We start from the raw sequence: 573,748 nt of genomic DNA, 5'->3' as shown, positions 1-573,748 counted from the left end.
GTCATTCCCTTGTTTGAGAATGAGAACAGGGAGGGCTAATAAAGGAGGGATTTCTCCCCCCCAGAATATCCTGACAGTTTTCCTTTGATATGGAGAAGAACTTGTTCCTCTGTCAATAGAGGCCAATTTTGCACTGTGTAAAGGAACAATGTGAGCCCCCCAGTAACCGCTGTGGCGGGGGACTCAACAGTCCCTACTCTAGTTTGTCTCATTCTAAAGACTGTCAGGATTCCTGTTAATCGCAGTAAGGTCAATACAGGTGAGAACTGACCTTGTGGTGAGGTTATAGCTCAGGATGAGTTTAGGAAAGTGAGAATCTTCAGTAAGTTTTTGCGACGGACATACAGCTCATGCAAGACAGCTGGAAATGGTCAGATGCAATAAGGAGTTACTGCAAGAATGGAGTTGAGTAGCTGTATTAGAAGAAATACTTGGAGGTCATTTAATCTAACCACTTGTCAAAAGCAGAGTTAACCACAGTGTCAGATCATGTTGGTCAGGGCCTATTTGTGATTCAGCAACTGCTTTGTGCAGTTTCTTTTCCGGTGCTCAGCTGTAGGCTAGTCCCAGTGAAATGATTGCTATGTGGATCACTGTGTCTTAGTCAAGGTTGTGAAGAAGTAATGAATCTTGCAAGGTCAGATTTCTTTTTTCTTGCATCCACTCACATTACCTGCTTTTCACTGGGCTGTCATGTTGGCAGTTCATGCAAGACATTGGGATAAAAGGACAATTAAGCTGTTTGTCTGAGTTGGGAGAGTCAATGGCAAATATGTGCTACAAGCAGAGCATTTCTGGCACTTGAGCCTGTTCCACTGGAGAAGTGATTGGGCAAGACTGACCCCCAAGACCCCTCGGCACTGTACAGAGCCAAGGAAAATTAGTAGCTTGCCCAGTCATTGGGTGGAAAGAGGACCCTGACTGGATCCAAACTGATTGTCTTGAGTGTCTTCTCTAGTTGTCATGGGAGTACCTTCCCCAACAGACATAACCTCTGAGCCTTGCTGCCTCCCAGAGAAGCTGATCAGTATGTGGGCAGTAGGTGAAACTTCTTACTGGGTTGGAAAAGCCAGCTTTTGCACTCCATGGGTCACTTATTATCATCCTCCATTGCTGTTGTGGTGGCCACTGCTTCCAAGGGTAGGTTTATCTTGGGAGTGAGGGACAGTGAGTGTGTGCATATCGAGTGGGTGTTCAAAGACAGTAGACACACGATTGTATCTTAAATACTTCCTTTGGCTGCTTTCTGCATGGTTTGTTGAACAGGATGAAGAAACACAAATGAAATCCAAGTATGCTGTCTGTGATGTGTTCATTCCTAGTCCCCCAGCTCAGCCTCCCAGCCATGTTTCTGAAGGTTCTTGCTGGTGAGCCCTGGTCTTATGATTCTCAACGTTAACAGGCCAGCGAGCTTGTATGGCAAGGTCGTGGCTGTGGATGGGCTGAGAGCTGTGGCAGGACAGTGTCTCAGGGAGCTGGGCACAGGGGGCATCCCGCTGCCTGCGGCTACCCAGCTTTGCTTTCTGCTGTGGCTCAAACAGGAGCTTGAGGGCTGGTGTTAATATTTGCAAGCTTTCTGCCACCTGCTCGCAGAATGAAAAATTAATATGCTTATGTGCTGACTAAATTATGCTGTACTCTAATTCCTGAAGAAAATGTTGATAAGAGTGCTTTCGAGAAAGGCTTTTTAATATCCATTCCAAGTGACTAAAGGAATTCCAATTAGACCTTACATGTCATTTTCATTTCCCTTGTTGCTGTCTAATTCTGAAAAATGCTTCCATTTCTACTGCTTCCATGTATCATCTGCTCTTCTTATTTGTCCACCCAGCCATAATCCTGGTGGGTGACATGACAGCTATTTCCATGGCAAGAGCATTACAAATTCTAATAATATCTTTCACTGAAGTAGCACTTTTATCCCTGGTGGAGCTGTGCAAAATGAAGTTTTATATACATACTTTCACCACTTCATATGGTTTTCTAATCTCACATTGTGCAGCTCCTGGTTACCACATTTCATATAACTTGGACAAAAACCCCCATAACCCTCTTTTTTTCCTTTGTGTTTCTGATTTTGAAAATAAAAACTTCTTTGGCTTGAAAGTAGGATTTATTTAGTTTTTGGATTGGAAACAAGGCTGTTCAGCATTTAAATATAATAAGAAAGTGTCCCTTTGTGCTAAAATAGGCTTATTTGGGTTTGTCAGTAAAAGTAAAACCCAATCCAATCCCTCTGAGTTTTAGCCGGTCGGCTTTGCATTTTATTACTGCTATCTCATGCACCTTTACTCTGAAAAGGTGAAAAAAAAATTTTGTGCTGAAACTCTTATATAAAATAATTGTTTCATCTGCTATTGAAATGCAACTATTTTTTGAAAGGGATGTGGCCAGTGCTGAATGCTGTGCTGCAACATTGCACAGTAGTTTATGGGATGTGGTGAAGGGAGTACAATGCCCAAGCGTAAGGACAGTGAGGATTTGTGTGGGCTGAATGTTAATGACTCAAACTGCAGTTTTCCCAAGGCACTAGGGTTAAATTCTCTCAGCATGGAAGACAATGAACAAGAGATCTTCCTGGCCAAGTGTCATGGCTTTAGTTCAGCACAGATCTGGAGGGAAGGTTGCTGCTGAATCGCTAGCACTAGGGTTTTTTTGCAGTACCTGTGATTTCTTTGTCCTTGCTAATGAAAAATATGTCAGTGAAATGAAGGACCAATGAAAAAATAGCCAATGACTTCTCTGGGTGTTGGCTTAGGGCAAAAATGATATTTCCTAGACTTCTCTAATAGTTCTGCTCAGTACCTGAATAAGTGTTGTTTAAATTGGATAACTACTGCCACAGCCTCCTGTCGAGGCTAGAGTTCATTTGCTGAAACTATTCTCTGCTACATTTGTTCTTGTACAATACAGGACCCACCCTTGGCTAGATTCTTACTTAATTGATGTTGATCAGGAGCAATTTTATAGAAGACAAAAGACTGACACTGCAAAATAGTCCCAAAGAGAATTTAGTCTCGTTGTGCATTACTTAATTATAGTATGCTTAAGAACTAGGAATGTAATTTGAGTCAGTAAAATGTGCAGTGAGTCATTGCTTCATAGCCCCATCAACTTTCCAGGGGTGGCTGTGCAATTTATATTTTGTCTCTGGAGAACCTGTGAGCTCAGTCATGTCCAAATCAGAAGTACTTAGTTATTTAGTCCATATTTAAGTTCATTTTTATTAATCTATATTTAAGTATGGATTGCCCTGTACTCTGCAGTATTACATAATTTGAAGGAAAACTTTTACTTTTAGTTGTTCTATATTTTGCGATGTGTAGCTCTGAATATCCCATAAAGGGGATATTTCACAAGCGATAAGTACATGCATCTTTGGAAAGACACACAGAAAAAACATCAGTGTATGATGTCTTAAACCACTGAAATGTAAAGTGAATCCTCCATGAAATTCTGGGAGAAATCCCAGCAGGACCTGTCTGCTGCTGTCACTGGCCTTGGAGCTAGACTCCAAAGAAAAAACATGTGCAGCAGTTTAATGGAAAAGGAATTAATTGCACAACATATAAGATTATGGCACAATGCACTGTGGCACTAGACAGTGTCCTTGGTCATGCAGAAGAGCATTTTTGTAGGGGCAAAAATGATGCATTTTCAGATTTATATTGTATTTGGAAGAGACCTGCAGAAACGGTAGCTGTGTGAAAAAGCAAAGCAAATTAGATGACACATTCTTCAGCAAGATTGCCTTCTTTTGTTGCTTTTGTGTAGATGTTGAATGCCTTCAAAAGCACAGAAGTTATCCTACAAAGCCCTCAATCAGTATACTGAAAGTTAAGGCTTTGAAGGACACATCATTATGAGGTTAGAAATAGTTATTTCTGACACTGTGTTTGAGATCCCTTATTTCATGCTTAAAACAACATACAATGCAAAAGTGACTACAAACCTCATGGCAAAGAATTTGTGGCTAATAACAAAATGCATAGCATATAACATCCTTGGTCTTGGGGATGTAAAACTTTCTGAAAATGGGTCATCGAAACTCTGATGTCAAACCTCAGAGCATTCTAGGATTCACCTAGGTTTGGGAACTTTTTCCCCCCTCTTTGCCCTGGTTAGAAAAGCTGATTCCTGCCAGAAGGTGTGTACTGGGGACAGCTCAGAAGAAAGCATCTGGCTGCTTTTTCACTGCTACTTTCATTTTCACTGCTTTTGTAGGACAGTTTTAAGTTTATTTTTTTAGCAGTCATGTCTAAAATCAAATTGATCAAGTTGAATATCTCTGCTCTGAAACAAAGTATCTTGAATTCTTCTTTATCCTTAATTTCCTCAGAGGAAGTCCCGTCTATTGTATGCTATAACTAGCTGTGCCAAGGCACCTTTGTGTTTCCAGTTTGGGATCTTTTCTCTGCTGTTCCAGGGCAAATCTCACATTCCCAAGGAGCTCAGTTCTGTCACTTAAACAACAGCCATCTACTGCTGTTTGAGTGCCTTAGGGTTTCTGATGGGTCTTGCAGCATTGGCAGATGTGACACAGAGCCCATAACCTATGGGGGGGCAGCTGGAGTGGGGTGGTGTGAACTTGGGTATCTCAGGGGACCTAAGGCTCCTATGTTTAGACAGGAGAACTGGACCCACCCTATCCTGGTGTATCCAACTATGCAGGTGTCAAAACGAGGACCACATGGATGGATAAAGCTTAGACTTTTATGAGGACCCTTGCCTTGCAATTTCCATAGGCAAGAGGTCTCACTGTCATTCCCTCCCTGGGTAATGAAAAGAGGAGAGCAAGTAGGGTCCTTTGTGGTGCAGTTTTGCTAAGGAAGGGAGGAGGAGGAAGAAGAAAAGGGGGTTGGGTCCTGGAAAGCAAATAAGTTTGTTGAATTTCCATCTCATGTGACCAGTGGGTGTCCTTTGGGGGTGGCTGTGAGTTTTGGGTGGGTATATGGGTGGGTGCTGAGCTGCCGGTTGGCTGCTGCTTGAGGGTTTGAGCAGGACTGGAAAGTGGTCCCTTGGGTGTTGAAAAAGGGAGTCAGCACCTGGGCCTGGAGAGGGTAGAAACAGTAGCCAAGCAGATGGGAAGTGCAGTAAGGCAGTTGCTGCTGGTGAGTTTCTCAGGTTAGTGTGGTCCCTCATATTCAGTTGGGTCTGCTTTGCCTGTTGCTACCTATCTTGGGAGTACTTGGGAGTAGTAGTGAATAGAAAACTGACTATGAGCCAGCAATGTGCGCTCACAGTCCAGAGAGCCAGCCGTATCCTGGGCTGCATCAAGAGAAATGTGACCAGCAGGTTGAGGGAGGTGATTCTGCCCCTCTACTCCACTCTTGAGACCCCACTTGGAGTACTGTGTTCAGCTCTGGGGCCCCCAACATAAGAACATGGAGCTGCTCAAACAGGTCCAGAGGAGGCCACGAAGATGATCAGGGGGCTGAAACACCTTCCCTATGAGCACAGGCTGAGTTGGGGTTGTTCAGCCTGGAGAAGAGAAGGCTCTGGGGAGACCTTCCAGTACTGAAAGGGAGCTACAGGAAAGGTGGGGAGGGACCCTTTGTCAGGGAGTGTAGTGATAGGATGAGGGGTTATGGTATTAAACTGAAAGAGGGTAGATTTAGATTAGATATAAGAAAGACATTCTTTACTGCGAGGGTGGTGAGACACTGGAACAGGTTTCCCAGAGAAGTTGTAGATGCCCCCTTCCTGGAAGTGTTCAAGGCCAGGCTGGACGGGGCTTTGAGCAACTTGGTCTAGTAGAAGGTGTCCCTGCCTGTGGCAGGGGGGTTGGAACTAGATGATCTTTATGGTCCCTTCTAACCTAAACCTTTCTATGATCTTACTCTGGGTACAGTAAGGTACAGAGAGAGTGCATTAATCAAAGGAGAGAAGCTAAATTTCCATAAGTGTTCAAAACCAGACAGGCTTTCTTGCTCAACGTGCAGCAAGAAGGCTAGAAAGAGAGTGGTGGCTTCCCACAAGATTGCACAGGCTGCATTATGTATAATCACTTCCTGGGGCAGCTTTTGTCAGTGTGGGGAGGCCATGGCCCTGGGAGAGTATCTTTCTTCTCCTAAGTCCAGGCTGGAGTGGCTGGGAGCAATGGGGAGCTTCCTAGCTGATGTCTAACCCTGTAGAAGAGACCAGACCTCTGACTGGCATCACAACTTGCGCCTGTACCAAGGTGCTCCTGCAACCCAGGAGGCCTTCAAGGCTAGGAAGAGGCAGGTGATGAAAAGAGAAAACCCTAATATTAGGCAAAAGGACAACTGGATCTGTGATGTCTGAGTGAACGTGATGTAACCTGCCTGCTGTGTGCAAAGGTAGGGAACCTCATGAGAGATTTGAATATTTCACTTGGGGGTGCTGGCAGAAGCTAGTGGTTGTTGTCCCTATTGGTACTGATGAAGGCAGCCCCCATAACGTCCCTTTAGGTTGAGAGGCAGGAGACTGGTATCCCAGACCTCTGCAGTAACACTGTCTGAAATACTGCCGGGGCCATAAATAGGGCTTAGGAGGCAGGCAAAGAGCCTGTGCAGAGGAGGTGATGGGGCAGAAAGGCAGGATTAAAGCATTTCAGAAAATTAGGAAGCTTCAGGAACAAGAAGGGCCTGTGTAGGCTGTAAGGCTATGCCACAGTTAAAATGAGGCCAGGCTGTGCACCTCTGAAAAGGCTGGGAGGGAAATAAGCAGCCCAATTGTAATGAGCAAGGAAAATGAGACTGCCTGCAGTCCCCCTTGGCCAGCAAGTCTCCATGATGGACCTAGGGCAAAACATACCCGTGCTTTTACAGCAGCACTTGGTGTTTAAAAAACAGGATAGGAAAATGAGAATTCCTAGGCTCAAATGGCAACCCTGATGGAGCAGTCATCCCAGGGCCACGGTGGGAGGAGGATCATCAGTGTAACATGGTGTTGCCGGGCTACCAACCTTGCAGGAAGAGAAAGCAGTGACATATTGGTGGGGGAGTGATGCTGTATTTGAAGGATAATATGAAGTGTAATGGCATAAAAATGTCCCAAGGAAAAGAGGTATGCAGTGGAACCCCTAGTAACAAGGTATGATTGTACTGATGATCCCCTGCTCAGGATGGGGACTGATCATTGTAACATGATCAGGAAATGTTACATGAGATGAGAGGAGCTGCAGTTGTAAGACAGACAGTAAAGTGGGTAGTTGTAATGTCCCTGGATTGCTACCTTTGTCAAGGTGAGGTGTAGAGGTAAAAAATTCTGACATGCTATGTGACTGTTTCCTAGAACAAACTGCAAGAGAAGATGCTGATCTGTGTTTGGTCCCAAGTGGTGCATGAGACCTACTTCAAGAGTAGATGTCTCAACATGATTAGATTTCAGCAAAGCAAGCCAAACGAATTTAGAACATAAATATTCAATCTCAAGAAAGGAAACTGTGAAAATGAGGCAATTTGTCAAAAAAGAAAATAAAACAACCTTGAAAACTAGAGAAAACCAGAGACTTCTCAAAATTGCTGTATTAGAAGTTTAGGTAAATTTTGCATTGTAATTAAAAAGAAAACATAAATCCAGTAAAATCCCTTCAAGACTTAGTTGAGAAGTTGGGGCTATCACAAAGAAAGGATCAATAGTAAAAACCAGGATAATTTCCCAAATGAAGAGAGACCATAAATTATAACAGGTAAATAAGCAATTAGAAGGACTAAAAAAACACCTAAAACTTGGAGAGCCTTGCAAAAGATGCTTGGGTTGCTAGTGACAACTTCTTCAAATGCATCAAAATTGGGACACCAGACGTGGAATTGATGGGACCATTTGCTGGCCAAAGGTGAAAGATGATCTCGGTGCAACTGTGCGCTCAGTGCATCATACCCAAGAAGCTCACTGTACTCATGTTAGTATTTGCTGCTGGGAGATTCCTACATCCAACGTTTTCTTCACAGCAGAAAGGTTGTAGGAGTCAGATCAGGTTTGACCAAGCAAGTAAGTTAATAAGTCCCTGGGACTAGATGGCATCCAGCCTGGACTTCTAAAGGATCTGCAAGGTGAAGTTACTGAGCTTCTACCTGTGCAATACATGATTACAAGTAGCCACTGTGGCAGCAGACTGGTGGATAGCCCATGTATGAAATTGGGCTGGAGAGGAGCCAGGGATGTACAGACCAGTGAGTCTGGTTTCCACACTTGGCTGGTTAGTGTGAGAAAGAACAAGGTCACTGAAAGTGTAGATAAAGGCAACTTGCTTGGAAAGTCTCCATCACTGCAGTGAGATCTTGTCTTGTTCTTCTGCTCAAGTTTTATATATGCATCAAAGAACATGGATGAAGAAGGTCTAGTTGGCACACTGTAGCTTGGATCTTCCAGGTTCAGCATGACCATTGCTCTAATCCAACAGGGCATTTCTTATGCTCTCATCTTTAAACTCCTGTGAATTTTTGCAGACAGAATTAATTCTATGATTCAGGGCACTGTGCAAAGTGAAGAGCTGCTGTGGGTTGGTGATATGACATGGCAGTCTTTCTCCTCTTGGAATCTACTTCTCATAATGCAGATAAATGTTTATTCTTCCTTTGTCCCATTTTGTCTGGACACTAGACAGAGGAAAAATTAGACCTGATGCCTGAGAACTTATATCGCATTTCCCCAGACTGACAAATCACCAAATGTAATTTGCTTGCTGCTAAGGATTGGCAGAGATGTCCCAGCAAAAATAAATTCACAGAATCCTTCAGAGAAGGATGTGTTGTTAAAGGGGTCTTAATTACCCAGACATTTGTTGAAAACAAAAAATGACAGAATACAGGTGGTTCACCCAGTTTTTAGTGTGCTGGTGAACAGGGCAGTGAAAGCAGCTGGGAGGGAAAGTCCTTAAAGATTTATTCCTTATTAATAGAGAAAGTTGAGAAGTTCGTGTTGGAGAGCAATTTATATGATGGTGATCATGAAATGACACAGTCCATGGTCCTCTGGAAGAGGAGGTGACAGGACAGTCAGGGTCCTGGACAACTAGAAAATAACAAGTGTGATACTGATAATTTAAAAAAAGGAAGCAGGAGAATTATTTTTAACCAATCACTTAAGTTCTCTGAAAACTTCTGAAGCAAACAGTTATGCAGGATTTTGTAGGCACCCTTGAGATAACAGAGTAAGTAGTATTCATTATGAATTTGTCAAGAACTAGGTGTGTTAAGCCAGTCTAAATTATTTTCACAAAATGGTAACACATCTTACAGATAGGAAAGAATCAGCAGGACCTGGCATTTGACATTATTTCACATGTCCTTATAAGTAAGCTGTGGAAAAATGGTCAAAATGAAATTGTTGTAGTGTAGGATTAAAACTTATTGAGTACCCATTTTTCTCAGATGGTGTCAAAGGTTTGTAGTCAAAGTGAAAGGACAGATCAAGTGGGGATCTGGGTAGTATATATCGAGTTTTCTTTCTTTTAGGATCCAAAAGCGTTTTGATAAATTGAAGAAATTGCTGGGAAATAGAAGGAGACAGGTCAATAGGAACAAATGCAAGGTACTACCCAAAGGTAGTTAAGTGGAAGCAGTCAATATTTGCCCTGAGGCAGTTAGTCAACTTGTGCAGTAGTTGATGAAGGAATGGGAAGGAAGGTGAGTGCCAAGGTAGCAGCCTGCCAGAAGAGGGTCTGGGGCTTACGGAGAAGCACAGGCTGAAGAGGATCAGCAGCTCTGTGTGAAGGTGGTGAACCTTGCAGGTGGTGGGGGGGCAAAGGTGAAACATCAGGGATCAACCAGATACCCTCTGCTTTTTCTGAATAGGCCAGGCCAGGGCTAGAGATTTGCACCTCATTATGCGTGCTAAGCTTAAAAAAAAATGAGGACTGCTTGGGAGGATGAATGTGAAGAAACTGTGAGAATGATTAGAGGGCTAGAAAACATCACCTACTGGGATGAAAGAATGAGGTTGGTTAATCTGAAGCAGGGGGATGTATGAGAACAAGGGAGCAGTCTTTTAATACGTGAAAGGCTCTTGCAAGGAGGAGGAGAACACAGTATTTCCATAGTTATGTTAGCTAGGGCAAGAGGTAGCGGTTTTGACTATAATGTAAGTGCAGCAGAGATGATTCAATTTAGACATTAGGAAAATCTTTCTAAAATAATTATAGCAAAGGACTGGAATAGGTTCCAGAGAGGCAGTGTAGGTGATGCTTCATCACTGGAACTATTTAGGACAGGTTAGCCAAATCTGTCCTGGAAAAGATAGGTACAAGGTGATTCTGCTGTGGGACAAAATTGTCCTGAGACTCCATTTTCTTCCTATCATATATTGTTTTGATTTAGTATTTTAAAATTCAAAACCTCTTCTGAACTGCTTTCCCTTTTTTTGTGCTCTATTTGGTGTTCTCTTTGATGTGATACTTTCTTTGAATAGTGCTGCTGATACTTTTCTGCTCATCCGTTTTACCCAATTCAAAACCTTAGAATTGTTTGCGTGACACTTTTATTCCTAGTCTGCAAAAACAATCTGATACTTGACGCAATATTCACAGAGGAACACAATTGCTTTGATGAAAAGCTTAATAAATAGTTAAGGAATTAGGGATGTTTTCCAGTGTTTGTTTTCTGAGTACGTCTTGGCTTTTTTAGGATTCTACCCCCATGTATTTTATTCTTCATCTCTTCTGCCTACTCCTGTTGTATTCTGTTCTCTAAAGCTGCTAAGTTTATTAACAAGGCATTTCTTGTTTCCTACACTTGTGCAGTCCTGTTACTTCTCTGTAAGCAAACTGCTTCCCTTAGTGTTGTCCAGGCTAAGTGATGGAGGAATCCCATGTAATTAGTGAAGTTGGAGAGATCTTTGTCATTGGTAACTGGGACTAACTTAGACGTTTGCCATATTTGTGTCTGAGCAGAAGGAAAGTTAGATGGATAAAAGGCTGCTGTCTGGTCTCCTCCATGCATTGTTTTACTCACAAGGTAATATTTTTCCTTTGTTAGTCAGCATGTGCCCACCCACTTTTCCTGTCTCTCTTATTAGGAGCAAACAGAGCAGTGAGTCAACATGTTTCTGTCTTCTGTGGATAAGTATTGAGCTTTCCACAAGGCTTCCTGTCATGAAATAGGGTGGTGAAGCATCTGTAGCTCTTTCTATCACTATAACCTGGAAGTTTTGCCTGGAAAAATTGCTTCCAAATCTATTCAGCCATTTGGTTCTGCTTATGAATAAGGTTTTCAACTGTGAGACATGGGGAACTTGTGTTAGAGCCACCTGTTTAAAGTAGACTATCAGAAAGCCATAAAAGCATATCTCACCACTCAGATGGGGTGTTTCCAATTAAAGGATGAAATATGAGTGGGGCTGCCAGTGAGCAGAAAGCACAGGCAGTCAGTACCGTGCAACAGGCAGCAAAACCGCATCTGCACCTCAGCCACCACAGCTGCATGCCTGGATGGCTTGTGCCGGTGTTGCAGAACATGGATGAGAAGATTTGAGATGCTGGCACCTCTGGTCACCTCAGCAGCCCTGGGGATGGCTGACTGCAGCTGTACCTCTGTGCTGATGAAGACTATAGAAGACAAAATAAGTTTGTTGTAAGGCAGATGAAGAGATTATAGTCCTAAAATGCTTGCTTTGACCATCTGTTGGGGTTTCTTGCCTCTGGCAGTGAGCAGGATATCCCTATGAGATTTGGCATAGCTTGTTTGTGAGAGCAAGTGAGGGTTAAGTCACCTCGTGCTCTCTGCAGTCTCCAGCACAGAGGTGCCAGGTCCAGGGGAGGACAAGCAGACAGCCGGACATAGTATAGCCAGAAGCAATTTCTGAACTGCTGAAGGCCATGAAAAATCTTGCCTCTGTCCTGGATGTTAAATTCACCAGAAAGTTGCCTGATCACTGGTAAATCCCTCTGGAGCCATTGCAGGCAGCCTTTGCCCTTTGGTTTGGAGTGGATGGTTGGACTGGACTTGTCACTGTTGTCCTGGTAAGGCAGTTTTTTATAAAGGTGCATGTGGGCTGGAAAGGGGTTTTATTCTCTGGTTGGTCTGTTTGTTGCACAGCTACACAGAAGACAGGCCAACAAAAGATTCAGCAGAGTGGCTTTGAATGGAGAAAGAGCTCTGAAGTAGATGTATGGTTGCATCTGTTTAGTCTTCACGCTGCAGTGGTAATGTTCATCAGGGAGTATGAACTAGCTCAGCAGATGCTGTTGTCTTGGAAAGAACATTAACATTGATGCCTTTCTTATTGCTAGTTTTGATCAATGATTTCTGTAATAAAGGAGGAATTGGTGCTTATCAATTAAGATTCTGCTGTAGAGCAAAGTGTGAAAGATAGACAATAGACCTTGATGGGTAGTGACCTTTAGTTTCCTTAATAAATGCAAATCAATTGTATTCCTTATCCAAAGGCAAACTAACAGATAGCTACCAGAGGAAAGAACTCATTCTTGCACCCCAGGGTGTGCAGAAAACAGGTTGGAGATAGAACATGAGCACCCAGATTACTGCTGGTGGGAACAGGGAACTGTGGGGCCAGGATGGGGTGAGTGTGTTGATTGCATCATCAGGATGGGAGCACAGAGCCCAAATTGGTACGATTTCTTGTGGAGAGAGGGGGATTTTTGAGCACCTCTTTTCCAGGAGTTGGCTCTTCTGACTGTGGTTCAAGGAGGGGGGCAGGGGGGACGATGGCAGTCAGGCAGCAGAGATTAAATTACAGCAACTGGTATAGCGAAGTAACATTTGACATGAATTCTGAGGCTGAAATTCTAATAGAGATCACAGCTGGCAACAAAACGCCTGAGCTTGGGGAAATGAAAATTATTTCTGTGTTGCTTAGTTCTTTGTGACAGGGAGTTTACTTCCTTACATCCTAAAAATAGACAAGACCTCTCCCCCACTTTGAACAGTGTCTTTTTAGCATAACATATTTCTCTCCGCATCAACCCCGTTTCTCAATGAATGGGTCTGCTTTTATAGATGGCATTTTAAGTTTACCATACAAGAGGCATGTTAAAGTATTTTCGCCTCTAACATTCATTATGAAATATAATTTGAACTGACTTAAGAAACCACTCTATGAGCTCTTTAGCACTGAAGCTTTCTGCTTCTCTCTCACTTTTTTTTCTTTTTGAGAGGGGAAACACCCCAGGTCATTCACGTGTTATAAGATGTTCATTCAATGATTTCAGGGAAGCAAGTGCCCCTATTCTCTGGTTTTGCTTTGACTAGCACCCATTACAATACTTCTATGCATGAATGAGTTATATCTTCTTTTAGCCCTCAGGAGTCTCATGCTGTTCAGGCAGTGCTGTAAGACAGAAATGGACCTTTTCTTTCAGTGTGTGCATTGAACTAGATGGCAGTGATTTACAGCATGCCTTAGAAAAAGCAAGAAGTCAGGAGACTCGGTGGATTGCATTCATAAAACCACTGGACTGGCACTTTGTGACACTCTGAGTGATCCATTGCAATTCCAGGCATAATCCCTTCTGCTACCAATGCCATCCTGTGTGATTTGACCAGATCTGCTCCTATGCAAGGCTTACTTCTGTCTGTGTTAGAATGGAACCAGGTGTCGGGGGTCAGATTTCAGTCTCGGGAGAGAAAGGGGCTGGTGCAGGGTATGGGGCTCTACCTGTGCTCTGGGGCAGAGCTCAGGGGGGAAGCAGCAAGCCACTACTGGGATCCAAGAGGGATGGGGAAGTGGTGTGTGTATGTGCATGCAGGTGGATGTATAGGAAACAGGGACAGCCAGTGATATTGTATGAGGACTGATGCACATTCAGAACCCATCATACATTGACATTGAGGCACAGAGGAGTCTGAAGACTTTTCCTTCAGAAGAGATAACACAGCCAAATAACAGAACAGTATGCTTTCTATATGTGTTTCGTCACATTCAGACAGATGAATGGGTGGGGTGCTCTCAAACCTCTGCAGCAACTTCTGTCAGCTTAATCCACAAAAAATGATACAGAGCTTGTATCACCTTGTTAGTAGCCTTTAGCTTCTCCTGTTTAAGTTCCTGTATTTTACTTGTTTCTGTATTAAATGTGGTGCTGCATTTTGCAACCATGTTGTTGGCCTGTTCAGTGCATTTTTATTGATCATAAGAGCAGTGCTTTAGACTTAAATATCTGCACTGAAGTAATGCGAGCTATGTATTGAGTCGATGACTGCTAAATAATTGAGGGTGTAGTTCCCTTAGCAGTAAGTGTGAGTTATTCCAAATTCTGCAAGACCATCTGTATGCTGGGCTTCAAGCTGAACTTAGTGCAGAATATGTTTGATAGACAATAGTATGATTAGATAAATTAAATGCTAGCAGTAGGCTGTCAGCTTAATTATGGTAGCTGTCTGCTCTTAAAAAAACAGTGAATTATTTTGGATAGAAGTGTCTGTGTGATAACCTTTTCTAACTTCTTGCAGTTTTTGAAGTCAGTGCTGCAAGGCAGGAAAATGCCTGTGGCAGAGCCCTGCTCAGATGCCTTATTTATAGGTTCCTATTAGCATTTTCTGTTTTGACATGTGGAACAACCATTGACTGGTGCCACGGGATGAGCTCCACAACTACTGTGCCACAGGTCTCTGACAAGGCACTTGGAGATGCTCCGCTATTCAGTTTGCTTGGCTGTTAAGTTTTTGTTTTCTTTTTATCAACCAATTCATATCAGATGTTCTGTGTGTGAGCATGAGGCTTAAATGGAAAGGAAGCAAGTCTTGCATGAAGCTTCCTGGAGATGGCTTGTACTCTCTGTGGGTACTTGAAAAATACACTTGTTCAAAAGCAAGCATGCTTTTTTTTTATGAACCTGTGCCCTGGGATATGTTAACTCCTACATTCAATTGCATCCCAGTCAAATCCTCTGTCTACTTCTGCACAGTCTCTTTCCTTGCCTGCTTCAAGGACCTAAGACAGATTAGCTTTCTGGTAGGAATAACTAAGATCTGCAGTGAAGCCCATCAACCACACTGGGTTTCTCAATATGGTTACTGGTAGAAGCATATTACACAAGTGTGTTGTATTCTACAGCAATTATCGCTCTAGTTTTAAATGATCCTTGCATAAGGTCACCTATTGCATTTCAAGACTGGAGTTAAAGCAACAGCCAAGCGTCACAAAACCTGACTGGAATAGGGTGCTGCACCCTGCAGAGTGGGAAAGGCACTGGAGGCTCCTTCAGGCAAAGCTCTGCCAAGTCTGATGGGGAAGGGGCCGACCTTGTGCGGGTTGCTGGACTGGCTATGCAACTATGTGATCAGGCTTTTTTGCCTGCTAAACTCTCCTGACAAACTCTTATTCACTGGCAGTGAGCTGTGCGGTCTCTCCCAGACAGCTCTGAATGAAATCTCTCTGTCTTTGCCTCTTCTTCATTCCTTTTGCCCATTTCTGCGAAAACATTGGGTTTCTGTGGCATTAGATTTCTCCCTCCTTCACTGACGTTAGTTACTATGGGAACTGCTAATGGGAGAAAAATCAGTGCTTTCTCCAAATACAATATGAAGTCATTTCAAATGTTATGTTCATGTTATGCACTGAATATCCAGGTTCCTGAAGGATGGATATATAAGTGAGAATTGTTGTGTGAACAGCTTGTAAATGCTAAATATGTGGAGTGTTGTTGCCTTCAGTATATCTGGCTGGCATCGTGTTCTAGTACTTTTGTTTCCACATGCTGTGTGCCATATAGTAGAGGGGTTTCTGTATGAAATCACATTTTTGCCTCAGATTCAAATACTTGTAAAATGCATATATATCACTTAATTACTGTGACTGGCATTTTTAGGGTGACTAACAAATCTTACTAAGTTTCAAAGAGATTGGGTCAACTGAACCTCTTCAAACATCATAGTATTTTAAGACAGTTTCTCCCCTCATGAACAGAAAACAGATCACTATTAGGCATCCCCTTTCCCTTGCCAAGAGTACTCAGACCTTATCCAATGACTTGTTTTGACCTGAAGCAAGGCAAGAGACAGATTCCCAATGCATCCCTTGAATGTGGTGTCAACTGCTTTTATGTGGAGGACACTCACTGATGGCACCAGCCAGATATTCAGAAATCCGAAGTTACTTTTTTTTTTTAAGTAGAAGTTGCAGATGATCAAAAGGGATTTCAAACGTGAAATTTCGACTTTTGATCAGTGCATAAGATTTTCTTCCTAGGTGGTGGTTTAACTATAGAGGGCCAATTAAATAAAGTGAAGGAACTACTAGGACAAGTTTTCAGAACAGCCTGGCACCGAAGTTTTGGTATTTGACTGGGACTGCTGGTAACTCTCCTAAGGACTGTGGCTTCCAAGTAACCACTGGCTGTGTTGCCCTGTGTGATGTGTTGAAGAGGAGTGGATGCAGCTCTGCACCTTGCTGCCTGCCTCCTGCAGACCTGCACCACGTTGCCATGAAGCAAGGTTGAGTACCACCCTCTGTCTTTGGTGCCAAGTTTGTTCAGGTTCAGGCACTGATTTTTGAATGTGGTATGAGTTTGGTGCATGCAAAGGGAGTTGAGGAGGAGAAAAAGGGACGTGTTATGGAGTATTCTGGTTCAACCTTCAGCTTGCCCTTGTGATGCCTTAGGTGTGGGTTTCTGGTCTAAATTCAGCAAATGTTACTTACGTGGTGTGGCAGGTGCATCTGCCCAATGAAAGCAGAGCTTCTTGGCTGCTGAAGTGCAGCAGCTCCTGGCTGCCTTTGTTCTCAGGGCTTCACGGTAACCGGGGCCTTTGGCCAATGGGAGCTGCTATTGACTACAGGTCAGATTCGGCCTGGGTATAAATGGAGTCCCCTGGGGGAGCCATTTTGAGCTCGTCCCCTGGAGCAGCATGCTGCGGTCGAGAACTCTCCCCTTAGGTCAGGACGCTGCCCAAGGAAACTCCTCGAGGTGCCTTGGGTTGGGATGCTACCCTGAGCAGGTCCTCGAGGTTGAGAGCCCTCACTTATCAGGTGAGTGATAAAGCATTTTGGGTTGCTGTTAAACCCTATAGAGTTCTTTGTTATGTGTTTTGGGTTGCCATTAAACCCTAAAAAGTTGTTCTGTTCTCCTCTCACAGACATTCGAACCTGTAATTTATGGAGAGCTAGTTAACTGTGTTAATAATTAATTTTTTATTTTTGGTGGTTGGTTGTTTATTTGAGAACATCCATAACATGTGGCTAACACGCCTGCCTGCCCCCCCACCTGCCCCCCGCCCAATGTCTCCCAGAAAACACACACAGATAGAGAAAGGAGGGGGGAGTGAAGGAATTTGTACAGAAAGATTTTTTTTTTCCCCCAGTACAATACCTGAATCAAAAAATGTGATTTGGAGCTCTCTTCCATCCAAGCAGAAAATGTATACAAGCTTTACCTGCTCAGCCCTGTTTCAGTTCTATATAGATTTCTTTGTGCTGACCTTTCCCAAGTTGGCATTTACATTTTAAGAGGGGTATTATATCTCCTTGAATCCCTCACCTTTATCCTGTCTCCTTTTGTCACTTGCTTAACCATCTCCATGTGATGCTAACATGGAGTGCTTTTTACTCCTCAGATTAATGAAGAAGGAAAAGTCAGAAGACATGCAAAATGCTGTTACCTGGTTTGAAATTAGTGGAGACAAGGCCCCACAGGCCAGTCTGTGTGGGGCATGACAACTACCTTGAAGGCCAGAAGGGCGGGGTTTCCAGGTGGAAATGTCTGCTTTTTTCAGGGGGCCTGACAGCTGAGGCTGCAGCATAACTGCTGTGGCCATGTCCACTGATGCAGGCTGAGGCATTGTCCTCAGCTATACTGTGGGGTCCACTTGGGGCCTCTCAGTGTTTTGGTGACTGCAGAGAGGTTCAGACCTTCAGGGATAAAAGCCCGCTTCATTCATGCAGAGTGAGTGTAGCCCAGAACCTGTATCTCATTTTCTACTAGTAAAAAGAAATCTGAATTTTGTGATAGCTAACCCAAATCACTCTCATATTATACATATGCAGTTCCCTTTCCCCAATCCTTTGGTGAATGATGTCAAATACAGTTCAGCACAGGGAATTTTCACATCCAAAGTCATCCTGAAGCACTAAAATCTTGAAGAAATATTTCATTTGCCCCTTTTATAGTTGGAAGAGAAAAGATGTTCTTGATGGGGGTTTTCCCAGTTTGGGTGATAATGGAGCATATTCTGAGCTAAGAGCACTTTTATGATCCCAGCTTTGCCGAAATGTAGCTAGTTTGAAGGGCTCTTTCAAAAGAACTATGAGAGATATTTGTGTGTTTTGTTGCCTTCTTTTTAATTGCATCTTGTGCAGAGAAACTTCCTGTTGCCTGCCTCTGTTATTGACATAAAGCTCTGCTAAGGTTTTCTAAATATACAGTCTTTCACTTTTTATATATTGAATACTTTGCTTCACTGAACTGCAGATAAGATGAATGGGGAACTGCTGGCTAAGAAAAGGCTCTCACAATGCTTTAGACCTCTATGTCCCTGAGCACTTGATCTATTGATGGGTTTTGTAATGCTGTTATCCTGCTCATCTAGTTGCAGGATTTTACCTCATGCTGCAGAGCGCCTGAAGAAGAAAAAAGGAAGGAAGGAGTAGTGGTGACCCAGTTTTTCTCACATGTGTGTACACAGTGTGTCCTGGATGCCCTCCAAGTCATTTTGGTGGACAGTGTTCTTCACACTGGGGCTGGTCTCAGCATTCATTACTCCTACTGATCTCCACGAGGAGAGAGCAGCAGGTCAGAGTGGATGGTATGCTCTGTGTTTGAAGCATATCCCAAAGTTTTATTTGGAAATGTCTACAGCTGTGGCCCTTGTACTACCTTGTAGTAGCTGAATCTGGGTTTTCAGCACCACTTTAGGAACATCCTCTTGAGGCTTGATGCTCCTTGGTGGGAGCTGTGCAGAGTGAGGGAGCGAAAGAATTTTAACAGTTCTCTTTGCAAAATGTGGTGGCTAACCCTTGAAATCCTAATGCTGGAACTGCATTTAGATTCTTCCAAATGCTTTGTCAAAGTATAAACTTAATATTCACTTGGAGGGAAACCAGAGATATTTTTAACTGGAAGAGACCAGGCTGCAGGGAAGGGGCATTTAGCCTGGGACTACGAGCACTTGGTGCTACTTCTTGGCTCCAGCCTCCCTGAAGGGAATAAAAGGCAAGTTGTTTGCCTTGTGCTTGTGCCGTTGCAGCAACACAGTACCTGTAACAATCCAATTACTTCCTAGAGTTCTCCCAGCCTAAATATTTCTTTAGAACAGGGCCAGATTCCAAGTAATGTATCACTTCTTATCGGATATACACCCTTGTGGATAATTTACATTTCAGGTACTCTTATTACACATTTTTGTTGTGTGCTATTCTTCATGAAACAACTGAGAGAAAATGCAAAATGTTAACTGTTAGCATGATATGCAAAATCTGTACAAATAATGAATGTTTTGGTCTTAAGAGAAACCTGGCCTCATTTCACAGGCAGGGGCTATACTGAGTCTGATCCCACTGTGCAACATGTGTGGAAAATTACCCATATCTGGCCCAAAGTAAAATCCTGTTCAGGTTAATGACAATCTTGCCATGGATGCCAGTGGGGACAAAGTTGCAGGGATGAGGTGTAGCTTTCAGTGTCTCTTAAAATTATTGTCTTGTTTTTTGTCAAATGTAAAATGCAGTTGATACCTACCTCAGTGCTTTCAACAAGTTTTCACAGCTGGCATGTGAGTACAAGTATATCAATCCTTTCTGGTAACTCTGGCTAGCTGCCAAAATTGCTGAATACAGCTACAGCCCTGTTTGAATTTGAACACACATCTTGACTCCTCTGAGATGCTGCTAAATAAGTCATAAGCAATTGCAACATTCAAACTGGTATTTATCTACCATCTTGAAAGCAATGCTTAGAGTTCTTCAGGACTTCCCAGTGTACACGGTGTAATTCTGAGGTAGTGCTGTGAGAGACAAGTATCTTCACAAAACAATTTATAGTAGGAGCACTGCTTTGGTTGCAAAGCTGTGCTGCTTTGATTGTTGTTTTTTTTTACTGCTGTAATAAATTGATGTTATCTGGGCTTAAGGTAGATGGCCAACAAGAGACACCTATCAGGAGACATTGGCCTGCCTGACCTTCTCTTCAGCAGCAGTTGCCTCAGACATCCAGCTGTAGTGGATCAGAGCATGGGAAGAATGATATGAACTACCTGATTGGTCTCCATGTATTTTAGACAGAAATATTTGCAGCTAAAATCAGAGGGTGAGGATCACTAGAATAAGTCTCTGTCACTGGCATTTCCTTTACATGTAGTAGTTTGCCTTATTCCAGAGGATATGGATGTATTGTAGCACAAAACCAGATATTTGTGAATATATTTCAAAGTTGATGCTTGCCAAATATATGTTCCTTTCTGATCTAGACAGCAGCCTTTGAAATTAAAAAGTGAGCTGAACGAGCTTTTCTTGTAAGTGGGACATTTTTTAGTTCCCTTCCGTAGGGCTTCCCTAGTTTCTAATTGAATGCATATTCAGCTAGAGCAAGAAAATGTCTCTCTGGCTATTTATTGTGGCTATCTATTTTCAAGAAACTTGAAATAGCTCAAAATTACCGAACCTGCTTAAAAGAATTTTGCTCTTTTATCAAATTTGGTTGAATTTGGCCTGTGGGTTTAAGAAACCCCTAGCACATACACACTTACACACAGAGTGTGATTGCACTAGCTGTGTTTCCACAAAAAATGGGTGAAGAAGGTCAACCTGTGTTTAGCTCAGAGGTCAAACATCACAGATTGGAAAATAAGCCTCTGTTCTTGATATAGTTCTAAATGAAAGATATTTGTTTCTAACTTCTAACAATTCCTAACACTGCCGTGTTTCCCTACTTTATTTAAGAATTTCTGCAATTAGAAGAAAATGAATAATGCAAAAATGGATTTGCAAATTAATGGGCTGACTTTATGGTGTTAAAAATTAGGCTGTATTATGAATTATTCATGTATACCTGGATGAACACTAACTTGTAATATGTCTGTGAGGTCCAGAGATTCAGAGTTTTTCCTCACCAAAATAGGCTTGTTTGGTAGTCAAAAATAACGGCAGCAAAATCGCATGAGAATAACAAAAAAAAAACCCAAACCCCAGATGAAATAGGTTATATGAGTCACAGTCACTAAATATGTAGAAACACAATGATCTGTTTTAAATACAAACTAAATTTGAAGGAAAAAATGGTCTAAATATTATATAAATCAGCATGAAAGTTATTCTTTGTAGAAAGGAAATGTTGTTAGGTGGTGTCATGACTTATTTGTTCAGAAACTTGTGTTAAAAGATGTTTAAAAAGATTCAGCATATCTTATAAAAGGGCAGAAACCCTATTCCTGACTTAAGTGGCTAGGGACTTGCCACAGAGAAATTTAAAGTAGGTTATTAAACTTGGTGAACAGTCTCGATGCTGAAGAAGCATTTGCCTGAAGAGGGCAGCCAGTATGAACCGTGACAATTTTCAGGAAATTAAAGATGGTTTGGGAATAGCTAAGGGATTGAAAGAAATGCCGTATGTCCAGTAATATATAACTGTGTCATAACAAAGGGCACAACTAGTTGAATGAAACAGCCAGGTTTGGGATTCAAGTGCCTTGTGGACATCTACTCAGTACTCAGCTTCTCCAACTCTTCACATTGTTGTCTTTAGCTTGAGGCTCTACAACCATGGCAAGATCTGACAGAGATGATATACTGAGTCTTATGACCTCTATGCTTCAAATTTGAAAGGGTAAATATTTAGCACCATAGGAATGTGACACATGAATGTAAATTTACTGACAGACCATCTTTATGTTTATATGTACCAGGTACATCCTGTTAATTAGTCATCAGCTGCTCCAGAGGTCCCCACCTGAAGTGCTGCCCTAGTTAGTGCTCTGTTTCAGGGCTCTGGACCTGACTGACACGGTGATACTATCTCTGAGTTGCTGGAGGAGGCAAAAGGCCTAGAAGTTTCTCCTCTTTTGCTTTGCACATGTGAAATATTCTTGAGTTTATTTGTAGAGAGGGAAGTGAGCTCAAATCCTATAGCCTTCCAAATCACCCCTTAGGTTGCTCCTATTTAAAGCCAGATCAGTCTTACAGTCCTTTGGGTAGCTTCTGCAGATGCTGGGCTTGTTTAAACCAGCTTCCTGTGAAGCAAAACCCCCAAATTTACTATGAGTTTCCTTTCTAGTAAGTAAGTGTCCCCATCTTCATCTCATGTAATCCCTTCCTCTGGGGCAAAGTGACTCAGAGCTGCTACAGCTAGCAGCAATGAGCAGACCGTTTGGACTGATAAGCACTTCACACTGATCTGATGCTGGGATAAAGAGCATAGACAACTCTCAGGGTGCAGACTAAAAATGTGCTTTACCCAAACCTCTTTCTTCACGCTGATAAAGGGAAAGGAAAAAGAAATGGTGTGAGGTTAAATGCTGTTCTACTTTCAGGTTCTGGTTTTTAAATACATCTTTTTCATTAGTAAACATCATACTATTTCACTAGTTATCTATACAGCTATAGCACCCCAGGCTTCTGTCAGTGCTGAAGTCCCAGTTTGCCAGGTGCTGGGTAGTGGATGCCAAATTGTTTATAACCTAATGAAGCCAAGATGCTATGAATGGATAGAGCAAACTACTGAAAAGAAAGGAGAAGCACAAATAGAGAAAGTAGCCATGGGAACAGATGTATGGTTGCAGGCCAGAAGCAAATGTAACTAAGCGGCTTTGACTGATTTGTAGTACTTCCATACAAATATCACCTCTCCAACTTGCTTTACTCACTTTCTCCCTGAATATCAACATGTGGCACATTGGATGGACTCTCAAGTGGAATTTTGTATAAAAGGACTTAGAGGGACTTGAAAATTATAAATTGGTTACCTCTGGAAGACTGTTTACATCTGTTCTCACAAATACTTATTGACAGAAGGGTGTTTTCCAAGTGGAGAGAATTTTTGGTTGATGCTGAGTTCTTGCTCTGTCAACATCATGGGGATTTGAAGAGCAGCTGCTGGTTGCACTTGAGGCTAGAAGGAGGGGAGAGGAGCAGTGTTAGCTCTGGACTGGGAACTGCTGAGAAAAGCAATCATTTCTAAATCACTCTTTTTCTAAAATGTGATGGCTTTGCATTAAAGACACTAACTCTTTCTGAAATATCTCTGTGCCTTTTTCCCCTTTTGTAATACTAACCCATTTCTGAGACACTGGGCATGGCTTCCTCCTCTCTCTCTCCCCTGTTATGTTTGCCAGTGCTTTTGCAGCCATTGGCAGCTTCCCAGCCAGAGCAGACTCCCTGCCAACAGAGTCCCCTCATGGCTCATTTTATAAAGGGCTGATTGCTTTGATGGATGATAAGGCTAAGGAGATTGAAGGAACAAGTGATTTTTCTTTTTTTTTAAGAAAAAAAAAATTCCCTCTCCCTTGCTACTGAAAGACACATTTAAATAGAGTCAATCCAAACCTTGCAAGTTTTTATCATGAGGGAGCTCATCAGGGGTAAAGGTTTTCCTGTGGTGCTCTGTGTGTGATACTGGGGGTGGGAGGTAGAAATATTAAGGCAGGAGAGGTTAGGAGATTAAAAGAAAAACAAATTAAAATCCTAGGCTAAAAGAGAAAAATAATATAGGGAGTCAAGAGAAGAGGAAAATAATCAGTCAAGGGGTAGGACCAGAACAAAGAAGGAAGAATTTGGAAAGAAGGGATGGAGAGAGAAACAAAAATGGACTAAAAGCAGAAAAGCTGAAGACAAAGTGCTGGAGGAAAGTGAGGCTGGTAGATAGTCAACTGTGTGTGCACACTTGATAGAGGAAGAGGGAAGAGCTGAAACATGGCTGAAAAAAAATTAGAAAAGATAACATCTTAAAAAATCAGGCAATAAAAGAGTGAATCCAATATGAAATGAAACATCAGCTGAGACAGGAAACAGCAAAAAAACTATCAAAGGACTAATTCCCTCCTTTACATCTGCAACCCCTGAAAAATTTACTTACATCAGTCACTTGTGGACATCTCCACAGCACCCATCTTCCCTGCTAAATTTTCCGTGGGTTGCTGTGAGGTGGTTTGCTGTTTCTCATTAATACTAGGGCTGGTTGGGCAGCAACACTTAGTTTCAAGGCAACTTTTGAAACCTGTTTTCATTCTGTATCAATATGGAAACACTTTTTTGACTGTGTTTGAAAATTCATAATTGTCCTAATTGCATATGATCTTATGCCAGAATCCCAGCTTTTGCATGCAATAGTGTATTTATCCAGTTAGGGATGACGGAGACTCAGGTACCAGTCCTTGCTCTCTGATTCCATTTGCAGCTTTTTAAATTTTGTATTCATCAGAGCAGGGTTGTGCTAAACCCCCGGGAGTAGGAAACTGTTGCTAATTTCCTTTACCCCAACTCTGATGAAACCAATAGGTTTCTGCACCTTGTTTACTAAAATTTTTTTTTTCCAAGAGTGCTCTGTCTACATCCGATGATGTGCCTCTCAAAAAGATCTGTTATAGAAAACATGTGCTCTTTGCTGACCTCCATTCTCATCAGTCCAGCTTGTGCCCTAGGAGCAGAGCTGGTACCTCTCAAGATTGAATTTAATATTGATGTTTAGCTCTGTGCAGATATCTGGTTGAGCCTTAAAGGCCATGATTATATCTGTCTTGTGGAGATTTGCTTCAGTGCTCATAGCTATTGCAGACATAGAAGGAAATACATATTTTGAACCGGTCCAGTGTTTCCTTCGTTTTATGTGTCCTGGCTGGACTCTGATGTCGGAAACTAGTTAAGCTTTGCTTATGTTGTTTATTAGCTGTTCACATCTTAAGAACACCAGCACAATGTGAACATCTCCTGTGGACTGTTTTTCACATCCTCTGGCTGTATAGGGTAGAAACATAAAATGACATGTTCCCTCAATGTACACATGATCTTGCAGCAGCATCAGTATGTCACCTCATTTCCTTGTTCATTCGAAGAAAACCATCTTTATGAGTGCGATTACTCAGGACCATGCAAATAGCAACTTAAGGGAGAGACCTTTACAGATGTCTGGGCAGGAGCAAACCTGTCCTGTATGCTGGTGTAAAGTCCCAGTTGGGTCCCAGTCTAGACTGGTTCATTACATACACTACATTCACACTGCCTTTTCCAGAGGCAATGTACAGCATATTAATGGTTACTTTGTTAAGCTTTTTCTTTTTTCTTTTTTTTTTTTTTGTTTTTTGTTTTTGGTGGATGAGGACTGCAGGACTATCACTGATTCAGTGTAACTCTAAGTGTCTAGTAATAGAATAATTCTGCCTTCTGGACATCTTTTTCTTCTACACCTGTAGCTGTTGGTGGCATTCCCATCCCATTCACATTGACTGCAATAGCACAGACGAGCTCTCTAAAAATGATGCATAAAACCATCTCTATTTCACGGTAAACTATCTCTCTCTTCCTTTGATACTGCTTGTTGTGCCCTCTGTTTCCACATGGTCAGCGGTGTTGCCAGTGTGCCTGTGGCAGGCTGTGCTGTAGAGGTTGGCCCTGGCTCTGCCACTTGCCTGTGGCCAGCAAGAAGGGCTGGGGGTCCCGCTCTGCTGCAGATGGCTGCAGCACCAGGAGGGAGCAAATTCAGGAGAGGGGCATGTGGACGTGGGTGTGCTCTAGGTGAGTGGAGGCTAGCCTGGAAAAGAAGGTTTCTACAAAAGAGAGAAACACAAGGTGTTTTCTCTCCCTCTCTAAAACTGGGTTGAAGCAAGCTGTGCTTTTAACATACAGTGACATTCTGACTTGTCCTGAATCTGGAAAAAGCTCCCATTTGGGTTTTTTCCTTGGCTGCTGGTTGCACTGTTACAGTGATTAGATAATGTGTTTATACCTCACAGAATAATCTAGGTTGGAAAGGACCTTGAAGATCATCTAGTCCAACCGTTAACCTAACACTGACAGTTCCCAACTACACCATATCCCTCAGCGCTATGTCGACCCAACTCTTAAACACCTCCAGGGATGGGGACTCCACCACCTCACTGGGCAGCCCATGCCAATGCCTAACAACCCGTTCTGTAAAGAAATGCTTCCTAATATCTAGTCTAAACCTTCCCTGGCACAACTTGAGGCTGTTACCTCTTGTCCTATCGCTTGTTATTTCGTTAAAGAGACTCATCCCCAGCTCTCTGCAACCTCCTTTCAGGTAGTTGTAGAGGGCGATGAGGTCAGCCCAGTTTGAGTTTTTTTACCCCCTACCTTCAGGGTTTTGTCCCTGCTTTTGTCGTTGATCTACCCAAGTTTACAAATCAGTTTCTTTAGGATACACAGGGGCCTTTTGAGGTTTAAGAAGCAGTTACCTGCTTAGCCACCATTGTGGTTTTGTGGAACATAGGCACTGAGCTGGGCTCTGAGCTTTTCAGAACAAGCCCCTGGTTTCTGGTGAAGGTGGCAGGGGCTGACTCACACTTTTGCGCTGGAGGATAGACATTCCAGCCTGTTGTTTTGAGTTGCACATGCATGTAAATCCTTCTCACCACTGCCTGGGTGAAGTAAGAATCATGTCTTATGGGATTATGCAGGATTCAATTTCAAAAGAGCTTGATATGGCCATCTAGTCTGACCTCCTATACTTCAGGCTTGCTCCTATAGAGTAAGTCTGAAGATCATGAAAATAATATAAATGAGTTTAAAAGAAACCAAGAGTAAAAGTGAAATTCATTGCATTTTCCCTGTGTTTATTTTGTGGATCTTTGCTTCCTGTATCAATCAAAAAGAGATTAAACTTACTCACTTGCTTAATACTTGGTTAAACTTTATATAGTCCATTGACTCCAGCTAAATATGTCCCCAATTACATGAAACTTCTGCTAATAGAACTCAAGTTAAACAATAGTCATTGAAGTAAATCAGACATTCCAGTAAAGTGGCCTTCAGCTGAAGTTAGGCACAGTGTAATCATGGCCTTAAGGGCATGTGGCTTGATTGCTTACAGCTTTGCCTGTTTCTTTCTATAAGTGTCATTTTCTAAATGAAAAATGTCTTTTTTTCTGTAGGTCCTTTCAATTCATAATAAAGGACCTCGAGTACTCCTTGAAGCCTCCTTGAGGCAATTCTATTTTTACTGGGATTTTTAAAAGGGAAACAAAAGAGAAAACAGGGAGAATTATTGTATTTTCCTCTTGCTCACCAAAATCTAACCTTGTCTGAACTCAGCAGTTGGAGTATATTCAAGCATCAGGGAAGCAGAAAGTATTCAAATTTGTGGAATAATAGCCTTAAAAAATTCAGAGCACTAAATATTGGATGATTAGCTGAACGAAATCTCCAGACCTAGAGGGTGGGGACATTAACCAAACTTCCCAAAGGAAAGGAAGCTTGTGCAGATATGCTGCCTATATTTCTAGGCTGCCTATCCCTCCTCCTCCAGGAGTAATTTTTGAGCCCACTTGTCACTTGAGCAAATCTGACAGAGGCACAGTGTTTCAAAAGATATGGAGCTCTTCCAAGTTTTGTGAAGGTGATCGGTTGGAGGAGAGGAATGAAGAGGCTGTGCAGGAGCACAGCAGCTTCTCTATGCAGCACATGGGGCTCGGACCCCATGCAGCAGGTGCTGCCCTTGCTCCAGATGCCAGAGGGAAGTAGGATGAGGTGGGGAGACATGGAGACTGCCAGGAGGGTGTGGGGAGGCTCCAAGGGGTCACTGTGGTAGGGGGACCGCAGGCTGGAGATGGTGCGCTGGGACCAGGAGGACACTAAGGCTGTAGGACATCAAGCAGCAGGAAACCAGCTTCATTAATCTTGTTGGGTATGGAACAACTTGTCAATGCTGTGTGAAGGAAGGGAGATGGGGAATGAATCTCTGTGGCATGTGCTAAAATGTGGACAATTTTAATTTGTAGTTCAACACTCAGGAATGCAAAATAATACTTCGGTCCCCCTCAGCCCCTTCCCCTGGTTTCACTAATAAAGAGTACGAGGAGGAAAGAGGGTTATTAGAGCAGAGCATCAGGGCTGAGAAGGTGTGACCAGGGCTGTGCAGGGGACACCCCGGGAAGGCCTGGGCACTGTGGCTCTCCTGCATCTCAGCACAATGCTCCTTGGACACCGTGCCTGTGCTGTGCTGGCCCTGTGGCTGCTGCCAGGGTTGCCCTCTGGATATGGGGGTCACCTGGTCCCACAATCATGACCTATAACTGCCTGAGGATTTTTTTTAAAATCCTTTTTTTTTTTTTTTTTTTTTTTTTTTTCAGGGAAAGAAGATGGGATGCTGCTGCTCAGCTGGAACAAGATGTCTTCCAATAACAGCTGTGTCTGCAAAAGCTCTGCCAGGTGCTCTTTTGTTTATCTTCCCTGTGAAGGTTGTGAGAAGGGAACCAAAAATACCAAGTGAGCTCTGCTTTAAGGGATAACCTCTGTTGTATCTCTTCTTTTGCACCAGAAATGAGCAAATAGAAAATGACAGCCACCTTTTCCTTTTCTTCTTTTCTTGCTGCAGTATGGTTTCTACCCTGCCTGGCATACTGATTTCTTGGAGAATCCAGGCAGCCATTCAGTGGAAAAATCACTAACATTAAGTACAAGCAGCCCTTGCTCAGCACTATATCATGACTGGGCTCCTACTACCACTTCAGTTATTTTTTTTTCCAGATCTCAAAACACTTCTTGTGTAAAATAGTGTCACATTTCAACAGTGTTTCTTCCTCTTTTCAACCTTTAGCCAAGGAGAACAACTGAAATATGGCTCACAAATCATCCCTTGTATGTCTTGGAGATTTTTCTTGTCCTTATGTGTGCCACACAGTTCTTTCTCAGAGCATCTTTGCATCCTTGAGACAGCATGTCACAGTGCCAGGATTTTCTGGTTGTAAGGTTTTTTTTCTTTAAACTGAATGGTGCTTACAGCTTTGTTGCTGTTGCCAAGCCTTAAAATCATCAGGAGAGTAGCCTAAAAGTTGTGAGTTAAAATTGCGGTTGTGCACTCTTGTGTTTGTGCTCTTATTCCCGAATCTGGGATGTGCAGCCAAACTTGCCTCTGCTATGAAGAGAGCTATGAACTTTTTAAAAATGTGCAATTCAGACAATTAAAATGTTTGAAGAAGGACCTAAGGAAAATGACAGATTTAACACAATTCCAGGCATGAGTTAATCCATAAAGATGTTAAAAGCTTGTTGTAGGAGAGATTTTAGTGCTTTTAGAAGATAACATTGGTGATGTGGAGTCTGACCCAAGGTTCACCTAGCCCAGAGTGTTGTTTCGAACTGTCCATAGGTGAAGACTTACAGAAGAGTCTGAGCAAGGCAAGTATGTGTGATACTTGATGCCCTCCCAGCCTTCACCTTTTTGAGTTCAGACTTCATGGCTAGATGTGGTACCTGGGCAGTTCCCATCTGTGAGAATATGTCCAGCCTTCCCTTGAAGCCCCAGAAACTTACATCATCTGCAGTGCCCTTTGTCAAGGCGTTCCTGCTGACCTTTTTTTTTTTTCTTGTTCTTTTGAACTTGGCTCCTATGATCTTCAGTTGATGCCCTTCTAGTGCTGGTACTGTTAGAGAAGCGGACAGCTGGTCTTTAACCACCCTCCCTACACCTGGTCACAGTTTTGCAGACATTTTTGTATACCCAGAAGTCACCTCTTTCACAGTCTGCTGTGTCCTACCTCACTGATTTGTTCCTTGTACAGCAGCTTTCTCTACCTTTGATCATCCTGCCTTTCTCTGAACATTTGCCAGTTCTGCTATAAACCTTTAGAGGGATTTTCTTGCTCAGATGCATATGATTCCTCTGCAATTCTTAGGGTTGGTGCTTGTCCTTACTACCCTGAATAACTGTATTCTTGGTAAGATTTCTCACTTCACCCTTTTCTAAATTGCACGTAAATACACTGACCAGCACAGTTTCCTCTTGAACTGTTGCTTACTCTTCATTGAGAAAATGCTGCTACTGTATTTCCCAATGGTGTCAGGACCTTCCATGGATGCTTGGTTCCTTCTAACCCTTTGGCACAAATTTCTGAAAATCGAGGCAGTCTGTGCCAACCAGATCACCCTTATCCACAGGTTTGTGGATCCGTTTGCAGATCTCCAGTGTGAGCAAGGCAGACCTTCTCATTATAAAAGCCATACTAACTCTTCCTGATGTGATCATCCCAAGTACTTCTCTAGATGCCCACTGATTTTAGCCTTAATTACAATTTCCCCTAATTGTCCTGGTTCAAAGATCAGGCTATCTTTCCTGTATTTCTTCAGGTGCTTTTCTAAAAACTGGTGTCACTTGCACCCATAGCCATGACTGAGTATTGCAATGCATCCTGAAGATGAAGAGATGGTCTCCAGGAGCTCAGCAGCCTGCCGCTGTCCTGGCCCCTTCTCTGGCCAGTCTATGGGGACACATCACACTGTTCTCAAGTGAAAAACTCTGTGCTCAGAGGGAAGGGTGTTACAGGCACATTGTGCAGCATCTTTTATCTTAAAAGCATAGACAGGGAACATAGGCTGGCTGCTCACATGGGAGGGGACTTGTTCAGTCCCTGCTATGCTGCAGCTGAGTCTCTGCCTTTCACCTGCAAGTGCTTAGGCATAGTGGTATTTTCCTAGCTCACAGGGCTAACCCTGTTGGATAAATAGACTTCAAACAGTGAAGACCTTATTTGCTACTGGAATTGGTGCATAGTAGATCTGAAAAAAGGTGGGAGAATATACATACAGCACCAGTGAAGTGTTGCTAACTTTCTGTGATGGAGTGAGGGCTAAGGCACAAGGAATGTGTTGGGGGTGTGTGTGTGGGGGAGTTGGAAAGCCCTGGCTGAGAACAGCAGGGTCAGCCTCTCCTTATGGAAAAGGCATCGGTTTCCCTTGTCAAAACATTGCCTTAGACAGGACTTTTCAAACAGGATGATTTTTGTCTGACTTCACCCCTTGTATGTGAACTTTCGTGCCCAGCTTAGGACCGTAAACCCATACATTCAGGCACATTGGTGACCAGAAGGAACTTCTTCATGATCTGGAGGTGAAGCTGGGATGGCAGAAAGGGCCAAGCCCTGCGAAACGCAGGCCAGCAGGTCTGGACTATCAGAGGTGCACATTGGCTGCAAGTCTGTGAAGAGTAGTTAAAACTGGCTGGCTGGAGTACAGTTACTCCTTATGTTGAATGACACATCTAATTTAAACTTCCACATGGAAATTCCCTTCAGCAGGTAGTGATTTGCAGAAAAAAATAATTGTTTTACTCAGTATTATGAAAGATATTACAGACTGTTTGAGACACATTGAAGTGTGTGCTCTTGCCTACTTTGTGGATTGTGCATTAGTCCAGCCACACCTAACAGAGGCATTTGCATGAATAATTAACTGCCATTTCCTGCAAATCAAATTACTTTGAATTAGAATTTTAAATTACTTTACAATTACTGAACCATACTTGTTAGTGAGAGAGTGTGCAATGTTTTTACTGTGCTGCATTTAGAAAGAGACAGAGGCTCTTAACTCTTTCAAGAGAGCAATTATTTCTGAAATGCATATTGTGAGAAGCACAGTGTGTGTAGGGATCCTAACCTTATTTGCTTTATGCTGTAACTACCACTGGAGTTGGTGATGCTGCTCTCACAAGTGAGAAATTCATTTGCTTCTTAAACTTTGAGTACAAAAAAATAAAATATCCATAAAATGTCCTATACTAGTGTCACATTTCAGTGACAGTTGTATGGTCTTCTGTACAGAGTTGTTTTTTGTTTTTAAAGTATCCAATGAGGTTGTTCAGGGCTTTTCATGATAGACTGTATAACTGTATGCTCAACTGTGCATATAACTGTAAATGAAGAAGTGCAAACCTCATGAAGTTCAACAAGGCCAAGCGCAAGGTCCTGCACATGGGTCAGGGCAATCCCATGCACAAATACAGTCTGGGCAATGAGTGGATTGAGAGCAGTCCTGAGGAGAAGGACTTGGGAGTGTTGGTGGATGAAAAACTGAGTATGAGCCAGCAATGTGCACTTGCAGCCCAGAAAGCCAACTGCATCCTGGGTTGTGTTGAAAGAAGCGTGACCAGCAGGTTGAGAGAGGTGATTCTCCTTCTCTACTCCACTCTTGTGAGACCCCACCTGGAGTACTCTGTCCAGCTCTGGGGGCCACCAACATAAGAACATGGACTGCTCAAGCAAGTCCAGAGGAGGGTCATGAAGATGATCAGGCAGCTGGAGCACCTCTCCTACAAAGACAGGCTGAGAAAGTTGGGGATTTTCAGCCTGGAGAAGAGAAGGTTCCAGGGCCACCATATAGCAGCCTTCCAGTACCTAAAGAGGGCTTACAAGAAATCCAGAGGGGGACTTTTTACAAGGGCATTTAGTGATAGGACAAGGGATACTGAAAGAGGGTAGATCTAGATTAGATGTAAGAAAGAAGCTTTTCACAGTGAGGGTAGTGAGGCACTGAAATAGGTTGCACAGAGAGGTTGTGAATGCCCCATCCCTGGAGGTGTTCAAGGCCAGGTTGGATGGGGCTTTGAGCAATGTGCTGTAGTGGGAGGTGTCCCTGGACATGTCAGGGGGGTTGGAACTAGATGACCTTTAAGGTCCCTTCCAACCCAAACCATTCTGTGATTTGATGTCCCTTTTATCACTTACAGAATCCATTTAAATTGCCAATGGAACTTTCCACTTATATCAGAGAATTGTATTTCCTAAAAATATTATTTGAAAATTTACAGATGCTGAATTTCCTAATGTCTTGTGTCAGAGGATGATCAGAGAGATCTTCTGTCTTTCTATCTACCTGAAACACAACCAAGTAATAACAGGGATTACGGAAAAACGATGAAGCTAGTACATCATATTTTAAAGTTATGCTATAGAGTCTTTGGCTGGTATTCCACATCAGTGCATCGAAGAAAAGAAATGTAGTCATGTTTCTTAGTTCCTGCAGACCAGATCTTGCATGTAACTTAAATGACTTCCTGGCTATCTAGCATGATTTCACAGAGTCAAAGCCTTATTATGAATGTCTACCTGAAGAACACAGTGCCCTGTTAACAGGAGTCAATGAACCCTAATTGATTCAGTGACTAGGGAATATCTGATGTTCAAGATCATAAAATATTTTGAGAACAGACATTAATTTTACTATCTGCTGCCTAGAAAAGGAATGGATTTAGTTAAAAGGAACAATAAAAGAACAAGTTGTTTTTCCATATTGTATAAAAACATAATGACATTGTGTAGTAACCTGAACTGACAAGAGCAATGAAATGTAAGGTCAAGATTGTTACTACCTTTAATTTTGCTGTGCTGGAGGTAGTGCAATGCACTAAACAGTAATACTGTGGAAATGAGACCAATATAATTGTAAACCTGGGGGCTGGAAAAAGGAGTGTGTGACATGTTTCTTGTCAGATTTATTAGCAGAATGTTAAATAATGTTAGGATAATCCCTCCTGAAACCAATAGAGGTCCCCAAATTAACAGCGACAAGAGAATTTAACTTAAGTTTGCCTCATCTCACCCTGAATGTCACCGTTAATTTACCCTATTGAGTTATGGTATAGGTTTAATGGGGGATTGATGACAGGAGAGGCATTTCATTAGTCCTGTCTTCCTCCTTTTGCTTGGAGGAGGTCTCCTGCCAGGTGGTGCAGCTCTGGGGAACCTGCAGTTCTTCCTGGAGAGCGTCCATGGTATGGGTGAGCTCCTGCTGAAGGTGAGCTCCTCTGCCAGTACCTAGATAGCTCAGGTTAGGATTTTACTAACTCTTATGTCTTAATTGGAAGGAAAGGCAGTATTTATGCTGTTAAAGAGTATTTGGATGTGTGATGGAGGCTGAAAAGGAAACTGTGTTATCCAGTTGGGCAGGAGAGTATAAAAGGAGAGGGGAGAGGCAGGAGATTGAAGCAAGCAGAAGATGGAGAAGCAGGATAGTACAGGGGGATGGAGTAGACAAGCAGGCAGAGGGTAAATGAGTGGAGGTGCTTCCCAGAAGATGACACTGGGGAGGAGAAACTTGTCTCTGAGAGGCCTGAATTTACTGCCTTACCCTGGGCTATGACTGCTGTTGTCAGCTTGTGTCAGTAAGTTGTCAGTGTACTCCCAGGAAGGTTCAATACAAGTGTAATGAACAGTGTGCAAAAGATACATTTTCTTATGCCACCTACTAGCACAAGAAGCTCATCAACAAAAGGGTCATGATAATCCAAGTCTTTACCTTCTGAAGGGAAGGCTGACGTATTTTTGGAGATCATAGTTATCTGCAGTAACCACTGCCATGAAAGGACTTGGTCTTGAAGGAGATGAGGATTTAGCATCATCTGAGGCATTTTCTGCCACAGTTGCCAGCATACTGGAACAGCTGGACCATTACTTGGATCTGTTAGTCTAGTGTCTGCTCAGAGGCTCATCACACAGTTTTACTGGACAGTTAGCTCCCTGAACCTTCCCTAATAGGAATAATGCTGGGCAGAAACCAGATGGGACAGTACTGTGCAACATGTTTAGACTGTTAAATGGTTAACAACAGAGCTCCTGTTGTAATTCAGTCATGCCAGTAGCATAATGCCAGCTTCTGTCCTCATCTGACACTTTCATACTGCTCAGAAGGAACCGCTGGGGAAATATGCTTTCATGGATTGTTAGTCGCACAGCCACATCCCTCAGAGCCTTGTATAATAAGGCACTGGCTGGGGAAGGGGAAATAACCATGTGCTGGTCACATACCAGCTCTATTTTTGCTGTCAGCACAACCTCAAAGGCAGCTGACACTGGGTGTGAGGTAAAGTTACTCAGGGGTCACCTCAATTAACAAGAGGGCTAGGGCAGGGCCCCTGCCTGGTTTCATAGATAAAGCTCTGCTACTTTTTCATTTACTGAGAAGAATCTGACTAAAATGAGCAACTGGGTTCTTAAGCTGCAAAAATCCACTGGCAAACCACTAAAGCAGGATCCTCTCTGTGTGTGTGTACCTGATGGCAAAGCATGTTACATGATGACAGACTACTTCATGGTTAGCAGGGGCAGGGGGAATCTGTAGCACAGAGAAAGCAGTATATAGGTTCTAATTCTTTAATTTTGGAGTGAAATCATGCTGAAAAGCAAACAGTTGCAGTCAATATTGAAAAATGAGCTTGCTTATCTTTTTGGACACAGAAGATGCTCCAGCATTGATTAACTGTAATGGACTGCATTGCACTGATTGTAAGGTAAGATATGATTGATTACTGGGGGGAAGACACTTGGTCTTGGGGCAGTGCCTTGGTGATCTTTAAAAGAGCATCAGCCATACATGCAGAACTGTTCCAAACTGAACTTAATATGCAATAAATAGGGACTCTGTTACTGGAAGATAATCCGGGAGCATCAGGGAGGGCAGCAATCTGTTCTGTCACTATATGGGCGGCAAGGTGAGGGTAAGGATGCTGGCAGAATGCCTGGATCTCTGAATTTACTCAGTCATGGTGTACATTGTGGTTTTTAGAAATACCTATTCATAAATTTTTAAGTAAAATAACCTCTGTGGAGTCTGAGCTTCCTCTTCCTTGTACCAATGGCTACAGCCATAATATATCTCTGGTGGGTCAACATGAGATCTTCTAGACCTTTCAGAAAACACTGATTGTTATTTCCCTTTGTGAACTTTTCCTTTGGTGGCAAGGACCATGATCCTATTTTAGAAGGAATCAGAGAATAGGTTTTTTTCAGTCAGAAAGAAAATTTTTTCAAATAGCTGTCATGGCTTGAGCTTTTATATGGTTTTAATGAGACAACAAAGGGAAAAGTTTCACAGTGGGATGCAGAGTGGATTTTGCCTATGTAATTAGTCTGAGCTTTTCAAAGAATTTAGATACCAAAGATCTCAAGGAAAAAATTCAGTTAAGCCTACTTTCAACCTCTGTATGCTTAAATCAGATGGAAGCCCACTGGAGAAACCACATGTAAAATCCACTGTCTGGTGGAGTAGCAAACCTCAAACAGTTGAATTGTGCCACATAATTGTATTTTTTGAACAGTCCACTAATACTCAGTTCATTTTAGAGAGTGACTGTCTGTAAGGAAGTCTTAGCTGAGTAAAGTGAATTGTTTGAACAGTGCTGGGGTTTTAACCTAAGTGTGAGAAATGCTGCCTTTTTGTAGACCAATCAGGGAGAACTTCAGCTTCTTTCTCTAGGAGGGAAGATGGCAAATATTAATCACCCCCTGGCAATGTGTCAGGTGGTGGAGTGCAACCCGACAGGAGCAATTTGCTTATTAGCTGATGTGACAGGTTATGAAATAAATATTTACACACAGGGTAGAAGTAAGAGTGGAGTTGGGCAAGAGATCTGCATCTTCTGAAGTCTTAAGTGAGTGTTCCAGGGGAAAAAATGTTTTGCTTTCTGGCCTTAGGGAAAAGAGTGAAAATATCTTTGTCAGGTTCTCTGTGGTGGTACTTTAAATCATCTGTGTGCTTGGGACTTCTCTTTAAAAGGGTGGCTCAAGATGGGAAGGAGACCTATAATCCTGGGTCCCTTGGCATGTGATTTTCCAGTCCTAGGGCCCCCGTGGAGCTTGCTGACCCAACCATGCAGCTATCCCACCCTCCCTGGATATCAATATATTTCACATTGAGACACTCTAAAAATGTCTCCCTCAGTGTCCAATGCCTCTGTGGTTTACCTAAGAGCTGGGTCAGCATATGTCTTGATCTGGATTCTCTGTATGCATGGGCATGGCCATCTTCACTTCCCAACTTCACTTTGCAAGCAACAAATGTTGGAGCAAGGGAGAGCGAAATACTGGAACAGCATCATCCTTGATGCAGCTGAACCAGAGTCATGGTGACAGTTAATGCTTGGCCACTGATGCCACTGATCAGAAGGGAGGAAGGGTTTTGCCTGAAGGCATTTCCAGGGGGCTGCAAAGGTCCCTTAGGGAGAGCAAAGAAAGGGAGATGCTCTCTGTTAGGCTGGATGAGGAGCCTGTGCGGCCAATCCACTGTCCAAGCAACACTGCAGATAGCAAGGTAGCCACTGGGAAGGAGAGAAGTTGGAAGGGGATTGGAGCTAGGGATGGGAAGACCCACCCCATGGAAGAGAGGAAGCTGTGGATGCCCTCAGTGGTAAGGACGAGGCTTCAGCCTTGTGATGGATTTCCTCAGGAGGCTGGAAGATGAAACTCATTCAAAGCATGTGAAGAACAAGAAAAAAAATCCACAAAAACCCCAAACCCTTTGAACCTTGCTGTTTATGATTACATAGAAATTCAAGGCTTCCTTCATGTTCATAGCTAGAAACTGTTTTCCTAGATGAAGTTTTTAGAGGCTCAGATGTAATCAGCTAAGAAACTCTTCAAATAAGCTAGCTGTGTTTTGATTTGGTGCAAATAAGAAGTGAAGTAATAGGAATAGCTATTCCAGAAATAGCTGAGGCTTTGAAATGCTGATTTTAAATGCTGCATGCTGCCATTCAGCTGTCCTGTCATAACAGTATGGAACGAAAGACAATATCCCCCTCTGTAAGCACACAGAAAAAAGTATATTAGCAATTGGAAATAAAAGTCTACCTCTGAAAATTAGGAGGTTTTATTATTTTTTGAACCTTTTATTTTTTTAATTCTTTTTCCCCCCTGTATTTCTTCTTTGCATCAAAAAGACAATAGCAATGTTTCTTACATCAGCTACAAAGGATATCCAGTTATCATTTCTCTCTGTTGCTACCTGACTTCACATCATGATTTGAAAGGTCTGATCATATGGGGCACTGCTATAAATTCACTGTAAACACTCATTCTCCTGCACCATGAACTGATGGGGAAGAGAGATCTGTGATGATGTCTTTGCTGCAATCAGAAGCTCAGGCAGAGCACATGTAGGCTCTGTGCACCTGGGGATGAAGGCTGGAGGGCTGCAGCTGTCAGGGTGCTGGCATGGGGAGCTGCTTGAGTACTTGCCTAGGGTCGTGGATAAGCTGGTACCTCGTGCCTTTGATGGCATCATGATAATTATGTGGCTCTGATAATGGAGCTGGTTCAGGTCTATCTATACACATGCTTCGGCCCCATACCTTGGGCAGTATGGACATACAGAATCTGACTTTTGAATTTCTGTCTCTGCATTTTGCCCCGGCTTTCCTCTCTTTGGCCCAATATGCAGAGAATTAATTTACTGTGTTATTTTATTTTATCTGGAAGAGACTACTCACAATTTGCTGGCTATTGGGAGGGAGCCATTGCTACCCCTTCTTTCTCTTCCCTAAACACCCCTACTCAGAAGAGGTTATAACAGCCTCTATTAGGCTGTGCTCTCCCACCTACCACATGGCTATTCAGAAATGGCCCTTTATTTTTTCTTACTTTCCCCATGGGTTTGTATCAAAGGTAACTCACAGAATAAAATAGATTTTAACATAGCCTATTATGACTCTATGCCTAAAAGTGATTATGGAAAAATAATATGCATTTAGGTATTAGGTATCTTTATGTATTTATGTATCCCCGTAGTTGGGGCAAATAACTTTCCACATCTATGTTATCTGCAGACCCTTGGTGGTGTTTCATGTAAGCTCAGTGATGTTTTCAGGATCTCTGTTTAGAGACCTGAAAGTTTTAGTGAGTTCCTGAAAACTCACCCGTGCAGCTTTACTTCAGTAAGCAGCACTGTTAGTCTAACATGACTAAACTCCTACGTGTTCGTGGTGGTAACATTGGTACGGCAGTAGCAAATTGCTCTTTCTGGTATGAATCTGGGGGTAAATTAGTCTCTGGGTTAAAATTTAAGTTATTTTCTCAAATCAGAAATATATTTAGGACCACTGTTGATCATGAGTAATGGTTTATCTGGTACCACAGATCCTAATAAATTGATTATTCTATTTAGAAAGATATTAATGGATCATGTTGTCTATTGCTAGGTTAATTCTTCTGCCCTGTAATATATAAATACAGGGAACTTGCAACTAAAGGGTGGCATACTGAGGAAAAATGGAAAGAATTGCGCTACTGCATTGTGCATTGTTGTCTTGTGCTTTCGTTGCTATGAGATGTAATTGTATTACTCACTGTACTGTTAGATTTCAAAAGGCTAGTTCATAAGCAGTAATAAAATTTGTGGCAATCTGAGCTAAGTTAATGAAAAAGGTAATCAAATCTAATGCTACAGGGCAAGATATCTGATATCTCCGGGGGTCATAAAGAGATCATACAGCTGACGAGGGGGAAGGGAAGGAGGCGGTTTTATGTGTGGAGTGCGGAAGAGGTAAGAGATGGCAGAAAAGTAAGGGTCACCTTGCTCAGAAGTGTTGTGTGTTGGTCACTGACAGAGGCAGGAGGTTACGTGCTAGATGTAGCACAGAGATGAAGATGCTTATCAAGCTAATGATATTTTTAGTAATGTCAATACCTGATGACTGTATAAGTTTCAGCTGATCCCAGACATTTGTCTCTATGTGTTGATTTGAAAATTGGATTATGTAGTTCATGTGTGTTTCTGCCTTGCTCATAGCAGACATGTACTGAGCTGGGGGCTGATCAAGGATGGCATTGGAATAACCCTTTTTGTTGTTTTTCAGTAAACACCAACTCCAATCTGAAACTCACTTCTGTCCCTGAAGCTAATGTGATATTTTATTGCATCTGTAAATAATACCCAGTGGTGACTTTTTCCTGCTTCTAACTAGAAACACAGCAAGTTTTCTGTGTGGATACTTTCACCACCACGTATTGGTATATCACTTGAGGGTTCCAACAGTGGCTTATGCACTGACTAGTAGCAGAAATAGTGCACATGTTCCTTGTGGGTGTGTAACTGATAATGTTCAGCAAGAGACATGTGCGATGGTAACTGTAGTCTGCACCCTAAAATGTGTTTTCTCTCACAGACTTGTACTATATTTATTGCAATTACCTCCTTCATCCTACTCTGCTCTTTTATACATTCCCTGTTAGCAGTCTTCTTTTTCTACTGTTGCTCTCCTTTACACAGATCTGCTTTTGACCAAAGTAAGAATTCTCATGCCAAGTCCCAGCCACCTGAGGCCATCTAGTGCTATAGTCTGTGTCTGTACATAGCCAAGGGTAGATGATTAGGAAAAACAAGAAGGCTAAGGACTGCATGAAAGGGTCCCTCCTTCCATACATCTTCCCAAGTCTCAGAGACTTCCTAAATTAGGTGTTTTAACACCATACTGTGCATTTGATTTTAATCCAATCTGAATAGATGTATTGAATCCCTTTTTGAATGTCGAGACATTATTGGTTTCCTATACCATCCAGTAAGAAATCTTAAGAGTTCTCCAATAAAGTACTGATAGAAAAACATAGGTAGGAAAGACTGTGGGGGGTGAAGGTTTTGATTCTGCCTAGATGTTCACAGTTTCTTTCCCTCTACCTCTTGTGCATTTATGTAGCTCACATTCATTCTATACAGATAATATGTTAACTGATAATTTTTGCATTTGGAGGGTCTCATATCATTTACATCTTTTGTGTAACTCTTCTGTTAGACCTCATATGCACGTAAGAACTCATCAAGAGACTTGCCCCAGCCTAGCCATGAGGCAATCTCATAGCAGTGCCGTAAGACTCCTCCAAGCAGCATGAGAGAGGGGTATGTTGAGGTCATGGGAATGATGGGAAGAACCAGTGGGGAATATCCAAAGCAGAGGTAGAGCTGCATAACTTAGAGCTCATGGCTGGATGCTGAAAGGTGGCTTGCTTTCACACAGTGCATCTACAGTAGGATAGTAAAACAGGAGAGGTAGGAAGTTGGTCCTCCAACCCTCAGCAGCAGTCACATGAGCTTAGTGTAGAGCTAACACACTGCATGGTACCATCTAGGCATGTTCTTGTAGCCTATAAATGAGATTCATTTGTCACACATTTTTACTTTGAGAAAAATAAAGGCCAATATTTGATAATTGAGGTTTTTTGTTTTCTTCGTAACAACAACTAAGCACATAATTTAATGGCAAATATTAAAGAAAGAACTTTTGGTCCAAAAACTTTTAGTATGATGATCTGTATCTTTTAAGAGTGTTCACATGGATTTCACACAGTAATACTTGAGTACTTTGGTGCTCTCAGTAGCTGTATTTCTATCAAAATTTTCTATCTTCTTTCCATGTCTGTCAGAAAAGCTTCATTAATTCCTAGGAGTACGGTTATTTGTAATGTTTCTCCTGACTTTTGTGACACTCAAAAAAGAAATCCAGCTGTTAGGCTTTAGGGTTAACAGTAGACCAGAAGAAATAATGGTAATAAATTTGCTTGAACTTGTCATGATAATAATAATTACATTTCTATAAAGCTTGGATTGAAAACATCCAACAGAAAAACTGATTAAAATCTACCATACAAAAATTGACTGCTTCTACCCACTCCTTTCCACAGTTCCTCAGAGGATCACTGTGTTTATATTTTGAATATCTACGGTATGGAGTTATTGAAACTAAATTAGGTTTTAATAAAAGAAGGTATTGTGGGATTTCTGTGGGGCTGAGGTTCAAGCTAACAGCCTTGAATATATAACACCAAATATAGATTTTGCTTAAGTTAATACCAAAGGGACTTTTATTTATCTTGCTTTCCTTCTCCGTTCTACAAGAGAAAAATTAATATCTCATCACCTCTAAGAAAGCCAAAGTTATTCCAGGAGAGTGAGAGATTACAAAGTTCCCAGCACTGCAAATAGAGGTAGTTATTTCAAACAATAGCATTCAACCTTCTATATTGCTTCTCTCATTCTTTCAGTACAGACCTGTCTCTCCACAGGATGGATTCTCATCTGCAAAGCATCTGGATCCTAATTTATGTGAATGTGAATATTCAAGGTTAACAAGAATATATTCCCTGTGGGAGAAATAGTCAGTGCTATTCAGACCACATCCCTCTTTTCCTTCCTTGCCATAGAGTAGGCTGTTGAAAATGTACCTCATGAAACTGCAGGTTCCTATCCTACTCACATGAACAAATTTAATGTTTCTATTTGAGATTAGGTGAAGTATCTCTCCCCATGACTGGATGGCCAGCAGGCAGGACAAATGAGTTTAAATATCAGCTCTAAATGGAGAAGAGAGAGGATAAATTTAATTCTTTTTTTACCCACATGATAATTGTTGTCCTTTCTAGTCCTGTACAGTGAGTGTATGGGCTTTGGGGCTTTTTTTACACTCAGCCCAAGATCAATGACCCAAGCAGGTGTCTCAGGTCACAATTTGACTGGAGAGTAGGGAAGAGATTCATGGCTTGGGTTTTCAAACAGGTTGCCTTATTAGTCAGAAGTAGGTGCCTGCCTATTGCCAACTTTACTGGATTAGATTAGAAACCTAAGAACAACTTTTGCATGTCCTCTTTATTTCATCTCTGATGGATTTATGCAGGCATTGGGCTGGTTCTGGGGGTACCCTTATAACACAGATCCCATACATTGCCTGGAAGGACCAGAACCTACAGGGACCTGAGGACTGTGTGTTGGAGTAGGATGCACTGCAACAGCAGTGAAGTACTTATTCCATATCTGAGTTGGGCAGCTGAGAAAGCCCAGTCTGGGTACAAGTTGTGAGGCAGTTTCATTTTGCAGTTTCATTAATCTGTGCTTTCCACCATACAGACCCTTCCTTAAGGCAGCCGGCAGTATTCACTGAAGCATGGGAAGGTAGGGAGCCTTTGGAGTGGCAGTGTCAAATGGGACCAGTAAGAGCATGCTCAGTGCTTCAGAACTGAGAGAGTTGTGAGTGACTAAGGTATGGACTGAGAATCTCTCAGGATGAAACCTGTGCATACCCTGATGTCTTCTCTCTCCTCTGTGTGTCCTAGTTTCCAAATTAAGGTAACGGGAGGTGCCCTAGGTAGGACCTGTAATGCCCCCCAGCAGGTGCCAGTTGCAGTGCGTAATGTGCCAGGGCCATGGGACACACCATCTCCTGGAATGCTATGACTGCTCCCACTTAATTTTGGTGGGCTTATCCCAAAAGCAGATTAACTTGCCATGGACATAGAGACCTCAGATCTGGCCCTGTGCAGCATGAGAAAAGGCTTGGCAGGGCTGGTGCTTAGCCGGTGCTAAAAAGGAGTGATGGGTGCTGGTGACTGCATGCAGTCAGTACACCTGTGCCCTGCTTTCCAGCACACCCCTTGGCACCCACTGCCACCTGGCATTTCATTATCCAGTATGTCCCACCAGTCCCAGATAAAGACATCAATTCAGTGCTGCTGTGCTGACTCAGTTCCCAAGCAGCTGGCTGAGATAAAAAATGGGTTAAGCATTTAGACATTGACCATTCTTGGATTAGACCAGGATCCTACCACTTTTTAATCTTTTCTTTAATAAAATAGCTGTATCACAGTTTTAAAATTTACTGCAGCATAGATATTCAGTCCTCAAATATTTCTTACTCTGATTCCCTGAATTCTTCTTTTTTCTTCCCCCAGAACATCCAGAATGAATACAGGGGTTTGTGACTCATCTCATTTATGCTTCATACGGAGGTAATGTTGCCACTTCACTTATCTGTTTTATTGACCTGTTTACATAGCCAAGGGTGGCACTGCAAGCTGATATTCAATTGGTGATATTCTGATTTCCTGGGATATGTGCAATACGACTAATTTTATGAGTTAAACATTGAAGAGATACCATCAGTTTTTAAAAGTCACATTCCTACTTGGCTCTTTCTCATAATCATTTTTACAAGCAAGATAACTGGGATCACCATAACAATAAAAATAAGGGGGGGAGAAGTGTTTTGCCTTAGTCTGGGGTTTTTTTTTTCTTTTGTACTAGACAGCATTTATGTGTCTGTATATGGTCAGTACATCTGCTTGCTGTTTATAAGCAGTTTCTTACTCTAGAATATATAAACCTGGGTCTGCTAAACAGCAGGAAAACATCACAGATGAGATTGTGGGGGTGGTGGCTGAAAAGTAGAAGTGGGATAGGGCCGAGGACTGAACCTTAGGTCCACCCCTTTCTGCTTACTGCCGTTCTGCTCTTCTGTTTTCAACCTCTCCTTTTCGAGAGAAACTACTGAACCTGGGAGGAAGTCTCCACATTTCCATAGTCATGGCACTGTTTTCTTCCCTAACTCCAGTCTTCATAGCCATTATATGTGTTTTGATTGGGGTAATACTGAAAAAGACTAACGAAGAGAAGGACAAATGTGAGACTAAAAGCAAGCCTCTATCTCGCCCATGGGTGGATGAAGATTTAAAAGATGGCACTGACCACCACTTAGAGGAAGAAGGTAAGAAAAATCATATTCATCTGAGCATTTTTGTAGTTTGAATTTTTGAATATCTGCTGATATGAATAAAGGAGATGCGATCTTCTGGACTTCTCTACAGTGATAGCAATGCATAGTCCTTCACTGCTGCTGTGCCCTGAACTTGTCAGGTCCCTGGAAGGAGGCTGTCCTCATATCATGTCACTCTTGGTGTAAATCTCTATTTCCTCCAGATCCCACAGGTCAGACTGCAAAAACAAAATGCATTTTCAAAAAGACCCCTGTCTGTCCCTCTGTACAGCAGATTTCAGACCCATGAGGGACTCTCTGGACAATGCAGGGAAAGAAAGGAGAGACTGCTGAAGTCTCCCCAGCCTCTTGCCAGGCCTCATTAGTGTGAGCAAAGGGAAGACCTGAGCAGAGAGTTTCTATCTGCAAGCTGATTTCATAGACATCTCATCCTACATATTTGGTCTCAGTACCCGCAGAAAAGTTAGAAATGGGTTTATTACAGTTATTACAAAAGTCCTCCATTTGTGACTTCTGAGAATGTCCATAAGAGCTTTAGCTGGATTAGCACTGGGGTCATTTGGGAGCTATGCTGATCAAATGTTTAAGAACAAAATGCGGTGATGGTGCTAATCTGTTCCTTCAGCTGCATATTTGAGCCTGTACAGAACGCCTCTTTTTTTTTCAGTAGTGATTTCTGATGCCCAGCTTGGACAAAAGTCTGAGCCCAAAACGTGCCCTTCCTTCTTTTTGCTTTCTGACTATCCTCCATAAGCTCCCTTTATTTCCTTGTGAAATAAAAATCTGCAGAGTTCTGTTCCTATGAAGTTTTTAAACTTGCATTTAATAAAGCTTTTTTTTTTCTCAAGCTGATTTCAAAGGCTTTTTGTGTGGCTTTTGTCCCATAATGACACATTTCCTGAGTCCGCTTCTAGGAATCTTGAAACTTATATTGTTTTTCTGCACATATGCCTATTTCTAAGAACCATTATTTCTCTTTATTTCTCAGTGTTCAGTGTACTTTGAGTTAGTGTTGTGTATCAGTTGCCAGAAATAGTTGATACTTGGAACATTTTAAACCATGTTGACTATTTCCCAAATACACAAAATTTCTTTAAAAATTAGTTCATATGTTATATTCTCCTTTGCTCAATGCAAAACAGATTCTGTATCAAATTACCCCATATTTCCTTTGTCACTAATGGTGCACTAGTTCAGTTAAATTGCTGCAAATTAAAATTCCTGTGGGTAGTTCAAGTGATAATCTATGAATTATCTGTGACATCTTTGACTACAGCTGTTTCTATCAATTTAAAAATGTAGATCCTCTAAATAAACAAACCTATTAACTCTTAACAAGGAGTCTCACTGCCACAGCTCCATATAGAAAATGTTATTCTTTTTGTCTTAGTTGTTTTCCCTTTTATTCAGCTGCTAAAGTCAAAACTACTAGTTTAAAATTGCTTACAAAAAAATGACAGGTAGATAGACACGTATGTGCTGTTACTAAAAGATTTATTTATTTTTAAATAAAACCTCTCTCAAAGCACCATGGCATTCAACATTAAATTAGGTTTTCTTGCTATGTTTGCTTTTAACAACAAATAATCATCTTTCCCTTAATGGTGTGTGATTCAAACCAACATCTTTGCAAAACAGGCATGTCTTTTATCTCTAAAAAATTAAAATAATTGCATCATGCTTAGGAAAGTTTTTCTTCAGCAGAGGAAAGCACAGCCTAAGTGAGAAGGGAATATGGCCACCTTGGTAAGGATCTGCTACTCTGCTAATGCAATAATTAAGGATCAAGACATATTCACCTTGTCAGTGTTAAAATTTTCACTGACTATACTAGATGCTGAAATGGAAACATGGATGTAAACAGAGATTTTCTTAATAGTGAAGAGTATTTTACCTGTGTAAATTCTGCTACTTTACTAATATATCTTACTTTACCAGAAAATCTCATTTCTACTTAAAAGCCTCAAGCTGGCTTGTATTTAAAGATAAAGTTCCTCTGAAGAGAATTTGAGTTAGGTGAGATGAAATATTTTTAAGACCTTGTCTAAAGCTAGAATCTAGGGTTGCCGTAGGTGAGCAAGCTGAATTTTGAACAGCCCCCTGACAGGAAGGGACAGCTGAAGACCAAGTCTTTCGATACATGTCCATGACCACAGTGAGGGCACTTTGCCAAGAGAGTGAAGTGCTCTGTAAGAAAAAGCACGGAACTTACTTGGGCGACATCAGCCCCGTGAACCTTCCCTGAAGTGGCACCAGCAGGGACGTTTCCCCTGAGAGGGGCATGCCTTTGAGCAGCAAAGCATTCAGTGTAATTAGCTGAGCTGCTTGGGCAGACGCAGCAGAGTCACTTATTGGCGGTGAAGGATAGAAGAGGGAGGGCCATGTGCTCCTGAGCTTCTCTGTGTTATGCTTTCAGAAGCTGAAGAGAAGGATGTTTCTCAGAGCAGCCAGAAACCCAGTTCTTTGGTTAAGTGGAAAGCATTCACCGAGTCCAATTGTTTAATGCCTTAGCTGGCAGTACTTCAGATTTGTTTACATACCCATCTGTCCTGTAACTTTTTCCTTCGATATGAGATCCAGAATGAGATATTGTTGTGCTGCAGATTGGCAAGAATGGTCTGTATGTGTGTATCTGGCCACGTCTTGCATTAGGCCATGTGTGATTACCAGTTAGATACAGATGAAAAAGATGTTTCTTCAGCCTTGTCTTGAACAAGGGCTCTCTTCTAGTGGTGGGCATCTGATCCCAAAGCGGTGGTGCCTCACCTCCCAGTGCTTCAGGTTTACACAATTAGATCTGGACTGTTGCAAAGACAAGTTCAGTCTTTAGCCCAGGGAGCTTATTGTATACTGGTCACTTTCTTGGTCATATATTCAGATCAAGACAATTGATGAATAAGGTAAATACAGACCAAGTTTACAGTGGTGTGGAGGATGAGGTTGAATTTTATTTGTATCCTTGTAACTCTGGGGAACAGTTGCAGAGATTAATAGCAAAGACATTTATTACTACATATTTAATTGTGGGGACTTTTTTGATGTACTCTACTTAAGGACTACAAAGCAATGTACAAAAGCCCAAATGTTCCATCTCTTCTGAAAATACACTGCTCATTGCTTGTGAGAGTTATAATAGACGGCTCCCACTTAGAAGTATTTCTCCTCCCCCCAAGTTCAAAGGCTTCCCATATCTTTTAATAATACTACTGACATGAATGAGGCAGTAGCAGTTTAATTTTCCAATTCAATGACAGTTCATGATTTGTGTCATTTAGGAACTCAAGACTTACATGAACATGATGCATCATTGTGTTTATCTCCCTGCTGCTGCTGCAGACACTACCAGCCGTTGTCGTCAGCTGAATGAACATGAAAACTGGCCTTTTTTCACCCTGTTTCTTTAACTTTGCTGGAAGGCTATTCCAGAACTTCACGCTATGGGATAAAAATCCTCCCCTGCCTGCCCAAACTTATTTAATACTACTCTATACCCATTTTCCCTGTTCCATCCTCTTGTTTAAAGGATACTTTTCCAGCCTGGTGTATATCCTCCTGTGGTTTATAAGCAACAATCAGATTACCTCTCAGCTTTCCTTTTACTAGGTAAACCAGTAAATCTTCTCTTTATAAAACAGTCACTCTATTCCTCTGAAGATCTTAAGAAACCTTCTGCAACTGTATTCCAGTTTGAGGTAATTTTCACAATGTTTTCATGTTGAGTTCTTTCTTCCAGGGTCTGCCTCACCTAGTTGACACTACTTTTGCTTAAGATCCCTGACCAGCTCTTGAGTTTTCCAGGATTAGCCTGCTAACCACTATTTATGACCCACTAGTAAGGCACTCCATCTCTTTTAGTTCGCTATTAGCCACACAGTCAGTTCAGGATTGGATTCACTACTGGGATTCCTGTAGTAGCAAATTATGTATCAGTCTGACATTAATCAAGCAAAAAACCACAGGTCAGCTGCTCAGCATTTTAAGTCCAAAGATCTGAAAGCTTTCTTTATATACATTTAATTGTTTTCCTACGTATCGTGTCTTTACACTGGGAAAGAGAATTGAGAGGAATTCTATGCATAGGAAGCAATTCCTTAGAGAAGAAACTGAAAGAGTTGATTTGGAAAGCAAACACATTGGTCTAGACTGAGGTTACAAGTGAGGTTTCTCACAGATCAGTCTCAGGACCAGTTGTTAATATTATGTAGTGGTCTTTGCATAAAACCAAGGAGTGTACACATGAAATTTCTTAATGACATACAACTGGCAACGAACAACACAGGGAAGTGTCAGTGTAGGTAAAATAAGTGGCCAACAGAAATGAAATGACATGTCATTGTTCTCAGTGTGAGTTTGTTATTAGGAACTTATGGTAAGAATTTTTGCTACAAACTGAGGCAAAATTTATTATGTGGTTTGTAGGCTGATTATAACCTCCCGTATGAACTGCTGGGAAGAACACAAACATTATCCTAAAGTGTATCCAGAGACAAATTTCTGATAGAGTCAGAGAAATAGTACTTTTAAAATAAGATTTCACTTGGGATATCTGAGCCAAAACCATTTCAGATTTGCTTAAAAAGCAGGAAGCCTGATGACTATTGTAAATGTACAACAGGATTGATGGCAATCTTGAGAATGTGGCTAACAAGATAATAGACTGACTAACAAGATGTCTGTTGTCCATCAAATGATGGAATACACAGAGATGTAAACAAGACATTTGTAGTATTGTATAACGTGACCATACAAACAGGAATATGTCTAAACACAGCAATTAAAGATATAGAGAGCATGCACTAAACAGATGGTGCTGATAATGATTTTAGCTTAACATATGGTTAATGTTAACTGCTAAGAATGAATGGTAGACACATGGTGGAAGATAATAAATAATAGATGAATTTATCAAAAAAAAAATAAATTGCCAGGAGAGTTTTGGTTTTGTGTGTCAGTTCTCTCAATTCTGAGTTCTCCTCCTGCCTCAGCCAGTATTTCCGTTTTGAATGTATTAAGGTTTTAAAGGTTTCTTACGAAACTCAAGCTCGAAAGCTCACACTTTCATTCTCACTAGTCACCTCATTTTTGTCCCATGTTCAAAATCTTTGAAAGTACTTTTCTTTTTTCACCATGTTACTATAAGTTGAACCATCTTGACCACACAGCAGCTTCACTTCTTCTCTTCTACTTACATGGGGAAAAAAATCCCTCACAAACAAGCAAACAAACCTCTTAAAAATTAACTCGTCTTGACCTTAGGTAATATTGTAAGTTTTATACTTCCTGTCTTACAAGGTCTAGGTTTCTGTGTTTACTAATCCTTTTCTTCCATTCCAAGTTGCCTATAGATCATTTGAGATATTCAATTACATCTAAGATGTTTTTTATACCTCTGATTTAAAGAAATGTCAAATCTCTCTTCTTCCTGATCCCTGAATTCTTCAATCTGAATTCTCCAACTTAATTTTTCTTAATCCCTTATTTTTGCCAAGTTTGTTCTCTTAAAAATTGAAATCCACAGTTATAGACCTACTTTTTCTTACCCTTTCATTTAGTCAATTAAATTGAATAAACTGATAATCTCAGTTTAGGGGTACTTTTTTTTTGGTAACACTTTCCGTTCTCACTGAAACCAAAGCTAAGAGAGTGAACTGCACCAAGAGAAGAACAGGTTATTTGATTAAGCTATTGGATGCTTCAGATGGGAAGTCTGGTTTCTAGTATTATCATAATATTTCCTCTTTGGTCTATAGCTGGAAAGCTATGCTTCTGCCAGGTACTTCATAACAATGATGTGGTTGAGGCAATATAACTCTCTTAAAGATATGTCCTGATCTAGATGTGAGCTTGGGGGCCTTTGTAGGCTTCCCAGAAGACAATGCATCTCAAAAAGCAACCCTTTTTTAAGGCATGCTACTTTTTCATTTCTTTACAATCTACCACAACATCAATTATTACCTATTTTTTATTGATATGGTTCCTGCACAAGTCAAAGCAGGTACTGCTGTTGTTATTGCATCTTTATTCTTCCCTTCGTGTCATGTTTTGTTTCATGTCCTGTACAAACACTGATAGCTCGTCCAGTTTGCTGTCTACACCTCTGCACTCAACTGGCCACAGGCAGCATCCTCTCCAGATTAAGTACATATCTGAGTCAGTTATCTGACTACTGTCTTCATCCGTATAAGTAATTTAATTGTGCTCTTCATCCTTCTGTTCTTCAACATTCATGTATGTATTAATGGTGTATCACCTACCCGACTTTCATCTCCTTGTGTTTCAAAATCAGGTACAGAGATTACACAAACTACCTGCAGCCTTTGCTCTGATTTGAAAAACCTCCTTTGTAAAGATTTTCAGCATTTTATAGACTAGCCTCGTTATCTCTAACTCAAAATGGTGGTTGATAGTTTTGCAATAATACTAGAAAAACAGAAGCAGGGCTTGGATTTGCCTAGGAGCCAAGGTTAGACCATCGAGTCTCCTCCATCAGTGGCTGAATAAAAGGTACAGTACACTGAATGTATGCTATTTCCTACTTTCTGAACTTTGATAAAAAGCTCATCGTAAGAAAGTAAATAGTGAGAGCATATAAGAACTATTGTGTCCTGGAGTTAGTTTTATTTGACTGTTTCTAGGCTAGAAATAGTCTATTTCTATTCTGCAGGACACTCAACACTATAAATTTGTGAAATGGATAGGGATGATCACTGTAGCATATTGATATAAGCACAAATAGTATAATCTGACCTGAAATTTTCACCAAGACATTAATCCAACACCTATTTTCAGTATAGACTTCTGGTCAGATTCTGCCTTCTGATAGACAATGCAGAACCTCAGCTGATTTCAGGAAGTTTTTTGTTATCATAAGGAAAGTATCTCTCTCATTAAGAAAATCCTCTTACATGAGTGCCCACAGATAAAATTAAGATGTGTCGTTCTGTGTAACTGCTAAATCTTAGTTCAGCAATTAATATCTGTCTTGTAGTTTCAGTACTGCTATACATAAAATGGATGTGGAGAGGGAGAATTAATTTTTTGGACCAATCAAGACAGTTGCAGGAGGCCATCCAGCTTCCAGGCCTGTAAGTCCTTTGAGAGGAGCTTGCAGGAGATATTATGTGCCCAAAGCTTGCATCATTTTCTGTCCTGTCTATATCAAGGGACACCTTTTGAATTTCTCTACTGGCCAGACAGTCCTCAGTGAAGTTGGAAAGGGTTTATGAGTTTCCAACTCCCAACTCCCTGTTGTTTCCCTTAGGGTTTTATACATTATTGGGTCATCACTTTTTCTCTCAAATCCTTTGGCTGCCAGCCATCATTGTATCAACTTCTGTCTGTGGAAGGTTTTGCATATTGGCTTTTACCAGCTTAACATAGTGGTCCTTGAAGATGGCATCCTATGATACCATGCATAGTGTGGAAGAGGTGGGAAGGATGCAGAACTTTAACTGCCTCCCCGCCTCCCCTCCCCAGCTACCCTACCATTCTAAAACATGTAGGATGTTGAACACCGGCTCTCCGGCAGAAGCTCTTCCTCTCAACATCCTATTGTACCACACTACTTGCGAGTGCAAACATAGCCTTTTAACCCTGTGGTATTCCCTTCACTGAGTGTGGAGAAGGAACAGCAAAAAAGGGTGTGTGAAAGTTTCTGAAAGAGAACATCACCAGAATCCTAGCAAAGGGCAAGTCCTAGTCAGTCAGGTGCTACTGAATAGTAAATAATCTACTTTACTAAGTGTAAACCACAAAGGGAACGCTAGAAAGAGGCATCTTCTTCCTTTTTTAGTTTGAGTGTGCAAGATGGCCACAAAAATAATTTCTGCAATGGGTCACTGCTTCCCATTACCCTGGAGCCAGGTCCTTGCAGACTGTGACTGAGAGTGCTTAACACAGGCATGAAATGCTAAACAAAACAAATTTTCTGCGTGACTTCTTTGTATGCAGAATGAAATGTATGTTGTTTGGAGACCAGAATCATTCTGTTTAGATTCAACATATGAAGCTGGATATATTGCAGCTTCTTGCACATGCTGTGCCACACTTGTGAATATTTCACTGCTGTTTATAAAATGAACAAAATATCAGCTTGGTCTCTAAGGCAACTGCATGCTACTAAAACACAGAAATAATTACTGTTTGAATTTGCACTAGAGATTACTATGATCCTGGAATAATAGCCTAATGGTGACTGAAAATGAACTGGAATTTTTTTTCCTGACTCAGCCCTCTATAGCAGATTGCTCAATACTATTGACTAGTCAAAATGCAAAATTTAAATGGCTTTAACTTCCACATCACGGTTGCAAAAAATGTTATCCCTGCTGATTCTAGGAATGCCAGTGAGAAAGAGGAGATCTCAGAGACAACAGAAGATGCATTTTGTGGTATAAAAAAACCCCAAAGAGACAGATTGCAGCAAAATGAAGAACCATTTTGAGTTCTTAAATTAAAGACAAGGAACACAATATCTTACATTTGATATGTTGTTATCCTAAGTATAGATGCCTGTCATCCATTTCCTCTTATGCTGAAAGTATTGTGAAACCAAAGAACTTAACCACAAAGTCACATTTGTGCAGAGCCTAGACTTGTAATGCTTCTGGTATGAAACATGAATATGGACAAAGCTGACATTCAGGTCTTCAGAAGAGATTTTACACATATGGGTAGTTAAGCCCACTCCTTAACTTCAGTAATTGAACTGATTTTTTTCTTATTAGGCTGCTCAGGAAGGAATGCACATATTCACATTTACCAACTGAGAAAAGTGGGCTGAAAGGTTGGCCACCTTTTCACTGCTCTTTCAGTTTGTAATCTGTTTTTACAGGCAGGCTTGAAACTGAAGTGGAGAAGGCCGTAACTTCTTTGTGGATCATGCTTGCTACAGCCAGCCAGGACCCTCCTGCTTCTTGGTATTTAAACAAGGTGTTTATTCAGTAGCTGGAGCTGGGGATCAATGAGTTGTGTCAACTGAAACCTCAGACTTTGCTTTTGCAGTGGTGTAGAAGCCCAATGTATGCCGGTGCAGGACAGAGTGCGTTATGGTGGTGAATGCCAAAGATATAAATCGTGTTCTACAGCAAAAAAAAAAAACCCTAACCACTTTTATTTTCTTGCAGAGGTTGATGAAGAGTGGCAAGGACTTGATGAAAATGTTGCCCATATCCCCTTCTTTGCGGAGCGCTACTCTGAGGCCAAAATGATTAAAAGGTCACAGATGTTTTATGAGCTTCTTAATAAGAGACGGTCTGTCAGGTTTCTTAGTGATGAGATGGTCCCCAGGGAGGTTATCGATAATGTCATCAGAACAGCAGGTATGGTACTGAGTGGTTCAAGGCCTGATTAAAAAAAAGGATCGGCACTACTGTTCAACTGTGTAAAAGTGATGTGGAAAAGCCAAGCAAATTGGCATTTGGCTTATGGTTTTCCCAGATTCACCTTTAGCCATAATGAATGAGCTGATTGGAATTGATTGATTGGAAATTACTCAGCTTGCACAACTATATATCAGGGACTGGTTTGGAGCATTCCCAATTCCTTTGTATTTGCAGTGCACCCAAAAGGGAAAAAGAGCATTTCAACAGCATGAAAGAAAACATTTCATTTTCAAGCTTTAAAAAATGTTATTTAAAATAAAATTGATGTGCAGTTTAGTGAGACATCTTTCAAATAGAAATATTGAAGTGTTTTATTTCAAAATTTTAAACCATGCGTACTTCACATGCTTTAAAATTTCATGCGTTATGATGATATTTATTGTGTGTAGATTTTGTTTGGTTGTTTTTTTTTCCCCAAGCAAATTGATGAAATTGTCTCAGGCATGTGAAATATTTCAGTTGATATAAATGGTTGGGGTTTATTATGGGGAAAAAACTTTTAGTCTAGAACAAAAAATCTTTTCCAGTCCTTTCAACATCAGTGTCGGGCCCCTATTGCATATGACTGGAGTGTTACATTGCGGACTCTGATTGAGATTATTGGACTGAATGTCAGAAATGAGTTTCCTTTTTTTAAGAATTTATGTGTTTCAAATCATTACTGTCATGTCCTGGCCTAATCTCATCTCTGCTTTACTAACATTGACTTCAGCCAGGAGTGCTTTTGACCCTCATTATTTCTCTTATTCTATGAACCAGCTGCTGCAAGTATAGAAAATATTCATAAGCTGCCTTAGAGAAAAGTTCAGTAGCCTCTAGCAGGATTAATAATATAGAGATTCTTAGCATTTGAGGTGCATTGTTTTCCCTTTAAAAACTGTAAGCAGCTTTTTTACTGCACTGTAATGAGTCTCCATCTTCCTCTAATTAGCTGGGAGTCATTAAAACACTGAGTGTATTTTGGCAAATGCAGCAAAGTGAACAAGTCTGGAGTGCAGATGAAGTACTTAGTAACCCTGAACACTTTGGGCTGTGTAGAGAAAAAGAAAACAAAGCAAAGCATAAATGTCATCAGTTGTTACCCAAACCTGAGAAAAGACAATGTTCACAATATAAACACATTTTAATATAAAAGATAGTTCAAGCTGCTTATTCAGTGTTTCTCAAACTGAAATCAGTGCTTAGGTAAGCAAATATTGTATGTGTTCAAGACCTTCAAATATTTTTAAAATGAGTATGAGGGGCTAGAGAGATCTAAAGAGTCTCCTTAACTTATTTATCTGTGAACTTGCACAAATAACTATATTCTTCAGCTTCTGGCTTTCATCCTTTAGGCAGTTAAAATATTCTCCAGTGGTGTTGATGTGTAATGATCAGGGCTGAATGAGCAAGTGCAGATTTAATATGTGCACACCTACATACACCAGCTGTCTTTGGGCCAACAAACTCAAATCTGTATGCTATATGGCAGATGTCTGCATTGTGCAGCTCCTCATCTTTGTCAGTCAGCGACAGACTCCTGCGGGTGGTCACTTAGCCTTGTTTTCCTGAAAGCCATTAGCTTTGTCCTTCAGCTAAAACTGTGTCTCAGAGTTGGGTGCATATTCAGACGGTGTGTTGCTTTCTGTATAGTGCTTTGCAATAACATTACTGCGTGCGTATATATGCACCAGTATATGTGCACCAGTATATTATGCACCATAATACTGCCTTATCATAAGAACCACAAAGGAATTTTTACAAATCCCTAACTTTGGTTTCCTGTAAAATGGCTGTATGAAAGGACTAACTTCTGTCATTGAATGGGACTTCACATTCTTCAAGAAAGAAATGAACAGGATTGTCCTCCACAACTTCTCTCAGTCCTTTTCTTCCCATCTCATCCACTTGCTTTCCCATTGCTCTGTTGGCCAGCCTGAAAGCCCACAAGGGAGAGCTGATACCCCTTGCTTCACACCTTCCTTCCTGGGTTTTCAACTTTCCCCATTTTTGTATGAAGGTACTTCACCCAGCGGAGCGCACACTGAGCCCTGGACCTTCGTGGTAGTGCAAGATCCATATTTAAAACATAAGATCCGTGAGATCGTAGAAGAAGAAGAAGAAATAAACTACAAAAAAAGAATGGGAGACAGATGGGTTAATGACCTGAAAAGACTGAGGTATGAAAAAGTCAGCTGGCTAAGGGGTTTGAAGGGAGCTGTGTTTTAGTATAGAAAAACTATATTGGGAAATTTTAGTCTTTTTTTTTTTTTTTTTTTTTTTTTTTCCTGTTTTTCTCCACTTATTTTCAGGATGAAAAAGAAAAACCAACCCTGAAAATATTCAGCTCAATTTTTAGAACCCTGTTTTAAAAATGTTCTTTCAAGTCCATTCTCCTTGAAGTCTCCCCAGTTTTCTGGTGTTGCTCAGGAGGGCAGCGGTAAATATTTCCCCTGTCCTGATCACAGAAAAAGAAAGGTGGGGTCAGAGACTGCCCCAGCCAGAGAGTTGCCAGGGTTGCTATAATGTTGTCCTTTTGCTAGTTTACAGCTGGGAAGAAAAGACTCCTGTCTGACTAAAGTGGAGTTCCCACCCTGCAGGAGCTGGAAAAAAAAAAAAAAAGTACTATCAGTATGTTAATTCTGGCTGCCTTGTTCTAAGGGCCAGGTGAGATGCAGCACCCAACTGATACACACAAAGGCAATGTCACTATGCCTGTGTGCTTCAGTCTTACCAGAAAACAGGTGAAATAAATGACTCAGATATTCAGCTCTTTCCTGTTGCATGGCTTTGTCTTGATTCTCAGGATGATGGGAATCTTACTGAAAGCACCACAGTTTAGAAAATTGAAGTGATAAAAGAAGCTTGTCTTGAATTCTTATAGTATCCTTTTCCATTTCTTCCTCCCTTTCACTTTTATATATTTCTAAGATTCATGTTTGGAAAGAAAAACTTAAAAATATATGTAGAATTGTGCCTTGGTGGCTGGTTCATAAAATTGCTTCCAGTAAAAGGTATTATATACTCTCCACCTGGAAACTTTTCCAAGCATTTAGCTCGATTGTTATTTTTTTTTCTGTGTAACCTCTGTTGCAATAACTCTTGTCCCAGTTTTCTCCTGTTGTTTGCCGAACAATGAAGCTCCCAAAGTCATTGGGAGCTTTGTTGCTGACTGAGGGAACCCCCAAGGCTTGTCCCTATGCAAGTACTGAATTATGCAATATTGAATTGTTCCAGATACCACCCCTCCCCCCCCCCCCCGAAGTCTGACTGATTTGCTTAACTTCACACACTGCTGAGTCTTGACTTTTCAAATGAAGCATATGTGCAAAGCTTCATAGGTTGATTTGCCTACAAATTACTGTTTCATAATGTTATTATTTTTCAGGTGCTTATGTGCTATGTAAACAAGTAAAAGATAGTATTCTTTTATATTTTGAGTGAGAACAGTAGAAAGCACACACTTTCTTATCTAAATCCCACATCATAACTGTATATATTGTCATTAAAAAAATTTAGAATCAAATGAATTCTAACAGGGCTGAAATAGAACACAGGGCAAAAGAATAACATTTTTTTTTGGTAGAATGTATTTAGGTTTATACCTTAGACAGAGAAGTTTTGAACTTTTCTGCCAGCAGTTTTCACTGCAATCACAAAAAATGTTGGCACTGCTGGTAACAGGTGGAGCTGCAAGTCTGCAAAATTCCAGGAATCAAATAATCTCAAGGGCAAATGTTCATAAGGCCAGTTCATAGATAAGAGGTCAAGAACTACACCCTATTTTTATGCAATTCCATGGTTCAGAGTGAGTGCATCAACTCCTCAGCTGAATCTGTTAAAATTGAGAACTCTCAAGATTTTTTTTTTCAGAAATGTTTCTATTTAAGCTGATAATACTCAATCCTTTGCAGTAAATGTTTTAAGCTTTAGTCTACTGCTGTAATTGTTGTGTACCTTCAGTGCCCCACAGTAAATGTGACTTACAGGAAAGCGAAAAAGTTGCAAAATAAATGTCTTAAACATTATTCTTTTGCAGAACAAGCTGGATCAAAGAGTATTTGGACACTGCTCCGTATCTCATCCTCATTTTCAAGCAGGTATATGGGCGGCTTCCAAATGGCAAAAAGAAGACCCACTACTACAATGAAATCAGTGTTTCTATTGCCTGTGGTATCCTGCTTGCTGCACTGCAGGTACGTTGACAGAAGTGATATACTGGGAGTAAATATATTGGTTTGGATTACCTACCAAGACTATTCTGCCCAAATGAGGGTGGAACTCAGTTTAGATTTTAACATTATCAGTCTTCTGGAGTACTCCAATTCCTGGCAATATGTCTTAGTTTTGAGTTTTAAAGCTATTCTGCACAGGCCTACATCTGAGAAGGTGATTGCTATTCTCAGTAGTGGTTAACAAGAAGAAAAATGTGATGCAGCTTACTTACTCTTCTCTTAGCACAGGCTTCAACCCCTGTGGTTTCTACCTTTTGCTGACAGTGTCTACAGACTACCCAAGCATGGCTGTGCAGTGCCACGCTGGCCCCTTCTTTTCAGTAATTCCTAAAAAATGGCTTGACCCCAAATCATTTTTAGTACACAATGCTGGGAAAAAAATCAGGGACATATTTTACAGAACAGACTGTACCATTTCAATCAGTCTTACCGAGGCATTTCTGAAAGTGAATTTATTTCTAAAGCTCAGCATGCTTGACATCAGCCAGTGGGATTCTCTCAGGGGTTTCTCAGTGCTCAGTTCTGCTTGTTGCATCTGATGTACTCACACAAGTGTTTAAATAGTGAAGCTAGTCCAATAGTTAGCTTGGCCTGTCAGCAGGATAACAGCAAGGTGCAACCTCTTATATTAGGCCAGTTTCCTGCCAGGAACTGCCATTTCTCCTCCATTCTGTTTTGAGTGACACTTCCTGCATTGCTGCTCCTCAGGAGGATCCTCAGGATGGGGAATCAGAGAAGTGAGCAGTGCAGAAGCACATTGCTGGGGTGTTGCTGCTCTGCGGCTGCACATTGCTCTGTATTTTCCCTCCATGGAGCTGAAAGCAAAGAGAATGCACAGGGAATGGGGTGTCACTAGTGCCTTAGAAGCGGTAGGAGTGACAAGGCTCCACTTTCCTCTGAGCCAGCCCACCATCAGGTGGGATTTCTGAGGCTGTTAGGCTCCTTAGTGCCATCTCTTTCCCAGCTCCTAGAAACTAATTGACAACATTAAAGGATACAGTGACATGGTCTCATAACATTCAGCACCGCACTATTAGCTCTTTTCCTCTTCAGAAGATCATAGAGATTACTTAACATGAGACCTGTTGCCTGAGCACCTCTCCCTGGCTGACTTTTGTATCTCAAAGCCTCCCGAAATGCTTGTATTACATGCAGGGAGAGACTGAAATCCACATGTGCAACTCTCAGGAAGCACCTCAGCTATGTGGTCATACCTTGGATAATGTCAGATACTTACTATTTGTCACATTATTTAGCTTTTTTTGTGAGATTTCATATGAGAGAAGTGATACATAGACTTGTTTTGGGGTTCTGATGTAAGCCAGAACATTGGCCATTGTGAGAGATGTCAACAGACTGCTGCAACAACTTCTGAGGCAGAGCCTGTGTCCCCTGTCCACATGAGGTACAGCTCTTGAGCAGGAACAAATGTTCGCAAAGCTGTAAGGCTGCATGGAGGCAAGAACCGAAACATTTTTCTGTATGAGCCAGATGAACCCCATGGGATGATATTCCAATGATATCCCCACAACTGCCTCTTGACTTCACGGTAGCCATGGGTCCCCCGTTACACTGAGAACTGCAGGCAGGCTCCTGCTGTACAGCATACTGACATGTCAGGCAGAACGTGCTGTTGCTGTGGTGGAGAAATGCTGTACTTCTCTGTAAGCAAAGCAGGCATCTTTTCTGGTACTGTTGAGGCTGTTAGTATGTCAGATGTTCTAAAGCCTGCAGCAGAGTCTAACAAAGTGGCATTTCTGGGCTAGTCAATAGGAGAATGTGTTCAGGTCTGGTGGGAATAATGGGTACAAAGACAGAGTATAGACCTCTATCTCACTCTGTTGCTGTCTCTTTTGGTGCAGAATGCAGGTCTGTACACAGTGACCTCCACACCCCTCAACTGTGGCCCCCAACTCCGAGTGCTGCTCCAGCGCCCAGCAAACGAGAAGCTACTCTTGTTGCTCCCTGTTGGCTATCCCAAGAAAGATGCCACTGTGCCTGCACTGACCCGAAAGCCGCTGGAAGACATAATGGTGGTCATGTGAGCCCAGCACCACGAGGAAGGAGCACAGCCCTGCTGCCAGCTAGTAAGCAGCAGCCCACTGAAGTTGTCACTGCTGTTTCTGTGTATTGTCCTCCTACATCACTATTGCTCTGGCTGTTTGCACCTGTATTTCTTTTAATGCTGGTAATCTACTAATAGCACTGAGCAGTCAAGCACTGTGCATTTGACAGGTGCTATTACCAATGATCCCAGGCAGTTGTTCCGGGGGACACATACAATGGCATTTAAACGACCTTCATCGCTTGATTTTTCTTATGTATTGTAGGGACAAATCTTTCCTTGAATTGGAATGTATATTCTCCTTATACTTTTGTGATTACCATTACATAGTTATTTTCACTTCAGAATTTTAATGGAGGTTGTGTTAAAAGATATAAAGAGGTCAAATTCAGCTGTCTTATCTTGATCAGTGTGTGTTATTTAAATGTCCTTTCCCCTTCACCGTGTCCAGTTCTGCATAGAAGGAAGCTATTTTTCTCATATACAGTAGCATTTTCCCTACTTGATTGATCTCAAAAACCTTGTCTATACCAGGCTTTCTTAAACTATTGCTGGTACAAGTGTCTTTGGCTGGGGGAGATCTGGCAGGAGCAAGGCATCCAAGTAATTTCCTTGCTACCATTTCTTTATACATGTTCCAGGCAGAGTTAGATCGTATGGCAGCTATCAGTCATGCCCCTATATTTTCTGCTTCCACTGGAAGAAGCCCAGGGGGAACTACTCTTCTGGTTATCCGGTTTATACTTACAACTATACCAGTTTAACACCCTGAAATTTAAACTACTTTAGAGACATTGGCACGTGAGAGGTGCTTTCAAGTCACACCAAATCAGGCATATTTAGGTTTGTTTTAAGGCCGCTTCCCACAAAAGCAATGTTCCCTACTGCAAGCCATGTCTACAGGCAAGACGTGAGTGGGCACCACTGGGTGTTGCTCACTGCAGGGCTTGACGCTGCTGATCCCTGGGCTGGCAGAGCCCCCTCGTGGGGTTGCTGTTCCTGCCGGCTTGGTGGGCAGCACGACATGAAAACAATGAAACAGACGTCCTTTCCTGAAGCTGTCTATATTCTGTGAAGTATTTTCCCACCCTGCTGCATGTAACTTCAGGCAACTTCAGACAAATTGGCTTCAGCCTTCCTTGGGGGTTGCTCGGGTTAACTTGCTGCACCTCGTCTGAAGTCAGTCCTGTTTAACATGACCTGTTGCAGCTGAGAAAGTGGAGGGGATAATATTTTGCAGAGGTATAGCTTTTTGCAGTGTCAATGCCTCTGTCACCCAATGGTGACCAGTCCATTTTGCTGGTATTTAGCAGGCATGGCTATGTGTTCACCTGTTTTACTGGCCCTGTTTCACATCCTCAGTAGTACAGCAATGGCAGGAAGAGTGTATCACGCAGACTTAGTCTGAAATGAGGTTTTATAACTACAGTAAAATAAAAAAAGAAGTCCTGTGTCTACACACTTGCAAGGTCTAAAAGCTAGTCAGGGAGAGAGGGATGAGCTGAACCAAGCCAAGGCTGACCAGCTGCAGGTCCCTAGTTATCAACAATACACACTAAAGTGTCTGTAGCAAGTTTTCCTTCTGTGCAGATGCTGCTCTGCCATATCAGGCCCCTTCACAAAGCAGTTGGTACCTGCTGTAAATATATATAAGCCCTATTATGTTTGTTTTAATTCAGAGTTCACATTGATAGAGGACTTAACCTCTGTTGCTTTGCAATCTCTCCTATAGCTACAGAAATAACGGCTTCTGCCTGGCCTTGGTCTGCAAAATAGACAGCATGTTTATTCCACAACAATATTCAGAGAAAGTTTACCACATTAGTTCAGTTTCAAACAGCAGGAGCCTGCATATATAATGCTATTTCTAGTATGGTTTCATAATTAAAAAACCCAAAGAACTAAACCACTTTAAAATATACAAAAAATTGTCACAATAACAAACATTGGTATGTACCAATATACCTCTTTATAACAAAGATTAATGGTGGTTTTTTCCCCCATGTGTTGATTCTGAAAACTAATATACACATAGCAGCTGAAAAAAAACAAGCCCTCACACCTACTACATGGGAAAGATTCTATCCAGGAAAGCACTTCTGGAATCACAAAAAATAAGTAAAAGAAGCATTTTTTTTTCTCCCATACAAATGCTTATTTAAACACAAATACTCCAGTGGTATTACAACTGCTGATGATACTGCAGAGTCTTGTATAAATTATGTTACTGCTCCTGTTGTGACAAGCCTACTTGGAATTGCCACTGTTCTCTAATAAGTGTGCAGTCTTTACTTAAAACACAAATTAAATAAGAATAGATTTTGCCTTTGCATGCAGAACATTATTAAATAAAATTAAGGTTAACATTTAACTAGGGATTTTTCCTTTGTTTGGGTGAACAATGCTTTTCCAGAACAGAACATTCTGGAGGAATGTCTCCCACACAACCAGAAGGGATTGAATTTTTATATTCCTCCCCTTGTTATGTGTAAAATCAAGATTAAAGGACTTGACAGGGTTAGCAAAAGATGCTGGAATTTGGCATCTCTCCCCATGATATCTTATGGCCACATCTCTGAAAGGCTCTGGACTTACTCTATCCACCTCTTCTAGAAAATGACTATACCACTCAGATGGGAACTGAGCCCTTTAGAAAACTTTGCTCTAAATATTACTTTTCTAGAATCACAGAATAATCAAGGTTGGAAGGGACTTCCAGTGTTCAACCTCTCCAAACCTCTGCTCAAAGCAGGTTGAGTTAGATCAGGTTGCGCAAGGTCTTGTCCAGTCAAATCCTGAACAACTCTAAGGATGGAGAGTCTATAACCTCTTCATGTAACCTGTACAGTATTTGTTCACTTCCATGGTAAAAAAATGGTTTTCTGCTATCTAATGGGAGTTTCCCATGTTTCAACTTGTGTCTATTGCCTCTTGACCTATTGCTGTGCATCTCCAAGAGAAGTCTGACATCATCTTCTCTATCTTCCAATCAGGTAGCTGCAGACAGGAATTAGGTCTCCCCTGAGCCTTCTCTTCTCCAGACTGAGCACAGCTCTGTGTGCCCCAGCTCCTTGGCCAGCTTGGTGGATTTTGCTGGACTTGCTCCAGCATGTCACTGTCTTTCTTATACCGAACAGGCAAAACTGGACACAGTACTCTAGACATGGTCTCACAAGTGTCAAATAGAGAGGAAGTATCACTTCTCTTGACCTGCTTGCTACAGTTTTAGTAATGCAGCCCAGGATGTGGTTGGCCTTCCTTGCTGCAAGGGCACACTGCTGATTCACGTTCAACTTGTCCACCATGTACCCTGGGGTCCTTTTCTGAACAGCTGCTTGCAGATTGCTGGCCCCAGCCTGTACAGTGGCACTGGATTATTCTATCCCAGATGTAGGACTTTGTATTTACTTTTGATGAAATCTGTGAAGTTCCTATCAACTCACTTCTGCAGCCTGTTCAAGTCCTTCTGATTAGCATCCCCACTCTCCAGTGTTACAACCACTTCCTGCAATTTGGTGTCATCCCCAAACTTGCTAAGAGTGCACTCTGTGCTGTCATCTTTTGTCCTCACTTCTCTTCAGGTTATGGTAACCCTCCCTCTAGTTCAAAGTCTTCCCTACCAGATTAACAAGCTTGTTTCCAAACATACTCTTGCCCCCTCTTTCTCAGATGCATTGCATTCCTGTTCAGTCACCCTTGTTCACCAAAGAGAGTCCTGCAGTCAAAAAACCTGATCCCTGTCTGTGATAGCAGCTACACAGGCAAGTGTTGACCCACTGAAGGAGTCCACTTCTGCTCAGGCCTTTCCCCCTGACCAGCGCTTGGGCTGCCATGCCCTTCATCCTGCTCCCAGAGCCACCTGGTCAGTCTTGCTTGATATGCTCCCTGTCACTCCTGGCAGCATTAGTGGTGCCCACATGGATAAGTAGCAAGGGGCAGCAGCTCGAGGTCCCATGCAGCATTGCTGGTCCTGACGCTGGCAAGCAGCAAACCTCCTGAGACATCAGGCTGGGTCAGCAAGCAGCCTCCAGGGACCATTCTCTCACCCTTTCCCTTTGGTGCAAGCCCTAGGCTTGGGCCCCACTATACCCTGATGGCCAGGGCCCCTGGCACCGTACTTCTGCTGCGGTTGTAGATCTGCCGCTGCAGCAAGCACCCTCCCTCCTGTGGCCAGAAGCCACCAGTTGCCAGACCTCCCTGTGAGTGGGCAGGGGATGTTGGTCTCTGAGAGTTGGGGAGGATGGAGGGTAGGGAAGTGTCACCCTGGAGCAGCAGGTGCCTGTGCATGGCTTCCTACATCTCTGAGAGAGGTGCTGGTAGCATTGATAGCATTCAGAGGCTAAATCCCAGTTGCCTGAGGGGTGCTCAGACAGGGTTGTATCTTTCAAGAAGGAAATGGTCAACTACTGGGGTGAGACAGAGAGGAGTGTTGCCCAAGAGCAGACTGTGATGGGCCTCCCTTTGCTGAGAGGATGATGGTGGCAGCCTTCATGAGCTAAATGACTTCCCACACAGCTGGGGGGGACTTTTGGGTGGGCTTGTAGTCTTGTGAGAGTGGACTTGCAGAGGTGAGAAGTGTCACCCAGAAGCACAGGATGCCACAGCTTCTTTTAGCTGTGAGGGCAGATCTAGTGGCAGCACTGATGGAGTTCATGACCTAAATGCCACGTTCTCTTAGGGGTGTTTGGGTGGGCTTGTAGTCCTGTGAGAACAGTGATGCTGGGGAAGGAGGGGAGACGCATCAGTCAGAAGAAATAGGCACCTGTACTGGGCTGCCATTTGCTGTCAGGGCAGCAGGAATGTGCAACAGCATTCATAATCTACTTGAAGGGCACTGGGGGAGGTGTTCAGGTGGGCACATAATCGTATGAGGAGGGACCTGCTAGGGAAGGAAAGGGGAAAGTGTAGCCCAAGAGTAGCAGATGGTTGTGCTGGGTCTTCCCTTTCCTGCTGAGGATCGTGTGGGTAGCAGAAGTATGTGGCAGGGATTGTGTTTGTGAGTGAAGTGATAACCTCTTGTGAGGGAGGAGGACTTTTGGCTGACTGTGTAGTCTGCTGTGTAGGTGTGGTGGTTTAGTCCCTGCTGGGGTCTGAGACCACGCGGCTGCTGCCCCTCCCCCACAAAGGGAGTGAAATACAAAGCCCCGGGGCTGAGATAAGGAGAGGTTTAATACAACAGTGCAACAGCAACAAAACAAACAACAACAATAACAATAACAGTAATAACAATGAACAGAGCAAGATATATACCGATACAGCAAGTGAGAGCAGAGTGATCTCAAAACACATGCACCGATTCTCCCGCGCTTGGGCGCCAGGACGTGATGTCAGCATGGTATATGAATAACCCAGCTAGAGCTTCCCCCCCACTGCTGGGGAAACTTAACCCTATCCTAGCTAAACCCGGACAGTAGGCATGGTCTCCTAGACCAGAAAGCAGCTACCTTCTGGCTATCTCAGCAAAGATGCCTGGAGGGTGGCCTCAAGCCATTCCCTCTAGCTGTATGATGCAGCGTGTGTCGTCTCATCTCATTTTATAAAAAGAAAAAAATACCTCATCTCTTGATGATCAGACCCTCACTGAGCACTGTGTGGAAGCCTCAGTATAGCATGTGTTTCTTTGAGAAATGGATCTCTCTAGTCACTCTTGTGCCCTTTTGTTAAAGCACAACTGTTCCTTACGGACAGTTATTGTCCTTGTTCACAATCAATGATTGAACACCACCTCGTGAAAACATGGGTGTTTTTTTGGGGAAAAAAAGCTTCTAAGATTGAATAACATTTCTGGGATCTTTCTTCCTTGAACTGTGTGGATGAATTTGTGTGCATTCAAGGACCCTCATTGACTGACATTTGCCAGACAAATGGGCTTGAAATCAGGTGCAACATGGTGGGTTGCATCACAACCCAGATGATTAAGGGAATAAGTATCACATGTTGTTAGAGCTAGGCACCATGGCAGACTGCTCATCTCCTCCCATTGCATGGATGGCTGAACTGGCATTGGCTTCTGTATGCCCTTGAATACTGAGCTGTAAACTATGGCAGCTCATCTGGTGCTTCATTAGCAACCCAGCTGACCATGAAGTGAGGCAGGGAAGCGCTACTCCTGGGGCAGCAGCATTTCACCCACTCCATCACCTTCCTTTCCAGCCAGGTGAGCCAGAATCCAATTGATTCTGCTGGAACGTAAAATTTTTGTAAAATCTTAGTGTTTCAGAGTGCAAGGCCTGAGGACTCTGTTACATATATGTATATATGCCCATCTCCTCTCTAGCTTAGAACTCACCTATGTGATTGAGTGTAAGATTCCCATAAGCTAGCTGGGCTGTAGTAACCATCTAAGTGCACTGCTCTCAGCTTGAGGAAAATAGCAGGTTGTCAGTATTTAGCTTTTTTACAAATAAAGCTAAATGCTGCTATCTTGTATTTGATGGAGATAACTGTACCCAAGAATAACTACTGGGTCTGAGCTGGTGCACAGGGATGTATTAAGCTGTAGTTTATCAGCTGTGCATTTGAGCACTTCTTACCCTATGAATTTATGCTAGTACAATAAAGACCTTTAAGCAAACAGATGTGCAGTCAGCATCTGATTGATTTATTTCAGTTGCTACACAGATATCATGGACTCATGGAAAATGAATCTTGAGAAAGCATCCAGATCTCACTCCAAGGCAGGATCACCTGTACCTGAATGCCAGCTACTGACAGAACATGAATCCACAGCTCTAACCCATTGCTTCCAGCAAAACACTTGAAAGAAAGAAAAACTCAAAAGCTAATTCTGCCATACAAGTGCTAGGAAGGTTTTTTTCCAGTAGGGCTCAGCCTTAACTTCATGTTGCTGTCACGGTTAGACCTCCATGGACATCATTAGGAAGAGGTTGGCTGCTGTATTGTTTTTGAAGATTTTCACCCATCTGAGCTTAGTCATCTGTTCTGCTTTTGCAGAACAGACACTGTATTCGTGACTCATAACTCTCAAGGCATTTCATTATTTCTTTGGTTAACATTACCTATATCAGACATCTAGGAGAGCTATAACCTCTCAGCCAAGTCTTTGCCCATATAGATGGAACTCCCCTATGCTTGTGGACTGTAAATAATGAGAACCGTTAATGGTATGAAAGCTGGACAACAAGTCCATTCAAATTTAAGATGGAAGAGAGTCCCTGAAGCTTAAATCAGCACAGCTCCAAGTTACCAGTTAAACATCACATCCTATTCCAGGTTGTGTGTATGTATAATCACTATTAACCTTAGCTACAAGCCCGGAACTGCGTTGAACTAGTTATGGTAGAAACCCAGCCAATGAAGACAGTCCAAGACCCAGGTAACAGCCTAAAACATGGGAAAACAATACTAATCAGTGAGACGGGTAATGACCATAACCTCAAGGCATTAGTTACCAAGTTTTTTGAGAGAGGAGGTGTTTGAAGGATTAAGAGGAGAACTATGAAGTACTTGGAGTTATTTGAGGACCTCCTGGAGCCTGAGGGTAAGTTCTTGTCTCTTGTCTGAGGGTAAGACCTTGTAACTGAGATCACTAGTGACTCCACTTGAAAGGGTGAGACCAGAGTCGGGCAGTTTTGCCCTAGAATGTGTCAGTGTTAGTGGAGTTGTCCTGAGGAACCCCTTACAAATAAAAAGTTCAAAGTACATATACTGAGAGTAGGGTAGACACAAGCACAGCTGTGGAGACCCATGACAGTCACAGATGTGCTTGAAAGAGTGGATCTGCTTTAACAGACTGACTTATTTTCAACTGGATATGCAGCAGGGATGCTGGTCTGTAGACTATGCACTGGATTTTAATGAAGTTTTTGTGTCATTGTTTTTGTAGTGCAAATGGTCCAAATGTCACAAGGCTTTTGGCATTTTCAAACTAGTCCTTCAGCTCACTCATAAGATGGCAACAATTCATGCAGCTTGCAGAAGGCTGTCACAGCCAATTCTCTGTGGGACCAATGCCAAGGTACCACTCTTTGGTAAAGAGAAATAAGTTCCCTAGCAGCTTGCTGTGAAAGATATCTCTATGAAAGTAGTATTACCAGGTAGAAGGGGCAACAAAAACTTCTTAGTTTTTCCTTCCAGGGACAAATAAGTATGAGATGTCATATAAGTCTCATGCAGCAACTGTTCCTGGTGGTGCAAGGCAATCTACAGAGCTGTTGTGACATTTGTTTTGTATAAGCAACCTACTCGATGTTCATGTGAGCCACTTCTCTAACATGGCAACCTAAAAGAATAGCTTTAGAAAAACAGAACTATAGATTAGTAGCCAGAAAAAAAGAATGGAGGAAATAAACTGAATTACATTTTGTTAAACCTGCAGGAGCCTGTGAGAGTGCTGTCTCTGCAACAGGTTGACATGTCTTGCTGCAGTCCCAAGGTCTAGCCAGGGTTGATGATACACAGTTAATGAGGGCCTAATGGCTTCAGTGTGAGAGGCTTTTTGTGGTGAAGAGGAGCTTTGGGGTAGTGGTGTGAAAGGTCTTAACAAGGGTACTTTCGGTGTCATAGCATTAATTAGTAATACTCTGTACTGTTGTGATCACCCCTTTTTCAGACTGAAGATTTTAGGCTTCTTTCAGTAATAATGTAACCTCACTGTACCAGTAAACTTGCTCTTTTGGGTTTTACAACTAAGGAAAAAAGAAACAGAGTGAGACAAGCCGCAACTACTAGGCAATATGTAAGCATCCACACAAAGGGGTGAAAGCTGAGGAGAAGATGCTCTGCCATAGCAGCGTGGGTTCAGGATTTGTCCTTCTGTTTGTTCCTGTTTATGAGCTGGGATGCATCAAATTTAGAGCTGACTTAATTTGAGGAGATTACATGGCTAATGAAAAATCTGTGTCACTCCTGAGATTATGTGTAAATGCTACTAATGAGTGATGATTTAGCTGCTGCCAAGCAGGACAGTTGTGGCACCACTCCTATTTGGTATACGGCCTTTTATTTCTCAGGTTTTTAGGCTTAATACAATACAGCAGCTCATTCTCTAATTTTGGTCTCCATTTCCCTTTTTGCTGGAAAATGGAGAAGAGGCATATGGTGGGAAAAGAATAATTTTAAATTCAGTGAAATATAAATATTGGTCAAAGCAAAAAGGTGGTATAATTAATAAGCAGAGTGTTTGACAGTTATACATGACTTTATAAATTTAAGTATTAAGTAATCATGTGTTTTACACAGTTTTGCAAAATGGTATAAAGTAAGAGCATCCTCAGCATTTAACTAGGGTGAATTATCAATTAACTTTAGTAGGAGCTGTTCCTGCAAAGGGAAGAAAAAAATCCTTCGGAATGAAGCACTGAAATAGTTCTAAATACACTATCTATTTAGAAATCAAAAGCCACTGGAGATACTGACTCATTTTGATTAACTGCACTTTTGAGAAAGCATGAAAAGAATTGTGATTATTTCCTTTTACTGCTTTGGAGACCAAAGCAGCATATGCAAGTGTAGTCACTTCAAAGAGAATTAGGATCTGTTTCATGCTAAACTGTATTTCAGACTGCCCTTGAAATGAGAAATTGTATTTCCAAGCTGTCTGCTAGCTAGGATGTCAGGCCAACAACTGTATGTAGGATTCCAGACTGTGTTTCAGTTTAAGGGTGTGTTATGAGTTGAACAGGGCTTGTTAGCTCATTTCTCATTTCTCTTGTTAGCTCAGTGAGAGCTGAGAGACATATATGATGCACAAACCTTAAATACATTGCTTCTTGAACATCTCACTTTGCTACAATAGCATCATAAATGAAAGGTGGTCAATGGATGGTACCAGACAGGGAGATTTCTTGTTGTGACTTCTAACTCTGCTGTGCCAGTATGCATAAATGCGTATGTAGAAAAGGTGTATGTATACATAAAAAACATAGGTGAGGAATGTGGCACAGCAGAATTGTTCTTGTCCCATGTGATATGGATTGGTGCTTCATAAGTGGCTGTAGTTTTGCCACTTTCCCAGGAAGGAAATCTTAGGCTAACACCAAACATTGCTGGTTTTGGAAGGTACGTAATTAAGTCTAGGAAAAAAGCTCGAGGGGAAGAAGGGCTCTTAAAAAGTGTCTTGATTCTTACCAGAAGGTAGGAATGTTTTATATAAAATCACCTTTAACTACTGCTGCTCCCTGCTACCTGGTGCACCTTGAGTGCATTCATGATGAATGAACAGTGGCAAAATAATAGCTGCTTCTTGTTTATCTATTTTCTCATGTTATCTACCTCTACCTCTTTTCTGTCCTTCATTTCTCATCTGTCACTTTACACTATGTTTTTGCTATAGGTACATTCTGAGCTTTGAACATGGTGTTCCTTTTCTTTAATAGAAACACAAAATGTTGCAGTAGCATTAGATACTAACCAAATGGTACTGAACATCTCATGAGTTTGATTACTTCAGGGCTTTGGAAGCTCTAAGGCTACTTGTACTCTGTTTTCAGTAACTGGATTTCAACTTGGCATCCCAGAGCATGTAAATTGATCTGGTTGCATCCATGTTGTTTGTATGCTCACAGGCCTGACTTTTCCCTGCTCAAAGATTGTGTTGTCTTTTACTGACTAAATTCAGAACAAGAGCTGACATGTAAGCAACATGGGTAGGTGTTTTCATTCTAACCCTCAAGCCTGTGTCTGTCTCTCTCTATAGATGCTGTTCTGTAATATCGAACAATACCTGATGGAGTATCTACTGTGAAGAGGACCAGAGCTATAGCATGATTCTCAGGTTTTGTGTGCAGGTTGTGGACATGGATCTTAGCCCTTTTGCATTACATAGGGAAGCACTTCATGTGTTGTCAGTCTTCACTATGTAGCAGTCTGCCATGTGTGGTTTTAATAAGAGAGTAGAAACGTCAGCTTTTCAAGGCTATGGTCAGCCCACAGAAGTAAATGGCTTAGCCTTCCTGTACTTAATAGCACCAAGGTGTAAGCCATTTCTGGATGTATCAAATCCATTAGCAAAGCTGGTAAATTGAGAGATTCCTATGTGTAACTTATTTCTGTTTAAAGGGTATGTAACTTTACACTTGATATACATGTGCAGAAATATTTGACAGAAACAAGTGTGAGAGCTGTGCAAAGTGTGTTGAGCTGGCAGAAGAGCTAGGAAAACAGCAAGCACAGGTCAGTAGCAAGATCTCAATTTTTGTGGGCTTTTTTTACTGATATTTTTTCTCTATGTCAGTACAGCACCTGAACTCCATTCAGATATGTAACAAAAAGCGATCCTCACTCCAAAGTTTGTGACTTCCTGTCAGCTGAATTTGTTATATTATCTGTTCATAATTAGATGACAAAACACAAGTAGAAGTACAAATGAGGTAAAAAACAAAGGTTACAGCAAACTGCTGTCAACTGTTGTCTATTTTAACTGCCAGCAGGATATCTGTCAGGTATCTCCTTTCCTGCAAATCGAAGTGAATAACTCTGTGAATATTACCTTCCCGTTTCATTTAGTAAATTGTTGATGAACAAATTGCAAAGTTCAAGAATGTAATTATTTGGAATTAGTAGTGAATTTCTTTAGCACATAATTGATATTCTGTGGATCATTTGATTAGCAGCTGAAAACAGTTTGTAATTGATGCTGTAATTAGCTAGCACCGTGCTCGCTCCAAATGAGACTGCAGTGTTATAAATTTGGGTAGACACAATTATCCAACCAGAGTAAAGAGCAATGCAGCTTGACTTCTAACTAACTTACACTGAACAAATGTCTTGCAATAGAAGACTACCTGTTCACCTGCAGAAATCAAACATGGAAGACTTCTAACCAGGCCTGGATCAAAAATTGCCTCAGAATTCACTTTTAATTCTGTGCTGATGTCAGATGTCTGTGGGTTCCCACTTAATGATTTCATATTTCATGGGGGTGTCAGGACAGAGTGGACTAAGTGTAACTGATGTATCGGCATGGAGACTAGCCATGGAGGGTGGAAGACCCTCTGAACAAATGCCTGTTATCTGTGGGATGGTCTTTCAGAGTGTGAAGGTGCCTCTTGACTGAAGGCTGTGTATTTTCACCTGCATAATCATGCAGCAGACCTGTCTTGTGGGGGGACCTGTTTCTCTTCTGCCTGTTAGATCTAGGAAAGCAGAGTCCTCCTGTGAGCACCTGAATGGCGAAATACTATTTTCTGCATGGATGATTCAGAGTCAACTGATGTAATAGGAGACTGTGTTGCCTGCAGGCCAGTATCCCTGCCCAGAGTTAAAATATCTTTTGCAGGAAAAAGTAAATAATGTTTTAAATAATCTTTCTTTTTTTCAGTTAGTTTATGAACTGTGTAACTACCCTGGCATGTCTGATATGCTTTCCAAGGCCTGGATACATAAATGCAAAAAAAAAGAAAGGATTTTAAAATTGTATTGTTTAGCTTCTCAGAGTAAATCTAGTCATATGGAATGGGCTTTCCCTTGACCTTTTGTAGACAGAATAATCTTTTTATCTCCAGCTGCTCCTAGTTGGGAAGAAAATACATGAAGTGGTTCACTACATTTACTGTCATTTTCTGTGGACCACTAGATGGCACAAGAACACTAGGTAGGAACAGAGCACTTTGCCTGGAAAGGAGTTGGCTCGTTAAGCCCACTTCTGTGACCTTTAACCGTATTCTGTTACCCAAACCACAGATCTCGGAATATGCATCTGCGAATTAAAACCTAGATTTCTGTCTGATCAAAAAGGGACCGCACAGAAAGTAAAAATTCGGCATGTGCTTAAATAGCTTAAGAGTTGACTGTAAATGCAAAGGCTGAGAGTCACCTTATCCAATCTCTAGTAGGCTTAGATAGGTGTGTTTTTTCTTTGCTGCAGAAGGGACTCAGCTTTATTTAGTCAACTAGTCACATATTGCTATATGCTTTGTAGCATTACACCCACAAAGTTTCACATTAGTTAACTAGCAGACTGTCATGATCACTAGGTCTTTAAATAAGAAAATGGTCAATAATTTCCAGCCATTTCCTTTCATTGAATTAATTCCCCATGTATTTCCCTTTCTCCCCTGTGGGTCTTCATACCCACGTCCAGACATCTGCAATCCTGACTAGCCAGCAGCGAAAAGGCATGGCATGCTGGCACTTTTCTTCTGAGGAGTGGGTCCAACTCCAGTCTACTCAGAGGCTCTTGCTCATGTGAAGCACAAGGCACTGTTTGTCCTCTGGGTAAGATGTGTAGGTGTTTAATTTCTGCTGTTTGCCTGAGAGAAGGAGGAGATCACTCCAAAGAAGCTTCTTCCTCTTCAGATATTGATAAGACATGAGTGAATTTTGCAACATAAGACTGAGAAGAGCTAAGTGGAGAAAAAGCTTTCCCTCCCTTTTCCCCCATTTTGTCTGAAGTAAATCTTCATTTACGCTCTACTTAAGTGGTTTGGAATGAGCTGTGTATGAAAACTAGAACTCTGTTTTCATGAACCGTGTGGGAATTAAGCCTGGGCCTTTAAATAACTTGGGAATTACAAGTCACCTTGTAATACAGACTCTGGTAGCCTTAGAAGACTAATGTGAGTGTAGAAGGGCAAAAAGGCCTGGGACTGAAACAGATTTGAAGGCATGTCTATAATGGTGTGTTCAGGCTAGGCCTATTGCTGTGTTACAACAAAGAAATTGCATACAGGGGAAGGTAGGCTTGCATTTGCCTGCAGGTGCAGAGGAGTTAGTTGGTTGCCCAAGCAGCAAGTCAGATGCCAACATCAAATGAAGGAACACCTGATGCATTCCCTTTAGTGAAGATTCATCCAGGTAGTTAAAGCACAAGACCAGTGCTCCTACCTGTATAATATTGGACTAATCACTTATTTTTTTCTCTTTATCTGTCAGTGCATGAACAGTGGGATTTGTGATGATAATCTACAAAGGAAATGAAGGAGAAAATTTACTAGAGCAGCCCATGATAACCTTGATCTGATAATCTCAAATTTGCTGCCTACATCAGTTTTCCAGATTTCATATTCAGCTTTTCTGTGATTAAACTTTATCTGTATTTGATCATTAATCATGAATGTATTCTTCCTGTAATATTCATGAATGCTGAAACGATACCAGGAAAGTAGGAGACTTAGAAAGAATAGATAAGCAATGCAGAAATATTTTTTAACACTGGACAGACTGGCAGCAGTGAACTTTGTGCACTTGGGGAAGCAAAGAATGTAGACTTGAACTTCAAATACATCTTGGCTGCTGCTTTCAGCATTTCAGTTCCTCCTAAGGAGGATGCCAGGTGTCTACCTCAAAATAGAAAGTGTTCCCAGGCAGGGTTTTCTGTCTGTATTCTGTGTTCCTGTGCTCATGAAGAAGAAAATAACTTCCAAAGGCCAGGCACTAGATGGAATACACAGTGTGTTTTTTTAAAGATTAATTCATACGTGTTTACTGAAAGGCTGCTTACTATGTTGTTTGTATAATGCTTAGATAAATATGACGGAAGTTTCTCCCATTAATGTGATTAATTTGTACGTCCTTGCTCTGTAAACTAATATATATTGCTTTGCACTTCTGTCACTAGAGGCAATACAGAGCAGTTGATGGAGAAGTTGCAGACTTACACAAAGAGTAAAACACCTTTCATTTTTACCTTGGAAGAGTTGTTAAAGAGAAAAATTGAAGCAGAGGGAGCACTGCGAATTAAACAAGGAAAGGGTCTTATGAATTCATGGCATATATGAGAGAGAGCAGTTACTGTCCTGCAGATCTGCATTATGTGAGAGAAACAGTTCCACAGCAGTCTTACCAGCTATTCTTTGGCATTTTTGCAAATTGCAGCAATATGAAATTATTAGCTGTATGGCCCCAATACAGAAACTCCCCATGAAAAACTTTCAATTTGGAATTTGGTAGTTTCCAGGAAGCCTTGAACACACTGGGACCGCGGGGGCCCAGGTGTGACCACATCAGCTAGTGCAGGGCACTGCGGCTCCCTGGGAAGCACGGGCAGCAACCAGAGTGCCCTCTCGGAGCCGGAGCCCAGAACTGGCATCTGTAGTGCCCTTGGGGCAGCCCCCCCTTACCGGCAGCACCTGGAGCTGGGGAGCAAGCCCGCCTTGGCTAGCATGGTTATGGCCAAAGTGGTTAAAACGAAGGAGAAACCAGAGTGATGCTGAGGACTGCAGGGCTGACCACCGCCTCACCCAGACTAGCCCATGGCTCTTAAGGAGCTTGCGTGTGCTTGGGTATCAGGCACCCTATCAAAGCCTGTAGTGGTGTAAGGCAGAAGGAACGAGTTCTCCCACGTGAAGAAAGAAAGAGTTGGGCTGAAGGAGGAAATAAAGCACTGATCCCACAGTCTTAAGGCTAAACTCCCATGAAAGGCTGAAGCGTTGATTATTTTTAGCCGGGGAGAGCCTAGGGGGAGGGCTTGTCAAATAGATTAAACCATTGTTAGGAGCGGAGCAGAATTCTCCTGCAGCACTTTCCTTTCCATCACACCTGCATCCTGATCTGAAATAAAAAGTATGTGTGTGGCGGGTTGGGGGGGAAATGTGGAGGAGGGAAAAACTGCACTTGGAGTGTGGGATTGCACAGTTAGTGATGGAGTCGCTCTTTCCTGTCACTGCTTTTACCCTATTAGCTTCTTTTATGCTAATTTCTTTCTGTTAGTCCCCAGGACAGCCTCTGAGAGTTGTTTATCATTCTGGGGCAAAATGTTCCAGCCTCCTCTCACCACTCTTTCTTCCTGCACACAGGGGTGCTGATATGTCTAAGTGTCCAGAAGAGCCTGAGGACAGAGTGGGAGGATGTTTTCTCCTTTTTGTAAGCTCTCTGGGCCCATTACTCTTGCTCAGCACTGTTCTAGTTCCCCCTGCTTTCTCCCAGGCATCCAGGCTGTGAGAAGCAGCACTGTCATGCTGCAGCAAACAAGATGCTGCACAGCTGCTGGGGCATTCATCCACGCTGGGCCAGGTGCTGTCTAACCTTCCCTTTTGGAGCACATGTTTAAACATTGTTCAAAGCAATCTGGTCACTGTGGGATGGCATGGGTGGGTTGGGCAGGACAGGGTATTATTCAAGGCTGCCCTATGCCAGCTAGGTTTTACTAATTTCCTGGCTTTGCTGCATGACTTATCTCCCAGACAGAAGGAAAAGAAGGCTGGGAGAGCATGTTTGCCCCAGAGATAGCTGGAGGGGTAGCTGGAGCTTCAGCTAGGTGTTGTGGCAACAGAGGGTGGATCTTTTTATCTGGAACAGGAGCATGAATATGAGAGGTGCCTTCAGAGACTGGGAATTATGGTCTGACCCAGTTTGAGTCTCTCTTCTCTTCTGCCCTTCTGTTCAATCGTTTAGGTCACAGCCATTTACAGAAGAAAATCTTTTAGGTGACAGTTGTTCACAGAAGACTTCCATGATTCTTTAGTCCTGGTACTGTGCCCTAGTTTTGTATTGTCCTACAGGTCCTCTGGTTTAGGGTCCAGGAGAGGAGGCTTGTACATAAACAGTGCTATCTATTTCCTAAGAACTAAACTTTGGTGGGGAGGAACTAAAGAAATATAAAAGCAGATAATCCATGTACCGTCAAGCCTACCCACTCAAAAGTGGAGGAGGCCACCCAGACCCTCAGCTGTGAGTGTAGGAAAGGTGGGACCAAAGCCTCTCTTGACAGTCTTTCTGAGTTCTTTAGGAAATGTTCCTTTAAACCTACTCAGATGGTCTCTCCTCTACAAGTTTTTCCTTCTTCTTACATGGCAGTTTAGCCTGACCTCAGGAAGCTCTTGTACAATGACATGAAAATGTTTCTTGCTTTGTCCTGAGTATTCCCCCACCTACTTTATAATCTGAAAGGAGAGATGAGACCCCTCCAGAGCCTCCAAAGTGCCTCCTGAAGGTCCCAGTGGTCCTAAGTGTGAAAACCCTTTCCAGAAGGGGTAGGTAAATGGCTGAGATGTATGAAACTCAACTGTGTTCTTCCCTGCCTAATGCAGGCAGCCTGTTTTTCAGTTTAACCCCATGTTTTTATACAGTAAATTGCTTTCCAGTAATCAAACAAACATTTAAAAGATTATGTATACAATTACAGGCATCTCCAAATCTGTCGCAGATGTCCTTGGGGTTTTGTATGCCAAAGGGAAAGCCTTGGCTTTTAAAGATGGAAGAAGCAGGAGAGATGAAAGGGAAGAGGCTAGTTGCTTTCACAGAAATGTGGGAATTATCAGACTAAGCCAGACGCAGACTGTGTAGTCTGTCTTGGATACATTGAGTGCAGAAGGGGGCTCTAATTATCACTATTTGCACCCACTGGTGAAGTTACATGCCTTTGGTCACGTGGGCTGCTGGTGTCTGCGTAGCCAAACCATCTCTTTTTGGAGCTGGGATCCCTGAAAGCAAAACTAGAACTTCATTACTCTGACTGTTCCTCCTCAGAAGGGGTCCACACACTGACGTCTGATATCAGCCTGCATTAAAGGAGGAGCAGGGAAAGAGGAGCTGTTGAATTACTGTGGAACAGCTGCATTTTGGGATCAGTGCCAAAAGTGGGGGAGGAAAACTTCTGGAGTCCTGAAGAGATAGAGAAAGGCAGATCCCTCCAGGTCTGAGGCTTCAATAGACCAACGCCGTGTGTGGGCAGGAGCTAAGATGCTGCGTGGGAAAAATTTGCTGTTTCAGTAGCAGGGGAGTTCCCTCCTGGGTCTTCATGCAAACCGTTTCCCCTAAATCCCAGGCTTTATCACAGATCTAGGCTAGTACCCTGGGATGGGCTGCAGAGCTACAGCCTCCACCTCTTTCCACCCCCTGGCACCAGATACTGGTAACCTCTGGATTTAAAGATGCACTGCTTTTTGGCACAAAGGGTCCCGGAGCCAAAACCAGCAGTGGGGCCATCTGACCCCCTCCTCAGCAGCATGAGGCAGCACATTTATGGGAAGCTTATGCTCAGGGCACAGAACTTGGCAAGTCTGTATAATGTAGCTGCCACAGCTCTCAACCTTGCATGGCTTACTCTTTGTTGGGTGCAAGATGAGGGCGTTCCATCAGGGCAGTTAAACATAGGGTTCAGTAATACTGGCAGTCAGAAATTTTTCTCAAAGAGCTGGCTGTTTACCATGAAATGTTGACTATAAAGACCATGTATTGTTTTTACCTCTGGGTGTTTGATATCAGAAAAGCACTTTGCAAGTCTGCAGACATGCCTGTGCTTCCAGTAACTTAATTTGGAAGTGTCCAGTCACACCTGGGGGGAACTGTAAAGTGCAAATTGGGATGACAGCATCTTTTGTAAATACAACAGGATTTCCTGGGATTATGTTTGAATTCTTGGTCTTCTTGGGGAGGGGGAGAATGTATTTGGTCGTTGACAAAGCCATGAGAACGCTTTCTGTGTTATGTAATTTATAAGGCTGCTGGCTATCATCTAGCCAGCAACCCACTTCAAATTGAATCATTTAAGGATATTCACATGGTTCTGTTGAATAAATCCAAATTGCATGGGATACAGTTACATTAAAGTCTTTAGTCAGTCTAAGCCATGTTTCTATCATCCTTTTTTTTGTAAGCATAAAAAAAAAATGTAGTCCAAACTGGCTAGCTATATGTTGCTTGCAGGAATGTGTCATAGGATTACATTGTGACCAATCTAAGTGCTTTTTCAATGGCTCACAGCTTTCTGGTATATTCTCCATAAAGCTTTCTTCCTTTTTTGTATTTGAAATTTGTTCTGACTGTCTCAACAGGGCAGAATAAATACATCCTAATGAACACTATAATGAATATGAAGCTACTTTGACAAACCAACTTCATTTTCATGAATCTCATTGTTAGTTGAATATATTAAATAATGTGTGTGTCCTATTTGAGGGCAAATGCTTCTCTTGAAATTAAAGCCATATTTTGTGAGCATAATGCTTCGCTCTTGTTGAATGGCAATGGATCAGGTAAACCATGCTGTTCTAGCCCTATTTGGTGGTATGTACAAGCTTTCTAAGGTACGCTTAAAGCATAATATCTGCAAATAATGTGTGTAGCTTTAAAATAAGCTTTGGTAAGCAGTCAGTCTGGCAGCATTTGACTAGCCTGTTAGTGAAATGCAAGCAGGAAAGGACACGCCATTTTGAATTTGCCGTATCTGTTGGTGGAAATAGTCCTTGTGGTATTTGTCCAGTTGTGTTACTGAATCCAATCACTGCAACAACTCACAGTCATTTTCATTAATTGGGACAAATACACATAATTTCTGAAATTCTGAAAAGGGGTTTTAGGAAAAATATGTTTTAAAGAATAAATCTCACTTGTACCAGTGATTGTGATTCCAGTGCATTGTGGCATAGCTGTTAGTACCATGCTGAAGTCCATGCTGACAGCTATCAGGAGCTAGGAGATAATCAGTATCTGTAGCATTGCCTATACTATTGGAAATCTGTCCTCTTTAGCATATACACACATATCTAAGCAAGGCAGTTGTTTTTGATCTCCTGAGGTTATTCTACTTCTAAAGTGGAGGGACTGAAGTGTCCCAAGGATGGAGTTCAAGTGATTCTTTGTTTTAAGCAGCCATCAGATTTCAGCAAAGATCAGAGAATATTGGGGTAGCAGACAGCTACTTTCCTGTCTGAGCTGTATCTTTTCTGGCATGGGATGCTAGAGATATAATCTTTTTCAGTGTAGTGAAGGGAACTATATCTTGCTTGAGATTGGTATTGGCAGGAGATAACATTTGCTTGAGAATGAAAGTGTATTGTTCTAGCACAATATACTGTAATTTAACTCATTCACAATGCCATTTCTTCTGTGGGTCCAGTCTGTAAACTAAATCAGAAACTGGATTTTAGCCAGGTGCATTCAGTTTCAAAGTACTGAATACTGCACATAACGTCAGCAAGAATTCTCATTTTCTTGCATCACGTGATTTTCATAAGTAGTGGCTCTACACCTCTTTCCTTCTCCATCTGAATAATGTCTATGACTTTTTTTTTCTTTGCCACTCCGGAAAAATACTGTAATACCATCATGTTGAATATACTTGTCTCCTTTTACCTGGTTTCACTATGCTATTGCTAGGCAGATGTATGAGTGAAAGTTTTGTCTTCTGAGATAGAAGCTGTCTGAGGGTACTTGAAGCTCACTGCTGCAGATTGTGAAGAAAGAAAGGTGAATGAGCTTCTTCTGAGGACTCTGCTAGCAGTCTCCATTGAACACTGGAGTAAGGACTGAGAGGACATGAAAAGCCTAAGGCACAAATAATGGGGATTCAGAAGAAAACTGAATGAGGTGGAGTTTGACAGAGGTGTGATGATGTTCCTTCCTCTGTTTCCTAAAGAACTCACATTGAAAAAGGCACACAATGGAATGGTGATAGAAGTCCTTTGCTCTGTACCTAGATGTTCAGTGAAGGGTAGTTTTCTTCCCTGAAAGCATCTTGTTTAGCTGTACCAGATTAATCATTGTCAGCCTTGCCTTAAGGGGTTATGTCCTTCCTCACTGTAGGTTTAAACTTGTCTTGGGTGTGGGGACATGATAGCAGAGTACTGCGAATTTGAAGCACTTCTGTGATGTGCAGAAGTAGGCATCTGAATGTGGGCTTCAGAGTCAGCAGAAGATATGCTGCTCAGGGCGTGGGGAAGCTGGCCAGGATCCCTGCTTTTACCCCTGCCTGGGAACTGCTGATCTCACTGCAGAGGAAAGGTCTGCTTGCCTCCCTTCAGGTAAGATGACTGCCACTTAGTCCTGCCTTCCTGGCATGGGACCATGGGGGCCAACTTCTCTTTCAGCCTGTGCAAGTAGTGATTCTGCTTGTTTGCTTCTCCAACCCATCCCAGCAGAAAGGGAGTAGAAAAGTAGCAAAACAGGCTAAAGAGAGCAGTGCAAAATTAAGACAACTGAGAATGTGCAGTTTTAATGTGAATTTTAGTAAAATTCTGTGCCCTTTCTAGCATTTAAGACTAGCATTTGCTAATATTTTAGTTGCTAATTGCTAATAGTTTTCATGAATGGCCTGCAGTACACATGACCGCTATGTCTCCTTGCGTACTTCTAAACTGAAAAGGTCTCTTAGAAGAAGGTGTTGTATGAATGCAGGTTCCTTCAGTGTGAAACAATGAATGGTCCAGTTTGCAAAAGGAACTTTCTATCTATGGTTTTTTTGTCCCCTTCTCCTCCAAGTTTTTCAAGTGTAGGTTTCTCTTTCACCCCCATCTGCTGCCCATTTACCTCTTCCACTATCTTTTCCAACGCGTCATCTGTTCTTAGAGCAACGCAGTTTGAATCAGGTGATTCAGATATATGCTTCCCCTGCTGAATAACCAACATGAGGCTGGAAAATCTACCCTCAGACTAGTGACTGCTTGTTTTCTACTTTGCCTTTTTCAGAGTAGGTTTAAATCCAGTTTTTAATGGAGAGAAGGGAGAGGGGTTATGCAGTGCCACCAAATTGAACGCTGCCTTCACTCAGTTTTTGTGCAGGCTTCTAAGAGTGTTAGAAAGCAATATGAGGAGGTAGAAACCTATCATATTTAGCCATATTTAGAGGTTTTCCTTTAGATCTGTATATCACTATTATAGTCCACATTAACAGACTGCAAACCTGAGTCTCCCTTTTTTTGAACCAAGACTTAGCAGTGTTTTGTTTCTTTCCTGTGGTGACATTTGAGGGATTTATGGCTGCACCACCTGAAAAAGATGCCAAGGCTAAAATGGACTTCATGTGTCACGAAGTCCATGGGCATCCCTGTAATGTAGATTTCCCCACACATCACTGTTCTGCTCAGTGCATGGTACAATGGATTTTCCAAGTAATGATTTTGTGATGGTATAGGTATGGGGAGTGATTCCCAGGTCTTGTGTAAGGAACTGTGCCCCAGCTGTGTCCTGACTTCATTCATGAACCAGCTTTCACCTCTTCCTCCCCACCCTGAGGCTCCCATGCTTCCAGAAATGAGAAATGCAAGCACATAGGCCTGAACAGGGTTTTGCCATGTTTCCAGTCAGGAAATCAAGACTACAGGACATGTCAAGGGAAGCCCACAGGCTAGATGTGGAAGCTATATATTTTTTCCAAGAGGAGTTGTCTCTCCAAGTAATTCTTTATTCCAGAAATCAGAAACCTCAGGTGCCTTCTGACTGTCACTCAGCAGGGTTTGGGCAGAGTCAAAAGATGGGAGCTGCTGTGCCTTCAGGGAGATGTCTGAGACTCCCAGGGTTCTCTGCTCCCTCTTATGGCGGTGTAGTGGCGATGTACAGTTTTGTGCATATGGGAGTTGAGAGTCTTTTGCCTCTTTGAGAAACAGTATGTGGTTTATCTCTAGTTAGGTAGGGAAAAAAATTTCTGGTGTGCCTTTCTGGAAAGGTTGCTGGGCCCTGACCTGCTTTGACCTGATCTAATTGAGGATTTTGCCAAGCTTATTACATGAGATGTTCTTTGGCAGCACTGAGCAAGCAAAGCAAGCTGATCACAAATTATCATTTATACGTGCACAGAATGAAACATAAAAATAGCTCTTTAAAAAAAATATTTCCTTTTCAGTGACATAGAATAACCTTCCTTTAGTAGCCTGTCATAGACCTCAAGATCTGTGTGACAAGTCATCTCAGCTTCCTCAGTTTTATCTGTCTTTCCAGACACATTACTAATGCAAGGTTGAATAATACAAAAAATGCACCTCTGAATACTAATTTGTTTTTTTAAACTACATCACTGATTCTATAGATGTGCCCATTTTGTGTTTGCCTACCAGGAATGTCAGCCAATATTTACTGATGCACCTGCTTATCAAAAACACCTTTTACATATACCCACATAAGTATTTCAGGCAAAAACTATCAGTTACATACACAAAGTGTTTGCTTTGGAAGTGCTTACATATTCATCAAATCAGGGGTGAAAATGAAGAGCAGACAATAAAACTTACTTGACCAGCAACACTGAAACACTACAGCTTGAGTATCAAGCATCTGTTCTGACCCCATAAAATACGATTTAAAAAAAAAAATGAATACATTTGAATGACAAATACCTAAAACTTCCTGATCTGCTCATAATCTGGCAGAAAATAAAGTTCATCAGGTTTGAGCAGAAATCGGTCTGAAAAGGTTTAATTTTTTTATCCTGTTCAGAGGTGAATATGCAGTTGGTGAATGTAAAGAGTTTAATATCACAGTCAAGGGGAGCCACTGAGTATGTAGTGCTGTTCCAGCAGCAGTACTGCCACTGATGGAGAGAAACAGCTGGATGCAACACATACCAAATGCATCTATAGTGTCTACAGAACTGATTCTGGGGCATGCCAGGGGAACATCTATCAATATAAACAAAGCTCCCTGTGAGTATTAAACAGTATTAAGAAGTATCAAACAGGTTGTTGGCCTGACAGCCACTTGCAGTACAGTACATTTCGTGGTGTGAATGGGTGAGACAACAGGATAGGTTAAAAAGGAATGACAGGGGAAATTATGTTTCCTTACAGTTTCTAGGCAAAATGCCGTTTTTTCAGAAAATTATTCATTAAGCGAAAAAGCTGTTCCACACTCTGAGAAGTAACATTTCAAACTTCTCAATGATAAAGAAAAACCTCATTAGACTGTAACAGACCTTTTATTTGAAGAAGCAGTCCAGAAATTCTCCTCTTGTAGCTCATCATGTCCTTGATGACAAGTATACCTCTGGTTTTAGGACAGTCAAAAAGAAAGTAAGTTCATTGGGTGACATTGTTCATGAACAATTTTTATTGTCCTCATTAAAATCAAGAGGTGATAAAGTCTTCCAGTGGCTCCCCTACCATTAACAGTCTTTTCTTTGTCCTCACAAGGTTACAGCAAACTGGTTGTCATCGAGTTGTATTCTTTTTGTCAGCTCTTACTTAGAAGCAGTGAAAATAGTACAATAGGAGGAATGTGAAGTTTTACAGCTATAATAGCAGAGTCACTATTTTACTAACTAAATTTAAATAAACCTTCTTGTCCTGTATTCTAAGGCATGCATCTTTCAGGATTGAAGAGCTCTGAGTTAAGAGAAAGGATTTTATTTTTTTTTTTTTTTTATGAAAGTAAAACATTGTAGAAAGATCTGCTGAAGATCCTGTCTCTTAATTAGTTACAGGCCAGCTGAAAAATACAGGCCTGAGCAGAAACCTTCATGTTACTATGCAGCCATGGACTTTCAAACCTGAGAGAAGGTGGGAGGAAGGAAAGCATCAAAGAAGAGTTATTTTCTGTGTTTGAAAGCTAATGAGACTACAGATTTTCACCTTTATAAAACGTTATTAGCTACCAGACTGAATAACTTGCCAAATCTGTGGAAAAAAAACCACTGATGACTTAACAGCTCTTGAGTCTCAGGGCTCATTCCAGGATTGGCTTTGGTTTTGTTATTTCAGAGGTGTCTACCTCTGACCTACAGTAACTGCGTACTGTATGTTGACATCAGTGGCATTCCTAAGTGTCAGGAAAGGAGACTAAACAATAATTAACGGGCTGCCAAAATTACTAAAGACTGATATGGGAGCTGCCTGCTTTTCCTTTGCCTCACCTTTTTTCTGCCTTCTCCTGTTTTCTGTCTGACTGTTTCACGTTCAGGTTATAGAAAGAAAAATGTGAAGGATCACTTATCTAGGATCAATGTAAGATCCAAAAGAGATATGGAAACAGGCAATTTCCTGTGAATATGAGGCTTATGCATTGCACATCAATCTCTGCAATTTCACCAATAAATTCTAAATGTTAACCAAATTCTTTGGAAGTAGAAGTTTCAGAGATGGTAAGTTCTAAAAATGTCATGAAAATTCATTGTGAGAAAGAAGACAAAGGGAAAGTTTGAGTTCAGTCCTTATCTTACCTGTATGATCTGCAAGTGTTGCTGTCAGCACTCATGTTCTAAATCAGCCATGACCCGTGCTGCCTCTTGCCCAGTAAAACAGGTAACGTGTATGGCAGGAAAATGGAAGTATTGTGAAAGTCAGGGCAAGGGTGGAGAATATGGGATACTGAGAAACTAGGGTGATTATGTGGAAGAGATTTTGGGGATGTAAGAGCAATCTGAGGGTGCAGCAGGAGCTTTGGTTAGTATGATGGGGAGGTAAAAGTCTTTAGTGGCTATAAGGATATGTGGCAGACACAAGAGCCTTGTGGTAGCAGGGTTCATGGATAAATGGTTCCTCTCCAGCAGTGCTGTCTGGATAGCACCTTGGATCTGCAATACAATTTATTTTTTGCTCATTTTCACCCTTAACTACCCCATCCCCTTTTCTCTCCCGCCTCTGCTTGACAAGCTTCCTCACTTACATCACTAGCAACATAGTCATAAGTCAGCTGAGAAACAAGAAACGATTAACTTCCTTCCCCTTGGGGCATTAGCATGCTGCTGCTATGAAACACTCTGGTCACCTGTCTTCCCAGCAAGAGAACAGCAAGTACAGAACGTAATCCAACAACATCAGTGCATTTCTTCCCTTTGGAGGAGCCACTACAGTGGCTACAGAGTTGGGTTTTTTTATACTCTGTTGAGTTCCACTAATTTTTACCTGTAGGAATTTTTTTTCAAGTAAAGTTTTCTCAAAAGCTTCACGTTTTCTTTTATCTCTCTAGAACCCTATGTTGTTTCTGAAACACTGCAACACTTCTGAGCTGACAACTGCAAAAACATCAGACATCAACAGAACTGTATGAAAATATAGAAACAAAATAAAATACGGAGTCACAGATGAATTCTAAAGCAAAGTGAAAGGAGAGTTCAGAACAGAGCACAGGACCACAGTAAGGCTGGTAAATGTAAAAAATGTAGCTTGCAGAGCAAGCCTGGCCATGAAATTGTGTGGCTCATCTTGGAGATGTCAATTTGTCATTCTGTGCCAAATTTCACTTAGTTAGGAAAGAGGCCAGTACTCCTGTCTTCAGAAATGCAGTGTTGCTGATTTAGCCCATCTTTTCAGAGCATTTTGTGATGCACAGCTAGAAGGCACAGTAGAAATGTAAATGGCTGCTTGGGAAGTAGTATAGTTCAGCTGCTGGGAGAGAGTGCACTGAGGTGTCTAAGAGAAAATGGAGTTCATGTGAGTAGTTGGATGAAACAAACAAAGAAGATGATGGCAGAGATGGATGAGAAGAGGGAAGTATGCAAGGTATAAAGAAAAATGTGGATGAGTGACATCTGCCTGAGAAAAAGAAGTTGGAAAGGAATGATGGAGGGCAGTACACAAATGGAAGGGGTGTACCTCCCCCCCCCCCCCGCCCCCCCCCAGCAGTACTGTCTATCTGTCCTTGATGGAGTGCAAAGGAGAAGCTGCATCTGAATGCAGAGATGGTGCCAGCTCTTGTCAGAGAGAGAAAGCTCAAAGTTCATTAACCATTGGCACCATGTGTGCTCCTTGCAGACATGCAGCTGATTTGCTCTGGAACAGAAGCAAATTGTTTTACAGCCTTAGGCTGCTCCTATAACACAGTGAACTTGACGCAACTCTGTTACGGCATTGCCAAGTTGGAGCAAATAAGTAATAGCACTTGTTTTCCTGTCTCTGTAAACTCATCCTGCTTTCCTTCTCCAACTTCCCCAGTAGATATAAGGTAATTAAAAAATGGGCCTAAACTGCAGTCATTGTGACTCATGTCAGACCTTAAGAAAATTTCCTGAGTATAAGCCTAGGTGATTTAGAGAGGTCACCTTTCCTTGACTGGAGGAGTTTTAAGAACATGTTAACAGCATATAAATTAAAAAGGGATTGAAGGCTGGGGCTTTAACACCAATGCCACAGGAGGACAAGCCAGTGCAAGATCAGGCAGGTGTGGAAACAAAATGAAAGGGATGTCAGACTGATTAAGAATAAACCACATCAGAAGTGCAACTGGTGAGAGACTTACTCATTCAGAGTCAAATAAGGTAGGGAATATGGTATTCCTTTACACTGTCTCTTGGGTAGATTTTTGTGACCAGGTTAAGAATGGAAGAAGGTCCAGTACAATAGTCTGTGGTCATCAGAGGAAAGATGAAGGCTGGATTTACCTGGCCTAAATGGGAACAGATATGGGCACTCCTAGTGGCCATGGATCTGTAGACCACTCTTCCATAGCATACATTTTTTTTTTTTTTTTAATTTCTTCTTTATCTCTGCTGTGGGAAGTGTCTTAACTATAGAGTGGACTAGCTTATATTTGTATTATCCTTGTTTCATTATATTCCATAGAGGGCTGCGTTGTCAAGGAGCTCTAAAACCTGTACTCCACATTTTCAGTATGGAGAACACTTCTATTCGCTGGGCTGACAGCTGCTGTGTAAGCTTTTCAGTCCTTTTTAATCACTCTGTAGCGAGCTACTGTGAATTAGTTCTTTGGGGCTTATTATCCAGACTCCTTTACCACACTTTAGAAGGAACAAGAGGTACTGAAGAAGGCCCCAGGGGATATCCCCTGCCTAATGAAACTCTGCTGTGCCTGTAGAGCCACCGTGCCAAGATGGAGGGGTCACAGCTGGGATGTGTTGTGTTCTGGCTGATAGCACGTGAGAATGGATCAGAACAGCCATGAAGCTGCTTTGCATGGAACTGGAAGTCAAGTCAGCCCTGAATGATACCAGGAAACAGAAGGATAAGGTTGGTGAAAGCTTCCTTTTACCCGTGTCCTTCTCACTTACATGGCCTGCAGTGCTGAAGTCACTGACAAGAGCAGTAACTGGAAAGAGGAAGGAAAAAGTCCAGTATCTCTGCTTTTGGTTGGGATTTCCTCTGATTCTAGGGAATCTGACCTTAAGAAGCACGCCAGGGCAGAGAGGTAGGGCTCTTCATGAGCAGCAGCCACCCTGATTGACAGAAGGAAATGAGATTGTATGCCCTTGTATCCAAGTGGATGAGGTAATTTACCCAGATACTGCGGATTTAGAGTGAAGAGCTGTCTGACAGATTTTGAATAAGGCTATCTTTACCCCCCTTGCTCGGCAGATGTGGAAGCAACAAAGATCCTCACTTTTACAAAGGAAAAATAATTCTTCCCTGTTCTGCTTTGTGGTGGTTGCATGCTAATTGGGAACCTGCTGAGAACAAGTGATACAATATAAGGCTCTTTTCTTCTCCCTCATTAACTGAATCATTTTATTTAAGTGCAGGAAATAGTATGAAACAAATAGTTACAAAAAATACTGAAGCTTCAAACCCAACCCAAACCTCTCCATTGACTGGAGACACATGCTACTGTTCCAGGTTTTTACTTCAATAAAACTCCAGGGATTTGGACTCATTAAACATGCTAATCCCAGGATTAGTTTTTAATTGCAGTTTTTAACTCACCTGTTCTGTTACCTGTTGCTCTATCAAAGTTGTGCTCACAGGGAAAAGCATGAGAAAAAGAACCAAGGGAGATTTGTTTCTGTGGTCTCAAGGTGTGGTGCAGTTGCTGCCTGGAGCTTTCTCACTGGTTTAAGAATCTTGTGAAAGTGTGACGCTGGACTGAACAGTTACATCTGAACAAACTAGGATGTGAACGTCCTTATAAAGATACAGAGGTGCTTTTACAGGTACAGCGTGTTCTCACAGCTAGCTGCATCAGTATGAAGCGTGCCAAGAGGCACACCAGCTGTGCACAGCTGCACCATGTTCAGCAGCAGAGCATTTGAAAACGAACAAGGCTTTCACTTCAGTCTCAGTTGTTTCCCTCTCTTCTCGGTGAATGAATAAATCTACATCGTTGCTGTTTGTGTGATACAAGTGGGTGAGAATTAGCAGTTTGGGATTACTGGTTTGGGTTATTAATTTGGGTTCATGAATAAGCAGAATGACTAGTTCCAGAGAGTCGTGCACTAATTACCTTTGAGCTCTGCTGATGAAAGAATGATAAACAGCAAATATACCAACAGCTTTTGACTCCTGTTTTATTATTAATAGTATTGCTAAAAGGAGCAAAAGTGGAAAAACTGCTTTTCCTGTCTGACTCTGGACTGTGCGTGGGGTTGCATTTCAGGGCCCCTCCTCCAGAGAGTGAATGACAGATGTGTTGTTACTGTTTTTTGCACGGTCATTGTGAGCTACTCAAAAGGTGCTTCTGGTTCCTCTGTGGAGGGAATAGATCCCACTCTGATACCTTTTGCCCTGGATATTCACTCAACTTCCAAAAAAACGGTAGCTGGAGGTTCATCTCAATGCCAGCTCTGGTAATGAAGCAGTTAAGCGAGACCTGCAGAAAACCCAGGAGAAATGCACTGATTAAATGCTTTAGTTATCTTCTACTATTCTTCTTGCCTGCTCTTTTTCACCTTCTTCCGGCCTTGGCAGTGCGTGCTCTTGGTTTTTTTAAAAAGCTGGATGGGAAATTAGTAAACACTTTATTTGGTTCAACATATGTTAAGGAAGTGGAAACAGCTGGGGGCCAAAGGGAGAATGTGGCAGGTTGTTATTTTTATACAGAACTGTTCAGTTAGCTCTCTTTGTGTAGAGATAACACCCCACTCAGACCAGTTTTATCCTGATGCCTCCTGTTAGTCCACTTGCCTTTGAGCATTTTGTCTTAACAGTTTGCACACCTGCATGTTTATGCCCTGTGATCCATTGCACAACAGCTTCTCCTTATCTCTCCCTTTCCTCAGCGCCTTTCTCTTCCTTTTCCTTTCCTACAGCTGTTGTCTTTGGTGCACACCCCTACAGATACCAGGGGTGATGGGAGAGGTCTGGCCCAGCTTTCTCTGTCACCTTCCCAGCCCTTCCTCTTTCAGAGGGCAAGAGATCCTAGGGTGAAAGCTGGTCTGAAAGAAAACCTCTGCCAAATTTGAAGAGGCAAACCAAGCATGAGTTGAGAGGAAATTATTAGGTGGGGGAGAGGATGGGATGTCCATGGTGTCCAGGAAAATGGTCTCACTGAAGTAATTTGCATGAAGTCATAATGAGACAGGACTGAAAACTTCGATTTTATGTGTGTGTATTTATTCTACTCTATATTATTATCTATAATTATATTTATATATTACATTATTATTATATATTCTAGAGTGATAGGTGATAGAGCAGAAACTCATTATCACCTGTCTTGTGACAGGAGAGAGCCTTGAGTTATTCCATTAGGAAAACAGAGATGTTACTGTATTAAATGAGAAGAAGGTAATGTAGTAAGTGATGCTGTATCAAAGCAAAGAATAAAATTATCTCTTCTCTTTTTCCTGTACTTTCCCTGTATGTTTTAAAGATTACCTTTAACTCTATTGCCACTTATTTCCAATAATGAATTCAGCCGAGCAGGCTGGCACATTTTTGCCTGTCACATGGAGATCTCGCATAATGTAGGTTAAGCAAACATATTCTTCGGCCTTGATTATACCAAGGCCACTTAATATGGCTAGAGGGATCGCTCTTGGTGTTTGAATAAAAACATCAAAGTCCAAGGCCACTCTTATTTTTTCCTGGTTTGCTAAGGAAAGTGACTTAACTGCAGAGCTCTTGTTGCTGTTTTATTACTGTTGTGTATGAACCCTTATAAATCCCTGGAGCTGAAAAACAGTTCCAAGCAAAACACAGTTTTGATTCTTGGCTTCTGTGTGAGAGTTTTGTAGCCTAATTCCTATGTCAAAGATCACCTAAGACTTACCCAGAGACTTATGAGAGTCAGCATGGCAAGACTTAACTTTTTTTTCTCAGCATTGGCTCTGAAACTGGAGCTCAGCAGCCTTGTGCAGAGAGGAGAAATGAGGCCCAGAGTCACCCCACTCACTGTTGCCAGGCCTCAAAACAGCCTTAATTCTGACGACCTCCCCGACATAATTTCAAACTGTTTCATTAAGTGTATCACTAACAGTGTTTCTCAAAATCCATTTTAATGGTTTTTAATGGTTGTTTTGTTGAAAGATATTATGTTCTATGGCCCAGAAATAACATTGCTATTTTTATGTATTCTATCTGCAAGACAGGGTGGCCTCCTGGTTATGCAGTACCATTAAATGAATAGAGGAACATTAAGCCTAACAGACATGGCAGTTACTTTACCTGATTATTTCCATTCTTTTAAAACACAATTGAAGTGTTTACTTGTTATGTAATTACCATATGCAATAAAATGCTCCAAGGCAAAGGGCAAATATGTTAAACTATTATAATAAGTAGAGCTAGTATCAGTTAGTTTGCCATTGCTTTCTCCCATTAAGCTGGCACTGATCTTAGCCCTGATTGGTGTGCATTTTTTTTGCAATGATCTAGTTAAGGGTCCTAGGTTGCAGACATGCTTTTGTCAGTAATAATATGCTGTTGTTATTGATGCCAACTAATTGCTTCATTCCTACAATCAGATGTTTTCCATTGTAGAATCCTTTGATTTCCTATCAGATGGTAAAAAGAAGAGAGAGTAATAAAACTGTAATAAAACTTTCAAAGACAAACAGAAAAAAAAAATCTATTTAAAGTTTAACAATGTAATTCTTGCCTTCTTTTTAGTTCAAAGGGACAAATTAGCAGCGGCCTCTGAAAAACCAGAACATGCACAAGACTTTATTATAGCCAAAGATTTCAGGAAATATTGACAGATCTACTTCTGAGGCAGAATTTCCTGCTTCCTGCCTTGATGGATAAAATACTGACACACACAGATTCATCTGTTCACTTTGAATATGTGCTGACAGAAGCAGTCTGACTTTCAGAGCGGTGTACACTCCAGGTGTACACACTCGGGATATCCCTGACTTTACAGAGCAAGACTCTTGCATCCTGTTTGGCATCTCTGGGGACTTAGAAAAGGAAATCATAAGCTGTCATGGACTCAAGATGGCAAGGGTATGAAGGTGACACCCAGCTTTGTGTGCTTGCAGGAGAAGGAGCACTACCTCCTGCCAGCCTTCGGCCCATTTCTGTCTGGATAAAGAGAAGCTGGCTCAGTGGCTAAACTTTTAAAGTGGTAGTTTAAAGTGGTTTCTGTCACTTTCTTTACATTTTTGGTCATTTGTTGCTAACTGTCTGCATCCTCCTGGTCTTCTTTCTTGAGGACTAGTTATGACCATATGAAAAGCCTTTTAAAAAAATATCTAAACCTGGCTTCACTGTGGCAGCATAATATATCTAAACATTTACTCTTTTTTTTTTTTTCTTGTAATTCAAATAGTTTCAATTAGTCCTAAAAATATCAGCCAACTTCTTGGTACCAAAAGATTTTGTTTTTTCATAAATTTGGTGTCATTAGCATTGGTCACGCTTACCAGACTGTCTCACCCCAGGCTGTCACAAGTCCCAGCACTTACTGCATGCTGTAATGATGGACCTGTTGGTGGAAACCAACGGTTAAAGCTGAAGTGAACAGGCAAAGAGAGAGATCCCTCAGCAACATTTTCTGTCTTGTAGGCCTTTAGAAAAGCTTAATTTATAGGAAACAATACATTGGCATTTAAGCTGTCTAGACATGGGTGCCTACTTTGAATTAATTTTGATGGGAATTAGGCCCTGGGGTGCTTTCCAAGTGCCCAAATACCATAAAAAAAAGCTATGATTATCTTTTGGGGGCCGTTAAAATAAATAGCCTCTTCAGACATTGTGCTGACAAAGTATAAAAAAAAACTAGACAGACTTCGATAAAGTAATATACAGTAAATATAGTTGCATACATCAGGGGATTTAATGTTAGAGGGGTATGGTTCTAGTAGTGATCATGGTGGGAGTGGAAACTTCTGAGAGAAAATAACATTAAAGAAGCAGCAAAAGTTTGGGGTATGGATATGGTTGTTGGCACTTAGAGCACATCTAAGCTGTGCATCTGAAAGCCATTCAAAATGCCTAACTTGGACAAGGGTGCCAGGAAACACTACTTTATTTGTAGTCATCCTGGGAAGCTGTTGGCAGACTCTAAAGAAGAAGCAGAGAAGGCAAAAAAAGAAAAAAGCCTAGATGTGATATATCTTTTGGACTGACAATTCTGTCCTCTTCTGCTTTTGAAACACTGCAAGCTTAAGGAGACTTCAAATAGCTAAAAAGCTGTAATTAGAGCCTTCTTCTGAAACATGCATTTGCTTCCCTGACGCTATGCAAGAGAGTTCCTGTTTTCCTGTTGTTTCCTGTGGCATAAACATTTATTTCAAATTTCTTTTGTCATCTGGGTAGATGCTGTCTGGAGGAGACGTGCTTTCATGTGACACTCTTCCTTCCCGCTGCTGTTTTTGTGGCCTCAAAGGCAAATGCAGGATATTCCTCTTCCAGTTCCTGCAATGCCTCTCCTTATTTCAGTATCTCTGATCAATCAGTCTGCAGTGATGTTAGCTCTTCCAGAAAACTGATGTAACTGCCTGAAAGAAATGTAGAATAGAATGGCCCTGAATTTCCTAGAAAGGGCTGAAACATTCTTCAAGCTTGTATAGATTACAGAGGATTTGGACAGTTGTGTAAGTTAAGTATTATAAGTACTGTAATGTAAATATTATTTAGAAGATAGTAAAATGAGATGAGGATGAACATCAGATTGACTTAATTTATCTAGACCCCATGGGGTCAAGAACAAGCTTGGCTAAACCAAGGGTTTTTATCAGTTGGGGCAGTCTAAATATAATTGACACTCTCTCTATGCAGGGGCCCGTTCTGTATGATCTCTCAAAGTCCCTTCCTTGCTGTGCTTTTGTGATACTAAACTGTATGACTCTCTAGCGGCTTAGCAGGTGATATTCTGTATCAACACTAAGAATGGGAAAAATGAGAGAACTTCAGTCAGCTGCTTGTGTGCACTGATAATCATATTTGAGATTCTAAGTTGACTTCAGCACATCATTTCTTTACAGCTACACAGCACTGATCTGTACTGAGCAATCCAGTGGGTAAGCTGTGCTAACAAAGTTTTAATGGGAAATGTCTCATAGGTTCCTAAACTGGGAACTGGAGAGACCCCATTTTAAAATTAGGACACAGGTGTATTCCTAGTAGAAGTGCTTGGCCTGATTTACCACATGACCTAATGATTCATGACCACATGGTTAAACACTGCTGGATAATCTAGCTTAACTTTTTAATAGTTGCAGTAAATCATTTAAGTAAACCTTCAAAAAGACAGGCTCAAAGAACGAGCTGCTTGATTGAGGCTATTACAACCTCAGAAAACACAGAAAACTGACATGGGGAATCCTGTCTCTTGGGGTGACTGGTAAAGTCCACTTTATTTAGGATTAACAAGGGAACTGCTTTCTGAGGGCTGTTACTGATGAAAGCACTGAATTTTCTGTTCATTGGGACAGAAAAAGAAAGGAGTGGGGGGATGTCTTACTCTGTAGAAATGGGCAAGAATCATACTTAAAGATCATATGGATTTATCTCCTACTAGCTCTGGATACCAAGCTCTGGCAGAGGAGGGCAGGGATTTGGGGGTGTGAGTGTGAGCAGTGGGGAGTAAAGGGCTGCCTGCCAGTCTGCACATTGGTGCTACAGCTCCGGGGAGAAGAAGCAGCTGAGGCTGAAGTGGTTTGGCTGGTTGGGATATCAGTGGGCTGTTTTACCAGATGATACCACAGCATCTCCAAGCAGAGCCCCTTCAGTTGGATTCGGTCTTAGTATTGACAGGTAAAGTAAGACATGAATTTGCAGTGTGGGTGTCAGCTGCTCCTTAGTACCTTCCTGGGTATGTGTTCTTACTACAGGATAAATTTTATCTCTGTTTCGGTGATGATTCACTCCCCCTGGAGCATAATGCACCCTGTATTTACCACAGAGAAGTGGCATGTAAATAAGCAGTTAATGCAAAGTAGCTGGCACTAACATGCTACTACTTATAACCTGAGAAATGTGACTCTTCTGACAAAAGAATTAACTTAGTGTATTTTTCAGTGCTATACTGGTAGAAAGGTGCCTCTTCCCTTCCTTATGAGACTTCTTTACCCAAAGCAGTAGGGTATGGTTTTGCAGTGTAGAAGAAGATAGCTGAGGAGGTTTATAATAGATGTAAGTAAAATTCAGACTAGGAAGGAAAAAGTCAACAACAAAGAGTTTTTCTTTGTTGCTTCTATTACCAAAGCAGGCAAGTGTGCCATGAAGCCATCAGGTGGCAGGTTCAAAACAAACAGGAGATAACGTCTTCACAGGCTGCCGTGTGTTTAAGCAATGCAATCTTTTGCCGCAGCATGTCATGGGGTCCAGAAGTTCGCAGAGCTTCAGAAATGGTCTGTGAAGGTTCATGGATGAAAAATGTCTTGAGAGTTAACAGGCACAAAGATACCTGCTGCCGTTTAAGGTGTCTGTCATACACAAATCCCTGGAAACAGGGTACGAACTCTTGCAGAATGTCAGTCTGAGCTTTCCATGCTCCTTTACTTCTCCCTGGTATGCATTGCTGGCCATTGTTGGGCACAGAACATTGTGCTAAATGCCATTTTTGATCCACTGTGGCTTTTTTCGTGTTCTTAACCATGATGTTATATGGCACATTTGTACCAGTACTATACTACCGCATCTATATGAAGAGAAGATGGGACTATCTTGTACTGTTTCAACTACTGTTAAAGGGATCTAGTTTTTGTGTGTGGATAAGGCTGCAAGAGATATTTCAGTACCAGCACACAGGGTGGGAATAGAGCAATGGGCTGAATCAATAGTCCTTCCTAAGCTCTGGAAACAGAGATGTAGTGGGAAATATTTTTAAGTACAATCTTTAACAACAAAATGAAAGTCTTACATTTAAAGTCCATATGACAAAGAATACCTCTTAGGCAAAATTGCCTTTCCGAATGTTCAATGACTGTTTTTGAGTAAAGAAAAACATTGTTTGGATTTTGAACACATGGGGAAAACCAAAGACATTCAAATTTGTTATAAAGACATTCTTATTAGTCTGTAGATACCAGCTAAGTTAATTTAACTGGGACTTAATTTCCTGTTATCACAGTTGTCTGAATAGGAAAATGCTGTTTCTAAAGACTGACTGGAAATATTATCATTTTGGCAGGAGGTCCTAATAGTTTGCACACTGCAGGTGTCAGGCTGGAAGAAACCTGGATGAAGATGCTTGCAGACAGAGAAGAAGAGGCCTTCCAGTCATTTTAATCACGGAGTAACTAGAATGAAGTAAGATATCAACCTCTGATAGTTTATGGGCTACAGGTTATTTGTTGCACACAAAGAGAGGGTGAAGAGGATAGTTGCTCAGACTAACCTTCTTGGATCCTCTCTTGTGATGCAAAGAAGAAAAGTGGCAGGCTTAGCCATGTGGTTGTTGTCAGGTGTAGTCAGTAGCCTGCCATATCTGCCTTCAGGCTGGTCAGCAGGACAAGTGCAAACTGCAGACAACAAGTTTCTAAGATAGGTTATTGAATATCTATGTCCATGCTATAAATCAGCTAGGGAGAAAGAAGCCAGGGAGGTTTTCCTGGGGCTCTAGAGCCCTTCATACCTCTCACCCAAGACCTGAACAAACACCTTGCTGCCCCCTTGTCTGGTGCTGGGGTATCCTGTGTCCTAATGAGGAATCCATGGAGTCCTAAGAAGAAACTTTGGCAGGCACCACTGGCAACCAGCACCCAGCACCTTCCCTGGTACCTCTGTCCCTCTTCTCTAAACAGCTTCTCTACATGGCTTCAAGGCTCCTGACTGCCAGGATCCTGGGATAGGGTGTTCCAGGAACAACTTCTAACCACAAGGAAGAGCCTGCCTGTCTCAGGCCAATGCTGTTGCTGGTCCCTCTTTGTAGCAGGATCGTGTGAATACGATTCCACCTCTTTTACCTGCATAGGCAGTAGAGACAAACAGAGCTGCCAGAAAGGAAGCAATGAATGCAGCAGTGAGAGCTGAGGCAGGGAGTTCAAGAGTCTTGCTAGAATGGGAGTGCCATGAGTAGGTGAAGACTGCACCATGCCTCTTCATATTTTGATCTTCTCAGAGGCAGCAGCCTTGTTTGAAGCTGATGAGACCTGAACCTACCTGCTTCTGTGTAACACCCACCTCAGTTTAGTGTCCTACCTATGACTCTCCTGGTGGTCCTGTTGTTTCAAAAGCTCTGGATGCAAGTGTAAGAAAGAGGAGAACTGGGGACAGGACAAGGTTGAGGGCTGACAGTTTAGGGAACCGTGAGAGCAAGGGGAAGGAGGAGAGGGGAAGGTGACATGCTCTCAGCTTCCCTAAATGCAAGGTTGCTCACATAGCCCTGATGCTAATACAGTGATGAGGTTCTCAAACCTTAATGTTTTTCTCTCTCTCTGGTTCAGTAGATGGGTAGATTTAGCACAAAACTACTTGCATTAACCTTGGGACCATACACTTAGAGCCGTAGAGTGAATTGGTGGTGAAGGAAGGCAAAAGAAAACCAGTTTCTGGGCAGGAGACAATCCACAATTAGGAAGGTGCTTGTGTGCTGTTCATTATCATGGTTCAAAGGAACCCTGATGGGAAACGTGCGGGTTTGGTAAACAAGTGGATTGCACTAAGAAAATATTGGACTATATGTCACCAATTTTGACTCCCAGGGGATACTGACTTGCAAAACACTGTCATTCAGCACAACTCTGAGAGTCTGTGCTGGTTTTGCTTGGTAAACATTCCCTTACTTAACAAGAGCTATTACCAGCGAGGAAAGAAAAGGCCAGGTATACTCTTGCTGTGAAGTGAAAGCCTGCGGGCAGAATAGCTGATGTTCACTCAAAACCCTATAATTCTGTGAGTGAAGAAAAGAAAATGCACTGAACTGGCAGATGAAATATACTGTTTTACTTGTCTTCATGTAAAAGGTCAAGCAGAAAAAAACCCCAGGAGGTCAGAAATAAATCAGGAACAGTAAAAATAGTCCTTAAGACACTGTGGTGTTAACATAGTGCTTTTCTTCCTGTAGCTTGATCTCACTGCAGAGCCAGGAGAAAAAGCCCTGAGAACATGCCAAAGCATTAAAAGCAATACAATTGCATTTTGAAGCGCAAGGAAGCAGGCTTTGTGGGTAAAGGGCTGTGTTTTTCACCTTTCATCTCTCGTGGTCACCCAAGGATCTCCTTTGTGATTATAAAGGGTGCCATTTTAAGACCATTTACGTTGCTTGGGAGAGTTATTTGAACAGTATCTATGCATTGCTGAGGTAACCTTAATTGGGTTGCTGTTTATGTGATGTAATTAAACTATTGGCCTTCTGATAGCAAACTATCCAAATGAAATAGTCTTGTTTGGGTAAGGGCTGTTAAAATGTAAAGTGGTTTATTGACATACCTCAAGTTTATTGGCCTAACCTTCTGAAGTTACCTTTTGTAATGCAGAAAAGTCCCTCTGTGCCTTGCACTCATTTCATAAACTTTTTTTCTCTGGTTTGTCACAGGGAAGATCTCAGAGCATCCTTTGGTCCCTATTTAGTGAGAGAAGGTCCCCCTGGAATTAGTCTCCAAAGAGATTCAGTTCTTCAGTTGAACTATGCCATAGGGTTTCAGTTTTAGCTTACAGAACAAGCTTTCAGCCATCCCTTCTAGGAGGAAGCCCAGGTGAGATGCATGGCATTTGATTCTCAGTTTTATGTAAAGAGTTAACAGCAGTTGTGTTTTTTCCACATATTAGACATGCATAATTAGAATAGGTTCTCACGCCACCTTGCTAGTTTATTAACACAAAAGGATTTGTGCATTTACATTGGATGCTCTGATCAGACACAGATTATTTTGTAATGGTTTTCTGTTTGGAGCTAATCTCCAGGAAGGAGAAATAGAAGGCTGAGACCTTGAAAGTGACATCAGTGTGAAAAGGGCCTGTCCCTTCATAGCTGTGACTGTCAGAGATTAAGACAAGCTAAGTGAATTGACCTTTTTCTCCCTGTTGTCCATGAGCTACTCTCCATTCTATGAATTTTGACTAGCTTTTTTTTCATCACCACCCTGCAGATGATGTCTGTGTGTCTGAAACACACTACACAATCTAGTCTGCTTTTGATATCTACCTTCACCTGATTCTCCACATGGTTCATATCTGTTAGCACTCCCATGGAGAGACTTGTCCTTGAGGTCTTCTCTCTGATAGAACTGTTTACCCTTTGTGATTTAACCCTTTTCCTTTCTCAAATAGTTGATTGGTTTTTTTAATTAATTTTTTTTTTGGAGACCAGATGGTGGAGGTTTTCCATCCTTCAGATGTTGGACATTTCTCTTGACCTGGCTGATCAGTTTGTTTCTTCCCCTGTCCTCCCTGCCCTACCCTAAAACAACTTTTCTTGATAATTCAGGATGCTTTCCGGCTTCCTGAGCATGCCTATTCCTTTCCCTGTGGGGCAAATAAAGCTTGTCCTACCCGGCCACTGTGAGTAGGCAGGACATAGTTTCAAGTCTAGCTTTGAAGAGCTCAATTACAGGAGCTATTTTTTTCTCTCCCCTGCCCCCAAGCTTTAGCTCAGGCCGGAAAGGAAATTAATCTGATGGCTCATAAAACAAATTTGCAATTTTTTAATTATATTCTCACCACAACAGAGATTCAAATCCTGTTTTTATCAAATGCATGGAAGTTTTCCAGTGGATCCAGGTCTAAGGTGACTGTCTGTTAGAGTCAGAAACCAAAATGTGGTGTGAGCTAGAAACAGACCTTGTCATAACTGTTGTCTTCCCTGTTTTCTCCCAGACAGTAAGTTCTGTTGTCCTACCCGTGAAACTTCTTGCATGGTTGTTTTCCTGGAGAAAGTCTGGTTGGACAATAGCTTAGCACTTTGTCCTTTAAATTCATGTTTTATCAAATCATTACCTGTGAATAAGGTAAAGAAAGCGTGCTTTTACAACTCTAGTTTCCTGCCAAACCACCTGGCACGAAGCATATCCTGACAGTGACATGTCCAGAGGCCCAAAGCAGTCCCCATGCTGGAAGACTCGATTGGGAGACCATGGACTATAAGATTAGAAAGATTTTTGACTTAGAAACATACATAATTTTCCCTCAAAAGCTAAACTATTGGGTAGCACCAGGTTTGTTAGGGTTATTCAGCTCTTATGTGGTCATCTTTTAGCTTAATCTATGAAAGTATTTACAGGCTGGAATACATATAATTTATACAAAATGGCATTGGGTGTCCAGGGAAAGGTACTACCGTTCAAAGAAGAAAGTCAAAGTGGGACATTTTGCTGAAATCAGTTGAGGAAAACCAGAATATATGTTGGTAGAATTGTCATGAAAGTTTTATTTTGCAAAAATTGCTAGGGTGAGCTTGTGGCATTTTTAAAAAGTTATTTATTTTACATGCTGACTACCCTTGCTTTTGCATATATTTATACTTGGCCTCCTATGGGAAGAAAGGAGGCACAGGCTGAGAAACACAGTTTTGAATACCTTTCACAGTCCCTTTATACAAATCCAATCAGCACTGTCTGTCTATTTTGGGGTCAGACAGTTGCCTGCAGTAGAAGAAACAGAGGGGCATATAGAAGCAGCCCCTCAGAAAGGAAGGAATTAAAATAATTTCCACATAACATTTCATTTGAGACTTTGACCATTGCCAAAATGGGATTAATCCATTTTTAACAGCCCTGAAAAATTACACGTGCCTGGGGTCTGACCAGTTTAACCATAGAAACTTGCCAGTGCAGAGGGAAGGCCAGAGCTTTGGCACCCAGACTCAAACAAGCAGCTCTGGCTGCGAGTGCCGCCATTCCCAGGTGCTCAGGCTGCTCGATGACAGGCGTACGGAGCGTACCCTCCGGAAAATGCCAGACCCTGTCAGCATTCCCCAGCAAAGCACACCTTTAGGAGGGCCTGCCATTGATAGTGCAGTCAGAGAGGGGTCTTCCCTGCCCCGAGGGACAGCCCAAGGGTCGGGCTCTGTGCAGCGGGCCTGCAGGCACGTGGGCGAGCCCCAGGCTGTGGGCTGCGTGCGGACCCCGCTGGCTCCCCTCCCAGAGCAGGGCTTTGCGGTATGCGCGTTGGGAGTCCGGAGGCTGTTTGGCATTGGAAGCAAGCTAATGCAAAACACAGTCAAAGTGCTTTCATGTGAGCTCCTGAGGAGAGGCCACAGCGGCCGTAAAGAATACGTGCAGCATTGGGTTTGTTTACGAGGAGAGAGAAAGGGCTGCTGTGGGAAATGGCCGCATCACTGTTCCTGTGGTGTTCTGTACCTTGTTTATTGGATAGTGCCAAGTGGTGAGCACAAACACACTCATGGTGTATCTCGGGAACTGCAGATCCCCCTTTTGATCTTGTTCAAAATCTAAAAAGAAGAGTGGTTTAAATTTGTACTGCTGTCACTGCTATTCCACTGTTTGAACGTTTTCCCACCCTGCCCTCCCATGTTTGCTTCTCTCAGCTCTGGTGAGTTTCTGGAGCACGTTAGAAGCATCACAGGCAATATCAGTGTTTGAAATCCATGCTTGTGTCTTTGGGTGGATGTTCTACCACAGAAGCTCTGGGTAGTGTGATCATAGGTGTATCTGTAGCCGCTTCTGTTCTCTGTGATTTTCCCTTCTTCTAACGGCATGTTCATAAGTACTATTCCAGAGTCAAATAAAAAGTATTCCTGTTCTTGTTTCATAAGAGCTTAGTATGTTGTGTGAGCCCAGGAGTGTAAGAACTGCTGGCTTTTCTATCCATAGTTTGTGGAATTAATTTACATTTTCAGATTAGTTTTATTCCCTGTAGGCATGTCCTGGACTCCTCTGTAGTAATTATTTTTGATGACTCCACTAACGCCTACTGCTGAAGGCAGAGGTGATCTATTTCAGACTCCTCCGCTGAATGAATTCAGCCAACAATCCACTCATGACTCTGGCAGATGTTTCTGCTTTATTTCTTTCCTTCAGGCCAGTAAAAACTTTATAAATCTTCCCTCTACCATTCCAGAAATGTGAGAACGTTCCCCCTTGACACCTAAAACATCTCGCTGACCTTGTCTGCATAAGGCAGAACACATGTTTGTAGATTCTGCAGACACCTGAGCTTAGATGAATAAAACCCCAATGTTACTTGTATAAAAGGTTGATTCAGATTAGACTAGGCTCCACAAAACTGGGTTTTTCTTAAGAATACTTACTCCTGGTGCTCATATACCCACAATTCAAAGCCACCAAGTTGATTACTGTACCTTAACAAGTCCAAAATTTTATGTTGGTTGCCTCTGCTGTTTATATAATATGGTGCCTCCTGTCCTTAGTATGGACACCAGTAGCCATGAAGTCAATGGACTATTTCCATTGATCTCAGGAGATGCTAGCCAAATGTCTATGGAAAATGCATGAGATTCTGCTCCAAAGCAAGCCTGAGGCATGTTCTTTACAATTCTTCCTTTGTCTCCATTTCAAGATACTAATGTATTCCTTGGTCTGCTCTCCCATTGAAGAAGACCAGAGAGTTCAAAGAAGCTACTTCAGACTCCCTTTTCAAATGTTATTTAAGGCTTGTCCTGTTTGGTTGGAACTGGAAAGCATTCAGATATGTTGATTATTTCCAGGGAAAGAGTGAGGTGACCTGATTATTGGAGTCCAGCTCCCTCTAGACTGGGGGACGCATTATTTTTGGAACTAAGTTTTACTAAGAAGCCAAAGATTAATTGGTTATGGAGACTAAATTATCCTTTCACTTTGTAATTTATTAGAAAACATCATGGTGTTGTAACCAGAGGCTGTTAGAAGCCTTCATGAAGATGAATAATTATGACATGATGAGACATGGCTGAGGAGGAATTTTTGAAATTTCTCTGATGTGTATAAATAAAATAGAGATTAGTATTCTACGAAAAATATGTAAACTCACAAAACTGCAAATGAAGATTGGCATAAACTTTGTACTAATTTTTTTTATTGTGAAGTTGGAGTTTTTCCAAAGCAGTAGCATAAGGGTTTTTTTGTATCATATTAACTAATTAACTAAATTGTAGCTTTGTGACAGCCACTAAAAAAGAAAATTCCCGTCAGGGCAATCCTCTCTTTCTGTTGTCTCCATAAAGCAGTGAGATGGTGATCTCTCCCTTGTCACTCCTATCTCAGTAGCATTCTTTTTCTTCTGCTCCTCAAAGAACCCGCCAGTTCTCTATGTAGATTTTACAATATTTGACTCTGAGAATTTTGGTTGTACTTCTTGGACATGGTATCTCACACCTATATAGGTATTTTGTGCTTTCTGTGCTTGCTCTCCAACTGTAAATCCCAAATGCTTGCATCAGTTAAAGGTTAGTATTAGTGGATCTATGAGATGGATTCACTCAGTTTTTGTGCTGTGCTAATTGAGGAACAGGTATTAGTGGAAAGCTCACAGAAATAAGAAGATAAACTCTTTGCCCAAAAAACCTCCCACCCCACAACAAAAAAGGAAGAGTAACTTGGTTAGGACAACTGTAAATTATGCTCTTCCCTGCAGCCACAATAGTAAAGTGTAATCAAAATGAAAAATTATCTCCCTTTTCTCCTTTTCCCCTCTTCGAAAGAAAAGGTTTAGGCCTGTGGCTTTGCTGCAGGATTTCTGATAATTCACATACACTGAAGTAAGCTCTAGATGGAGATATCTTGGATATGACTTTTGGATGGAATGAGTACCTGGAAATCAAGTTTTAGTTTGCAACAAGTATGGGAAATGCCTGCTTCTGAACAGGAGCTGCTTTGGAAACCAACATTGTTGTCCCAGCAGTGATGGAGGTAGTAGTAATTCTTGGGACAGCTGGAATAAGAGTATCATTTGCTTCTAAAATGCTGAAAGATGGAAATAACCATTACTAACATGCAAAGAGGACTACAATGGGATGAGATAGCTGTGTGTGCTTATTACCCTTCAACACCTATTTTATTAATAGAATTACTGTGAGTATTGTGTTTAAACTATCAATCCTCTATGCAGTCTAAGAGCAGAGCACCACAGCTGTAGTGGTCTCTCATGTCTTGTAAGTCACATTCTGCAGGACAGTATGCCCACTGGGGGCCACCTGCGTAGCTAATAGTCTCCAAATTATCCACTCTAGGCCACCTATCCACATGGCATGATTGCCTTAACTCAAGTCCTCAGCAACAGCCTGACCACTTCCACCTGTGGTGGGTTTTCCTATAAGTGACTTGCTGAATTTGAGCAGTTTGATCATATATTGGATTAATGGGAGTTTTATCTCTGACACCTATGAGGCAGAGTTGAGGTTTTGATGATGTATCAGAAACAGTCACCTAGATGTGTTGTCTATCCTTGGCTTTTTGGAATGATTACCTATGGAGGACATGGGTGCTCTGGATGCAGAGAGCAGGTATGTAACATGGAAAGGTTTTGCTTCTTTACTTTGCTGAGAACACCCCTTTAATGACTTCATGATTAGAAAAAATGTGTTTACCAACAGTAGAAATAAGTCCAAAGCTTTATTAGCTGCTCAGGTTTTAGGCCAAGTGTTTGTGAATCTCCTAAACCTCTACAAGTGTTTTTTTGTCTCTGTCTGGCATAAATAGCTAGTAATATTCTAGCATTAACATTGTTACTGTAATTCTGTATTATTTGTCCATGTTTTACACAGCACTGTTCTGCTCCCTAAGGTTTAGACTTTGGCTAGTGTTGCATTCTCATCAGCGAGGGATGGCTTGTGTATCTGGGTTTTACATCAGGAACACGTGCTCTCATTTGTGTGAAACTCATTCAGAAAATTGACTGAACTGTTTTTCAAAAGTGGGCTGGTATATTTTTATACCAGTGGAGTGCCAAAGGATTTAAGTTCATATGTCCTTGTTCCTGGTTGCAGGAAAAGACATCAATACAGAGTACATGTGAAATTCTGTCTGTGTAATGAAGAAAATACTTTAACTACACTGTTTTCAGTGTAAACTACTGAACTTGCAAATACCAGTTTGCATGGGAGATAAGCCAAGGTGATGAAGTCCAAGCAAGATGAGGAAGCACAGAGATGGTAAACACATTATCTTCTTTTAAAGGAAACATGTGGTGTAAAGATACAGGGTCTTGTCTTTTGTTTTGGTAAGAATAAGCTTAGTTTTTCCTGAGACAGGTGGCAAATTCACCAGGGAAAACATCCGCAAGAGAGCAGAGGTAGGCCAGAGCATTTAACAAAAACCTCGTTATTTGTTTTTACTTGTCCTCTTGAAGTCAGTAGCAAAACTAGTTTTTTCAATGGCCCAGGAGTTTATCCCAGGTGTTTTGCTACCATAGTGATGATGTTATCCACACATGTAGAGAACAATTTAGTTTAGATTAAGAACTGCTGTTATCAGACTGTAGTTTTGTAACTAAAGGACAGTTATAGTTAAATGAATGAAATGTAATTATTATGAAAAAAAATTTCTCAGTATGCCTTCTAGATGTAGACTAACATTTAACAGGATGCCTCAGGCATCGCTGCAGTACTTACAGATCACAGTAAATACAGCAGAAGTATATATAATAAAAATAAGTTTTACCTTCCTAAACTTATGTCATCTAAGCACATAGAGCTCAGTGAGCACACCACTAGAAACAAAAATAAATATGTGAATTCATATACCTATACCAACTGGGAGTAGGCAAATGCTGAATAAACACACTGTTAGAATAGCTTCATTTGTTGTAAAACTATGGCAGGTATCAACCCCAGTGGATTTTCCTGTAGTTTCCTTCACAAAGAGACTGCCTGCAGAAGGAAAGTGTTTGTTTCAGCTTCTTCTGTATTGTGGGAATAGGCTAAGTTCTTATTTCTTTGTGTGTTGATTCAACAAGTACTACTGATCTGCGTTCATCTTTTTCTTTACTAGTTTTCAGAACAAGGATGCTCTGAGAGTAAATCAAGGAAGCTGGGAAACTTTGGGGGCTACTGGTATCTTTGATTGATATATTTCTAGCAACACCTTTCATGTTTCTATGCTATCTGAGACTTTTAGATCTTTATTAATGTCCTGCTTTATTGATAACTTAACAGATACATAGTCCTAAGAATATATCTAGGCTATATTCAAGTTCATCTTCATGAAAGGCAGTTACGGAAAACAGGACATGACAGGGCTCTCATTCCTTCCTGACTCACAACTATGCAGAACACTAAGACTGTTACCGTAAAATGATCAAGTCACTTCATGCTTCTGGCAGTGCTCTTTTTCTTGAGTTGTTTATAACATTGGTTTCAGCATCAGCTGTGGTCCTGTTCCTGCTGCATTTTATCACAGTACATGGAAAACAGTCTGTGATACTTGAGATATGTGAAAAAAATCAGTTGGGGCCTGGAGAGAAAGAAGAGAGAAAGGAAATAATTCAGATAGAAAATATTTGAGGTTTTGCAGTCAGTTTCAAACCAAAAATCTACTTTTAGTGTAGGTCTTATCTTTGCAAATTTGAAAACAGGGATGATAAAACAGGTAAGTGTAGTGAAAACTTGAAATCAAAATGAAGATTTTAATTTAGTTTTGAGATGACCATTTAGAGTAATATATTTTAAGATACAGTAGTAATTCAGATTTTATTTTCATGTCTAGCTCTCATTAACGATACATAATACTGGATCCTACAGCACCAGCATCATCTTTTAAAGCCTATGGAAAGTAGATTTTTGCACTGAGTCAGTGGCTGTTCAGTTCAGTATATGCAAACTACAGACACTTGTTTGCATCTCATTCATTTTTATTACAGTCAGAGGCACAAACAGGGAAATCATTTTTTGGAGATGCAATTTTTGTGAGGCAAATGACTCTTATTGACAGATCTGATTCCGTATGAGTTTGATTCATAGTGACTTTGCACATGCCACTTCTGGCTTTCCGTTGCAGTTACCAGGAACTGATTTTTAATTCTTGGTTGCTTTTTGAGACAAAGAGAGTTATATTTGTTTCAATTTTAAAATAAAACTGAGATGTTTATATCTTTGTGTTTACTGCATCATCTGTGAGGTCATTGAAATGGCAATCATGCTAGGGAGCATAGTGGAGTGCCAGACAAAAATAAAGGAGTATTTTGAAAGATCAATAGAATTTTTTAAGCTCAAAAGCATCTGTTTAATTCAAACCACACAATGTGTGATTGTGATATCATTAAAACAAATATCCCAAATGAGCCATCCCTCACCCTCCATATCAAAGGGCTGACATCATTTCTGCATATTGTATTGATAGTTTTTGGTATTTGGTACAGAGGTCAGACAAGTAAGCTGGGAAAGCAAGCTGTGTTCCAAAATGCCACACCAAGTCCCAGCATGAGCTTTTTATTTTCTCTGAATAAAAGATCTTAAGAAGTGAACTTTTAATCTGTTTTTTCCACCTGTGTTTACTGTAGCTAGGGGGCCTATTGCTTTCCTATTGCTATTTCATTAATTTAAAGGCAAAATGAGAGAAGAAGAGAAGATGGGAAAACTCCTAATAAGGCAGATTGGGCAAAAGGGGTCTGTACATTGCCATCCCACATCGTGGTACCTTCCAAGGAGACTGCTGATTGTCTGCCTGGCTAATTTTATACTGTGCTTCCCACTTTAGTGTATGGCTCCTACACCGTCAGTCTCATACTGTAGATGTTGTGGAAAATGGCATTTGCATTGAAATCAGTGACAGTTGAGTGCATACACTGCATAAAATAAACACAAGCATTGTTTTCATTGTCTCTTCCTTCCTCTATTATGTACGCTAAGCTTCTGCTATTGTTTTTTTTTGCTCGCAGAGATACCGGGAATATCACTGGCAATTCTGTCTTCCAGCTCTTTGAAGGAAGGGCAAGGAATCAGTTTTTTTATTTTTATGTTTTTAATAGTGGAAGAGTACCAAGTCACTACTCTGAAACTTGTTCCACTAAGAAAATAGCCCTGCTGAGAACATAGCATGGCTTTGTTTTGCCATTCCACAGACAAAATCAAGAAGCTGATGAGCAAATGGAAAAACATTGACAAAAAAGTTTTTTCTTATAATATCTTACACATGCTTATGCTTAAAAGAAACTGGATAAGATAGGTCTCTTCTGTTGAGGTATGTCCTAAAACACCCCATTCACTGAACAATAAATAACAGTTGAGATAAATGCGTCTGCTTTTTTTCACAGTAGCAGCAGAATGCATCTGACAGTGCTGGTAGTACTATTTGCAAAGAAGTGTATGCAAATTCATGCTCATACTGCTTGCCAGCTACAAAAGTTTTCTTTATGGTGAGATAAATTAGTTTCCATTTTAATGCAAATTTTCCTGCTTACTGGCTGTAGACATCTTCTGTTGTATTTGGAGGGTCTCCATCTTAAGTGCTGGAGAGGCTTTGCATTATTTCCAGAAATCCTGCTGAGATACATGGGTGTGTGTAAAACAGTCAAAACCAAAAATGAATGCTGTTTCTTTTTGTCTTCTCTGTATTTCTTGATTGAAGAAACAATGGGGGAAAAGAGATTTTTGGCATCTCTAGCTGCAGTAGTGTGTTTCTCAGACCACTGTTGTTCATACAGCTTTGTATGTAAATGTGTTCATTATTGTGTCTAGCAGACACAAAAACTCCAGCAGAGTCATTTTAGATTGCACTGTGTGGTACAGACCATGAGGGAAAGATGAAGGAAAGTTCCTATGTTCAACATAGAATAAGTTCTTCACTGCTGGAATATTTTATTTAGGAAATGGTAGAAGAGAGCAGAGAGAAAGAGGAGAGAAATAGGAAGTCTGGATTTAAGAAGTCTGTCACCAGGATTGCCTGTTTATCTAACAGCTCATCTGCTGGAATACTGTCCTGGGATGCGAGTTCATGTTTCTCCTCCTACTGAAGGGGTTTGAGTCCCACCTCCTCAGAGATGCCATCCCTTCCTAATGTTTCAGAGATGAGAGTCCCTTCCCCAGCTGTAGCAGATTCTTGGGTCCTGCCTGCTGGAACTGCCCCATCCGCACCTGAGTGGGAGGGACCTCGGCCTTGGCCCACTCCCCTGAGAGGTGGGATTGCCAGGTTCCAGTTGCGCTTCCTACTTTGGATAGAGTATAGACTGAAAATGGAGATAACTGTGCCAGATACATCTGTGGTCTGAGCCTTTTCTTGAAAGTTAGAAATACATCTTCAAGTTGTCTCAAGCAGAGGAGGGAACTGGACTGGGGTATTCAGTATCTGGAAGGAGGGTTTGCGTCCTCAAGTCAATGGGGGGAAAGAAGTTAATGTGCAGTAGCATGCTCCTGTGATATTCCCTGGCTAGTTTGCAGCCAAGTGAGTGTTGAATGGGAGACCTGGAATGGGAATCTAGAACAGCTTATTCCTCTATGTGCCTTTACCATGTGAAAGCATTTATTTGGTATCATATCTCTACCCAACCTCTTAATTTAATAAAGTTTGTGGGTTTATAATTATCTTTGAGACTTTTAGCCTATGCTCATTTTGACTGAAATATTTCTATAGTCCCCAAAATGTCTGGGAGTGGGAAGTGATTATAGAAGCCTCGCTTTCTGAGAAAACCAAGAACCTTCGCTTCCTCCTCTGCTACTTTTGTCGCTGTAACTCTCTTGTTATTTTTAACAAGCCTTTAGCATTTTCTGGAATAAAGTATTTCTTTGTCTCTGCTGTCCACAGAATTAAAAAAAAAAATATTCTTTCTTATTTTTAGAAGTTATTCATAGATTGCTCGTGTAGTATTTGAACTGAATAGTAGCGCAGGGTGATTATTTCAGGGTAACACAGAATTCCTCAGCTTTCTTCGCATCTTCTTTTTTTGACAAGATTCTAATGAATAGTTTTGTTTCCTTAAACATGTTTTACTACAGCTAAGATTCTAATATAATTTGTATTGCTGAAAACTCCGTAAGTGATTAGTGGACTATGTTAGATACTACTCATACCATCCCTCTGTTGAATGTCTTTGGATTTCAGTAGAGGTGCTTTATGTAGACAGGTTCAATGGAATCTGGTTTTGTGCTGGCATTTTAATTTCTAAAACAATTTGAATGCTGGAGGATATATAATACGTATAGCATGAAAAAAACACCTAAATGACATAATGTTTGTAAAATACTATGTAATTAAAATGCTAACTGATAATTTATTGTTCTATGCACTATATTTTTGTTCTTACTTGCAGTTTTTCTTAGGTTAAGATGTCCCTTTAGTAGGTGTACTTTTAATCCCTTCACAACTTTTTTCAAAATCAAATTTGTTTTTAATATAAAAATAGATATAGAAACCATCTATCAGTTGGATCCTTTATATAAAGCTAGATTTTTTTTTTTTTCTTTTTAAATCTTGGGTTTTGGCAAAAAGCATGGTCTACTTCACACCTTATTGTTCTCCTTTTTATTGACATTATTAGTATAAATTTACAATTTTCCTGCAATTTAAATTCATGATTTTCCCCAGACCATGTTGTTTGAGTTTTTGGAGTTTTTGTAGATTGAACCTTGTGTTCTATAGTAGGGATGGCAGACTCTCCACCATCCCACAGAAACTGGCCCAGTGTATGTGGGTGACTTAGTGTTCATTTCCTCCTTATATATTCTCTCTTCTGAATTCTTTTCTATTTTTCACTGCAATCTACTTTTCATTGGTTCTTCTTTCATTAGGAAACATAAAGGATACCATAAAAAGATCAAACTGAACTTTTGATCCCATCTTTTTTTTTTTTTTTTTTGGTGAGGTCAAAATTAATTTATCCATCCTTAACTGAAAACCTCTTTTTAATACCTACATTAATAGCACTGGAACCAAAAATAGGTTGGAGTTTTAATCTGCAAAATGTGTTATCTAGTGAAAAAAGCACAGTGAAATGTGGAAATAAACAGAGAAGCAAGAGGAGTTTTTTGTAATTCTGTTTTGGGTAACTAGAATTGGCAGAGCACAGAATGACCATAAAGACTTCGTTGTGTATTTCAATCAAGTTTTAGAGCCAGAAGATTACAAGGCAAATTCATTCTCAATATACAGCCTCTGGAACCGTGACCATAACATTCAATTAGTCAGATGTGACCAAAATGTCAAGACCCTCATAAAGAAATCATTCACTCATCTGAGTTGTTATAGCAAGAGATTTTTTTGAGTCCAGTAAATATAGGGTGTGGAAGGAATGGACTTATTTATACCTTCTCATTTCATAGTGATAGTGCTCACCATCGCCCCCACACAGCTGCAGAGCTTCTTACATAGAAAATATGTAGCAATCACATGACCCAGGTCATCATACTTGCTACTAAAAAGAAGAAACCCAAAAGGGTTGGATCCACAACAAGATCCAAAACCAGTTCTGGTGCTCTGCACTCTCTGTGTAATACGTTACCATTACTGTTTTTGAATGTAATGTTGAAATTCATTTAAGCAAAATGCAGTCACTGGAAACTCACAAAAACATCAGCTTAAGAAGTCCCGCACTGGTTGACCATCCCGTTGACCTGTCTCGGACAGTGGCCAGTACCAACAGCTTAGGGAAGGAGCTTAAGAAACAGAGCAATGACCCGTTCCTCTTTCCTTTCTTCTAGCGATCAGTGCTGCAGGCATTTCCTCCCCTTGATATTACATTAGGGCCATTGTTTAGTTATCCTCAATAGACCTTTCTGCCATTGACTTGCCTAATCCCATTTTGAACCTGTTTAATACTTTTTGCATCCAAACTTAATTTAGCAGTGAGTCATACAGCTCAATTTCTTGTGTGGAAAAGTATTCCCTTTGTTTTTATCTGTTTTTAAACCTGCCATTGGATAAATTAATTTGTTTATATGGTGAGAAATAATGACCAATTGTTCCTTATTCATCTTCCTGTCCTAGTTATGATTTTATAAACCTCCTCTCCCCACACACACAAGTCATCCGGAGCTGAAGAAAGCTAGCCTGCCTTAGCCTTTCCATGGGCAGATGCTGAGCCATACTTGCAGTCATCCTTGTCCCCCTTTGGCATACTCCCTACTTCTACTGGATCCTTTTGGAGCAAGTGTCATCAGAATTATACCAACACACTTGTCAAATGTGAAAAATATGCAAGAACTGAAGAACTCCAGGACATAAAATAATAGGTTTTGAGGCCTGTCTATTGATCTAATGAGTAACTGGTTTGGGAGTTTGGATGGTTTTATCCGGAATAGAAGTGGGGTTTTTTCCTCTCTCTTTCTAAATGAATTCAAGCTGCTTTGCATTTGGACTAAGCAAGCTAGAAGAAGTCACACTTGCTCCAGAATAGGCATATCCACTCATAGAGGCAATCTGAAGCAGCTATCCATTTAAAATTGTCTCCCTATCCTGTTATATGTAAATTTTCATCCATCGACAAACCTCAATCTCAGACCTTTCTGCATTTCTTTTACAGGAGCACTGTGTGGATTAATTAGCGCACACTGTGGGTTGAAATTAATCAGTGCCAAAATTTAATAACCCTCAACACCAGTTGCTCCTTATACACACATTGTGCATACTATAATTTTTCATTCCTCTGGGATACACTTCTCATATGGGCTGCACATGTTTCATAAATTAAAATGTGTTGGAGGTTCTCCTTATTCTGGGATATTTGTGTGGTCTGAAAACCAAAAACATGAGTAGGAGTTCAAAAGGCTTCAGTAGAATACAGTCTGCTCTAGCAGAGTAGATATACAGGTCAATAAACACCTAAGTTGACACTAACTACTGTCTGTGCTATTTAGACAGAATTAAGAGATTAATTGCCTTCTAGAGTAGCCTTGCTCTGTTGAAGCATGTTCTCCACAGTTTTAATTCAGTAGCAGACAACCATTGTCCATTCAGTCCTGCACAAATCTGTAACAAAACATAAACAAGTGAAATGGCAAACACCAGAGGTCTTCTAGAAATTGACGCTTATGGGATAACCCTATATTGCTGGAATCAAATTTGTCATTGAACCAAACCTTTTTCTTAAGACCAATGTCCAGTGTGCATTTTCAGTTCACTCGAATGGGTTCTTCCACAGCCTTGACAGATTTGACTTTTGACTGGTAAGAATTACAGACACTACAATATAAGCTACTGGAACTCTTACTAGGTCCAGGGTGTTGGGAAAACAGGAGAGAGCTAGTGGACAATATGCCAGGAGGGCCTCTAGGGACCTGGATTTGAGTTCTGATATTGCTGTCAAACTGTAGTATAGACATGGTTATTTTTTACTTCTCATGATCTTATTCAGTTTGCTCAACTGTAATTTATTTGCAGAAGACAATTTTTGTTAGGTATTTGTAGTCTAGCACAATGTAGTCCTCCTCCTCTCTTGGATGTCTGCTAGTCAGATTCCCTGCTGCAAACCAAATAACACATGGATTTCCTATACTTGCCTGCAGGACATCTCTACCCGCTTTGTAATTTCATGGAATTAGCAAGATCGGACTGTTAGCTGAAGTCAGCAGCAAGTGTTCTTTTTAGCAGCTGAGGTGAGTGACTCTAGGAGACCTCACTCTGACTCTTGTCATGATGTTACTTACTGAGCAGTGGTTCCTTGGGCAGCTGCGCAATCTAATGGCTCACAGTTGCCAAGATGGAAGTCTTGCCCTTGCCCATGGACATGCCACCCTGTCCCCTCCTATTGATTCATTTCCATGCTGAAGGAGGGTAATCCACTAGCCCAGTAGGAAATTACTCAACAGAAGAGCTGGGAAGTTTTCTGCTAGGTTAGGGCAGCATTCAGATGGGTCAGATGACAAGTGAGTAGTGTGGGAACAGGGCAGGGGAGAAGAGGGGCCAGGGCAGGGTGAGACTTCATCTTTGTTGAACACCGTAGGACACTAGGTTTGCTTGGTTGCCAATGGAACCACATCTTAATAAACTATTAAATAGCCTCAGATTATGTCTTGTGGAACTGGAGCCTAGAAGCTTCTAAAACTCTAGGCTTGCCCAATTTCTGTCTTAATTCTGACAGTCTGTCCACTTACTGTTTTACTAGAGATTTTACTTCACATATTCTGTCCCCAATGTATCCCTATTAACAGTGACACAGAGTAGTAAACATATTTCACTGATGGAGCAACAACTATCTTCCATAGAGAGGGAGCAGTCTATTGTGGTATTCTAGGATGCTAATCTTCACTTTATCAACAGGCTTGGGTTTGCATAGCTGCATACCATGTGACAAAGTTGAACTAATGGTCAGTTTTAAGTTTACTACTGGGGATTTCAATCTTGCAGCTACAAGAGGAAAGGTCTTAGATATTTTTCATTACAATCTCTGTTGAAAATGTTTGAGCATGCCTACAAATAATTACAAAGATCCCAATGAGATCTTCCAACAAATACAAAAAGCTGCCTGCAGTACTGACACCATGCAGATCTGTTTGCTTGTTTGTTTTTCTTGGTAAACCAGGAGTTTTGTTACAATAGGATGCGTATTTAGCTTTTGGAATACAGCAAAGAACACAGGAAATCATATGTGCTGACAAAAGAATTCTGAAGTTTTGTTAGGAGGAAACAATTTCAGAGCCTCCACTAGGAAAACTCCACCCATCTTGATATATGGTGTTTTAACCACTGTCTATTTAATAAGAATGACTTACATATTATGAAGACTATGCATGTTTTCTTTCAGAATAATTTTGTACTTCTTATTTTCATCCCTTGCTTATACACAAAATTGAATGGAATTAACTAAATTAAACCCACTTCTGTAAATGTTTCTGAGAAAAACTACTGTACTCTGCTGTTAAGTTCTGTATTTTTTCAACATAGACAATTCTTCTTTCACTTATGTAACAGAAACACTATCAACTGAAGCTTCAAAGGGATGATAATGATTTCCATAGTGTATAGCCTGTAGGTCCCTCCCTGTAGCATCTTCTAATAAGGAGACAGTGTTTCTCAAACAGGCTTAACATATGGTTTTTATTAATCTGTTTTTCTTGAAGTGATTTAAAGATGAAGGACAAAGCACTGCCAAGCGCAATGGAACAGAAGATTGACTCTCATGGGTGAGGGATGGTCAGGAAGGCTGCTGTCTCAGGGCTGGGATTTCCCATCCATGCTGCATACACTTGGCTGGGCCACTGACCATTGTTGCAAGTGATATGCTGTGCTGGCTCCCATGCAAGGTGATTTTTTTTCTATGTCCCACTTACAGTACAAGCTCTTCTTGGAGTATTCAGTACAAGCTCATTGCGGCTTCCATAAATACATGGGAAATTCCTGGTATATGCCAGGAACAAGAAAGTTGAAGGCCCCTCAGTGACTGAAAATGAGACTGAGCCCTTGTTGAAGGCACGTGAACTGTGAATCAAGAGTCAGACTTACCATGTCCCTTACCTCACACTGCGGGGAAAAACTACTGCTGTCTTAGTCTTCTGCCTGGTCTTTTTTCTAGGGCAGTGTCAATCTCATGCAATTTTGTCATTATACTGTAAAAATATGGAGCGGTCTCTTTAACTTGATTAGCAAGGATAGTGTCTGATATGGAGCTGTTGTTCCTTAAAGTTTTCCTTATTTTGGAGTGTCTGATTTAACAGGGAAACTGCACCAATCAAGGCATCCCTTCTAACGTTAGACTATTAAGAAAAAAGAAAATAAATGTGAGAGTATCAAGTGGTTTGAGTGGTTTGGGGCTGAGGCTTCTAGGGGAGGGAGTTATAGGAGTGTTAACTTCATTTAGCCAATCTGCTGCTATTACAGCATTGGTTTTGACTCTTTACTCTTGTTATTTTTTTTTGCTGTACTCCGAGGAGAGAAACCTGTGTGACAGAAATGAGAAGACAGTTAAGCAATGGACAGATAGTCTAAAACCTTTGGCCGTTCATTCAAAGGACATAATTGTTTCTTTAATCTCACCTCTAACCATTTGTTCTCTGTCCTCACATGTCAGATAAACTCTCAGGGGCCACATCTGTCATCTGATTTTGGGATGTTCATCTCCTAGGATAAGGAGGTCAAATATATAAAATATAATAAATCGATCAATATAGTGGCTGACTGGTAAAGTTCAATTTATTAATAAAAAAGATTAAAACTCGAAACACTCTCCTTATTTTAAGAATGACACTTCCATGGAACATAGAATTCTCCGTACATAAAGGTGGGGCTGCCTCTTGACTTGTTTCCTACTTCCAGATTTCCTTTTTAACCATGGCAGGAAAGTGGTGGTTGTGACAAGAGGAAGAGGAAACAGAGAAGCATGGTTAGTAGCAGTAAGTTTTTTCATGTTTAGAAATAGCTTCTGTGTGCAAAAAACAATTGTCAGCAGCTTTCACTGATTTCAGTGATGGGATTTGTTTTCTCAGACCTGATCAGCCCCTGTTCGCCAGCCTTTTCACATGCATCTGTCATGGGTCTGAGTCTCTCAGCATCCCCACACTAAGCTGTCATTAACCATTCTGCATTCTGAAAACTGCTTATGTCACTCTGTGCTGGGTAGAGTTTAGGTGGCAGGGACCAGCTCTGTTTGAGTTCAGTCCATCATAAGTACACTAAAGTTTTTTTACTGATGTGTACAAGAGGAAACAGAAGAAATGTAAGTTCTCCCAAACCATTTGCCATGAGCTGCTGTCAGCCATTCCAAAGATAAGAGAGTCGAGCCTGACATCCACTCTCCAGAAGAGGTATGTATAGTATTATCTGGTTTCTGAAGTCAGATGCAACCTTTGTCATGAAGTTCATGACTTGTTGACTTGTAACAGCAATATTAGACAGTGTGCAAGCTCATCAGTGGGAAACAGGGTGGTTTGGGGGTTAAAACACATAGCTAGGAGTCAAGAGGCCAGTGCTCAAATTCCAGCCTGCCTATTACAAACTCATTACACTATGAGACTCAAAGTTACAATTTTCTATCATTACATCTCTTCTATGGGTGGTGAAAGCTGAACAGCAGTGAAGACTCAACCCATTGTGTCACATAGTGAACCATGCTATGCGGGGGTAAAGTCAGACAATGGAACAGAAAACACATCCAAATCCCATCTATGTTACAGCATCCACCAGTGGGACTGCAATTACACCATGGGATCCTGAATTGCAAGTCCTCTTAAAGGAGCTTCCTAAATAATAGTACCATTTTTTCAATTTTTTTATTAAATCGGTCCAAAATACCATAATGAGTATCCAGATCAGTTATGCTTTTTCTTATCCACCACGTTTCATAGGCTAGTGCTAAAAATTCTAGCATTTTAGCTTGTTACATTCATATCGGAATGACTATCATCTTTCTTCATTCAGGTGCATAAATATAATTGTACATGTCTGTTCATATTCTTGATGTTTGTGTTGGTAGAAGAATGGTTCTGCTTTGCACAGTTGTGTCCTGCTTGAGGAACCATCCATGACTGTGCTGTGGTCATTACATGTAAAATGGCAGAAAACAACAGCTTCTTTCACACTCAAATGTAAAGTAGAGGTGAAAGGAAAGGTTTAGTTGCAGTAACCTTTGCTGCTTCAGCTATCTGCACTAATGCGGGTAAGGTGCTTGAGTGCATCTGCTTTTGCTTTTTTAGTGAGTGCATCATCCTGTCTCCCTTTGGTGCTGGGAACTGGGTGGAAGGTTTGCTTTCTCTGTGGGGATTCTGTTTGCTTTCATCTGTAATCAAAAACTGAGGTACCACACCCTAGGTCCTGACTAGAGCTCTCTTCCATCAGTGCAGCAGACCTCAGGCAGATGTGGAGTTCCTGAGTGTCAGGTGGGAGGGGTTATATCCAACCTAACCTGGTCTGGTTTTAGACATGCTGTAACTTTAATTAATGAACTGTTCTGCCCCAAATATTTCTTGGATGTCTACATTACCATTTTCAATTGTGCTAACTCAAACAAACAAGCAATCAATTAACTAGAATTACAGTACAATCAAAACTGTAGGCTAAACAAAGCCATCGTGAAGAAACTGGCTTTCGGCCCAGTATCTGCTGATGATGGGATATGAAACAGCCTATTGATTCTGCAGCTCTTGAAGTCTTATACAAAAGTAGAAACAATGCTATTTGCCTTTTCAATAAGAAAAAAAAATCCCATTTTATTCACTATCTCCACTTAGAAAAGGCAAAGTACATTACTGAGCCAATTGTTAGGAGGTTGTACAGAAAGAAGTACTTTCAGCCCATTCAGAAAACCTCAGGTTAGAGTTAAACAAACTTTGAGCAATCATAAAAGAAAGGCAACAATAAATTTTAAACAATATTTGTATGTTCATCTGTCAAAAATGTTGTGCAAACTTTTTGTGGTATTTTCAGCTTTCTAAGCTTCCAGCATTTCATGTAGAAAGCCATTTGAGAAGACAGAAGACCTCTGTTAAGTTTCTATGCTGGTGACTGGCGGTTTGTTGCTAATACTGTGATATTTAGTGCTTTTCATCTGGCCTCAGATGACAGAATCTTAAAATGTATGAAGATCTCAGCTTTGGCTTAAAAGTTTCTAGTATTCATGGTTTGGGGGGAAAATTTGGAAACTTGAAGCAAATGCACATAAATGGCTTAAAGAAGAAAAGAAACAGCAACTGAAAACATCATTTTCATAAAGCTCTTCATTTTAATTAATCCTCTGTTCTGGAGGAACAATTTTGTGGTTTTTCAATACGTGAGGATTGCTAATACAAAAAGCGTGCAGTAATTGTAAAACTAGCAACCAGTCCAGCTGCATTCCCTGTACAGAAACTGAGAGGGACAACAAGCCATAAATAGTGGTGTCACCGCCCCTCTTTGCCTCTGTTAAGGAGTATTATTATTTTAAACACAAAACAAACTATTGCTTAGGCTCCAACTGAAAGTTTCAAAGCCTCATAAATCTGCCAGGTCAAAGCCAATTTTCACTGGAATTTTGGAAGGAACCTTTTTTCTTGAGAGAAATAGCCAGAGCTAATTTTAATTTCCTTTTGCTACTTGTTTTAGCAGCATTGTCCAAAACCAGAGCGTTCTTCAAATGAAAGAATACGAATTTTCTTCTGATTAATCTCATTCTATATATGCCTGTAATTTAGCACTAGAGTAGTATGGCAAACACAAGCAGTGCATCTACAATGTGTATATATCCCCCTTTAACCTGGAGCTGCTGAGAACCATCTTCAGGCAGAGAATGACTTGACGAGTGACTGCACATTAATTACTGATGGGTTTTAGGTAGAACAGCACTACCTAAGCTGTCCCAGATCTGTAAGTTCCCTGCCAAGGTGGGTACATAACCTGCATGGAGCTGAGTCCTGGAAGGTCATGCTGTGGCAAATGGGCGGGATGCAGCACACCAGCATCTCCAGTGCTGCATGATGCCCAGTGGCCCAGGTGACTCAGTGCCGTGAAACAAAAGCAGGGCTCAGTGCAAAGTCTGTATGGAGCAGGGAGAGGTTTGAAAACTGCTGGCGCTGAGGAGAGTTACTGGCTCCAAAATATGAAGAGGAAGGTTTTTATTACTTGTTTTAATAAAAACGAAAGTCCTTCCATAAGGGCTCAGCAGACAGCTGAGGCAATACTCAGGGAAGTCTACTCAAAAGGAAGGATGTGTATATGCACTCTCTCTCTGATTGCCCTTTGGAGAATAATATTTTTGTGCTACTTTTTCTGCTTTGAGTATCTTCTTAGGTAGAAAGGCCAGCCTTCCAGAAAGAGATATGGGGCAGATCAGAAATGATGTTTTTTTCCTCCCTTTTCTTAGGCGATTTCTCTTCCATCAGTACCTTCCTGCTATAATCCTTAAGTGTCTGCCTTCATGCATTGTGTTCTACATGGAAAACCTGCTTGTAGCACAGGGTTTTCTAGACTTGGTGTTTTATCTTTGTAAAATGTGGTGCTATATGTTTGCTAATATGCAAAAGAAACAAGATGGGTAATGTAAGATAAAATCTGAGGTCTCTTTCTTTCTGGGGACTTTTATTCCGTTTTCATGGTTCTGAAATTCTGTTCTGCTTCTGCGCAAAAACGTTTGGCCTGGAGCATCAGTGAATGCAGTGATAGAATAGTCATGATCAGTCCAAGATCCCCACAAAGAATTTAAAAAATGAGAAAGGCGTCAAAAGGGTAGGTTGTAGAGTGAGAGAGATTGCTCAAGATATTTAGTTTTGTGGGACAATCCTCTTCTTTTTTTTTCCCCAGTTGTTAAATCATTTTCCCTGAGACAGGAACAACTGACTTTAACAAGCATGTGGCTTAATTTGTTTTGTGGAAGCATATAATAGACCCATAGATTCAGTCTGTTAAAACACACGGTCCTGGGCTTAAAGAAAGGCAGCATAAAAGTGGGGTTTTTTTAATGAAAATTAAAAAAGTAGAAAAAGGGACTACTTTACATAGTTCAAGAGATTAAGGTAGAAAAAACAAATGTTCCGCTTCTAATGTGGATTTAAATAAAGATCTTCCTTTGCTTGTTTACTACTGTCAAAAGGGACCTCATTCTGAGAAACATGCTGAAAAAGTGTTTCTTTGTCTACCATGCACATCAGCTGTGTGGTAGACAAAGAAAGATCTCTGTGACTCACTTGTTTTTATACAAAGAAGCAAATAATAGTGGCCGCATCTATAGGTATTGCTTTCCAGTGAATCAGTTTTATGTCATACCAGTCCATAAGAGTCAGAAAAATAATTGTAATATCTGTTGGCCATAACAACATGTTGTAGTTAAAACAGACCTTCACTTTACAGGCAAAAAACAAATTTACAGACTTGCCAGCCTTGTTGAGCTTTTTTTCTTTATTCTGTCAGCTCTGGGACGCTCTGTTTCGCCCCTGGCTGTCTCTGCGCTTTTGGACTTGTTCCTCTACCAGAATATCTCCTAACCTTATTAACATACACTCTTTTTAAGGGGAGCTCTGTGCAGCAGTATGCAACACTGATGTGGTTGTCTTTTGGGAAGCACAGCTGCGAGGACCTTCCTCCAGGAATAGCAAACCAGATAGTTGTTAAGTATCAAAGCAAATATAGCCTCCAGGCAGAAGCACTCCTGCTTTTTTTGACTAGATAAACTAAGAAGTCTTGTGCAACCTATAGCAGTGTCTTGTAGGTGAAAAGAAATGTGCCAGCTGGAGGGGTGTCAGAGCTTTTTCCAGCAGTATTTGTGTCAATAAAACAGCCTGAGACTTTGTTTATAGCCTTGGCAAAGATACCATAGGCTGAATTAGCCATAGCAACAAAGCTATCTGCTCAACAGGAGAGAATCTTCACTTAACAAACTTTTCCTATAAACCTCATGAGGTTTAACAGGAATTACTTTATCTACTAGTAAAATTTGTGGAATTTTACAGACCCCAGAGCTTGGTTTTATTCTTTCTAACACTTTGCAGAACCAAGGTGAGATCTTTTGGCTCCTAGGCCCATCTCTCTTAGCTTATTTCCAGTAGCTGCTGCTAACTGTTCAGTCTGCACAGATGAGTCTTTTACTGGAAGGCAGCAGAAGTCAGGGGGGCTTGGGGATATTGCCTCCTTTCAGCATCTCTCTCAGTACACTTCCCAGGATGACTGTCTTCTCTTGTTTACACAGTCATGTGGTTATAATCCCATCAAATAACTGAACAAGAATGCAATTCCATGGCATAGTTTACAAATCCATCTCGATTAGTATTTTCAATCTGTTTCAAATTTGTGGATCCCTGTAAAGTGAATCTAAGTCTACCAAAGTAAACCTCCTTTTATCAGTTAGCTTTCAAGGTCTCCTAAAAGTAGACCACAGGTGGAAGACCACTCATCTAGAAAAAAAAAAAAAGATCTCCTTTCCAGTTGAAATTTAAGCTACATTTACTCAAAAGTTCAGGACATGCTCAACGCCCCTTAGATTGTAAATTCTCTGGTGTGATCACCTTTTAATTTTCCAAAAGTGCTGCATTCAGTGCATTTGTCACTGTGTAAGCATTATTGTAGCATAAATAATAATTATTGCAGTATAAATAATAAATGGCACTGTTATCTGACAGCCTTCAAAAATATCACTCGGTAAATAAGTTTCCGATCATTGGATTTGGAATATTTGGAAATTATTACTATTAATTGCCCAGAACCAGGATGTGCTTCATGATGGTTGGTAGAGTAGAGGTATTAGGTAAACATTGTCATAGCTGACTGAATTTGTGTGGTTGCACCCTAACTTGTACAGCTTTCATGAAAGGAGATGCCAAGACTGAAAGAAAACATGGGAGTTTCATGGAGCACAATTACAATTGTTTATTCAATTATTAGCCAGTCCTGAAATGACTCACAACACAGCTGCTTAGATTTACAGGCAGTTAACAGATGTAAGTGTTTGTTGGCTTTTTGTTTAGTCAAAGTGATGTAGTGGGACACTGTTCTGGACCAGATGTATCACAAAGTTGAAGGCTTGAGGAAATGGAACAGACTTTTGTCTCTTTCTTGCATCAGTTTCTTTGTGTTTGACTAGGAAAAAGATATTCTGAAGGTGATTTCATCTGACGTATCTTGAGATAGTACAGTAATCTAGTAACAGTATTCAGTGAAAGTTGGGTATTGTTGTCTCTGGGACACTCTGAAAACTCTGGGAGTCTCTGATCTGCTATTTCCAAAGACTCCAATTTTTGATGTGACTTTATTTGGTCACTCTTGCATCTGCAATAATAATACAGTGTGCTGGCTGCTTGACTGGTGAAATTCTTCTTTCAAAACATTGAAAGCTGATACTCAGTTATGCCTCAGAATGATCAGGAACTTTTTCTGTTACATTAACATACAAATTTCATACTTTTTTATATAGATAATTGTTTTGTGACCAGAGATAGAATAATCAATATAGGCCATGTCACATAAACAAGTATTTACAAGATGCTGCAATAACTCGCTTTCCTAAATGATGTTGTTTCTAGTTTTAATTTTGGATTTTTTTCCTGTACTAGCCTTTTATGCTAACCTTCTACATTAAACAAAAGGAATTAACATCACATATCATAATAAACTACTGACCATAGCACTTCAGGGCTTTTTTGTTGTTGTTTTGCTTTTTTTTCCACTTTTTTCTTCTATTTTTCTTCCTTATTTCATTATTTCACTGAGCTCTCTCTTCTGCACCCAACTCCCCTTATCTGAGGTTGAGGTACTGAATTTTTTTTCCGTTCTGTTTAAAGTACTTCTCAATTTTAGTTTACTATATGCACTATTAAAGAACTATCAAAAGCATCTATCCATACTGCAGGTAGTAAGATCTGCAAAAACTGTAAGAGATTTTCTGTCTTTTCATCAATGGCAGATCATTTTAGGAATTATATCCTCCTCCTGGATAAGTACTGACCGAGGTCAATGCAAGTTCCCAGTTGGGGGTTAAAAGCCTTGATTGTTACAACTCCTGATAAAGCTTTGGGACTTCCTTTTCCACTGCCTTGTCTGCACTCGTGTAGATATGTGCAGAATGAAACCAGAGCGGCTTTGTTAAATCTTTGTTCTGGCTTGATAGCATATGATATACCACCTTTCCCTGACCAGTCTGCAGCGACTGAGCATAAGTTTTTCAGTGTAATTTAAACTTGCCTGAGGGCTGTGATGAATTATGCCTGCTGCCCATGACCTGATTGGCTTCTGCCACTCTCAGAATTTACTGAGAGATAGGCAAGTCTTTCCTCAGGCAGCTTTTTGGTGTGCTAGTAGCTTAGGAGGGCACGGGATGCAGCTTTGATGAGGATTGGGACAGCTGGACAGTGGCACAGCAGTTATCTGATAGGTGATTGGGAATGCGTGCTGCATTAGACAGCGATACAGCAAAGGAGATTACAGTCCTCTTAGCTCCCTCTTGCAAATCTGCCCCTCGGGATCCTCTCTGATCTATGCCCAGGGAACTGCCCTTACAACCCGCCTGCTCTGGAGCTGTTGCTCTTTGACGGCAGCAAACCAGACAAGGGAGAATCTTGGGCAAGTTATGCTTGAGAGAAGTAGTCCAGGGACTGGTTGGTGATCTCGGAGCAGTTAGCCAGGGGCTGAATTTAGTTTATTGTCTAAAAAAAAAAAAAAAAGCACGGTTATTACTCATTACTCAGATGGTAGTTTAAAACAATTAGTCTAATTATCATGGAGCATTGTGCTTTAAAAGGCACCACTGAAAGTAGAGAACCACAGGATTTTCGAATAAGTAGTAAAAGTTCTTTTAATAACCTAGATGATCCAGAAGAAACCAAAGAAACCAGTAGTTATATGTTTGAAGGAGTTTCCTTTAAGTTGGAGTGGATTCCTCTAATCAGATGAGCTCATCTGCCATCTGAGCAATCTGAATTAGCAGTGTTGAAAAGTAACTTAGTTGCTGCTTAAAGGACTCTAATGTACTCTTGTGCTCTTAAGACCTCAGATTTGATCCTTCTTTTTTGTGCATGTGGACTCACCACAAAGCATGAAGCAAGGAAAAATCCTTTTAAATGGCATGATCTTGCAGCCCCTAAATCAGACACACAAACCAAAGGCCTCCTTGTGACATGTCTTAACGCTCTTTTTCTGAATAATCAATTGAAGCTAAAAAGAGATCCTTGTATTTTGAGAACAAGCACCTCCTGTGTGCCCAGTAAGCCTGTCTGCTGTGTGAGCAACTGAAGAGGGAACAGTTGGGATCCTGCTTCCGCTTTATTTTGAGTGCTTTTGAATGTCCTGTCAAAAGAAAAATAGGTAAGCATCCTGCATCCTGGAGGGGTTGCAGTGTTCATCCTTACCTGGTGGCTTTGATATGAGGAATATAGAACTAGTGGTGACTTTATTCCAGAGTAGGGTGACTGAAGACCATCCTTGTCCACAAGGTTGAAATTAACTGCTCAGTTCTAACCTTATAATCTAAAATACTCCAATGAAAATTTCATTGGGAAGAAGATAAGCCCTTGTAAGACGGAAACATGTTTTTTGTTTGCAAGGGTGTATATGCAAATGTTTTCAGGAATAAGCCAGCAGAAAAGCTTTCTGGAGGAGTATGGATGGGAAATGTAGAAGGCTATTATCTATCACAATGCTTAAGAAAGCATAATGAAGTGGAGGTTGTGCTTAAGGACCAAGACTTGTAAGGAATTTGAGACCTGAGCTGCCAACATAATTATGCTAGCTTTTGAATTTACCAGAGTCTATTTTGTGAAAACTGCAGCTGGTCTGCGTGCTTTTTTTACGAAATAAAGTTGCATTTGTGGAGGATCCAAGCAGTGTTTCTATGTGGAAAAGCAAGTGATCTCAAAGATGTTTACTTCTGCATAGAAGCATTCCCAGACAAAGAAGGAATCAAACCCTCTCCCTAGAAAGATTAAGTTCAGTCAGTTCCTTCTGTACACTATCTTGTTCTTTTCTTATGTTGACAGCCTTCATACTTGTAACCACTAAACTTCATCATCTTACTTTCATTCTTTATGTACGCTATTTGTTTCCCAAGGCAAGTGTCATGCAAAGTCATCTTGTATTTAAAGTACTTCCACTTAAACTTTGTAGTAAAATTGGGAGTAAGAGACATTTTGAACTTTGTAGTCTGTGATTAAAAGTTTTAGCAGCTGTTGCTGTAAAGACTTAAATATGCTTCCAATTTTTTTCACAGGGGTATCTCATCAACTTGGAGTTAACTGAATACCTACAGGACCCAGGCATAAAGTAGGTATGATAGCATGTTATTTGATATTAATGATTTTACTGGAACATATATTTACCGGAATGGTTATGTACTCCTTGGCATTAGTATACATGAAAATATTAAACAGAAGTATAGCTCTAAAAAACCCCACACTTAACAATATTGCTTTGCAAAGCAAATGAGTGTACCTGTGCCTGCCAATTAAATTGTATCATGGGTGGAATAATTAATTTGGACACTAGGCAAGGAGCACATTGCAGATTTTTTTTTTTTTTAATTTAGGCAGACTGGGGAGTGCCCAGGTTAAGATTACTTCCATTTTCCCTGCCTTACACCCTTGTGCATGGCATGAATGCAGCTGCTTGCTTCTACAGATCCCCTCCCCTCACCAAACAATCAAATCTGGGACACGTCTTTTTGTATTTTAAGTGTGTGTGTGTGATGTCTTTACAAGCAGTTTTCTGCTACTGTTTGGACAGATTTTTTTTCCCCCAAATTCTAACTCAGAACAGATAAACTTGTGCTTCTCTTCAAGCGAATGCTGAAATTCATCATCAGTCAGCAAAACTGAAGTGACACAGATTTCTGTATGTTTAAAAGCGTTGCTTACAGTTTTGCTGAGTCACAGCCAAAATGAGAAAAATGTTAACACGATGACTGGTGCAATTCAGTCCTGGTGATGTAAAGAAATGCTATGGCGTTTGAGATTGTGTGTGTTACATGTGCAAAACTACTGATAGACTGGTTGATATAAGCAGACTTCTTAGAAGAAAAGAAAATCCCAAAGGGGAAGATAATGTTAGGTTACAGGTCCCCAACCCTAGTAAGCAAACCACTTTCAAGTGGTACATGAAGGCAAGTCACTCATCAGTGGTGCATGTGCCTGACTGCAGGAGCAGCAGGAGGGACGGAGGTGAAGAGCTGATGGATGGAGCAGGATCCCACCTTATGTGTGAAGGGAAGGTGGAGACCCTATTGTGTGAGGATATGAGAGATGCTGTGAGAGTGAGTAGAAAAAGGTGTGTGCTGAAAAAGATGGAGGTGGGGGGAGTGGAGGCTTGTCTCTTGCTTGTGCCCAGGAGCGCTGCTGAGGGTGACTGAGGAAGCTGTTTGGGAACCCCCCCAATGCATGGTCTCTCTCCTCTGACACAGGCCACCTGGTCCACAGGCAATACCCAGGTAGAAGTTTCGCCTGCCTGCAGTCTCTTTGTGGCTCATGCCCTTTTCCCAGTAGTCGCCTGGATTGCCTTCAGAGATAAGAGTTCCCACGCTTCGTCCATGTATGTAATTGCTCCAAAAAGGGGTGGTTCTTCAGGCACACTGTTCTGTATCACGGTGTTGTAAAGCTGTAGGTTTAAACCTCTATCATCCTTTCTGCAACAATGATTGGACTCTATCAGTCAGTGGACATAAAAGTGGAGGTATTTGGTCAGTCCACTGGAACACTATTTTTAGCACAAGAAAACAGAAACCAGACTGGCTTATGATCAGCCCTTTGGGGAAAGGGAGGTAGAAGGATGAAGAGAGAGGAAGAGACTTCTCCTCTTGAAGATTTTTCCTGTTAGTCACAGCACTGAGGAAAAACACACTCCATATGGAACAGATCATGTAAGGCCTTTAAAACATATTTGCAGAGACTGTACAGTTTCTTAAAGGAACTTGGAATACTCTGTGGTTTGGGGGTTTTGTTCTTATATTTCCCATTTGGGGATGTGTGTGCATTTTCATTTGTTTTAATTTGGCCCAAGTTAAATGCATCAACCAGTAGTTTGTTTTATTATCATCTTTGAAAGATCTACTCATAAAGAAAAAACAGTCCCTGATTCCCCCAATGGGAAAGAGTTACGAATGCTTCTCTCCCAGTAGTTCCATGAAAGAGGTTTTTGCTGCCTCTTTTTTTTTTTTTTTTTTTAAATTGGCATACAAAAGAAGGCCAAATTTTTGTCCCTACTACAAGGTCAGAGCGTAGCGTGCTGAGGCAAGGATACGTGCTCGGTCGGATGCTGAATTCAGACATGGAGCAGCCATGCAGTGTGGGAGGTCATGACCAGAGGGCTGGGTTTAGCGGAGCTACTGGTCACATCTGAAATTACTTGCCCTTTCCCAGTTTGCCCTGTTGAGTGACTTTGTAGAGCACCATTCCAGAATACTAACCATGGACTCCAGCCTTCTGTGATCTGCCTTTCCTGCCTGACAGGACAGTGACGGTTGGCAAGGAAGAAGGGGTGCAGCAGGACTTACTCCTTGGTGATAACTATGCTCTAATTCTGCAATGTGAATAAATGTTATGCATAAGAATGGCTGTCATTAAAACACTTGGGGTGGGTTTTTTTTTTCCTTTAGTTGAGGAGCTAATATAGTCCCACTTATTAAATGCAAACCTTCAGTTTGAAATGTGGCCAAAATAATTCATAAATGTGTTAATATTAAAATTCAGCACTGGTCTGAAGCATAGTCAATGTACATGTTGGGAAAGAGCTCTGGGCTTTTGAATTAATGGTACAGAAACAGACTCTGCCAGAGCTTTATTGCCTTTTTTTTTTTTTTTTTAAAGGATTCCAGTGAGAACAGGTAAGATGAGGGCAAACACTGAAACTTCCTGCTTTTCTGAATTACTGCTGTAATTACTTGTTTTGACGTGGTAAAACGATGAGCTATTCTAACCTCCTAAATTTCCTCATATTCTACGTGCTCAGTATTAGCATGAGTAGAAGGAGAAACTATGTTACAGAACAAAGCAATAGAGCTTTACTGAATGTGAAGTATGGAAAAAGGTTTTACAGGAAACCAAGGGTTTTGTTAGGGCTCAGAAGAGTAAGGACCACTGAACATGTATGAAGAATTCAGGCTTTATTTAAGCAGTTTCTCTCTTTGTGCGTGTTTTACACAACATTAAAATAAATAAATTAAAAAGTAACTTTAAACTCACCTTTTCAAAGAAGATGGCCAGGCGGACAGCCAGGAGGCAGGTGTAGTCTCTACAACGTCTTTGAATTTTCTTTTTACGGGCTATATTTCAGGGCGGACTTGCCCCCTTCGCATTTTAGCAATTCGGACTCATCTAGCGAAGCTCTCACCGTTTAGTACCAGTGTTGTGCGTTAGGTCATTGAATTTCAAACCGGCGGCGGCGAGGAGCCGGGGGAGCGCTCGGCGAGGCGGGGATGGGGCGCCCGGGAGTGCGGTGCCCTGACAGCGGAGGGAGGGCGGGAAAGCCGAGCGCTGGCTCTCTGCATGAAAACAGTAGCTGATTTTTTTTTTTTAATTATTTTTTCTCTCCCCCCTTTTTCCTCCCTTCTTCTTCCCGGGGCTGTAATCCAACTGCTGTCTTTGGCTCGGCTCCAGAGACAAGTCCGAGTGGTTAATCTCTCTTCCCCCCCCTTTCCCAGCCTCCGCGCGGGGAGGAGGAGGAGAAGACGAAGGGGAGCGGAGTCAGCTGCAGCCCGGCTCCGGGCCGGGCCTCCCTGGGGAGGGGCTGAGGCAGCGGCTGGGCTGCGGGAGCTGCATGGAGGAGGGGAGTTTCGCAGACTCCCCTGCCCGGACGGGAGGAGGAGGAAGTTTGGAGATTAAGCCGCTGCCCGGAGCCCGAGCGCACGGAGGGAGCCGGGGCGCGGCCACGGGCGCTGTGGGGGGGGACACTCGGCACCGCTGCTGAACGAGTTACCGGCGGGGGCGATAACCGCCCGCACCCCTGCCCCTGGATTTTAAACGGGAGCAGGGGCGGCGTGCGAGGGCAGAGGACGGCGGGAAGCGGCCGCGGCCGGTGAGCACGGGGGCTTTGTTCGCGCGGGGGAGGGGGCGGCGGGGGAGGGGGCGCGGCGCGGCCGGTGAGAGGCACCCGGTGCCCTGCAACCCCCCGGGGGGTGGTGGCGGCGGCCGCCCCAGCTCCCGGCCCTTGGGGTCTGCGTTTCGTGTCCGCAGGCTTTGTGCGAGCCCCGCCGCTGGCAGCCGGCGGCAGCGGGCACCGTGCGCCGGGCTCCCGACTGGGCTCCGGCCGCCGCCGGTGGCTGCTGGCTTTGCCCCCCGCTATGCTGCGCGTCCCGGCGCTCCGCCGGAGGGGAGGAGGCAGCCGCGCCCGCGGGGCCGCGGCGGGCTGGCGGCACGCCGGGCTGGGCCGAAGGGTGAAGGCTTTTTGGGGAGGGAGGAGGTGTTTCTTTTGACATAGGGTAAAAGCGCACGGCGTTATAGGTTTGTGCTGTAGCAAACCCGTGTCTTCTGGAAAACTCTGTTCCAAAAAAACCCCTTAATTTTTGGTGGTTTAACGTAACATTAATGGGATTGTGGTAAGGGTGGCCTAAAGAGGGTTAAAAATATGTTTGAGCTTATCGTTAAGTGGCCGGAACGTCTTATTCTGGTGAGGGAAGAAGAGGGAGAGGCAGTGGGGGCAGAACAGTGTCCTGCCGCGCTGTGGGACCCCGGGTGCGCTTCCCCATCTCCTGCCTTTGCCTTTTCCCTGCTTTGTGGGTTGCGTGTCCCAGTCCTTGTCACTCTTGTTCAACGAGGAGCCTTTCAGAGCTCATCCTTCGGTTAGCGTTGACAGACCCGAGGCACTCGTTTCCTTCTTTCTTCACAAGATGCAGTGCTCAAAGTATGAAGAAAAAGGACCTGAAACAAACTTAGCTGTACATTCAGCTGGCTTCCAATACCGTCTCTCTCCAGTTGGCTTTTTTTCTCCCTTTAATTATTAATTGGCAGGCTTGGAAACAGCTGTGGCCTTGCTTTTTTCCTTTAATGTTTGCTGGTACTTCAGCAATTTAATAATGCTGCCTGGAGAACCTGATGACTTATAGGTGTTTTGAAAGCTGTGTAATAAGAGCCTACTAATAGTCTTCTTTTGCTACTGTTTCATTCTTGGAGGGAACAGTCTCCGCTCCTGGAGAGTTGCGGTTCAAATTTCCACAAGCGTTTGTTGCCCGTGCCTCTAGCTAAATTTATAAAGGAATCCTGTTAGCTTGTACAAAGCTAAATCTGGCTGTAGCAACTCCTGGCTGTGTAATTCACTGTGGTTGGCAAGGCACAATATATAGGTTCCTTGAGATTTATTTTTAAATTATTTTTTTTTGGTGTGTGTGGCACGTAGTTGTCATAATTTTGGGAACTCTTTACCAATGTGTGTGGGTGCTTTGAGATGAAAACATAAGAGTTATGCTAAGGTTAGAAAATGTATTAATAGGACGCTTGTCTTGAAAATATGAGATGGCAGTTTGACATTGGCCTCTTAATGAATATTGGTATTGTTCTCCGGTCCGTGCAGATGCTTAGCTATTAAACTTTGACTCTCAACTTCTCCTCTGTGGTCTCAGTTGGCAAACTAGAAATGATACAAAGCACTCCGATAAAAGGTCCAGTCTTAAATGTGTTCATTTACAGGAACGCTGTTTTTTTCTCACAGACCTAGAAGCCCTAGGTAAACAGTGTCGACCTGTGGCGGTATGACTGAGTGCATCCCTGCAAAGGCATGTTATGGTTCTAATGCTAGGTGTTAATGTGTCATTTTTGTTGTTTACTTACGATTTTCAAAAAAAGAAAAAGAAGAAAAAATAGGTGTGTAGTCAAATTAGTTTGTAATTTATAGTCTTAACATCTGGCAAAGACAGTACTGACTTGATTTTTAAGTGAGGGTAGGCGTTAAGAATGTGCAGCTTTTGAAATCTTAAAGTAGTGAACTGAGTTTGTTGGCAGCTCTCATGATTTCAGGACATCTGCTAATGTGTTCTCCTTTTTTTTGGGCAGGATGTGAGAACACAAGTTAACTGTCCAAAGGCATACTTGGGGCCTAAAGTGGCTGACTGTGAGGCCTTGGTGTAAACTGTGCCCAGTAGAAAAAGTTTGGAGCTAACCGACTGAGCTCTTGGTACCTTCCTTTGTGGTGTGTTTTTTTCTGAGGGGTGTTTTTGTTTTGTTTAGTTTTGTTGGGGTTTTTTTGTGGGTGTGTTTTTGTGGGGTTGTGTGGGTTTTATTTTATTTTATTTTGTTGTGACCTAAAAGGCTAAAGCTAGAAGGAAAGTGGAAATATCTGCTTACTTATTAAACAAGTACTTTAGGCATGTCATGAGCACATGGTACTTTTTGCTACTGATACCTGTATATGTTGGTATGGTTGAACCTTTCACTGATGCAGTTTTTCATGTGGTACTGGTGTTAGTATTTTGCTAAGTCATTTGGAGCAGTGTGCATGTTTGAAAGCTTCCTCGTGTGCATTTGTTTGGATAGCCATATACCTGTCGTCCTCTGCCTGTCCTATGCTTGTGATTTCTTGGCTCTAATTCAAGAAAGGCTCCAATTCAGGCCCTGTGAACTAGATAGGATTATAGTAACTGATGAAGGCACATACTTGAAGCTTTATTATCTTCCAATGCAAACTCTGCAGTGCAAAGCTGATCTGTTTTCTGTAACCATGTAACACTAACAGAACTGTAATTGTGATAATGGCTTCTGTCATTTTACCTTACTGAAAGGATTATTTGCAACAGGAATAGCCGAAGCTCTGTGATAGCATTACCCGTGCAACTTGTAGGGTCTGGTGAGTACTTCTGAGATCAACCCAAAGACAGGGCTAAGAAGAACACAGTTACAAAATCTGCTGTTAGTAATTTTGAAGACTTCCACAGATTAGTCTGAGATACTGCTATTGAAAAAAAGGTTTTGTACAGAGGTATCATCTCTGAAATATATGTGCCCCTTTGTATTTAAAAAAGACAAACCCGAAACCAAAACAATTCCCCGGGAAGAATACTACAAAATGTGAACTCAGAATGGACAGTTTATTTGGTTTTATCTTTTTTTTTTTTTTTTAAAGAAATCCCAAATAACAATCTTTTAACAGATGTTTAGCACACTTATTAAAGTATGCCAAAGACTCATTCAACTGTTGTTTTTTATTTATTTGTTTGTTTGTTCCCCTCATGCTTGATTGCCACTCCAGCAGTTGCTGGGTACCACTAAGTCTCTCCCCAGCCAAGCCAGAGCTGCAGCTCATGGCCTTTGGAGCATGGGGTGGTGAAGAGGAAGGCGCCACGTTGCTGGGTGGCAGTTGGAGATGATGCTCAGCATGGCCTTCTGATGTACTCCAAGTCATAGGATCAGATGGCTGAGTCAGGAAATAACTGAAATATCTAGTCTGATGATAAAGGGAGCCGATTGCAGGACTCTGAGAAGTGTTTCTCAGATTAGACATCTATAAAGCCGTGGCAATTATAAGTTACTAGTAATGTAATGTCTACTGAAGTAATTTGTAGTAGTAGTGATTATATATGGCAGTCCTCTTACAATAAGCTGGAATTTTTGCTTGTGGGGACAATGAAATGTCTTACCACTACTTACTGTAAACAACATTTTGCTGTTGTAGTGTTCAAGGGCAGGAGGTGGGGAGAAAAGAATTATTGCATCCCCTCAGCAAAGTCTAGAGTGGTGGAAAGACTTGCAGAGGTATTGCTGAACGGTTATTTTTGAGAACCTGCGTTACTGTGATTACACAGAGTTTTTGTTTGTAGGACTGGCAATGAGGAAAGAAGTGGAAGAAAGCGTTATTCTTGTAAACTGAGAATGCAGAGGACATGGACCCTCTAGTTCCCCCTCTCCCCCTTTTTTAAAGATGCTTTTCAAAGCATTTCCAGTAGCTGCTCATTTAATAGTTGATTAAGCCTCTCATTCTGGGAGACTAACCAAAACCACCTAAAGAGTTGTGCTGCATCACCAATCCCAAACAGTGTCCTCCCCATCCCAGTCATGGCTCAGACTTCCCGAACTTGTGTGTTTGGTTTATTAACCATTAATCTTGTAATATTTTTCAGTTCCTTTTGATTTTTAAGCCTATTAAAGTAATATTTTCCAGTTCTTTTGTTGTAACTGTAATGCACAGAAGCTTCTTTTTTGAAAGAAAAGCTGAGATTACCATGAGATGTCATAGCTCCAAGACTTGGGGCTTTAGAAAAACATCACACGTCAGGGTGAGTGGGTGGAACCACAAAACCGAGGGGGGAACAGGGGCAGAGTGAGTGAAGAGGTAAAGTCAGTCTTAGGCACGTCACCAGTGCAGTGGCAACAGTTATGATTGGAAGTATGGGAGCCTTTTATATATGTGGTTAAGAATACAAGAGAGGAATGTGAACTGATTAAATAATAACGTAAAAGTATCAGCAAAGCCTGTTTTGTTAATTCAGTTTCTAAAGTGGGGTGTGTGTGACAAACTATCTCATAGTTTAGAAGTTCCTCGAGTCACTTCAAGGGTAATTTTTTTTTTTTTTTTAGTTGTGGTGGTTTTATCAAATAGGTCTGTCTAGTCAGATTCACCAAAAGTCAAGTTTATATGAACTTGTCCTAAAATAGGTTTAACTGCAAATTTGATTACAAGTGCAGGAAAAGAAAGGGGCCTAGTCAGGGTGGACTGGGGAAGGAAATGGAGGGAAAAGCTACTGATACTTATCAAGGAGGCCTGAAAGAAGCAGCTGTCCAAGCAAAGTTACGAGCTGCTTAAAACCACTGTCAGCTGCTGACTGGGGTGCCTTCTGAGGGACCTGAATATGAGGGTGGTCACTGCCTGTGTTCTTGCTAATCATGATGCAGAGCGTTGCTGTGAAAATAGAAAGCAAGGTGTCAGTTTAAAAATTCATCTAGAAGAGAGACTTGATGCATTTGACGTGTTCTCTTTCTTCCTTCTGTCCTTCCTTGGCATAAACCCCACTAGTCCTGCTTCCTAGTCCTCTCCGGGACCATGGGTAGTTATGCTAGTGGAAGCTGCATGTGTGTCTTATAAGTGCAGTGAACAGGTATAGCTTGGACTAGCAGCTGTTTCCCATGCAAACTTGTGACTGAAGCAGTGCTAATTATCTTTGAATCCTCTAAGTCTTGCTCGCCTGCTCTGTCATTGAGTTTCAGACTGCAAGTGGTGCCAAGCCTATTCCCGTAAGCATGCGTTCTGTAGAAACTTGCATGTAAGCCCTGCCCAGATGTTTTAAAACCTAACTTAATGAATGTTAATATTGAAATATTTGAACATTCATATCCATTCAGACATTTCAGGATCATGCCCCAGGCATCAGTATCGTGCAGCTAATGTTTCCTGCTGATAGGATGCATGCGCCCTCTCATTGGAAGCACTGAGCAGAGGTAAAAAGGGTGTCACAGGAACAGTGACAACCTGCTCAGTTGCTTACTCAGAGCTGTTGTAGATAAAACCTTGATACCTAGCTCAGGAAAGAGAAGGCTGTTTGGATTGCCCTAAGGAGCAGTGTCAGGGACGGCTTAACAGCCAGCTTCCTTTAACGGTCACCTGGGTGCGGGCTTCAAGGTCAGCTTCTGCCTTTAGTCAGCCCACATGAGTAGTCTCTATCTCCTAGATTTAGTGCATAGGCTCTAGCAATTGTACTTTCTCCCATGCCTCCACTTGTGTTAGGTGGAGTTATCTGTAAACAGAGGCAAGTTTTCCTCCCTAACCTCCTATAAACTCTCCTTTGTTTACCAAGTATTTACCAATGTTTACCCCCCTGCATGTCCCCTAAGATTAGGTACACTGTCTGCTGCAGCTTTGTTGTGATTGCTACATACCAGTATCAACTTGCTGGGTTTTTTGTTTTGGTTTTTTGTTTGTTTGTTTGTTTGGGGGTTTTTTTGTATTTCTGTTGCCTATCCTAGTGAGTCCAGGTTCAGCTGGGCTGAGGTCTCAGTGCATTTCAGAAACGCAGTGGCAGAACAACTTGCTTTCTGCTGCTGTCACTGATCTGTGGTACTTCAGTCTAAAGTAACATCATGGTTTGTGTCTTTGATACCTGGTATGAAGGAAAAATTATAGCTCCTTCTTTGTAAGTAATTTTGAGAATAGATGGGTGAAATGAAGAACTACTTATTATGCAAGTCTGTAATCTTCTTTTATCACTTCAGTATGCGCAAAGCTTTCCACTTGCTGTTTAAACTGCAACCAAGTTAATATCAGCAGAAACATTGTTTTAACTTGCAAGCAGGTTTGGTGCTGCTGAGATTAGCATACTTCACACTCAAGTGTTTGTGAAGCTTTGTCACTGTTTACTTTCCAATTCCTTGTCATTATCCTGATAACATAGCTTGTGTGGTTGCTCAGAGAACTGTCATACCTTAGTGTCTGAGTGATGTCATCATAGACTTCAGCCCATTGCAGAAACACTAATTTCTCTGAAGGATCAGCAGTCTTAGCCTATTTGAATGGTAGACAAAGATGTACTTAACAATGAATCGTTATTGAATTTGGAGAGACAGCTTGCCTTCCCTCATATACTACCAGCATACAAAGTTTTTAATTTCTCCTTTCCATCAGTCTTCTCTGATAATTATCAGTCTCTCTCATGTTAGATGACTCTGAAGTCATAAATGTCTGATTTGATCTATCTTGGTCATTTTCTGCTCCTGCTGCCTTGAGGAGGTTGCTGTCTCTGTCCTGCAGGCAGACAGGCCCACTTGCCACACTCCTCCCTGGATGTAGCCTTTTACAATCCTTGCCTTATCAGGCTAGTTATGCTGTGAAGTCTCTTCTGTCTTGTGGTAGGAGGGTGTCATCTCTAGTATCATCTTCTCCTGAGCTTGAACTCGTTTAACCTTGTGAGTTTTTCCCAGATTTCCAGGGAAAGCCATTAACTTCCTTTCTGAACATCTACCTGCAGCACCTAGTATCAGGCACAGTGTAGGCTCTTTGGTAATCCACTGTGGAATTTTATGATGTTATTAAATGAAAGATAGTAAGTAATTCCTGAGGGCATCAACAACCATGTGATCTCCAAGGTTTCTTTCTGATTTATAGGGAAGTATCTTGGCATGCTTCTGCTCCTCCATTGCTTTAGATGACATTGTTCCTAAACTGGTGTCGGAGATGTCTGTATGCTAGGAGAGCCAGTGCTAGGCAAATTTTTCAGCTGAAAAAGACCAGGATTTCTGCAGACCTTCCCTTCAGGAATCACTTTCCTCTTTCATAAAGTCTGCCAGCAGGGGTATGCAGAATAGAGCATCAGGAAAACCCCATCTTTCTTTTTGTGTGAAGGACAGAGTGGTTTGCCAAGGCATGTGCCATGCTGAGCAGAGTTTAGAGCTGATCTCCTGCGTGGTGACTCAGCCTGGTGATCTCCATTACTGCAGCTTGCACTTTGCCACTTTATCTGCAATGTCACTCTCTCTGGTAGCATGGCCTGTTACCAACACAGGTGTGCTTCCTTGGTCATGCTTCCTTGGTCATAGCTGTACACGGCAACAACATCCCTCAAGTTCTACAATCTCACAGCTAAGCCATCCTGCTGTTCCCATGCACAGTGCAGATCCAAAAGAAACCACATTGAAGAGGTTCATCCTGCAACTCTACAGCAGAGGGTCCTGCCAAAAAAACACCCCCGTTGTGAAATGCAGCCAATGGATTTGGGTCTTGTACCTTTCAGGCCCCTCCAAAGCAGTTTTTTCATCCAAAGTGCAGCATAGGCACTGACTCAGATTCCCACAAGCTCAAAGCAAAGCAGAATAGATATTTTTCTTCTGCCCTTTGTTGGTGAAGCCTTGATGTGATGGACCTATGATGTGCACAGGTGGTGTACGGAGGAGAAGAGGTTTCTTCTACATGCCACTGCACACTATTTGGATAGGAGCTGTGTCTGCTTTTCAAGGAAGAATTCTGGAAAAACAAAACCACAACTATCTGGTTTGCTGTCTTCAGGAGAAAAGCTGGTCATCAGCCTTTCTCACTGAAAACCTGTTGCTTTCTAGTGTCTTTAATCTCTAGTGGACAGTGCTTCCATGCATACCTGACAGATTCATCTGCCTACCCTGGCTGTGTGCATCAAGCAGCTATTCAAGCTTCCAGAGGGCTATGGGTGCCAGGGCCATCTGAATGCCTCTTCATTGCTGCTGTCTTGGAGTGATGAAGAGTCTGCCTGATATATTGTTCTCTCTTTCCTTTTGCTCTCCTTTAAATCAATGCCTGTGCTCCATGAAGAGTCCCTTTGTTTTTAATAGAGGATTGGTGACTCCCCTCTTCTGACAATTTCAGAAAAATGTACTGGGTTGTTTTTTCTTATTTGTTAGTTATAAACACTGAGTCATACCAGGAGGTGATTAGTTCTGGTACCTGGGTCAGAGTTACTTGCCTATGCCCATACTTGCCCAACACAAGACTTCTTTCCTGGGGACAGTTTGAGGTCATAACAGGGGTGGTCTGGAGGAGTTCTGGTGAAGATTCACTCTTAGTCGTTGACCTTGTGAAATTCGGCCTTTGTGTTGTTCACTGTTGTGATCGGGTAGAGCGAAGGAAACTCTAGAAGCGCTCCATGTACTTAGCCCATGAAATTAGTTTAATATGTCTGGGAGAGCGCTCTTCATGTTGCATGTGGAATAAATCCGTTTCCTTGGGACGCGGCACATCTTCTGTCTGTTCATCACAGTTAAGTCATGCAATGAGAAGGTGCTTCAGTGTGTGGCCTTCCCTTGATGTAATAGGCAAGCTGCTTTCCTTGGCCAGAGAAGTTGGGCTTTAAGTACTGGCACATAACTCGGTAAAAATCACGTCAAATCAATCCTTACTTTAGTCCTCGTCACTGGTGATTAAACCTGCACAGTGGTTTGCCGTCTAACACATGTGAACTTCTAAAAATTTTATGGTCAGCTTTTCTTAGAGGGCTAGTATGTGAAATTGTTTGGCAAGAGTATTTGTTTTAAAATACTACTTAAAACACCATTTTATTATGTAGAATACACAATATGATGCCAGTTGTAAGGATGAAGTTGTCTGGATGTGAGGTGTGATTTATTGTGGTTGGGGACCAGATAAGAGCAGGGATGACAATGAATGGAACAATTGTCTTGACACCCTACTTGTAATTTAAGCAGATTCCCACTTGTAAGTTTGTGTAACAAAATTATACATAGTTGGGTGGCTTTGGCTTTTTGGTCTTTTCCCCTAGCAGAAACAGGCTAGGGAAGTTCTTAAAAAGCAGAGATTTCACAACTCAAACCCATGGTTTGAGGGAACCAGTTTATTGGAGCGAAGTGATAGTGTTAGCCTTTCACTGAGCATCTCAGTCCAGGACCGTTAGTGTGTAGCATGGAAGGGTTATGCGTCACACTTTTTAGGAAAACTGAGGTGAAGATGATCTCAAAGATTTTGAAGAGAATAACATAAAGCACCCATCCTCTTACTGAAAATTATTTTGGTTGTTTCTCATGCAGACTATACCCAGAAAGAGAACCCTGATTTTTACTGAGTTTTGAAAGACAGTTTTCATGTTTCTGCACTTTTCATTTAACGTTACAGTGAAATCTCCAGGTGCCAGAATGTTTTTCACAGGACAGCCAGTCATATGGTTCAATATCAACTTAAATATCTGAATGTACGTTTCTTTGGTTTTTTTGCTGCTTAAACTGCTATTTGGTTGATCCTTTAGTCCTATATATTTTCTAAAAGTGATAAAGAATGCAAAGCTTTTCTATTAATAATTGTGATATATTTCTGGAATAACTAAGGCTATTTTAAAACATGCAAACTTTTGAAAGATGAAATAGAAATTATAGGACAAATTACAGTATATTGGTTAATTACTTTAAGTAGACGTGCACATGTTTTCTTTGTGATGGTATTTCTAGTGCAAAAGTGTGCAATATTCTTACATTGATGTTTGAGAAAGAAACCGTCTATTCAGCTGAATTGGTCAAAAATTTCACAGGATGAATAATTTTCCTTATGGATTGTTCTGTGTTATAGTATGATAATACCAAGAAAACTCTCTTGAAAAAGTTAAAGAAGGTTAGTAGAAGAACACTCTGTAGCTTCCAATACCTTTTGCTGTAGTTGATTTGGATGCGACTGTAGGACCCTGTCTGAAGGCATTGATCCAAAGGCTTTGAAGGTTATTGGGTGCTCTGGAAGTTAGAGAATATCTCTCAGCTTTAGGCCAATAATTTTACTCTGGAACTAAGAGGCTCTTATTGATGAAACTTCTATCAAACAAGAGTGCCTCTGTAAAGAGTTTAGAATTCTTCAGGATTGTCTGGTGTCCTGTTTTTAATTTATTTCTATATATACACACATATTATTGATATGTATGCACGTGCATTTTATATATATAAACATACATACATACACATGTATGTGTGTATCTTTAAATGGTTGTGGTTGTGTTGCTAGTCTGTCTCTTTCTAGGGTTCTTAAAGAAATTACTTTCTCTAGCAGTTGAAATGGAGTCCTTTGCCTCTGGAGAATTTGAGACTAAGGAAACTTGCATGTACTAAATGAAAAGTAGAATGGTAATTACAGCTCACTTTGTATTTTCGTTTTGTTTAATTTACAATCTGAGGTAGAGTCAGGTGGTTGGTCATTTGAATGTTACAACTGTTACAGTCTAATCACAGGAATCTGGATTACTCATGTATTTCCTTCTTCAGGTTCATAGAAACGTTAGTGGAAGCTATTCTATGTATTCAGTTATGAACAAAAAGCCCTGAATGCAGTAAATAAAATTATTATTATAATTGTCACTCAGTGATACCAAAAGGGAAGAAATATACTGTTTTACTGTGAAATTGCCTTGTAGTGTTGATTTATTGCTGTAAATATGACCAGTGGATGATGGAAAATGTATTGATATTTCATTTAAAAAAAAGAAAACAAAACCGAAACATATCTCAGATGGAGTAGTTTTTGTATTTAAAAAACATCTGTAGATGAGCATTATGCCACATTAGCAAGATTGAATTGATTGTATTACTGTGGAAGTTGAAAGTAGACCACTATTTTTAAAACAGATTTTTGAAATATAAAATCTTGCCTGTTTATGATTTGGTTCCCCTAGACCAAATTAACTTGGACGCTCAGCAGGGACTCTATTTATTCTGGCGTAAGAACAAGCATGGAGCAGAGCATCCTGGTCTCAAAAAACTGGTGATGGTAAGAGGCCTCTGCAGTGTTCCCAGCCAGCTGAATGCCTGAGGTATTTTGCCATACAGGAAATCAATTGCAGCTGAATGTGCACTGTTTCCACTCCAAGTATATAAACAGGCCTTATGGTGATATAAAAAATGAAAAAAAAAAAATCCAGTCTTACATTCAATAGCTTCTGGGAAGTTCAGAGCAAGAACATTTGATGTTTGGTTTCTGTGGATTCTTCACTGTCACCTTTGGCTGAGTCCATAGCACAGAAATAGCTAAGAAGGAGAGATATATTAATCTTGGGGTCCTCTAGAACAGGCAAATGTAAAGCAAAGGCTTAAAGAGATTAAAATTATAAAAAAGGTATCCTTGTTCAGTTCCTGGTTGATGTTCCAGTCAATGTTGTGAAGCTGGGAAGGGTTACATATTTAGCAAAGTAGAGGAGTGCTTTCCCTCATTAGATCAAGAATCCTGAATTTTTTAGGCTTCAAGGTAGGTTAATAAATTTTGCTAGAAAAAGCTGCACCACAATGGTATCTAAATGGCTGCTCTTTGTGAAGGGGTGGAAGAAGCAACATTTTCACTTGGATATTTGTCATTCTTTGTTGACCTTGTGAAAATATCTAGATCAGATGCAGGTACCTGAGGGATCTCAGAAAGTGACCCATGGCTCTGATTTGCTTTAACACTAGAGGTGTGTCCTTCTGTTGCTCATCAGGAGACTGAAGGTTCGTTTGGATAGAGGTTTCTAGGCATTAAAGATAGTTAAGTTTAAAATCAGCGCTAACAATTTCCAGAAGGAGCATGGCCTGAAGCTTTTGGGGTTTAGAGCTTGGGAACCCAGCAGCACTTTCCTGCTCTACCACAGACTTCCAATAATGAACTGTCTGATCTAGATTTTTAAAAGATATGTAGGTAGGCACTCGCAGAGGTGGAAAGACTCTTAATGGGATTTTCGGAATCACATTAGTATCTAATTCCTATTTAAAATCTGACCCTTTAGCCTGTCTGAACCGGATTCGGCCCATGCTATGTTTTATTCAGCTACTCTTTAAAGCAGAATGGGCAGGCAGTACGGTGAGTGTGTCTTAGAGGGCATAAACCAGGGTGAGCACGGCCCTTTGCTGAGCTGCGGAGTTGTGCCCCCTTTCCTCTTAATTCCATAATTTCTACCCTCCTTTCTGCAGAATGCCAGAGATTCAACAGAGGAGAGGAAAAGTGACTCCACTTTGCCTAATCTAACAGTGATTTATTTGGTGAGTGCTCTACCAGGTAAATTTTTTAAATTATTATTTTAACTTTTAATTTTTTTAAAAAATAAGAGATGGTGTTTGTTGTGCTTCTGGCTGAGGTGATTACCGTTGATGTTCAGTGAACATACCTCAAGTTAACCGTGAGACTGCTTAGTATGCAAATCCACCATAGGTCGCTGTACTGTATAGGCCTGAAATGTTGGTTAGCCAAGATGGTGGGTTTTCTTGATGTGCACACTAGTGGGGTTTTATGCTAATTAAATAAAAATTTTGGGATACCTAAGCAGTTAGGGGAGGTTAAGTCTTCAATTTTAACACCTGTTTCTGTAACTGAAGTTTTGCTAAAGACCTGTAGCTGAAGTTTTGTTTGGGTGCTTACTTCCATCCTTTGGAGGTAGAAGTACCAATTTCGTGGAGAAACAATGGTCTCTCCATGGGGCTGGAGAGATCTGGGACTTCTGTGTTCTCCTGAGACTTCCTATGTTAATATGTCATTTTGAGAAGAAGTTGTTCTTTCGTAGTTCATTATTTTAGGGGTTTAGTTTTGTTTATGTACTCTCACTACCTGAAAGTCTTGGGGGACCTGGGGAACTTGAGAGCATAGGAGAAGCAGATTTAGATGCCATGGAAATGTAACTTGATTGTAATAACTGATTTCACTCAATGGATTATCTGAAACAAATTGACATTCTAGAAATCTTCACAATAGGGCTGGCAGGAGACTCCACAGAAAATATTAAATAAGAAGAGGGCTTTAGGCAAGGTCCCTTTCTCCCTCCTTTCTTCCTCAGTCCTGGTGCCAACCCAAAGGAGTCTTTTTTTTTTTTTTTTTTCCTCTGAAGAAATCAGGCATTCAGTGATGGGCTTTGTGGGAAGCAGCATGGACACCACTCTTTGGAAAAACCTGGTTACTTATAAATAACCTACAACAATCCTTCCAGTGCTAATGCTGAAACCAGTGTAGCATGGATTAGTTTAAAAGTTAAAAAAACCCCCAAAGAAACAAAAAAACCAAACACCACAAAAAACCCCCCTAAAAGGGACATTATGTAAATTGCCACTCTGGTTTCTGTGACCTGCAAAGGGAGTACTAATATGCTATATTAGACCACTAATTAATAGTTTATTATTTTTATTTATTATTTTACCCTGCTGATAATGGGGCTTGTAATATAATTTTGTAGTATGCATCGATGATCCAATTGTGTTCAAATGTTTATAAAATCTTAGGAGAATGGCAGCTTTGTGTTGAACCCAGTGCTTTGAGATTGCATAGCTTTAATAGATAGACGTTAGCAGGATTGCATAGCATTCAATCGAAGCTTACGTTAGCAAGATTTTACTTTCCTTTCGATCCAAGGGAGAACAGTCTCTGTAAGCAGAAAAATATTTTGTAGAGTCTGAGAGAGGAAAGACCAGAAATTCCTCTTCAATATTTTCTAAAAATAGCAAGATTTGAATAAGCTTGCATGTTTTAACATACATTAGAGAAAAATAATTGGCATGACCTAAATTCAGTACACTAGTTGTCTGTGTTATTTGCTGATAGTTAATTACTAGCATATTTTTTCATCCACAAATGTGGAGGGTCTGTACATTCCCAGGTTCCACACAGCAAATAGTTTTACTTATTTAGCTTGAAATTTGTGCATATCCAAATACATGTGAAGTATTTGCCTAGTGACCATAGAAAGTGAATTACTTGCACAAATTCCCTCTGACTCCCCCTGATTTGCATTTCATTTCAAATGTGCTGCTTGACCTTGTTTTTAAGCTGCAGTGATTTTTATGTGTTTTCATGATGAACAGAAAAGCTAAACCAGACCTTCAGACTCAGATAACCTCTCTTCTGAAAGCTGAGATAACATGGCTTGTGCATGTGTCTAAGAGGCAGAGGATTTCCTAAGATTCTCTGGGATCTGTGGCAGACAAGCGTTCACTGTGAAGTGCTTCAGAAAATTGTTGTATCAACAAAACTGGAGTGTGTGGGAATATATCAACTAAGGTGATAAGGACTAGATGCAGTGTGTTTGCTAAGGAATTAATTTTATGGGAATAAGGAAGAAACCTAAAATTTGAGGAGTGGTGTTCTGTAAAAAGAATAGCTTAATGGTTTGGGCAGATACAGCTTTGAGGGAAGGATGTTAAATCTGTACCAAATAACGACCAGTAATTTTGCCAAGTTTACTTCACATGCCAGACTTGAACTTGGAGGTTTTAAAGACATTTTTCATTCTGAAAAATTTTGGGGATGGTGGGGGAGATGTTTTATGAAATTTATTTGTATTTTGCTATTATCCATTTGATTTCTATAATGATATTGTCTGCTTTTAATTGTTTCAATCAGTTGGTGTTAGAATACACTAATCTTTGGAAAGAATGAAAATGATCTTCAGCAGCTCTTAAAATGATGACATCTGTTGTAGCAGAGAAGGAAATGTCATATCAATATACTTTGTTCTAACAATTCAGGATGAGTTTTAACGCGCGATGTGTTTATGCTAAAAGTCACTACACAAAAATTCCTCGAGCATCTGTGCATCACTGAATGCTTTGTTTAGGCCATGTCTTTAGTGGTATGAGGGTTTGCAAATCTGTGTGGGCGTGGAGAGGAATGATGTATGCCCACGTGTGAGCTTTTCTGTAAGTCGGTTCTATTTTTGGTATGCAATGGAGCAGAGGTACAGGGCAAAAATAGGGGTTCAGTTGCAATGTGAAGGCCTGTAAAAGCTTTCCTATTGCGGGAAGCGTCTACCAGGTTCTTAGAGCAGTTGCATTAGTATCCATGGCAATATTTGGTGTTTACTTTAGCATGCTAGATTAGGTCCTAATACCTTAATTAAGGCTAGCAATTTTTAATAAGTTTCCCCTAAATCCTCTGTGGCTGATTGTAGTCAGACTGAAACAGACATAATATAAAGTGCATCTCTAGGGTTTTCTGTTGTTGGCAATTTTATGAAAGCTGTCATTCTGCTTTAGAGTGATGAAGCTGACCAGTGAAAGTAGTCTTTAACAGAAGGATCCACAGATCTGACTAGACTTCTTAAAAATATTAATCCAACTAGTTTATGCCGGTGATATGTTGAAAGTCTTTAACACTTAGTACATTTGGACTAACAGTTTTATAAAACTTGTGATAACTATTAAAAAAAAGGCTTTGTTAATTGATAAAACAGCTTTTCCAGATGCTGCTTAATTCTCTTGTCAGTTCACGTGTTTGGGATTTTCTGCTGTGAAAAGATTAAATTAATGGAATGAATAATATATGAATTAAATGAATAATATAATTAGAATTTTGTATAATCTATAGACAAAGTGATGTAATTTTTAAACATTTGTATATTAAGGTGTTGAATAAAAATTCTTATCTTTATTTTTTAAAAAAGTCCAAATAGACAAGCTCACTCACCCCTATCTTTCCCCCCATGCTTGCTCAGAGTGGTCAGACCTTTCCCGCTGCCATCTCCTATTGTTACGGTCAAATGACCAAGGAAAAGTGTATACTTCCTTTTGTGTCCAGTAGATAGGGGTTCTTAATTGATGACTGCTGCTTTCTTTCTGACAGAAAGGAAATGAATGGGCAGTAGTGATTATAGCACATCTGTTGTTTTCTGGTGAGCATCCTGTACAGCAGTGAAGCTGTCTTGAAGACTACTTTTTTTTTTTTTTCCTGTTCAGGACTAGTTAATAGAGGGGGTATGGGTGACATGTGACAGTATTGTTCCTCTGTCACAGGTGTAGCCAGAGCAGAAAAACAAATTTCATGCTGCAACAGAATGACTTGTTTATATTTTCCAAATAAGTGTATTTTACAAAAAAAAAAAAGAAGTCTTGCAAAGGCTTCAGGGATATACTACGTTTTGATTGCATGGTGTAGGTAATAGTCCCGTCTTCATAGTATAGTGACTGCATTGTAGGTGTAATGCTCCAAAATCACACTGAAAATGGCTTCCTCTGGAGAAGGGGGGAAACAGCACTCATACCAAGGACCCAAAAGCTGAAACATTCATGCAGCTTTCACTACAGTTTCTAGGATGCAGTTTCTAAGTCTGTGATACCGATATCCATCTCCTGCTTTTACTTGAGCAAGTCTTTTACTTGATGTGTTGTAGCATAACACTTGGGAGTGCTGAGAAACTCACTGGGGAGCTCTGTGGTTGGTTCCTGCCCTCCTGGAGAGGGCCTGGGGACAGAGTCAGAAGTTCCCTACCTGGCTTTATAGACTGCAGAAGGGGAAGTTTTAGGGACAGATGAATGATGAAATATAGGAAAGGGTCTGGCCTGAGAGAAGGCGGCATCTTGAAGGTGGGGGAGACGGATGTCTAGGGAAATGGTTGAGAGAGGCTGGTAAAGCAGCTGGATGAAGTAGGTGCAGGATGGTAGTGGAGTGTATCACAGCTTGTCCTCTGCATCACACCAACAACAATTTTTTTGCAAATCGTTTTGTTTCTGACTCCTCTATTATAAAGGAGTGAGTGAAAGTGGGATGTGCTCTGTGCAAAACCAGAGTGTGCCTGCAGGGAACCTTTTTGTTCTCTTGCCACACAACGTGCTTGAAAAACCATTCATTGAAAGAGCTCTGTAAATCTGAATTCTTACCACTTACTTTGTTGTCCTTTGTTCCTTCCTTTTGCTTTTATCTGTTTAATTGCAGCATCTCTTGTAAGCAAGGTGGCAGTACTCTGCTTTTAACACAGACTTAATATTTTGGTACTTAAACTGATAGTGTTTATGTTGAGCTTGGATGAAGCTGATTAACTAAAGTTAGTGCACTGGGTAGTGCTGCCTTCTTGCTTGAGGATTTCTGATGTGTGTTGGATAAAGCTGGGATGCTTTTTCAGCCCTTTCTTATCACGTGCTATTTCAAGAACTTCTCTGTCCCTGCCCTCTTAAGAGAGGATCGCCATCACTTGACAAAGGAGATGCTGAAACGTACAACATTGTATCCATAAGATGCTGTTTAGCTGGAAGCTTATAGCCTTCCATAAGCTAAACAGATTTTTCAAATAACAGATGCATATGGCCACTAGAGATGGGAAAAGTGGACAAGAATATACTGTGCTGTTGGAGAACATCAGCATAGTTGAATACAAAATTCATGATATCATCAATGAATCATGCTGCAATTAATGTCCCAGTACATATGCCTTTATGGTGTTGGCAAAATGGGTGTCAAAACTGTGACCCTTCCTTTGATCTGATTTCCACTGGCACTCTAAATTTGCAGACAATGTGGAGTAATCAACTGCATAATTATCTGGCATAGATAAGGTTAAACTTCTGTCATTGCTGTTTTCCCTGATCAGATCAAACTTCAAAAAATGAAAAAACAGGTGCTATAAAAAAATTTTAAATTGGGTGAGTTTTTCCCTTCTTTCTAGTGGTAAAGCTGGTCAGTTTTTGGTTGTGGGTTGGTTGTTGGTGGTGTTTTTTGTTTTTTTTTTTGGTAGGCTTGTCTAAGGATAATTTAAGCAACTAAATAATCCTTTTGCTTTCTGAGTGAGATACACAGAGACCCTGTTCATGCCTCCAAAGCCTTTTAAACATTTAGCCAATCCCCACAGGATTTCAGACTTATCTTGCATCTGTTGGCAAGCATTATGTTGTAGCTAAATATTAGTCATGGCACCGGCCAAGTAATACAGGAAAACCCCACAGAATCAGTTGAAATCTATTTGCTCAAGTCTTGTAAATTCCATTTTATGGATCTCTTAATACATTATGGTAAGTTTTAAGGAAGATAGTAAATTGTTGATTTGAGATTTTTGCAATTCTAAGCACTAATAATAATACATCGATGTATTATTCTGTACCTCTTGCATGATTCATGAGAAACACTTGAATATTTGTGTGACTTAATGTACTCAAATTGCTGTATAGAAGTTTGCTAAAATGTTTTTATTATGGAATCCTGGCTTTGGGAACAGATGTGACTTCTTTCATCCTGACCTAAAAATGCAATGTGTGACTTGAAGCATGACTATAGATTGTTTTACAGAATTTTTGGACAGCTCTTTGAGTATTGATCCACTGATGACCGTACATACAAACCAAAATCCTATTAAGAATATAAAAATACTTGTTCTCTTGAGGCAGATATTCATTAAAGCATGATACGTAGCTGTTTAAGAAAAGAAACTTCAGCAAGAACTTCACTGAAAGAAAGATTAGCTACTGCTTTTATCAGCATGGACATCGCTTTGAAGATACTAAACATCTGGTTTCCTTCTGGGAGAATTATGTTCTGTCCACTTGACCCTTTGTAAAAGTAAATATTTTTATTAGTTACATTATGTAGGAATTTGAAAAAATATTTAATACATGAAAAGAAACCAAACCACTTTGCATACTTAGCTTCAGTTCCATTAGTACATCAAATGCTGTTTTGTTCTCAGTTCATGAGTTTCTTTTGTAATTAAAAATTATAGCAAGATGGAATTTGATAGGAAATAAATATAACTTGATTTTCCTTTCTTTCTTTGTTTTCCTTTTAAAAAGAAAATATTCCTCTTTTTCCCTTGCTCCCTTGTCACGTCCCAAGAGCGTGTTTGTAACCCCCACAGACATTTCAGCCCTAACTTCTTTCCTTCAGCTATGGCTGTAAACTGTACTTCAAGGGTAAATTCAGCCTGGATTATATTTGTTTAGTACATGATCTAGATGTGTGAAGTTACTTAGTAAGGATGGTTGTATATTTTGTATTTGGGTATTGCAGTCTTCTGTGATCAAATGGAAGTTAAAGATTATTGGAGATGTAGCTTCTAATCTTATTTCAAGGTAGAATAGAAAAGACCTTAAAATCTTAATTGTTATGTTTGTTTCTTCTATGTGGAGATAGATTACTTATGAAAAATACCCTCCATACATACAGGTTTAAACACTAATGTTGCTTGTTTTGTGCCAGTGTGAGAGTGATTGGATATCTTTTAAAATACACAATGTAGCCTTTTAAGTAAGGAAAGGCATTGGACTTTATGAAATGTTGCACTTAAGAAATTCTTTTAAAAATGAAGCCATTTAGGAATTTCTCAGCCAAAAATATTTTGTTGGAAAATAGCAATTTATTGAAAACAGAACATTTTACACAAACAGACAGTTTTCAACGAAACTATCAGCAAGAGAAGTGTTTGAGATACAGGATTGTAAGAAAATGTGGTTCAGTTCCGTGGAAAAATAACAGTATAATTTAAAACTGAAGTGAGTACTGTATCTCTGAAAAGTTTTGTCTCTTTTTTTTAATTATTATTTTTATTTGAATTACAGTCCTTCAATGGTCTCTACCTCTTCCTCACAAAGAACATGGATATTTTCAAAATTCTACTTTTTATTTTTCCATAAGTTGGAAAGATAGCTTGCTAGTTGCTTCTATTATACTGGTGTTCATTTTTGCAAATTTTTCCTATGGAAAGGATTATTCTGTTGTTTTAACGCAAACAGTCTGACAAATGTCAGACACAACACGACTCAAGTCATGACAAATGATTCCATCTATTCCTTTTTCTTCCCCATTTGACGTGCATTAAAACTCTTACTGATGACTTATCAATGAAGTTAAAACCTACTCCAAATTATTACAAATTTAATTTGTCCAATTCATTATTATTAGTAGTCTAAATTATGTTGCTTATGTAATAGACACCATAACTGCCCGTCTCTTTATGTGCCAATGTTGAGGGTTTATTAATCTTCAGGGTGAAGTGAAGCCTTTCAAAAGACTGTGTGCCACTTTTAGTCTCTTTTGAACAAGTGGATTGCAGGATAATTGAGGACACTTGTGCCAAATCTGTCTAGAATCTAAACTAAAAATACAGAGTTTTCTGTGTTTATTTTGGGAATAGGTTCATAGTTTTAAAGTTTGCCTCACATGCCAATATTTATGAGAAATGACATTGAAGTGGACTTTAAACAGCACATTATAATTTAAAATGTTATTGTCTCTCTGAAGCACATCTGGTAATGCAAGATCTAAAGCTATTAATTTGGCCAGGACAATGAGTTCTTTATGAATTGGGGCTAGCCCATTGAAATGAGTTTGCTCCTGAATTAATGATGATGATGGGTGGGGAGTTTGGAGTAATGACCATCTGCTGGGTTGTTAATGTCCAGCAGACTTCAAGAGACACAGTGACGCCTGTGGTAATACGCTTGTGCTAACCTTAGTATCTGTATTGTTACTATGCATAGAAGCTGGATAAAACTATAAAATTCAGGTGGGTTTTTTTTTTTGTGTGTGTGTGTGAGGATTGTCTTCCAGAGGTGGAAGCTTACTGCTTGTCCAGTGGAGTGAGAGTGCTCAGCAGGAGGAGAAAAAAAAAAAAAAATCCCTACCAACCAAATTTACCATTCTGTGTTATTTTCTGTTTTCCAGTTATTCTCCATTCCTGAGAATGGCTTGATTTGATTCCCCACCCCCCAGGAGAGATGAGGCGAAAAACCCAAATGCTTTTTGCTCCGGGGAGTGGAGGAGCCCCACAAAAGTGCTGTTGTGCTTCATCTGCTGTGGTGCAACAGGGCATATGTGATAATGAGATGAATCCCCAGCTCTTCATCCCTGTTGCTGCTCATTCCATGTACCTAGGTTTTAACCCAAGATGTAGTTTAAATGCCTGAAACAGTAATTCTCATAAAGCCAATTTACAACCTTTGAGTGCTGAGAGTAGTGTATGTTTCTTGATACTGTCAAATCATATTTTATCTTATCTGCACTCTTATCAGACAGAAGGATATAGAAACTTGAGTTAATTTTGTAGTGTAAATAACTGTATAAATGAAGGAGGCATGAAATTCCCATGCATGAGCAACTTCCTTCCCTGCTTGCTTGGATATTGGTCTTCAAGGTGAGCGACACAAGCCTGCTGCATGCTTGCTGGAAATGCGATTAGTAGCTGGGGGTTTTCCTTAAAATGAATTGGCAGTACTGACAGAAAAATACATACTTCATTCTGCGTATGTGGAAGTCATAATGTAAACATACATTTATTTATAAATAGGCATAATACAAATATTATCTGAAGTATTGTACTTCCTGCTGTTGATCTTTATCACTAAACGTAAACAAATAGTTTTGCCTTGATGATTCTTATATGGTAATCTGGGATCGCAAACCTGTACTTCCAAACATACTGTTCATGGTGGATGTCTTGAAGATGCCAGGGTCCATGGTGTTTTGATATGATAGGATGAATTAAAGGGTGTAAGATTTCCAAAGCGTATTTCATACTCTATATAAAGTGTTAGTGCTTAATTCATGCTGTTTTTATAGAGGGTTTTCACTGCTGTGTACAGTAACCGGCTCACACTTAAGAATCAGCAGAGCGCAGCCCAGAGGAAAAGTGGGATGTAAAACACTGCCTGATAATCAGGTGCTGGGGAACCCACGTGCCATCTCCTTCCAGTTTTGAATCAGTAGAGCATTTTAGTGTTCTTCCTAATACATCTTTTCATTTATTTCAGTTAAGTGGTTGAAAACATTTACTTTGCTTGGTAACTTATAATCTTGCCAAATAAACACTCTGCTGCATCAGTTAAAGTAGATCTTTGATAGAGTCCCTGCAGGGTGGTAAAAAAGAGCAAAACTGCAATAAAAGCCCACAAAACATGTAAGTGATTGAAATGGACTTTATTATCTATTTCAGTTTTAATACGTGCTTACATTGGAAAAGGGAAGTTATGTTTTTGTAATTACTTCTCTGAAAAGTGGAGCAGTTCACCTACTTCCTTAGAGAAATTTGCTGAATCTTCAGCTTCAGAGATTTGAAGCTGGTAGTTACAGGGAATCTGTTTGAACTAGTAATTTTTATAACAAATGAATTAATCAAATAGTTGAGTTTGTGTGTGAAGTTTGCTGACAGCTAACCTTGAAAAAAGACAAAATAATTCTAGACACACCATAAAAATTATGTTAATTCAGCCCTCCGGGGTTAGTGTAATCCAAACCTTGTTCCTTGGTTTTGTTTGGGTTCTTCCCCTTCCCATGCCATATCTATTTTGCAAATAAAGCCAAATAATGATTGACAGAAGCACCACATGGATATGTGTTTTAAAATAGATCAAACTTTTCTTACATTTAGATGTATGACTATCAAAACTTTCAAAAAAGACCAGATAATTTTGAAGCTTGGTAGTTACTTCATCTTACACTGTAGTTATTTTTAAGTATGCTGGGTTTCCATTTTCCACAAATTAGGGTAGATGCTAAAATGACTAACCAGTCTTGAAAAAATTGCCCTTTGTTTTGTAATAATTATGGTTCATTGCAGCTTCTTCCCAAACTTTAATGGCTTTTGCTTGAACTGTACTGGAGTTGGATTTAAAAAGAAAGCCTCAGACACCCAAAAAGCTCCCAGACAACAAAAACTCCCTTCCATTAAGGATCTGCTTTACATTTCATGCTGGTATTAGCCTGCCAGTGTCACAGGGATGCTCAAACTTCAGTCTTGTGTTTGGAACAGCCATAAGAGGACTTTTCTCACTACAGGAGAGCTGGGTGGCCACCTCTGAACTCTCCTTGTGGGACACCTCTTGCTCTGACACAGCTGAAGGAGGCATCCATCAGTTGTTGGGCTGCACAGGAACTGAGGTGTTGCAGAGAAAGGTGTCCACAGGTACAGAGAAACATCATTTTCTGTCTTTTTGGAAGGTTTGTGTCTGATCCATTTTAAGGGTCAGGACTGAAAGGTAGAAGTGAACCCTGCCACTGCCAGTGGCATATGCGTAAGGGAAGAGTAGTTCAGTTGAATGTAATTAGACTTTCTGCTCTTCAGAGAGTATGGTTGTCTTTTTTTTCCTTTTTTTTTTTTTTTTCCCCCCCTGCCTGTTCTTCTTTTTATGCCAGTGTGTGTCTGTCTATCTCTCCATTCAGAGTTCTTTAAATCTTTGGGGTTTGTAATGAAATTCAATTAAGAGAAAAATGTTGAAACTACATTTCAGCAAAGTTTGTGAGTGTAGGTGGCCTGAGAGAGGAGTCCTATAAGGTTACATCTGTATTAAATTCAGATGGACCTAAGGATGTTACCAGTCCTGGAAGATGGTCTGTGATGGTCATGTTCACTGGTATGATTTTGGGGAATTATAGCTAGCCTTCTCCCCAGACAGTTTCCAGGCATGGCTCAGTCCCTAATCCAGTTCAGCTATTGTTCTCAAGGGATGGTTTTTATGCACCCAGTTTTGGAGACTAAGATGGTTCATTAGCACAGATGTGGGATATTCTGTCCTTGCTTGCTTTTGTGCCCAGGAACGCTTTTTGGGTGCATCTAGTGCATTAATTTAAGAACAGACTTCATGCTTCCAACGATGAAACTCTGCAACGTGAGTTCAGCCTTTATTCAGCATCAGAGAATCTGCAGGTTGGTCCAGCGATCTTGTGAGTGTCTTCACTTTGGGGAAAATCAAGGGTCATTTTTTATTTGATGTGAGTACATCTTCTCAGTCAGCATTTCTTTGCTGTGCAGACTTTTTAGTCCTTTGCTTGGGTAAGCTTGCTCTGCAGTGTTGCTATTATTAATTTTAAAGTGAATTTCTGGATTGTTTGTTTTGTAGGGAAAACTAGGGGAGCTAGGAATTTTTTTTATGAAGAAAAGAATAATTTGGAACTGACTTGGTACTTGCTAAATTGACATGCCCTAGTGTGTCAGCACATAGTGGCAATCATTGGGCAGAAAGTGATGGTGACTTGGTGATACCCCTGGGAATACTGCACAGGCTGTGGGGACAGTGACAGGTGGGAGAGCGATGGAGCAACTGTCATCAAATCTAAAAGGAGCAAATGCTTCTTCCTCCACCTACTCCTCTTGCCTAAATGCAGTAAGGCTCGGAGGGCTGCAGGATCTCATTTGCTGATGAGATAGAGTGGTTTTCTGCTTTTTGTGGTAATATACATGGCCCTTTGTGTGTGTCTGAAAGGCAATAAGGACTTTTTTTTTTTCCCTGTTGCCCTGCTGAATAGGCTGACATCATCTCGTAGCTGAGGCAGGGCCAGGTGGTGTCCTTGCCTAGCCATGTCTCTCGCCAGATTCAGCAGAAACTTGGGATCGTTAGTATGCACCCCGTGTGCAGCAAGAATGGAGGAACTGGGATTTTTATGTACCAGGGATGGAATTACATAACTTGAAACAGCATTATTGGAGTACCCCTGGGTTTTTTTTTTGCTCAGTAAATCAGTACTTAATATTTGAATAAACCATTAAGGTTTGTAAATGCTTAGTTGTGTGTCTTGGCAGTGCTTTAGGTTTGTTCCCCAATTACGGAACTTTGGAGGCTGTTTTGCAGAAAGTTCACTTAAGTTATTTCTTCCCTTAAAAGTCGAAGAAAAGGAACTTTCATCTGAATTCATAGGGCTTAGCTCTGAAAATTCAAAAGGCTTTGGAAACTGGCTGAAGCTCTTGGTACTGGCTTGAGTAATATCTCCTTGAATATTTACTTTAGTCAAGTGTATTCAGGGATGCCCCTCCCACCCTGTCCTTATTTGCATTGATTTCCAGTACTAGATCAAACGACCAATGAAATACAAAGCTTTGCTTCTTAAAGATAGATTCCTCAGGAGTTGTCAAGCATATTCCTGCATTCTGATTTTATGTTCTGTGTTTATGTAAATTGAAGTAACTGGAAAGATGTACCCATCTCTATTGCACTGCAGAGATGTATTGCATTGCCGGTGGGAAAACACTAACTCGTGAATTTTAGTTGTGTTTGGAACTGCGGTGTTGATATACACATTATAAAAATGAAAGAACTGTGTCTGATGGTTTCTTATTGCTATAAGATTGCATGTACAGTGATTTGTGAAGCTATCTTTTTTGTATCCCCCCATGCTTCTAATACAGTGCATAATATTTGCATGTCCTTTGAAACTTCTTGACATCATTTGGTGAATTATATTGGTTTTAACTTTCTTCATTAAGGAGAACAGAATTCCTTTATATATCTGTTTGTGCTCTTTCATAATCTTCTCTATCGTGAGAAAGAATTTAAATACTTGGATACCCTTCATGCCGCCTTCTAGTGTTGTTGAAGTACACATGTGATGTGTCTTTCACTCTAGTGAAATTTTACTTGACAGGAAGAGAGACATCCCTTTATCAGTAATTTTGGCATCCCAGCTAGAACAGGGCAAACTGACTGCTGAATGCACGATTTGTTTCTGATTCTCTACTAACTATGTAGAAGGAGAAAAAGCTTCACTGTTCAGTGTGGTTAAAATGGAAAGGTAAGAAAGGTGACCTTCATCACTGATGCAAGAAGGTGGAGAAGGTGAGGAGAGGAGAATTTGGACTCCTTTTCTAGGCAAAAGATGTCTATTAGTGTACAAATTTAAAAAGCTTTGTAATCTTAACACCTCCTAAAACTATAAGGTAAAGTTAATGGAAACTGTTTGTTGACTACCGTTTAATAATCTGTATTCAAATATGATGTTTCACTATCCTTGAAATAATTTTCAGTCTAAAGCACTAAAGGATTTGGGATGATTTTTCTCCTATCTTATTGAAAGCTACAAAACAACATGCAGTTCACCAAAAAGAGGTCTGTCTTAGCACAAGTGGTGAATTACTAGAGTTGTTTCAAGAATCTTACAATTCTCTGAAAGACTCAACAATTACACACTCTTTTATAAGCTGTCCATGAGGTAATGTCAGATGACTATTTTAGTACAAAAATAGGTGTTTCTTTGTTTCTGGTTTGAAAGCTAAGTCTAAGATTTATTTTCTGAGAAGGTGAATGAAGTCTTGTCAAAGTGCACAGTGGCTCAGACTCCATGCAGTTGTTGAGAATTACTTATAAACAACTGATTTGTTCAAACCATGCCTCTTTGAGGTAGAAAGGAGAAAAACATTCAGCTGAAGGAAATCACCTTTCCAACTGTAACATTTGTAAGTGATGTTATTTTTTCCCCATGTGTTTTTTCTGAATGGAATTAGTGTTCTCATTTGGGGCCAATGAAGGTCTGCATTTGGCGATGCAATGTTTAGTAATAAATCCAGCTTTTCTAAGAAAGTGTGTTGGAGATAGGAAGCGTTATATGTTTATGGCATTACAGAGGGAGTTTCCCCGTCTAGAGAATACTGCATTTTAACCCAAAAGAAATGTTTATTCAGCAGTTTGTCAGCTGCTTCTGTCATTCTAATTCCTTTGGAAATTGTGTCAGATTAAAGATTGTTACTGTGTGTGGTTTCCCTTTTACCAGTTTTAGTCTCTGAGACTCTCTACTTATGTTGATCATAGGCTGGTGAAATCATTTCCTTTTTCTTCCTAGTAATATTCAATCTAATATTCCATATTCTTTATAGTAAATATATATATATGCATGTATATTATTTATGAACATATATACAAAAACTGGTTTGCCAGAGATTAAGCCTGAATGTTATTTGAAACTAGTTTCTCTATGCTCTGCAGTATGCACATGCATTTCAAAGCCACAAAAGTGAATAGGACTCAGTCTGCAGTTACAGAACTCTGCTGGTCTGGGGCACGTTACTCAAAGCTAATATACAGTGAGAGGGCTCTGGCTTCTCCATCACAGCTAGTCAGAGTGTTCTGTAGTGTTCTGCAAACTTTGGCTTTAGAAAATATGTTGTTTGCAAGCCATGCTTCAACAGTTGCACTCTGGAGTGACTTGATAAATAACGGAGTGTTTTTACGGGAAATATCCCAGTCTGAGTTATGAGGCCATTCATTTGGATGAACTGGAAGTGAATGTGCACAGCGCTGTTAGTTTGTCTGTTACTAATTTCCTCTTTTTTTTTTTTTTTTTTTTCCGTGTGTGTGCACTGTGTATATAAAAAATATATATATTTACACACAGATGTACATATCCTCAAAGCAGGGAGAAGTCAAAGCTAGAGGAGTGTGAAGTGGTCCTGCAGTCAGCTGCCTGAGCCAGGCCTGGGGGGCAGCCAGTCTCAGCGTTCAGTACTGGAACATGTCAGGGCTCAGAAGGCTTTAACTGTTGACTCTTTTATGCTATTTGCTGTGTTGGTTGCCTAATGTTATATACTCTGTGATGAAAACAAAACCCCAGAAATTTTCGTTAATCATACTTTAGTCAAGAAGTTAGATGGGCTTTTTCTGATGGTTGTGGGGAAAAAATGTGTTTCACAGGGTATATGTAAGTAACTTTGTTATGCATGGCTGTACTTTGGCTAGCTGTTCAAATGACAGTTTCTGGAAAAGCCAACTGAGTATTACTTGTCTAATAATTATAAAGCCCATGTCTAAACGTCTAATTTCAGCAGTAATACTGTGCTTGGGCAATAGTGGTTGAAGGAAACACACAAATGGGCTGCTTAGGAGCCCTTCTCCTGGCAGTGAATCTGTACCCATTCCTTTCCTTGCAAAATGTTATGGAGTGTTACATGTTACAGAGAGAAAAGTAGTGAAGGATCCACCTGTAAAGTGATAATTATCTGTTATCCTGGTTTTAAGTAGGCTTCCCCTTCATGAACAAGCATCAGCAATGCCAAACCAAACATTCCTTTGTATCTTCCCCTCCGCCCCCAGCTCTCCAAAGAGTTCACAGTTGAGGGGAAAAATATCTTTCTCTCTTGTTTACTTGGAATTAATGTCGTTTAGGAAAATTTTTAGAGAAGTAAATGGACCTTCTGGACAGCACTGACATTTTTTTGTCTTCCATCAGTATAATCTTATTTTGGAAGTTCTGTGGGTTTTTTCTATAATGAGGTTTGCAGTTATTTCTTTGAAAATATATACAAGCATTTTATGGAAGAGGTAAAACAGCCTAGCTGGAGTTGATGCATACTAATTGCTCTGTTGTTAGCAAACTTGGAAGAAAGTAGCAGTGCTTTGAAAAATGTGTGCATGAGAGAATAAACTTGTGACTGTGATTTGGTATGGAGCAGCATTTTGTGTTTTTCTTCTCTTCTTTTTAGAGAGCTTTCAGAAACATGTCTTTAAGTGTAGAGAAGAAATACCCCTAAAACATCTGACTTTGAAAGGAACTTGTCTGTATTTATACTCTTCAAAAGCATTGGGCTGTTCTGTAGCCTTTCAGTATTTGCTTTTGGATGCACTTTATCTCTTTGTCAAGTTGTCCGTGGATGTATTTTCAAGGTTTTCATTACATACTGGTTAAGTGAGTTTAGGAAAATGTCATTCCCTATCTCAGTGCCTTGACTCTGGCCCTACACAAAATACATACAAATGTTGTTTGTCCCATAGATATTAGTTTTTCTACTGACCTTAAAATATCAAGAGTTTCTCTGTAAGAGGTCTATAAAGCCTTCATTTAGAACAAAACAAACCCCAGAAAAACCTTCACTATTGTCATAGTCCTGTGATTTCAGGAGATACTATCCTGCATAATATATGCAGCCTGATGTCCTTACTAAGCGGATGGCAAGGTTGTTTCCCTTTTTCTATAGAGTTAAGTGTGACGGTGTTAGTGAACTTTAGCTGGTGTCAAGAAATTTCCCATAACAGAAATGGAAATACGAAAAGGAAGTGTCAGAAGGTGAAATGCATGCAGACGTGGTAAATGTGTTTCTCCCATAGTAACAAAATTCTTCAGATACATTGTAATCCATTGGTATCCATCACTGTAGTATTTATTCAGCACATAGGACTAAATTCAAATTAATTTAAGGCTTTGCATATTATAATTTACTTTCACTGTTATTTGACTTGTTTGGTACCACTGGATTCTTTGTGCTCCAAAGTTTTGCTTCCTCGCAGCCTGTTCTGATTTTATTTCCTCCACTACTTGAGCCTGTGGTGAAATGATGAATTTGCACAACAGTGGTCTTTTCCAAGACGGTGTATAGTGATGTCCTAAGCACAGGCATCAAGCAAAAAGAAAAGTATCTCTTTAAGTGCTACCACAAAACATCTGTAATAAAAAAGCAATTTGGAGGAGATTTAAAGCTTGTGAAAGCAGTTATCAGGGGCTCTTTATGTATGCCAGATACAAGTCTGGAGTATTTTTGGGTTTGTTTGTTCTTTCCTGTCTAACAGAGAAATGGGATTACAAAATGACTGTTAGGATGCTGGCTGGGTTATTGCCCTTGTTTGGTTGGTTGTTTTTTTTAATTGTTGTTGGGTTTCCGTAGGGTTTTTTTAGTGTTCGAGAGGGGCATCAGCCCTTGCCCTTAATCAGGAATCTAAAGCTGCAGCTGCTGAGCTCCAGAGACTTCAATGTGGAAAAGACTGAAGAGGGAAACTTTGCATGTGTGCATCTGTGTGACTGTTTATTAGCCAAATCAACATGTCTCCTAATTGTAGCAAAGTTCAGAACTTTGAAAAGGAATGAGAAAAATCTCATTAATTATGAGATCAACACTGCTGAAATTTTCCTCTTCAGTTTCCTTTCCTTAACTATGTGCATTATAAAGCAACTTTTGTTATTGCTGAAGTTTGACAGATTCATGTCCAGCTGGGGTTTTTTTATTTATTAAACCAGAATTTTTGGCCCAGTTAATTCTAGTGTGCACCTCACTAGAGTTAAATCTATTGCAAACCAAGACCTAATGCATCTGCAGTTGTATTTTTCTCATGAGAAAAGTTTCAAGAAAAACGTCATGTAAGAAGAGGGGATGCTAGTGACCAATGAAAATACCAAATGTAGATTTAAAAAAAAAAAAATTCATTTTTTTTAACCAAGTCAAGACACCTACCTGGAGTGTGTGTGTTGGAGGGATCAATGGTGGGCAAGGCACAAGTGCTGCTCTAGAGCTAATGGCTAGAGACTGTATTTGGCTGTAACTCCCTCAGGTGAGATGATAAAATGACTTTGTAAGTTCTTATGGTATTGGAGAATTTGTTGAGGAAAAAGTCACGTAGTCTCTTCTGGCACCTGTTACGGTTTTGGCTATGGTTTTGACTGTTCTTGCAATGTGAAAACTTGTACCCTAAACTCATTTAGTCTCTCTAGCGCTGTAGCTGGTGTATGTGAATAATGCCTTTTTGTGCTATTTCAGCACTTGGTATGTGCATTACTGAAGAGTCACAGTTTAATGGTACTGGAAATAAACTCTTCTAGTAAAGAAAATGTTGAACTGTGTGCTCTTGTCTGTGCTGAGGCATTTGGTTTTATTTTTACATGGGTTTGTTTCAAATTCCTTTTTCTTTGTATGGCTCCAATTAGCACTTAACAGTAGAACTAGTATTATCTAAAAATGAAATCAGAAAACAATGTAATGGTAATTCAATTAATATATTTAATCTCCATCTTTGTAAATTTCAGTAATGAAAACTGTTCCGTTAGTTGTTTTTTGTGGAGTAACTAGGCGTTAGTGCATTGCATGGTGTTATTGCTTAAATTGCTCAGAAAATGGTTTGCGTAGAATACATTGCTTGCTTGTTGAGTAGCAGATTTCTTTGAGTAGATGACAGCAGTATTTTGTGATACAATAGCTATACTTAGCGGCTATGACTTGCTACTGCTGTACTCATGCAGTCTGTGCCAGGACTTGCCTGTGAGTCCCTAAATATCTTGGGACTGACCTACTTATCCTACTCTTCCTTGTTTTTCATCAGAGTGTATGTCAGGCATGTCCTGTGCTGAGCCACTTACCCAAGTCTGTCTATTTTCTAAAGCTTAGATTCAAAAGAAAGTGTCCAGAGTGACAGGCGTACTGTGTGTAAGTGAAACACAATCTTTTGATGGATTTTTTTCTGTTTGTTTGTGTGGGATTTTTTAACTTTTGCGAAGACCTGGGAGGGCTGCTGAGGTTAACTGCACTGTACAAAGGCATGAGAGAAGCAATTATATGTGTATATAATTTGAAAAATGCCCAGTGATTGAGAAAAAAACTGTGGTTTATTCTGATGATGGGAAGTTTTCAAATAAGCTAAAGGTGGTATAGTGGCTTAGCTGTCAGGCTATCCAAACCCACATCCAGACTTGAGCGGTAAGCAGTACTGTTTGGTTATATCTGGAAGTTAGAAGGATTTGTAGCACTTGCTTGGCGTGCTGGCCAGAAGGGAGAGGCAATTTCTACTGCAAGTGTTTGGTTTTGTCTGCAAGTTGAGCAGTGTGTGGCACTGGAAGGAGCAGCCAGTGCCACCTGTGGGAGCTTTGCTGGAACAGGTGACTTCGTCGTTCAGAGGTGTGTCACCGTGGGAAAGAGCTGTCAGGGTTTCCTACCACCTCAGGAGAGGTGTTGAGTTGGTTTCTGTTGGCTTGCTGGAGTACAGCGTGAGTAGATGCAACGTAGGGCTGATCTTGAGCAAAGTTGCATGTGTAAAAGAGGATGTTTTCAAAAACACTCATTAACAGTTCATTTTTACAGGGAGAAAAATAACAGTGGCTAATTACACTAAGTAATTTCATACAGCCTGCACTGAAACGACTTGAGTTTGAAAGCTATTGCTTCTGCTGAGCTGAGAAACTGCTGTGATCAACACAGAGTTAATGCATCAGAAGTAAATACACACATTTCACCAATTAAAACTGACATCTTTCTGCTTAGGCTTTAAACTTACACTTCACAAGGGTATTTGGAGAGCGTCAGTTAAGGTTTTGATCCTTCTTGCTCTTCACAGAAGACCCTGTGGGGAAGCTTTCCTCTTTGTTTCACTTGGCATAGTAGCAGCATATGTTTTTAAGTAAGGAGTCTTGCAACGTGGTTGGACACTGACCAAATGCTGAGTACATCTCATCTTTTCAAGAAGTTCATTCTATACAAAGTTTGAAGAAGATGATACTGTGTCACGTTCCTTCCTAGACCTTGTATCCTGCGTTACTTTGTAAAATATATGCTGTCTTGGCTTGCGGACTGAAACACAGTGATTAGCTAGTGAACTTGGTCTTTTAGTGGGTTTGGAAAACCATGACCAAAGCCTTGGGATAGCACTGGGAATGGATGCAGAGCTATTGGAGAGACTGGAGGAGGGAGAAGACGTATACATAGCAGTTAAACCACAGAGAAGCCAGACAGCTCATTCCTTATACTAGAACATTTGTGATGTTTTTTGCAGTCAAACAGAGTGAATTACAGTAAACCAGAATGAAAGTGACAAAGGGATTCTGTGAATTCATCTTTGCTTGATGGGAAAAAGTTAGCTTTTTTGGATTGCAGCTGCAATATGGATGATTAGCTCCAGAAACTAGGCAGAGGGTGCTGTAGATTTATGCTGTTTTGAAGAAGGGGACAGGAGGGTGATGTTGCTATGACTTTCAACAGCGGGGCAAAGAATATGCAAAGGAGATTTTGCTCCTTGACAACATAGATCAGATGGTCTCGATTGGACCAGCTCACCTCTTGGTGCGGTTAAGTGTCACCTCTCTGTGGAAAAGAAGGTGTAAGGGTGACCTGGTTTGGGAAAATTGGCAAATTGTGTAGCATCTGACAAAAAAAACCCAACAACCCACTAAAAACTAAACAACAAAAAAAACCCCAAACATGGAACTTTTCTGAATGCATTGATGTGCAGGGGATAACAGGCTGGGAGATTTTTGTGGGACTTTGAAGTAGAGGATTCTTGGAGAAGGGAAACCGTAACTCTCACCCACATCCAGAGCTCTGCTGGAAGGGAATGAAAGGAGCCATTAGAATTCTATGCAATTTTGAAGGAATAAGTATTAACGTGAAATAACATTTTAATCTTAAACAAGTACTGCTATGTTACTTAGAAGGGCTGAGGGATAGTGATGAATAGGAGCAGCAGTGAGGCTTGATGGCATATAGTGGTTTGTGTCCTCATAACTTCTATCCTTTCTGTCCATGTTATTTAGAGTTTCTTTCAGTGTCACTTCTTGGTTCATGTGAAAGAACTGTGTTAGTGTTAGCATATAAACTTGCTTTTATGGTTTATGTGACCTGGGATCAAAGCTATTCTCGTGGGGTTCAGAGCAGCAATGCATCTGCTCCAGAAGGGATTTTGTAGGCAAACAAATGGCAAAAACTAGATCTGGGATGGATGTGCTTATTCTCTAACAAAGATATATGCAGTATTTAACAGACAGATGTCAAGTTCTTGTCATGCTAATGTGGGTGGGAATTTTGCTGTAGCCTTCCTTGAAGTCTGGAGTTTGTCCTGTAACCTGAGACTTTGAGTGGTGTTTTTGGGGTGCTGTGAGTGGTTCTGCATTCAGAAACATAACATCCAATACCGTTCACCCAAGAAGTGTTGCAGTCTGTCCAGGCTGTGTGTAGGCATCTAAGTGTCCTTGTTTGTTTACAAAATATTTCATGCCAAAAAACCTACTAAATATGCATTTTCTCCCCACCCACTCTAACACTTTTTTTTTTTTTTTTTTTTTTAAATTACAGCAGGAAATTCTGTTTAAAAATAAACCAGCAGATGGCTTTACTGTTAACAGCACAGTGTGTAGTGTGGAACTTCAGGGCTTCGGTTGTTTTACATGTATTGATCTGTATTCGTAAAGCACTGACTATTTAATCTGTAAAAGGCTGCATTTAAAAATGTAATACAGTATTTTAAATGAGCATGTATGTTGATTGCGAACAAAGCGGCCACAGCAGAACCTTAATATTAGTGCTGGTTGTGCCTCTGGAAAATGGGAAAGACATGCAATGTCTGTCTAAGGCACTGTATTTGAAAAGTTTTTGAAGAAATCCAGGCAACTTCCTTAAATATGATCACTTCCAGCTATTTGAAACAGATGTAGACTAGGGGCCAGGGATTTGACACAAGGAGGTTCAGGTTAGATTTTGGTTAGTGATGGTCATTGTTCAACATAAATACATAGTTGGACTCCATAGTTACAGTTGCAAACAGTCCTATGGTGAACAATAGTTTTTTTCAAGCTTCTTGATACATTTTTAGAGTACAACGATAAATTGCTGAGAGAACAAAAATGGAACAGAAGTCTCTCCAACAAAAATTTTTCCATGAAACTTTAAAATTGAAAATATACTTCAATTAATAGCTATTTTGAATAATTGGATACCCTTTAATATTTTTTTTTTTAGCAAAGTACAGTTAATTTAAGAGACGAGGACTATATTTGTCTGTGAAATGCAGGTAATCCATATTTTTCCTGAACATGCCTTTTTAAAAAGCATTTTTTAATTACTGATGTGCTATAAGTTTCAGTGTTTTCCCATGAATTCAGTTAGAGCATGCTATTGATTTAGATCCTGAGTTTAAAGGAACTGAAATCTTATTTTTTTCATAACATTGAAGTTGATCTGCAGTTTTTAGCAGCTCAAGATTTTAAAGGCAAACCAATCTACTAGAAGGAACAATAAATTTCTTCAGTTAGAACCTCCCACTATGCCTGTTTGGATGGCCCTGGCTGATTATGGCCTGTGAAAATGCATAGTCATACATCTGAATGCTTTTAGTTACTGTTAAAGGGTTTTGCTTAATTAAAAAATGTAAACAGTATGGCTGTATTTATTCATAAATTATGAATGCATATGTATTTCAAGTTCTCTTACTGGGATGTTCTGTGAAAAAGTGCTTGGAGGAGTAAAGCAGTAGGTAGCAGCTTTGAGTGATCAATTCAAAAATACCAAGTACCCTGTGGACTGCTAGAATAGCTGAGCCTAAGGTGCAGAGACAATTAAAGCTCTATCAGTGATTATATGGTAAGAGTAATTGTAAGGGTCTAACGGGACTGTTTTTATAAGGTACTTTATATGATTGATCTTGAAATTAGTAGTAGTAGTATCTCAAAGTTTGCAGTAAGATTGGATAAATGGAGATAGTTTGTGTAGAAAGTGAGCAAGAATTACTTTCTTTTACATCTTAGTAGCAAACTTATACTCCAAATACTGCTTCTCTTCTGGATTTTACATGAGTCTTTCTTGGCCTTGCTGCAGAGAGAGATTTACTTTCCTAGTCTGAGGAATAGTATTTGTCAGAGATTTCCTTCCTAAACTAAAACTAGGAACTTTATAAATACATAAATAAAAGAAGGCTAAACTTTGACTTCTGGTTTTTGAGTAATTCAAAACTTGGTATGTTACAGAAAACAAGAGCAGACTTCTGTATTTCTTTTCTTTAAATCTTTCCTCCTTCCACTAGCTTTGTTATACCTCTCAGAGAAGAAAAGCGAAATAAATATTACAAGAAATAAGTTTATCAGTGTTATGTGAAAAGAATTATTGATTCCTTGGTGATATGACTAGGAGTGATGAAATAGGCCTTTAAAGTTGTTGGGGGAAAAATAAAAGGCCATTTATTTGTGTTCAGTCTCAGCTCTGTGCTGCAGGGTGAGCCTTGGAGGTCTCCCGTAACTCTGAATCTGATGATTGTCTGAAATCTGCATGCTGAATCAGCTCTGTTGCCTCAACATTATTAGAAACAAGATGATTCAGTGGCTTCATTAGGAATTAAGGCTGTACTGCTAATACTTCCAGTGCTGTGCACTCCGTGTAGTACTGTACACAGCAGTGTGCTGCGTGAATTGTCAGCTGAGGTGAAGTCCCTGCCCCGCTTGGCGCACAGTCTCCTTTAGGCAGGGAATCCTGCTCTTTTTGAGTTGTCTTTTCTTGATGCGTCCTATCTGATCTTGAGGCTTTCATTATGTGAAATGGAATGTCAGTCCAGCTGGTGATGGGAAATTATTCAAAGGTGCTAGAAAGGAGGATACAAAATCCCAGTCAGTATGTGTTCACCACATGTTGACCATTGGCCAGTACCACAGAGGGTACATAACACTGCTGTAAGAGAGACGGGCTCACTGCCTTCCTGAGAAGCCTTTTATTCTCTGCCCACTGCTGGGATGGAAGAAATATTGGTGGTCTACAAGGTAGTAAAGCTTTAAGTTAATGGTATTTTATGTTTAATGCAGCGTAAGCAGCTCTTCCATCCCAGTTCATAGGTCTCTCACTGGAAATTCACTGAGGGGGAGAAAGTATCCAAACTCATTACATCTGGTGAACTTCTGTCTTAGTGCTTTCAGTCTACCGCTGCAATTTATTAGAGGGTCCTTTTGTGCTTGCCTACCTGGCAGTGCATCCAGGTGACAGTCTACTGAACAGTGTTGCAGTTAATCTCTAGGTTTAGTATTTTACATACAAACATGGAAATGATGAAAGCTGAAAATCCATCCTGGGCAGGGGAATGACCTACAGAAACATACTGCTTTTGATGGAGAACACTTTCTTTGCTTTGTGTCCATTAGGTTTTACTAAGCCTGTGTCTGCAGAGATGCCAGATAAAACACCAGGTGGTACAGAACCTGTCCCCAGGAGTGAAGGTTAGTAGTTTGTTTTCTTTTTTTTTTTTTTTTTTTTTACTAATTATTGAAGAAAAGAAGCATTGTGATTTTGTGAAGAAATTTTTCAAGTCAAAAATGAGTTTCCCTTACTGACCTTAAACTTAAGGGAGCGCTGAAATAATTCTATGTGTGCATGTTAATTTAAATAGCAGGAAGTTCTCACTTATTTTTGTGTAACCTTTTCCTCCCTCCCTAGCCCATCATTCATGATAGTACTAAAATACATAATGAGGAGGGAGGACCAGTGGGCTGCTAGTATTTGGAGATGTTTTGTCCCCTTTTGATAAAGAGGTCTTGTTGACTGAGGCCAGTTTTTCATATGGAATACATAAGTCTCATAGAACCAAAGATGACATTTAAGATGTGGGGTGACTGATACAAGGAGGAATTCAATATGCATGATCTCCACTAAAATCAGTGGAATCTTAAAATTCTCAGTCTTTCTGAAAATCAGACCATTTTTTTCTTCTCAAGGTCCATTAACTTTAAATTCCCACATCTGAAAGTTTGGTGCTTGGTTTCAGGGAGTATTTGTTCCTTAAAAACAATTGTAATCCTGCTAATTTGAGTCCTTCCTCAGAATCACTGCTGAATGTTTCATTAAAATGTTTTATAAAACTTTTCTATTTGTGAGGTGTTTCTGACAGTTTTGTGGCAAAAAACTTGTAGTAGCTCTTGTATATACTTGCTTTCTAGCTTATAGCTGTCCTCACACAAGATCTGTATTCATTCAAATGTGTGTTTTAGTTTGAATAAAGCTTGCAGCTCAGGCTGGTTTATACTGCTTTCTCTCTAAACCTGAAGAAATACATCTCAAAATTTAGTTTTAAATATTTTTATTGCATTTGAACCTCAGTTTTGACATTTGAAAGGCATCAAGTAACATGCTGCAATAATAATTTAAAATGCGCATCAATAACAGCAGAGAAACAATTTTTTTTTCCCTGTAAAGGGTATTAAGCTATGCTTAATTGCAAAAGGCTTTTCAATGAATTTATATTTAAAATTTACTGTAAAGCTTAACACATATTACTATGAGAACTCTTGACACATGAGGAGAAGCAGTTACAGCTAGTCTTTCAACGACTGATCTCTTTCTGATTCACATGCCTCCCTTATAAATAAATTCTTATGCTAAAGGAACTGTGATGAAGTCCAGTTAGAACCAAAGCCTACATTTGTGCCATGATTTAGGATGTGGAACAAATGTGTCTTGTTGGTTGCTTCCTTAGAAGTAGCCTACGTGATCACATCTGTGGCTCTCCTAGGTATTAATGAAGTCTAAGTCTGTTAAAAATACACTGATGATATATGTGTATTGAACTTCTTTTCTGGCTGTGGAACGGTGGCAGATATTGCTGTGTTTCAGCTCTCCAGCCTCCGAGAGGAGTTCTGATACATTAAGCAAGACATAGGGATGATGTAAAACTTTCACATCAGATCTGGGGAAAACTTGCTCTGTCTGTGACAGGTAACTTTATTTTCTCTTATGGCATTTTAATTTACCACATAAACAATTTCCACTAAGCGAATTGTAAGGTTTGCTTTGTTTTTACATCAGGAGTTAGAGAGGGTAGGACTTTTGGCAGCATAGAGCTGGGCTGGGAGCAGAGGTCTGGGGGAATGGAAAGAGTCCTGCAGAGCATCATTAATGATTGAGTCACTGATGGCATCGTGTGGCTGTCAAACAAAGATTGATTCTCCTCCTTAGGCTGGCAATCAGAGATTGATGCCTGTGAAGTGGGATGGGCGAGGACTGAGAGCTAGCATGTGCATCTATTAGACACTGAAAAGACAACAGTCTCTGAGGTTAGGATATCCCAGGTACCAGCTTCCAATCATTTTCCTGCTAGCTCCATCCCCAAATTAGAAGGTTGAAACTGAACACAGGATTGTTCATATCTAGGTACAGGAGAGGGAGGCAGGGAGCTGCTTGTTTAATTTTTGGAAGACTCATGAAGCCTTCAGTGTCTCTTTGTTTCTGTAAACATGGTTTCATTTCACCAGAACTGCCAACACATAAAAAAACACGCCAGCAACATTTTTGCATTTAAGCAGGGATCTAGAAACTGTCCTGAGGATCTTATTCAGTACCTTCAAGGTTTTTGTGCTTTTCAGTAGCTTCTGAAGTCTGTCTAATCAAGCAGACACATAATATAGTGTCCTGCACATTATCAAGGAAAGCTAAAACTGGAAAGCTTTCAAGACACCAAATTTGACTAGAGAGTTTAGGGATACAACAACTAAAAATCTTCTCCATGTATGCTTTGATATACATTTTGAGGGAATTAGTACAAGATTCCTGTGACCTGAAATCTCCATATACACAGAAGACACATGAAAAATGATTGTCTGGGTCATTAAGAAACTGTGCAGATAAGGTTGTGGAACTGTTTATGTATTCTCTCACACGTACAATATACACATGTATATACATATATAGAAATGTGTGTATGTACTTAAATCATGAGATCCTAAGGGAACTGTTCCTGTGGGTGGCATGGTGAGTGCCAGCCTCCGGGGATATGCAGTTTCAGAGTTCCCAAGGTAGTTAGTGGGCATGGAGGTGGCAGGAAATGAGCTCCGTAGGTTTTGAGGTGCAACAGGCAATTTCAGTGAAGCTTGCTGCGGTAGTTTGCATGACACTGTTTCCTAAACCACTAGCATGAGGAACAAAAGCTGAATAACTACTAACAACTTGAAACACTTTTTTCTAGCTTGTAGTAACACATCCTCAGATACTTAGATAGATTACTAGTGATGTTAAAGTAGTAACAAATTAATACAATAAAATATAGCTAATTAAAATTATGAGATAATGTTGAGTCTTAATTTTCAAAATATAGTTATTGTATTCTCTTGCAATAAGAGTTTATGAAGTTCTTCAAGCAGTTTGAATAAAAATGTGCTTTAACGGATACAATGTTTAGTAAAACAAAACAGTTTAATCTGGATGCTTTGTTTTTAATTGCTCTTCTGAAATTAAATTTTAGATGTTAAAAAAAGGTGAAATAATAAATAAAAATTAATCTTTACTTAGAGACCTGTTCTTACATCGTGATGAAAATCTTCTACTAAAGAAGACATGATACTAGTGTCTTCTAATGATACTAACCCATTAGTGCTGGAAGTTACAATTTTGAGAGGTTTTGTTGTTTTAGTCTCATGAATACTCTTACTTTCAAAGAATGTTATGATAACATTTACTGAAAAGAATTGTCAGGCATATGCCAGGAGCTGCTCTAGCACTGACTTATAAGATAAACTTCCGTAGTCTTTGATCATATGCATCTCTCTCTTTACTTAGCGTTTATACAGTTTACTATTATGTAGAAATGTTTCACTGGTATGACTGAGTCAGAATTAAGAAGCAAGTGTTTAATTTCTCATGTTTAAAATACCACTGCTACTTACATGCGTAAACATTTACGTGAACTTTCTTAATTATTTCCAGACATTTTATTGCTGCTTGGATTTTTTTCCAAAGAAATATTCTTGCTATTGTTGTGATTTTTTTTTTTTTTTTTTTTAAAAAAAGGTGTATTTGTTACAAAATTCTAACAATTAACCTTTCACATTTATAAGGGTCAAGTTGGGTTGAGCAAAGTGTTGGCAAGGTAACAGATTATCTGGAAACTTTTAAAAAGTCAGTCTTGTCTTAACCTAGCAGTGCCCCTCCCTCCCGTCACCCACTGACCCACTGCTCCATATACTTGAGTTAAGCCATGAAACACACAGAAGCAGACAATTGAGAAATGAGTTTCCTGTAATTTACTGTAACTTAGTCCTTGACTTGAGGGTCTCCAGTGAGTGGGCAGACTGTTTGCTTTTCTGCCACCTCTTCTGTCAAACCCTTTAGAGTCAACAGTTACATTTATAAATGTCACTGCTTGCTTTGTGCTATAGGGGCAGAAAAACCCAGGACCTGAAGATTTGGTTGTTGCAAAGATGGAAGTGCGTGTATATCACATGTGAAAAATATTTTTCAAGAAGCTTGTGTAGCTATCAAGGAGCGGTAGACAAACAAATTAAAACAAAAAACCCCTACCATGATCCATGTATAACTGTATCTTAACTGTTTTCCTACGGCAAAGCTATTATATTCTATTTACAATGGATGTATTTAGAACAATGTGGTATGTCAATACCAGGAAGTGGATTGAGTGTATTTCTGTTTTAGCTTGCAAAGGAATTAGCAATTGTTCTGTTCGTTTTTGCTGAAAAGTCACTCTTAAATTTCTAGTATAGTTAACCATTGGAAATTAAGCTGTGACAGAAGTACCCCACCCATTGCACAAATTCCTCCTCATTTGCAGAGGGTCTGCTGCTGTGGCTCACAGCGACGGCTCATGATGATATCTGGAGTTGGGCTCAGATTTTGCTCATTTGCAAAAATTTAGGGGAACGATTGTAGATTTTTTTCATTATGAGTTATCTATCTGATAAGAGTAAAACAGTTTTTTTGATAGCTAAACAAAATTTTGATGATTCCAAATGGTTTTCATAAAAACCAAGTACTTCATCCTGTGTATTGTTGACTAACTTTTTTGTTGTGATACCTTTGAACAGCTGTTCATAACATAGCTGGGCTTGCTTCAAAGAAATCAGATGATATCTACCTTTGTACCCATTTGGAAGGCTTCCACACTCAGAGTTTTTGGGGTATCAGTCAAGTGCTACCTTAGTAGTAGCTTTATGCAAAAAACTTAGAAAAGGTATATGGATGTGGGAACCTGTATTAGGTTTCTCCAGTCAGCTTGACTGGTTGTTTTTCTGTGCCTTAAAAGTAGAAATCTTTGAAGATAAAGATGTGATCTTCTTGCTTTCCCCTTTTCCCCTCCATCTTCTTGCTTAATGAAAGAGCCATGACTTCCCCCAGCTGGATCTTCCCTTACTGATTTAGTGGTTTACACTTGCATCCTGAAGGAAACAAATGTTACACCCGGGCTTTATAAACAGCCACTGACAAATCCCACTGGTCAACAAGCTTATGTCATTGTAAAATACCCTACAGTCACCAGCGGTGTTTTTCCTTGCATTGTGTACCTGATGGCGCTAGTGGGAGCCTACCAGCTGTTACTGTTGTTCGTGATAAGACTCATTTAGTTTTATAACTCCTCTGCCTTATGTTTGCACGCTACTTCTGCCATAATACATAATGCTGCATAGGAAAAACATGCAAGCGCACCCATGTAAATCTGCAGACTGCCCAATGGGTCATACCTTTCAAATGCATTAAAGAAAATAGCATCAGTATTTCTACCTCCAAATTTTGCTAAGACTGATTCTTTCATAGCAGGAATGCCAGGGTATGGTCATAGAAGTTAGTAAATGCTGCATGCTGCCTTCTGCACAACGCTGTGGGGGCTATCGGTGGGCACATAGCAGTGTACTGTCTTGTGCCATGTTTATGGAGAACGCTGTTGTTACACTTTATTACTACACCCCTTTTAAAGGAATACAAAAGTAGATGGCAGAATGAAGCATCTTTTCTAAACCTTTTCAGATCTTAAGTGCACGTGAAATCACAGATAATAGCGCACACGCAGGCTTAATGATATATCACTGAGATGGGCACATAAACATCTGCATGCTGTGAGAGGTTGGCACATCTTTATTTGAAACATTGGTTGTAGGCTGTTGTCATAACACATAATGACTCTTGTCATAACTCTCTTGAGAAATCTGGCCTAGCTCCAGTCCACTAAAGCTGAGTATTAGGAACAGCCTAAGCAACCGCTGCTCTGCTGTACTTGCATGGCACTTGCTTTGCGGCAACCAGACTGTTAGCAGCCCCAGTGCTCTGCAGTGCGGCTCTCATTCTCAGGTAGTGTTATGATGCATTAAACCACAACATTGAATCAATCTGCTTTTTTCCTGAAAGGAGTTTGATGAACTGCCTTAGTTAGTGTGCCATGCTGATTGGGTCCCACTTTTTTTTCTTGGTTGCCAACAGGCTGTTAACTGGATGGGCTTTTAAACTTCCTCAGCTCTGTGGAGTGAAAAGGAGGAGGTAGTGGTGGTGGCTCCCTTGATCTAGGGTGGTGAAGAGCGGTGAAAGGTAGACTGTTCTGGACATTGTGACAAGTTTGAGTACAGTAAAGCCCACTCCTCATCAGAAGTAAAGATGCAGCTGCTGTAATGTTATGGTGATTAAGTCACTGATTACAAAGGTTGGGCTGTTAACAGGTAGAATAACTTGTTCTTCAAGTGCCAGGCACTTTCCTTGGTGTCCTGTCTGGCTGCTATCCCACCAGAGATCAGTGCTTCAGTCATCCACAAGTTATAGAAAGCTTCTGTGGCCTAAACTGCTTAAACTTGAGGTTTGAAAAACTTTTGGGTTTTTTTATATTGATGGTCCCATTTTTAAAGAATTACTTTTGCTTTTCTGTCTCAGTAGTAATTAATTCTTAGTTCTCAAGCGATTAAGAAGTGTAGCACTTGTGTTTGATGCACTTTTTTGCTTTTGTATAAATAAATTGTACATTGTACAAAATTATGTGTATCGTGATTTATAAATAATGTGCACATATTAAATAACCAATTATGAGTAGTACAGAATAGGGAGACTAAATGTGGGTTGCATGAAGTAATCAAATGTGATGTGTCTTGATGAAAAACAGCTAGTTTCTTTAAAGCACTTCTGAATGCTAATGCTCCAATTTATTTCTAAATTGATGTTCCAAGTTGAGAGAAACCTAAAACAACTCAAACATTCCCGGAGAAGCAAAGGTTCCTTGTTAAAGCAGAGAAACAAGTGGTGTACTAGTTTTCTGTGTATTTTAGTGTAAATATTCCTCTCTGTTGGATGATATTTAAAACTGGTTGAAGATGGCCCTCTGCTAACTGTGAACTTTTTAAAAAAATTGTTTACATTTTAAGCTGCAAACTGTAATTTGACCATCAGCCTGACTGAAAGCTGAACTTGTTTATCCAGAGTAAAATACTGCCAGTAGAATTTTTAATGATACAGTTCTCAACTTTATCACATTTATGTAAGAAACAACCCCACCCCCAAATTGCTCCACAAACGGAGCCTGAAAGTAAAACACAGCAATGCCATAAATGAGTTCTCAGCATCTGCCTTTCTGATCAGAACAAAAATTTTAGTGGTCTGTTTGCACTGCTCGAAATTGCCAGTGGAGGCAGAGGGCAGCTGCAATGGGGCCCAAGCAATGTGACCTGCATGGTGAAACAAGGCAGGGAGCACCCAGTGCTCCCAGCTCCTGCACCAGCATTCTTCTAAGGATGGCTCACCCTTCATGCTCCTTGGTGGGATCAGAGGGGGGAACATTTCCCTTCATGGTGGTTGTCCATCAGGAATGATAAACAGTGTCTAATTATTAAGGTTATTAATTTGAGCTTAGCTGGGTGTATAAAATACTTCAAAGAAAATGATTGATTGAATACTCCTTCATAAATAGCATTTTTTATTTTTGTGTCATGCTTAGCATCTGTCTTGCTTACCATCTCAGAAATGTGCTGCTGGTCCTAAAGAAGCTGTTGCAGATTTAAATTCTCTTTTCCTGTTTAAAATAATTTGAGTACCATAATAGTTCTTGGAGAAGACCCTGGACAGAGGGTATACTCCGATATCTCTGTAACACTGCAGTCTTAGCTGTGCGTGACCTGGAGTGAAAATATAGAAGCACTATTCTGTGATTACAAATGTTAGCAGTATACTTTACACCTGCTCTTTCTAGGTCAGGAATAATAGCCATGGCTTCTCTTGAGATTTTGTTTTTTATGGGAAGACTATCACCAAACAGAACAGTTATTTTTGTTAAAACAGCTACTATGTGTTAAATTACTGTTCTGCAGTACTTAGAACACCCTAAAAAGATTTAAAGTAGTTTCCTTTGCCAGTTTCATCATGGGTTTGGGAGGTGGTTTTTTGTTTTGTTTTTTTAGTATCATATATTCCAGGGTTTTTACTGCTCCCCATATTGTTGTGTGGAAACACAAACAACGGTAAGAACTTTAGACTGCTGCCAACTGCAAAAGGGTTAATATACAGAAAATGCACAATAGTAACAGTTAATCTTTCTGTTAGTGTTAGTATTGGATTTTACTTACACTAATAGGGTGTAAACTACATTTAAGTACTGTAAAGTCAACAGTTTCTTAAACGTAAATCAGTGCTTTTCCCCCCCTTTTGAAATTTCCTCCATATTTTATCTTGCTGCTTTATTCAGGTGACATGCCAGAAATCTGTTTTCAGATTCTCTGGTTTCCCCTCCTCCCCAGCCATATTTCTTCCAAAGCAACTTAAAGGACATCGAAGAATAAGAGGCAAAAATTGATTACTTACTGCCAGTTAAAGTAAGCTGCAACTCTTAAGATAATGTAACTTTGACAATCTAATTTATTTCATCTTGGGCTGACTGCAGCCGTAAAACCAAAAGATCCAAAGTGGTAAAAATAAAGATACAAAGACTTTTTACCCTTTGAGTTGCCCAGGCATGCAGCAGCACAGTTACCTCCAAGTTATTTACCACTTGACTCTTAAGAACTTCAGCAAGTACTATATAGTTAGCAAATTCAAGCCTGCTAATATTAATTATCACTTAAGAGTCGTAGTGGGGTTTTTTTGTCTTTTAGTCACCTAATTATATGTCTAGAAGTAATTTCAAACTATGCCACTAACATTAGAAGTGGGCTGAAAGGCCTTGATATAGCCTAAATTTAGAGAGATTAATACAGAGGAAAGCATAGCTGTTAGGTTTTGCTTTTTTAATTGGCTCCCTATAGTTTAATTTAGCTTAAAAGAGGAAATTGCTGCTTGCTGCTAAACCAGAAGAGGAGCTAGCTTTGATGCTTTATGAGTGATAAAATATTAATAGAAACTTTCTACATGTTTTGGTCCACCATGTCAAACTACTGAAGACAGCTTCTTGAAGAGTCAGCAAGCTGAAGAGAGCAGGAGGTGAAGCGGGGGGAAAGGTGGGAGACTGCTTCTGTTGCACTGTATCCAGGTCCATTAGTGGTGCAGGCAAAAGAGCCTCGGAGAGGTTGGATTTAGCATGCAGGAGGCTTTTATTCTTTAAATTAAAGCCACATTATGTTCTGGTAGCCTCTTTGGTCAGAACATGCTGTAAAACTGATTGTGCAGTTCAAGACATTAAAAGTTGCCAAATCCTTTGAAAATAGTAGCTGTTCTTAGTTGTGGGTTTTGTGGAACAGGGCTTAATATAAATTCCATTACACACATCTTGGCAGTGGTCCCTACAGCATATATTTTATAGAATAATTAAAAATGGACACAACATCCAGGTGCAATATACAGTTTTCTTCCCATATGCGCACAATGTAGTCTGTGCTTCAGATGATGGAAGGACTAAGAAATTTTTTAAGGTGGGAAGTGTTTGAATATAACCTCTCTCCTAGCAAGTCTGGACTTTCCTTGTTTGGGAAAGCCAAGCAATCCAAGTTATTTGACTTCTGTTATGTCTAGTTTCTGTCCAGATAGTTACAAACAACGTGCTTCCTCTCAATGTCTATGTTTGTAAGAAGGGTGAATATTAGTTTATATATTTGTACTTTTTCACTGTATAAAAATTTCATGTTGATGGTTTAATCTTATCTCATGAGAGGGTATATCTTTCACAATGGAAAGCAATATTTGAAGAATCAAGTTATGTACGAGGCTAATCATTAGGGAATTTTGCCTGATGTCTGGCCAGGAGATGGTTCTGTCTGGTCATGTCCAAAGCAAGCCAGCATTTCTAAAGATGGGACGTCCTGTCTTGAATATTTTTTTAATTAAATATCCAGTTCATAGGCAACAGGAAATCCTTTAGGAAGATATGACTGCCGCGACTCTCCCAGAAAGAAGATGGCTGCATTTCAAGGTTTGTCCCCAGTTAGGATCTCTACCCAGTGAGACAATCTTGGTATCAGATCCCAGCCCTAGGAGCTAAGTAATCATTCAAAGTGAAACACAAGAGAGCCTTCTTTGGCCTGTAAGTATAGATACGTAAAAATGGAATTTTTTCTCTTGTGTCTCATGTCTTTAGTAATTTTTTTTTTTCCCACAATTGAGTAGTAGTAAAACAAATTAATTTTATTTAAAGACTGACTAAAGTTTTTAGAAATCATAGGCTTTCCGCTTTCAAAGAGGTGGCAGTATTAACTCGAGGCACTGGTCTACTCTTACAGCACCTGGCACTCAAATATGAAATTGAAGGTGCCCCAGAGTTGCCCTCCTCAACCTGACCACACAAATATTTCCTGACCTGCTAAAACAGGCAAAGTATTTAAAGACTTGTTCCACTGACAGCTGCTAGCTAGAAAATCCTTTCACGTGACAGAAAGAAGATTTTCTCGAGTGTGAAGTCTGCCATGAACTTGTTGCTCATTTCTCTCCTCAGAAATATTTATGAAGAATGTCCTAATTTTATTATAAAACCATATTAATTATTAAAGGTATTTGTTTAGTTCTGCTGATTGTTATCCCTTCTCATTTCCATCTCTTGAAAGAGAAAACTCACACCCATATCTTCTCATGTACATGGACCCACTTCTTCAGACTTTGGTGTTAACAGGGCACTGTGCTACAAGCCTGGATGGAAGGAGGTGGGTTCTTGCAGTTAATGGAGTAATGGATGGGTGTAAGAAGCTATGTGGTTGAGTTGTGTTGCAGGACTGAAGCTTTAGGTTGCATCTGGAAATTATAATTTTGGGATATACAAATATAATTATTTGGCCTGTTGCATATTTTTTGTTAACATTGTGCATTTAATGAAGTGCTCAGAAATATTTTAACTGTTTCATAAGAGAACTGCTGAAGGAAAATAATGCCTGCACTTCATATGGCAAAGAAGTCTAATGCCATTGAGAACTTGAGTTCTTGTGTTTGTTACAGTTCTACAACTCACGGCAAGACCTGGCTACAGCTGGGAGAGCAGGGACTGATGGCTTTTGAACAGGTCTTATGTTTATGCCTAATGTTTTCTAACAACAGAGTTTGTCTACTGTGCAATGCTGCCAGTTTGGAACTGTAGAGAGGGTACTGATTTTTTTGGCCTACACCCAAAGCTACAGGGGCTCATGATGATATGACAAGCTTCATTTGATTTGGAGAAGCAATGGGAACTCAAGAGTGCATCCTTCAGTGCTGTGTGCTTCTGGGGAAAATGCTCTGGACACTGCTTCCAGAAACTTGTATGTTGAGTTTAGCTTTCTCACTGACAAAAATTGTTTCTAAATACAGCTGTGCCTCTGCAATCTTCTATTGTGACTTAACTTTCGTAATATATATGAATGTTGTGCATTTATTGCAGAGCGCGACTTGCTCATTGCTTCAGGCCTGGCTGGAACCCACATTATTAATACAGCAGCTCCAGTCCATTTTGCCACACATCTTTCAGACAGATGGAGAAACATGGATATGATTCAGATCATGCCTTTGGAGCCACTTTGTGCTCTAAATCCAACATCCCAGCGTGTTCCTATGCCTTGTGCTGCGCTGAGCTCTCCTGGCCAGGGAGAGGAACGGTACAACCCTATCAGAGCAGGCTTTGGTCCCAGCTGGGGTTGTGTATCCAGGGCGCGGGAGAGTGAGCCAAAACCACCAGAATTACCACGCATTTTTAAGTGCTGAGCCCTTCTTTTTGTGAACAGACTGAAGGCAGTGGTTAAGACTTTGGAAGGCAGGTAACTTCTTCCTGCCTCTGCTCTCCCCCAGCTTGATTGGTTTTAATTTTTTTTTTTTTTTTTTTTTTTTTATGGGCCCTGCTGGGAAGGATCTGACTCAGCTTTTTATATTCTCTTGGTGTTTGAGAATGTACTTGTTTTTTAAATGGAAAAAAATTTTTTTTTTCTTTTTTTTTTTTTTTCTTTGTATTTTTCACTTCTCTTCCTCTTTGGGGATGCTGAGCCTGGATTTGGGTGATAGCTTTATGGTGGCTTCTGTGGGTCCCTTTCTTGAGAGGTGGGGAAATCAAAGTTTTGCTGAGAATAAAAATCAGTGTACAAGCTTTTAAAGTTCATGAATTTAAAAGCCATGAAATTACTGCTGTAATGGAAACATACAATACCCAAAACCAGGTTTGCACTTATCTATGGTGGGAAAATGTCATTGTATTGTTGTCAGTTCTGAATACAGACAAATAACTGCCTTTTTATAAAATTGTCAAAGTTTATAGGCATATTTACTTTACAGCTACTTTTATAAGTTACCCACACCCTTCCCTGCATGTGAATAAAAGAACTAGAAAGGTCGCACTGATAATGTCATACCAGGAAATCTTTAATGTAAAATACAGATAACAAGGGGGGGGGGGGGGGGGGAAATCATACTGAAGGTAATGTACAGAGGGGAAAAAATACTGCTTTTACTTCTATGCCTTTCTTTTCTTTTGAGTTTAAAGAAAAATTATATAACACAGCTTGCCTCTGACATAAGCCAACAAATGTGTTTGTAAGCACTGATATACAAGGACACTCCTTGGTTCCATGTTTGAGCCTTTATAATTCTTCTAGAATTGAATGTGAATTAAAAAAACCGATGCCCCACCCCCCCACCACTCCACCCCCCAAAAAACCCAAACCCAAAACAAAAACCCAAACCCAAGAAAACCCAAAAAACCCAACAAACCCACCTGGATCTTGCAGAGTTGAAAGTTAGTGCCTGTTGACCAAACTAGATCCTGCTTAATCTTTTTCTGCCAAGTTAGACATTCTGGCAAGTTTCCTCAAGTCTGGATGTATTCAAGTACTGTATTTGGCAGACTTAGTTTGTTACGAAGTAAAGATATATGAAAATCCCAGTTCAAACATTTCAGCCTATAGCTGTTTTTACAATCTGTCAAGAAGCACAACTAATTGATATTTCACTTTATACAGTGGATATAATTTTTCTTACAGTACATTATGTATCTGGAAGTAGATTTTCCACTTAAATGTCAAGTTCTGCTACTATGTATTTCATCTGAAACACTTTATAGTATGTAAAGTTTTACTGAATATGTGCTCTCTCTACTCAGTGATATATAGTAACGTTTGTAAGTCACTAACAAAAGGTTGTTACCTTTTTTCCTACCTTTTTTCAAATTAACATCTTCCAAGTCTTGGATTCAAAGTGTTTAATCTGACTTTCATACACAGCCTGTCCCTGCAGAGGTGACATCCTTGTTGTCTTAACTTTGAGTTTATGAAGAACTGCAAAATCATTACATATGAGACATTCTGTATTTGAACAGGATTATTTGAATACTTTTGATGCTTTTGTCCCTTGTATAAAGCTAAAATTTAAAATGATAACAGTGAAATCAATCAAAACTATATGGTTTTGATTGTAAATGTTAATTGGTCTTTTTTTCCAAATGCAGTGCTAGATTTTGGTGTCCACAGCAGTAATTCCACTTGTCAATATAAGTATTACCTATTGGATTTGGTGCATGGGAAGAAAAGTGGTGATTTTTGGTTTTAAACTAGTTTTGGTTTAGCTGAGGGAAAATATTGTGGACTTTCTGATGGAAAGAGTAAACACTAAATCTGTGCCTGTGGGAGAGGTCACTAGAAGTTTCTAAAGCCTGGAAGGACTGCAGCAGGGGTACAAGCCCATTCTCGGCATAATGGGGTCTTTGGAAGCTGGAGACCTGACTTGCAAAGATTTCATTTCTGATATACTCTTTAGAAAGAGATTTAGTCTTAAAAGCAAGAACTTATATTGGAGAATCAACCATGAGAAAGAGATTTTATCCCTAATTATGCCATCAGTTCAGTCCTGTTTCTAGACTGAACATGTCTGTGTATTTAGCTTCCAACATTAAACTTTTGTTACATTGAAGAAATGGTTGTCACCCTCAGACAGGTACTTATGGACTGTGTAAGCTGAATAGATCAAGCTTGTTTTGTCTGTCACTGTAACATAGGGTTTCTGACAGTAAATGATTCTCATGCCTTATTTTGCAGTCTTCACGATTTTTTGGTGTTCTTTTTGAAATGTAAGTGCTAGGACTTGACTGTATTTGAATCCTGCACCTCTTCTTATTTGTCTGGAAGTAGGCATCATTTCCCTACTTCCACTTGATTAAAATGCTTAAGATTTGTAAATACAAAAATACAAAAAATACAAAATACAAAAAATACAAAATACAAAAAATATTTGTAAATTTGTAAATAAGGGAAAACTGGCCTCCCAACAGTTTAGAATTAAACAGCACAGGCAGAAACTTGATGAGATTAAATATTGCTGTGTTCCTAAAATAACTTGAAAGGCTTTGTAGGAAAGGTACTATCTTATTAGTAGATTACACAGTGTTACACTTGGGCACCTAAATAAGCCAAAAGTTGATTTTCTTTATTTCTCACAAGAAATCCACTTGGAACAGCATATTCTCCCCTTGTAATTGATGCAGATGACAGGAATTCTTTTCTGCTGACATGGAATAAAGGCTAATCCAGGTCAGACAGTGCCTTGTAATTAATGCACATTCTTTTTCTTTTTTTTTTTTTTTCTGTTCTTTTTTCTCTTAGGTAGGAAGAAGGGAGCAATCCCTGGTTTAACGCTCTGAGCTAGTCCAAAGTGATTCTAAAGCTTTTGAATGGAATGCAGATTACAGAGTAAAAAAAAAAAATAAGAGCCCTTTTTACAGATAATGTTTAAATTCAGAAATCCAGAGGGTTTTTTGTAGGATTTCCATTTTTTTTTTTTTCCCCCCTTTCTGGCAGTTTGCAGACAAACAGTATCTTATATTACTATATAAGAGCTATCTCAGGGTGTTTGAAGGGTTAAGGGGAAAGGAGGATAAAAGCTACTTTGAGCTTACTTTGTTACCTTGAACTTTGAATGCTGTTGAATATAGCAGTCATCTGTGATCACAGGTATTTTAGCAGCTGTATAATCAAAAACTATAAATGTCCAGATAGGAAATGATCCAGTAATTAGAGGAAACAGTACTGAACCTGATGACTTAGAGTCACTTTCATTCTTAAATCACACAGTTGTAGCTGTTAGACTTTATCCTGTGATCTCTTCTCAGTACCTTGGCAGAGTACTTGAAAACCCTGATAATCAGATTGGCTGAGAGTTAGAAAGAAGGATTTCTGCCTTACTTTTTGTAGCTCCCTACCAATGAAGTGCCTTCTGGCTGAGAGGTAGACTGGGGAGGAGGATAGAGGCTGGTCTCCTTCAACTAGATGTCTACCTCTTTTCCTTTGTTTATGTTGTATTGCAAACATTGACAACCATGCAAGGGAGGGCTCTTGGGTGGTTTTGTATACATCCCACTGAAATCTAAACACCCAACAAAGCTTGAAAAAGAGCTCAGGTTTTTAAGTTGGAGGGGTTTCAGAAGAAAAATATTGGTGGCCTCTTTACTCAACAGATGGGAAATATGTGTAGTTCCTGTGTGTAATACAGCCATGAATGTTGTTTTTTTGTGGGTTTATGTGAACCTTATGAAGCTCATTCAAAAGTGAAATGGATTTGTCTAAAACTAAGTGGGATTTTGAAAGTTAGGCTCAGAAGTCATCAGCGAAGTAATTACTAAAAGTTGTACAAGAGAGCTCTGTTTTCAGAGACACAAAAAACCCCTATCACTTCTGTAATGTTGAATAGTTGCTTAGTTATTTTTCTATGTATACACATAGTATTATCTACTTCTTCAAAGCACTCGTGTGTTTTTGCATATTATGTCTATTAGTCTTGTGATATGATTCAGTGTTCAAAATAAAATGTTAAAATAATGGCTCATGAATCTGTGTGTTGGCTTAGTCCTAATTATGGCTTATGTTGCTAAAAGTTACCTTGTCATCTCTTCAGGTTCTCCCAAGAGATTATTCTTGCTAAAATGCTGAGAGTCCTCTTTATCAATATTGGATACTGAAAATGCTATGTTGTTAAACAGTTTGGTGCAATAAATGCTAAAATATACAGTGATCCGCTGCCTTTATTTACCACTGTGGTAAATAAACAGATACATGGGTTTTGGTTAAAAGTTTTAAGGAAACTGCATTTAACTCTAACTTTCTGCTTAAAATGTGTTCCTTTCAAAGGACTAATATGTTACACTGGAGACTGAGTAATTTGGGCTGATCAGTGGACCACCATCTTTGATAACAACAAAAAAAACCCCTGAAGAAACTGTATCCTGGAGCAAATACAGACACACACAAAATCTCTTTGTTGTCTGCTTTGGGTCACATTTGGTTGGCCTACAGTCAGTCCAAGTCCTTGCAGTGAGCATTTCTGAACTCTGTGACTCCATACCCAAGGCCTAACCTCCAAATTAATTGTTGGAAACTTAGCCTTTTGTCTTAATTGGCCATGGGATGGGTAAGCAATTTGTAAGCCAGTTGAAAACAGTCATCTATGTATGCATATATAGACCCTGCTCTATTTCCAGCCTTATTTAGGTGATTTTCTAAGACTATGTAGAGGACTCTGAAGATGTTTTGTGTGGAGCAGGGAAGGTATTGCTGTGGTCATCTGGTTAAGATTGGGGGCCTGCTTAAAGTCATGTATAGTGCTTACATTATTACGTACTGTATTTCTGTCCTCCTGTATTCAGTACAGGCACCAGTAGCGCAGCTGTATTTTGGAGAGGTACCGTCATGGGCAAGGAGACATCTGAGCTGGTGCTGAGTCACAGCCCTGGCACTGGGGAGGCTCACGCCCTGTTTTGGGAGCTCAAATGCTGCTGCCTTCTTGTGTGACCTTGGCACATTGCTTAGTATCACTGTGCTGTGTCCTTGTATCCACAATATAGTTGTGACTGGTATCACAGAATCGTCTTCTGAAGTTTATTCAGTGTATTTTAAGATGCTTAAGATATTACAACATACTTTGTATGTAAATGAGACATGGGAGGGCCATGTCCAGAAAACATATATATATACTATAGATGCTATTTCTCTGCTAAAAAAAAAAAAAAAACCCAAAAAAAGAAAGTTTTGAAATACCTCCTGTAAGTTGTGCTGGCAATAACAGCAATTCTAGTGTTAGCATGGATAAAACGTCATTTTAAAGTGCTTATCGCAAGAGAAATCAGCATATTTGGACTCTGTCTGTGGACTAAGTCTGTGGGACCGGATGGGTTACACCCAAGGGTGCTGAAAGAGTTGGCAGATGTGCTCGCCAAGCCGCTTTCCATGATTTACCTGAAATCACGTCTAACTGGGGAGGTCTCATTGGACTGGAGGGTGACAAATGTGACACCCATCTGCAAGAAAGGACGATCCAGGAAACTCTAGACCTGTCAGTCTGACCTCGGTGCCAGGGAAGGTCATGGAGCAGGTCATCTCGAGTGCCATTACAAGTCATATAATGGACAACCAGATGATCAGGCCCAGTCAGCATGGGTTTATGAAAGGCAGGTCCTGCCTGACAAACCTGATCTCCTTCTGTGACAGGGCGACCTGCTTATTGGATGAGGGAAAGGCTGTGGATGTTGTTTACCTTGACTTTAGTAAAGCCTTTGACACCGTTTCCCACAGCATTCTCCTGGCAAAACTGGCTGCTTGCAGCTTGGATGGGCACACGCTTTGCTGGGTTAAAAAACTGGCTGAATGGCTGGGCCCAAAGAGTTGTGGTGAATGGAGTTAAATCTGGTTGGCAGTCGGTCACGAGTCGTGTCCTGCAGGGCTTGGTTCTGGGGCCACTCCTGTTTAACACCTTTATTGATGATCTAGACGAGGGGATCGAGTGCACCCTCAGTAAGTTTGCAGATGACACCAAGTTGGGTGGGAGTGTTGATCTGCTCGAGGGTAGGGAGGCTCTGCAGAGAGATCTGGACAGGCTGGAGCGATGGGCTAAGGCCAACTGTAGGAGTTTCAATAAGGCCAAATGCCGGGTGCTGCACTTGGGCCACAACAACCCCCAGCAGCGCTACAGGCTTGGGGAGGAGTGGCTGGAGAGCTGCCAGTCAGAGAGGGACCTGGGGGTGTTGATTGACAGTCAGCTGAACATGAGCCAGCAGTGTGCCCAGGTGGCCAAGAAGGCCAATGGCATCCTGGCTTGCATCAGAAATAGCGTGGCCAGCAGGGACAGGGAAGTGATCTTACCCCTGTACTCGGCACTGGTGAGGCTGCACCTCGATTACTGTGTTCAGTTTTGGGCCCCTCACTACAAAAAGGACACTGAATGACTCGAGCGTGTCCAGAGAAGGGCAACAAAGCTGGTGAAGGGTCTGGAGCACATGTCCTACGAGGAGCAGCTGAGGGAACTGGGGTTGTTTAGTCTGGAGAGGAGGAGGCTGAGGGGAGACCTCATCACCCTCTACAACTACCTGAAAGGAGGTTGCAGAGAGCTGGGGATGAGTCTCTTTAACCAAGTAATAAGCAATAGAACAAGAGGGAATGGCCTCAAATTGCATCAGGGAAGGTTTAGACTGGATATTAGGAAGTATTTCTTCACAGAGCAGGTTGTTAGGCGTTGGAATGGGCTGCCCAGGGAGGTGGTGGAGTCCCCATCCCTGGAGGTGTTTAAGAGTCGGGTTGACATAGTGCTGAGGGATATGGTGTAGTTGGCAGCTGTCAATGTTAATGGTTGGACTGGATGATCTTCAAGGTCTTTTCCAACCTAGACGATTCTGTGATTCTGTGACTCTACTACAAAGTTCCCGGAAGAATGCATTTAAGCAAGTGATTGACCTTAAGTGAATTAACGATTCATATTTAGAGAGGCTGACATGCTCATGGTGAAGTGCTTGTGCTATAGTTCTCATCCTGTAGGAGAAGAGCTATGATTTCATGACACAGCTAAGCAGATGTATTGCTAGTACCATAAGAAGGAATAGTCACATCCTCTCTTAGTTATGTATTCACTTACCTCTGCTTGCTCTCACCCAGCATACAACCCATGATGTTTCAGGAGCAAGACCAGCAGGCAGTTAATTTTTTTTCTTGATTTTGGGTGGGGATTATTTTGTTGTTATTTTAGTTTTTTGCATCCCCACTGTTTAGCCATCCCTGAGCCAACTTGCTATGGAGCTTTGCTGCTAATCATCCATGTTGGTTATAAATATTCTGCAGGGAAAATCATACTTTTTGCAGTGGATTTTCCCAACTTTGTCCAATGTGAAGGCTGAATTCAAGATTAATTCAGAACTTAATAAGCTGTTCTGCTTCACACGTGCTGAAGAAATGACTGTAGCATTATTTTCCCCCCTCCATGGTGCTAACTCTGAGCTAATGAAATAATGGAGCTTCTGGATTCAACCAATACAAACATACTTTGCCTCTGAAGTAAATGAGGAGCTGTTTCTCATCCAGCCAGGGCAGTGTGATACTTTTAATGCTGAGTTGGGAAAGGATGTAAATGATAGGTCTTTTCCAACCTAGACAATTCTGTGATTCTGTGATAGCTTTACACGAGCAACAGGCACAGCCTGCAGAGAGAAAGTGGGGTTTTCAATTGCTCCTGGGTGAGGCTTTGAAATCTGGGTCTGTTTATTTCCTTGCCTGTAACACTTAAATGAGTCCCTGACTTGCCTAAGGAACCTGATAGGAACTTCACTGTGTTCTAGGCAACCCATAGGGAAGAATTTCACTTGTCATTGCAGGGGAATTTCCTCTTCTTTTCATCCTCCATGGTTAGTAGCTAGTGATGTTTCACTCTGCCCACTACTCTTCTCTGTTCTGATCATCCCAGATCTTATCCTGAGGCAAAAAAGAAGCTGTTGCCAATCATATCTCTACAAAGTAGTAACTATCTACTGCTGTAAGGCTCTTCAATGCCTGCTGCTCATATTGTTACAGGAGATGGTTGGTTGCAGCTGGAACAAGGTAGATAACTGAGGATTGTTGGCTGGGTCTATTTCAGGTTAAGCTTCACCCAGGCTGTAGCACAGTGAGTTTGTCAAAATGTTGACAGTTTTGGTTGAGAGATTAAATTACAATGATAGTTACTCTTTGATTATGGATTTACAAAAGATGGTCTTAATATACAAATATAATCTTAAAAACATTTTTACAATGACAGTTGGATACTACAGCTCTCAAGCCCTCATGGGTCTTTTCCAGTTGAATTATAGGGAAGTAGCATCGCTGTGCCAGAATTCAGGAGGATCTGCTGTACTGCAGATTACAATCCAAAATGAAAAGCATGAAACATACTGTTTGAAAAAAATTTAAGTCTCAGTATCATGAGCAGGAGAAAGGCAGGTATCCTTTTATTGACAGATTAAATGGTCCCAGTTTGGAGAAGTCAGTGTGCAAATACACACCAAGGAGAAAACCAGAAAGGTCTCGGGGTTTCCTCTGAAACTGCATCTATAAAGGGTGGAAGAAAGGAGACCCTGCCCTTACCTTAAGGATTGGGAAATGATGCAGAGAAATGGATTTTCCTGTAAAATCCACCACAAATGTGTGGGCTTTCCAGGAGTAAATGCTACTTTTCAAAGTCCTAGGATTGTATTTACCAATGACTTGGTATAATTATTTCATTGTATTTAGATTGCAGTGCCCAGACTAGCTTATTTTTTGTACAATGATAATTAAATAAAGCCTGTGATTATGGTCTGTGCTCTCCAAATCTCTATTCTGTCTGAAGCAGAGCAAACAGGAGCTCTGATTTTAAGGTGTATTATTGGTGGATTTTCATTTTTTTAACAATATTTGCTCAAAGGTTGGTATAATCCCGTTTAAAAGGTTTTTTTGCTTACTCGAGCATGTTCTGTCTGGCTACCATTGTTTCATCCCTCATTCATAACTGAGTAATTTAATGCTGAAATCAGACAGGTTTGAGTTTCAAACCTAGACAAGTTTTTTTTGTCATACCATTTTCATTTTACTTTGTGCAAACAGGTAGTACTTTTGTTGGCTGTTCTGTAGCTAGCAGTCACACTGAAAGCATTTGAAGCCAATTTTTGTACAGAGCAAACATTCTGTGGTTAGAAGGGCCTGATTAGCTCAGGTGCCTTTACTGCTGGTATATATCTCCTTATCTTGAAAGTAGTATCCACCAACTAATCCTTTATTTATGTTGAGCTTTGGAATTTCCCTTGAAATGCCTTTTTGTAACCTCTCCCAGTATAAATGGGAAGTGAACAGACTGTCAGGTAAACAGTGCGGTTGCAGGTAAGCAAATTGATAATACACATGAATTTAAGTTTCTTCTGACTGGTAGCAGGTTGGATGCCTGTGATTAACCTCAGGAAGAGTGCCAGTGGTGTGCCTATTCCTGTGATATGGTTTGTTACCTTTTGTTGTACCATTTTACAAAGGAATCTTTTCTTGTGTTTATGCACGGGAGGACTGAATTTGTTAATCAAATGTCCAAGGCTATGTTTTCAGTGCTCAAAAGAAGGGAATTGTTAAACCACAATAGCTAATTTGTGATAGCAATCTCAATGTGAAATCCTAGTGGGCAGGTTGATTTTTTTCCTCTAAAGCAAGCTGAGATCAATGTATTCTTCAATTCAGCATGAACAAAACAGTAGCCTATTTCCATTTTACGATGATGGAACTAACTCAGCTTTACTCCCTTGGCATAAAAAGGTATCATTTTGGTTTGGTTTTGGTAAATTCTTAGCCCCATTGTGAAATGGTCTTTCTGATTACAGGATTAAAGGTAATCCTAGAGAATCCTGATAGAGGCAGCTGAAAAAGAAAATCTGTAAAACCATTGTATTCCATTTCTCAGGTTTCTGCCTTTATAATAGTATATGATTGCACTGACAATTGGTTAATTGAGAGTATCCCATCTCAGGAGGAGAACAAGGAGTATGGCAGAAGCTACTGCTTTCTTCTCTCCCGTATTGAGAGAAAATGCCCAGTCTGACACTTGTTAAAGGTAGTAGTGAGGGGAAGTTGAATCAGACAGAAGTAAAGAAATCATAATTTTGATTTAGCTATACCCTGAGTGGTAAAAGAGGCTTGTAGGCATCATCTGAAAAAGCTGCCTTCCTATTCTTCCCTGCCCCACCCAAGAACCAGGTAGTTTGCCATTTCATATTAGATCATGGTGTATGCCTTGCCTACAAGAAGAAAATTCTGATTTGGTTTGGTTTTTCTTATCCAAGATACTGCTGCAGCAGCAGCAATATTGCTGTTAATGTGTAATGGAGAAAACTGAGCTAGATTAAGATGTTGTATCTCCTTTGTACAATGGAGGATATTTGCTTCTGTTTTTTCTCTAATACTCCTTGCATTCGGGGTCTGAAGGAAGGATTATGTATGTCCATATTTGAGGACTTTTTTTGAGCTTCAGAGGGGGCTGGTGGGAACGGACCCTCAGGCAGTTGTCATGGCCATGGGCACAGATGTTTTAACTGAAAGTGATCACTCAGGCTCCAGCTGGCAGAAAAGTGCAAGAAAAATGCTGCTTTAGACCCAATAAAAGCAAGCACTCATGAATATGTTATTTCTGCTATGAGTGTAGCATGTAACGGTAGTACAGAATATGCCTGCTCAGAGGCATGTAACTCAGAATTCAGGGATGACTTGTTCAGATCAAAGAGGAAACTCAACGAAAAGACTTGCTCCTTGCTTGGATTTTGAAAGGTCAACTTTTTTTTTTTTTTTTAAAGAATGTAACAATCCACAGATCTGAATGTAATGCTGATCTGCTGTAAGACCTGAGAAGAAGAACTCATTCCAGGGGAAAATCGAAAGTGTAATAGTTTTCGATATCCAATGTCTTGTGGAATGGAGTCGGAGATCTTTGTTTTTTATCAGAGAAAGGGTCATAACCTCATCAAGCTTCCCTCCCTTCCTCATGACTCCCCAAAGGTGCAGTACACTTAATTGCTTTTGGCAGAGAAAAGCTATGAGGAAGTCAGGGAATATGTTTTATTTTATGTTACTGTCATTAGTCTGAACTAGTTCTTAATCTCAAATTACAAAGACATCATTTATAAGGTTATATCTGCTGCAGTTTCTATTTGCTTCCACTCCTCTAGGTTGCATAAGGCAAACAGTGACACATACATGCTTAACTTGAAGAAAATTGAAAATGTTGTAAATGCTTAAAATTCAGTGAGCTTCTCTGTGCATTAGCCTGATATAATGTAATAATGACTGTACTTATAGTCCATGTACAACACAGACTAATTTTCGTATATTTATACTTGCTGGATCTGTATTAAGAATCACTCATGAGGTGACGTGGTGTTTCTAATCAATATAACAAGTAAACTAAAAATGCAAAGCTTTGCTTAGCATTTGATCCTAGTTTTTGTAAACAGACTTTTATTCTTTGCTGCCTTGGTAGTATGAATCTAGATCATATGTTTATATTCTGCATCTAGACTATATTGATAGTAAATGCTTAAATAAGCATTAAATATAGTCCAACAATGATGGTGGGGACTTGCTGGTCCTGTGGCTGCTCCTCCTGGAAGCTGAGCAGTGCTAAGAGAGCTGGTAGCCTTCCTGCTGCTACATTTGCACCTGTATGTTGTAAATGCATCTCAGAAATCAGTAGGGAAGGTTGTCATGTGACTGTACCTGTCTTTTCCTTAGTATATCTATAAGTGTGCCTTTAATATATTGGTCTCTGGCCTTTCTGTTTATTTTGGGGAATCCTTTTTGTGTTTTTACTCTGTAACATTACTCTCTAAAAATGAATACTTAAAAAACTCAAAAATTTCGCTGTAGGAAAATACAGCCTGTAGTAAAGCTGTGATATAGATGCAGTCTAGGTCAGTTGTGTAATTGTGATGGAAGAGCTTTTAATTAAAAAAGAGTAGAAGTGTTGCTAGTAAATTAATGGGCATATAACTTCTAAGTAAACTCATGTAGGATATGTTTAATATTAAAGTGAGGAACTCTGCTTTAGAAGAAATGTGAGATTGCTCTGACCTTCATTCTTTGCTCACAAGAACAAAGTCAAGCATGTGTGATAAAGATAAAAGTGCGCATTGCTGTTTGCGGAATTGGGGCCATTATCAGTATTTGAATGTAGTGGCCAAATCCAAGGCTGTTAAAAATAGGTGAAACTTAGAACTGGGTCAGGTATTACCTGACAGCGGTTGTTTCCTTTTTGATATGCACAGCTGAAATTCAAACCCTGCTTCCTCCAAATTTTTCAGGTGTATTAGAAAGGTGCATGAAATATGTCAATTCATTTTTGAACATTTTGTGATATGAAATCTCCAAATTCTTGGATGCAGATTACAGTAATGAAAGGAAGAAATCTGTTCCTGGTCACACAGGAAGAAGCTGGAAACACAAACCCTGTATTTACTTGTTAATTTTTGTTCAGGAAGATGTAGCTCATTTGCTTAGTGCTGCCTGAGGGAGGGAGCTGGAAGATGATTAAATTAGTTTTCTGTTTGTTTGTACAGAGGCTTCGAGTGTTATCACTGGGTCAAGTTTATTTTCCTTTTTTGATCAAAGTTAGGTGCAGAGCTGAGAAGTTAAAAATTGCTCTGCTGGCGTTGAGAAACAAGCTCCTTTGCTCCTTCCTCTTTGCTATCCCGTCTCCTTTCCCTGCCATTCAACCATAAAACCTCCAAAAATTACTTTGATGATTGAAACTATGGAAGTGTTTCCAGTGGTCCAGACCTGCCAGGACTAATTAAACCTCAGGATTTGACAGTTTTTTCAGTTTAAAATTGAGCTTTGTAAAGCCTATCTGAAGATGTGATTTCTATTATCTCTCCAGGAGCCCTGATCATTTCATACTTTAATACAATTTCTAGGGAGTAAACTTTATCTTTAATTCACACAGCTCTGAAGTTTAAGAAGAGTTAACGAAAACCCTGCCTTAATTAGTCTTTTGCCATTTGCAGCTTCCTTGTTGCAAACTTTGGTCAGAACACATGAAAGGAAGGATAATTTTTTTCCTGGAAGCTGGAAAGGGTGCTGGCTCCCAACAGCAAAGTATTTTACTTAGGTTTGTGGGGTGTATTTTAATAAATGCAGGGAAGTGTGTAGCTGGTGATGTTCATAACTGCTGAAGTTAGTTCACTGCATTTGAATTTACTGCTTGGCATGTGTGGAGCGACATATCCACTGTTTGACAAGCATTGATGGAGCAATAAATTGTAGTTGTAATTCATCTTAGTGCTTAGACAGTATATGTATTGCCCTCCAGTACAGCTAGAACTTATCTTTTAATGCTAGGATAATTTCAGGTAACATTTTGACTCTTTATGAACACTTTACTCAGGTATGCATTGTACTGCCAATAATACAAGCCAGAGTGAACATGACCAGTGACGGTGAGCAATACTAGGTGTTTTAGAATATGTGGTAATTGCATCGTCTTGTGTGCCTTCCCCATTGCATAGCTAATTTATGCTTCTAGGACCCAAACTCTTGTACTCTTTAAAGTTTTAAATTCTGTTTAATAGAAGGGTTAGTGTTTAATATTACCATGTGTTCAGCAGATGTCACTGGCTGGTTCCTTATTATGCATGGCTCTGTACCCTTAGTTTATGGACTAACATATATGTGTGAAACTGACCTATTGCAATAAGCATGAGTTCGTCTTTGCGAGCAAGGAGTACTACCTACCGTGGGCATTTCCTCAGTTAATTTAGGTATCATTTTTGTTACAGAGTTACCTCTTTGCTCCAGATTGAGGCTCATATTTAAGTGTTGCTTCTGTTCAAAAGGATGCTTTTGTTCAAAATAATCTTAGAAAAAAGAGACAGACTCTTTCTTGCTTATGTAGCTGCATGGCAGTAATGTTTTCTTTCTTTTCCTCTCGTTTCTGCTCTTTCTAAAGATTTGCAAGCTTTCAGTTTTGGATTAGGAAAAATAGTACTTTAAAAATAATAATAATTAAAGAAACCCAAACAATCAAAACAGAAAATATGTCTGTTCCTCCATAACTATGTTTGGAAAAAAAATAAAATACGGTATTCATGCATACCTTGGGGTAAGAAGTTAAGGTGGTACATTTTACTCTGCTTTTACTAAAGAGATGTCCATGTATGTGGCTTTTGTTACTTGGTAACTTCAGTAACTCAGTCATGTGTCTAGAAGAGAATAAAGAGATGCTGTATATGTAAATATGGGCATTTAAGAAGTTTGAGAGGGTTTTCTTTTGGTTTTAAATTCTTAGTTTATTTAATATCCAACTAATTAATTTCCTCTTTTGTTGGCAGAAAACAGAATTTTTCTTCCCATTTCACTTTCCAGATTATGTCAGTGCAGGTTAGTGATGCAGTGTGTGTGTGGTGGGGAGGATGTTACTATTTTAAGAAAGTATTTTCCATCAGTCCTTTATGTAGTCTGTACAGGGAGTTTGAGTCCTAGCCGTAGTGCAAATCATTTGCCAAGCAGCATTTCCCGGACAGCTTATGGAAAGCAATTCTGGAGGATTCCCAAACTTAAATAATTGAAAGATAGTGCTTGGTGTGCCTGCAGCTCTCTGGAGCTGGAATGCAAAGCTGGCAGTGGAATAAACATGCTCCCCGAGGAGGCTGAAGATGCAGCAGATGGGGAAGAAGAATTTTCCTGAAAGATTCTTTTATTTTTTTTTTAAGCTGTATTCCTCTTTGAGGCCTGCAGTGATGGCAGGTGTCCAGCTGTGGTATCCAAACTGTGGTTTTAAAATTGGAATGAGAGGATGGCTCTTAGCCACTTGTTAATCCTGTGCTGAACGTCTCCAATAGAGTAACCAGTTACACGGCTTCACAAGTGCAGAAGTAATCATGGGGGGGTGTTGGGGGGACTTAGTCTGCAGGAGTGTTTCTGGACAGTAGCGTTTCTAGAATGTTTGAAAACAGCAGTAGATAATCATCTGATATTTGTTGGGCTAAATGTGAAGTATCGTTATGGAGTTATACCTCCAGTGAAAATGAATCTGCATTTGCTGTAGGACGAGTTTTTGGGGTAAGCCTTTCCTTTCCTTTTATCTTATCCATCTTTCTCACTTTTGCCTCCTTCCTCTAAAAGTTTTTATCAATATTTGGCGTTCCTATAAGACCCTAAAAACAGAGAATCTTTTATAAAAAAAATGGCAATGCTGTTCTGTAAAAGTATATCTGGCATTTTTTTTTGTTTGTCATTTTTTATCATGAGCCAACTATATAATGTAATCTAGGAAGCACTTAGGGACTGTTGAGTAATTAAAAATAGGAAGTTTGCTATGATACTTCATTTAATTTCTAAGGTAACTTTAATTTCCAAGAATTAAATAGCAAGAAAAATGACAAATACTGATAACCTGTATTGTCATGCCAAAAATTTTCTGAGGAGGGTTTTTCCTGAATTGATTGAGTCTAGCATAGCCGAGTCACTTTGGCCATTTCAGCTTGTTCATCTCAGTATGCATGTGTTCTGTCATCTTAGTGATGTACCTGAATGTCTTTAATTCACTACCTGAGTGGCAAATATTAAATGCCATAGGGCTGTTTTCATCATCAGCATAATTGCGTTTTCTGTGGATTGACATAGCTGTATAAGAATGAAAAGCTATGTTACAACACTGTCTTATTCCTGGGTATTTCATTTGCCATTTCTCTTTGACATGGGGGAAAAAAGAGGGGAAGATACAGAGAGAAACTGCAGAGTTTGAGTGTTTCAGACATACTTTATGCTGAATTTTTACAGAAACCATAGAAATGCTGAGTCGTGTTTCTTGTTTTCGGGGGTTTTTTGTGTGTCAGTATAATACCTTATTCCTGTCACTGTTAATGTTGTTTTATCTCTAGTGATTGATTTGTGGAAGTGTGTTGCACAGGTGCATGTGAAAGTGTAAATAGTTGTCTTGTTTAGTCAAAGATCAAGCTGATCGTGGTCTCAAATACCACTCTAGTTTCATTTTGGGATTGGAAGATTTGCTTTCTCTAAAAATTGCTAGCTATAGGGAAAAAAAGTTTTTGATTAGTTTTACTGAAACCTTTGCAGAAGCATTCTCCCTTTAACTTGCTGGCTTTCAGGGAAAACCAAGTTCAATACTTTACCTTTCTGTGGTACAAAGTAAGTCACTTTTATGTCCTGGCATGCTCTAGAGAAGATGGATTGAAGTGAAGTTATAGTTCTTGTTGTGGGAGAAAGTGGGAAGAAAGCAAGAGGGTGCATTTAGCACTGCCCAAAGGAATTAGCTCTAACGGGAGATACAAATCTCCAAACCGTATCTCTGAAGCCACTGAGGTTTACTGCAACTCAGTTTTGTTTTAATCAGCTGATAGGAAGTGACCTCTATCCAGAAACTAGTGTGTGCACTTATGCACACACACGTTGTGCACCTATGCACACACACGTATGTTGTTAGCTTTCATGATTCCAGTTAAATCAATGAGAGTCCATGCCTGAAGCTAAGCCTATATTTAAATGAGGATAAAAAGAGGATATGGTCCATCAGACTGTCTGTCTGTCATCAAGTTTTCTCATGCTTTTTAGTAGCCCACAACACCTCCCCAAAGGTCCTTGAATAGGTAAGGGAACAGGCACATATTCTAGTTGAACCTGCAGAAACCAGACATCCAGTCTTGCGGACAGCTATGCCTGATGGTTTGTGCAGGTACCTTTGTTCTCCCAGAGGTTTCTAAACACACTGGTGCAGGGACAGAGGGGACAACCCTCTCCTCCCTGTAACCCCTGGACCATGTACTCCTGGCACTCCCTCCCTCTGGCATGAACAGTCATGCAACTGCTTAATTTGAGCAGAAGCATGATGCTGGTGAATACTGAGCTGAGTGACCACAGGACATTACTGCTGTTGTGAGCACTAATGGGGCTTCAGAGTGTGTGATCCAGAGCGGAGAGGAGAGAGGCAAGCCCACAGGTGGGCTTAACAGGGATTTAGAACGACTCTGAAACAAGTGTCCTGAGACCAAACTGGTCTGAAAATTAAGAACCTAAATGTATTTTGCTCACCATCTGTGATATCCTCATATTAGCACTTAATCCTCTTGCAAGGACTTTGACTAGCATATAAGCCAGATAAATATATTATTACAGCCTATCAAAAGGAGTAAGAAAATATTTAAAGAATATTCAAAAAAATAATTTATATTTTTAAAAGATATTTTTCCTGTGCCTTTAGAGAGCAAAACAGCAAATGGAAAATACATTATATGAGAGTTTCCTTGAGGGATTAATCTCTTGAATGACAAGAGCAAATATTTGGGGAGATATGTTTTGCTCTGTGTGGGCTTATAAACATAGTTTAATTGTGTTTGTTAGCAGTGTCAGGATACCTAGTGTATTTTCCACAACGATGTTTGGGTTTTCAGAATGGTCTGGAGAGTATATGGCCGGTTACTACAATCCTGGACAGCTTTTCTAAGTAATTTATTTTTATAACCTGGGGCTTTCCACTGCATTGAATACTTGCTGACCTTTAATTTCATTTACTGGAGGGTGGGGAGGAAAGAGGAAAAAAAGAAAGGCCTTAGGAAATCCCTTTCTCCACCCTGCCAAAGAGGTAACTTTCCTTGTAAGTCTTGTTTGCGTTTAAAGGGTGCAAGCAGAGGAAAAAATACAGATCATTTTGCATCCTTCATAAAAGCCAAATGTTGAAAGCAAAGTATCAAATATTTAGAAGCATTACAAATATGATACAACCTCTGTAATAAATGAGTATGTCAGGTTTATAAAATGTTTATAGTCCCTGCTGAACAACATTTATTCTGGTACATGATTATTTCTAATATACTCTATTTACTATTTCAATAATGTTTACTTAAACTGAGTATTTATTACAGTGGATTTTGCTTTGCATTCATAATGTATATATTAAATCATGTACTGTTAAGGTGCTTTTCTTCCTACTTAGATCGTCCAGCTTTCTCAAATTGAAAGTATTCCTTCATGTAGTTGCTTACTTTTTAGCTAGATTAAATTAATCCACTCCTTTATTTCCATTTTAAATCAATACCAGACATTGGGTTTAGTAATGCCTCTTTCCTGTGATCTGGAGGGTTGAGTTTGTCAGCTACTTTTCTACAGCTGGAGAAAATCTATTTGTTCATTCCTTAACCTTTTGACACGTCTGTTTTTACAAGCTCGGCTGTTTTTGATGGAGGATTGAAGTATAGAGTAACAACTACAGAAGGAAACATCTTTTGTTATGATCAGAGTGTAAACTGAGCCTAATGCAACGAGAGGGGAGCATGCTTACATAAAAGATTTTTACACACACACACACAAAAAAAAAGCCCAAGAGAGACCCTTCTCTTCCTTCACAGGATTGCCTGTTGAATTTTGATGTGCTGTAATAACAGGTGATTTTTTAAAAAGTTTTATTCACATATCCTAGACATATGACTGTAAAATTGACTTGCAGTTAGGTAAACTGCTGATTCTTCACTATAAAAGCAGGTTCAGTAAAGTTGAGACTACCCTTTCCTTCTATTTGTGGCAGCAAGTGAGGCAGGTCTGAAAAGTCATGACCACTGACCTCTGTGTGAAGATCCTAAGACACCCTTACCATTGTAATAAGTAGGGAAATGCAGGAGTTGAAAGCATTCAGAGAGGAATCAGTTTACAGGATCTGCACACTAAGTGTTTTCTGATGGCGTGCTGTCTCTGACCCCAAGCTCAGAAGACTCCCAGGTCACTGGTGCATGCAGGTGCTGAAGAAAGAAGTAGTTTTATCTGTCTTCTGACTCAGGGTATTGTATCCATCAAACCTTTAGGCTTCAGCAACTTAACACCAATTCTACTTTTCTCACACTTGGAAAGCATAACACTATCGCAAAACTACTTAACCTTTCCCATATTTTCACAGTAAAAGAGGAGATTTGTAATAGTCTGGTGTGACAACAGGTCAAGTTTTCATCCTTTTTCCCTCTCCCTCAAAGCAAGTTGCATCATCTGGCAATAGAATGTATTGTTAATATATGCATAAATATGTGCATAAAGTTGAATTTTTTTTCTCTCTTCTTATGTCATAAAAAATGTGTCTGAGTATGTTGCAATATTAGAGGACACCACAGTGATTACATGTCATATAAACACGTCTGAGAGAGACCTTTATCTGTTCCTAAATTTAGTGTAGATGCTATCTGCTACAGCAAAAGTATCCGAATGGGCAAAATCTTGTTCCTGACCCTCCAGCCTCACTAGTTGAGGCCTCTGTTGCCAGCGGGACCAGGCAGCTGTGCTGGGGGAGAACCAGCCATGCCCAAGCTTGGGAGTGCTGGCAGAAGCTGCAGCATCACCCCTGGGCTGCAGTAACGGGGTGACCACTCGAATCAGAAGGTTGAGAACAGCTGTCTATCTAAATGCATTTGGTGTGTCAAGTAGACAGACTTGTACCAACAGTGTAAGGAAATAAACTAATCTCATATCGCAAAAGGAAGCTCCACTATAGTGAAGTGGATCATGGCCTCTTTAGTCTTCTGCCTAGCAAGGCTTACGCCTAGTATTGTTCCTAATTGTGACAGATGAAGACCTATGGCAGGTGGAAACTGCACTCTGCACTAAGCAGCCATTTAAATTTCTTTGTCGGCTGTTAAAGTCAATGAATTATGGTTGTTTTCACAAGCTCAATATCTGGCTTCAGGGCCTGTTTTCTAAAGTTACTGTACTCCTTCAGCTTCCCCTTGCCTGAAGCCCTGAGTGCTTAGCATTGACGAGGGACATTAAATCTGGAAACCCTCAGCAAAGGGCTGTTCTTAAAATTGGGGCCTTTGCTGTGACATAGAGCTCTACGTGAGAGGAATGTCAAAGTTACCAGACTAACTGCAGTGCTAAAATTTCATTATGTATAGTCTCTTCCTTCACTGTGATGCTTTATTCCTATTTCTTAAAATTGTACTAAACGCCTTCCAGAAAAGTGCAAATTTCTGGTGAGCCATATGGCTGCCATCAATCAACATCAGTTTTCCAGTCAAGAGCACATGTAAGTCGTGGCATCAGATAATCCAGAGAAGCACAACTGATAAGTTTTTTCTTCACTCTGAGTTGTTTTTCATCTAACCAAACTCAGGAGATGGACCCCAGAGTATCAACTGTAGTGTGAGGTTTTACACTCCTCTTGCATCAACTCACGTATTCTGAGGATGGGAAAGTATAAATCATTCACATTAAGGGTTCAGGACTTACATGCATAAAGAAAATGTGCCAAAGCCATTTAACTTTTCTAGCAGGTTAGAATATAACTCCTTTTCCAGAAAATGTTTGTTTAATTTTAAAGCTTTAGATGTAAATAGTGATGGGATATCATCTGAACCTTTTAGGTGGCCTAAGCGTGTGATTATGCGAAACATCCCAGCTTGTCTTTTCAGTGAGTAAAAAGTTATTCTCTTGGGCTACTGATACCTAGTTAGTAATGAGAAGTATGATTCATTTTTTTTAATATTAGTGGGATGGCTATTCTGCTTTCTGATTTAAATACAATAAATATTTCCTTAAAACTCATATGGGAAAAGTCCATTGTAAGCACTCTGGAAATCTGAAAACCCCAATGTCCCACATTCAGTTCTGCTTTGGCAAGTCTGAAGATTTTTTTCCTCTTTTTTTTTTTTTATTTTTTTTTATTTTTCCTTAAAATGAATCTATTTCAGATAAGAATATGGAGTTGCCTAGTGAATTACCTTTATTTAAACTAACAGTATAAGCTGTCACTTCCCATGCTCATTCATCTCTGTAACAAAAGGGATAAATGGAGAGGGCAAGTGGGAGTGCTAAGGAGGGCTTCTTAGCTACATCACTATGTGCAGAGTAATGTTACAGGCTTAAAGCAGTATCACCAGTATCAGTGATACGTTCCTAAACCAACTGTGTTAGTTTGAAAAGAGAAAAGCAAACATAAGAGAAAGGAATGTCAATACAGGGGAAAAATGGTGGGCTCCAGTGTAACACACTCAGTGCATACTCCATAATTGTTTTCCTGTTTGCTAATGGTGATTATCAGGTCTTTTATCTTAAATATGCTTCTTGCCACCTCTGGATGCGAGAGACAGAGTGCTGATATAGTGGGACTTGGAGTTTGAATTATCCTTTTCAGGGTATATGGAACCTGATAACAAAAAACCCCCATGGTCCCTCCAGTAAGAAATCTGGCAAATCCCTATGATATTTGTTTTGCTCCCATCCCTGTATGTCAATGTTAGCATGTGACTGCTAAGCAAATTGATAAAATGGAAGACCACAACTCAAAATCCTATCAACTGGCTGTGGCAGCTGGTTAAGAGTATTGAGTGGGTATGACTTCCATTCTAGCTTTCCTAGGCTTTCATCCTCCCACATTCTTCTGCATGCAGTATTCTTCCAAGGTAGAGCTATTGGCAGGTGAAAAAGTATTAACAACAAATTTCCACAGCATCAGGACTTTCTCCTGAATACTCTTCAAACACAGGAAATCCTTCTTCCCCTAGGCATGAATATGTTATATATAACAAAATCAACATACATTAAATGTAGTGATTAAACTGGATTAGAGTTTGTGCAATCTTCTGATAAACTAGATGTCTTTCTTGTAGAAACACAGTTTGTGTTAATGCTGTTCATCAAGTCCTAAAAAGGGCTTTGTATTGTTCTACCTTAAAGGGCAAAGGGGATTACTGATGTTGAAGCCCCTTTTTGATAATTTCAGTGGATCTGTGCTGTGCTTGTTGAGAGATGCTTTGATCCTTACAGCTGTGACTCCACTGTCTCTGGTAGTTTTGCCACTGAAGATCTCTTACCTGTGGTGATCCATTGGCAGGTTCTCTTCTGTCCATCAACATACATGTGAACATCACAGTTTAACTGTGGAATTCTTTCAGGTTTTGATGTTGCATTTTTCTGAGTCGAGGTCAGCTATAGCAACGGCCATGCAAAAGGCAGCAATATGACCACAGTTTGACTCTTTTTGCTATATAGTGTTCAGCACCGGATGCCTTTGTCACTGTTTTCAAAGAACTTTGCTCTAATTTAATCAAGAGGGGGGGAATGTTTCTCCCAGATTGTTTTTCTAACCTTCAAAATATTTTGCAATGAATTTCTAATTGGCAGGGTCTGTGCATAGTTTAAAGGTTTAAAATGTGTCAAGTCCTTTAGTTGTAGATTATAAAGAACATCTATTTCCTGAAAAATTATTGGAGTGAAAGTTTTAATATCTTTTGGTGCTCTGTTAAGCAATGCTGATCAGTTGCAAAAAGGACCTGTTTTACTCTTCTGCTACTTGTCCTGGGGAAGAATATAGCCATTCTTATGGCTTACTGTATTGAGAGATAAATGCTTTTTGATGCAGAAATAAGCATAACTCATTTAATCTGTGACTGTATATGGAAATTGATGATGTGGAGGAGAACTGCCACCCTTTTGTTTTGCTCAACAAAATTAACAAAATTAGTTGCAAGCCCTGGTTCAGTTCTAGTGTCTTACTAAATAGTCATGGCTGATCATGTTTACTTTCTGTTACTGATTTAAATTACACAAATGTCACAGATCTTTTGCCAGAATCTTTGTTAATAAAACATTTCGATATCTGCAGGATTTCTAAAAAACTGTAAAGGTAAGATGCTTCTTACTGAAATTCTGCCTACATGAGTAATACATTATAGGTGATGTCAAAAGAGGAGAGTAGGAAACTGCCCAGCTAAACTTCTTTTAACCTGTGCCTCTTTGTAACAAAATAATGGTAGTCAGGGTTTCCAGAGAGATGGGGATTTGAAAAGTGAGCACGCCAGCTAATAGCTGTGGTAACAGGCTGAACGTAGTGGAATAATACCAATGTAGTGGCCTCTCGGTGTGTCTCTGTGCCTCTCAGAGCTCAATAGTGAATGCACAGCATTGTTCAGCCATGAAAAGTCTTGGAGCTCTTGGGATGTCAGGGCAGACAGAGGGAAACCGATTTTCAGCTTGTAGCCTCCTTGTAACAGGGCTGGAAAAAGCCTAGGGGCGGTTAGCCATTCCTCCCTGCTCTTTTGCTGTTATCAGCTTCGTGCTTGTAGGTGGCAAGTCCCCTGCAGGGATGTTACAGCCCAGTGGTCTACCTATGGCAGAAGACAGGAGAGAGGGGAAGGATTTTTTCCCCTCGCCTCTTTGTTTGATGGGTTTCATGGTCGAATGTTAAGGGAAGGCTTTCCCTGGGGGAAGTTAGAAGGCAGCATTTGAATTTAAGGAAAAGCATGGGTATAGCAGAAGATAGTTCACTGAGGATTTACAGTTTAACGTTCTTAATCTGATTGTAGGTTTTGGAAGAAAAGAGATGTTTTACTGTGTGAGGTTTTTTAAAAATAAACCGAGAATCTGGGTAAGTCATGACAATGGCTCTTAAATGCTAAACCATGCACTGCTTTACCTTGTAAGTTCCTATGTGTATAGGGTATGGAGTTGAGAAACCTTTGATGTTCTCTCTAAAAACAGCTACAACAAAAGGAATTGTTTTCCAGCACGGCTTTTTGGGAAAACCCTACAGTTTCACTACAGAGTTAATACGTATTATCTCCCCTCCTCAGTCCCCACCCTCACGCATTTTAGACCACAGTATTTGCCTTTGTTGTCAAGTTTTTCCAAGTCCAGGCTGTGTGTTTTGGATTTGAGATTTTGATTTGGATCCTGGCTCTAATATTTAAATAAGGAGGGATTTGCTACTCCTTTCTCACAGAAAACAAGCAAGTAGAAAACCCAAACAACAAGAAAAATGGTGGGATTGAATGTCCCTATCTGGAAGAAAGATACAGCGTGAAGGAGAAATCTGAGAAAAATAACTCCCTTAGCTGTACTAACAGGATTTAAATAGGAGTCTAAATTTCTGTTTTCCCCACCTCTGATCTAAACACTGAGAAAGCTCGTCTGAGTTGTTTACTGAATACCAGCAGTTGTTTGGGCCACATGGATGGATTTAGGTGTTTGTTATAGTTAACAAGCAGTCTGAAAACTGGCCAATGTAAAAGTGTTTGAAGGCTGCAAAAGAGAAGTAATACGGTACTGACTGTAAAAGTCAGGAAAGCGGGGATGGTAGCAGACAATTGTTATCTGATGTCTTTAAATTTCTCCTACCTGGCTGTAAAACAGGTCATGGTACATTTTTATGAATGAGGTTTCATGCCACTCTCTTGTTTGTCAGGTTTTTTTTTTTCCTCTGGATTGACAAAAAATTGCATAATAAATCAAATGATCAGTAGAAATCTGAAGATCCCTTTTCACTGATTTTCTTTGTAGAATGTTATGTGTGTATAAAATTCAATTAAAATACCTCTGAATAAGAATGTTAGAGAATTTTAATACTTTTAAATCCATAGGATTATTTTTCTGTAGCTGATGGTAAAGAAGGCATAAGGGCTCTGCAATATATATAGCTTTAATAAAATTTATTTCTTTCTGGTTCAAATTAAGCATGTTATTGTTCTAATAAGAAGAAAGTGCAGAGAAAGGCTTATGACCCAGTAAGTCGGTTGCGGTGAATTATGCACCAAATGCTCACTGTAAGCAAGTCCAAGCCTCTAATCTGTTTGCTTCTTGCCCTGTAGCTTCTGAAGTGTGACTCTTGGCACTGTTAATCTTGAATACTGATATGTCAATAAGTGTTGCAGGCATTAACACCATCTGGACATGGGTTCAGAGGCTACACTGCTCTGTACGCTGACGCTGCAGTGATCTCAATCTCAATTCCTGCTTTGCTTCTTGCATATAAAAGCTCTAGGGAAGGTATTGCTTGTTTGAGACAGGAATTTTGTTGTTCTTAATGGTTTGTCTTCATGAAATAACAGCTAAGAAGTAGCAGGAAGTATTGCACATACTGCAAAATGGCCTTAAAGCAACTCTGAAAGCACTGTGAAGCCACTTCATCACAAAAATGGTTCTATTGGAGTGGCCTTCACAGAGATACCTTAAAGCCTAATGACAAGGAAGGGATGGGTAGGGAAGGACCAAATCAAGGTAAGCAGCAGTTGGGATGTGATAGGATCATCAGCAGAAAATAAAAAATAAAGATTTGGAGTGACTGTGTTTTTACAGATCTCTTGCATGTGGCAGCAGTAAGACACCTTGATTTTTCCGCTGTGGCTAGTTATTTTGTTGCCATTTAGCAGTCTTAGTCTTCTTGACCTTATTTGTGTAAAATACTGTACTTGGCTATAGAAGCAATATAGTGAGAAGAGCTGTGGTATGTTGTACTGCTTTGAACTTGGAACACCTGCTTGGTTTCTTTTTATTTATTTTCATTTAAAGTGCTGTGAGATTTCAAAATACTAATTAGTATATGCTGCAAAAATCTGCCACAGTTATTTATTATAAGTCCTGAGTCCTTTAACTGTCATTGAATATGTTCCTATTGAACTGGGATTTTGAAAGAGCTTTTACCTTACTGTTATAATGCCACCTTAAAAATAAGACCTAATATTCCCTTTTAGCAGGGTGGGCATAAGAAAATCACTGATGACTTGCAATGCCAGAGCCAGTCTGTGGTGGAGCCAGACCATCAGTATGTCTTAGTTCCAGCCTTGGTAGAATTTAAGGATTCTTCTCCCCGAGATGTAAACATGAATACTGCTTTCTGCAGCTTTTATTTTTATTTAAGAGAGGAAACCCAGAAGAAAGTTTTTATTTTACTGTAAATGTGAACATCTGTTAGTACGAGTCTGGTGTTACTATTTCAGTTCTGTTTCAAAATTCAAGTTGCTAAACTTCCTGAGGTGCAGAGGAGGTTCCAGTAAGTGTCCTCAGTTCAAAAGCAAATGGGAGAAATCACTTAGCTGGATTTAAAGAAAAACATCAATTATTTAAAGCTTCTAAAACTCACTTCTATTTGGCATCTAACAAAGTCCACTATTCCAGAGAACTGGCTTTTACAAAATGTGGGTTTTTTCAGTCAGGATTTTCACTGGAAAGGTTTGGAAGTCAACAGCAAATTCACTGGCAGAAGTGAAGAACAGACCGTTAAAATGAGTTTAAAAGAACTAATCTGTGAGTTCTTGTTAAATCGGAAGAGATGAGTTCTACGAAGATGCCTTCTTTGTGGTCACACAATTAAATTTTTCATTGTAACTAGTGAGAATGATTCCTAGATCCTGTCTTTCCTTCTGCTGAAACCATGCATCCCTCTCTGAAGCTTATTTTGCCTACTTTACAGCTATGAGACAGTTAACACTTTCTAATCTTGAAAACATCCCAATATTCTTGGTGAAGCAACAAGCATCTTGTGCTATGTTGGGGATGCTCTAGTGTGCTTGTGCTGCAGTGGGCTTTGAAAGGTCGTGAACTTCAGCAGCAACTTTATCTGGGTTAGATGAAGTTGAAAACTTGCCTTAGCAGTAGTATGTTAGTATCACAGGATATTTGCTTGGAGCAGTAGACTAGTCCAGGAAGAGGTAGAAACAAGACCTGATGTCACTGTTACAGTGATGTAGTGTAGGATGGAAAGACAGTAGTAATGTGCTAGCAGCAAGGCCTGATCCTGTATGGTGCAGGGTGGAAAGAAGAGTCCATGTGGATTTTCATTCAGGTCATGGCCCTGAAGTTTGAATGGAAAAATACTAAAGCAGCATCATGTTGAACAGTTACTGTTTACTCTTCTTTGCTAAATGCCAGTATGACAGAAAAGGATGTAAAAGCTTTGACGGCATTGTGATTTAGGGTATTATTTCTCTATATGCATTCATAGCTACACTTCATTGAATTTTCATTTTCTCTGATTTAGAACAGAACTGGGCCGTCTTTTTTAAAAGAGGAGAGAAGCAAGACTTCAAAATTCACAAGGAGATGAAAAAGAATCCTTTTAAAAGGCCTACAAATGGAGCATTGGATCCATATGCTCTATTTGTGTTGCAGTACATCAGTAGCATGTGATGGCTTTGTTCCTTTTGTTAGGTGTCTCTGCAGTACTGTATACAGATTAAATAGCTACTGCATTGCAGAGAGTTATTAATACATTACATTGCACTTTCAGTGAAGATGTCAGTGTGTCCTTAAGCCTGAACGTACCCTGTGGTTGAGTTATGGTTGTTTTTTAAATTTTGCTGAGGATAATTTATTTCTTCAGTAAATCCTTAGCCAATTGGGAATTATGGAATAACATCATTCCTAACCTCTATAAACTCCACTTACTGTTCAGGTTTAGAAAAATCAAGGCTTTGTTCCAGAATAAAAACAGGTCACCCTTCTCGTAATCCTGACGCATTAATAATGTCTTATGGCACTGTGTGTGCAACGGGACGGAGCAGGAGATGGGGCAGAGAAAGGGATGCAGTTCCTGAAAGATAATGCAGATAAACAAAAGACAAACTCAGGATAGAGTTCTTCATGCTAGAAAATGAGAGGTGGGGCAAACCCATTTTTTCTGGCACATCTGCGTACTGATTCATTGGTGATGTACATTAGACAGTAAAACAGAAGGCTTTTGATAGCTCTCAGTGCTGTCTGTGTTTAAAGTGATGGGGGGTGAGGGACTGTTCTTGGGGAAATCCTCATGTAAACTTCTGCTGACATATGTGGGGATGTAAGGGAGAGCTAAAGTCAAATGTGGATGTGCACAGATGAAAGAGCAAGGCAGGGCAGATTAAGGACCTCAGCTCAGATCCCCCCTCCCCACCCCCACCACGGTAATGCTCATGAGAACGCACTGTGCCAGTTCAGACCAGTGGCTGAAGCTCATGCTGCATTGCTGCAGCCCTTGCTTACCCCCAGCCCACTGAAGCAGACGTAGGAAGGTCTCTGTCACCGCCTGCCTCTGGGTCAGTCACCAGGCTTGATTCGAGCCTTCAGAGTCCAGGAAATTTGTTGTTGCTAAATGATGAAGCTGCTGGTATTGTTTGTATGTCATAGGACTCCACAGAAGTGACCAAGCAATGCCCTGTAGCTGGTTGATGCTCTACAGGTCTGCCCAGGAGTTAGTTAAAACCTCCCTCAGAGGTGATAAAAGCTCCACAGGCAAGGTGAGCACAAGGTGTGAGGAAGCAGAGGTCCAGAGGAGTGAATCATTAGCTCCTGACAGAAATATGTGTGAATGTGGAGCATAGCAAATGTATAGTAAATCTACCACGTTCGGCTTATTTGATTGTGTACCTGGGTGCTGCACTGTGTATGTACTGAGGATGTTGGGACCAGTGTTGGCCATCCTGTGCCTGTGAGTGTGTTCAGGACTTAGAGATACATGGTGGCTCTGTCTGAAGTATTGCACAGATCTTATGAAAAGTGTGCATGTGTATGTATATCTTTTAATGTAAATAGGTAAGTATTAAAAAAAACCCTCAAAAACTACAGGAGAATGTATGCGAGAGAGAGCATGTCTCAATGATTCCAGACGTGGCAGCATGTCAACAGGTTGTAAACACCTGATCTCTTAGCCTGGGTAAAAGGGACTTTCACCCTGACAGCCCTGACGTTCAGATCAAAGTGTTTCACAGCTTTGTGAATGGTCTCAAGGCTGTCTTCGCTTCCTTTTTCTACCTCCTGTTTCCTGCTGAAAGGCGTTGTTCAAGGACTATGCTCTTCAGGAAAATTCAGAATGAAGCCGAGGCCATGTTACGTACAAGGAGAGAGGGAGTGAATTTCAAGTATGATTTTAAAGATAGAGTATCTCTTTGCAGGCTGGGTTTGAGCACACAGCTGTGAGAGCACACCTGGAAAGTGGTGTCAGCAGCTGGGAACTCTTTTGACTTCTTTTGCCTTCCAGCTCCAAGATAGAAATGCCATCACCCCTTCCGCAGGCCAAGAGAGACATCAGCTTTCCCACCAGTTAACACCATTTTTCTCCTTTTCTCTGTTTCTTCATCTTTGCTTCTGTGTCCCCTTCCCTGCAAAACTTTTTTTTTTTTTCCTTCATTGTGGTTTAGCACAGAGCACTCGATGGTTTGGTTTTCACATTTTCTTCTGAAAGTCTTTCCTCTCCCTCTTTAAAACAAAACACCGACGCTTTGCAAGCACCCTGCAAAATCCTGTTTCTGTTTATGTTATACCAGAATATTGCTGAGGATCATCCTATTTCATCGCAGGTTCATGAGACTTTCTAACATAAACATAGAAATTTCACAATACCAGCAGGTGATTTATTTGCTTTACATGCTTATCAATATTGTCTGCAAATCAAGGAGCAAAGCATAATAAATGCTGTGGAAGTGGAAGCTCTATTTGATGTTTTCACAACGTTGTGCCTGGAAAAATAGAAGTTAGTGGGTGTTGCTCAGTGAAGTGTGCATTTTAAAGTTACCCACAGTGATGCCCATTGTCCTGTCCCTGAATTGCATGATGTCATGTTTCATTTAAGGCTCTTAGCGATGCCGAAGACTGTCGGTGCGCTGGGAAAAAGGCGGTGAGAAAGTTGTGAATCAGGTTTCTGTAAAGCCTTTGTGTTTAGGGTTTTGATAGATAAAAGCTGACTCATGCAATATTTCTGGTGAAGGAGCTGTACAGACTAGTAAGAGCTTCTCATTTTACCTGAGTGCCCAATGAGGTAATTCGGGAACAGCTGAAGGCAGAGCCTGCGCGTCTCCTCTGCCGCACAGGTAGGTCGTGGGTTGTTCGGAGAGGACTGGAAAAATAGAGAGGGCTTTTTCGTCCTGGGTGCAAGAAGCCAGAGACATTCCTCAGTGGTGAGATACTGTCGCAGAGGATTTTCCCTTGCAATAATGTTCTCAGACATTAGCATGCTTGGTTGTGACAGAGGCTATTTTGCTTTAAATATGGGGGGGGGGACGGACGGACGGACGACGGGGGGGCGGGTAGGGGGCAGTAATTTCACAGACAGAGGCACATTAGTTGGTCACTTTTTTTGCCTTTTAAGATTTCTAATAAATGGGATTTCTGTTGCTCAAAGATCAGTTAAAGTACTTGGCAGTGTGTTGTTCATGACAGTTCAGAGTGAATTCATAATATGTAGAGGTTTAATCCTGCAAATACTGTAGCTCTCTAATGGGATTTTGTTTACAGAGGGTGTTAGTTTTAGAAATGATATGTGTTCATACACAGAATTTAGTAATTAAAAATCTGCTGACCTTCACTTGGGCAACATTCAGAGCAGAGGATATGGGGAATGTATTTAAGATCATGTTGGGATTCTTGTAGTGAATGTGTTTTAATCTTTCTTGGTCAGGCAGCTGTGTAACATCTTTCTCAATTTCAGTGCTGCATTTGAATGTGATACTGAATGTAGAAATTGTACTAAACCAACTTGCTTAATTGTATCTACAATATAAATGCTTTATTTGAAGCATGAAAATATCTCAAGGAAAATACAGGAAAGAATTCTTGTAGTCTCATCACTTTTATGTAGCTAAACTTCCAGAGGATGTGAAGCCTGTAATTTCTGGTAATGTTCTCTTTGTAGATAACATCTGAGGTGCTCTTTTTCATGCCAGGAGAAAGGCAACAACAATACTAATTATGAATATAAATTGGCTTGTGAGTTTTTAGTCATGCAGTAGGTCTTAAAATGTCATATGCAGTAAACAACTTGGAGGATTAAACACCTATATTTAGATAGGGCCTTGAGGATCTTTGTATTTAAATACAAAATTGACTTAAAGCGATTTATCTCTCACTGTATGCTAATGTTCTGAAAGTAGCCAAAGCTGCAGAGATAATGGAAAACCATTTATTATTATCATGAATATAGTTACAGGATGGAGATGTTTGTTGAAGTAAGTGATAGAAGAAGTGTATGCGTTTTTGGTGAGAACTTGTTTATGACTGCACCCTGAAAACATGGCATACGTCAAGATAGTTGCTTTGCATGTGCCTTCAGTGTTGTAACTAATATTACAGTTGCCTGTTGGGTGGAACGTGGGTGTTTCTTGCCCTTGCACCCCTGTAGAGTAGGGTTGTGTTGTTGTTCTTGCAGGGGAGTGCTCTGGGGTTGTGCCATGCCTCTGTATGTGTGTGTTCATGCCACAGAGAGAGGGGAGGCAGGAGGGCGCAGGATGATTTGCAGGGACTGGGGACGGGGAGAGGCTAACTCAATGCATGCAGGGACACAAACAAGAAATGACCTTGTTCCGGGAGCGTGTTTCCTTGTGAGTAGGGACAAGTAGTAATTATCCTCCTTTCAGTGCTGAACTAGCAAGTAATTACTGTTATTCCTTAATTAAAGTATGCAAATGGAAGATTTCTTTTTTTTTTTTCTCCCCAGACTGAGTTAAATACCGTTATTCACAACTCACAAAGTTCTCAATATTATTTTGGTTTGTCATTGAAAAAGTTCAGTAAACAAAAGAAGGCCTAACAAAAAAGCAGTGAACCAGGGCAGACGTTGGTCAGGGCGTACAAGACTTGCTCAGAGCGTGTGCTTCTCTGAGGGTCTGGGAATATCTTCCATTGCACAAACTGCAGCCTGAGTTTTGGTGAATGCACCTACCTGCGGGTGCTGATGCTGGAATTGGGGGCTGGCGGGGAGAGGGCTTGCAAATCAGTCCCGCAGGGTGTGGGAGAAGTGAACTTGCTTTTTATAGTAAGCTTGTATCAAAGACAGAAATTTGAAAGAGGTTACAGGGTTTGCAAAGGCACCAGGTCATTTATGATACATAGAGAGCAATCTTGGCGGAGGCTGTTTCCCCTCTCCCCTCCTGAATTCACTTGTGAATTTTTCACCAGGCAGTCGGCACAGACCTTAGGCAGCTGGCGCAAGAGTGAAGTTGCTTTTTGGTAAAACTGCGGAGTAAAACTGTACCAGAGCTCTGAAGAGCCAATGACAAGAGAAAAGAGGATGAGCATGTGGCTGTGGCAATGAATGGGATTGAGCTGGTGCCTTTTCTGATGGACTTGTGACTGCAGAAATCATCTAAAATACCTGCTCCTGATTTCAACAGCAGGGGTAATGCTGCCTAATCTCAGAGGGGTTTCTGAAGATAAACCTGTGAAGCCTTGGAAGATTAACAGATCCTGTGTTATTGGGAAGGGCTATGGGTTGTAACAACTACCTGTAGCTGAGGCAGAAACTGAGGGCTGGGCAGAGCCGGGGCTTGTCCCCAAGCCCTGACTTCCACAGGCAGGGTGCAAAGTGTTTGGTACAGGACTTGCCAGCTGAGGAAGCAAAGCTGCTTCCTGGTTTTGTGCCAGGCTGAAATCCCAGGTCCCGTGTGTCCTGCCTTTCTGCTGGGGTCACCAGCTGCGTGGGTGTGTAACTGCCACTCTTCAGGATCACTGGGCTTTGGTGTGCCAGCTGCGTGGCCCCCAAGAAATGCATTTCACTGGTCAGAGACGTAATGGACAAAATTTTAGCAAAAGCTCTCCACAGAGAAGCCAAATGACCAATTTACACCTGGCTGAGAAAGGAGTAAGAATGAAGTAAAAGGTAACTTTTGAAGCTGGCAGCCAGGATGAGGCTCTGAGGAGAAAACTGACCAAGATTTCCACATAGCAAATAGTTTGCTTGGTGTAATTTATGTAGAAACATACAGGAATAGTCATTTGTGTAAAAAATGGAGGAACTTAAGTCAACCGTGTTGCATGCAATTAATTAACCATGTCTAGCAGGTGCCTGGGGTTTGCCAAGGTTGGTGGGAATACGGGCATTAAAGAGCAGCAAGCCCATCCTTACTGTTTTTTTAATAAGCAATGACATTGTCATTAAACAAAAAAATAAGGGGTTTTGTTTGTTTTGTTTTACTAAGACATGTTAAGATCTCCCAACGCTTCTGGCTACAAGTATGTCTTATGAAAAACTACTTTTAACGTTTATTCGGGCTCCCAGTTTCATTGACCTGAACTGTGTTTTGTTTGTTTTTTATATTAATGAGCCTGACAATGTTTCTGAAGCAAATATTACATATTAATGCCTTCAAGTTACCCGAGGGGCAGACTGCAGGTCAATGACACAGGAAGAAAAGAGCATGGAATAATGGAATGTCACATAAACCCTTTATTTCCCCGCTAAATATTGCTAATCAGGTGTTTCTTTGTCATGTAATTTTAGTAAAATATTTTGGAGTAAGTTAGCAGAAGGGTATCCCTGTTATCTTGTTTATCCTGTGCGTTTTTCAAGGGGGTTCACATCTGCACAGCAACACTGTGCTTTCTAACTGAACATGAAAAATGATCCAAAGCTGGTAACAAAAATACATTCTTCCTTATCAAAAATGCATACTTTCTTATCACAAGCAATAGGAAGGCAAACATCTTTGTCCATACCTGTTTAGAAACAAGAGAACTTCACTGCATGCTTCAGTTTTAAATATCTTCCTGGTTTATTGCTTTATATTTTATTTTGGAGTTTATACTTGATGTGGTTTATTCAAGAAGGGTAAGAAAATACATTTCTATGCTGCAAAACCAGAAGAACCTGGCACAAAGAAAGGCTATAGATTTTTCGACTTGGTAAAACCAGGGGTATAAAGGTGCCAGATTAGGTTTTTAATCTAATGGCCAATTTCTGACCCATGTAATGAGCAAATTACTCTCAGTGTTAATTCCGTGTGTTACCTTGAGGGCAATACTTTCTTTAACAGGAAACTAATACCATCATCACTGAAATGGCAATACTAATTACTCATGTAAAATAAAATCTTATGCATTCAAGATAGGCCAAATAAACATTCTTCTCTGGGCTTGCTTGCTTGTTTGTTTGTTTGTTTGCTTTGGATTGGAGGTTTTTATTTTAAAATAAATAGTAGTGTTTGGTTTTGAAAAATGAGAGAGTGGCTTTCTGCTTTGAATGAAATTCTCCTTCCCACCCCTGTGCCCCCTCTCCAGACCAACTGCAGCAAGAGCAGTGTCCTGGAGGTTTCTGCTGGTAATTGCATAGCAAGTCTGCCTCAGTTTAAGAAGGGCCACCTTAAAGGTTGGGCGGGTTTAATTTGCAGTTTACTGGCTTTATGGTTTCTTTACTGAAACTGCTGGCTAAGGCTGTAATTGCTGGTATGATTTTTGAAAAATGAGGTCGCTGCAGTAAAATAAGGACTAAGCTACCACTGTGTGGGTAGCTTCAGTATTGCTTTTCTTCCTAAATTGTCAGAAGTTTCCCTTTTTCACAGGACAGACATTCTGACATTCTTTGAGTTTGAGGCAAGATTTTTTGGGTGGACAATCCTTACTGAAATGAAATTTGAAGTATTGAATTTACCTGCAGCTGATTTTGCATGTTCTCATGGTGCATCACACACAGCTTGGCCAGAGGGAAATCTGCATTTCATCGTGGACAGTGTCCTGCAGGGCATTTCAGCAATAAAAAGAAAGTAGAATTGAAATGCCGACAGGAAGACAGACATCTTATTTTGTTGTTGCACTGATTTGAAAAACAGCTTTTGGTCAGTTCAGCAGGGGGTAATATTCTGGCTTAAGCTGAACAGTTTTAGAATGACTTATTTTCCCAGTAGAAAACTGAATTATTTGGCAGCACTCTTTCCTGCGGGAACTCTTTTTTCAAAAGCTACATTATTTTCATTGGGAAATCATTCCGGTTTTAGTGTTTTTGTACAAGCCATGGAGCTGGTAATTGATAACTGCTTCTAGTTTTTGTTTGACTTCACAGTATTCAAAACGAAAGACACTGTCTGGTATCACTGTGTGATTCCTGAGTTTTTCCAAAGCTTCCAAACCAGGGTCAGTGTTCAGCTTGGAGACAGCAGGGAGTGCTCCTGACAGAGTTTTTTTTAACCTTAGGGAAAATCTTTATTTCTCTCCTGTGCTGAGCCTGGGCAGTGTGTGTGCTAACACCAAGCCCAGCATACTGACACAAGAAGGATGCGCCAGAGACATATATGCATCAGGAGGTATGTGGTGCCTTTCTAGTAGCCCCCAGTGGGGGATCCCCACCACCTAAAAAAACGTTAGAACCACAGTGACTCCCAAATCACATTGTTCTGGTTGTCTTTTAGTTAAAACAGAGTTGTGGCAGTTTTGTATGCAAGAAGTTTTAAAAGTATTTGTTGTCAGATTTTGTATTATGTAGAGCAGAAACAGTAAACCCACTTCTGTTTATTTTTTTAGATGACTTCCACTTACCTCTTGATGTTTTACCAGCTGTGACAGAGGCCCTTGACTCCAAGACGAAAGGGGAAGATTTGCACAAGGACGGCAGACCTTTCCGCTACTGTGAAAAAAAGACCATGGACCTGTCAGACAGTGACCGTCCCGTCAGTTTTAGCTCCACTTCTTCCTCTGCTTCCTCCAGGGACAGCCACTGCTCCTTTGGAAGCAGAACGACCTTGGTTTCAAACAGCCACTTGGGCTTGTTCAACCAGGATAAAGAAACGGGTGCCATCAAGCTAGAACTGGTCCCAGCCAGGCGATTTACCAGCAACAAGCCACGTAAAAACTCACCTGCAGAGCAAGAGGATCCTGAAGAAAGCCTTGAAAAAAGGCTAAGCATGCCAAGGAAAGCAGATCCAAAAGGAGCAAGCAAAAACTGTGCAATGTCCCTGGTCACAGAGCCCACCAGTCCCAAGCTCCTCTACGTAGACAGAGTTGTCCAAGAGATTCTGGAGACAGAGAGGATGTATGTGCAGGATCTAAAAAGCATTGTGAAGGTAGGAGTCTTGGTTAGGATGGTGTTAACTGTTCCATAATGCTATTTTTTTGCATTGTTTTGATTTCACAGCAGGACAGATGGACCTGACAATGGAATTGGCATTTGCTGGTCTTTATAAATTAGTATAACATCGTTGTTCTTGTGTGTTTCTAGTTTTTATTTGATTAGATAAATCTAAGCTGTTACTATGAGTTCACAAAGAAATAACAGAAAAAAAACATTCTACAGTTGACAGCAGTACAGCAGTAGTGAACAAAGAATGGTAAACTCTTTGCAGTAATGTTTATTTACCAAAAAAAAGTACAGTGCTCTCTTTTCTAGAATGTATAGCAAGAAGCAAACAGCAGACAGTTTGTTTGCCCCTTTAAATGCTTTATCTGAAGGGTCTCAGTTATTGATTCCCACCCTCCCCCCCCGCCTCCCCCCTAGTCCTAGTCCTGCAAGTTCTTTCCTGCCCTTTTCTCTCTCCCTTTCATGCAGCTCACAGCTGCAGTCTGTTCACTCCATGTCATTGACCTGCAGTATTGAATATGTCATGTGTATTTGCTGGAAAACCCTATTGTTTGACTGTTATATTAAGGAATTATGTTTTCTTTAATACTAATTCTGAATGGGTGGTGCTAATAAATGGGTGTAACAGTGAAGTTTTTGTCCAATCCACAGATGAACAGTATCTTTCATTTCCCCTTTCTGGTACAGGGAAAAATATGGATGAGTTCTTCTGGATTGTTCTGCTTACTCCATGTACTTGTAACTGTGCCATCAGAGTCATGTTCTTTTTTATTTTTGAAGATGACAAGTCCCTTGGCTATTGTTTGTAATCTACATACTTAACCTATGTGTGTATGACTACCCACAAAGAAGGATTTCTTGGGAGGTGCATGTTTTATGTGCTGTTTATAGAATATATAGCTTTAGGTAGCAATATGAGGTCATCTGCAAAAGGAAATATCAGCCAGCTGGAGGCACTCTCCCCACCCACAGTTCCAACCTCCTTGGTCCCCCAAGCAATGAGTAGGGAAAAAACACTAAGGCTTTGATAACACAAATGCACATCATGATTAAACACTCCCACCCCCCAGAGTTCTCACAAAGAAAGCTTTTTCTTCAAGACTTTAATGGTTTCTGTAGCTGCTGCTGTTTCTCTACGTTCAACTGTTGTCTGAGTTTCATTTTGGAGTGTTTAAGGTTGTCATATGCTACAGAAGCAAGCCAGCTTCTGTGCATAGTCACCATTCACTAGGCATGACTTCTGTGGTTTTGGAAACCTTAGCTCTCACTCATCCTCCTGTGCAGTAAACTATACAGCTTAAGAAACTGGAAACTATCATTAAAATCTTGAAACAGATTTTCCATTTACAAGTAGGAAGGCCAGCAAACGCTTGCTAGAAATACTTTAACCATCACTACAGTAGATGTAGAGTAAATGTGGCAAATGCTCTTGAAGTTATGAAAGAACTGGAGGAATTTACCTGTGAAATACCCAAGTGTATTTCTTACAGCAACTAATATTGAATCATAATAGCTTTGTGTGGTACTAGATAGCCTATTTGAGAGATGGAGTGGTTGGCAATGGGGCTTTTCTTAGGTAGGTGTTGAGGATCTGAGGGCTTCAAAGGAGCTCCTTCCCAAATGGTGAGGATGGTGGGCAACCAGCTACCTCAAGCTGTGCATGTTCTTTGCTTGGTCTTAGGAGAGGAAGGTGTGACTGGAAGCATGTTACAGAGGAGCCCATTTTATGTGTTTCTCAGGATTCTTTTCTCCACAGGTTACCTTAGCAATACTGCAGTGGTTTACCTACTCAAGGATGGTGGTTGTAGAAGGATGGAGAGACTCTGCAGACATCTGCAGGAGTGTTGCAGCCTTTTTTCATTATCTGGGCCTCTATGACTTGAGGCCATTTAGTTTGGCGGGCAGATGACTGGTGCTGAGCCAAACTAATGTGAAAGGAAGCAGCTTGATCTGTCTTATTTTCCAGATAAACGTGGGTCAGATTTTGGTAGCTGGTTAGGAAATGGGATAAGAATGGGAAAAGCAGAGCTGGGAAAGGGACAAAGGACAACTGCTGCCTGAGAAGTGCGTAGGAGCTGAAGAGACATATGAAGGTGGGAGCAGGTTGGAGGAAAGCATAAGCAAGGGAACCAGTGCTAAGTGGAAAGAGAAAATCATTAGAGGGAAAACAATATGAGGAAATGAGAGAAAACCCAGGAAGTGTGAAGTTGAGGTGAGTATGAAATTGGTTGGAACTGGAGCTCTCTAGCAAGTTTTGCAGATGACTGCAATACAGCAGTTTATGTACACAGACTAAAAATAGTAAGGTTTTTTTATTTTTGGATGGTCTTTTTTTTTTTTTTTTTTTGGCAAGGGAGGGGAGAGAGGAAGAGAAGCAGGGCAACCTAGGTACAAAGAGCAAAAGCTGAAGAGATATCAGACTGAGGATGGCATAAGAACAAAAAGGGTGAAATGAATAGGTACTATTTTAATCACCCTCTACCTCCAGCTGAGAACTGTCAGTACAGATCTAATCTACTGCTTTTTGTCCCCTGGTAGTGGGGATTTGCTGATGCTACATTCTCTGTAGACAGTGGAAACATATTTAAAAAGAACATGTTCTTACTGTTGTTTCCAGCACTTTGAAACAGGTTCTAGAGCTAGAACTGAGAGGGTGTCAAAATTCACATCCATAAATCCAGTCTCTAAATTTCTGGTGTAAAGCAAAGCATGTTTGCCTGAGATGCAGTAAAGCTTTTTTGTGGGGTTGTTTGTTTTTAGTTTTTTTGGGGAGGGGGTTAGTGGGGGTTTTCTGTTGGTTTTGTTGGTTTGTTTTGTTTTTTAATACATCCACACTTTTTCCCATCATCCAGATCATTAATGAATATCTTAAACAGGACTGGACCAGTATTAACCCCTGGAGTGTGCTGCTTAGTTAGGGGCCTCCAACTAGATTTTGTGCCTTTGATCACCACCCTGAGGGCCTGTCCATTCAGCCAGTTTTCAATCAACCTCACTGTCTACTTATCCAGCCCATACTTCATCAGCTTGTCTATGAGGATCTTATGAGAGACAGTGTCAAAAGGCTTTCTGAAGTCAAGTAGACAATATCCACTGCTTTCCACTCATCTACGAAGCCAGTCTCATTCCATTGTAGAAGGTTATCAGGGTGGTCAACTTCCCCTTGGTGAATCTGTGCTGACTATTCTTGATTACCTTCTTGTCCTTTGTGTGCCTGGAACCGATTTCCAAGATTGGTTGTCCACAAATGTAAAGAACATACACAGCTGTACACAAATGACGCATTAACATGGAGGGTGTAAAATTGCATGTAGGATCCTGGTACTATTCATCATATCCAAAGTCAGCTCATTAAGAATTAGCCTAGCATAGTATTTTGGGCAGTGTCCTTTCAGTCTATGTTATCCTTAGAAAAAGTTCTCATGCTTGACATAAAAGACTATGGAGTGAATGGGGGAAAATAGAATTTCACCCTTTTTGATGCTTTTATTGACCTAATGCTGTTAGGTCATTAAAAAGTAAATAAATAAAAATAAACTGAAAAGGCATAACTTCTATTGGCTTTTGAGTATCTGAGTGGTCTTTGTTCTTAACATTGCCAAAATGCTAGACAGATGTAAAAATCAGCTTCATAGGACATGGCTAATGTGATCTTTTAACTGATACTGTAGACCTGTTGAGGTTCTCCAGTTTTCTTTTAAATTGCTGATAAGTATTTCATGGGCTTAGGATAATTGAGAGGAGGCCATACAAGCACTATTTGGTTCCCTTTGCCCCAGGATATGCTTTAAAAACAACTGCTTTTCTAGCCAGTACAGCCATTTTGTCTGTGACCTGAAAGAACAGTTGAATTCTGATTGTTTTGAGGCATGCTGCTGTGATTCTTGCACAGGCAAGCATTGTAACAAAGATAGAGCGAACTTTTCCATTGTTTGGTATGTTTTATCAGATGATCTGTTAAGTATAATTATAATTTTGAATTAGTACAGCTTGAAGCGTGTTTTGGGCAAGTTTGTGATGAGAAATCAGATACCTCTGCTTCCTGCTTGTGTCATGCTGACAGGTGTACTGGGCAGGGCAGAACCTGCAGACCTTCTCCTCTTAAGGACCCAACCTGACTTTTTCAACTAATAATTTAGTTAGAGTAGGCATCAAGTTCAGTTAGAGTAACTTACTGAAGTAACCTTTTTTCCCCGAGTAAAACACTGTCCCTGAGTTTATAATAAAAATGTGTTTTGCTCTTGCAATTCATAGGAGTCAGAAGCCCATATTCATAATTTGTACAAATGCTTGTAACTGTAGAAGACAACATCCACATTTGCAAGATGAAGGAATAATGCAAATGCACTGTTAAGCCAGAGTTAAATGTACTGATGAGTGGTTTTTATCATCTGCGTCATCACTACTTCAGTCTTATTTCTGCTAGTAACATTCATAAATTTCTTTCATCATGTTCCCAAGTATTTGAAAAACACTGAATAAAACGTCATTGCTGCCTTATGCTTTTTCCACCTGTACTTTGCATCCAGTTCTTATTTTACAGCTACATTGTAGGGACAGGGACGTCTTTGTCAGGTGATCGCAGAGCTTCACCGTATGGCTGGGACTGCATATGTTAAGACAGCAGAAATATATAGCCATAACTTTGTGTTTGTTTTAAGGTCAGCTCTGTGTTTGCACAGCACGAAAGAGTGAGTTATACTGCAGTAATAAATGAGCTGTCTATAAATTTACAGTGAGCCTTTCTCAAGCTCTGGGTGGGAAAGAAGTGGCAGGGAGGGCTGCTGCTCTTCCAGAGAGCTGCAGAATTGCCGCCTGCCACCGCCACTGCTCTTGTCATCCCTTTTCTTGCAGCAGGGCATAAATCACTCAACCGTGCTGTTTGCAACCTCCTACCTGCTTTCTAAATGCGAATGAGGATAAATAAAAGCGTGAAAGTTAAATTTCTGTTCCAGAAAGCTTTATTCTTTTGGGAGGGGGGAGGCAAGGGGAAGATGTAGTTAAATACAGAGCGCGCCATTTGAGAGTGCTGGTGGTGGGCCCAGGGCTCCAGGAGTGAAACTTTCCTCCTGTGACTGTACTGAGGCTGGAGTGGAAGGCTGTGTCCGTTCTTGGTGGGATGTATAGAGCCCTTCTGGAATTTAGAAAGTAACAAAAGAGAGTTCTGTTCACCTCTGCCCTCCGGCTTGCTGTTGCTCACTGGCAGGGGATGAGGAGCTCTACAGAGCAGAGCAACAGCTCCGGGATAGCAGCAAGTTTATAGGGGGCAGACAGCAAAACTGGGAGGAATAGGTCTGAGAGCTGAGAGGCAGGAGAGTGGAAGTGCAGCTTATGCTGTGACGTTTTTGGTAAACATTTAAATGTTGATACATTTTCTGCAGAGTGATTGTGACTTCTCTGAAGAAATTTCAAAATTTGGAAGTGATATCTTAAAGCCAAACAAATTTCTGCATTTCCAGTCAGACCGTAGTTTCTGCAATTTTATTTGTTTATTATATCCATTTCCATTTTGGTCCATGGAAATATTTGACCACTTTTAAATTTGTTATATCATTGCTATTAAATACTACTTGTCAGTGAACAGTATTCTTCTAGTAATCCATGACCTTTAAACCTGAAGGCTTAACAAACCACATAGCAGTCTCTCTCTCTTTTTTCCGCTCTCACCGCTCCCATGGATTAAGGTGTGGAGGTAGCTGCTATTTTTTGTGGTTTCACGAGAAGACCATTTTGCAAATAAGACACGTTAAAAAAGTTTTTACTTGTAAATAACCCACTACTATAAGCTTCCATTTCATTGCTGTTCATATATTAATAATAAAAGCCACCCATAAGTCTCTGGGAATCATGTGCTTACTAAGGTTAATATAAATGTGTGTTCAGGATGTGTGCAGATTTTCTCCATTATGCTGGGTTTGCATTTTCATTCTTTGGAAAACAGACTTTCAGTTTCCCTTCTTGTGTTTTAAAATAAACATTTCTCTTCTGGAATGTCTCATTTAACTTGTAAGCATATCAAGATCTTTAAAAAATCTTAGCTTTCATTTGCCTTACAAATTGAGGAAAGTTTATGTAACAGGGCAAGGGTCTAGAGCACAAGACTCAGGTTCCTTTCCTGGGTGATTCACACATTCAAAGGCTAGATATGCCTTAATAACTCTCTGTGCTTTGTTTGACTATGGTTCAATAAGGTTGTAATCAGACCAAATTAATTTATAGATGTCCTGATGAACTTTTAGATTAATTTTTAATTATTTATAATTATTAAACATTTTCAGCTGGTACTTTTTAAAAAAATCTCTAGGTTATTGAATGATGATGATGATGATTGACATTGATGATGTCAAGCCTCAGTTGCAGGCTTAGATTTAGAAATCTTTAGAGCATTTACTTCATCTGCCTAACACCTCAAACTATTTGACATCCTAATTACTGTTTAATGGTTTCATTTGGCTGTCCTCATTACTGTAGCTTATTTCTTCTGTGATTCCTCTTAACTTTAGAAAGTCAGTTAGATAGCTCTTTACTGAAATGTCAGTAAACTACTGATAGCATTTGTTATCATCTCATGATCTCCATCCGCTCTCTGAACTTTCCTCTTAACTGCACCTCTGAGCAGCGATTCTGGGTGCCAGCTTCTGGGGAAAATTCCTGTAGCTGTGATTTAGCAGTGGGTGCTGGCTGATACCTGAAGATAAATGTGGGACATAGTTTTAATCAGAGGGTTACAACTTCTATAAATTAGTGTGCTGAAGTGTCTAAGTGGTGTTACATGTAAGTTTCTGTTCCCAGTGATTTATCCATATCGTCTTTACAGATGATGGACTTTAGGGGACTTGACTGTGTACAATCCATGAATCCCAGTTTCAGCTTATGAGTGCTTTTAGAGCATCTCTATCAAATTACAATTTGATTTGACAGCCTGCCTTCCAAGGTGTCTTTTTAAGATGGGAGATCTTAGCATGAAATTTCTGCAGTCTAACAAGGGAATGATATTGAACTTTGATTGTGTTTCATTAGAGCAAAAATCCACTTTAGCAAAGAAGGCAAAAATCCCTGAAAGCAGTCCATCCAAGCAGGCTGGCAGTTCAGTGCTGGATCAGCTGGTGGCAGGCTTTGACCCTCCAGAGAGCTTTGCAGACACAGCATTCCTGCTAATAGCTCATGGGACAAAGACAACACAAGAAGAAAGCAGACATTAGGCAAAAAGAAAGGACGTGAACCCCTGGACAGGTGGAGTAGACATTGTAGAAAATGTGCCTCCTTCCACCCGAGTTCTAGGAGGGAGCTGTGAGGCAGTACTGGAAGCTGACATGGGCATCCCCTGACACTGGGGCAGGGGCAAGAGGGCCTGCAGAGCCTGCTTTAGAGTCTTGGGCTCTAAAGCAGCGAGGGAGAACCCGCAACTGCAGAAAGATATGCTGCTACCTCCCAGCTGTGCACAGTGGCAAGGCTGTTCTCCTAGCCCAAGAATTCTGTGGTGCAATAGCCTAGGGAGTGTTGAGGGACCTCTCACTGACAGTTTTCCAGGGCAAATACTTCAGTTCCTGGGACTAGCTGTGCTCTGACAACTTGAAGTCCTGTGACAAGATCTTCTGACTGTTATGTTGTTTACATTGACGTGCCCTAGAAATTTCTGACTTTGTGTACAACCTCAGCTGTGCTCATGCTTTACTCAGGCACAACTGTTCAATGGCAGCCTAAACTAAGAAAGTGTGCATTTTAGAGGTGCAAGGTATAGTGTTAGGACTCAGGAATTCCTCACTGTTAAATTTGGCTGACACATACTCCCCCTGTGGCTTTCCATGCATGTGGATGAAAGCCAAGGGCACCTATTAAGGCTCACTGCTTCCAGTCCCTAGTATCTGTAAATGGGGCAGTGTTTTAACATATATAATATAGGTGAGGAAGGCATGTTGATTATAAAAAATCTGTCACTCAGAAGTAACTGCATTAAAAAAAAATAAATTTCTTCCCTTTCCCTTTTGTAGGTAAAATTTAAGTTAATACTGTTAACTTTGACTTAACTTTGTTAGCAGAACCCTAACTGTGGAAAGTGTAGGGAGAAGTCTGTCACGATCACCTTACTCTGCAATGGTAAATAGTGGAAAGAAAACAAATATGCTTCTCTATTTTTAGTCTTTCTTCATACCATGTTCTCATGAGTGCTCTCACCATCAATCTTTGCCCTTTCTCTGTGCAGTCAGCAGAGTATCGTCTTACTGTATCACAACACCCACTTTGTTGCTGTTACCCACAGGCTGTGTGTGAACAGGCTGAAAGTGTAAATTGGGTAGTTCCGAGGAAGCTGGTCATAAGCACAGGTGAGCGCTGTGTGGCTTCCTCCACCACCTCCACCCGGGCCTGGGGAGAGGGATGATGCCAGTGAGGTGGCCTTCTGCCAGTTCAGAGACTCCACTCCTCTGCGGGGCCATCAGAGAAGAAAGAAATTAATCACAATCTAGTAACAGATTGTATAAAGCATATGGATTACTTTGGCCATTCCTGTTTGGAGGCTTGCTGGCTGTCAGTGGTGGCAGGTGTTCTCGCCCTTTTCCCTTGATGGCAGGGTCATGCTCTGAAATCACGTAGGTGGGTGCTTCGGAGCCCACAGCTGGGGCCTGACAGAGCTGAGTTTCCCACCAGGACAGAACTTTGCTGGCACTGACAAGTGGCAGTCTTAACATACGTAAAGCGAATGGAAAAGGGGAGTAGGAAGCTCACAGAGCCCAGAAGCTTTCTGCTTCTGTTGCTGAAGTGAGGAGAAGAGGCTGTGTCTCCAAGTCTGTGTTGCCCTCAGAAAGACCAGAGTCTGGCTTTGGCTGCCGGTTGGTGGCAGGGCTGTGCTGTGCCGTGCATAGCCCCAGATAGGTGCAGATCTTTCGGACCTGTTCATGCTTTGGCTAACGTGATGGTTTTCCTGCTTCTGATGTCTTTAAAAAACCCCCACCAAATACCACCCCCCCATTTTCCGTGAGAAGTAGAAGGTGGGAAGACATGCTCACAGAAATTTCCTTCTTTATTTAATTTTCTGGTTTTATACATAGAGAAGCTATATTGTGGACAGCACAAGCATTTTCTGAGGTTTGATGTACTGGCATCATTAATGTGCAACTTGGGTAGCACAAATAAAATATGATTCTGATTTTTATGGCTCTCAAACTGCATCTACAGTTTAAAAATATGCCTATTAGTTAAAGTATTAAGCTGTATTAGCCTACTGTATGACAACATGATTGTGTTACCTGCAGCCTGGGTTAGTGGTTGTGTTACTCACATAGGAACAAGAGATGCTTGCTGTTAGGTAGGAAATTCTCACCATCAGAGGAAAGAACGTGAAAAGTTCCTCCCCTCTCTGTTGAATCAATACAGATAAGACACTGAAGCACAACTGCTACCACTTCTGCCTCTCCTATGGAGGATTTTCAGAAGTTGGAGGTTAAGGGCGCTAATTATCTTGACAGGCATGGATTTCTGCCTGCCATGTGGGAACATGCCAGGCTCTCTGTGGAGGGCTGAAAATGGCAAGGACTCTGACATGGAACAGTAGATGGGAACTGGTTTTAAGAGCAATTGGGCAAGCATTTTCACTCTCAGGAGGGAAGGATGGTTTCAGTCAAAATGAGGCTGCCCATAGATATGTGACTGGTTTTGACTGGTTACAGAGACTGAAGAGGAAGAATATGGAAAACTGAAGATGAGGGGAGGAAAGCAACCAGAAATGTGTCAAGTTTGGCAGCATGAAATGTTTTGCTACAGGTGTCTTCAAGTAAACCACTGTGCAAATTACAGGGGACCTACACGAAAATAGCGGGCTTGTCTTCTTCCATCACAAAAGGTGACGACAACAAAAATAATTATGTGTTTTAATGAGAAATCCTGACAAAAGGGTTTGATATGGGAAGGAGGTAGGTTTGATTTAGTTCTCAGTCAGTCCTTGGACTCATATAGCCAAAGGAACCAGAGCAAGAAAGCAAAGTATGTATGGTTTACAAGTGCATCTTCGCTTTGCAGGGTACAGCTGTACTTTGAATAATTGAAAAGAGCTGCAGTGAGCTGCCTTGACCAGAATTCAGCATTCTTGGCCACCTGTTGTGGATTGTACACTATTTTTTGACCCACAAGGCATTCAGAGTATGTTGCTGTACATAACAGATAAATCCATAAATAATAAGAAAAAAAATAGAAAAAAAAATCAGGCAAAAGGGGAATTGGTACAGATTAAAATTACCTATGTAATTGGCAGAAATAGCAGTGGGGGGAGCATTTTGTAGTGGTTATTCTGTTGTACAACTGTTGCCCAGCTTTCTCTTTGGTTACAAGTATGTAGATAGATTGGTCAACATGGCTCTAGCTAGCAGGCTACAAACAGGATCCATTTTGTGGCATGTTTTCCTTCTGGCCTGCAGCCTTTTCCTCTAAGTGGTGTGGAAGTAATGCTTAGGTGGCCAAGGCTGCTGAACCATTTTGGTGGTTCCTCTTCTGCATCGCCATCTAATTTGGGCCATGTGCATCTGTGCTGAGTAGAGGGGAGTCAGGCAAAAATAATGGCCCTGAGCATGGTATAGCATCTAGGAGTAAAAGCTACCTTACTAGTAGCACAGATCTTAGGGAGTATCAGAAAACTGCAGTCTAAGTGATGTTATGGCACTGCCTGGATTAGGTCCTGCTTGATTTAATATCCCATATTCCTACTCAGGCTGCAACACTAGAAGTCATTGGAGTTTTGCTAAGTACCTGGTTTTAAGCTTTTTTTGGTCAGAGGCTGAGTTTTCCTGATGTAAGTCCTCAGGTCTTGAGCCAAAGACCATGTTATTGAAGTCCAGAGACATACAGCATCTTTGCTTTCTCCTGCAGCCTGTCTTTGGGCATTGTAAAACAAAGTTTCCTGGTAGGTAGAATCCTTCTGGTTTTCTTTTTTTTTTTTTTTTTTTAAAATTGATATTAATTTGATATTAATCAAATTTTCAGTGTCTTGTGTGCCTGCCTCTTGGTAAAGGTATACCTATGCAACAACACTGCTCTTCCAACAATTTTCCTTATCTTTGGTGATATCCATATATGCACAGTCCTGCCCTGTAAAGGGATTACTAAGAACTTCTGTAGTATGCATGTTTCTTGCAGGGCAGGATAAAAATTGATTCTTGTTTTACAAGGCAGTGTGGCTTTCACCCATTTTTTTTTAACATTACCATTAACATTACTCATTTTAATGTGTAATTTTAACATTGCCACATTAATGGCTGACTTACTATTTATTATTGTTCAGCCTGTGGTCTGTTTTTAAAGCTAAGTGTGCGTCTGTTTTCAAAGGAAAACCTGGGTAGCTAGATGAAAATGTCTCACTAATTTGCATTTAGCTTCTAAAATATGGTCATGGAAGAAATTAGTTTGATCAATATGTGAAGATATTTTTTATAATTTTGTCCTTTTCTTGACAGTTTTCTCTCATTTTCAATTCATACAATTATTTTTTTTGCCTCTGAGGTTAGTGTTGTCATCATTTTGTTCCTCTAGAGATCTTTCTTGTGTGATTATGGAGGAGGAGATGGTAGTCAGGATATGCACCTTCTAACAGACATTCCTTCTGAGGGATTCAGTGTGATGAAAGACAAATAGGGAGAACATCAAAACCAGCAAGGAAGGCAGAGCAGTCTGGCAAGACTCTTCTGGTTTTTGGAGAGTTTCAGGAAATAGGAGGGAAAAATTGTGCAATACCGTTAGAGCAAACCTTGCTCTGTAGATCGATCGAAGGAGACTGGCATTTGTGGATTTTTTTTTTTTCTCCTATGAAGTAAGTTAAATGTTTTTGCCATAACTGCAGAGAAGCAATAAAAGGCTAGTGAAGGCAAAGGTTATAAACAAATCATTCGGTGCCGACAGAGGGTCCATAGATGCTGACAAGAAACAAATAAAGTGACTAAGGCCAGTACTCTGTTCTGATAAATTTCATTGATTTCTGCACCATGTCATTACAGTTGCAGCCTGTCCTGTTATCTTGTAGCTCCAAACCTTTCATTACGGCTTCAGGTGATAACAGCTGTTGATATGCTGCAGGAGGTTGCAGTGTCTGCCATGGGGGTAAAGTAACATTTGCTAAGAAATAACTAGGAAAAACCCCATGGCTGGGTAGCTTTGATCTGCCTGTGGTGGTGTCCTTGCAGAGGACATTATGTGCCAATACTGCATCTGTTTCCTGGATGAGTTCACGAAGCCTTTACGAGAGCACACATGCTCTATAAAGCACTCTAACCAGAAGGGTCTCACGTGCTGTGTCAGCGCAAGCACTGTGCTGCTGTGCTGTGCCTGGATTTCTTCAGACCACTCTGGCAGGGCTGTCCAATGTCTACCTCTTTCACATAGACACGGGTATCTGAAGGTTTTTGCTGTTGTGACTGCCCTACTGTTGGTGCCACATTAGGCAGTTTGTGTCTAGCTCAGGTATCTGCTTACTTACACGTGTAACAGCAACGTAAACATGTCTGAAGCTGTCAGTCTTGCACAAGCCTCGAGTCAACATTATTAACAAAAATAGAAAGCTAAACCATGAAAGCCGTCTCCAAATCCTGTGTGATTTCCTAACAGTATGAGGTGAGATACAAGGTACATCTGAATCCCAAGTGTTTTAAGGAAATAACCGTCTCCCTTTACTCTTGGTAAGCACAAACCCAACCATTAGTTTCTGGTTTGTTTCTCATCTGATGCTGGGAGGAGAAGGGGGCCTGAAGTGCAGTCTTAAGGAACATTTAGCAAAAGAGAGCACAAGCTGTGGGTGTGTGGTATAACCTGATCCTGGTATACACTATGGGAATGCTGGAAAGCTGCCAAAGCACCTGTAGACTGCTGCTTGGCAGGAGCATTAGAAAGTACTTGGTTCCCTCTTCCTTACTAAGAGTTGGTAAAAGACTGAGAAGAGTATGCAAAGTGAAGGAAAACTGGGGTAAGAGGACAAAAGGAGCACAAACCAGGTCATGCTTGGTAACACTGTCTACAATACTGGAAATAACTGTGGACTGTTTGTTATTTTGAAGAAACCCAAGTTCCAGGTATGCTGAGATGAATGAATTTGAAAGGAACTCCTCTTCATTCAATAAAGATGTTGTATGGAGTTACTTATTGTAAGATTTCCATTCCTCTGCAACCCACCCCATCATACCAGCTCAAGGTGCTGCAGTGTTCCTGCAGAGGATCACAGTTCCGCTGGAGCTTTTCTGTTCTTTGCTTTTATATACCAATTTGTATTAGTGGGCAGAAAAGGTTATTTATTTACTGCCATCCTTAGAGTAGGCCTGAATCTGTCACCTACTTCTGCCTTTGATCTAGTGTGTTGCTTGCTACAGTCCTGTCTGCCTCACTGTCCTGAACCTTTTACTCTTCTGCAGCTTCTGAGTAAAAATAAAAAGCCAAGGACAAGTTCAGGGAGTCCCAGGGATGCGGTTCCAATGACTTACTGCACAAATATATTTCAAGGACAGGCTTGGACTATGACTCCTGTCAGCTAGGAGAGAACGTAGCATACAGGTCAGATACGAACACAGGAGAGATGAGATGACTCTCCAGGGGCCTGCCTCCTTGCCTACCCACTGCCGCTTGTTGCTCTTCTTAAAGACACTGAGGTTGCCTTGGAATAGGCTTGCTTGCTTTCCCTTGGCAAAAAATACTGACTTTGGGGGCTGATGAGGAGTACCTTTGACTGGAGGGTATGAAAGAGTGTGGATTATTGAGCATTAGGATAGGGGGAGGGCACAGGAAAGCCTACTGGTATCTAAACCTGAATCTTGGTTACGCCTGTGACTCTGCTGACACTATTTCAGTTGGAAAGAAGGATATGAAGGTGGAGGATGAAGCGCTGCAATTCTTAACCTTCCTTATGAGGGCATCTAAAATCCAAAAGTAGATCCATGGTTGATCTAAACCCTTTGTCTTCATGGGATTTATGCAGAGAATAAATCTTGGCTAATGTATGTGTTTTGTAATACTTTTTTCTTTACAACTCTGGAACACAGTTATGCCTTTGAAGTTTTCACGGTCTCATTGACGTTTTGCAGGGCTCCTTCCTTGCAGCGCCGTGGAATGCTGTGTTGCTTTTGGGAGGTTGCCACACCACGTTGTCTAGCCCCAGGCTAAAGGATTTTATTTATTTTTATTTTTCATTGTTTCAGCTGTTTTCACTTTTACTTTATTTTCATCCTCCAGCAGAATTTCTTCATGAATGTGGCACATAGGGTTTCTTGGTTTATGAGTTGCAGTTAGTTAAATAGCCTGCTGGATTTGTTTGCCCTTATCTGAGAAATTTTAATACTGTAGCAGCAACAGAATGAAAGGTGACACCAGGAGCTGAGCTCTTATCAAAGTGAGGGAAGAGATGGGAAAGTTGTTTTTCCAGAACACCGCTGATCTGAGCTTTTTCTAGCTGTCTTGTTCCTATTCAACTGAAGTCCCTGGATGAGACACTGTCACTCTTCTAAATGAAAAAGGAAATCTTTACTGGAATATGTAGCAGTGTAATTTGCAATGTAACTGTATGTATGATTAAATTGCATGCATGTATATACATTGAGAACTGTCCTCTACAAACTCTGCATTCTTTTCTTAAGAATGATTTAAAAAAATATATTTTTGTAGTGGTTGCTTTTCTAGCCTGTGTTGCTTGTATGCTTTCTGCTCTTCATTACATAGGTTTTCTGTTACTGCATTAAATGACATTCTTCATCTCTTATTTTTACATTTTTTTGTCTTTGAGCCAGTTAAATGATCAATTAAACTGTCATTGTGAATGAAATCTGAATACGGTTGTAGATCAGTAGCAAGAGAAATGTTGGCTGCCCTGTCTAAGGGCTATAACTTAACGTTCAGTCTTTTGTTATTTTCTTGCTTTCAATGAACAGGTAAGTACTGTTACCTTTCATAATAGAGTGACTGTTCGCAGAGGGGCTACTGAAGGCTTTGCTGTAATAATAAGGTGAAACTGATATGAAGAGACTCATCTTGTACAATAAAACATAGCTCTGTTTACTGATCTAGAAAAGGAGGAAATGTCTGAAGGTTTCCTTCTCATTTCTCTTGTAGGATTACCTTGACTGTATCACTGACCAGACCAAGCTCTCCCTGGGGACAGAAGAGCGATCAGCCCTGTTTGGAAACATACGGGATATCTACCATTTCAACAGGTAAATTCATATTGAACTAAGTGAAAACAGTTCCACAGCCTGCATTAATGAGGAGGGAGCAAGCCAAGCAAATGCTCTTTTATCACTTTAATACAGCCAAGATACATAAATTGAGAAATGGTCTACCTTCGATTCTCAGCAGGGTTGGTTTACTGAGATCAGATTTTTTTAAACTGTTTGTTTTATGAATAAAATGCAGTCTCCATTTACTTTTTTTTGTTTTCATGCTGGGTATTTCTGTGAATTTAAGTCTAACCGGCTCTGTGTCCTAACTGAGCCTAATGCAAGACCACTGTGAATAAAATTCTTGCCTTATGAAAGAGACGTCATTTTATTCCAGCTATATTGGATCCTTTTGTATACCAATATACATCACCCAGATCTGGCTTTTGTAGTGTTTTATACGACTGGGAACTCCCTGAATTAATTTCTCAAAACTGTGTTCACGGACCTTTCCATTTTTTGAAGGCTTTTGTTCAGTATCTTTACACCCTTCTCTAAAATTGGGCAGATGGGATTCTAGTGTACATGCGGAGCCTGAAGTAAAATTTCTTGCTTGTATAGCTAGTGCCACATTGTGTGGGATCTGCAGTATCTGCAGTTTTAGGAGCATGCTGCTGCTACTTTTGTCTGAATCCTCTATTACTATAAAAATAATGAACTTAATCAGCATTTAAGGAAAACCTGAATGTTCAATCGATGCAGGAAATGTATTGGCATAAAGTTCCCATGTCTTCTATATCCCATTACTCCTGTAAAAGCTCTCTTAGCTTTACTATCGTTGACAAAACACCTCTCAAACTGCTGTGTTCTTTGAAGAAAAACAGATAATTTAATTGAATCAAAAGAGGATTCTGAAGTGGAAGACTGGTGTCAAAGAGCATCTTTCAGTGTTCATTCAGTGTTTTTCCATCATCATGGGAAGCTACTTTAAAGTGCTTCAGCTGCTGGGATTGCTGTTCAATATCAAAGGGAAGAGTGGGGACGAATCTATTCAGAATTTATGGACAAACATGAAACCTAAGATCTCTTCCTGAAACTTAAAACAGCTGCTGCAGAGTAATGGAAATACACTTAGCTGAAGCAGGACACAGCAGCTTTCTAGTTACAGCTGACTTGACTGAATGTCTAACATGGTGGAAAATACATAGTGGTAGCCCAATCATGTGTTTTAGAGCCATGAGACAATGATTGTGAGCTTACAGCTTCCCAGTGGTCACAGGATGGGGAAAAAACAGTCCTGGTGATTATATTTTCTGATCTTTCAAAAGCTAGAGAAATGGCAGACTTGGTAGCTAGGCCACATTTATGCCAGCATCATTGCCACTATTACCTGATAAAAATACCTTCAAGTATGATCAGTCATTATACAGAATAATTGAGTTGCAAAAAAAAGATTTGCAGGGGATAAGAAGAAAAAAAAAAGCAAAAAAAAAGCAATTTGGGGCAGTTTTAGAGATAGATATGTTACAGTGGTTAAAACTCACTGGAAAGTTGTCTAAAGTCTCTAGTAAGTTACTGATGTATTTCAGGCCTTCTAATTTAAAATTCTGTATGGAAATTGTGAGCTTTTAAGACTGAACATTCATTGTAGATCCCAATATAGCTTTCAAGGATTAAGTTCCCTCCTGTGACATTTGGCATGTAGCTTCTGGCTCCTAAACATACTCTAGAGCCTTTTTATTTATTTTTACCTTTGAAAGAGGTCCATTCGGCAGTTCTGTGTTAGTAGTTTCAGATGCTTTTTGTGAGCATGATTTTATAGTTTCAGAATTACCTTGTTTTTCTCAACTTTGAATTTGACCATTAATCAATGATCAAAGCTTTTAGTCTTGGGGTTTTTTGGACTTTGTATAGATCGGAGAAATTTCATTTCAGTAAATGGGAATTTCTCTCAGCTAAACTGCTTATGATTTTTAGGTGTTCCACTGAATGGCAGAAATGATGGTCAGGATGGTAACTGCTAGTCCTGTGACTATGATCTCTTTTTGGAAAGCTATTTATTAAAGCAGAATCACTGACTATATACTGGTCCCCTGGCCCTGCTCTGTCTCTTGGTAGAAGGTCCCCCACTATTCATTTATTTGGAAGGGGGAAGTGTTGTCCAAGTCAGCATTTTTTGCATTTCTTCCCTGACCTCTCCTGTTGAGATTCTCTCCAGTGTCAGTTTAGGATAAATTCTCCAGCTGATACCATGACTCAATTCTGAAAGGGGAACTCTGCAGAGAAAAGTGCTCAAGTTCACTACTTCTACCAACACTCAGATGGTCTTAGGAGAGGCCAGGCTGAAACCTCTGCTGCTGACACAGATGCATGGTCCTTGTCCATTGGTGACTACTGAAGCACACAGATAGAGCACGGGCCGTTTTCTGTAACTCCTGTATTCAGCAGTTCCTGTGCTCTGAGCTTCACGGTGGTAAGGGCTGCTGGCTTGTTGTCAGGAGGAGCCTTCATAAAATCTGTAAGAGCTTACCTTTGATGGAAAAGTTGGGGTTTTTTTCTGAGTGGAAAGAAATTAGTCTTGGCTACAGGATTTTTGTGACAGTGTAGTTGTATCAAGGCTAAATTCTCTTGATTGTTGTTTTCTTTTTACTGAAAGTCTGAACTTTTCAGATTAATTTTACAGAACTTTATATGGTGAAGGTATTCTACCATGAAGACCAGATTGTGCTTGCTATGTCCATTTTTGTTTTGAATGCTGTGCTCTGTCAGGCATTGAGAGAATGAAGTTTTTCAGAGGTGCTGTTACTTTCACATTTATGGCTAGACTGTGCGGTACTTGGTCATCGACTGGTTTTTTTTGTCATGAGTTCAGGACAAACCGTGCTGTTTCCTTCCTGCATCTTTCCATTCCTTCCATTCCATCAAAATGGCCCTGTCCGATGCCCCTGTCATTAGCGTCTCTCGCTCACTCCAATTCAGATCAAAACAGAGGAGAAAAATACTTGTGTCTTTTTTAGATTTTATTAATTTTATGTCATCACCATACCATTTTAAAACAAATGCCTTGCCTGAATTGTGTGTGCAAATGCGGTGATTATTTGCAGACCTATAAATGTGTTTATCTCACTCCTCTTGACCTCCTGTAGTTAACAGCATGATACTAACCTGCACTTTGTCCTACTGAAACTCTTCACGCATGAGGGGAAAATAGATGTATTGCCTTGAAAATAATTTGTACTTCAAAAAATGAAAACACCCTAAAAGACATTGTTATGATACTTTTATTCATTTGACTTGAAAAGATAACCAAAGCACTGCATGAAAAATTGTGAATCTCTTTATGCTTACCTCTCTCATCCCAAGGGACTTAGCATTAGCTATTGATGATGATCATACAGATGCAGACTTTTCCAGCCCATGATAACCCAAGCCATATAAATCAGTAAGTACATGGTCTTAAACTTGCGGCCTGCTTCAGTCTGAGTCTTGTTAGTGATTCAGCTGCAAGAGCATGGAGCTCCTCTGATGGTGCTCCCTTGTGCTCCCTTCCTGCCTGGGTGACTGGCACAAGTGAGTCACAGAGGCCGAGAGCTGTGGTATCATCTCTGAACAGCATAAAATCTCTGGCTAGTCAGGTGAGGGGAACTAATGCTTTTCTCTATTGTTTCTTCTGCCTCTTGCCAGGTACTTAGATGTAGCCTATAATAATAGCCCTCCTTTTTCACATGTCAACTTGGTATTATAGGGATTTATTTAAGTTTTTCAGGATTCCTGGGCATGACAGATTTGTTATTTTTACAGTGGCAGGCTGTTCTTGCCAATCTCATTTTTACCAGCCAGGAGAGACCGAAGAGAGTGCAGTATAGGTGACAAAATCTTTCAAAGCACAGCACACACTATGGGCTTGTGCTGAAGACACAAGCTACTAGCATATTTACTGCATAAACTTAGACTCACTGCATGAATATATGAAATCTTTAAGTGTTGCATTACTGTAGCCTGTAGGAGAAATAATGCGGTATTATAGGAGACCAGTAGGAATAAAATGGCAAAGTGCTACATACTCTAAGCCATCAGGAGAACGTCTGCCTGCTGGACAGCAGGAATCCTCTGAGCCTGTTCAGAGTGGTTGATGTTATTTCCAAAACTCATGCGTGGAACACAGTCAGTCATTATAACTAATGGTTATGGTCACTGTTGCTAAGCTTGCTGCTTTTGCTAATGTAAAGGAGCTTCATGAGTGTGGGGTATCAAGCAAGGGTCATATTTTTATTCCCATTTTGATGAAGGGAGAAATTGTGTGGAGATTAAATTGTTGCTGTACAGAGTAGCTTAGTGACCACTTGAACCTAAAGTCTGTGTCTTTGTTCCTTGTGACTGATTGCTGATTTTCTCCCCTTCCTTCCTCCAGTAATTAAAGAAGCAAAGAGCAAGTCAGGAAACTTTTCTGGTTTACTCATTTTCTTGCTTACAGAGGGAAATTGTGTCTGCTTGGAGGGGAAAAGGGTAGTTCCCTAGGTACAGGCTTAGCAACTCTTATGCAAAACTCATTCGGGGAACCAGCTGTGAACTGGGAAAAAAGTAGCCCTAAATAGAAAATCACCTGATGAGAAGGAGGGGAGGAAAAAAAGTTCTTTCAGAGAACAATTTGGCAGAAAACTCGGTTTCTTCTCTTGTTTTTCTGAGTACATCTCTCAGTAAGACTAAAGACGATTTGGGTCAAGGAGAGACCTTTGAGGTTTTCTTCTGCTTAAACTCTTTCTTTTGCTGATTTGGCTTTCAAGAACTGTGTTTCATACAACAGTGAACATGCTCCCTTATTGCTTTTCTCCTGTTACAATGAATTCATTTCCTGCTTGGCATGTCAAAATTATAAAATCCTCTCAGTAAGGTTTTATTTTTATGCGTGTAGAATTTATATATTTGCTTCCAGAAAACTTGTTCCAGGCTAACCATTTTTCTTCAGTGAAGAGACCCACTAAAGGTAGACAAATTGTCCTGAGTGAGCTTATTACCATTCTTCTTGTATGTGTAATACATCCCTGGTTCTCATCTGTGTTTTTCAGACCAGCTTCTCATCTCCTTCAGTCAAGTAAAGCTCCTAGAATGTACAATGCCTTCATAGGACAGGGCATGTGCTTCAGTATCTTTTAAATTTCATTAGTTTTAAATTGTGTTAGTTGATATACAAGCTACCAAGATGTGCCATAATTGTCTTTCCTTTTCCTGCTCTTTGCTTTAGTGAACTTCTGCAAGATTTGGAAAACTGTGAAAATGATCCTGTGGCTATAGCAGACTGTTTTGTTTCCAAGGTAAGTGGCTACTGCAGGAGTCTGCAGCACACCAGTTGCGGAGTGATACGGGTGAAATAAGATTCATTTATTAGCTTTTGAGACCTAATTCTGACAGCTTGTGTGACTTCAGCCAAGAAAAATTAGCAAATCTATGGAGAGGGAAGGAGTTTCTCTTAGTACGTGATAGGGATACGCCTCTGATTTGCATTTTATAAAAAAATAAAGAAAAAGGTGTTATTTTCTTCAATAAGTGTATCTGAACTGGAGGAGCTGTTGATCTAGGGTTCATTTTTAGATCACTTTTTGTGGAGTATTACAGGGATTATTTTTTTTCCTCCTTTTTTAATATAGGTGATCAAGTGGTATTCCAGTTATGCCTTGTCATCTTAAAAAAAACTAGAGAATACAACTTGGCTTCATTTTTAGAAAAGGCAATAACCTTAATGTACTTGTGGCCATATTGTTTTCCAAAATACATTTTTTTCCTGAATCCAGCAGCCATACCTTTAATTTTCTTTTTAAAGGGGATGGTCTAAAGCCTAGCTTTAAGATTCAAATCTCATTCTTTCCAAAATAATTTGAATTTTCTGAACATTGATCTGACATCTTCATTCTGTTGGGCAAGTCTGAAGCCAAAAATTATGGAGAAGTTGTTGTTAGGTGCAGGAGAAATACAGGGAACCAAAGTAGGTGTCCTTCATTGTAGGAAATCCAGAGAGCCAGTCAGGGGGAAGGGGCATGGCTATAATGGGTAGGACAAGACATTAAGTAGTTTGGGCTACAGATGACTCTAGTTCACTGCAGACTTCACCAGAGAACCTACATATGCCTGGAATCTGTAGAGCCCAAAGGTGTTAAGAAATAATGCCATCTCCATGGTATTTCTGGGGAAAGAGGAGTGTAAGAGTGGGCATGTAGTTGTTTAAATTTGGATAATCTCTCCTTAGGTGTGTTTGCCTTTTTAAAACAAAAACAAAAACAAAACAGCAAAAAGAAAAAAACAAACCCTGTCATGTTTTGTACTTTGTCCTGATCTCAATATTGCCAGCACCAAGCATTCAATGTAGTAGGCCTAACACAAGGATTTAAGATTAACTGGACCACCCTCCTGTGGTGGTCCAGAAATTTGTTTGGCACTGTTGTGACACAAGGGATTTTATTGTAAAGGGGAGTGATGATACCATCTTAGTGCTGCTGTTTTGCCAGATCACTTGCTTGAGTTGAGTTTGAGAAAGTTGTTACTTATCTAGTAATTGATCTTTTGTGAGTACTGAGAGATCTTAGTACTGGCATCACTACTACAAAAGTAGGATGTATTTTTGCCCCATTGAAATGGGGTTTATGGCATGTTGTTATCACTCCAAATAGCCTATACTGAATTGAAGGAGAGAGAATGGGGTAAGGGTGAGTGCAGAGTCCTACTTCTGGAACGGAATAACCCCCGGTGCACGCTGGATCCAGCTGACTACGAAACAGCAAAAAAGGATCTGGGGTCCTGGTGGACGAGAAGTTCAGCTTAAGTCAGTGGAGTGCCCATGCAGTGAAAAGGCCAATTGTGAGGCCTTCAGGATATTTACAGATAGCACAGTTTGGAGCTGGTAGATCTTTCTGCTGTGTTGCTTGCTTATAGCTGGGTCCGCTGGGACTACTCCTGGCTGGAACATGAAACAGAGGTGGTGCAATGATAATAGCAAGTCCAGGAAAAACTTGGGCTCTCATTCATATTGGCCAGCTGAAAGGAGTTTTCTGGTAGACTCTCTGGCCATTAGTTCCAAAATCCATCTGCATATCATTGCTTATGCTTTTTGTTCCCTTGTCAAATGCTTTTAGCATTTGTATTATTGGCAGGCAACTGCCCGATGGCTCAGAAATTGCTAGAGATTGCAGTCCTAATGAGCATTTTTTAGCTTCATCCAGACAAGTGCAAACACTTAAAAGCAAAATCAAACAATACCAAAATATCCCACAGTTCTGGTTTTGGCCGTGAAGATGTCATTACAGCAACTGCTGACTGTCTTTAACAGACTCCAGTTGTCCATTCTTGGTTGCTTGTATCTTCCCAGCATTGAGTAGTGGAAATAAAACTGCCTTTTTTGGCAATATACAGTCCTTCAAGTCTTAGGGGACTTTGGCCATTTATTGTTTGATGGCTTCGGGTGTGCTAGATCTTCACTGTGAGTTAAGCACAGGGATAATATCATGCTGAAGTCATAGCTCACAGCCTTAACTAATGGATGTAGCTCTGCTGGAGCTTCTTTAATGCTTCCAGTGGAAGTGTGCTTAGGTTACATGAGCTCTGGATCTAGTGCCATTTTTTTCACCCTACTGGTTCAGCTGTGAATACCATAGGCATTGGGAATTTAAATGTATACTCAAGTTTTCACTGTAAGTACTGTGTTTGCTTCTTGCATTTCATGAAGTTCAGTAACTGCATAAAGTAATAGCCATTTCTTTCTTCAGGACTCATGTGAAATGACACAAAGTTGGTTTGCATGTATAACAGAGCAATTATGGTTAAAGTAACTCTGGAGCTTGTTGGAACGAAAATATTTGATATTTGTGAAAACATGTAGGGAGCTTAATTTTTTAAGGTCTGGTTTTGGACCGTATTTGATACACTGTTTCTTTGAACTTTGTTACTTGGTTTTGCACAGTAAAATTTGTTGGATAGCATATTATACTTTCCTCACACAATCGTACGTCACTCTGTTTCCTGTGTATAATTTTCATGCTTGAGTAGTAAACAGCCTTGCAACTGTTACTTTTAAGGGAAATACAGTAAGGATTATCAAATCACATTAGCACACTTTGAAGAAAAACTCATAATTGTGGATTTGAATCTTTATCTTAACATTTGTTGTGCTGAGTGCCCAAAGTAAATAGTTCCTAAAATGGCAGCTTTTATTTGTTAACAGACTTCAGCAAGATGTCTTTAGTGTAAACTAGCCAGTGACATAAAACTCAATAACAGATAAAATAACCGTGAAAAGCTATGACTTTATAGAAATATTTAATAACATTTTATAACATTGTATTAAATCCCTTGGCTTCCAGATATTTTCATTCATTAATAACTCACAGGCAAATAGACACAAATGTGGAAAAGCACGCTTTTTTAAAGCATGTCTGGTCATGACCTTTCTGCACAAAGATGCAGATGATACACATCGGTATTTGTTTAAACAGTGTGGGATGGCTGCTGCATGGAAATAACCTGCCACTGAGAGTAGTGATGTACTAGTTTAGTTTCTACCAGCTCTGGTTCTGTCTCTTTGTCTAGAGGAACTGTATTAACTCTAGTATGTTAAATGTCTTGGAGACATTTTGCTGGTAACTGTAATCGGAGGCTGATGAAAGGGTTTCAGTGCAAGCTTAGCTATAGCTTAATTATTCACATAAAAGATTGTTTATACGTTTTCTTGCCAACCTAGTCTTTCCTTTTCATAGTAATGATGCCAATGTTAATTAGAAGATTGACTTCAGTATTCCACACGTTTACATTTAAGTGAGTTGTTGTAAAGGAGAGCTTAACTTTGGCACGTCGCTTTTCTCACTCAGCACCCCAGAAATTCAGAACATATGTTTTCTGAAAGACGCACCAACAGCTTAACCAAGGGGAAAGGGAGAATTACTCTAATCTAGCATCTCATTAATGAAGAGGAGATCCAGGCAATTGGCTTCAGCTTACACTCTGACTCAGCTCATCTTCTCAGCCTCCATTTTCTTTTAAAGTGCCTTTTATGGCTGTAAAAAAGCACAGTGCACCGAGAGTTGAGAGAAGATCAGGGCTGTAGCCACGTGCTTGGCACTTCACTTCTTGCGGAGGAGACGAGCAGTGAATTGATTCAGCAGTGGGGGACAAGCTAAGTATAGCTGGGATCTGCTCATTCTTGGCTTCGCTCTTGAGAGGGTGACTTGTAGTCAGTGCAGACCCAAACTCAGCTTGGGTCTCAGTTTTTGCACCCTCTACCACAACAGCTTTGGGCCCGCAGATTAAAAATGAACTCTAGAGTGATTCCAGTTTCCCTGCAGAGATCATTTTTAATGTGTTTTGGAGGCAGTTGAGGTGAACAAAACAACTCTCAAGGTGAGTAAGTTTAAGAATGTCCAAAGAAATACTGATGAGCATAATTGGCATTTTGCTTACATTGTGAAAGTATTGATAGAAATATATTAAATCCATCTTAGTCGTGGTTTTTCTGTTGCTTCTGAACATAGTTCACAGCATTGGCTTTAGCCTGCACAGCTTGTACCCTGATGTACTCCCAGTAATGCAGTGCTCTCTCTGGGGAGTCTGCAGTGGAGCAGAGAATGCGAGCTGGGCGTGTGAACTAAAAGTCCCTTCTTTGACCACTCAGAAGTGCTGGGTCACCAGGCGGGCAGTGGGAGAACGGCCACCCCAAGTTGTGTGGCTTCTGCAGACTGAGGGAGAGCCTCTCTTGGCCACTCTCCCAGTGTGTCCACATGAATCCTGCTGAGCCTAGGCAAGGTGTATGATGTTGATTCACACCAGCTTCCTAAGCTTGAATGCATATCAACAATCTCATTCTGGAGGCAAAATATGTGTAATTGACTTTCTACTGGCGTTATGCTTCCATAGCTCGGTAAAAGTAAATGCTCTTAGTAAAAGTAAATGCTTTCTGATGGTTTCATGTGATGAAATGAGCTGTGGCGCAATGAAGCGAGTACACATGTAAGTGCAGTATGAAATTTGGCATCATGTCTGTTCAGCAAGCAGGGATGATTGTGAAACCATTCTTAAAGTTTTTAGAGGTGTTGAAGGCATGAGAAACTACCTTTTTTTTAATAAAAGTTTGTTCCACTTCATAACTAGACTAAAATTCTTTTAAAACCAAAAATCCTATTGCAAGTAGTTTTGACCTTGTGTAAAAAAACAAAACCAAAAACCAAAACAAAGAGGGAGAGTGTGAAAAGGCTCCTGGGATTTCAGACTTGCTTTTGATTTTGTGGGGAATGTGCACTCAGACCACTCTGAAACCCTGAAGTGTTTGGCTTTGTTATACAGATAATGCTTTCACTTGTTAAAATTTCACAACAGGTATTATTTTCTTTTTGCTTTGAAGAGCAGGACAATTGTGACTATATTTATGAGCAGAATATATAAATATATATAAAATAAATTGGCACAAAATGTTCTGTACTTTGCTTATGAAGTAGTTCTATAAATTGCATTATTCTGTGATTGTAGCCATGGGAATATATTACAAATTATACCAAAAGCCTCTAAACAAAAACCATGTATTAATATATGCATATATAAACTAAATTGCTTTTTTCGTCATACTGAATTTCATACTAATACTCTCTCTTAAGCACCTGACTTATGAGTGCTAGCTCTTTTGGTAGTGATTGTCCAAGAAAATTACACAGTGTCATGTCTGCAGTGCTCTGAGGTTTGTTAGTTCTTTGTTTTGAGTAGAGAGGTTTTGGAGGTGTGGCCGGGATCCCAAGCGTGGGCATGAACAGGCTATGGCACAAGTTCACTGTCTCTGGATGTGGACATGGGGTGTAGGTACACCACCATAAAAACTAGCTGTGACAACAAAATTAGTTTCAAGCGTGAAAACCCAAGCAAAATTGTTTAACTGATTTGTATCAGGACTACATTTAGTTGGTTTCCAAGAGAAGAGCAGTTTAGTAAGCTTACAGCCCACTAGTGAGTAAATGGGTATTGCAGTGCCCTAGAGAAACATTTATTAGAAGTTTGAGTTATTTATTTTTCAGAACAATTAATATTGAAATCCAGTAAGAAATACTGAAATGGATTGTAATGACTTGTACTCAAGTGGAGTAAAATCTTACTTTATATGGGATCCTTATGAATCACTGCCTGGTGGAGAAATGAATGGCACAACCTGCTTTACCCCTGCGAGAGGGGGAAGGGAGCAGTGCTGTTGGAAGTGGGGAAGGCTGCTGCCTGAGCTGGCTCTTTCTGATGAATGGCCAAAAAAAACCCAACCCCAACAATGAGAAACAAAAGCCACAGCCTGAGTCAGCCCTCTCCCCAAGTGGTGTTGCTCCTCAGCACTGTTGCCTTCTGTAAAGGCAGGTACTTGGTCTCGCCATTCACTAGTGACCACCCCTCGCGGAACACAGCTATTGTGCTGCAGAATGCCAGGGTCCATTCTGAAGATGCTTCGAGTGGAAACTGGGGTCTTGTTTACTACTGGAGGATTGCTTTTTATTGGTCTAGGGCTCAGGAAAGAAAAAGTAATTGATTTTTGGGACCACTTTGCCGTTCTGCAGTGCTTTCTTATTCTTTAGGATTTCATCAATCTGCAGAAATTGCATATTATTTAGGATAGAAGTTGATAGGCAGATGTCATCTTAAAGCACGTGGAATGTTTCTGGAAACCTGTTCCTGCACAGAATTAAATGATGGTGATTAAGAAAAAAATCTTAGGCCAAGGATGAAAAAAATTAAACTCAGACTTTTGCTCTGAGAAACTTGTCAGCATTAGGTGTGGGCAATTTCACTGTGACAGACAAATGTGAAAACCCACCGAAATCTAGTTACAACTTGTTTGGGTAATAACGGTCTGCTTTCACAGAGTCATAATTTACTTTTTTTAAAAAAATCCCTTTGTGGCTTCTAATTTTCACACTTAGGCTGTGCTTAAATGTGAAAGTATTTATAGTTGCTTGAAAATCGCACACCAAACATAACCTGCAAAACTTACTTCTCCTAGTAAGCAGTTGTGTGCTGTAGCACACAAAAAACTATGTATGTGCAAGTCACCTGTTTGAAAGGGAGGTTGGGTTGGTGGGTGGTGTTTTGTTTTGTTTTTTAAGATGCGTAGATTGTCATAAAGGACCTTGGAGGCTCTGTTGCTAAGCCACTTGTTTCATCTCTGTGTAGGTTTTCTTGCTTTTTCCTTCAAGAAAAGGAAAAATCTCCCCCCGCCCCGCCCCCGAAAATGAAATTCAATAAATAGGTCTCTGGTAGTGTTAGGACTGTCGCATTGAAAGTAGAGAATTCATTGTTCAGCAACTGGAGGAGGCGTTGTCTTGATGTCATCATCTTTATCTTGCACATGTATTAGCTGCTAGTTTGACAAAATCTGAATATATAAACATTTCCTCCCCATGCAGAGTGAAGATTTCCACATATATACGCAGTACTGCACCAACTACCCAAGGTAGGAATTCTGGGTTTCCTTATTCATTTGTCCTTGGCCAGTTTATGTAATGCAAATTACAGTCTACATCAAAAAATCGGCTTCTTCCCCTCCCAAATTGGAGGAAGGGTCAAGGAGTTTACCTTTTTTGTAAAATAAAATAAAAAAAAATTAAAAAAACCAAACCTGCCCAGAATGAAATATGCTCATCTGAAGTTTTGTTCTGGCTGTTCTTACCACTCATTGCTATTATCCTCCTTTAGAAAATTATGGTCTTATTTTGCAGTGCTCCAAATATATAATTCCCAGTAAGAGAGAGTGGTTGCATGTGAAGGGAAAGCATAACTGAATGCACGAATAACTTAAAACCCAAGCCCAACAGAAACAGCAGTGATTGGATTAGGAATTTGCTGCCTTGTTTTACAAGGGAAGAAAGAATTCTTGACTTTACCTAGAGACTTACAGAGACAGTGTGTCTCAAAGCTCTGTATTGATGTTTCCAGGTCGGTGGCTGTGTTGACAGAGTGCATGAGGAACAAGGCGCTGGCCAAGTTCTTCAGAGAGCGGCAAGAAGCGCTGCAGCATTCTCTGCCCCTGGGCTCCTATCTCTTGAAACCTGTCCAGCGTATCCTCAAGTACCACCTGCTTTTGCACGTAAGCATCCATTAGAAATTTATTTAGTTTAGGGCTACTGCACGTCAAAGTTCCTGCCTTTGGTACAAGGCTTGATGGTTAGAAAGGTTCTGGGTTTCCTTAAATGCTCTTTCTTTTGGGGATGTTTGATTTCTACATATGGAGATTTTTTCTGTCTTCATCTCTTCACAGAATATGCATATATTTGGAGTGGGGAATTTATGGTAATTGTCTTAGACACATTGAATCAATCTGTGCATCCAAATAATTAGGGTTTTTTTTTTTTTGAAAGCTGGTCTGTAATTCTGAACTTGTTTGGAAGATTCTTTTCATGAAAAAACAATTTTGTACACAAATTTATCGTTCCAATGAAAACCAGCATTTTCCCACATGTTGCAATGCTGGGGGTGGTTGAAAGAGGGACTAAAGACATATAAACACCCTGATTGGTAAGAATTTTGTGGAGAGGAATGACTGAGGAAGTGGGGACTCTTTCCATATTCAATGAATTGAGTTAAGCAAGTTTCGGAAATTCCTGCTTTATTGTTAATGTTTTCCACATCTGTTTCCTATTAGAGAGTCATATTCTAGTGAAGTGTAAAGACACTGATCCTTATTTAAAACGTCTGATGCTTTTTTGCTCTCCAACTGTAAAATAATGCCTAGAGTAATTCTGTCGGGGGTTTGCAAGTGTGCAGATATGTTCTGTGTTTTAAGAAAGCTGTTAAACTCTGTCTGAAAAGGTCTCCAGCCAGCATGCTGTGCGCTCTTTCTGTGCACCTCTGCTCACAGCGGCTGCTTGCAAGTATAGTTGCTGCTAAACTGACCATAAAGGCTTGGCTTTGTTAGTCATCTTATGTTAATTAAATTGATAACAACATGCAATAGTAACGAAAGCAGGAGCGCTGCATTTGAGTAATCGCAATGCAAAGACAAAATAGTGCAGATAAAAACATAGTATTGAGTCTAGCTGGAAAAATTCATTTAGAAATAACAGGACTTTTTTTCCCCCCGTCTTAGGAAATAGAAAACCACCTTGACAAGGACACTGAGGGCTATGATGTGGTGCTGGATGCCATAGATACAATGCAGAGAGTGGCGTGGCATATAAATGACATGAAGAGGAAACATGAACATGCCATCAGGCTTCAAGTGGGTTCCCAAAGAGATTTTATGGGTGTTTGTGAGCTGTTTTTGTCAATATAGATGCCAGTAATATTTTTTAGTTTATCTTTTCTTTTAATCTTTGTCAGTCATAATTTAGACTCCTGTTGAATATGCCTGTGGCTGTTTGATCTTAGAAACCATGGTCATAGCTGCTGCAGGAAAATCTCAGACATCTCTACCCTACAAGCAGCATCCTGTAAAGCATTTATTTTGCAGTAATATGGAACTTAAGATAACTTTTCTTTCTTCCATTCCCTCAATTGTACAGCACTGCTGTACAACCCTAGGGCATGGCTTTGTTCAGAAATCCTGTGGTTTCCGATTTCTCCCCTTTGGGCTGATTAATTTTGTTTGGAGGCGTTTCTTGTGCTGCTTCTTGTTTGAGTACTTTTCTCTTGGGCTTTTGAAGACTCATTATCAGTTGCTTTGTGAAAAGTATAAACCTAGAAACATGATAGTTAGAAAAAGGTTAACTTCACTTCAAATGAAGAATATTTGAGGAGAAAACAAAAGCTACACCCTGATTAATTTTTGGCTTTGAGAGCAAACTCTTTTGTAGACTTTTTACAGGTCTTTCATTCTGTTTCAAATCTCCCAGTGAATCGCGATTTTATGTTACATTTTCATCAGCAGTATTTATATTGCTTTAAGAAATCTGGGGGGATTTTTTAGTTTATAAAAGGGAGTATTAGGCTGATATCATTCCAGAAATCTACACCGTATTATTCTTTATCCCTTTTTTTTCTTTTTAACATAAATGCAACTTATTTGCCCTCATTTTTTGTGGTTTGTTGTTGTTTATGCATAGGGAGAATAGAGTTACATTTGATAACATCTTGCCTGCAGCAGTGTAACCTTTGCCACACATTGCTGGAAATGCATGCTAATGACTTTTAATAGCAGTCTGCTATAAATCTGAGTAATGATAACCAGTAATATTTGGCAATAAAGCGGGTTAAATGCTTTTGGAAAAAAGCATTATCTTTTTTTAATTTATTGAGCTCAGCTGGCAAATGTATGGGGTTGTGGAAAATGTTTATGTTCATAGTTACCCTTTAAAAAAAATAAAATGTTTCTGCAACCATGAGGATAGGTCTTCTGTGGGCTATCGAACTGCTGTTCGGTTTGTAATGCTGCAAGTACTGCGGCAGCAGTTCCTGTGCAAAGTCCCCCTCAACAGTGATGGACTTGATCCCTCTGCTATACCCTGACTTATTTAAAAGTTCCTGGAGAGATCTGATAAAATACAACTTTTTTCATTCATTATGTTTAAATTTTTTGTTATAACAGTCTTGTGTATAGTCCAAAGTGTGTTGCTTTGGTGTTTTCTTCCTGTGAATGCTCTAGGCTGCATCTGCTTCAAATGTACTGAGATGTTTTCTAGCTGAATGCTGTGTTAAAGTGTAAGATCCTAGAGAGACCAGCCTAGGATGAGGAAATCTGTCCCTGCTTTGCTAATGCTGCCAGGTTTAAAGTCTAATGGATGTTTTTAAAGACTTCCATAGTTAAGGTTTAGTCTGCTTTTAGAAGCTGCTGTCCCATCCTTAAGTTCTATGTCATTGCCACTGACAGAAAAAACAAGCAACCCAAGGAAACAAGAATAGCCATAGCTAAGTGACACAGGCTTGTGAAGATGTTCTTAGCTGTTTCTCCAGCCTTTTTTTTTCTGAAGTAATAAAGAAGGTGAGAAATATCTATGGTATGTATACAAATAATTAAAAATACAAATAAATCTTCATCTTCAAATGATCAGTTGACCAAATCACTTCTGGTCCTTTAGCCTTCTAAGAAGCATCTCTTCAGTCTGAACACCTCACAGAAGTGTCTTCTGTGATGGGCCTAGAGGACACAGGCACGGCATTATAATTCATCCAGTGGGGGACCACACAACTTCAGGAGGATACCCAGGGTGAGAGGGAAATGTTAGGAGAGATTGGTTAGGGACATAGAGGGGAGAGGAGAGCAGGCACAAGAGAGACTGATGACTGAATTACAGACCATTTTCCATCTCTACAAGTCTGAGGATATGAGGTTGTGCTCTGTCATTATAAGCTGTCCCAGGGAGCTTAGGGCTCTTTGCTGAGTCCACACAGAGGCAGTAACCATTACTCAGGAGGGCATGTTTTAGTCTGGAATTAGCCATAGGACTCCAAGCACCTGGCTGCAATGTTGCACATAACCTAGCAACTTGGTGTATGGTGATTTTTCCACTGTTGAATGCTGAACGTTATATAGGAGAGTAGAAATGGCCTCAGCAGATTGTTTGAGTCTTCATTTCAGTAAGATCTCAGAAATAAATGTTGGTTGTTCTTCTCTGATCTGTTGCAGGAGATACAGAGTTTGCTCACTAACTGGAAAGGGCCAGACCTCACGAGTTACGGGGAGCTGGTGTTAGAAGGGACATTTCGCATTCAGCGAGCCAAAAATGAGCGCACCCTGTTCCTCTTTGACAAGCTGCTGCTAATTACAAAAAAGAGAGATGAAATGTTTGCATACAAAGCTCACATACTGGTATGTCAGAGAGCAGGTGGTAATGTGCTTTCTCTGGGTCTCCCCAAAACTCCTCTGTGATTCACATTGTTGCCTCTCTTTGTTACAGTGTGGGAACCTGATGCTTGTTGAAGTAATACCAAAGGAACCACTTAGCTTTAGCGTCTTCCACTACAAAAATCCCAAGATGCAACATACTGTCCAGGTATCACAGAATTCCCACTGGGTAACCTGACTGATGACCATATGCTATTCCTGACCCTGCATAGCATAGTAATACCTTTTCTCATGGTGCTACAATTTTTTTATCAGGCAAAGTCGCAGCAAGACAAGCGCCTTTGGATTCTTCACTTGAAGAGGTTAATTCTAGAAAATCATCCTGCTAAAATTCCTGCCAAGGTAAAAATTATAAAAAAAACCACAAAACACCTCCTTGTACTAACTTAAAGCAATCTTGTTCACTGCGAGATGCATAGCAATTTACAGAAAGTTTGGACTCCAGGAGGTTAATTAACATGTTGTTTACTTATGTCTTTAAAAGTTCCTCAAAATAAATGGGAAAACTCCACTATAAGCATCTACAGGGCTTGGTACAGGAGTGGAAGAATTTAACTGGGTTAGCAGCATTGCTGTCTGTATTAGCATTTGCCCGCTAAGATATGAGTAACCAGGGATGCATTGTCAGAAAGCTTGACTGTAAGAGCATACCCTAGCTTGCCTGTCCTCACAGTACTGAGGTGCCCTAATTGCAGCATGTGTAGACGTTACCAAGCTAATTTTAATGTCTTGGCTAAATATCACAGCAGTGAAGCCACTGGCAGCACACACTTCACTTTACAAATACACACACCCATCCCGAACCATGCATCCTTAGCTGGGATATCTAGGCCCTTTTTGGTGAGATAGCTAGCAAGCTTTATGCCAGAGAAAATGAGGCGCTGATACCATATTCATAGTTGTAATGTCTTGGAGTAGGAAAACCTGGTCCTTTTATTTATGAAATCCTGTATTAGAGCTCCAGGTGATGTTTCCCAGTGTAACATGTTTCACCTCTCAAAGGGTGTTAACCCTGGTTAACTCTTCCCATGACACAGCAGCCACTTACTCATGTGGAAGCAGGATTATTTTTTTTTCCACTGAGTTTACTGCCTTTTTTTTTTTTCAGTATTAGTTTCACTGATCAGTTTTCCTGACTCTTTTTTTCACTGAGTTTTATACTGTAATGGCTAAAAAATGTTACCTGTGACTGATGTACATGGTGCTGTACTCTCATTTTCAACAGTTGAACAAAAAGAATTATGGGAGAAAAAAAGCCCTAGCCCTATTACTAATTCTCCTCTTTTTGTTGACTGAGTTTATTGAAGGTATAATGTTTATGCTAGTATCCATGCTTACAATGTAAATACTCATTGCAGTTTATTAGGTTGTAAAAAAAATACTACAACATGATCTCAGCTTTTGTATCAAGATTTTTTTCTTACTTCTTAATGGACTTTTTTATCTGTGGAAAAAAATGTGTAACCAAAAATATAATGCCATTTTCTGCTCAGAGAAATAATTTCACTTGAGAAAGAAAAGTCTAGCCAAATAAATCTCTGAGGTTGTCTGCCTTTTTTTTTTTTTTTTCCTTTTCTTTTTTTAGTTGCTTTTCTCTGCCCAGTTTTTAGAGGATTTAATAGTAGTCCACATATGACGCCTGGTGGAAAATTACCGAACTGCACCTGTAGAAGGGCAAGCAGGTTACATAGGATGTTTTTGTTCTAGTTTATTTTCTTACTTATTAGCCAATATGCTTGATAAAACATCCAGATTATTTTTCCTATTAAGAAAAAATGTGACAAATGAGATGCTTTTTATCCTGGTTCAATCTTATTCAAACCAAATTATGATTTTATTTTTTTTTTTTGATAGCTGTTCCTCAAGGAAACTCTTAAAGGAAACAGGGTTGATGGTGTTTTCTGTGCCAACAATTTCAGAATTGAAAAATAGTAAAGGAGTTAAACTATTTGATTTTTAGGGAGGAAATGTTCTGTGAATCACAAAAAAACCCGTGATCCCCAGGTACTAGAGCCAGTTTTGTGCCGATCTCAGCAGAATATGGAGATGCATATCCACAGCTCTAAGTTCTGGGACTTGCAGAGAGATCTCTGGAGGTTTGAGCATCTATGGAGGAGACCCAGCACGTGCAGCATGATCTCAGCACAGCCTCTATCTTTAAAGTCAAAGTACTTTTTGTGGTTGGATGTGCTATCACTTATCCTCCAGAAATTCCTCGCACCAGTGGGTGCTGTGGGCACATGCTCCTCCCCCTGCACTGCCAGAAGGGAGGTGGGCATGCAAGGCAGAGCTGCTGGGTGCAGTGAGCAACAGGTTTTTTTGTGAAACCCTGAAGATAAACTCTGGTAAGCTCCTGCCAGCAAAATTCTTCTTCGCATATGTAACATGTCCAACACACAGAGAAAGACAGAAAATAATGCTGCTAACCATATTTGTTAGTTCAAAAATTAAACTTGCTGTTGTTTACATATAAACTCACTACTGTCTGTAATATGCAATGTAATTTGTCCTTCTGCTTATAGTTTAACTTTTCCATTTGTTACTTTTTCAGGCCAAGCAGGCAATTCTAGAAATGGATGCCATACGTAAGTTGGTTCTTTTTCACTTCTGTTTTTAAAAAAATGAATAAACCATCTTCAGAAGTTTGGCTTTAACTGTTGGTTTCATCTGAGATGGAAGAAGGCCAGGCTTATGTTCCTTGAATTATGACCTTTCTGGAAAACCCAAAATTGGTTGCAGATTCCATGGAGCTCTGTAGGCATTGGGCTGACTGATCTGCAACCAACAAGTTATGTCTCCTGATGAGCAAGGAAGAGGCAGATAAGACCTTCTGTAAAGTCTGGCCACGCTCTTCTGCTTACTCCATGCTGACTAAATGTATGACCCTTCCTGTGTTGTAGCATAAACTCTTTCTGGCTAGTACCCACTGAAGGGCTAGCAATGAGCAAACGCAGCTTGAAGAAGTATGTAGCAGCGTTATGACTTCGTGCTGGCAAACCTGCAGCTGGAGGACAGTGAGGCTTGTGCTTATGTCTGAAGAGTTTACCTGTGTGCATCCCAGGAGCCAGCATTAGAAGGCACATGTGATGCTGCTGTCTGCACTCTGAGTATAGTCCCATCTGCACGGTCCCTGCTGTTGCATGTTCTGCTTGCTGCCTTTGTTGGTGCAAACTGCGTTAACTCTTCATGTTGCCAGAGATCCCTTGCAGTGTAGGGAAATGAGAACAATAGTCCTACGTTACAAATGCTGAGGAAGTCTTGGAGTAAAGCGGGCATGTTATTTATTGACGTCGTTGTTGTAGAGAATTGGTCAGGAAGGCTCTGACTGAGAAACTGGCAAACGTGGTGATGGTGGGTAAATGCTGCTGGGTTAGCCATCTGGAGCAAGGCACAACTAAAGTGTTTCCGTGGCTGGGTGGTTAACAGCTACGCTACAGCAGCGTATCTTGCTTGTGTTGTCTCAGGCTCTGATGAAGTGTCACTATATCAGACATCGAGGGATGATGGCACTGCCTCCAAAGAGAGCTGCCAAGGCGTGTGAAGCGACACCCTTGTCACTGTCTTATTCCTTGTGCCTCTGCTTGTTCCACAGATCACCCAGGCTTCCACTATAGCCCTGAGGGAGAAATTAAATCATCCTACCAGCCTAAAGAAGGCACTGCTCCTCACAGAGTGAGAAGGAAATCAGGTGAATAAACTCTTACCACCAAGATGACAAAAGGAAAAACAAGCAGGGTTGTTCAGGGTTGAGTGAGGCTGGGCATGTGGAATTGGTCTTTAACCTGCACTCCATGCAGTTTTAACATGGCTCAGCATCTCTCAGATATGGGTGGATCATCTTACTAACCATTTGTTGTTTGTGTGATTTATTTTTTTTTTATCCACTGTTTCATTTAACTTCATGGATATGCATTTCTAATGGTGGATGCATAAAGAACAGTTGGTACTTTCTAATGGATAAAAGAATGCATATGCAGGAAAGCCAGTCTGACATATTTCCCTCCCCTCCCTGAAATAATTTCTGTCTCGGAAGTGGTTACATCCTGATTACGATAGGCTTGTTATTTCAAACATGATTACTATCTTTACTTAGTGTAATGTCTGCCTTATGGCTAATAGAGATTTGAGAGGTGGTTATGCTGACTTCAGGGGTTTTTTTCCTCCTAGCTCAAACATACATCCATAATTACTGTTAGTTTCCTCTTGAAGCCGTTACCAATGTCTGTGTAGTCAGGTGATTCATGTTGCAGTCACTGCGTTTCCCTCTTCAGCTACTTAAAGACCTTTCCAATTTGGAGTATGTAACATTGTGTATGGGGAATGACTTAAACAAGGTTCACGAGAGTATAGATGTAGTGATTTATCATATAGCAGCACTTGTGTCTGAAAAACAATCAAGTTTTAACTACTTTTCAGGCATCTTCCTTTGCTTCTGAGGTGAAGGATTGCATTGGTGCTGCTTTGCCTGTAAAAGGAATAATACAAAATACTTATCAAATGGCCTCCTATGTAATGTTCAGCTACTTACACTTTTAAGGCCCTGCTAAGCTGTTGGTACCTCGTACATACTCCTAATAGAAAATCTCCAGCAACTTAGAGCAATAACAGAGCTGACCAAGGCTTTTGTGAACAGGAATCTTAAGATGGGATAAAATTTTACATGTGGCTTATTGTATGGAGGGCAGCTGCTATTGCATTAAGAAACATGTACATTCTTTGGTAACAACTGTAGGTTTGACACTTCAACAAATACTTTTATGTGAGGAAATTGGGTGATTAAGAAATTAAAATCTGGCTTCCCTGCGTGGGCTCAGAAGCTTAAATTTTAGTGTCCGTGTTATAAAAAGTTGGCCAGGATGCCCCTATCTTTCTTTGGGATGCTGGAGTGCTCAAACATGTTGTTGTCTTTTTCAGAACCCTCGTCTAGAGTCCATAAAGTTTTGAAGTCAAATGGTAAGTTACTCTGTCTACTGTTTATTGACCCAGTGCTTCTGTACTTTGTAGAACAAGTAAAGATGGATCTTTTTATCCTATAACTTTCCCTAAATGCATTGGTGGGTGGGGGAGACAGGGAGGGAAGAGGAGGAAGTGTGCAAAGAAAACAAAACATAGGTGTTTAAATCTAATGTCTGCTTTTCCACACTTGAGTTCTGGTCCTGTAAACATCCTAGCAGCTGGCAACTGAACACAGTGTCTTGGCCATTGTGAGTAGTTGCTCATATCACATCAGTGTTACAAAATCAGGACCTTGAGTGGAAATGTGGTAAAGCTCATGCTGTCTCTGTTTTATCAGAGACCCTAGAGTCTGCTCAATTGCTGCTGCATTTCCCTTTTGGGAATTCACAACTGGGATATTAGTGTAGCATTAAGATGGGTATAGACTGACACTGATTTGATTATTCACTTATGATGAGGTATATATTTCTGTTTTCAGATATAAGTCCAGATATGCAGAAGGTAAGCCATTTCTTATATTTCTTGGTTTACTGCATTCAGAATACTTAAAGCACAGTATTTACTGTAGAATCTGCATCTTCTTGGTTGTGTTGATTTTAAGAATGGAAACAAAACCATAAATGTTGTTTAGCATCTCCAATAAGGTTACTGGCATGAAAGCAATAGAAATACAGCCAACTATTTCAGAAATCTCTAATAAAGAAAAAATGACTTATGCATACATTATTGTACTTTACAGTACAATCAATTACTAATGCTGTTGGGTACTTATTACCACTATAATCATGGAATCGCTGTGTATAAAGATAGTCTTTATTCTTTGGAGCATATTGTCTTTGCATTCCTTAACTAAGACTGGAAAATTTCAGCTTATACTGATATATGTATCATAAATATAAATCATGGTATAAGACCAAACAGAGCAGATGCAGCTTAAGGAGATGGAAAGGAACATTTCTAATTTTTACATTTTCTGTAAGAATTTGTAATGAAGTTCCCAGTGTAGTTTGAATGTCTCATGTTGAATTTCAGGTCCTGGGGATGGAAGTTAAAGTGGGTGTGTGTGAAAGATTTACAAACAGGCTACATTAGATATGACTTCACTGGGATGCCATAACACTGGAGCCCATGATTGGGGTGGGGGTTTTTGCATATATTTTTTCCATGTCTAAATATTCGATGGAAAAATACTGGTTGTTTTACTTATTTCTTTATAAAGTTCAGTGCATTGCATTTCAGTGCTGAACGTGGCTTAAACATTGCCTATAAGTCTGATGTAGAACAGTGTCTTACTAAAATATGTAATCTCTATAAACTTCTAATCAAAGTTTTGTCGTGTTTTTTAAGCAGATCAGTATTGAAGGAGCCCTATTATCTCAAGCTACCAAACTAGGATCAAATGAAGCCCTGCTAAATTCTAGGAAGAAGGTTCCATTGGAATCCAGTGGGCTGGAGAGCCAATTTCAAGAGTCTATTGAGCCAGCCTACAGCAGCGATCAGGATGAAAATCTTCAGACTTCTGCTACAGAACAGATTGATGCTGATGATGAAGAAGAGTCTGAACAGGTGGGGAAAAATAAAATCCTTTTTTCCTGTGGAGGATGGAAGAGGGATTAAAATTATCTGTAAAACAGCAAGGAGGCAGGAACGTGTTAAAGGTGTTTACAAATTTCTCTCCTTAGAAATATTTTTATTTAGACCTCACATGACACTCTCTTGCATTTTACAGAGAAGATGTAAAATTAGCCCCTATACAGAGGAAGAAATCCCCACTGCTTGAAAGAGACTTTACTTCGTCCTTTGCAGTCCTCAAGCCTAGTTCTGACAGAAAGCTTTTATCTGTTGTGCATAACTGACCTTTCCTTTCTTCTCCAGCTGATGCCATAAAAGGAACCTTTTTAGGCCACATGTGGAAGCAGTGCCTTCAGGTCTCCAAAGCAAGGACTTGAATATTAAGTTAAGACTGTAGTGCTACCATGTGTGGAGTGATGTTTCTTGACCTGTGAGCTGCTGGCAGTAGCTAGGAACATGTGAACTTTAATATGAGAAGTTTTGAGTCAGATTTTTGAAAATTACAACCTTTATATGTTACTACTGCACAGTTTTCCCGACTCTGCATGATGTTTACACGCATATGTAGTACTTCTGAAAGACTTAAACCCCAGCTTTGAAATGTGGCTGTATTAAAGAATCTAGATTTTTCAGTTTGTTTGGTTTAGTTGATACTGAGGTCCTATCCTTGTGTGGTCCATTTATTTTGTGAATTATCCTAAACGCATTATTGAAATTCTTTTTGAAGCTTACTGTGCATTTCCTTTTCGAAATTACACTATTTGCACTGTAAATCTTTGATAGAACAAAAGAATGAGTAAGTGTGCGAAATAATACCGCTATAGAAACGTATAATAGTAGCTTAGTGTTTAATCCTAGGTGTGGCAACCGTACCTTCTCAGATTCCCCCCGTTCCCACCATGCATGCCCTTCAGTCTGAGTTAATTTGGACACTGCCCAACACGTAACATTCTGGCCTTCTGTTTGTTGGGTTGGTTTTTTTTTTTTCTGGGAAATTGGATGACAGTATATTTTTTTAGTTTAGACTTCTTTCTGGTTTTCAAGACTGCAAGTGATAGTGAGACTATCCCCTCCCCTTTTTAAAACTGAAAAAAGACTGAAAATTTAATTTTTGTGTGACCACCTTCTGTTATAGCTTTGGCTGGGAGATTAAGCCCTTTCCCTTGTCCAATTTCTGTGTATTCTTTTACATCTTTATTTTTATACACAGATTCCGATTTCAGCCCCTTTTGACAAGCTGTATGGATTGATATAAATTTAATTGGTTATTGTAAAGAAAGTTTTCCAGGCTCCGGATCATTCTCATGGCAGTGCTCTGACTAATCATGAGCATTTTGTCCTCCCAGCGTGGATACCTGGCCTGTTCTAGCTGCTAGTAATTCTTCTGAACAAGACTGTACAAAGAACTGTAGATTTTATTACCCTTCCCTTGCTCTTTTCTTTTAAATCACAGGGAGTGCAGCAAAACTCACTGCAGAAATCAAAAGGGGGAAGAAAAAGACTTAATAGTCAAGCTGCTGAAAATGTTGAAAAACGGAGAAGTGTTAATCTCAACAAGTGTGAAACACTGGTATATCTTTTTATTTTTACTTCTATTTTGCTATGCATCATAGATATGTCAAAGAAATCCGTATTTTTCCTAGGTAGACAGATAAGTCATCTTCTGTTTATGTCATGTGTTAATATTAATATCACTGAAATATTCATCTGTATGATGAAGGATGATTCTTTTTGAACAGGTTATAAAAACAACTGACCAAACCAATCGGCATTAACTTAAGCCAAAAGGAATTATCTTTCCCTCTCTTTCCCAACCTCTGGCCAGGAACATCTACAGCATCCTTCACATTAGCTTTAGGTGGCATGTGGCCTTGCTGTAAATTAGATCTGCTATCGGAGCTGGATGAAAATTTACTCCAAAAAGAAAATGAAATTTTTGGTGGCATGTGCTAGAGAGCATAACATACTTTTCTGCTGGAGTTATAGGCAAGGGGAAAGGGAGGAGAACAAAACTTTTGGCACAAACCCAGAGTCAGATCAGCTTAATCCAACTGTGAAACTGCAGAGTTAGCATGAAAGCTTTAATCTAACTCCTGCCAAACAAATTTGCCTTTAATTACTCATGCATTAACATAAGCCAATGTCTTGTATTTGAAGTAAGTTGTTATTAAACGCCAGGAGCGAACACAGAGCTATGGTAAGGATTAGGAGGCAAAGCCGTCTGGCATTGCCACCTTGGCTCCCTAGCAAGAAGCCTGCTTGCCCTGCCCATGTCCACCTGACTCCGTGCTGTGGGACACGCTGGTGCTATGGCAGTTCTGTGAATGGAGGGAATTGCTGTACTATTGCAGGGGATAGGCTAATGTTACCTGCATGTTTCAAATCTCCACAGAGCTCCAAGGACCCTTCAGATGAAGAGTCAACCCAGCTGAATACCGATCTCCCATTTTCAAGCGCAGCCGGACAGCCACTGTCTCCTAGACCATTCAGCACACCCCAGAGCAACTCACTAATCATGAATATCCTGGGGGGAGGTACATCTCTCAGAAACATCTGGACTGACCATCAGATCAGGCAGGCATTGTTTCCCAGCCGGCGCCCACCTTATGAGAATGAAGATGACGAAGATGATTATCAGATGTTTGTACCATCAGTGTCTACATCCAACGCTAGTTCAGCTGTGGGTGGAGAAAGGAGGGGTTCTTCTGGGCGTCCATGCAGCTGGCATTTGGGGGTAGTGCATCAAAATGAGACTTCCAGCCCCACTCGTCACAAAATTGTTAGGCGGGCCAGTAGTGCTGGTGAAAGTAACACATGTCCAGCCAGCGCAAGGTATAAAATAGGGGAGCGAGGTTCTCGAAGGGAAGTGAAGAGAGAAGAGGTGAGTGATATGAATGCATATCTTGAATCTTCAGAGGAGCTGACCATCGATGATATTGAACATGTTTATGATAATATAAGCTATGAAGACTTAAAGCTGATGGGTCTGACAAGAAGGGAGGAGACAGACCGTGGTCCCCAGAGATCTGCTAGAGACTCTCTCTATGAGGCTGATAACAAAAGCGTCTTAGATTCACCCTCCAAAAAGAGGACAGCAAATCAAAATAGGACCTCCATTCGTGCAAGTAGGGATGAGATGCTACTAAGTAGAGAAGCACCTACTTCGAGTTTGGATGAGCTCAGGATCGTTGAAGACAACATCTATGACACTATAGTGCTTCCAGAAACACCACTATTGAATTTTAAATGTGACCGCTTAAAATGCTCTAAAAGGAGGAGTTTTCTGGGCCTGGAAAAAGACTTTGCATGTTGTGACAATCTACGGCAGTTTGTTTCTGAAGAGAGTCTCCAGTTTAGCGAAGATGAAAGTCCTTACCATCGCGTTCCTGTCGACAATGACTATTTGAGCTTAGTAGATAGCTCCTCCAACTCGGATTCGCTGTCCCATAAGTCTGCAGCAGATAAACTCTCAGAGGAAGTAGATGAGATTTGGAATGACCTGGAGAACTACATCAAGAAGAATGAGGAAAAGACAAGAGACCGTCTTCTTGCAGCCTTTCCTGTTTGTAAAGATGATATACAGGAAAGGCTTCATGCTGGTAGTACACCTGAACTGAGTAAAGATGTAGAGTACTCGCTGTCTACTCTGTCTCTGCCAGAAACTCCTATTTTCCCTAAAACTGTGAAGCCCAGGGCTGCCACCATAAGTGAGGCTAATCTCAGGCTTGAAGACACTACACCATGCAAGGAGAACTCTTTTGTGAGTCTGAACAGGTCTTCCTTCTCCAGTGAGATGCCTTTTGTAGATAGCCCGTACGAATCTGCCAATAGTGTTCTGTCCAGTGCACATGCAGAGGACATGGAAAATGACTTGGCTGTTGTGGATAAAACAAAGAACAGAGTTTTTATGATGGCAAGGCAGTACAGTCAAAAAATTAAGAAGGCTAACCAGCTTTTGAAAGTTAAAAGTCCAGAGCAGGAACAGCCAGCTAGCAGACAACAGAAACTGAAACACAAAGATCTCGCTGCTATTCTGGAGGAGAAGAAACAAGGAGGTCCTGCTATTGGTATGTTTAAAATATTTCTATACCGATATATTTCTTTAGTAATTTTTAGTGAAATTTGTGTACTGAAATGGAAGATTATTAATTTTCTATACCTTGTTAGTTGAGTATTTTAGTTTCTGTGTTACTACTGAAATGAGTTCTTGGTGACTACTTCTAACATGAATAGTGCTTTAGATCTCAGTTCTTGTCGTTACTTGATAAAATGGGAAGAAATAGTGGGTAGTCTCAGGAAAGATCGATTCAGCTGGGACTGGAAACAGAAATCATGCCTGAAGCTCTACTGGCCTCTTTACAGAAAAGCAGTTATTTCCTTTAATAGTGTGATCTTCAGAGTTTGACTAAAAAGTTGTATTTTCAGGTACGTTCACCTCCTAACAAGTCATGTGCATTTGCTCAGGTACCATCCACATCATGCCAATAAGCATAAGGAATGGGGTCAGATAAGAAAGAGCTAGTGGTCATGCTTTATCTAATGAATGTGTAAAGACGTGGATATGCAACAGCTTTGGAACTATTTATGTCCATGGTCAAGTGAAACAAATTGGAGAAGTGGAGCCAGTGGACTCCACACATTAGAGTGTCATTCTTGCCTTGTTGTGATATTTATAAAAGTCCCTAAATATCTTATCTACCAGGCTATTTTCAAAATGTTCTTTTCCATTTTAACATGAAACAAGCAGCATATTATTGGAACTGTGTGCTATGTTGCATCCGGCGTGACTGTTCGCTGTTGCAAGATATTTTATGCTTCTTTTTCTTAAGACAATGTACTGAAATGCAATGCAGTGCACGGCTTTTCCAGCCTCTATTGTTTCCTGTTACTTTGTTGAGGCTGAAGATACTGACACAGCTGTAAACTTTTCTCTCAACCAATACAAAGCATTTTGAGATTTTTAAATTTTCACATGACACATTTGAATGGATTGATTGCCTCTGCTAAGTTAATTCTCTCTCCTTTCTAGGTGCCAGAATAGCTGAATATTCCCAGCTTTATGACCAAATCGTCTTTAGAGAAAGTTCTCCTAAGGTTCAAAAGGAATCCTGGGCCACTCCTCAGGAGCCATCATCCGGGAGGTTTTCCACACCTGTGGCTGCATCTCCTCCCCGTTCCCAGGCTGCCAGTGAATGCTCAAGAGCAGAAGATTGGCTTTTGCATTCTACGTACAGTAACGGTGAGCTGGCTGACTTTTCTCCATGGCCTGAATCCCAAGACTCAAAGTCCAAGAGCTCGTATACAGAAGCTGGGATAAAAAGCAATTCAAGGCAGTTGCCATCAGCTGGCTCGGTGCCTTCCCTTCAGATTTCTAACCGTTTGCATGTCCCGGCACAGAGGTGGAGTGCCATTATAAGCCAGCCGAACAAAGAAAATTTACACCAAGATCACATCTATAATTCCCTTGGGAGAAGAATAAGCAATGTGAAACCACAGGCATACAGCAGGTCGCAGTCATCTTCCTCAATTGTGGTCAACAGGTCTGGAGAATCAATTGTATATCCTAATGAAACGGACAAGAAAAAGCTCCATTTGAACAGGACCTTCCGATTCAACAGCCATCAAACACCGGGTATTGCTTCAGGATGTACAGGGCCTGATATGAGAAAGCAGATCACTGAAAACTGTTCAGATATGATTCTGCAGGATTCTCAGAAGGTCCTGAGAGTGAACAGGGCCTCCCCTCTGACAGCACAGATGGCCACTCAGAACTATTTTTCGAATTTCAAAGATACTGAAGAAGAAGGGGATGATGATGACTATGTTGAAATAAAATCTGAAGATGAGGGATCTGACTTGGAGACTTTTCGGAACCAAACAAGGAAATCAGATCCTAAACTGCGTAATGCAGATGCTGCTCCTTCTGAAACACTCTGTGGCAAAACTGTCTCTTGTACGCCTGCAAAGCCTGCCGGCAGCAAACATGCGCTTACCCCGTATCTGACTGCATATAATGATTCAGATAAACTGAACGACTACCTGTGGAGAGTACCGTCTCCTAATCAGCAGAATATTGTCCAGTCTTTAAGGGAAAAGTTTCAGTGTCTCAGTTCAAGTAGCTTTGCTTGATGCTTTCAGTAATTTCTAGCTGTACTGCCTTATCATGACAGAGTATATACTAGGACAATCAGTACTGGCATCATGTATGTCCACAATATTACACCATCAGACATTGTATCACAGTAATATTGTAAATAGATGTGAAATGTATCTCTTTTTTAAATGGTTCAGAATTCTGGAAGTGAAAAAGGCCATGTGCGTGCTGTCTGGTGTCTCACTCCGTAGTGCAGGTGGACTTCTCATCTCCTGTTTAACCTTTGCATTTCTTCCCCTGTTAGGTGTGATGATACCCTTTGATTCTTACCATCGAACCAGGTGTGATGCCATTTGATTCTTAAACCATTTTATCGTGTGGAAACCTTTGTATTTGGGCTTTTGAGTTGGTGACCAGTGTTCTGTGTCCAAAATACCCACGTGATTCCTCTGATTACATATGGGAGCATTTAGCTGAGCAGCTACTCCCATGACTGCAGATTTCTGAGCAGGGTTCTGGTAATTGCATCAACATGCTACGTGTGCAATCACACATACTTTTTGCACGTTACTTTTCATCAGACAGATTCCAAGTCTGTGGGACCAATGCATATGCTACATTACTTTAGAACAGGCTTCTTATGTTTTAAACAAAACCCAGTCCTAGTGCTCGTGAGAGATGCCAGACTGTGGTAGCTCTGTGTCTGAAGCCTCTTGTACTGCCTGTAACTGCATGGCAGGCAGAGGATGGGCAGTGGCAGCTTTTTACGTGAACCTGTGGATGTGATGCAGTCCTTGCCTGGAGGATGTTTTGGGCAGTAGAAGGGGAGCTTTGCTGCTTGTGAAGATGAGTAGACCAGGTTTGGTACCTCCAGTGGTGGTGGTGTTTGTGACATGCAGGCAAAATTTGAGTACCTTGTAGCTCAGAGCCCAGCAGTTGAAAGCCGCTGTGCATGAGTTTGCAAAGTAGCTGTATTTTATACGGAGTGGCCTGCAGGGCCTGTTCAAGTCCCAAAGTCAGTAATCCCAAGAGAGAATGAGGCTTGGCCAGATGCTTGGGTGAAATACTAATCATGAGGCACATTTGGCCCATAGGGTGCTGCAGTGATACTGCCGGTTGACTGACAAGCTGCCTTCCCCGGGGAATTTATTTCCTGTAGTAGGAAGTGACCCTTCCTGGCAGAGAGAGGTAAAATATATATTTTGCAGACCAGGCAGGACTGACTCTAATCCAATTTGTGTACAATAGAAGTAGCTTAAAAAATGAGAATACATTCCATTCTTTTGCAAATAATGTGTAGAATAAATGCTGCCATTTAGAACAAGAACAGGCTTTCCAATACAATGCACACTTACTCCCCTTTGTGACCTTTGTTGTACGGCTTTGGATTCTGTTACTTGAAAACATTGTACCTAAAGGAGAGCCTGAATATGTCTACACTGATCATCTTGTGTGACTTGTTCTTTTTTGGTGCTTAAATTCTTCAGATTTCATGGATAAAGCCAGTACCAAGTAAAACATATCAATAAATAAAGGAGTTTCATTGAAATACTATTTTTACTAACCACGTAACACTCCCCTCAGCTAGAGAGCACTGTACTTCCGGAACAGCCGACGATTTACTACGGTGGTTACTGTGAGGAAAACCTGAAGTTGTCAGTGTACAGCTAATTACTTGTAGACTAAGATTTAAGGACTTGAATTTGTTAGAACGGATTAAATTATTTACCGCACGTTATCTTGCATTGGCTAGAAATTGGTTTTTTTGCGGGCAGGTTGGTCATGGTACTTACTAGCTCGTACCACAGGGATACTTGTTACAGTCAGCACATCCACTGTGATAGGACCCGCCTCTATCTAGTAGAATCTGAGTGAGAAATAATGTTGTACATATTTAAGACGCCGAAGTGTAGCAGAGCCTGTATTTATTTAATATAGCTTGTAAAGTATTGTAAATATGAATAGAAGTTAAATCTGTGCTTCACCCGCGCACGTCTAGATTTGTTTAAACAGCCAGGGGAACATTGCTTAACTCGCATCTCATGCATCAGTGGAGTTGGGGGGGAGGGGGGGGGGGAACCCCGTCAAACCAACAAACAGAAAAAGGGACTTCTACTAGCGTGTAACTTCTCCCAGGGACCATTTCATACTATTTTTAATAAACGTTGAGTATGCAAAAGCTTTGGAGTTCCGTTTATTGAGGTCGGGGGCGGGGACACGGGACGGGGAGATGGGGGGAGGGAGAGGGTGGTTTCTGACGGTCGTAGGTGATGTTTGGGGGTGATTTGGGGTTTTTTGGTGGTGTTTCTTTTCTTGCAGGCAGGCGGAAGCGAAAAGGGGATGAGCACCGGGGACGGGGCGGGGAACGGGGCGGGGAACGGGGCGAGGGGGAGGAGCACCGCCCTCCCCCTCGCCCCGTTCCCCGCCCCGTCCCCGGTGCTGCCTGCTTGCTGTCGTAGCCCACCGGAGCGATGAGGACCGCGGCGCTGCGGCGCTGCCTGGCTCCGGTGCTGCCCGCCGTGCCGCGGCCGCCGAGCCGCCGGTTGTGCGGGCGGCAGCCGGGGGGCACCGAGACGGCGGCGGCGGCGGCGCGGTAAGAGGCGCACGTGGGGAGGCGGCTGATGCAACCGGGAGGGGGGGTTGGTAGAGGGGATTTTGGGGAGAGGATGTTTCCTCGCTGGTGCGTCGGGTTGGGTTTTTGCAGTGGGGTTTTGGTGTGTGGGTGGGTGATGCCCCGCCGGGGAGGGGAGGCGACCCCGTGGTAAAATGTCATGTGTCCCGTCCCCCCCCCCCCCCCCTTTTTTTTTTTTGTGGTTTTCGTGTGATGGCATTTTGAGGGCGAGTAGAGACGTGGCGGTGGTGCAGGTGAGGCTGGAAAACGTGTGCGTGTGTGCCCCCCCCCCCCCCTTCAGCTGAGACAGTTTGTCTGCCACGGCATTGACCTGAATTGGCCTTTGGCTTCTGCAAGGGGGAGGCTATGAGGTAGCAAAACCCCACTTTAGCCTGTGTTTTCCTCCGTTAGTCTGCTGTGGGGGAGAGACAGACAGACACATCTTTCAGGGGGTCTCCTCCTTCCCTTGCTGAGTAAGTATCATCTGTATGTGCAGAAGGTAACAGAGGAGAGCCGGCAGCCACTTAACCAGAAAATTTTTCCAGAAGGCATTCCCAGTGCCTGGCTGCCACTGGTTTTTCCAAGAAGCAGCGTGGCAAACAGAGCTCCTCTGTCTCCCAGCTGCCCACAGTTTTGAATAGCGTCCACGAGAAGTGTTGGGGTTGCTGCTGTTGGTGCTGGTGATGCCTGTGCTAAGCTGTAGCAGTCCCAGGCGTAAAGGCTTCTGTCACCACCTGGGCCGGGGTGTGGAAACGAAGGACCCACCTGAGCCGAGGGCTGAGGGTAGTGGTTCCCTGCTGCGCTTCCTGTGGTGGGGCTGGACAAGCCTTCTCATGAAATAGCATAGGCCAGCTATAAAGTTTTGGGCATGTCGGAGCAATGATGCGCATAGCTGTAAAACAAAGGTGTTTTGGTCTGTAAAGGCTTTCTGTACCGGCCTGCTGACTGACAGCCTTCACAGTTTACATCCATAAGCAGTTTTGGTGATTAAAAGTGTATGTGCATAGGCATTTATTCCATATTGCTGATGAACAGGTTTCTGCTGACTGATGTTATTTTGCTAAAGATTTGTCTGTTATTATTGTGTTGCAGCAAAATCACCGAGAATGCAAAGAAATCCTTGGCCTCTCTTAAGAGAGAAAACCCTCGGCTTGAGCCAACACTTGCCATTATTCAGGTAAAGTGTGTCTGTATGCTCACTGGCTGTGAGAGATCCCCTTCGGTATCATTGCTTGTCTGAAACTTCAGAACCATATGACACAGAAAATAACTTTTATTCGAGCAGAGCGATATGAGGAGGTAATGCCACCAGACTGTAGATGGAGGGAGGAATCCCAGTCTCGTAAGCCCTTCTCCAGGCCTGAAACAGCCACAGTAAACTTCAGGCTGTGGGAGAGGTTTGCAGAGGAAGGGAGCGATTTTAGCCCTTCCTCCCTTTGCTAACACTGTCTTCCCTGTTGTGAGTACAGATTGCCTTTTCTCACAGGTTGTCCAAGTTGACTGACGTACTTAAGTTAAAGTCAAAGCAGTTTTTCTCAGCCTTTGTTTAGCTAGAAGCTTTTGTTGCAGTCCTGAAAAAAAAGTTTACATGCCTGAAAATGTGAGCATCCCTTCACCTTCCGCCCCTGAAATAACATTGCCATGGTTAAAGAAAGACCCTGCTGCTTCCTGCCAGCCTTCTTGCCTTTGGGCAGCTGTAGCTTTACTGCTGTCCTAAGGAGAGGGAAACCACACTGAAAACTCCCAGTCAGCTCAAAAGGGCCTGTGTGAAATAAACGGGCTGTGTAAATGTCAGTATCCTTTAGAAGTCGCAGAACTTTCTAAGGTGAAGCAATCGTGTAGTAATTGAGAGCTGTTGTATTACTAACCTGTGAAGAGCTTTCCTTCCCATCCCACTGGTGCTTCTATCTTTGAAACAGGCAAACAAACTGATAGATGAGGATTGCTTTCCCTGCAAACTTGAGAGATGTTCCTCTTCAGATTTCATCAGCTTTGGGCCAAGAAACTGGGGATGTTTGTCATTCAGAGTGGGACCCAGAGCTGTGCAGTCAAACATTTTTGTCCTGTTTCCTAGGATGGTCCTGTTGGTTTTGAGTTGACACACGCTGAATCTATGACCCAGTAGGTTTTAATTTTAAAATCTAACTATAAATACTTTTGAAATAGTACTAGTGAATCTAAGAAATAATGCACCAGCTTTATTTCAATAGATCCTCTAGAGAGGCTGAGCGAACAAGCTCTCCCATCTCTTACCCTCTCTGGGTAATTGCTGTTAAGTGTTTTCAAATAGTCCTCTAAGGCTGTAAGTTTAAGGACTGCTAGAAAAGCACTGACCGGTTGTTTCTCACTCCTGTCTTGTCTTCATCCAGTTGCACCATGAGCTTGATTGATCCACTCTGGGCTGGAGGCATCTGGGGAGGCTTCTGTTTAGCCACACTAGGCCCTGAGTCTGGTTTTCTGCAGGGCCATGAGTGTTTTATGCTGGCACGTGGGAAGGGACGTTGTTAGGGTGGGAGGGAGCAATGTGTGAGAAGGGGGAGGTTCCCACTTCCTTGTGATATGATTTGGGGTGCATCTACATCAGTGGTTTTGTTTAGGTCATGGTTGTGCTTTAAATGAATGTCCCTTCTGTCCCCCTTTACCCCATTTGGTTTGCATCATGAGATGGCTGTAGAAACACGTGGGTTAGATCCTTCTGGATGAAATTCACCCAAATGATGTTCTGCAGCTGTCAGTTGCTCTAGCTCTAGTCTGCTTGTAAGGACTGCAGCAGAACTCATTTTAAATGTGTATTTGTTGGTACAAAGAAGACTTGTTTTAGTCCACAAATGTGGTGCACTGCTTTGCTGGGTAGTGTGGGCAGAGCCTTAAGATTCATGCTGCTCTCCACATGCTGCCTTGCACCCAGAGGAGCAGAGGGAGGGCAGCAAAATGATCTCCTTTGCCAGTCACTCAGGGTTAACAGCAGTTGGCATAAAGTGGCACCACCTTTGTAGCAGTACTGGGAATGAGGGATTGCAGACTGAGCCCGCTCTGGGGTGGTTTTTACGTGCTCTTTTTCTCTCAAGCCATCTGAACCTGAACTGATACTGAGATTGATACATGGGTTTGCTTGTTATTCGTGTTGAACCTTGTTTGGACCTGTGCAACAGTGAAAAATGATCAGTGGCTGCTTCTTCCTTTTGTTGAAGCTGAAAACTAATATATAGTGGCAGGATCCTGCTTAGCAGTGGAGCTGTAGCCCTCCAAAGCTCAGTGAAGCAGCGCCAGCTCCCCTGCACCCCCTGCCCTGCCCAAGTGCTCTGCCAGCCCATGTCCTAATTTCTGGCCTCGCCTGGGCTGCTCCACGGGTTGTGATGGGAACCTGTTCAGGGCAGGGACTTTCTGCGCTTGCATGAAGTGAGTGCTCACCAGCTGGTGCCGCAGGAGCAGGTAAGTTAACAGCGTGGTACCGCCGGTGGCTCCGTCCCTGTTAAACCTCTCGAGCTGTCCTGGTGGTTACGTGTCAGCATGGGGATACAGTTCCAGGTTTACTGGCACAGGGGAGCCACTGCTAAGCTGACCTTAGTCCCATCTCTTCTTCCCTCGCCACAGTGTGAGCTCCACATGTGTTCTCAATGGAGCAGCCTCTGTGCTGCCCCTCACCCCCAGCTGCCAGATTTGAGGAGTGGGAGACTGGTAGTGTGGCACCAGGGATGTAGCCAGTGCTGGGCTGGGGGAGGGAGCTGGGGGGTAGAGGCCAAGCCCTCATGCTCTGAGGAGCTGCCTCTCTCTTTTTTTCATTGTCAGCAGTCTTGAATCATTTGGGATTAGCAGGTTGGTAAATTGTTAAGGGCTTGAACCAAAATAATTTTGGGTGATGCTAGTGACAGACGAAGCCAGCGCTGGCAGCTAACCATGAAGTGAACAGCTCAACTCTTGATGGGAAGTCACTGGCACTGAGTCTTGTGGAAAAAGCTATGTAGAACGTGTTCATGAAATTGTAACAAACCCTTTTAAAATTATTTGTTTTGGTCCTGTTTTCTGGGTTGGAAGACAGGTTTTTTTATATAATCATATAGCTGTGAGAAGTGTTTTATTAATTTTGTTATGAAGCCACTAACATTTTTGAGTGTCGAACCCTCACTGATCTGTTGGCAGGAGGTTTCTAGTTCTGGGTATCAAATTCTCAGTTTTATTGGTACAATATATGAAAATATTTGAAGAGCCTCCTAAGGTTCAAGAGTAACTTGAAGAGTAAAATTCAATTGTAATTATTATGATTAAATATCATAATAAATATGGTGCATATAGGTATAGAGACCTCAGGGAGAAGGATTCCTGGGTGAGATGGTCTCCCAGGTAAATCTGCCGAGGAGATGCTTCTGTCCTAGTGCAGCTGCCTGCTGGCAATTGGGAGGAGCTGATAACTTCTCTTGCTTCTGTATTGACAGAACTCACTGTAATATATGATGATAATGATTTGCGTCATTCTTGGTAGTAAGGCAAACCAGTGTTGTTAGGTGGTACGGGGACACGGCAGGAAATGCTAGAGCTGCTGCTGCTGCCTATTTTATCCTTGTTACGTGACTGGGTGGAGAATGGTATCTTCAGATACAGACTGATACCTTTCTTAAATGGTGTATTTACGTTAAGGAAATGGCTCCTCTTGTCTATAAAAGCCAGGCTAATATCAACACACACTTAAACCAAACCAAAATAAATTTACTGGATGCCCTTCTGCTTCTTTCTTAAATTGCTAGGCTTTTTATCTATTTGAATACTAGTAGACACAAACATCCTCTATATGTTTCTTTCATAGACCTGTGCATTAGTGCACTTGCATTTTTAAATGTAAATTTATTATTTTAAAACTTGGTTTCTGTTTTGTTCCCTAAGGCACGTAATGATCATTTGATTCAAGAAATAAACAAGAACTTTGCTGAAGAGGTAAGCTTTACCCAATACACTTGTTATTAATCATGAGCTACTTGTCTTTGGTAACTATAAGTATTTATTTTCTTTTGGCAGGTTGGTCTACGTGTTATTCACATCTGTCTCCCTGAAGGCAGCAACAAGGATGAGGTAACTGCAGTACCTGAAGGACTCTTCCTTTTTCACTTTTGTCATAAACTTATATTTATTGCTGACAATCATTATTAGTTTGACTGACCTCTGTTAACCCAAATTAGGATTGGGACTGCTTTAGTTCAAGTAGCACATATTATCCCCCTATTGGCACATGTGAGTAAAAAGGAAATTAATGGGCTTGTCTGCTGTCCCCAGCAAGGTGAGGCAGAATTAGCAGAGTAATGTTTTGTTTTCATGTCTGGTATTTAACTCCAGTGCTCCCTCATACCAGCACGGGTATCCCATCTCCCACAGTTCTCTTGTGACTGCACTTGATTCTTGCCCAAGTTATTCAGGGAAATTAAAAATTAATTGATTTAGAGGGGGAGGGAGTTGAATTTATCTGCCTGTTTATTGATGTCATAAAGCTTAAAATATGCATTTAAAAAAATCATCCACCCCAGAATCACTAGAAGGCTGAATTCTTACCTTGTCAAAGTCATTAGGTTGGAGGCACAGCACTGGTATCAAGTATGTTTTAAATATAGCAAACCATATTAATATACATGGTCCTGAGGCATCTGAAAGTAAAAACAGCAAAGGAATGTGTAGTAAAAAATGCCACTGTTCTCAGCTGGCCTCCTTGTGCTTGGTGAGTGTGATAATCCTGCAGGCTTGTGGGTTTTATGAACTATTTTGTATTTGGTACGCTTTGTTTTTAAAAAGTTACTGACTTGCAGTGTAATCTCAAGAACAGCTTTCAGATATGTTGAAAGGAGCTTACTGTGAAGAATTTTAGGAGTCCAGTTTTGTGGATAATGAATAGTCAGCTACCCATTTAAGAAGGGCGGGCTTTTGAAATGAAGATCAAATACACTTTGCTGTTGGTAAATGCATTTTATCTGTTGAGTAACACAGTAGGAAATAGGTAAAGTAGGGTGAGTGTGCAGCGGTAGTTGCTGTTACTTTGAAGTAGTATCTTAGGAAGCAGCTGAGTTGTGTTTGTAAAGAGAAAAGTGGGGTATTTTTGTTATTTGAAGAAAGTTACTTTCAATAAAGTTCATAAAGATTTGCTTACTCTCCTGCTTACTCACTACGACAAAGGTTTTTTTGGTCTGTTAAAGTCCACGTGCTAGCTTGCATTCTCTGGTTTGGGAAGGTGGGAGGAATTTCAGTACCGTGTACTTTGTGTTCTGCCATAACTGCCTGTGTACAGGCAAGTTAATACAAGATTGCTTTACCCTGCATGAGTTGTCAGTATTTTAAATGCTGTGATGATGGCAAGCTGAATTAAAGTAAAATGCAGTGAAAATAGAGAACTGAATTATTTTCCCAGGAAGCAGGTATGTAGTTCAAACTTCGTTAGATTCAGGCTGTTTATGAACTATGTTTCCTTTAATTGCTGTGTAGGCCCCCAACATCTTGTAGAATCTCAGGATTTTTTTAAGCAAAATGTTTTCACATCCATATTCAGGTGTACACTCATCCTTACTTTCTATTAGAATGTATACCAGCCCTGTTGCTGTCAAATGGCACAAGATCTTAATATGTATGCCTGTTTCTGTCTCAGAAGTCAGCAAACTATCCGGGCATTTCTACACCAGTGACATGCTTGTATAATCTTTGTCAACATGAACATAGCATGTTCTCTTGGTTCAGAGTTGCAGATGGTCTAAGCCCTACCAAATTTCCCTAGCTTAATATTGATTGCATATCAACTGTTTGGGTAATATTAGTTTACATTAAAAGCATTTTAGAAAGGCATGGTATTAGCAAAAAAATACAATCTTATACTCATTTTCTGTTGGATATTAATCCAGTTAAAGTATCCAGCTTTGTGGTGGTTGCACACTGATCCTATTTATATGATGGAAAGATGTGCTCGCATGGCATTTCTCACGTGAGAAAGCATCAGCATGTTTTCCATTGTATTCTTACTGGTCACAGCAGAATAGCATTGCACTTTAGAGATTAATCAAGGCTAGGTAGTACAGTCTCGGATGTCAAATACGACCAATTATAAAACATTTGAACTCGCATCTGGTTCGGTAGTTGAAATTCATAAACTTTTGTGCAGTGCCTTTTCAAAATAACAATTCTTCATGACTGTCAGCTCTTAGAATCAGGGTGTTTTGAGAAGGAAAATTGGTAACAATATATGCTGGTTTAATAAAATGAATTTTCTCTTGTATGATTGTTTTTTCCAGTATTACAACTTTTTGTTCATGTTCTGTGTTGGGACGCGATCTTGTCCTATTTTGAACTATGTTTTAACCAAGGCTTCTTATTTCTAAAAGCATCTTCTGAAGCCTTTACAGTGTCGAGCTTTTACTGAGATTTGAAAAGGTGAAAGATAAAATGCTTTTGGCAGCGTCATGTCACGTAATATGCGTTGGCTTTGCAAAATGTTTAGAATAGAGTCAGGGTGGCTTATTTTGGTAAGCCATGGAAATATAAAACAAGGAAAGCAGGTTATTGTTTTTTCATTTAGAAGTTGCAGTAATATGTGAGGGAAGCAAAGGTGGCCATAAGGTAGTTTTAAAATACAGGGTTTATCCCTTTCTAATTAGATTCTTCGTTTGCCTGTTGTTCTGATCTTTAATGCTTTTTATTAACTTCCTAGATTATCAATGAAATCATGAGACTTAATGAGGATCCTAATGTGCAGGGCCTTGCCCTTGACCTCCCAGAAAGCTTATGTAGCAGTAAGATATTAAACGCTGTGAAACCAGAGAAGGATGTGGATGGGTAAGTGGAACACTGGGAAGTAATATTAGCAGACATAAGGCTGATGACTCTGTAAAAGCAATTTTCCCCTGTGCTTTTCATTAATGGATTCCTCAGTCAATGTGTCTAGCTGTGCTATTGAGCAGTGATAAATGATGCCGCTGAATCAATGAGAAGTCTTTTGCTGCAGTCATTTTGATCATTATCTTTTTAGTCTTTATCTACTGTATATTCAGGACATGGTCTTTTCAAAGAATTCAGAAATGAAGTTCTGATTTACTAATGATATGTAAGGTACTTTGCTAATACAACTGGTAGTCACAAAGTATAGAACACATATCCTAAAATTTTCACAAGAAGGATTGATCGAAAAGTTGCAGAGAAGGTTTTAACTTCCTTACAGCACCCTTTCTCGCAGTGGGAGAGTAGGGTGTAATAGTTTGGACCCATTAGCACAACTTTCCAATCAGTCTTGAGTTGCACTGCTCTTTGGAGAGGCCACAGGCATAATTTACGTCTCTGGGCTGCCATTTTGGTGCTCTTGCAGCCTTCTTACTCCCAACTGTAGACTTACATGCCCCCACCCCCTTTTTTTTTTCCCTCTCCTTTTTTTTTTTTTTTCATGTCAGGGAAAAAAATCTGAAAATGTTGCAAATTAGTTACTCTGTTATCTGGAGTACTGGAGATTGACAGAGAAGGGAATATTCAGTGTATGAGAGAGAGTGCAGTGCAGCGTGGAAACGCCCGAGTTTTCCCCCAGCGAGCCAGCCTGAGCCCAGGAGAAGGTGTTGCCTCCGGCTCAGCTTGGCCCTGGCGGCGCTGGTCTGGGTCCACTGCAGCCACTAAGGTGTTTTGGCCCAATGTGCTGTGGGTAGCTCACCGCAACAACTAAAGAGCTGCCTGTGTATGGTGGGCTTGTGTTGCTTGTTTCAACTCACAGATCCCTTTCCTGGCATCTCTAGAGGCTTGGTGTTTGTCTAACAGTGATTTGGGATGATACAAATTAGCCACAGTACATGACTATCAAAGGAGTCACTTGTACAAAATGTGTTTGGTTTTGGGATTAGTTTATTAGCCATGTTACAAGTGTTATTGTGGATTTATGTTACACAAACTTTTTTTTTAATGGCCATATTTTTCCACTGCAGATTATCTGATGTAAACCTAGGACGCTTGGTACGTGGTGATGCCTATGACTGTCTGGTTCCTCCTACAGTATGTGCTGTGATGGAGCTTCTTGAAGATTTAGGTGAGACCTTCTGTCATAGTTATTACATTAATTTTAGCCTAACTAATTTACTCCGTTTCAGTCCTGACTGAGAGACAAATATAATCTCACCTTGTGTTTTCTGGTTAGTGTTGTTTTCCCACCTGACATATAATTGTCTCCTGCTAGTGGGGAACCTCAGTGAGATCTGAATGTAATATTTGTAGAAATGGGTCTCATTCCTACAGATTTTGGAAGTTAGGCAGGGATTACTTGCCATCGGAAGGTTTAATCTCACTGAAGCCACTCGAGACATGTGAGTCTTCAAAACTGAAAATACAGGCATCACTTAGGGATTTCACTTGACAATTCTGATTAGTGTAAACAGTTGGAGAAATCCAGGTCTGCCTGTAAATAACTGCTTAGCAAATCTTTTGGTTTGGGTTTTGTGGTGTAAATGCTAACATTGAAATGGCAGATTTAAACAAGTGTCTTTACAGTGTGTGAAGATGCTGTTAGTTTAAGGCAGTGTTTCAGAAGTAGTCTCTCTTACGGTGATTCATAATTGCTGAGACAAAGTTTTCTGTAACAGAACTGTAAACAGGAGGTCAGATGTACTTAGTAACAAATATGAAAGAAAGGACTTGTGCAAATAAAATATCAGAAAACGGGAAGAGCAGTATTTGCTTACTAGAGTTAGAGTCACCAGGAAACAACTTAAAACCTGTGGTTTGTGTTACTCCCAAACAGTTGCCCGTAATACCACAGCGCTGTGGTTGTGTGGGCACATAGCTCTGTCCTGTCATGAGCCGCTTTGCTGGCTCTTCTGGAGAGCCGCAGTAGCGGGTGGCCCAGTAAAGGGGGGGAGTTCACGTAGATGCTCCAGCTCTGCGGCCCAGCGGAGCCCGGTGCTAGTGCCTTTGCAGCCAAGGGCGGCTGAATGACTTTCCTTGTGTCACCCAGGTGGAAAGAAGGTGCTGCTGGTGGGAGCCAGCGGGGCAGTGGGCGCTGCCTTGCAGTGCATGCTGCAGAGGGAGGGAGCAACGACTCTGAGCTGCCGGTGGAAAGCCCCTGAGCTGCAGACCAAGGTGAGTGCTTTACTGTCTGCCCAGTGCCCCAGGGGTCATCCTGCATCCCCGTCATCCGGGCATCCCTGTCAACTGTCTGCGTGGCACTGCTCCCCTTCGCTACCGTTCCCGAGAGGGAGACTTGTCATTGCAGTCATGAGTGGCAGTGGGACACTGGAGCTTGCTGGTAGCCAACGTGGGTTAGGATCTTTCCTCTTCTCCTTTCTGCTTGCTCAGCTCAGGCAAACAGGGGTCTCTACCAGAATATTACATATGTAGCAGCAACTGCTATAATTTCATTATTTTACACTGGTAGCTGTGAGAGAAAGAATACAGGGGTACAGTTTAAATCAAATGTGATAGGTCTCCTTTGTCTTTCCTTCGGTGCAAGAGAGAGATGCCTGCTTTCTTCTCATCCTGTGATGTAGTCACCCGTATGAAATTACTTTCATTGAATTGGTGTCTTAAAGGTTTGCAAATGCTGCCTCTTTTGGGACAAGGAAGATAACTGTCTTTGAAGAGAACTGTAAAAAAGATTCAGAGAAATTCAGGAGCCTTAATCCAAAGGATTTAAGTTACATGATCTTTCTGGTTGCTTTTTGCAGAGCTCTTAGCAACAGCTTAGAAGTTGGTATGATTTTCTGTCAAACTTCCCAGTTTGTTCCTTAGTCCCAAATTTCATGGAATAATACAACTGGGAGTGTTGTGTCCTTTGGTCATGTGCCGAGGGTTTCATATTAGCTGTAGAAGAGGTGCATGTACTCCAGGGACTGTTTGCAAGTCGGTGTAGGGGTGAGGTGCAAGGGACAGCTCTTGTTTTATGTTTGACAGCACGTGCCACAAGGTGGCAGCCAATGCAAAATGATGGTATTAAACCTCTGGGTTTTGAAGGCAAGGACAGGAGGAGGAAATAAGTTTAAGCAGCTGTGATAAAGTTCTCTGGCAAACCTGTGTTTTCACAGCTGTGGATGTTTTTGTCAGGCTTGTCTCAGCTCTATGCTTTAAGTGACTGACAGCGCTTAGGAAACACATGTGTCTCTCAGAGATGGGAGCACTGTGAACTTAATACTAGCCATGTCTCATTCTTTAATTATTTCTCATTGCTTGGGGTTGTGCTAGAAGATTGCTTTGGGCTGGATGGGGTAGGTGGCAGGTTGGCCAGAGGCGATTCCACTGGTTCACAGCAAAAGACTTGAACCAGGCCAGAGCTGCTTGATAATGCTGGAGAGAGAGCTATTTCCTTCCATCCAGATGCTTTCCCATAATAGTGCTTTGCTTTTTGGCATTCCCTGTAGCTTACCTTTTGCAGCAGGTCACTGATGGGAAACAGACTAGGAGGCCTAAGGAGGAGGCAGTTTGAGGCTTCGCACATCAGTCTTCCCAAGTTCATTTTAACTTTTGGCAGTAAAGGAGTTTCTGCTTTGCCTGGAGTACTAATCAGCAGAGCTTGAGGGAAACCTACCTTCCTCTTCCTCATCTGTAAGCCTGGGGCAGCCAAACCTGGTTGAATGTAACTCTGTTATAGTTAACTAGCTTCTAGATAAAATCTAATGCATGCAGGGACAACTCTCCTGTTTCATACTCTCGAAAGTTGGAGAGTTAGAAACCAAGCACAGATTTCCTACTGGACAACGAGGCACTGCTGTCTTGTGGCAGCCAGTATTTGAAGCACAACATTGTCAGACAACATGATTCTACCTGATGATATGAATTTACTTTCTCTTGTTTGTTCAAAATGCTGATTAAGTAAAAAGAGTTTAAAGGCTCACAAGGTTTCTTCTGAGTTTTTTAGATTTGAATTTCAAGTAAGAAAATGTGTTAATCGGTGTCGAGGATCTTCCAAGACTTGGAAGAATTAATTCATGTTTTGTTTTTACTGCACAGTTCACTAACTTTAGACATGGCCATACACTTTTTCTCCTTCCTCTGAATGTCATATCTCTACAGTAGCAGTCTGGGTGCTGTCGTTTGGAAGTATAACCTGAGGTAGCATAATAACTTCACTTATGATATGAGGGATGAACTTACAAAAAGTATGAACTTCTCATTGGGATGCATTTGTTTTGCAATATATACCAGGAAAGGAAAAATTGATCTTAAGGGTAGGTGTACCTTATTTGTCTTAATCCATCAGCCAGGCCCATTTGCACTGAAGCACTAATCCCAAACTTAATGATGTAATGCCTTTCTTAAGCGGGTGCTGCATTACCTTTGACTAGCTCTGCTGATTTGTTCTTCTTTTTAAAGGATAACATAACAACAAGTGTTTTCTTTAGAAATTCTATCGATTTAAATGAGACACACAACACTAAGGTTGTAGGGTTTTTTGGATCAGGTTTTGTATTGCCATGGACTTGTTATTGCTTCTTTTACTCATGCACTTTTGCAAAAATATTTTGAAAATGGTCAAGAGGAAGGTATGTTTTAGTCCACCTTAGGAAGTCTAACAATGTAGAGGTAGCTCTGCTGACAAATAGCATAATACCATCTACCATCTGACTTAGTGTACTCCTTTAAAGCAAGTCTTCTCTATCCTATGGCAGGAAAAGGGAATAAAATAAATAATGGTACCTTTTAATTTTCTTGCTTTGACCTGCATGAATAGTGAACACACTTTGCATGTTCTTTTCCCTCCCCACTTCATATTTTGTTAAGGTGAACAGATTATTAATGTTTCTCTTTGTTCCATTTTGGGTTTGCTTGACTTGAGTTATTAAAAATAATCATCATAGCACAGCTGAGCCATGTCCTTCCACACTCTTGAGCTTTCTGGGTTTTCAAATAAAATCACAAATGAAAGCAAGCAGTGTATTTCAGAAGGTTCTGGCACAGTTGTGCATTAGTTGCCATGAAGAAATGCTTTTCTTTTTGCATTGATATGTTTGATGTAAAATAAATTATTAAGTCGGAGAAAGAGATGAGCGTTTTGGCGGAAATAGGTAAGATTTTATCATTCTGTTAAGCTTTGTCTAGATAACTCTTCAAAGCACAATCATTGCAGAGTGCCTGAAGAATGACCTAGTGACATACTTTCAGGAACATCTCAGTTGTTGTCATTTAAAAATGGGACTACCCAAAAGTCAATTCAGCATTACAGGTGAAGAATGGGAACTGACACGCTTAATCCTTTATTATGTTAGAATTAGGCTTTCTAGTTTGAAAGGAGTTTATCAAATACATTCAAATTGAAAAATACAGATTATTTTCTTGCCAAGACATGGATATGACTTAGTACTGATGCGAAAGTGGAATTTCGTTTCAGTCATCTAAATTCAGTCAGTTATGATTTCAGTACATCATCTTAAACGTAGTCTGTATGTGAACCACATCATGCCGGTTTTAAGAGACCACTATTCTACAATTTTGTTGTAAAAGAATTGAAAATTGGTCTATCTAGATATAATTAGGAATGGAAAACTTATTTGTAAAAGCCTGGTGGTGAAGTAGGAGAGGGGTTCAGCTGGAGTGCATGAATGGGAAGTGCCTTTTCAGGCTGGATAAAAACTTCTTTTGGGCACAGTCTGCTTTTCCTTAGAGCCAACACTGAAGCTTCAGACTGTTAGACATCTCTTAGTCTTTTACTGTCTTGTTTTTGCTGTCTTGATAAGACCAAGAGTCTTGCTACTGGTAGAAAAATACATTTCATATCGTAAGCATGTAAGCAAGTGTAAAAGAATGTGAGATCAGGTATATGGATCCCATAAGAGGAGAGGAGAGGGAGGCTGCATGAGAGTTTCTAATCATGATGCTGTAGACAAAGTATTTCTGCTTCAACGATTTATATGCATCTGTTCCTCGCAGTTTGACATTTATCTCCCTGTCTGTGAGCTAGAGGAACAGGTGCTAAAGCATGCATCATAGTGGTAGGCTTGAGCTCGCGGTAGAGATGTCAACCTAGTTTTCATGCGCGCTGTGTAGGGTAAGTGCATTCAGGCCGATGTGGTAGGGAAGGGGCTGTTGGCATCTGGGCAAGAAGACGGTAGCAGGGAGCTGGTGGCTGCTCACTGCAACTCATCCCTGAGGACCGCAGCCAGGGCAGGAGAGGTCAGAGCAGACCATGCATAGTTGTCCTGATGGGTTGCCAGTGATTTGCAAACCTTGATCCTCCCGAGGTACAGATGGAGCTGGCAGAAATCACGTAAGGAGAACATGCCTGGGTGGAAAAAGTACCTGGAACTAGTCATTGACGTAAAAAAATTTTCAAGATTTCAGAAAGTAATTAGAATTGCTGTGATTGAAGTGGAACCTGATCTGTAAACTGAGGTGTAAAATGATTTTTTTCATAAGAAGAGTTGTGAAAAAACTTTGACTTAAGTTTCATATTCCTCATGCCCTCTCTTAAATTTTAGCTGACCTAAGTTCATACCCAGGAAACTGAGGGCTTTCATGTTTCAAATATTAATTTCAAATATTTTTTTCTTTGATCACATATTTAAAAATTTCTTTCCTAGCAGTCATTTTTAACTACAGGGAAATGAAATTTTTATGCAGGCTTCATGGCAAAATGGGTTTTCAGTTATCTGGAATATACAGCTACTTTACACCATTATCATTAAATACTTGGCTGGAAAGTCTGTATTGTTGTTTTAACATTTGGTGTTCTGTCTTGGGAAAGGGTGGTGCTCCTTAATCTGCTTCTACTTAAATCGTGGTGGAGAGTGTCATATTTTGTTATGAGGTAAAGTTTCAGATTATTTATTGGCACAGCTCTTCCCAACTGAAAAAATATTTACCGGTGAGAAGGCAGGGTACTACTGGAGTATTAGCTTACTTTGTCTTCAGCCAGTTGCCTAGTACGTTAAGGATGGTTTGGCATGATGCTTGTCATTCCTCTCTCTAGCCTGCCCGATGGGACGCAGCCTTGCTGTCCAGGGAGCACCGGGCAGTCGGTCACCCTGTGGCTGCACGTTCCCCCTCCTGGGTGTCTCCTCGACCTTCTGGCTGCGGCTGTCTGTAGCATCTGGTTCCTGTCAGACGCGTCCTTTGGGGACTGTGCGGTGCGTTTGCTAGGGAGGTTGGATGTGATGATTTCATAGATCTTTTCCATCTCTTAACGCCCGTGATTTGTTTCTGATGTAGGAGATAAGCCTGCACATGCCTCCCAGGGCTTGCTGCTTGCTTTAGTGATTTACAGGCAGTCAAAAGAGTAGGTTATGTCAAGATGGGGAAAAAAGCAGGGGAAGCATGTGTACGACTTCTTGCGAGTGAAACAAAAATGCCCCGATAGAGCTCACATAAATCTCTTCCAAGGACACCCAAAATTCTGTAAACAACTATTTTGCTTTCAGTGGACTCACTCTCCTAGTCAAACACGTTTCTGGATATAATTGTTTTTAAAATACTCACAGGAGAAAAAAAATTGTATAAAGTGTTTGTGATACATACTTTATTGACTTCCCAGGAACTTTGTCAATAGTTACACATAAAATACTTGCTTATAGCAAGAGACTTACAGTTGTATCTGTGCCTTTTTTTTTTCCTTTATGTTTACTTTCTTTGTGAAATAAGGAAAAGGAAATTGTGGTGGAGGAAGGGTCTGAGATCAGTGTGTCTTCAGCCCATAGGACAACTGTTCACTGCCATGTGATACAACTTTTTTCATGTGAGAGGTGTGGCAAGGCAATGAGATGAAAGGTTCAGATGGTTTTCCCATACATTTATGGGTTATGTGCAACGTTAGCCATCCAAACTAGTGTTAACGTTGGCTACAAAAATGATTGTGTTCAGCTGTTAAGAACATTTTTGAACATTATGATTGGTAGTTATAGAGATGAATATTTGGTCAGTCAGTTGTTTTCTGGCGTTATAGTTACATTGGATCGATTCTGTCATAAGTATGTTGGCTGAACATTTGTCAGAATTATTACTTGTTGCATACAGCTCTCAACTGGATCATGGTTTCACGATGCTAAGCAGTGTGCAAAGCTCTTAGTACTTGTCCCAGAGGCTTTGCATGGGAAGACATACCTGACTCAGTATACGAATTATAACTTCTAGAATATGAGTAATTTTTTTCTTACCAAAAAAACTAACCTGGGTTTATGTGACTGGGAATAATCACTGTTTTTCTCTGTGTTGATTATGTTGACTGTTACAGCAGAGACTGCCTCCTTTTGCAGGGGAAAGCATGTTTTCAACATAGTATTCTTGGTATATAAGTCATTGCAACATCTTTTTATCCAAATTTGCTTGCAGATTCCTCAGTGTGATTTGACCTGAAGCTGGTCAAGCATTATGACTTACATGGCCTTCTAGGAGTGGCATGTAAGTTGATATTTGCACCAGATGCAGGAGTGTAAACAATTTGGATAATGCTGAATGACTACTGAGACTGCACATTTGCAGGCAATCAGTGCTGCAGGACTTCTGACTGAAGCCTGAATCAGCTCATTGCATTAGTCATTTGTCAAGCAAGTAAATCTTCTCCCACACTTTTGGCTTTGTTTCTGCATGTGGCTCTCTGCGGACATTTAGGCTATCCTTGTGTCCTCTGAGGAGAAGATGGAGCTTTTTTCACTTTCTGCCTTTTCCGCCACAGTTATGCTCTTCTCCCTTCCTGGATGTTCATCTGTGCCAAAAACCTGCTATCCTGACAGGATTTGTTGCTGTTCTTTCTTGGCAGGAGTGTTGGGCAGGGTTGCATCAGAGCACTTTTGGCCAAAAAAGAAGCTGGAACGCTTGTCAGTCACAAATCAATTCATAGGCTCATGGAGTTTGTGACACTTGGTATTAATTTACATTTTTTCAAAACATTCCCAAAATCACTGCATCTCTGAAATAATTTTTACATTCAGGTTTGAGGCAGTGCTGTGCCTGTATTTTGCTTTTTTAGTGGATCTTTATACATCAGCCTCTGGTGCTGTCCCTTATCTCATGGTGATTCCAATAATTGGTACAGGGCCCTGTTTCAGAAGAGGGGGGGAAAGGAAGACACTTACGTCTTTGATTGTAAGAATTTTTGGAGTAGCCATTTTTGCTCCAACATCTGTCAGGTTGAACTAAATCAGAGGCACTGATTAGCAAACATGAACTGAGATAGAAAAAAAATGCTTTAATTGGTGTTCTTCAAAGGCATTGATGTTGCAGATCAGGTCATCTTGCATTCCTGTCAGCTGGCCTGGTTTTCTACTGTCAGATAATCTGACTGTGCTCTTCATAGTTGCCTATTTACTGTCTTTCAACCCTTCTCTTTCTTAAGTCTCTCCAAGTTATTTTGTTGGACAGGACTTTGGACAATGATAAGATTTTTTTCTTTGAAAGTATGTAATCCCCATTAAATATCGGTGCTGACTCTGACCCCACTTGCCTGATTTCACAATTTGTTTACCTGACTTCATTTTAAATGCTATTGCTCTTAAATTTCATGTGGGGTAAGAATCAAGCCATCAATTTGGATTTTGTTGTCTGCAAATATTTTGCTCAAAAGGCTATTGCTGTATAAGTCTGAATATAAGATGCATATTCAAGAATGTATTCTAACAGTAAATGCTTGTTTTGTTTCTGGGGGGTGTTTCGGGCTGTCCCTAGCTTAATCACGCAGATGTGGTGATAGTTGGCAGTACAAAACCCGATGATGTTCCTGTGAGCTGGATAAAGCCTGGAACCACCATTATCAATTGTTCTCATGACTTGGTGTCAGGTAAGAGGCGTTAAAAGATGACAGTTCTTGAAAGTGATGTATGGTGAGTCTTTGAGATAAGTGTGTGGCATGTTGGTGACAATGCAATGTGGTTAAAAGCTCCATCTTTTGGAAAGGGCCTTTAAAAGTGGGTGTTTGTGTACGGGGGATGTATACATGTGTCTCTGATGTATAAATAGGAAACAGTTGTCAGGTAAGGGAAGAAAAGCTGGAACAGATTCTTCCTACCAGGATTGTTAAATAAGTGATGATCCTATGGATTCAAAGAATTCAGAGGGAAGACTTTTGGGTCATCAGATGAGCTGTTATTTAGTGCTGTTTTGTACAGTGTGTTATCCCGTGACTTCTGTGGACTCACCTGGAACATGGGAAGAGAAGAGGGGCAAAAATATCAACTGCAAAGTGCTGTGAAGCTGTGTGCAGAGAATGGCGTAGGAGGGAGTAGAGAAATCATGTATAGCTAAGAACAGGCAGAATGTCTTCTGCAGTAATTACTCCTACAAAAAGAGTTTGGATTCCCCTCCCTCCCCCTCCCCTGACTGGTTGGGGAGGGGATATATGTTCATTAATTTCTCAGTTGGAAAATGCTACCAAATTTTATTAGGAATAGAAAGCTTCCCAGAAGTTATTCTATTCTACTGCTAGAATTGCATTTCCTGTAAAATTCCTTAAAGTCCTTTGAAGGTATCTGGATATTTTCTAGATTTTTGATATGTGTATGAATTTGACTGTTTAGTGTCCAGATGGGGTTATGCTGTAAATGACTAGGAAAATAAGGAAGTACGTGGGTAGTGTGATTGGTTATTGTGTTTTTCTAAATCTATCACAAGTGTGCTTATTGACATCTATTGATACAAGGCTGGGACAATGGGCATAAGGCCAAGGAAAACTCATTGTATGGTTCTTAAACTGGGACTATTCCCTAAAGACAAATTAAGCAGATGCTCTATGCAGAGCTAGTGCAAGACCAGGCTCGTAATAAAGCAGCTGCTGTTCCCATGCAAAGCATGGCCTTTTCAAGAGATTCCTTGTGATATCCTCTTGACTTGAACACACACTGTGGGTGTGGGAGATCTGGGTTATTATTCACTCAATTGTCTGAAGGCATTTGGGCATTCATCTTCCACCTCCCAGAACAGTGCTCTGATCCTAATGAGGATCTCAGGGGCGGGTGCCAAGCCTTATCCCTTGCTGATGCTGCACAAGTTGTCCAAAAATAATTCATGCTTTCTGTTTCATAGCCTAGTGATTAGGAGAATCCTTGCATCTTTTGTGCCCACTTATTTTGCATAGGGATTGTTGGATATAATGAAGTATCTGTGGAGCAGGGCTTGGAGTATAAGTCTCTTCAGCAGGTACCCAACCTACCAGTAACACATATGAAGGAGGAATGGGGGAGAAAGGGGAAAGGGGCAGAGAAGAGAGGGAATGGTGGTACAGCAGCAGCACCTGTAAATAAATAAAGGAAAAGGAATGGCCCCTCCTCATTTTAATCCTTCTAAGCAGAAACTTCTTAGGTGTCAAACTCGGGGTAGAGGTGCAGGTCTATGAAAGGCAGGATGGGGCTAACCCAGGTAAACCAGTCCTTGCAGTCTGAGTGGGCACTGCTAATGACTGAACTCTCCTGGCTCTGTGTGCAGCCTGGTGTAAGTCCCACTTTCAGATACCTAGTTCCCTCCTTCCATTGCAGAGGGAGTCTGGGTCTTCAGAGACCTCAAAGTTACACAGTATAACTGTATGCCAATGTCTTGAAACTTAAGTGTCTTCATGCCTTAGTTGCTCTATAGAATATAGATAATATTAGTGTTTCCTTTCCCTAAAAGAGTGCTGTTAGGAAAACTGCATTAAAACATTTGAGTGGTGTTCACGTACCACAGCAACATTATTTCTTAAGGCAGGAAATGTAAGATTTGGCATAAATAGATAGATTTCTTTGTGTTTTTCAAGTTGTAGCAGTAGGGTGTGCTAAGTACAGCATTTCTTTGGAAAGGCAGCATGAGATTTTTAGCAAAATAGTTTAAATAGAATTTGTCTACCAAATGTCCATCTGTCTTTATGGTTATGCTTTTGTGATTGTCAGAATCTTGGAGAAAGTCTGAAAGAATAGCAGAAATGCACTTTAGCAGCTTTAAAAAATGCTGTCCTTGAGACTTTCTAGAGAGGTACATGAAACACAGGTGTCTGTTTGACAGGAAGAATGCACTTGGTTTAATTGCAAGGTATTTATTAGAAGCCTATTGTGGAGCAGTTGTAACCTTGGAGAAACAACTGAGTCTTACAACTGACTCTTCTCTTCCAAAATGTGGTGGAATCTGGCTGAGGTGCTTGGAAATTGTTCTGGGTTTTTTCTTGCTTTAGAAATGTCCAACTTAACATCTGTGGGGTCAGGAGCTAAATGAAGCCTGAAAGCAACAGTGGCCATGAAATAACTTCTATTCTTGCTAGATGATGGCTAGATTTCTATTTTACATGGGTATACATGTAGTCTAACACTCTCGCATGTTTTAAAAGCACTCAAAATTTGCAAGGACATAGCTGAATTGGGCAACTGTAATGATGTAAGCCAGGAGAGTAGAGCTAAAAGTGCTTGCTCCAAAGTGACAGAATTCTTTTTCAAGTATTTCTTTATCTGATCAAAGATTTTTAAATTATCACAATTTTTAAATGTTCTACAATTTCTAGCAGTGCAACATCTTATTCTGCTGCACTAATGATTTTGGAATCAAGTGAGTGCTGGTAGTGTCTTGCAGGATAATACTTCATATGTAAATGTAATAGAAATGAAAATCAAGTTTCTGAGCAAAACTTAAGGATGCCAAGATTATTTGGGATTTGATGTCCAATTCCTCTGGGGTCACTTGAAAGCTGAAGCCCATGTGGTTTAAGTATGTTAGTGGGAAATTCAGCCATTTCCCTACCTCTTCTCTATTCTAAGCTGCCTGAGCAGACAGGTAGTGCATGACTGCAACTCTCACCCGTATGTACAATAGGGTGTGAATAGATAGGTGGATGGGCCTTCCTTAGGGTGAGTCAGAGGAGGGAGCACAATGTCTGCAGTTCAGCTGATCTTCTGGCCATAATTCAAAGCAGAGTGTGCTATTCCGGCTCCCATCTGGAAAATTTACCCTAAGAGAACTGTTGCAGTCCTGTGATTGTCTTGCTAGCTCATGTGTGCATGACTTTCATCTTTAGCTTCACCTTCACCCCTGTAAAAGCCTGGTTAGTCATTTGTGGGGTGAGTGTGTAGCATAGGCACCCTGAGAGAAGTAGTTTATTGAAGGGAAATGTCTAATTCTGATATGTATTTACACACATGCTAGCTCTGCCCAGATAAAGAAGTCCTATTAAGCCAAATAACATAAAAACCCAAAATGTTTCTGTAAAGCACAGCTGTCTGAAAGGGGATTTTAAACTTCATTCTTCCTACTTCATTTGTCTCTTTGGCAGCACTCCCAGCCCAGTCTCAAAGCAACAACAGTCAATTTATGACTGAGATAGACTGTTCCAGTAAAACTCCTCTGTCTGAGTCTAAAACTGAGCATCTCCAGATTTTTTTTTTTTTTCCTTTTAAATGGCAAGTGTTAATGCAAGTAGAAGGACTTTTCAGACACTTTCTTAATTAGACTTTAATGTCAGGACTGTCACCTTCTGCTTGGTTAGCTTTGTCACTGATGTATAGATGTCTGCTGGCAAGAAAGTTTGAGAAAGGATTAGAAAACATACTGAATGAGGCCGAGGGTGTCTGCAGAAAGGGTCTCTTGCTCTCTTGGTGATGGGTGGGAGAGACTGGGCTGGAGCTGGGCGTGGGGTGGTGGGTGCTGTACTGGCCCTTTTGCCTGCCCCTCTGGCTGCGGCTTGTGCTTTCGGTGCCCTGCCAACACTGGGACCCTTGTCAGGAGGGGTAATTGTGCAAGGCAACGTGAGCATTTTACAATCGGTGGAGATGGGATGAGCAGAGTGAGAGCTTGACCAGGTCAGGGTTTGCACTTCAGTTCCCCTGTGGGGGAAAGGTTAAAGCTGTCAGCATGCAGTTGTTGTTTTTTATTACAATTATGTCTACGCCCTTCAGAATGTGACTTGGGCCTTGATATGCCCACGGAGACTAGGAGAAATTGTGTCTAGATAAAAGTCAGTAAGCAACAAAAGAACAAGCCAGAAGAAGGATTAGAGGAAAATCACAAAATAATATGTTTAGTTAGGGTAGCTAATGTATCATTATTATATGATATACTGCCTCTAGAAACAATTGTAACTGTCTCTAAAGTTGGAGTCACTCTGAATTGTGTAGACTCTTCAGAACATCCACTTTTCATGTCACATGGATGAAGATAACTTTTGCTGCTCAAAAAATTTTACGTATTCTGATTCCAAGTTATAAATCCCATTGGATAATAATCCTATATAGTATTTTGTGACCATTTCATTGTTCTCTCTTGCTGTAATGGGTGTGTCAAAAAGAAGAGTCTTTACCATTCTCATTTAGGTGTTCTGTTTAAAAATATATATATAGCGCTTTTCAAATCCTCACAGCTGTCTGTCTGTCTTTGTCCAAAAGCAATTAAGCAATTATTTGGATCCTGGAATTAATCTCTGTGTTTCCTTTTTATTTTTTTTTCAAGTGTGTGTATGCTTCGTCATATACATGTGTGTGTGTAATATGCTTCAGAGCATACAGTTGCTCTCTGATTTTCACACTATACCCATCCTCCTGGGTGATTTCATTTGAAGTATTAAAGAAGCCGCCTATAATTTTGTCAGTGACATTGTTAAATTTCAAGTCAACATTCAGAAATTTTTTGTTTGGACATAACTTTCAGTTACACATGCGCCCACTCAAAAAAGTTTTGTGATTTATTAGTGCAGCACTTCTATTTTACAGAGAAACAGAACTATGGTCAGCAAAACAACCATGCTGCTGAAAACGCTGTTGGTTCTCTTGCAATAGCAATGCGAATGCAGGTTAGTGTAACTTCAAACATTGTAAACTTGCTCTTTCTGTAAATTGTAGAAATTGCTTCTACAGTTTAGATCTTAATTTTTGATTTGCTCTTTTGAACACCTTGCCTTCCTTCCATTTTAATGGCAACTCTTTATCAGTTAGGGTGAGTCATGCCCGTTAAATTTAATTAGAGAAAGGTAAATTAAAAATCAAAAGCTTGGCAGAAGCACTTGTATCAGTAGACTAATGTTACTTATTCTGGTAAGACAGTAAAGATTAATTATATCTGCACACATTTTTGTGGCATGATGGATAGAGGATCCAAAAGTTTGTTGTTTTATGTGGAAACAGCATGAATCAATCAGTGAACAATTAATATCTTTCATTATTTTTAAGGTGTGAGAGAAGAATAGTAATTCTACATTTTACCAGAATAAAATTTCTTTTCTCTGCCACTTGCATGTTAATGGTCTTGTTTCCTTTTGAAATGTGGACAAACAATAGGACAGTAATAATGCGGTGTTTTTTCTTTCATCTTAAAACCATGAAATGGAAAGATTTTTAAGTTTGTTTTTTGTTAGCCTTTGCCATAGAAGTTATTTCAACATACTCTTGAGATCGTTTGAAATTAATGTTCAGCATTTATGATGCAGCTGGTGTGTACTGTTTTCTTGTTTAAAAACAGAACATGGTGAAAAACACAGAGCGATGGATCCAGTCCCAACAGTACAGGAAGTGGGACCTCCGCTGCTTGAAGCTGCAGCTTCTCTCCCCAGTGCCCAGGTAATAAGTGCTTTCTTAAATTAAAAATACAAGTAGACAAGTGTTAAATATGATGATGAACCTAAAAATGGTCTGTGCGTAATTAATTTTTAATCCGCTTATGTGGACAGTATGTTGTGCCATTCTGTTGTGTGCCTCATTGTGACAATGTTGTTCTGTTTCCTGTCAATTTTGACTTTTATGACATGTGTTGGAGCCAAGCTTTATTTAATGAAGCCCTAAAGCTGGAAGGTTTCATTGAGGGAGTGAGATGAAGCCTTGTGTAACATCAACAGAAATACAAAATACAAGTTCCTAATTGATAAACCCTAATGTAGGAAGGTGTTGACGGATTTAGTTGAGATCCAGTGGTTTCAATGGCATTTGGTCTTGTATTTATTTACTTCCCTCAGTTAAAGTACCTTCTTCTGCATAAATTCCTGTATAAATGTGGAAAGCTGGAAGCATATTTATTCTCATAGCCAGAATCTTTTCAATCGGTTCCTGTCATTCTCCTCCCAAAGCCCATGCCTGGGCTGCAGGGATTTTAGGTCTGCCTTGGCATGGTTGCTGATATCTCTGACATTTACAGCAGCCTGAACTCTTTGCTGTGCTTCGCTGTGTGTTGGTTGTGTTGGGTGGTGGAGAAAGGAACCAAGGACTTGAAGTGAGGTTCTGTCATGTAGGAAAGCACTGATGTATTTTTTGTGCTTATTTGTATGCCTGCTTCTGGGCCATGCAGATGCTGAATGGACCTCACATAGGAAGAAAGGCTGAGTAAGCTGGGACTGCTTAGCCTGGAGAAGAGAAGGCTCAGGAGGATCTTATCAATGTGTATAAATACAAGGGTACAAAAAGAACAGAGCCAGCCTGTTTTCAGTGGTGCTCAGTGACAGGACCAGAGGCAGTGGGCACAAACTGAAACACAGGAGGTTCCCTCTGAACATCAGGAAATACTTTTTTACTGTGAGGGTGACTGTGCACTGGCACAGATTGCCCAGGGAGGTTATGGAGTCTCCCTCCTTGGAAATACTCAAAAGCCATCTGGACATGGTCCTGGGCAACTAATGGGCTCCACGTGGCCCTGTGTGAGCAGGGGAAGTTGGACCAGATGACTGCCAGAGGTCCCTTTTAACCTCAGCCACTCTGTGATTCTGTAATTCTGAATCCCACTGCTGTGTTTTTGGAAAGGTCTAACAAAATGTCGTCTTTTCTAAGCATTTTGATTCAGACTTTTACAACAGTTTAATGGGAATGGATGCAATTGTAATTTAAAATGGAGATGCCAAAAGAATGCCTTTTTTATTGTACCCAGGGGCACAAGGGGGAAGAAATGCTTGAGCTTTTCCTGGGCCAGCATGTAACATTTCTAGAGTTAAAGACTGAAAAATCTGTTCTCAAATAATACAGTTAAAAGGTAAATTAAAGCACGTGATGTCACCAGTTTGATGGTGAAAAAGCTCTCCAAAAAAGTATTCCCAACCCTCTCTATGACATTGTGTGTTTAGTACAGAAATATTTGTGTAATTAATATATAACAGTGTATAATACAACCAGTAATAGGGCTTCCATTTATTTTATAACTCTGTAGCTTTATGTCTTTTTTCCTTTTAAACGTAAAATAACTTATCAGATGGAAAGTATCCTGGAGTAAAATGTAATCTTACAGTAATACACCACATTGTGTAGAAACAGATGGAGTTTTCATTGAAAATGAGGCAAAGCTGCTTAAGCACTAAAACTGGGAACATCTGCTTTTTGATTTCTGTGAGATCGGAGTGTTAATTGAAGTATTTCCGAAGATATTGGAAATGGAATGCAAGATTTTCTTACAAATATGCAGTAAAAAAATTCCAGCACACAGGCCGAGTAGATGTAGAGCCATCCCCCATCTTTTAAATTTTCATGTATTTTGTAAATTATGACTTACCGTTGTCAGTGGTGGACTTCTTGCTTAAACATGCAGAAGAACCGCGGTTGCATGTTTCCAGCAATACTGGATGGCGTAACTTAATGAATAATTCTGGTATTTCCAATATAGAGAATATATTGTCAAACTAAAAGAACTAGCTACATATGTAGACCTAAATGCTAGTTATAATCAAAACTTTAATTTCCTGTGTTTTAGAAAATACTTTTATCAGAAATAATAGACTAGACTTAAAACATTTCATGTGTTGTTTAGCCCCAGTAGAGTTAAGGTATAAATGTCAATTCATTATGAAGTTACGCCTTTTATCACTTTTATTGCATGTATCAGTGTGCAATCTGTCATTAAAAGGTTTCTAAGTTGTTAAAAGTCTAGTTGCCTGGAAGGCTCTTGAGGGAATTTCAGGTGATAAAATGCAACGGCAATGGTTTTACCTACAGAGTACTGTTAGCATCCACTGTCGATTTTGCTTGACTTCTAAAAATATTAGTAATTTTATTTATCGAGTAATTATTTGCCTTTTAATTTATTTATAAGTGTATAGCTTCTTAGTTTTGCTTCTTCCACTTTTTGCCACTAGTGGTACCTGCAGGGTAAAAAAGCCTCATTGTCTCTTCCAGAACTCTGAGGGGGAGGCATTTGAGGCCCGTGAGATGAGGGAAATAGGAAGGGCTGAGATTGCTGCAAGGAGTCTTGATAGTGTGGTCCGAGATGTGAAATAGTAGCTTCTGTCTTTTAGTAAAGAGGCTGATATTTAGTAGAAGAAAAAAAAAAAGGCAGATTAACTTTCTGTCATATTGGTCTACATTCTTCTTCCCTTGCCAAATACATCAATTGCTTTAATAGCAGAATAGTCACCCTACAAATTTTCCTTGCTTAAATCTTTAAGGGACCACACTGTCATCAACTTCCCAATGTTTTTCTGGAACTCAAGTTTCTATAGAGAGCTCTGAATGAAAACTTAAAACATTTTGTCATGTGATGTTTGTAAGCCATTCCATCTTGTGTTCTCGATACATTTTGATGGCTAGTTGTGTTTGAAGTAATGCATAAGAAATCCAAAGGTATATCTTTCTCTGCAAGAGGATGCACTTAGTATGTCTTTGAAAGAAAGCAGATGCCAGGTTAGTATGCGCAGTGAAATGGTCTGCAACTGAACCATTGAGTTCTGTGATTGAGGAGCTTGTCCTGTAGTACTGGATTGTGTCATTGTTTGGATGGATGATTTCTGGGTTTCATTTAGCTGCTGCAGGGTGCAAAAGTGGGATACCTGAGAATTAGAATTGAATAATGGTCCCAGTTTAGGATATCCTCAAAGAATTTCAAGCAATTAAGTTAGCACAAACTGATCATTTGCTTGTGGATGCAGAACAGACAAAGTCCACACGTGGAGTTGAGATCTGGCACTAGTTCTGTGTTCATCTGTGGATATTTGAGGTCTTGCAGACTGTTTGAAAGTTCAGGACATTAGCTTTGATGCCATTGCCAGATTCTGTCTTAAAAATATTGTAATCAACTGAAACTGCAGGAAGGAATTTAGCCTGGTTAGGTTGAAAGTAATTAATCTCTTGGTAATTTTTTAACTTGCTCTTGTGATGATGTGAGCAATTCAAAGCTGAAGGACACAGCTCCTCGCATCTTGTGTGCTGGGCCCTGGACTTTACTGCTGCCAGAGTTTACAGCTGCTAAACACTTATGTGGACATAGGGGCAACTCAGTCAAGCTCACAAACGAAAAATCCATGAAGGAGTATTAAATCCAAAGACCCCAGGTGGTCTAGATCAGGAATTGCAGATACAATAGCATCCCCCAGCCTACAGCCGCCTCCGTTCAGGTAATCTACCATGAGTGCTTGCTCCATGCTTGTTCTCTTGCTTCAGCTGCCACTCACACCCCTTGCTGGAAATAGTTTATAAACTCACTAGTTAAACTCCTGCTATGTGGCCATTTTCAATTTAGCTGTGTTTTAGAAGTGCACGTGTTGATCTTCACATGCCTTGTTTCCTTTGGTGCCCTCATGGGGGAGTAGCAAGGCTTGTCTTGCTTGTCGATACCCTCTGATGAAAGGCCCTACATGCACAAGCATCAGGTTTAGCTAATGTGTTTATGTGACTGTTGGCCAAGGAATGTATGTGCTTTTTAGTAAAGTGTATGTGCTGAAATATACTGGGAGGGAGGAGAAGAAAAACAAAAACAGAAACATCCATTCCAGTGGGACTGGAATCCAGCTTGATTGATTGGGGCTTGAGCATCCAGCAGACATGTCTCTAGCTTGATATGAAAGCATTACGTAATATTTGGAATCTGATTAAACAAGAGCACTCTGTGAAACTGTAACAATTAACAAACACTGCACTTGATTTTCAATGTTATATTAGGTGTTAGCTAATATTTAGGTTTGGTTAATAAAATGTGAGAGAAGATTGAAAAACTGATTACAATAACCCCATTGTTGGAGTATTTGCTGTTGTTTTGCACTCTGTCGTCGACCACCTAAGCTGAGAGAAATCTCCTGGCTCCTATTTGTTTTCTTTTCCAGTGATATTGAGATTTCCCGAGCACAGAGTCCAAAAGCTGTTGATGTACTTGCCAAGGAGATAGGATTGCTTACAGATGAAGTTGAGATCTATGGCCAAACCAAAGCCAAAGTACGTTTGTCCCTGCTGGAAAGGTTAAAGGATCAACCAGATGGAAAATATGTTCTAGTTGCTGGGTAAGAATGCACAGTAATGTCATTAATGTCCACTCTTTCCACTCATATTAATATAAACATGCAGCTTACATCTTTTTAAGACACTGCACAAATAAAAGAAACCTGAATGTTTTCAGCTCTATATTGCTCTCTTCTGAAAGCGAGCAGTTTTTGAAATGTTTTGAACACAACTTTTCTTCCAAACTGTTATTACAGTTAAGTATATTTTATCAAAGGTAGTTTGTTCTAAGCTTTTTAAATGTTATCTGTTGGTGTGTGGAGTTCTTTTTACTGTTTTATCAGAATTTTAAATGTTTACTTGAATATTTAAGTCTGTGTGTATTGTGGCTGTTTATAAACAAGCTTTAACAGAAGCTACATGCTAATCTGTTGATATTAACAATAAATACTTTTTTTATTGAAGAATAGATTACAAAGTTTAAAAAGACGTGTTTTTTTTTTCTCTGAAATGTAGACATGTCTCCAGGCAGGCTTATCCTGCTCGCTGTTCCCACGATTATAGCAAATGCTATGCTCAGCAGGAATTAGGCGCTTCTCTTCTGAAGAGCTATGGGTTTTTTTCTGCATTCGGTGACACAACATTTCTTCATTCATCCAGTTTGCTAAGTGGAAACGTCTAATTGTGAACAAACATGAAGGTTTTCATTAATATTTAAATTGCAATGTGTTCTTTATGTTCTGAATTAGTCTGTCCGTGTATGTAAAACCAGTCATGTTTAAAATACAGATTTATGCTGATTGAGAAGAGGAAGGCTGTTCTTAACTGCCTTGATCTATTGATTCCTCAGCTGAGGTAGTGTTTCACAAACTGTTTGCTTTACTGTCTTCCTGTGGGGACAGCCTGGATTTTTGGCACTATCTGAAATGTAGACTGCGAGACCTGATGTTACAAAGCTGAGGCAGGCAAGTTATGAAGCTGTCTTTAAAACTGTGTGGTAGAACTGCTATGTATAAAGATGTTCCTGGAGGACATTGGAGCACTTGTTTAAGAGAAGGAAATAATAGCTGTTTCAGCTTGGTTTCATTCAGTAGAGTTTTATTTAGTATTTTGCTGCTTTGGAGAAAGAAAAGCAGATTCAGCATTTGGCTGTTTGAAGAAAGTTGCTACCATGTACTTTCAGGCTCATGTTGTCAGCTGCATTAGTTGGGTGCCATGCTGCAGGCTGTGTCAGGCTTCTCTAGCAGCAGTGTCTCACAGAAGCAGAGGTTATTTGGAAATGTCTGGAGGTGGAAGATAACATGATGCAAAGCCCCATTCGGGTGGATTTTAGTTGTGTCAGGTTGTATGCACCAGTGCTTAAGTTTTTTCACACCACTTTGTCTCTCCCAGTCTTCAAGGAAGGTATTTCAAGCAACTGTCTAAATGCTGTTTTGTTGGCACAGACAGAAGTATATATACATGTGGAAGAAATGGGAAAGTTTGGACTAGCAAGATGAAAAGCTGGCAACAAATAGAAAATTCTGTCTTCTTAAGTTCATATAAGATGTATAAAGACTGAACTGTGTTTCACAAATGGCTGAATTTGGTACCTACACAACTTGATCATGCAATGTCTTGCTATTTGTAACTTCAAGTTGCAGCATCTGGTGGAGTGAGTACAAAGCCACATCTTCTGCCCGGGGAGTGGCTGGGCAAGGTGGCTACAATAGTGGGAGTGGTCTTTTCTGAGAGAGTTTGACTTTGAAATATTAAAAATACTATATATATATATATATATATATATAAAAACGTGTTTATGTGTTCTCAGCTGTTCTCATTTGCTGAAGTGATTGTGGCAGACAATGATTTTAAGAAAAATGGGGAGCTGCATCTGGTGTGGAAATGTTCGCTACGATCAAAACTGAGTATCACTCAACTGTGGATATTGGGGAGTGAAATAATATCCTCAGTTGCCTTCTTCATCCTCGCCCTGCCAAGGCAAGGTCAACCAAAACCTGCCATTTAGATTATTATGCTTGTTCACAATAATCAAAGATATTTAGAAATTCTTTTAGAATGACGCAGTATAGGTCTTCAGAATAAGTTTTCAGTGCTTCAGAGGAAACATTTAAGATATAAGCTTATACTTCAGGGTATTTGGTCTGATGGAAATATTTATTATGTATGATGTGAACTTTTCATATGTGAAGGGAGTGAAAAGTGTGTGTGTATTCAACAAGCTGCAAAATCTCCAACCTCCATCCATGATGCATCTAGTGACATTTGTGCCTGTAATTCCACAGTCGGGTTTAAATGTTTCATGATGTCTAACAGTTATAAATATTTGGTGCAAATGTTCTTCTAGTTTATTTCTGATGTGCTCGAGACCAAACTTCTTCTGAATAGCAAAATGCAATCAAATGTACCTTTTTATCTCTAAGGAGAGCTGTATTTATGACTTTTTAAAAAGTTGCTACTAACTGGAAAATCTTCTTTGCACTTTCTGAATGCACACAAATATGTCTTAAGTGCCTCATCCAATACATACTTTGTATGCTGGAAAATTGCAGTTTGCTTAACAGATCATGTCACTCAAACATAGGATGAAGACTTAATTTCTTCATAACTTCAATTTTCTTCTGTGTGGAGAGCATTCTTTTTTTTTCCATTCTCACTTTTTTTTTTCATGGGCTTGTGTTAAGACACCTTGGGTCAGAGCCATGAGTTACCATGAAGTAATTAGCTGTTGGATATCAACTGTCTGTATACAGGCTTTTAGTGTACTAAAAAAAAAATTATGTTGCAGGTTATATTAACTCAAACTGCCTCCTATTCATTGCAAGCTGAGAGCATGCAAATGAACAAAGCTTGTGCATGATCTGGTAGCTAAGTTTAGTGCCCATGGTAACTTAATCGTGCATGCAAGCATGTAAATAGCATATTCATAAACACAATATGAAACCACATCTAAAATTTGTTAGATTCTGTATGTTCCAGCATTGTGTTTTTTAAATGTTCCAGCGCTATGACTTTTACCAGATAATTCTGAAAACTTGTTCACTTCAAAAATGCAAGCTGAGGAATAATAGAATGTGGAAAAATTATTAAATATAATGCTGCTTTTAGTAAGAAGTGTGTTGGATTTTGAATGCCGGAAAATTTAAAATCAGTACTTTCCACCTAACATTAATAGATTGTTTTGTGATGAACTACCTTTTTGGTAAGATAAAATAGAGGTACATGCATTAAGTTATTTCCAAGTTGTATGATGGTAAGTAAATTTTCAGATTTGGAATTACATTTTACTTCTAATGGGTATGTATTGGGTTGTATTTCTGTTCACTGAATTTCTTGGACCACAAGGTGCTTAAAAGATAAGAAAAGCAGTAGACATTAAAAAAAATGGAAAAAATACAGGGAAGAATAAGAGGGGAAAATACCATTGTGTTGATGCACTGAAACATCTGACAATCCAAAACAAAGTCATGGCTGAGACAGTTTATCATGTATTTGTCGTGTCATTTCACAGCTCCTGATTGGGATTGTCTTGGATGGGTCTTCACTGGCTTTTGAGAGTTTGTAGTTGTGGATTTCTCAGTTCTGTTCCTGACTTTGTTCAGTCATTTTAGCTTCACAGTGACCACAATGCTTTTGTATCTGGAAGCTCCAGCCGCATTTTGAGGATGCCACTGCAATGTTGTCATAATCTCATCTCAGTGAAGTGACAGGAGTTGAAACACTTCTGTGTTCAAAAATACAATTCTGGCAGTTGTAATCTTGGATGGGAAATGTATGTAGGTGAAGCTGTCATTTATGGGAATTCGATTGCCCATGCCCTCCGTAGGTGGGCTTCACAGACTTCCATGTGGATCCAGGAATGATGAACTCCTTTAAAGTCTTTGATACTGATGAATTGAAGATAGAAAATTTGAAAGAGGAGAATTGTCACATATCCAGTAAAGTTCTTGCTGGAGTCACAAAGGCTGGGGTGGCTGTGAGGAGGTTACAGCTGGTGCAGTGTATCATCTCACTGTTTGTTTATTTTCTCTTTGGGAGACCTCATGTAGCTTTCCCACAGAAACAGCTCCACTGTAAGCTAATGTGATGTACAACAAACAAACAAAAAGTCTGCATATTCTTATCTTTTGTTTTGATATACATAAAGAGAGAAGGCGTTCCAATGTTATGGAAAACTTACTTTGCCAAGGAGCTGGTGACTGCTTGGTAGGTGGCAAAGAAGTTTTAAGGAGGAAAATGATCGTGGGGTTTCTGTGTTTAGATTGAAAACATACTAAAGAAATTTGAAGAATAATGCAAAGGCATGTAAAAGTCTCTTGAAGTTCATTAAAATTTACTGTATTTTAAAGGAGATTTTTTTCCTAGATTTGCATATGGTCAAAACACAGCATTGCACAATTGAGCTAAAGTTAGTTATTGGCAGTTGTAATTTTATACTCATGCGAGCAAGTGACCTAAGTTGCAAGAGTGTAGGCTCAGTAGTCTAGCCAGCAAAAACATCTCAATGTCCACAAACCAGCTTAAGTGGGTTATTTGATTTATAAAACCTGATCAAAGTAGGCCAGGTACAAAAGGAAAGATATTTAAAATAAGCTTTCTAAGGAAATTATTGGAATATAAATTTCTTTTAATTTCAGGCTTTTTTTTTTAAGCTAATGTTCAAAACTGAGGTTCTGCTAACTATTGAAACTATTAAAAAGCTGTTTGGCTCGTAAGGTTTATCCTGTAGTCTCCAGGCTGCTACTGAGCCTCTGAGAATCAGAGGTGTCCTGCCAGGGCGTCTCATATAACATGAGAAGTTGGGTATAGCTAAGTGAATTGTCCAGACCAATGTGGCTTCACTGAATAGCGTGATTTGCTGAGTCCTCACGTTTTGTTAATTCTGCTAGGTGGAAAGAGACTGAAAAGTCAGGTTCCTGGTTTTGACTTCTCTGGGGTTTGTGCCTATTCCCAGCTGCTGTAGTGGATGAGGTTTCTTGGGAGAGTGTCACCCAAGTGCTGTAGACTGTTTATGGAAGTCCAGTTGCTGGTTTTCTTCCTCCATTGCAGCTGCCTTCAGATATTTTGAGCCTTTAGATATTCATCTGAGTAACTCTTATTCCAGGAAAACTAAGGATCACAGGGCTTCTCAGAAGGGAGAGAAGAGATTAAAATGAACAAACCCATCTGAGGAACACACTGAGAGTGTAGGCGGTTAAAGCCAAGTAGACTTGATGAAGTCAAGGTCCTGTCAGCAAAGACATGTCTGTTTACTGCTGCAAACCATTGTGCGCTGCATGAGTACACTGCTGAAAATAAGTTTGCTCTAGTTCATTTTTACCCCCACTTTTGTGGAGGCTGGTTCTCCCAGAGTACCTATCACATTCTCACTAGGGATGTGGCCGGTGCAGAGTATCAATGTACTGGAAGTTCAACAGAGGCAAGATCTGTTCCTCCCAGTTTGATCAATGAGCAATAGTGTGTTTCTCTTTTTGTTCTCTGGAAAAAAGTCTTTCTCACAGAAAATGCCCAGTGCTTTCTGGCTCATTTTACATAGTCATTTTAGAATAGGCCAGACGGGTTACCAGAGCATTTTAGTAATGTGGTGCTTGATTGTGTGTATCTTCTGTGACAAGTAGATACTATTTTTCATGCAACTATCAACATACCTTCTGGTTATGTATTTGTCAATTCCAGTTTCCTTTGCTTTACAGGGTGGTAGGCTGCATCTTTGATTTTGCTTGTTTCTTATAAAGAGTCCCTGTGCTGTGGTGCATGCCAGGTCAGCCTTCTGCCATTGTTTTGAGCTGCACTTGAGTAAATAACCTAGTGATGGTGTCTCTGAATTCTCTCGAATGTTAACTTTGTGTGTCCAGTATTCAAAAATAGAGGTAACCACCAACAGGAAGCACTGCAAATACAAGTTTTCTGTTAGCAGTGCAGCCATTGTGTACACTAAGTTTTGGGGGTTTGTGGAAAGTCCTTTACTGGTAATTTCCAGTAAACAGTTACAGGTGTCTTTTTCATAGCAGAATAGTGTGCTTTTTGGTGGTTTGTTTTTGTTTTTAAATAACTAATAGTTTAAAGAGCTATTATCTTGTTAATTCTTAGAATGAGTGCAGTAATGCCTCAAGATTACTCATATATTCTTTAAATCTGGCTTTAATGCACAGGAATAAGAGGATCAAGTAAATGAGATTAGGGCAATAGACAAAAGTGAATGAAGACAGTAGGAGAACAAGGGGCAAGGAGAAACCATTCTAATAATGATTTGAATGGGTTTTGGGCAACCAGTGTTAGAAGAGTAGTCAGGAGGGTGAAACTGGTAGTACAAGTGAGTTAACCTGGCTGTGGTGCTCTGAAAGAAGCATCTTTGTGCAAAAGTAAGGATCCTGAGACAAAATGGGCATGGCAGAAATAGGGATGGGAAAAACAGAAGCTATCATTGTAGCAACAGTAAAACCGGGAGGGCTTGCTGTCCTGACAATGTAGAGATTAAAGTATCCCTTCTTCTAGGAGCTGCAAACCCAAAAGTAAAAGAAATGAAGTAGCATTCTGTGTCTGTGAAGTAGATCAGAAGGAACTAAGAAGGCATAGTATGGATAAACAGATGACAGAGACCCAAGCCGCTTTTGAGTGTAGATAAAATGGATTCTTCTCAGGATGTGCTCTAAGTCTCCCACCTTTTGTTGGCTCTGCATAGGTATTTTGCTAAAAATCTGTGAATTCCCTTTTAAGTCAAGGGAGTCTGGATAGTAAATTATTGACGATGCTTTAGAATCTGATGGTTGGCAAACACGGTATTATAAACATGGGAAAAAAATTACTAAAACCAGATGTCCAAATTAAGTAACCCATATACTACATGGTCATATAAGAGTAGTTCAAAGCTATCAGTTGACAAAATACTATTTCTGAAGAGTGTCAGTTCAGGGAATCTCTTATAGATGTACTGAATCCCATTGATTTCACTGGAACTTGAGTTAAAACATTAGTTTTCTGAATGGGAAAATTTTTTCCTAGAACAGTATAGATGTTCATTTGGTTTGCCTCCTATTACCCAAATCTTTCTAGACGTACCTAACAAGGGCTTCTGTTTTTTAACAAAAAGCACAGGATCCTGTGATGATGTGAAAGATAGATTTGTGACAAGTTAATGTTTTTCATGTGTTTACATTTTGTGGGACAAAAAAGGGCTTTTGTCAATCTGTGAACTAACTGAACTAAGCTGAATCTTAAAGGCAAGGAGACAAAATGGGTATCTCCTTGCATTTGATGATTTTACTAATGTTTTTATGCCATTTGAATTGTGATCTGGGGATAGCAATATCTTGGAAAATTACTAGTTGGGAAAGGAAGTGTTTCTAATTAGAGCTACATGTTTTAGCTCAAGTTCTGAAGAGGTCATAGGTTAAGGATAAGGGTTCCTCTTTGACAGGGATGCATGTGCACCCTTGTATTTCCTTGGGAATGAACATTAGTTCTTAACGTCAACTTCACAAAGGTACTTACTTCTCTGCAGGTAGTGAAGGTGGCAAAGATATGAATGGTTACACTTTGCCAAAAAGTAGTACTCGTGTGAGTGGAAAAAGGACTGGGGCTTTCTTCTTTTGTCAGTGAGAAGGAGAAATGTTGTGCCTCAAGTGAATCATTTGAATACAATTTGGAGATGCGAGATGTGTTCATACTGTAAGGAAGAAAAAAGAAAAAGGAGAAAATCCCCAACACCCACCCACTTTTAACATGGATCATAAACAAATGTGCTGACCTTGAAAGTAGGGAGGATATTACTGTGTCTCTCATTCATAGATGGCTGCTGGTGTTTTCTACTTGAAAAATCAGCTGTCATTGTCCCTTCATTAAAGGGACAAGAATAGAGTCTTTGAGTAGAGATTAGAGTCTCTGATTTGAGATTGCATGTCTTTCTAAAATTCTGTCCCGGTTCAATCATGGTCTAGATGCAGGAGCTGTGGCATGGGGTTTTTGATCTTTTTTTATGGGAGGTTGGACTGTGATTGTAATTGTCCCTCACCACCCTTAAATCTGCAAAAATATCATGAAACCTAAGTGTAAAAAAAATCATGTTCAGTTGAATATGGTGACTTTTGTGTCCTGTTTTATTTAAAAAGCAATGGATCTGTCATTGAGGGTTATGATGACGTGGAAGCTGAAGAGGAGTGATTGAGCTCTACAAACAAAAGTGTTGGTTATTTAATTTAAAATATTCTATTATTCAAAATTTGAGCAGTGGGAATAAAACGTCTCATGCATTACTACAGAAAATTATTAATACATGCTCAGAGTATCTTGATGGATGGATTGTTAATGAAACTGGTGAGACTTTTGTGCTCTAACAAAAATGTTTAAATTCAATATATTCTTTTTAGAACTTTTGCCAAAATAATCTTCTCTTTTTCTGCTATCATAGTAAATCACTTAAATGGAAGACACATGTATATTAGCATTCCGGCTTGAGCTAGGGGCTAGCATTGTGTCAGTATTTTTGTGAAGATAAAGTAATCTTATTGAAATTTGCTGTACAAATATTCTTCATTGAAATCAAAAGCTGTAAGTTCTGATATCCTTAGCCAGGCTGACATCAGCAAAGAATTTGATTAATCTTTTTTTCTTGTTTTGCTAGAATCACCCCTACACCCCTAGGAGAAGGAAAAAGCACAGTCACAATTGGTCTCGTTCAGGCGCTTACTGCACACCTTAACATTAATTCCTTTGCTTGTCTGAGACAACCTTCCCAAGGACCTACTTTTGGAGTTAAAGGTACACATGATATTTGCACTCTATAACCTCTTTCAGATTAAAAGGAAATACTGCGCTTTTTTTTTCTTCTTAGTTATTTCACTAACTTAGTGGATTGTCTGAGTGGTAGCATATTGGATTTTTTTATAAATATATAACTAATAGATAAAAGTTTCTTGTACACATCATCCCATGCAAGGTTCATATCTATGTCCATGTACTGAATGTGTATTGATAATGCAGATAAAGCCCAAACATAATGAAAGGCATGGGGCTGTGTTAGCCAGGAGGAGTTTTGTGCGAGTACACACCCTTCCAGCCACTCGTGTGCTTGGAGACTCTAAATATGTCTCTGAACGTTACTGTTTAATTCTTCCTTGAGAAGTCCTAAATCCACTTGTATTGACTGAATTATGTGTAGAATTGAGCTGTGTCTGCATCATATGTTTGGCTAGGTCTCAACCTCTTCTTTCTGTTCTTCTGAGTTGTTGCCCCTAATAGTGGGTGGCTGCTTTTTGCCTAGAAACCCATTAAGAGCCTGAGGGCCAGGTAAGAGGCAGCCAGAGTTCAAGCCTGTCTTCAATGCTGATAGGAAGTAATGCAATCTTTTTTTTTGCCATTTCTCAGCTGAGATTGGTGCATAACTGGGCAAGCACTCCCCATCTGCTCTACTTTGCTTTGCTGAAGTTTAAGTTAGCAAGTTTGATTTCAGCTGGAAGGCTCCTGGTGCTTGGTGCTTCTCAGCCAAGACTGGTGCATGTGAGTGCTTTAATCCTCCACTCAACTTGTGCATAGGCTACAGCGAACTCCTTTGCCTGTACCCTGAGAGGCAGTGGGGAAGGAGCGTTCAGGCAAGGGTGTGAGGGTTTCATTCTGAAGCAGTGCTTGCTCGTGACTGCTACATCTTTCCACCCAAAAGCTGCATGTGCATGACAGTGTCCTAAATCTGGGCAGGAGCAGAGGCTAGCCCTTAAGTAGCCAAAGTCTCGGCCAGCTTTCAAGATCAAGAATTCCGTTTTTACTGCCTGCTGAAAAAGCCAACAAGGTTTAAGGAAATCCTGTTTATTTGGGTGCATCATTGATCCCCTTATAGAAATCAAAATGCTGAGAAATGTCATCAACACTGTGTTTCACTTTGTGTGTTCAAGGGTGGTGGTTTTTTTTGAAAACCTGTGTAAGTCTGATGTGACCATATGCTTCCCTGTGCAGGTGGAGCAGCTGGTGGTGGATATGCCCAAGTGATTCCCATGGAAGAGGTGAGGCAGCAAGTCCCTGTCCATCTGGGAGGGGTGGACAGGCCAAGGTGACCACTGCAGCACTTGGTCAGAGGCAATGGTCTGCCTGGAGAATTAGGATGGTCCTTGCCATCATCATGGGCCTCCCGTGTGATGTGGAGGGGCTTGTGGAGTGGGGGTGCAAAAACGTTGCACAGATACCGTACATTTGTAACAGCTATCCTTCAGGTGCTTCCTGAGAAGAAAGCCTACTATCTTTGTGTAACATACAAGACAGAGAGCTGGCTACTGCTAATATCTTTGCTTTTATATCCACATCTATTGCAAAAGAGAATGAGAAAGTACTACTTTTCTGGTGGAGCAGAAAAAGGCAGAGAGGCCCAAGGCTGGTGGGTTGAGGAAATTTTTTTCAAATTAGGAAATTAGATTTAATATTTCTTTTTAGCAGAAGTCACTGAGTGTGGTAAAATGGACTTGTTTTCAGTCAGGCTGATCCTCGTGTGGTAGTGTGAGACATGCCCAGAATACTGCAGAGGGGTGAATACCACAACTTCTGCTGGATAAATAAAAGGAGGATGGTTTGGCTTAACAGCAGTGATGAAACAGGGAAGTCTTCTGTGAAAAATTGTTTTTTACAGGTGCAGACTGTTGGGAAGCTGCAGCAGCTGGGGCTGCCAGGGCCTGTCCCACCCCCCAGCCAGGAGCTGGCAGCTGGGGGCACTGGGTCAGCTGCAGCCCGAGCATTGGGCACCTCCATGGGAACAGGCCGAGGCCAGGATGGGATGTGGGCTTGCGGGTGGGCCTGGCTCGGTGGGACCCATGGCTGGCAGGGTAGGGCTGTGGGGAGATGGAGACCAGCCCTGCTGTGGTGTCCTGGGGCTGGGACTGATAGCAGCCAGGGGAGAGCCCCTGGGGGCTGGGCAGGGACAGTCAGGGCTGGTGGTGTCCCTGGGGCCCTGGCACTGTCAAAGTGAAAGAATTGTTTTCTTATCTCTAAATTGATCTGTAGCTTTCCTCTACCCACAAGTAAATGGATTTCTATTGGAGATGGCGTCACCCCTAGCTCTTTTTGAGGGCTTCTGAAAATCACTCACTGGCTTTGGAAGGAGCCAGCTGGGTGCATGCCTTCAAAATACTCTCACTGTGAAAATAGTGATGCTCTGACTGTAGCGTGCACCCTTGCCTAGCACAACATTCACAATGTAAAGCTATGTGATCCATGCATTTATGGACAGGCTGGGTCAAGGACAGAGATGAAATGTAGACCATGTGTAGTGTTTCTTGTTGGTTGGCTGCTGTTATCTGAGCTAGGTGTCTTCCTTAGCCTCCCTTCCTTGTCCTTAGCAGGCTTAGCTGTGAACCCAGGGGCTTCAGCATGCTGTAGTTGACAGTGGGGTTTTGCATTGGCTTCCAGAGTGTAAAACACAAGCAGATTCTCTGGAAATGGGACATGTGAGGATAGTATGGCTCAGCTTATGTGTATATTTGCAGTGCTTGTTTGGAAAGCCACGATGGTTTCACGCCAAAAGAGTCTAATTTAGAGCTCAACAAAACCATTCCTTGGCCCAGACTGGTGAAGTACCCCTTGAGAGTGCACAGTTGGTCCAAACAGAACCGGTGCTTACAGTTGCACGTGAGGGTGAGCACAGTCAAGGGCTTGTGTCAGTTGCTGTCAGCGCTGCAGTGCAATTAAAACTGACCTTATGCCTCCTTCTGTCAAAGATATATAAAAAATACAGTACCTACGTATCACAAGTCCTAATCTAATCTAAACTGCTGATTTTGGATTTTTCCACAAAGCTGTGTTGGACAAACTTTGTATCAGCAAAGCTCATGCCTGATCAGCTACAGGCTGTTCTCTTGTGACTAGTGGAAAGCTGGCATACACCCCCAAAGCCAGCATGCACACTGTGCTCTGGGGATTCAACAGAAGTCCACACCTCTGGTCCAGGTCAATTAGTAAACCCTGACAGTAAACAGATTTAGTATTAATGATGTGGAACCGTAGCCCTGGGCTCTTCCTTCTTGGATCATTTAGCAAAGAATAAAGATGTTTGTGGCTTTGTTTGGATAAACTAAGGGTAGTTTACCACGTACTCAGGTGAATACAAGTCCTTCATGTATCTCGATGTATTTTCAGCCTGTTAATATTTTATATACACTGATGGGTGACTAATCAGAGCTGCAGACTCAAGGAGATAGCAACAGTCGTTGCTTCTAATCTGTCTGAGATTAATAAATTGAGTTAAATAGTTTCTTATAAAAAGATTTTGTTGTTTTCCCCTTCTAGTTCAATCTTCATTTGACTGGAGATATTCATGCTATAACTGCTGCAAATAATTTGCTGGCTGCTGCTATTGATGCTAGGATCTTGCATGAGAACACTCAATCTGATAAAGTAAGAATTATTTTCTGATAACCACATGGTATTTTTTTCTTTTGAATTTTTCAATAAACTGCATTTCAAAGCAAAATAAGTTTATTATCTTTTTATATTTTCACCATGTGAACAGAAACTATTGCTGAAGCCATTCTATGTTCTGCTGGAAAATTTTGCTTATAGAATGTATTTTTCCAGCAAATAGCTATCATAACATAGCCTTTAAGATAAGGATCTTATGCCCAGAACATTGTCAGCTATTTCAGACTGTACTAAATAGTCTAATAAAAGATGTTTTCTATATATATAATGTTTTTAGTAATTTGTATACTTCTTTTAAAAATTACACTTGTGATATATATTTTGATATGGTGTACCTTAAGAAGAAGGGGTGGTGGGGAAAATCAACTAGATCCTCTTCTCTCCTCTAAATCTGTTGTGACCTTAACACAAATGCTAACTTGAGTCTTTAAGGGGAAGGGAGAAAGTAAAGGAGCCTCCTTTTTTTGGCTACAGTGTTAAAACTGAGCAATTAATGTTGTCATATACCCTTTAATTGTAATGACGCAAATGTGCATTTAGGCCTGTTTGAAAATGATGGTTACAGTTTGAGGGGGTTCCCAATAGTTTGAAAGGGTTCCCAATTTCAAAAACGATACACTTTTTTTTGGTGAAATATAGAAACACAGTGATTTTGGTATTTAGACTGTTAAATCATAGGCATTGCTCTAAAGCCTACCACCTTCTCAGAATTGTTTTTTAAATAGCTAACCAGAAGTCCGCAATTTATATGGTTGGGAAATTATTATTACTGATACTAGTCTGAATAAAATAAAAATAGTAGCGTTTTATTTAACTAGTTCCTGGTTGTAGCTTTTTCTTTCATTAACTTCTTGTGTGTTTTTTTCTAGGCTTTGTATAACAGACTGGTTCCAGTAGTTAATGGTGTGAGAGGATTTTCTGCTATTCAGCTTGCCCGTCTGAGAGTAAGTTGTTAATGTAGTCTCTCCTCAATTACAGTATCTCTTCATAAAATGTACTCTCTTACACAGCTTGTTTAAAATTATTTGATGTATGGGACCAAGTTTGTATAAACCTCCCTCATGAATTTATCAAGTCCAGACTTTTTTCTGAAAGCATTGTCCTTGAAGTAATAGGATCTGGGTCTGATATTATTTTCATAAGTAACATTTTTGCTATTCTTTTCTCCTGAAATAAACCAATAATGTTTTTAAATGCTGTGTCTTTCCCAATGAAATATTAAAGTTAGAGTTTTAAAAATACTTTTCCTATTATGGTAAAGTCACGTTTGAAAGCTCACATTCTTTGGTTTTTGTAGTATTTTCTGGTTTTGAAAGTTTATTATACCGTATACTTCTGGGGTTTTACTGATGTCAGTTTGACAGTGTTCTTCCTTCAAGGGGTAGAAGTACATCTAAGTTTCTCATAACATTTTAAGCTTTTGAATGCCAGTGAACTAAAATGTGGATGATGCCTGCTTGACTGTGGCAGAGTAGATCTCTCAGAATTTTCCATCAGAATTTTGGAGTATTTTCATTTTGTCCTTGTTTACACTGTGTGTAGGGTAGCAGGTAGGGGAGGAGGGGGAGTGTGTTGGTTATTTGTGACATACCAACTATCTCTGCAATTGAAATGGATTTCTCTCTCTCCACATGAGCTGCAACTCAGTAAAATAAAAGTTTGGCTTTATAACATTGAAATACGTGCATCATAATCCAATGTAACTGAATTATTTTGTTGTGAATTATTTTTAGTATAATGATTCCTTATAGTTTAAAAAAAATCTTTATGGGGTGGGATTACATTTTTCCAAAAGACGATTATTAAGATTAAAACTACTCCCTTATATGTGTGGTTTGGACTTGTACTTACAGAAGGTCCCATGCATATTTTTTTCCCAAACTCCTTGTCTAACATCAGTAGCTACCTTTCTCATTCCTCTGCTCCTCAACTTTTTTCTTTTTCCCAGTAATTATTAGCCTAAGACCTCCTTTCCTCCTCTGTTTAACTGCTTTTATCCCAGTCTTTCCTTTGTCTCCTTTTCCACATCAGCTCTGTCTTACTTCCTCCCATCTGCATCCAGATCAGCCAGCTTTTTTCTTGCTGCTTAGATCCAGTATAGACATTGTTGAAACCCTGAGAGGGACAAGCAGCTTCCTTTGCAGTCCCGATACCCAGCCCTCCTTGCAGCAGTTGAAAGTTATAAAAACGACTGAAAATTTTGCTGTCAGCCCTCTGTGGAGAAATGCTCTGGAAAAATGTATCTGGACAAATGTCTGATACACAAAGCAGGAGGGATGAACACTGAACTCTGCCATCCCTCAGTAGAAATGCTAGTGGGATATTGCTGCTTTCTCCATCTGCCTGTTTTCATAGAATTTGTAAGAAACTATCTCCTAACTGTGTCAAATTGGTTTAAAATTGGCCAACTGATTAGAAAAATATTAATACAGGACTGGTGGTTGAGAATTTAAGCATTTCTTCATTAAAACTGGGGTGAAAAATCTTAGGGTACCAAGTGTCAAAACCTGCAAGCTGTTTTCAACAGCTTTTTGCCCTTCTCAGTACAGTGGGAAATGCTCCCAGTGCCTGCATCTGGATTTGAAAGCATCTCTCACAGTCTGAGAGACCAATCCCCAAAAAGGAGCATTGTGAAAACAGTTTTAATGCTCTCAAAAGGATGTCCCTAGCTTTCCAGACATAACTGTCGGTTGAGATAGTGGTAGCTCTTTGAGTATTTTTAGGCTTAAATTTGCTTTATTTTTAGTCCTGGAGTATAAGCATGTTGTTTAATTCACTGAAGAATGCTTTCTAATGACAGAGAAAATTAAGATTTTTTTTTTTTTTTTTCTGAAAGACTACAGTTCTTAAACACAGCTTTCTGATTCATCTTTATGTAGATTCACCTAAAAAAAGGTTTGATGTGCTGAAATAGTGAACCTGTAAAAGCCAGGATGTTTATGGATGATGCGCTCTTAAAGCAGAAGCTTTTATTTCATTGAAAGATGATTCACACAAGACAGCACATGGATCTTTCAAAGATTTGCACAAAGTAGAGCAAGCAATTATTTTTTTATTAGTAACTGATAATGTTGAATTTTCTATTTGGTTTACATTGAATTTCCTCTGTGTGAGAAAGATTGTTGATTTAATGGTCTATGAGTATTTCTCCTTTTTTGTTTCTTTTCTCCATCTACATTTGCCCCTATTTTAGTTATAGGTGATTTCCTGTGTATTTTTTATTTTTTAAAATAGTTTTCGTCCTGACATGCTTCTTTCCAAAATGCTTGCTGAAAGGGGGGGTGATAAGCCAGAGCAGCTATACCTTTTGAAGCAAAAAAGCCGCTTCAGTGCCTTTCTTTAACTTGTTTTTGTGTAGAGGCTGGGAATAAGCAAGACTGATCCTGGGACTTTAACAGAAGAGGAAATCAACAAATTTGCACGCCTTGATATTGACCCATCTACCATAACATGGCAAAGAGGTATGTAGTCAGAAAGTCTCACTTCAGCTTGGATTTAATCATAATTTATTTCCTAATTTGCTTAATTTTACCTAAATCAGAGTTGTTTCTGCTCTCTGACTGTAAGAACAACCCATTTGCAAGTAGGAAATGGGTATGCATAACAAATTTTGGTGCAGTATGTTGCTCTGAACTTGGTTAAATATCTGCAGTAACTCAAGAAACTTTCCTAATGTTCTGAAGGATGGGTTGCTCTGACAGTTTAAGTACATCCCTTGTCTTGATCATATTAGATAATACATCTTAAAACATATGAAAGTGGCTTTTCTGTGTATTCTACAAGTCTTAACTGTTCTTTTCTTAACTGTATCTATTATGGTTTTAGATTATTTGTACTTACTCTGCATGATTTTGGTCCCTCATCCTCCCCAGCTTAGCAGCCTGGGTAGCTCAGAGACTAAATACACCTCAGGGATAATGTGGGGTTTTTAAAGTATTTTGAGTTGTTTGCTTTGTTAGAAAGAAGAGGTGAAAGATGTGATACAGTTTCAACTAGGTATGCCAAGCAAACCAATATCTACTCTGACCCTCAGACAACTTCCCTCTGCATTTTGCAGTTCTAGTGCGGAGTTGAATTTCAGTGTTTACCTCAACTTATGTATCTCCTTTTTTTTTAAGCAAGTAAATGCTGCATAACATTTTAAGCTCAATTCCACTGGATTTTATTTTCTTCCTAAGTTCTCAAACACCACCAAAGTTATTAGCTCGAAATCGTTGTTATATGGAATGTATTGTGATGGTCAAAGAAATAAGGTGAATTTATAGAGAAGTGAAGAGTCTTGGCCATGCTTTACTGTGTCCTTTCTGTGCATGTCATCTCAGACTTGGGATATTTTTCTCAAGATAATACTGAGGGATGTGGCATAAGATGATTTTTATTAGTCACACAGTGTGTCTGCATAGAAGAGACCTGTATTAGAATGAAGGAATTATATAAATATTTAGTGTAATATGACTCTTCATTTTTTATCAGCACGGCTTTGGGAGTAGGCAACATTACTCAACTGCTGTTAACCTCAAGTGAGTTATTAATTCATCTCAAACATGTTAGTAAAACTTTTATTCCACACAACACTATGTGATGTACATATCTTAAACATTTCAGAAAAAAATTTTCAGGATTGTTTCAGATATGTTGGAAAATGTTTTATTTGGGACTGTTCCTGCTATCCATATGTCAGTGAAGCTTGTTACTTACCAGGGAATTTGTAGGGCAGAAGAGAAAGCTATCAGATTGTCTGAAAATTGTTAGTCAGGACCTGTTTCCTTAGAAGTGTCACAAGCTTAAAGTTCATTGTCATCTTATACGAACTTGAACAGGTACCGCATACTGAAAAGAAGGAAAGCTTCCCCCTACTTACCCTTCCCCTGGTATTCAGATCCTGTTTATATCTCTAGAGGATAAGGAAGTAGACACATTAAACCTAACACTTGGTTGAACCTAAACTTCCCTGAAATGTTTACTTTGGGTAAGGAAGAAGGAAAATTTGGAGAAGGAAAAACTGTTTTTGTGGCAAAACCAATTCTTTCTTATTCTACTACTTCTAAGTGCAGCTATTGGAATCTTCCTGGCGAACAAATCCTGACCGTGGTGAGAAAACCAGTGTGTCCCAGAGACCACAAAGAGTTGCAGGAGTAATTATAATTTCATGGTAAGGGTGTTCAGGTTACATGATTTCACTAGGAAGGACCAGACAAAAAGCAGCCCGCTGGCTGTCCAGGCTGGTGGGAAGGCTAGTTCCTGCTCTCAGCAGTGCCTGGGTAGGCAGAAAAGACATTTAGGTCTGCTTAAGGCTGCTTGTGAGTCTGTGCTTTCTAAGAGGCAAAGGGGTAAGTTTGTGCTTGAGAGATCAGCCTGCCATATGGCTTCACGGTGGCATATGGTACCACAGCTTGGTATGAGGCTGCTGCTTCCATGTACCGGGCTCTGTTCTGCAGTTTCTGCCAGTATTTTAGAGTTAGTATTTTAGGATTTTATTTTTATATTTTAGTATTTTATATTTTCGTGTTTTAGAGTATGACTGTATATAAATAGAACCCAAAATGAGTTAACCAAATCTGTGTTGCACCATCCCTTAAATGGAATTCCTGAGGAAATTAGGGGCCTAAATACCATGTAGTAGGACGAAGGCACGTATGGTATTTACAACAGCCTTATGAGCAATGCCCAAGAAGGGGAAGTACCTTAAATCTTGCTTTTCTCCCAGCTCACTCACAACCCTGAATTGGGATTATGTAGGGCTGAAATTCAGCATATCTCTTGTTCTTCAGTAATTATGTTGTCCTTTTCTGTACAGAAAAATTTGTTAATCTCCAAAAGCAGTAGGAAATGTGGGACAAGGTGATTTCACTGACCTTTAGTACAGACAACTTGTCCAGAGGTTCCTTGATTCTCTGCCTCTAAATAAACGGGGCTCAGATTTACATCTACCAGAAGGTTGACTTGATTGCCAAGCTACAGGCTGAACTGATCAAGTACCTTCCACCCTTTCTTTTAGGATTGGTGCAAACTGGAACATTTGTAGGGCTACAGAGCCTGTAAGAAAGAGGGAGCCTATTTTTACATTCTGTAGGGATTGCCATTCCTGGGAAGGAGAGATCTTGGAATTTGGTCTCATTTTCTAATAAATAGAAACATCCTGTTCAGTTCTCAGCAGATGGGAGAGCTCTTCAGTTATTCTCAGTTTTGCCTTTTGGGTCCTACAAAAGCACATTTGAAGTTGAGCGTTGTCAGTGCAGAACTGGAGAACTTGGCTTGTGATGATTGTTAGTGAAGTTAACAATTCCACAGTATGGTTTGGACATGCCCTTGCAATACCAGAAGTGTTTCCAGGTTAGAAATACAATTGTCTGAAATTGAAGTTGTGTTAAATAGCAGATGGTTGGCCTTGGCAGTTGAAAAAAAACTTCCTTTGAATGCTGTGTAGCTGAATGTGGAGTTAGTTACTGTGATGTGCAAGAAAGTGACTTGTCTGGAAGAGCCAATCTGACAACATAATCATCCTTTAAAAGGGGAACAGACCATGTTTAAGGTACATCATGCGGTCTTAAAATTGATTCTTAACAAGACAACGGTGAAGCAAATGATTTAAGGTAGGTCTGAGGTGCATTGTATCTACTAAGACAGATTTTCCTTATGTAGGTAAAATATTCATTTGTATGTTAGAATATTAAAAATCTGTTAACTTAAAATACTGTTCAGAGAAATTCTGTTTGAGTTATTTCAACCTCTCATCTAATAGTATCAACTAGAAGGGAGAAACCAAGTCAGTCTGAGTGCTAACATGCAGGAGTGTGATTGTCTGGTTACACTGTTCGAGTAGCTGAATCTTACATGTATAACAACAGGTGTGCCTGAAAAAACATCCGGATCCCTGAGTTCTTGTTAACATGTTTTGCTTTTGCTATGCCCTTATTTCAGTGGTGGATACAAATGACAGATTCCTGCGCAAAATAACAGTTGGGCAGGCAAATACAGAGAAAGGATTTGTCCGTCAGGTATGTAAAGGCAGTTAATATATTTCATTCTGGACAGACTTTTCTTTAGACACTGAGAGATGTTTCTGTAGTTCTTTCAGCATACTTCTTTGAATTGCAATGCTAACATCTGTTGCTGTTGTACAGTATTCTTGCAGTGAAACTGATTGTGTTAATGAGTAACTGACTCTGCAGTTTCAGAAACAGAAACCAATGCATATTGCACAATGCCTTGAAAGCACTTGGAAAAATTGCAACATTGTCATCCTATGAGTATAAAAGGTAGCCTTATGCCCTCATAAGGTTAATTTGTATGATTTTTCTTACTTTTAAGTCCATCAAACTATTTATGTAGTATTTATGTAATTTAAATGTGATTTAAATTTAATGTTAAAAAATTGGGGGGAGGGATGGGTCATGTATTGTTGGTCCGGACTGAAAATGGCCGTTAGCTTTTTATTCAGTTTTCATTTCCCTATCATGCCTCTCAGCTTTGGGATCTAAACTGTAAGAACTTTGAGCACGTGCTTAATTTTTATATGTGGACTTGAAGGGATAGTTCAGAAAATGAGCTTGTGTATACTTTTCAGCAGTGAAAAAAGCTAGCCTACATTACTGTACAAGAGCTTCTGGAAGTTTCTGAAGTACTTACTAATGAACTGAAAGCCAGCCTTTTCCAACACTATCTGAGCAAGTGTTCCTGGTGTCATGTGGGTAAATCCATTTCTGAAACAATGCAGTGTGGAATAGCAATGCCAGGTGGAACAAACTCATTGTGATGATGTGGAGTAGCTCCTAATTCAATGAAGATACTGTAATCTAACACTCTGGATCATGAAATTCATGAGGTTTTGACTATTTTGAGGTGAAGTACTATTGTGGTAGAGATAAGGCTTTCATTCATTTTGGATATCCTGTCTTTAAGTTTTCTTTATCATTTCAGACCTCCTCTAGGCTTTGTGCCTAAATAAAGAGACCAAAAAATAGAGCTGATGTTTTTGCTCAGTTCAGCGGGTAGAATAGTCAAATTGGAGAGAAGAACTTGAGAGAGAAATCAGAATCATACAATGGTTTGGGTTGGAAGGGACCTTAAAGATCATCTAGTTCCAACCCCCTTGCCATGGGCAGGGACACCTTCCACTAGAAACGATCACTTGTTTTTGTTTTGAGCAAAGAAGGTAGACTTTTCTATGTATAATTTGTAGAAAACTCAGTATTAGCTAATACTTATCTCTGATAATGGGCTGGAACTACAAAATATTGTACTTGGTACAAGTTCCTTCAACACTTGAGACATTTTCCTATGTTTAGATTTGTTTCAGTGACTCAATGTGATTATTAGCTTTGAGCCAGGTTCTGCCAGCCTTATTGTGCAGCATTTTACCACTGTAATTATGCTGCTGAGTTAAAATATGGGGTTTTTTTTATTATGGAGTACTGGTTGACATATGGCAGTCCAATGTTGCTTCTGTACTGTTTTGGCTAAAATGACCTTGATGCATTCAGTTTTGATGTGTTGGACTGATGCATATCCATCCACATTTTAACATGGAATTGGTGACTTGAGAAATAGAGAACAGTTAGGGAAACTCATTTCAGAGCCTAGTCGGAGATCCAGAGAAAACAGGACTTCACAGTTAACAGATGCATTTTATAAATAGTTGGAGTGATGTTCTAGCACTCTTAAAATCAATGACACCTGTGTAAAATGGCAGAGCACAGCAGGCACAAAACTCTGCATTTTAATGAACGGGGATGCTGTGGTTTCTAAAGAGTATTACGTGACTGATGCCCTTGATCCTTCAATTGAATCCATGTGGGTGGATCCTTTCATCAATAGAGAACTGACTTAACAGCTAAGGCTTCTCTCAGCACTTCATAGGTGTATAAAGGTTATTAGAGTTAAAATAGCACCTGCCACCACAGCCTTTTAGACTGTTTTTTTCAATTAAATGTTATGTCACTCTTTGAGTGTCCACCTGAGATTGTTTTTCCTGTCCTTTTGGGTTTATATAGAAACAATGATGATAATTTTTTTTTTTTTGGTCTCCTGATAAACATTCAGATAAAGTTAGATAGTATTCCAGTATATGAGTTGGTCATAGATTTCTCAGACTTATTTCCTAACTTACATATGCTGCAATGACTTACTGGGGGCATTCGTAACTTCAGAAAAGATAGTAGCATCCATGTCATTGCAACGCTAACAGTGTTCATTGTGTACCCAGGTATTCTGTTATGTATAGAACTGCTTCCAGGTAATACAGAAAATCTGCTTTGCAACTTCAGCATTTCATTTGAATCCCTATGCTGAAAACCTCAATTACAGGATTATTTTTTGTTTTCTATGGTATAGATCTCTCCCTATATGTGTCCAGTGCAGAGAAGTGCTCAGGTGTCTTCAGAAGTTTTGTCTAAAAATGCAGGTACATAGAGGTCAGCCTGAATGGGGCTGCTCTATGCTGTAGCTGTCAAGACAGAATCTGAAAGCAGGAACATAGGTTAAAAAAGGGCAGAAGCTGTTAAAGTACTAGCAAATGGGTAGGAGCAGTAAGGTATATGTTGAACAATTCTCTATGTACATGCTTCTTAAAAACAGGCAAAGCCCCTAGTTTGAACAGATTCCTCTGGTATTAGTCAGTAAGGGATACATCTGGTAAAAGTCTTACATAGAAACAGTCCTGGGGCTTTTTTTACATAGATAACAGTAGGATATCAATTACTAAATTTTTGTATAAACTTTAATTGCTGGAGATGGAGAGATTACTAAAGAAGCTGCAGTTTTATTCACCCCCAGCATTGCATTCCTATCACATAATACATTAGTGACTTTTTCTTTCTTCTTTGTTTACATTCTGACAGCATGTGGCCTGGGCTTTACTAATAATAAATTAGTACAAATACTGCTAATGTATACTCCAATCTCTTAAAGAAAAGTAAGGATCACAGCTTATGTTGTGCTGAAATACTGCACAGCATGAATGTATGTCTACAGGAGCAATAGAACTGGTGCCACATATAGATCTTGGGGTTTTTTTAACTTATATATTTGTTCATTTTTTTAAAAAAAGGGGGATGAAGATATATTTTACATTATCATAGGTCAAGCACAAGATCTAGCAGCATAGACTCTAAATTTTGAGTTTATGTAGAAAAAAAATGATCAAACATAGTAAGAATGTTTTTGAAACCAGAATAAAAAACTTTTGGAGAGCATTAAAAAAAAAAAACCCAAAAAACCACAAAACCACAAAACAACCCACAGTGCTGTGCTTGTGCCAGTAAAGTTCAAAACACATCTGGTGATTTTCTTTTTTGCCACAGAAAAAAAATGCTTGGTCCTTCAGGGAACTTGTGCTAAGGATAATGTGAGCCAAGGGGCTAAACACTCTGCAAGACAGGTCCCCAAGTAAATGAAGTGTAATGGAGAACATTAATGAGAGAATATAAACAAAGTGTTTGAAGTTGCTCTAGTCTGAGTAAACTCAAAAGCTGTAGGTTACAATTTAGAACTTGTTTGAATTCCAGTGTGAAATCTGTCTTTCCTGATTCTATTCCTGACAATTCCCTGTGTTTGACCTGACTTTGATTTGGTTCATGATTCTCATTTCTATTTTACAGGCTCAGTTTGATATTGCTGTTGCAAGTGAAATTATGGCCATCCTGGCACTTACCACCAGCCTTCAAGATATGAAGGAGAGACTGGGAAAAATGGTGGTGGCTAATGACAAGAAAGGAGAACCGATAACAGCGGAGGATTTGGTATGTTCAGTGCTGTAGACCTGTGAATAACCTCTGATGCGTTTGTTTTGCCTCTTGAAGCATTAAAAAAGCAGGTGTGTGCCAAGGATTTTGCTTTGAACAGCACAGTCAGATATCAAAGAAAGATTTTCCTCTGGGCCAAAACTTGCTCACAATGAGAACAAGATGTAGAACTCCTTTCTCCATCTGTCTGGTAACGTGGTTCAGGAAGTTTCTGATTTCCATAACCTGCTTAGATAGTTTTCATGCAGTTCTTAAGGCAAACAAATTTGGTGCTGGAGGGAGTCAGAGTGCGAGCTCCTATTTGAGAGATCTAGTAATGTTTGCTACTGTACTTGTAAAGCGTACTCAGATGTTACAATGATAGTTACCACGTGAATGCTTATACCACTGAATCAGAATGGAAACAAGCTATTCTTAATTCATAGGTTGCTGATAGTGCTTAGGACAGGGTTATCTCTTCACATCATCAAGACTTTTCCTTCCTTACATTCATTAGTTAGTTGCTGTTTCCTCATTCCCTACTTCAGCTTCTGAAAGAGGTTGATATATTCTTCCTTAATATCAAATTCTAGCCCTTATAGCCAGGCTGTGAGTCAGTAAACAGTGTTTGGAAACTCACACCTGTTTGTGTGTGGCAGGTTCTGGTGCAGCCAGAAGCTACCAGTTAACCCTTGCAATCCAGCTGTATGCCAGGAATAGGCTCACTGTGATTGTAACTAGTTTACTGTAACATTATGTTACTTGAATTCTGAAGCCTAATTGCCAAATTAAGTTCATATATTGTAGATTGACAGTACACCCTAAATACAATAAATATGGTAATGCTTTTCTTTTATGCTTTTTTGTCATCTAACTATAGCAACTGTGATATGTCTTGAAGTGGTGCTTTCATGCCACCCTGCAGGCAATGATTGCCTGTATTACACAGACTATATGTGTTTTTTCCTGTTTGTCCCTTTTATGTGGACATCTGCACAAACTTACTGCGTTTTTAGAGTGAGCAAAGGAACAAGTATCCTGCCTGATCAGCAAAGAGTAGCAAATCCACAAGCCAGGAATACTTTCACAGCCTTAATGGATTCCAGTTTAATAAGGAAATGAAAACATAATATCTAGCTTGCCTGGATTTAAGATTGAAATTAAGATAAGGATACCAAAATTTCTAAGTACTGTCATCATTAAAATTCAAAGAAAATCAACTACTCCCAATTATGCAGGAGACGTGAAGAACTGCATTTAATATTCTATCTGTTGAAGTTTTGATTTTCCTTTTCAGTTGCATAACTGTCTTGGCCAAATGGAGGGGAGTGGGGAATGAGTTACCTTACAATGCATATGCAAAAACTTTAAAATAATTAAAGCTACATTTGAAATGTGCGATTTTAATCTTGATGCTGCTTTTGTATGAAGGTACTTTTAATGTATTAATATTACAAAATATTTAACCTGTCTTCAACCACTTAATGTTAACAGCTTGATGAATGAAAGCAGTTACTTTTCCGTGTTTCATCTATGGTTGCTCTGTGGAAGTACAATGTTAGGGCTGATATTATGAACAGCGCACAAAGAACTTTAAAATTTTTCCACTATGTCCCTAAAATGAAAAATAATGCTCAGCAAAATGTCTGTTACTAATTCAGTTTTCTTTGGCCTTTTTTTAAACAAACTTCCTATGCTTAGCGTCTCAATCATTTGATAGTGTCGCTTGTGCTGCACATATGTTTCTAGTTCTCCTTTGAAGCAGTGTTCTATATTCTACAGTAGAAGAACTGCCCAGAAAAAAAAAATTCATCACAGTGCCAAGGGTATGTATTACCGCCATCTGCAGCTATGCTGCTGCATTCTTTTTCTTCTGCAGGTTCTCCATACTATGCACAGGGAGGTTGGGTGCATGTCATGATTGTGAAGTGCAGAAACTCCTACCTCCTTTGTTGTAGAGTGTGTTACAAATGAGGATGAGAACTATGGGAAGAATAGGAAGGTGATTTCATGGTTAAGGCAGAAGAATGCCTTTTTGGAGAGCTGGATTCTGTTCCTGTGTTTTTGACAAAGCTTATGTGTGATGCTGTGTCCGTATAAACTGATTCTTACAGTTCATGAGGAGTTATGCATTCCTCCATCTGGCTTGATACCAGCTAAACAGCTGAAATCCATGGGAAGAATGAGACACCACCAAGAACTTTGAACCAGCAGAAATTATTTTATGTTGTCTCAGGTTGAGCATCCAAAATTGGAGAGTACTTTTGAGTTTGATCCTTGTGTGTGCCGGTTTCTCTTCTGAAAACTGGAACAATTGTTCATTTCTGCAGAGTTACTTATATTAGTGAAGAAGTCAGATGCTGTGGTGTTGGGATTTAAGAAATGTCAAAAAATAAATCAGTAGTGGGTTTTCTTACTAAGATTGTAATCTGTTTTATCAGATTATATACTGCTTACTTTGTACAAGGGAAGAGCATTTATGAATAACCATACTGCACTTGGGAAAGTGTACTGTACAAAGGGTAGTCCCCTGGAAACAATAGCAGGAGATGTATAATCACAGACCATACCATTTCATAATTCATATGTACAAAGAAGATAAATTTCAGCTCTACCAGGTAGCATTTCATCTGTATTCCTGGTTTCTTCCCACAGGTGGTCAGTGTGTTTGAACTGCTTGCAGCTAACCCTACTCTTTCTGCACTTTAAATGCAGTATCTGCTCTTCCTGCTGCTTGTGCTGCCTATATTGTTACTATTCTTCTGCAAGCCCAGCTTTTGGCCCCTCTCCATTTGGACTGTGAAGGTTGTATCTCTCCCTTTTGTACGTGTTAGAAGAGGATTCCTGTAGGATCCAGGAGAAGAGATCTTTGCTTGTGGTCCAGGTGTCCGGACCCAGAGCTGCTCCAGCCTGGTGCAGACTGTAGATACAGTTGTTACACCCTGGGCTGTAAGAACACCCTACATTTCAGCTAAAGCTTTCTGGGCAGGACGTGGCAAGACTAAGCATTCATTTATGAGTATCTGTGAACTGTCATTTTTGGTTTTGAGCAGATTTTCAAATGTGTTATGAGGTGTGATGTGAAGCCATTCTCCTCCTGAATTTTCATCCTTCTTTCGAGTCAAGGTCACAGAGGAGGTAAAGCTTTATAGCTCAGAAAGGAAAGATCTCAAGACAAGCGAACATAAAAAAAACAATATACATGGGTTTCTCATGCTCTTAATCCAAGAACAGTTCAAACATTTTGACTTAAATTTTCATAAAACAAAATCAAGTTTAAAAGCTTGAATCTATCATAGCCACTTGACATAGAACATTTTAGCCCAAAGAACTGCAATTGCATATAGTTTTAACAAATTTTACAGGCAGCTTTGTTGTGGGAAGTACCACACAACCTGAATAATGGGTGCTGCTCAGTCCTATCTGTCATTTATAAAAATTCTGGCGTTCATATTTTACATATACTACACAGATTAAATTTATGCAAGTTTAAATTTTTGACAGTAGTCTTTAGTTCATTGAAATCTATGTGAACCAAAACCGCTAAACCCTTCTCTGTGATTTGTTTCCAGATGTACACACAATATACTTCACAAAACACAATTGCTCTTAATTTTGACTTTATATGCAATATATTTATAATAATACAATAGTAAAACCTAAAATACACATTGACAGATATAAACCAGATGCAGAGGCAGGCTAGGAGTAATAGAAAAAAGATAAATTGAATATTTCATAAATTGAGAAGACTCCTTCCACAAGAGTAATGGATTAAATATCTATCCTCTGTAATGGAACATACAGAAGTCTTTGCCAAAATGTGGTGCTCATTGTACAGTATTTTGAAGAGTGAATTGCTTTTTGGCTTTTACAGTGTAGTAGAATTTTGATGGACACATGCCATATCTTTATGTGAAATTAAATGGATATGTATGCCCTAGATCAGTATTTCAGCAGCTATGAAAAATATTAAATAAATATGTCACTATTTTTTTAAATAAGACTTCTTCTCAGCTTACTTTCTCTGCTATGCTGTTAGATTTCAATAATTCCAGGACCAAAAAAAATAGCGTCATATTTACTTTTATAAATGATCTGTCAGCTGAATATATTTTGTTCTCTGGTTCATCAAAAATCTTGTGTACATACTTCACTTTAAACGCAAGTAGTTGCAGTTCTCAGCTTACAGTTTATGGTTTAGTTTTTTACAGAACTGATATTGCAGAAAAATATTATCATTTTGTTAGAGACTATAGTTTCAAATGAAGGAAAGTTACAAGTACTTCATTATTTTTCTTATAAAGAAAAGGGGTTTTCTCTGCCCGTCAGTCTGTGTAACCCTTATTCATTTCACAGTAGTTACTTTCAATCACCTTCCTTGTCATCTAGTGCTGGCTTTCATTTCCACTCTTGATAGACTTCAGAGACTACTCCACTGGAAGTTGCTTTGAAAGTATTTTGGTTTTTCATCTAAGTTTGCCTTTCCTGTGTCACATGTATGGTTTATTTCATGCTCTATGATCCTTGCTGTCCTGCATAGGGGACATACCTGCCCCAACAGCTGGTGAATAGATGGAGAGGGTATTATTTTCAGAAGTACTTGGAATCAGTTCCAGGAGGGAACCCAGAAGACTGGATCAGAGCCCTACTTCTTTCTTCTGACAGTGAGTTAGTGAAAAGCTTATGATCTTTGGACTCTCACACGCTTAATTGGCATGTAAGTGCCTAAGCCTCTAATTCTTTTATAAAAAAATTATCTACCTTCTCTGAATTCGAAATGGGAACCTGATTCCTTAAATAGCTTTGAGAATCAGATCCAGGACTTTGAATGAGCTGTGTGAATTGTTTGCTAGCTGCTTGGAGGATTTGGGGATATGAAGGAATGAAAGCTATTCTGACAGAGTCATGTCAGATAAATACGAAACCCTTATCGGCTGTTTGGTTTTTAAGGACTGTTGTCGACACCAAACCTGTTTAAGAACCATGGAAGGCAGATAGACATGATGTAGACTAATTGGAGTCCTTGCATCTTTTTTTCTTTGCTTTCAGCTTCAGATACAATGAGTTGTTGTGTCCAGAATGCATATCTTATATGGATGAAGTGTCTCAAAAAGTTAAAATGCATAGGAAATATTTTTTGCTTCACTGTTACCATCAAATTGAAGAGCTATCAGAAAGCAAAGGAGACGGGGTTTGAACCAGTATTGTCTAGGAGGGGGAGGGGAGAAAAAGGTATCACGATTTCATTTTTCTTCTCCCCCAAAGCTGCATTTCCAGTCAACATGTCTTGGGTCAGCAAACAGCTATTTGCATGCTTGTTTTGAATGAGCTGGTGGTCTCATCCAGCATGAAGTAAACAACAGAAACACCTAATGGGATAGCTACAGCTGGCATGAGTTAACCCTTGTGAGTCCTTGGGCAGGATTCCCAAGAAGAGCATTAGGGCTCATCTGTGGCTGCTCAGATAGTTAATCTTGCTATTGACCAGTTGGAAGATCTGATGTAAGTTTTCCATTTCACTTTTTTTTTTCCAGAAAGTTGAATAGCTGTTACAATTGCCTTTTACGTGATAAGATTGTATGCTATCTCAGTGTTCATGTGCTGAAAATTATCAACAGCTGTTTCTCTTTTAGCATAATGATGAATAGCTTATGCTATATGATGACGATAAAACTAAGATACGGGAAGAAAATGTAAAATTAACCAACTTTTCCTTCAGATATTTCTATTACCTGTTGCTTCCTAACTAGTGTGTGTACATGGTTCTGGTTTTCATGAGACAGAAGATGGACAACTTAACTAACTGTTATAGTTTTGTGTTTATAGCAACTTGTGACAAGCATCATTTCCTTCAGCTAGGGGTGGAAGGGGAAGAACTGTGCATCTGTTTTGAGAAATTCTGTCCCAGCTGACTGCTGAACTGATCAAACAGCAGGAAAAAAATAGGCTTATAGATCTATTGAATAACTATATTGCAAACTCTGGTTTTATTTTTTTAATGAATTCAGATTCTGCACTACGATCAACAGGAAGAAGAATGTATTTGTTTTAATAAATTAGTAGGATTCAAAACTGGGTTTAATGAAGAAATTGCTAGGATTGGAATTTGTTCCATTTAATTTTAAATTGTTAGAGCTGGGACCAGGTATTCACTATTCTATTTTGTAAGCGCTTCAGATTTGGAAGTGAATCAAACCAGTTTTATAAAGCAAATTGTTATATTGAACAGATTTAAAATTTAATATCCTAAGAAATACACTCACTTTAGAAAGACTTTTACAAATTGCTAGAATACAAGAAATCAAAGGCAGTAACAGTGGCAATTATTTTTACATGGTCCTAAAAAGAAAACTCAAAGACTCACAGAATGGTTTGGGTTGGAAGGGACCTTAAAGATCATCTAGTTCCAACCCCACTGCCATGGGCAGGGACACCTTCCACTAGACCAGGTTGCTTAAAGCCCCGTCCAACCTGGCCTTGAACACTTCCAGGGAGGGGGCATCCACAACTTCTCTGGCAACCTGTTCCAGTGTCTCACCGCCCTCACAGTAAAGAGTTTCTTCCTCGTGTCTAATCTAAATCTACCCCCTTTCAGTTTAAAAACATTACCCCTCATTCTATCACTACACTCCCTGATGAAGAGTCCCTCCCCACCTTTCCTGTAGCCCCCTTTAAGTACTGGAAGGCCGCTATAAGATCTTCCCGGAGCCTTCTCTTCTCCATGCTGAACAACCCCAACTCTCTCAGCCTGTCTTCGTAGGAGAGGTGCTCCAGCCCCCGATCATCTTTGTGGCCTCCTCTGGACCTGCTTGAGCAGGTCCATGTCCTTCTGTCCTTCTTATGTTGGGGGCCCCAGAGCTGAACACAGTACTGCAGGTTGGTTCTCACAAGAGCAGAGTAAAGGGGGAGAATCACCTCCCCTGACCTGCTGGCCACACTTCTCTTGATGCAGCCCAGGATGTGGTTGGCTTTCTGGGCTGTGAGCACACATTGCCGGGGGATGTTGAGCTTCTTGTCAACCAACACCCCCAAACTCATTTATGGATAAAATATTGAAGTTACATTTCATTCTAAAAGCAGAAAATTTATGTGGTACTAGTTAAATGAAGCTTTATATTGTTTGTTGAGATTTGTTCTGCATTTTTAAGTTCTTTATCTAAAATAAGTAGTTTATAATCTTACCAGTTAAACCAATTTTTTAAAGCCATGAAGGAGCCTGTGGAAGTGAAAATCAGTAATAATTTCTTTTTTTAACATATTTTCCTTGTATTTAGGCTGTCAGCATTGGATTCAAATCAGAGTAGTTTGGTATAGGTACAACATAGCACCAGGCTGCTTCTATGGAAGTGATGGAACCATTCTGACAGAGAGCTGGCACACTAGTGTTTCCTTGTGTTTTGATCCTAACTTCTAAAAATAACATATTAAGAAACAGAAATTTATTCTTTACTGATTCAGAATAGGGAAAACTATATTGTTTTGCTACCAGTTTCACTTATTACTTCTTTGTGGGTCTGTTTGGGCTTGTAGATAGTGGAGGTTTACAAAATGCAAAGAGCAAAGAAACATCTTTCCTCCCTCTCCTTTTCTTCACTCTTCCCCAAGGAAACACTTGATGTGCTTTAGTAAAAACCAGTTTTACTATTCTAGTTTCAATCCATTTTTATCTGAGGCCAAATATTCTGCTTCATATTACTCTGAAGTCTATGTTCAGATGTGATGCTCAGAAAGGGGAGGCTTGAATTTGTGTAAAACACTGTACTTATGTAATGACTGCATACTTTTACTTCTCTCATCTGTCTGTCATTCTGATTTTCACACAGTTTGATAGTTCAGATAATCAAAAGAGCCACTGCTTATAACACATTTTTTTCTATCCATGATCTAGTTCTTTCAAAACAAAACACATTTTCTTCTCAAAATCAAAGTAGTATAGGAATAAATTGAAATACACCCTTGTGGTTTCTAGATAACACTGCATATAGTTTAATAGCACTGTGTGTGCTCTATAGCCTTTTTTTTTCTAAAATGGGCTTTAGGTTTTAGTGTAGAGGGATGCCATGACCTTCTCTTATTTTAAATTCAGTCAGTGTGAAATTTATACCTAATATTGAGCAAAATTTTTAGGGAGGAGTAAGGTTTTTTACAGCTAAAAAGCAGCAATTCACACAGATCCTTTTGTCCTCTCATCATCACAGTAAGGCACCTCTAACTTTTAATCTCATGATGTAATCATTATTTACGCCTCATCAACTGTGTGTCTGCTTTAATCCTGTGTCTATTACATACATATTTGTACAAGTCTAGAAAAATACCCTTTCTGATTGTTGCTAGCTATTGATTCATGCTATTGATTCTGTCATGAAAGAAATACATCTGTCATTTCTTTAGGCAGTTTTAGCAAGTTATTACCTTCTTGCTTTCTCAAGTCTCAGTGGCCTTTGTTTTGGCTTTGTCTTTTGTTCCCATGAACATCTTCATGCTGATCACTTAATAACTGTTTCTGGTTTCTCCATGAAATAGGAAGAATATTTACCTACTTCCTTTTAAGTGTATTCAGAGCAAAATCTCTACTATTTCTGGCACACTTGGTAAATACAATATATTAGAAGTCTTGAGGTAACATCAATTTATTTAAATTCTTTTTACAACACTGTAACACTTTTTCTCCTTTGATGCATAAGGTTTTTTCCCTGTTATAACTGTAAGGTTAAGTGTAACTCAGAAATGTTGCACCTTAGAACTGACTTCCTTAAAATGTGGACTCTTGTTTTTTAGGGAGTAACGGGTGCTTTGGCAGTTTTAATGAAAGATGCAATTAAGCCCACACTAATGCAGACACTAGAGGTGAGTATGGCTTATGATGCTTACGCTTCTCCGGCTTTCAAATTCCATATTGTGCTTGTGCTTCTCCAGCAACTGCACTTAACTTTCAAGGTTCAAGCCAGGGTCAAATCCATAAAGGCATTTCAGCAAATGTTCATTTGTGTATGTTAACTAATCAACTCTATCTGCATTTATAACTTTGTAGTTGTTTTTTTCCTTTTTTTGAGACTGGCTTTAGTCATAATTTTGCCTAGTGTTGCAAACAAGCTGCAGTGCAGTGTTGAACTGCTGCTGAGCACACTGGAAGACAAGTTGGGCTTCGAAGTAATAGACTTCCTTCTATTTCCCATCTTACTCTTCTAGGGAAGTTTTGTTTTTATGTATTTTCTTTATATGTGTGTTCCCACAGCCCTGCATTTTGAATGGAAAGTAGATGCTTCGCTGAGGCCATTCTATTCTGTATTATAATTTGTGCCTTTCAGAAACACAGGAGGGTCCTTTTGCCTGTTTATGCTTTTCCAAAAGGTGACTCCCAGCTACTCTGTCTTGCCATAGTGCCTTCAGGGACTAAATTAAGCTTTACTGGTCTAGGAGAGGAATGTTTTACACTTACCCTGGTGAGTTTTCTTCCAGCAGCTCAAAGAACGCAGAATTAGTACAACGTAACTTTGTGTCTGAGCAGTCTAGTATGGCCTTTTCAGTAGTAAGCTGAATGATGAGCAATATACATGAGAAAAGGGAGGAAGAAAAATGGGAAATAATGAAGCAGTTTTGGAAACAAATGCATTTGGAGAACAGTTAATGTATATTATTGAAAGTTTGGTCATCAAAGTTACAGAGCTGGAATATTTCACAACAATTCCTGGTATGGTGAAAATTTAAAAAATGTAGAAAAATACCAGTGCAATGCCTGTTTGGTAAAAATGTCTCATTTTCTACAGCATGTCAAAATGATAACTACCTTTTTGCTTTTGTGTTTGGATGGGGACAGCTTCCTACTCTCGGGGGATACTAGAAAAATGTTATTTTAGTCTATGTTATTTTGCTATAGCCATCTTAATTATTTTCTCCTGCAAAGAACATCCGTTCTTTCATGTGGCTGTATGAAGAATATATGCGTGTGTGTCAGAAATCAATATAACATCCAATACCAGAAACTGGAGGTCACATAGAATCACGAATGTCGTGACAGAACTGTGTATTAAATCACCACTTGGATAATATTGTACACGTTAAAGCATCAGTGACAACGTAGCTTTGATCCTGAGTATTTGCACTTTGTATATCTGTTAGAAAATAACGTGATTTTGTTGTAGTGTTCTAAAAGACAATTATAAATATCAGAAGAGTTTCTTCTGATCAATAGGCATTTGGTTCTGGGACCGTTTTTTTTTTCTCCCACTACATTTCTTTATATTCACGTTTCTATGCAAAAAAATTCCTGCCTTTTATGTGGTATTCCTTTCTAGTCTAATCTATGCTATGACTGAAACATCTGACAACTTTCATCAAACACTATTGCTTGTTAGGAGGACCCTAACCCACACTACCCAAGGATATTTTTCCCAAAAATTCTTCTTACGAAGTTATGTTTAAAACAGCAAACTGAAGCAGCTCGGAAGACTGCTTCACGCTCCACTCCCACGGTTTGAGTCTTGAAGACAAACTTTTGTCACCCTTTGAATACTTGTTGGCTTGCAGGCTAATTTGAGTCACCTATCTAAGAAAGAAAATCTCCAACATACATAAATCTTTTCCAAGATAGTGCTGTGCTTTGTCTGATGTTTGCCTCTTGGACTGTGTCATTGCTCTTGTGTAGAGATGCAATGGCCTACTCTGTTACTGCCCATGCTGTTGTTGCTGTTCTTGAGCATCAAGCTTGTGTCATATCCCGTTTTGTGAATAAATACCTTTCATTACTTTTAAGAAGTGTTAATTTTAATAGCTTCAGTTTTTTAAAAAAAAAAAGGGAGTGAGGGGAACAAGGAAGATATTTTGCCTTGCACACTTGAATGTAGTGCAGTGATTCTTCTGTGAGTTTAGAGCCCTCCAGCATGATAGATTTTAAGACAAGCTAATCCTAGTGTACCCTGAAGTGGTGGATACAATAACATCTCTTCTGTTTCTGATGAGTATGTGAATAGCAAGTCTTTCTTCTCACAAACGAGAAATGAGGAGAACTGAAGCCCAAATTAAATAATCCTAATAAGTAGCATCCAAAAGAAGAGGGACCTTTTAAATTTCCAAAGAGGCTACCAATAGTAAGTGGACAACATAATCCTAATCCCTTTAGGGAGACCAATTTCTCAATACAAGTGTAAAGACCTGTAGCATCAGCACCATGACTTGATAACAGTAACATCAGATCCTACAGCACGCAGGTGGTGGGAAAACAGAACCATATGATTACAGAGAACACATGCAGCTCGGACTGTGACATCAACCTGTCCTACAAGTAGAGATGAAACTGTTCACCAAAGCAGGTCTTCCAGATCATTTTGCTATTGGGCAATGGCAAAAAGACTGTCTGAGGAGGGGGAGCAGGAGATCTTCTGGGTGACTTCCAGCTGATACTGACAGATAATTTGGCATAATTTGTAAGTGATAGTGTCTGTGGATAGCAGTGGCTGAAAGTAGGCACTGAAGAGATAGCTGCACTCCTCTGTGATCTGGCGAAGAGCATGTAGATGGGTATTGTGTTAAACTGTGGAGGTCTGAGGAGTTTCTTCTAAGGGCCTATGAAGGCAGAGAAGAACGACCTACTTGGTAGATTTACACTAGCTTTATATGGGCATGTGCGTGCACTGGGGAAGAGGTTTAGAAGTTAATAAATCAGTAATGACCAAATGCCAGTCCTGCGTAGAACTGCAGTGGCAACTTGTGTCAGTGCTTTTTTTCATATGTGAATTGATGAGTGTTTTTTAATTTGCTGGTTTATAAATCGGTTTCTTGGTGGGTTGATTTCTTTCACAATCCTGCTACGCCAGAAATGCTGCCTCAAGGTGTTAGTGATTGAGAGTGTTTTATATGTAGGCATGACAGTAAAATCTCAAAATGGGAAAAGTCTCAAAAGTGGGGCACTCCACCTGCAATAAATGTATACTTCAGTAGAATTTATATCCAGTGCTGTAAAACTGAGATGACTTTGTTTGAAAAGTACATAATGATTTCATAGTGTTTATCCGTGTTTCTCATGACAGATTTGTTCCCTCGTGAACTGATCCCTCAATGTTTAGCATTTATTTATACCATGCGTAACAGAGCAGCTGCTCTATGGGACAACTCTTTGTAGTTGAAGGCTGGCTGCTCTGGGATGGTCTGCTCATGTTACATTTAAAGTGCCACTCACAGTAAAGATGAGGGGAGGATGGTAATAAGTATTATAAACATCCTTCTAGGGGCCAGATAACTTCAGATATTTATTGACATTCAGGATTTATTTTCTTCTACTAAAACTTGGATAATAAAATTTCCTGTACTGAAAACAGTGAGCAGAATGCATCCCTGTGCAGCTGTTTGTTTCTCCATATAGTTTATTAAGAGTGTAACAAAGATAAGTGGCACTCTGATGTGGGTTGGATGGCTGACACAGAATTACTGAAGCTGGCTGGAGAAGACGTTGTTGTCCCTGTTCCAGGGTGTGCCTGAGGCTCCCGAGATCCTGCTGGAGTTCACTCCCTTCAGTACCTAGCCTGTATTTTTCGTTCAGAATTGCCCTTGTAAAAAGACCATTCAAGTAACTCCTCCTTTTCTTCTGGTGGATTTCAGAGCTCCAGGGGCACATCTGTCCATGCCAGTGGTTTAGTAGTGTGTTTGGATTTCAGGTTAGTGGCAGGGTGTCTCTTGGCTACTGATATTCTGAATGTTGGACCCCACAATCCAAATTTCATTCCCATCTGTGTTGTATGGATGAACTCTTGGAAGCACAACTGCCCAGGGAATGTTGTGGGAGACCCTTCTGGCCCCCTCTGCATAGCTGACACAGTATGGGCTGGGCTGTCCTCTCATCATCCATGTTTGCACTTCCGTGCATTACATCTGCACATGTGTGTGCTAGGCTGTAACAAAAGCAGCCCTATAGTTGCTTGCCACAAGAAATTAAGGGCTTGGAAGAATAAAATTAAACTTAGTGAGTAATAAAACACAAATCAGAATAAATCCCATGGATTTCAATCTGGTAGCTAAAAACTACAGTGTTATTTATTTGAATGCCAAAAGGGTAAATACTGGGTTAAAGTAAAAGTAAAACTTAAGGAAGTAAAACTTAAACTTTGGTTGGTGGAAATTATTTGCATTTTATTTTTATAAAAATGCATATCTTTGGGATAGGGGTAATCTAATATTTTGCACAGCACCTCCCATTAGATTGATTCCTAGATACTGTAAGAAGCTTTGAAGGTGTACACAGTTAATTTTTTTGCATAAATATGTAAAACCCCAATTAATATTGCAGTATGTGATCATTAGCAGATAGAAAACAAAAAGAAAAAATAAATCCTAAGTAAACACTGTGAAGTCAGTGTGTTATGATGCTAATCTACATAATTCCTTTTGTTACAGGGCATGATTTCTGGTTTATTTACTTTTTCAGCTCCTCTTCCACTGTTTCTTCTCTAACATGTATGAGGCAGAGTTGGTTTTGGGTTGTAGCTTAATTGTCCATTTTTTGGAGAATATCCCCTGCCCATATGTATGCATATTCTCCTTTTCCCACTCTGGATTTAAAAAAAAAAAAAAAATCCCTTGCTTTATTAAAATAAACCTGAAGTCTGATATGCCAGTGGATAAAAAGTTGCTTGTCTTTGCTCTGAACAAAACAATTATGTATAATTACTTGTAGAGGAAGCAATAAGAACAGATGCTTGTTGTTGATATATTTTATATGTTTTGTAGTCAGTGTTACTGAAACAAGAAAATCTGTTTTCTATAGTAGGAAGTATTTCACTACTGTAATCCAATTGTTCTGCTGTTTTATGGAAAACATGAAAATTTTTGTCTATGTAGGTTGTTTCTTAAGACACTGGTGGGAAGGGAGGGCAGAAACAACCAGCTTTTATTGTATGGTTACTAGTTTCCAAGTTGTGGTTCATGGGTCTCTTGGATGTGGCCTGGCGCTGATCTGCGGAACCCTGTCCTCCTTAATTGGTATTTCTGGTCAAAAGTTAAGGAAGATTGCCCAGTAGCTTGCCTGAAATTCTGAGGGTTGGCAGTAGCTCCTAATACAGAATATGTGAAGAATATTGATGGAGATAATCTAAAGTTGTCTGTTTACCTTTTCTTTAACCATCTGAGGATTTTTAAAAGCATTAACACAACAGTGGAGATTTGTTTGCTTAAGTATTTTATAGAAAGACAGCTGAAGTGACATCCTTCCATCCGATTGTGTATTCTGAGAAATATTGGAGAAAAAATAGCAGTTAATATATCTCACCTAATCCCTTTATATAGATGCTAATTTTCTAATTTCTCCTTTCATTGTGATGCCTGCCAAAAAAAGGAACAGGAAGCTAAGATTTGCTTGCTATCTGACAAATTTCCCTATGCCATTACTTTAACTCCTTGCCTATCCTTTTGCTGTTTTAGATTGCTCCCTGCTACAGAGTCTACTTTCCTTGTATATATATACAGTGTCTAGTGTAGGGCAATTCTGCTCTGCACCTGAGGCTCCAGACACTCGGCCAGCAGTAGTGAATGCTTTTTCCATTGTATATCAGCATGCCCACCGCACCCCAGCCGTGCCGCTTCCCTTCTCGCTCTCCAGCTCCTTAACCGTTGACTTTGGTCCCTCATTGCTTCCACTGGCTACTTTGTCTGCACAGGGATGGCAATTACAGCCAATGAGGAAAACAGGAGCAGTAAGGGATGGAGCAGAGCAGGAGCTGGGCTCTGTTTGTGTACCATCTGCAGTGATGCGCTTAGTGCTGGTTGTAGTACATAGGCCAGAATAGCACGCCACAGCTGTAGGGCAGTGGAAATGTGAAACATTAGTACAAGATTGGGCAAGAAGTTGTGTAAGTTACCTACAGATTGTGCTGCTGTCTGTTACCTTTCTATGAATAAATCAGGTTCTGGTACTAGGCCTGACAGTGAATAGGCTCTCAAGCACCTGAGATGTACCTAACCCTCCTGAGTTATCTAACACTGCTTACTCATTATATGTGCTTTTGATTTACATATAATCTTGATTAATCTGCAAGAGTATTGAGCTTGTGTTCTTCCCTATCTGTTAAATTAATGATGTGTATTTTTTATCATTCAGGGAACACCAGTATTTGTTCATGCTGGGCCTTTTGCTAATATTGCACATGGAAATTCTTCAGTTTTGGCAGATAAAATTGCCCTTAAATTAGTTGGAGAGAAAGGATTTGTAGGTAAGTAATTATTTTGTTTATTGTATTATGGTTTGTTGGTAAGCTGTGGTAAGTGATGTAAGTAAATAGATAAAATAGCAATGAAAGGTAAGAATGCGACTTCATTTTATGCTGATATTAATAATAATCTTAAATAATCTTAAAGTGAGTGTGTAAAAAAAAAAAAACTCAAAAGCACTTTTCTCACCCTGCCCTTTGTCTCAAGCGTTCCTGTCACCACCATGTTTGAGATTCCACAAGATGGCTGAAATAGTTGGATGACTCAGTTGCATTGAAAGAAGTGTCCTGTAGTTGCTTGTATTAGTATTCGTCTGACCTATCTTGATAAATGGACAGAAACTATTCCCTTTTCCTGCTGATTTATTTCTCTGCCACTTGAGAAAACTCAACCAAATTGGGGGTCACTGGTCCCTGAGCCAGTGCAGAGGAACAGCAGAGGAAAAGTGGTAGAAGAAAGAGTAAGACTGCCTTGTTTTGGTGGCAGTGAGCTGTTAGGTTGGTCCAACTGCATTGTAAAACCTCACCATGAGGCCCTCATGTTCCCATGAAAGCATGTAGGTGGGCAGACTGTTTACATTAAGAATTCAGTCTGCACAAGCAACAATAGACATGTAGAATGTACGGTCCCAAGCAAAATAAACTTGTGGCTGAACAGTGAACCGGTTTTTATAAAAATTGTTGTGTGTGTTTAGAATTAATAAAAGGAAAGGGGTGTTGCTACTTTCCAGTAGTCATGCCTTTGCACTGGTGTAGCCATTCTCTTCTGTGTCCTGAACACCCAGGTTGGCTTACGTTAATCCTAAAGTTGAACTTTGAGTACTTGTGGAACAATGCTCTTGAAGAGGTGTGGTAATGTGAAACATGACATTTCTTATGCTAGTGCCCTTAAACTAGCAGAGAAACATGTTCTTACATGCTTATGTCATACCTACATATTGCTGTAAGTTACATAAAGAGAACCAAATTACTTGAAAGTCCTGTTTCTAGTTAAATTCATTGGTTATTGTAGAAAGGATGGGGGAGCTGTTTGCATTGTTATAGAATGTATATGCTTTTTGTTATGAATCAACCTATATATTTACAGATAGAGAATAGAAAGGTTTCTTATACAAAGTTGTTGACTAGTGAACAAGAAGATAGAGGGATATCGTCTTACAGAAATACTAAGAAGTAACAAAACTTAATAACAATAGAAAATAAAGGGTTGAAACCCATTGTACTTCATACTGACTTTGAAAAAAACCCAAACCTATAGAAATATGTCACTTCAATATTTTCTGAATAACAACAAAAAGGTTGAACAGGTAGAAATTCTGTTTGTGTTTTCCATTCCCTTGAGGGCTTTCTTCTTTTCAAAGAATATTTATTAATTTTCTATTTTCTCATTTTTGTTTGTTCATCTTTATAGAAGTAAGTTTCTGATCTTGCTAAGCATTCTGTGCCTAGAAGAAATGTTCTCCTTTTTTTTTTTTTTTAAATGGAGCAGCAAAGTGCACAAAATTATTTTTAGATCCTTGTTATGGTATTAACAACATTATTTCCTAGAGTCAGTTTTGTTAACCTCTGCCCTTCTGATTCATTGTAATTTTCAAAGATTGTTGGACATTTCTATGTAATATTTTGCTAGCAAGAGCATTCTTGGGAAAAGTTTGATTCAGTATTCTGCTCTCACTTCTTATGTTTAGGTAGGAGTAGCTAGGAAATGCTGACCTATGTAAGAAAATAAAGCATTGCAGGTAAGGTGGTGAAACAAGTGGTTTTCAGGGTAGTCTGGATATGTATTGTATGTTTGTATTTCCTTTTTAAAATTAGCGTGATCATGTCAAGGAAGAGGGTTGTTCTCTCCAGTGTTACTGTTGTACAGTTAAAAGGTCTGTTCATTTCCCTATAATAATCAAACATCCATTCAAAGTAAGAACATTTTGCATTCTGAATACATTTATTTAATGGTAATAGAATCAGTATTTCATTAAACCATGTTTGTTGTTATATGACTTTGTGGAATGAAGAATTTAGGGAAGCTAACATTCATAGGCTGGGTGAAGTAACTTTGTTTCTGCAGTGAGCGATCTTTTCAAGTGGGAAGTGTGTTTTGTATCATTTGAATGGAAATATCTTGGCGTCAGCCTTGAGTCTTGATCCAGGTTTTGAAGCCTGAAGAGTATCGCCTTGAATTTGGATTCCCCTCCATTGACTGAGAGCGTATCCTTGCTTTTCATGCTTTTTTTTTTTTTTTTTGTTCGTATCCACCTGTTTGTCTTTAACACTCTTTTTTTCTTTGTTCATCTTTGGCCCCAGTTTCTCTGTTGGGAGACAAAGTGGTGTAGCTGCAATAGAGGAAAACCTTTGTGTGTTGCCAGCTAAAGGCTCTTCTTCAGATTTTATTCTATAGAACGCAAATCTCTGTAAAACTGACTTCAAAATGAGACAGCCTTTGCTCTGCGAAGCAAAGAAATTCAGCATGATTTTTAGATTCTTGTTAGATTATTAAAACCAGTAGTTCCTAGAGTGGCCTACTTAAATAAACGTTGTAGGTAGTCACAAGTGTAAATGGTTGTAATTACTGTAAGCTTTATGGTTTAAAAAAAATACGTTGTTTCTGGTAACCAGTTAGAGCACATGAGCAGAGACTACATGCAGCACTTTCTGGTTTATTAAGTGCTCTCCTACCCTACACAACTGAAGTCTAAAAGGTGTGCTACAAAGTGCGCACCAGTCCACATTGAGGTCATGTCTACACAGGCAGAGAGCCCAGCACCTTGTGAAGCTGCACAGCAAAGCAGTTAGCAAGAAGCTCCACCACATTCTGCTCAGTGTGGTGTGTGCCTGAACCCTATACAGCCATTGAAACTCAGTGCAGAAAGCTGATCCTGTAGCTACTTCAGACAGTAGGAGTGCAGGACAGCTATGCTGCAGTTCTGTAACTAGCTGAACAAGTTTAGTTACTCATTCTTGCTAAAAGTAAAAATTTTCACCGCTCCACATTTCTCTTTTGCCACTGTTCTCGTGCAGTTCATCCTTTTCTCGCGTTGGATCTGACAGTCATTAAATTCTTGTATGAGCAATTGGAGTTCATGTTTTGTCATGTAGCTTAGTTGCATAAGCTCATGGAAGAGTCCAGGAGGCACTGGAAATACCGTAAGGTAAGTGGCAGAACTGCATGGCCGGGAGAGGCTTTTTAGGGACCACAAGCTAGGAGATTGGCTCTCAGCCTTGTGCAGCTGCATCCAAATCAGGAACATAAGAAATCTGTGACAGGGTCTGCAATTATAATAGTTTCCTGTATAGTACAATAAATATCTTAATGTATGTATGCTAACTCACCATGAGATGGGATGATGAGAACTATATAATGTATATAATATTTATACATTTATTATTTTATACATTTATTATTACATAATTATTATTTTTATTTATAATTATTATTTTATTCTTTACTGAAACCATAGTTATTTTAGAGCAGAACCTCCTGCTAAGTGTGTAGACAGTACTAAAGAGAATAGCATGGCCTGAACTTTCACCACAATTTCACAAATACAGGTATTTTTTATTTTCTGTTCTGGCTTAAGCAGCCTCCTTCCTCCAGCTACTTGTTTCCAGTCCTGTGAAACCCCTCACTTGTCAGCACACCTATTTATAGAGCCACATGATAAACTCAACTGGAGAGTTGGTCTTGATTGAAAAGAACTACAACAAAAATTCCCTTCCTTTCCCTCACAGACAGTGGCTGGGCAAACGGTTATATGTGTGATAGGGAGAAGATGAGATACTGCCACATAAGATGGTGTTTTTGCTGAAATGAATATTTATAATATTATAGTCTCATTTGGAGCTTTGAAGTGACAGTAAAGCTACTGTGGATGCACTATCTAATCAGACTGAGCCTTCATTACCAGAGCAGCTAAGCCTGTCTCCTTTCTCCGCCTGTGCTCAACTGTTTTTGCATGACATCCCCACAGAAACCTATTGCACTTTTTGTTGGCTTAGTTTTCTGCTGACTTAACACAGAAGCAGTTCAGCCCAGAGTCACAAAAACACTGGAGCTGGTGCAGGGGAGGGTGAATTAGGACAGCCAGCAGCGAAAAACCAATCCATTGTGTAGATCCCACTGTCTCATGTGCCACAGCCAAGGCAAAAAAAAATACTCGCAAAATGATCTTTTCAAATTTATTTTTAAACCTTACTTTGTCTCCCTGGTCTGCATTGCCTGTTTCTCTGCTTGCTCTGCAGCTGGAATTGCAACGTGCTGTGCCTTTTGAGTAGTGTGGTTAACAAAGATGTAGAGAGTCTGGTTTAAAAAAAAAATCTAAACAAAGTTTAACCATTGAGTCCTGTTGTGAACTCTCACTAACTGAAGGCGTTCCCTGCTTCAGTTTCAGGTATCCAAGTGAATACCAGGCCCTTGTTATATTCAAGATAGCATAAGCCTTTTAGCTCAGCCTGTCCATTCCCTCTTCCCTGAGCCTTGTTGCTACATACTGACAACTCAGTCTTTTTTCTCTGATTTTGAGTTCTCTTGGTAGGAGTTTTACCACTGAACCTGTGCTATGACTGAGTGGGGAAATATATCTGTATTTAGGCAATTACTTCTGTTGGGTTTTGTTTTGTGGTGTTAACCTCTTTAATTCCCCTTTTGTTCTTCATCGCTGTCCTCTGATGTAGGAATGTCAGACTTTTGGCTCATCCACAGAAGTTGGTTAATACTGAATGCCATGCCTGGTGTAAATTGCAGCTGAAGTTTTTACTGGCAGAGCTGAGGATAAATTTACCACTTCTGTAAACCTTTAATTTTGCACAAATTTCTCCTTGTGCTTGTGTTCTTATTTCATGGTTCAGGGGAGTGTATTTTGATTTGCTGGAAGTCCTCTTCTGAAATGACCTCTGCCTCATCTTTCTTTCCTCTGTAGTTTCCCACCATTACTTTGAGGAAGATTTTCATTGTTTCAGAAGTGTCATGGCAGTGTTTGCAAACAAGAACACTAACCAGGTTTCTGGATGTCTAAGTTATTGCCTTAAGTGAAAAAAAAAATTGTATTTCTTTCTCTGACAGCAGAAGTCCCATGTCTGGACCAACACAATGTATGGTGTATATGTAAAATGGTTGATTTTAACTATTTAAGGAGGCAAGTGTTCTTGATAATATTTTGCCACATAAGATGCTGCAGTATAGGAAAGAAACATTTCACAAAACAGTTTTGGATGTTCTTACATATACACATTTCTCAAGGATTTGTATGGGTTCAAGCACACAAGTCTGGATGGACACAAGTCTGTGGGACCGGATGGGTTACACCCAAGGGTTCTGAAAGGGTTGGCAGATGTGCTCGCTAAGCCGCTTTCCATGATTTACCTGAAATCATGGCTAACTGGGGAGGTCCCATTGGACTGGAGGGTGGCAAATATGACACCCATCTGCAAGAAAGGCAGAAAGGACGATCCAGGAAACTCTAGACCTGTCAGTCTGACCTCGGTGCCAGGGAAGGTCATGGAGCAGGTCATCTCGAGTGCCATTACAAGTCATATAATGGACAACCAGGGGATCAGTCCTAGTCAGCATGGGTTTATGAAAGGCAGGTCCTGCCTGACAAACCTGATCTCCTTCTATGACAAGATGACCTGAGTATTGGACGAGGGAAAAGCTGTCGATATTATCTACCTGGATTTTTGAAAAGCTTTTGACACAGTTCCCCATAGGATTCTCATAGAAAAACTGGCTGCCCATGGCCTGGATGAGCGAACGGTCTGCTGGGTCAAGCACTGGCTGGATGAACGGTCCCAAAGTGTGGTGGTCAATGGAGCTAAATCCAGCTGGCGGCCAGTCACAAGTGGTGTTCCTCAGGGCTCGGTGTTGGGACCATTTCTGTTCAACATCTTTATTGATGATCTTGAAAAGGACATAGAGTGTATCATCAGTAAATTCGCAGATGACACCAAGTTAAGCGGGAGTGTCAATCTGCATGAGGATAGGGAGGCACTACAGAGGGACTTGGATAGGTTGGATCGGTGGGCCAATGTTAACAGCATGAGCTTCAACAAGGACAAGTGCCAGGTCCTGCACTTGGGCCACAACAACCCCATGCATCGCTACAGGCCTGGGGAGGTGTGGCTGGAGAGCTGTGTGGAAGAGAAGGATCTGGGGGTTCTAATTGACAAGCAACTGAACAGGAGCTGACAGTGTGCCCAGGTGGCCAAGAAAGCCAACGGCATCCTGGCTTGTATTAGAAATAGTGTCACCAGCAGAAGTAGGGAGGTGATAGTCCCCCTGTACTCTGCACTGGTGAGGCCACTCCTGGAGTATTGTGTCCAGTTTTGGGCACCTCAATACAAGAGGGATATCAAAGTGCTGGAGCCAAGTACAGAGGAGGGCAATGAAGCTGGTGAAGGGCCTGAAGAACAGTTCCTGTGAGGAGCGATTGAGGGAGCTGGGACTATTTAGTTTGAGGAAGAGAAGTCTGAGGGGAGACCTCATCACTCTCTACACCTACCTGAAAGGACATTGTAGAGAGGTTGGTGCTGGTCTCTTCTTAGAGGTGATTTGTGACAGAACAAGGGGGAACGGCTTTAAACTCCAACAGGGGAGGTTTAGACTGGACATTAGGAAAAAATTTTTCACAGAAAGAGTGGTCAGACAGTGGAATAGGCTGCCCAGGGAGGTGGTGGAGTCACCATCCCTGGATGTGTTTAAGGGTCGTTTAGATGAGATGTTGGGGGATATGGTGGAGGGGAGAACTTTGTAGAGTAGGGCTGATGGTTGGACTCGATGATCCCAAGGGTCTTTTCCAACCTGAATGATTCTATGATTCTAAGCACACTGTAACTGCTGCCAGTTAAAGAGTCCCAGTCCATAAATGCTGCATGTATGCAGAACAGAAAATAAAGTCCTTTTCCTAGAAAGACTTGCTAGTTACTCAGAGGGCAAGAGGTGATGAGAGCCTACTGACGGGTATCTGGCAAAGCACAGGAAAATGTGCCTTTATCACATTATTGCCATTCTGCTCACACAGCAGTTTTCTTTTTTGTGATAGTTTCCAAGGGGAACAAAAAGTCTTGGTGTGTTTTGCAAGTAGACAAATAGTGAGAGGTTCTGTAGGTTTCAGAAGGCACATCTCATGTCAGGGAGAGCTGAGGAAGGAGTGCAAAGAAACATCAGTGAGATGGAATTCAATCTGGTTGCTGATGTCTCAAATGTCTTGCTAGGTGCAAAGGTTTGTTTAGAGAGAGGTGCCTTGAATTGCACCCAGAAATGGAGAGGACTGGACTACAGAACTCATGCTAACTTGTTACCCTTCAGACATGCCATGAGGGCAAAATCTTTTGCAATTCTTACTTACTCCTGTGGGCATGTGTGCAGGCAGCCTTGCTAAGAAGGGAAAAGAGGTATCAATAAAACAAAAAAAGGACAGGAAATTTTGGTAACTTTATCAACACAGAATGCAGCTAGTCACTCCCTGTGATGAGTCTGGTACTCAGCTCAAGAAGAGGTAATCATTTAAACATCATCAGGGCTTCTTACATCACATCTCTCTGCCGCTCATTCCTCCTCCTGTGTTGGCTTAAAGCAACAGAATACCTTGTAAAATTCCAAGTTCCTTTTCTGATCAGTCAGACTGTTTCTTAATACTCTGTTAAGGTGAATAGAAAGGATAAACTATTAGGTTTTTTTTTAGTCGGTGAATGCAGGCTGCCTAAGAGGTGTTTTTAAGGCTTAAGGGATGAAAGAGAAAGAAGAATGAGCTTTCCTGAGTCATACTTGTCAGTGTGTCAGAAATTATTGCAATAAACAACTCGGCAGATTGCCCCATCCATCTTTTTAATCCCTTGAAGGTGTTTCAGCTGAGGAAAGGGATTGTTGTAAATCAGAAGAAAAGTGAAGCATGAATATGTTTTTGGAATCCTAAACCAAAGTCTTGAAGTTTGTTTTTGAGGCTTAGACTATATTTTTGGCAGTTACTCTCCTTCCTACTCCTAATAAGCATGTCCCATTCAATGCTGAGAGTGCGCTGTGCTAGGCAAGGTCAAATGTGACTTTGTCTTTCCTGGTGTCCTGTCAGGTGACAAGAGGAGGCTTATTGCACGCTGTTAGTGCCTTTCTTAAGAAAGGTTTGCTTTCTATTTCTTTCTTTAGTTGGTCTACTTGGTGTAATTGGAAAGACTTTGTCACACATTTTTAATGGTATAAACTCAAGTAGAAGCAGTAAATTTTTATAAGCTAAGTAATTGACTTTTTATTGTGTGGGTACTCTTGTTAGAATAAACTAATGATGCTAGCTGCTCTATCTGTTTAGTACATACAAAGTTGTATTTGAAAGGGTATCCATTTTACATACTCTCTGAGCAGACATTGTATAACACATTTATAAACCACCATATGAAAATTGTATGTGTTTAATACACTAAGTGAATAATCTTCAGTAGTTTTTTTTCATGTCATAAGACACTTCAAACTATTTTCTTAGTAGTAGTCTTTTTCCAAAAAAGGAAATAAAGCCCAAATCCTTCAGCTAAACTTTTGGCACCAGTAGTACATGTGGTATTACTACATTTAAATGTTGAGTTCGAGGATTTTCTTTTTAAATTTTTTTTTGTTGCTTGATACCACTGAAAGGGGTTGCATGCAGTGACCCTCCAGAGAGCTTTAATTTTTAAGATTCTGTCCAGCATCTTTCTACTCTGTTATTTCATCTCTGACTTCTTCACTCCTTATTTTCCCAAGAAACAAACTGTAATGTGATTATGTTCCAATATTTTGCTCTTTGAACCAATGTGGTTTTTCTTGCTTAAGTATTAAAGCAGGGCTAAGGTTTCATAGTACAAGGCGCTTGACAGCGTTATCAGCATAGGTGTTACTGGCCTGCTCTGAAACATGTGTGCTACAAACTAGATAAGGGATGTTCAAACCTTCACAGTGTCTTCTGTGATCCCATTCATAGTGCAGCTGCTCAAGCAGCTGTGCTTAGTGCAGCTGTGCCAGTGGGGTATTGGGAAGGAAGGTGATACTGTGTTAGTATTGCTGCAAGGCTCTTAAAATCATGGTCTAATACTACAAGGCACAGTGGTACCACAAACTGCAAAATAAGCTACCATTATTCCTAGAAGACCTGTGAATCTTTGCCATTCACTTGTGAATGGTGATGCCATTCACATCCCAGGTGCCCTTTTTATTTCCTTCTTCACTTCTGCTGAGTTAAAAATAAATTCCATTTCTTTCACCTGTTGTAAAGTGGAAACAAAAAAAAAATCTTCTCCTGTACCCCTTTGCTTTTTAAAATCTTAGCAGATTTTCTTACCAGTAAGCTGGAAAGTCTTCAGAGATGGAATGTTGCGCAACACATTTTCCTTCACTGACAGGATATCAAAGCTCGTGAAAGCTGAGTTTACTTACTGCCTTGTCACAAATAATCTGGGTGCAAATCATGCATCCCTTGCTTATGGATTGCTGCCACTGAAAGTCAGGTGACTGATTTAAATGACTTTCCATTGCAGAAAATGCTTAAAACAGTCTTGAAATAATTTATGAATTATTATGACAAATGAGAATAAACACTTTTCTTATATGTTTGTGTGTTCCGAGTCCTTGAGAAAGTTCTGAGTGACTTCATATTTTCACTGCATATCTCTTGAAACTTTTTCTTTTGATAGTTCTGATCTTTAGGATACATTGCAAAATAAAGCTTTTTCAGAATGAGATTGGGTAGAGGAGAGCTGTCCTGAATGTTTTTGGGTGTCAGGAAGCATTCTAGCATTGACCTTGGTATCACGTATCACTGTATTTCAGAATTAAATTAATTTGCTGGTTTGTAAATTATGCAAAGCTAAACTCAAAACTGAAAGTTTATATTGATTGTGAACTATCGAATTATGTCTAACTAATATTAAAGTGGTGTTTTGCCCAATAAAGAAGTGTGATGCTATTTTGAGGAGAAAAGCTCCCAAAATATGGACTGTCTCAGTGAGATTTTACCTCCTTCCCTTTAAAGAAAAAATAAATTTGGAAATCCTCTTGGCATTTCCTTTCTACAAAACATATTTGTAAACGTGTGTTCCCAAATCTGCTGTTGATATCCAGAATGATGAGGGGCAATTTACAGGAATAAAAGAACATGTGATTATAAATCATGAGCCATTTAGCTGAGTTCTCTGCTTTGTCTGACACGCATATCAGATGATCTCCTTCATAAACTGACTGAGCTCCAGTTTGAAACTAGCTAAGATTTTTAACTCTTGCAGCTATTGCTGCTAAATTAGCTGTGTTCCCATGGCCAATTTGGACTCATTTGCTCTTGTTCTGTAATACTGTTTTCCAGCTTAGGTGGTAATTTTTGCACTGTCTGTCTAACTAAACAAGCACAGCTTTTATAACCTTTTATAGTGTTAGGCTTGCCATTCCTATAACACAGCCTATCTGCTTTTTTAGTATCATAGAACCATTCAGGTTGGAAAAGACCCTTTGGATCATCGAGTCAAACCATCAGCCCTACTCTAGTTTCTGCATCTGTTACAGTATTCACTTTCTTCAACATAGGTGCATGCACAGAGCTCTGCAAAGTCACTCTTACCTTGCTGGTGTTCATCCTGAAATCAATCACCTTTTTTTTTTTATCATTTTCCTTACATCACTCATTCTGTGACTGACTTAATACTGCTAGGCTCCCAGACTGTGGTGTTTGCAAGTATGAAGTAGCCAAACTGTAGGTCAGATTTTTGTCATTAATCTCCAATGGCAACTGCTGTTTACTAATAACTTTCATTCTGTTTTTCATCATTTCTTCCTAAACCCCGCAGCTGCCGTGTAATATCCAAGTTCCTCTCCACATTGGCATTGCTTTCAAACTTTGGTATCACCAACAAAATCCATCAGTGTTCCTCAGGCTTTCTGCTGAGATTGTTTAGCAAATAGTAAATGAGAGTCCTCAGACTCGTCCTCTTCTGTCCCACAGTTCTCCTGCCATGGCTGTCTATTCTCTTCTCTCTGTTAATCACGTAATCATCAGGTTTTTTTCTAGCCTTGCTAACACAGTCCTAAGTATTGCTGTTGCAGGTTTTTTTTTCCTGAAGGCCACATTGATGAGATGTTGTCACATTGTTGTTACTGGAGACAGGTTTATATCTGGTATAGCTTGCCTCTGGTAGACAGAATCACAGAATCATCTAGGTTGGAAAGGACCTTGACGATCATCTAGTCCAACTGTTAACCTAGCACTGACAGTTCCCAACTACACCATATGCCCAAGCGCCATGTCAACCCACCTCTTAAACACTTCCAGGGATGGGGACTCCACCACCTCCCTGGGCAGCCCATTCCAATGCCTAACTACCCGTTCTGTAAAGAAATACTTCCTAATATCTAGCCTAAACTTTCCCTGGTGCAACTTGAGGCCATTTCCTCTTGTCCTATCACTTATTACTTGGTTAAAGAGACTCATCCCCAGCTCTCTACAACCTCCTTTCAGACAGCTGTAGAGGGCAATGAGGTCTCCCCTCAGCCTCCTCTTCTCCAGACTAAACAACCCCAGTTCCCTCAGCTGCTCCTCGTACGACATGTGCTCCAGACCCTTCACCAGCTTTGTTGCCCTTCTCTGGACACACTCGAGTCATTCAATGTCCTTTTTGTAGTGAGGGGCCCAAAACTGAACACAGTAATCAAGGTGCGGCCTCACCAGTGCCGAGTGCAGGGGTAAGATCACTTCCCTGTCCCTGCTGGCCACGCTATTTCTGATACAAGCCAGGATACCATTGGCCTTCTTGGACACCTGGGCACACTGCTGGCTCATGTTCAGCCGGCTGTCAATCAACACCCCCAGGTCCCTCTCTGACTGGCAGCTCTCCAGCCACTCCTCCCCAAGCCTGTAGCGCTGCTGGGGGTGGTTGTGGCCCAAGTGCAGCACCCAGCATTTGGCCTTGTTGAAACTCATACAGTTGGCCTTAGCCCATCGACAAAGTACAACAAAGGTTATATTTCTTACTTATCTCAGTTTTTTAAAAAATATTCTTTCCTTAAAAATCTGTTTGAAAACCATTAAGCCTGTAGTCACTCAGATTTCCCTCCACTCCTCTTACATTACTTAAATACAGGGTTTGATAGTTTTCAGGTACAAGGCACCAAGAGAAAAGGAACTTACTTAAAATGCTGATACCAGCTTTATGGTGTTGGTTTTTTTCTTCCAAGATTTTGAAATCCCTCATGCACTCTTTGTTAAGAATAGTGCATTCAGCTCTTACGTATTTTGGTTTTTTAATTCCATCTTTAGTATATTATGGTGACTTCACTTTATTAGCTTCTACCTTTTAATTTGTGTGGCTGAAGACCCTCATAATTTGTTTTAATTTCCTTTGCAGTCTCTGACAGTCATTCTCTAGTGTAGCAACTCTGTCTATCTTTTCCTTTCTTTTTGAGCCTGTGTAATTAATAGTTATGTATCTTTTGCTCAGAAAGTCCACCCTGCAGGATAACAAAACTATGTATATGACTGCCTTTCCTCCTGGTGACCAGGAGTTACCACTGTTCTCAGGCCAGATGTCATGTAAGAGACCAGACATTTTAATTAGTACATTTAGAGGAGTTTGAATTCATGGGTGAAGTGATTTCAGCAGAGGAAAGCAATTTAAAACATAACAATGACATGATAGAAAATAATGAAGAGATTGCGTGGCCTTACATGTTTTTTTTCAAGGTTATTTTGAAACTTTGCTGTGGATGAATGCTGTTCTGTGCCTCACTGGCAAAGGAATTCAGTGGTTTTCTCACAGACTAAGAGCTGTGAAGTGGCACGTGTGTGTGTCAGTCGTGTGCTGAATAAAGCGTCACACTGTAACTGAGATGGCTGGGTCAGAAGCAAGTGGACAACTGGACATGCACAGATTATTTGAAAAAGCCATACTTTCTTCTCTTCCTATGGGTTTTCAGAATAGGTGGGAGATGTAGTGAGATGGTATTTGGGTTAGGATTGTATGCCTGGGGGATTTGCCATGATGATGATGGGGAGGCAGGAAGAGTGGTGTGAATGTTGCTGCTGGCTGGCTCCTGAGGAGCTGGTGTCTTGAGAAGACTGGTCCTTCCTCCTCTTTCTTGCAGTAAAAGATGAGAAGAGAGCTGCTGAGTTCATAGCTTGTCACCAGCAGCACATGTTCTCTGATTGAGAACTCCTGGTCTGTCTTGTGGCTGAGGCACTATAGTGCATGTCAGGAGGCGTACATCTTTTTACCACCTCCATCCTTGACTAGCTTTGTGGCCTTAAGCAAGTAATTTCTGCCTCCATGCCTGCGATTGTAATCCCATCCTTCCTGATTTGTTTATTCAGTTTATAAACTTCCCTGGGGGCAAGAACTGCCTCATCATAGCAAATGGGGAGATGCTGAACACTACAGTAATAGGAACTTTAAGGTAGGAGGGCTTTTATAGAGCCATGGCAGCTGCCAGTACTTAAACATGCATCAGGAATTCACTGACAAGTTGACGTGGTATGTTAGTGCCCTGTATACTGACCTCTTCTGCAACATGTTAGAGCTTAACACAACTCTTTCCTCTGTCAATGACGTTCATAAATTAAAAGTATGGAGTGTACAACTGTTAAGGACTATCCATTATTCTCTGTCTCAGGACAGTTATCCAGAGGTAAAAATAGATAGGAAGGATCTGTCATTCATTCAAGTAGAGGCACTGCCCAGTTCCTAATAAATAAAATACCATTCTACTGAGTAGATACTGATGACATTGCAACTTCTGTCCTATTTATTTTCCCTTCCTTCCTCAAGTTAGTGATCTTACCTAGTTTTAAAACTCCCAACTCATAAGAAGCAAATAATCAGTTCCTTTTGTTCTTTTGTTGCCTACTGGTTTTATTGCTTTTATTTATAAGAAGAAAAGAACTAGAGGTTAAAAAAATGCATACAGTAAAACATCGTATGTACTAGGAAGTTCTCTTAATTCATCACTTGGCGAAGGAAATAAAAGCAGGTTCCCTAGCTAACAGCATTACTTTTGCTTAGGGTTATTTGGCAGAAAATCCATCATCCTCTTTCCATTTGTGAGTATTTCATATTGACTTAAACCCTTTAGCAAGGGTCAGCAGGCCAGAGTATGCATAAAGAGTTCAAGTCCCATTTCAAAGGCTGAATTTTAATTTTAGTGGATGGTTTATTTTTAATATAATTTGAAAATGATATTAGATTTTTTTGTTTGTTTTACTGGCTTTTTGATACTGAAATCTAATGTTGTTTTTGTGGACTACTTGTATGCAAATTAGGTTTGTTCAGACATTTCCATCATGTTGGAGAAACTGTTGTTTTGCTTTTTATTTTCCAAGCCATTGTTCTGAATCTGCAGGCAGAAGTGCTTTGTTTTCTGAAAGCTTTTATAATTAAAATTGTTAATAATGTACAAATATGGAGAGGGCAATGTTCATTTATTTACTTTTTGAACTGTTCACTTAAATCTTCAAGGCTCTGGAGAAGTCAATAGAAATGTGAAATGTGGTAAGGACATAAATACATGTATTTCCATTTCTGATTATGGTAACTTTAGTTGGCAGACTTTTAGTATAATCTAGTACAAGTTTATGTTTAGCAGAGTTGATTTTTTGTTTTCCACTGGTATTCCATAAATACATGCACACCGAGAGCTCAGTTAATAGGTGTTTCAGGGAGAATTGTTCAAAGCTGCATTGTTGTCTTTGGGATTAGAACTCTGAAATGTTTTCTTCTCGTCCTGTGCTACCCTCTCTACCAACCCAACTGAAATAATGTCATGGTTTGGGGAAAAGGTTAAGGTATGTCTTTTGATGTTCTTGGAAGACAAATGCACATGCAGAGGGTTCCTGAGATTTTGTGTTTTGTTTTGCCTTTAAGATAAGACAATATAAAAGAAAAATACTGTGATTTCTCTGAAAGTATGCTGACTTCAGATCGTTGAGTTTTTTTAATTTTCAAACAACAAACCATATGTGTTATTGTATGCTGAGAATTTCTCAATAATTTTAACAGATAATTGTTATTTGTCTTTGAAAACAGAAATTAGGTTTGCTTACATATCTCATTTTATGACCTGGTGGGATTAGCTTTAAAGAAAAATGTCGAGAATTTATGACTAGGGATATAAATTTATTTCTAAACATGTTAATTAGGTTGCGAATATTGCTAGGTTATGTATGGCCAGTGTTATTTGTTAATGGGAAGTGTTGCTTCGGCAAATAGCCAAAGTGCTTTTGAAGGTCAGATGTTGACTATTTGAAAATGTTTGGAGACTGTTCTCTGATTCTATGAAATAATACATAAAAGAAAAGATTCATGTCCTAAGTGGTATATCAAGGTCAGTTTCCTGCTCTGACCTTGTAATTTTATTTTTGCTGTTTTATATAACTGCTGTGTAATGAATTTGATTTGATTGAGAAAACCGGGTAGATTCAAATACAGTAAGAGAAAATATGGATTACAACCATTCTTAAATTTTGGGTGGCCTATCTGTCTTTTATATGGTGGGTCTTTTTATTGGTCCGTTTACTCTTGATTTGCTATGCTGACAGCTTTATTGAAGCTGACAATCTCAAACTCTTCAACTTTGCTTCCTGTAGTAATAAGGCATATGCTTGTTATGTATCTTCAACTCAGCCCTGACTGCAAGCTCTGAGTGAGAGTGAAGCTTCAGGGACAGAGCAGATGCTTTACATGCATGAGGACACTGCATCTATCTGCTGCCTCCATCTACTGCATCTCAAACAGAGCTCCCAAGAGGCTGAGTAACAGCTTCATAAATCAAGGGTTGCAGGTTCAGCTTTTCCTGCAGCCAATTAGGAATTCAGTGTACGGTTTGGGGTAATTCACTGCACAAGGAGCGAGAAAGCACAAAAATGCGGGGGAGGGCCAAGGGCAATGGAGTAGCTGAGATGACAAAATGATGGGCAATTATGAAGAGGAACTGAAAAAAAATTAATAATTTATAATCTGTAGTAAAAGGGGATCCGCTAATAATGTACAAATATTTCAGAAATGGTAATGGGTAGTTAGCAATGGCAATTCCATTGTCTTGATTACATGAATTGCAGTTAAGCGTAAAAATTCACAATAGGTATTAAAGAATTGGCTTAGCCATGAACAGCTGAAAGGATTTGGCTTGTAAACTAGCAGAATTGTGGTTTGGTTTGATTTTGGTTTTGGTTGTCTTCTTAACTGGGAAATCCATGTAAGAATATCCTTCTCCATGTGGGATTTGTTTACGTGTGACCTTAGTACCTTCACTCTCCTCAGTTTGTAATTCTTTCTATAAGATAGATTACACATATGCACACACATATGGTTCAACAGACACAGTTATTTTCCACAACAATTTTAACCAGCTGAGTCCTTTTTCTTCATCCAAAAATTATAGAGAAAACTGTAAATACATATTAATAAGTTTGACACAAGCCATTAATCTTAGACTTTGAGTAGAGATTCAAGTACTGGTTTTGTACACTTTATTTTAAGAATATAGGTGATTACAACCAAGCTAATGCCTATCTGCAAAAGGTATTGGAGGGCTTATATCTGAAAAAGCTTCCACAGTTTCCAAAGTTGCTCCTGCTGCATTTCTCCATGCATGTGGCTATTGTACAACGTCTGTGCAGCACAGTGGGCTTTACATGCCTGATTCTTTCACTGTGGCTTATGCTTGCATGTTCTCACTACTAGGCATTTTTTCCCATCTCCTAAAATACTACTAACAGTGTCTGCCACTTTCTCTTTCCAGGTAAAGTCTTTCCATGTGTTGATGTCTTAAATTCTATATGTGTTTGATACATGTATTTCACTCTTTGTAGAATTTCCACCATCACAGAGCTCTCCAGCTAAGCTCTCGGGATGGTCTTGTAATTTACAGCCTTTGCATCAGATGTTTCACTGGGCCGTTTTTTCAAGGTAAACTGCTAGTACAGTGAAATACTCTTCTTCCTGGGGATACATAACAGCAGGTGCCCTTTCCCTTGAATTTCTAAAACATGGCTCAGTAGTTTTCTCAAGAACGGTGTTGTTGGTGTTCTCTCCTAGGCCAATCCTGAAGGGAAGGCGTTCTGTCTCCCAGCAAGGACTGAGTGGAATGAAATAAAAGCAGAATCTATTCTTCCTCCTAGGAGGAGGATTCACTACACGTGTATGCTGCAAAGACAGAGCCTAAATCATGGGCAAAATGATTATCATAATAAGCAAGCACTGCACAGGATTTTAGAAGGGCAGATTGGGTAATACTTCTCTAAATGTGTGCCTCAGTAAAGAGTCTGGGGGAGTTTTCACAAGGAGGCAGCCCAAGGCGAATAGTTGCATGCATTATGGGGTAAGCTTACACCAAAGTGATTGATGACTCCATGCCTGGCATGCCTTGGGTGATTGCGCCAAGTGACAGGAGCATTGATCATCCTGATTCAGTGGCGGCTCTTTGTTCTGTGGCATCCGCCTCAGCTGACACCACTCTCCTGCCATCCAAACACAGGCGCTTTTGTTTGATTTCCAGGCCTTGCTGGCTCTCATAGCCATGCCCACCTGAAGGCTTGCCTGGAGTGCGTGAACACCCACAGCCCGGTGTGTGGTGGTGGTTGGTTAAATGGGTTTTGCTCTCTGAATTTTCGTAGGCTCTGAGGGTACTTTGGCTGCAAAAAATCATGTATTCAGTATTCCCTACCTGTATCATCACTCATTGCCTGATTGTATTTCTGCTGCTCTTTAGAAAGTATGTAATCTTCCAGGGCATATGCTGAAGTGGTGTTCTGCCTGAAGAATAAGATCCTTTGCGTCCCCTCTTTCCTTTTTCATGAATCAGTGCTATATTGGTGCTAGGGCAGGTGTTACTTCATGGCCATTTGATGAAATGGGTGAAACTTTTCCAGGGAAGAGACCTTCAGGCTCTCTGCCTGCCTCTTGAAGCCAGTGTTTTCCAGATGCTTGTGACATGCTTCTCAAAGCATGTTCAGAGTCCATTTTCCACATCTCTTCTAAGGGGAGTAGCAGGAGCCAAAACCTGAGAGCTCAACAGAAAGCAGCTTCAGTTTGATGGAAGGTGTATTTGTGGCAGGAGCTTCAGCCAAATGGATCTTTTAAAAGTGGAAGTAAATGAAAGTCTGGTAGTGTGATACACAGAGGGAAATATGGTTTAGGTGTGAGGAAATGTATTTTAAGCACTTAGGGTAATACTGTGGGTACCATAAGTTAATATACTCCTTGCAGTGGGGGAGTTATAGAAGAATGGCCTTAAATGAAGATCCATCAGTGCTGCTAATTATTCCTTCCATGCAACTCCAAATAAAAAAGTGGTGAGGTTTTAATTTTGTAATTACTGGATGGCTAATAATTCTTTGCCAAAGGCCATGATAATCTCTTAAGTATGAGATAACATAATTGCCTTATTCCTGTGCCATTAGTTGTGCTCCATTTTAAAAATGTGGTCATCTGTCTTATGAGCAAATGATACTTTGTTACCTCAAAGGAAACGTGCTATGAATGGTAAAAGAATGCAGCCTAAAATTTACAGTTATTTTGTTTGCTTTTTTCCTAGTTAATATTGTAACAGAAGGAGGTTAGAAAAGGGGAACTGTGTATGTTTGGTTAGTGTATTCAGGTATGCATTACAATTCATGTCAGGGGCAAACACTTAACCTATGAGTTATGAGCCTTTACATGAGTATAGGACACCAGAGTTAAGAGAAAGTGGCTGTAAAACGCGTCAGGCTTAGCAGAGAAATTCAGAGAAACACATAGCCCACGAAGCCACATACAGCTCACTTTATTTGTATTAGAATTAATTGTCTGTGGTTTGTAAGATGTCTTCAAGTTTTTCATCTTTAGTAATAAATCTAAATAATGAGCTCATTACTAGCGAGCTGCAAGAAGATGTCAAATTTTACATTTGAAATATCAGAGTATGGTTTGACAAGGTGGCTATAGATTAATGAAATTTTTAAGTTTTGAAAATTTGAAATGTGTCTCCCTTCCTTCCCCTGCTTCTGCTTGTCTGCTTTTGCTGCTTGTTTGAACATGTTAAGACACTTGTCTGGTCTCACTTCAGCCGATTCAAATCTAACCCAGTGGAAAAAAGTTGGGGTTTTTTGTTCTGTGTTTTTCTGTTTGTTTATTTTCTGGTTAGCAAATTCCAACAGTTTACCTCCCAATTAAATGAGTGCCAAAACCTGGGGGAAGTCTGGGCAGCAGGGAGGGAGGGAACAGGGGAGAAAGGTGGAAAACTAAAGAGGGAACAGGAATTGTCCTTTCAGCAAGGCAGGGTGCTCATTTGGTTCAGCCACAGTGTAAAACCATGCCCTAAATTGGTGCTTTGTAGGCAGGAATCACTGCAGTTGCACTTCTGTATATTTTCAAGAGGGGGAGGCAAGCAGAGCTGTGGAGATTTGCAGAACATGCTTTCTGTCACACAGTGCCATTCCTGTCAGCTCCTGGAGTTTTCTGTTTGATTCCCCCCCCGAATTTCAAATCCAGCATCTGCAGCATACATATATAAGCAGTTCTGTAAAACCCACAAAGAGGAATTGTATGCTTAATTGTGAGAGAATCAATATTTAAAAGTTATCTTTAGCTGTCTGGCTTGTAGTAAATAAAGTGAACTTTCTGCTAGTTTTTTGTCTATAGTCTGGGAATAATCTGTATGAGTTATTATGACTATTCATTTGTTTAATGAATGGGACACTCTTGGAGAGTTAACAGCAATTGGTATTTAAAGTGAATACCTGTGAGAGGTTATGCTGTAACCTTTAGTTTCTCATTTAACGCTGCTCTGAATTTCAATGGTAAAATACATCTCTTACGGAAAAAAAAATGTTTCTGGACAAAAGGTTGAAATAGCTTGTTATGGGGTCCCAAGGGAATCGGCACTTAAATGAAGTGTATTCCTGGGAGTCGAGCTCCCAGTGCAGCCCTTGGTGCTGGGAGGCAGTGACAGTTGGCTGAGGCCTGAGACTCTTGGCCACTGGAGACAAGTGTCCTTTGGAGGAAGGCAGCATGAATTGAACTGCTACTGTCATGGGGTATGATGGCAGGGTACTTGAACGTAAATCTTTGTTTTCAGCTGACATATTTTGTTTGTGTGGAGAAGTTGAAAATTTCTGGAAGAGTTTTTTTCCTCCAAAGAAATTTTTATTCGGAGAGGTCTCAAGCTCTAGAGCTTGAGTATTGTGTCTTGGAGGGTACGCTGGTGGAATCAGAAACCAGGCATTTATAGCGTGTGTCTCTGGGGGTGCTCGTGCAGGTGGGCTGCTCTCTGTCTACATTTGGAGATTCCACTCAGAGAGTCTTGAGTGAATAGTAATCTACTATTGAACATAACTTCATATAATCTGCTTTCTGAGAATAAAGTTTATTTTGGTCAGGACTTCTTGTGGAAAAAAACCTATTAATAGCTGTTAAAACTGTTATCCTTTTGGTTTAAGAAGCCAGGACTGCCATATCTGCTGATTCAGTCAAAAGCATGGATTGGGGGTTAATGGTCAGAAATTTTTGGTTCCTGTACCTCTGCAGACCACATACTGCCCTTGCATCTTTCTTTAGCAAAGGGTGAAAAGTACCCATTACTTCCAATGAGCTTGTGTTCTGTTAAACTAAGCAGCAAATATTTTTCCTATTACCTTTTCTCCTAGGCCTCACAACAACAACATAAATCTTTGATAGCCAATGCAAACTATTTTCTTCATGACATGAAAAATGTTCAGCCTTTAATATATGCGTGTGTAGTTTTCTGCTGGACTTTGTGTCCAGCGGTGGTAGCAGTGAGTCCCTGTGTTGCATGCCATCTGAGAATGCATTGGAAGAAAAATGAACAGGAAAATTTCCTCTGTTAGGAAAGAGGGGGGAAAAAAGAAGGAAAAAGAAAAAAAAAAAAAGTATCTGTTACATTCCAAAGTCAGTCATAATAATGGAAGTTCACATCAAATAATTGCCAGAGTCAGAATGGACAAACATCTGGTTTATTCATCCCTAGCTATACTAACAAAAATATGATATCCTGTTAGAGAAATCACTGATCATCCTAGTTTATCTTGGCGGTTGTGCACCTTGGTATTTTTCACTTAAACAAGAACATATCAGTACTTTACAGCTAGCATGCCTCCAGCTCCAGGTTCACAGTTCATGTGCTTCTGTGACTTTGAACTCTTCTTTTCCTGAGTTTACCAGCAGACAGCTGCACCAGAACAGATATGTTTACATGTGGGGAGTAAATGGCAGCTTGCAGCTCAGAGTTTCCATTTCCTTTTACATTGTTCAGGAATTCAGGCTCACAATTCGTGTCCTAAAGCCTTGCCTCATGTGTATGCATCTGACTTGTCCCTTTATAATACAAATGTTTTATTTTGACATTGATCCGTTGATAGAAAGGGCTGACTAGGGAAAAGCTACTTTCACTAGAAATTACCCTCAGTTTACATGAAGTTCAACTGTGGGTGAAATATCTTTAAAAAAAAATTCTAAACATCACTTTCTGTAAGGCTTTTCAGCAGTATGTAAATGTGAGACTAATGTGGAACCACTTTATGCAGCTATAGCATGATAGATGTATTTTTAGACAGAGAAAAATTACATTTTGTATTAAGCATGACGATGAAATCTGATTAGCTTCTTAAGCCATGACACTTTCTATTTAAGCTATTGTCATGTGTAGGTGATAAAATATTCCCAGATGTGCTCGGGAAGGCAGTAATTCCGTGAAGAGGTTCTGGTAATTCTAAACAAAAACCAAAACCATCAGAGTGATTTGTTCATTTGCCTGAGCCCTGAAGTGGATTTAGAGACTTCAGTGAAGAGCGTCAATTGTTCTTGACTTTATGCAGCCGGACAGACTTATCATCATCTCTATTGCCTAATTCCACATTTATAAGCTTTTACTTCCCCTTTTGTACCTGATTTTGATATTTTGGGTTCTTGCTCTGAATGAAAGCTGTTTGTTATTTGGTATTAGTTAATTGGTTATTTGGGTAGCTGAACTGAGTGAAGTAAATGTTAGGTAAATGACCTGTAGAAAGACCTGTAGTAATTGTGTTGTGTTTTGGCTACTGTTGTTTTGAAACAAGATTCCTCAGTTACCCTAATGTGTTAGAGTGTGCCTAGCTTTTGGTCATCCTCACATGGATCTTTTATAAGAAGAAATTATTTGAACTTATTGGAGCATTTTCATGCAATTTACTTCAGATATATGTGTATATTCATTGCTAGATTTGACCTATGGCCCACTATTAAAAGTAATGTAGTGGTAATGCACTGCTGATACATGAAATTTTAATTTTTAATCTTCATTCTAATGTTTCTTATGATACTTGGACTATAAAATTGAAGCATAAAATCAAACAACAGAGTATTTGTAGAATTAGGTTTTGCACCATGTGGTGGGAGAGTCCAGAGAGCTGTACTCACTGAAAATTACACCCAGAAAATAATCTTTTAGTATTTGTCTGGATCATTGTCCTGTCTTGTAAGTGCAAGAAAGGGATCCAGAATGCAAAGCAAGGCCTGGGACTAAAATCACTGATCTGGGTTGGCATATGTTACCAAGGAGTTGTGTTCTCAGACTAGAAGTGCAAATACCTGTATGTTTTCTATGAGCTTGCTGAAGACAAATCATTTACCTCTTTACTTTCATTAAAACTGCTGTGTTTGTGCTGGGAAATCAAAGCAAGCACTTAACACCATGCTGGTATCATCGCATCTGTTACAACACCACTACCTGCTTGCAGGGCAGCAGCCCAGGTAGTAGTGATTCACAGGGCTGGGAAATGGCCACTTGGCAGGGGACAAGGTGAAGAGGCTTTTGGGGAGGGGAGCAGAATCCGGGTAAAGGACTGTGTAGGCAGGTAGTAGTGGTTGCATCATAAACTTTCCTCCAGTTGAGGTACAGTAGACCACATCTGCTTAGGTAGATATTTGTTCCCAAAAATCTTCCATCGATGCACCTGTGATCTGTAATTGCCGCCTTTGACAAACCATGTATGAGAAATGATAACTGAAATAAATGAACCCATGTATTACTTTAAATTTCCGTTGTTATGTTTAAAGTGATTAGCTGTTTTATCTCATAATCTCTAAATGTAGACTAGCCTGAAACTTCCATTCATAGTCTGTATTTGTTTTTCATTGACACTTTCATTTGAAAGCAGGAAACAATCTGAAAGTAATTGTATGAAGCATTTCAGCACAAAGATTTTAAAATATAATAGCTTGGCATATTACTCTGTCTTCTTACTATTCCTTGGAGGAAATAAAACGGAGTTGCAACTTGCATCCAGGCAGCTTTTCTGCTACATCCTGTTTCCTTCTGCACACTGGAGAAAGCACTGATGTTCCTCTCACCTCTGCTTCAAATGAAGAAATCCCATTCTCCATGTTGTAGCACTCACTCCGGTGAACGCCAGTATTCATTTAGCTTTTCGGATGTCAGTATAAGATTTGGGTTGTTTAGGCAAATGTGCATTTTGCCCTCCATATCAACGGAAAGCATTGCAAAAAATAGAGGAATATGCACAGCTACCCAGGTAGGTGTCCCTGCACAGCTTTCCTGGATGTTTGCCCTGGCTGCTTGAATTGCCTGAAGGGTGGCTCGTACCTCCTGAGAGCTGTGAAGTGTATGAGCAGTTGCTGTGCCTGCTGACATCTCTGCTTTTCTCTCACTGAAAGGTAGACTTTCAATCCCCCTTTCTCTAAAGAAAACTGACCCTTGAAAAGGCTTGGCTTGAAAAGAATTAACTCCCTGGAAACTTTGTTTGGAAACGTTAGGAGACTGCTATGTGTATATGCTGGCAATCTCTGTAAGAGACAAATTATTTTCCCACCCTCTCAAGTACTTGGTAGTTTATCTGTTGTTTATATTAAAGATTGATCATGGTTATATATTCCTGACTCAGAGTTCTCATTAATCATACTGTGCCACATAAGAGACTGGAGAAGAAGAATGGGGGTTACTGGAAAACGGACATGTGATCCCTGGCTCTGCTTTTAATACGACTTATCCTGACATTAGCTTTGTTCCTGTGAATTATTGTGTTTGTGTAAACCTCTTTTTTCTTTTTTTTTTTTTTCTTTTTTTGTTTCCATGTTTGGTATGTCTGTTTTTCTCAGAGCTATTAAAAAAAAAAAAAAAAGATGATATACTTATAATAATGATTTTGGAGAATGTTAATCGCAGCACTTGCCATGTTACTATTTCAAGAGGTCCCTGCTCCCCACCACATGCCCAGCCCCTTGTTTGCCAGCTCTTGCTTCCTCCCCCAGCGCCAGCAGCCATTTCCTCCCTCTGAGCAGAGCCATGCAGGCAGTTGTTTCAGCCTGTGCAAAATGAAGAAGAGGTGGAAAGGAACAGTGGGATGAGGACAAATGCACAAAGGCAGGGACTTCCTGAAGCATACTGGCTGCCAACAGAAAGATACCTTCTCCCACAGCAGCAGAGCAGATCTGTACCTCTCCTCCTCGTTGACCCTGCTGAAGGTTTCCAGCCCGGAAATGTTCAATCAGCTGTTTGTGGTCCCCTCCCCTTCTAAGCATGAGAGTGAAAATTTCAGGAAAGAGGGAGAGAAAGAAAAGGGAATTTACTAGTTTTGCAAGCTGATTGGGATTACGAGGACATGTTACCAGCCCTGCTTAGAGTCAGGTCCGGAAGCCTTTGGAGCAAGCTATTTTCCCACCCTGACTTGTCTGGCTGAAAGTCCCTTCACATCATCCAGAGGCATGCATTGAACCCAACTGTTCAGTGTGTTCTGGTGGGAAATAGTTACATTGGCAAATTTTCAACCAAAGGGAGTTTTAATCCCTTGATTTTTTTAATTGCTGTGTGCTTGTGTTTGTCTAATAAAAAGAAATTATTCAGATTTTAAAAGAGGCAATTGAAATAATTGATATTTGACAAATCAGAGCAAATGAGCTCTGAAGAGACTGACATCATTTAATACAGATTATCTTCTCTTTTATTTGTAGCTCTCCTATAAAAATACCTTGCCAGGTGTATCCTAATTCTGCACAGATTTTTCTCCTGAGACATGTTACACTAACGTCTGCTTCTTTGGTGCAAAATCCCCTTATAGAATTCACTGTTTAATACTATCTTGAGACATGACTTTAACCACTAGTTTGTGTTTATAGTTAAACATTCTCTCCACAAAAGTGAGAAATAACAAGAAGTTCTGCAAACCTAGGAGAATTTAGGTCCATCAGTTGTGATGAAAGCACATCTTTAGTGAAATCAAGGGAGGAGGAATAATGGAGGGAGGTCTCATATCTGTAAGAATTTGCAAACATTTTAAATAAATGTAATTACATAGAGGACTAGATGTTTTTAAGACTTTGATTCAAGCTGATTTGGATTGCTTGGGGTTTTTCCCCCCATGTCACTACTTTTGATGACATATTGTACATATCAAGAACAAGATAATTTATTTCTGAGTGGGGAATAGTTTTTAATCAGACTCAGTAATGTAAATAGACCTCTATTTGAAAGTTCAATCAAAACTGAGTACTGGTGTATATATAAGTGCACTGTATGCTAAAGTAGAAATATCCCCCAGTGTTTAACCAAAAGCATGTTTTATGTGTGGTTTTGTTTTGTTTTTTTAATGTTTAACAGTAACTGAAGCTGGCTTTGGTGCTGACATTGGGATGGAGAAATTCTTCAACATCAAATGCAGAGCTTCTGGCTTGGTTCCCAGTGTGGTTGTACTTGTTGCTACAGTGAGGGCTTTGAAGATGCATGGAGGTGGGCCAAATGTAAGTTTTTGCACCTTTCTTGCAAAATAAAATTGTTGGTAATATTTGGAATAAGTAAGATATCTTGTTTTAAGAAATATTGGGGGTAGTCTGTGGGGCACTATTTAGATATCCCTCTTGAGTTAACGCATTATATAGATGTTACCTCCAAAGGTAATGCAGGAGTGGAAAGGCACAAATGAAAGAGCGCTGAAGAAGTACGAAATTTTGCTGAGGGATGGAAGTTGGTTAGCATTAAAAAAAAAAAAAAGCTATAATTTGTACACACACTCTTTTCCCTGCCTTTTGAAATAGCGTTTGGAAGTGCACTGAAGTAGTCACAGGCTGGGAAAGTGGGAAGTGAGGAAGAATGAGAAGAGTCTGGGTTGCAGTATTTGAGTGGAAGTATGGAATATTGTTAGTGATGGTTTTGAGATTTCTTTCAGTGCAATAATGGGGACCCCTTCTGTCCTTTTAATCTGCTCAGGTTAACTCCCTCAGGGATGCTGAGCTAACTGATAAAGTTTTGCAAGTGTTTTCCCAGTGTACCAGAAGTCACTGTATCATTTTTTGCTATTTAGCCACTGATTGCTGTTTAGCACTGATTACCAATTGTAGAAATACTCCTCAGTCATACAGTCAGATCGGACTCTGCTAGCCAAGCAGCCAGACACTTAACTCTTAGAAACATTTTCATCTGACCAGCAGCATGCAAGAAAGTGATGCTGCCAGGGAGACAGTCACTGGGTGAAAATAGCAGAGCTGTTTCAACATGGAATGCATGGTCTCTTTTACAGCTAATCATCTCTTAGAGCTAAAGCTGAACTGTCCTTTTTCAGTCTTTCAGGTTGACATAATTATATAACTTTCTAACATTTTAGTCCACTTCTAATGCAAGTTTTCTTTAATGATATTCCTCTATGCCTATCAAGGCTGATATATTGTCACATGTGTTATCATTCAATCTAGCAAAAGCAGGACTTGAAATATGTCTTAATAACTGACTCTATTTCTGTCTGATCTGTGTCTTTAGAAGTATAAAGCATTCACTTGTTTACATAATGCATCATAGAGGCATGCAAAGTACCAGATACTTTTACTGGGAGGTTAACTATAAAATGGACCAATGCTTGAGACAGAAGTGACTAAGTCCAGTGTCTGGTATCAATGTATGTGGTCCTTGGAGACTCAGTATAGTACCCTGGTGATACTCTTTGTCTCTATACCTTTGTGCTTTCCAGCAAAGTAAATTATTTGCATGCAGTTCCTTTCCATGGGCACTAATTACAGGATGCCCGAAGATGATGTTCCAATAGTTACTCCTTCAACCAGCTGTTGGAGGTTGCTGTCTGTTGTCTTTCATTGCTGGTGCACTGCTCAGCATGTAGAGTGGGATCCAATTACCTCCTCTCTAATAAATCTTTTATAACTAATTGCTGAGTCACTGCCTGCATCTTGCCACCCAAATACAATAGGAAGTGTTGCTATTCTCCATGTGACAGTGTAACTTGGGACAAAACAGAAGCTGCAGTCAAGCTATGATGTTGTGCACAACATATGTGCTGACTGGCAGTATAGAAAGTAAGCAAAAGTGCACTTCTGACCATTTAGGATTATGACAAATGTTAGTCTGTGATGACTTTGCTTATTGTTCCAGGTAACTGCTGGTGCCCCCTTGAAGAAAGAATACACAGAAGAGGTAAGAGGAACTTTTATAAAACTTTAGGATAAGTTTTTGTTTAAAGGGACAAAATAATATCTGTATGGAGAATCAGAATTTATCATTCCTCTGTCTGGATAGTGTACAGCCTCAGGTTTGACAACAGCACGCTCTAACACTGACATTCAGTAAATACCTGTAGCAAACATTGCCAACAAGTAAAGCTATCTCATCGTCCCCCAGCCACGTGGTGTTATCCCTTTTGTGTGTCCTGTGTATGTGACTGCATGGTAGATTGTACTGAGGAACTGAGCTAGCTGAAAAATATATCTTTTTCAGTAGTTTTCCCAGGACGACTAAGTTTTCAGACTGGTCAGCTCTTCACTCTAGTCCATCATACAGGCATTTATGGAAGCACAAGACCAGAGTGGTGCAGGGGTCAAAACCACTCTCTGAAATTAATGATAGCTTAACCTGTTCATTAAACAACAGGTTTAATCTGTCTGGTGTGGACGTCACTCCTTCAAACAAGAGTGGATTCTAACAGGTTTGCTTTCTTTGTCCCTTCACTGTACACAAATTCTGCTCTTTTGGTTTTATCAGGCTAAGAATATGCGTGTTGTTGCAATTAAGACAAGGCCTACAAAGTGTGATGTAAAAGAGTAAATAAGGAAACCCAGTATGTGCTTTTGACTGGGATATGTCTGTATGTATACATTAGACTATGCATCTAACACATCTGTATATCAAACCCCACCCCACAACTGTAGCTTGTTTATAATCTTTGCAAACAAGAGACTAACAGCCCTTTCACAATTGTGACAGGCAACGAATTATCAGCTGCACTGTCTTCTTGTGTCCCAGAGGAGAGCAATGTATTCATGTACAAATTTTGGACACTGTTTAGTTACTTAAATATGTCTGTTGCTTATTAATTGAAATAAGAATTAATAAGAAGTGCCAAAATATTTTTGTCTGGAAGCATTTCACTTGCCTGCAACTGTCATGATCAGCACTGTTTATGTTCAGTTTAATTAATGGAAAATTCTCTGGCTGGAGAAGACTTGATGTATCTTACCATTTCCATTAATTTTTATTTAATTGCACAGAACCTTCAGCTGGTAGCTGATGGCTGCTGTAATCTACAGAAACAGATTCAAATTACTCAGCTCTTTGGAGTTCCTGTTGTGGTTGCTCTGAACGTCTTCAAGTAAGTCTATTCTTTCATTACTCTTGTGAGTAAATCCATAGTTCAAATTTCACACTTTTTTTGGTTTTAAAATTAACCAGTTTTGGCATGAAGAAAATAAGCTATTAGAATTTCCTTTTTTCATCATGAATATAAAGACCTTTAAATCCTTAGCTTATTCTTAAGGTTTTAAAACCACCAAAAAAGTATATACTGTTACGGAACTATTAATCTTCCATGTTAATTAGCTATAGCAATTACAGAAAGTGTTCTTGAAACATGTAAATACATATGCTGTATGTAAATGCATTATATCTGTGGCACAGTTTTTATATAGACATGCTTTACAACTGCTGATGGTAGAATAAGGCTAAGTATATAAGGTTATAAAAAAGAACTAATTAAATTAACGAGATGGAACTGTTTGGTTGGCAGAACTGACTCTCCTGCTGAGATTGATCTGGTGTGTAAGATTGCAAAGCAATCTGGAGCATTTGATGCTGTACCCTGCGATCACTGGTCGGCTGGTGGTAGAGGAGCAGTAAAATTAGCTCAAGCTGTGGAAAGGGCAGCCAATCAGAAAAACAGTTTCAAATATCTCTACACCTTGGAGGTAAGATTTTTTAAATTTTTTTTTTTAATGAATGCATGCTGTATCAGTGTTGGATTTAAAACAAGAACATTGCAACAAAGCTATCTAACGTCCTTGGAAAGGGGCTTGGCTTGGCTTAAAATCACCAAATCTATGGAGAGAACAGTCTGTGGCTTGTCTATTCAGAGGAGCAGGTTACTTGCTGGTAATGTCCATTATTTAGTGCATTGAATGATGTTTCTGATACTTTCTCATTTAACATAAAAGTATGTCTGTAGATGGAACATTCACAAATTATTGTGTGACACTTGTCCACAAAGATCTCACAGTCTTGATGTTTGTCCTGAGAATCAGCTAAAATGAAATACAGTTACTGTCTCACAGTCATGGGATTGCACCAAGTCGTGGCTCCCTGAAGCATTCACTCTTGGTATGAGAAGGGTGTTACAGGTAGCATGTGCAAGCTCAGGGTACGCGTCTGCCCAGCCAGACAGGTCAACACAGAGAGAAAGTGCTGCCTTTACCAGCACCCACTTATGCACCCACTTACACACCCACAGCCCTCAGATGAACATGAAGAGCACATGTGGCCCAGTTCTGTTTCTTCTCTCCTGCTGATCAGGATTGGAGTCTGCTAGTGCAGTATGGCACACACAATACGTGGGTCACTGCTGCTGTTGGCTTTAGATCCTCAGTCTCTCCAGGAGCAGCCCTCAGCGTCCCTGCCCTGCTCCAGTTGCTGGCACCAGCACTCATGAGCCCCTTGAGGCTAACGGCTCACTCCAGCTGCTGGCACTCAGACCTCTCCTTCTGCTCTCTAGTGTTCATACATACACAGCTAGAACAGAGATCACACCCACACGGAAGGTAATCAGAAATCAGATTTAATGAGAATAGAGGACAGACTGCGTCCTCAAGCACAGAGCTCAGTCAGACAAACTACTGACCAGACACCTTTACACTCAACTGGCCCCTTCTTCCCCTTTTTCCCTCTATTTTTTCCCACACTTGTTACTCTTCAGTCTACCTTGATTACTCCCTTTCCTCATCTTTGGTCCTTCCACTAAACATGCCCTAACAATCTTTACACATTCCCACAATCCTCTTCAAAAATCCCATTATAAGTTTTACACAGTCCCAGAATACTCTTCTTCCTACATCCCATAATGAGTCCTGTGCTGCTGCAGGGTATCACCGCCTTTTGTTTGCAAAGCTTTGTCATGAAAGTTTCCCCACTGACTCACCTTGGTGCATTTCACACCAAGGACAATGGTCTCATCTTTCCCCTTGGATGGTGTTAGGAAGCAGGCAATTTAGTGTGCTCTAATTTTCACTGATTGGGTTTTTCTACTGATTAGGTTTTTCCATTTACTATGGTTCCTCCACCTATCATTGTTCCTCTGCTCCTTGCTTGAGCTTTGTGTTTAATTTGCATAGCCCTTAGTCAGATAAGCTAACAAAGGATAGTGTGGTCCAAGTTTCAATCCTATGTCTGCCAGAGATGGTGACTCTTTTTCCATGTCTTGGAGACTTTGTTATTGCTGTCATCTGCAAGGTAACATCACCACATCATGAGCTGTCAAGAGGAGCAGCTTGCAAGGAAGGACTGCTTAGACCCCTGAAAGCATGATGCTGGAGTACCACCGCGCAGGCAGAAGATTCAGAGGGATGTAGTGCTGAGGAGGTTATACAAATGATTTCTCAGGACCTGTCTGACTATCGAAATGTGTGTGGGTTAAAATTTGGGCAGCAAAATCGACTTCTCTGGCACCAAGGAAGCCCTTATCAAATTTCAGATCCTGTGCCCCAGTTGACAGTGCTATTTTAAGTTTCTTTAGAAAATGTTTGAGTGCTATTTTTTAGCAGCAGAACCTCAGCTTCATTCTTTTAAATGGCTGAAGTTTCTGTTTTGATTCTTCTCTCCAGAAAAAAGTTCAGCCTGAGGTAGATATACCTTACTGTTGTCTTTCACCCTCTCTCCTCCCTGATACGTACCTTGAATCTGTTGCACTCATTTTATTTCTTCTTTCCACCTCCCCCACTGTTTTACCAGTAATCCAACCAACTACTGTTAGTATTAACCACTGCCTTCACAGTATAGCTAGAAATACCTTGGGAATAGAAGTGCTGCAGCATCTATTCAAGGTGTTTTGCCAATGGAACATTTTTACAGCCAAAAAATGGACATTGTATCTGCCTTTCTGAGTTTGTCTCTAATGAGATAGATACTCTGGAAACTGAGGATATCATTTTATGGGTTTTGCGTAATAAAATGGGAAAAAAAATGCTTTCAGAAATACATGTAATAGTTTTCGCCATGGGACACGTGTTACAGAGATAGCACATTAGCATTTGATGAGTCCCATATTTAATCTCTGATCTTACTATGTTCGGTGTAGCTTTACAATCTTGTGGTATGAATGAGTAGAAGGGGTTGGTAGGGGTGGACTCTGCCTCTGTGAAGTTAAAAAATGAGATTGATTTCTACTTTAATGTCTTTCCCAGACACATTGTTTTGTGCTGTGTTGTATAAGCAGCTTGATCTTAAGCACAAAGGGAATGAATCACATCTTTACATCAACTTAATATCTGGTAACTTAACCAAGTATTATAAGCCTCAAAAATATGTTGAAGGGATTTTATAAAAACATATAAAGATTTTTAAATGCTGTAAAAAGGTACATTCAGGCCAACAAAAACAGTAAAGTGTAAAGTTCAGGCTTCTGTTTCATTCTTACTGTGCAAAGGATGGGGACTGAAGCAGTTAGAAGCAGGAGAGTGAAACACCCATGCTGTCACTTGTCATTACAGTAGGTCATTTGGTCACTGGGCTCACAGACACGTGAAGGAAAGCCACCTTTTCCAAATGAGCCTGCCCAGATATTAATTAAGGTTGTAATAGGATTTTTTGATGTAGCAGCTTTGAGAACTGATTTCTAATGTTCAAAGTGGTAACTATGACAGAAAATTAAGAGAGAGAAGAGGTAGTAAGATGGGATTCAGACAGGTAATTTCCCCGTCATTGTGCCTAAAGGGGATGTAAGTAAAGGACGTAGTTCCATCCCTCATCTTTCTAGTGACTGACACATTTGTCCAGTTACTTGAATACTATTAAGTCCTAGTTGCCTCGAGTTTGAAGGAGTTAGCTGTGGTGTGGTGTGGTTTGGTTTTTTTTCTTTCCCTTTTGGAAGGTCAAAGGGGGAAATATTCTGCATAAAACCACTACCACTTCATGCATGTCTCTGTCTTTATGAGATTACTCTACGCTTCCCTTTACTTCATGTCTCCATTTAGTCCTTTAATGTCTGGGTTTTTTTGTTTTCCTCACTCTGGAAAACTTCATCAGAATTTGCTTCCAAAACTGGCTATAATTAGAACAACTTCCAACAGCACAGACCACTGTAGGCATAATAGGTTTATTCAGCATTTTGACATTTTGTTAGAAAGCATTACCCAGGGGATTTTAAAACAAAACCCAAACCCCCTGTATGTAAAATTGGTTTAGATCCTTTTTTACTAGTTAGACCAAAGTTTACATCAAACTATATTGTTAGTATACAGTCAGACATATAATTAGAGGATAGTCCAGGTCAAATGGGCTCTCTTTGGCTTCTTTCCAAATGGCATGCCTCTCTGCAGTGCTTTATGTAATTTCCAAATGTATATCTGAAAACAAAGACTTCAGTGAAAGGTGTTTACAAATATGTGTAATGTGAGAAGAACAAGAAAGTCTTTTTTAGATCTGTCAAATACTGGTAAAAAGTTGAGGATCAGCTATTTTTTTTCTGAATCCTGAGGTATGTTTATACATTTATACCATCTTGTCCAGTGATATCCAAGCATGTGCCAAATGAGCAATTTTAGACAGTGGACACAACACAGTTGTGTCAGTTCAGGACTCAGGCTCAGCTAAGCAGTCCTGTTGAGTATCATAGCAAGCTAGTCTAATTAGAAGACTGTGCTAATGTGGTTATATTCCTTGAAGCATCTCATTCAGTCTGTTTAAACTTCCTCAGGTGTCTCTACATGACACAGTGTTCTGTAGTCCCATTTTTAGATTGCTTTTCAGGTTCTCTTTGTTTCTGTAAGCAAGCAAGATTTTGTTTTTATCCTAGTAGCTGATGCTTGTACTTTTTTTTTTAATACTTCTTGATTCTAGCAAGGGTTTGTTTGACATTTGGTATTAGATGAACGAATATGTTTTTCAGGAATTGAAGTGAGAACAGAATAAGCTTCAAGCGTATTTTGAGGGCAGTGCAAAAAATAGCTGCATGTATGATTTTGGGAGTCCGTATGTGTGTCAGTGTCAAGAAGTGACCTCTGACAAATAACACCAGCACTGTTGTCACTTCAAAAGCATAAGAAAAAGATATAAACAGATACAGTGTACCATGAAATTCTTACAGTATTAAGCATTGCACAAAGCAGGGGGGGTTCAGGAGCAAGGATGAGTTTTCATATGATAGGCTCCAGAGTTTATAACATAGTTTAAAAGATTATTGGCAGTAGTTGTAATAAATACTACATTAGTGTGTGGTTTTAATATGGATTTTTGCCCCTACTCACGCTGACCTCTCTTACTTTACTATTGAATTGGTTTCTTGCCGAGTATCTCTCTTCAGTGTTTGGAGGATGGGTTTGTTTTAAAGGCCTCCTGAACTCTCTATGAAATAATCTGTGGGGATTTTTTTTAATATATATTCTTGCTACATATGGAAAATATCAAAATATCAACTCTCTTATCACTGTTCACTTCCCTTCTGGGTTCACTTTTCTTGAAGTATGGGTCTTTAAGTTGCAGCAGAAAGCTATTACTCAAAATAAAGTTGACTGACCCGTTAAAAGCAAGTTTAGATAACTAGGGGGAGGATAGGAGAGGATGGAAAGATATGCATCCCATTCCCAAATTTCTCTGGCTTCAGTGCCTGTTCTTGACAGGGTGGGGGAACCTGTATTCCCCACTAATGCATGCCTGTTGAGTAACCTGCCTTCTCTCACTGTCCTGGTCTCCTCTCTTCTTCTGTGGTGAACTCTCTCTTGACTTATAGCAGCCCTCCTCAACAGAGAGAGGAAACACAGGTCTGAATGAAGGTAGGCATTAGGTTTTAAAGAGGTGCATTGCTGCTTCCTGCAAGGCACCTGGAGCGCAGTGGGCTAACACTCCAGGAGATAGAAGAGAGGAGAAGGACAGCCATGTGGCATGAGGCAGGATCAGCATATCTGGCCAGTCAGCAAATTAGCATTGTCCCCTTAAAGGTCTGACATGCTAATCTGACAGATACGATTCAAGAGTGTAAAGGTCAGAAAAGGGTTGGTCCAGTCTTCCAGGTTTGTCAGGTGACACGTATTTTTGCCAGTGCTCTGCCTTTACGTAATACCATGGCAAATGAAAATGTGTCCAGGTTGTAGTGTAGAAGTTGACTGCACAAATATTTTGGCTAAATGCAGTGAATTGCCTGGCCAGCCTGCAAAACAAAGGAGAGCTTTTTCAGCTTGGGGTCATCCACTGGGAATGAGGTTGAGTAGTGGCACTTCTCAGAGAGACATTCAGGCAGTTAGCAGCCTCAGCACTGGTATTTTTCTTCCCCTGCTGGGAGCATAATAACAACTTGGACAAATCTGGAGCATCTGAGCCCACAGGTTTGTCTGCCCCTTCCTCTGTTGTGCTCTGGCAGTATGGTATGGGCTGCCACTTGGCTCATTTCTTCCAGTCTTAGCTTCAGCTGTCAGAGACAATGGGTCACTCAGAGGGGTCTAAGGGTAGCATCAAAACAGAAAACTCTGATGGCAGCAGTTCTCTGTGCGTTATCTTCTCTTCCATCCTCTGACCACAGTCTCCAATAACAAGAGTGAGCTGTGAGTAATGAAGTAGGGAAGAGACTGGTCAGTGGAGGAGAAGGCTCCTTGGTGCATGTACTAGGAGAAGGGGAGTGGCTCTAAGAGGAAGGCAGAGTCAAGAAGGGCTCATGGAGCATGGGTTTGAGGACACTAACCTCCAGGGGAATGACCTAAGGCAGAGTGTTTCTCCTCATTTGTAAACTGGTCATCTTTTCAATCCCGGTGTGATTGAATGGGGGCAGGTGTCAGGGGTATTTTCTGTTTCCTCCACTAATACCATGAAGCCACTAAACCATGAAAGCCATCCATTGTGTGTCTGCTGTCACATCAGCCCAATATACCTCTGTTCTTTTGCCTAGGAGGTAAATAACTTCTGTGTTGTTCTTTATACAGCATAGAGTTCAGTCATGTGTGGACCCAATGGAAGGTCCTTAGGCACTGCTGGAGTAGGAATAAATAAAATTATGCTCCTTACTGAAACTTTTCCTAATAAACTACAGAGACATTTGTCATCTTGAAATGCACGCTGTGCTGTCCTGCAGGGTATGCTAGTTTTTAAACTCTTTCCCCCTCACCCTACTGCTAGTAAGCCATCTAGCAGAGAAGCCACATTAAAGAGGAATTCCACAGGGCTGTACCAGCCTCTCCTCCCACTCCCATCAGAGAGATTTTGGTGGAGTCTGGACACTTCTTTCACTGAATTGGGTGTTCTAGGGTTGGAAGCTATCTTTCTTCCACTCTGTCTCTTTTTTTTTTGTGGCTCTTGACGGCACTGCACTTTTATGTTTGTTTTCATTATTTTCATATTCTTCGGGTGAAACCATTTTCTTAGGCACAGCTGGGGTTTCAAAGTTGGGGAAATGGAAAATAAATCTCTAAGGCCACAGGCTTAGGTGTTGATTCATGAACAGTATAACTTGACTGAATGTGCTTTTCCGCAAATTAAAAAACAAACTCTTGTCCTGTGCCAACAAAGGAAGAAGAGTGCTAAGGACTTGGGAATCCTTTTGTCAGCTCCAGATCTTCTGGAACCAGAATATAGAGATACTTTAATAAATGTGGTTTTATTTTATCCAGGGGAAAAGCTAGAAGTAGAAGTTCAAATGTGCAGAGTCAGCTATTGTTTTAGCACTGCACTCTGTCACCCCACACAGCACCTTCAGCCATACTCCCATCATATGTTTTCATTTGGCAACCTTCCCAAGAAGAGGAGTGAGTCTGCATACTGTTTCACTTAGCCAACCAGAGATTCTTTATTATTGCTTTCAGTGAATGCATAAGTTAAATTTTTTTTTAAAAAGTGCCACTGCCTTGAATTTTAGACTATTTTAAGAATTTCTGTTAAAACACAATCAGCTTAGCAACAATAACCCAGTGGTTGTGACCTCATAATTAAACTGGTGATCTCATAATTAAACAGTGAGACTAAAGTGGATGTTTAAAGAATTTGAGGTATTAAATGTCTAAGTTACAAGTGAATAGTGCTTTTGTATATTCTCTGGTTAAATGCATGTTTTTCAGCAGAATCTTAAGTTTTCTCAGAGAATAATAGTTTTAAATATTTATGTTGTATTACTGTGTCCTTTCAGACAGTGCTGCACTGACAGGTGTTCACTTAAGGTATTCAATTTAGCTAGATAACACCAGTGCTTCTCGTAGTAGTGTGACTAGTTGCAACCTAGTGGAATGAAGTATGACTACGGATTTACTGCTTTTGACTCTGGCTTTTTGGAGACATTTTCTGTTGGACTCTCTTTTGTTGAGGAAGTCAGGGGGAATGTTTAACAGCAGAAGAAAGGAAGGAGGAAAGGAATGGGGATTGTTTTCAGCAGTCTCAGGGATTGGACGTGGTGAGTTAAAAAGATGAACTCCTTTCTCCAGTAGCCAATTAAAGTCAGGTGTTCAGATTAGGATACAAAAGGTGGGAATCCTGAGCACAGTCCCAAACCAGGTCCCTGGTAATCTGCATGTTTCGTTTCGCGTGATACTGACTTGTGGCAACAAGACTGATTTCAGGAATCCCAGCCCAAGCCACATGTCCCTGTCCCAACTCGCTGTTTCTGCTGGTACATACCAGTGATCAGATTTGAACAGTTTGAGCAATTCTTTCTGTAGAGATAGCATTTAAGCCATCTCTGTCTCACCGCTTTATATTGGCTTTGCCTTTATGGTAAACTGGATGTGTGAACTGATCTGGATTACAATTTTTTTTTTTTTTCCCCTGGATCGCTTTCTCTGGTATGTGCAGCTGCACAAACAGCGGTGCTGCCCTCTCAGTTGCTCTGGCACATGGATGAGTGTGAGCAGCAGAGGAAGGGAGGATAAAGGAGGGTCTGTTGAAGCTAGTCTGCTGTCCATCCTCATCAAGCCCCTCATGGAAAAATGATAATCCACAGCCTGCTGTTATAACTGAAGGAAGAGATGAAGAGTGAAGAAAATATGAGGAAAGGCTAGCAGAAATAAAACACTGTTAAATTACATTTTGGTAAAAACCTTCCTGTTGATAGTATTGGAAGAAAGAAGACTGTGTAATAAACAGCACCGATTTGCACTAACATCATATTTTGCAGGGGGGATGACCTGGAAGTAGCAGTGTGGCTGGGTGACACTGGTGTGATTTTATTTTGGATAATCAATTCAGTCTTGGGAATGACAGGTTCTCCTCTTTATCAGCGCGATTTCTTGGTTTGATTGTTCTCTATCAAGTAATGAAATGTACAGCCACACAGATTTGTGAAAGCAGTTTGTGCACTTTTGCTGTAACACTTGTTATGCTTTAGCCAAGGAGATAATCCTGTTTATGGTGTGGGTGCTTGGCAGCCTCAACAAGCACGTGTGTTTGTGCTTGCCTCCGAAGAAGCATATGGCTTTGGTAGCTCTTGAATGTGTGGGATTTCAGAAATGCACATTATATCTGGCAGGGCTGGGGAGGTTGTTTGATTCTGAGAGAAGCATCAAAGCTACTTAACTGTCAGCAGGTACTTACACTGTGTGGCCCTGTAGCACCTTCTTATGTTCAGTATAAATTTACCTTGAGTATTTCATACTATCATTTTCTCTGAAACTGCTGTAATTCCTTCAGCATTAGTACTAATACATAGTTGCAGATCTATAAAAGTCAGGTTTGGTCTAAATCCATACTGCCTATTGTGTATCTGTCACCTGTTCTCCACCTAAATGTACTTAGTTGTGTAACATTCACAACCTTACATAAGGGAAATGAGAAGAACAGCTTTTATCACTGATCCTAAATCTTTCATGCTTTTGACGTTCTGCACGTTTTATAAATATCGTTATCACTGCAGCTGTCCAGATAGCAGAGGTGCTGCGAAACTTAAGTTGCTATTCATACAGGTGCATCAACACTCACCATTTGGATGAGACTTCATCCTCCTTTCATTAAGGCTGTTTTACTGATGACCTGCGAATAGTTGCATCAGTATACCTGAGGGTGCTGCGTTGTAGTTTGCCAGTGGGAATGAACAACTGGTTCAGGAATATCCTAGGCCATTGTGGAAAATTCTCAGACAGAGAATAATAAAGACCAAAGTGTTTAAGGTACATATAGGTAACTCACATGATTTTTTTAGAAGAGTCTGGTATCAGCTGGAGCAAAAATCCAGCTTAAAATCCCTTAATGATTTAGTTACTTGTGCAGTATGCCTCTATTTTTCAGCCCCTTTGAATTCAGCTAAGCCCTTTTCCATATGGATTAGCACTGTGAAGTGTTACTACATATGGTGGATGCCTGTGCCCATCAGTGAGAGTATTTCCATAGTGATGTGTTGAAAACCTAAAGCTAAACTTGCCCTAAAGACCAGATAAGAAAAAGTAAGAACTGTTCCTACAAGTGTCTTGTAAACATCCAGGCTTCTGCTATGGCACATATGTAAAAAGTCTCTTGAATTACTAGAGCTTCTTTTCTGATAAATACCATTATGTTTTTTTCAAGAAAAAAAAAAATTATTTCTCATGTAAAGTACTAGGTAACTTTTCTTTGGAAGATACTTCTTTAAGTTAAATTAAAATGAAATTTCCCAACAGTATTAATTGATAACTGAAACACAGGAAGCTTTTTAGCTTGAAATGCTGTTATGTTGTGATTCTAAATAGATAATTCCTTTAAAGTCCCACTAAATGCTAGGAAACAGGTGGATCCTTAGCACGGTGTAGTGTACTCCTTTCCCTACTCCTGAGACTTCAGGAAGGAAGCATGTCTGAGAGTGTGCACGTGCATGGGCTGTGTTAATGTGTATAGGGTATTCGTGCCTCCCTCCTGGTTCCTATCTGAATTGGGCTCAGCCAGGACTCATCTGTCTGTGTTGTGAGATTAAATAGGCTGACATTCTCCTCTGACACCATGCACATTGCCCTACTATTTGTATGCATGTGCCTTGCAAAAATATGTGACGGTCTCAGAAAACCACTTTTGTTTGCCATTCAAACTCCCGCAACTGCTGCCCCACTGGTGAGCCTTCTGAGGTTACATTTGCAAAGTTTGAGGTGTGGGTACTGGCCTGAAAAATATCTGAAATTCTGGTTAAAAAAAAAAACAAAAAAAAAAACCAAAAACATAAGTCCGTAGGGATATTGTCTGACTGTCCAGCTCAGACTCAGTCATGCAAGGTGTTGCACACATCCCGGGAGGAGCAGAATGCCGCCACTGTCATTAAAGCAGTCTCCTCTGATGTTAGCCAGAGCCCTGCTGGGTTTCATTTGGAAACTACAGTTATGGTCACTGAAAGGAGACTGAGGGCATAATAATTATGCTGCTGTCAAATTAGTTTGAAATATTTTGACACAAATGCTAGTTGAATCTAAATTAACATCTCCAGCTCAATGAATTGACAGAGGTTTAACCAGAAAGCTGTTAGTTTTGATGTTGGCCTACTGACAACGGGGAGCAGAATTTCTTTTGCCTTTGCTGTTGCTGTTAGTCCTTGACTGCAAGCAAACAGCACCTAAAAGGTAAATTAATAGACACATTTTGCATTTCCTCCACTGTGTTCAAAACTGCTGTGCGTATGAACATATTTAAAAATCAACCTGAGAGAAGTATCATCTTGTGATGACTATCCATGTCACTGACTATTCCATTCAGCTTAATCCTTCCAGGAATTATATCAAGCGTATATGCAATGTGTTACCTCCAATCCTCATTAGATTTTTTAGCACTGCTTGGATTCCTATAAAAAGGCTGAAGTCAGGAATGTGATGACATTCCACCCAATTAAGGTTCAGTAATCATATAATCAGCATGTTCAGAAAATGTCTTGTGGAACATCTTTAAACCTCACTTTGAAATTTCATATCTGAGGGGGGATTTTATTTGGGCCTTAGTAGCTCTTAACTGCCTTATACTTAAGCTACTTGAAAGTCTGGCAAGGTTCTTTTCTTGTGATGTCTCTGTTACTGAAGTTCTTTATTAATGTAAAGGCAGACTACTTTAAACTTTAATTTTTCTAAAATTCAATCATAAATACAAAAAAGATCAGTCTGACACTAACCATTCAACTGATGTATCTTTGCAGAAAAACCATTACTTCTAGACAGGCATTACAAAAATGTGATTAACTGTGGAACTTCCTATAAATGCACCAGGTTGAGTTTGTTATTCACAAACCAATTTCTTGCCTTTGTTGGAATAAAATTAAATACTTCTATTTTGTGTTCTGGTGCTTTTTGTATTGCTTGAGATTACCAGGTCTTCTTCCCCAGGTGGTGTCTCTTTAGATTTTTTTCAACACTTCTTCCACATGTGTTGTCAATTAAATATGCTAGAGTACAAATTACTGATGGGATGTTCCCTGAAGTGTTGCACACATCTCTGGCTGTCTGTGGTCAGCACTGAAGTAGCTGAACTGGTGGTATGATCCTTCCTTCATCATCCTGTTCCTATTGAAAGAACTTTAAGAGGTTGGCCTGTTCAAAATAGGCTATAGGGGTCACAATTGCTGTCTCCAACATTATTCAAAAGGAGAGAGAAAGAAGAAAGAGCTGTTCACTCGAAACAAACAGAAATGATGGCACAAATTGTCAATGCCTGATCTGATCTCAAAAAACTGTCTGATTAAAATCTGTAAAAGGATGTCTAACAGCCCAAATGGGAGAGTCTGCATCTACCTTCAAAGAGAAGTCATAAAGGCATAACACACGTTCAATTTGAGCTGAATGACATGATGTGGATACTCGTGGAGACTGGGGTTGAACTTAGTGACTTGTGATTTCAAAGTGTATCCTATAATGCTTTAATATTTTAAGTGTCCAAAGTGCTTCACAGTATCAACGCTACAGTTCAAAATACATATGTTAGGAAGGATAGGAGGTGAGAGGAGAATAAAAAAAACCCCAAAAATTGCAATCAAAGGAGCAGTTGATGGGTTAGTAATTTTCTGCTACAAATCCTTGCTTCTCAGAGGAACCTTCCCTGGCTGCCTGCTACCTTGTCTTGTCCACTCATTGTACAGGTTGTCTTTATTGTGAAATTAAATTTATTTCTCTAGTGATCCCTGTTAACCCAGTGGAGCTTGCCTCCTTGTATCTGCAGCGTGTGTTAGCTCTTGATTCTTAAAACTACATGGCAGTAATTTTCTTCCCCCACTTTAGGCAAGAGTGTAAGATCATGTTGTTAACTTTGTGATGCACAAATTGTGCAGTTCCTAAATGATGGAGTGGCTGAAATCATGGTTGTGATTCATGTACCTGTAGCTGAATATCATATCCATCACCAGTGCCCTTTGTTTCATGCTTTAGCAAGCCTGATTAACAAGGATGAATCTAAATGAGAGATTCAGATTTCTCACTCAGCAAACAAGATCCTAGTTTTTCTTGGGTAATGTTCATCTTTGTGTTGTTTTCTTGTCTCTGCAGCTTCCTATTGTTGAAAAAATAAGGATCATTGCTCAGAAGGTGTATGGAGCTCAGGATATAGAGTTGTCTCCCACTGCGCAGTCACAAGTTGATCGTTATACCCGGCAGGTAAGAACACCAGTGAATTATGCAGTCAGGTACCTGCTGGATGAGAGTCTTAGGAAACCTCAGGGTGAAAAAGGTTCTCAGATTAGAGTGTTTAGTCAAGCTTTGCTAAAAGGCATGAGCTTACCCATGGTGCTAAACTGTGGAGGTCAGTATGGATTGGTTTAGATTAGATAGAACAGAATGGTTTTAACCTTGAAAGCTATCTCCCATAATACACATACGGTGTTTGGAATCATTTTGAGATTGTTGATGAAACTGTACTTTCTATGCAGAGTGGTAATTTTGGGTTACTGCCTTAAATGTGACAACTGCACATCTGCAAAAGTAGCAGCTAGTGAATGTGCCCAATTTTAACATGAACGTTTGTAACAGCAAAAAATGAGTTTGCAGACACAAAAAGACTTGTGCAAAGCTATGCACATTAAAAACAAAGCTCCTGATACTTGTAAAATCTTTTGTTTTCCTTCTGTTCATATTATTTTCAAGGGGTTATAAATGCTAGAAGGTGAAATAGATCACTGTTCCTAAAGCATGTGGGAGTGGGCTTTGTTATAGTTTGAAAATAGTTCTAAAACTCTTTTCATGTGGAGAGGTGAATGTATATTCTGTAATGGAATGGCTTCTGCACGTAAACATGACTGGAGCCTTTCTGTCAGAAAATAGAAACCATGGATGATGTGTCATGGAAAAATTCCTGAGAGTACTTTATCAGCCTGGTCAGACAGACAGAAGTATAGCTGTCTTCTCTATAATGCAAATCTCCTGAGAATTCATTTGATTTTCTATATGGAAAAGAAGCTTACTTAGTGTACTTGAAGAAAATAATCCAAGTCTTTATCTTTTCCTGCTGTGATTCTCTAATCCATTTTTTAATCTAAACGTTGGCAGTATTAGGATATATTTTCACAATGTCATTGAAGTATTGTCATCAGCGCTGGGCTGCAGAGGCAGCAGTGCCACCTCTCATCCCGGCCTTGTGAATTGCATCTCTGTTTGTCAAGGAATTGAACAGAAGAGTGGAAGGTGCCTGACTCAAGGTTACTCAATAACCTGGGAGACAAATAGTGTGAGGGGTGATGCTGAGATCCTTTCCCTGATTTTCTTCCACTTTTTGAGTAACTACTGCATTGTCATTAGTGAAGTGGGTGCCATCACCTCATGCAGTTTTTGTCTTGTTGAAAAACAAAGCAAAGCATCATAAGTCATTTGTGTTTACGTTCAAGAAAACATTAGTACCCTTAGAGAGTTTTGCAGTATGAATCCTGTCTCAAATAGGTATCTAACTAGTTAGTTAAAGCCCAGAGAGAAGCGCCATACTGGAGTTTTATTGAGTTGGTGTAGGTTTCTTGTTCAGTGTGGTACGCATTGTACAGCCTTTCTGAAAATAGCACGCTCTAGCCGTTGCGTAGGCAACTTTTGCACCTAACTCTAGATTAAGAACCCACTCTAGAAGCTGGATATCGCTACAGCAAGTCTCTGGAGACAGAGGCCTGAACTGAGAGAGAATAGTATGTGAAACACAGTATTCTGTCCATTTCTGAAATATTAATTGTTAAGAAACTGAGGGTAACTATTGCTATGTGGATTTTAGGGTTTCTAGAAGATACTGATAACAAAGTGAAAACATATTCTGTCTTTACTGTAACACTGAAAACATTTTTATTTTATTTCCCTTTTTTGTTAGGGATTTGGAAATCTTCCCATTTGTATGGCAAAAACTCACCTATCCCTCTCCCATCAGCCCGAGAGGAAGGGTGTTCCCACTGGTTTCATTCTGCCGATTAGTGATGTGAGAGCCAGTATTGGGGCAGGATTCATCTACCCTTTGGTAGGAACGGTGAGTACAGAGTATTCAACTCAATCACTTCCCTTCCTTTGACCCAGATTGTCAGGGAAGTGCATTTCCTGTTTGACTCTAAAAATAATGTGTAGAACCAGGTGAGTTCTTGGGTTTTTTATAATAATTTTATCCTCACACTTTTTGTAGCTCTACATTGATAGGAGAAGAGAATTAGGAAAACATAATATCATATAAGACCTTTGAGTACGGGGTCTGGAGAGAATGGCTCTTGCTGTTGGTTCCTTTTCTGATGTTCTTCAGTTAGTCTAGGATACTTAGGCACCCTAATGCTGCAGAAAAATGAATTTACAAGTCCATTGCCTTTCCTTATTCAAATTGCAGCCTGTAAATAATTGTAGTTACGTGATTGTATTCTAAATGCTAAATCTTTCATCTGTCATTACAAAACATTCAGTAATGTATTTAGATGAAAGGAATTGTGTTAGAAAAAAGTGTATGATTAAAATGATTGCTTTTCAGCTGATGAGCCTGATCTGTTCCCAGTCCTTGTGAACATCTCTGCTGGTTCTGTAAAACTAAGTTATGGTAGGAAGGGATAGATTTCTAACAGCAGAAGTAGCAGCACATTCTTTATCCTTTCTAGAGATTTAAACAATGAGGTGCTAAAAAGAGGCAATTGTCATCCTTTTCTTCTACCTGTCCTTAAAAGTACACTCAGATTAGAAAGTTCTTGATATTTTCTTCCCTGACATGACTTATCAAAGTAGCTGAGAAGCTACTTAGCTCATGCCTTTTGCCAAGTAGTTGAACTGCATCTGACATCTCATAGCATGAATTATTACTTATATGTAGCTGATTCATGGGATGGTGCTAGAGAAGGGATGCAAAAGCCATTGCATTTCCGGAAAGAGTACTCTCCCAATGTTATCTCATCTTCCCAGAGCACGGCCTGATTTCCTTGTGTAGCAGTACACTTAGGAAAGGTTGAAAGTTTCTAATCTATTGTTTTGAATTCCCTCTGAAACAATCAAGTGTTTGAAACAAGGAAGGAAGTACTTTCTGACCAGGAGAGTTCCTGGAGTTCAGGAAGCTGTGTCACTTTAACTCACTGGACTTGGGGATATGCTTTCCTTCTGCATGGCCACACTATGCGCATCCACCAGACGGGAAGCACAGCTGTGTATTTAAATTGTGTAAGACCAAATTCCAATTCCTGGTGACATAATAAAATTTGTCAGAAGTTCTAGTGTCTCCTTCATGGCCTGGATTCAAGTTTGCCCTGGAAGTTTTATGTCATAAAGTTGTGAGAAGGAGTGAATGTGAAGAATGGACAGTAACTACTCAAATCCATGAGGGAGCTATTCTGTAGGATGTCACAGTAAAATGTTCTTGGGTTGTGCATTCTGAATGAGTCACACTCTTCACACTTCAACACAAACTAGCTGTAGTTCAGCCTCATAAATCCATAGGAACTGTCCATAGGAGCAGTATAGACCAGTTGAAGGATTACCTCTCATTTTCAGTTTCTGCCTAGAACCAAAAAATACGGTTCTTTTATGAAGGACTTTTTATATATGGGATTTCTTACTTGGGGAGAATGTAAAAAATACGTCCAAGTTAGTTACCCTGACTTTGGTGAGAGGTTGTATAGCCATGGAACTTCCCATATCAGGAACTGGGTAGGCAGTATACTCTTAGTGTTATGTATTCCAAGAGAGTTTGTAGGGCAAGGTACTGTATAAACATAAGATCCCCAAGAGCTAAAAATCTAATAATCTAGACAGACATCGATTGGTTGGTTGGAAAATTTTGCTAACACTCAGGAATGTGGGACAGAACACTCCTTGGAACTATCACAATTGCTACAAATCAAAATGAATGAATGAATACGAATGTATTCCCAACATCCTTCCCATGCAATTCTTTCTCTAGAATGAAATTCATGGGAAGAGGTCCAACTTGCTGCCATTCAGAATTGAGAGTTGTGATCATCAGGAAATAAACTCTCATAATAGAGTTGTACCACTACTTTTGAGATCACTTTTCTATTTTGCCATCTTCAGATTTTTTGTGTGCGTTGCTGTCAGCAATAAAGTCTTAGGGCTAGTGGTACTTTTTAAGTTGTGCAAGAAGGAATATTTTTGATGTCAGGTTCCAAAACTGAGAGTCTTCCCTTGACAGCTCTCTTACTAATAAAGCTATCTGAAAATTGTCTACAAGAACAAAGCAAGTATAAAAGGGCATGTCCTGAAGGTTTAAAGTGGCTGAAGGTCAGATACTATGAGCAGAGGGATTACAGAAATCCTGGTGACAGCATATGGTGAAAGCATCCAGTCATGACAGTGGATTAGATTTCTTTATATAGGAAAAAAAGGAGCAGCATGTATTTTTTCATTTCATTACTTGCTGGCTAATTGTATTAATGGAAAAGGATCCTTAATACTGAAGCTGCTTAGAGCCTTCTTACAGCTAAGACCTTTCTGATGGCAGAATATTGGACAACACATTTGTTAAAGTTGTAGTGATAATTCTGATGCTAATTAAATGTCGAACTCCATTCTCAAAGCATACTTCTTACTGGATGAGCTCCTTGCACTCTAACCTGGCAGAATTTACCAGTGGTAAAGCAGGTTGTTAGAATTCTGCTCCAGTTTAGTCAGGAAGAGCATTACAATGAAAGAGATAAGTATCACTGAAAGATAATAAACTATCTGCAGTAACTAGCATTTGTAGTTTAACCTTGTCATTCGCACATGTAAATTACTGAGATTTGTATTTGCCCCAGCACTGATGGGCAAATTTTGGTTTTTAAACTAAATATTTAACATGTTGTCTTCATATTCTCTAAGCAATATTTGTTTTGTGTTATGGTTGGCTCTGGTTCCCTTACAGCATGGAAGTCTTTCCAGGAAAAGTGAGCTGAGCCTTATCGGAGGAAATCAGCAGTGAAACAAGAGGTGCATTTAATTAACACTGGCAGAGCTTTTATCCAAGTTCTCTGTGACCATGACCCAGAGGGCTACATCACTCTCACAGGTGGACTGTTGACATCACTGCTTGGCTCAGCAGAGTGATGGCAGGAAGGCTGCTGGAGTATATGTAGGAAACCAGTGAGGTCATTCACTAGCAATGCTTGGGTGGAGAATTACTAGATTTTTGTAGTATGTGTGTTTCTCTTCACCCCCACCCAAAAAGCCATTGCAGTTTGGGGCTTTCTCACATTCAGCCACGTTTCCGTTCTCTTTCATGTGATGTGCAAGAAGGCAGGCTGGTCATAGAAGTAAAACCTGTTGTCTTTTGCCTTTATGAAGTGATGCTATCAAATCACTGGTGCAAGTAATATATCTGTGTTTGAATCACAGTGAGATTTTTAAATACATACTACTCTTTTCAAGCCATATACTTTTGTTTTAATGGGTTAAAATTACAGGCAAGGTCCCTTTGGAAATATGTAGACCTTTGGAGCCATGCCAGCTCCCAAACTCTCACAATTAACTGACATCCTTCAGATATTAACATATCTGAAGAAAGGTTGGTATATTACAGAAATATTATTTTTCTCCCCGTAGAGAAAGCAGTTCAAGTCTCTGGAACTAGTTCTGAAACTATATCCTCTGGGAAGGAACTCTTAGGGTGACCCACTGTGGTTTGAAATCAGTTTATTGGAGCAATAAAACCCTAATTTGCTTGTAGGTGAGAGCCAGGACTGTTCTGCTAAAATATTACCTGAATATTGTAAGAGGGAAGAGACCCTGAAAGTAAATATTTTTATGAATACTTTTAGAAGGAAAATATTCTTCCTTGTTGAATGAATTTCTTCTTTCATAGCGGTTAAGGGCTTAAGTTTTGAGGGTGTCTGTGGAACATAAGCTGGAGTCCAGGCCCATCTGAAGTGAAATTGCAGTTTCCCAGTGGTGCATGAGGCCCAAGTTGTCCCCTAACTGTCATTTTGTCACTCCTCTCAGGCTGTCTTATGGGACAGCTGAATAATTATTGGTGGATTGCCTAATTCATCCTGATGATCTGTGTAACATATGGTGATTTTCAAAAACATATATGATGGTGAGATATTTGCCCTGTAAAGCATTTAGCTTACAACGCAATTTTATATCATTCACAAAGGAGTAGTGCTCTGCTACGTATTCTGACCACCCTCAGTCCAAAAAATCCTTGGTGATGTGGCATTTGGCACCTGCCTCTGGTGTTGTATAGTTGCTCTATTGTGGCAGTGCTCAGTCCCCAAACAGCTAGTTGTAAAAATACTAGGTGCTCACAGACTCCACAGGCTGGTTTTGAGATAACTGCAGTAAGTGTGGAAAAAGCAACAGAAAAGGAAAGCTATGAAGTTAAACTCACGTGGGAAATGTAGGTTAGCAACTATGTAGTTCTAAATTGAAAAATGCTAACAGGAAAAGAAAAGCCCACGCTCTCCTCTGTTAGATGATGTGCCTTTGCATTTATTACAGTTGGTGTAATCCCTCTTGGGAAGGAGGAAGAGAGGTTTTCTGAATTACGCAGGGCACATCGTTCCTGTACAGTGACCAGGTGTGCACATGCAGAAATGCTGAATGGAAAGCTGATGAATTGTTCAGGGTAGGATTGATGGGGCAGGGGCTGAGCACATAGGTAAGATCAATGGCTGGAAGTGAAGGTGAGGACAGCCAGCTTTAGTTCATTGTCTTTAAAAGCTAGAGGCTGAGAGATGGTTAGTGTAATAACAGCAAATCCACCTGTGTTCCTTGGTGGATTGCATGAAGTGATTGTGGTGGTATTGGGTTGGCCAGAGAGGGTCTCTGTAGGTGAGGCAAAAATAGGCCCAAATGAATGAAGGGATGAGGAAAAAGTTGTAGATAATGACGAAAAGGGGTATGTGGCAGCCTCTGGAAATGTCCCAGGTGTGTGGACTATGAAACAGTTAAGATTCAAGAATGACTATATCCATTTGTGGTGAGAAGATGAGAATAGAAGATTGAGGGGAATATTGAAAAGATGAGGTTGGCTGGAAAGGAAAAGAAGTTAAATTGAGAGTTATACCAGTGGGAGGAGATACCTGTAAAATGATTTGAAGACACATCCAAGATGTACATGGAGAACTGGAAGAGGGCACTGAAATAAAAGCCATGAGGGTAAAAGAGATTTGAAGATATTCCAAAAGCGTTAGTTGAAACAATGACATGATCTAAGATCTAGCCAGGAAGAAGTCATGGGAGTAATTGATGGATGTTGTTACAGGAGAGCAGAACATGCCTTGCTGATGACTAAGGATTTTTTTAGATTGCAGAGAAAAGGAGTAGTGTTTAGCTGACTTGAAAAATTTATTATTGTCTCTGTAATACCTTTTGAAAGTACATAGAAAAGAATGTATTTAAAAGATAGTTCAGAAATTTCCATATGCTCTGAGCATTTGCTGTTTATTTCAGCTACTTTAAACTGATGTGCATAAGCCAGTGCTTTTTTGGAAATACAGAGTAAATATACTTTGCTTCAGATCATTGCACCTCCCTGCCATAGCTATGACACAGACATATGGTCTTAGACCCACAAAAAAAGAAACAAATGAACAGCCTCTTTTCCTCCGCTGGCATTTAGAAATATCTTGACAGATAATGGAGGCAAGGCACTTAGATTCTGTGTAGTTCATGCTGTCTCTCTTGACTGCTCTGTTTGTTTGCTAGTAAGCGTTATTTAACCTACATTATAATATACTACAATGTATTGCCTTTTCTGAGTGAAAGACGAGGTCCCATTTCTGGCCATATCAGCAAAATTAATTTGCGGTTTATTACAGCTTCCTTCAACCTAGCCTTATATTCCTCCAAGTCCAGCAGTTGTAGTTAGCAGAACTGTTTGCTATTGAGAATCAAAAAGAAGTTGTGTAGGCATGTGTGTTATTTCAGCAAACTGAATAGCTGGAGGAGGACTTGTTGTTTTGGGACAGGATGAAACCATTAGACAACATACCACAGAAGAAAACAGACCCTGTGGTTTGGTAAGCTATTTAATGTTTAGATTAGATGAGATTTTTCTCAATACAGCCTCCATTATAAACAATTCCAGTATGACCATTGTAAAATTTGTATTCAGACTGTCCATATTATTTTCCCATCTTACCATATTTTAAGCCTTGTCAGAGATTTTTTTGATGCAAATGTTTACATTTGGCTCTAAACACTTGAAAATTAACTTTTTAGTGGCAAAAATGAATCTAGTGTATTTCTGGTATCAATCAGGTCATCTTTTCCAAATATATTTATATTAAATACATCTATAGAAATGTAACATTGTATTCAAGCTCTTGGATTTAAATAATAAGCATGTCACTGTTAACTTAAAATAGTTAATCTAAATAGGTCCCTTAAAACAGATGCTTATTTACAAGTACAAAAAGTGACTTTCATGTTTCACTTTAGTCAGTAAGTGATACCCTGAAATCACACTTTGATAGCCTCCCATCCCTTGTAGTGGGAATTTTACCTAGCCTCCTTTGCTTTGCATATAAAGGGGCAGAGGGCATTGTCAGCTGTGCTATCTCCATGGAAGGTATGGTAGGTCAGAGCTGCTGCAGAGGAATTTTTGAAACTGGTATGCCTAGATCACAAGTGCTTTAGCACATGTTTTCAGTTAAGATTAGCTGACTTGACACATCAGCTCAGGCAGTATGGATTCATTGATCAAGGGTAGTGCCTGGCTAGTGTGGACAAGTTTAAGCGATGCTGGAACAAAGATAACTCATTATGCTCTGAAACAGTTTTCTTCAGCGTGTTTGTTAATGTCTTGCCCTCATCAGACCTGTGAAATTGTATGTAATGAATTCAATGCAGCTGTCTTAGGCTTGCAAATGCCATTAGTGTAGGCAAATAAAATGAGAATCACCTGTAGCATGCATGCAGCCAAAGGGGGCACTTCTGTGAAAGCATAGTTTGCTCAAGGCCTACAGAGAGTCTGGGAGTCATTAAGATCCATGCTGTCTGTTCCAGTAAGACCTAATCGTAAGCGTGGTTGTGTTTTTTATCTGTTTCATTCCCTTGCCTCTGATTTACAGTCCGTGATCCCAGGCAAGAATGGATATAACTGCATCGGTTAAGAAAGGAAGAAATCAAGAGACTGCTATTCCATATGGAGATAAAGGCTTTTTGAATGATGCACATTAGCCTATTTGCATGGGGCTTGATATTAACAAAGATGTATCAGTTAAAAGTGGAAAGTGCAACTTGGACAGAAGCCAGCAGCAATTTTGGACCACTGCCCTTAGATTTTATGCATGACTTCAGACATGAAATAAGGATGTTGCAGTGGAAACATAGACACGTGTGAGTTTGAGCAGTTAGTGAATGCCTTGTCGGGCATTCTTCATGGCAAAGTGGGAAGCGGGCGGCTGAATCATGCATCTCATGGCAGCTTCTCCATGGTGCAGCAGTGCCTACCATGTAGGGATGAAATCAAATTATGTTTCATGCTCCCTATTTTTGTTTGTTCATCTTGATAAGCTTCCTCAGGTGAAAAAAAATCACAGTTTCTGAAAAGGTACCTCATGGTTCAGATGGGAAATTTAGAGATTCAGTCATTCACTAAGGAAGCAATATTTACCTTTTTAAAACTCTTGTCTATATGCATTTTTTTTTGAGAGGCTATCTTATGCTTACTTAAAGAAAAAAACATTGTCCCTTCAACATTCTTCCAGATACGTTTTTCAAATGCTGATTTGCAGAAAAAGTATTGATTCCTTGGTAAGCAGCAAAAAACTTTACAGTTTGGATCAAATGACTGAAATTTTTCCACATTGTTCACTAAGACAAACTATCTACCAGATGTAGATAGCTGTATATTTGAGTTTGGCAACTTAGTGTTATTGCAACTCTAAAAGTGATTTAAGGCTAATAGCAGGAACCTAGCTGGAGGCTGCAAGTCTGTGTTTGAACAGTTTTATTGAGTTCTGGATAAATAAGGTGAAAGATGTTTTGAACTTAATAATGTTCCCAGCAACTTGCTTTCTTTCATTAATTTTTGAAATATAAGATGAATAGTGTGCTAATTAATAGGAATGAATATTTGTGCTTACTGGTCAGGGGATTATCCTTGTTAAAACAGGAAATGGACTCTGATTTCCTGTTTTAAAGTATTTTCTTCATAAACTGCATGAAAATGTGAAGTTAAAAATAAGTTATACTTTTACATAGTAAAATATACATATATTATTAAATAACAAATAGCTTATCTATGGAAAGAAGGACATTTTCCACATTGTTTTATATTGAAATAAATGTATCCTGCACACACTTCACAAAATAGCAGTTATTGAGAAATTAAAAACTGAGCTCCTCTAATTTATTACACTTTGACATGGGCTTTATAGAAGTTATAATACTCAACATTTACATAATATCACTTTGCATTTCCATTGGAGTAGGCTGGCCTACATTCTGTGGATAACACTAAAGGATAAGGTTATACTGCTACTCCTCCTCTACTCCACTCACCCACACAGAAATTCTGAAGTATTTCCTGAGGTATTCCTCATGTGTCCTTATTTTTGAAAAAAAGAAGGTACAAATGTTGGCATATTGTATTTTGCCTTTGATAAGTGGTAATAGGTTTACTTTGAAAAGACCAATCTTCACTTTTGAAACTGTGAAATGTCGTGAACAGAGTGTTACCTTTTAACCATAATTGGGGAGAGGGTTGCATAAAACCACCTTGGTATTGGTTTATAGATCAGGACAGGTCCCCCAGGCGAAGTCCATTAAAAAAAGTATTCTCAGCATGGTACAACAGTGACCCCCAGGCTTCTACAGATGCAGTATTTTTGATACTTGGAGAGACTGTTTGACGCTGCCATGTGACTGTCATCATTTACCCCATGTAACGCTACAGGCTTGGGGAGGAGTGGCTGGAAGGCTGCCTGGTGGAGGAGAACCTGGGGTTGTTGGTTGACAGCCAGCAGAATATGAGCCGGCAGTGTGGCCAAGAAGGCCAACAGCATCCTGGCTTGTATCAGAAATAGTTGTGCCCAGCAGGACCAGGGAAGTGATCATCCCCCTGTACTTGGCACTGGTGAGGCTGAACCTCGAATACTGTGTTCAGTTCTGGGCCCCTCACCGCAAGAAAGACAGTGAGGTGCTGGAGCGTGACCAAAGAAGGGCAACAAAGCTGGTGAAGGGTCTGAGAACAAGTCTTATGAGGAGTGGCTGAGGGAACTGGGGTTGTTTAGTCTGGAGAAGAGGAGACTGAGGGGAGACCTTATTGCTCTCTACAACTACCTGGAAAGAGGTTGTAGCAAGGTGTCAGTCTCTTCTCCCAAGTAACAAGTGATAGGATGAGGGAAAATGGGCTTAAGTTGTTCCAGGGGAGGTTTAGATTGGATGTCAGGGAAAATATTCACCAAAAGGGTTGTTAAGCGCTGGAACAGGCTGCCCAGGGAAGTGGTTGAGTCACCATCCCTGAAGGTATTGAAAAGGCATGTGGTGCTTGGGGACACGGTCTAGTGGTGGACTTGGCAGTGTTAGGTTTATGGTTGGACTTGATGATCGTAAAGGTCTTTTCCAACATAAACAATTCTGTGATTCTGTTTGTCTTCCCCTGTCTGCTCTTCATCTGCCAGCTTGACTCATCTTTTCTCCCTACCGTTTTCTCCTCATGTTTTTTAGAATAAGAGTATATTCAGTTTTACATCAAGATTAAGACTCTCCAGTTTCATGCCTGTTCCACACAGCTTTGGGGAAATTCTGTTTAAGGCTTCCTTCTCTTTTACATGGTAAAAGCCAAGAACATTATTTCTTGGCCTGGAACTGGACTCCTAAGACCAGACCTTTTCATAGGCCTGTGAAGAAGAAATATGATCAGGTCTGAACTAACAGTTGGACAGGTAAGGCAAGAAATAATTTTATCTCTCCTCATCATTTTGTTACTGCAATTACATAGGAAAATGTATTGGTATGAGGTATCTGACCAACCCCAGTGAAACTTCTTGAATGCTGACTGTGATGCAGCAGCTGTGTTATGGTATATTTTTGTCATAGAGGAAAATTACGTTAGCATTATACAGCTCCCAGAACTCAGCAGCAGCTACAACCACCTCAGCATGGAAAGGCTTAGGCTGATGTGGAGCCCAAGCTACAGTCTGCTTATTTTTCCTATGTTTGGAAGGTGTATGTTAGTTAGATATTCCCAAACTGAAGTACAAGGGGCTGTGTGAAGACGGGCTTGGCTGTGGTGGCTCTTTAAAAGTCAGTATCTGACGCAGTGCTGAAATCGTGGGTTTGGCACGTGCAGGGCTGTGTTTAAGACCCGTCCTTTCATTTGGGTGTTTCCCAGTGAAATGTGCTGGGTAGTGGTACAGTCTGGGACAGCTGCAAGAAATCTGAGTGAGATGCGGCACAAGATGTGCGGGTGTTCAGTTTTATAGCAATGTTTGACTTGTTTGAAACATTTTAAACTCTTACCTCTGTAACCATGCAGTGGATGATAATCCTATGCTAGCTGTACCAAAGCTTTTTACAGGTTAGTGCCTGGCAGCTGGACATTCAGTTTTTGCTTGAAGTCATATAAAAATGCCTAAGATAAATGGAACATCCTTTTTAACTGATTTCACATTTTTAATAATGCTTTTCTAATAACATGTCAAAGTTTGGAGCTAGTTGTAGGCTGAACAGTTTTTCTCCAGGGACTCAGGATTTTGTGAAGATAAAATCCTGTAACTGCATGATATTTTAGGCTGGAGTGCCTGACCACAGCATCTTTCTTTAATAACCATGTTTCTTTAGGCAACAAGGAGTTGGGATTTGGGCTTAATAGGAAAAGGTAGTGACATGAAGAACTTGAGAATGAGCTATTCAGCCATATATAGGAATGTTGCAATTGGAAAGAAATATTTTAAAAATGTTAAAGATCTACGTATGCTGTCCTACTTAAGCTTAGCAATGCTCTGAAGACCTTGAGTCTAAACTTAACCTCAGAGTACATGCTTTCAGGAAAATTAGTGAGAATTAGGTAATCAGGTCATGGTTTCCTTTTCTGCACAGCCGCCCTAAATTCGTCAGGGACTATCTTTTATGTCACTTTTATAGGCTTTTACTTAACTTTTTTCAGTTGGAGACCACATGTCTCTATCAGCAATTTAAAAAAGATGGTTGGGTCCAAATCAGCTGGTTCTTGTTTCTGCAAATATACAAAATAGCATGAAAGATACTCACTTTTGATCATCATTTAGCAGCCAACGCATCAATTACTAAATGTATGGAGGCTTGTGATAGTCACAGAAATATCATTTATATCCCTTTCAATCTTCAGAAAATCTCTTTCTGATTCTCCTTAAATTCTGGTTTTATAATCGAAAACAGTCTATGAAGGAGCATTGAGTGCGTGTTGATGGGAAAGCTGCATTAATGCATGTTTAGGGAATGTGTCTAGCAATCCCTCTTACAGAGGTGACAAACTTTTTTTATGTAGTAAGCCACATAGCAGGTTAACACCCTGCAATACTGAATATTAGGTGTGTTTTGAGGTAGTTTTCTGGTTTCAGTGTTGCAATCAAATAAGCATACCGTGAATGAAAGCAGCAGAGGAATGTGGATAATGTGTTTTGCCTTTTAGTAAATCATCAGTAAACTCTTATGCCAAGATGATCTGGCTTTGTTACTTGCTCACTTAATAAAACCAATCAGTAGACTTAGGTCAGAAGAACTGTGACAGTTTGTCACCTATAGAATCTAGTTGTACTGTTTCTAGTCTTTTTTAAGCTTCTCTTAGATAAAGGAAAATAAATCTCCTGACCTCATTTTACTCTTCATTTATCTTTTCCACAAAACTGCGTGAAATCCAACACCACTTAAAGTTCATGCTTGGCTCCTTATTTTCAGTCTGCTGTGAGGAGCAAGAGTGCTGCTGGAGAAGTATCCTTGGGGACATCACTGAGGCTGTTGTACTCAAACTGTAACCTAAAATGTGCTTCGCAGAAGTACGGTGTTGAATCTCAGTGGTGTTAATTTATTAGAATTTTTGAGAAATGCTGATAACACAGTGTAAGAAAATCTTATATTATGCTTTTTCCTTTTAGACAATACTATACATATCACAATGTAGCAAATACACCCCCAAAAGTGCCAAAAAAGAAGTAGTAAACATCACATAGGTTGTCGCACCGAGTTGTTTTTCTCCAGTTCCATTCGCAACACTTGCCTCTCGCTGCTTAGAAGTTTGCACTGCATTTACACTACTGTCAAAAACTGACAGTGCTCAGAAATGAAGTGCTAATCTGGGAGTTTGTCAAGAAAGCTGTACAACAAAAGGTGTGACTTTTACCTCTCTTTAATCTATGAAATAAACCAAAATACAAGGGTCTCTGGTTATTATGCTGGAAAAAAATGCTGGTGGGTATCTTACATGCAGTACTGTTCATATTACGAGATTATGAATGCCCCGTTTCTCTGGTCACAGAGGAGTTCCCTTGTGAGTATCTCCAGTCTTCGTTTAGTCCGTGGTTGTTCAGAAGGCTGTCCTGCAGATTTCTCTCACCATCCAACTCACGCTTTTGGCCCAGATCCAATTTCTGGTTTCCAAGAGTGTTACTACTGTGTAGGATGTGTGCTGTTTGAAAGCAGTGCTTTCATAGTGCTTCTGTTCCCCTGGCTTTTTACTATTTTGTAACTGCCCACACAAATCCATCCCTACGACGGGATATTCAGGCTCTTGTATGCACTGTATCAGTATCCAGAGGAAATGCATTCAGTTCCTACTCAGCTTTGCCATTGACCGGCATTTTGAGTGGTTTCTCTTTCTTGTTGAAAGTGTTTTAATAGCTGTGTATTTGTTGAAAAGGCAGTTTTCCACCCATCAGTTTATACATATTTGACTCAATTCATGTCATTGCTGGAGGTGGGATGCAATGAATGGAGCAGTCATGTTTTGATGTAATAAGAATTTGCTTGTAAGTACAGAAGAATGTGAATTGTGAGAATGAATTTGTTGACAGAAGGATGCATCTAGTTTGATCATCAGGTGTTACTGGAAAATTTCTCTGTAACTGAACAAGAGAGATTTCTGTTGACCGTTTGAGAGTATTAAGAATCATAATTCTGTTGGTTATCCCCATTTTGTTTGTATTATGGACTGCATTGAAAATGCATGCATTTTTTTACCCATTGCATTAAACCATGCATTGTTTGTCTTAGTTGTGTTCAATTTTACTACACTTTATTGCAACACATCGATATAATTTCATAGATGATCATCAGCTCTTCATGACAGCAGTCAAAAGCCTGACCTTTCCCCTCCTTTTTCCCCCCTCCTTTTTCCCCCCTCCTTTTTCCCCCCTCCTTTTTCCCCCCTCCTTTTTCCCCCCTCCTTTTTCCCCCCTCCTTTTTCCCCCTCCTTTTTCCCCCCTCCTTTTTCCCCCCTCCTTTTTCCCCCCTCCTTTTTCCCCCCTCCTTTTTTCCCCCTCCTTTTTTCCCCCTCCTTTTTTCCCCCTCCTTTTTTCCCCCTCCTTTTTTCCCCCTCCTTTTTTCCCCCTCCTTTTTTCCCCCTCCTTTTTTCCCCCTCCTTTTTTCCCCCTCCTTTTTTCCCCCTCCTTTTTTCCCCCCTCCTTTTTTCCCCCCTCCTTTTTTCCCCCCTCCTTTTTTCCCCCCTCCTTTTTTCCCCCCTCCTTTTTCCCCCCTCCTTTTTCCCCTCTCCTTTTTTCTTTCCCCTCTCCTTTTTTCTTTCCCCTCTCCTTTTTTCTTTCCCCTCTCCTTTTTTCTTTCCCCTCTCCTTTTTTCTTCCCCTCTCCTTTTTTTTCTTTCCCCTCTCCTTTTTTTCTTTCCCCTCTCCTTTTTTTTCTTTCCCCTCTCCTTTTTTTTCTTTCCCCTCTCCTTTTTTTTCTTTCCCCTCTCCTTTTTTTTCTTTCCCCTCTCCTTTTTTTTCTTTCCCCTCTCCTTTTTTTTCTTTCCCCTCTCCTTTTTTTTCTTTCCCCTCTCCTTTTTTTTCTTTCCCCTCCTTTTTCCTCCTTAGAGCTGTTTTGGCAGCTGGAGGCAGGTTTTATTTTGATACATTTGACATAAAGGATGGAATGTGTCCAGTTTGGGAAGCAGAAAAGCTGGTAGAGGAAAAAAAGGAATTCCATCATTGTACAGAAATCAAGAGTATGCTTTCTGGTCCATCGAACAGAACAGTTTTTGCTTTCAGCTCAGGATATGCATGAATATAAATTGCAATTTAAGGACTTTCTTTTATTTAAAGGGGGAGAATTTAGCTATGTTGTTGGCACCATAAAACTTAACATTTTATGGAAACAAAATGGAAAACCACATTATGGCATATATTAAAAACAGAATGTGTAACTTACAGCTTTGGGGATCTGGCCAAGAGGAAGCTGTATATTAAAAAAAACAATAACTACATACAGGCTCTTATGAGGATCAGTCCTGGACTAAAAGGCGTACATGTCCAAATGAGGGGTTTTTCTGGGTGGTCAAAATTTCAAAATGAGCATGCCATTGAATTGTCCTGAGTTCATTCAAAGTATGTAGGTGTTTCCATGTGCCTGCAACGCCTGTGCAGAAACATGGGAGTACGCATACCCCCAAAGCATGTGTGTAGTTACCTCCTTTCTTATGTCTGTGCAGTTGTAAAGGGGAGCCTTCCTGGGCCCATCTCTGTGTTGCTCAAACCCGTGTTTTACTTCTTGACTATGAAGTGTTATGTCCTTTTGCATTAGTGTCACCACGTTTTGTTCTTCCAGGCCTACCAAAAAGGACAGAGGGTCAGGAGGGATGTCGATTAGAGGACTTCTGGCTTCTTCCAGGCGGGAGTGAGCCAGGGAATATACTGAATGAAAGGTGTGTTCTTAAGGCTACTTGCTTGAGCAGTAAGCAGCTCTTGCATCCTAAATACAATCTCAAAAGCACTGCACCCCTCCTGATCTTCAGCTCTCTGCCTTAGGTCTCCTTCCCACGTATTACTGTTTATGGGCTGATGTTGCTGACTCTGTATTAACTTCAGGCATGATCTCTAGAAACCATGACAGTCTGCAGTATTGTACTCCTGGCAAATGGGACCCCTGGAAAACATAATTTAGCCCTTGTCACAGAATGAGCTTCCGCTTGTTAAAATTGTTGTGATAAAATGTACTTTGCCTTCCAGTAAACTTTATTCTATAGTTTTGTGAAAAAAACAAAACAAAACAAAACAAAAGGAAAGTGAAAAGGCAATTTGTGTGAAGCTTCAAGGAATTTTTTGGGTAAATTCAGAGAAAAAGTTGAGAAATTAAGAGTAAATTTGAAGAAAAGATTGACAAGTGCATAGAATATATTTGCTTTAATTGTAAAATTAGTTCAAACCTTCACCTAAAACCATTTTAACTGAAGTCTAGAGATCTCTCTTGTATTGGCCAATGCTGTGAGTGACCTTTTGGATGTGTTGCATTAATGTGTCACTTTGTATGAGCAAAATTACCTACAGGATCATATTAAGCTGAAATTGGAATGCTCATTTGTAAAGTGAGGAGAAACCACCAGGCGTTCAGAGGATGACAATCTGAGTCTGTTCTCACTTGATGTTGTAATTAGGTCTGCTTTTCTAAAGAGATGAGTTAATGTGATCATCACTAATGCAAGTCATGGAGAAACCTTGCCAGGTACTTCATATTAGCTTTGTTCCATGTATTAAGTAAGTCTGATGCAATTTACTGCAGCGAGAACTTCAGAAGATAAATCTATGAGGAAGTATTAAAAGCAGGTGCTATAGGAGGGCAGTTCTCTTACAAATCATAAACACAGTTGCAGGAGCTGTTGTAAACCAACAGAAAACCAACAAAACTCAAAGGATTTTTGTAGTTTTATGGAAAACAAGTCAAGATCTAATTGACTTCTTTAGTGTTTAAAGATAAAATGAGAAAGAACGTGTTTGTTTAACGTCACTGCATCTTGGACCCATCCTTTTCTGTTTCATGTATCTTGTGATGTACTTGAGCCCAACTGTAGAAGAAACTGTAGGAGGACTGGACTTAGAGAAAGCTGATGAAACGTTTTTTTTTTTAATCTGTAGAAATAATGGAAGAAAACTATTTCTTAAAAAGGTAAAAAGGGAAATCAGGTGTAAATGTTTCTGCCTTTTCACTGCCTGTAAAGAGTGATATTTTTCTTACACAGTTTTAACAGGTCTATATAATTTCCATGGAATAAAAGATTAATTACGTTTAAAATTATTTGGCTTTGGATGCAATGGCATATTGGTTCCTATTTCCATGGAGAATGGGTTTTAAGATGCATATGATAAATTCTTAATAAGTAGTTCCTTACTGCTGTTTTAAACACGTATTTCTCAGAAACCCTCGACATCTTAATATTCCTTTCCTTGTTTGCTTTGGCTGTTTAGACTTTAAGGTTTTCAAAATGGGAATTCTACCTAGTTCATAGGCACCAGGGCACAATTGTTCCTGAAGTTAAGGCTACTGAGATGAATGTTGCTTGTACCACATTAGAGGTGATACATGTTCTCAGGTCTCAGAGAAGTGTGATTATAAGGACTGTGTAATAGCATTACTGCTGCTTCATTATTGCCATCTTTTAGCAGTTGTCTTCTGAAGTCACATCCCTCCGTTCTTTGCATTTGGCTTATGATATCTTCTGCCATTTGTCTGTTAGTTCAGCTAGTCCTTCCTCTGCTCCTGCTGGCTACTTTTTCACAAGTGGCTTTGATACCATCCCTGTTTGCACAAGACATATTTTCCCCTTGGCTCACCAGTCCCTCTCATTCTCCTTCCAGCACTTGTTTCTTCTCCCTGCACTGTTTTCCTGTCTGTCCTTCAGAGCAGAAATTGGTTTTAGAAATATAGAGAATAATATTGCAACAGTGTAGCAAACTTAAGGCAAAATCAGGAAGGGAAAAAAAAAAATCATTTTCAGTCACTCTGGCTGTCATTGCCGTGTACTTCCAAGTACCAAGACATGCCTGTGCGGGTTGTCTCCAGTGTTTGGGTATCAAGACAGGTGTGCTTGGGTGGTCTGGTCAGGCCTTCATGCAGTGACAAATCTCATCACCTCTTTCATTAGTTGGCACCGTGTGTTGGTTCTGGATGTGTTGTTTTATACCATTTGACAGCTAACAACAAAGAGTCTTTTGTCTCTCCATCCCGTTGGCATCTGAGAGTCACTGGGATTCACAGCTTCTAGTTGTTTCTCTTGCTGTGAAGGGGCCCTTACTTACCCATTTTGTGTATCATTTCATAGATGGCATATTATTTTCTATCCTGTCTTCAAAGCCATATTCTTCTCAATTCCTTTTTTTTTTTCTTCCAGCTGCTAGACTTCAAATGTTTTGATTCTTCTATTTAATAATTTTGTTTTACCTCTCCAGTAATTGAAGTCAATAATCATTTTCCAAGCAATATATTTCTTGTCTCCTGAAGTAAATTTTTGTATTCATTTGAATGGCACATACATACTTCACTATTTTTCAGTCTTTCTTGTGCATTCCCTTTGGATTAAGAGTCTTCTCTGAATAATGCCTTCAGTTGATAGCCAGGAACTGTGGATATTTACTGCAATTTGCAGACTCAATTACCTAATTGTAGAAGTGGTTGTTGATTTCTTAGTATGCCTATTTATGCCTTGAGGTATTCATGAAATATAAATAAGGTATGTGGTAAATGACCTTACAGTAAGGAGAATGGATTGGAGCTGGGTTTATATTTTGAGTAGTATATTTAACTTATATCACAAGTTACTTCACATACCTTTAGATAAAGTGTGTGAAAAATGTATTGTGGAAGCTGTTTATTAATTGATATAAAATTTGCTGTCAGTGGGCAGACAAGATGGCAGGCAGTAGATGTTTACTTGCACTACGGACATCCTTAGCAACTCCCAAATGTACTATTAAAAATCAATTTGCAGTGCCATTCTTCCCATTTGATAGGATATCATATATTTTCAGTAACACACCACGCCTTACACAAGTGCTTTTCATCAGTAACTTTTTGAAGTGTCACAGAGGAGGCGCAAGTGAGGTACAATTCCTGTTCTCAGATAAGAACGATATTGTTCATCACAAGCAACAGAATTGGGAAATTGCCTGAGTTTTGTGGAAGTCAGGGTGGTACTGCTAGCAATAGTACGTGCTGCTTGAGCATTGTTTGAATGGTAGTACAAACTGAGTCTTGAAATCCTTTGTGATGTTGAAGCTTGTTGTATTTATTCAAAAACATTTCCTTAAGCATTGTGCCAGATTAGCACATCCCTTCCATTTAGTGTCCCGCATGTTAACTGGCAAATGCCATAAATGTGAAGATATTAGAAAGCTACTGACCTGAATGTGTATACAAATTCAAGCTTATTGCATCAGAGAAAGATTTGCCAGTCCCTAGTTAGCTTACACAGAGCTAACACAAAGCTCCTGCGGTCCTACAGGACCAGCTGCTTGACCATGGATGAGAAATGCTCCCTCCAGGACGGTGCTGCAGACTGCGTGTGAATACATGTCCTTTTGCCTAGGGGAAGCCCATCCCCTTCAGACTGAAGTCTTCTCCTTCCAGAGAGGAGACAGGCCTGGAGCCCCTGGGCAGAGTGGAGAGTTAAGTACAGGGTAGGAAAGAGAGCAAAGTGAGGAATGCAGAGTTGTGTTAATTTTTGCACTGAGTATCTATTCTTTAATACTGGTTTTCAACCTGTTTATGTTAATACACATGGGTTAATCCTCCCTGGTCCCTGCTGTTCTCATGGTCTTCAATTTTGAAGTGCTATGAATGGTGTAAAATGTTGGTTTGGTTTTTTACTTTTTTTTAATAAAATAACAAAAAATTCTGATAACTAGAATCAAGCAACCCCATAACAGTAAACACAAAAAAAACCCACCTTAAATTGTTCATAATTTGAAGCTTAGATACTTTTCTGCAACCCCTTGGAGGGATCTGCCAATGTTTTAACAAAATTGAAGGCAAAAGCTTTGTATTTCCCAGCAGAAATTTTTAATAGCATCTGAGGTATTTGTTTTGCTTTCATTTTGAGTACTGATCCCATGATACGTCCTCCAGGCCAAGCAGCTGCAAAGCCTGTTCTTGAAATAGTTTATGAAACACCACTACAGTGTAGATGGTGCATTACGGCGTAATGATGCTCACTGCTTTAGTTGGAGTATCACCTCTGACTCCTTGCCACTTATTTAGTAAAAACTAGCTCTTTTTCAGATTTTTGCTTCCCCTTTTGGAGATTGTTCTTTATGGATGAGCAGAAGGCAGAGATAGCTGCTGATTCAGCAATGGATATAATATCTCAGAATATTGTTCTTATGACTTGAGCAAAAAGAAGGGGTTTTGTTATTTTTCTTCTGGTTTGGAGGTATTTGGAGTGGCACCTTTCCCACTGTAGGTACAGAGTATTTGGGGGAGGTAAAGTAGGTTCATTTCTGCTAAATCTTTCTAGCATTTACTTTTGAATCAAAAAGCTGCCAGTAACATGCTTAGAGGGCTTGATCCTGTACTGACGACTCAATGGAGAACAGACCCTGTGTGAAGAGTTATGAATATAGTTGAATTGTTCTTTGAATATCAAAATGAGAGACATTTGCTAACTGACTCCAGCTGCCTTAACAGCAAAGACAGAGAAGTATGAAGTCTTGAGAAACACAGGTAAACTGAAATGTGTGTGTTTGCATAACATCAATTAAAGAAAATACTGCACCTGTTTGTTTTCAGGACTAATTAAATGAGCCTTAAAGCTTCTGACGATAGGTGAGACATTCCTTTTTAATTCCAAATAGGAATTCTGTTTGGAAACTTGATTAGAATTTCAGCAAACCGCAGGTGCCAGCAAAGCTTGCTGTTTCAATAACCTGCCCATATTTCATTTTGTATTGTCAGTTTTCTCTCTGCCAAAGCACCTATCACCTCATGCTGCCAATCCATTTCGGTGCTGGAAACATTTGGAAAGCTTTGCTTTGTAGTGAAGATTTGCCCTTCTTTCTAAAATCCCTGTCTCATGTTTTCTGTCTTCATGACTATCCATTTAGCATTCATTCTTGTTCAGTTTCATTTCAGTAACAGGAGGCTTTTGAGAGGTGCAAAGCCTCTTCCTTCGGGGAGAAGACCTTCTGAAGAAAGTTAACATAGAAAGGAAAAGCAAACATTTTGTTGTGTATATCAGTGATTGGAAAAGACCAGTCTGTTTCCTGATTTCAGTATCACTCGGATAATTTGATTGGGTTGCAGAGTTGTTTTTCCTGTATATTGCCCACATTTTGAGTTTGATGCTGTATTGCTGTAGAGTGTGCTCTTTCTTAACAGAAAGAGGAGGAGAAGAGCAGAGGAAAATCCAGAGTTTTGCAGTGGTAAGCACATTGAGTTTGCAAGTTGAGTTGTCATGTTGACTTGTCATGTGGACCAAGTCACATATATTTTATAGGCTGTAAATCAGAAAATCTGTTCCTTAGACTGCTGTTTGAGAACTTGGTTCAGTAGCAAGAGTCGTAGTGCCACCAGTGTCTCATCAAGTTTCTTTTATGAGTTACTGGGGATGAACAGGCATACAGCTAATGCTGCTTCCATTCACCTCAAACACAAGCCACGCTATGTCCATGGCTGATACACGTGCAGAAATCGAAGATGTTTGTACTGTGCATAAGCAAACGTATACCCAGGTGGTGGTAGTGATGAAGATGTAGTTAACAGTTGCAGTACAAGCTGTTGAGGGATTCTGATTGTGTATGTGGCTTATTAGTCCCTGCTGAAATCTTCATGGCTACTCTTGCACCTGTTGTGTTAAAACTCACACGTGTATGCCTGCCATGCTTCTGCCAGGCATTGGGCATGAGTCACAGCCTCATTTTTGCCATGTAGGTCTGTCTTGTACTCTTTTAAGTATGGCTTTGGAAATAGCAATTTTACCTAATCAAAGCCTTTGGCAAATATGACATTGATTTAATTTTTTACATACTTTTTTCCTAGTATCTAATGTCTTATACTGAAAGCAACATGTTTTTCTTCTGTGCTCTGTGTAAGCTCCCTTTTATATGTCAACTTTGCTTTTATACAAGCCTTACTTCTTTTGTAGAGTTTTGTGTTTAGTCTGTCTTTGGTGCTATATGTAAGATTGTTTGTAATGTTGCTGGTATTAACTTGTAAGTTCAAACTGGTGAATTAAGGTACTTGCTCCCATTCCATTTCAGACCATGTGAGAGGATTTATTTAAAGTGTGCCTTGCAGCCCCACCCACATCCTCCTTGGAAATAAACCAGGATCCAAGCTAGATTATCAGTACCAAAGTGAAGAACCATGCTTGTCTTCCATAAAAATTTTCTTTCTTAATAAATGAATATAACATTTACTCTTCTACCTTACTCTGGAGATTACAACATTGAAGATAAATGTTACTTACAACAGCAAGCACAACAGTACTATCTGTCTTGTTATCCTTCCAAAAAACATGTGGTGACTAGCCAGACAGCAACCAAATGCTTTTTCATACACCTGTATGCCAGATGTTTTACAGCTGTGCAGATACTGCTGATGCTGAACTTATAGTGAGTGCCATGGGACAACTGATTCAGGAAAAGTATGAATTTTTCTCTTGGGATGGGCTGAAATGACAGTGAAGGAGACAAAGATGCCAGTCAAAGGAATTGCATGGCACAATCAAGAAGCAAATATTTTGGCATCTTGTTTGGGGATATCGCTGACATTGAGAGTTAGGCAGATTTCCTGTGGCTTCTTCACAGCAAAAATATTTTCCGTGGAACCTCAGTGTCTAGTGAAGTTAAAGTAGGAGTTGCTGAAGTTTGATTTGGTAACATATAGGTGAACTAATTCTAGTAATGAGCTGCACAGATTGAGGTTTTACAAAACTAGGTAGGAATTAGGGACTGAAAAAGTCCTATTATTTTCAAGGGCAGCTGGGTATCTGAATGTCATGAAGCTTTGAAAATCTTCTCATTTAACTTCTTTTTTATTCCCCAAATGGGCCTTTTTATTTCTTAGTTCTTAAAACTATGGACAGTTTGACAAAGGAAATGGTGCTATGATCACAATCCTGGTCCATTTTCTTTTCTTATGACTCTTATGATTATTTTCCTTTACAAAATACTTTGCAGCATTGATTTGAAGCTTGCAATATTTTGTAAGGAAGTGGGTTGTTTTTGCTATCATGTAATCTTTTATTTATTCAGCAATAATAACACACTGCTTTGTATGTCAAAATGGAAGTTCCAGGAACTGATATGCTGCACATGGTATTTGTAGCCAGATCCCAGTGTAGCTGCAGCTGGATTCTGTGTCATATCTTTAAAGAGAGGAAGGAGCATATCACACACTGCTCTGGGAAGGTGGCCAAGGTATTAGACATGAAAGTGGGCAGGCATATGTGCCTTTAAGGGGAGAACAGGGGAAGGAGTGCCGTCCTGGAAGTCTGTACAGGGATGGACATATTTTGATTGCTTCAGAAGCCAACTCAAATTTTGGATTAGCATCTGTAGTCTAGTCACTGACCCAAAGCTTTTAAAGCTTTTGATGAAAATCTGTTTTTAAGGTGGTGATTTCAGGAATTTGTTTACTAGTGACCTCCCAATCTGGCAATGAAACAGTGTTTTCTGGTTTTTTTTCTTACTTGGCTTCCCAGCCCGTGGAGAGGGGCTGCAAGCATATGATGTGGAAAAGTGCATTATATCCACTACTATGATCTAACTTGATTTGGAAATGCAGAATTGAAGAAAAATCATGTCAAATTAGCATGATAACTCAGTGTGAGAGACATCCATGTTTTGAGAGGAGGTGGCCAAAATCTTCCTGCTAAAACACAAACTTCTTTGAAGCTCTGTGTTTATGCTTACATAACTCTTTTCATCAATAATTTTTTGGTGCTTTTGAGAAGCATTGAAGGTAGTACTTTTCTAGGTTATGGAGTGTGAGTGTGAGGAGCCTGTCACACACTGTGATGGCATGGAGATGTGTGATGGCATATCAAATGGAACAGTGGGCATGGGAAGGTCTACCTATGGTTTCAAAATTGATAAGATGGCCATTGGCAGGGCACTGAATGCATACCCTTTGGCTCACTGGCACTTTCATCTAAATTTATAGCTAGCTTTTGCTTCCAAAGATACTGTGGGTTGCTAATGTGCTTTTCTGCCTTTACACTGCGTTGAGCTGTGCCCTGTCAACGTGGGGCATAATTAACAATCAGGGAGCACAGCAGTCCTGGACCCACATACAGCCAGGGACAGGTCTTCCCTCTGGTTTGTTGGGAATATTAGCTGTGGTGCTGAGAAGGTAGCTCACACTCTCTGACTGCTGAATGGATATTTCTGCTTTCACATCATGCTATGAAGTTCATTTATCTCCTGTCTCAGGCATAATATACTTTTAGTGGAGGGTTTTTCCCCTGTGGTTGTTTCCTGAGTTAGATCTTCCTTCACTTTGGCAAGGATCTTCCTTAATAAACAGTCTCATCAGCAGTTATTAGTTTCATATGACTGGTCTGTGAAATACACAGGATTATTGAAAGCTATAAAATTTGTGTTAGCTGTTTTCCTACATCGTGATCCAAACAATCTCAATTGTGCTTCAGTGGGTTTGATCATATAAATTTATTGCTGGTTACCCAGAGCAAACCAACAAGCTGCAACTGTGCAACTAGAGCTCAGATGAACTTATCCACTTATACCCAAAGCACTTCAGGGAAAAAATAGCTGTAAAATAAGTGTTAGTTTTCGTAACAATTGCTTTGGTTATAATTGTTTTATTTTTTTTTTGTAATTGTTACTTTCAGTCATTTTTTAGTCCATTTTAGTAACATTAAATTACAACTTCATTTAATCCTGTTTTTAACCCAAACAGTGAAAAATGTTGATACTCAATATTGCTTTATAGTGAAGTGGGAAAAGAAGAGTTATTGTGGTAGAACACAGTGTGCTACTAATAGCACCTGATGAACTAACATAAAGTATCATATTATTAATTGATTTAATGAGTCCTTAAATCCTATGATACTTGAAAGAAGGTTAATTGGTTGCTTCCAACATAACTGTAATGGAGCGTGTTTAAATGCATCATTTGAGTCTAATTTTCCTGAAATATGCACTTATGAGATTTTTCACTCTCCCCTTCACTTGCCACCCCCAATATTCGTAGCTCCTCTTGCTCTGAAGAATTTTAAGAGCATTAGCTCAAAGCACAGTGTTGCTTCCAGACCTTTATGTCCCTTGAGGTTAGGTGTGAATGGGTGCTGTGCAGGGCATAATCCCCTTCTCTAGCTAAGCAGAAACATGCCCATTTTGGCTGATGGTTCAGGTGGCAGGTAATGCTAAACAGTACTTGTCTGAAAAGTGTGATCAACTGTAATTGGTTTGACACATTTATATTCTGTATTAATTTTCTCTGGTTTATATAGACCATATGAAGAGCTGTGTGGAAGCATTGTGATTTTATTCTTTTCCATTTCATTCTGTAAAATAAAGTCACTTTCATCTCTTGAGAGGACAAGTGCCAGAAGGGCGGCTCAGCTTCCCTGAAAGCCTGTGTTTGACACGGCCTTGCTTTACAGGCAGGTTAAATTACTGCAGCTGGATGCTCTGGAAGGCCCTGCCATAAAGGGAAATGTGGTCGCTGAAATAGCTGTGCTGTAAGTCTCAGGAAGGCAAGCTGGGGCAAATGCAGCCCACGCACTCTGTTCTCAGTGCTAGCTCTCTGCAGAGTTCCTGAGCAAGCTTACCCAAGGTTTCTGTTCTAGCAAGACAAAGTGCTTCATTGTATATTGGAGGGAAAGTTTTAAGGTGTTTGGCTGCATCCCCAAATTCAATTTATAGTGCTGGAACCTAGAGGTGGGGCATGCATGGACTCTGCAGCACACACTGTGACTAATGTGCTGTGAACCACAGGTACAGCAAGCCAGAAATGGTGGGAGCATTGCAAAATAGTCGACCTTATCAACTCAGCCTGTCACTCATCATTTTGCTTTGGGATAGCTGATACCATAAAGAAAGAAAAAAAGTGAAAGTCTCATATAAATTCAAATCATAAACTGAGAACTTAAGTGTACAAGGAGGAAAAACTGTACAGGAAATTTTGAACAAGAATTGCAATACAATTATTTTAAAATAGTTTGACAAGAAAACATTTCCTTCATAGGCACTCAGAATAGCAAAAATATGTATCACAAGTATAGGTATACCTACCCACCTGTACACCCTTAGTGGCAGGATACAATTAAGGATGCTTCCAGTTCAGGAATTTTCAGGATAAATTAAGTCATTTAAATCAGACTTCAGAAACATTCACAACTAGGTTACATTGTCAAGGATATGTATGCTTTGACTACAGTAAGAAGCAATTAGTAAGCATTCATGGGGATAAAATTCCTGTGCATATAGGCACATTCATTTTGATTGGCAGATAAGTTAGTCATACTTCACAGTGGCTACCTTCCTGATCATTAGGCTGTCTTTTATCCTTCCTCCTCCTTTCTCTTTTCCCCCAACCCAATATATTGGATGTGCTGGAATAGAATCCAGTACAAAAGTTGCGTTGATATACAGTGTAATGCATTTGAAGATGTTTGGATCTTTGCTGGAAAACAAAACACTTTGGACAGCAGGAGAATTATTTCTCTGATGAAATGTTACAGCTTTATTTGTTTATTTATTTGAACCCTCTCTTGGCTGTCTTTATCCAAAGAACATAGTTTTTAACCCTCATTTGTAGAATTTTGACTTATTTCACACCCTTGTTCCTCAAAAAAATGACAAGATGTTCTTTTCATTAGGAATAAGGAGAGGACATCTAGGATTCAATACTTGCATCCATTTTACCTTTCTGCTTTTTCTTTTTTTTGACTTTCCTCTTGTCTCATTTAGAAAGCAGCAGCTGTTTCACATTGTGTATCACATCCCATACTTTATAACAAGAAACTTTAGAGCATCCTTCCTCAGTATTTTGAGGGAGGCAGAAGGATTTACCTGCACTTTGATGTTTTTTTCTCATTCCTCCATCATTAACTTGTAATATGTCATCTACATGGTGCTGCTCTGTGTTGTCAGAGGACTAATTTAATTAATTTTCATTAACTGTTCCTTAATTGAATTCTTGAAAGACAGATACAATTACAAACACAGCACAGGAAGAGCATAGGAAGAATGTCTGGCACAGCTATACAAATAGATGTATTCTTCAAATATTCCCCTGATGGTGAACAGGACATGTAATCTGTAAAGGATTATGTGTAAGAGGGAGGAAGATACTCAGAGTGATACTGAAGCTTATTGAAGTGGTCAAAGCCAGTATAAAAGAAATTTTTAAAAAAAAAAAGCCTCAGAGACATCAAATCACATGAGTGCCTCCAAACTGCAGTGGCTAGTCTTCCCTCTCCCAGGCACTCAATCAAAAAGGAAATAAAATTATCCTAATGCCTATGCTCTGGCCATCATTTCAGGAAAAAGAGCCAAGGTGGCATTGCAGCCCACAAGTTAGCATCCCTAAAAGGTAAGGTTTGCCTTCCACCACAGAGGTTGAACAGAAGCACAAGCACTGTGCAAGCAGCTGTGCATTTTACCAGCCGAGTTGAGGTCACTTGGGAGTAGAAGGAGAATCTGTGTTTAAAAGCCATAGAAAGCTCATTTTGAAGCACTTCATTTGTCTTTCCTACATGGCAAGGCATAAAAAAGTGGAGACCACAAGTCCACATGAGGAAAAAAGGCTTCCTAATAGCTTAGGTTGGTCAGTAATGTGAAATGACCATATTGCATAAGGATCATCAAGTCCCTTAATTTTGTTTCCTCTGAGCCGGAGCTTTGTTTCCATTCCTGAGTTGCCAGTTTGAATGAATGAACTAATAAGCCAAGGGATGGGAGCTCTTGAAGACAGGCCACCATTCACTAAAAGGTATGCTTTAATGGTATTATATCAGTGTATTTTACCAGCAAGGTATCCTAATTTGAATGTAGAAAGGCCATCCACACAAGAAGCTGGTAGCTGAGCAAGCTGTGACAGTCAGTGACCATGTTTGCTTATATTCCTGATAAATGTGCTGCTGCAGAAGTTTGTAGTAAGAACAGATTCTTTAACCTTTTTCTAAAGGAAATGTCAGCGATTATTTGAAATCATTTAAATGGCTTTTCCTAATGCTTTACATGTGCTTTACAAAATGGGCACAATTGGGAGGCTCGCTTTACTCTCTAGTCAAAAAGAGAGAAACTGGGATGGGAGGACAGGTGAATGTATACATGCCCACCACATACATGCACATGTGTCACACTGGAACTAGGTACTGTTAAAAATTAAGCAGAATGGCTTTTTTAGTACCCCTGACAGTGAGCATTCTTATCCCAGGATAAAAGTGCTTTTTTTCTGGGTAAACTGAGTCTTCTCTGAAATGTTAGCCAAGCCATGCAACTGGAAAACATTTGATATGCTTTAAAATTACATTTTCTAAAGGGATACCAACTTTTTTCTTTACTGGGGTTGTTCAGGCCAAATGGACCATTTCATTAAAGATGTGTTCTGAATTCTGTTTCCCAGATACAAAAACCATGATAATCCAAAAATGTGCTTTCCTGTAGTCCTTTCAATATGATTTTCAGTACAGTTAAAAACAAAATAAATAAATAGTAGTGTATACAAGATAAATCCCAGGTAACCAGTTGTAATGCCTAGTGGTTTCATGGGGTGCCATTTTCCAGGGATCTATTAAAAAAGTTCAGCTTTAAGGGGATAAAGTCGTCATAATTTTATGGAGCAATTAAAAGCTTCTGTTTTGATGTTGTCTGGTATCTTCTCTGGGATTGATTCAGAACCAAATACATACTGTAGAGGAAAATTTGGCATGACAGTTTGCTGCTGACATTCTTCATGAGGAATTGCAGTATTCTCCAGATGGGAAAGAAATTTACAGGGGAGTTGGATTTTTTTAATAGGTCTATATTATAGCTAACCTTTCTTCTACTTATCACTGCAGGTACATGGAATATTGCCTGGCTTTGGAGTCTTTCCACTTTAAAAAGTACAAAGTTATTTTAATATTTTTTGACACTTGAGTAAGAAAAATTCTTAAATTTTCCCAGATTCAAGACAACTGACTGCCCTTTGATTCTTTCCAGGCAGATATTTATTATCAGTCACAAACGTAATGTAGTATGAGATTTAGGTTTCTGACAGACATGTGCCTGCAAATGAAAATCATATTGCTGAAGCCATATCAGCCCCTGCCTCTCTGAGGGATGGTGGTGCTCCTGAGTGCAGAGATGTCTGATCTGCTTGTGAATCAGCTCCACAGCAGTTATAGTTCATTATATTTAGTGTTTTGTGGGTAAGCTTCTATTATTTTTGGTTTGCCTTATATCACTTCATAAAAAAAGTAGTTGTCCAGATATTTGGGCAGCAGGAGATGAGGGAGCTGAACGGCAAAAGTGCCTGTCTTGTCTCTTGCTCCAAGCCTCACTGTTGTTGCTGGTTAATCAGAGTCCTAAATCTCATGCGGCCTCTCAGTGAGCCAGAGCGTGGCCAGACAGGCAGGGTTGCAGCCATGTCCCTCTTCGCAACAATTTGGGTGCAGGGGCCTGTGCTGTGGAAGCTGTAAATCTGTGCTGCCTTAGGGAGGAGCCTGGGCTCCTACACCCTGCCTGCCACAGCCCCCTCTCAGGGGAGAGAGTGTGAAGGGCTGCCTTTTCCTTGCTGAAGGCCTTTAAGGAGTCTTCACTAGCAAAGAGACCATAAGCCTTAAATAGCGGAGTGAGCTAGGCAAGGGTCAAAATCTAATGAGAGGAAATGAGTAATAAGGATGTCACAGAGTGTATCCTAGGTTATTTGGAGTTGTGCCCTGGGTATGTCATCATTTTCCCTTTTCTCTCACTGTGTTTGGGGTTTTTTTTTTAATAATAGCCTTAATGACAGTGAAATGGATCTGAGTACAGTACCTGTTAAATGCCAGCTTCCCCTTGTATGGCATCCATCTAGAAATGCAATTAGAACAATCATCTGCTCCCAGAAATGACTTCCTGACCTGTGTTGTTTTTTTCAGTGTTTGCCAGGCTTCTCATCATCCTCCCCAGTAATACCAACAGATCCACCATTGCAGCCACTTCAGCTGGCTTGTTGAAACTCAGAAGTTATAACTGGAGGAGCAATGCCATACTATTCACAAGAAGGAGAAAAATTTTCAGTTATCACGTTTGTTAAGCATGCATAACTCAGGTTACTTCTGCATTATAACCTGGATCCCACAAAAATGAAAATTCATGTAAAGTATCTTTTTTTAGCTGAAATTTGAATTAGTGGGTAACTAGACAGTAATCTTGAAAAGCAGAAGAATGTTAGAGACTATAATACAGCCACACATTAATATGAGGCATTCCCTTCTGAAAACAGGATACTGAATTTGGTTTTAAACATCATCTTGCAGTGTAGTATTTTGTATAGGCTTGGTGACTTAAAATGTGTGCTTAAAGCTAATTGTTATCTCAGCTCTGCTGTTATCCCCAAATCAGTTTGGCAATAAGTTTCATAGTCTTTAGCAATTTGACCATTTTGTTTCTCTCCATTTAATTAAAGCTTCTTGGATCATTCTCAGTTTCTTCACAGAAACAGTTTTAGGACTCAGAGACAGTTTAGAACATGTTTCTAATATTTGAAATACTGAGAAAGCCAAGAATTTTTAAGTTGCCATGTTCATATAAAATTTGTAGCTGTAACAGCTCAAGTCTTATGAATTCCATAGACTTGTATTTATACCTGTATTATGTCCCTGTGCTGTTACGCAGAGTTTAGAGGTTATCTGAAGGTGTCTCCATACTGGAGAGTGGAAACTGGAAAGCAGTTTTTCTTTGAAATATTTCTTTGGTCTGTGAAGAGACATTGCTAGGCATCTATATTAATGCCTCTACAGAAGAAGGAAATAACCTTCTCACGTGTGATTAAAATGTGGAAGTCATTAACACAGGAAAGCCACTGAGGCCAAGAATTTAACAAGACTCCTAAAAAGTTATAGCTATCAACAATATGCAGGGTTGTAATTAATATAAGTAATATGGAAAACGTGCTAAGCATAGTGTTCAAGGATTCAGTTTTCAGCTATCAGGTCCCAGTGTTGGACAGAGATTGCTTTGTCAGCCTCCATAGTTTTAGTTTTTCTCCATAAAGCATCTGGCACCAGCTGCTGTCAGAGACAAAACCCTGGGACATGCACATTTACTCTGACGTGATACGGTATGCTCCCTGCCTGCCTTCTAGCTGCTTTAAGGTGTGAAACTTCTGTATTAATTGATCACGCTGCACCACTTTTCCATGTGTGTACAATGCCCTGGTGCTCTGTACGTGCAGAAAGCAAGACGCTAGGAGCTTTTGTTACTAGACTGAAACAAATGAAGATAAAAGATGATGTTTCACAAACAAATGCAGCAAAGTAGGTACAGATACTTTCCACCTTCCTCTGCCTTTGATGACTTCTTCCCATTCCTGTATTTCTTGGCTGTGGGCAGGCACATGCTCTGCACTGTCCTGCAGGCTTGCACACAGTTGCAGCAAAGTAGCAGGAGCACAAGGGAGAGAGAACATGAAGTGGCACACAGGGAGTACAGTAAGGCCTTTTTTGTATGCACCAGAGAAGAACATCATGCTGCTGGCGCTGCATGTGTCAGGTTTGCTTTTGTGCCAGAGACCCAGAATGAGCCTTGCTGACTGTAGAGCTCTGATCCAGGCTGTAGTAAAGAACATCAATGCCATTGTATTTGGCATCTGTAGTAAAAATGTAATGCAGTGAGTAGACACAGAAACCAAGTGCTCTGCAGGTAATCTGTCCAGAAATAGGGTCAAGGCATGTTTGTGACAGCACAAATAAGCTCCCTCTGAGTTTGTAAAGCTCTTTGTCTCTTTACTTTTCTCTGGGAAAAAGAAAAAACTAAATTCCTTAATAACTTTCACCAAAAATTCGATTTAAAAATAGCTTCACAGTCAGTATTTAAGCAGTCTGACAAAGGAGAAATGTAATGTGGAAGCAAAGGTGAAGCAGAGTTTTCCCACAAATAAACAAGTAATTTTTAAAAGAGAGTAACTACAGGAATTCCAGTTGTTGGAGGGGAGGCTGATGATGAGACGGCAGCATGATCCGTGGCAGCATGTATCCAAGGGAGAAGACTCTAGCTTGCCAGCAGCCTCTCTTCAAGGAAGGTGCCCAGGCAGGTGGGTAGTGATACACTACTGGGACATTGCAGCTCTTCAGGCGAGGTCAGTGTGCCGTCACGGGGGGCCTTCGTTCATCGGGTCACCAGGAGGAAAGGAGGCAGGCTGAATGTTAGTGGATGTGTTGCGGGTTGTGTTTGTTATGCCTTTGGCTGAGAAATGGAGTTGTAAATGGTTTGTTTGCCAAAAATGAAAGTTCATTATAGACTAGCCTTGTTTTGATTAGGAGGAGCTGGGGAGGCTATACCATAAGAGTAAAGCTTATGACTTTGTCTGCTAGGTTGTTCACTTTGCCATTAGAGAGAGAGATTATATTCTAACTGGTTTTTAATTTCTGTGTCATTATTTTATTTTAGTCTTTTTATTATTTACTCTGTATGCGCAGAAATAAACTTTCTGTGATGATGGCACTTTTACAAATTTTTTAATGCTTGAAGAAGTTCCCATAGATCGTTCCTGTACTAGATGTTTGTCAAAACTCAAAAGAGAGTTGTGTTAACTTGTTTTGTGTTGGGATGCAGAAATTCATTATTACCTTCCACTTTTTTGTCCTTTCATATGCTTCATTTGGGAAAAATACTGAATGCCACCCACAAAACATCTGTCTGGGGGTTGGTTTGTTTTTCAGACTGAAAAAAAGAGTGTGTTTCCAAATATGGTTGATTTTAATTGGACAGTTTAACAACATTTTTGTTGCTTATATGAATATAATGTTATCCTTTGTTGTATTGCAGAAACTGTGGTTAGAAAAGTGACTTACTGCAAGTTCATACTGAGCAAAGTGTGAGATGGAGAAAGTTGTATTTCAATAAAAAATACTGATACAAAGGCTTCATTATGTAATAGAAAAAGATGTTTCATGCAATGTATCTATTTAGCATAGTTATTTTTTAGTTTCAATTATATGAGACTAAGATGAAAATCAGAGTTACCGATTTCAAGTTCCATTCTCCTGGCAGCACCTCAGCTCCTTTTGGCAAATCATTTAACTTTTTCTGCCTCCTATCTCACTCACCTTTTAAAATGGAGATCTTATTTAATTTATTTCCCAGATGTACTTAATGTATTTAATTCATATTTGTAAGTACTTTGAAAATAATTTTATTTATAAATATAAAAATATAAATCGTTATTGTATTATGTAAGGATACACATTTGTAGGATAAGGATTGTGCTCTCCATCAGTAAACAAAATTTTGTCTGGTTTCCTTTGACAATTAAATCTATCTGACAGCTTGTTAATTTCTGGTTCTCTCTCAGTGAACAGAAGTTATGGGTTTGGTATCTCCTTAGAAAAACTCTGAAAATCAGTATTGCCGTAAGAGAGTTAAATCACACATTCATGGCCGGATTTTTTTCCTTTCTCCCTACAGCTATTAGTGCAGTTCAGGCAATTTGCAAAGAAGGTGGCTTTTCTGAAGACACTAGTGCATCACAAGTCAGTGGTTTTCAGCCTTTTTCAAAGCATATCTATGCTCCTCCGTTTTCCAGGAGAAGTGTGAGCTCCAGCGTAGTTTATTCAAGGCTCACTTTTCCTAGCAGCCTTTTGGAGACCTCTTAAAGTAGTGGTTCGATAGACTATAGGATGAAAATTGCTCATCTATAATATCCTTCGAAGGGAACCACAGTACATTCCGATACGATTTTAGAGGAGACACTGTATTGAATAATATGTACTGCTAGAGGTCTGTGATGGACTTGTGACTGAGAATATCTGATTTACACAGACAGTTTAACAATTTGATGTCTTCATGTCCAGCCAAACTAGATCCATTCTGGATCTTCTGGGTCAGGAGCAAATAGAAAGGAAAAGTTTTTGAATTCTTCAGTGCAGCTAAGATAGCATTGATCTAGCATATCAAAACAGTAATTTGCCTGGAGAGAGATGGGATGACATTGCGTATGGTTAGAAAGCAGGCACATCCAGAATTATAATGTAAGGTGCTTGTTTGTAATTGTCTGTTTCCTGTTTGCTTCAGTCTGTCACAAAATAATGTGTGTTAAAGGGCTACAAAGAGCAAATCATTTAAATTGTTTATCCAAGGAACAAGTGACTTGAGAAAGTAAATCTAGAAACTTGAACTAACGAGATTGGAGATGCTCACAGATCAAGGTTGATATATGATGATGGTACAGTGATTGATGCTGCTGCTGCCCACCACAGTGGACCATTTTTTGGAGACAAGCCCCCAGGCTCTTCTTTCCAACATTTCCCATGGTAACTACAGACCAGAAAGTTGAACTGCACCTGTGAAGTGTATATCCTAGGTTTTATTGTTTCCCAGTGCCGAAAACTAGATCGTGTCTACTCAGATGGGATTAGCAAAGTATAGTCATCTCCCACTTTTATATTATTTATATATATATAAAATATAGTATATATTATACTCCCAAAGTATAGTCATCTTCCACTTTTTTCAATTCCAGGTACTTCAGGTGTTTTCCAAAATTCTCATATCCTTTGGTATTATAAAGGTCACCACTGGCACTTAGTTTAAATCAAGTAATGCGGCCAAGTCAGTTTGGTGATTTAACAATTTAAAAGAACTCATTTTAAGGGGTCCTTTGCCATAATCCCTTTATGTTCTTTAGAAGCGGTTCTTCCCATATGTGTATATATATACACATGATCTTTGCCTGATATGATGTTTCTTAGGAAACTTTACTTACTCAGATGTCAGTGATCTAGTTAATTGTAACCAAGAGGACTAGTATGGCAGCAGTTAAATGTGGTTTTATTCACCATAGTTACACAATCTTTTGGGATTTCTCCGTGTTGTAATTTCACTGAAATGACTGGATGGTGCTCCTGATGCTCTTCCTAGTGTGGCTTACTGGGAAGGGTAAAGTCTGTTGCATGTTGAGCACACGTATTTGCTTTACGTAGTCTGCTGCTACCACCATCTCCAGTTTCTGGGCTGTAATTGAGGTTCTGTGCTTTCCTGTGGCTCTCTGACTAGCCAGGCAAGTGTCATATGAAGCTTTTAAACGAAATGGCATAGTGAAGATCAAGAGCACAACATGGGACTTGTTCCCAGTCTTTGAGGAATGGCCCTTCTAGAGAAACAATCGGTACAAAATAAACAGGTTTCAGAGGAAATGAAGGGTGCCCAGCCCATGAGGAAATGCAAGGCAATTGGGATGGGTCTACCCAAGTCCTCTCCTCACCAAATACCACAAAACCTCCTCTGCTTTCAGCACAATCTGAGCTGCTGGCACAGCTTGGACACCTCCTCCTCACCAGGACACCCGAGCACTGGACAAAGCAGGAGGATTATGTACCCATGAACATCAGATACTTCAGATATTCCTGTTGCTGAAACAGCACGAGAGGAACACCTTTATCCTCTGGATTTGTTCCCTCAGAGGCGTGTTTCCAGCACTGTCTGATATATTGGACACTTGTCAAGAATGGGAACAGCCCTGGGAGCCATTGACATCAGGAGTGAGCTGGACGGAAGGATTTCTTCTGGCTGAGGAGGTGATTTTGTACAAGAGGCAGCAAGCAAGAATACTCTGCCAGGGATACTGTCGAAAGCCCAAGGAGGAAAGGAAAATCAGGATGTAGGCTTTGTCCAAGGGAGCAGTTACTCCTGGAAATGGATTTGTGTGGGCTGGGATGGAGGGAAGCATTTTAGAACAAGTCAGCCCTGTTTTTTCTCTCCCCCTTTATCTCCTCCGTGGCTGGCTGTTTTGGGGTTGGGGCAGGGGGGAGGGGGGGGTGTTTGGCTTTTGTAGCTTTCATTTTTGTAGTAATTTGTTTATAAATTAACCTATCTAAATCAGAAAACAGCTCTGAATACCCTGTGAAACATGCTGTGTTGTGGATGGTATGAAAAAATAGTACACTTGAACTAACACCATCTAACATTCTACCTCAGAGAGAGACGTATTTTTTGAGTAAAATTTAAAATATTGATCCCATTATGCTGTTATTATGGGGACCATTTTCTTCTGCTTCAAGTATGGTTTTATAAATTCTAAGGTGAAAATTAGTTGAGACAACTCTGCTGAGAGGAACTGCAGTCATATATGTGACTCACAAATGTTTTACTTAATAGGGGAAATTGCTCATTCTTTTACAGATTGCATCTAAGCCTAAATATTTTATTAAATAACTAGCAAAATGCTGTTTCTGGGTCTTCAGTGCTTCAGCACGTCACTAACAGAAACATTTGAGTTCCAGTGGTATTACACTGACCCGTTCACAAAGAAATTGGCCAACCAAGCATTGACTGACTCCTCTCATCCCCTGCTCCCTTTGGGATATGCACTCACAGGTCTCTCCAAAAGCTGTACTGGACAGATGTGGACTGTTGTGTGGGGTTTGGTTTTTTCCTTATGGTACCCAGGAGATCGCTTTTGGATTCAGACTATTTCTGCTCAAGATGAACAAATTGTAGGGTCCTGGTAATCCCTCAGAGAATGTAACAGGGCATAAGCTAATTCTGCCTCACTGGAGCACCTGGCAGCAAGGTCAATTAGGATTGTATAATCAATACTCAGTACTTTCATAACTTCATCCAGCTGCTGGTAGCAGAAGAGCAATGTCCATGCATTTTGTTGTTGTAAATTCTTTCACAAAATCGAACAATTGCCGAGAATGTGGAAACATTAGAGACAATTATAATAGAATAATTGATGCCAGATGGACTTCTGCACCTAATATCAGACAGCATACCAGTGAAACACAGCTGTTTATTGCAAGGGATACTACAGCATATGTCTGGGTAGCATCAGCATCTTTTCAAACATTATTTTGATTATTTTGAAAGCTGCTAATGGTTGAGTTTCTTACTATGATTGTTCTTATACATTGCAACAACATCCCTTTTTGTTAAAGATTTCCTGAGAAGGAAATAGGAGCTTCACTCTCCCTATCTCCTCTTGCTATCATCACATTTGGCAAATTTTCATTAAAACTTACAAGTAAATCGTTATTTAAACACTGACTAAAGTTAGTTGCTTAGCTGCTTTTAGAAATCCTTGTTATTTTCAGGCAGTGAAAAATAATGACATAATATGTTCTTTAGCATTGTGTAGCTATTAAGGTAGATTTTTGGAAACTATTGCCATTTCCAGGGCTAATTTTATTAGTTTGTTTTTAAAGGTTGATACTTTTCCAAGGAAGCCCCAGCTTGCCTCCACTATGCATCTGCTTTTCCTAATGTGAGAGTTTGAGGTTTGTTTGCTTTTTGGAGGTGGTAAAAGGTCACTTGGGCCTCAGTTCAGTCTTTAGTATGGTGGTGTTTCCTTCTCTAATACCTGGCAGGGTGGGATGTGGACTATATTGTGCATATTTTGTTTTGGCCATTTCATTCTATTGTATTTCTTTTCATTAAGACAAACAATACTGTTCTCGTAATTATTCTTTTCTGTCATTTTCATGTAAACTTTTTTTTCTTCTATCATTCAAAACATGAGCTACCTCTGAAGTGATAGAGCTCTGCAGAGTGGTAGAATTTTCCAGTTCTGTGGAACAAACTACAAGCTGATCCTGGAGACACTTAGGATGTGCTGCCTAATTTTTGTGCACTAGCTTCCCTCTTCAGTGCACACTGAGTGCCTTTGCACAGTGTGGGACAGTCCAGTTTGAAGATAAGTGGCCACTTATTTGAAGCATTTGCACAGTCACATGCTTCAGAGTGCTGTAGTCCTACCAGTTACCCTCATTGCGTGGATAGTCTCATGAAAAATTTTGAAGTATAGGTTTAAAATGGAGAGTGCAGGGACCTTAAGGCAGCCAGTAATAGGATCTGCACTCACTTCTCCAGTCATGCAGTGTAGTGAGGTGACTCTTAATCTCTCTCTCCCACTCCATGGATTGCAATTATCCTGGTGCCAGCTTCCAGTGCATGGCCAGCACCACAGGTGTCAGTGGAAGTAATCTGACACTGGAGATAAAGAGTGCCTAAAGGCAGACAAGGTTGGAGACCTGGAGGGATTTCTTCAGAAGAAGGGAGGAAAGCTCTTCCTTTCAGCTTCACATGTGTTGAGACTGACAGATGCACTGCAGGAGAGCAAATTTCTGGTAGTGAACTGTCTTTCAGAGCTCTAACTCACACTACGAAACATTACTGAAACCCTGAAGTGTAGCTCCTTCGTGCTGTGCCTCAGGATTCCAACAAGTTCTGGCACGTTGACCATAATGCATGCAGGTTTACAGTGCTATTTATAAATCTCTTGAGTTTCCTCTTGTATTGTTTCTTGCTGAGGGAGTGTGGGATGTGCAATTCACCCCATCAGATTTTATTGAGGAGTTATCCGCAGTCCTGTGTATGCTAGATTCTCTTGAGAAACGACATCTGTTTTCTGCAGTATTTCAAGTTTGAAATGGTTGTGTGTTGTCTTAACTTGTTTAATTAACAAAAGGATACAATTAGATAATGTGAATTACTTGTATTTTTTGTCAAATGCAACATTAGCTCCATAAGCCACAGAATAGGGAGGTTTCCTCAGTAACCTGTTTACTGATTTTTTTTTTTTTTGCTATCTTCTAATTGTCTATTTTCCCTACTTCGGGTAAGTACGGATTCCTCTGGTTTTCTTTCTCTATTTAGAAATCATGTTTTGCCTGTAAAACAGATTCATCTTGTGTTATAGGTGAAAAAGACACTAAACATGAGTTGGAGGTAGTCCTCAGGACTGTCTGTTTTGTAAATCATGCCATTGTGCTAACCCAGTTAAGGTGATCTCAGGTCCTGTTAGTTTCAAATAGATAAATGAAAAAAAAAAAAATAGAAGCTAAGCAGCATAGTTCCTCTTGGGACCATAAAAAACCCAGCTAGCAGAGTCTTAGTGCTTGACTGTGCAACTGTGCAACATAGACCTTATGGCCAACTAAAATTACAAGTTAACACATAACTGTAATTTAAATGAAACTCCAGTGAAACTCAACTTAGTCGTTCTTCCAGTGACAGTGGATGTGTTCTTGGAGAGGGTGTGGAACAGCACTTTCATATAGCTTCCTTAAAAATAATTGGCATCCTCCTTCTGTAAGGAAGCTCCTTATGGGTTTTTTTGTTTAGTCATGTAAGTAAACTTCTGGAAGATCATAAATGCCTAGTATAAATAACAGTAGCCTTCAGGCTTTCTTAACTAAAATTGTCTTTTATCTTCCACCAGTTGTGGATTTCCAGAAGCATAAATGACCCTCAGGGTAGCTGACTGTAAGACCTGCTGCTTTTGCCTTCTAAACGTAGAGTGCCATAGTAATAAATAGGCACTGTATTTTCACATTGTCTTTCTGCAGTTGATTTGCTCCTATGGATGTGTAGACAATTGCACAGTTTGTGAAGAAAATGGTTGATTCCAGTGAGTTCCTATAAAACTAGTGCCTATTAATTCTTAAATGATATGTTATGGGCAGCGACTGGCTGAATTCTTCGTAAAAACTTTTTTTGACCCCACATAAAGCATTCATATGAATTGCATTAAGTCTTAAGGTGCAAAGTTTATGCATTATATATTCCTTCTCCCAGGGGAAGTGTGGTAGTAACAGTTTTGGTCAAATTAAGTACTGATTATTTCAGCTACCTACATTCAGTTTGTGGTCTTAAGTGGATAATGTGTTTGTCATTCACTGCTTCTTACCCTGCTCTTTTCTCACAGCTTCACTGTGTGATGTTGCATAGCCACCAATCTGTAACCCAAACATTATTATATTAGAGTGGAGAGTTGTGCTGATCTCTGTGCAATATATAGAGGGTGTATATTGTATGAGATGTCTAGCAAGCTGCTGTCTGACTGTAAATTTCTGTGGTTTTTTTCATGCTGTACATACTTGCCAGTTACCAAAGTGATTTATGTTGTAGGCATATTTTCTCTTTCATTGTTCATTCTCCTTTTTTCAAGTTTTAGAAATGATGTAATTTTAGTAAGTAGTTTTCTCAGAGAGCCTTGGAGAGGTGGAGGTAGTCTGCCAGCCGCTGTGCAGGTATGGTGTGTGCTGCAGCTGGGGAGCAGGTTAGCATCCCCTGCTCTGCACAGAAATCCAGGCTCCGGTTGCTTAGTGCAGGGAGAGGGATGCTTCTGGGTCGTGCCTGCTGGATTTAAGGCCAGCCTGTGAGCTTGCTCGCTAATGGCTTCATTCAGCATGACGGAAAACAGTGAGAGGGAAGAGGATCATTCAGAGCCCACAGCCATGTGGAAAGCCAGTCAGCTGAAGCCTCGATTCAGCCTTGCAGCCGACTGAGCCGTCTTTTTTCTCCTGCCTTTTTGGCTGCAGAAAAGAAATGGGGGGCTGGAAAGGGTATAATCAGTAGTAATCTCCTCAGCCAGCCAGCCATCTCCTATTGACCTTGAAGTAATGAGAAAGGGATAGATTCTGCTGCATGTTACCTCTGTGTGTCCAAAGAATGAGAGCAGAGAGAAATGATCGTAAATCTACGTGGCCTTGCCTGTTTGGAAGTCTGGGCCATGGGGAAAATGACAGGACGTGTTTTATTTTCGCTCTGTAATTCACATAGGTATTTGTCCCAAAGTGTTTCCTCTGTGGGTTTTTTTGCCTTGTACTTCATTTTACGCAGCAGTAATTTTAATTCAGAATAATTCATTCCCTTTTGTTGACTTAAATTTTCAATATGAGAATAGTTGTATTCCCTGAAATGGCAATAAACTGGGTTGATATTCACATTTTATAGATGTAATAGATTTCCATTAGTTAATACAGTGGAGTTACACCAGTGTAGAACTGAGCCTATGAAAAAAACCAAATCCAAAGCACACATGTAGGACCTTTTTTTTTAACATTTCTTTTTAAAAAAATAAGGAAAAACTCCCCTAAACTGATTCTTGTTTTTATTATACAGGGAAAATGAAGACTGGCCAAGCTTGTAGATATATTCAAAAAAAAAAAAAAAAAAAAGGAACCTGGAATTTGGGAGTTTACTTTCAGCTGTAGAACTGCCATACACAGAAAGTTGTCTTTGGCAATTTGTTCATTCCCCTCCCAGTGAGGTGTAATTCATTAAGGCAGTTTCTTGTCAAGCATTAACTCAGAAACTGAGATGAGTCTGAGACAGAAAATAATTGAGTAACCTTAATGATGTAGTAGTCCAACTAGTGTGGATAAAGATTAGTAACAAGGTGTTTTAGTACTTAGCTAAGATACCAGGGCAATGTCAGCCAATAAAATGATGTCATGCAATCAGTGGTAGGATTTGTTCGATGCAAACTGACAGTTTTGTTTTTTAATCCTACTGCAAGCAATAACAAAAGATCAGGAAGGACTGATTATTATTTAAAACCAGAGGAAATGTACTGAGTCCACTGTTTTTTCTCAGAGCTAGATCTCAAATGAGGTGATGGCTGCACTGATACTGAACTCCTGGAGCTCTTTTTCCCTTTCCCAATGCGGGATTAACCTCAGAAATGACAGCAGAGCTGGGACTGTGGTAGAGAGATCTTACAGTTTGGTTGTGTTCCCACGATGGAAACATTACACAAGCATTTGGAATGAAGCTGAAGCATAGGGGAGATGCTAACTCCATCACTGAATATGCAGCAGAACAGGTTGACACAGAGAAATACAGCCTGCTCCAGCCCAAGAAGGGCCTGTAAATCTGGCTCTCTGGAGGAGCTAGGCTGGTGGTCATGTATTTTTCCTCTTTTGAGGCCAATTAGACTGTTAGAGCTTGCCTTTGGCCAGAGAAAACACTGTAGCTGAGCTGTGCTCCTTGGGGAATTAGGGAGGACAGAGGGAGGAAGCCGCCCAGCCCTGTGCTCTCTGCTGGGAGGTGATGGCTGGCCACAGCAAGCTCTGGCTACTCCCCTGAAACTGTCCCCTTTCAGCAATGGGTTTCAGCTCCCATCATGAAAACATACCCTAATCTGACCCTTTCTGTAGGTTATTGTGTTTGGAGTGTTTCTGGTACTCAAGCAAGTGTACTTTTTTTTTTCTACACAGCCGTGTTTGAAGGTTACCTTCTGGGGTCAGATTAACCACCAGCTTTAATGAGCTCTGCTGACTTGCCCCAGCTAAAATTTTGTTCCTCAAAATCTAGCATCTATTAAGTTTTAATGCTTAAAGGCTCTTAGCCAACAAACAGTCAAGCTAAGTTCAACTCCAGGTCTGTTTCCAGAGATTGTAAGGTGTTTCATCTCTTTGGGTATTAATATAGGGCCTAATATAGCAGGGCCATCCTCCACCTCTGATGTTAAGATATCAAAAGGCTTTATGGAGTCCTTAAGCCCAAATACTATTTTCAGAGTACCTTGAATTAGTGGAAATATGGTGAGGTATTCAGGGCTTCCAACTGTCATCTTAGGAAGACGTAGGTTGTGAATCCAAAGTGGTTCGGTTGATTCAAACTGGTCCTGCCTTAAAACTGCCCCACAGTTGCAGCCTTTACCCTGTGCCAGTGCTGGCACCAGGAATGGGGAAGCTCTTCCCTGGCTCAAGGTGCTGAAATGGGTGAAGATGAAGCAGATCAAAAAAATAGCATTATTCTGCTGAACCTGCTCTCCAGACATCTCCTTCACAAGGGAGAAGGGGGGAAGTCCTGAGGCAGGGGAGGTGAGAAGCTGGGGTACCTCTGATTTAAAGTGGCTTAAGCTATTGTGCACCGGCACCTCAAGATTTCCACATCACCCACATGTCTTTAATGCTACTAAAATGCCAATTGTAAATAATAGTATAAGCAGAGCTGTAGTTGACTGTGTAATTTATGTCCATGAAACTATTTACATGTTTAAAAGTATGCAGATGGTGGTGTCTTATGCTAGATCAGGATCTTAATTATGCATAGTTTGAGATAATTGGGTAGCTTTAGCTTCATATCTCAACCTGCTAATTCTAACTACTAAATTAGGATTCAGCTACAATCCATGTATGTTTAGCTGAACTATTTCAATTTGTTCCTTACATTAAGTCATGAAAGTGTTGCGATTAATTCTGCTCCTATATTCCGGTTTTCTGCGGGAGAGGTCTGAGTTCAACACATTCATATGACCAGGTGAATTCAGGCAATTATGTCCTTGCCCTTTGTTGTGTGGTTTTTCGCAGTAGATATAAATGGATAAATGTTCTGGATAAATATTCTGAGGAACAAATAAGTCCCAAAGTATCTTCATTTTTTTAAGGAGTTTATTCTTAGGTTGCTGTGCTAGTCTGCATTTTGTGGCTTTCATTTTCTCTTTCCTGTCTTTTAGAAGCATGCACTTAAAAATTAGTTGAGAAAGTACCAAGATTGACATTTGAAACAAAAAATGTGGTGAAGATCACATCTGCGGTTGAGTCCATGATGAACAATCCAGCCTTTCTCTTAATCTAAGGTTTACATGGGTGGAGTGATTATCTGCTTACAGGTGCAGGAGTTTAACTTCGTTTTATTGTTCCCACAGATGAGCACCATGCCAGGACTGCCCACAAGGCCGTGCTTCTATGACATTGACCTTGACCCCATCACAGAGCAAGTGAAAGGATTGTTTTGAGAGTGATGTCCAAATTCAGGTCAGTCAACAGCCTCTATTTTCCTGTTTCAGCTTGGAGGAGGATGTTGATCTCTAATATGTATATAAAAAAGGTTGTTGGGAGTTTATCTAGGCCCTAGTTTCATTGAGGACTTCACACAGTTTGGGGGGATTTGGGCGAATATTTCATAATGTGCACTTTATCACTTGGGTTTCTCATTTACTGAATAGTGGCTGGCACTTTGCTGGTGTACACTGATGGTGCCTTTTGGATTTCCTGGCTCTGTCAGTTTGACATGAGGAGGAGCTGGGTCTACAGTTGTACCGCTCTTGGCTATGGAAAAAGTCAGTCAAGAAATCATGTCATGTTACTTGCCTCAAAAGAAATAATCTAGTTCATCTTTGATACTATTCTCATGTGGCAGCATGTTTCTGTCATTACCTAGATATCAGGGGAGATGTTTCTCAGCTTTTTCATGAGCTTTGCTTTGTTTTGGTTTTTTTTCCTGATTGCTGTCATCTCTCTCAAACGGTAATAAGCATTTCAAGAATACAAATCTGTCCTCTTAGCCTGTCTGTTTTTCATGCTGGGTTCTCTCCCTTTTCCTTGAAGGTTGTAGTTCCCCTGCCACCTCCTCCACTTCTCTAAGCACTTAATCTTCTTGGTGTCCTGCTTTAATTTTGTGTAGCATATGTTCCTCGCTTAAAAATCCAAACTGTTACAAAAATATTCCATACTACTCCATTTTAACCTTGTAACAGAAGTGCAGTAAGAGAGGATGTAACCGTGACTGAAACAAAGCATGTGTGTCTGTGATGGGACTCTCTCCCTTCCCCCAGTAAATCGGTCTGGAGACTAAAATGGTTACTTTTACACAGAACAATATTTCTGTGAGTTAATACGATGGGACCCCAGATTGGCCACAGCTTTGAGATGGATAGGCCCAGGAACTTCAGTCCTGATCTAGCAATCCTTGCCTACTCTGGTTTGAGAGAAGCGGCTTTCATTTTCTGGTTCTGTGTTCTAACGGGTAGTTTGGAGACGGGGAGAGGTTTGCACAACCCAACAAGATCGCTGTTCAGACCAAATTAACTGTTCACTTGCCCATACTTGAATGTCACAGCATTCACATAACATCTGGTGAGAGCAGATTCTGCCATTTCGTGTGTACTGATCAAGTAAAAAGCAGTTAGCTTGAAAGTTAACCAGCATGCACAGGTAATTACTAGCTTATACACAAACCATCACGGACTATTCTGTTGCTGGGCAGTGTTATGCATACCACTTCTTGGCACACATCCTGGTTTTGTTACTGATATGCGTTATATGTCTGATGGCTTCATGCATACATATTGATTCATCATGTGTCAGTCATGTAATTACTTCTGAATCATTTGAAATGACTGTAGAATCCTAATGTAAAAATCTATATCCAGATTCACATAGCCTGCTCAGTTGGGTGTTTACTGCCTAGTCTTACACAAATCCATCCAAACCATGGATTGATGAGTTTTGAAGAACAATGATGATTAAGCAGATTAAATACTCTGTTCCGACTGGCAAGGTCTTTCATTTGAAGTTGTGCATGAAATGAAAATGTTAAACTTGGCTTTTAGTCAGTGATGGTGTTTTCTCAGATATAAAAAGAAATGCTAACAAAGTCACAAAAACATAATAGTCAGGTAGAAAATAGCGTATGTATCCAACTGTTAATAAATAATTTTAATTTCGTTATGGAGCTATTGCTGGCATCAGGCAGATGAATCAGTAAGTTTAAGCCTTTTAAAGAAAAAACCAGCTTGCTCATATATATTTTTCATCAATATAGGCACATACTCACCTGTGTTCCTACCTCTAACAATCTAAATAAATACCTTGAGAGTACTGTAATATCCAGTGAGAACTACACAAGGTAGTCAGTGTTCATGAGCTCTAAAATTCACCCAGTTCATGTGTTAGATTTGTACATGTCTCATTTTGGATAAAGAGAGAAACAATATTCCCATATAATCTTTACTCCCAGCTTTCTGTAGAGAAGTTTAGTATTATTCTTTGCTTTCACATATTCACTGAAGTGAACCCACACTGTAGCTGATACTGTGCTTTGAGGTATTTGTGGGTTTATTTCTATGAGGGCAGATTGAGGGATTTTTTTTTTTTCCCAGCTTGGTTTGAATTCTTTTCTTAGGGTTTTAGTGTACAATGTAAAATTTCTGGTAATATGATATTGTGCCAACTCATTAGGACTGATTCAAATCTTTAAGATGTGGTAATTGAAAAACATCTAGAGATTTGTGGAAGAGCTGCAGATGTTTCATTATAAACATGCACGCAGAGCTGAGAACAGTTGTTCTAGCATGCGTTTTATGTTCTCTGCAACGCCTGGCTTCATGAGTCTTGTGAAAGAGATACAGGCAAAAGTTCCTGCTGCTAGGGTAGCTGTGTGGAGCTCTTTCTGAGCTGAAACATTGGATGTTGTTAGCCTCTCTGATTTTTTTGTCCACCACTTCACTGTGTTAACAAAGCAGATGCTAGTTGTCACAAAAATTTGCAGAATACCGGTCATTAGAATATACTCTGAAAAGTCATACACGCAGAAAGTAATCTCTGGTTTTTTTTCTTTTGACAAATAGCTAATACACAAAACATGTAGGAGCTAGTAGGAGCAACATGCTCTACTAAAAAACTGAAACATTGATATCTGGACATGAACCCAAAGGAATATGGCTAGTTCATCACTGGCCACTATCCTATTTAAATTATACTGCCCAGCTTATACACTAAAAGTTGAAATTATTTCCTTAGGAGCTGTCTGTAGATAACACCAGTCAGAATAAGACTTACATGGAGATAAGTCTGCCAATAGGAGGAAGTATTTAAAAAAAAAAAAAAAAAAAGGTATTATTTGCACAGTGAGGGTAATTTATAAACCTGACCCACTCTGCAAAAGTAAAGTCTGCTAAGGACCCTTGTGAGCTTTAAGGATCCCTCTAATTTAATCAGCGGCAGCAGGTGCCTGCTCTTACTGTGCCAGTTTGGCTTTGGGTGTTTGGGTTGATGGTGAGGGGTGGATGTTTCCCTCGGCTGGTTGTGACTTTGTAAGGCCATGGCAGTCCACAGTTGCAGATATGTTCTTGCACTCATCTCCTCTTCAAAATTGGCAGAGCATCAGAATGATTGTAATACACAGCACGGGTATTTTGCCACCCTCAGAACTTTTTTGAATGTGAGATCAATCCCAGAGCTCTGACTGTGAGCATCTTTATGGCTATAAAGAAGCCCATGAGGGGAGGACAACAAAACTGATGTCTTAAAATTACAAACTATTTGATAGATGTTTTCATCTTAATTCATTCAAAAATCTGACTTCTTTTAGTCTCATTCCACAGTACTGCTGGTTTCAGTCAGCAGCAATTACTACAATTAAGTAGAGTCTAAAGTCCATATCATACTGGAATGAGTACAGATTTTTCTTTCTCACCTAGTAGAGTTATGAATAAATGAGAGGTGCATGTGGCATTACTAAACACTTTTGTTTATTATGGTTAAGGCAAAAATACTCAATTTCAGTAAAACACTGCTTTTAGGTTGTGATGCTTCTATTTTTTGTTTTCTTTAAAGAAAGCAAAGGTGTCTTGTTTCAATGCATAAATTCTTTATCTTTCTCATTTCAGAAGCCTGGAAATTAAGAACTGCAACTTTCCTGTTTCCTGCAAGGAGACAAAAATGAATCTGAAGTATTCCTGTTATGTGTCTCTGGAGGAATGTCAAGATAGACCAAAGAGCAAAAGTTTACTCTTTCTTCAAACTATTTTTTATGATGAAATATAGCTGTAAGGTTTAAAAAAAAAAAAAAAAAAAAAAGGCAAGCTAAAGTTTTTCTCGCTGTAGTGCAGGAAGCTCTCTGCTGGGACTTATGCTTATTTGTGGATAAAATGACATTAAAAAGAGAAATTTTTCACCTTAGAGTTTTCATCATTTCTCAGAGGAGTTTACAGAAGTATTTCCTTTATCTTGGCCGTCTAAAAGCTTGCATAAACATGATCAAGCCTATTTCTCTCTGAAAAATACACTTTCACTCCTGGCATTCAGGAGCTGAAACTACACACAGATTAACTGCACATTTTTGAGTTATCATCAAGTGTTGCTCTGGATGCGTTTGGGCAACAGCCAAGCTTCAAGCAAGGAAGATATTAAGCAGAGAAAGAACAGAACATGTATTTTGTAAAAGGTTTTTAATATATAATTTGTTTCCTTGTTGGGCAAAGACCTTTTGAAACACTGTCTCATCCATAGGTCTCTCTATCCAAAGCGTATGTTACAGGCTGTCCAGCTGATTGTGTGCTTGTGGTGGTGAAGCTGGTGGTTCAGAGAGGGCACTGCTCCTTCTGAAGCCCTGTTTCTCTCCTGTTCATGGCTTATGGAGCCTCCTGCTGTGCTGGCTCCCGACCTAGAGCTTTTCTTGTCCTGTTCCTGGCAGTACGCAATGCCCAGTAACTAGAGAGGAGTGTCCATCAAGTAAGGATGCAACAGGACAGAGCTTTGTTCTCCTTTGTTTTGCAGGTTTTAACCACCATACTTGTAAAACTGGAGTGTGTTTCTTTTTGAAGGGGGTATTCAAACAAGGTAAATCCTAAACCGTGTGCTTTAACGTACCTCAGTAACTTGCCTTGTTTGGTTCTTCCTAAATCTGCAGCAAAACAAGCCTTAGGCACAGGATATTGCATTTAGCTTTTAAAGCTGCTGCTCCTCAGGAAACTCTCACTGACTGACTGTTGGTTCCTTCAATAACAAAAAATGCAACCGAACAATAGGTTGAATTGAGACAATAGGCTATTGTTTTTTTAGGTAAAAAGCAGTGAAATAATGATGAGAGAGTTTATTTTCCTGGTGATGTTTTCCATCCTGTCGCTTTGCTCTGCTTACGCACATCTGTATGTTATGGGCTTCTGCAGTGTAGTTTTGGTTCCCTTCTACACAGTCACATTTGGAGACTTAATTATCTCAGGAACTGTGTTGTAATTGAGGGGTTTGTTTTAGTTTTTAAGATCATGCTTTGTTATTTATAAACTTAAAACTATAATTATGGACAGAAGAGCAAACTGGGGACAATTAAAATAATTATCTGTGCCTTCCCTGGAGTAGCACGGAAATGTCTGTTGACTGCATTTCAGAACTGTTCTATTCATAGCGTGGTCCCCCAGCACCATGAAGATTGGTATGAAGATAAATTTAAATGTAAAAAATAGAGCTATTTGACATTTTAGCCTGATTAGATGATAGAGCTTGTAACAGCCTAGGCTGTGGATGCTTTACTTACATTGGGGCAGGACAAACATGATCAGTAGAAAGTACGATTCAAATGTGGCTCTCAGAGCTACTGGGGAGAGAGATTTCTGATATTTTCTATTAAATTGTGCCCCAAAATACAACCACGCTATTCATGCACATAACAGTGTTTTAATTTAGTCTTGCACACACACTGAGATATCGAGCCTAGAAATAGCCAAAGACTTCTGGGAGAAAATAAGTGTGGTTTCCAGCCACAGTTTTCCTAGTAGCATCCCTACAAGAAAAGTAAGTAAGTTTTTCCTTCCATCTTGTCCAGAGAAATTCAGAAAACCATAACTGTGCCTTACCATCATTCACTGTGGTTCCCCCGCAGGTGCGTTGGACAGATCTCCATGCTGTGTGGGATACTAAATGTGGCACTAGCTGGCCACCTGTGAAGGTTCCATATGGATATGGATGTCTGAACAACAAGTTTTAGAAGTTATTTCAAACTGCTGCTTGATACTCACACACATTATATAGTGTAGTCTCCATATTGTCCCTTCAGGCCATGCATGCTGGGACTCTTTATGTGACCCATCAGTGTCTCCCTAAAACACCCTTCCAACTCAGTTGAGAGTTGGCAAATATCCTGTAATTTTCCCCACCCCATCTTATTAATTATCTGCAAATTCTCTTGAGCTATTACATTTGGTCCTTCATTTTACATTTTAGTAGAAGATTTGTTAAAAATAATCCACACTGGTGTGCAGATTGTGTCTCATGATCCAAACGGGATTGAGCCATTGGCCATCAGCTGAGCTGCAGAAACTGCCACAGTACATTCCCTGGGACCACCCTAGTTCTGAGGTCCTCATCAAGAAGGGTTTAAAATGAAAACTTTTTAGAGTGAGTGTTATTAGTAGGTGTGTCACTTGTTGTTACATGGATGCAATTGCAAGTGTGGGACTCCTTTGCCTTTGCATCTGCCCTGAGCAATTTTGTGTCATGGCAGAACCACAGCTTTATAAGGCAGCTTGCCATGCTTATCCCTGCGTTTGCGAAAGCATGTTAAGAACCATACAGTTGTTTATTGTCAGAAGATCTGCTTCTTGTAGTGACTGAATACTTTGCTATTGCTACTGCTGAACTACTTCTGTAATGACATTGAAATACTTCAGACTACATACAACGGGCTTCTTCGTTTGTATTTAAAAATTCAAATACCAGAATTTCATTTGCCATGAACATGAAAATAAAGTGTATGTGTGTACTGATGTTCAGTTTGCACAAGTGGTGCCTGTCTCAAGTCTGAATTCATTAATAAAGTATATCCGTTATTTAATATTGTTCTCTATTTACCATCTTATCTATTTAAATAGTGCCTTTTTTTTTTTTTTTATTCTGCATAAGCCACTTGTCATGCCCCTGTCTCCAGCTAAACACAACTCCACCAAGGAAGGAGGGGAGCTCAGCCATGTCCTGGCCAAGTGCCAGATGCAAGCAAGGCTTGGGGCTCTTTTCCTGTGTCCCAGAAAGTCAGGAATGTCGTTGGTCCTTGGCTGTTGCCACAAAGGGCCATGCACCAGAGGGCTGTCCACAGGATCTTCTCTATCAGTACAGTTCTTCTGAAGTTGGTTTGTGTTTGGGGAGGGACGCACCAGGCTGACATCCTGTCCTGGTCCCAGCATATCTTGCTGTTGCCTTTGGTCCTTGGCATGAAAGGCTGGATCAGATGCAAGGGTCAGTCAGATACTTTCCACTTCTTAACAGCTGGATTTGCGCTAAGCAGTATCAGGTACAAGAATATATATCTGTGAGCTTTTTGGGGTGGGATTTAAACACAAGCAGTGCAAAAGCTTCAGGAACTATGGGCTGTTAAATCAATTGAACTGTAACACAGCAGAGAGCATCCCAGAAGCGGGAATAAATAAAATGAACAGGTGGGAAGAGGGATAGGGGAAGAAATCGAGCATTTCAGGCACATACTGGACATTGTTCCTGTTTTCTAAATAGCTAAATGAAGTCTTAAACATATGATTTGGATTAATACTGGGTTTTTAACATGCTTCTCATGACTAGGCTTCCAGACAAACAGCTTTGCTTCTCTACAATGTTTCAGCAAGGAACTCACCCGTACATAACAGGTCTCACACACCAGGCTTGTGCTCCAGCAGGTACTTAGGTCTGCCCTGCTGATGGCCACCCAACCAGCCAGGGCAAGCACTGGAGCCAGGGGAGGCTCTCTATCCACTGACGTATTGGGGTGGGGAGGGAAGGCAACTGGTTTCACCCCTTTTAACATGCAGTTTTTCATAGAATATTCTTTTGAGAAAATATTTCAGAGAAAAATGTTAAGGCCAAGCTTGAGAGGGTTAAAATGGAAACACCGAAAACACCTTCAAGCATTTGCTCCTGAGAACAGGACTGCTGTGCTATACGTGTTACCATACACTGTGGGTTTAAGGCCAGAGTGTTTATGTAAAGTAAGCTAAATTCAAATATTTCCACAAGTGTGGTCATAATAATAGTTCCCTGCTCCATGCACTTGAGTGTAATATATTACACACAAGCATGAGGAGTATGTATTTGTGCATGCAGCTTTTATGTAAAATCTTCAGTATTTGCTCCCCAAGTAAACTTTTTAACTTAAACCTGTAAGTAGTGATTGGGTAGAGCTAGACTTTTATATGCCAGCATAGGCTCAACCAGACAAGACCCCAAAGAACCTTTTAAAGTAAGTCCACCCTGCATTGGGTGATCTCCAGGTCCCTTCCAAGGTAAACTGTTCTGCACACCTATGAACTGCAATGCTAGGAGAAAAAGTGCTGAAAAAGTGCAGAGCCCAAATACACACACACTGTAGGGACCATAAGAAATTTTTTATGCAGAATACTAATAAAAAGGGATGTATCGAATACAAGTCATGCTCACTTCCATGCAAGACACTAAATCAAGGTTTAAGTTTTACATTTTAAAAGATAAGTTGTTTCCCACTGGACAATTCCCATCATGGTATTGCAACTCAACCACCATCAACATCTGGTCAAAGTTAGATTCTGAATGCCAGAGAAGACTCAGCTTTTCAGGACACAGCCTGTTAGCTGCACATGGAACACAGCACCTATGTGTTCCCATCACACATACAGTTTATTCTCAAAAAAAAAATTTAATTACAGCTGTGTTTGTGCCAAATATGTATTATATGCATGACATATAACTATGCCACTCTTAATTTTAGTATGTCTCCTTCCAGTTTCATTTTTGCCAAAAGGCTTGAGGCAAAATCTGAGAGGGGAGAAACAAGCCTCATGTCTGACTTGTGGCAGCAGACCAGCTCCTACACAGCTTTCGGTCAGCTGAAGTCTCTGCGAGGAGACAAAGTCCCTGTATTTGCTGGTTCCACAGCTTCGGTTACACATATTCCCACCTGGCTCCAGCACATCCAGAGCACGTTACCACCTCAGTGTCTCCACTGCAGTCAGAAAAAACTATGTTTGCCAGCCTGTTTTTTCAGGTGTTTTGAGGTAAGGGAACACCCCCTGAGGAAGGTTTTTGGGAAGAGAACAAAACCAACATCTCATAACTGCAATCAGCTCTTTATGACTTTAGCTAGGGTAGCAGTTTAATGAACTAAGCCGTTCGCATCAGCTCCATAGTTGTTGATTTTTTTCCTTCAGTAAGTTCAACCACTGTCATTCCGTATCAGATATTAGTGCCTGGCAAAAGCTTGTTGTTCATCCAGGATGAAACCTGGATCTAATTCTGCTTCTGGAACTACTGGAAGTCAGACTTTAGATCCCAATTTTTTAGTAATAACCAAGTATGCAGGTTATTTAATTCTTATTCGTAAAAGGAAAATGGAACAGAATAAATAAAAGAAAAATAATGAAGATGGGGAAATGAAGGAACAAAGCACAGGAGTCAAACTGGCTCTTTTGGGACAGAATTGCATGAAAGCATCAGATGTAAATCAAGATGAGTCTGAGAAGGTATTTCACTAAATCTCACTTTAAAAATTCCATTAAATGGACCAGTATATAACTTACCACCAACAGTTTTGAAGAAGGCTATGTAAAAAACCCAAAAAAGTACATTTATCTGCAAATTCCTACTGGAAAGGGAACACATGCTCTTACAGAAGCATCAAAGCTTACTTTTAATATTAATTTGGTTCTAAAGAGAGACACTAAATCAGCCCAATGTAATCAAATGGTGCTAAGAAATGGTAGAAAAAGAGATGAGCAGCAAGTGAAAGATGTCATCAATTAAAAAAAAAAAGTAATCTAAAATATCTTCTGAGAGAAGGATATACTTGGACAGTTAATACGAGAGGGGAAAACCCAGAGCCAATGCTTTAATTCATAGCCAGCATGCTGTTTTCTGACAATTCTTCCTCACGGTGTTGGCTACCAGATCTCCAGAGACAAGAGGAAGATCTTATGTTGAGTTCACGTCTGGCATCACCTATAGCAGCTGCAGGGAATCAACAGGGTGGCAACAACTACCATGGAGCCAGGGAGGAGGCACCAGTCTCAAGAGTCCTGCATTTACTGAGTCCTCCTCACACGTGCCTCCTCTGTGTTGGGTCACTGCAACAGATAACCTCACCTTCTGCTAAGTTTGGACATCTCTATCCCGTGACTGCACTTACTCAGCAACAAACAAACCACATACCAGCTTGGAAGCAGAAATGGAAGAGTTATACCCGATATGACTGTATGATTTAAGCATGTCTGGGAGCTTTATAGACAACCTGCAATTATCAAACTGAGAGTGTCATGAGCTGTTTAAAAGACAGATTGTCTTTTTTTCAAACCCTTCAAAAAGGACCAACAGCACTGTCATCCCAACACCGTGCTGGGGGAACAAGTACAGTACCTGGGTGGAAAATGGTTCCCTGAAGTACTACTTTTCTGCTGGTACTCTAGTTTTGTCCCTTTAAGCTCCGACAAAAAAAAAAAAAAAAAAAAAAAGCGCGCCAGAAAACCCAAAACCTCACTCTCTCCCAATTAGAGGATCTCATCAAATATGTTTGTGTATCTGTGAATGGATTCTTATCCCAAGCATCTTTAATGCTCAAGTTTTTCCACTGTTTGAAGATGAAAAGCAGTAGGAACAAACCAACAGAAGAATATACTGTTTAATCCAGTATAAGGGATGACGAAGTGAACCTACAGAGTCATATCCAAACATTTATAGACACAAGCCTGGATGCACAAGAGTAATTCAGCTTGCATACTTGGGAAAACATGTTTGGGGAGGACCTTCTCAGTTCATAACTCCAGCGAAATGACTACAGTACCCAGCTGCGGGTGGAGACAGACGTAGGAAGAGCCATACCTTACTTAGTGCGTCTGAAATGGAAACAATCCAAGTAACTATTTACTCATGTGCATAAACTTGAATCTTAAATTTAGCAGCATTTCACCTTTTGACCTTGAATTTCACATTGCCTTAACCAGCTTGACTTGAGCCTGAACAGCTACAGAAATGTTTACAGCTGCAGCAAGATTAAAGAAAGCCTCGCCTGGATCTTGAAACCAATGTCTGGGGACCTTTCAGGCACAATTGGCACTGGAACCAGTTCGACTGGCGCTACCTCACTGCAGACGTTTGTGGTGGCGCCACCAAGCCCCAGGACTGCCCAGAGCACCCTCCCTGCAGCATCCCACCTTACAAACAGGGCAAATCCTGCTTCCCACAGCCCACCACCAGGTGAAGAAGTAGAATGCTTAGTATGTGGAGAGACATACACAGCAGATTTAAAAAACAAAAAACAAAAACAAAACCAAACAAACAACAAAAAAAAAGCCAAAAAACCCTCTCCCAAGACTTATAAACTTAAAAGCTGGACTCAAAAATAAAAAAAAAAAATCAAACACATATTTTAAATTCTACATGCTTTGTTTAAATATCAGTGCCCACCAGGCAAATAGATGACAACCAGAATTTATAACATACAAGTACCAATATGAACTGGCTCAGCAGTTCAGTTTTGTTAAGCTCCATACTGGCTATTATCAGATTTACACTTGGGTTTTTCTTCATGTCTAAGTAGAAACTTTGAAGTTGTGCCAGAAACTTGTAGTTGTTAAACTGGCAGGTGGGAATAGGGAATCCCTAAGCATTGCAGTTTGATCATTAACAGTCACCAAGGGCCACCTGGCTCTGCATCCCAATATACCTGTTGTGAATAAAGTCAAGGTTCGTATAACCCCTGTATGTATCCCTGCAATGTACTTAGTGTGCTAACGAAACACCAGTATAAAAACATTAGCAAGCTAAACATCAGCTATTTCATTACTACAAAATGAGTTGCTCTCCCTCTTCAGCAGGACATATATTGCATTTTACCTATTGTTATACAATTGCTAATAAGTGGAACACTCTTACGTATTCCCAGAAGAGACAAAAATGTTTCAAAATCTGTATAAAGGAGGCACTGTTCCAAGATCTGTTTGTGTCCAATATGGTTCTTATGGAGGTAAACAACTTATAACATAAAACTCCCACTTGTTAGCTATGCCCTCCATCTCCTCCTTTGGATGCCTATGCAATGTTGCAGATCTATTCTCTAGTATATAAATGTTCAGGTAGCTCCAGATAAATTCAAAACAAGTTAAAGAAGTATTTTTCAGTACAGGTGAGGATTCCAGTATAGAGTCAGCAGGTTAGAAGTCTATATTTGTTCTAATGAAAACATTTTAGAATTATTTTAAATATTCACCTATACCATCCATTCAGATCTGTTACAGATGCTGCCACTAACCATGCTGTTTATGCAGAGCCCCTCAGAATGGAAAGGACCTCTGGAGATCCCCAAGTTCCACCACATGCTCCAAGTTTTATTTCTTAGTAAACAAAATTTCTTCAAGTAAATTTGGATTGTCACACAACAGATTTAGGGACAAATGTGACAAAGCTAGGTCACACGTTGCAAGGTCACTTACCAGCTGTAAATGGGAGGGCTCACTTACTTATTCACATGAACTGCTGAAAAACCAAAGGCTTGGCACAAAGATTTGACGGTCAGAGTCAACACAAGTAAATGGTCCAGCCACTTCCCTAGGCCACAGAAGCATTACAGCTATTTCCCTACAACCTCTCCAAGGGACAACATTAATACCACTAACCTGCTCATTCATTTGAGTTGTCATAGTCCAAGCAACATCCTGCAGACTTTAAGAGCACCGAGCTAGTCTCTTATTTCAAACCACCAGAGGGGAAAAACAAAAAGAAAAAAGTCAAAACACGAGAAGGAACCAGCTCTCACTCCACCCCCTGAGTCCTCAGGTGGTTTAAGTTTCTCTAGATCAGTGGAGGTCTGGCAGGTGCAGGTAATGCCTCCCCCACACAGGTCCTCACCTCTGCCCACAGCTCCTCAGGGTTCGCACAGGGCTGATGAAAGGCTGATTTGCTCTTTGTAAGACTCTCAGTAAATCTTGTGCAACTGATTTATATCCAAATGTTGATGCTTCAGTGCCGATCAGTGATCAGAGCCTCAGGGAAAGCTCTGACATATCACAGCAGCAGGAGCAGCAGCACACCTCCTTTTGTAAAGTGCCTGGCCACAGCTCATCCCCCTGTGACAGTTCAAATGATTTTTTAGCTTGGAGCCTGCAGCCCACCTGGGCTGGAGACATTGGTCCTTGCTCCTCCTGCAGCCCCTTTCCCCAGGGCATTAGCTGTGGATGAAGCTGGAGGCAGAGCCCATCCCACACAAGGGACTGGGCGGTCACTGGGTGCCCTGAGCTTGTCTGCTCTCCATGGGGGTGAGGAAGGCAGTGGTGCCAACTTTTTGCGCTACCCTAGCATTGCTCTTGTCTGATAATGTACTTCTTACTGTCATATTTTTGTGTTATTCTTTTTTTCTAAAATATCCTGAACTCTCCTATTGCATAGAGCTTTCTTTTTGAGTTTTTGCCGTAGGCCTTGGACTCACCTCGTTACCTCGCTTGCTCCGCTCTCCCACAAATTTCCAGCCAGTCCAGGGTTCAGGTCATCCTTGCAACAAGGCTTTTATCTGAAATACTACTTTCTCCTCGTGGTTGTCAGTCCCACAGTTTTCCCTCTTCCTCCAACGCAGCATCTCCTCAGCCTGCTCCTGCTTCCCCTCCCCAGAGGAGCAGCCACTGCCAGCCTGAAGCCGTGCAAGGATCTTACGCTGGTGCCGGGGCAGCCTGCGGTCACCAAAGCGTCCAGCAGCCCTGGCCGGGTGATCTAGCAGCTGCCAGTGTGGGGCCAGGCAGGAGGAGGAGGGCTGGTGGTGGGACCCCCGGCTGGCTCAGGGAGGGCCAGATGTGGTTTGCGGGCTGCCAGCTGCAGGGCCATGTGGTGAGAAGAGCTATCCTCCCCAGAGCTGTCGTTGGAGAGAGGTTTTGGTCTCCCAGCTGTTTGCCAGGGGTAGGCTGTTGGCTCAGTGGCCGGCAGTTACCCTCCCTGCGGTGGAGGTGGCAAAGCTGTGGCCCCTCCAACAGCCTCCTCCTGCAAAAGCAGGTGGGTGAGTTTAAACCGCCACCTCCAGGTGCTTCAGCCCATGTGGACGGTCTCTCCCAGAGCAGGTGGGAGAGCAGCTGCAGGAAGTGCTCCATCAGCAAGGAGGATGGTGGGGACAGCCAGTGTGGCTGAATCCTGCCTTCCAGCCAGCTCTGCCCGCTGTGCCAGCCCTCCCCGCACCGACTGGCACTATGGTGCCACGAGCTGCAGCACCACACGTGCCTGGCGTTATCCTGAGGCTGACTGCCTCTCGGCCCATCCCAGTCTGTACCGCTGGGGAAATGGCTCATGGCTGCCTGAGGAGGTGACTGGTACCTCAGGAGCCTGGGCGGCATTTCAGCAATGGGTATCAGGCCTTAGAAATCTAGCACCCAACCTCAAATATACTGTGACCTGACATACAGGTGTTGTTTATGAAGGTGCTCCCATGTCAGGACCTACGCACCACCTGCCTGGTTTGCAAACATAGTGACTGCTGTTATTTCGGTACCACTTGCAGCCTGTTCAACAAGCCAGCGATGCCCAGTAACCAGCCTATGACAAGCATTGCTCAGGGCTCACAAGCTCAGGGAGGGGAGCAAGGAACGGGGAAGAAAACTGCAATTTACTCGCAGTCGTGCGCTCTTCCTCTGAAGTCGTTATCCCACTGCCAACTCCCTTGGTGTTCAGAAAGTGTCTGTGTTTAATCCCTGGTCCTGTTCAATATGCAAAATACCTTGCCTTGAGAGTCTCATAATTTAATCTCTTTTGGATAATTACTACCGACTAGACTAATAGCCGGCAAAGGTCAAGTCATTGGTTATTCAAAGCAGGATTTCCCTAGGTTTACAAAAAACTTCTATTTGACCTTTGACTTGCTGGCTGCAGCACGTGATTGTTTTCCCAACTTGTAATTGCTTCCAGGTGAGTGTATACATATGTGTGCATCTGTATACACACACACACACACACACACACCCCACTTTCACATACATAAATGTGAACTGGAAATGTCCATTTTATTCAAACCAATGACATATGAGAACACAGATTACCTCCAAAATAATGTTAAGTAAAATTTATATCCCTCCATTGCACTTTGTATACATTTGCATATATTAAATTATTCTAAGGCTTACTAAATAGTGAAGGAAAGGAAACTCGTTAGCTTTATTTTTGTTCTTTCTCAAGAAAATTGATTTTATGTGGCCATGATATTTTTGCATGTTTGTCCATCCCCTAATATTGAACCTGAGCCTAAACAGTTATACAATAGATTGGCAGACAAGCAAGTTACTACAGATTTCATGAAAGCGGGGAGCCAATGGGAGAGAAAAGAATGCAATGGAGACAGCGGAGAGAGACAAGAACCTTTCCATAGTGAGATAGACATTTATAATGAACAAACTCTTCCCAATTCATTACATGGAATGTTTTAATTATCACATATTTCTGCCTGTAATTCAGCTGCTATATTTTAGAACCAGGAATCTTACTGACTTAAATTTGTAAATCCATTGCAAGACAAGATAATGTTCATAAAATCCTAAATTGCTACAGTCCCACCTGTGAGGGCCTTTACTCAGCCCTGAAAAAGGGTCACAACCAGCGAACAGGAGATAAGCCAGCTGGCCCTTATTGCATCTCACTAATAGAAAATGTTCAAAACAGAGAAAACTGACTTCACTGATCATTTTTCAACCAATACAGACTGAAAGGCTGGAAAAATTTTGTTCAGAGGAGAGGCTTAAGCTCAGGACCTCAATGCTTACTCTGATAGTTAAATACCATCAACTTAATTACTGAGAAACTGGGTGCAATAACAAATAAAGTTCTCCATCAAAGCTGAAATAGCACATAGAAAAAGTCAGTTTCCAGACATTCATTGCCCATACTGTCAGGAGAAATTGAGGACTTCTGTTGCAAGAGCTTGGAAAGACATTAAGAAACTATGGTTTCAAGGACCAATAAGAAAAATTAATCTTGGCATCATTTTTCAAATGACTGTGTTTTCCCCACACCTGCCAGGAGCCTGCCACAGAGATATTACCCCCTCACCTTCCCAGACCCTCAGCCCCCCAGTGCTTTCCCCCCTGGGCTCGTTCCCCCCACATGCCCTGATGAGGGCACCTCCCCACACCCCTGCAGCTTCTTCCCCCTCCCCAGGGATCAGGCAGCCACTGGGACATGCTGTACTCATGAGAGCTGGTCAGCAGTCCCAGCCTCTCGCTCCTGGTCACTCCCTTCTCCTCCATGGCCAGAAAGACGTTTGCAGCATTTCAGCAGTACAATGCAGCTACAGCGGGGAAGGAGCGACATCGAAGGGGTAACTTTCAGGCTGAATGTGTTACAGGAGTAAAATGCCAAATAAATCACCCCATGTCCTCTCCGAGGAAAGGAGATTAATAATTACATTACTTTTCTTTGCACGTGGGAGAGGATCCATCCATGTTTATCTGCTCTGTGGTGGCTGGGAAAGCAACACTGTTATTTTTGCTGGCTGGTCCCCACTGCCTCGCGATGCCCCAGCGGTGCCCCGTGCATTCCCTGCGCGCCTGAAGCAATGGGGCAGCGCCAGGGGCACGCACCACTGCATCACCCTCGCATCCCTCTTTCTGGGGAGAGAGCTCCTTGGCCAGATACAACAGGAAAGTGCTTCTGATGTATAAGAGAATCATTCATAAGCAGCATTTCAGACTGAAAGTTCTAATCATGGAAATGTGTGTAATTAGAAATCTTCTGCCCATGATCAATACATGGATACTATTAGGGCATAATGCAATAGCTTCTCAGTGCTCTGGGTAAATACTGCCCAGCATTTCGAGAGCTGAAGTGGAGACAAATGCCTTGGCTGCCTCTGGTAAAAGGCTCAGAAGTTGGGGTTTTTTTTTGAACCAAGGCCAGATTGCCTCTGTACCCGTGGGTGTGCAAATGTTTCCAGCTCTTAAGCTCATACTTTTGTCTTTTAAACCACCCAAGATCTGTGTTACTACTACTACAAAAAATGCTGCTATATAGAAGTCGCACACAAAGAAAAGTAGAAGGCAGATCCATCACACAACTTTAAGCTTGAAAATCACTGTTTGTGTTGTTCCTTCAGGTGTACTCTGCAGCTCTACACTGAGCTAGAGCATTGCCATTAGTTTACTAGCTGTTAAAATGAGGACACACAGGAAGGGAAATATTTTCATCGTAATTATGATCCTGATCTTTACTGCAGAACCATTTAGTGACTGTGAAAACCAGCTTGCCAAACACCAACTGTTCACAGGCCTGAGGGACTGAGGCAACAGAAGAGCAAAGAATTAGGCCCAGGGGATTTGGTGGAGATAAAATGCATCTATTTCTATGTGGTGAAAAGGCCCAATATTTTAATGTCATACTGGCTCACGTGAGATATTTTTTTATTGGCCCAGAGATTTGCTCCCTGACACTACCCATGACCTTTAGCCCTATGTAAGGTTCAGGCTGGATGCCCACCTTTAGACTAGACAGCTGATTAATAACACCAAGGGGCCTTGAAAAACATCTCATTTGCCAGCAATGCCACCTCCAGTGGGTCTTGTTGCTTGACACTTAGCTGGGCACACAGCTTAACCCTTGCCTGCAGAAGAGCAAAGATGCCAGCAGGTCAGGTTTATTTTCTTTAATTTAAATATAGTTATAATGCCTCCCTAAGGAAGGCAGGGAGGGGGGCACAGAGAGTCCCCATGCTGCCATGAGTGCAGCTGCCCCTGCAGCCCTCCCCAGGGGACAGCAGGAGCCTGTGTCTGTCTGTCCCCTGGGATGGTGGAGCGGCATGGGAGATGCTGGAGACAATGCTGGAGCTTTCATTTTCTGTCCTATGAGCAGCAAGAGGTGCAGCACAGGTTTGTGTCCCTGTGTACAAGTGCGCAGAAAAGCAATGCCAGGCAGAGATACAGCTTATTTAAGTTGCCCGTTGAAATTGCTGGGAGTAAGAGAAATTTGTAAATCACCTTTTGTGGTTTGCTGTGTGTTTGTTGGACAACAGTTTGAGATAAGAGAAAAATGAAAATCATGAGACAAAATTTGCAAAATTATTCAACAAAGGTGGAGTTTTTATTTTCTACCCAATACTGTGCAGCTAGAGGACAGTGGGAAAAGAACTAGCATGTACACACTGGGTGAGATGTGCTCTGTCATCAGTGGAAGTAGAGGCACTCAGCGTTACAGGAGTTTCCACATCTGATTTTTCAATTCAGAAAATAATCAATTAAGCAATACTTCTGGTTGATTCAAAACAATTTAAAATATTCTAAACTATTTAAAATATTCTGGTGAATTAAAAAATGTGTGTGTAAATCTTGAAAATTTGAAATGAAGCTTTTTTTTAACACATTAAATAAAAAAATAACACAGTCCTAAACCTTAGTCTCTTGGATAAAAATACAGTTATATTTCAACATCAAAAAATACTGAAAGGCAAAGGTAAATTGGAGTTTTTGCTGACATTGTCAGAGAGAAATAAAAATATTAACAGGTAAATTATGAGGATCTTTTCCCATTTTGTCTAGCCCCTGCAAGAAAAGCTGACTTGAACACACCCTGGACTTTATCTAAAATCTTTTATCTAGACTTTATCTAAAATCTTTTACCTAGACTTTATCTAAAATCTTTTACTACTGCTTCAAAATCACCTATAGCCTGATTCAAAGTCTATTGATCAGTTATGAGCCCTTCCCCTGACACCCACCCAGCCCTCCTGGGACCAGGGGAAGAAAGGAAGGTGGGACTACAGAGAAGGTGCTTAAAGATAAAATCAGAGACAAGGTTACCACAAATGAGGTCTTTTGTTTGAACACAGAGATTGTTGGCAGGGCTCGACATGGCGACAACTCCTTGTCTTTCATCCCTCTGCCTAGATTTTGACCCTAATCCCTTTTGAGTTCTTGATCAGCACTTTGATAAAATGTATATACTTGATAAAAAACTTGTGTCGATTTTATTCTATTGAACCAATGCTCTAGGATAAGATAAAAAGATGCTGTTGCTGAAAGATGGGCATTATTCCTTCCCAATAGATACCTCAGTCACCGCTGGTAGGTACAAGGTCCTCATTAGCAGAGGCATGTAAGAAACATTTGCACTTACACAGGCAGTATCAAATGTTTGAGGTGGTTTTATTTAGACTCAAGCTAAAGCATGTGGCAGAGAAGACAAAACCTTTCAGAAATTCTTTTTTCAAGATGAACAATGGAAATAAATAGATCTTCAAATGTTCATTTCAGAACAGGGGTGTTACCATAAAAGCCAGCAGAGGAACTCTCTAAGACTCATTTTGGAGTTTTAGAAAGCAGGCATTCTTTATTGCAGAGCTGGGCACACACGCGAATAGGACTTAGTTTCTCAGGTTTTTATGATTTCCACAGGAAAATGATAGGAAATGGTTGGATTTATATCACTTTTTGAATAGTTTAAAAAGCATTTTACTGCCTGACATTAATGGACAAATAATTGACCAAGATAGAGAAGAAATTAAAATTCACAATGAAGACAAGATTTCTGTTAGGGCTCAAGCACTTTGAATTTAATTTTTCCTTCAGAATCAGGAAGGACAAAAATCTCCAGGGTGTAGCAAAACCCAATCCTTTTCCTTGGAAAGGACAAGACGAGGGTTCCCATCAATAGCTGTGGGCAGCATGACATGGGGGTGAGGGCAGCTCTTTGAAGGGACACGGCTCGGGACAGTGGCTCCAGGTGAAGCTAAATTCTGCTGTGTTACCACCTCCAGACATCCAGTGAGCCCTTGCCACAGGCAACGCGAACAAAGTTAAAGCATTTTTCACTGAGCTTTTTGGGCTGGGGAAGGGTCTCGATGCAGACCTGCTGTGCCTTCTTTTACATGCTCAAATTTTATAAAAAGAAAAATCAACCAGATCCTCCCTACCCCTGCCACACTTGGTGATATCTTATCCTCAGCCAAATCAATAGCAAAACTCCTGCTGCTCCCAGGGGAGGCAAGATTTCACCCAGAAATATTATCTGAACTTTCATTGAAGAGCATATCCCAGTGACTCCCGAAGCATTGCCATTCACCAAACAGATTTTGAAAAATCCCCATCCCTTGGGACATTTAATGAATGTGATCTGCCTGTTCCACTCTTCAGCCCTGAAGGCCACAAGAGGGTTTTTTCCCTTGTTATGTCAATAGCTGCTAGCTGCAACACTTCTGTTTTCTGTCAGTAAAAAATCCACTCTTTGAATTTCCGAGTTTCTGCTATTTATAGTCCCTAAAAGTCCTTTACTAACTGTGCATTTCATAAGTAATGCCATCATATGAAGCCTAATTTGCTGAGTATGATGTTTCCTTTCCTTTGTCATATTAAATTACAAGCAATTATGGCTTTAGCCTAACGTAATATGAAACTATGGTCACATAATTATTTACCCAATGTGCTGCACTCACACTGTATGAGCTGTATCTATAGTATGAGATCCTGAGGTAGTATAGTTTTATGAATAAGTGAATTTAAAGGTCACTATTTTAATATGTAACTAAAAAAAAAAAAAAAAAAGGCAATTAATGGGAGTATGAAAAATGTAAGGTAAGCCAATGGGAGTATAAAATAAGTAAGCCAAACTTTAGCTCATGTTGAGTGGTACCTTTTCATTCCTGTCAAATATTCTAAAAATATTTCCTTAGGAGGTTCTCAAAAATACTGAATAAAATCCTTGAAATTTTGTGAATGAGGGGCTCCAAAATTCTGGTAATACAAGTGAAATATTGATTGGTTTTTCCAATCATTGCATAGGAAAAAAAGATAACTAGATGATTATTCTTGCTCACAGTAAATATCCTAAGTTAATAGTCACTCAGCATTATTTTCTCTTTTTTTTCCCCCACCTATTTCTTTACTGCCACTAGAAATTGTTCAGAACAATGTAAGGAAGGGGACGACTATATGGAACCTGTGGCTGCAGCATCCTTCGGAGCTGACCTAGGACCTGTGGTGGCACGTAGCCTCCACAAGACCCGAAGAGCTTGGCAGGCTGCTAATGGAGCCACTGCTTAAGTTGTTATATCCTGGGGTGGGAGTTATTATTTCTAGTTTGGAAATAGCTTAGATTTTAGCTTAATTTCCTCTGACGGCCCATATTCTAGTGCTGGCAAGCTTCTAAAGGCCTAGAAAGTTGGCTGAGTACCTGAAATTTTAGATAACCATGCAAACTTCTTCTGAAAGCAGAGAGCTCTAAGCACATTCTAGTTTTTCTTTATGTCAAAAGTATCATATGAGCGACCTCTCACATTGAGTTCCCTCAAATCTGGGCCACATTTCCAAAGTGCAAAGACTCACAAATAAATGAAGACAGTTAAACATTATTGTTTTGAGCCTTTTTGCAAGTTTGGGTAAAGATTTAGGATTTCTTACTCATTCATTCTGCCCTACTCAAGTAGCAGAGAGCACATTGTTGCAGGGGAAGGAAAAGGCAAATAAAAGGGAAGATGTCTCAGCTGACCCTCTAGACAGAAGGGAATTAGTATCACAAATGCTTGTTCCCCTTTCGCACTGATACTAATTTTATACTTGAGCGAACGTTGCGGACTCGAGTTTTGCAGGGCTGAAATAACTCACTTCCTCGGCAAGACGTGCCAAGGAGCCCAACTGGGAAAGGACAAACGATTCCTTTAACTGGAGTTTTTATTGTATTGCCACATTGCCTGACCTCCAAACGTGCTGAGATGCTACAGTATCATTTAAACTGGGAAAGAATGCCTCTGTGTTATCATCCATGAGATTCACAAGGGTCCCATTATAGCTATGGAGTGTGTGCGTAATGTTAAAAAAACCCAGCAAATACATAAAATAACACAGTCTAACTTGAGGCCCCATTATGGTCAATCAAATAAACCCAGTGTTTAAAGATAAAACAAAGTACATGCCTGTATGAAAAATTATTACAGTCCATAAGGAACAATTTGGGTTCAAAAATCAAATTGCTTAAGATTAAAACCTTGTTGGTGCTGATAGCATGTGCATGCACGAGTAGTGGCATGCAGAAGGGATGTGAGAGAAAGACATCACCCATTCCAGCTCTACTTCCCCTCAGCCCTCCAAACAGAAGCAATGTTTTTGATGTGTTAAATTTAACCTAAATCCTCTTCTCCCCCAGCCACAGGAGCACGTGTACCCACCCAGGACCATGGGTGGAGGAAGGGCCAGAGCAGGCAGGGGCCAGGCAGTGCTGCTGCCACACTGCCAGGACTGCCCACCGGCTCCACATCTGGAAGTAGAGCACGACTCGTCCCTCCCATGCAAGCCAAATAAATGGGAGTAGAGGAAGGGGTGAACAGATATGTTTTCAGGGCAGGCATTTTGTCAAAGGGTAGTCCGGGGGCAGAGTGGCTGAACCGAGCCAACAGCTCGCTCCTTCTGGAAAGCGTGGTCCTGCCTCCTCCTTCTCCCACCCTGCTCCTCCTCGCACAGCATCTCCTCTTTTCTCTCGCTTCATCTCTCGCTGCAGTCTGCTGCACTTGTCTTCCATAAGCTACTGCTACTCAGTCAGCCAGAAGAAAGAAAAAGTATTTATTTTTTCCCCAGGGTTAGCTTTCTGTGGGATGGTGAGGTAAATCCACTCACTGAGGCTCAGATAAATTCACCCCTGTAGTGAACTCCTGCCCAAAGAAGGTCTGAAATACGTCCATTTTCATCCAGCTCCATCCCTGACCATTTAACTGCTGCCGACTGGGTGAATAGCTTCATTTTCGCAGCTACCATGTCACTGAATAAGATCTGTGCGCTAGAATCATTCTTTGTGACCCTCCTTTTATTTCTCTTTCCACTTAAATTAAATATTGCTAACTAATCCTAGGGATGATACCAGTTTTAAACAAGAAGCCTAAAGACATAAGAAAAGCCAGGCTTGCAGACAAGTATCTTTTTACCTGATCAGCTGCAACATCTGGAAATAAAAAGATTCTCAGCCCAGTAATTTGGCCTCTTCCTCAGCTGTATCAGCTGGAAAAACAAACCTCGCTCCTGACTAAGGCCCCTCAGCTATACACTGTCCAGTGCAAAAACTATAATTTGGTTGTACAGGCTGCGAAGTATCTAACATTCCCCACAGAGCAGGCTGGCAGGATCGCTTCTTATCTTGCAAGAAACAAGGGAAGGAAGGACCTTTCTTCCGAAGACAGTTAATCAGTATTGATCACCAGGACTTCATGTGAAGACGCGTGGTCAGGGAAGGAGGAGAACAGACCATAGGGCAGCACTGTCACATCCTGTCTCAAAACAGAGAGAAACGGGTAGAGTTTTCCTCTCTGTTTCTCTCCAGGCCAACTGGAATTTGCTGTCAAACTGAGCGTTTCTGTTTCACTTTGCCCTGACAGCAGGAGGAATGGCAGGAGAGGATCTGTCAGTAGGCAGCATTTGGGCTTTAGGCACCAACCCCAGTGTGCTTTAACGCTCTACATGTCTGCAGGACCACCCTCACCCTTCAAGCAGAGGGGGAAAACCCCCTAATGCTGGCATGGCATTTAATTTCCACTGAAGCCTTCACAATAAAATTTTAAATCCTCCCAGCTAGGAGGACACCGACCTTAGGCAATTCTTTAACAACACTGGCATTTCTGAAGCAGTTTAAATCTTATCCTCTCAGAGCACCTCAGAAAAGGTGTTTTGTTTAAGAGTACATCTAAGACCTAAAAAAAATGCGTATTCCCTTTTTGCTGTGGCAGCAAGCAAGAGCAAAAGGGTAAGTGTTTTGCTTATGGCTGTGCAGTGGGTCCATCACCAGCTGAGAATCAATCACCACATCTTACTTAGCTTTATAACCAAATCTGCTGCCTCAACACAGCAAAGATAGGTGACTGTCTCACTTACTTCAGTGAGAGCAAAGCTGCAACCGTGTCAGCTCTTTTCTTCCTTTCCAAGCCGACAATGCTTGCTTGCTTGCTGGATTGTGTGAAGTGATGAGCCTGTTCTACATCACCTCAGAACATGAAAAAGGTGGTTACGTTATTGCTCTATTATCTAAGCTAGCTGTCCATACAGATTGACAGTATCCCCATCTACTGCTGTTAGTGGTATAGATCTCTGCAACATAGCCTCTGTGAAATACACACAATGGCCTAATAAAACACAGGCATAGGTGTAAGTAGACACAAAGGACCATATTTTCAAAATGCAGGAATCTTGATTTGCACCAATAAAAGCCACAGGACACTGCATTTACAGGAAACTGTGCATGCATAATTTATACCAGTGGATGTAAATGATGCTTGCATATGTATATACCTGTTTACATATGCCTTTACCAATGCAGTGGAGTAATCATTTGTCTATATATGTACATGCATCTTCAGATATGAGATTAGAACATGTCCCCTGGAGTCTCTACATATATTTCTGTTTCTTCTCCCTGCTCGCTCCATGATGCCTTATAAGAAGACCTCATAAATCTCCACCTTTCTGCTGCCTTCTTTCCTCCCACTGCTCTTTTTATAACCAGTCTCACATATCTTTATTATTCTTTGTGGCATTTCTAACACCATTTTCTGCAGAGTGACCTAAGACTTTGTTATTTTTAAGTGTAAATGTGACTATCACTTAACCTGCTGGTCCTGAGCCATATTCTGACTGCCTTGTGCTATTCCACCAGTCAAACCACCCCCACACTTGGTGCCTACAGCTCCTAGAGAGCCTCCCTTGACTCAGACTCCTTGAGTTTGACCCTGTGCAGGTAGGGCTGTAGCTAGAGGCACGAAGATGAGCAGGGGTGTTGTAGGTCTGTGTAGGCCACAGTAACAGTGGCTTTAGGACTGCAGGAGGGGTAAAGTCACTTTAGTGATGCCTTCCCTCCATTCATCTCTGGCCAGAGATACAGATATGTTCTTTCATATTCTTTTTGTATATCCTTTAACATTAACTTGTGCTTGCTTTTCAATGCAAGAATTCAAAATAAACATGTTTTTTATCTCATTATTGGAAAGGTTTTGGTTTGGGTAATGATCCACATTTCCACAGAGTGCAGCCAACAACAAGATAGAAATCTATTCAATATTTTCTCAGCTTGGCTTTGTACTTCATTTAACAGGGAAATTTCAAACCTCAAATTGTTGTAAACAACACAAGCCATGTATCTGGCTGATATGAGTGCTGCAGACCAATAGTACCCCAGTCTGTAAGAGGGGGTGGGTATGTCAGTCACTGCTTCAGAGTATTTGCAAGAGGTGAAGGATTTGGTATAATGGCTATCATCTCTTTACTCTGCATATTGTAGACCCAGGGTAAATGTTGCCAGAGAGGCTGTGGATGCAATCCTCCTTTGCCAATAGCCAAGTGAAGGAAGAAATGACCGACTCTGTCTTGCCCTGGGATTCTGATGTGGTCCCTAACTGGAGACATCCATGCCCTGGGTTCATGAAGGTGGGCAGAACATGGATCCACAGCCATTCAGTCACTGCGTCCCTGCACCATTGGGTCACCTGGAAGTGCAAACTTTATTCAGAACATATTTCTGTCAAATTAGTCAGAGCAGACTGTGTTTATGCTGGGTTTGGCTCTCCGTCAGCTCCTAGAGGCGATGCGCCAGCCGGCACAAAACCCACTCGCCACCCCTTGGAGAAAGCTGTTGGAGAAAGCTGAGCTGGCGACGCGACAGGCACCACTTCACTGCTCTGCACGATGAAACTGTCAGGTTTTTGGCCCAGCATCACATGTCCTAAAACTAGATTAACCACCTGATGAAGCTGTGGCATTAGGTCTCTGCTGCCCCAGCACAGTTTGACAGAAGCAGGCAGGGGGGTGCCCAGAGGTGGCAAGCCTCAGCAAGCCTCCCACCAGCCTGGAGGGGCTCGGGCTGTGTGATGCGTCTCAGCTATTTTATCTTTTTATTTCCCCTATATGTGTGTGCATGTGTGTTTGAATAAAGGCAGTAAGGGCACTGTAACACCAAGGAGAAAGGCAGAATGATGTTCAGCCTTTAGGTGACTCCTCATCCACCAGGTTTTGGAAGTGGCTGAGTGCTTGTAGCTCCCCTTGACACAGAGTTTAAAGAAAGTTTTTACACAGCATGCTGTGTCCGCAGTGGTGGGTGGCTGTGGTACAGGCTGAGGGAATGAAAGCTGAGGAAAACAAGGAAATCCTCTGGTCTCCAGCACAGATGCCGAAGAATGTGTACCATAAACCAAATCCAGATGGCCTGAATGATGAGTAAGCGCTATCTTTACCTCTTATCTTTCCAGCTTTGTGCTTCACCATCATGCTAAGTGCCCCCTATCTTTGCAACCAGTCTAGTGATTACTTTCTCCAAAGGGTTTAGGCGTGATTCAGAAACAGAAAGGTGATTCCGCACATCAGACTGAGTTCCTGGTCTGTGTCACACACACACACACGCTTTAGCAATACGGCTGCCAGCATTGTTAGCGCAGGCTGACCCCCTGGATACACCTAGGGATGGGTGCACCCCGAAGCCACTGCAGCCACTGACACGACACCAGCCTGCAGTTGTGTGTCCACTGCCCCTGCTGATCAAAACCTGCCTCTGACAACAGGGATTATGGATTGAATTTAAATCGTTTTCCTTCAGAACTATAGCTTTGTGGATTTTTTTTATATAAAAATACGTGACACTTCAAAACGCTATAAAAGTGTAATGCTTTTATGTAGAAATGTTAGACATCTTCACTACACGCATTAAAAAGCAGTATCGTGTCAAAGTGCTACCATTTCATGTATGTGCGGATGGTTTAGTCAAGAGAGAGAAATTGGAAATGTCAGGAGGGATGAGTGATCTGGGCTGCTGGCACCCAGCAGAGACCCAGCCACAGCCCAGAGAGCGGGGCGGGGGGAGGGGGAGAGGAGCATTTCCCACTGATTTATCTGTGCTAATTTAGTCCTCATGATAAATGTAAAATGAGAAAAGATGGAGTACTTGGATTAGGACATCACCTTGACTCCTATAGCATAGCAGGTAGAAATGTTTCAGCATAGCTAATATTTGTGAAACCTTTCCAAGACATGAACAAGATGCTAAATAGGTTTATTAGCACTGTTCCCTCAGGATGCAATAACTTACCTGCTTACAGGTTTTGTCACTCATGCGTGGCACCACTGAGCATCTGATCCCTGCTGTGATAGCACTGCTGTCCTGCAGAGGACCTGTATGTGCCCCACCAAAAGGGAGGCCCTCCCTTACTCTTACCTGGGCAGCACGGACCCCTGCCAGAGGACCATGCGTCCGCCCAGGCAAGCCCAGCCAGCCCAGAGGGTTCTCCCTGTGTCTGGATTTAGGGCTCTGTTGCTGGAAGTCCCCAAAGGCCACGAGACCCGTGGATGTGGCCCTCCTGCCCTGTGAGTCCTCCCATTTAGCAGCAGCTCCGCATCAGGGAGGGCATCCCTGCACAGACGTCATGTTGCTGCCAGAAATTCATGCCAACATGGTACATGGGTGTGGTCACGTAGCCATAACTCTGGGGATATTGCCGTCTACAGTGGCACTAGTAAAATATGTGTGGAGTTAATCATGTTTTGGAGAACGATATTTTCCAACTACTTTATTTGAAAAATGTAACATCTATGTCCTCTCTCTCACACACACGCACACACATGCATATACACTCACACACACATACAAAGGCGGTCTTTCCAGAATAGGGGAGAAAATAGACCAAGCTACATGAATAATGAAAATGATGGCATTCCCCAGGGCCATATTCTTATACAGCTGTGATCATGGTGACCTTCTTAATTCAGAAACTTTGAAACTCTTTCTTTGTAATTAAACTGCAGCTTTATGTTCAAATCAAATGTTACTGCTATTTCCATTGTAAAAATAGAATCACGTCATTAGGTTGGACTTTTATCCCTGAATTAGGGGGATCCCCACATCCTTTGATAGGAAGATCACTGACGCTGCGACACTCTCCTGTTACCATCTCCTTTCGCTGCCCTGTGATCCAGGAACCTGCTCTGCTGTCAAGAGGAGACCAAAGAGGCCAAGAGGCAGACACGCTGCGTGGCCCCTTCACTGGATGAACAAAAATTCAGCTGAAGAAATATTTTATAAAGCTGCTTCTTTTTCATATTTTCAGTGGGGAGTACTGGCTGGCGTGGTAGCAGGGTTGCTCTGAGGTCAAGACAAAGACATCAAAGGCAGATGCTCTGGGCTGCAGTGCCCAGGTGTCCTGTGGGTCTCTGGGATGCTGCCAGGAGAGGGGCAGGCCCCCGGGAAAACTCCCGTGGGAGAAGAGGACTGTGCCTGCCTTCCCATCTCCTCTCTGGTGCTGTACCAAATGGACTGTCCTTTTCCACCACTTGGTTGCAGTGAAAAGGGAGGAGGGAAAGGGATGTCACACAGGAATTGCACGTTTTGCCTGTGATAGAGAATTAACCTTGCTTATTTGCTCAATAAATAGTGAGACTTCATTTCTTCAATGTAGTAGGCAGCTCCTAGCAAAGCAGTTGCTGCTGCTAGGAGGGCTACCTCTCCTCTGAGCTTGGCCACCTTTTGTCCTGGGTTTCACTGTGGGTAATACTGTGATGGTTTCAAAAGCAGTATGCAAGCAACAGGAGTAGCAATGCATAACAGCATAGGCTAACACACATGAATAGGTCTCACTTTGGGAATGAACTGCATCCAACCTAGAGAGATCAGACGTCTCCTTGCTAAGAGCTCATGCTGCCAATAATGCTCTTAAGAGGGGAGTGATTATGGGTCCTGTATCTCAGCCATGACACAGCTATGAGTGAGCTAAAATCATATGCTAAATCAATTTAATTAGATCAATGCTAACTTGTGTGCGCACATGCATTGGACCTCTCTATATACTGACATGTTTCCAATAGGAGTGCTTTGCCAGCACAGGAATAGTTTAAATCCTTGGCAGCCATGTCTCTCAGTGCAAATGCAGCTTCACTACCAAAGCTGCTTTGGTTTTGATTTTTTCTAAAATCCTACAGTACATTGTGGGTAAAACAACCACCCCCTCCCTAAGACGAAGAAACTACCCCAGTAAATACGACAATCTGACAGGGTTACTTGTCTATCTGAGATGCTTCTGCTGACACAAGGACGTTGATGTGGGTTCACAGCTCCTCACACCCCAGGCTGCCACAGCCATCGTCCTCAAAGTCTGGAGGGCAGATGTAACTTTTGCAGGACCAGACACAGCTGAACATGAGTGCTGGGGATGAGACTGCTCCTTTATCAGTTTATAGGACAGGGCACTGCACATCCCACACCTCCCGTAGCCTTCCCCTCTTGCCTCAGTAAATCTGGATCTGGCCACTGTACTGACACTGTCAGTGTAGGTCAATGCGTCTGCTGAGGACAGAGTCTGCAGGTGTAGAGGAGTGCTTGGTTACTACAACCACCATCACAGGCATACCATGACGGGTATGCTTATGTCTACAAGAAAGCTTGTATTAAACCAGGTATTTTAGCAAAAGTGAAATCAAACTCCAAGCCTAACTAACCAAAGCAGTTACGTTGTTACAAAGCCCACCTGAAAACAGATGAGAATGACTTATTTCAATTCAGCTTACACCAATGTCTACCCAAGTCTGGCCAAATCAAGTAAGTCTGCTTCAAATGAGTGGTCACAACAATTTTGCACTGGCTTAATTAAGTGGTTTCAGGTCAAACTGACAGTTAAATCAGTGCAAGATGTCAGGTAGGCATGAGAATATTATAATCATATACATGCAAGAAACAGAAGTAAATATTTTAGCTAGATAACATGGTTCATGTGATAGGCTATATTACGAAGTATAACAATTATTAAAGCTGAAGAGAAACATTTCACTGCAAGTGGTATTTTAATTTTTAAAAAATCTTGTAGCTCTGAAGAGGTGCTTGTATGATGAAAAACTTGCTTATTTTTTCTCCACTAACATTTGTTAGTCTAACAAAAATGTACTTTCTCCCTATAACTCACAGTTTGCTTAAATTCTTAAGACTATCATGGCTATAACATAACAACTACTATACAGCACACAAGAGTATAACAATGTATGTGGAATAATAGTGTAAGAGTTAGTTTTTATCTGGACAAGCTAATAAAATTAAACTGACCCACAGACAGCTATTTATGACCTGGAAAGTCAGAGCCGAAGGATATCTACAAAAACATAATTCTCCTCATACACCTCAAAGTGTTGCCTGAAACTAGCTGTGGAAAGACTCATGTCTCCTTCTGCCCCTGTAGCTGGCCCTCCATGGGATGTTTCCTCATCAGCTTTGCCACCTGATGGCTTCTTTCCCACCCTCCTCCAGAACCAGGCAAGCTTTTCAAGAAGGTTCCAACATTCTGAAGAAGGTGGGAAACCCATGGGATCTTCTCACAGAAAAACATTCTTCTAGCATTTAATTTGGAAAGGTCATCCTGAACCTTTTGCTTTCAGAACATATTTTAAAAGTGGTAAAATCCTGCTGTTAAAAACTGTAATTAAGTGTTGTTGATCTGAATTATACAGACAAAATTATTTATCCTTTCTCTTGGTCTACCAGATTTCTGCAACATGCAACATGCAGCATTAAAAAAGTCTTTTTTTTTTCTCCCACATCTCTAATACTGCTTCAGACAAATTCTGTTCTTCTCTTCTGAAGAGATTTCCTTTTTTTGTGTGTGTGTGTGTGTGTGTGAACTACAGGTGATTGTATTGAAGTTTGTACAAAAGTTAATTCACTCAGACCAAGATGTAAAGCCTAACATTTCCAGCTTTGCAAAATGGTCACACTGCCTGGAATTTTATCTCATGTAATTCATATTTCAGATGTCTTCAAACATCTCCCCTGCTTTTGTTAAGCTACTGACACACGTAATGCTTTTCTGCATTTCTGGATTGTAGCAGAACATTCCTGAGTAGAGAAGGTGCCAGATTAAAAAGTCCATTTTTAAAAACACTTTATATTATTGGACTATTAAAAGTGAATGAATCTGACAGTTTAATCGATATTTCATAACACTCTGTGTTTACTTTTTGTATTTTGCCTAGATTATGTAAACAGACATCACGTTAATTTTCATTTGCAGCTCAACTTTTTACAGTCACTGCCAGTTCTGGCTCCCTTGCCCCAGTGCTGTGTGTCAGTGTGAGCATTTGCAAGCACAACAAAGGTCTTTAAAACCTAAACAAACAGACTAAAATAAAACTTAAAAAAAAACCCAACACAACAAAAACAAACAAAAGGAAAGAAATACATTTCCACATATTTTTCAAAAGCTCATACTGACACTAAATTTTATGTGGTGCTTCCTTACCATGTTTGATTACACAAGACAGCAAGATTACTAAGAAAACCCCCAGAAACTAATGGTCCCTCAAGAAAAATTATGCAGAGCAATATTTATTCTGTGATTCAGAGCTTAATTTTTCACTTTGGCTTCTGTAACAATTGGATCAGAGCTTATGAAAGGTTTTTTTTCTCTGAAAAATGGGTGGCATTATGAAATCAGAGCTCTTCCAGACACTTAACAAATCCTTGCATTGAAGACTAACTGAATCTGTAGTAACCCCACATTATCTCATGTCTCTACCGTCTCCAGAAATCTCATTCCACATTACTGGAAATACTTAAAAAAAAAGTATTGATGACGTTTATAATGATCAGGGAGAATAAATATGAAGACCCTGAAAATTTAAGAGGATTAAGACTGCTTTTGCAGAGGCCCTACTGAACAATGCTTTTTTACTCACATTACATATTTGTAGCAGAGTGTTATCATTTGCTGGAATTCTTCTCGGCTGCATATTTTTATCTAATGGAATGCTCCAAAGTATTTCCTCCCTGAATAGATACCACAGGACATTACACTGGGACATTATGCTGTAACTAAGGATGCCCAGTGAAAAACAGGGTATTTTGTCATTTAGTCTTTCACCAGTTTACTTGCTTCTTGCATCGGGTTTCAATAACCAATAACTAAACCATTCATCTGCTTCATGTGCTCAAGTGCAGAGCCATGGATTGTCCTATTGAGTCTAGTCATACTGGAAAACTGGTGCAAACTGAGTAAACACTTGCTGAATCCACCCTGCTTTCCATCTCGTATAACCCAGTGGCTGAAGAATGAAGGGATATAAAAATAAACATTTACATTAACCCCTCCATTAGATTGTCTCACCTGAGCAACTTCACTGGCTATACCATAGCTGTTAGTCAGAAGAGCAGGGACATGCCTAATAGTTAGATTCTTGGAATATTTTCTTTCAAACAGAAAATTTAGCAGTATTAAAAAAAAAATATTTCAAAGAAGCTTTATTCTTTCAAAAAACTCCTAAACCATATTAGTTTCTGGTCAAGGATAGACAAACGTCTCTGACACAGGATATGTGAAAAACTGGCAAGGGAGACATTGTAGAACAATGTTTGGTCCCGGAACATGATGACATTGAAAGTAAAATCAGCAAAGAGAAAATAATTTTAACTTCAAAATTTGATGTGACCTTGTGTACTGCGTTAGCAACACGATGTTCTCTCAGTTTGGATAAGTTTGGAATTGTGTGTGATTCACAAAGAAACATTTTGAGCATAGCTGTGCTCGATAGTCCCCATATTTATGGGCCTGTCGACTCTTCCACTGTAAATACCAATGCTGAGGATCAGATCTCTGCTGTGAAACACTGCTGCAGAGCAAAACGTCACCAACAAGCACCACAGGCAGGGCTTGAGGGCAGTAACCCTCCTCTCTTTCCTAAAACTTCTTAAGTTAGTTCAGCTTTGTTTAAGGTTATGCAAAGTACAATAGAAAGGGAAAAAATAGCAAATTCAGGTACTCAGAATGTCTCAATAATTTTGAGTTACTATGGTCAAAGTTGATTTAAGGCATATTTAATAATGGGTTGCTTCATGACATGGACCAGCATCTTTTGTAAAAAGCATCTGAAATGGTTTATTAAGGCTGAGGCTCAGACTGGTCTTTGTACATGTGCTTGAGAAAGGAGTCTGTGAAGCATAAGCGTAGGGTGCTTTTTGCAAGGCTGGGATTAAGTGTAACAATATCTCTGGAATATCCTGATTAAGACCAGGCTGTTAGTTAGCTGGTGAGAAATACGAGCTAGACTCCCCTTCCACAACCATTTTCCCTGGCAGTAAACCCAGTGAAACCACCCTGACTTTCCTTCTCCTGGACACCATTTACCTCCTGTGCTCCAGTCCACCAGCCTACCAGTACTATTTGCCACTAGCCAGGGGAATTGTATATTTGTTCCTAACAGAGATGGTCTCAGGGATCCACTTCAGGTCACAGTCCCACCAGCTGAGGGGGAGCAGCAAACCATAATGTGGGGGGCAGGCAGAAGAGATCAGGGGAAGGGGGAAGAGTGGATGTTATGCACAAGAGTGGTGTTGCAGAGAAATGTCACTTCGAAGCACAGCCCGAGAGCAGTGAACCTTTCTTCTCCCTTTCTCTGAAGCTCTCCACAGGCTCCAGGGCAGACCTCTGGCTGCCCTCAGAAGCAGATGGGGTGCTGCGTAGGCACCAGGCTCCACCATGGGGTGGGAGGGATTATTTTAAGAAGCTGAAATGTTTCCATCACTGGAGGTCTTTGAGAACAGGATGATGAGCAGCAGTCAAGAATAGCTCAGTTACAGTTGATCCTCCCTTGGGCCAGAGGGGCGAATCGATGATTTTATGTGATTTTTTTCCACTACTATGATTCCGTGGTTTAAGCAGGGTCATGGTTCAACTGGGGCCGTAGACCACATCCTCATTAACTAACAGCATACCTATAGTTAACATCATATGCATCTCTCAGTCAGTGGTTTGCATTTACTCTTTCATGCAGTGTTATCCTACACCTACAAAGTTATCAGACAACTAAACTTCTCTTATAACATAAAAATATCAATTCTTTTAAAAGCTAGGGCCACACTCCATAAAACTTCCCAGAGCTAAAAACCAAACAAAAAAGCATAGCTGAGTGCAATGCAGCGGGCAGATGCTCCCAAGCCTCTCAAGGACATTACAAGAGAAGAAACACAGGCATATGAGGATACTTTAATATTGAAAGTGCCACTGATGCTGCATCTAGTCCTGCACTAGAGAATGGGAGCACAGGAGAGGGGAATCCTTTCCTCAGCACCACCCTACTTGGAGGGAATTTCTGCCTCTGCACTACCATCCACTCCTGGAAAAAATATTCTTAGAGCTGATGGATGGGAAGTCCACAGCAGCTATGTAAAGGTAATTAACTCCTGCAGCATTTCTGACCCTCAGAGGGCAAGAGACCTCTTGCCTGTGCCTTTTGGGGAATCTGCAGAAATATGGCTCTGGGCAGCCTTACACTGCCTTTTGGACTGATGCACACGCACCATTTGCTTGAAAGGGATCAGATAATCATGTGATAACCCCTTTGGGACAGAGGAGTACTCTGACTATCTGTTTGATGCTGCATTGTGGATGTCTAGACAGAAAAAAAATGACTAATCAGCGAGCTTGAGTAGTTGTGAGTAGTCCCATTGTACGTGCTTTGGGGTAAATGGCCAATGGATTTGAAATTAATGTGCAAAGTAGTTTAATCAGATTTAGTGCTCAGTGAAATAGAGATTAAAATAACAACATCATAACATTAGATGGAGGGTGGCTAAAACCTTAGAAGACTTTATCACTTTTTCCATTGCCAGGTTTATTTCCTGACACCACAAAAACACAATCTGGAGTAGTTTCCAAATATATTTATTGTTTCTGGAAATCAGATTTAAAATATGAAGTAAGGGACATAAAAAATAAGAGCAACACTTTATTCCTCAAGAAATCTGTCAGCTACTACATAACAGAGCTTAGCAAAAACATAACCTGTGAAACACAAAGTGATGTCAGAAGCATTCATCAAGAGATCTTTTCCCCTGTAATAATCCGGTATTGAACAGTATCAATGTCACACCGCTGAGCTAAACGGACTTTAGTCTAACCCAGCAGGACAGAGCCTCTGCTCTCATCACTTCTGACCTCCAAATCACAAGCTGGTAGAGAGGTTGGCCTTAACCTATAATTTTTGTCACACTGGTTGATCCCTGTCTATAACTCTATGGGTGGCATGCAGTTGCACAGAGGCTCACAGACATCATTTGCAGGGCTCAGCCTGCGCAGCCCAGTGCAGGGTCCCAGTTTGTCATTGAAAGATGCATGACAAGAAAAGCATAACTTACCATCTCTGGCTTTCTGGTGTGCCCAGCACTTCAGACTTGAAAAGAGTAACATGCTTTTAGAAAGCAGCCCTTCTCAAAAAATAATTAACTTATTTCAATATAGGTTGGATAACTTTAGCACTAAGACGAGGCTGCTGATGGATAAAGGAGAAACCAGGTTCCCAGCCTCCAGCTAGAAGGGCAATTCGGACCTGTGCCAGTGCTGGTGGAGGGGGGACCCTCCCACGCCCCTGGAGAGGTGAGCACCTCAGCAGCCAGACAGCATGGGCAGCTATGCCCCTCCAGGGAATGGGCATGGGGAGACCTGCCGCCCCATCAGTGGGCTTGCATGCTGCATGTGCACCTATTTGTGAAGAGCTGGTGCTGAGAAACACCTGCCAGGCACAGACCATGTCTCCAACGTAAGCTGAGAGTCCTCTGGGAAGGCTCCTTCCAGCTTTTCTGGGAGCAGATTTAGGTCAGTGCTGACTACTTGTGGGAAGAAACTTTGGTAAAGTCCACTTGAGTTTTGTTATCACATAGTGGCCATGTTACCTGCTTGTACTCTTAATGCAGTGGTTTGCAGGTTGCCAGATACAGTGACCAAAGCGATTTACTGAACTTCTGCATTAGACCATATAAATCTGAGGACAGGTCTGAAAATCAGGAGGAGAGTTATACAAAACAACTGATTTTAAGCTTTGCCAGAGGATTCATATTGTGCTGGAAAGATTTTTTTTTATGCCACCATCACAGGATGAGTCTCAAACCTGTACTGAGAAATGCAGCAATGATTTACAACTTCTAATTCAACAAGAAAGAAGCTACAGGCTAGCATCCACGCTGGTACAAAGTCTTGCTTTCCTCCGAGGGCTGCTGCCATGCCTGGAGCATGCAGCACTTCTCTGCAGAAGAGCTATTGCTCTGAGACATCTCTGGTCCCCAAGTCACCCTCCTCTGCAGCATCAGATGGAAGTTATTTACAAACCACTAAAATGCCAAAGTCTCCCTCCACTCCCAATCTGGCCTTTGCCAGCACTCGCTTGCCCGTGGGGCCAGAGAAACATGGCTGATGCTCCTCTCCACGGCCTGACAGACATGCATCTGCTTTTGAGTCTGAGTCTATGTGTTTTGAGAGACCTCAACTCCTTTTAGGATAAACCCTACATGCTCCAATTCATCTTGCTGGTCCCCGGAAGGACATCTTGAAGGTGTTACTTGCATTTTTGAAACACTATCACCTTTAACAAGATGTGTATCTTCATCTTGTCTAGTCTTGTAGCCAGAGACATGCCAGATAAAGAGGGCCTAATTTCTGTCAGCATTCTCTCCATCCCCTCCTCAACACCACACATGGGCACACACTGAGCAAGGAGTCAGCCCATCAACCTGATGAAGGGCTGTGGGCACACAGGTGAGGTGACAACTCCTCCTGATTTTGCCCAGAAAGTGCTCATTGATATGACAACATCAGCATTAGCATAGGTTAAACCTCTTGTGAGTATTTTGCATTCATTTTTCAAACAAAACACTGTATTTTTGAAAAATTCTTCTTCCTTTCTCCTTATTCCTTTACCCTCATTGGTACCTCTGGGCTCCCACTGATTTTCGTTGCCTCCCTCCTACCTGCCCTTTGCTTCCTCTGTCTTTGCAGTCCTTAACCATCATCCTCACTTCTCTGATGATTTCTGCCACTCCTGACTTCTTTGCCTCTTTCCTCCTTGATTTCTCTTTAGCTTCCCCTTCTTAATTTCCCCTTCTTTCCCTGTTTGTGAGATACACAAAGATTGATTTTCAGCTGAGCAAGGCATCCCACACAAGGACGGGAAACCAGGGAAAGATTTCTTCCGAATTATCCTGAGTAGCTGCTCTCACTGCTGTAGACTATAACTATGGCAGAGAAAAAAGGGGTGCAAGTTCAGTCTGTGACATGTAAAATGACATATGGGAAGTCAAGCGGACAAATGGAAAACTCTGGTTGACTTTGACCTTCAGTGCTTTGTGGTCACCTGCTGACTAGTACAGTCTCCTTCCTTTTCTGGTACTGTACGTCTTCCCCAAATGTCTTCCTCAGCAAATCCTCTTACTTTGTCAGTCTGCTCTAAAATAAAGGCTTCTTATAAAATTGTCTCCCTTTTGCTTTCACATTGTGTTTCTGCAGCACTGTGTTATTTAGATCTGTGCTGGGAAAAAAACTCTAGCTGTTCTGTGTTCTGGCATCCAATTTCTAATTCTGGTGGAGCTAGACACTTTTGTAAACATGACTGGACTATGGATCTTGTGCTTTGTTCAGGCTCCTTCATGACCTCTGGCATGCCACTCATCCTGTGTGCCTCAGTCTCATCACATCAGGATTTTCAGACTTTCCTTTCTTACTATTTATTTGAGGGAACCAGAGTTTTAAAAGACAAGGGAGGGAATACAGTATTATTATTTTTATCCTTTGCCTGCCCCTCTGTTTTTCCTGCTGCCTAGCTTCCATGCAGCTGTTGAACATTTAAGAAAAACATGTCTCCCACTGAGCAAGTTCCCTACAAATGTGAATTGAGCTTCAGGCTAGAGGAAATGTGAGTCCTGAGGTCACTCCTGAAATCAAGCCCTCGCCTGGCTGCACATAATTCTGCTGTTGTGTTTTGAGGGTGATTTAGAAAAAAATATTATATATTTCCCACAAACAGCATAAAAAGAAATGAATGCTGGTGATCATGAGAAATCTCACTATGTTTTTCTGGTATTTTCAGTTGTGCTTTTCAAGCCTGCTGCTCAGACCCAAACAGAGAAGGGGAGGATGTGGGATTATGGAGAGAAGATGATCTGCTGGTGCCGATCAGAGTTAATAATGGGAGGCCCCTGTGCACTCCACAGTGCTGGTTGGAGAAGACCAAACTTTTCTTTCCACTTAAAGACACTGGAGCTACACCCCCCTGTTCACCGGGGAGTAGTATTTCTCTCGGATATGAAAGCGGCTTCTAATCTGCTCTGACCTTGGTGAGAAATTCAAGTCCAAATGTAGTAACATAGAAGCTGACAGGTCAGCCTGAAGAATTTGAAGTGGGGGAGGCTTCCTTGCCTTCTTTCTTTCTGTCTTTCTCTCCTTCTTTCACTTGAAATCTTATCAAGGATCACTTCAAGTGCAGTGGCAGCCTGGCCGGCCGTAGAAACGACACCAGCTGTGTCATTGTCCCTGCTGTTACAATGGCGCAGAGGGCATTTACTGGCTGGACCGACTACAGGCTACTATTGTTATATATTCTTAAAGGTAGAGACCCATCAAGAAAAGCATTTTACCTTTTTGTGTGTTAAAACTGCAAAAGTTGATCTAAATTTTACATCTATATGTGATGCTTTACAGAAAAACTTGTGTCTCCACCCCAGAGACTCTCTATTTTTTGTTTTCCAAGACTAATACCCAGACCCACACAGAGGTTGTAGATGGTTCTCACTGCTGCTGAAGGTTTCCGCCTGCCAGGTGTGTTAGTGCCCTCTTCTACAATGACTAAGACAAAACCTGGACTATAGAAACGATCTATGCTTGCTCTACTTCTCGCTTTCTTCCCGCATCAGCAATTTTTTTTATGTGCCTTGACAACAAAGGGGCTAAAAGTCCTTTGAGCTCGAGTCCCAGTTCAGGAATTATTTAGAAGTCTCAAAGATGATGGTTATCTTTCTGGCTATCTTTCTTCTGGTTATTTTTCTGGAAGTGAGCTTATTTTTGATCAAACTGACAGAAGATAAAAAGCTTCTGGTTAAAAGTTTGGGTGCTGCTTTGTACTTTGTCAGTCAAGTGACCAGCCTAAAATTTCTACTGATTTCTCACACACAAAAATTACAAATTATGAATGGCTAAGGCCTATTTACTGTTTGTATTACTGCAGAAACAGGCACGTTGAGTCACAGACAGGACACCTCCCCCCCCCCCCCCCCCCCATATTCAACATTATATCGGGCAGAACAAAAGTGTTTTCCTTGCATCGGAGAATTTACAATCTCATTACAAAGCAGCGGAAACAGCAGATCTCTCAGCTTCCCCCAATTCAGCAGCCGCGTGCACCAGTCCAGGAAAGGGAGGAGGCATCACCCACCCAGGGACCACCCCATGGCTCTGCGTCCCTGGGCGTGGGGGCTCACCAGTGAAACCCAGCCGCTGATGGGGACACGGGACCCCTCCACACCCGGACTACCCCCTGCCAGCCTGGGGCTGACAGAAACTGTGCAGGCAGGGAGTCGGGGCAAGGGGGTGACTCTGAGGCAAAACCTGATGTGTCTGCAATAGATACGGATGGGCTGACGGGGAGATACAGGGAAATAAGGAAATAATGTTGCTGAGTAATCAGTAATCATAGGTCAGCCACGTTGTTACCTAACTGCTGTCCCATTTTCTGTAGACGTGTCAAAGGCATGATTTAATGAAGGTTTTGAAGGACGTTGCCTCTAGGCATCAAGAGCAGCCCAAGGCCAAGCATAGAGGCTCCTGTTTGAAAATCTCAAAAGCAAATGAAGGAGGTGAGTAGCTGTGACCATCATCAATACCAAAAGACAGATTATAAATATGGTGGGGTTAGATGAGGAAGTCAAAGACAAGTAAATTGTGCTTGATGGAGAGCCAGAGGAATGCTGCAAAGAGACAGGTCAAGGTAACAAGCTAGGGAAATTATCCTTGCAGCATCATTCTAGGTGGGCACTAGCAGAGCAGGGTAGTGCATGCTCAGGCCAGAGGAAGAATGTGACAATACTAAGACACCACCCTGGTGGTCTCTGTGTTTCCTTTTAAATTTGTTTTCCTGCTCTGTTTGCCACGGTTGTGATCCAGGAAATATTTTGTCATTTCCTACCTGCAGCTATAGAGGTTTCCTAGATTGACTGATCCTTCTCAGGGAGTGCATCACGGGAGGAAGGATTACATGGCCTATGCAACTTCTACACTGCAAATGTCTCCTGGATCGGCCGGGAGCCACAAAACATGATGAGAAACCACAAGGAAGCAGGTAGTCTGGGGGATAGGAGGGGTGCACAGAGCAGCTTCACATCCCACTTCCCATTTATGGGACAGGGCTCCTGAAAGGGGACACGGCTGTCCAGGCGGTGGGCAGAGCCAGGTGCCTGTTGGGGCGGAGGCAGTGCTCTCCCCCTGGGGAGGTACAGCCTGCTCGTGGCACCAAGCCTTCAGAGGGGAGACAGGGATACACAGGCTTGGCAGAGACTGCTGGGGCGACTGGCAAAGGGTGGGCGTCTCAGCGCGACACCCAAGCTTGTGGAGGATGGGGGTCCCTCAACAGCAGAGGCTGGAAGTGTATCACTGCCAGCAACAAGAAGGTGTTTTCTTCACCTAGTGATGTGCATGTATGGGGCTGGTGCTGGCAATAGGCAAGGAGGAACACAAACTCACTTGAACAAAGACCTGAGCAACATCATCTAAGGTTGCAGCTCACCCTGTTCGGAGCAAGAGTTTAGACTAGGTGACCTCTGGAGGTCCCCTCCAACCTAAATTATTCTCTGAGTCCGCTCTAGATTCAAATTTAATTTTCAGAGTGGTGTTTTAGCACCTGCTGCCTCTGAACCCAGCCATTCTTGATAACATCAGTAGTGCCAAGGCATTTCTAAACAGTCAGTGCTCTCAGTCCCAAGTCACAGGGATTTCCTCCTGAAGACAAAAGAGCTTCACTCACCTGCTGCTGGGACAATGGGGTAATGGCATTACAGAGACCTTCTGTGCCTCTTTATCTCTCTCCTCTGGGCATTCCTTCCTTGACAAGGAATTTCCTCAGAGCCCTGCCTAAAAGGCTTTTTGGGTGAGATGCATTTATCTGTGCAGCAGATAAAACACTGCAGCAGAGGTCACATTCTTCCATCTTTGTCACTGTCATTAAGCTTGCCCGTAAGCTGGTGTCCACACTGGAGATCTACTGTCCTTGCACCTGCACACCACATTATTTATTCTCCTATTACACTGCATGACTACCGAACTAATAACATGAAACTAAACTACAGCCTGGGTGTAGCTTTCCCCTCCTTAGCAGGAAAGCAGACCACTTGGCATCATAGGGGAATGATGAAACGGAGTCCTTTGAGCTTCTTCCTTCTCTGAAAAGTCATATAGCATACTTCTTTTCTTCTTCTTTACAAAGCCATTTTTTTTTCCCACTGAAGAAAACATTTTCAGCCACTGTCTCTTTTAAGCTTGAACACCAAAATATTACCTCCTGGAAATGCCAATATTTTGATATGGACAGATCAGATGCTGACCAGAGCTCTTCCAGGGCTGCGACAGCATCATCTGAGCAGTGACCAGGCCATGCTGAGTATCTCTTCAGCCAAACTTCCAACGGGATGGACCTTTGCAGTCTCTTGCCCTGTCCCATGCCCCTGTGAAGAACTGCCTGTGGGCAGGTGATGACAGTTAGACTACTGAAGCTTAACATATTTGTCCCATACCCTCTGGGAAGAGCAGGGTAAGTGAGGAACTGGTGAGGAGAGAAACTATACTACAGGCTGGGTCTGCCTCTCCTGAAACGGCTCCAGGGTGTCCAGCAGTGGTCTCTGCGTCCTGCAGTAATGTGCAGCTACGCACTGAGTAACACACTTGTTATTCAAATGTGTGGCCTTTACTGAAATCATCATCAAATTCAAAACTGAAAGTCAATTTCTGCTACTAACGTCATTTTTTAAGTTGCACTGATGTGTGTCTTTATAAACGAATAGGTATTTTCTGATCCAGATCACCTTTGTGATGTGAACATATTAGAGGTTCTGTTCATTTTGTTTTCTCAGTGTGATTTTTCTGGGGTATGTTAGCCCCTGGAAAGTAAAGAAAGGGTTTTCTCCCAGCTAAATTTGCAAAATTTATTATTTTCTCATTGTTTCTTCCTATGACATTACCAATGCTGCTTGCAAGCAAACTATTTTTACATGGCTATTTTTGTCATTTTCTTCCTTTTACACTCGTCAGTAGCTTGTTAGGCTGATACATATTGGCTCGTTAGGCATATGCCTGTATTTCTAACAGCATCCTGGGATTTCCTAACACAGTTGGACAGAAGAGGTGGGGGGAAAGCTGAAGATAGCTGGTAAATACAGCTGAGGTGAAGTCAGAGCACTATATTCTCTATCCAGATCTAAGGTATGTTCTCGAGAGCTTCCCATTTCAAGAACACTTATATGATATGTTTCCACTTAGCTTTTATGCCAAAAATATCCCAGTGTGGCTCCACCACTGATAAAAGCAGCAGGAGTGTTCATGTAAACAGGGCTCCAGGCAGCTGCCAGTGCTCCCAGTCGCCGTCTTACACAAACCTGTGAGCAGCCGGCCTGGATCAGGTATGGGGAGCCCCTGGCACGGAGGCTGGGCAGGCGGCCCCATTCCCCATCACAGATGCTGGGGACCAGCCCTCCCATCCCCACCTGGCTGCCGACTCCCTGGTTGTCCTGCTGCTCCTCAGGTGCAGCCGGAGCAGGTGGCAGCAGCAAAGCTCATGGTCCCTTAAAGCGTCCAACAGAGCCAAGGCTGCAAGGAGCAGATGGGGGCAATCGTGAATGGGGCAAAAGATGGCAGGAAAATAGTTCACCAACACAGGCTGAGACACGTGGTTCATCTTTTCTTTACAAATGCATCAGCACTGGCTACATCAATTATAACTACTTTTGGAAAAGTAGTCATTTTTAAAAGTCAGTAAATTAAGCCCTGTCCACAGACTCTGCATTTTAAATCTCATTGTGAAAGTTATCCAGATTTTAGGGAAGTTTAAAGCAGTCATATGTTGGCTGCAATGCTAAAAGAGATTGTCCTGCTATTTGGAAGATCTGTGCTTGGACCTTTCAGTAGTAGTTTCTTCAAAGATGTTTCACTGGAAATAGGTATAGATAACATGCCAGCAGTGCTTTAATTATTACATTTTTGGCTTCCTTGGTTTCATCCTAAAAAATGTACATGCATGCTTCTGTCAAAAGTTTGAATACTCTTGCCTCAGTGCCAACGCTTGGCAACTTAGGAAGAAGATCATCTGAAGCATATGTGACTCCACTTCACTGGAAAAGCTGTCAAGAGAAACAGATTTCATGCCTAAAAACACTTCAATACAGCAAGAGCCAGTTGCAGTGTTCAGGGCAAAGGTCTGGACAATAACCGCTCTAGCACATGGGCAGAAGATAGAGAAACACAGGCTGACACATGCCAGAGTCAGACCTGTCATTCATCATGATTTCTTCTGTCCAGGCAGAGTACGGAGCATGGTGAAAGGCTAAAAGGGAACTGACCAACCTCTGGGCGAGAGTGAAGATGTTGGATATCTCCCTGAAAGTCTCTATGCTATATTTACTCCAGGAAAGAAAACAAAAGCAAATAAATAAATAAATGCAAAAAGAAAGGAGACGGAAGCTGTGCCCATACTAGGGATTAAACAGGGCTGGGACACTGGCCCATGGCTGCCTGCACCACAGATTTGCAGAGATGTGATGGTTCAGAGTGGGGAGAAGTTAGGTGTGTACAAACAAGCCATACTGCGCTGCTCAACCTTAAAACCAGAAAGTGGTCCCCAGCACATTTTATTTCACCGTATAGGTGTAGACAGAGAGTTCCAGCAGAAAAAGAAATCTGCGTGCAGAAAACGACCAGTGGCTGGGCAGAGGGGGCCTCACTCAGCTGCAGCATTTGCAGCAGCTGTGCTCTGAGACCACTGGGCACGGAGCAGTGGTGCTGGGCACAAGCAAAAGGACTGAAGAGCAAGTTTAGATGGGAGGAAGAAGGCTGTATTCTAGCTGCTTGCAAAGAAAGCATTTTGTGGTCAGTGAGCAGCAAAAAAAGAGATGAGATGGCACAGACCTTGAACTACGCCACATTTCCCTTCTTGAGAAACTCCCTGGCAAATCCTTCCTGGCAAATCCCTGATCTCCCCTCCCACCATACGCGCTGTTCCTGGCCGCTCGGTGTGCCACCCAGGAGACCTCTGTGTCTGCGCCCAGGGTCTGTGGCTGAAGGGGAACCCAAGATGGCCCTGCAGCAGCCCGGTGGGCCTCAGCGCCCAGCGGCGCCTGGAAAGGAGCAGCTGAAGGCAGGAAGAAAGGCAGATTCAGCGGGGAACGGAGGTGGTGCCAGTTCTTCCTCCACCAGAGATGTGGCCATCAAAGGATGACAGTCAGGAAAGGCTGGGAAAGGGCTCCTCACTCCCCTTTTGTGGGTGCTGGCTGAAGGGTGATCCAGGAGCATTAGGAGGCCACGGGGAAGTTCTACAGAGGCTTGGTTAGGCACTACTGAAAGCTCGGGCCTGTGGCTCTTCTCCCTGGAGCTGCTGGGCACCTCAAGTGCTCTGTGTCTCTGGCCTCAGAGGCTGCCTGGAGGCCAGAGCATATTAGATATTGCTCCTGCACTGAGGACCAGAATGTTCTGCCTATTGGCATGGAGCTCCCTGGCAACTCTGGCCTGGCAAAGCTTAGGGTTAACTACCACTTTTGGTGGGTTTCATTTCCACCTCCCTGAACCAGGTGACGACACAACTGATTTTCACTCCCTTCTTTCTTTTGCTGCTCTCCTGTAAAAACAAATGCCCTAGTACTAACTTCCCAGAGATGAGGAACAAATAAGGAAATATTGAGAAAACTGTTGGAAAGGTAAGTGGTTTTAGGACAACGTGCTCCTGCTGTGACACATGCACATATATAAGAAAAAAGGCTGACCTGAAAATGAGCGAGACTAAGCAGAAGGGGGGAGATGTTGATTCATCTGCGTGATCCATGACAGCAGTTTTGTTCTGCTGAACACTAACGACGCTGGTAGGTTCTGGTGTTAGCTAAGGGGAGTTGCTGCAGGGCGTTTTCAGTCACTAACTTGATATGTCTTGATTTTTTTAGGGGAAGAACTGACCAGTGTGTGGAGATCAGGCAATTTGTAGAATGGATTTTTAAGACAACACTTTTTTTCTGAACGAATCGGTGTTTTGGTGGGTGAGGACTGGTTTAAATGTTCTAAAGGAAATTGTATATGGTTCTATAGGATGTACTATGAACTCTTCAGATCACACCTGATTTTTAACAATGAATTCCAATAGAGGATGGATAGATTTACGTGTTTAAAAAAAAAGATTTTATACTTACGGTGAAGAACACTGAATGGATCCATTTGCTACCCATTTGGCACACTGTTGGTTTATTTTAATGCATGTGCTATTTCCCTGCTGATGCTTTTGGAAAGTACTGGGTAAGAGCATGCCCATGTACACGTTGGACCTGCTTTTGTGGAAAAGCAGCTTTGTGTGCTCTGGGCTAGGAGAGAAACTAACGTGTTCTTTGCTTTGCTTGCTTATTACCATGTAATCTGGCATGAATTAATAGAAGGGAACCTGTCCTGCATGACAAAAAAAAGATGTTTTGCTTTTTTTCTCCAAAGTTGCCTAAGACATAGGACCCTACTTTTCTGCATCCGCTGAAGTCTAGACGTCCTCCTCGTAGCCAGGCCCAGCACGGCTGAGGTCCGCCAGCCCACGGCACGGGAGGCTGGGGGCCCCGGAGCCGCGCCCTGGGCTCCAGAGCCGGCAGAAGCCCCGCGGGGGGCGCAGCCCCTGGGCCGGAGGCCCCCGTGTGTCCCCCCCACCCCGCCCCGAGGGCGCGGGCGGGCGGTGGCTCGTCCCGGTCAGGGCGAGGAGGGGGCTGAAACGCTGAGTCAGCGCTGCGGAGCCGCCGCGAAGGGCCGGGGGCCGGGCGGGCCCCCCCACCCCGGCGGTGCCCGGGAGGGGAGCGGCCCCCGGGCGGCGGGGCGGCGGCGGTGGCGGGCAGGGCGCTGCCCCCCTTGGCCGCTCCTTATCAGCCCGATTTGATGCTGCAAGGCGTGTCCGGGGCTCTGCTCATGTGATGGAGCAAGAGGCAGGCGGGCGGGGGGACCAGGGGAGGAGGTGATTTTCCTCGCTGGCTCTCGCTCTTTTTTTTTTTTTCTTCCTTTTTTTCCTCCCCTCCTCTCGCTCCCTAAAGGAGTTTGCGGAGAGCCGGGCTCCTTCATTCCCGGCTGCGCCGCCGCCGCCGCCCACCGCCAGCCCCCGCCCGCGGCTCCGCACGGCCGCGGGGCAGCGCCATGGGCGCCGGCAGCTCCACCGAGCCGCCCGCCCCGCAGGACGGGGATGGGGCCGCCGCCGGGCTCCCCCGCACCCCCCCGGAGCCGCTGCCGCCAGAAGAAGCGGCGGCGGAGCCCGCCAAGGTAAGGCTGGGGCGGCGGAGAGCCGGGCGGGGGGGGGGGGAACGGGACGAGACGGGGGGGACGCGGGGCGGTGGCTCCCGCCGCGCCCCTGGCCCGGGGAAACTTTCCCGCCGCGGCGGCGGGCACCTGCCGCGGCTGACGGGCACCCTCCGGGCCGGGCGCGGGGCCGGGGCGCGGCTGCGGGGCCAGGACTGCGCCACGGCCACGCCGCAGTCATAAAACTGCCGGTGGCGATGGGGCGGGGGGCGAGGAGGGCGGCGGGGGGGCCGCCGCTTTTGTGTGCGGCCGTGGGGGGGGGGGGGAGGGAGAGAAGAGAAGGGCCGCACCCACCCGCGGCGGGGTCTGCGCCAAGAAATCTCCTGACTGCGGTCCTGCAGCCGGCTCGCAGCGCTACCCGGGGCTCCCGCGGCTCTCCGCAGCCCCCCCCCCCTCCCCGCCGCCATCCTCTCCCCTCCCGGGGTGCAGGTGGGCGGCGCGTCGGGCGCGGCCGCCCCGCCGGGTTTGCAGTTTCTTCGGCTGGGCGCCAGCGTCGGGGGGCCCCTCGCCCGGGTCCCCCCGCAGTCCGCATCGTGCCCCCTCAGCCTCGGGCTCACCTGAGCCGCAGCTCCCCCGCCCCTTCGCCCGGGGGCGGTGGTGGCCGCGGCGTGGGCTGTAGCCGCGGTTTTCGTGCTCTCCGGTGTCATACCGCATGGTTTTGGGGGGGGGGGAAGGGGAGTAACTCGCTAACTCTCAGCCAGTAGGGACTAAAGGAGCTCTAGGTATGTGTTATTTTTAATAAAGACGTGGAAGAATTGAAAGAAATTCTTTTAAAACATGTCTGGTGTTTAAAAATAGATTATGAATGAACCCATTTATCCCTCCGGAATAGGCGCCTTTAGGGGATTCTGGGACTGAAAGGGAGGTTATGTGCATCTACGTGTTTACATAGCGTTGCTTCGGGGTGAGGCGTTAGTTTGTTAGAGAAATAATACCGCGTCATAGCGAGATTCCCTTCCTCAGGGTCTTCGGAGTTCGGGTGCTCAGAGCAGGGATGCTCAGAAGTTGCTGTAGCTGGTGCGTGGGTGTGTTAGAGCTTGAGAACTGGTTATGACTTTGTTTCTTTGACCTTGTGGTTCAGATTTAACTTTCAAGTTGAATTTCCCATAGTTCCTGGCTGCCACTAGACCTCCTTGTGCGTGTTTTGACAGATTTGAAAACCATATTGAGAATGAACTTTTAAATTAGCTGAGATTTATTTTATTTTTCTTTTTTAACCAAATAAGCGTTAGGGATTGGTGTTTGTTAACAAAATATTTAGCACTTGTGTTGGGCAATTTTAGAATTCGGATGCTGAAATTTAGACCCAAGTGAGTTTATAGAGGACAAGCATTTGGCTACTGTGCTTGTTTAAAAATGAAGATAATGTGACTTTGAAGAAGTTATGGGAACTAAGACCCAAAAAAAAAGAGAATACCATCAATTCCGTTCTCAAATACAGATTCTTATTAATACTGTGTTTTATGTCTTCTATGCTTTAGGAAAAATATTTTTTAATAGATTTTTTTTTTTTTACTTTGTTATTTAAGTAGAACTGTTTAAGGGTAGGGAAGTTCTATTACCATTTCACTGCTGTAAGAAGTTGTATTACTACTGTTCTAAAACAGCAATTTTTGCCTTCCATTACATTAAATAAAAAGAAAAATAAGTTTTAATGAAGTTTGGTCGTACTTTTTTTGTGTCTCATTTAGACTGTTCTTACTACAGTAGGGTAATTTCATGCAGATTTGTGACACAATTTTTCATCGTTATTCCTTTCAGCCCTTTGAATTTGAAAATTACCAGATCCTGCAATGCCCCTGGAGAAATCTGTCAAAGAGCTAATTTGTTTGCAGAAGATACAATGGGGACATTTTTGAAGGATGGTCATCTTTCTTGTGCTTTCCAAATTAAAATGCTTATCACAACCCCCTCTTTTAGAACAAAACTTTGAAAACTGACTTTAATGACATCCAACTTGAGTGAATCTTGGCAAGTCAATCACAAATAAATTGTCTAGGCAACTAGCCTAATATAGGTTAAAATCTTACAGCAGTTGTGCCTTTTTGTCATTTGAAATTTCTTGAAATATTTAATCAGGTTTCTTTCATGACACAGTTATATTTTGTAGAAGATGAAAAACCTTTTTGCCTTTACTTCTAGAAAGGGCTAAATGTAGAGTCTTTAAGCTGTTTTGTTACTCACATGTGACTCTGTGTCCACATACCAGCTTTTGAGGTGTCCTGGTTACTGGGAGGGGGAGTGTATGTTTCAATGTTTCTCACTTATACAGCCCAGGAGCTGCGAGAGACCCTGCAAAGCACTTGGTCTACAGTGCGAGAGAGATTTAGGAGCCTTTGGGTGTTGGCTCCCAAGTACTGCAGGTTAGATGTGGGCTCAGTGGGTTAGGACCTCAGCTGTTAACCCCATTCTTTCACAAGTTGCTTGTGAATTACACATAAAGCAGCTCCAGAGTTTCCAGTCCAGCATGTTTCTGGGATTTGAAACTGGTGGGGTTTTTTACTGTAGCAGACAGGGTTTAAACTCTGGCAGTGGAGGAGCTGCTCCTTATCTTGCATAGCCGCCCCGCTGCGGGAAGCCCCCTCTGCAGGGGAGCGTGACAGATCCTGGAGGTACTAATCCATTTGCATGGCTGAACTGCATTCATCAGATATGTGAATCAACACCCAAAGTCCTGTTGAAATCAAGGGACAGGGTGTGGTCCCACAGAAGGCTGGTCTATCTGATGGAGTTATCTCCTTGCTGTTTGAGCAGCAATAGTCTTTTCCCCCTCCTTTTCTTCCTCCCCTGTCCCCCTTCCCTGTCTTGTCCCAGGTGATATAGTCCCACTTCGCACCGTGTCTGGTCCTCACCTCCTCACCTTGCCTTTCTGTAAGCAGATTGAACTCACTAACCCTTCAGGAAACAGTGGATTTCTTTCCTTTTTTTTTTTTTCTTTTTTTTTTTTCTCTTTTTTTTGGGGGGGGGGGGGGGCAGTCCCTTAATGTATTGGTGAGTTCATATCACTCCAACGATGCACAGGTGAGATCCAGAGCTGGGCCGAGGCAAACATCTGCAGCAGGGCAGGAGGGGAAATGGAAAAACCTTCCCTGTTGGTGGCAGTGAGCTGGTAGAAGCTGTCTGCTTGTGAAACCTCCCCATCAGACTGCCCTGAGCAGCACAGAGGCCTGAAGCTCGGCCTGAGAAAGATGTAACAGATTTCAATAATAATAATGCTAGGAGTATGAACAAGATCTTTTTCGTCTCCCAGAGGAGACCAGACAAACCTTGGGTGTGTCCTGGACTGACACAAGCTTTGAGGTGTCTGATGGGATGGGTCCTGTGCTCCTGCCTCCTTCCTGGGACACCTGCGGCTTCCCCTTTGCTGCTTCTGGCACTGGGCGAGCTTGTTCAAGGAGCTAACTGCTAACCCTTAGCTGTTCAGCTTCTTTGGCAAGGTCGCTCCCTGCTGATTTAGCAAGATGCGTTGGCTTCTGGGACTCGGGCAGCAGAAACAGCAGGTACAGGGGAGCAGGCAGGACCTTGTGACTGGGATTGGGCAGGGAGCTTGGTGACACTTCTGTTGGTGGTTGCACATGGTTAAATTGGTTTGGGCATCTCAATCTCTGGATGAGCTCTGTCTCTGATCATAGCAGTGATACACCTCTCCCTCAATTTCCATTTGGATGCTGAGCATCAGGAAAAGCTGGAAAAAGATGCCAGCACGCTGCGTTCTGCAGTGGTGCCCTCCGAGGTCCCACGGGGTGGAGAGCAACTATGAGCCACGTGGGTGACGCAAGGAGAGCTGTGTCATCCTACCAATATCTCGGCTAAGGCAATTGCCATCACCACCCCCACTTTTATTTGGAAGCCCAAGATACTAGATTTAATACAGGTTTCTTTCTTGCAGCCCTGCTGAGGGAGAAGTGTTGGAACAGCTACCTGAAACAGCGTAGGGAAACTTTTAAAGAGTGAATCTGGAAGAGTACTGGTGTGCTAATAAGCTATTCTTGCAGCAAAATCAAGGTTTGGCAGAGATATTCTTTTACGGGAATTGATGCCTTTAAAATGTCATGTGGTGAATTCCTGGCTTGCTTGCATGCCAGGGCCCCTACTCAAGAGCAGTGAGTTGTTCAAATTGTGTTTTCGGGATGGTTCCCATTTCTGAGTAGTAACTTGATTATGCTACCTGCCTTGTAATGAGAGCAAGTGTCTGCTAGACAGTAAATATTTGGAACTGTCTCTTCTAAAGAGGTTACCAGCTGAGATGTCAGAGTGTCTTATTGTCTGAGTGCCTGACAAATAACAGCTGGGACAGACTTACATCTACTGTTTAAACAACTGCGTTCTGGTGAGAGAGCTGAGTCAGCCTGAAAATACTACATTAGCGATGGTAAAACTAAGCTTAATCAAGTACCAGAGGCAAGTCCCTAGACTGTGTCTGTAAAAGCCCCAGTTTGAGGCATTTGGTCCGAATGACGAGGCAGCAGGGTTCTCCTGTGAACAGAGTCTGGCTTCCTTTAAGTATTTCTCTTCCCACTGGGAAGGAAGAGGCTGATGTAGTTTGGTGGTAAGGTTTGGGGGTCCACCCATGCCTGTGGGATGGCTGGGGAGAAAGCATAAAAACGCTTAATTGAAAAAATGCACAATAGAAATTGGTGTCAGGGATCCACCAAAAGTGTGAAATAACCCCCTAATCATACAGGAGATAAGAGGGTGGTGGTAGAGGGAGTGTCCCGGCACTTTGAAAGCCAACGCAATTAGCTTGTGTTTGATGTGATAGAGGCTAAAGAGATGCAAAGAGGAGTGTCGGCTCTTTGAAAGTCCTTCTGGTTGGAAATGCAAGCCATGGTTGTAGTTATTGAAAAGAGATTAACTTGCTTTGTGCTCAGTCCTTGTTTTAACTGATCCTTAGGGTCTGGATGAGTTGTACCTATGTGAACGCTCAGGTAAGGAGGTGTCCAAGAACTGCTATGCAGGAAGATCTGAAAGATGTGAGACCTGGGAAGGAGCTTAAGGAATCAGGCTTAAGATGTGGACCAGAGTGACAGGTTGGGAGTAATGCTTCCTTCACAGGTTGCAAAAAGAGAGCACAGAGATGGTTTGGGAGCAAAACCTGTCAGTTTTGGTTTAGCTGTGTGGATTTCAAGGGTAGTTGTCCATCAGGAGGTGTCACAACAAAGTCAGGCTGGGAGTTAGGACAGAAGAGGGTAGATCTGAGGGAATGAAAGGTAAAGAGAAGTCTCTTGGCTTTGACTGCAGGAGATGTTACGCTGAAATAAGCTACCGAAATTAACTATGCTGTTATGTGCCTTATAGAGTGAGGGCCTTCTGTTTTCTCCACCTGGAATTTGCAGTGTCCCACGGCCCTCTAATGCCTTAACTAATGCAAAACAAGACAAACTGCTGTGAACAAAGAGTTGGAATGACCTAAATTCAGGGTTTTTTTCCCAAATGTTGGTGTTTGAAGATCTTTTTAATGAAGCAGTGTGTGTTAAGAGAATACCCCCTGAGCAGACCAACAGTGCTGCAAGCTTTCCCAAAGTTTCAAAATCAAACTTCAGGAAAAATATTACAGACCATTATGTTAGTTTGCTCAGTTGTTCAGACAGCTGGATCTGGCTATTTTAGTAATCTAATGTAGAATCAGTGTAGCAGGATTAACAGAATGAGGCAAAATTAACTCTGGTGTGTTTGGGCCTGGTGTGAGGAATCCCTGGAATGATTTGGGACTGGTACAAGGAATGTTGGGAATGGTGGTGATTGCTGGTGGGGGAAGAAGCTGGGTGCTGCTACCCCCTCCAGAACAGTGCATGAATGAAGCGTGCGCTAATGTACAGTGAGAGATCAGGGACCTGCTGTTCATCCATATCTCATGTAATTCTTTGTGTTAGTTTTCTTCATATGTTTTAAATTTTGTATGCATTTAATGGGGTCCAACAGTTGGACCTAATGTTACATGCAAAATGGAGCAGAAGCTGGTCTTGGTTAGAGTGACATGCGCAACAAGACCTGTGCATTTTAGTCTCGTTAGCTATGTGTCTGCCCTTTGCCTCCGCCTCTGTGGTGGATATGAGGGAAATCTTTAAAAAATACGTGTGTGATGTATAGCAGTGCCATGACAGAAGCTGAAGTGTTGCTTCACTGATGGTCCTTTGTTTTGGGAATGAAGACTCTGATGGATCAGTGAACTGGATAGCCAGTTCTCTTTGGTTTCTCCTATGTTTATGAGATGACACATTCATAAATTAATTAATAATCAAAGGAGAGCAATAAATGTGTGCCACAGAAACCTGATAAATGTTGCTAAACCTGCCAACTGTAATGTCTCATTACCTGCAGATAAATACACAGAGCTGAATAATGAGATTCCTAATACTGTTAATTTTGTCTTTAAGGTTTTCATCCATCTGTCTAAATGTTGATGTTATATTTGTCTAAGCTTTACAATTCTCAATGGAATTAAGAATACAGCTCACTAAATTAGACATAATTGGACTAAACTGTGGTTTAGATCCCTTCAGAGAAATGAAGCAGTTAATATAAGAGAAAATTGAAATTAGTTTCTTTTGAGGACTAATGCAGTGGGACAGACTGCACTGACCCTCATAAAGAGCCTGAGCAACTTTTCTCAGAACAGAAAGCTTTTTGTTTAAAAAAAACCCTAGTGATGTTGTGTCTCCCTTCACATTACAACTGCCCCAAAGATGCATCTGTTCTTCTCCTTTGCATGCATTTTAATTTGTGAAAAATACTATTGTCTTATTAATTTTGATTGTTCAATTATTTAAAGCAGAGCACTTGATGTGAAAATCTAAATTTGCCTTCCTAAGGCCAAGAATCACATCAAACAGAGAATCACCCCAAGAGACTGGGGTAAAAAGATCCCTATTCCCCCTATTCCCTGACAGAGTAGGGTTGTACTGCAGGTCTTGTCAAATTTGAAAATACTGAGGTTTTTCAAGTATTTACATTTTTACTCAGTTGTGACTGATGAGTCCTGCTTTCAAAACTGAATTTATCTACAGAGTGAACAGGGATTATAATGATACTAGCTGGTAGTAAAAACTGCTTATAGTCTTACATTTAGTAATGTTTTTACATTTAAATATGTTCTTCATACTGGAAGGTATCACAGCATTTTACAGATTCAAAGGGTTATCTGCTACATCCAGTGACTTCTGAATTTTGGGTACAAATCTTTGGGATGATAGTCACTTTTCCTGAACGCATCACGACTGTAGAATAAACTCAGAGCTGGGGGAATATTAAGTGTTACCATAGTTAATATTTTGTCATAACACTCAGGGCTCAATTTAAAAAGGAGACAAGTTGTACTGCATTGGGTACTCAGTCCCTTTGTACGCTGGTTCTTTGCAGAGTCCACAGGTCCATATTAGGTACTTAGGCAAAGGGTAGACTTCGAGTGTCTATACATGTGTGTCTATACATGTGTGTCTATACATGTGTGTCTATACATATGACTCTAGCTTTATGGTTTGCTGACTGGGGGAGGTTTGGAAAGAAAGGCAAGAAAATCTTTTAATAACATGAGAAGTGCCAAGATATTCAGTGCTGTTATCTTTCTTGTGAGTTCAAAGAATTTTTGGTGCTAATTCTGAGAGTGTCATCTTGAAATATTCATCCATGGATTTATCTTCAGATAGCCCAGTGCCCTTAGAGCCAGTAAAGTTAAGGTTGTTCTTGTGTTTGCAGGACTAGGAGTTGTCTTACAAGAATGAATGAGTAAAAGTTGTTATTAAAAAAATAATTGTCCTTTAATAAAGAATCTCAAAGCCCTTTAAGAATTAGGTTATTTTCTGTGTCTATTTGTTGCCAGTCTTTAATCAGTTACTACCATTCAGTTAATGCTGTGTGCAACTGCAGAAGAGCTTCCCAGAGTTTACATGCCTTTGTTCAGTGGTGTGGAATTTTTATTCCTCCTGAGTTCCTGTGTTTTAGATTTATGAGAAGCATGATGTGAGAAGCGGGAATGTAATCTCAGTGTTGAGCCATTCCGTATTTCTTCTATTTAATATCTGGTCTCAGCATGTGAAAACTCTGAAGCCAAATTATTCCATCTGTGGTATTGGCAGTAGAGCAGAATGGGGTTCTTTTTCGTGAGGTGGATTATGTGGCTGTGAAAGGCAGCTTTGAGGAGAGCAGCAACACCAGGTGGAAACAATTTGGCTTAATTAAGGGCTTCTGAACTGAAAATTGGGAACCCGAACGCACACTTCGTTTGTTGCCTGTGGAAGCAGGGGTATGGTGCTTCTCTCTGATCCTGCCCAGCACGTGAAAAGGGGGTTGAATGATAAGAGGAAAGCCGTTTGCCCAGCACTTTGCATGTTGATTTGAAATTCTGTTGCAGTGGGCTAATTGCTAATAAACATAAATAAATGGATCTCCCCCATCGGAAGCTTGTTTTAGTGGATTTTGGAAGAGAATTGTCAGGAATGTGGTGTCTTTCTGATCCCAGTTTGGCAATTCAAGTGTTTGGATGTTACATTACACAGAAAAATGGGATGTATCTGGGATTCCTTTGCTTAATTAACAGGGCTTGAATGGCAGTATTTTGGGAGTACAGCTGAGTAATAAGACAATGATATGTAATTAAGGTTTGCTGTTCTACCAGAGGAACTTTAAATCTACGCTTCAGGAATAGAGATTTAAGACATGGTTAATTAGTTGAAATGGCTTCTGTTGGAAGGTAAAACAATCAGTTGGAAAGCTAGTTAATGAAACAAATAATTAAAGGGTAGGGAAGTATTTTTTAATGACCATGATGCATTTCACAAAAATATGCTTCTGAAAGTATCTTCCTTGTGATATGGCAAGCCAATGCAAATTCTGCAGATTTTTTTTTTTTTACACATATTAGCACATCTAGAAAAATATTTCAACTGTCGTACTGCAGAGTCCCAAAGAACTGCCAAGCTTTTTCCCCCCATAACAGTTAGCTCTGCCTAATAATTGAGGTGCAAAAATTCTAGATTTAGTCCCAGTTTCACTGAATTTCCTCATGGGATTTATATCTATATTTATATTCTGCTTTCTGTCCTGAATAGTTCAGTTACTTTGTAGTTGTATTGTTTAGGATGATAAGATAAGCACATCAGCAAAGGAGCAGTACCAAAGGCTGCAATGTAGACAGGATTCATGCAGATATCAAAGCAATTGTGCCACGCATTTTGAAGAATGAAAAATATCTTCCCATCAGCTAGGTTCACGTCATCCTGGAGTTTTCCTTCATGCTAGAAATCAATTCCTACAGAAGGTTGTAGGCCATTGTCTGTAAGACTTGCTTCTTCCACATATTTCATGCAGGAGAACAGTAAAATAAATAGTCCCAGATTATGTCTTGGGTTTTGTTGGTCTTTTTCCCCACAAAAGTACTTTGATTTATTAAAGTTAGTAATTTTGAAAGGGAGGAATACTAAAAAACCCACAGAAGCGCTTATTTCCCCAAATGCTTGCAGATAGATATATATATGCAAACTGAGAATGAAAGAACAATATTCTGTGTGGGGAAAAAAACCTGGCCTACTACTGATGTTACTTTTATTTTTTTCATTCTCTCTTTCTCCTTCCCTACCATCCTTCAACCAATGCTTGACCATACAGGTCTTAGAGGCAAGTTTACCAGTACCTGATGTTACTGAAGACAATTTGGAGCATGATGCCCCACCACAGGAGCCGCAGCAGCCAGGAGCTGTTACAGCACCTCAGGAGCTGGATGGGCAGCAGCCAGAGGTGGCTTCACCCCTCCAAGAACCACCCGGAGAGCAAGCAGAGGCTGCTGGAACAACGAGTGAGTAAAAACCTGTATTCACAGGACAGATCATAGAGGCCTGGATGCTAAATGGAGTGAGAAGTTTAAATGGGGCTCAGCTAGCCATCTCCTAGCAAGCAGGCAGTTACTCAGGTGATCTCTTGGTTGCTCAAGTGCTTCTGCTGGGGCACTGTTTTGTTGGGATGTTTTCTCTATAGCAGAGTTCAGATAACAAATGGGTTGTGGATTGAAGGTGTCAGTGTCGGTGGCGGGGGTTGCTGCCCATTTCCCCCTTGGGGACGGTTCTCTGCTCTCAGTGCACCCTGCGGTGCCTCTGCTTGCCTGCTGCCAATCTCTCGACCATTCACCTGGAGGAACAGCTCAGTTGCCACTTCTTATGTTAGGAGTTTCTGCTGCATAGTCCTGTCTCTTCCTTCACAGGGCAGAAATCCTTTTATGTTCATTAATTAGTGACGTTAATAATAATAAACTATTTTGAATTCACAGGAAGGGACAGGCTGCCGATCCGTTGGCTCTACCTTGATTAAAGTTCTCTTTCCTACTGCTTTTAATCAGATTGCGTTTTGACCACAAAGCCTTTCTCATTCCTGTCTGCTCTGCCCTAGGAATCTCTGTCTTGCCTTGCTGCACAGTCAGAGACGTGCTGCTCTTTCTCCGGTGCAAACTGGCAGCCCACCTCTCCTGCCCCCATCAGCCTCTTGTTGCTGTTCCCTTCCCTCCGATTCTGTTTGCAGCCGCAGGGTGAGAGATCCGCTTCAGCCACGCCGCTGCACGCTGACCTTTTTGGCAGGGGTGCTAAGAGGGAGGGATAGTTAACCAGTGCTGGTGTGAGAGAGCAGGAGAGGGATGGGGAAAGGCTAGGATGGAGCACATGCTTCAGTGTCAGCCTGTAGAGCAGCTTAAGGCATTTGTGTAGCCCTTGGTGTACTTTGGGGTTTGAATTCTAGTAAAGGCAATTCTTTGCCACACCTTCAGATGAACTGCCATAACACGATTATCCCAGTGGAAGGCTGCCGTATTTTGTGCTGAACTTTTGCGCTTTTTAAAAAAATCATATTGGTAGAGGCTTTTGGCACTGTAGAAATGGGATGCAACGTGTTTTATCTTTCACTCATGATAAACACGGCTTCTCTTAAAAATTTTACTCTTAAGTGGATAGGGATGGAGAAAGGATACTCATTAAACAGAGTCATGAAGGAAGAGAAAATAGTGATGATCTGAAGTAGTGTCAGAAGATTTCATGTCGGTATTCAGCTTCTGGGTCAAGTAACAGAGAAGGCCTTTGAAAGGGCATGAATTTCAAGTTAATAGTCAAAGGTTATCAATCTTGCTGAATAATTCTGGGTTGTAGCTTCAGTTGTACAGAAACTGCGTTTCTAGGATGTGTAACGAAGAAGAGGTGAGAAGCTTCCTTTGAATGCAGATACTTACATGTGACCAAATGCATGACGTGTTGTGGACGCAGATAGCGTTAGGAATTTGTGTGTGAGTAGATCGCCTGAAAAGTCTTCGCTTTCTTTGATAATCAACTCCTGTGGTTTTTTGCTGCTGCTGTTTTAATCAGGATTTATTTTACCGTTGTCAGTGGAACCAAGCCTACAAGGTAGCATAATTTATGTGAAAGGGAAAACAGTTCTACAGGTTTGCTCTCAAAGTAAAAAAGCCCTTTATGGAGGCAATGCAGCGTGTATTTGCTGGTAACAATAGCTGAAAATTACATCATCTGTAGAGACAAAGAAAACCTGTCCGGTCAAGCATTGAAAAGATAGTTCTTCAAGTAAAGACTATATTCAGATATTCATAACTGTTTATATCCACCCCTCTGGACCTTACAGAGTCTGGTCCACCTGTCTTTAGGCAGATGAATAAAGGTGGGGAAGAGGTATCTCTTAAATGCTCCATGCAGAGAGATCTCTCCAGATAGAGAAACATACCATTTTAGCTCTACACTTCTTCACGTTCCCCACTCATCCTTTATTTCATCTTGTTTGCAAAGTCTGTGAAGTGAGAAATAAAGCATTGTGACACTGAGCACGGAGGCAACACAGGTAATTGCCTCCAGTAAAAGAAAGTTTATGATTGAAGGGTTTTTGGGAGTTGGTTGGTTTCTTCTTGTCGTCGTTATTTGAATCTCGCATTCAGAAGACAATTTGAGAGATGATCCAGGCTCATCAAAATTGCCACTCTCAGATTAAATGAACTGGGAGGTCTGGTAAATTAAGTGGGAAGTTGGTGCTGGCAATCAGAGCCACAGACAAAGGCTGTGAATGGCTGGTCCCAGTATCCGTGTATCATCAGAACTTTGGAGATATCCCACGTACTCCGTAGAAAAGTTGTTCCTGTAACAGGAGGTCACCTCTATCAGATGCTGATCCTTTACATTTTATTTAATCGTATTGCATCCCTTTCTACTAGCAGTAAGAGCTCCTGGAGCGTTCCATTACTACAAGTATCCGGGTAATACCTTTCTGAAACTGCTCGACAGCAGCGTTTGAGACAATTGAGACTGTAATTAGGTTGTAGAGAATTCCAATTCAAAAAAACTCAAACAAATGACACCAACAAAAAAACCCCAACCCCTAAGTGACAATAGCAAAGAAGCAAACGTTTCAGTGTGGAGAAACAGCAATGTTTCACGTGTTTGTTGTTCGTGAGGGGTGAACTCCTTGGGGCGTTTAACTCGCACCTCTGGAGGTTTGGTCTGGATGTTTTGTGGCAAACCGCACCGAGAAAGCGTCCCAGAAGCGGGAGCTGAGGCGGTCTGTCGTTTCGAAAGGGGCTGTTTCTTCCTGCCGAGCCGCCCTCTCCTCCCTTCGGGGGAAACCACACGAATACTCCAGGTGAAAATTTCAAGCGGGCTCCTTCGGGGCAGCGCGGCTCTGGCTGCGCGCGGTGCCGGTGCCGCGGCGGGGCGGGAAGAGACCAGACGCGCGTCAGCAGCCGGCGCGGGGCGGGGCCGGGCCGGGCCGAGGGGCGGGGCGGGGCCGGGCCGAGGGGCGGGGCCGGGGCGAGGCGCGCGGCGGCGGCGGGGAAGCCCCTTGCATTGTTGCTCTTGTCTCCCCGTTGCCGGGGTTTCCGCGTGTGGCAACCGGGGGCCCAGTGCCTCAGCGCGGGGCGACTCGCTGGGGTGTGGGTGCCGGAGCGCGCCTCCGCCTCTCCGAAGTGCTGTTTGACCGACTCGGGATTTCCTGGCGGTGCGGGAGCGTTGAAAAGGACCGACCGGCTTCGACATTTCTGTCACCGCGAGAACCGTTTCCAAGGCAAGCTTGCGGAGATTTTAAAATTTCCTGTCACCTCAGTCAGACGTTTGATGCGGTCCTTGCAGCACAAGGCTGTGCTAAGTCTGGAGACGCTAACCAGGGGGTTTTCTGCCGTCCCAGAATCTGACAGTGTCTGCAGCTGAGGAACGGAAAGGAAAGGCAGTGACCGCAGCGATGATGCTGTTTCACGTTAATCGGGCAATAATGCAGTAAAATACCTTAAGAGCTAAACTTGCTGAAGTTGAAGGAAATGCAGAAGTTAGCGTCAGTGATATGTTGTAAAAATGTTTGCACGAGAGAAATGAAGCTCTTGCTCTAGAGCTGTTTTCATTTCAATGAAGCAAAATCCAGAGGAGATTAACGCCGTGGCGGGGGGGGGGGTGTCTGCTTGCACGTGTGGCGGCAGGGTCCCAGCCTGTGATACCAAAACCTCGACGCTGTGGCCACTGAACTCCGTACATCTCATTTAAGAAAGTAGCGCGTGAGCCACTGAAGTGTGAGAGCTGGCACCATAAACTGATTGGGCTTTGTGAAAAGGTAGTAGTATTTGGAGGAGCAAAGAGTTCAAAGGAAAAGACGTCTTGCACTGCTGGTTTTGCACAAACTTCTATCGTTCCGTGGGAAACAAAATGGCATTATGAAATTTAAATAAACCAACCCCACTTTTGTTCCTAATGATAACTAATTGACACCAGAGTTTCTCTCGGCTTGCTGTTGTATGCTGTTGTATTTCCTCACTCATGTATTTTTTGCTAGAGCCAGTGAATGAATTCAACAAATAGTGGAGGTTTATTAATGCAAAATACTTTAGCCTCACAACACCTATTGACCACAAAGCCTGTAGAAGCCCTGGTCTGTTTGGAGCTGACCCTGGGGAGGACTCTACGTGATTTGAATCAGTTAGTAGGGGACGAGACATCCTACCGCTGTTTACAATAGGGTTTTCATTAAACTCGATGTTTAATGAGCTTATCACATGCTGAGCCTTTTTCCTCAAGGGTTCTCTGTTTTTTTTATTTCCTTTTATTGTTAGTAATTAAAGGTTAAACTGTTTTGCAAAAGCAATCTCTGTATAGGGTTGCACAGTCTGATCGTTTGAGGCTTTCCTTATTTAATAATTCTTGTGGAAACTTGGATTTTCACCGCAACACAACTGCTTCTACAGGACACTTTGCAAGAACTACATCTAGCTTGTAGTACAAATCACCGTTTCTTTGAAGGGACGGAGTACCTCTCCTTATTGGTAGGCGGGAGTGTTTTAAGCTATCATGTGTCTAGTTCATGCAGATGGAGCTACATCTCCTTTGTGGTGAGTTTGTCTGTGGTGTCTGTGTTACTCCTTATGCAGTCATTTTGCTAAAGAAAGTTTTTAATCTGTTTTTCATTGTGCATCGTTAGGAGCTCTCAAAAATGCCCCAACATTTACTGACATGTATTGCTTATCCCATCCTTGTTCCTAGCTGAGCAGATTTATTTTTTTTCCCTCAAATACTTGAGTGCTAGTGTTGCATCTATCTTATGCTTAGTGAATACATTTTATTTTAAAAAGCCGAACCAAGCCACTGAACGTGAGACATGGACAGCATGGGTAACCATGAAATTTCATAAATATTTGTAGCATGCTGGTTTGGTTCCCAAGCGGGTGGTTTGAGAGCAGTTTATTATTGTGAGTTCATTTAATGAGGAATCTTTAACTACAGTAACTGTATATCCAAGCAAAGACTAATGACCCTTCTGGTTTAAAAACAAACAAACCAATTTTAGTAGAATTTTACTGCGTTTTGATTTTTAGTGCTGTTTCTTGAAACATTGAAATGAAAGAAGAAATACCTTCAAATCTTGAATGAGTGAAATATATAACTTCCCTTGCTGGAATTTGAGAAGTTGGTCTCTAGGTTGGAGCAGACAACTATAGCTAAAGCAAAATCTTCTAAAAATAGAGGTTTGTGAGGAATGTTATAGCATCACAGCGGAAATGATTGTGCTTTCTTTTAAGTTACTTTCATATGAGGTTATGTACAATGTCCTTTTCTGGGGCTGTTGCCTTTGGTTTCTTAAGGAGTTGTAAGCCATGAAAAATTACAGTTATTTTGCAACTTTTTCCTTTTTCCCATTTTTAAAACTGGACACAAAAGTATGTGAGATTTTAAAACTTAACTCTTCAGTTGCCACCCAAGTACCAGAGAACTGAAGACTGAACTTAATGGTATTTGTTTCTAAAGCTTTGAAAGAAAAGCATGGTTAGAAAGTTCATGAATTGAGTGTATGCACTGTGAAATTTAGTATGCAAAAATCTCTGTAAGTCCTCCCTTATTATTTAACTATTCTGAAAGTACTCCCTCCCCACAATTAACGTAAGTCAGTCCTTAGAAACAGTTGAGTGAACAGAGTGGGGAAAGAAGTAGTATGTGCTTTCTATCAAATAATTATTTTTACATTGAAGTGGAAATAAGTATCATGAATAGTAGGGAAAGGAAGGAAGAATTTCTGAAATATATGGTCAAGAAGCAGCAGTGTCAGAGACTTTAAACCTTGTAGTTTAAAAAAAAAAAAAAATGGTTAGAAGGGTAACACCTGGACATATTTTTGTGTTGTTTTGTTACTGCAATGTAGGTAGTGTGTTTGTCTGATTTATTAAACCCAACCTCCTGAAACTTGCAGTTAAAAGAATATGGATTGGTGGTAAAATGTTCAATTCTTACACTCTGCAATGAAAACCTAGAAGCACAGCTTGTGCTTTTTTTTAAAAAAAAAATTGTTAAATTATTCAATTTCACTAATAATTCCAAATAGCTACTTTAGTCTAAATAAATCTGTTCTGGGCAGGTTTTTCATAGATATTGTGATTTCAAACTGTGTTTTGTTTTATAATTACTGCTTCTCCATCCTTATCAGTTTTTACCCTTTCTTGACTTTGTCTTTAAATGTTTCTAATAATAATTAGAGGAATTGTACAGCTAAGGGAAAATTGCATTTAACAAATAAAGCTTGGTATGTCATGGACACCAGGTTCAAATTTTTTTTTTTTAATTGCCTTCTCCTCTTTCAGTGTCATGTGAGTTTTAGAGCAGTAGGTGTATTTTTACAAGTCATATTCATAGCAAATCTAGATACAATGCAGGCAAATGATTGTAAAATACCCCTTTGGCCTTATGGCTTCAGCATTCATTTACGCTTATGCAAACCTACCGAAAGCATGATTTGGCCCTAAATACTTAAACATTGAGTAAATGAAAACAGCATAAAGTCCTGTGGAGCCTTTCGGTGGCCAGTGGAGTTTGTGAGGCGGGTGCTGGGTGTGTGTGACATCCATCTGAGAGATTGAGAATGTAGGGAATTCATGGAAAAAATCCAGCGCCGTGCTGCAAATCCTTAGGGGGAAAAGTCAACCAGCTCCAGATGTTGACATGGTTGACTGCGAGCACATGAAGTGCTGTGCCTTTAACTCTTGCAGTCAGAGTGCTTTTTTATAAAACTGGCAACTACCAGGGGAGAAACACATTTTCACTTCTAGAGACAGATGAGATGGTGGGAGCAATTAAGTTGCACTGCCAACGGTGTCTATCAGCCTACTAAAAGAGAAGTGTTATTTATTAATTTTATTTTTAATGGGATGAGACAGGAATTCAATCATTCTGAAAATATGAATTTTCCAACATCTGATCAGTATACTTCTGATAAAACAGAAATAAATTCTCACCATGGACTAAGTACTAATAAATTGTGAAATCAAGCACTTTTGATTCCCAAATCTCATACGTTTCTTTCAGAATAAAACAAAACACTTGCAGTTATTAAAACACAAGCGGCACCTTGATTCAATTAAAAATGTTTGAAAGCTTAACTGGTACATAAGCAGTTAAATAGAATTTCAGCATTAGTTCTTAGCCACAGTGGATTTAAATAGCAAAGTGAATCAATTTTATGATATCACCTTTGATATTTATTGCTGCCTCTGGATATATTTTTATTGCGCTGTTCTCCTTGACTAGCACATAACTGGTGAAGTGCAGCCCTGCTCAGGACAGACCTAAAGAAATTGTATTCATAGCAGTGTTTTACTAGATTTTTTTTTAATTTATTTTTTTCTGGTATTTTGAAGAGGCTCTCCTTGTGTTTCTTAAAGATGCTTTCAAATTCAGTGAATTCATTCAGAAAGTGCTAGTTGTCTTGCCAGAATACCTGTGGTAGTGACATGCTACAGTACTGTGAACAACAATACCATGTGTAAATAACTTCCAAACCTTTCCAAGTGGAGTTACTCACAGTTTTCTTTGCATTCAGAAGTGCACTAACATTGGGTACCAAGAATGTAATTAATAAAAATGTCATTAAAGAATCTGACTGCTAAATATAAAGTTCAGTGTGTAGCGCTGACTTCTCAGGTCTTCTGTTTCTTTTGTGCCCCACTGGATATAGAAATGCTCTTTGGGGTGTATCTTGTGAAGGTACAACTTGGATATATATTGCACTGCAGGCTTGTCACACAACAGTGGCAGCCTCCTGGTGGCATGCAGGCAAATTTTCTGAATGGCATCTCTCTCCTCAAATGCTGAGGAAGGGCATCAGAAATTCAGTTTAAAAGACTCTTTCGGGGATTTAAACGTGAAAGAAGTAGACAAAGTAGAGACCGGGAGCAACAGCAGCAGGTCACTTAACAGCTGATATCCAAGCTCTATGTTACTTTGGGGATGAAATACCTTCTGGACAGGTTAAATGCTTTTTGTTGTGGAATTAAAGGGGTAGTGCTTGGATCAACTCTAGAAGTATACCCACTGTGTGCTATGATGGAGTGATGGAAGTGTGACGTGTGTAGCATAGTTGCAACTTCTCAGATGGGTATTAAAAGTACGTGTTCAGTCAGTCAATATTTTTTTGTTAGTTTTCCCTTTGGCAATTTATTCAATGAAGTATTGCAAGGTAGCATGTTTGCTGGACTCACAAGGAAGACCTGATTACTGATTTAACAGTTTTAAAAGCTTATCGCAGTGCCTCTAAAATGTGTTCTCTATTTTTATGATTGCATTTGCTATCTTAATATATACTCATACCTGCAGATTTTGTAATGGTTATTCAGCTCTTTTCACCTGCAAAGCATTTTACAGAGACATAGTCTTTATCTTAGGGTGTCATGAACACATCATTTTATGAATAGAATAAGCAAAAATCCTTTGAATGCTTATCATAAATATGATGAGTTGCCTTTATACGCCAGTCTTACATCTTATCTCCCACTTTGGAAATAGAATACCTCATTAATTCATTCATTCATATCCTTTATCCTTCCTCTCTTACAGTAATCCTGTTTACCTGTAAAACCTTGGAACTCCTCTTGAACACTAAAGTTGTGTTCTAGGAATAAATAAAAAAGGGAATGCATCCTCAACTGCAACTATAAACTTTCTATAATTTTTTTGAAATTTCAGGATATTCAAAATGCATTCCCAGGGAGTGTTTGCAAGAGAAAGGGGGAACCCTTAGAAAGCTGTGTCTCTAGCTGCCTGCCAGTGCCTGCAATGACTCAAGAGTGCTTTTTGACCTCCTCTCCACTCCTGCTGCCTTCCTGCTTCTGGTCTTTCCCACTTAGGCCCAGCATTCCCCACTAGCTGTCAGCCCCAGTTTTTGTTCTACCTTTATCTAAGTCATGTCAGATGGAGACAGAGATTTCCATATGTCTAAGGGTAAATACATTGGCATTAAAGCAGGACTGAGGAAAAACTGAAGGGAGACTCTGTAGACCTTGTTTCCACCAGAGGTGTTAAGAGGTCTGGCTCTTGAACAAATTTTTATTTAGCATTAAATGATCAGTGTTTTAATTTCGTAGCTGGTTCAACCAGAAAAATCGCTTTTAGTGTAGACAAACTGAGCAATATATTAAAGTACCTGTTACTAAATAATTATAAAATATGTGATATGTACCCTAGTGTTTGAAAAAATGCCTCTAACTTTGTGAATTCCCATTAAGCCATGATAAGCTTTCTGTTAAATTACATAGTTTGATGGAAATGACAAGGACCTAGGAATAAATAAGTTTCTGGACCTAGGAATAAATGAATATAGATACAAAAGTGGTTCCTTGGCTTTATCCTTGTATAGTGTCAGCATACAACTACATAATATTTGATTCATAAGAGTAAAAAAATATTGATAAAATAAGCACATCATTTTTTCTTTGGTAACCATCTTAAAATGAAAAGTGAGTTCAAATGTGTTACTGCTGCTTCTAGCTGTGCTTACAATCTTATTTCCCTTCCCCACCCTGCCACAGCCTGAGGTGTTCTCACGGCAAGTTGGTTTTGTTTGTGGAGTGGTCGGGTGTTTGCAAGAGGTGTATTACCAATGGAGTAATAATCCTGGCTTCTTCAGAAAAAAGTCTGTTCTTACTCCGCTCCCTCACAAATTACTCAGTTTGAACATCTCTGTTTTAAAATGTTCAGGGAGTTAGGGTGTTACCAGAGGTCAGACTTTTAAGTGATCTAGAAGTTAACAATTAAAGTAAATCATTTTAAGCCGTTAGATAAATGGAAAAACAAAAAGCTTTGCTTCTGTTGACTGAGAAACAACCACCAGTAGGCTGCTGATAGTGAATATAAATGTAATTTGCCCTCTACATAGCTATTAGAAACCAGTATACTTGTAGATTTAGTTTTGCTTATTATTTAGTTATGTTTCAGCCTTACCTAGACCGCATTGTCTATGCGCTTATGAAGATGCAGTTCTGCCCAAAGGGGGGACATAGACAAGCAGATTCGAGGAAACTGGAAGGGACTCCTGGAGGTTAGGTGGTCCAGGCCCTGCACAGAGCAGGGCCAACTGCAGAGTTAGATCCGACTTAAAGATCGATCAAATGAAAACTAAATCACTTTTTGGGGAGTTCAGTGACACACGTGCTTTTGAAAGCTGTCTCCTGCGTGCCTTTGGGCACTGAAGTAGCACATGTGCAACTTAAAAGAAAGGGGCCATGCCTTCTCCCAGGATGTTGCCGTTTAATTATTTTTATATTCATCTTAGCAACATTTTTATATTCATCTTCCAACAAGTTTGGTCAGAGAGAAGAGTACACTCCCTCGTGGCCTTGCACTTTTGCCTGATGCACAAAATCAAGGGTCAAGAACATTAAACTGAAATCCTGGCGGTATCCAGGATTCCAAGCCCAAGCCCAAGAATTTTTTGGTGTCTTGAATGTGCCATAGATTTTATTTTCACATGTTGTCCTGTTTGTCATCCTGCATGTTCATCACGTGCTTATTACTATTATTAAAACTGTCATTATAGGCAACAGCAGTTTTACCTGCTCTTGTTTTGTGTTTAAATGGCAGAACTTAAAGGCTTGGTGTCCTTGTTCTTTTCTACCTTATTCCTCCAAAGTTCCTTATTTGGGGCATGGGGAGCTTGCAGTTTCAGGCTCTAAACTTGATATGTGCTGGCTTTTTAACTGCTGCATTTCAGGGGGTTTAATTTATCTGCCAGTCTGTGAATTTAGGCAGCTCACAGCCAGAGGGAGCAATAATACTTAAATTGTCCCAGCAAGACTGAGAGGGTGGTTGTCAGTGACCTGAAGGAAAAACGCAATCGGTGCTCAAGAAAGAAATAATGCAAACACAGACTTGTGAGCAGTGGACGCTAGGATTTTACCTGCCTGTATAGTAACAACCTCATTAATTTTAAGCAATGAGAAATTGCTGTAGATGACGCTTCTGTCTGGCCATAGGGGTGATGCAGTGTGATGTATGGGAGAATTCCAAGATTCATGGTGTTTAAAACAAGTGTGTTGTAATGTTAACTGTTTTGGAGGTTACAGATTTTCAGAAAAACAGGAAATTTCCCATGAGCATTTTCACATCTTACTATTCTTTTGAAACAGAGCTGTAAAATGAGCTTTTCTTTTCTTGTCATCATTTTAGGTCAGCACAATTTTTTTGGTTTCTTTTTTTTTCTCTCGGAGGTCTTTCTCTGCACGGAAAGTATACGGAGCTTTGCTTCAGGAATCATTACATAATTTCTGTATATTCTTTGAGTAATGATAGGATCGCAATAATTTTTTTTTCTCACATAAGTTTGCCTTGAAGTAAAAAAACAGCAAACAACAAAAAACCACAAACCCAAAGCCCCCACAAAAAGACCTGCAACAGAAGGAAGGAGAATGAGAGGCTATAAGCTGGAGAGGTGCATTTGCAAATAAACTTCGGAAAGACCCACACAATGAGATGAGGAAGAAAAGGAATTCTAGTAATCTTAGAAGAAAAACTAGTCGTGACAAAAAAGCAATAGTAGCGCACAGAAGAGGCACGCAGATAATAAAACAAGCATGTTTAGGAAGGTTTGATAAAAATGAAGAAAAATACATTAAAAAAATTATATATATTTCTATAATGGTATAATATAACATTAAATTGAGAAGGAAACTAACCGGGTTTTGTTGTTGTTGTTTAAACAGTTGGACAAACAGAACATTCCAGCGTAACTTTGAAAGAAGACACCGAAACTATGGAGACAAGTCCATCTGACTCAAGCACCAAGGACGGTGTAGTAGCTGCTGAGAAAGAGGATGCTCATACAGTCGAGCAGTTGCCATCTTTGGAAGAAGATGCAGAAGACCATGCATCTGAGCCACAGTCTTATGATCTGGGATTTAAAAAGCTTTTTAAATTTTTTGGGTTCAGATTCACAGTGAAGAAGGAAAAGACAGGAAAATCGGAACCAGTTCAACTGCTTACTGTAAAAAAGGAAACAGAAGTCCCTGAAGGAGCTGGTGATCAAAAAGAAGTCAGCTCAGAAGAAATAGCGATGCCTGAGGATGCCCTCTCTGCAGAAGACAACACCAAGGACATACTGAAAAATGAAAAAACAGAAGATGAATCTCCTAAAACACCAGAAGCAAAGGAGATTTGTTCTCAGTCAGCTGCCTTAGCCACTGATACTGCATCGCCATTAAGAAAATTTTTTACTCAGGGATGGACTGGATTTAGAAAAAAGAAGAGTTTTAGGAAGCCTAAAGAAGATGAACTACAGTCTCCTACTGAAGAAGATGGGCAAGAAAAAGAGGGGGCAACGTTAATAACTGAAACCAGTGAAAAGGAGGAGAAATCTGAGTTTGAGGAGCAAGATGAGGAGAGGAACGTGACAGAAGTAACTATTGAAGAGCATGAGAAGGAGCAAACTGAAGATGAAAAACAGCAGTCAAAAAGGATTGTGGCAGACATAGGAGTGGAAGCAAGCGGGAAGGAAGAGCTAATCAAGCACGATGAGCAGGAACAAAAAGAGGCTGTAACAGCAGCAACAGCTAAAGAAAGTGCGAAGGAGAAAAAGGCTGAAGATGATCAAGAAAGGAAACTGGTGGAAGTCTCAGATGATCTTGGTAAAAAGGAAGAAGAAACCGAAGAAGGAGAAGAAGAAAGTGAGCAGACAGAGAAACCACTAAACACAAGCTCAGGGGTACCTGTTGTTTCTGACATTGTGAATGGAGAACTGAAAACATCCTCAGAAGTCCTACCTGTGGGAGAAAAACTGGAGTCCACAGAGAAGTGTGAAATAGATGACAGAACTGAAATATCCTCTGAAGAGAGACCTGAAGCAGGATCCTTGGCAATTGAAATTTCTAGTGAACAGCTTAAAAAATCTGAAGGAAGAGAAGGAAATAAACGTGCTCCACTAGAGAAAGAAACATTTGATGAAGAAACAGAGGAAGCAGAATTGAAAATATCACCCACAGTAGAAGACATCACACGAGGAGAAGCTCTGGATACAACCACAGGGAAGAAAGAAAGCAAAGAACATGAGACAAAACTGACTCTGGGTGCTCCTGGATTGAAGTCCTTTTCTACTTCTGAATGTTCCGTTGACACAGAGGATGATCAACAGTCTATCAAACCCACTGATGAAGGATTACAGGGAAAAACTCGCATAGTTATGACTGATACTATCAAACCGGATGAAATGACCACAGAAATAACGCCTGAAGAGGCAGCTGGAAAGAGGCCTCCAGAAGGTATCACAAACGAAGCTGAACTGCTGTCTTCTCAAGAAAAAAATAAACTGCAAGGCAGCCCTTTAAAGAAACTCTTTACGGGTACTGGATTAAAAAAACTGTCTGGAAAGAAGCGTAAAGGCAAAAGAGAAGAATCTAAGTTAGGGGAACAGGGTGAACCAATTCAGCACTTACCAGATTCCCCAGATAGCCCAGAGGAACAAAAAGGGGAGAGTTCTGCTTCTTCTCCTGAGGAGATGAATGAAATTCCTTCTTTGGAGAAACCTGTAGACGGAATGCAGGTCACTGAAAATGAAGATGCTGCAGTTTCAGATGTGGAGCGAAAAAGAGAAAGTGTTACACCCTGGGCATCATTTAAAAAGATGGTGACTCCCAAGAAGCGTGTCAGAAGACCTTCTGAAAGTGATAAAGAAGAAGAAATTGATAAGACAAAGAGTGTTGCAGTGTCTGCAACTGAAAATACTATTGATGAAAATCAGGGAGAATTAAAAGAAAATGGGATGGACCAGAAACCAGAGAAAACCACAGAAGAGCCCAAAAAAAAGGTTGACACCTCTGTGTCCTGGGAAGCTTTTATATGTGTAGGTTCTTCAAAGAAAAGAGCCAGGAAATCATCATCATCATCTGATGAAGAAACTGAACATAAGCTTGGTCAAGAAAGCCAAAAAATAGAAGAGTCTGGACAGAACAAAGAAATGGCAACAGATGCAGTTCTTACTAGTTCTCAGGAGAGCGACCAAGGACAAGGGAATTCTTCCCCAGAACAAGCTGGAAGCCCATCCGAAGGGGAAGGTATTTCAACATGGGAATCATTTAAAAGGTTAGTCACTCCAAGAAGGAGATCCAAAACCAGAATGGAAGAGAGAACTGAAGACTCTGTTGTGGGATCTAGCCTTGAGCATTCAACATCGGATGGTGAGCCTGGAAAAGATGAATCATGGGTTCCATTTAGAAAACTGATGCCTGGGCGTAGGAAGAAAAAGTCAGATGGAAAGCCAGCACCAAGTCATCTTAAACAAGCAAGAGAAGACATGGCAGAAACAACTGAAGAAGATTCGGATATTCCAGCTGTTGTTCCTTTATCTGAATATGAAGCAGCAGAGCAGGAGAAAATTGAAGCCCAACAAACAAAAGATGCTGAAGCGATGAGAGAACAAACCTCAGAGAAGGAGAGAGCAGAACAATTAGAGGAGACCCTAAGAGTTGAGCAAGCACATGAGGGACTGGTACATGCAGTTACTGTTACCGTTGTGGAAGGGGAAAGGGCGGTTACCAGTATTGAAGAAAGGTCACCATCTTGGATATCTGCTGCTCTGACAGAGTGCATTGAGCAGGCAAAAGAAGAGGAAGAGAAAGAAACTGAGAAAACATTTGAATCAGATGTTACTGTGGAAGAAGCAGTGGTAGCTCCTAAGACAGTGCCAGAGATGAGAAAGGCTGTAAGTTATGACACCACAGCAAGTGAGCTAGAGCTGACCTCAGAAGCAGTGACAGCTCCAGAGGAGACGGCAGAAGCTTCCTGCACTGAAGAAACAATGGAAGTGTCCCTTGCTGAGGAGACAACTGAGATGGTTTCTGCTGTTTCACAGTTGTTAGAAACCCCAGATACTACAGAGGAAGTGACGCCTGTACAAGAAGTAGAGGCCACTGAACAAAATTTGAAAGAATTAGACAAACAGACACAAAAAGTTCTTGATGAAGTTGTTGAAAGAGTAAAGTTAGCAGGTGTAGCACAGCTGGTTAGTGAAAGACCCGAGTCAGCAGCTATAATTGCAACAGTACAAGGCATTGAGTCAGAAGTGAAAGCTGACGCTAAAGATGGGAACACTGTAGGCCAGGAAACTGTTTTGCCTGGACAGTCCTTGGAAAAAGGAGAACACAAGGAGGATGGCCTCCAGCCCCAGGGAAGTGCAGGGAGCGTTCAGGGCCAAAACGGAGTTGAAGAGGGTGTTCTACCCGAAGGTTCAGAGAGAAATGAAGTACCTGCTGCAGTGAAAGAAAGCACAGAAGGATGTGAAAATGTAGATGTATTGAGAGATGAAAGCCAGTGGCAGGCATGTGAAACAGCAGCTGTAGAAGACCATGAAGAAATACCTGAAGTGGAGGGGACAGTAGAGGAATCTTCATCACATGACAGAGAGTTTCCCAGCGTCAAAGCAGTCACTCCCAAGGAAGAGATATTAGTAAAGGAGGAGCCTTCAGAACCAGAGAGACTGCCCATAACAGAATTGACAGTAGAGGAGACGAGCGATGAACGTATTCCGGAAGTACAGACTGCGGTGAGTCTTACACATAACACAAAGGTTGATTTGTCAAATTAAAAACCAGCACGTGTTAGATATTATACCTAATTCAAAACCAGGTTGTGGCCATACTACTGTCAAGGACCTTCCTTGTGCAGCCTGTGGCAACTGAAGTTAATTTCTGGTGAGACACACACACAGATGTCCAGAAGCAGCAGCCACTGAGGCTGGTGTGCAGAGTGAGGTGGATGCAGTTCCTGCAGAAATGGAGTAGGAGATGGTGTGCATTGCTGAAGCAATTGCCATTAGGGCTCCTGCACAGCACAGTGTGACTTGACGGATTATATGAACACCTGAGACGCATATGTGAGCCGTATGGCACCATACATAGTGGATGGTAGCTTCGGTTGTAGGCAGAGATACAATTGTAGCTGAAGTACCTCTGCAAAGGGCAGAAATGAAATGACACCACTATCGCCAGTTTTAAATGTGCGGAAATTATTGTGGCTGATGTTCTTCCCTACCTCCCCACCACCTTCCTGGCTTAGTCTTTGTTTCAAGTGCTGTCAGCTGTCCCTTGCTTTAGGCTGCCCTTTGTTTAATGAGCTGTGTGTCCTGAGAAACTGAACACAAGCTAGAATCATGGTGACCCACTAGTCTCTGACTCTTTCCATAACTCTCCTCCTTTTGGTCATTTTTTTCTGGTGCTTTTTCACCGAGAACATTCCTGGTCACTCCCTGCTCGTACCCTTTTTCACAGGTCTGTTGCAATTCTCCTCAGGTGCAGGACAAGACAGAGGATGATACCTCTTCCTTGGGGCTTACAGCTGAAGAGCCTCTGCAGCTTGAAGGAGGGGGCAAAACCCTCACTGCGAGACCAGAGCGTACAGAAGCAGTTGTCACTGTGGTCCTCATTAAACCTGAAAGACAAGATGAAATTCATGACTTAGACTCAAAAGAGCAAGGTTGTACTGAAGGAAGTCCTAGCAGGGCATCTGCCCAGAGAGAAGAAGAGGAAGATGATGCTGTGCTTCTTGGAGTAAAAAGCACAGAAGTCACTGTTGTTGAGGTTCCACTGCAGAATGAGGTAAAAACCTCTGCCCTTCCTTTGGAAACAAATGTCTCAGGACCAGCTGCAGATGCTGAGCAGAGTGTGAGGGATGGGGCTGGCAGGGACATTCCAGCAAAAGATTCTGTGCCACAGTGCCTAGAGCCACAATGCAGAGAAAAAACAACTGAAACCCCCTCCCAGAGTGGTGAAACCACAGATGACAAAATGGAAGATGCTATGCTCAAAACTGAAACACACTTGGAGAATGACACCACTGTCACTGAGGCTCCCATGCAGATTGAAGCAGACGGCATATCTAATTTAGCATCAACATGCCCAGATAGCACGGAAAATGTAAGTGCTGTCCTCATTGACATAGGTCCTAAGAAATGTGAAAGGCCAAGCAGCTTAGCTGAAGAAGACACTGTGGAAAAAGAACAAGAACTTGTAGAAACCTCCAACTGTCAAGACTTTCAGAAAGAAGATAACAAAAATGAGCAATCACTGGAAAGACCCAAAGAAGTATTTGAATCTGGAAAACAGGAAGGTGATGAATGTTCAGCTGCGGTCCTGCAAGAGGTTTTAACCGTGCAAGAAGGTGGCGGCTCTGACTCGGCCTTCCTACACGCTGAAAGCTTGGAAGCTCTGAGAGTGCCTGTGCTTGTAGCAGCTGCAGCAGTTGAAGAGCATGTCATCACAGAAGCAGTAATGCCCACAGACATGACAGCCAAAACTGTACAGCCCTTGGCAACCACACCAGAGCATATGGCTTCTGAAGGGGTCCCAGTTACTACTGTTGACTATTCAGGCTGTGAGACTGCAGAGCTTGGTAGTGCAGAAGCACCTGAACCTCGAGTGACTCCTGCTTCCATGAATGGAATATCAGAGGAGCAAGAGCGGCCCCAGAGTACAGAGCAACCCAAACAAAATGGTTTTCCTCTAAGTGACAGCCTGTCTCTCACCCACATGGAATTTGAGAAGGATGTTGTTCAGTCTGTGACTATAGAGTCCCAGAGTACGAAAATTGTATTAAATGCCATCCAGACGGCTGTTCACAAACTTGCAGAAACAGAAGAGTCAGCTGCCTTTGAGTCAGAGCAGCACATTAAGTCCATAGGGAAAAGCCCATCAGATACAGATATCCATGAACTTCTGGAAAGTACGCAGGTGGATCATCAACTTCCAGTAAAAGAGGAAGATACATGGAGAGAAGAACAAGAGCTCCAGCAATCAGGAATAGTGAAAACTGCTACCTTAACAGAGTCTGCAGAAATTCAGGCAACTGTATTAAAAACAAAAGATACGCTGTTAACTTCTGAGATGCTGAAAGACAGACAAAGTCAGAATTCTTTACCAATTGTGACTAGCCCTGAAGATGTTTCAATGGAAAGTGTGAGACTTCAGAAATCAACACTAGAACTAAGTACTTCAGAAGACTCAACCAAAGACCCCCTAGATATACATCCACCAAAATTAAGGGAAAAAGAGGTTGGGCAGACTGTGGAAATCCCAGACCAACATACAGGTCAGCCAACATACAGAGAAAGTGAGGAAGAACAACGTCACCCGCCAGTGGAAGATGGGAAAACAGAGACATGGGAGGATGATAGCTGCCAAGAAGGAACGTCCTGTGATAGTCCACAAAGTCCGAACTCAGTGGCTCCCGAGGCCTTGAATGTAAGTAGCATTTTTAGCCAACAATTACTTTTTTTTCAAAAATACTTTTGGAGGTTTCTAAAACTGTTGTGTCTCTAATTTTGTTTTGTAATTCTGGTGAAAGGCAGCTGCTCCCCAGTTTAATCAACAGGCCACAGATATATGGGTTGGTTTTTTCCTTGTCATTTTACTGCTCCTCTCGCTAACTGCCCAACACGTTGTTTCTTCTCTGTACAGCCACCCTCACTTTAATGGCCTTTGACTTGGCCTGGAGTTTCGGGGGATATTTCTGGGAGGTAGAAAAAGTGGCTTCCGGTTTTCCTAGATACGCACTCATATGGCACGTGTTTAATGTGTGGGATTTAATCTGCAAACACTCTTCCTCTCTAACAAAGCTCTTTTTAAAATCCTAAAGGATGTGAGCGTTGCCTTCCGTGGTAAACCTGGAGTGCCTTATGTACCAAATCTCTTTGCACTTCGGTGAAATCTGAATCGGAAATGATAGGCACAGTTTCTCCCTAGGATATTTAACTGCACTTGCTTCACTAAGTCATGAGACCTTTACCTCTGTCTTTGAGACCTGCTTGGGAAAATAAGATATTCTTGAGAGAATAAGTTGTCACTAATAAAGCTTTTTTACTGTCGTCTGTCTTTCAGATGTGCTAAGCATCCATGTGGCATTTGGAGGGATGCCAGTCCTAGAGAACAACTGACAATCCTGCGACAGAACCAGGAGCTTTATTCACTACCCTTTATTCTTGGATGTTAACATGTGCTCTTCTGAAGACCACATCTTTTTTTGTTATTTCTATTAAAAACCCAATGCCTTCAATGTTGGCTATATCCACACATTTGTTCCATTCGAAGGTCATTTGCCTCTGCCCCAAATACACCACTTAGACTGGAGATGCACAACCGAATGGATGGACAGACCACTACAATTTGTACCACAGTTATTGTCGTCCCCTCACTCAATGTGTGTCCTGTCTGTCCCATCTCCTTGAATCCCTTCACTCATCCCTGAATCCCCCTCCCTTCTCTCTGCAGTCTTTCTTCCCCCCCCACGCCCCCCCCCTCTTCCGTAGCTGTCTCGATTTGACCTACGAGTGGCTGTAGATGCTGCTTGACTTGTGTGTGAGGGGGAAGAGAAGGGCTGACTGATGGGAACACGAGAGACTTCTGGCTGAGCTGCAGATGTGGCTTTATCAAACAGCAGGAACTGGATCACGCACAAATTCTTGAGCAAGACGCTCAAGATTGCTGCCTTTCAGTCCCATTCAGGTATCTCTCTCTGTCCTTCAGTTGTATTTGTGCAGGCCTGATTTAGTCAGAAATTACTTCTACAGTGTAGCTTGAAAGGAGATTGAGAATACCCTTCTTCTGTTGTTCCAGACTTCAGGTCTCAGGACTGGACTGTAACGTGTTGAATATTTATATGTATGTCTTAAAAACCCAGTTCTGATTTTAATGTAGAGCTATGATACTTCTGTACTATTTAGGCGTACCCGTAAATGAATTTTGTAGAGTAGCCTGGAGAGGAAATTGATACCATTGGAGCAGAAATTGATAACATGTAGCTTCCTATTTATTGTTCCAGGTTTTCCCCCTTGTAAAATCTCTCAAAAACTTGGCTGTCTTGCTTTGAATATTTATATGTGTATCCTAAACCCAGTTCTGATTTTAATGTAGAACTATGGTATTTCTAAAGACAAAAGGAGAGCCCTGACCTGTGTCAAATCTACCACTCACTTCTACTTGCAGTCCTCCCTGGTTTCTCAGAACCCTCCAGACTTACCATTTCCCTGTCGTCTCGCTCATGTAGCAACCCCAGTGGTACCACAACCCGCAAATTGCATCCTTCTCATTGCAGAGTCTGCTCATTTCTGGTCACTGCCCCAACCAACCCCAAGCCTTTTGCCACACCTACACCATCTAACATCCTTCCCACATACAAGCTTCCTCCTTTCCCAAGCCCTACCTGAACCTCTTTCCCACCACAGCATTTCCTGAAATCCTCCCCGCTCCTTATCAATTCCCTGTCTTCAGCGAGAGGGGCATAGGGAGGGGGGTAAGGGCTTGGTGATTGATTCTGTCGTGGATTGCAAAAAGTTGATGAGACCTTTGGGGTGCTGAGATCTTAAAAGCCTTCCTGTAAGGTGGATTGGACTGACAACAGCTGTAGACCAGAATGAGGGTGGTTTCAAGATGAGAAGAAGCCCCAAGACCCAGAGTCCAGGGCCGTCTGTCCCCAACAGGAGTTGGCCCTCTCTTTTGTTGTTTACATTAAAATCAAACATGGGGTACAAGTCAGTACTTTCAGCTCTTGTTTCTGAAGTGAAGGTTACAGATCGCACTTTGTGAAACTGATGCCCATCGAGTTGAACAATAGCTCACTATCCTACCTGTATAGTAATTTATTTTAAAGTCAACTTTTAGTGTACAAATGCTCTTGTTACGGCAGGTGCTTGCTTCTCCTTGAGGCTGCACGTACAGCAAGCAATGTGACTGATTGCACTGGTGTGATTGCACCATCTGGTGCTGCCCTGCGTGGAAGCACCAAAAGATTTTTTCCTTACCTCAGAGCAAATTATATAAATATTTAAAGCCAAACAATGTGGTTTCAAACAATCCAGTCTATCTCTGTCCATCATTAGCGGCAGCTTTCCCCCTTAGCTTTGGGCAATTCCAACAACCTTGCTTGGTTTCCACAGGTTTAAGTTGTCTTGCAAGTTCATCGTGCTCTTAATAACACCTCACAAGTGCAAACTTGGCTGAATTTGTACAAATTGTATACCTATGTACGTTAAGCCATATTGCAATAGCTGCAGCAGGTAAAACAAAATAACAATAGCATGACCTGTGTAATCCTGATTCTTATGTTTGTAGCCCCAAAGCTGTTAATAATATGTAAAGTTAATTCTTGTCTGAACCTCATTTAAATAAAGCTAGCTTTACCACAGTGTAAATTGTCTGTTGGTAGTAATTAGACAGGCTTTAACTTGCCTGTTTTCTCCATTAATCCAGGGCCTAGGGAAGCAATGCAACAAACTTTTAACTATAAAACAAATACAAAGGCTGCTGCTTATAAGTGACAGCTAAAAAATCACTGCACCCAAAACCAGGCTAATGGTGCAAGGAGCATGCCTCCACACAAAGATAGTACTTTCTTCCAGCATATTGCTTTGGCCTCTGAAGTTAATTTGAGACTGTGACTTCTGGCTTGTGCTTAAAAGCTTGAAGCTTTCTCTAATCCAATGTACTGGGTTATCAAATTTGATTTTGTTTTTAAGGTAGATTTTCATTGATTAAATAAAATACAACTACAAATTTGTTCTTATGTGTGTATGTGGTGCTTTTTTCAGCTTGCTTAGTGAAAATTATTTTCCGATGGTTGCTTCATCTTCCGAGAGTCAATTCATTTGTTGTTGACTTTGACGTTCAGCTTTTGATGTGAATTAAGGGAACTAATTACAGAATTAAACTGCGATTTGGTTGTAGGTTTCTATAAAATATGCATACTTCAGAAGAAGTAACTAGGATAAGGTACTTCAGAAGACCGTGAAGAAAAAAAGCCTCTGTTAAATTCAAGATAGATAACAATATGCAGTGAGCCAGAATGAAAAATGAGTAAATTGGACGCCTTGCAGGTGTAACTGAAACGACAAAGCAGCAACAGGAACGTACAGAAAAAAACTTTGGCGTAGAGTAGTAGAATAAGGACTGTAGGCCCACGACTGGTATCTTCTAGTCTCCCCCGCTTCTGCTGAGCTGGGGTATACTCCTGACGGCACTGAAAATCCAGAGGTGCTGGGGATTTATGTTCACAGGCCTTGGACTTCAGACATTAGATTTTTCTAGCCGTCTACGTGCCATGGGTAAGGATGTTTAGCGGCATTTGTATCTCAAAAGGCTTGCGTAGATTCATGCCTGAACTCATTTTGTCAAGCTACATGTTTACTTTCTTATCTCAGCTAAGATGCTAAATCCCGTATCAGCAAATACTTACCTGCACTGGTCACAGCAGATGTAGGGATGTTGAAACGCGACAGGGTGCCTGTCCCTCTTCTTGCTTTCATACTGCGTCAGGGGACTCCTGCTGCAGGTGACTGATCTCAGTGTTCAACTCCGGCATTTGGAAGTAGAGATCAAGCCAGCATCTCCCACCAGACTTTGTGCTCAAGGCACACAACCTCTGCCAGTCCTTTTGCAAGGTTTATGCATTTATGCTGTCCTGTTACTGGTTAACGTGAAGCCCCTAAACAGGCATCAAAGCAGAGCTCGGAGACCAAACCTCTTGGCATGCCAGGGAGGTTTGTGTGCTGTCTTCTCTTTTGTAAGGCTGTTTTATTGGCAATAGCTCAAGTATCCTGCCTCTTAGCTCAAGCTGTGGAAGCAGATCTGGCTTTCCCATTTAGATCCGGAGCACATGAGAGGCAGCTGTGCTCCTTGAGGAACCCGCACAGCTCGGATACAGCAAGTGCCTGGGGATGGGCAGGCAGCTTGCCAGAAGCACAGAGGATTCCTGAGATGGTCCCGTCTGGATGCTGAATGCTGGATATTTGTCATTCACACCGCCACGCGGGAGGGGAGCAGGCCTGAGGAGGTTGATGGCCCTGCAAGAAAGGATGTGGTTTGGCACGAGGAGCAATGTGGATCAGGCGGCCGGTGGGATTGGCAGCACAGGGTTTGGAGTCCTGGTTTCTGGGGAGATGGAAAAGAGGGTGACTCTTAGCTCTGTGAACATTTGAAGACGCCGCCAACAAGATGGAAGCTTAGCCACCACAATACTAATATCCAATTTAGGGCTGATGTCACTTCTAGCTGGACACTAAATTTAATCTTTACAAAAGTAAGAATGAAAGATAAGGGTGTAGTAAAGGCCTGTGTCTGTCTGGCTCCAACATTCTCTCGAAAAAATATATCAACTCTTCAAAATAGGAAGAACAGTTTTAAGAAGTCTCCTATTCCTCCTTGAAAATTACACCCATTTCCAGAGCTTGAAAAACCGACAGAGCTCAGTCCTTAGTGCAAGGACTGATGATCCGATGGAACGAGGGCAGCAGAAGTCCAATGTGCCATGGGAGCTGCTTCCTGGGGACGGTCTCTGTGTAAAGTCCTGTGGCAGCTTGACCCTGTCCTCATCATCTGGCCTGCAGATATGTCTCCGTCCCTCCTACAAAGGCACCGGACCAGAAAGAATAACTAGCAAGACGCCTTTTCCTCGGAGCAGCTAGACAAGAGGGAATTGTAAAAAAATTGCAAGGCATTTCCAAGCCAGCTGCTGTCCTGGAAGGCAGATGTCCTGAGAAGCCTTTGGGAAACAGCCTTACAGAAATCCCTGCCTTCTCCCTGGTGTAACTGTCCCCTTGGCATGGTCTTCTCTGGCCCCTTGTCCTTGCAGTGCTACGACATCCTCTCCCTTGCTTGAGCTATCTGTCTCTCTCCTTAGGAAGCAGGTTCCTTGTGAACTTTTAAACTCATTTCTAGGAGATTTTTCAGCAGACAGTCCCAGGGTCAGCGTGACATAGTCAGTGATGCCTCTCATTTCCCATAGAAATGAGTGTATGAAGCAGAAAACCTGACATACAACCACCTGTACTAACACTTCTCCCTTTCTCCCTTTCGCCACCCTACCTGCGGTAGCCATGAGGCTCACAAACAAAAGGACAGAGAGGGGTGATGCTCAGCCAGTATTCTGAGAGTAGCTACTTGGGTAGTGCATGCCCAGGGCTTCAGGGTGCCCAGACCCAAGGCAATCCAGGGTCCTGGGCTGCCTCCGCTCTGTAGAGCATTGGGAGCGAGTGTGAGTTTGCACGCTTGTGCATTTGGCCCTGGCCATCAGCACTAGGATCACCCCTTGTGTGTGCCAAGACCCTCTTGCAAGGCATCAAGGGAGGAGGCGGACTGTGGGATTTGATTTTCCCTTGCTTTTGTACTTGAAGGGGTGGCCAAAAAAAGTAAAGTTTTCAGGGCTGGCTCAGTAAAGAAAAAGAGGCTGGAGGATTACTTACAGCTCTGAGGGAAGGCTGTGCTTGGGGAAGATAGGGCAAGGGGGAGATGTCAGCCAAACTGTTTGAGATACTGACTGGAAGGGTAGCCTTCCCACAGTCCCTGGTGACAATGTGGGTGTTTAGTCAGAGAAAACTTTTCTTAGCCCAAATGCATTTGGCTTTTTTTATCTTCCAGATGTTGTTTTCACTATCATTTCATGAGAGCAATTAAGAATTACAAAGACAAATATGACAAAACCTCCATTATTCTGGAGCTGACACTAAACTAGAATATTTGCTGAACAACCTTGAAAATACCATTCTTCTCTTTGGCATAAGTCTCCCTGCTGGGGAAATGCTTTTACTGGATTTTTGCATAATCTGTCTTGATCCTGCAATTGGATTCAGGCTCATACATCCTCTCTCCTCCCCACAGTAGAGCCAGTTCAGTTAATGCCTTGCAGATGCAGAGGAGGAACATGCATCAGTATGAATGTTGTGGCAAAGACTGGACATATTGCTTACAGGTCTTTACACAAAAGTATATTTAATTTAAAAAAAAAACAAACAGAGAAACCCTTTAAGACCCTTCAATATTGATTGGTAGAAGTAGGCTCATATTCACTATGGCAGCATATTGACTATGTTGAAATTACTATTTTGTTTTCTTTCGCTCATAACCAATAGTTGCTCATGGAAAGAACATATACATTACTTCTTTCTGTAATAATTTCCTGATGTTTCTCAAGACTCTGGACATCCCTGTTATTTATTAGTTATTTATTTTTCTAATAAAAGAGACATCATATTTTGTTTTTGCTTTCCTATTAAGAGCTTGGGTCACTGGGGAGCATCAAACCTTACAATCTAAGTAGAGATGATTTTTGGTTGTGGCTAATGTACAGCACAGTGATGATGTGCTATGGCAAACCAACCTGTTATACTTCTATATCATACTGTAGAAACAAGGAACCTTGGCACATCATTGAAAAATAATGTAACGCCTCTTGACTTTTGAGTTGTAAAGTACATCGTAAGGTATTGATTAATTGTTGCCATTGAGTGGCAAGGTACAACAGGAAAGTGGCAGCGAGTGGTACTGACAACATGCAGGGAAGCAGAAGAGCACAGCTGGCGGACTGCAGGAGCAGAGACAAACATGCATCAAGTGATGCTGGGGAGTGTGGCCAGCAGGTCAGGGACGTGATTCTCCCCCTCTATTCCACTGTCGTGAGACCCCACCTGCAGTGCTGTGTCCAGCTCTGGGGCCCCCAACATAAGAAGGACATGGATCCACTCGAGCAGGTCCAGAGGAGGCCACGAAGACGACCAGGGGCTGGTGCACCTCCCCTGTGAGGACAGGCTGAGAGAGCTGGGGTTGTTCAGCCTGGAGAAGAGAAGGCTCCAGGGAGACCTTATAGAGTCCTTCCAGTACTTAAAGGGGGCTACAGGAAAGATGGGGAGGGACCCTTTATCAGTGAGTAACAGTTTTAAACCGAAAGAGTGTAGATTTAGATAAGATATAAGGAAGAAATTCTTCACTCTGAGGGTGGTGAGGCACTGGAACAGGTTGCCCAGAGAAGCAGTGGCTGCCCCCTCCCTGGAAGTGTTCCAGGCCAGGTTAGACAGGGCTCTGAGCAACCTGGTCTAGTGGAAGGTGTCCTTGCCCATGGCAGGGGGGTTGGAACCAGATGATCTTTAAGGTCCCTTCCAACCCAAACCATCCTATGATTCTATGATGTAAGATTGCTGTTACTGGAAATAAAACTGTTTATTATGACAAACTTGGCATTAGAAGAAAATCAGAGAGGCTGTTGTAAAACCAGAAAAAGATTGAAATGAGTTGAAAAGTGAGTGCTTTTATTGAACATTAATTTGTGACCTGTTTGTGGCAACACAATAAAGTAAAACAGCTCATCCAGGGCAGCCAGGGAAGCAGGATGGCATGGAAAGAGTGAGAGCTTCCTGGGGGCTGCGGATCCCACTCTGCATAGACAAGTGGGAAACGGAAGGGGAAAGGTGGGATCTTGTTTCACTACTGTCTACCTTTTGTCCTGTGGCCAGGAAATACACTGTACTGGCTATGGAGCTCATGTTTTATATACTGGGCTTTTATACTCTCTGTCCTCAAGCCAACTGCATTTTAATCCAATATGCTTTTCCAGAACTCAAGCCTGCTGTGACCATGGGCTGCTCCTCCAGGCAGAAATGTTCTGAACCACTCATTGCTATGTGCAAACCCCCATCACTTAAAAAAACACACCCACCTCCCCCAAACCCCAAACAAAACAAACAAACAAACAAAAACCACAACAAACAACAAAAACTCAAAATGAAGTGAATTCCCTCTGTACGTAGTGGAGAGAAAACGAGCTTTATAATAAATAAAGTCCATTAATAAATATTTAACTGCAGCAGATAAAGACTTTAGGGCCACAGTGGCATCTCTAGGATGAAGTCCTTTTTGAAGAATATGTTCACACATATGTGTGAACATTTGAAGTAAGAACATCTTCACTTTAAAGGTAAGTTCATATCTTTAACACTGAGCAATGAACCAAAGATGCTGTGAAGGTAGTGCTTTCCCTTTCTGCAGGAAGAAAAGGGGTTAAGAGTTTTTAATTGCTAAAAACAAGAAACATGAAAGTATCTGGACAACTAATTATGATCTGTGAGGTGTAAAGTTCAGTGTAACACAGTTTTTCCCCTCATTACCTATTTTCTTAAGTAATAGTGAGGGAGACACCACAACCATCTAACTGGCTCCTACTCTAGATATAGGACACAGACCAAAGTTTAGAAGGTTATGTTTTAATTTTAAATGAGCTAGACTGAAATATTAATGATTCTTCAGATCAGAAGAGCTTAAAATACTGTCAAATGAGCAGTGCTGAGGTTAGCCTGTTTTAATATTCCAGTGAAAAATCTACACTCCTTTTTGATTCTGTTGTGAACTTGAAATGTAACCAAACCGTGGGAACAGAATGTCCCTAAAGGGAGAAGATATTCTGCTTTTTAAGCAGAAAAAATTAAATAGAGGTAGTAGTAGTGCTGATGCTTGGAGAATTAATGTTTCTCACCCCCCTCGGAAGGCGTCACTCTGGGCAGGAGAAGCAACTGGACATTTGTGTACTCTGTGTGTGTGTGTGTGTGTGCGCGCGTGCGCGCACGTGTGTGTGTGTGCGTGTGTGTGTGTGTGCACATGCGCGTGTGTACATGTACACTCCCACTGTCAGGACAGGCTCAGGCACTGTCTCCTCTCCGGGCCTGGGGACAGGGAACTGCAGCAGCTGCACCAAAGCCCAAACAGTTACTTCCCCTTGGCCTTGCACTTCCCTGGTGTAGCGGGATCACAGCACGCAGGGAAGTGCTGGTGTTTCCGCTCCGCTGAAGTTTCTCTGTCACTTGGTCGTCAGCTCATGGCTCTCTCCTGGTAGCGCTGACAGCAGTGCGTGGGGGACACAAAACACCCCCCTCGGGGCTTGTTTCCCCTTCCTGTCCTGTTGAACTCACTCAGGGCCAGGGGGACCTGTCACACCTGGGCATCACTAGGAGCTGCTCACTGAGGACGCTGTTCTTTGCTGCTCTCCAACACCTTCTGCCTTCAGCGTCTCTTCCTGCAGGAACTGTCTGCGCAGACCCAGAGAAAGGCTTCCCTTTCTCCACAGAAGCAAAAATTTCAAGAACAGTCATGCACCCTGGAGCTCAGGAAACTAACCGTCTCTGTTTCTCACCCTTCAGAACATCTACTCCCGTATACATTCCTATCTATCTATCTATCTATCTATCTATCTATCTATCTATCTATCTATCTACCATTACCTCAAAGCACTTACAGTGAGAAAGACACATACTCATGTAAGGCCCTCCCACAGCTCTTCCCACAGCACACTGTCCTCGCCAAGATGCTGAGGACAAGGGCAGGTCAGTGGCAGTGAAAATGTCATCTCCTGCCTTCTGAATGGTTGAGTGACACCAAGGTACCAGCCTGGTCTTGGTCAGCCCTGCATGGCAGGTGAGACAGTATAAGGAAACTTTTTTCTCACGGCTAAATATGCAAAAACGTCCCCCCTTGCATACCTGCCGCTGCAAGCCTCGGGACCTTGTGCTTTTGAGTGCCCTGCGGCCCACCGTGCAAAGGGCTCTGCTCTCTGGGGCGAGCCTGCTGAAGGCAGGGGGGCTGCGAGAGTCCTCCCTGCCGGCAGCCCTTTGGCTTTCCAGTGCAGCCTCTCGGTACAGGAATGCTGTTGCTGAAAGGCTCTTCGGGGTGTGCAGTGCCTGTCCCCGGGCAGGGCCTCGGGCCAGCCAGCCAGGACGCCTGGGTGGTTGCTCTGGTGTGACTGCACCATCTAGTGCCGTCCTCTGCAAACTCACCGCCGGCCTCAGCCAAAAGGAGGCTCAGGCGGTTCCTCACAAGCCCACGGGGATTGCACCTCACATGCGTGTGGAGCCGTGCTTCCTGTGTCATAACGCCCCAAAAGCTGGAGAAATCGGTGTGGCCACAGCAGCGACTTCTGGCCGTTGTCTTCCCTGTTGGGTGAGCTTCCATCCAGCGTGGACAGCGGCTAAAGAGGAAGGAGCAGGACACGGCGCTAGCTTGCGCCAGTGATGTGTGTGCACAGAAGGCACGTGGGAAATAATAAGCTGCTTCGGTGGGCTCTGAAGGGAAAATGCGGGTTCAGTTCTAGATTGCTAGCTGTACCCAGTGCCAGTCTGAGTCACGTCAGGAGGCGATAAGGCAACAGCAGAAATAGGGCCCAGAGCCACAGCGGCTGCTCACTCGGCTCCTGCTCAGGTGCTGCCCCAAGGCAGAGCTCCTGCGAAGGCCTGATGTGTGCCGGGAGCAGCGCCTTTCGGCTGCCGAAAGAGCGGCATGGACGCTGGGTACCGAGGCCAGAAAGAGAGAAGGTCTGTGCCTCTGCAGCTGTGCAGAAGTAACTGTTTGGTAGTTGCTGATAAGCCTGAAAGTCTTCAGAACTAACTGCAGCAAGCCACGGGAAAGGCGTAAAACAGACTTCCGAGCTGGAAGGCAGGAATATGCCAGCCTACCCCAAAAAGCCTTTGGCAGCAAGTCCAGCAGCAGCCGGGCTGCTGAGGCTCTTCTGCTTCCTGGGGTGATAGAGGGGACACCTGCAGTGTGATGGAAAGGAAGCAGAGGGAGCACTGGAATCATTAGCCTTAGCCAGGGTTAAGTTAATACCTTCCAAAAGGTTCTCCAGCATATGTTGGCAGATATACCAGTATATACCACAAATGATAAAAACCGGAGAACACCAGCTAAAACAAATACAAAGGAAAAGAGCCAGCCTGTCTCTATGCAAAAAAGAGAAAGCAAAATGGGGAAATAGAGGAGCACCCACAGTTACCACTGAGCATAATTGGTTATGGAAAGTGTATTTAGATAAAGAGGGATCTCCGAGTCAGTTAAATGCACTGACAATACCTGTTTTACAGCAGTTGGCTGAGTCTGCCTCATCGACCCTTCATGATAGTCCTCTGGGATCCGTATGCAGGGATGGCGGTGACACAGCATGATTTAAGAAAGTAATGACTAAGGCAGAGGATTTTAGGGACGTGAGCTCTGGGATACCCACATTTGTCAGCACTGACCCTAGAGCATGAATATGCAGGAAACCAAGGCTGGGGCTTGATCCGGTGGCTGTCCAAGGGCTGCTACTTGCCCTGCTGAGGATCCACGTGCCGAGGTGATGGTGGCAGTCAATGACCTCTGCTTTACGACATTCCCCATCGACACAGGAGGTGTAGGTGGTAGATAAGGGCACTTACCAAGGACAGCCTTCACTTAGCAAACAATTAGTTTCAACTGTAGGCATTCATGGGCAAGTCACTACCCACCCACTGGCCAGGGCTAAATTAATTCTGTCTAATGGACCAGCAGTACACTCCACCTTACTCGTAGGTCCTCCCGATAGGTGCCTTTTAAGTACAGATTTACTGAAGGGTCAGTCGTGGGTGGATCCATGGGGAAAATAGTAAACAAGGTCAACCACCTCCTTTACCGCACAGTTTGCCTCAGATCGATGCACCCCCGTTAGCCTGTTACAAACAGGTGCTGCCTTCGCCCACAGCAAGCTAGCTAGCGCTCCACATTGCAAGTTCCCTCCTGGTGCCACCCATCCCCTTACTGAAATGACAAAACAGGCAAAAGAACAGGGGATCACTGGCAAGTCTCATGCTCCTACAAGTCTCCTGTATGGCCTTGAAAGAAGCCTAATGGCAAAGGGCAACTAACAGCAGATTATGGAGGCCTGACCGTTGCTTCCAAACTGCTCACTGCAGCTGGTCCCGGTATAGCTGATATATAGTCAACCCTCTTAATGATGGATGGCAACTATGATGTGAAAGAAGTGGTTTTTATGATCCCAGCACTGGAGGCAGATAGGATGAGCTTTGCTTTCATCTGACAGAGACTCCAGTATACATTTACCCGCCTATCGCAAGGCTTAAACCATAGTCCCACCGTATGTGTAGCTCATGCTACATCGGCTAAAAAGCTGGAAATGTTAAAATTTCCACAAGAGGTCACTGTGGGGCAGCGCATCGGTGATGTCTTAAGAGGTGACCACTTCGCAGACCTTGTAAACGGGCTACGGACACTTGCTACAACGCACCCACAGTCAACTGGGGTACAGACACCAGAAGAATAGAAACAAGGGCCCAGTCACGAATCCATCATTTGGGGAGTCAGATGGATAGGTGGGAGAAAAACAGACCCCGATGAGGTGCTACAAGAAATCCAGGGGTTACCCCTAACCCAGAATAGGAAGGGAGTTATGTGCTGTGCTAAGGACTTTAGCATCTTGGAGGTCACATATCCCAGGATTTGGTATAACAGCCTGACCACTACATAACTTACTAAAGAAAAATGTAATCTGGAAATGGACCCCACAACACAACGAGGCCTCCAGAGCCGTTAAAGAAAACCATAAATGTGATTCAGTCACTGGGAGTCATCCACCCTACGTGGCCCCTCTCACTACAGGCCCAGGTGGGAGAGAAGGGATATTGGCGGGGACTAGAGCAATAGAGGCTGCCTGGATCCATGCAACATCGCATCAGCTTGGGCTTCAAATCAGAGCAGAATTTTGTCTAAGAATGCAGTTATATATAACAATGAGACTACTATTAAAGAATTATGAAAATAAAGCCTAATTTTGAATAGGAAACCAGAGATTATGTCTCTACAGGAAGAGCATGAAGCTGGGCACTAGGGTCATCATGAGGGCACATACACTTCCCCTCTAGTAAAGCCTTCTCAAAATCTGAAAGAGCATGACTCTTTCTTTCCATGGTGAGCATAGAGTGCCTCACTCCCAAAGTTTTTCACACTTCAGTGAATTCTGAAACAGAAAAGATGATAGGTATAGTCTCTCCCTAGACTATTTATTGCACTTGCTTAACTGAGACCTTCATTACCTCCATCTCCGAGAATTGCTTGGGAAAATAAGATGGTCTTGAGAGAGTAAGTTGTCATTAATAAAGCTTTCTTAATTGTCTTCTTTCCGTCAGATGCGCTAAGAGTTCATGTGCCATTTGGAGAGATGCCAATCTTAGAGAACAACTGGCAAAGCTGTGGCAAAGCTTTATCCGCGAGGCTTAATTCAGGGATGCTAACACTTGCTCTTTTGAAGTCTTCACCTTTTGGTCATGGTCATTAAAAAGCAATGCTGGTAATGCTCAGTATAGCTACACGTGTGCTCCATGCAAAGGTCTGCACAACTGACCCAAGATCCCCACAGGTATTTCAACCCCCTCCCCTCACAGGGGGCAGCAAGGACCCCCTCGCCTCCTCCCCTTTCCTACCAGGAGCAGGGGGCATCTCCTGCACACGCTCTCAGGTGAAAGGGAAAACTGAAACTACAATTAGGGAAGGAAAGACAGAGAAAGGAGAAAAACACATTCTGCTTAGCGCTGACACGCTTGAAATACTCGTTTGGTGTCATTCCAGCTGAACAGGCAGTGTCCTGTGCACTCTCCACAGGGGTTGTGGCCTTCTTGACAGGCCCAGTGTGGCTGGCTGCAGCATGAGCCTTTGCCACAGATGGCCCTGTCAGCTGGAGAGGCAGTCCACTCCTGGACCTAGCCGTCTCTTCAGCAGGTGCTTGACCTGCTCTAGTTATACCCTGGAGTCTCTCCTGGGTTTCTGAGTAGCTGGAGCAACTCGTCTGTGTAATCTTAATACATTTCTTACTGCAGGATGACACCAAGAAATGCACCCTCGTGGTCCCATCAGACATTGAAGAAGGATTTTGCCATTCAGCTGGTAGGTTTTAAAGACAAACTGAGGAACTGCCCTCTTCTGTACTGCTTGCAAGCTGGCACTTCTGCAAAACCGCCTGCTTCACTTCAGAGCAATTCAATGCTATGCAGGAGACAGCTTAAAGCCTGGAATGTTACTCTTTTGCAAATGACTCCTGTCCCTTAAGCTCAGTGGCAGAGACATCAGTGCAAAGTGCAAGTGGTATTGTATCCTTATTTCTTGGTTCTCAGAGACATGTTTAACTGCGTTCCTTGACAGCAATAGGAAATAAATGTGCTCATTTCTCACGTAAGAGTCACCACCAAGGTGTGGCGCTGCAAGTGGGTACCGCTACCAGCAGCTACGTGCCACAGCAAATAAATCCTCTTGGCAGCAGCCGCTGCACTTGTTTCCTCTCACCGTGCAAAACCTCCGCTCCTGTAAGCACTCCGGAGGAGACCGTCAGCAGGGCATGGCCAGACACAGAGTAAGCCATCACCTCACACTCCCTTGCAGGAGTATCAGAAGCAGGAAAACAGTTTGTATGACAATACAACACTAGGCTGGTTTACCAAGGACTTGTGCCGTGACACAAATAAATGTCTTGAGAACTTTTAATTTCTGTAGGGCGATTTCTTTTTGGAGCAGAAAGCAACTCCTTTAGGAGCAAGAGGATCTATCGCAGTTTCTGAAGGGGAAAAAAGCATCAATACAACCATCATCTCCGAATTCCTAGTACGCTCTTCTCTTTAAGACACAGATACAAATCCCATGCTAAAAGATTTCTGACCCTCGAGTTAATGAGAACTGAAGGTGGTGCTCCCATTCTCTGGGGCAAGTATAACTGCATTTGGTACCACCTTCCCTTGCTCAGCTGCCAAGGGCAAGGGGAAAGCACGAGCCCTGAGAGGAGCACTGCCATCAGAGTGCTGCTACCCCGAGGCTGGCAGGGCAGAAGCCACGTGTTCTCAATCCTGCCCATGAACGACATGGAAAGGCAGAAGCCCCTGCTTCCACTCATGCTCTAAGATGGGGGCATGGTCTGACTGCATAGTGAAAACTGTTGCCATTGCAAAGCTATTGCAGAAACCTCTGTGTTATAAATGCAGAGGCAGAACCAGAATATAGTTTTATAAATTTATTGCAATAAGAACAAGCAAAATAGCGCTTTGGTACACCGAGGAGCCGCGGGGGGGGGGGGCGGTGAGTTCCCCTCCGCACCGACGCACCCTAGGTGGAGCTGTGCCACCCCTTTATAGTCTACCCTCATGCATATTCACAAAATGGGCGTAATTCTCCCAAAAAGTTTCCACCTCCAGGCTGCACAAGCGCAATAGAGTTTCTTGAACCTTCCCCTAGTCCGCACATGCGTAGTAGAGTCTCTCGAACTTTCCCGGGTCTTTCTGGTGTTGCTAGGGGCTTCTGGTAGGGGTCCCTCCAGTACTTTTCCACTTGCGCAATAACAGTCCATAGGAGTCTGTGTTTACAGAAAAAAAAAACTCCAAGCAGGGGTATGGTGCTTCTCTCTGATCCTGCCCAGCACGTGAAAAGGGGGTTGAACGATAAGAGAAAAGCCGTTTGCCCAGCACTTTGCATGTTGATTTGAAATTCTGTTGCAGTGGGCTAATTGCTAATAAACATAAATAAATGGATCTCCCCCATCGGAAGCTTGTTTTAGTGGATTTTGGAAGAGAATTGTCAGGAATGTGGTGTCTTTCTGATCCCAGTTTGGCAATTCAAGTGTTTGGATGTTACATTACACAGAAAAATGGGATGTATCTGGGATTCCTTTGCTTAATTAACAGGGCTTGAATGGCAGTATTTTGGGAGTACAGCTGAGTAATAAGACAATGATATGTAATTAAGGTTTGCTGTTCTACCAGAGGAACTTTAAATCTACGCTTCAGGAATAGAAATTTAAGACATGGTTGTTATAAATGCCGAGGCAGAAGCAAAAATATCTTTAATAAATTTATTTGCAATAAGAACAAGCAAAAAAAAAAACTAGGCACGCCGGGGGGCAGGGGGGGGCTTCCCACTCCGCACCGACGAGCACCGGGTGGTGCTACGTCACTCTCTTTTATAGTCCCTCCTTCACATGCGCAGCAGGGTCCCTCAAACTTTCCCGGGCTTTCTGGTGTTGCTGGGGCTCCTGGCAGGGATTCCTCCAATCATATTTTACTTGCGCAATCCGGTGTTGCTGGGGTCTTCTGATGGGGGTCCCGCCAGTAATTTTCCACCTACTTAGCATCTGTCACTGAGGAAAAAAAACCTCCAAATTCCTTTCAACAATAAAACCATGACAAATCTCCTTCAACTTATGTACATGGCAAATTCTTAACAAAGTCATCATATTTTAACACGAATCACCACCCTATTCTTCACAATCCCTCGCCTTTTGTTTTATTAAATTGATTCGTGTTTTGGTTTCAAAACGTGCTAGGGTTTGTTGTATGGGATTCGGGTGTTCTGTTTTCTTTATTTTAACTATCATTAGTGGGTGTACCTCTCCTCCTTTGGCTAATTCAGGATCTATTGGTATTGCAGAGATTTGCATCTCTTGAACAACTGAATGAATCAATCTAATAAAACATGGAATCATACATGGTATAAACATTAGGGCAGCAAATGCACACAAGTAAAATAAAAGCTGTTTTACCCATGGAGCTCCAGGTAACCAGGACCATAGATCGCCATTCCAGCTACTCCATGTTTGGACATGGACATGAGCCAGTTTTCTGATATCTGTGGTCAATTGAAGGACCACTTCTCTTACATCATCTATTTCTAGGCAACAATTGGAGACATTTAATTTTCCACATACCCCTCCCTCTTCAGCAAGCAGGTAGTCCAGGACCATGCGATGTTGGAGGATCGCAGTGCGCATCTGCTGAGCCTGTTGAGCTAAAAGATCTATAGCATTAGCAGTTTTATTCGTAATGATTTCTAAAACTGCTTGCAGTCTAGTTATACGATTCAAATTATAAATTGGTTCTCTTGCCCCTGATATTGGTTCATTAGGGTTCCAGGTGGCAGGTCCATAGAGTTTAATTATTCTCTCAGGAGGCCACTCATTTTCCCCCCACTTTTGTGTTCCACCTATTTTGAAATCAATGGATCGCTTACAACGGGTAATACTCTTATTTCCTAATTTTATTCCTAATTGGGGGCCATCCGCCTCTGGAAGAAGGAAAAATAGAGGTCGGATAATCCCTATGTAACAAATTCCTGACCAGTTCATTGGCAATTGTTTGTAGGCAGTATGTCCGCATATCCAATAGTGGCCTTTTTTGGCCTTCGTACCTTTGGCAAATGGTCCCTCTGCAGTCCTTGGGGTTTGAAAATAAGTCGTATTTTTGTCACCCAAAGGGCTGAAAACTTCGTTTAAATTGTTATTTATCCGTATAGTACAATACCAGGACCCACTGTCATTTTTCCATTCGCAAGTTCAATTATAAAAACTGTTTCCTCGTAGTTTGGCATATTCAGTTTCATTTTTGTCTGACCAGAACCCCTTGAATCCTTTGCTGCATCCTTGTCCATTAAGCCACAACCATATATAGATACCTCCATCTTTGTTAATTAACTTATGTGTAAGTGTCCATTGACACTTACTCTCTCCCACATCAACTCCTCCTTTCTGAGTTCGGTTCAGACAAAATTTACCCTTGTTAGGAAATTGAACTGGCCATTTTTCACTATCTTCCCAGGTAGTATTATTAACATCACTATAGTTACTTACAATTTGTGATGGGGAAAGCGGTACAGAAACCCACGGCCAACTTGACAATCCCAAAGGTCCCCCACAAACCCAGCAATGACTTAAATTGAAAGTTTTACTTATAGTTTTTGCTAACAGAACAAACTCGTTCTCTTCAAAGGGGTCATATAAGCTGGTAGTGTTTTGACCCTTTTTGGCCATCACGAGGCCAACACACAAAATGAGGAGAAAAAGCCAGTTGCCATCGTGAGGTCCGGTATGGCACATTTTTCTGTTTATCCCTGGACCCATTGGGTTGCTGCCAACGGTCGGGTTTGTGTCTTCTTAACAGCAAAAATGGAGGCCAATCCGGTCTTGCCCTCACTTGGACTTACTCTCAGCTTTTCCCTCACTCTATTACTTCCCTTTTCTTTCAGTTTCTTTGTCCAACTATACAAACTGACTTATGTTTTCATGCAAAACCGTCTAAAACCGAAAAAAAAACCTGTGAATGTTACAACTTTTTAACATATATACATACACACAGGGTTCATGTGGACAATTCAAGATCTTTACTACTGTTGATGTCGCTCTGTCTGTTTCAGTAAGTCCAGTTCTATTTTAGCTTTGTTGTATTTGAAGCTTCAAATCTCCAGGTGCTGACTAGATCTTCTAATCTGATTCACCTGTGACTGGTCCTTTCACCCTGGAAATATGAGTCCATCCTCTTTCAGCAGTTCTTACAGCTGTCTCCGTAGTCAACAATACCAGGAATGGTCCTTCCCACCTAGAAGATAAGCTTTCCTCCTTCCAAGTTTTAATCATTACTTTACCAAATGTAGTCAGGGGATAGTTGGTTAAGTAGCATATAGGGGTTTGCTACCACAGGGAAACGAGCCACAGTTCGCTGATTCACAGCCCTTAAATCTTGCACCAATCTGTAAGATCCGTCTGATTTTAAAACTGGTAAAATAGGTGTATTATGTGGAGACATGCAAGGTTCCAATGTGCCTTTACTTAGTAATTCATCTATTATTTGTTTCAACCCCTCTCGACCCTTTAGGGGAATGGGGTATTGTTTTATCCAAATTGGTGTCTCCGGATCAATTAAATTAATTTTAATAGGCTTTATTTCAAGTTTTCCAGTCTCTCCTTTTGTATACCAGACCTTCGGATCTATTTGTTGTCTTTTTCCGTTAATGTATAAATTTTTAGTTCTTTTTCTTGTATTATTATTAATTTTAACTCCGTAATTAAATCTCTTCCCAGAAGGTTATTTTCAGCCTCTGGTAGCAACAGTAAATCCCCTATAACGATACGGTGTTGGGATTCTATTTTTCTACATCCCCGACACTTGGTACTTTAAATGGTTCCTCTTTAGCTCCTATTACTAGAGCAGTTTCTTTTTTCACTTTACATCCCCTCAGAATGTTTTTCACAGGTGATTTTTCGGCACCCACATATACTAAAAGCTCAAACTCCTCTCCCTGGGGACCTAATTTCAATTTTATCAAGGGCTCCTCTGATGTCTTTGTCCCCAGGAAATAGAGCCCCTGACACCCCTATTCTTCTTTAAACATCCTTTCATCCCGCTCTCGCTTTCTACAATTCCGTTGTAAATGTCCCTTCTTTCCACAATAATAGCAGGCTAATGTGTTTTCCCCAATTACTGTCCCTCTCTTTTCACCACCTAACGCTCCAGGTGATTCATTAGAGCGAGATCTCGGAGGCTTCTCCTCTCTCCGCTGAGTTTCTCTGACTGCTGCAACAAGTATTTTTGCCTTCACTCTCTGTTTTTCTTCATCCCTTCTAACATACACCTTCTGTACTTCTCTCAACAGCTCCTGCAGACCCTGATCTTGCCAGTCATCTAACTTTTTTAATTTCTCTCTGGTATCACCCCACGATTTGGCCACGAACTGAGTTTTCAGTAAAGCCTCTCCCACCGGGGAGGTCGGGTCTACCCCCGAACACATTTGTAAAATCTGTTGTTCGCTCTCTGCTTTATTCCCCGGCCGGGCTCCTCCAGCACCGCGCTCAGACCGCAGCGCTCGGCGCAGCCCCCGCGGGGGTGCAGCCGCCGTCGGGCCCCCTCCCTGCGGTGCCGCGGGGGGGCCGGGTCCTGGTGCGGGGTCGTGCCGCGGTCCTAGGGGCCGCCCGCCGCCGCCAACGCCTTCCCAAACCTCTGCCCCACTATTTGTTGTTTGTTTCTGTTTTTCTTGGTTGCTGGTTCTGCTAGTTGATGGAGGGGAAGGAGCGGTAGGCTTTGGTTCCTCATCCTCTGAGCTTCCCTCATGAGGAGGAGAAAGATTTTCTAAAGGCTCCCATTCTTTTTCTTTGAAAGTTTTCTTATTAGTGTTTTTATTCTTTAGTAATAGGATTTTTGATGTTATTCGGGAACCTCTCCACACCTGAGTATAGTTACATTCTTCTTGATTATAGGGTTTTTTATTGCGTACATATGAATTTAATGCCTGACATGTCCAATCGTCCGTAGTTCCAAATTTTGGCCAAAATAAATCATCAGATTTGATAGGTTCTTTGGTCCACTCGACGATGCAATACTGAATCATTTTTTCTTTACTTTTTCCTTTTGTTTCAGGCCAATTATACCAATTTTTTAGCATACAACCCAGGGGACTGTCCTGAGAAATATCGGGCAAATCGCTCCCTCTCTGGGAACCTCTCCGTGGGTTCCCCGAGCCGCGGGATTTACTCCCTTTCTGGCCCATAGTCTTTGCCGGCGTCCTGAGATAAGACTGATCCCGTAAACCCTAGGATAATGCCTATCCTGAAAACCCTTGCCTGAGTCCTTTCAAACCCTTTCTTTCGCTTCGCTTCGCCCCTTCGCCGGCCAGGCCCCTCGCGGGACTCTGGAAACGCGGCTAGAAGGGCTCCGCACTCGCTTCGTGACGCAGTCACGTCTCAGTCACACCGCACTCACTCAGGCAGAAAATCACCCCTCCCGCACCAGGCGTCACTCACAGTCCGAGGTCTTCGCCTGGATCCTTCGCGGGGAATCTCCGGGGAGCGTCGTCTGGGGATTTCGCTTTTCTTTTGCTTGTTCTTACTGCCTTCCGTTCGTGATACTGTCGGTCCGAGGAAGTACTGGAGTCCAGGGGCCACCTAAAAGGTGGGGCGAGCCTCCCCTGAAAACCAACGCTCCACGGGTCCCGAAGTATCACGTCGGGGTCACCAAATTGTTATAAATGCCGAGGCAGAGGCGAAAATATCTTTAATAAATTTATTTGCAATAAGAACAAGCAAAAAAAAAAAAACTAGGCACGCCGGGGGGCAGGGCGGGGCTTCCCACTCCGCACCGACGAGCACCGGGTGGTGCTACGTCACTCTCTTTTATAGTCCCTCCTTCACATGCGCAGCAGGGTCCCTCAAACTTTCCCGGGCTTTTTGGTGTTGCTGGGGCTCCTGGCAGGGATTCCTCCAATCAGCAGAGCCCCCTAAACTTTCCCGGGCTTTCTGGTGTTGCTGGGGCTCCTGGCAGGGATTCCTCCAATCATATTTTACTTGCGCAATCCGGTGTTGCTGGGGTCTTCTGATGGGGGTCCCGCCAGTAATTTTCCACCTACTTAGCATCTGTCACTGAGGAAAAAAAACCTCCAAATTCCTTTCAACAATAAAACCATGACAAATCTCCTTCAACTTATGTACATGGCAAATTCTTAACAAAGTCGTCATATTTTAACACGAATCACCACCCTATTCTTCACATGGTTAATTAGTTGAAATGGCTTCTGTTGGAAGGTAAAACAATCAGTTGGAAAGCTAGTTAATGAAACAAATAATTAAAGGGTAGGGAAGTATTTTTTAATGACCATGATGCATTTCATAAAAATATGCTTCTGAAAGTATCTTCCTTGTGATATGGCAAGCCAATGCAAATTCTGCAGATTTTTTTTTTTTTACACATATTAGCACACCTAGAAAAATATTTCAACTGTCGTACTGCAGAGTCCCAAAGAACTGCCAAGCTTTTTCCCCCCATAACAGTTAGCTCTGCCTAATAATTGAGGTGCAAAAATTCTAGATTTAGTCCCAGTTTCACTGAATTTCCTCATGGGATTTATATCTATATTTATATTCTGCTTTCTGTCCTGAATAGTTCAGTTACTTTGTAGTTGTATTGTTTAGGATGAGAAGATAAGCACATCAGCAAAGGAGCAGTACCAAAGGCTGCAATGTAGACAGGATTCATGCAGATATCAAAGCAATTGTGCCACACGTTTTGAAGAATGAAAAATATCTTCCCATCAGCTAGGTTCACGTCATCCTGGAGTTTTCCTTCATGCTAGAAATCAATTCCTACACAAGGTTGTAGGCCATTGTCTGTAAGACTTGCTTCTTCCACATATTTCATGCAGGAGAACAGTAAAATAAATAGTCCCAGATTATGTCTTGGGTTTTGTTGGTCTTTTTCCCCACAAAAGTACTTTGATTTATTAAAGTTAGTAATTTTGAAAGGGAGGAATACTAAAAAACCCACAGAAGCGCTTATTTCCCCAAATGCTTGCAGATAGATATATATATGCAAATTGAGAATGAAAGAACAATATTCTGTGTGGGGAAAAAAACCTGGCCTACTACTGATGTTACTTTTATTTTTTTCATTCTCTCTTTCTCCTTCCCTACCATCCTTCAACCAATGCTTGACCATACAGGTCTTAGAGGCAAGTTTACCAGTACCTGATGTTACTGAAGACAATTTGGAGCATGATGCCCCACCACAGGAGCCGCAGCAGCCAGGAGCTGTTACAGCACCTCAGGAGCTGGATGGGCAGCAGCCAGAGGTGGCTTCACCCCTCCAAGAACCACCCGGAGAGCAAGCAGAGGCTGCTGGAACAACGAGTGAGTAAAAACCTGTATTCACAGGACAGATCATAGAGGCCTGGATGCTAAATGGAGTGAGAAGTTTAAATGGGGCTCAGCTAGCCATCTCCTAGCAAGCAGGCAGTTACTCAGGTGATCTCTTGGTTGCTCAAGTGCTTCTGCTGGGGCACTGTTTTGTTGGGATGTTTTCTCTATAGCAGAGTTCAGATAACAAATGGGTTGTGGATTGAAGGTGTCAGTGTCGGTGGCGGGGGTTGCTGCCCATTTCCCCCTTGGGGACGGTTCTCTGCTCTCAGTGCACCCTGCGGTGCCTCTGCTTGCCTGCTGCCAATCTCTCGACCATTCACCTGGAGGAACAGCTCAGTTGCCACTTCTTATGTTAGGAGTTTCTGCTGCATAGTCCTGTCTCTTCCTTCACAGGGCAGAAATCCTTTTATGTTCATTAATTAGTGACGTTAATAATAATAAACTATTTTGAATTCACAGGAAGGGACAGGCTGCCGATCCGTTGGCTCTACCTTGATTAAAGTTCTCTTTCCTACTGCTTTTAATCAGATTGCGTTTTGACCACAAAGCCTTTCTCATTCCTGTCTGCTCTGCCCTAGGAATCTCTGTCTTGCCTTGCTGCACAGTCAGAGACGTGCTGCTCTTTCTCCGGTGCAAACTGGCAGCCCACCTCTCCTGCCCCCATCAGCCTCTTGTTGCTGTTCCCTTCCCTCCGATTCTGTTTGCAGCCGCAGGGTGAGAGATCCGCTTCAGCCACGCCGCTGCACGCTGACCTTTTTGGCAGGGGTGCTAAGAGGGAGGGATAGTTAACCAGTGCTGGTGTGAGAGAGCAGGAGAGGGATGGGGAAAGGCTAGGATGGAGCACATGCTTCAGTGTCAGCCTGTAGAGCAGCTTAAGGCATTTGTGTAGCCCTTGGTGTACTTTGGGGTTTGAATTCTAGTAAAGGCAATTCTTTGCCACACCTTCAGATGAACTGCCATAACACGATTATCCCAGTGGAAGGCTGCCGTATTTTGTGCTGAACTTTTGCGCTTTTTAAAAAAATCATATTGGTAGAGGCTTTTGGCACTGTAGAAATGGGATGCAACGTGTTTTATCTTTCACTCATGATAAACACGGCTTCTCTTAAAAATTTTACTCTTAAGTGGATAGGGATGGAGAAAGGATACTCATTAAACAGAGTCATGAAGGAAGAGAAAATAGTGATGATCTGAAGTAGTGTCAGAAGATTTCATGTCGGTATTCAGCTTCTGGGTCAAGTAACAGAGAAGGCCTTTGAAAGGGCATGAATTTCAAGTTAATAGTCAAAGGTTATCAATCTTGCTGAATAATTCTGGGTTGTAGCTTCAGTTGTACAGAAACTGCGTTTCTAGGATGTGTAACGAAGAAGAGGTGAGAAGCTTCCTTTGAATGCAGATACTTACATGTGACCAAATGCATGACGTGTTGTGGACGCAGATAGCGTTAGGAATTTGTGTGTGAGTAGATCGCCTGAAAAGTCTTCGCTTTCTTTGATAATCAACTCCTGTGGTTTTTTGCTGCTGCTGTTTTAATCAGGATTTATTTTACCGTTGTCAGTGGAACCAAGCCTACAAGGTAGCATAATTTATGTGAAAGGGAAAACAGTTCTACAGGTTTGCTCTCAAAGTAAAAAAGCCCTTTATGGAGGCAATGCAGCGTGTATTTGCTGGTAACAATAGCTGAAAATTACATCATCTGTAGAGACAAAGAAAACCTGTCCGGTCAAGCATTGAAAAGATAGTTCTTCAAGTAAAGACTATATTCAGATATTCATAACTGTTTATATCCACCCCTCTGGACCTTACAGAGTCTGGTCCACCTGTCTTTAGGCAGATGAATAAAGGTGGGGAAGAGGTATCTCTTAAATGCTCCATGCAGAGAGATCTCTCCAGATAGAGAAACATACCATTTTAGCTCTACACTTCTTCACGTTCCCCACTCATCCTTTATTTCATCTTGTTTGCAAAGTCTGTGAAGTGAGAAATAAAGCATTGTGACACTGAGCACGGAGGCAACACAGGTAATTGCCTCCAGTAAAAGAAAGTTTATGATTGAAGGGTTTTTGGGAGTTGGTTGGTTTCTTCTTGTCGTCGTTATTTGAATCTCGCATTCAGAAGACAATTTGAGAGATGATCCAGGCTCATCAAAATTGCCACTCTCAGATTAAATGAACTGGGAGGTCTGGTAAATTAAGTGGGAAGTTGGTGCTGGCAATCAGAGCCACAGACAAAGGCTGTGAATGGCTGGTCCCAGTATCCGTGTATCATCAGAACTTTGGAGATATCCCACGTAATCCGTAGAAAAGTTGTTCCTGTAACAGGAGGTCACCTCTATCAGATGCTGATCCTTTACATTTTATTTAATCGTATTGCATCCCTTTCTACTAGCAGTAAGAGCTCCTGGAGCGTTCCATTACTACAAGTATCCGGGTAATACCTTTCTGAAACTGCTCGACAGCAGCGTTTGAGACAATTGAGACTGTAATTAGGTTGTAGAGAATTCCAATTCAAAAAAACTCAAACAAATGACACCAACAAAAAAACCCCAACCCCTAAGTGACAATAGCAAAGAAGCAAACGTTTCAGTGTGGAGAAACAGCAATGTTTCACGTGTTTGTTGTTCGTGAGGGGTGAACTCCTTGGGGCGTTTAACTCGCACCTCTGGAGGTTTGGTCTGGATGTTTTGTGGCAAACCGCACCGAGAAAGCGTCCCAGAAGCGGGAGCTGAGGCGGTCTGTCGTTTCGAAAGGGGCTGTTTCTTCCTGCCGAGCCGCCCTCTCCTCCCTTCGGGGGAAACCACACGAATACTCCAGGTGAAAATTTCAAGCGGGCTCCTTCGGGGCAGCGCGGCTCTGGCTGCGCGCGGTGCCGGTGCCGCGGCGGGGCGGGAAGAGACCAGACGCGCGTCAGCAGCCGGCGCGGGGCGGGGCCGGGCCGGGCCGAGGGGCGGGGCGGGGCCGGGCCGAGGGGCGGGGCCGGGGCGAGGCGCGCGGCGGCGGCGGGGAAGCCCCTTGCATTGTTGCTCTTGTCTCCCCGTTGCCGGGGTTTCCGCGTGTGGCAACCGGGGGCCCAGTGCCTCAGCGCGGGGCGACTCGCTGGGGTGTGGGTGCCGGAGCGCGCCTCCGCCTCTCCGAAGTGCTGTTTGACCGACTCGGGATTTCCTGGCGGTGCGGGAGCGTTGAAAAGGACCGACCGGCTTCGACATTTCTGTCACCGCGAGAACCGTTTCCAAGGCAAGCTTGCGGAGATTTTAAAATTTCCTGTCACCTCAGTCAGACGTTTGATGCGGTCCTTGCAGCACAAGGCTGTGCTAAATCTGGAGACGCTAACCAGGGGGTTTTCTGCCGTCCCAGAATCTGACAGTGTCTGCAGCTGAGGAACGGAAAGGAAAGGCAGTGACCGCAGCGATGATGCTGTTTTACGTTAATCGGGCAATAATGCAGTAAAATACCTTAAGAGCTAAACTTGCTGAAGTTGAAGGAAATGCAGAAGTTAGCGTCAGTGATATGTTGTAAAAATGTTTGCACGAGAGAAATGAAGCTCTTGCTCTAGAGCTGTTTTCATTTCAATGAAGCAAAATCCAGAGGAGATTAACGCCGTGGCGGGGGGGGGGTGTCTGCTTGCACATGTGGCGGCAGGGTCCCAGCCTGTGATACCAAAACCTCGACGCTGTGGCCACTGAACTCCGTACATCTCATTTAAGAAAGTAGCGCGTGAGCCACTGAAGTGTGAGAGCTGGCACCATAAACTGATTGGGCTTTGTGAAAAGGTAGTAGTATTTGGAGGAGCAAAGAGTTCAAAGGAAAAGACATCTTGCACTGCTGGTTTTGCACAAACTTCTATCGTTCCGTGGGAAACAAAATGGCATTATGAAATTTAAATAAACCAACCCCACTTTTGTTCCTAATGATAACTAATTGACACCAGAGTTTCTCTCGGCTTGCTGTTGTATGCTGTTGTATTTCCTCACTCATGTATTTTTTGCTAGAGCCAGTGAATGAATTCAACAAATAGTGGAGGTTTATTAATGCAAAATACTTTAGCCTCACAACACCTATTGACCACAAAGCCTGTAGAAGCCCTGGTCTGTTTGGAGCTGACCCTGGGGAGGACTCTACGTGATTTGAATCAGTTAGTAGGGGACGAGACATCCTACCGCTGTTTACAATAGGGTTTTCATTAAACTCGATGTTTAATGAGCTTATCACATGCTGAGCCTTTTTCCTCAAGGGTTCTCTGTTTTTTTTATTTCCTTTTATTGTTAGTAATTAAAGGTTAAACTGTTTTGCAAAAGCAATCTCTGTATAGGGTTGCACAGTCTGATCGTTTGAGGCTTTCCTTATTTAATAATTCTTGTGGAAACTTGGATTTTCACCGCAACACAACTGCTTCTACAGGACACTTTGCAAGAACTACATCTAGCTTGTAGTACAAATCACCGTTTCTTTGAAGGGACGGAGTACCTCTCCTTATTGGTAGGCGGGAGTGTTTTAAGCTATCATGTGTCTAGTTCATGCAGATGGAGCTACATCTCCTTTGTGGTGAGTTTGTCTGTGGTGTCTGTGTTACTCCTTATGCAGTCATTTTGCTAAAGAAAGTTTTTAATCTGTTTTTCATTGTGCATCGTTAGGAGCTCTCAAAAATGCCCCAACATTTACTGACATGTATTGCTTATCCCATCCTTGTTCCTAGCTGAGCAGATTTATTTTTTTTCCCTCAAATACTTGAGTGCTAGTGTTGCATCTATCTTATGCTTAGTGAATACATTTTATTTTAAAAAGCCGAACCAAGCCACTGAACGTGAGACATGGACAGCATGGGTAACCATGAAATTTCATAAATATTTGTAGCATGCTGGTTTGGTTCCCAAGCGGGTGGTTTGAGAGCAGTTTATTATTGTGAGTTCATTTAATGAGGAATCTTTAACTACAGTAACTGTATATCCAAGCAAAGACTAATGACCCTTCTGGTTTAAAAACAAACAAACCAATTTTAGTAGAATTTTACTGCGTTTTGATTTTTAGTGCTGTTTCTTGAAACATTGAAATGAAAGAAGAAATACCTTCAAATCTTGAATGAGTGAAATATATAACTTCCCTTGCTGGAATTTGAGAAGTTGGTCTCTAGGTTGGAGCAGACAACTATAGCTAAAGCAAAATCTTCTAAAAATAGAGGTTTGTGAGGAATGTTATAGCATCACAGCGGAAATGATTGTGCTTTCTTTTAAGTTACTTTCATATGAGGTTATGTACAATGTCCTTTTCTGGGGCTGTTGCCTTTGGTTTCTTAAGAAGTTGTAAGCCATGAAAAATTACAGTTATTTTGCAACTTTTTCCTTTTTCCCATTTTTAAAACTGGACACAAAAGTATGTGAGATTTTAAAACTTAACTCTTCAGTTGCCACCCAAGTACCAGAGAACTGAAGACTGAACTTAATGGTATTTGTTTCTAAAGCTTTGAAAGAAAAGCATGGTTAGAAAGTTCATGAATTGAGTGTATGCACTGTGAAATTTAGTATGCAAAAATCTCTGTAAGTCCTCCCTTATTATTTAACTATTCTGAAAGTACTCCCTCCCCACAATTAACGTAAGTCAGTCCTTAGAAACAGTTGAGTGAACAGAGTGGGGAAAGAAGTAGTATGTGCTTTCTATCAAATAATTATTTTTACATTGAAGTGGAAATAAGTATCATGAATAGTAGGGAAAGGAAGGAAGAATTTCTGAAATATATGGTCAAGAAGCAGCAGTGTCAGAGACTTTAAACCTTGTAGTTTAAAAAAAAAAAAAAATGGTTAGAAGGGTAACACCTGGACATATTTTTGTGTTGTTTTGTTACTGCAATGTAGGTAGTGTGTTTGTCTGATTTATTAAACCCAACCTCCTGAAACTTGCAGTTAAAAGAATATGGATTGGTGGTAAAATGTTCAATTCTTACACTCTGCAATGAAAACCTAGAAGCACAGCTTGTGCTTTTTTTTAAAAAAAAAATTGTTAAATTATTCAATTTCACTAATAATTCCAAATAGCTACTTTAGTCTAAATAAATCTGTTCTGGGCAGGTTTTTCATAGATATTGTGATTTCAAACTGTGTTTTGTTTTATAATTACTGCTTCTCCATCCTTATCAGTTTTTACCCTTTCTTGACTTTGTCTTTAAATGTTTCTAATAATAATTAGAGGAATTGTACAGCTAAGGGAAAATTGCATTTAACAAATAAAGCTTGGTATGTCATGGACACCAGGTTCAAATTTTTTTTTTTTAATTGCCTTCTCCTCTTTCAGTGTCATGTGAGTTTTAGAGCAGTAGGTGTATTTTTACAAGTCATATTCATAGCAAATCTAGATACAATGCAGGCAAATGATTGTAAAATACCCCTTTGGCCTTATGGCTTCAGCATTCATTTACGCTTATGCAAACCTACCGAAAGCATGATTTGGCCCTAAATACTTAAACATTGAGTAAATGAAAACAGCATAAAGTCCTGTGGAGCCTTTCGGTGGCCAGTGGAGTTTGTGAGGCGGGTGCTGGGTGTGTGTGACATCCATCTGAGAGATTGAGAATGTAGGGAATTCATGGAAAAAATCCAGCGCCGTGCTGCAAATCCTTAGGGGGAAAAGTCAACCAGCTCCAGATGTTGACATGGTTGACTGCAAGCACATGAAGTGCTGTGCCTTTAACTCTTGCAGTCAGAGTGCTTTTTTATAAAACTGGCAACTACCAGGGGAGAAACACATTTTCACTTCTAGAGACAGATGAGATGGTGGGAGCAATTAAGTTGCACTGCCAACGGTGTCTATCAGCCTACTAAAAGAGAAGTGTTATTTATTAATTTTATTTTTAATGGGATGAGACAGGAATTCAATCATTCTGAAATTATGAATTTTCCAACATCTGATCAGTATACTTCTGATAAAACAGAAATAAATTCTCACCATGGACTAAGTACTAATAAATTGTGAAATCAAGCACTTTTGATTCCCAAATCTCATACGTTTCTTTCAGAATAAAACAAAACACTTGCAGTTATTAAAACACAAGCGGCACCTTGATTCAATTAAAAATGTTTGAAAGCTTAACTGGTACATAAGCAGTTAAATAGAATTTCAGCATTAGTTCTTAGCCACAGTGGATTTAAATAGCAAAGTGAATCAATTTTATGATATCACCTTTGATATTTATTGCTGCCTCTGGATATATTTTTATTGCGCTGTTCTCCTTGACTAGCACATAACTGGTGAAGTGCAGCCCTGCTCAGGACAGACCTAAAGAAATTGTATTCATAGCAGTGTTTTACTAGATTTTTTTTTAATTTATTTTTTTCTGGTATTTTGAAGAGGCTCTCCTTGTGTTTCTTAAAGATGCTTTCAAATTCAGTGAATTCATTCAGAAAGTGCTAGTTGTCTTGCCAGAATACCTGTGGTAGTGACATGCTACAGTACTGTGAACAACAATACCATGTGTAAATAACTTCCAAACCTTTCCAAGTGGAGTTACTCACAGTTTTCTTTGCATTCAGAAGTGCACTAACATTGGGTACCAAGAATGTAATTAATAAAAATGTCATTAAAGAATCTGACTGCTAAATATAAAGTTCAGTGTGTAGCGCTGACTTCTCAGGTCTTCTGTTTCTTTTGTGCCCCACTGGATATAGAAATGCTCTTTGGGGTGTATCTTGTGAAGGTACAACTTGGATATATATTGCACTGCAGGCTTGTCACACAACAGTGGCAGCCTCCTGGTGGCATGCAGGCAAATTTTCTGAATGGCATCTCTCTCCTCAAATGCTGAGGAAGGGCATCAGAAATTCAGTTTAAAAGACTCTTTCGGGGATTTAAACGTGAAAGAAGTAGACAAAGTAGAGACCGGGAGCAACAGCAGCAGGTCACTTAACAGCTGATATCCAAGCTCTATGTTACTTTGGGGATGAAATACCTTCTGGACAGGTTAAATGCTTTTTGTTGTGGAATTAAAGGGGTAGTGCTTGGATCAACTCTAGAAGTATACCCACTGTGTGCTATGATGGAGTGATGGAAGTGTGACGTGTGTAGCATAGTTGCAACTTCTCAGATGGGTATTAAAAGTACGTGTTCAGTCAGTCAATATTTTTTTGTTAGTTTTCCCTTTGGCAATTTATTCAATGAAGTATTGCAAGGTAGCATGTTTGCTGGACTCGCAAGGAAGACCTGATTACTGATTTAACAGTTTTAAAAGCTTATCGCAGTGCCTCTAAAATGTGTTCTCTATTTTTATGATTGCATTTGCTATCTTAATATATACTCATACCTGCAGATTTTGTAATGGTTATTCAGCTCTTTTCACCTGCAAAGCATTTTACAGAGACATAGTCTTTATCTTAGGGTGTCATGAACACATCATTTTATGAATAGAATAAGCAAAAATCCTTTGAATGCTTATCATAAATATGATGAGTTGCCTTTATACGCCAGTCTTACATTCTTATCTCCCACTTTGGAAATAGAATACCTCATTAATTCATTCATTCATATCCTTTATCCTTCCTCTCTTACAGTAATCCTGTTTACCTGTAAAACCTTGGAACTCCTCTTGAACACTAAAGTTGTGTTCTAGGAATAAATAAAAAAGGGAATGCATCCTCAACTGCAACTATAAACTTTCTATAATTTTTTTGAAATTTCAGGATATTCAAAATGCATTCCCAGGGAGTGTTTGCAAGAGAAAGGGGGAACCCTTAGAAAGCTGTGTCTCTAGCTGCCTGCCAGTGCCTGCAATGACTCAAGAGTGCTTTTTGACCTCCTCTCCACTCCTGCTGCCTTCCTGCTTCTGGTCTTTCCCACTTAGGCCCAGCATTCCCCACTAGCTGTCAGCCCCAGTTTTTGTTCTACCTTTATCTAAGTCATGTCAGATGGAGACAGAGATTTCCATATGTCTAAGGGTAAATACATTGGCATTAAAGCAGGACTGAGGAAAAACTGAAGGGAGACTCTGTAGACCTTGTTTCCACCAGAGGTGTTAAGAGGTCTGGCTCTTGAACAAATTTTTATTTAGCATTAAATGATCAGTGTTTTAATTTCGTAGCTGGTTCAACCAGAAAAATCGCTTTTAGTGTAGACAAACTGAGCAATATATTAAAGTACCTGTTACTAAATAATTATAAAATATGTGATATGTACCCTAGTGTTTGAAAAAATGCCTCTAACTTTGTGAATTCCCATTAAGCCATGATAAGCTTTCTGTTAAATTACATAGTTTGATGGAAATGACAAGGACCTAGGAATAAATAAGTTTCTGGACCTAGGAATAAATGAATATAGATACAAAAGTGGTTCCTTGGCTTTATCCTTGTATAGTGTCAGCATACAACTACATAATATTTGATTCATAAGAGTAAAAAAATATTGATAAAATAAGCACATCATTTTTTCTTTGGTAACCATCTTAAAATGAAAAGTGAGTTCAAATGTGTTACTGCTGCTTCTAGCTGTGCTTACAATCTTATTTCCCTTCCCCACCCTGCCACAGCCTGAGGTGTTCTCACGGCAAGTTGGTTTTGTTTGTGGAGTGGTCGGGTGTTTGCAAGAGGTGTATTACCAATGGAGTAATAATCCTGGCTTCTTCAGAAAAAAGTCTGTTCTTACTCCGCTCCCTCACAAATTACTCAGTTTGAACATCTCTGTTTTAAAATGTTCAGGGAGTTAGGGTGTTACCAGAGGTCAGACTTTTAAGTGATCTAGAAGTTAACAATTAAAGTAAATCATTTTAAGCCGTTAGATAAATGGAAAAACAAAAAGCTTTGCTTCTGTTGACTGAGAAACAACCACCAGTAGGCTGCTGATAGTGAATATAAATGTAATTTGCCCTCTACATAGCTATTAGAAACCAGTATACTTGTAGATTTAGTTTTGCTTATTATTTAGTTATGTTTCAGCCTTACCTAGACCGCATTGTCTATGCGCTTATGAAGATGCAGTTCTGCCCAAAGGGGGGACATAGACAAGCAGATTCGAGGAAACTGGAAGGGACTCCTGGAGGTTAGGTGGTCCAGGCCCTGCACAGAGCAGGGCCAACTGCAGAGTTAGATCCGACTTAAAGATCGATCAAATGAAAACTAAATCACTTTTTGGGGAGTTCAGTGACACACGTGCTTTTGAAAGCTGTCTCCTGCGTGCCTTTGGGCACTGAAGTAGCACATGTGCAACTTAAAAGAAAGGGGCCATGCCTTCTCCCAGGATGTTGCCGTTTAATTATTTTTATATTCATCTTAGCAACATTTTTATATTCATCTTCCAACAAGTTTGGTCAGAGAGAAGAGTACACTCCCTCGTGGCCTTGCACTTTTGCCTGATGCACAAAATCAAGGGTCAAGAACATTAAACTGAAATCCTGGCGGTATCCAGGATTCCAAGCCCAAGCCCAAGAATTTTTTGGTGTCTTGAACGTGCCATAGATTTTATTTTCACATGTTGTCCTGTTTGTCATCCTGCATGTTCATCACATGCTTATTACTATTATTAAAACTGTCATTATAGGCAACAGCAGTTTTACCTGCTCTTGTTTTGTGTTTAAATGGCAGAACTTAAAGGCTTGGTGTCCTTGTTCTTTTCTACCTTATTCCTCCAAAGTTCCTTATTTGGGGCATGGGGAGCTTGCAGTTTCAGGCTCTAAACTTGATATGTGCTGGCTTTTTAACTGCTGCATTTCAGGGGGTTTAATTTATCTGCCAGTCTGTGAATTTAGGCAGCTCACAGCCAGAGGGAGCAATAATACTTAAATTGTCCCAGCAAGACTGAGAGGGTGGTTGTCAGTGACCTGAAGGAAAAACGCAATCGGTGCTCAAGAAAGAAATAATGCAAACACAGACTTGTGAGCAGTGGACGCTAGGATTTTACCTGCCTGTATAGTAACAACCTCATTAATTTTAAGCAATGTGAAATTGCTGTAGATGACGCTTCTGTCTGGCCATAGGGGTGATGCAGTGTGATGTATGGGAGAATTCCAAGATTCATGGTGTTTAAAACAAGTGTGTTGTAATGTTAACTGTTTTGGAGGTTACAGATTTTCAGAAAAACAGGAAATTTCCCATGAGCATTTTCACATCTTACTATTCTTTTGAAACAGAGCTGTAAAATGAGCTTTTCTTTTCTTGTCATCATTTTAGGTCAGCACAATTTTTTTGGTTTCTTTTTTTTTCTCTCGGAGGTCTTTCTCTGCACGGAAAGTATACGGAGCTTTGCTTCAGGAATCATTACATAATTTCTGTATATTCTTTGAGTAATGATAGGATCGCAATAATTTTTTTTTCTCACATAAGTTTGCCTTGAAGTAAAAAAACAGCAAACAACAAAAAACCACAAACCCAAAGCCCCCACAAAAAGACCTGCAACAGAAGGAAGGAGAATGAGAGGCTATAAGCTGGAGAGGTGCATTTGCAAATAAACTTCGGAAAGACCCACACAATGAGATGAGGAAGAAAAGGAATTCTAGTAATCTTAGAACAAAAACTAGTCGTGACAAAAAAGCAATAGTAGCGCACAGAAGAGGCACGCAGATAATAAAACAAGCATGTTTAGGAAGGTTTGATAAAAATGAAGAAAAATACATTTAAAAAATTATATATATTTCTATAATGGTATAATATAACATTAAATTGAGAAGGAAACTAACCGGGTTTTGTTGTTGTTGTTTAAACAGTTGGACAAACAGAACATTCCAGCGTAACTTTGAAAGAAGACACCGAAACTATGGAGACAAGTCCATCTGACTCAAGCACCAAGGACGGTGTAGTAGCTGCTGAGAAAGAGGATGCTCATACAGTCGAGCAGTTGCCATCTTTGGAAGAAGATGCAGAAGACCATGCATCTGAGCCACAGTCTTATGATCTGGGATTTAAAAAGCTTTTTAAATTTTTTGGGTTCAGATTCACAGTGAAGAAGGAAAAGACAGGAAAATCGGAACCAGTTCAACTGCTTACTGTAAAAAAGGAAACAGAAGTCCCTGAAGGAGCTGGTGATCAAAAAGAAGTCAGCTCAGAAGAAATAGCGATGCCTGAGGATGCCCTCTCTGCAGAAGACAACACCAAGGACATACTGAAAAATGAAAAAACAGAAGATGAATCTCCTAAAACACCAGAAGCAAAGGAGATTTGTTCTCAGTCAGCTGCCTTAGCCACTGATACTGCATCACCATTAAGAAAATTTTTTACTCAGGGATGGACTGGATTTAGAAAAAAGAAGAGTTTTAGGAAGCCTAAAGAAGATGAACTACAGTCTCCTACTGAAGAAGATGGGCAAGAAAAAGAGGGGGCAACGTTAATAACTGAAACCAGTGAAAAGGAGGAGAAATCTGAGTTTGAGGAGCAAGATGAGGAGAGGAACGTGACAGAAGTAACTATTGAAGAGCATGAGAAGGAGCAAACTGAAGATGAAAAACAGCAGTCAAAAAGGATTGTGGCAGACATAGGAGTGGAAGCAAGCGGGAAGGAAGAGCTAATCAAGCACGATGAGCAGGAACAAAAAGAGGCTGTAACAGCAGCAGAAGCTAAAGAAAGTGCGAAGGAGAAAAAGGCTGAAGATGATCAAGAAAGGAAACTGGTGGAAGTCTCAGATGATCTTGGTAAAAAGGAAGAAGAAACTGAAGAAGGAGAAGAAGAAAGTGAGCAGACAGAGAAACCACTAAACACAAGCTCAGGGGTACCTGTTGTTTCTGACATTGTGAATGGAGAACTGAAAACATCCTCAGAAGTCCTACCTGTGGGAGAAAAACTGGAGTCCACAGAGAAGTGTGAAATAGATGACAGAACTGAAATATCCTCTGAAGAGAGACCTGAAGCAGGATCCTTGGCAATTGAAATTTCTAGTGAACAGCTTAAAAAATCTGAAGGAAGAGAAGGAAATAAACGTGCTCCACTAGAGAAAGAAACATTTGATGAAGAAACAGAGGAAGCAGAATTGAAAATATCACCCACAGTAGAAGACATCACACGAGGAGAAGCTCTGGATACAACCACAGAGAAGAAAGAAAGCAAAGAACATGAGACAAAACTGACTCTGGGTGCTCCTGGATTGAAGTCCTTTTCTACTTCTGAATGTTCCGTTGACACAGAGGATGATCAACAGTCTATCAAACCCACTGATGAAGGATTACAGGGAAAAACTCGCATAGTTATGACTGATACTATCAAACCGGATGAAATGACCACAGAAATAACGCCTGAAGAGGCAGCTGGAAAGAGGCCTCCAGAAGGTATCACAAACGAAGCTGAACTGCTGTCTTCTCAAGAAAAAAATAAACTGCAAGGCAGCCCTTTAAAGAAACTCTTTACGGGTACTGGATTAAAAAAACTGTCTGGAAAGAAGCGTAAAGGCAAAAGAGAAGAATCTAAGTTAGGGGAACAGGGTGAACCAATTCAGCACTTACCAGATTCCCCAGATAGCCCAGAGGAACAAAAAGGGGAGAGTTCTGCTTCTTCTCCTGAGGAGATGAATGAAATTCCTTCTTTGGAGAAACCTGTAGACGGAATGCAGGTCACTGAAAATGAAGATGCTGCAGTTTCAGATGTGGAGCGAAAAAGAGAAAGTGTTACACCCTGGGCATCATTTAAAAAGATGGTGACTCCCAAGAAGCGTGTCAGAAGACCTTCTGAAAGTGATAAAGAAGAAGAAATTGATAAGACAAAGAGTGTTGCAGTGTCTGCAACTGAAAATACTATTGATGAAAATCAGGGAGAATTAAAAGAAAATGGGATGGACCAGAAACCAGAGAAAACCACAGAAGAGCCCAAAAAAAAGGTTGACACCTCTGTGTCCTGGGAAGCTTTTATATGTGTAGGTTCTTCAAAGAAAAGAGCCAGGAAATCATCATCATCATCTGATGAAGAAACTGAACATAAGCTTGGTCAAGAAAGCCAAAAAATAGAAGAGTCTGGACAGAACAAAGAAATGGCAACAGATGCAGTTCTTACTAGTTCTCAGGAGAGCGACCAAGGACAAGGGAATTCTTCCCCAGAACAAGCTGGAAGCCCATCCGAAGGGGAAGGTATTTCAACATGGGAATCATTTAAAAGGTTAGTCACTCCAAGAAGGAGATCCAAAACCAGAATGGAAGAGAGAACTGAAGACTCTGTTGTGGGATCTAGCCTTGAGCATTCAACATCGGATGGTGAGCCTGGAAAAGATGAATCATGGGTTCCATTTAGAAAACTGATGCCTGGGCGTAGGAAGAAAAAGTCAGATGGAAAGCCAGCACCAAGTCATCTTAAACAAGCAAGAGAAGACATGGCAGAAACAACTGAAGAAGATTCGGATATTCCAGCTGTTGTTCCTTTATCTGAATATGAAGCAGCAGAGCAGGAGAAAATTGAAGCCCAACAAACAAAAGATGCTGAAGCGATGAGAGAACAAACCTCAGAGAAGGAGAGAGCAGAACAATTAGAGGAGACCCTAAGAGTTGAGCAAGCACATGAGGGACTGGTACATGCAGTTACTGTTACCGTTGTGGAAGGGGAAAGGGCGGTTACCAGTATTGAAGAAAGGTCACCATCTTGGATATCTGCTGCTCTGACAGAGTGCATTGAGCAGGCAAAAGAAGAGGAAGAGAAAGAAACTGAGAAAACATTTGAATCAGATGTTACTGTGGAAGAAGCAGTGGTAGCTCCTAAGACAGTGCCAGAGATGAGAAAGGCTGTAAGTTATGACACCACAGCAAGTGAGCTAGAGCTGACCTCAGAAGCAGTGACAGCTCCAGAGGAGACGGCAGAAGCTTCCTGCACTGAAGAAACAATGGAAGTGTCCCTTGCTGAGGAGACAACTGAGATGGTTTCTGCTGTTTCACAGTTGTTAGAAACCCCAGATACTACAGAGGAAGTGACGCCTGTACAAGAAGTAGAGGCCACTGAACAAAATTTGAAAGAATTAGACAAACAGACACAAAAAGTTCTTGATGAAGTTGTTGAAAGAGTAAAGTTAGCAGGTGTAGCACAGCTGGTTAGTGAAAGACCCGAGTCAGCAGCTATAATTGCAACAGTACAAGGCATTGAGTCAGAAGTGAAAGCTGATGCTAAAGATGGGAACACTGTAGGCCAGGAAACTGTTTTGCCTGGACAGTCCTTGGAAAAAGGAGAACACAAGGAGGATGGCCTCCAGCCCCAGGGAAGTGCAGGGAGCGTTCAGGGCCAAAACGGAGTTGAAGAGGGTGTTCTACCCGAAGGTTCAGAGAGAAATGAAGTACCTGCTGCAGTGAAAGAAAGCACAGAAGGATGTGAAAATGTAGATGTATTGAGAGATGAAAGCCAGTGGCAGGCATGTGAAACAGCAGCTGTAGAAGACCATGAAGAAATACCTGAAGTGGAGGGGACAGTAGAGGAATCTTCATCACATGACAGAGAGTTTCCCAGCGTCAAAGCAGTCACTCCCAAGGAAGAGATATTAGTAAAGGAGGAGCCTTCAGAACCAGAGAGACTGCCCATAACAGAATTGACAGTAGAGGAGACGAGCGATGAACGTATTCCGGAAGTACAGACTGCGGTGAGTCTTACACATAACACAAAGGTTGATTTGTCAAATTAAAAACCAGCACGTGTTAGATATTATACCTAATTCAAAACCAGGTTGTGGCCATACTACTGTCAAGGACCTTCCTTGTGCAGCCTGTGGCAACTGAAGTTAATTTCTGGTGAGACACACACACAGATGTCCAGAAGCAGCAGCCACTGAGGCTGGTGTGCAGAGTGAGGTGGATGCAGTTCCTGCAGAAATGGAGTAGGAGATGGTGTGCATTGCTGAAGCAATTGCCATTAGGGCTCCTGCACAGCACAGTGTGACTTGACGGATTATATGAACACCTGAGACGCATATGTGAGCCGTATGGCACCATACATAGTGGATGGTAGCTTCGGTTGTAGGCAGAGATACAATTGTAGCTGAAGTACCTCTGCAAAGGGCAGAAATGAAATGACACCACTATCGCCAGTTTTAAATGTGCGGAAATTATTGTGGCTGATGTTCTTCCCTACCTCCCCACCACCTTCCTGGCTTAGTCTTTGTTTCAAGTGCTGTCAGCTGTCCCTTGCTTTAGGCTGCCCTTTGTTTAATGAGCTGTGTGTCCTGAGAAACTGAACACAAGCTAGAATCATGGTGACCCACTAGTCTCTGACTCTTTCCATAACTCTCCTCCTTTTGGTCATTTTTTTCTGGTGCTTTTTCACCGAGAACATTCCTGGTCACTCCCTGCTCGTACCCTTTTTCACAGGTCTGTTGCAATTCTCCTCAGGTGCAGGACAAGACAGAGGATGATACCTCTTCCTTGGGGCTTACAGCTGAAGAGCCTCTGCAGCTTGAAGGAGGGGGCAAAACCCTCACTGCGAGACCAGAGCGTACAGAAGCAGTTGTCACTGTGGTCCTCATTAAACCTGAAAGACAAGATGAAATTCATGACTTAGACTCAAAAGAGCAAGGTTGTACTGAAGGAAGTCCTAGCAGGGCATCTGCCCAGAGAGAAGAAGAGGAAGATGATGCTGTGCTTCTTGGAGTAAAAAGCACAGAAGTCACTGTTGTTGAGGTTCCACTGCAGAATGAGGTAAAAACCTCTGCCCTTCCTTTGGAAACAAATGTCTCAGGACCAGCTGCAGATGCTGAGCAGAGTGTGAGGGATGGGGCTGGCAGGGACATTCCAGCAAAAGATTCTGTGCCACAGTGCCTAGAGCCACAATGCAGAGAAAAAACAACTGAAACCCCCTCCCAGAGTGGTGAAACCACAGATGACAAAATGGAAGATGCTATGCTCAAAACTGAAACACACTTGGAGAATGACACCACTGTCACTGAGGCTCCCATGCAGATTGAAGCAGACGGCATATCTAATTTAGCATCAACATGCCCAGATAGCACGGAAAATGTAAGTGCTGTCCTCATTGACATAGGTCCTAAGAAATGTGAAAGGCCAAGCAGCTTAGCTGAAGAAGACACTGTGGAAAAAGAACAAGAACTTGTAGAAACCTCCAACTGTCAAGACTTTCAGAAAGAAGATAACAAAAATGAGCAATCACTGGAAAGACCCAAAGAAGTATTTGAATCTGGAAAACAGGAAGGTGATGAATGTTCAGCTGCGGTCCAGCAAGAGGTTTTAACCGTGCAAGAAGGTGGCGGCTCTGACTCGGCCTTCCTACACGCTGAAAGCTTGGAAGCTCTGAGAGTGCCTGTGCTTGTAGCAGCTGCAGCAGTTGAAGAGCATGTCATCACAGAAGCAGTAATGCCCACAGACATGACAGCCAAAACTGTACAGCCCTTGGCAACCACACCAGAGCAAATGGCTTCTGAAGGGGTCCCAGTTACTACTGTTGACTATTCAGGCTGTGAGACTGCAGAGCTTGGTAGTGCAGAAGCACCTGAACCTCGAGTGACTCCTGCTTCCATGAATGGAATATCAGAGGAGCAAGAGCGGCCCCAGAGTACAGAGCAACCCAAACAAAATGGTTTTCCTCTAAGTGACAGCCTGTCTCTCACCCACATGGAATTTGAGAAGGATGTTGTTCAGTCTGTGACTATAGAGTCCCAGAGTACGAAAATTGTATTAAATGCCATCCAGACGGCTGTTCACAAACTTGCAGAAACAGAAGAGTCAGCTGCCTTTGAGTCAGAGCAGCACATTAAGTCCATAGGGAAAAGCCCATCAGATACAGATATCCATGAACTTCTGGAAAGTACGCAGGTGGATCATCAACTTCCAGTAAAAGAGGAAGATACATGGAGAGAAGAACAAGAGCTCCAGCAATCAGGAATAGTGAAAACTGCTACCTTAACAGAGTCTGCAGAAATTCAGGCAACTGTATTAAAAACAAAAGATACGCTGTTAACTTCTGAGATGCTGAAAGACAGACAAAGTCAGAATTCTTTACCAATTGTGACTAGCCCTGAAGATGTTTCAATGGAAAGTGTGAGACTTCAGAAATCAACACTAGAACTAAGTACTTCAGAAGACTCAACCAAAGACCCCCTAGATATACATCCACCAAAATTAAGGGAAAAAGAGGTTGGGCAGACTGTGGAAATCCCAGACCAACATACAGGTCAGCCAACATACAGAGAAAGTGAGGAAGAACAACGTCACCCGCCAGTGGAAGATGGGAAAACAGAGACATGGGAGGATGATAGCTGCCAAGAAGGAACGTCCTGTGATAGTCCACAAAGTCCGAACTCAGTGGCTCCCGAGGCCTTGAATGTAAGTAGCATTTTTAGCCAACAATTACTTTTTTTTCAAAAATACTTTTGGAGGTTTCTAAAACTGTTGTGTCTCTAATTTTGTTTTGTAATTCTGGTGAAAGGCAGCTGCTCCCCAGTTTAATCAACAGGCCACAGATATATGGGTTGGTTTTTTCCTTGTCATTTTACTGCTCCTCTCGCTAACTGCCCAACACGTTGTTTCTTCTCTGTACAGCCACCCTCACTTTAATGGCCTTTGACTTGGCCTGGAGTTTCGGGGGATATTTCTGGGAGGTAGAAAAAGTGGCTTCCGGTTTTCCTAGATACGCACTCATATGGCACGTGTTTAATGTGTGGGATTTAATCTGCAAACACTCTTCCTCTCTAACAAAGCTCTTTTTAAAATCCTAAAGGATGTGAGCGTTGCCTTCCGTGGTAAACCTGGAGTGCCTTATGTACCAAATCTCTTTGCACTTCGGTGAAATCTGAATCGGAAATGATAGGCACAGTTTCTCCCTAGGATATTTAACTGCACTTGCTTCACTAAGTCATGAGACCTTTACCTCTGTCTTTGAGACCTGCTTGGGAAAATAAGATATTCTTGAGAGAATAAGTTGTCACTAATAAAGCTTTTTTACTGTCGTCTGTCTTTCAGATGTGCTAAGCATCCATGTGGCATTTGGAGGGATGCCAGTCCTAGAGAACAACTGACAATCCTGCGACAGAACCAGGAGCTTTATTCACTACCCTTTATTCTTGGATGTTAACATGTGCTCTTCTGAAGACCACATCTTTTTTTGTTATTTCTATTAAAAACCCAATGCCTTCAATGTTGGCTATATCCACACATTTGTTCCATTCGAAGGTCATTTGCCTCTGCCCCAAATACACCACTTAGACTGGAGATGCACAACCGAATGGATGGACAGACCACTACAATTTGTACCACAGTTATTGTCGTCCCCTCACTCAATGTGTGTCCTGTCTGTCCCATCTCCTTGAATCCCTTCACTCATCCCTGAATCCCCCTCCCTTCTCTCTGCAGTCTTTCTTCCCCCCCCACGCCCCCCCCCTCTTCCGTAGCTGTCTCGATTTGACCTACGAGTGGCTGTAGATGCTGCTTGACTTGTGTGTGAGGGGGAAGAGAAGGGCTGACTGATGGGAACACGAGAGACTTCTGGCTGAGCTGCAGATGTGGCTTTATCAAACAGCAGGAACTGGATCACGCACAAATTCTTGAGCAAGACGCTCAAGATTGCTGCCTTTCAGTCCCATTCAGGTATCTCTCTCTGTCCTTCAGTTGTATTTGTGCAGGCCTGATTTAGTCAGAAATTACTTCTACAGTGTAGCTTGAAAGGAGATTGAGAATACCCTTCTTCTGTTGTTCCAGACTTCAGGTCTCAGGACTGGACTGTAACGTGTTGAATATTTATATGTATGTCTTAAAAACCCAGTTCTGATTTTAATGTAGAGCTATGATACTTCTGTACTATTTAGGCGTACCCGTAAATGAATTTTGTAGAGTAGCCTGGAGAGGAAATTGATACCATTGGAGCAGAAATTGATAACATGTAGCTTCCTATTTATTGTTCCAGGTTTTTCCCCTTGTAAAATCTCTCAAAAACTTGGCTGTCTTGCTTTGAATATTTATATGTGTATCCTAAACCCAGTTCTGATTTTAATGTAGAACTATGGTATTTCTAAAGACAAAAGGAGAGCCCTGACCTGTGTCAGATCTACCACTCACTTCTACTTGCAGTCCTCCCTGGTTTCTCAGAACCCTCCAGACTTACCATTTCCCTGTCGTCTCGCTCATGTAGCAACCCCAGTGGTACCACAACCCGCAAATTGCATCCTTCTCATTGCAGAGTCTGCTCATTTCTGGTCACTGCCCCAACCAACCCCAAGCCTTTTGCCACACCTACACCATCTAACATCCTTCCCACATACAAGCTTCCTCCTTTCCCAAGCCCTACCTGAACCTCTTTCCCACCACAGCATTTCCTGAAATCCTCCCCGCTCCTTATCAATTCCCTGTCTTCAGCGAGAGGGGCATAGGGAGGGGGGTAAGGGCTTGGTGATTGATTCTGTCGTGGATTGCAAAAAGTTGATGAGACCTTTGGGGTGCTGAGATCTTAAAAGCCTTCCTGTAAGGTGGATTGGACTGACAACAGCTGTAGACCAGAATGAGGGTGGTTTCAAGATGAGAAGAAGCCCCAAGACCCAGAGTCCAGGGCCGTCTGTCCCCAACAGGAGTTGGCCCTCTCTTTTGTTGTTTACATTAAAATCAAACATGGGGTACAAGTCAGTACTTTCAGCTCTTGTTTCTGAAGTGAAGGTTACAGATCGCACTTTGTGAAACTGATGCCCATCGAGTTGAACAATAGCTCACTATCCTACCTGTATAGTAATTTATTTTAAAGTCAACTTTTAGTGTACAAATGCTCTTGTTACGGCAGGTGCTTGCTTCTCCTTGAGGCTGCACGTACAGCAAGCAATGTGACTGATTGCACTGGTGTGATTGCACCATCTGGTGCTGCCCTGCGTGGAAGCACCAAAAGATTTTTTCCTTACCTCAGAGCAAATTATATAAATATTTAAAGCCAAACAATGTGGTTTCAAACAATCCAGTCTATCTCTGTCCATCATTAGCGGCAGCTTTCCCCCTTAGCTTTGGGCAATTCCAACAACCTTGCTTGGTTTCCACAGGTTTAAGTTGTCTTGCAAGTTCATCGTGCTCTTAATAACACCTCACAAGTGCAAACTTGGCTGAATTTGTACAAATTGTATACCTATGTACGTTAAGCCATATTGCAATAGCTGCAGCAGGTAAAACAAAATAACAATAGCATGACCTGTGTAATCCTGATTCTTATGTTTGTAGCCCCAAAGCTGTTAATAATATGTAAAGTTAATTCTTGTCTGAACCTCATTTAAATAAAGCTAGCTTTACCACAGTGTAAATTGTCTGTTGGTAGTAATTAGACAGGCTTTAACTTGCCTGTTTTCTCCATTAATCCAGGGCCTAGGGAAGCAATGCAACAAACTTTTAACTATAAAACAAATACAAAGGCTGCTGCTTATAAGTGACAGCTAAAAAATCACTGCACCCAAAACCAGGCTAATGGTGCAAGGAGCATGCCTCCACACAAAGATAGTACTTTCTTCCAGCATATTGCTTTGGCCTCTGAAGTTAATTTGAGACTGTGACTTCTGGCTTGTGCTTAAAAGCTTGAAGCTTTCTCTAATCCAATGTACTGGGTTATCAAATTTGATTTTGTTTTTAAGGTAGATTTTCATTGATTAAATAAAATACAACTACAAATTTGTTCTTATGTGTGTATGTGGTGCTTTTTTCAGCTTGCTTAGTGAAAATTATTTTCCGATGGTTGCTTCATCTTCCGAGAGTCAATTCATTTGTTGTTGACTTTGACGTTCAGCTTTTGATGTGAATTAAGGGAACTAATTACAGAATTAAACTGCGATTTGGTTGTAGGTTTCTATAAAATATGCATACTTCAGAAGAAGTAACTAGGATAAGGTACTTCAGAAGACCGTGAAGAAAAAAAGCCTCTGTTAAATTCAAGATAGATAACAATATGCAGTGAGCCAGAATGAAAAATGAGTAAATTGGACGCCTTGCAGGTGTAACTGAAACGACAAAGCAGCAACAGGAACGTACAGAAAAAAACTTTGGCGTAGAGTAGTAGAATAAGGACTGTAGGCCCACGACTGGTATCTTCTAGTCTCCCCCGCTTCTGCTGAGCTGGGGTATACTCCTGACGGCACTGAAAATCCAGAGGTGCTGGGGATTTATGTTCACAGGCCTTGGACTTCAGACATTAGATTTTTCTAGCCGTCTACGTGCCATGGGTAAGGATGTTTAGCGGCATTTGTATCTCAAAAGGCTTGCGTAGATTCATGCCTGAACTCATTTTGTCAAGCTACATGTTTACTTTCTTATCTCAGCTAAGATGCTAAATCCCGTATCAGCAAATACTTACCTGCACTGGTCACAGCAGATGTAGGGATGTTGAAACGCGACAGGGTGCCTGTCCCTCTTCTTGCTTTCATACTGCGTCAGGGGACTCCTGCTGCAGGTGACTGATCTCAGTGTTCAACTCCGGCATTTGGAAGTAGAGATCAAGCCAGCATCTCCCACCAGACTTTGTGCTCAAGGCACACAACCTCTGCCAGTCCTTTTGCAAGGTTTATGCATTTATGCTGTCCTGTTACTGGTTAACGTGAAGCCCCTAAACAGGCATCAAAGCAGAGCTCGGAGACCAAACCTCTTGGCATGCCAGGGAGGTTTGTGTGCTGTCTTCTCTTTTGTAAGGCTGTTTTATTGGCAATAGCTCAAGTATCCTGCCTCTTAGCTCAAGCTGTGGAAGCAGATCTGGCTTTCCCATTTAGATCCGGAGCACATGAGAGGCAGCTGTGCTCCTTGAGGAACCCGCACAGCTCGGATACAGCAAGTGCCTGGGGATGGGCAGGCAGCTTGCCAGAAGCACAGAGGATTCCTGAGATGGTCCCGTCTGGATGCTGAATGCTGGATATTTGTCATTCACACCGCCACGCGGGAGGGGAGCAGGCCTGAGGAGGTTGATGGCCCTGCAAGAAAGGATGTGGTTTGGCACGAGGAGCAATGTGGATCAGGCGGCCGGTGGGATTGGCAGCACAGGGTTTGGAGTCCTGGTTTCTGGGGAGATGGAAAAGAGGGTGACTCTTAGCTCTGTGAACATTTGAAGACGCCGCCAACAAGATGGAAGCTTAGCCACCACAATACTAATATCCAATTTAGGGCTGATGTCACTTCTAGCTGGACACTAAATTTAATCTTTACAAAAGTAAGAATGAAAGATAAGGGTGTAGTAAAGGCCTGTGTCTGTCTGGCTCCAACATTCTCTCGAAAAAATATATCAACTCTTCAAAATAGGAAGAACAGTTTTAAGAAGTCTCCTATTCCTCCTTGAAAATTACACCCATTTCCAGAGCTTGAAAAACCGACAGAGCTCAGTCCTTAGTGCAAGGACTGATGATCCGATGGAACGAGGGCAGCAGAAGTCCAATGTGCCATGGGAGCTGCTTCCTGGGGACGGTCTCTGTGTAAAGTCCTGTGGCAGCTTGACCCTGTCCTCATCATCTGGCCTGCAGATATGTCTCCGTCCCTCCTACAAAGGCACCGGACCAGAAAGAATAACTAGCAAGACGCCTTTTCCTCGGAGCAGCTAGACAAGAGGGAATTGTAAAAAAATTGCAAGGCATTTCCAAGCCAGCTGCTGTCCTGGAAGGCAGATGTCCTGAGAAGCCTTTGGGAAACAGCCTTACAGAAATCCCTGCCTTCTCCCTGGTGTAACTGTCCCCTTGGCATGGTCTTCTCTGGCCCCTTGTCCTTGCAGTGCTACGACATCCTCTCCCTTGCTTGAGCTATCTGTCTCTCTCCTTAGGAAGCAGGTTCCTTGTGAACTTTTAAACTCATTTCTAGGAGATTTTTCAGCAGACAGTCCCAGGGTCAGCGTGACATAGTCAGTGATGCCTCTCATTTCCCATAGAAATGACTGTATGAAGCAGAAAACCTGACATACAACCACCTGTACTAACACTTCTCCCTTTCTCCCTTTCGCCACCCTACCTGCGGTAGCCATGAGGCTCACAAACAAAAGGACAGAGAGGGGTGATGCTCAGCCAGTATTCTGAGAGTAGCTACTTGGGTAGTGCATGCCCAGGGCTTCAGGGTGCCCAGACCCAAGGCAATCCAGGGTCCTGGGCTGCCTCCGCTCTGTAGAGCATTGGGAGCGAGTGTGAGTTTGCACGCTTGTGCATTTGGCCCTGGCCATCAGCACTAGGATCACCCCTTGTGTGTGCCAAGACCCTCTTGCAAGGCATCAAGGGAGGAGGCGGACTGTGGGATTTGATTTTCCCTTGCTTTTGTACTTGAAGGGGTGGCCAAAAAAAGTAAAGTTTTCAGGGCTGGCTCAGTAAAGAAAAAGAGGCTGGAGGATTACTTACAGCTCTGAGGGAAGGCTGTGCTTGGGGAAGATAGGGCAAGGGGGAGATGTCAGCCAAACTGTTTGAGATACTGACTGGAAGGGTAGCCTTCCCACAGTCCCTGGTGACAATGTGGGTGTTTAGTCAGAGAAAACTTTTCTTAGCCCAAATGCATTTGGCTTTTTTTATCTTCCAGATGTTGTTTTCACTATCATTTCATGAGAGCAATTAAGAATTACAAAGACAAATATGACAAAACCTCCATTATTCTGGAGCTGACACTAAACTAGAATATTTGCTGAACAACCTTGAAAATACCATTCTTCTCTTTGGCATAAGTCTCCCTGCTGGGGAAATGCTTTTACTGGATTTTTGCATAATCTGTCTTGATCCTGCAATTGGATTCAGGCTCATACATCCTCTCTCCTCCCCACAGTAGAGCCAGTTCAGTTAATGCCTTGCAGATGCAGAGGAGGAACATGCATCAGTATGAATGTTGTGGCAAAGACTGGACATATTGCTTACAGGTCTTTACACAAAAGTATATTTAATTTAAAAAAAAAACAAACAGAGAAACCCTTTAAGACCCTTCAATATTGATTGGTAGAAGTAGGCTCATATTCACTATGGCAGCATATTGACTATGTTGAAATTACTATTTTGTTTTCTTTCGCTCATAACCAATAGTTGCTCATGGAAAGAACATATACATTACTTCTTTCTGTAATAATTTCCTGATGTTTCTCAAGACTCTGGACATCCCTGTTATTTATTAGTTATTTATTTTTCTAATAAAAGAGACATCATATTTTGTTTTTGCTTTCCTATTAAGAGCTTGGGTCACTGGGGAGCATCAAACCTTACAATCTAAGTAGAGATGATTTTTGGTTGTGGCTAATGTACAGCACAGTGATGATGTGCTATGGCAAACCAACCTGTTATACTTCTATATCATACTGTAGAAACAAGGAACCTTGGCACATCATTGAAAAATAATGTAACGCCTCTTGACTTTTGAGTTGTAAAGTACATCGTAAGGTATTGATTAATTGTTGCCATTGAGTGGCAAGGTACAACAGGAAAGTGGCAGCGAGTGGTACTGACAACATGCAGGGAAGCAGAAGAGCACAGCTGGCGGACTGCAGGAGCAGAGACAAACATGCATCAAGTGATGCTGGGGAGTGTGGCCAGCAGGTCAGGGACGTGATTCTCCCCCTCTATTCCACTGTCGTGAGACCCCACCTGCAGTGCTGTGTCCAGCTCTGGGGCCCCCAACATAAGAAGGACATGGATCCACTCGAGCAGGTCCAGAGGAGGCCACGAAGACGACCAGGGGCTGGTGCACCTCCCCTGTGAGGACAGGCTGAGAGAGCTGGGGTTGTTCAGCCTGGAGAAGAGAAGGCTCCAGGGAGACCTTATAGAGTCCTTCCAGTACTTAAAGGGGGCTACAGGAAAGATGGGGAGGGACCCTTTATCAGTGAGTAACAGTTTTAAACCGAAAGAGTGTAGATTTAGATAAGATATAAGGAAGAAATTCTTCACTCTGAGGGTGGTGAGGCACTGGAACAGGTTGCCCAGAGAAGCAGTGGCTGCCCCCTCCCTGGAAGTGTTCCAGGCCAGGTTAGACAGGGCTCTGAGCAACCTGGTCTAGTGGAAGGTGTCCTTGCCCATGGCAGGGGGGTTGGAACCAGATGATCTTTAAGGTCCCTTCCAACCCAAACCATCCTATGATTCTATGATGTAAGATTGCTGTTACTGGAAATAAAACTGTTTATTATGACAAACTTGGCATTAGAAGAAAATCAGAGAGGCTGTTGTAAAACCAGAAAAAGATTGAAATGAGTTGAAAAGTGAGTGCTTTTATTGAACATTAATTTGTGACCTGTTTGTGGCAACACAATAAAGTAAAACAGCTCATCCAGGGCAGCCAGGGAAGCAGGATGGCATGGAAAGAGTGAGAGCTTCCTGGGGGCTGCGGATCCCACTCTGCATAGACAAGTGGGAAACGGAAGGGGAAAGGTGGGATCTTGTTTCACTACTGTCTACCTTTTGTCCTGTGGCCAGGAAATACACTGTACTGGCTATGGAGCTCATGTTTTATCTACTGGGCTTTTATACTCTCTGTCCTCAAGCCAACTGCATTTTAATCCAATATGCTTTTCCAGAACTCAAGCCTGCTGTGACCATGGGCTGCTCCTCCAGGCAGAAATGTTCTGAACCACTCATTGCTATGTGCAAACCCCCATCACTTAAAAAAACACACCCACCTCCCCCAAACCCCAAACAAAACAAACAAACAAACAAAAACCACAACAAACAACAAAAACTCAAAATGAAGTGAATTCCCTCTGTACGTAGTGGAGAGAAAACGAGCTTTATAATAAATAAAGTCCATTAATAAATATTTAACTGCAGCAGATAAAGACTTTAGGGCCACAGTGGCATCTCTAGGATGAAGTCCTTTTTGAAGAATATGTTCACACATATGTGTGAACATTTGAAGTAAGAACATCTTCACTTTAAAGGTAAGTTCATATCTTTAACACTGAGCAATGAACCAAAGATGCTGTGAAGGTAGTGCTTTCCCTTTCTGCAGGAAGAAAAGGGGTTAAGAGTTTTTAATTGCTAAAAACAAGAAACATGAAAGTATCTGGACAACTAATTATGATCTGTGAGGTGTAAAGTTCAGTGTAACACAGTTTTTCCCCTCATTACCTATTTTCTTAAGTAATAGTGAGGGAGACACCACAACCATCTAACTGGCTCCTACTCTAGATATAGGACACAGACCAAAGTTTAGAAGGTTATGTTTTAATTTTAAATGAGCTAGACTGAAATATTAATGATTCTTCAGATCAGAAGAGCTTAAAATACTGTCAAATGAGCAGTGCTGAGGTTAGCCTGTTTTAATATTCCAGTGAAAAATCTACACTCCTTTTTGATTCTGTTGTGAACTTGAAATGTAACCAAACCGTGGGAACAGAATGTCCCTAAAGGGAGAAGATATTCTGCTTTTTAAGCAGAAAAAATTAAATAGAGGTAGTAGTAGTGCTGATGCTTGGAGAATTAATGTTTCTCACCCCCCTCGGAAGGCGTCACTCTGGGCAGGAGAAGCAACTGGACATTTGTGTACTCTGTGTGTGTGTGTGTGTGTGTGTGTGCGCGCGCGCGTGCGCGCACGTGTGTGTGTGTGCGTGTGTGTGTGTGTGCACATGCGCGTGTGTACATGTACACTCCCACTGTCAGGACAGGCTCAGGCACTGTCTCCTCTCCGGGCCTGGGGACAGGGAACTGCAGCAGCTGCACCAAAGCCCAAACAGTTACTTCCCCTTGGCCTTGCACTTCCCTGGTGTAGCGGGATCACAGCACGCAGGGAAGTGCTGGTGTTTCCGCTCCGCTGAAGTTTCTCTGTCACTTGGTCGTCAGCTCATGGCTCTCTCCTGGTAGCGCTGACAGCAGTGCGTGGGGGACACAAAACACCCCCCTCGGGGCTTGTTTCCCCTTCCTGTCCTGTTGAACTCACTCAGGGCCAGGGGGACCTGTCACACCTGGGCATCACTAGGAGCTGCTCACTGAGGACGCTGTTCTTTGCTGCTCTCCAACACCTTCTGCCTTCAGCGTCTCTTCCTGCAGGAACTGTCTGCGCAGACCCAGAGAAAGGCTTCCCTTTCTCCACAGAAGCAAAAATTTCAAGAACAGTCATGCACCCTGGAGCTCAGGAAACTAACCGTCTCTGTTTCTCACCCTTCAGAACATCTACTCCCGTATACATTCCTATCTATCTATCTATCTATCTATCTATCTATCTATCTATCTATCTATCTACCATTACCTCAAAGCACTTACAGTGAGAAAGACACATACTCATGTAAGGCCCTCCCACAGCTCTTCCCACAGCACACTGTCCTCGCCAAGATGCTGAGGACAAGGGCAGGTCAGTGGCAGTGAAAATGTCATCTCCTGCCTTCTGAATGGTTGAGTGACACCAAGGTACCAGCCTGGTCTTGGTCAGCCCTGCATGGCAGGTGAGACAGTATAAGGAAACTTTTTTCTCACGGCTAAATATGCAAAAACGTCCCCCCTTGCATACCTGCCGCTGCAAGCCTCGGGACCTTGTGCTTTTGAGTGCCCTGCGGCCCACCGTGCAAAGGGCTCTGCTCTCTGGGGCGAGCCTGCTGAAGGCAGGGGGGCTGCGAGAGTCCTCCCTGCCGGCAGCCCTTTGGCTTTCCAGTGCAGCCTCTCGGTACAGGAATGCTGTTGCTGAAAGGCTCTTCGGGGTGTGCAGTGCCTGTCCCCGGGCAGGGCCTCGGGCCAGCCAGCCAGGACGCCTGGGTGGTTGCTCTGGTGTGACTGCACCATCTAGTGCCGTCCTCTGCAAACTCACCGCCGGCCTCAGGCAAAAGGAGGCTCAGGCGGTTCCTCACAAGCCCACGGGGATTGCACCTCACATGCGTGTGGAGCCGTGCTTCCTGTGTCATAACGCCCCAAAAGCTGGAGAAATCGGTGTGGCCACAGCAGCGACTTCTGGCCGTTGTCTTCCCTGTTGGGTGAGCTTCCATCCAGCGTGGACAGCGGCTAAAGAGGAAGGAGCAGGACACGGCGCTAGCTTGCGCCAGTGATGTGTGTGCACAGAAGGCACGTGGGAAATAATAAGCTGCTTCGGTGGGCTCTGAAGGGAAAATGCGGGTTCAGTTCTAGATTGCTAGCTGTACCCAGTGCCAGTCTGAGTCACGTCAGGAGGCGATAAGGCAACAGCAGAAATAGGGCCCAGAGCCACAGCGGCTGCTCACTCGGCTCCTGCTCAGGTGCTGCCCCAAGGCAGAGCTCCTGCGAAGGCCTGATGTGTGCCGGGAGCAGCGCCTTTCGGCTGCCGAAAGAGCGGCATGGACGCTGGGTACCGAGGCCAGAAAGAGAGAAGGTCTGTGCCTCTGCAGCTGTGCAGAAGTAACTGTTTGGTAGTTGCTGATAAGCCTGAAAGTCTTCAGAACTAACTGCAGCAAGCCACGGGAAAGGCGTAAACCAGACTTCCGAGCTGGAAGGCAGGAATATGCCAGCCTACCCCAAAAAGCCTTTGGCAGCAAGTCCAGCAGCAGCCGGGCTGCTGAGGCTCTTCTGCTTCCTGGGGTGATAGAGGGGACACCTGCAGTGTGATGGAAAGGAAGCAGAGGGAGCACTGGAATCATTAGCCTTAGCCAGGGTTAAGTTAATACCTTCCAAAAGGTTCTCCAGCATATGTTGGCAGATATACCAGTATATACCACAAATGATAAAAACCGGAGAACACCAGCTAAAACAAATACAAAGGAAAAGAGCCAGCCTGTCTCTATGCAAAAAAGAGAAAGCAAAATGGGGAAATAGAGGAGCACCCACAGTTACCACTGAGCATAATTGGTTATGGAAAGTGTATTTAGATAAAGAGGGATCTCCGAGTCAGTTAAATGCACTGACAATACCTGTTTTACAGCAGTTGGCTGAGTCTGCCTCATCGACCCTTCATGATAGTCCTCTGGGATCCGTATGCAGGGATGGCGGTGACACAGCATGATTTAAGAAAGTAATGACTAAGGCAGAGGATTTTAGGGATGTGAGCTCTGGGATACCCACATTTGTCAGCACTGACCCTAGAGCATGCATATGCAGGAAACCAAGGCTGGGGCTTGATCCGGTGGCTGTCCAAGGGCTGCTACTTGCCCTGCTGAGGATCCACGTGCCGAGGTGATGGTGGCAGTCAATGACCTCTGCTTTACGACATTCCCCATCGACACAGGAGGTGTAGGTGGTAGATAAGGGCACTTACCAAGGACAGCCTTCACTTAGCAAACAATTAGTTTCAACTGTAGGCATTCATGGGCAAGTCACTACCCACCCACTGGCCAGGGCTAAATTAATTCTGTCTAATGGACCAGCAGTACACTCCACCTTACTCGTAGGTCCTCCCGATAGGTGCCTTTTAAGTATAGATTTACTGAAGGGTCAGTCGTGGGTGGATCCATGGGGAAAATAGTAAACAAGGTCAACCACCTCCTTTACCGCACAGTTTGCCTCAGATCGATGCACCCCCGTTAGCCTGTTACAAACAGGTGCTGCCTTCGCCCACAGCAAGCTAGCTAGCGCTCCACATTGCAAGTTCCCTCCTGGTGCCACCCATCCCCTTACTGAAATGACAAAACAGGCAAAAGAACAGGGGATCACTGGCAAGTCTCATGCTCCTACAAGTCTCCTGTATGGCCTTGAAAGAAGCCTAATGGCAAAGGGCAACTAACAGCAGATTATGGAGGCCTGACCGTTGCTTCCAAACTGCTCACTGCAGCTGGTCCCGGTATAGCTGATATATAGTCAACCCTCTTAATGATGGATGGCAACTATCGATGTGAAAGAAGTGGTTTTTATGATCCCAGCACTGGAGGCAGATAGGATGAGCTTTGCTTTCATCTGACAGAGACTCCAGTATACATTTACCCGCCTATCGCAAGGCTTAAACCATAGTCCCACCGTATGTGTAGCTCATGCTACATCGGCTAAAAAGCTGGAAATGTTAAAATTTCCACAAGAGGTCACTGTGGGGCAGCGCATCGGTGATGTCTTAAGAGGTGACCACTTCGCAGACCTTGTAAACGGGCTACGGACACTTGCTACAACGCACCCACAGTCAACTGGGGTACAGACACCAGAAGAATAGAAACAAGGGCCCAGTCACGAATCCATCATTTGGGGAGTCAGATGGATAGGTGGGAGAAAAACAGACCCCGATGAGGTGCTACAAGAAATCCAGGGGTTACCCCTAACCCAGAACAGGAAAGGAGTTATGTGCTGTGCTAAGGACTTTAGCATCTTGGAGGTCACATATCCCAGGATTTGGTATAACAGCCTGACCACTACATAACTTACTAAAGAAAAATGTAATCTGGAAATGGACCCCACAACACAACGAGGCCTCCAGAGCTGTTAAAGAAAACCATAAATGTGATTCAGTCACTGGGAGTCATCCACCCTACGTGGCCCCTCTCACTACAGGCCCAGGTGGGAGAGAAGGGATATTGGCGGGGACTAGAGCAATAGAGGCTGCCTGGATCCATGCAACATCGCATCAGCTTGGGCTTCAAATCAGAGCAGAATTTTGTCTAAGAATGCAGTTATATATAACAATGAGACTACTATTAAAGAATTATGAAAATAAAGCCTAATTTTGAATAGGAAACCAGAGATTATGTCTCTACAGGAAGAGCATGAAGCTGGGCACTAGGGTCATCATGAGGGCACATACACTTCCCCTCTAGTAAAGCCTTCTCAAAATCTGAAAGAGCATGACTCTTTCTTTCCATGGTGAGCATAGAGTGCCTCACTCCCAAAGTTTTTCACACTTCAGTGAATTCTGAAACAGAAAAGATGATAGGTATAGTCTCTCCCTAGACTATTTATTGCACTTGCTTAACTGAGACCTTCATTACCTCCATCTCCGAGAATTGCTTGGGAAAATAAGATGGTCTTGAGAGAGTAAGTTGTCATTAATAAAGCTTTCTTAATTGTCTTCTTTCCGTCAGATGCGCTAAGAGTTCATGTGCCATTTGGAGAGATGCCAATCTTAGAGAACAACTGGCAAAGCTGTGGCAAAGCTTTATCCGCGAGGCTTAATTCAGGGATGCTAACACTTGCTCTTTTGAAGTCTTCACCTTTTGGTCATGGTCATTAAAAAGCAATGCTGGTAATGCTCAGTATAGCTACACGTGTGCTCCATGCAAAGGTCTGCACAACTGACCCAAGATCCCCACAGGTATTTCAACCCCCTCCCCTCACAGGGGGCAGCAAGGACCCCCTCGCCTCCTCCCCTTTCCTACCAGGAGCAGGGGGCATCTCCTGCACACGCTCTCAGGTGAAAGGGAAAACTGAAACTACAATTAGGGAAGGAAAGACAGAGAAAGGAGAAAAACACATTCTGCTTAGCGCTGACACGCTTGAAATACTTGTTTGGTTTCATTCCAGCTGAACAGGCAGTGTCCTGTGCACTCTCCACAGGGGTTGTGGCCTTCTTGACAGGCCCAGTGTGGCTGGCTGCAGCATGAGCCTTTGCCACAGATGGCCCTGTCAGCTGGAGAGGCAGTCCACTCCTGGACCTAGCCGTCTCTTCAGCAGGTGCTTGACCTGCTCTAGTTATACCCTGGAGTCTCTCCTGGGTTTCTGAGTAGCTGGAGCAACTCGTCTGTGTAATCTTAATACATTTCTTACTGCAGGATGACACCAAGAAATGCACCCTCGTGGTCCCATCAGACATTGAAGAAGGATTTTGCCATTCAGCTGGTAGGTTTTAAAGACAAACTGAGGAACTGCCCTCTTCTGTAGTGCTTGCAAGCTGGCACTTCTGCAAAACCGCCTGCTTCACTTCAGAGCAATTCAATGCTATGCAGGAGACAGCTTAAAGCCTGGAATGTTACTCTTTTGCAAATGACTCCTGTCCCTTATGCTCAGTGGCAGAGACATCAGTGCAAAGTGCAAGTGGTATTGTATCCTTATTTCTTGGTTCTCAGAGACATGTTTAACTGCGTTCCTTGACAGCAATAGGAAATAAATGTGCTCATTTCTCACGTAAGAGTCACCACCGAGGTGTGGCGCTGCAAGTGGGTACCGCTACCAGCAGCTACGTGCCAGAGCAAATAAATCCTCTTGGCAGCAGCCGCTGCACTTGTTTCCTCTCACCGTGCAAAACCTCCGCTCCTGTAAGCACTCCGGAGGAGACCGTCAGCAGGGCATGGCCAGACACAGAGTAAGCCATCACCTCACACTCCCTTGCAGGAGTATCAGAAGCAGGAAAACAGTTTGTATGACAATACAACACTAGGCTGGTTTACCAAGGACTTGTGCCGTGACACAAATAAATGTCTTGAGAACTTTTAATTTCTGTAGGGCGATTTCTTTTTGGAGCAGAAAGCAACTCCTTTAGGAGCAAGAGGATCTATCGCAGTTTCTGAAGGGGAAAAAAGCATCAATACAACCATCATCTCCGAATTCCTAGTACGCTCTTCTCTTTAAGACACAGATACAAATCCCATGCTAAAAGATTTCTGACCCTCGAGTTAATGAGAACTGAAGGTGGTGCTCCCATTCTCTGGGGCAAGTATAACTGCATTTGGTACCACCTTCCCTTGCTCAGCTGCCAAGGGCAAGGGGAAAGCACGAGCCCTGAGAGGAGCACTGCCATCAGAGTGCTGCTACCCCGAGGCTGGCAGGGCAGAAGCCACGTGTTCTCAATCCTGCCCATGAACGACATGGGAAGGCAGAAGCCCCTGCTTCCACTCATGCTCTAAGATGGGGGCATGGTCTGACTGCATAGTGAAAACTGTTGCCATTGCAAAGCTATTGCAGAAACCTCTGTGTTATAAATGCAGAGGCAGAACCAGAATATAGTTTTATAAATTTATTGCAATAAGAACAAGCAAAATAGCGCTTTGGTACACCGAGGAGCCGAAGGGGGGGCGGGAAGTTCCCCTCCGCACCGACGCACCCTAGGTGGAGCTGTGCCACCCCTTTATAGTCTACCCTCATGCATATTCACAAAATGGGCGTAATTCTCCCAAAAAGTTTCCACCTCCAGGCTGCACAAGCGCAATAGAGTTTCTTGAACCTTCCCCTAGTCCGCACATGCGTAGTAGAGTCTCTCGAACTTTCCCGGGTCTTTCTGGTGTTGCTAGGGGCTTCTGGTAGGGGTCCCTCCAGTACTTTTCCACTTGCGCAATAACAGTCCATAGGAGTCTGTGTTTACAGAAAAAAAAAACTCCAAGCAGGGGTATGGTGCTTCTCTCTGATCCTGCCCAGCACGTGAAAAGGGGGTTGAACGATAAGAGAAAAGCCGTTTGCCCAGCACTTTGCATGTTGATTTGAAATTCTGTTGCAGTGGGCTAATTGCTAATAAACATAAATAAATGGATCTCCCCCATCGGAAGCTTGTTTTAGTGGATTTTGGAAGAGAATTGTCAGGAATGTGGTGTCTTTCTGATCCCAGTTTGGCAATTCAAGTGTTTGGATGTTACATTACACAGAAAAATGGGATGTATCTGGGATTCCTTTGCTTAATTAACAGGGCTTGAATGGCAGTATTTTGGGAGTACAGCTGAGTAATAAGACAATGATATGTAATTAAGGTTTGCTGTTCTACCAGAGGAACTTTAAATCTACGCTTCAGGAATAGAAATTTAAGACATGGTTGTTATAAATGCCGAGGCAGAAGCAAAAATATCTTTAATAAATTTATTTGCAATAAGAACAAGCAAAAAAAAAAACTAGGCACGCCGGGGGGCAGGGGGGGGCTTCCCACTCCGCACCGACGAGCACCGGGTGGTGCTACGTCACTCTCTTTTATAGTCCCTCCTTCACATGCGCAGCAGGGTCCCTCAAACTTTCCCGGGCTTTTTGGTGTTGCTGGGGCTCCTGGCAGGGATTCCTCCAATCATATTTTACTTGCGCAATCCGGTGTTGCTGGGGTCTTCTGATGGGGGTCCCGCCAGTAATTTTCCACCTACTTAGCATCTGTCACTGAGGAAAAAAAACCTCCAAATTCCTTTCAACAATAAAACCATGACAAATCTCCTTCAACTTATGTACATGGCAAATTCTTAACAAAGTCATCATATTTTAACACGAATCACCACCCTATTCTTCACAATCCCTCGCCTTTTGTTTTATTAAATTGATTCGTGTTTTGGTTTCAAAACGTGCTAGGGTTTGTTGTATGGGATTCGGGTGTTCTGTTTTCTTTATTTTAACTATCATTAGTGGGTGTACCTCTCCTCCTTTGGCTAATTCAGGATCTATTGGTATTGCAGAGATTTGCATCTCTTGAACAACTGAATGAATCAATCTAATAAAACATGGAATCATACATGGTATAAACATTAGGGCAGCAAATGCACACAAGTAAAATAAAAGCTGTTTTACCCATGGAGCTCCAGGTAACCAGGACCATAGATCGCCATTCCAGCTACTCCATGTTTGGACATGGACATGAGCCAGTTTTCTGATATCTGTGGTCAATTGAAGGACCACTTCTCTTACATCATCTATTTCTAGGCAACAATTGGAGACATTTAATTTTCCACATACCCCTCCCTCTTCAGCAAGCAGGTAGTCCAGGACCATGCGATGTTGGAGGATCGCAGTGCGCATCTGCTGAGCCTGTTGACCTAAAAGATCTATAGCATTAGCAGTTTTATTCGTAATGATTTCTAAAACTGCTTGCAGTCTAGTTATACGATTCAAATTATAAATTGGTTCTCTTGCCCCTGATATTGGTTCATTAGGGTTCCAGGTGGCAGGTCCATAGAGTTTAATTATTCTCTCAGGAGGCCACTCATTTTCCCCCCACTTTTGTGTTCCACCTATTTTGAAATCAATGGATCGCTTACAACGGGTAATACTCTTATTTCCTAATTTTATTCCTAATTGGGGGCCATCCGCCTCTGGAAGAAGGAAAAATAGAGGTCGGATAATCCCTATGTAACAAATTCCTGACCAGTTCATTGGCAATTGTTTGTAGGCAGTATGTCCGCATATCCAATAGTGGCCTTTTTTGGCCTTCGTACCTTTGGCAAATGGTCCCTCTGCAGTCCTTGGGGTTTGAAAATAAGTCGTATTTTTGTCACCCAAAGGGCTGAAAACTTCGTTTAAATTGTTATTTATCCGTATAGTACAATACCAGGACCCACTGTCATTTTTCCATTCGCAAGTTCAATTATAAAAACTGTTTCCTCGTAGTTTGGCATATTCAGTTTCATTTTTGTCTGACCAGAACCCCTTGAATCCTTTGCTGCATCCTTGTCCATTAAGCCACAACCATATATAGATACCTCCATCTTTTTTAATTAACTTATGTGTAAGTGTCCATTGACACTTACTCTCTCCCACATCAACTCCTCCTTTCTGAGTTCGGTTCAGACAAAATTTACCCTTGTTAGGAAATTGAACTGGCCATTTTTCACTATCTTCCCAGGTAGTATTATTAACATCACTATAGTTACTTACAATTTGTGATGGGGAAAGCGGTACAGAAACCCACGGCCAACTTGACAATCCCAAAGGTCCCCCACAAACCCAGCAATGACTTAAATTGAAAGTTTTACTTATAGTTTTTGCTAACAGAACAAACTCGTTCTCTTCAAAGGGGTCATATAAGCTGGTAGTGTTTTGACCCTTTTTGGCCATCACGAGGCCAACACACAAAATGAGGAGAAAAAGCCAGTTGCCATCGTGAGGTCCGGTATGGCACATTTTTCTGTTTATCCCTGGACCCATTGGGTTGCTGCCAACGGTCGGGTTTGTGTCTTCTTAACAGCAAAAATGGAGGCCAATCCGGTCTTGCCCTCACTTGGACTTACTCTCAGCTTTTCCCTCACTCTATTACTTCCCTTTTCTTTCAGTTTCTTTGTCCAACTATACAAACTGACTTATGTTTTCATGCAAAACCGTCTAAAACCGAAAAAAAAACCTGTGAATGTTACAACTTTTTAACATATATACATACACACAGGGTTCATGTGGACAATTCAAGATCTTTACTACTGTTGATGTCGCTCTGTCTGTTTCAGTAAGTCCAGTTCTATTTTAGCTTTGTTGTATTTGAAGCTTCAAATCTCCAGGTGCTGACTAGATCTTCTAATCTGATTCACCTGTGACTGGTCCTTTCACCCTGGAAATATGAGTCCATCCTCTTTCAGCAGTTCTTACAGCTGTCTCCGTAGTCAACAATACCAGGAATGGTCCTTCCCACCTAGAAGATAAGCTTTCCTCCTTCCAAGTTTTAATCATTACTTTACCAAATGTAGTCAGGGGATAGTTGGTTAAGTAGCATATAGGGGTTTGCTACCACAGGGAAACGAGCCACAGTTCGCTGATTCACAGCCCTTAAATCTTGCACCAATCTGTAAGATCCGTCTGATTTTAAAACTGGTAAAATAGGTGTATTATGTGGAGACATGCAAGGTTCCAATGTGCCTTTACTTAGTAATTCATCTATTATTTGTTTCAACCCCTCTCGACCCTTTAGGGGAATGGGGTATTGTTTTATCCAAATTGGTGTCTCCGGATCAATTAAATTAATTTTAATAGGCTTTATTTCAAGTTTTCCAGTCTCTCCTTTTGTATACCAGACCTTCGGATCTATTTGTTGTCTTTTTCCGTTAATGTATAAATTTTTAGTTCTTTTTCTTGTATTATTATTAATTTTAACTCCGTAATTAAATCTCTTCCCAGAAGGTTATTTTCAGCCTCTGGTAGCAACAGTAAATCCCCTATAACGATACGGTGTTGGGATTCTATTTTTCTACATCCCCGACACTTGGTACTTTAAATGGTTCCTCTTTAGCTCCTATTACTAGAGCAGTTTCTTTTTTCACTTTACATCCCCTCAGAATGTTTTTCACAGGTGATTTTTCGGCACCCACATATACTAAAAGCTCAAACTCCTCTCCCTGGGGACCTAATTTCAATTTTATCAAGGGCTCCTCTGATGTCTTTGTCCCCAGGAAATAGAGCCCCTGACACCCCTATTCTTCTTTAAACATCCTTTCATCCCGCTCTCGCTTTCTACAATTCCGTTGTAAATGTCCCTTCTTTCCACAATAATAGCAGGCTAATGTGTTTTCCCCAATTACTGTCCCTCTCTTTTCACCACCTAACGCTCCAGGTGATTCATTAGAGCGAGATCTCGGAGGCTTCTCCTCTCTCCGCTGAGTTTCTCTGACTGCTGCAACAAGTATTTTTGCCTTCACTCTCTGTTTTTCTTCATCCCTTCTAACATACACCTTCTGTACTTCTCTCAACAGCTCCTGCAGACCCTGATCTTGCCAGTCATCTAACTTTTTTAATTTCTCTCTGGTATCACCCCACGATTTGGCCACGAACTGAGTTTTCAGTAAAGCCTCTCCCACCGGGGAGGTCGGGTCTACCCCCGAACACATTTGTAAAATCTGTTGTTCGCTCTCTGCTTTATTCCCCGGCCGGGCTCCTCCAGCACCGCGCTCAGACCGCAGCGCTCGGCGCAGCCCCCGCGGGGGTGCAGCCGCCGTCGGGCCCCCTCCCTGCGGTGCCGCGGGGGGGCCGGGTCCTGGTGCGGGGTCGTGCCGCGGTCCTAGGGGCCGCCCGCCGCCGCCAACGCCTTCCCAAACCTCTGCCCCACTATTTGTTGTTTGTTTCTGTTTTTCTTGGTTGCTGGTTCTGCTAGTTGATGGAGGGGAAGGAGCGGTAGGCTTTGGTTCCTCATCCTCTGAGCTTCCCTCATGAGGAGGAGAAAGATTTTCTAAAGGCTCCCATTCTTTTTCTTTGAAAGTTTTCTTATTAGTGTTTTTATTCTTTAGTAATAGGATTTTTGATGTTATTCGGGAACCTCTCCACACCTGAGTATAGTTACATTCTTCTTGATTATAGGGTTTTTTATTGCGTACATATGAATTTAATGCCTGACATGTCCAATCGTCCGTAGTTCCAAATTTTGGCCAAAATAAATCATCAGATTTGATAGGTTCTTTGGTCCACTCGACGATGCAATACTGAATCATTTTTTCTTTACTTTTTCCTTTTGTTTCAGGCCAATTATACCAATTTTTTAGCATACAACCCAGGGGACTGTCCTGAGAAATATCGGGCAAATCGCTCCCTCTCTGGGAACCTCTCCGTGGGTTCCCCGAGCCGCGGGATTTACTCCCTTTCTGGCCCATAGTCTTTGCCGGCGTCCTGAGATAAGACTGATCCCGTAAACCCTAGGATAATGCCTATCCTGAAAACCCTTGCCTGAGTCCTTTCAAACCCTTTCTTTCGCTTCGCTTCGCCCCTTCGCCGGCCAGGCCCCTCGCGGGACTCTGGAAACGCGGCTAGAAGGGCTCCGCACTCGCTTCGTGACGCAGTCACGTCTCAGTCACACCGCACTCACTCCTTTCGCTTCGCCCCTTCGCCGGCCAGGCCCCTCGCGGGACTCTGGAAACGCGGCTAGAAGGGCTCCGCACTCGCTTCGTGACGCAGTCACGTCTCAGTCACACCGCACTCACTCCTTTCGCTTCGCCCCTTCGCCGGCCAGGCCCCTCGCGGGACTCTGGAAACGCGGCTAGAAGGGCTCCGCACTCGCTTCGTGACGCAGTCACGTCTCAGTCACACCGCACTCACTCAGGCAGAAAATCACCCCTCCCGCACCAGGCGTCACTCACAGTCCGAGGTCTTCGCCTGGATCCTTCGCGGGGAATCTCCGGGGAGCGTCGTCTGGGGATTTCGCTTTTCTTTTGCTTGTTCTTACTGCCTTCCGTTCGTGATACTGTCGGTCCGAGGAAGTACTGGAGTCCAGGGGCCACCTAAAAGGTGGGGCGAGCCTCCCCTGAAAACCAACGCTCCACGGGTCCCGAAGTATCACGTCGGGGTCACCAAATTGTTATAAATGCCGAGGCAGAGGCGAAAATATCTTTAATAAATTTATTTGCAATAAGAACAAGCAAAAAAAAAAAAACTAGGCACGCCGGGGGGCAGGGCGGGGCTTCCCACTCCGCACCGACGAGCACCGGGTGGTGCTACGTCACTCTCTTTTATAGTCCCTCCTTCACATGCGCAGCAGGGTCCCTCAAACTTTCCCGGGCTTTTTGGTGTTGCTGGGGCTCCTGGCAGGGATTCCTCCAATCAGCAGAGCCCCCTAAACTTTCCCGGGCTTTCTGGTGTTGCTGGGGCTCCTGGCAGGGATTCCTCCAATCATATTTTACTTGCGCAATCCGGTGTTGCTGGGGTCTTCTGATGGGGGTCCCGCCAGTAATTTTCCACCTACTTAGCATCTGTCACTGAGGAAAAAAAACCTCCAAATTCCTTTCAACAATAAAACCATGACAAATCTCCTTCAACTTATGTACATGGCAAATTCTTAACAAAGTCGTCATATTTTAACACGAATCACCACCCTATTCTTCACATGGTTAATTAGTTGAAATGGCTTCTGTTGGAAGGTAAAACAATCAGTTGGAAAGCTAGTTAATGAAACAAATAATTAAAGGGTAGGGAAGTATTTTTTAATGACCATGATGCATTTCATAAAAATATGCTTCTGAAAGTATCTTCCTTGTGATATGGCAAGCCAATGCAAATTCTGCAGATTTTTTTTTTTTTACACATATTAGCACACCTAGAAAAATATTTCAACTGTCGTACTGCAGAGTCCCAAAGAACTGCCAAGCTTTTTCCCCCCATAACAGTTAGCTCTGCCTAATAATTGAGGTGCAAAAATTCTAGATTTAGTCCCAGTTTCACTGAATTTCCTCATGGGATTTATATCTATATTTATATTCTGCTTTCTGTCCTGAATAGTTCAGTTACTTTGTAGTTGTATTGTTTAGGATGAGAAGATAAGCACATCAGCAAAGGAGCAGTACCAAAGGCTGCAATGTAGACAGGATTCATGCAGATATCAAAGCAATTGTGCCACACGTTTTGAAGAATGAAAAATATCTTCCCATCAGCTAGGTTCACGTCATCCTGGAGTTTTCCTTCATGCTAGAAATCAATTCCTACACAAGGTTGTAGGCCATTGTCTGTAAGACTTGCTTCTTCCACATATTTCATGCAGGAGAACAGTAAAATAAATAGTCCCAGATTATGTCTTGGGTTTTGTTGGTCTTTTTCCCCACAAAAGTACTTTGATTTATTAAAGTTAGTAATTTTGAAAGGGAGGAATACTAAAAAACCCACAGAAGCGCTTATTTCCCCAAATGCTTGCAGATAGATATATATATGCAAATTGAGAATGAAAGAACAATATTCTGTGTGGGGAAAAAAACCTGGCCTACTACTGATGTTACTTTTATTTTTTTCATTCTCTCTTTCTCCTTCCCTACCATCCTTCAACCAATGCTTGACCATACAGGTCTTAGAGGCAAGTTTACCAGTACCTGATGTTACTGAAGACAATTTGGAGCATGATGCCCCACCACAGGAGCCGCAGCAGCCAGGAGCTGTTACAGCACCTCAGGAGCTGGATGGGCAGCAGCCAGAGGTGGCTTCACCCCTCCAAGAACCACCCGGAGAGCAAGCAGAGGCTGCTGGAACAACGAGTGAGTAAAAACCTGTATTCACAGGACAGATCATAGAGGCCTGGATGCTAAATGGCGTGAGAAGTTTAAATGGGGCTCAGCTAGCCATCTCCTAGCAAGCAGGCAGTTACTCAGGTGATCTCTTGGTTGCTCAAGTGCTTCTGCTGGGGCACTGTTTTGTTGGGATGTTTTCTCTATAGCAGAGTTCAGATAACAAATGGGTTGTGGATTGAAGGTGTCAGTGTCGGTGGCGGGGGTTGCTGCCCATTTCCCCCTTGGGGACGGTTCTCTGCTCTCAGTGCACCCTGCGGTGTCTCTGCTTGCCTGCTGCCAATCTCTCGACCATTCACCTGGAGGAACAGCTCAGTTGCCACTTCTTATGTTAGGAGTTTCTGCTGCATAGTCCTGTCTCTTCCTTCACAGGGCAGAAATCCTTTTATGTTCATTAATTAGTGACGTTAATAATAATAAACTATTTTGAATTCACAGGAAGGGACAGGCTGCCGATCCGTTGGCTCTACCTTGATTAAAGTTCTCTTTCCTACTGCTTTTAATCAGATTGCGTTTTGACCACAAAGCCTTCCTCATTCCTGTCTGCTCTGCCCTAGGAATCTCTGTCTTGCCTTGCTGCACAGTCAGAGACGTGCTGCTCTTTCTCCGGTGCAAACTGGCAGCCCACCTCTCCTGCCCCCATCAGCCTCTTGTTGCTGTTCCCTTCCCTCCGATTCTGTTTGCAGCCGCAGGGTGAGAGATCCGCTTCAGCCACGCCGCTGCACGCTGACCTTTTTGGCAGGGGTGCTAAGAGGGAGGGATAGTTAACCAGTGCTGGTGTGAGAGAGCAGGAGAGGGATGGGGAAAGGCTAGGATGGAGCACATGCTTCAGTGTCAGCCTGTAGAGCAGCTTAAGGCATTTGTGTAGCCCTTGGTGTACTTTGGGGTTTGAATTCTAGTAAAGGCAATTCTTTGCCACACCTTCAGATGAACTGCCATAACACGATTATCCCAGTGGAAGGCTGCCGTATTTTGTGCTGAACTTTTGCGCTTTTTAAAAAAATCATATTGGTAGAGGCTTTTGGCACTGTAGAAATGGGATGCAACGTGTTTTATCTTTCACTCATGATAAACACGGCTTCTCTTAAAAATTTTACTCTTAAGTGGATAGGGATGGAGAAAGGATACTCATTAAACAGAGTCATGAAGGAAGAGAAAATAGTGATGATCTGAAGTAGTGTCAGAAGATTTCATGTCGGTATTCAGCTTCTGGGTCAAGTAACAGAGAAGGCCTTTGAAAGGGCATGAATTTCAAGTTAATAGTCAAAGGTTATCAATCTTGCTGAATAATTCTGGGTTGTAGCTTCAGTTGTACAGAAACTGCGTTTCTAGGATGTGTAACGAAGAAGAGGTGAGAAGCTTCCTTTGAATGCAGATACTTACATGTGACCAAATGCATGACGTGTTGTGGACGCAGATAGCGTTAGGAATTTGTGTGTGAGTAGATCGCCTGAAAAGTCTTCGCTTTCTTTGATAATCAACTCCTGTGGTTTTTTGCTGCTGCTGTTTTAATCAGGATTTATTTTACCGTTGTCAGTGGAACCAAGCCTACAAGGTAGCATAATTTATGTGAAAGGGAAAACAGTTCTACAGGTTTGCTCTCAAAGTAAAAAAGCCCTTTATGGAGGCAATGCAGCGTGTATTTGCTGGTAACAATAGCTGAAAATTACATCATCTGTAGAGACAAAGAAAACCTGTCCGGTCAAGCATTGAAAAGATAGTTCTTCAAGTAAAGACTATATTCAGATATTCATAACTGTTTATATCCACCCCTCTGGACCTTACAGAGTCTGGTCCACCTGTCTTTAGGCAGATGAATAAAGGTGGGGAAGAGGTATCTCTTAAATGCTCCATGCAGAGAGATCTCTCCAGATAGAGAAACATACCATTTTAGCTCTACACTTCTTCACGTTCCCCACTCATCCTTTATTTCATCTTGTTTGCAAAGTCTGTGAAGTGAGAAATAAAGCATTGTGACACTGAGCACGGAGGCAACACAGGTAATTGCCTCCAGTAAAAGAAAGTTTATGATTGAAGGGTTTTTGGGAGTTGGTTGGTTTCTTCTTGTCGTCGTTATTTGAATCTCGCATTCAGAAGACAATTTGAGAGATGATCCAGGCTCATCAAAATTGCCACTCTCAGATTAAATGAACTGGGAGGTCTGGTAAATTAAGTGGGAAGTTGGTGCTGGCAATCAGAGCCACAGACAAAGGCTGTGAATGGCTGGTCCCAGTATCCGTGTATCATCAGAACTTTGGAGATATCCCACGTAATCCGTAGAAAAGTTGTTCCTGTAACAGGAGGTCACCTCTATCAGATGCTGATCCTTTACATTTTATTTAATCGTATTGCATCCCTTTCTACTAGCAGTAAGAGCTCCTGGAGCGTTCCATTACTACAAGTATCCGGGTAATACCTTTCTGAAACTGCTCGACAGCAGCGTTTGAGACAATTGAGACTGTAATTAGGTTGTAGAGAATTCCAATTCAAAAAAACTCAAACAAATGACACCAACAAAAAAACCCCAACCCCTAAGTGACAATAGCAAAGAAGCAAACGTTTCAGTGTGGAGAAACAGCAATGTTTCACGTGTTTGTTGTTCGTGAGGGGTGAACTCCTTGGGGCGTTTAACTCGCACCTCTGGAGGTTTGGTCTGGATGTTTTGTGGCAAACCGCACCGAGAAAGCGTCCCAGAAGCGGGAGCTGAGGCGGTCTGTCGTTTCGAAAGGGGCTTTTCTTCCTGCCGAGCCGCCCTCTCCTCCCTTCGGGGGAAACCACACGAATACTCCAGGTGAAAATTTCAAGCGGGCTCCTTCGGGGCAGCGCGGCTCTGGCTGCGCGCGGTGCCGGTGCCGCGGCGGGGCGGGAAGAGACCAGACGCGCGTCAGCAGCCGGCGCGGGGCGGGGCCGGGCCGGGCCGAGGGGCGGGGCGGGGCCGGGCCGAGGGGCGGGGCCGGGGCGAGGCGCGCGGCGGCGGCGGGGAAGCCCCTTGCATTGTTGCTCTTGTCTCCCCGTTGCCGGGGTTTCCGCGTGTGGCAACCGGGGGCCCAGTGCCTCAGCGCGGGGCGACTCGCTGGGGTGTGGGTGCCGGAGCGCGCCTCCGCCTCTCCGAAGTGCTGTTTGACCGACTCGGGATTTCCTGGCGGTGCGGGAGCGTTGAAAAGGACCGACCGGCTTCGACATTTCTGTCACCGCGAGAACCGTTTCCAAGGCAAGCTTGCGGAGATTTTAAAATTTCCTGTCACCTCAGTCAGACGTTTGATGCGGTCCTTGCAGCACAAGGCTGTGCTAAGTCTGGAGACGCTAACCAGGGGGTTTTCTGCCGTCCCAGAATCTGACAGTGTCTGCAGCTGAGGAACGGAAAGGAAAGGCAGTGACCGCAGCGATGATGCTGTTTCACGTTAATCGGGCAATAATGCAGTAAAATACCTTAAGAGCTAAACTTGCTGAAGTTGAAGGAAATGCAGAAGTTAGCGTCAGTGATATGTTGTAAAAATGTTTGCATGAGAGAAACGAAGCTCTTGCTCTAGAGCTGTTTTCATTTCAATGAAGCAAAATCCAGAGGAGATTAACGCCGTGGCGGGGGGGGGGGTGTCTGCTTGCACGTGTGGCGGCAGGGTCCCAGCCTGTGATACCAAAACCTCGACGCTGTGTCCGTTGAACTCCGTACATCTCATTTAAGAAAGTAGCGCGTGAGCCACTGAAGTGTGAGAGCTGGCACCATAAACTGATTGGGCTTTGTGAAAAGGTAGTAGTATTTGGAGGAGCAAAGAGTTCAAAGGAAAAGACATCTTGCACTGCTGGTTTTGCACAAACTTCTATCGTTCCGTGGGAAACAAAATGGCATTATGAAATTTAAATAAACCAACCCCACTTTTGTTCCTAATGATAACTAATTGACACCAGAGTTTCTCTCGGCTTGCTGTTGTATGCTGTTGTATTTCCTCACTCATGTATTTTTTGCTAGAGCCAGTGAATGAATTCAACAAATAGTGGAGGTTTATTAATGCAAAATACTTTAGCCTCACAACACCTATTGACCACAAAGCCTGTAGAAGCCCTGGTCTGTTTGGAGCTGACCCTGGGGAGGACTCTACGTGATTTGAATCAGTTAGTAGGGGACGAGACATCCTACCGCTGTTTACAATAGGGTTTTCATTAAACTCGATGTTTAATGAGCTTATCACATGCTGAGCCTTTTTCCTCAAGGGTTCTCTGTTTTTTTTATTTCCTTTTATTGTTAGTAATTAAAGGTTAAACTGTTTTGCAAAAGCAATCTCTGTATAGGGTTGCACAGTCTGATCGTTTGAGGCTTTCCTTATTTAATAATTCTTGTGGAAACTTGGATTTTCACCGCAACACAACTGCTTCTACAGGACACTTTGCAAGAACTACATCTAGCTTGTAGTACAAATCACCGTTTCTTTGAAGGGACGGAGTACCTCTCCTTATTGGTAGGCGGGAGTGTTTTAAGCTATCATGTGTCTAGTTCATGCAGATGGAGCTACATCTCCTTTGTGGTGAGTTTGTCTGTGGTGTCTGTGTTACTCCTTATGCAGTCATTTTGCTAAAGAAAGTTTTTAATCTGTTTTTCATTGTGCATCGTTAGGAGCTCTCAAAAATGCCCCAACATTTACTGACATGTATTGCTTATCCCATCCTTGTTCCTAGCTGAGCAGATTTATTTTTTTTCCCTCAAATACTTGAGTGCTAGTGTTGCATCTATCTTATGCTTAGTGAATACATTTTATTTTAAAAAGCCGAACCAAGCCACTGAACGTGAGACATGGACAGCATGGGTAACCATGAAATTTCATAAATATTTGTAGCATGCTGGTTTGGTTCCCAAGCGGGTGGTTTGAGAGCAGTTTATTATTGTGAGTTCATTTAATGAGGAATCTTTAACTACAGTAACTGTATATCCAAGCAAAGACTAATGACCCTTCTGGTTTAAAAACAAACAAACCAATTTTAGTAGAATTTTACTGCGTTTTGATTTTTAGTGCTGTTTCTTGAAACATTGAAATGAAAGAAGAAATACCTTCAAATCTTGAATGAGTGAAATATATAACTTCCCTTGCTGGAATTTGAGAAGTTGGTCTCTAGGTTGGAGCAGACAACTATAGCTAAAGCAAAATCTTCTAAAAATAGAGGTTTGTGAGGAATGTTATAGCATCACAGCGGAAATGATTGTGCTTTCTTTTAAGTTACTTTCATATGAGGTTATGTACAATGTCCTTTTCTGGGGCTGTTGCCTTTGGTTTCTTAAGGAGTTGTAAGCCATGAAAAATTACAGTTATTTTGCAACTTTTTCCTTTTTCCCATTTTTAAAACTGGACACAAAAGTATGTGAGATTTTAAAACTTAACTCTTCAGTTGCCACCCAAGTACCAGAGAACTGAAGACTGAACTTAATGGTATTTGTTTCTAAAGCTTTGAAAGAAAAGCATGGTTAGAAAGTTCATGAATTGAGTGTATGCACTGTGAAATTTAGTATGCAAAAATCTCTGTAAGTCCTCCCTTATTATTTAACTATTCTGAAAGTACTCCCTCCCCACAATTAACGTAAGTCAGTCCTTAGAAACAGTTGAGTGAACAGAGTGGGGAAAGAAGTAGTATGTGCTTTCTATCAAATAATTATTTTTACATTGAAGTGGAAATAAGTATCATGAATAGTAGGGAAAGGAAGGAAGAATTTCTGAAATATATGGTCAAGAAGCAGCAGTGTCAGAGACTTTAAACCTTGTAGTTTAAAAAAAAAAAAAAATGGTTAGAAGGGTAACACCTGGACATATTTTTGTGTTGTTTTGTTACTGCAATGTAGGTAGTGTGTTTGTCTGATTTATTAAACCCAACCTCCTGAAACTTGCAGTTAAAAGAATATGGATTGGTGGTAAAATGTTCAATTCTTACACTCTGCAATGAAAACCTAGAAGCACAGCTTGTGCTTTTTTTTAAAAAAAAAATTGTTAAATTATTCAATTTCACTAATAATTCCAAATAGCTACTTTAGTCTAAATAAATCTGTTCTGGGCAGGTTTTTCATAGATATTGTGATTTCAAACTGTGTTTTGTTTTATAATTACTGCTTCTCCATCCTTATCAGTTTTTACCCTTTCTTGACTTTGTCTTTAAATGTTTCTAATAATAATTAGAGGAATTGTACAGCTAAGGGAAAATTGCATTTAACAAATAAAGCTTGGTATGTCATGGACACCAGGTTCAAATTTTTTTTTTTTAATTGCCTTCTCCTCTTTCAGTGTCATGTGAGTTTTAGAGCAGTAGGTGTATTTTTACAAGTCATATTCATAGCAAATCTAGATACAATGCAGGCAAATGATTGTAAAATACCCCTTTGGCCTTATGGCTTCAGCATTCATTTACGCTTATGCAAACCTACCGAAAGCATGATTTGGCCCTAAATACTTAAACATTGAGTAAATGAAAACAGCATAAAGTCCTGTGGAGCCTTTCGGTGGCCAGTGGAGTTTGTGAGGCGGGTGCTGGGTGTGTGTGACATCCATCTGAGAGATTGAGAATGTAGGGAATTCATGGAAAAAATCCAGCGCCGTGCTGCAAATCCTTAGGGGGAAAAGTCAACCAGCTCCAGATGTTGACATGGTTGACTGCAAGCACATGAAGTGCTGTGCCTTTAACTCTTGCAGTCAGAGTGCTTTTTTATAAAACTGGCAACTACCAGGGGAGAAACACATTTTCACTTCTAGAGACAGATGAGATGGTGGGAGCAATTAAGTTGCACTGCCAACGGTGTCTATCAGCCTACTAAAAGAGAAGTGTTATTTATTAATTTTATTTTTAATGGGATGAGACAGGAATTCAATCATTCTGAAATTATGAATTTTCCAACATCTGATCAGTATACTTCTGATAAAACAGAAATAAATTCTCACCATGGACTAAGTACTAATAAATTGTGAAATCAAGCACTTTTGATTCCCAAATCTCATACGTTTCTTTCAGAATAAAACAAAACACTTGCAGTTATTAAAACACAAGCGGCACCTTGATTCAATTAAAAATGTTTGAAAGCTTAACTGGTACATAAGCAGTTAAATAGAATTTCAGCATTAGTTCTTAGCCACAGTGGATTTAAATAGCAAAGTGAATCAATTTTATGATATCACCTTTGATATTTATTGCTGCCTCTGGATATATTTTTATTGCGCTGTTCTCCTTGACTAGCACATAACTGGTGAAGTGCAGCCCTGCTCAGGACAGACCTAAAGAAATTGTATTCATAGCAGTGTTTTACTAGATTTTTTTTTAATTTATTTTTTTCTGGTATTTTGAAGAGGCTCTCCTTGTGTTTCTTAAAGATGCTTTCAAATTCAGTGAATTCATTCAGAAAGTGCTAGTTGTCTTGCCAGAATACCTGTGGTAGTGACATGCTACAGTACTGTGAACAACAATACCATGTGTAAATAACTTCCAAACCTTTCCAAGTGGAGTTACTCACAGTTTTCTTTGCATTCAGAAGTGCACTAACATTGGGTACCAAGAATGTAATTAATAAAAATGTCATTAAAGAATCTGACTGCTAAATATAAAGTTCAGTGTGTAGCGCTGACTTCTCAGGTCTTCTGTTTCTTTTGTGCCCCACTGGATATAGAAATGCTCTTTGGGGTGTATCTTGTGAAGGTACAACTTGGATATATATTGCACTGCAGGCTTGTCACACAACAGTGGCAGCCTCCTGGTGGCATGCAGGCAAATTTTCTGAATGGCGTCTCTCTCCTCAAATGCTGAGGAAGGGCATCAGAAATTCAGTTTAAAAGACTCTTTCGGGGATTTAAACGTGAAAGAAGTAGACAAAGTAGAGACCGGGAGCAACAGCAGCAGGTCACTTAACAGCTGATATCCAAGCTCTATGTTACTTTGGGGATGAAATACCTTCTGGACAGGTTAAATGCTTTTTGTTGTGGAATTAAAGGGGTAGTGCTTGGATCAACTCTAGAAGTATACCCACTGTGTGCTATGATGGAGTGATGGAAGTGTGACGTGTGTAGCATAGTTGCAACTTCTCAGATGGGTATTAAAAGTACGTGTTCAGTCAGTCAATATTTTTTTGTTAGTTTTCCCTTTGGCAATTTATTCAATGAAGTATTGCAAGGTAGCATGTTTGCTGGACTCACAAGGAAGACCTGATTACTGATTTAACAGTTTTAAAAGCTTATCGCAGTGCCTCTAAAATGTGTTCTCTATTTTTATGATTGCATTTGCTATCTTAATATATACTCATACCTGCAGATTTTGTAATGGTTATTCAGCTCTTTTCACCTGCAAAGCATTTTACAGAGACATAGTCTTTATCTTAGGGTGTCATGAACACATCATTTTATGAATAGAATAAGCAAAAATCCTTTGAATGCTTATCATAAATATGATGAGTTGCCTTTATACGCCAGTCTTACATTCTTATCTCCCACTTTGGAAATAGAATACCTCATTAATTCATTCATTCATATCCTTTATCCTTCCTCTCTTACAGTAATCCTGTTTACCTGTAAAACCTTGGAACTCCTCTTGAACACTAAAGTTGTGTTCTAGGAATAAATAAAAAAGGGAATGCATCCTCAACTGCAACTATAAACTTTCTATAATTTTTTTGAAATTTCAGGATATTCAAAATGCATTCCCAGGGAGTGTTTGCAAGAGAAAGGGGGAACCCTTAGAAAGCTGTGTCTCTAGCTGCCTGCCAGTGCCTGCAATGACTCAAGAGTGCTTTTTGACCTCCTCTCCACTCCTGCTGCCTTCCTGCTTCTGGTCTTTCCCACTTAGGCCCAGCATTCCCCACTAGCTGTCAGCCCCAGTTTTTGTTCTACCTTTATCTAAGTCATGTCAGATGGAGACAGAGATTTCCATATGTCTAAGGGTAAATACATTGGCATTAAAGCAGGACTGAGGAAAAACTGAAGGGAGACTCTGTAGACCTTGTTTCCACCAGAGGTGTTAAGAGGTCTGGCTCTTGAACAAATTTTTATTTAGCATTAAATGATCAGTGTTTTAATTTCGTAGCTGGTTCAACCAGAAAAATCGCTTTTAGTGTAGACAAACTGAGCAATATATTAAAGTACCTGTTACTAAATAATTATAAAATATGTGATATGTACCCTAGTGTTTGAAAAAATGCCTCTAACTTTGTGAATTCCCATTAAGCCATGATAAGCTTTCTGTTAAATTACATAGTTTGATGGAAATGACAAGGACCTAGGAATAAATAAGTTTCTGGACCTAGGAATAAATGAATATAGATACAAAAGTGGTTCCTTGGCTTTATCCTTGTATAGTGTCAGCATACAACTACATAATATTTGATTCATAAGAGTAAAAAAATATTGATAAAATAAGCACATCATTTTTTCTTTGGTAACCATCTTAAAATGAAAAGTGAGTTCAAATGTGTTACTGCTGCTTCTAGCTGTGCTTACAATCTTATTTCCCTTCCCCACCCTGCCACAGCCTGAGGTGTTCTCACGGCAAGTTGGTTTTGTTTGTGGAGTGGTCGGGTGTTTGCAAGAGGTGTATTACCAATGGAGTAATAATCCTGGCTTCTTCAGAAAAAAGTCTGTTCTTACTCCGCTCCCTCACAAATTACTCAGTTTGAACATCTCTGTTTTAAAATGTTCAGGGAGTTAGGGTGTTACCAGAGGTCAGACTTTTAAGTGATCTAGAAGTTAACAATTAAAGTAAATCATTTTAAGCCGTTAGATAAATGGAAAAACAAAAAGCTTTGCTTCTGTTGACTGAGAAACAACCACCAGTAGGCTGCTGATAGTGAATATAAATGTAATTTGCCCTCTACATAGCTATTAGAAACCAGTATACTTGTAGATTTAGTTTTGCTTATTATTTAGTTATGTTTCAGCCTTACCTAGACCGCATTGTCTATGCGCTTATGAAGATGCAGTTCTGCCCAAAGGGGGGACATAGACAAGCAGATTCGAGGAAACTGGAAGGGACTCCTGGAGGTTAGGTGGTCCAGGCCCTGCACAGAGCAGGGCCAACTGCAGAGTTAGATCCGACTTAAAGATCGATCAAATGAAAACTAAATCACTTTTTGGGGAGTTCAGTGACACACGTGCTTTTGAAAGCTGTCTCCTGCGTGCCTTTGGGCACTGAAGTAGCACATGTGCAACTTAAAAGAAAGGGGCCATGCCTTCTCCCAGGATGTTGCCGTTTAATTATTTTTATATTCATCTTAGCAACATTTTTATATTCATCTTCCAACAAGTTTGGTCAGAGAGAAGAGTACACTCCCTCGTGGCCTTGCACTTTTGCCTGATGCACAAAATCAAGGGTCAAGAACATTAAACTGAAATCCTGGCGGTATCCAGGATTCCAAGCCCAAGCCCAAGAATTTTTTGGTGTCTTGAATGTGCCATAGATTTTATTTTCACATGTTGTCCTGTTTGTCATCCTGCATGTTCATCACGTGCTTATTACTATTATTAAAACTGTCATTATAGGCAACAGCAGTTTTACCTGCTCTTGTTTTGTGTTTAAATGGCAGAACTTAAAGGCTTGGTGTCCTTGTTCTTTTCTACCTTATTCCTCCAAAGTTCCTTATTTGGGGCATGGGGAGCTTGCAGTTTCAGGCTCTAAACTTGATATGTGCTGGCTTTTTAACTGCTGCATTTCAGGGGGTTTAATTTATCTGCCAGTCTGTGAATTTAGGCAGCTCACAGCCAGAGGGAGCAATAATACTTAAATTGTCCCAGCAAGACTGAGAGGGTGGTTGTCAGTGACCTGAAGGAAAAACGCAATCGGTGCTCAAGAAAGAAATAATGCAAACACAGACTTGTGAGCAGTGGACGCTAGGATTTTACCTGCCTGTATAGTAACAACCTCATTAATTTTAAGCAATGAGAAATTGCTGTAGATGACGCTTCTGTCTGGCCATAGGGGTGATGCAGTGTGATGTATGGGAGAATTCCAAGATTCATGGTGTTTAAAACAAGTGTGTTGTAATGTTAACTGTTTTGGAGGTTACAGATTTTCAGAAAAACAGGAAATTTCCCATGAGCATTTTCACATCTTACTATTCTTTTGAAACAGAGCTGTAAAATGAGCTTTTCTTTTCTTGTCATCATTTTAGGTCAGCACAATTTTTTTGGTTTCTTTTTTTTTCTCTCGGAGGTCTTTCTCTGCACGGAAAGTATACGGAGCTTTGCTTCAGGAATCATTACATAATTTCTGTATATTCTTTGAGTAATGATAGGATCGCAATAATTTTTTTTTCTCACATAAGTTTGCCTTGAAGTAAAAAAACAGCAAACAACAAAAAACCACAAACCCAAAGCCCCCACAAAAAGACCTGCAACAGAAGGAAGGAGAATGAGAGGCTATAAGCTGGAGAGGTGCATTTGCAAATAAACTTCGGAAAGACCCACACAATGAGATGAGGAAGAAAAGGAATTCTAGTAATCTTAGAAGAAAAACTAGTCGTGACAAAAAAGCAATAGTAGCGCACAGAAGAGGCACGCAGATAATAAAACAAGCATGTTTAGGAAGGTTTGATAAAAATGAAGAAAAATACATTAAAAAAATTATATATATTTCTATAATGGTATAATATAACATTAAATTGAGAAGGAAACTAACCGGGTTTTGTTGTTGTTGTTTAAACAGTTGGACAAACAGAACATTCCAGCGTAACTTTGAAAGAAGACACCGAAACTATGGAGACAAGTCCATCTGACTCAAGCACCAAGGACGGTGTAGTAGCTGCTGAGAAAGAGGATGCTCATACAGTCGAGCAGTTGCCATCTTTGGAAGAAGATGCAGAAGACCATGCATCTGAGCCACAGTCTTATGATCTGGGATTTAAAAAGCTTTTTAAATTTTTTGGGTTCAGATTCACAGTGAAGAAGGAAAAGACAGGAAAATCGGAACCAGTTCAACTGCTTACTGTAAAAAAGGAAACAGAAGTCCCTGAAGGAGCTGGTGATCAAAAAGAAGTCAGCTCAGAAGAAATAGCGATGCCTGAGGATGCCCTCTCTGCAGAAGACAACACCAAGGACATACTGAAAAATGAAAAAACAGAAGATGAATCTCCTAAAACACCAGAAGCAAAGGAGATTTGTTCTCAGTCAGCTGCCTTAGCCACTGATACTGCATCGCCATTAAGAAAATTTTTTACTCAGGGATGGACTGGATTTAGAAAAAAGAAGAGTTTTAGGAAGCCTAAAGAAGATGAACTACAGTCTCCTACTGAAGAAGATGGGCAAGAAAAAGAGGGGGCAACGTTAATAACTGAAACCAGTGAAAAGGAGGAGAAATCTGAGTTTGAGGAGCAAGATGAGGAGAGGAACGTGACAGAAGTAACTATTGAAGAGCATGAGAAGGAGCAAACTGAAGATGAAAAACAGCAGTCAAAAAGGATTGTGGCAGACATAGGAGTGGAAGCAAGCGGGAAGGAAGAGCTAATCAAGCACGATGAGCAGGAACAAAAAGAGGCTGTAACAGCAGCAACAGCTAAAGAAAGTGCGAAGGAGAAAAAGGCTGAAGATGATCAAGAAAGGAAACTGGTGGAAGTCTCAGATGATCTTGGTAAAAAGGAAGAAGAAACCGAAGAAGGAGAAGAAGAAAGTGAGCAGACAGAGAAACCACTAAACACAAGCTCAGGGGTACCTGTTGTTTCTGACATTGTGAATGGAGAACTGAAAACATCCTCAGAAGTCCTACCTGTGGGAGAAAAACTGGAGTCCACAGAGAAGTGTGAAATAGATGACAGAACTGAAATATCCTCTGAAGAGAGACCTGAAGCAGGATCCTTGGCAATTGAAATTTCTAGTGAACAGCTTAAAAAATCTGAAGGAAGAGAAGGAAATAAACGTGCTCCACTAGAGAAAGAAACATTTGATGAAGAAACAGAGGAAGCAGAATTGAAAATATCACCCACAGTAGAAGACATCACACGAGGAGAAGCTCTGGATACAACCACAGGGAAGAAAGAAAGCAAAGAACATGAGACAAAACTGACTCTGGGTGCTCCTGGATTGAAGTCCTTTTCTACTTCTGAATGTTCCGTTGACACAGAGGATGATCAACAGTCTATCAAACCCACTGATGAAGGATTACAGGGAAAAACTCGCATAGTTATGACTGATACTATCAAACCGGATGAAATGACCACAGAAATAACGCCTGAAGAGGCAGCTGGAAAGAGGCCTCCAGAAGGTATCACAAACGAAGCTGAACTGCTGTCTTCTCAAGAAAAAAATAAACTGCAAGGCAGCCCTTTAAAGAAACTCTTTACGGGTACTGGATTAAAAAAACTGTCTGGAAAGAAGCGTAAAGGCAAAAGAGAAGAATCTAAGTTAGGGGAACAGGGTGAACCAATTCAGCACTTACCAGATTCCCCAGATAGCCCAGAGGAACAAAAAGGGGAGAGTTCTGCTTCTTCTCCTGAGGAGATGAATGAAATTCCTTCTTTGGAGAAACCTGTAGACGGAATGCAGGTCACTGAAAATGAAGATGCTGCAGTTTCAGATGTGGAGCGAAAAAGAGAAAGTGTTACACCCTGGGCATCATTTAAAAAGATGGTGACTCCCAAGAAGCGTGTCAGAAGACCTTCTGAAAGTGATAAAGAAGAAGAAATTGATAAGACAAAGAGTGTTGCAGTGTCTGCAACTGAAAATACTATTGATGAAAATCAGGGAGAATTAAAAGAAAATGGGATGGACCAGAAACCAGAGAAAACCACAGAAGAGCCCAAAAAAAAGGTTGACACCTCTGTGTCCTGGGAAGCTTTTATATGTGTAGGTTCTTCAAAGAAAAGAGCCAGGAAATCATCATCATCATCTGATGAAGAAACTGAACATAAGCTTGGTCAAGAAAGCCAAAAAATAGAAGAGTCTGGACAGAACAAAGAAATGGCAACAGATGCAGTTCTTACTAGTTCTCAGGAGAGCGACCAAGGACAAGGGAATTCTTCCCCAGAACAAGCTGGAAGCCCATCCGAAGGGGAAGGTATTTCAACATGGGAATCATTTAAAAGGTTAGTCACTCCAAGAAGGAGATCCAAAACCAGAATGGAAGAGAGAACTGAAGACTCTGTTGTGGGATCTAGCCTTGAGCATTCAACATCGGATGGTGAGCCTGGAAAAGATGAATCATGGGTTCCATTTAGAAAACTGATGCCTGGGCGTAGGAAGAAAAAGTCAGATGGAAAGCCAGCACCAAGTCATCTTAAACAAGCAAGAGAAGACATGGCAGAAACAACTGAAGAAGATTCGGATATTCCAGCTGTTGTTCCTTTATCTGAATATGAAGCAGCAGAGCAGGAGAAAATTGAAGCCCAACAAACAAAAGATGCTGAAGCGATGAGAGAACAAACCTCAGAGAAGGAGAGAGCAGAACAATTAGAGGAGACCCTAAGAGTTGAGCAAGCACATGAGGGACTGGTACATGCAGTTACTGTTACCGTTGTGGAAGGGGAAAGGGCGGTTACCAGTATTGAAGAAAGGTCACCATCTTGGATATCTGCTGCTCTGACAGAGTGCATTGAGCAGGCAAAAGAAGAGGAAGAGAAAGAAACTGAGAAAACATTTGAATCAGATGTTACTGTGGAAGAAGCAGTGGTAGCTCCTAAGACAGTGCCAGAGATGAGAAAGGCTGTAAGTTATGACACCACAGCAAGTGAGCTAGAGCTGACCTCAGAAGCAGTGACAGCTCCAGAGGAGACGGCAGAAGCTTCCTGCACTGAAGAAACAATGGAAGTGTCCCTTGCTGAGGAGACAACTGAGATGGTTTCTGCTGTTTCACAGTTGTTAGAAACCCCAGATACTACAGAGGAAGTGACGCCTGTACAAGAAGTAGAGGCCACTGAACAAAATTTGAAAGAATTAGACAAACAGACACAAAAAGTTCTTGATGAAGTTGTTGAAAGAGTAAAGTTAGCAGGTGTAGCACAGCTGGTTAGTGAAAGACCCGAGTCAGCAGCTATAATTGCAACAGTACAAGGCATTGAGTCAGAAGTGAAAGCTGACGCTAAAGATGGGAACACTGTAGGCCAGGAAACTGTTTTGCCTGGACAGTCCTTGGAAAAAGGAGAACACAAGGAGGATGGCCTCCAGCCCCAGGGAAGTGCAGGGAGCGTTCAGGGCCAAAACGGAGTTGAAGAGGGTGTTCTACCCGAAGGTTCAGAGAGAAATGAAGTACCTGCTGCAGTGAAAGAAAGCACAGAAGGATGTGAAAATGTAGATGTATTGAGAGATGAAAGCCAGTGGCAGGCATGTGAAACAGCAGCTGTAGAAGACCATGAAGAAATACCTGAAGTGGAGGGGACAGTAGAGGAATCTTCATCACATGACAGAGAGTTTCCCAGCGTCAAAGCAGTCACTCCCAAGGAAGAGATATTAGTAAAGGAGGAGCCTTCAGAACCAGAGAGACTGCCCATAACAGAATTGACAGTAGAGGAGACGAGCGATGAACGTATTCCGGAAGTACAGACTGCGGTGAGTCTTACACATAACACAAAGGTTGATTTGTCAAATTAAAAACCAGCACGTGTTAGATATTATACCTAATTCAAAACCAGGTTGTGGCCATACTACTGTCAAGGACCTTCCTTGTGCAGCCTGTGGCAACTGAAGTTAATTTCTGGTGAGACACACACACAGATGTCCAGAAGCAGCAGCCACTGAGGCTGGTGTGCAGAGTGAGGTGGATGCAGTTCCTGCAGAAATGGAGTAGGAGATGGTGTGCATTGCTGAAGCAATTGCCATTAGGGCTCCTGCACAGCACAGTGTGACTTGACGGATTATATGAACACCTGAGACGCATATGTGAGCCGTATGGCACCATACATAGTGGATGGTAGCTTCGGTTGTAGGCAGAGATACAATTGTAGCTGAAGTACCTCTGCAAAGGGCAGAAATGAAATGACACCACTATCGCCAGTTTTAAATGTGCGGAAATTATTGTGGCTGATGTTCTTCCCTACCTCCCCACCACCTTCCTGGCTTAGTCTTTGTTTCAAGTGCTGTCAGCTGTCCCTTGCTTTAGGCTGCCCTTTGTTTAATGAGCTGTGTGTCCTGAGAAACTGAACACAAGCTAGAATCATGGTGACCCACTAGTCTCTGACTCTTTCCATAACTCTCCTCCTTTTGGTCATTTTTTTCTGGTGCTTTTTCACCGAGAACATTCCTGGTCACTCCCTGCTCGTACCCTTTTTCACAGGTCTGTTGCAATTCTCCTCAGGTGCAGGACAAGACAGAGGATGATACCTCTTCCTTGGGGCTTACAGCTGAAGAGCCTCTGCAGCTTGAAGGAGGGGGCAAAACCCTCACTGCGAGACCAGAGCGTACAGAAGCAGTTGTCACTGTGGTCCTCATTAAACCTGAAAGACAAGATGAAATTCATGACTTAGACTCAAAAGAGCAAGGTTGTACTGAAGGAAGTCCTAGCAGGGCATCTGCCCAGAGAGAAGAAGAGGAAGATGATGCTGTGCTTCTTGGAGTAAAAAGCACAGAAGTCACTGTTGTTGAGGTTCCACTGCAGAATGAGGTAAAAACCTCTGCCCTTCCTTTGGAAACAAATGTCTCAGGACCAGCTGCAGATGCTGAGCAGAGTGTGAGGGATGGGGCTGGCAGGGACATTCCAGCAAAAGATTCTGTGCCACAGTGCCTAGAGCCACAATGCAGAGAAAAAACAACTGAAACCCCCTCCCAGAGTGGTGAAACCACAGATGACAAAATGGAAGATGCTATGCTCAAAACTGAAACACACTTGGAGAATGACACCACTGTCACTGAGGCTCCCATGCAGATTGAAGCAGACGGCATATCTAATTTAGCATCAACATGCCCAGATAGCACGGAAAATGTAAGTGCTGTCCTCATTGACATAGGTCCTAAGAAATGTGAAAGGCCAAGCAGCTTAGCTGAAGAAGACACTGTGGAAAAAGAACAAGAACTTGTAGAAACCTCCAACTGTCAAGACTTTCAGAAAGAAGATAACAAAAATGAGCAATCACTGGAAAGACCCAAAGAAGTATTTGAATCTGGAAAACAGGAAGGTGATGAATGTTCAGCTGCGGTCCTGCAAGAGGTTTTAACCGTGCAAGAAGGTGGCGGCTCTGACTCGGCCTTCCTACACGCTGAAAGCTTGGAAGCTCTGAGAGTGCCTGTGCTTGTAGCAGCTGCAGCAGTTGAAGAGCATGTCATCACAGAAGCAGTAATGCCCACAGACATGACAGCCAAAACTGTACAGCCCTTGGCAACCACACCAGAGCATATGGCTTCTGAAGGGGTCCCAGTTACTACTGTTGACTATTCAGGCTGTGAGACTGCAGAGCTTGGTAGTGCAGAAGCACCTGAACCTCGAGTGACTCCTGCTTCCATGAATGGAATATCAGAGGAGCAAGAGCGGCCCCAGAGTACAGAGCAACCCAAACAAAATGGTTTTCCTCTAAGTGACAGCCTGTCTCTCACCCACATGGAATTTGAGAAGGATGTTGTTCAGTCTGTGACTATAGAGTCCCAGAGTACGAAAATTGTATTAAATGCCATCCAGACGGCTGTTCACAAACTTGCAGAAACAGAAGAGTCAGCTGCCTTTGAGTCAGAGCAGCACATTAAGTCCATAGGGAAAAGCCCATCAGATACAGATATCCATGAACTTCTGGAAAGTACGCAGGTGGATCATCAACTTCCAGTAAAAGAGGAAGATACATGGAGAGAAGAACAAGAGCTCCAGCAATCAGGAATAGTGAAAACTGCTACCTTAACAGAGTCTGCAGAAATTCAGGCAACTGTATTAAAAACAAAAGATACGCTGTTAACTTCTGAGATGCTGAAAGACAGACAAAGTCAGAATTCTTTACCAATTGTGACTAGCCCTGAAGATGTTTCAATGGAAAGTGTGAGACTTCAGAAATCAACACTAGAACTAAGTACTTCAGAAGACTCAACCAAAGACCCCCTAGATATACATCCACCAAAATTAAGGGAAAAAGAGGTTGGGCAGACTGTGGAAATCCCAGACCAACATACAGGTCAGCCAACATACAGAGAAAGTGAGGAAGAACAACGTCACCCGCCAGTGGAAGATGGGAAAACAGAGACATGGGAGGATGATAGCTGCCAAGAAGGAACGTCCTGTGATAGTCCACAAAGTCCGAACTCAGTGGCTCCCGAGGCCTTGAATGTAAGTAGCATTTTTAGCCAACAATTACTTTTTTTTCAAAAATACTTTTGGAGGTTTCTAAAACTGTTGTGTCTCTAATTTTGTTTTGTAATTCTGGTGAAAGGCAGCTGCTCCCCAGTTTAATCAACAGGCCACAGATATATGGGTTGGTTTTTTCCTTGTCATTTTACTGCTCCTCTCGCTAACTGCCCAACACGTTGTTTCTTCTCTGTACAGCCACCCTCACTTTAATGGCCTTTGACTTGGCCTGGAGTTTCGGGGGATATTTCTGGGAGGTAGAAAAAGTGGCTTCCAGTTTTCCTAGATACGCACTCATATGGCACGTGTTTAATGTGTGGGATTTAATCTGCAAACACTCTTCCTCTCTAACAAAGCTCTTTTTAAAATCCTAAAGGATGTGAGCGTTGCCTTCCGTGGTAAACCTGGAGTGCCTTATGTACCAAATCTCTTTGCACTTCGGTGAAATCTGAATCGGAAATGATAGGCACAGTTTCTCCCTAGGATATTTAACTGCACTTGCTTCACTAAGTCATGAGACCTTTACCTCTGTCTTTGAGACCTGCTTGGGAAAATAAGATATTCTTGAGAGAATAAGTTGTCACTAATAAAGCTTTTTTACTGTCGTCTGTCTTTCAGATGTGCTAAGCATCCATGTGGCATTTGGAGGGATGCCAGTCCTAGAGAACAACTGACAATCCTGCGACAGAACCAGGAGCTTTATTCACTACCCTTTATTCTTGGATGTTAACATGTGCTCTTCTGAAGACCACATCTTTTTTTGTTATTTCTATTAAAAACCCAATGCCTTCAATGTTGGCTATATCCACACATTTGTTCCATTCGAAGGTCATTTGCCTCTGCCCCAAATACACCACTTAGGCTGGAGATGCACAACCGAATGGATGGACAGACCACTACAATTTGTACCACAGTTATTGTCGTCCCCTCACTCAATGTGTGTCCTGTCTGTCCCATCTCCTTGAATCCCTTCACTCATCCCTGAATCCCCCTCCCTTCTCTCTGCAGTCTTTCTTCCCCCCCCACGCCCCCCCCCTCTTCCGTAGCTGTCTCGATTTGACCTACGAGTGGCTGTAGATGCTGCTTGACTTGTGTGTGAGGGGGAAGAGAAGGGCTGACTGATGGGAACACGAGAGACTTCTGGCTGAGCTGCAGATGTGGCTTTATCAAACAGCAGGAACTGGATCACGCACAAATTCTTGAGCAAGACGCTCAAGATTGCTGCCTTTCAGTCCCATTCAGGTATCTCTCTCTGTCCTTCAGTTGTATTTGTGCAGGCCTGATTTAGTCAGAAATTACTTCTATGGTGTAGCTTGAAAGGAGATTGAGAATACCCTTCTTCTGTTGTTCCAGACTTCAGGTCTCAGGACTGGACTGTAACGTGTTGAATATTTATATGTATGTCTTAAAAACCCAGTTCTGATTTTAATGTAGAGCTATGATACTTCTGTACTATTTAGGCGTACCCGTAAATGAATTTTGTAGAGTAGCCTGGAGAGGAAATTGATACCATTGGAGCAGAAATTGATAACATGTAGCTTCCTATTTATTGTTCCAGGTTTTTCCCCTTGTAAAATCTCTCAAAAACTTGGCTGTCTTGCTTTGAATATTTATATGTGTATCCTAAACCCAGTTCTGATTTTAATGTAGAACTATGGTATTTCTAAAGACAAAAGGAGAGCCCTGACCTGTGTCAGATCTACCACTCACTTCTACTTGCAGTCCTCCCTGGTTTCTCAGAACCCTCCAGACTTACCATTTCCCTGTCGTCTCGCTCATGTAGCAACCCCAGTGGTACCACAGCCCGCAAATTGCATCCTTCTCATTGCAGAGTCTGCTCATTTCTGGTCACTGCCCCAACCAACCCCAAGCCTTTTGCCACACCTACACCATCTAACATCCTTCCCACATACAAGCTTCCTCCTTTCCCAAGCCCTACCTGAACCTCTTTCCCACCACAGCATTTCCTGAAATCCTCCCCGCTCCTTATCAATTCCCTGTCTTCAGCGAGAGGGGCATAGGGAGGGGGGTAAGGGCTTGGTGATTGATTCTGTCGTGGATTGCAAAAAGTTGATGAGACCTTTGGGGTGCTGAGATCTTAAAAGCCTTCCTGTAAGGTGGATTGGACTGACAACAGCTGTAGACCAGAATGAGGGTGGTTTCAAGATGAGAAGAAGCCCCAAGACCCAGAGTCCAGGGCCGTCTGTCCCCAACAGGAGTTGGCCCTCTCTTTTGTTGTTTACATTAAAATCAAACATGGGGTACAAGTCAGTACTTTCAGCTCTTGTTTCTGAAGTGAAGGTTACAGATCGCACTTTGTGAAACTGATGCCCATCGAGTTGAACAATAGCTCACTATCCTACCTGTATAGTAATTTATTTTAAAGTCAACTTTTAGTGTACAAATGCTCTTGTTACGGCAGGTGCTTGCTTCTCCTTGAGGCTGCACGTACAGCAAGCAATGTGACTGATTGCACTGGTGTGATTGCACCATCTGGTGCTGCCCTGCGTGGAAGCACCAAAAGATTTTTTCCTTACCTCAGAGCAAATTATATAAATATTTAAAGCCAAACAATGTGGTTTCAAACAATCCAGTCTATCTCTGTCCATCGTTAGCGGCAGCTTTCCCCCTTAGCTTTGGGCAATTCCAACAACCTTGCTTGGTTTCCACAGGTTTAAGTTGTCTTGCAAGTTCATCGTGCTCTTAATAACACCTCACAAGTGCAAACTTGGCTGAATTTGTACAAATTGTATACCTATGTACGTTAAGCCATATTGCAATAGCTGCAGCAGGTAAAACAAAATAACAATAGCATGACCTGTGTAATCCTGATTCTTATGTTTGTAGCCCCAAAGCTGTTAATAATATGTAAAGTTAATTCTTGTCTGAACCTCATTTAAATAAAGCTAGCTTTACCACAGTGTAAATTGTCTGTTGGTAGTAATTAGACAGGCTTTAACTTGCCTGTTTTCTCCATTAATCCAGGGCCTAGGGAAGCAATGCAACAAACTTTTAACTATAAAACAAATACAAAGGCTGCTGCTTATAAGTGACAGCTAAAAAATCACTGCACCCAAAACCAGGCTAATGGTGCAAGGAGCATGCCTCCACACAAAGATAGTACTTTCTTCCAGCATATTGCTTTGGCCTCTGAAGTTAATTTGAGACTGTGACTTCTGGCTTGTGCTTAAAAGCTTGAAGCTTTCTCTAATCCAATGTACTGGGTTATCAAATTTGATTTTGTTTTTAAGGTAGATTTTCATTGATTAAATAAAATACAACTACAAATTTGTTCTTATGTGTGTATGTGGTGCTTTTTTCAGCTTGCTTAGTGAAAATTATTTTCCGATGGTTGCTTCATCTTCCGAGAGTCAATTCATTTGTTGTTGACTTTGACGTTCAGCTTTTGATGTGAATTAAGGGAACTAATTACAGAATTAAACTGCGATTTGGTTGTAGGTTTCTATAAAATATGCATACTTCAGAAGAAGTAACTAGGATAAGGTACTTCAGAAGACCGTGAAGAAAAAAAGCCTCTGTTAAATTCAAGATAGATAACAATATGCAGTGAGCCAGAATGAAAAATGAGTAAATTGGACGCCTTGCAGGTGTAACTGAAACGACAAAGCAGCAACAGGAACGTACAGAAAAAAACTTTGGCGTAGAGTAGTAGAATAAGGACTGTAGGCCCACGACTGGTATCTTCTAGTCTCCCCCGCTTCTGCTGAGCTGGGGTATACTCCTGACGGCACTGAAAATCCAGAGGTGCTGGGGATTTATGTTCACAGGCCTTGGACTTCAGACATTAGATTTTTCTAGCCGTCTACGTGCCATGGGTAAGGATGTTTAGCGGCATTTGTATCTCAAAAGGCTTGCGTAGATTCATGCCTGAACTCATTTTGTCAAGCTACATGTTTACTTTCTTATCTCAGCTAAGATGCTAAATCCTGTATCAGCAAATACTTACCTGCACTGGTCACAGCAGATGTAGGGATGTTGAAACGTGACAGGGTGCCTGTCCCTCTTCTTGCTTTCATACTGCGTCAGGGGACTCCTGCTGCAGGTGACTGATCTCAGTGTTCAACTCCGGCATCTGGAAGTAGAGATCAAGCCAGCATCTCCCACCAGACTTTGTGCTCAAGGCACACAACCTCTGCCAGTCCTTTTGCAAGGTTTATGCATTTATGCTGTCCTGTTACTGGTTAACGTGAAGCCCCTAAACAGGCATCAAAGCAGAGCTCAGAGACCAAACCTCTTGGCATGCCAGGGAGGTTTGTGTGCTGTCTTCTCTTTTGTAAGGCTGTTTTATTGGCAATAGCTCAAGTATCCTGCCTCTTAGCTCAAGCTGTGGAAGCAGATCTGGCTTTCCCATTTAGATCCGGAGCACATGAGAGGCAGCTGTGCTCCTTGAGGAACCCGCACAGCTCGGATACAGCAAGTGCCTGGGGATGGGCAGGCAGCTTGCCAGAAGCACAGAGGATTCCTGAGATGGTCCCGTCTGGATGCTGAATGCTGGATATTTGTCATTCACACCGCCACGCGGGAGGGGAGCAGGCCTGAGGAGGTTGATGGCCCTGCAAGAAAGGCTGTGGTTTGGCACGAGGAGCAATGTGGATCAGGCGGCCGGTGGGATTGGCAGCACAGGGTTTGGAGTCCTGGCTTCTGGGGAGATGGAAAAGAGGGTGACTCTTAGCTCTGTGAACATTTGAAGACGCCGCCAACAAGATGGAAGCTTAGCCACCACAATACTAATATCCAATTTAGGGCTGATGTCACTTCTAGCTGGACACTAAATTTAATCTTTACAAAAGTAAGAATGAAAGATAAGGGTGTAGTAAAGGCCTGTGTCTGTCTGGCTCCAACATTCTCTTGAAAAAATATATCAACTCTTCAAAATAGGAAGAACAGTTTTAAGAAGTCTCCTATTCCTCCTTGAAAATTACACCCATTTCCAGAGCTTGAAAAACCGACAGAGCTCAGTCCTTAGTGCAAGGACTGATGATCCGATGGAACGAGGGCAGCAGAAGTCCAATGTGCCATGGGAGCTGCTTCCTGGGGACGGTCTCTGTGTAAAGTCCTGTGGCAGCTTGACCCTGTCCTCATCATCTGGCCTGCAGATATGTCTCCGTCCCTCCTACAAAGGCACCGGACTAGAAAGAATAACTAGCAAGACGCCTTTTCCTCGGAGCAGCTAGACAAGAGGGAATTGGAAAAAATTGCAAGGCATTTCCAAGCCAGCTGCTGTCCTGGAAGGCAGATGTCCTGAGAAGCCTTTGGGAAACAGCCTTACAGAAATCCCTGCCTTCTCCCTGGTGTAACTGTCCCCTTGGCATGGTCTTCTCTGGCCCCTTGTCCTTGCAGTGCTACGACATCCTCTCCCTTGCTTGAGCTATCTGTCTCTCTCCTTAGGAAGCAGGTTCCTTGTGAACTTTTAAACTCATTTCTAGGAGATTTTTCAGCAGACAGTCCCAGGGTCAGCGTGACATAGTCAGTGATGCCTCTCA

General features: G+C 41.2%; 7 protein-coding genes and 1 long non-coding RNA gene across 20 annotated transcripts; 6 read left to right on the top strand and 2 right to left on the bottom strand.

The window, feature by feature from the left end:
- Window positions 1–43,617: 43,617 nt before the first annotated feature.
- Window positions 43,618–60,148, top strand: IYD (iodotyrosine deiodinase). 2 transcript variants are annotated; one of them, XM_074864792.1, is made up of 5 exons: window positions 43,618–44,086; window positions 53,221–53,415; window positions 55,478–55,637; window positions 57,497–57,653; window positions 59,555–60,148. In XM_074864792.1, exons 1-5 carry the CDS (start codon window positions 43,906–43,908, stop codon window positions 59,735–59,737), a joined length of 876 nt encoding a protein of 291 aa, XP_074720893.1. In that variant the 5' UTR covers window positions 43,618–43,905; the 3' UTR covers window positions 59,738–60,148. The 2 variants fall into 2 exon arrangements, with proteins under 2 accessions (XP_074720893.1, XP_074720894.1); XM_074864793.1 differs by lacking the exon at window positions 43,618–44,086 and adding an exon at window positions 53,051–53,135.
- A 61,271-nt stretch (window positions 60,149–121,419) lies between these two features.
- Window positions 121,420–128,268, bottom strand: LOC141940962 (uncharacterized). Its single transcript, XR_012628170.1, has 2 exons — window positions 127,738–128,268; window positions 121,420–123,216 (listed from the first exon to the last, which is right to left on the bottom strand). It is a non-coding gene; the product is annotated as an uncharacterized LOC141940962 (long non-coding RNA).
- Window positions 128,269–128,476: 208 nt separating this feature from the next.
- On the top strand, window positions 128,477–258,914 carry PLEKHG1 (pleckstrin homology and RhoGEF domain containing G1). Of its 6 annotated transcripts, none has more exons than XM_074862866.1 (20): window positions 128,477–128,569; window positions 140,863–140,931; window positions 164,978–165,052; window positions 211,745–212,250; window positions 227,334–227,434; window positions 232,620–232,689; window positions 239,785–239,831; window positions 240,314–240,464; window positions 241,464–241,595; window positions 243,939–244,121; window positions 244,210–244,305; window positions 244,413–244,499; window positions 246,709–246,742; window positions 247,750–247,845; window positions 249,072–249,110; window positions 249,592–249,614; window positions 250,461–250,679; window positions 252,139–252,255; window positions 253,078–254,752; window positions 255,715–258,914. In XM_074862866.1, exons 3-20 carry the CDS (start codon window positions 165,004–165,006, stop codon window positions 256,812–256,814), a joined length of 4,725 nt encoding a protein of 1,574 aa, XP_074718967.1. In that variant the 5' UTR covers window positions 128,477–128,569; window positions 140,863–140,931; window positions 164,978–165,003; the 3' UTR covers window positions 256,815–258,914. The 6 variants fall into 6 exon arrangements, with proteins under 6 accessions (XP_074718967.1, XP_074718966.1, XP_074718964.1 ...); XM_074862865.1 differs by having other exon boundaries at window positions 211,712–212,250; window positions 250,464–250,679; XM_074862863.1 differs by having other exon boundaries at window positions 211,712–212,250.
- Window positions 258,915–259,250: 336 nt separating this feature from the next.
- Window positions 259,251–418,571, top strand: MTHFD1L (methylenetetrahydrofolate dehydrogenase (NADP+ dependent) 1 like). Its single transcript, XM_074862861.1, has 28 exons — window positions 259,251–259,372; window positions 260,483–260,567; window positions 264,269–264,319; window positions 264,401–264,454; window positions 267,063–267,187; window positions 268,315–268,415; window positions 269,337–269,461; window positions 276,968–277,079; window positions 281,959–282,038; window positions 282,704–282,801; window positions 287,250–287,423; window positions 295,982–296,118; window positions 297,307–297,353; window positions 299,623–299,730; window positions 300,624–300,698; window positions 303,113–303,215; window positions 306,676–306,752; window positions 310,353–310,493; window positions 319,257–319,325; window positions 325,564–325,675; window positions 351,246–351,385; window positions 353,022–353,063; window positions 354,134–354,234; window positions 354,649–354,826; window positions 367,514–367,621; window positions 369,306–369,458; window positions 411,886–411,994; window positions 415,630–418,571. The coding sequence occupies exons 1-27, from the start codon at window positions 259,251–259,253 to the stop codon at window positions 411,973–411,975; spliced, it is 2,808 nt and encodes a 935-aa protein (XP_074718962.1). The 3' UTR covers window positions 411,976–411,994; window positions 415,630–418,571.
- A 38,797-nt stretch (window positions 418,572–457,368) lies between these two features.
- On the top strand, window positions 457,369–486,814 carry LOC141940958 (uncharacterized). Of its 3 annotated transcripts, none has more exons than XM_074862859.1 (5): window positions 457,369–457,976; window positions 467,616–467,802; window positions 479,482–483,311; window positions 484,057–486,003; window positions 486,640–486,814. In XM_074862859.1, exons 1-5 carry the CDS (start codon window positions 457,854–457,856, stop codon window positions 486,646–486,648), a joined length of 6,096 nt encoding a protein of 2,031 aa, XP_074718960.1. In that variant the 5' UTR covers window positions 457,369–457,853; the 3' UTR covers window positions 486,649–486,814. The 3 variants fall into 3 exon arrangements, with proteins under 3 accessions (XP_074718960.1, XP_074718959.1, XP_074718961.1); XM_074862858.1 differs by having other exon boundaries at window positions 484,036–486,003; XM_074862860.1 differs by lacking the exons at window positions 457,369–457,976; window positions 467,616–467,802 and adding an exon at window positions 472,241–472,353 and having other exon boundaries at window positions 484,036–486,003.
- Window positions 486,815–502,246: 15,432 nt separating this feature from the next.
- LOC141940957 (uncharacterized) lies at window positions 502,247–507,634 on the bottom strand. The gene is made up of 2 exons (XM_074862857.1): window positions 504,474–507,634; window positions 502,247–503,136 (listed from the first exon to the last, which is right to left on the bottom strand). The coding sequence occupies exon 1, from the start codon at window positions 506,662–506,664 to the stop codon at window positions 505,495–505,497; it is 1,170 nt and encodes a 389-aa protein (XP_074718958.1). The 5' UTR covers window positions 506,665–507,634; the 3' UTR covers window positions 502,247–503,136; window positions 504,474–505,494.
- Window positions 507,635–508,218: 584 nt separating this feature from the next.
- LOC141940956 (uncharacterized) lies at window positions 508,219–530,308 on the top strand. Of its 3 annotated transcripts, none has more exons than XM_074862855.1 (4): window positions 508,219–508,795; window positions 520,475–524,304; window positions 525,050–526,996; window positions 527,633–530,308. In XM_074862855.1, the coding sequence occupies exons 1-4, from the start codon at window positions 508,489–508,491 to the stop codon at window positions 527,639–527,641; spliced, it is 6,093 nt and encodes a 2,030-aa protein (XP_074718956.1). In that variant the 5' UTR covers window positions 508,219–508,488; the 3' UTR covers window positions 527,642–530,308. The 3 variants fall into 3 exon arrangements, with proteins under 3 accessions (XP_074718956.1, XP_074718955.1, XP_074718957.1); XM_074862854.1 differs by having other exon boundaries at window positions 525,029–526,996; XM_074862856.1 differs by lacking the exon at window positions 508,219–508,795 and adding an exon at window positions 513,233–513,345 and having other exon boundaries at window positions 525,029–526,996.
- Window positions 530,309–549,447: 19,139 nt separating this feature from the next.
- Window positions 549,448–569,037, top strand: LOC141940955 (uncharacterized). Of its 3 annotated transcripts, none has more exons than XM_074862851.1 (4): window positions 549,448–550,025; window positions 561,705–565,534; window positions 566,259–568,226; window positions 568,863–569,037. In XM_074862851.1, exons 1-4 carry the CDS (start codon window positions 549,719–549,721, stop codon window positions 568,869–568,871), a joined length of 6,114 nt encoding a protein of 2,037 aa, XP_074718952.1. In that variant the 5' UTR covers window positions 549,448–549,718; the 3' UTR covers window positions 568,872–569,037. The 3 variants fall into 3 exon arrangements, with proteins under 3 accessions (XP_074718952.1, XP_074718953.1, XP_074718954.1); XM_074862852.1 differs by having other exon boundaries at window positions 549,449–550,025; window positions 566,280–568,226; XM_074862853.1 differs by lacking the exon at window positions 549,448–550,025 and adding an exon at window positions 554,463–554,575.
- Window positions 569,038–573,748: the final 4,711 nt, after the last annotated feature.

Source organism: Strix uralensis, chromosome 3 (genome assembly GCF_047716275.1).
Source record: "Strix uralensis isolate ZFMK-TIS-50842 chromosome 3, bStrUra1, whole genome shotgun sequence".
Lineage (NCBI taxonomy): Eukaryota > Metazoa > Chordata > Aves > Strigiformes > Strigidae > Strix > Strix uralensis.
Note: the sequence above shows the minus strand (reverse complement) of the source record. Positions and strands in the feature narration are given on the sequence as shown.

What these genes read in the sequence shown, in the direction of transcription:
- IYD (XM_074864792.1), top strand. Translation starts at nt 43,906, where the DNA reads ATGGCACTGTTTTCTTCCCTAACTCCAGTCTTCATAGCCATTATATGT. An exon ending in CCACCACTTAGAGGAAGAAG is followed by an intron (nt 44,087 to 53,220) that starts GTAAGAAAAATC and finishes ATTTTCTTGCAG; the next exon opens with AGGTTGATGAAGAGTGGCAA. An exon ending in AATGACCTGAAAAGACTGAG is followed by an intron (nt 55,638 to 57,496) that starts GTATGAAAAAGT and finishes ATTCTTTTGCAG; the next exon opens with AACAAGCTGGATCAAAGAGT.
- PLEKHG1 (XM_074862863.1), top strand. Translation starts at nt 165,004, where the DNA reads ATGCCAGATAAAACACCAGGTGGTACAGAACCTGTCCCCAGGAGTGAA. An exon ending in ATCTAAAAAGCATTGTGAAG is followed by an intron (nt 212,251 to 227,333) that starts GTAGGAGTCTTG and finishes TTTCTCTTGTAG; the next exon opens with GATTACCTTGACTGTATCAC. An exon ending in ACAAGGAGGTCCTGCTATTG is followed by an intron (nt 254,753 to 255,714) that starts GTATGTTTAAAA and finishes TCTCCTTTCTAG; the next exon opens with GTGCCAGAATAGCTGAATAT.
- MTHFD1L (XM_074862861.1), top strand. Translation starts at nt 259,251, where the DNA reads ATGAGGACCGCGGCGCTGCGGCGCTGCCTGGCTCCGGTGCTGCCCGCC. An exon ending in AAATATGTTCTAGTTGCTGG is followed by an intron (nt 287,424 to 295,981) that starts GTAAGAATGCAC and finishes TTGTTTTGCTAG; the next exon opens with AATCACCCCTACACCCCTAG. An exon ending in CGATAACAGCGGAGGATTTG is followed by an intron (nt 310,494 to 319,256) that starts GTATGTTCAGTG and finishes CTTGTTTTTTAG; the next exon opens with GGAGTAACGGGTGCTTTGGC.
- LOC141940958 (XM_074862858.1), top strand. Translation starts at nt 457,854, where the DNA reads ATGGGCGCCGGCAGCTCCACCGAGCCGCCCGCCCCGCAGGACGGGGAT. An exon ending in AGAGGCTGCTGGAACAACGA is followed by an intron (nt 467,803 to 479,481) that starts GTGAGTAAAAAC and finishes TTGTTTAAACAG; the next exon opens with TTGGACAAACAGAACATTCC. An exon ending in TTCCGGAAGTACAGACTGCG is followed by an intron (nt 483,312 to 484,035) that starts GTGAGTCTTACA and finishes CCTTTTTCACAG; the next exon opens with GTCTGTTGCAATTCTCCTCA.
- LOC141940957 (XM_074862857.1), bottom strand. Translation starts at nt 506,664, where the DNA reads ATGGGCCAGAAAGGGAGTAAATCCCGCGGCTCGGGGAACCCACGGAGA.
- LOC141940956 (XM_074862854.1), top strand. Translation starts at nt 508,489, where the DNA reads ATGAAAGAACAATATTCTGTGTGGGGAAAAAAACCTGGCCTACTACTG. An exon ending in AGAGGCTGCTGGAACAACGA is followed by an intron (nt 508,796 to 520,474) that starts GTGAGTAAAAAC and finishes TTGTTTAAACAG; the next exon opens with TTGGACAAACAGAACATTCC. An exon ending in TTCCGGAAGTACAGACTGCG is followed by an intron (nt 524,305 to 525,028) that starts GTGAGTCTTACA and finishes CCTTTTTCACAG; the next exon opens with GTCTGTTGCAATTCTCCTCA.
- LOC141940955 (XM_074862851.1), top strand. Translation starts at nt 549,719, where the DNA reads ATGAAAGAACAATATTCTGTGTGGGGAAAAAAACCTGGCCTACTACTG. An exon ending in AGAGGCTGCTGGAACAACGA is followed by an intron (nt 550,026 to 561,704) that starts GTGAGTAAAAAC and finishes TTGTTTAAACAG; the next exon opens with TTGGACAAACAGAACATTCC. An exon ending in TTCCGGAAGTACAGACTGCG is followed by an intron (nt 565,535 to 566,258) that starts GTGAGTCTTACA and finishes CCTTTTTCACAG; the next exon opens with GTCTGTTGCAATTCTCCTCA.